Source organism: Camelus bactrianus, chromosome 3 (assembly GCF_048773025.1).
Source record: "Camelus bactrianus isolate YW-2024 breed Bactrian camel chromosome 3, ASM4877302v1, whole genome shotgun sequence".
In the NCBI taxonomy this organism is placed as follows: Eukaryota; Metazoa; Chordata; class Mammalia; order Artiodactyla; family Camelidae; genus Camelus; species Camelus bactrianus.
The window spans coordinates 28,970,393-29,547,108 of NC_133541.1; the positions used below are offsets into that span (position 1 = coordinate 28,970,393).

The following is a 576,716-nucleotide window of genomic DNA, read 5'->3' on the forward strand; positions in this document are numbered from 1 at the left end:
TTTTTTCCCTCCTTAAGAGAGGTACTGGGGATTGACCTCATGCAAACCAAGCATGCACTATATCACTGAGCTGGACCCCCCCACCCCCCACCCCTTCACAGTAATTTCGAGCAAATAAATGTTTGTGTTCAAAGATCACAAAACTCACTGGAAAAGTCACTATGAGTAAGAATCAGTAGAAATAAAAATTAGAATATATCCCATGGGCTTCAGATATTGATGATCAGAAACAACCTGTATAGGAGATACCTAGATAGATAGATAGATAGTTTTTAAATGAAGAATTACTGATTCCATCCATAATAGAGACTAATGCAGCCTTAAGAGAAATAATATCAGATGGAAATTTAGATCTATGTGAAGAATGCAGACAACAATGGTTAATATATAGGTAAATTTAAAAGGTGCTTTTTAAAAGATAGTTTCTCATTTAAAGCAAAGACAACAACAATGTATTGTTGGTTTAAATTAAAATATCTAATTTTCCCACACCATTTATTGAAGGCATTATCTTTTTCTCATATATGCATAAGTTTATTTCTGTTCCATTGATCTATGTGGTTTTTTTAATGCCAATACTACACTGTTTTGATAATTACAGCTTTGTAATATAGTTTGAAATAAGGAAGTATAATGTCTCCAGTTTTGTTCTTTGTTCTCAAAGTTGCTTTGACTATTTGATGTCTTTTGTGTCTCCTTATTAATTTTGAGATTGTTTTTCTATTTCTTTGGGAAAAGCCATTGGAATGTTGACAGAGATTGCATTGAATCTGTAGATCACTTTGGGTAGTATGGATATTTTAACAGTATTAATTCTTCCATTCCATGAACATGGAATATATTTCTATTTATTTATGTATTCTTCAATTTATTTCAATAATGCTTTATAGATTTTTCACCTTGTTGGTTAAACTTATTCCTAAGTATTTGTCATTGTTCATTGTCAGTGTGTAGAAATGCAGTGATTTTTGTATATTGATTTTGTGTCCTGCAACTTAACTGAATTAAAATTTTAATTTAAGAAACCAGACTTAAAGATTGTATACACTGTGATTTTATTTATATGACATTCTGAAAAGGGCAAAACTATAGTGACAGAAATGAGATCAGTGGCTGCCAGGATCTGGAGTTCAGAAGAGGAGTTGACTGCAACCTGGCACAGGGAAATTTTTAACAGTGATGGAATGGTTCTATTTTTTATTCATAGTGATTATGTATATGTGTTAAACTTACAGAACTGTATATTAAAGAGGTTGAATTTACCTGTATATAATTTGTACCTTAATCTAAAAAATGGAAATAAAAATTTTTCCAAGGGGTAGAAAATCTATGAAGCATAGTATAAAAAGTTCTAACATACTTTAATAGGATTCCCAGAAGGAAAGAATTGAGAGAAGAAAGAAGATGCAATCTTTGGAGAGATTATGACTTATATATTCCAGGATTTATGAAAGACACAAATTAACAAATATGGGAGGGATAATGTATGGCAGTCAGGATACATAAAATGAAATCCACACCTAGACACTACATAGTGAAAGTACAGAAAACCAAAGACGAAGAGATCTTAAAAGCAGTTGCAGAAGAAAGCCGGATAACCTATGAGAACCATAATTAGAATAATTGTAGCCCCCTTAGCAGAAATAATAGATGCCAGAAGATGCCAGGCAAATTATCTTTAAAAAGGTAAACAAATATGACTGTCAACCAAAATGTTTGTACCTAAAAAAAAAAGAAAGCTATCTTAGAAGAAAATGGAAGAGCCAAGATTTTTCTAGATAATCAAACAGTGGGAGCATTTACCATCAGAAGACTTGACTGTAGGTCCTTTCATTAGACACATTTCAAGAGAAAGAAAATGGCTTTGGGAAGATCATCTAAGATACGTGGAAGTGTGATGAATAAAAAAATTTAGTAAATTATGTAAACAAATTTAAATAAAAACAGTCTGCATTTATAAATAATTATATTTTTATATTAGGGATTAGAGAGGAAAGAAACAAAATACCAGACAACAATAGCTTGTTATGTAGGAGTGGGTCATCTGAATTAATTTGTCCAAAAACTTTTATATGGTTCTGAGGGAGGGTTTAAGTAATTAATCAACTTTAGACTTTGTGGAGTAAGCAGAAAAAAATGCCAGGATAACCACTAAAAGAAGAGAAATGGATCATAGAGTTTGGACATGAGTGGGATGGGGTTATGGGGAATGAGCTGACACCACCAGCAAAGGAAGAAATAAGTCTCCAAAACAGACAAGAAGGAGAACAAAGAAGCATAAAACAAATAAGAAAGAAACCTAACAAATAGAAAGTATACTGTAAGCTTAAAAAACAAATCTAAATATGTGTGCATGGATGTGATGCTTTATTTGTAATTAATTGTAAATGGACAAGTAAAAAGTCAGAAATTGTTAGATTAATTTTTAAAAATCCAACTATCTTCTGTTTACTAGAGATACACTAAAACTTTTTTTAAGTTAAAAATTTAAAGTTGAGAATTGTATACAAGATGAAAAAAAGCTGAGGTGGTTGAATTAATATGAAAGAAAAAAAAGAATAAGCAAAAAGCATGATTAGTGATTGAAAAATGTCCCAATATGATTAAAAGAGGCTCAACTATAAGGAAGATTTAAAATTGTAAATCCATATGTACTTAATAAAATAATCACATTTTTTGTATTTTAAACAAAAAATAATAGAATCAGATGAAGAAATCAAGTAGCTGGTCATGATAGAGGGAAAACCCAAGACACTTCTTTAATTAGTGTGAGTTTAGGCAGACTTCTTTCCTGATGAATGCTTTTAAAATTTTTCTTTTTTTTTTTGTTTGTTTGTTTGGGGTTTTTTTTGGTGAGGGGAGGTAATTAGGTATTTATTTGTTCCTAATGGATGTACTGGAAATTGAACCCATGATATCAGGTACACACTCTACCACTGAGCTATATACCATCCTTTCTAAAACTTGATTTTCTTGCAAAGAGACTTACCAAAAAAAAAAAAAAAAAAAAGCAAGCACAGAAGACAATGTAAGCAGAATTCCATAGAAAAGAGCTTCAAAAAGGTAGTTGCTTAAGTTTTCATTCAAATTTGGTGCTGACATATTACCTGTCAATCAGGAGAGGAACTCTGGAACATGACTTAGCGAATTTTAAAAACAAAGGTCACAGTATGTGAGATTCCACATCTCCAAAAGAAGGAAAAATCATTACATGGTTGGTGCCAGTGGTTTTCAGATCCTATTTTAGAATTTTCCTGAAGATCATACTCTAACATATACTCATAAGAATCATTTGTATAAGAAAGCAATTTGTAAGTAGAATAACTTTTCCAGGAACTGAAGTATCTGTTTCTGTTCTCCTGCGTTACCCTCTTTCCAAATATACTCAGGAAACTGAGTTAATTACCAGAGGTTTACTTGGTCAACATGGAATCAGAGAAGCAGGCTTTATTTTTTGAGAAATATTTTGCCATTTTCAGGTTTTCACATACTGTCTAATATTCTGCATTTTCTGACCTTAATTTGTAAATTTCTAATTTTTTTTACTTTTATTAATTTTTTCCCACAGTATTCCTATGAATGGTAATTAATTCTTTTAATTTTAATTACTGTCATAATTGAGATTTTTAAAATTATCATGGCTTCTCTTTTAATAATGTATTGATGCTATTGAATTCTTTAAATTTTTTTGTGAAAAGTACCCAGAGTCTTGAAGTTATCTGATCAAAGAGCAAGCAATTCTCAGCATGAATATAATGGAAATAAATATAGTTGTGAAGTCCTGGGAATGAGTCTCACAATAGACCCAGGCATAAAGGGGACCTTGGCATATGATAGAGAATTGGTCTTGCATATTATTGGATGGAGTTGAACCAGTCAATACGTGGTCTGGAGGAAGCACTTATCTAGGGGGGAGGGGGGAGATCCACATTTCCAGGTGGATTCAAAGAATTAAAAGTGGAAAGTGAAACTAAAACTTCTAGAAGAAAATGTAGAATATCTTCACGAGCTGGTAAAGATAGGAGTTTCTTAAATAAGACACCCAAAAAAAAGTTCAGTGATATCCTTTCAGTGGAGGATGCCCCATTCTACCATTTATCAGTTCCATTCCTGGGTATAATGCCATAGAGAAACCCTCATACGTGTACCCAGAGAAATTCTGACATGAATGTCCACTGTAGAAAATGGGAATAATTTAACCTGGATTTCAGTAGAAAAACAGAAATATCTGTGGTTTGTTCATTCAAAGAATGATACACCTTCCCCAAACATAGTGAGGAGTCACAAAACCAGGTTCCAGATTAGTAAATACAGTATGATACTAGTTACATCAAATTTAACATAAAAAATAATACTTGACAAATTTAAGAGACACATACATATGTAATGAAAGCATAAAGACATGCATGGGAATGATAAACATGAAAATCAGGCACTGGTTTTCTCTGAGGAGGGAGGGAGTAGAGTGTAATCAGGATGAAGCACACAGGGAGCTTTAAATATATTTAGAATATTTTATTGAATGCTAAAATTCATTTTTAAAAAGTGACAGAGAGGGATGGAAAACATTTTACTATTATCTAACCCTAAAATTTAAATGTTCAGTGAAATTTATCTTTAGATGCTAAAAAAGTTTAGAGGCAACTTATGAAGAACAAGAACCATCATTAACTTATAGTCACAGCTTAATTGTACAAAAAAGTATTGCTTTGCTTGTTGACCCACTTTATACACTAGATGACGCTTAGATGGTTTTAGCCTATTTGTAAAAATCAAATCCACTTTAAAAAGAGAAACATTTATTATCTTTTGATAACAAAGACGTTAAAAAATAAATTTTTCCTAAGTTCTAAAGGCAAATTAGAAGTGGAATTCCTCCTTTTTGGCATAATAAGAAATCTTAATCTCATTCAAATAATTGTAACAAATGTGGATTCCTACAACTGGCTATCTTGAAGAGAACGATACTACTCTGAATGTGTAAATTCTGATACAACTGTTAAAAAAAAGTCATTCACTATGTGTTTTTTACCTTTTATTTCCTGAAGTTACCTAAACATTGCAGCTCATACTCCCCAAACTTGCCCAACACTAAGTACAATTATTTCAGTCTTGTCTTTCTTTTGAAACAGGGCTCTGTACCTTATTCAACACTAACATATCTGTTTGGCATCTGTATCATAATGAAAAAGAACCAACAATTCTGGCTCCTTTGTGCCTTAGTGATAATTTTCATGTTTTTATTTTTTTTATGATTCAGGAAGCATAGGGACAGGTGTGTATCAGATACACACGGAAAGCAGGACATCACGGTAATAAGGTCTTGGGCACAAAGTGTAAGCCTTATTGGCCATGTCACTTGGGCAAAGCATGTATCATCTCTAAGCCTTGTCTCTTTATAGTAAAATGAGCCTGACTTGATAAGGTTGACGTCAGGTTTAAACGGGACAAGGCTCACAGCACTTAGCACGTGGTAAGCGTTCAACAGATGCTAACTGATGGTGAAGATGATGATGACAATGCAGCATATATATGAAACTGACTTAACTCCTGAGACTGGATGATCTTACCATTTGAATAAATTAGTAAAAAAAAAAACTTAGAATAATAATAGGCTTACAAAGAACATTCACCTTTAACTGCCTCTCAGCTTACTTATCCGGTGTACGTTTGCTGGCAGGTGATTTTGCAGCTGAAATGATTCAGGATGCTGACAAGAGCTTGACAAGCCAGAACAACCCCTTCATGATGTCAGAAGGGCCCACTTTAGGATTTGGTCCATAAAATATACACTTTTATACCCCTTCCTATTTGATGAGAGAACCACATTTCTGCGAAAAACTGACTTCTGATCTATCCCCAGTAACTCCTACTAGCAGGTGCACCCATCCCTCAGCTGCTATAAGAAGTGGCTGCTAACGCTCACAGTGGCACCTCATTCCAGGGAATTGCCCTCAATCCAAAGGAGCAACGTTGCCCAGAGACACACTGGAGACTGAGGTTGGGGGAGGAGGAAGCCTCTGGTAGCCGCTGAATGCTGACAAGACGGAAAGGAGCCTGGATCCCTTGCTGCAACGTGGCATGGCTCTGTGCAGCCTCTCCTGCTCCTGTGCTTCCTTCTGGAATCTGCCTGAGTCTTTGCCCACCTTCTTCCCCTGTGTTAACCTGCTTCCTCACTCTTTACAGATTTCTCCTGGGAGATTTCCTCCCACAAAACCCTCACAAAAGGATTCCAGTCTTGAGCTCCGTTCCTAGGGAGCCAACTAAGAAACCTTCCCAGTAAGTCTGCTTGTAAGTCAGTCTCCCAGTAAGCCTAGCTCTGGAGAGATTTTTGTGTTGTTTCTCTTCTAGACAGATGCACAAAAACCATTATGTGTCCTTGAATACTTCGTGGTTTTGGTTTTCTCGTCCTGTACATTTATTTAGATCTTGGATTTTAGTAACCAGCATCGCCTAGTGTACCTCTTTTAGATCTATACATATTAAAGACGAGAAACCAGAAGAAAACTCTGGTTCCCTGAGGTGTGTGCGTGGCAACAGTATTTCAGTGCTTTCCTTAACACAGCTTCTACCATTTAGGGTGAAGCTCTGACAAGCATGTCGCATTAGTATTAGTACTATTAGTAAAGTACAAGAACCCAAATTTCATCCTAACTTAAAAAAAAAGGCTTACTTTCAATAGTGCTGCTAGAGATTGAATGGTGAGCTGAGCTTCGGTAGCCAATAACATGTGAGAGCTCATAAATTTGAAAGGGAAGAGAGAGTTAACATGCCTGAGTAAAACTTCTCATCAACTTCACGTTTTTGAAAACTATTACACTATTTCAAAGATCTGTCTCTAAGAACTGAGATGAGAGAGTTGACATTGGTGGTCATAGAAGGTATTTTTTTGCTCTCCTTTGCTTATAAGGACCTGGCCACAAACAAACAAAATAATTTAGCTATTGAATATCACTCTAAGCTTGGTGAGACCCAAACCACAACTTGACTTTAGATTTCTGTTCGGTTCCAGGCCGTGGCATTTGCAACATATCAGATGCTAAGGAATTTGTGTGCAGAAGCATGAGGTTTTTTTTTTTTTTTTTTCTGATTATATGCCTATTAGACTTCTCAATGGCATTTTACGCTATTAACAGAAATGGAATTTGGTGATCATAGACACTATATAAGTTTTGTCTGTCACTCACCCTCACAATAAGGCTCCTCATTATTGGCAAGTTGGCTAGATACAGAGTGGTCTGTGCTTCATGTGATTTATTTCCCTTCTTAAATGGGCAGACTGACTGCACGGGTCAAATTTGGCCTACAGGGATAATTTGGTCTGAATAGTGCATTTAAGAAAACCCGAATCAATACAAGAAAGAAGGAAAGAAAGAAAAAGAAAAAAAGTAGCACATATATATATATATATATATATATAGAGAGAGAGAGAGAGAGAGAGAGAGAGAGAGAGAGAGAGAGAGAGAGAGGGAGAGGGAGAGGGAGAGGGAGAGGGAGAGGGAGAGGGAGAGGGAGAGGGAGAAAGAGATTACTTCTTTTGAAAAATTTGAGAGCTTGTCAACACTGGACCCATATCCACTAGAGTTGAGTCATATATTAGTAAGGCCCAGATGGGAAACAAATGGAAAATTCAAATTGGGAAATTTGAGGAAGGCTTAATAAAGGGGTTAATGATAAATGTGTGGACAGTGTGTAGGGAAACCACCAAGTAAGAAGCAGCATCCTGGAACTGGTAACCTCGAGGAATGACTGCAATCTTGGAGGAAGGGGATGGATAAGCACTGGAACCTGGGGAGTCAGCACGTCATGGAGAAGGCTATCTGGCAGAGCTGCGACCTTGGGTGAAGGACACAGTTAGCTTGTGACCATGCCTCAGGGAGGAAGCTGGAGGGATAAATACCCAAATCTCACTCTCAATCCCTCTGATTGCCTGCTAGTGCTCCCCATTGGACAAATGAAACTGGAATCTATAAGCCAAGGTTGCCTCTGGAGGCAGCCCATAAAGGGTAGTCCTGAGGGGCACAGCGCAGGATGGACTGGCGAGGGGATCTGGAAGGCCATGCAGAAGATATCCAGCATAATTAGCAACTAACTCCTATAGACAGAGCTTATATTCTACTGTTTGCCACAGTCCCCACCATTCTCCGTGGATCCCCACACCAAAGATGGTCAGTTGCTATTCATCATCATGTTGGCATTCTGATGTTTCTTATAGGACAGAACCATTTCTCTGTCTCCATCAAAAGTGAGTAAAGAAAGATAGAAGGCCAAATTCTTCAAGAAAACTGAGAAAATTTCTTATAGAAGAGAAATATCACAATGTATTTAATATGTGAGCAAAATATACCTTGGTCTATCTATATGTAAAAGATACATATATATACACACATACATATATATATACACACATACTTTGCCTGCTTTACTCACGAGGCCAGATTCCCTTCTCTTGATAGCACTCTGATTTTTTTTCTGAGGGGAAGGCACGAACACAATTCCCCACTACCACAAATTATGCAGTTGAGTTCCCTGCATTTGGTATCTCCCCTGCCAGGTAAATATAACACTCTGATTTTTATATTGGGAAATTATCTTTCCACCGGTGACTATAGTCTTATTTGAGAGGACAATTCTAGGTGATTTTCTTTCACTTGGGAGCCAAAGCATTAGGAACCTCCGTGACCCCACCACATGGGCAGGCACATAACTTAAGCACATTTAATGGAGTTCTCTCTCCAGGGACTTCAACTTGTGAGTGAGGCAATAGTTAATTTCAGTTGCTTGCAGCCAAGAACTCTGACTGAACTGTTACCTAAACTGGAGTAGGCAGACCATTAACAAGTTGGTGTTTAAACATGATTTTTGACATTTGGAAAACTCTTCTCACTCACTAGGCTGTGGAGACAGTTACAGAGGAATTGCTGCATGAAGACAAACCCCTAGAGGTGAGAGGTAACTGCTGCGCATCCATTGTTTTGCCAATTTTGCCAATAAAGCTGGAAGATTGTGGCTATGTTCCTACTCTAGAAGACCATATACACAGCCTAATATTTTCCCCAATGAAACAGATGAACTTACTGAATTAGAAAATAGACGCCTGTATTACGAAAGCCAGGATGCCTTTCTCCCTATAACGTAGGGAGTTGCAGGAAATACCAAACAAAACGTGATGTCCACACCTTAATGTGAAACTCAGATGTAGAAACTGGACCTGGCCCAGACATTGGGTTTATTTATTATTATTTCATTTTTATTTATTGTATTTAACCCTAAGTGTGTCTCTATTACTCTCAAAAATCAGCTGGCAAGTAACTGGGAGTCAGAGCAAGCTTGCCATAATTAAAATAACACTCATCTCAGTAGGGTTTCATTCACATGACACGTTTAAAACGTAAAATAGCAAACTAGCAAGCAGGGTGATGATGATAAAAGTTAATACGTTTCAGACACTGTATTAAATGCTTAAGTACATAGTTTCAATTCATTTTTACAACCCTGTAAAGCAAGTACTTTCTTATTTTATAAATGAAGATCCTGAGTCTTAGCAAAGTTTAGACTCTTGTTCAAGGTTACATAACCTAGCAGGTAATCTCAAGCAGGAGGCAGAAGAAATGACATACATAGTTACTATGTGGCTATGTGGCATGACTGTGACAATACAGGCAGGATCAGCAGGTATTTCAAAATTAATCATAATAATAATGTGATAATATTTGAGTCCTTATGATGTGTCCAGAACAATGCTTAGCATTTCCCAGATGTAATGACATAATTTGTTAGAGGAAAAAAAATTGTAATTCAGATTCTATTTCTGTCCAAACCTCTATCTTTTCAAGAAAATTAACTAATTGTCCATTATCTCTATTACCTTTTTATCTTTCCCTCTCAGCTGGATCCTTCCCATCAGCTTTTGAAAAGCTCAAGTCTTTTCTGTCTTAGAAACAAACAATTCCGCAAAACAAAATAAAAAAGACCTTTTTTTCTGGAAAGAGGCATCCATTATGTGTCTCAGTTTTTTAACCTTCCATTCACCTCTCAATCCATTCGTGGACATAGGCCACTAGAACACCTTCAAGGAAGGAGTTGCTGCCCAGCGGAGGGGAGTGTGGTCTGCAGACTCCTCAAACTGTCTGTTCCTTCAGGGTCTGCTCAGCCTCAGTGTCATCTTGCATGAGGTCATGCCCTCTCTAGGGGAACCACATATGGTGACGAGCAAGGTACAAGTAAAAAGACTGGCCATTTGGCCTAAAGGGGGGATAACTCGGATGGGTAGCGTTTATTCCCCAGGTTCCCATCTGGTTGGCTGAAGATGTTGGATCCCAGTTCAACTGCTTTCTCTGCTCAATCATGTTTCTTCCCCTTCCTTTCACAGATGTTGATACCTAATAGACATCTGTACCTCAAACTCTGCCTCCCCACAGGTGACACCACTGCAGTCAGCTTGGTGTTGATTGCTTCAGGCTTTCTAAGGTCACCTATGACCCACATGTTGATAAATCTCATCGGCATTCCTCAGCCATCAATTTGCTCAATCTCTTATGGCATTTGAATCAGCAATTAAGGAAAAATTACAGTGGCAGCCCACTGGAGTAACGCATTCTTTGCAGACATCATTTATTCTTTCCTTATCAAATATATAGCGAAAGGCTTCCAGTACCATGTAAAGCATAGGAGTCTAAAATAAATAGGTTAGAGCCTGCTTTGGGGGAACTCAGCTTAATGATTCATTGGACATGGAGAGTGAAAGAGCAGAAGCAGAGTGACTTCTGGGTTTTGAGCTTGGGTGAACGGGTGACAGATGCGTCGCTGAGACAGAATCTGCCGCAGGGATCATCAACTGAAAGGGGGAAAGGGGATGAGTTCAGTGTTGAGTCCTACACGTTAGAGTTCCTTGTGGGACATCCACATAGAGATGACTTTAGAGTGATTGTAGCAGAGACCAAATCGCAGTCAGTTGAAGATTGAATGCAACTTGAGAATGTGGCAGAGGGTGGACAGGAACCAGGGGTTCCCAAACCTGGCTAAACATCCAATTCATATTTAGAGTTAATTAAAAATTGATTGAAAAGTTACTTCCCCAGAGATTCTGATTCAGTTGATCTGAGGACGAGGATGTTTATTTTCATAAACAGATACTCTAGCTATCCTGTGTTCAGTGCAGGCCCTCTGGAAAGTAAACACAAGATGGGGTGAAAACGTAGTAATTTTGGGAGAGGGGAGCACATACATGGGTCAGAGGAAATGGGAGGGAACCAGGGAAGGCTGGAGGAGCCATCAGGCAGCAAAGCATGTCTGACCCCATGAAGGGAGGAGGGAGAGATGGTTGGGTAGAATCATCTCAGAGTGCCGTACAGGGTAAGGAAGGGTTAGCAAGGCTGTTGGAACGTTCTGTATCTTTTGGGAACAAGCATGACATGCTCAATCACTGGCCACACAGGAGCAGTCCGTGGGAAGGCCAGGGTTGGCACAACTGTGGTGATGGATTTCAGAGTGCAGAAGCTGGGGCCTTTGGTTAACTAAGCTCTCCATGGCTGAAGGTCTGTAAGGCACAGTCTCCTGGCTGCCGCATGTCCCCTAACATTTTAAGACAGTGGGAGGAGGAAAGGAAGATAGAAATGAGCTGCAGTTAGAGAGGTATTTGGATTTGAGGCAAGGTTTCCTGTTGTTTTTCAAATAGGAAAGACTTCAGTATGTTTGTAAGCCTAGAGAGGGAGATAAAAAAGATAATAAAGAGGAAGGGAAGGAGGGAAAGAGGAATGGGGAAGAGCAGAGAGAGAGGTTGAGCATGAATTAACTGTGGAGGAAGAAGACTCAGAGAAGCAGGAAGACATGGGATAACAGGCTGTGGCTTTTGAATCTGAGCAGTGACATCTGATTCTCTGGGATAGTGTCTGAATACGGGTTAAGGCTGAACGTTGTAGGAACTGCACTTGGTTATCTCAATTTCTACCACAAAACAGGAGGCAAAGTATCAAGGGCACTGCTGGTGGAAGGTTTGGTCTTGAACAGGAGGTACCCCATCCTCTGAGGCGGAAGCTTTTTAAAAGAAATAAGAATGAGCTCAGAGAAAGACTTCTTTGTAGCTGTGGGATCAAGTTACAGGGTCAGAAAGGCTGATGGCCTCAATTTCTGGATACAGAGGAGGCAAATTTATCTGCTGAAGGTATTATTTGGCACTCTTCTCACATGACAAAATTTCTTACATAAAACCGTAATAGAAATAATATTTAGTACATTAAAATGAATACTTCAGATATATCTTTTATATTAAGAGGGTTGTCTATTATATAAATCTTTCATAGGCATGTGTCTGTTTCATGTTGTATAAACCAAAACTCAAAAATATTCCCTTTATCTAATTTGGAATTTTAAAAACTGACATTGTATTAAGTTTATACTGTTCTCAATCAGAAAAAAAATTACTGGAAATATACTATCAGTGTATCATGCATATTTGTTACCAAATTTAATAAACAAAAAAACCTTTTGGATGATATAATTTTATCTAGCATCAAATTCATCACATGAGCATATACTGGCTCCCCCTATCAAAAAGTGGACATCAAAATATTTCATAATTGGTGGGGGTCTTTGAGATCAGTAGCTTCTAAACTTGGGGGTCTCAGACTCCCAGAATGTATACATTGAACAACAGTAGTTGATCTATTTTAAATTTCAAAGTACCTAATAGAAATCTCCCTTTACCCATATGAAGACTTTGAGTTCCATTATAATTACTTGAAATTTCCTCAGTTCAGCACAGCCACTCTTCAGACTCTCCAATGAAACTTTGCAATATTAAAACATGGATAATGCATTCATCATTATTTAATCGATGAGTTTTAAAAATAAGCAAAACTTCCAGAACACAGGGCTGGGGTAGAGGATTAGAGAAGTCTGAGGTAACTAAGAGTGAAAAAGTTGGGGAAAATGGACTTGGCCTAATCCTAATAGGCAGATGAGAAAACTGGGAGGATAAATAATCTACTCAATATCACATCATGGCTCATTAGTAGCAGAACCAGCGTTAGGATTAGCTCAGTATTTTGAAAGTGGTGAAAAAAATTTCCCAATATGCTATTTTCTTGGGTGTTAGGTTTTTGCATTTTTGTATCGTGGTGGTTAGTGTTCTTAGCATTTGGAACCCAAATGCTTCACATTTTGTTTTTAGGTTACTTTGGAAATGAGTCTGTACCAATAGTAAACACCCTAGCCCAAACACTAAGGTTTATTAATTTGTACTCCCTCTGCTGGCCAATTTTCCAGTTTGGTTAAAAAAAATTTTTTTTTTCCATAGAGGTAACTGAAAAAACAAAAAACTGAAAACCTTTAAAAGTCTTCATAGGAAAAAGAAGAAGCAGCTAGTTAATGTCAAAGTCCACTGTTCCATTCTTCATAATTTTAGGGTAGTCTTCATTCACAGCTACTTTAATTACAACAGTACTTTAAAGAGAATATAGAGTTATTAATTATAATTATTAATACTGTTAGCACATGAAACTGCAGAAAGAAGACATTTTAGACTCTTCAACAGTTTTAATCTTAGGTGTGCATACTAATTGCAAACATTCTTATCAAATAATTAAAACATATTAACAATGAACAAATACGGACAAATTTTACACAGAAGTTCTGCTACTACTATAATTTTTTAAAACATTTAACCCACCAGTAAGAGAGGAGACACCCATGCTTTTTTAAAGATGGATAATTTGAATACAGAATCTAAGATATGATCATAATTAGAAGCACAAACAATAGTTTTCCTTCTTATGGGAAGTTTAAAAATTGTCTCCCTTGTATTTCTTTATTGTTCTTGCTTATATTTATTTAGACAACAGTCATTTCTTCTCAAATGATATTTTTTTAGGAAGGGAGAGTTGTCTGTTGATGGTCTAAAAGACGTGCCTTCACAGTTGTACCCAAGGCAGAAATGGACACTTAATAATTCTCACATCTCATTGATGCACTCTTCCAAGATGTTATTAAGCAGAGGTCATTTTCTAAAGGATAATCAGAATTTTGTAACAAATGGTAATGAGTAGTTTTGTGTACTCATTTTCTATGATACCCAGTAAAATATGCCAATTAAAACCCAGACTTCACATTGGCATCAAATGAACACAGCAGAATGAGCAGAGCTGCGAGCTAGTCATTGTCATAGATGCAACCTGAAAGAAAAAAAAATACAGATTTAAATACAGTTATACAAAACATACACCCTCTAAATGTTCCAAGGTTGGAAATATAGGTGATTCATACTCTCCTGGTTTAGGATTTTAAAAAGCAGAGCTGGCTCACTTTATGAAAAAGCAGTTAAACGGAAGGCCATACATTTATTTAAATTTCATTGCTCAGGGTAAAATTCCAACCAAGTTTCTAAACAGATCTACTCTCTATCAAAATAAGACACAGGATTATTTTACCTGACACTTAATTAAATGTACTTTTTGATAGTCATCCTGAATGAGTTTGAAAATATTAAATATCAGTAAGAATCATAAGTTTAAAAGAATGTAACACTATGCTTCAGGTGACATTAATTTTTTAGATCATAATTTAGAAATGTATGATGCTTAGATAATACTAGTAAGTAATACAGATTACAAAATAAGTACCTGCTTATTGGCCAAGTACAAACACTTTTGTGGATAAAAGCAATTCTTTTTTAAGATTCATGGTATAATGAAAAAATTCACCAAATATTTTCATTCTTTTGTTTTCAAAGAAAATAAATGAAAAATTTCCTTGATTTCCAGTCATGTATAAAAATAATTTTTTTTCATTATACCGCAGCATTTACCTTTCCTAACATTTTCAGGTGATTCAAATTCTGATCAGATTGGAAGGCTCTAATTAATTCAGCTAGTTGTTTCCAGTATTTGTAGGAACAGAAAATTCACCATTACTGTTCTCTGCAATGGATGCTGCATGAGACTTACCATCAGCAATATCATCATAAATCTCTCCATCACTGTAAATGTAGAAAATAATTTTTATTTTAATAAAAAATCTTAATACTAAAGCAATATTTAGATTAAAGATTTAATATGATGATTTTATGTGACACAAGGCATTTGAAGGTGAGAAATTACATATGCATTTAGAAGTGAGAAGAAATTTCATATTCATCTGCATCTCCTTTCATTGATTTAATCTAATCTTCTGCTCATTCTTAAAAAAAAGAAAACCAACACCCAATTTATTCCATATTGTAGACACACAGAATAATGAAAACATTCCCCAAGAACACAGACCATACCTTACCCATCTTTAGATTAAATCATGAGCCTAGCACACAGCTGTGTTTGGTACAAAGTGTTTGCTGAACTGAGCAAACTGAAAAATCATGGCACAGTACTCCACTGGGGGCTCTAATCCAAAAAATACAATGAATTCTTTATATTCTTTATATATATTCTTTGTATCAGATTTATACTACTTTCATCTGAACTTCAAACGTTGAATGAAATACAATATTTAACATTGGAAATGGGTGTATCCTTTTTGCAATGTTTCTAATTATAATTTGTAAATGTTAATTATAATATACTTAAATATTGATTAAGTAGTAGCCAGGATGTGGTTAGTATGATAATTCTTATCTTATATAATTATTAAAATGTTAATGGCAGTATTTATGGTTATAGGTAGCATTCATAATAAAAGTTCTGGTGACTTTCACACATTTTAGGTTTTATCTGGTCCTGAATCTTTGGGAAATACTCTATTCCACACACATACTGAGTCCCTCCTATGTTCCATTAGATATAAATATAAGTAAGACACAAGTTTTGATTTCAAGAAGTTTATAATCTAATAGAAGAAAGAATGATACACAATAATAAAAATATAAAGTATTATAAATGTTAATACAGCTTTGAAAAGTAGGATATGATTTCAAAGTTCAGAAATGTAAGGTGACTGTCACTTAGACCAGACCCACTCTTGGTTCTTGTACCACATTTGTGCATTTATCACGGAAGCAGCAGCAGGCCTTTCAAATTGCTGCCAGCTATGGAGATGCTGTGAGTTCCCTATGTCTTCTGTTCAGATCCTTTCTCTGAGATTGAGGGAGGATTTGACTAATGGAAATATGACACAAATGCAAAGAGGATAGATTTTTCTATCATTCATTCAATAAACATTTATTAAGTATTTCAATAGGTGGTGAAGCAATAATTACTTAGTACATTTTCTAAATTCTTTCTTAATCATCCTGTAATAATCACTGATGAAGAGGTCCCGTTATTTGTCACACATTCTTTCCTTGAAATTTCTATCTTTCACGGGATAAAACCTATTGAAAAGTCTCATGCCTACCATTGTGATTACTGCTCTGGTTGTCTTTCTTTTAACTCTTTATTAGTTTGCTGACAGAGCACTAAACTTTGATTTGCCTCCTTCTGATTGGTGTCAGATTGTTTATGGATACAGTTTGCAAATCCTCCTTGATTTTTTAAAATTATGTACAGAATTCTGTAAATCTTTGTATTGACATATGCCCTACTCTGATAATGAGTTCATTTCTTGTACTGGTTTACTTGAACAGAATCTTATATTTGGGGGGACTCTAGTAGCACTAGTACCAGACTGTGACAACATCCTATTCATAAGAATAGAAGAATCATTGACCACTGTCTTTTTGCTGGCATGCTTCTAAAAAAGGCAACTTAATACTCTACTGTGCCTGGTGTGGGTAAAGAAAAGCTCTCAATCAGGGGCCCAACCATGAACATTCAACAGGTGATATTTATACCTACTGTGCAGACACTAGTGGTCCCTGATTAATTCATTTCAACCAACTGCATTGATACCAAGTGACATCAAAGTGTTAATGAAAGTGTTAATGGTTTTGACTTGTCTGTCTCCTATGTTTGCAATGTCTGTCTCAATGAAGATATTAAACTGTGAGCTGTATAATCATGAATGAGAATTGTTTCTCTTCTATATTTGAAAGAGCGACACTTTATGAAAACTTTAACTTCATTATGGCTACTACTATATTGACATTAGTATAGAATATTGTTTTAAAATTTCTTCATGATAGTTTAGTATGTTATTTAAGTGATATTAGGAATCTTTTTTAAATAAAAGCATATAATTCTTTTTGTAAGTATAGTAGTAGAAGAAAATGGACTTACTTGTCCACCAAGTAACTCCGAAGGACATAACCATCTAAGAAAGAAAAAGAAAAGAAATTTTTATCAACAGTACAATCTGGAAAAATCTCTACTATTTCTTTTAAGAATTTGACATAGAATTTAGCAATTAAAAATATAATGTATTGAATCATTGTCTCTATCTCCAAATATGACTCATTTTTCTTACTTGAGCCCACTTTTCTCTCCCTTTCTTTTCCTATTCTAACTTTTCTCTCTTACATGCCTCTTTCCTTCCATTTACAATCTTTTCTCCTTTCCCCCTTAAATTAAAGAATAATATTTTCTTTTTGAAGCCACTGCAGGTTGGAACACAAGCACCTTTCAAATTTTAGTTTATTTCTTCAAGGTGACATGACCCAGTTGTAGGAAGAATTTATGAAGCATAATTTCTCCAATTACAAAAGTAGTCCATAGGTAGGGATTTTAAATACCACCAGTTCTAAGACTTAACTTTTCAAACTTTATTATACTGAGCAGAGTCAGAACTGTGTTCAACTACCCTTTCAGATCCACAATCTAGTGGTTACTTAGGGGGGTGTGCTTTCCAAACGGTCTCAGAATAGCTCTCTTACAATCAGCATGGAAGGTCTTCCACTGCTGCTTCTGCCAGAGTGGCAACCTTCGCGTTTTCATCTTTCATGGAACAAATCATTATTAGAAGAACACACAATAGGGATTCTAGTAATTCCTCTGTTAGGTAGAAAAATAGACAATATTTTACAAAAGAAAGCAAAGATTACTTTGATCACTTTACATTTGCCCATATTGTGCAAAATACTCCTTAGAAAAAAACATGGACTATTTTTCTTAAGAAAATGTCTGCTGACACCTAATTAATATTACTAACTTTGGAATTCTTAATTTTGTGTTAGTGCCTAACCATTATTATTGTATGCTGGAGATTAGTACTGTTTATAGCCTTGTCAATACAGGTTCTGAATAATTTCTTTCACTGACTCAATTGATTGGTTTTGGTCCACTTCAGATCTAGTTTTGGTTTCTAAACCAGAGTAAATGCCTAAAAAAATCAGAAATCAGCAAGCTCGTAAGCAAAGATTAATACAAACGATAATAAACTTACTTAAACATATTAATGTCATATTGCCACTGATTTAACACGCAAATTTTTTACAAGTTAGAATCATAAAACTGAAATTGTAGATTAATTTAAGGAAATGAACTTTCCCTTAGAATATTCCAGGGTAGAGGGGTGGGTATAGCTCAGTGGTAGAGTTTGATCATGAGGTCCTGGGTTCAATCCCCAGCACCTCCATTTAAACGAAAGCAAGAAAGAGAAAGAGAAAGAATAAAAGAATATTCCAAGGTAAAAAAAACCTCCAAAATATTTTATCAAGAAATTTACCACTTTTTAGTGAAAACTGCTTATAAGAATCATATTTGGAAAAGAAAGAATCAAAGTTATCTTTGAACTCCTGTAGTATGCAAGTAATGAGGCATGTGTCACAATGACAAATGCACAATAAAGTAATATTTTTCTCAGTATATGAAAAATTAGATTATGCTGTATCTTCCTTTTTATTTTGATTAAGGCAAAAGTGGCAAACATTATTCACATAAGGTCGTCTAAACTTGATACCTATGATTCTTGGGTAGGATCCTTTGATATCACAGTTCTTTCTTTTATTTCATAGTAACAGACTTTTAACAAATTAAGGTGGACATCATACTTTAACATAATTTTTAAAGGGGGATAAGCTCATCTCCAAACAACTCAGTTCAGCATGTGTCTCCCAAAAGAGGAAACCTGTGCAAATAACAGACTTCGAGAACAAATTGTGGATTTTGTTTCAGGGTTCCGATAACTGAAATCTGTCTTTACCTGTATTTATGTTTGGGGCTAAAATAAAAGGTGAACAGGTCTCCACAGACTGTAATGGTCACAAATGTTTTTTTTCGTTAGTTAAAATTGGTGGTTCTGTTTTGGTTTTGAATTTTCTCTTAAAACAAATTGGAAAATAATACAATACTAAGTGTTCCCATGATATTCATGTTTAAGTTAGTGATTTAAAAATAACGACCAAAACCTTTAACAATGAGGTCAATCTCAATGTGAGTTGTTTGGACTCTGTAAAATACCTGAATTAAAATTAGGAGATAGATAATTAGAGAAATGTATAAGAAATTAGAAAATATTGCCAGAGACTGGAATTAGTCTGGCATCAAGCATATTTCTGTTGTTGTTTTTTAATATTTGGATGATTAAGAGAAATAAAATCCAAAACAGAATATAATCATTTTTGGAAATTAAAGATTTTTATTTTCCTATATTTTTTGATAATCTATTTTTTAAAACGCAATTATGCTAAAATTCTGTAGACCTGGACAAGACACTATCTGTAGTTAAGCATAAGACAGTCCTTTCCATGACCAAAGTTAGTAAGTCATGATAAACAGCTTAATTACCCTCCTTCACAAAATTACTTACAAAAAACAATTTCCTTGGATTCTCAAACCCCTATTACATTTCCTCCTACATCTTGTTTGTTCAAGAGTTCTAAGAAACAGCTTTTTCTGTTACTGAATGCTCCAATGTTGCTGCTGCTGTTGTGTGTGTGAGACAAATAAACATCAGTGACTGTGAATATGATTTAAGAACAAATGTATCACGGAATTGGAGTGTGGGACGGGACGGTGCTGCTCTGTTTTAGTTCCCCGAAATGATGTGATAATTTGGGGCTCATTAGTTATAAAATCACTATTACACAGAATTTTTACAGGGCTAATGACTTTTAATATAGCATAGGTTTTGCTGTCTAGTACCTTTAGAAATCTCTGCTGAAACCTCATTCTATTAAAATCATGATTCATGACTGCCAAAACAAGTGACTTACCATGAATTTTTATATAATCTCCCCATTATAGTTCCTAGAAACAAATTTTTTTTTTTTGCAGTGGAAAAATGCTCTCTTTCCAGGTACATCCATCATAGGGAATGTGAATGAAAAGACAAATGAAATAAACAAAAAACCTTATCAGAGTTCTGTAACACGTAGAGTGGCTGCTGTGTGTAGTTAGCCCTGTAACGCTGTGAGCACTGGCACATCAGGGATTCTCACACACAGTATGAAACTATTATTTGGAAACCTCACATTCATACAGCAGAACACAGTGGTTGGAACAAATGTTTTGAAATATGTGGTGGGACAGAGCTAGTCAAGAAAGTAACACCCACCCCCCCATATGTGCCAGTTAATTTCTTCCCAAAATGTTTACTTGCTACAGTGCAGATGTGTCCTAGGACTAATGACTCACCTTTCAGAAGGATGTGGTGAATATAAAATTACCAAGGATATACAAAACAAGCTTTTGAGAAATGAAAAATATCTTCATTCTAATGTTTTCAAATTTTTTACTTAATAAAAATGACAACTTTGATTATTTCCCTATTATTTTATTTGTTGTGAGCAAGTCCAGAAATAAGGTTAGATTTACTCAATTTGGCCTCATGTAGTTTAAAAACAATAAAATCATACTACATAGATTTACCCAGGCAAATGGAACAATGTCCAACTTCAAGGGGGAAATGCTCAAAATATAATAGAAATTAAAAACAAAATGCAGTTTATAATACTAAATATAAATTATCCTCATTTAGAAAATGTTCTCTTTCCCCCTCTCTTCTTTCTCTATCTCCCTACTTATTTTTTAGGGCTTCAAATCAGTGACTTAGAACATTTCTGAATAAAAAATTTTCCTTCAGTGAGCATATGCTGTTTTAAAATGGAAAAAAAATTACCTAAACAAAGAAATGATCAGTTGGATTAGGGAACATCTAAAGCACCTTTAAAATTCCCCTGTCTTTGATGCCCAGAGTAAATGGAGAACATTTTGACCACAAATAACTCAGCTCATGTCTCATTTCACACTTTTTTGTAGAAAAATTTTCTCCAGTGTCAGGAGGTGGGAAAACTCACAGCTTATGAGACGTTGATACGCACAAACATTGGCGAGAAATTCTGAACAGTTGGGAAAGTGCCAGAGATATATATTTAAGAACGCAACACCTCTACAATGTGCTCTTCTACAAGTCTGTGGCTGAGATTTGATCAAATGTGATAATGCCTGTAAAAATGGCTTCTACTCTACTCCTCAGTGGGAAGGGGTTATTGTTAATGGTTTGGCCTCTGATTTCTATCATTACAAATTTAGGTTTAAGTAAATTATGGTTTTCTTTTCTTTGCTGGATTAAAGAACAGAAAGTAAGGACAATCTTCAGGTCACCATGGTGTTGGACTGCAGATGCCATTGCTGCAAATTAGATGTAGAAATAAGGAACTGAAAGATTTAGAGGCTCCCAAATGATACACAACAACTGAACCACATTACTAAGGCTAAGACAGAGGACTTCTGTCTTCTAATAAGACTTCTAAACTATTCAACAGACTTCTTCCTGTGAATGTCAATATGTCAGATTTTCATCTGGTTATCCAAATGCAATCTCCGAATTGTACACTCAATTCAGAAAGCCCCAAACTAGGTGCCAGGAGGCGAAGAATGTGTTGGCAATACAATGTTAAGAACATTTCACTGAAGCTACTCTTAAGTTCAGAGTCTAGTAAAAGTAATAGATTGCTAAGAGAATAAGGACAATTATAGCAATAAAAGTAGAAGCCTGGTGGCGCAAGGGAGAGATTATGCTGGGGTTCCTGGAGAGGAGGGAGTGAGTGTTCTTCCAATTTTAGATGACAACTGGATTGTTTTTAATAGATAATTTATGGGTGTTCCAAGTAGAATAAAATATCAAAGTAGGATGAAACAGCATAATGTACTCAGGGAATGACAAGTAAGCAGTTTGTATTTCTGGAGTATCAGTTGCAGATGGGAAATAGTTGCTGAGGGTCCGGCTAGACCAGGAAGGGTTTTATGCACTAACCCTAAAGACTTTGTATTTTAAAAGATAATATTTGGGTAACAGTGTGATGAGTGGATTGGCTGAGAGTAAGGGTAAGGTAGACATCTCATTAGAAAGGCTGTTGCAATAACCCAGGTGACGGAGGGTTAAATCCATATGACAACCATCCCAAATCCTATAAAGATATTTGAGGAATGGACCAGAAATTAAGAAAATGAAGAATGTCAGGGATCCAGTTCAAGGAAAGAATAAGCAACAGTTTTAGAAAAATGAAGAAAAGCCAGAGATTTGGAAAAATAAAAGTGAAAATAAGCAGATATGATAATTAAATGGTGAAATAATGCAATCACAGATGCTTCCCGGTGTCCCTCCCACCTACCTTCACCCTTATCACTTCAGTGCTTTGTGTCAACTTTCAGCTGACATCATTTACATTTTTCATTTACTGATGGCTTGTCTCTGGCTTCCAGAACTCCCTTTATCAGCTTGCTTAAGTATCCCGAATGACTCGCCACCTGCCTAGGAGTAGGCTTCAATTCCTGATGGACAGGAGGTGATGTATAAACACCCCAATTCGTTTCCCATTGGATGCCACTCCGAGTTCCCAGCTAATTAAGCTCCAACTACCCAAGTGGTAACTTTTTTGCTAACAAGGCTTTATCAGCTGCCTTCTCTTCCCAGGCTACTTCTACACTTGCCTTCAGGCATTTCGCAGAATCACCTCCCAAATGGGGAAACCAAACTAAAACAAAGTCCAGCCCAAAGAAAGTCTTTAAGTAAAAAACAAGTACATAAGTGCTACCAATATAGTCATCTGGTCTCCATTCTATTTGCGATGGACCCCTAAGAACTGAATTAGTTTCCAGTGAACTTGGGAATTGTAAAATGCATTGGTCTTGCACCAAAAAAAAAAAAAAAAAAATAAAAAGATAAAAGATAAATGTTACATGGAACCCTTGATTTTATCTACCAGAAATTGATGTAATGTTCTCAGCTCATTTTTAACAGATGATAAATTCTAAGAGGACAGGAGCCCTCCAGTATTCAGACAGTATTTAGAATTACCGATGTCCAAATAGAAAATGAGAGCAGATTACAAAATCATCCCTGAATGGCTATTGCTTTTCCTCATTCTTAAGGTGTACCGGTTCCTAGATAGGAGCCTCCTCCGAATTTCTGTTTCTGATGCTGTATCTCTCCCTGCTCATCTGGACCTGCACACGTTTATTGTTAAGTCATTTACATTCTGTTACTTGGTGCATGTTCCACGGACCAGCAGCAACAATTACCCAAGAGCTTGGGAAAATGCAGAATGTCACATCCCACCTCAGACCTACTAAATTAGAATCTGCATTTTTAACAAGATCCTCACGTGAAGTGCATGTACTTTGAAGCTCAGGAGTATGGCTCTAGATAGGGTTTGTTGCTAAGGACAGGAGTCTCAGGACAGCAGGGCAAGATATGTCTGAAGCTTGTCCTCTGGAGAAAGGTCCACATGACAAGTACTAGGACAATGCTCTGTTGTGAAAAATGTGAAATAATTTGGAAAGTAGAGGAAAGAAAACATACCATTTAGTCCCATCACCCTACTCAGCATTTATTTATTTATTTATCACTCTGATCAGCATAATTAGCATTTTAGGTTCGTTTCTTTTATTTTTACATGACTGTAAATCCTATACTACATTAAGCAGGCTTCTTATTTCTTTTACTACTGTATCATGAGAATTTCCTCATGTTATTATCATAATCATCCTATAAAATATTCAATTTGGTATATTCGTCATGACTTATTTCATAGTTTAAAAATTTTTGAACTTTTAAAATATTTTGATGACATTTAAAAGCATGTAGTTTTTCTGCATTTAAGACTAGTCCTTGGGGTACATCTTCACAAATTCTGGTCTGAATGGGGGTTTTCTTTGTCTCCAGGAGCTCTGTCTACGAATTCTCTCCAGTGAGCTTCAGGTCTTAATACTACATACCCCTGCCTTTTATCCTTTGTAACCCACATTTAATTTTTTCCTTTTAAAAGCTGACCACACCTCTTCCATAAAAACTTCAGATCCATTTTCCCCACCCTTGAGTCACTGTGTTTTATTCTTAAAAACTCCATTTTGGTTCCTGTCCCTGAGTCACCTTCCTGTCATTAAAACTGGACTCAGAGGTTGCATTTTCTGTGCAGACTTACCGAGCCGATATGGGCCAGTCCAATTTTAAATACAGGACAAGTTAATATTGAATTACTCTTCCCTGGACTTTAAATGAAATAAGTTTCCTTTTAAAACTGCACAAAAGCATTCCCATCTGTCAGCTTTAACAGCTGATAAAGTCAGAGAGGATAGGACTCTTTTGTATTTATGGGAAATAGTAGGTCACATTAACTGTGTCCAAGAAGGAAATGAAAACAAGTGAATTTGCAAGGTAGGAAAACTGGAAAGTTTAGGTATGACATACTAGATATAATTTCAAAATCAGAGCAAGAACCACTCACTACTTTAGCACAATGATTCTCACATCAGTGTACATAAGAGCAAACAAACTGGGGAAGAAGTTATGATCACAGACTGCTTCTGATCCCCAGAGCTTATGACTCAGCAAGTCAAGGGTGGGTTCACGGTACTGCAACTTTAATACATGCACAAGGGTTTTCTGATGCTGGGGAGGAGGGGCGGGCTGTGGGGCCGCATTTCCAGAAGCACTAGCTTGGCATTACCTTGGCATCTCAGTGCCAAATATAGCAGGTGGAAAATGAAAAATAAAATAAAATAAAATACACTGATTCCAGCACAGCAAGATCTCCCATTTCTTAATGTTCTCTACAATTCACAAAGCATGGAGCAAAAAGAGTTAATAAACACAGGGGTAATCACTAAAACTTGTTTGGCTGTTAAATTCTGGAGTGTCACATCTGTGAAGAGTAAGCAGTGACTTACATTTTCCTTCTTCGTTCCTGCAGAGAACTTTTGTATCGTCTGTGTTTTGTATAACTTCAAGGGATTCTCCAGGCTTTATCTGTAGGTCTCTGTTCCCCCACTTTTTAGAAGTGAAGGAGAGTGCAACTTTGGCGGAATATAGGACTCTAATTTCACCATCATACTGGAAAAGTAAGGAAAAACATTTACATTATTGATTGATTGTGCTATTAAAGTAATTCATTTATTGACAACTTTATTAAGAAAGTCTTTGTTAAATAAATAGTTCCTTGTTTTCAAAAGATAATGTAAGAACATTAAAGACTTTTTTGGAGAAAAATCATTCATAACCTCATCAAGCTAATACAATAATTATTTTTAAAATAAAAAAAATTTTTAAGTTTAAGATGTACATGTGTTACTTTGACACACTCATATATTGCAAAATGAACCATCATACCTTTAGTTCTATTGGTTCGATCACCTCACGTAAGTACCATTTTTTTTGACTTTTAATACCATCTCTTTTTTGTTGTGAGATCATTTGAGATTTACTTTCTTAAGAATTTTCAAGTATTCAATATAGCATTACTAATTATAATCACGATGCTGTAATTAGATCCCTAAAACATATTCATCTTATAACTGAACATTTGTACCCTTCAACAAACATCACCCTGTGCTCCCCACCCACAGCCTCGGATAACCACCTTTTTACTCTGTGTTTCTGTAAGTTTGGTTTTTCCAGATTTGACATTTAAGTTACATCCCACAGTATTTGTCTCTGTCTCTGACTTATTTCACTTAGCATAATGCTCTCAAGGCTCATCCACAAATGGCAAGATTTCCTCCTTTTCTGTGGCTGAATAATATTCCATGATATATATACTATATCTTTTTTATTCATTCTATTTTTAGATTATCTTCTTATCAAGGTTCAAAGGACAGCTAAATTTAGATGATTATTGCAGGATATCTATTGTACTTTTATTAGAGTTTGCCTAATTTGTTATAGGAATAAATTTAAATATAAATTTAAATATCTAAAATAAATTTTGTAGGGGGTTGAGTGGGTATAGCTCAGAGGTAGAGTGAGTGCTTAGCATACACAAGGTCCTGGGTACAATCCCCAGTATCTCCATTAAAAAATAATAAAAAAAAATTTTGGAGAAAATAAAGACATGATGAATAACTGTGATACTGATAACTATACTTTTAAAAATCATCATTTTTTTCATTAGCACTTTGAACTTCATATGATATTTAAGTGAAACATACTTTAAATTTTTTCCTGAAGTCTTTTTCTTCTTTTTCTTGCTTTTTTAGCTTCTTAAGGTCTTTTTCTTCTGACTTGGCCTTGGCTCCTAGACTAGAATGGCAGAACACACATAAAACAGCATTTAGCTTTAAAAATATAAAAAGAATAGTATATAATAGACACTTAGTTTATAACATTACAGTTTTGTTAAATTTCATTTTCAATGAATTATTTTTCTTAGAAGTTCAATAATTCATTGTAATAAATGATGACATTTCATACGGCAGAATAGATTCTTCAAGAGAATACAGATTGAGTTAAAGTAGAAGAGATTATCTATTATGTTGAATGATATAAAATCACTGAAGTGTAATTTAAACATGGTCACATAGCAGCAGTTTCATAAGATTCAACCTATTCTTGAACTCCTTATATTTTTCCAATCCTTCCTAGATAATTAAGTGCCTTGGCCAATGTCATAGAAAAGGCTTTTTTTAAAAACAGAACATTTTTTGAAAGACTGACTTTTATAGCTTAAAAAGTTTAGCTATCTGTTAATTTTTTATACCTACTAAAAATAAAGCCAGGGTCACATCTCAAGATACCAACTGGACTAAAGCTAACTGTTACAAGAGAGGTGAACAGGTCTAAGGTAGCAATTCTCTAGCCTGGCCACATATAGGATCACCTGGGAAGCTTTTAAAAAGCATCACTGCCCTTGTCTAATTCCTAGAAATTCTAATTAAATTAAATTAATTTAAATTTCTAATTAATTAGACTGAGTGGGGTCCAGGCACTGGCATACATGTTTTAAAAGCTCCCAGGTACTATTAACTTGCAGCCAAAGTTGAGAACCATTCCCTAGGGTCAAATATGGATGTTAGGGAAAGGCTGTGAATTTCTGCAGGAGGGAATTTTAAAAATCAGAATATGCGTGAATACTGAAAAATTTTAAACACTGATATTAATTTTTATTTTGATTACCTAAGATAAAGTTTTGTTTGTAACTGATTTATTTAAAATGCTTGAGTCTTAATTTTTGATTCTCAGAATTTAGTTCATTCACTGGCCAATGAGTTAGCACAGTATGCTGCCCGAGGGCCTGCGCTGCCCTTCAGTATCTTCCGTCCTATGATACCCTGGGCAGTAGTGGAACTGCTGGCCCAGATTAGCACTCTGGAGCAATCAGAAGATATATGAATGTTACAAATGCCCCACAAGCCCTCTTTGAGAATAATTTATTGAAATTTATTAAAAAATAGAATGCTTTACTTACGTGTGGAATCTAAAAAATACAACAAACTAGTGAACATAACAAAAAAGAAGCAGACTCACAGAGAACAAGAACAAACTAGTGGTTACTGGTGGGAGGGAGAGGTCACATAGGGGTGCAGGAGGAGGAGGTACAAACTACCGGGTGTCAGGCTCAAGGATGTATTGTACAGCACGGGGAACATAGCCAATATTCTGTAATAACTGTAAATGGAAAGTAACCTTTAAAATTGTATAAAAACTTAAAAATTAAAAAAACCCAAAATGTTATGTTAGGGAACACACAATTGTCTTAAACTCTGAAAATAAGCAGTGGGAAAGAAAACAGTACATATCATATAAAATTTAACCAGCTGGGGTTTATTGTGCTTAAAGAAAAGGCAAACGTGTGACTCCAGGTCCCTAGAGAACTATTTAATTGAATGTGGTGGCATTTCTACAGCAGCATTAAATGGAAAAATCCATTAAACACTGTCAGGGATAGAAGCATCTTCCTGGTGGTGAGAAATATTAAAACCACATATCAGTGAAGAAGATGAGATTGTCCTTTCAAGGGGAACTGAAAAGGGAGAATGATCTCCTTTCATTTTTCTGGTTTGTTTTGCCCATAGAACTTGATTTTCATATATAAACAACAGCATATTTTTCCACCAGTTTCTTTGATCTTGATACTGCTTCTTGCTCTGAAAAATTAATTTAACAATGTTGGTGAAAAATAAATACTTAGAGTTCACTCACACGTTTTTACCAGTACAGCGCATAAGACAGCAGTTACTGTATTCCATTTATGTTACTTTCATCCCTAACTAATCAAGTTCAAGATCTTTCTACTTATCTTTCTTTTTTCTGGAAGTGTTGTTGCTTTTATATATAGTATGTATCAGATCATCTCACACATTTATTGGAGTATAAAAAAGCATCCTACCACGTTGTTCTCTATTTCAAAAGAACTTTCAAAAGGTACTCTTCTTGTATTAACTGATTTTAGATTTTCTTACAATTTTTGTCTAAAGTTAAATTGGAGCCTTAGGTAAGCTGAAGAGTCACCATTCCCTGTTTACTGTCTCTTTTTTTTTTAATTTGTTTTTTGAATGGAACCTTTGAGAATCTAATGCTTTTGTGAAAAAGTGACGTAACTTTAAAAAAGCCTTTCAAAACACAAATCCTCTCTCTCTCTCTCATGAAGGATGGAGGAGGCTTGAACCAGGTGGATGAGGGTTGAGACATGAACTAAGCAGTGTATTCAAGACAAATGTTTTGGGAAAAAAAAGTAAAACTGAAGTTAAGGGATGAATTGGTGACATCAGTTGTGATCAGGGTCTCAAATATCTTCCCAGTGAATGAGTGAATAAATGGACTGCAGACATCAGTGAGCAAAGGGTGGAGGATAATCAGGGGACAGGAAGAAGGACCATGGGGAAGGGGGAGGCGAAGGGAGAAAGGCAGGGGAGGAGAGAGAGAGAGAGAGAAGGAGGAGGAGGATCTGAGCGGTCCATCCATTCACAAACCTGGCAGAGATGTTAGAGCTGGGATCAGGGAGAGGAGGACAGAGTGAATGGTCGCACACAGCAGACACGCATCCCTTTGGGGTTTTATTCCAGTTGAATTTTCTTGAGCAGTCTGATTTTCATTACTTCATTGTAATGAGAACATGTTAATTACCTCATCTCTGCTGGTGGAGCAGGGAAATTAGAGGCATCCACATCGTCATAAACTTCGTCTCCCATTTCTAACAAAAGACAAAATATCAAATGTTGAAACAGTACTAGTTTAAATTTTGATATGAGCATTCAATGGTTTAAAAAAATTTTTTTTATTGAAGGATAGACGATTTAAAATGTTGTGCTAATTTCTGGTGTACAAAATGGTGATTCAGTTGTACATGTATATATTCCTTTTCATATTCTTTTTCATTATAGGCAGTTACAATGTACTGAATATGGCTCCCTGTACTATACAGTAGGACCTTGTTGTTTCAATGATGCTTTTAAAGACTATTTTAGGGACAACAAAATAAGTTTTCCTGGGCTTTCTGAACATTTCTCCTAGAAGCACTGCCTATACCTTAAAAGGGAGAGGTTCTTATCTCCCTTGATGCCTGCTTTAAATTTCCCTCAAAAAACAGTAACCATGATTGTAATCATCACTATCAGAAACCTACCCTCAAAACAGTGACTGAGGTTATTTGAAGATCTACAAATATTTTGAATGGCAGGATTAGCAGATTGCTGACTAACAAAACAACATTTCTGGCCACTGGCAGTAGGAAGAGATTAAAATAAAAATTTTTATGGGAATTAGGGTGCTATGATAAATACGTATCATTCACAAGTCTACGTCTATGTCCCTGTCTATCTATCTACCCTTCTTTTTTACTCATTGATCTGCTCTTCATAAACTTTTACCTTACCACAATATTATGTGTGGCATCGGGGGAAGGGTACAGCTGAAGTGGCAGAGTGCATGCTTAGCACCCAGGAGGTCCTGGGTTCAATCCCTGGTACCTCCTCCAAGTGGAAATCAATGAATAAACCTAATTACCTCCCCGTCAGCAAACAAACAATACAAGCAAAATATTATGTGTGGCATCACCTTAAAATAAAAGATGCTTCTAATACCAGCAGGTTTGGAAAATCAGTATTGGTGGAAAAGTTGTTATGACCTTAACTGGTTCATGGCTTTTCCAGTCTGTAGATACTGTTCTTCCTTCTATACTTCTCGTTAATAAATTCAGGAGAAATGCTTCCTCTCTGCATCTATTTAGTTGCTCCACAGCAAATTAGGTTGAAGAGATGAGTTGAAGAGAGTACAAATGCTTTGAGGAACGATTATCACAGAAAGTTTAAATGCTCTCTGGTAGTGGTGAGGATTTGATTTCCTTTAAAAATTCCTCTCTCTCTCTCTATGTATATACATATATATATACTGTACATATGTGTAATAGATATATGTGTGTATTTTCCTCCATACAGGTCAATTAATTTCACAGGATAAACTTGCTCAGCTATATGGAGAAACTATAATAAATATGTTAAAAAATATGGCAGATCACTGGTTTCCAGAAGGGGAAAAATGACTATTCCGTGCACATGCAGTTAAGACACACCTGAGAACGAAAGAAAGTTAAAACAAGAACCACACTTTTTATTCAGCTGATCACATCTGTTCTATTTTAATACCTACTTTTCATGGAGCTAAATTTCTTGAATATTTTGGAAAATTATAGATTAAGATATAAGCTCATCATCAGTTTTGATCAATTTGAGTTACAGCCTCACATATTTTCAAATTGACAACTGAAAACAAAGTCAGAGAAACAGTCTGGAAGAATAGATTACCGTTGTGTTGGGTTTGCTCTTTCAATTTATTTATACATTCAAATAAACTTTTTGAAAGCCCCTGAAGATTCTTGTGACACACTTTATCTTGCTCAAAGCAAACTGTAGAAAAATCTTTTAAAGATCTATCTCAGCAGGGGTAAAACAATAAACTGATCAAAACTGTATGAAGGAGAAACTGGTTTACATTTAGCAGCAGAATACTTCCCAATGTAATATAAATGATACATTTAAAAAATTTAAAAAAATTAGATTTAGAAGGACCTTGGTGGCATATAATCTGGGGTGTTTTTAGGAACTGCATATATTGATGCAGAAGCCCAATATATCAAGCTCTGACTGAACTGGGGTGGGAGTCCACGGGGAATTGGCGTCCACCCATGCTCACTTTCTTCATAATGATCCCTATATCTGAAAGAACTGTTTAAAAACCATTGATATCTTAAAATTTCCTCTTCCTACTGTTTTACTGCTGAGAAACTGTAGCACCCCAGGTGCAGTTACTTGACAAGGTTACACAGTTCATTACTTTCAGAGTCAGGACTTTAATTCAGATATCTAGACTGTAGCTAATCCTTTCTGCTACCCCATCTGCAAGAAATGAAATATAAAATATACAATTAGTTTGTATTACATACCCATTTGTTTAGGAGGAGGAGGGAAACTGAAAAGAAAAATGAGAACACAATTATAATCAGATCAATGTAAACACGGAAATTGAGTCTTTTATTTAGGAGAGGCAGGAATACGTAACAGCCCGGAGGCTTGTAAAGGCTAGTTAATGTGTTGACTATCATCCCTTTCTCATCCTCCATTTTTCTGTTAAGTTTCAAGTTTTTGTCCATCAATTTGTAATTTAGCAAAACTCTTTTTGAACTCCAGTGTTGGCCAAAAAAGTCAAGAGTCAAGACATCCGGTGGTTTGTTTTGCCCACAGCATTTGGACCAATGTTTTCAGGTTTGTTCTATGAAGTCTGGGCATATTATTGTATCAGAGTAAATCAAATGGACTCAATATTTTGGAGTCATTGTGGCATAGTTCAGGCCCAAAACTGTTTACTTGACTCAGTGAATAGAAATGAAACATCAAAATCAACAAAGGTCATAGAAATCTTTGTATCACCATGTTTCCCCAATATGTACATATATATCCCAAAACAGAAGAATGGTGAATAAGAGAGGAATACCTATTGAACTTGAGAGTGAGAGCTTATTAATAGAAGTGATCTGAAATCATGGTTGGGTGGCTTTTAGTTGAAACAGAAAAAGACCTTGCTTTTAGTACTTTCTGAACTTTAAACACACACAGACACACAGACACACAGACACACACCACTGGAAAACGGTGCATAGTTACACTGAAGTGTGAGAGGTCATTAGTTCAAGTGATCTGAAATCAGAATTAGCTGTTGTGCAATTAGAGCAGAAAAAAATAATCTCTGCTTTTATTGCTAAGTAAGGACTGTATTTGAGTAATGCAACATCAAGAGATTTGTCCTGTTTTCTTATAAAGTGTCTGTTTATTGTGTGTTGTTTAGTGTCTCACAAAAGGGTTTAAAATCAGGAATTCTATGTGGAATTAACACCTTATAAAGACTTCAGAAAAAAATGTGACAATGAATATATATATGCTCATGTATAACTGAAAAATTGTGCTCTACACTAGAATTTGACACAACATTGTAAAATGACTATTACTCAATAAAAAATGTAAAAAAGTTAAAATTAAAAAAATATATGATAGGGCTCTCTAAAATGCCTGCAATCCACTTTATAATTTGAGACAGATTGGGATGAACTGGGAGTCACAGTTCTGTCTGTTTACAAGGGCACCAATGTTGCAACTTTTTACTCAAGAAGGAAATAAAAAGCCAGCAGCACCGTGGGAAAAAAAAAAAAAAAGACTTCAGTTAAAAGTGGTGAATCTGTTAAGCACATATAAAACAATGGGAATATCCTGAATCAGCAAGTGTGATTAAGATCCTTCAAATTAATATGTATGGAACATACACTAAAGGGTTATTTTTGGATGGAATGATAAAATTTATGCTTTAGTTTTATTTATACAATTAATAAAATATTTCAAATAATTTTAGTATAGGATAAATACATTAAGTAGAATTAATATATCACTATTGTGAAACAGAGTTACAAAGACTTTGAATACTGTGCTTAGAGAAAAGAAATTCCAAATTATGTCCTTTATTTCTAGCAAACTAATTTTTAATAGAGAATGTATATTTTGAAGAGTAGTCAACATATTAAATTATATAATAAAATGTGGCACTGGAATTGTGAGCTTTTAGATGTGATGCTCAGTTAAAAAAGGTCCTACTAAATGGAGGGAGTGAGTGTGTATGAGTGTGTGAGGGTGTGTATGAGTGTGTGAGGGTGTGTGTGTTCACTTGTGCATGTTTGAATGGAAAGCAAAATATATTTTTGAACCATATGATGGTTTTTCAACACTACTCTTCTTATGTGAATGCATGGGTTTAAGGGTGACAGTAAATGAGACTAATGAAAAAAAATCATTAACATGGTTTAAGCCCGTCAGAATTTGGTTATTGGTTATAAAATATTAGTAGCATTTGATTAAATTAAAGTTAATGTCGTTATTGTGCACTGGCTTTGGTGGCTGGTGGATCCTTACAATGAACCTTCATCGTCTGAATCAGACACTTTAGGTTTCTCTCGTATACTTTTCTTTTTGTCATCTTTTCCCTTTAACATCTTCAAAATCCCCCAGGACCACGTATTACTCTTCTCTTCAACCTGTGGCATGGAGCTTTGGAGCACGTAGGCATTGATCAGAATGGAATCATCAGTGGAATGTGAAGACATTGGGTGGACATTCAGAGCTTTTATAATTATTCTGCATTGATTATTCACATAGTAAGCTACTCACTGTATTCAACAAGACAAAGCTATTAAGTACATAGGTCATGGTCTTTGAATACTGCTGCTACTAGGTAAGAAGCAGGTAAGCTATTTTTTCTACTTGGTGGATTTCTCTTGGTTCTTAAAACAGCAAGCTAAGTCAGGATTAAGTTTTAAACATTAATTTGGCTTTACTATAATTAAGATTAAGTAGTTAGTGGATTTAAAAAATTTAAATACATGTTTAAATTTTAAAATACACCATTTCAAAAGTTTAAACACCTAAAGGATTAAGTATTCAATACTGGTTTTGCTACAGATAGCATATGACCTCAATTTATTTGGACTGCCCACAACCTTGATTATTATACAAAGGATAGCCATGCAACTGACAGACTCTCTAGAGATGGTTGTAGAAATAAATTATTGACTGATAAATAAATGATTGGGAAAAGTTTGAAAAACAATCTGCAACACCTGTATCCCCTTAACCCTTTTTCATTTCTCTTCTTTTGACATGGTTGTCAAGGTTCTTCCAAACAATATACCACTTGAAGTGTAATGCAATTACACTTCCTGATTTACTACGGCTGTTAATTAAACATTCAAATAATTTTTGGTAATGTAACAGGAAACATTATTTTCTGCTATTTATTCTAACTGGAAATCAAAACTAAATTTCAGTCTACACAATATTTTGCAGAAAGGCAATTAGCTGATTATTCTTACCTGTCAGCAGCATCCTCCTCTTCAATCCCATCATAAATATCATCATCTGGGGGAGGTGGGAACATCCCTTCATTTGAATTAGGGGTAAAAATCTTCTGTTAATTTTATAATTTGGTCACAATCGGTCACTCAAAATTTGATAATCTGTCATATTTAACCGCAGAAAGCACTCCTCTTTCATATCAACTATTTAAATTAAAAAATACCTTTATTTTCCCACTCTCACAAAGATAGTAGATAAATTAATTGTTTTAAAAAATTGTTTTATAAGGAATTCTTCGAAGTGAAAGGTAACAAAAAAATGAGGGATGATAAAGAGTACTGTGCACTGCTGAGGAAAGGAATAGGGGAAAATAACTATGAGAAAAAGTAAAATTAAATAGGCAATGGAGTTAAATACTTATTGAGGAAAAAGAGGAGGGAGAAGGTGATAAGCAAAAAATTAATTAATACTGAGGAGACATTTAGAAAAAAGATACTGATCAAGATATAAGTAAAGAAAAGCAAAGGAAATGAAAGGTGAATTTGTAAACACTGATAGGAGCTGAAACAAAGGCACGAAAGATGACTTTTCATTTCTTTAATTCATTTCATCAAAGTTAAAAGTTAAATCCTTTCTTGTTTGATTTGTTGTCCCACAGTCTTAGGAATCTTGCTATTTGACAAATATTTATTTAACAAATGCTTCTTGAGTGCCTTCTCTGTACAGAAAGATGTACAATAAACTTGAAATTTGATTTTTAGGATGAGAAGTTTAGCACTGCCAGGTATTAGTAAAATATCCTTATTTTGTTGATGAGATATCAAGGAGTCTCTAGGAGTCATAGCTAAGGTGGCCACAGAAGTCATCCAAACAAGGATACTTCTGAAAGTGAAGGGGGATACTGTTAATAATTGTGCTCAGACAATTGGCAAAAATCAAGACTGCCCTGGGCACACTGGAAATGGAGTCACCCTATGACCCATAACAAACTTGGAAGAAAAGAAGTGATTTGGTCAGGGCCACTCAGTGGCCAGGACTGGACTCTAGGTCATTGGTTTCTAGTCCAGTGTTCTTTCTACCACATTCAGATCCTCCTCATTATCTGCAAATGAAAGCATTTTGTCAATTTACACAAAAACATCGAAGACTTGGAAAACTGCTGATAAAAGTGTGTGGCTTACCTCCACTTCCACTCTGACTGTGGCTAGGGAAAAAAAATAGACAAATTAAATTAAAATATGATTTATTTAGCTATAAGAAAAAGAAGTACATATATTGAACAGTTATATAAAAGAAAAATAACAGTCCAGTCAAACGTTATCAGTATGTTATTTACAGTAGCCAAGATATAGAAGTAATCTGTTTCCATCAGCAGATAAATGGATATAGAAGACACAGTGTACATACACAATGGAATGTTACTCAGGCATAAAACGAATGAGATTTTGCCATTTGCAACAACATGGGTGGACCTGGAGGGTATTATACTCAGTGAAATAAGTCAGAGAGAGAGAGACAAATACTGTACGTTATCACTTATATACTGGATCTAAAAAAATAAAACAAATGAATATCACAAAACAAACAAACTCACAGATATGGAAAATGAACTAGTGGTTACCAGTAGCAAGGGGATGGAAGGAACAGCAGGTTGAGGGGAGAGGCAAGTTCAGGCGAGGGGCTTAAGAGGTACAAACTACTATGTATAAGATAAACAATCTACAAGTATATATTGTACAGCACAGAGAATATAGCCAATATTTTATAATAACTTTAAATGGAGTATAATCTATAAAAATATTGAATCACTATGTTATATACCTGAAACTAATATAATATTGTAAGTCAACCATACTTTAATTAGAAAAAAGTTATCAGATGTTATATGTGAAAAGAAAAGTTGTTCCTTATTGTAACAGATGAGTAGTAACAAAGCAAAAAACAAAACAAAACAAGCCTAATAAGAATCAAGTGAGATTCAGTACTACATAAAGTATTCCAATCATAAGGTTTGTTTCTAGCATTTTCCCATGACGCTGTTTTCAGATTGTACAGTATTATATTATTCCATAGATGGATTTATTAAAAAAGACAGAGTATTATTCCAGAACCACTACTGCATTAAATCCAATTTTCTTTCAGTATCTTATAATCACAGCATTTGACTCTTAGACCAATAGGATTACATTTTTTCAAAGAGAGAACTTAAAAAATTTTGAAATTCTCTTCAGGAGGCTTTTGTATAGTGTGGCTCCTGAATCTCTAAATCCAGATTTCTGCATTTTTTATTTATTTCTATAAGATTCTATATTTTTCCTCTTTTGTAATCATCTGTTTTTTTTTTCTCATTTTCCCCTCTAAAATATGAGTTCTGTGGGCGCAAAGGAAGTGTAGACTGTGAGAACTAAAAGCAATCTCAGACGTCATCTAGTTTATTTTGCAGAAAAGAAACTGACGCTCTGAGGAATTAAGTGACGTGACCAAGCCCACTTTTAATCAGCTGAAGCCATGAGCTAAGAGCCTCAGCATCCTGGCTTCCTGTATGTCATTTTGGCTACACCTCACTGCACTCCCTGTGTCCCTTTTTTGCCTTCTGGATAATCTGCCAGCAACAGATATCAGTCTGATATTACAATCACACTGTCTAATTACACACATCTGATTCCTCAACCTCAAGTTCAGAATAATAGAAATCAGTATGAAGCAAGTTAACCTAGAAATAGAAGCATTCTCTTGCTAACGGAACTTTGTAGAAAAACATGCTCTAAATGTCTTAATATATAAATAAGGAATTGATTTTTGATGAAGTTTAAATATATTCTCTACTTGCTTACAAACTATTTTCTCATTTGTTGTCTTCGACATTTCCCTTTGAGCATGAAGCAAGCTGTTAGAATTCTGTGAAAAATTGCTGCTTTGGTCGATTGCCACCCCTGGCAAATAAAATATATTCTATCTTGGAGATTCTCATACCCAGTTCCCAAAGAAGGGGATTATAATCATCGGGAGCAAAGCCACCATACATTGTTTCATTTCTAGAGCCATTCTCCAATTTCATACACTGGGCTCTCTGGAATAGAAACTATTTGTCAGACAAACTAGAGGCAAGGAGAGGAGAGTGTGAGAAAAGGAAAAGGGAAGGGAGAGAGCAAAGGGTGAGTGGCAGGGAAAAGGCTGGGAAACATACATAGAAGAAAGTTTTTTATGTGACGGAGGAATGGTATTTCCACTTGTAATTTCCTTTTGTTGAACATTTCATATTTATTACAAAAAATGTTTAATTGGTAAGAAAAGGAAAACAGCCGTCAGGACCTGTGCCTTTAAGCTTCCTGTGTGCTCAGAGTCTGAAGTGCTCAGGCAGCTCGCCTTACCCCGGAGGAAACGGGAAAGAGCCAGTAAAGAGTGCAAGGAACCAAGAGGCATCTGGGGGAGGGGGAAGGAGGGGGAGAGGACGGTGCCTTCTCTTATTCTTGCCAGGACAGACTGCCAGCTATACTCAGCATCTTTCTTTGTTCTACTAAGGACAAAGCATGTTCTGTTATGAGATCTCTGCCAGTAGCAGCTGTAGTTTCAAAAAACACTTGTGTAGAAGTGATGTCTCCTCATTCATTTTCTTATTAAATATGCATATGGGAGGAATAGATACCAGTAAATATTGTGGTGCTATCTTTTTTTAAGATAGGAGCATTAAAACCACACACCTCCTCCAAGCCCATTCTACTAAATAGAAGATTCTTTTCCTGCTACATGTTTACTAACTAGAGATGTCTTTTAGAGTTGCAATATGTATGGACTAGACAAAATGGAGATGGTAATAGCATTAGTTTTGGGAAATAGTCACCTATTATGGTAAATAAGGTTTCATTTTAAGGATATCAACCCTTTTTTGTGGATTTATTATTTTTTTCTTGAGTATGTTCATAGTGTAAATATGTCATTTCTTAATATAACTGGGGTTCTTTAATTCCAAAATAATAAGGGAAATGCTTTTTTTTAAGAGATAAAAGATGAACATAAGGTATATATGTTGATAATATACATGGTATGCATACTCATATCCAGAAAATTCTGTAAGTCTCAGAATTTGGCCATTTGGAATGGCAACTGACCCCAAAATTGGCATTTACTCACTCTCAAACTAGGTCAGTGTGTTTCTTATTACTAAGGTCCATTTATGATCTGTAAATTCCAGTGCATACATTGCATGCTTTGATATATGTTGCATAACTTATGGTCATAACCTGGTAAGAAAGCATTGCAGGCTATTATTCATTTTAGAAAGACAAAACTTCCAGAAAGCAACGGAAGTATAATTGATGCCATGAGTTCAAAGACCATTAGAGGGAAATTTAATTCTTCATGTATCTTATAAGTATATTACTATTTTGATCATTTTACATTTTTTAAATGGTTGATAATTAAAACATTTTTTTCTTTGAAACCTGAGTTATGAAGAATGCAGACACATTTGTTCCCAAGTGAAGATCTAGCATGGATCATGTGTTTTGGGATCATGTGAGGGTTTCCCAATAACACAAAGTGGGCATAGAAAAATGAGGGTTCTCACTGTGCTGGAGATTTTCCTCCTCCTTTTCCTTCAACTTGAAGGGCTCATGGATTTACTAGGAAAGGGAGATATTGGAGGAAAGAAGGAATGAAAAAGAAAAGGGGAATGGAAAAGGAAGGAGAAGAAAGGGCAAGGAAGGTCAGAGCTAGGAAAAAGAGATGAGGAGGCATGGAGAAAGGAAGCTGGTAACTGAGAAGGGGAAAAAGGGAAGAAGAGGGATGCAGGACAAGATGGCCACTCTCCACTCTTGGCTCCTCCAGAAAGGAGGTCTTGTTCTGTTCCTCCACCCCAGGAAGGTGTTCCCATAATTCTTGGAATGAATGGGCCATGGAAAGTTGGACCCTTAGTTGATTCCCAGGGATCACGGGGGATTGAGCTTTTACTTTTTTACACTTAAAGAGTAGAGCTGTAGTAAAAAAAAGCATTTTTTTCTGTTACACTTTCAAATATATTTAGACTTAGAGACTTCAGAGCAAAAAGTTTTATATTTTTCAGAGCTAACTTATATTTCATGCTTAATATCTTATGAAATTGTATTTACTTTAGGCGTATCCCTAAGATCAAATCAGAATGAATATTGTAAAACAGCCTTCTGGATTGGCAACACATTTGGCAACTTCCAGCAAATGGCCCATGATATTTCAAGTAGTACTTGATATATACAACCAAAGAGTAAACTAAAAGACTGTGGAGTTTCAAGTGACTTTTGACCCGTAGAGAAATGACTATAAATGGTAATTTAGTTTAGAGATAGAGAGCAGCAGGAAGTACGGAAAGCAAAATTCTAGTATCTTAAAATACATCATCTCTGACAGGGAGGCAGTCTGATTTGCTCTACTGTTTGTATTTACACATACCTGCTAGCATCTGCCTGCTCTGCGACGTCGTCATATACTTCCTGGTCATCTTCAGTAGGTCTTGACGAAAGAGCGCCAAGGGAATTTTTTTTCCGTTTCAAGGAATCATAGTCAATCTCTACAGCAGTTGTTTTAATATAGCCATCTATCAAAAGGGGAACGATTTATGTTCAGGTAACTGCACTTTAACTGTCTTGAAATTGTGAATAAAATACCAATTGCACATTTGCTCTTTAAATTTTCCCTGTATTCCTCTGCTCACGATTCTAATTTATAGACTTCCTGCATTGACACATGTTTCTTCACTGGCCTTCGTCAAATCTTGTGCGGTTGTGGTTTGGGGTAAACCTAGAGTCTATTTTCGAGATTCCAAAGTGATTTACATGAATCATTTTTGCCTTTTAACATCAGTGAAGAACATAATGCTCTTTGCTCCTCCCTGGGATAATATAAATATTTACATGTTTCCCCACTAAGAAGATAACACAGATGAGGGGAAGGTGGAGCTCTACCTAAAATCTTCCCATCTTTGTCTACCCTCTGACATACTCTCAAGTTAATGCTTGTGAGTAGCTTTGGAAGAATTTTCACATTCGCATTGGCTCAAAAAGAAAACACTTTGAAGTTACAGGAAAATGTGCACTCACATGACCCTCTTGCTGTTCTGCCCAGCCATTTCCCTTCGGGGTTGTCTGTGATGCGGATTATTTCAATTTGTTCTCCTTGCTTGAAGCTTAGTTCATTCTTTCCTCCTTTGACATCACAGCAAGCTTTTGCTTGATGGATGACTTGAATAGGGCCTGTTAGCTGCAAAGAGGGAAAAAAAATCACAACAAGCTTCCTTACTATTCAGAAAATCTTTAAGGAATGCGGTTTTGAAAGACAGTATGTCCACCACTTGCCAACCAGCCTATTTCCAACATTTACAGTTTTCAACTAGAAGGTAAGGATGAATGTCATTCCTGGTGAATGTTCCTATAGCAGGGGTTAGGGAAAAATCACAGAGGTGAGGCAGGACTAGCGTAAGCATTGTGCTTGGGGGCCAAGAAAGAGGGGTAGTGATCTGTTGACCTGGGGAACTCTGAACGACTTGCAGAGGAAGCCACTTATAACCGAATACCTGGTATGTATGATAATCCATGCTGAGTGCTACATGTTTTTATGGGGTATGATGGTGGTCTGCTTGGTAGGCAGAGGTTCTTTTCCTCTTTGCTCTGTGCAGTTATTCTATGCAGATGGTTCTCTGCAGGCCTAAAACAGCAGAAGGAGTGTGGTGGTTGCTTGTACTCATGGGAAAAGCATTTGCTTTCTTTTCTTTTCTCAAACTGTGTGGTATTTGTCTATCTGTAAACTTGGAGTAGACATTGCCTGCCATAAACAAGATAGTTTAGAAATAAATTTGTGAATTAAAAAATAGCATACATATACTATGTGAGGTTTTTAAAACTAACATCCTGAATAGTACAGTGGTTTCTTGACAGCAGGGGAATGATCTAGTTTAGAGGCCATGCATCCTAAACTCCTAATTTTCTAATCCTAAATTGGTGTCTTTTCAGCTGACTTCTTGGATCTTTTGATATGCAAATATGCATTGTGATTTTTGAATAAGCTCTGCTTTATTTTATTGAAGTTGTATTGCTACAAATTGTGAGACAGATCATTAATTATGTACCACTAAGAAAGAAAGAAAACAGCTTAATTTAAATGATATGCCAATGATGTTAAGATGTATCCTAATTTCAGAATTTCAAAATGCGAAATATTTAGTCTTAGAATTAATGAAATGTGGTGCTTTGTAACAGTTCTCACACTTATTTCATTTCCTTAATTTTAATATCTATTAACATTTTGTAGAAGGAATATAGCATGTGAAGTCCCAGTCTTGACAAACTTTTGAGTTCATATTTGATGGTATGATTTCTATGCCCTAATTTTTTCTTATCAATATTTATCACTTGAGTATCATTTGAATGAATGAGTGAAACAATGCAAAATTGATTTGTCCAAAGGAAATACAAGGAAATGTTTCACATAATCCCTTCAAAACTATAAACCATCTCTTCATAAAATGTGTTATAAAGATTTTCATTTAAGAAATTAATTTTTCATATTTTCTACTTGAAAAATATAAACATTGATATCCATACATTCTGTATGAGTAAAATGTTTTAATATTTATATTGTAGTGTTAATTTTACTTATATATAGTAAGCAAAACTTAACAAGAAGCTATAATAGATACAATGACTTATATGCATTATTTTATTTAATTCCATAACAAACTTTCAAGAGAGGTATCATTTACTCACTTTAAAAATAAGATCTGAGGTTCAGAGAAGTTTACGTGTAAGCCCATGGTCACATAACTCACACGTGCAGCTAGAATTTGAATCCACATTGTTCAACTAACTCCAAGCTTTATATTTTCCCTATGCCCTGCTGTTAAATCTTTGTTTTATGATAATACATATACTGGGAAGTTATATATAAATCACATTTTTTACAATCCAAACCATGTATTAAATGTTCTGGAGGAATTAAATATTTAAAGGAAACTTGATATGAATTCTTTTTAAAGTGAAGAATAGGTTTGTAGCTCAGCCGACATACAGACCTACACCACATGGACCATGTCACCAGAGATGGAGTAGCCAAGAGAGGAGAGCCTGCAAGTGCAGTGTTAGTGGCAGTAGTAACAGAAGTCACACAATTAGAAGTTAGAAAGCAGAGAAGAGAGAGGTCAGAAATCCTGGTGGATGAAGAAGGAAGAGAAACAGTGGGTATCAGAAGTCAACATGTACAAAGGCTTAAAATAAAGTAAAAAGGTCTGGATACCAGCAGTTAGAGTAGCTCAGAGGACTTTATCCTGAGACCAGTCTGGTTAATCCAGAGACACTTTTGCCCCTGGCACCCTGTCGTTCATGCCACAGGGATACAGACATGTGTGGTCCCAAGTGCCTGTTGCGTGTAGGTTAACATGAAATGTGTAACGAGGAGAACCAAGATGGGTTTGAGTAATTGACATAAAATTTCCTGAGCTCCTGCCATATTTTATTTGGATTTTATCCAACTTATAAGCCACCGTTTTTTGTTTGGATTTCATTGTATTACATTTTTAGTGCTGGGATAAAGGAGTGTATTGGACGACAACATTACTGTTATGAAGGCAGTTACTCTTTAGAAACCAAAGACTGAGTAATTCTCCAACCATGTTAAGGTTTCAAAACGGGTGCCCCCTTTTGTGTGAAAGTTCTAAAAAAAGGTTTCACTTTTTCACCCAACAGCCAGCAAGCTCTTACTTTAAATTTCTTCTTTATTTCTTGCTCTTTCTTTTCTCTCTCTTTCTGTTCCTTTTTCTCCAGCTCTAGTCTCTTCTTTTCCTCCTTTTCCCGTTTCTTCTCTCTTTCTTTGGATGCTTCTCTGTGGATAAAGATTGTTAGGTTGCTTCAGCGTCCTCTGGCATTGATGGGTTAGGGCTCACCATCCTGAGAGGCTTCTACCCATGACAGAGGATGGTATCTGAAGTAGAGATGAAGGCACAAAGCCAAGGCTTCTCAAAATTTTCCTGGGTGTGTGAGAGTGTTCTTCAGACCAGTAGGAGGCACACAAGTGAGGGTGCCCTCCAAAGCCTCTGCTTCCCTTACAGCTGTGCCAGCAAGTGGAAGGCACTGCTCATAAGGCCCTGTTCTTACAGCATGTTGGCATGAATAGTATTAATCTCTCTCTCTCTCTCTCACATGCGTATGCTCGCTGGTACACGGGCACCCACAAGTCTGTATGTGCAAACCTTTGTTCAGAAACTTTAGTCAGAATTAGTCGAGTAAGCACTGGGTAGAGAAAATTAAGATATGTGAATCAACAAAAGACAAAATAAGATAAACATATTCGTTTCTGCTTTCACTCATTTTCCAAGAAATTTCTTAGTCCTGGGCTACCCAGAAACCCATTTTGGAACTATTTTTAACGTCTTTCTGCTTTAGCAGGCTGAAACTTTGGCATCTGGGGCTGTGTTACATGGTCTCACAAAGCACCCTTGGGAGGTGAAGCACTACCTCAGGGAAGACACTGTAACCTAGACATGAATTTATTTGCCCAAGGACACACTGAGAGCAAGAAATACAGATTCCTGGCCTGTGATTCCCTGCCTGCGGTCTAGCTCCGGGCCTCTGCCCTCTCAGACAATGGCATTTTAACAGAGTCCTCTGCAAAATCCTCAGACAAGAAAAGAATCTTTAATCCTTTGTACTGAACTAAGGGTTATGATTACATGCCCATCATTTGAACAGTACAGATTTCCCCTCCTCTTAGTGTTGACTGTCCCTCTGCTCTCCTTCATGATCATCATTATATTCATCTTAGAAGGAAAATATCAAGGTGAAAAAATGTAACCCATACATGTCTTCATATGTTTCTCCTTCACTGTCTTGTTCCTGTTGAGAAAAACATGAATAATGATTAGTTTTAATTATTCAAAAAGGGAACATACATATATTATGTGGCTCCAACACTCAGTAAAACAAGCATAAATTTAAGTGTATGTAAATTCTGCTCGTTTAAAAAAACTTTTTTTTTGTTTTTAGAGACAGACTTGGAAAGAAAGCACAAAAATATTTCATTTTAAATCCTGCTATATATTTCAGATGTGTATCCAGATTTAAGTGTGTGTTCAGTGCCACAAAATTACTCTGAGTCACTGTAATGATTGGTGTTTAATGTCTCAAGCATTTTCGATGAAGTGAGATTACAAATGGAAATACATCACCATTACTCATAAGAATTTTCATTTGCTGGTTTATACCAATGGAAAATGATTCATAAGAAATGTTAAATATTCTAGTTACAGCAATATACTCTGACAAGGAAGAAAGAAACTGACCTCATCTAGATTTCCAGTACCTAAGGTGATAAAAAAGAAAAAGAGAATACAATTTAATATACTATAACTAAGAAATGCTTTAATACAAGATTATTAAATATAATATAATATTCAAAACATTCATAATCTAACAGAACTTACAGTTTACCGAAGGTAGAGAAGTATTAAATAGAATATGTGATTTAGATCTTTCTATGGCTTTTCAAAATCTTTTAATTTAATTACAAACTCATTTCATTGGTTTTCATAAAATAATGCAAAAGCCAAAAAATAATGAAGACACCCTTCATTCTTTTTATGAAAGGCATGCGTTTAGTTTTGTGGGCTTGTGTGGAATAAAGGTATTACCAGAAAATCACAATTCATTTATACTTTTTGACTTATTTGTTTCCAAGGCTTTGCTTTCATGTATCAAACAAATCAAGTTAATTTAATTTTTTTAAAAGATATTTTACTGCTCAAGGGTTTAGTAAATATCAACAAATTACAAGGTATTAAGACATAAGCTAAAACAATAATAATAAAAGCAGTGTGGTTGATTTAGGAACAAACAGACCTGGAGCAGAGAGCCCAGAGACAGATCCACAAATTTACATATACACAAATATACACACACACGTAATGCATACAGTAACACACCTATGTATGCAAAAACAGAAACACACCAACAGAGTTAATATAGTAAAGGTGGCACTATAAATTAATGAGTAAAGGGTAGATTTCAGAGTATAGTAATGGGAAAACTGGCTTCACACACACAAAAACAAATCTCAATTTCTACTAAATCCTCAAAGGTGGACTGCAAAGAGATCAATGACCTAAAATTAAGGGAAAACATTCATAGAAGAAAATAGAAGATGTTATTTTTATGTCCTAGGGCTAGGATTTCTTAAATAAAACTTAAAGAGCATAAATAAGTTACAAAGTAAAAATGAATGAATTTGATTATATCAAAATTTATTTCTGCTCTGTGAAGGACAGCATGGACTAAGAGAGAAGATATTTGCATTGTCTGCAACTGACATAGGATTAATACCTGGAATACAAACAAACTCCTGCAAGTCAACCAGAAAACGATACCAATCCCAAGGAAAAACATGGTCAAAGGATAGGGACCTGCAATGTACAGAACAGGAAACCACACGGGCTAATAAACAAATCAAGTACTCAAACTCAATAGCAGGCAGAGACATGAAAATGAAATGGGACATCATTTTATACACATAGGGCTGGAAACAACTGGAAGGCTGCATAATACCATGCACTGATGAAAGGCAGGCCTCTCGGCATCTTCAAGCCCTGTGATGGGCGTATACACAGACGCAGCTCTTCTGGAGAGCACCCTAGTCTTATCCAGTCAAAATGAATACTCCATAACTTAGGAGCAGCCATTCTACTGCTGGATATACATCTGAAAGAAAGTCTCTCAGAGGTCCAGATGGAGATATGAACAAGAAGGTGCACTGAATTATTATTTGTGGTGCCAGTGAGTTGGAGGTAAAACGTGAATGCATATCATGGAGTGCTGTGCAGCAGTTAACAGAAACAAATTAAATGTACATATCCAACATGGATGGATCCTCCAAACCACATTATGCGGAGTATAAAAAAAAGAAAGACCAGAGTGAGCTACAATATACTGTTCATGTAAATTGAAATATATACGTACACATACAAGGAATATATGCAAAGAATACATACAAAAGACACATACACATTAATTATACTAGAGTATATGTCTCTGGTAAGGGGAAGGAAGGAAAAGGGTTGGTTCATGGAGATAAAAGGGAATAAACAAATAAGTAAAACAAGAGAGGGGTCTTACATGGACTAATGATGATAATTACCCATTAATAACCCTATGAGAATAATTAACTCAAACTTCTATATCTGAGGTAACAAATTAATAAACATCTTTTAGTCACTTACCATCAGAGTGCATGACATTATCTTGATTGTCTTCATTAACAGAGCTTCTGAAAACAAAAAAGAAAAAGTGAAAATGGAAAAGTAGACACTCAGCTTACAATGAAAAAGAAAAATGAATAAAAGGATCATTCTTGGAGAATTCTTTTCTCTTTCATATCTGCTCTGATTTAAAACTTCAGAAGTCAAAGGAATAGGTGTTAGCCTTATGTTTATGCTGCTACTGCTGCAAAAGAAAAAAAAATGGAGAATCGGGGAGCTTGAGTACAGCACATTCAAAGTGAACGCCTACAATTAATCCATTGCTCCAGGGCAGTAATATTTTCTGTTACAATGGCAGTATATCAGTAAGTCAGTTCTGGGGTTCTGAAGGCATATGATGGTCTTGTGGTACAGACACCAAAGAGCACTAGTTCTCATCCTGACTCCTTCACCTTTTCCAGATGTTCTCCACCCGGCTTCGCTTCTATCAGTTGTGACTTGGACTCCAAGGTGCTTCATTCCAAACCATTCACTCCAACTGCTCTTATCAGTAAATACTTAGGCCCCACAAGTCCTTAATGATTTATGGGAGCATCTATATTTTCTATGTTTAGTGTTAGGTTGATTAGCATAGCTGGGGAAAATTGCCATTTTACTGATTCTGGATATTACAAATAATTAGCATTCAATATCAGCTGTACCCGAGCACTCTTCTAGAATAGCATTACACTATTTATCTAGTCAACCCTCTCTTGCATCATCCTTCTCAAAGGCTATTCAAAACCTTCACTATTTCCCTCAAATCTTCTATTCCTCTCCTCTCCCCTATCAACAGATGATCTTGTTTCTTATTTCACTGGTAAAAGAGCAGTTATTGGGGACAGACTCTCTTAAGAAAATACCTTCCTTTAATCCACAAACTTATCTACAGTGATTCCTTTCCTTACCTCCCCCTAAGTTCTTCTCCACCTGTGTTCTGAATCCTATCTGAATTATTGGTTATGTCACTCCTTTTATTCCCTTTTGTGTGTCAGCATATTATTTATTATTATTATTTTGTTCCTCTTTTTTCACTCCCCATCCTTAAACATCTCAGTCTTGTTTTCTCCCTCAGCCCAAGTGACTCATTCATAAAGGACCAACACTTCTCTTGACCTTTCTAAATCCTCCACATCACGAAAAGATCATCCTCCTTTTCCCAGCCAAAGTAGAGAAAGCTGTCCATATTCACCAACTTGACTTCCTCTCCTCTCACTCATTTCTTTATTGACTAACAATCTGGCTTCTACTGGCAATCCTTCACTGAAACCACTCTTAGAAGACTTAATTACCAAATCCACTAAACACTTCTCAGCCTGCATCTTACTTCATTGCTTCTGGCCCTTAACAGTATTGGCCATTTTGCCTTTCTTGATCCTCCTCTGTTTCCATGAGAAATCTCTCCTGGCTGACTTCTTGTCTCTCTGGTCACTATCCCATAACTTCCTCTGCGGGTTAATTTTCTCTGACTTCCCCTTTAAGGGATAGTGTTCGTTTGTGTTCTGGTCTTGGCTTCCTCATTTTTTTTTTTTCACTCTACATTTGCCCCTAAATGGCCTCATACACCCCCACAGCTTCACATCCTATCTTAATGTTGGTGACTTCCATACTGAAATCTCTAACACAGGCCTCCCTTCTGAGTTTCAGACTCATCTATCCATCTATCTATCAATCTGTCAATCTATCTATCTATCTACCTATCCATCTACCTATCGATCTTTATTTGTATGTCCCACTGCCGGCTCTATATTAACATCCCAGAAGCTGAGGTTTCCCCTGTTTTATCCCAGCCTAAACCTGTTTTTCCTACTAGGTTTCTTACCTCGGTGAACCGCACCACAATTCACATATCCTCCTAAGCCTCAAGTCATCCATTATTTCTCACTGTTCTTCAGTCCCACATCAAATCAATCAAGTTCTGCATATTTAACGTCACCTATAATTCACTTCTCCTTCCATTTCTCTCCTCTGTCCTGCTAGACACAAGACCAGGACTCTGTCATCTCTCATGTGGACTTTTACAGGGGCCATCTGAACAGTCTCCAATGATGAGAATTACTCTTCATCTTTTCTACCCTTACAGTCCCTCCTTCACACTGCTGCCAAAGCGACTGAAATATGATTCTGTCAATGTCATATTCAATACTGTAGCCACTTAAAGAATTAAGAAAGAGTGTTACTTAAACCCAGGAGATGCCAACTGCAAAATTATCATTGTTTAAAGAATATGGGGGGCAGGGGAGCAGTGGGCACAGCTCAGTGGTAGAGCGCATGCTTAGCATGCACGAGTCCCTGGGTTCAATCCTCAGTACCTCTATGGAAAAAAAAAAAAAAAAAAAAAAGAAAGAATGTGAACTGGAAGTGCCTTGTTATCACTGAGACCATAAAAAAGGGCTTAGTGGGTACACTTGTGACTCAGGAAGAATTGCCATGGACATGCATGTCTCAGTTTCCCAAGATGATAAACATATGTGATCATAAACTGTTATCTAATAAACTCACTTTAAAAAAATTGAGCATTTAAAATTTAACATATGTGTGTGTGTGTGTATATATATATATATATACACACACACATACATCTTATTGTTTAGTTAAATGTAAAGACCCAGTTAGATTGATCTTGACATGACATTTGTTTTTCTTAATGAGCCTTTTTAGATCTTGGAAGATTCAGAATTAAATACAGAAACAATGAAGTAATTCAAACCCATGGTACAAAAATCTGTGAAATAAATTTTCTAATCATTGGGACAATATATGTGCGTCCAATACTTTCAGTATTTGTAGTATTTAAGAAGATTTGTTACAGTAGATATTCAGTTGGATATTCTGTGTCACATCATTTAAAAATTTGTGAGTTAGGCTTTATCATTTTGGTTGAAAAGCAAGGACTCTAAGGGCTGAGTGTAGAGGCTGATGATCTCACAGAAGAGAATCAGCCAAAATCAGGAGCTCTTAATGAAAGAATACACCATCACCTAGGAAGGAGTCTTACCTAAGTAAACAAATTAATTAATTAAAAAAATAGAACTAAATTTGATCAAGCCCCCCTCTATATCCAATTACCAATTTGCAGGAAACGCAGAGGAACGGGACCACATAAGCTGTGCTACAAGGAAGCAATCAGCACCGTCTAGACTGTGGGCAACAATAAGGCCCCCAAACAACGTGATTTGTTCAACAAATAAGTCTCAATAAATAAAAAGAAAGTAATAGAGGGTGAACCTATAGCTTGAAAAAGGATTACAAAACATACAAGCTATAGACTTTGCTTAGATTCTAATTCAAACAAACAAAAAACCAACATGATTTAAGAGACTATTGGAAATTTGAACAACGACGTGCTGTTTTATATGAATACATACAGTCTAATTTCGGGGATACTGACTGAAATATTTATGGGTGTAATTATATGATGTTTGGTATTAGTTTCAAAATAATATGAGAAGAGGGAAGTAGGTAGGGCACAGATGAAAAACAAGATTGGTAATGAGTTTATAATTGTTGAAGTTGGGGAAGGGGAAATGGGGTTCATTATACTACTCTCCCTGCCTTTCATATGCTTAAAATTTTTCAAAATAAATTATGTTCCTTAAAAAGTATAAGAAAAATCCAATTGCAAATGCAGGTCGAATATTTAAGAGAACCGGATGTGGTTTAATAGACTTAGAAGACTCATTTATGTTCTTGGGAGGGTTTTCCTTGGTGGAGTTATTAAATTTGTTCAGTGAAGTATTGGAAATGCTTAAAAATAAAATTCATATAAATTTATACATGAAATGTAAAAGGTGTAAGGGAGTTTAATTACCTAAATTTATTATAAATATAACTATTGATTTGCAAGAATTTAGTCTGAGTTGTCCAATCATTAATCAAAGATCCCCCTGAATTATTTTTATTTAATAAAAACTACTAGATGTAGAAATAGGGTATACTAAGTTATATTATGTGAATTTAAGTACTTAAATTAGGACTTTGCATTATTAACTTTAATGAATATTAATTAAAAGCACAAGATGTAAATACTTTAGACTTCAAAATACAGTGACATTCTACAGAATAACATCGACAGTCATTTTCAAGGTTTATAGGTTCTTAAGATCAGCCCTGGTCTTTTGCAGATTTATTTGGCATATTTCCTCTTCTAACATCATCTTCACATATTCATACTGAATTAATTTACTTATTCTCTGAACACTCCCTGGTTTCTCGTTCCTCCATGCTTAGCCCATGCTGTTTCCCTTCTCTGGAATGATCCTTCCTCATCATCATCCCCTGCTTGTGGCTCTCCTTAATCTATAAGCTTCTTCTTAAACACCCGCTCCTCTGTGAAGTTATCCCCAACTCCCCCAAGCTCACACAGTTGCTGCCTCCACATGTCATACATGGCTCCACCATAGTGATGGTCCCGTGTTACTATGACTACAGAGGACTCGCTTGCAGGTCTCTCTTCCTCCTGCTAGACCATAAGCCCTTTGAAGAAAGAGATGATCACTTTGTTAATTTAGTTCTATGACTGCCATTTTTAGGAAGCTATTAGAGTAACTCCTGTTAGGTACAGGACTTTGATTTTTTTTTGGATAAATAAATGATGTCCTAGTAGTACTAAGAAACTAACATTTATTCCTAAAGTGAATTGTTTATTATCACTTTTGAAAAGGAATATTAAGTCAAAAAGACTACTGGTCTTGCAGTTTACTTCCTGAAACACTGGATGAATAATAGATATTTGCAAAAGGAAGGGTCTCTGCATAGCACATTCAATGTGTGTCTGCACTTTAACGCAAACCATTTATTGCTTGTGGGTAATGTCTGCATGTTCACATTTATTCATGGACCCAACATTATGGCATATACATTTTAGTTAATTTTGTATACGTCTGACTTCACCGTATGTAAAATGTTAAAATATTCACTAAATATGAAATAGTGTTAAGAATAGGAATAATAGTGAAGAATAAAACGGAGAAAGATGAGGGGGAGACATAGGTAATGTCATGCATAGACTCAGATCAAACTGTCACCAACTGCTCAAAAAAAAAAAGCATTGAGAAAAGCTCCAAGTAGAGATAAAGAGAAAAACAACAAAACTAGTCACAAGCAAGTCATAGAAAAATAAGCAGAGGGAGCTGGTAAGGAAGAAAAGGAAGCTTATAAGCTGTTACAATAATATGTCTATTCGAGAAAGCCTTCCACCATAGCTCTTTGTTTTTATGCCTTAGTGTGCAGAATTAAATAGGGAAAGCAAAATTGATTTACTCTCACGACTGTCATGTTTATAAAGCTATCAGAGCTCTATTTCCTGACTTTTAAAGATGTGAAGCTGTTGACTTTTATACTTATTTGCTATTCACGACCTTTATTCATGACTTTAGCTTTTACATTGTCAGTTAATGTTTTAAAGAAGAAGGAGGAAATCTAAGTGACACACAAAACTTGTTCTAAACCTGCCCTCACTGAGAATGGAAATCCCTTGAACTCTTCCCTGGAACACGTCTTCTGGTATTTAATGCATGAGGAGTGATAAAACTATGACTTGTTTAAGCCAATGCTTTCCACATGGACTTAGGTAAGACTGTCTGGGAATGCACCACTGATATGGCAAGTCTCAAATTCTGGAAAATGTTAAGCATTTCTAATTATTAAAAAGGTTATAATGGTAAATTCTTACTTATCCTCTAATTTTACAGTCAGAAAATAAAATACCTTACACTAAGAACGACAGCAGGGTAAAAACTGTTTAACCATTCCTTTTCCAGCCTGAGTCACTTCCATTATTTATTATTTCTTCTTACTTCCTGTTTCCTGTTTCATTACTATTAACAACAATGTAATTTATTTTGTATACCAAAATATTCAGCCATTGGTTCTGAATTATACTGTTAAAATTATAAGTCATTTTAAAAAATGGTACCAAGAAGTGAGTTACCCTAAAGATGTTGATCTGAACCCTGAAAATGATAAACAAGCCCTTTTGACCCCTTTCGGTCCATTCGTCTTTCGACATCTGAGTGAAAGAGCTGAAAAGGGAACTAGCTGATTTCTGACCACTAGGTGGGGAAACGATACAATTTAAAATACGATATAACTTCAGCCTCAACTATTTTTGTTTAAAGATGTTTATTATTTCCAATTCTCACTTGCCTCCAATCCTTCACATTCTTAAGGCATCCTGACCTGCATGACATAATTACCAGTGACTTCTGGGAAGCAGGCAGGTGATCAAGGCCACGCTATCTCCTGAAATTCTTTCTTTGATCCCAATGAGAGATTCAGTTTCTTGCCTTAAGCAATACAGGCTCTCCACCCCGAAGAACTGTGAGCCTTATCGGTCATTTATGCCCTTGGGAAGACAGTCCCTCCCTCACCTGAGCGCTAGTTACTGGTTGTTCTAGTCCTTGGTTCTGGGAATTCTCCCCTCTCCCCATCATTTCCCCCTCGTTCCTGCTTGTCTCTCCCACAAGCATACAAACATGCTGTTATTTCTTCCATCTTAAAAAAAAAAATCTCAATTCCACTTTCCTCACCAGTTACTGCCCCATTTTTTTGGCTTCCTTTTTCTCCTTTAAACAGTCGTCTGTAATTGCTCTTTCCATTTCCTCTCCTTCCAGGCGCTTGTAAAGCTATTGCAGTCAGGCTGTAACCCAGCTACTCCCCACACATCACCCACGCTGACCTCCACGCTTCTCACTTATTTGGCCTTTAGCAGCTGATCACTGTCTCCTCCCGGTAATTAGGTCTTTACTTGGCTTCCAGGACACTACACTCGGGGTTTTTCCTACTTTCTTGGTTGCTCCTTTTTATTCTCCTTTACTGAGTTTTCTTCTCCCAGGCCTAGGAGAGTTCGAGTGCCCCAGGGCTCGGTTCTTTTCTAGTTCTACTCACTTCCTTGGTGATCTTAACAGTCTCGTGGTTTTAAGTATGGATTTATATGCCCCTGATGCTCAAATATGTTATTTTTAACCCAGAATCCATTCCCAAACTCTTCATTTCTTATCCCCAGTTGCCTCCTCAACAACTCCAAGACTTGGATGTTTAAGAGACACCACATGCTTAACATAGCCAGGCCCTCCTGACCGTCCCCAGCCCCAAACCTGCTCATCTTCAGCCTCTCCCATTTCAGTTGATGGAAACATCATCCTTGCAGTTACTCAGGCCCAAAAACCTTGAAGCCACCTTGGGTCCCCTTTTTCTTTCATACCCCAAATCCAAATTCTGTTGTCTTTACCTTTAAAATATGTCCAGAATCCAGACCCCTCTCACCACCTCCATTGCGCCATCCTAGTTAGAGCCACCTCCACATCTTGCTTGCATTTCTGCATTATCTGCCTAACTGGCTTCTCTTCTTCAATGTTTGCCTCCTGTCTCTTTTCAGACTGCTGTTCAGGTGATATTTATAAAACATAAGTCAGAAAACCTCACTGCTCTGCTCAGGCTCTTTCAGTGCTTCCCGTTTCACTTAGGATAAGAGCCACGGCCTCTGTCGTGACCTGCAGGGTCCTGCACGAGCTGAGTGTTTTCCACTATCCTTCTCTTGTTCATCTACTCCAGCCCAGGCTCCCTGCTTCCGGGTCCTTGAACGTTCTGGAATGGTCTTCCTCCAGATATCTGCATACCTAACTCCTTCACTTCCTTGAGTCTTTGCTCAAGCATAACTTCCCATAAAGGGAGCTACCCCCACCTCTCTCTTTAGAAGTTGCAACATGCTGTCCCCAGCTCACCCTCAAACGACACCACCTAACCCTGCTCTGTTTTCTCCCAGAGCCCTTGATAGTTCCTAACATACTATATCCTTTATCTGTTTATTATTTTTATTCCTTGTGCCTCTCACCCCCTGTTTTATGTGGGCAACCATCTTTATTTTGTTCTCTGATATTCCCTGAATTCTTACTAGAAAGACACAAAGTAGGGGATGATTACTATTAATTATTGCATGAATTAAAAAAACCTATTAGATCTTGACCCGAGTGTGGCCAGTGATTTGCGGTGGGGGATGGAGGAGCCACGTTTGCAGGATGCAGAGGGAGCACCTGGGAACACCCATGTGTGAGTTTGGAAGGCTGGTAGTATGAGGAAAAACACAGAAACACTCATCTTTCACAATTTTACCTAAAGATCATCCCATAAATTTCCCTCTCACATGAAATATAAATTTGTAAGTCTGAATATCAAGACCCATTTTACTTTCATTTCCTCTTTGTGTTTTATCTAGCTTCCCCTACTTGGGCAAAAGTTTCCAACCCACATATTTCTTCATTTCGGATTTTCCTTGAGCTCTCTGATGGGAGCTTGAATGTCTTTCACTATACATCACATTTTTACTTTTTGGGGAAAAAAAATGTTATAGATGTCCCTTAGCTTTCATTCTCTGTGTTCTCCCCATCTGACAATTAACTTTCAGATACTCCAACTCTAGCTTATCTAGGCAATGTAACATTTAAGATTCTGGTTTCTTTCCACCTTTTTTGTTTGGAGAGTGTGCATTTTGAGGAGTTGGTGACTCTAAGATGAATCAGACCTTCTAATTAGGAGTTCTCCATAAAAAGGAAATAGGAATGAAGTAAAGTTTACTACAGTTGGTGGCTTTTACTAATTTCTTATGAAAACAATATTACAAGTAAGAATTTGAGCTTGGCTGGTTAGCAGGCCCTTTTCAACTTTCCTGCAAAGGTGGGAAACTGACCAACATCCATACGATGTTCGGTCCAGGTTATAGGACTGTTTTTGAAATGCTTTCTTCCTGCTAAATTTTTAGCCCTCGCTTTATCACAATGGATTCTAAGGGAAGAGGTTTACAGGAAAGAGTTAACAGAGCAGGCCTGAAGCTGCTCTTTTTAAAAGAATCTGCTATCAAGATTGGCTGTCAGCTTGTATCTGGGAACTCAGCTCCTAAAGCATTCCCTGAATGGATAGGAAAAGTTGCCTAATGATGAGTCCTTTGCTGTGCTTGGACTGTACAAACCACGTGACTTATGGTAAATACCCGCGTTCCTTTCAGAAGTCTGGGTATTTTGGTAGTTGCTAGGCAGAAGGTAGGTGTGTAGGTGCCAGATCTCAGCAAAAAGCTGCCTCTAATGGGCTTCCTTCGGATGCAACATTATACATGTATTGCATTTTTGTAGCTGGAGGAAGGAGCAGTCTGACTTTGTCTACTCCCAGGTTCAGAAGAAGAATGTGACTGCGGTAAATCTTAGCCACGAGTACCACCATACATTGAGACCCATGTGTCCAATGAGTGGATCATTAAACATCTGGGTGGTCTAGAGGGCTCCCCAGATAGTAGGACTCGTGCCAAATACTCCTCCTCTCCATTTCTTCAATCAAATAGTTACTAGTCTTTATATCTTATGAGTGATCAGGAACTCATGCTCAAGGTATTTATTGAAATTTCTCTCTAGAATTAGACAGGATTCTGAAGCCTCCTGGGAGCTAGTAGCTGGGATAGAGTCATGTGATAAAGTTCCAAAGTACTAAGGTTAAAATCTAATGGGTCAAATTCATCAGAATAGGAAAAAAATTAGGAAAAAGACACACGATTTAATACATATGAAAGGAAAGTAATTTACACAGAAATCAAGTGTATATAGAAACAAATGACACAAATATTTATTCGGCACTTATGTGTTTGTAGGCAGATGGCTTACACCTGTATTTGGTAACTGGATGTCATAAACTCAAATGCCTGGAAAGGCATGCGGTTAAGATAAATGCACAATGCAGGTTTTATATAAGATAGTAGCCACTAAGCTGCTCTAACACCTTCTAGTTAGTTGGAGTTATGCCTTTAATCCACGCTCCTCCTCCCAAAAAAGCATAATAAAGTGAAGCATAGTGGTAGCTATCCATGTCAAGTTGTTTTCAACCCCTAGTCTAAATTGTAATCAACAGCATCAAAGGAAAGCTGTCAATCAGATATTGACATTAATAGATTCTATTATATGGATTATGGATATTAAGTACTTTAAATGTAACGAACATCCATCTGGTAGGGGACTGAAGTGAAGGAAAAAGAAACTGTAGCTCAATATTTTGGGGATCCTACTTATTTGTGGTCAAGGAGAATCACGCAAAGCAACAGAGGGAAGACCTACTGTGATCTGTAAGGAGGTATGTTTGTCTGAATATTTCTTTTTGAAACAACATTTCATTCCATTCCAACCTCTGCTTGCTTTTTCCTCAAGCACCTATTCTGGTAAGTCATGGATAAAGAGCCCATATATAATAGCCCATACAGTTTTGACATTTCTAAAAAGTACAATCAAAGAAAAGTGAGAGTGGGCTTGAATAAGTGTTTCATAGTTTTTAAATATACAGCCAAAAATCTGAAGATTCAGAGAAAACCTGCATTTTTTACTTAAAGGAGGTTATTTAGCAGAGTGGTTAAAAGCACGCATTTACTTTGGATTCAGACTGACAATTGGCTCACCTTTGCAATATACATTCTGTGTGATCTTGGAGAAGTTACTTAGCCTCTGTGAAGTTTGTAAAGTTCCATTTACTCATCTGTGAAATGATGACAACAGTCTCCAGTCCATAAGGCTATAGTGATTACTTATGTGAAGTGCCTAGAACATCATAGGTGGTCAGTAAAATATGGTGGTGGTAGTGGTGTTGGTGATGATAATGGTGGTGGTGATGGTGATGATGACAGTGATGATGATATTGGTGGTAGTGATAATGGTGATGATGATAACGGTGTTGTTGTTGGTGCTGGTGATAATGATGACATGATGGTGAAGGAGACGGTGGTGCTGACCTGAAGAATGCTTCAGAACTTCTAAACAGGCATTGGAAATTGTCTTCAAATGAACTCTTATGGAGAAAACCACCATTAAAAACAAATAAATAACAGTTGCTCAAGGGTATGGAGGTGTGAGAGCAGCCTGCTCCATCCTTCCTTCTCCCTGCCAACCGCCCCCCTTGTGGCTCCATCAGTTTACCATGGAACCCTCTGCATTCAGCCAAGCATAGTTTGAAAATCCATGGCAAGAGATTGACAAAGAAATAGCAAGATAATCTTTTGCTTACTTGAGATCTAAGGGAGGTTTAATGTTTCTGGGAGGTAGACTTGGAACTGGTGATTGTGTTGGGTAAGATGCTGGCAATGGTGGTTGGCTGGCCAGATGGGATGGTGGAGGCGGTGGCAGGGACATTGTTGAGTAAGATGTTTGGCCTTTGCTGGTACCTAAGAAGCAAAGCAAAAAATATTGTGAATTAAAACTAATCTTCAAAATACAAGAACTGGCTATTCCAAGAATGCAGAAATGAGGATTTTAAATACAAACATGTAGGAAATGCATTCTAAATTGAATTAATGCTTTAAGGAGTTTAATACTATTTGAGTATTATGGACATGGCATTTTAAATGTTCCATTTCCTCCCCCACCCAGTTAATGAGCTATAATTGATAAATAAAATTGTAAGACATTTTAAGAATATAATGTGATGATTTGATATACATACAAAAGATTCCCCCACCAAGTTAATTAACACTCTATCGCCTCACATATTTACCTTTTTTTGGGGGTGGGGATGGTGAGAACATTTAAGTTCCACTCTTTTAGCAGACTCCAATTAAACAATAGAGAACTGTAGTCACCAAGGTTTACTTTTTAGTTCCTCAGATTTTATACATCTTACAATTAAAGTTTCTACCCTTGACTAACCACCTCTCCCTTTTTTTTTTTCCCATCACCCCAGCCCCTGGCAACCACTTCTCTACTCCATTTCCTGTTGCTTTTTCTCTATTTATACAGTATAGGAAAAGCTTTCTAATTTCTTTTTTTTATTTATTTATTTATTTATTTATTTATTTATTTATTTATTTATTCATTCATTCATTCATTCATTTAACATTTTTATTGAGTTATAATCATTTTACAATACTGTGTCAAATTCCAGTGTAGAGCACAATTTTTCAGTTATACATGAACATATATATATATTCATTGTCACATTTTTTTTTCACTGTGAGCTACCACAAGATCTTGTATATATTACCCTGTGCTATACAGTATAATCTTGTTTATCTATTCTACATTTTGAAATCCCAATCTGTCCCTTTCTGATTCCTTTTAGATATTTCTGCCTCTTTCCAAAGTTTTTTGCTTATGGTAATTACTAAAAATATTACCCTCTCTTCATGCTCTCTCCTCACTATCACAGTCCTCTTGGAGATTTAAAAACTGCTTAGTCCTTGCACACTTGACTTGTAACCTTCCTTGCCAGGCACAGTTCTCACAGGAATAAATCATTTTCTCTTTTGGCAGCTGTTTTTGGGGGCTTAAGATAGGGAGAATTAGTTCCCTTGTGAATCTGATAAATAAAAATTTCCAATTGATAACGGTTATGTTAGAAATATTTTGTCCAGTTCATTTTTGTCATAAAGTTAAATTTTTTTTCTGATATATAGGACTTACTCCTTTTTCTCTAATTCAGTTAATAAATTCTTTTATGTATAATTTCTATCATTAGACTTATGTTTAGGAAAGCCTTCCCTACCCTGAGAACACACATAATTATTAACCTTATATTTCCTCCTACTTCTCTTTGGATTCATTTTTTCACATTTAACTTTGTAAAACTATCAGTAATTTCTTTTAGAATTAGGTGTGGGATCAGGATCTTTTTTTTTTTTTTTTTTAATGTGGGTACTGGGAATTGAACCCAGGACCTTGTGCGTGCTAAGCAGAGGCTTTACCATTGAGCTATTTCCCTCCCCCCGGGATTTATTTTTATGGAGTTTTTGTTGTTGTTGTTCTTAAATCATTTATCAATGTCCCAGCACCATTTGCCTAATAAGCTATTATTACTTACTTTGTTTATTATAGAATAAACATTAAAAATTCTAGTGAATTCGACAGGAGAAAATGACATCTTGTTATTTTAATTTATATGGTTTGTGTTATTTTAATTCAATACGGTTTGATAGATTCAGAAGTGATATGAAAGCTGTACACAGAGAATAAGCCACTGTAAATGGATATTTATAAACCGTTGCCCAAACAGAAGAAGAACTGTCTACTAGTCATTTGTGACTTATCTTTTCATGGAAAAGGTTTTGACAGTCAGGAGGCATCGCCACAGGAGAGTGATGTAAGGCCTGAAGGTGAGAAATTAGATGTAGGTTTGGGGAATGATGAACTGGAAACTCTGAAAACCGACCTATCCTGAAACCCATGTGCTACCGTTTCATCTTGACGCAGGCTTACGAGACTTCCTCACGGGGCATCTGTGGTGTGCCCCTGCTCCTCTGCCTGCCTGACATCTGCTCCCCTCCCCTGCTGAAATAACTCAAGCTGCCCAGAAAGCGATGTGACTGCTCTTCCACTGAGTCTGGGTCTCCAAGGAGGCCTCCTGGAACTCTGGCAGCCACCCCCAGCGGGCTTACCTGACGGTGCACCAAAACCAGAGGGAAGCAGGGCTGGGAGATGGAGAGGGATTGCTGGATTTTTTAAAAAATTATTATCATCTTTGGAAAACTGTCAAGAGATAATTTAACAGGCTTCATGAGACACTCAACTCTGTAAGTGTCTTGCTCCTCACTAAGCCTGGGAGAACAAGTGCTGAAGTCTTCCTACGTTGCAGTCGTGTTTAGCAGTGGAATATTTTGCTTTGCAAAATCCGTGGTTACCTTCAAATACAACAAGGACTATATTTGCATGTATACAAAATAAGTCTAAAGAAAAGCATCTTTGTTTTTCAGGGAGCAAAAAAAAGTTAAAAAAAGTTAAAAAAAAACTTACTATAATATGATTGGCTCTAAAAACATACTATAATATGATTGGCTCTAAATTCTTACTGTGGACTCTATAAAATATACCAAAATATAATTACTAATACTGGAATTCTCAAAAGCAAAAATCTAGTCTGATGTGATGGAAAGAATGAGATGGATTTTTAATTATAGTAAAGCAAATAAAGAAGAAACAGAAACAATAAACTTACAGGAATTTTCTGAGATTAATGACAATAACATTAATAAATCACTGACTTTTTGCCAGGCACCATTTTAGGCAGTTTGCATATGTAATTTTATTTGATTTTTCAAAACACCCCTTTGGGGTATATGTTATTATCTAGTTTCCATTTGATAGTTAAAAAACTACCCAAGGTCAGAGAGTCAGTAAGCAACAGAAGTAGAATTCAAACTTAGCCAGAATTTGAACCTTAGATGATTTAAGAGGTTTGCACCCTTTCTGCTATGTTCTGCTCATGTTTTCAAGGTCGTGAAATTGAAATTATTGGTCAAATGGACATATTAACACATTTCCATAAGTTCAGGTTTTTAAACTGGTATCTTTCCTCTTAGTGCAATTTTGAACAACTATTTTCAGTTTCATTAGGACACGACTTGTTCTGGAGACTGTTAAGTAATCTGTAAAGGATTCAGATATATCGATGCTTTGGATATATGCTTCAGAATTTGATTTTGAAACCAGACAGCAGGAAAGTAGACAGACATTCAGCAGCTGGTGGAAAATAGGCCTCCAAAGATTAATGACTGATGTAGGAAGGAAAAAAAAAAAGTCTTGTGAATTGGAATTGAGGATTATGAAATCGAATCATGAAAGGACATAAAAGATACGAAATAAATAAAATAAAGGGAAATAACAAGTTTAGAATTTAGGTGGCATTAAAATTAGTAATGTGAAATTTGAGACTTAACACCCAAAATTCTAATCTACATATATATGGATCTTGTCTCCCAAATCTCAGAGGGCATTGCCTTGGTAGTCTCTGGCTTTAAAATACTGGAATTGAAAAGACCATCTGGAATTTCTTCTACGAAGAATGACAGGATTGTGCAGGAATACGGGCCTCATAGCAGCAGGCAGAGCTAGTCTCCTGGACAGTACAGGACATGGCGGTGACCGTGAGCTAACCAGGTGAATTCGCTTCCCATTCTCTTCCCAAGTCAGGTTCAGGAACTGTGTTCCTGGGCCTTTTAATAGGAGCTCAAGGTTTCAAGAAGGAGATACTGGGCATTTTGCCAAAAAGCCAAAAGGGAGCTTGACTTAGGCCTAGCTGTAACACTTGAATGTCTACAAGAGATGGAATAATTTTGATAAGAAAATTCTTAACCATGATTTTTAACTGTGACTAGGGCAAAAACAAGAAAGCATTGACTGTACTCTGGTTAGGGAACGTGCTGGCTAGAGAAAAACTGGGGAGAGTTGGGAATGAAGGAGAGAGAAACTGCAAAACCTTCTAGAACACGGAAACTGCTCTCAGGAATCTGGGACGTTAACAACCTCTGATTCAGACGTTTTCTCTCTTTACTTTTGGAAGCTCAGAGGAGGCCTTGCACAAGTCACGTGCTTCTGCTCAGGCACGCCTGGATGGACGGAACACCAGGGCCATTTTTCCAGAAGGAAACAACCAGGAGGGACCTCTGTGAGTAATTTGTGAGTCAGTGGTGCCCAGGGGTTGTCTGGCCCTGCCCTAAGGATGGCTTCAGGTTCACTGAAACACAGGCTACCCGCAATGGTGACATTACGTCAGGATCTAAAGCTATCAATGGAAAAATGAAACTGAGGAGGAAGGAAAGAAGGGATGGGGGAAAATGGGAGGGGATGATTAACAAAGAAACACGGTGGTGTGGTCGTGCACTCATGTTCTAGAAAATGGAAATTGTATTATGTCACAAACTTTGCACTTCAGTTTTTTTTTTTTTTTTTTTTGCCGAATACTGGTTCTAGATATTATCACAACACTCTTGTAACACAAAGATCTATGAGGACTCAGGAATTCTACCCACATAGTTTCTGACCTGTATGACCTTTGACTAAGAAGGTACTTATAACCTTCATGTCCCAAGGGGGCCAAGGAAAATCTAGAGTTGTGGTTCTCAGTTGCCTTTTTAATCTATGGATTCCTGTATGAAACCAAAGACATTCATTTTGCCCCCAACTGCCATAAAACTCTGACTCTAGACCAGGCATTTCTAATTCTGCTTTTGTTGGGAAGTCTTATAATTGGGCCAGACATTAGAAAACTTTGGTTTTACCACCAGCTCTATCACCGAAGAGCTCTTTGTCTTTGGCAAGTCATTTAACTTCCACATGATTTGGTTTTTCCATCTGTCAAATGTCAACTACTCCACATGGGTTTAAGGATTAGATGAGCTGATATGTATGAAAGCACTTGAAAAGCCTGAGGCATCGAATAAACACAACAAGGTGATCACACAAGGATGAGGGGCTGCCACAAATAAAATCATGACTAAGTTATCCTGACTTGCAATATTTTGAAATCATTTATATAAGGTCATCATTTATTTATTTGAGAATTATTACGTGCCTGCCCCAGGATTTAGCCATTGAGACGGTAACTCAGAACGCAGACTTGTCTTTTCTCTGGCCTGGGTAGTCATATAGCTATTGCCCATTTGAACAGGAAGAAAAGCTCTAGCAACTGTATGGCATTTCCAGAGTCGGGACTGGTGAGCTGTGCCCTAAGTAAGTGTAAATGATCTAAGTGCACACTTGAAGGAACCCTTGCAGTTGCCTGCCCACGCACAGTCATTTATACTTAACTAGACAGGGGCTTTCTCAGGACAGAGTCTCACTGAGGTCCTATCACATTTACCATAATGATTGTTTCAAAGCTGCCCACATTCCCGGACCCTACTCATGCCTTCCTCATTCACCACAGATAAACCAACCTTTTATCTTACTAAGAACATGCAGAATACTCCTCCTGACCGCCCCACTTACCCTCTGTTCTAACTTACAGCCTCCTTACATCTTGCTTCCTTCATTTCCTTTGCCCGTGATGCTCTGGAAAAACATCCTTCTTACCAATACTAACTGCCATTCTTATTATTCAATTACTAACTAGTTAGTAATTGCTTTGTTAATTACTAACTCCTTCACTTGCACCAAGTAAGAAACATTCACTAAGTGTTTACTATGTGCTCTGGACCATCTATTTCATCCTTTAAGATGCACTTCCCATTGTAAATGTGGTTTGATTTCCTCTAAAGAAATTCAACAATATCCTTTCTTACCCTTGTCCCCCACTCCAGTTACCAGCTGCTTTTCCCTCTCCCCTTCACAGCCACACTTCTTGGAACACACGCCTATATTTGCCACTTCTATATCTTTATTGTGCTTGGGTGGCTTCAAGTCAGAGTGAAGAATGAAAAGTTCTAGGATAGTCAGGCTTGGGTTTGAGTTCAGAATTGCCCACTCATGTTAATCTTCAATTATTTATTACTCAAGTAGGGGCTTTGGGTAAGTTGCATGACTTCTCCAAGTCTTCATTTTCTCATCTGTGAAACGGTCATACACACCCACCTTACAGAAGCACCTGACACACTGTAGCTCTTAATAAATGTTCTTGTTCTTAGCTATTACTTGATCTGGCTGCATCATTGATACATGGCAGTCTACTCACCCCAAATGTAAAAACTAAAACTTTTTCCCCGAATTAGTTATGTCTCATCCTGTTTCTGCTGGATATCTTAGAATGGACTAAGAATCAGGAAGTTTAATTTTAAATCGTTAAATTCATCCCATTAGGTACCAAACAAACATTACTTTCACTTTCTTGATTCCCAAATAACACCAGAAGCAATTTTTCAACATGGGAAGTGGATGGTTTGGTGGAAAGAATACTTGTGCTGGAATCATTCAGACGTGGGCTTGACCACCAATCTCCATCAGTACTAGTTACAGGACACTGGGTAGTTTATTTTGCTTCTCTAGGTTTTATATTCCCTGCCTGTTAAAAGGGGACTATTGCTTCCTAACTTGCAGGGTGACTATGAGAATATCACTCATATGTGGAATCTAAAAAAAAAGAAAAGAAAAAAAGAGTACACTTATGAATTCATCTACAAAATAGAAACAGACTCGCAGATTTAGTAAACAATCTTATGGTTACTGGGGAAAGGAGGTGGGAAGAGATAAACTTGGCAGTTTGAGATTTACAAATGTTAGCCACTATATACAAAAATAGATTTTAAAAAGTTTCTGCTGTATAGCACAGGGAACTATGTTCAGTATCTTGTAATAACCTTCAATGAAAAAGAATATGGAAACGAATATATGTATGTATATGCATGACTGGGACATTGTGCTGTACGCCAGAAACTGACACATTGTAACTGATAGTACTTCAGTTAAGAAGAAAAGAAAAGAAATAATATGTGTACGTACCTAGTACACCATAGGTGCCCTACTTATCGACGATCCTAGAACCTAGAACCGTTGTGTTCTGCATGGGACAGGCTCTTATTAAACCTCTGAGGGCATGTTTATTTCTTTCTGTGCAGAGAGTCTGGCATAATCATCCTCTACTATGGTTTCTTAAAAAAGTTTTCTAAACTGCCCCTTGTGCCTGAAACAACATGCTAATTGCCGGACATGTGACCATTCTGCAGAAAGCCAGCTTCTGAAAAGCCATCTGCCCTTTGAAGTGTCCTGTCCCTATTCTCCTTGTCCTCAGGCTTGACACCCATCAACCAACGCTGCTCAGAGAGCACTCTTTCATTTGTACACAGGGCACTCACATGCAGCTTCTTACACTAACTTTCTGTTCTTCAAAATTCCCATAAATTACTCTGCCATTTATTTATTTATTTTCTTCCTAGGTGAACAGTAAGCTGCTGAGGGCAGGTCTGCACGGTCAGCATCTGTTTGCCCACAACACTTGGCATCTATCACAGGTAGCAGGGCATCTCCTGCCTTACTGATTTGGATTTTCTTTTTCCCTTACTCTTTTCCCTTTAGGGAAAAAAGCTGATTGAAAATAGTTTATTGCAAAATAAATATATACAGTACAACATATTTTAAATGATAAGAGGGAATACTGAAAAGAAAATCTCACATCTGGATCCCATCTCCCCACTCCCATCCCCAAAGACAACTGTTACCAGTCTTTCAGGAAACAGTCCATGCACTTTTTTTTTTTACACAAATGGGACCGTGATACATACGTTATTCTGTACTTTGCTTTCCTGACGTTTTATTTTTAGCTTTTGAAAAATCTCACTCCCTCTCTCTTGCCATTTATATAGTGTGCTGTAGTGTTTCCTAGCAATTTTAAAAAGAGCTTGTTCTATATTGGCACAAATAGGGCAATGAGGTTTTTTTTTTTTTTTTTTTTCCATAGCTGTGGAGTTCTCCATTGCATGGGTTTACCATAATTTATTTGATCCATCTCATTGCTGATGGAACTTTAGGTTATTTAAAAAAAGATAACTTTGTCAAGACACAAATTTACAGAAATATACTGGTTTAAAGCACACAATTCAATGGCATTGGTATATTTACAGTTGTGCAATCATCACCAAAATCTAATTTTAGAACATATGAATCACCACAAAAATAAACCCTGTACCTACTCACCTCCTTATCCCCTGCCTTAGGCAACCACTGATCTACTTCTGGTCTGTATAGACTTGTCTGTTCTGGACGTTTTGTATTAATAGAATCATACAATATGTGGTCTCTTGTGACTGTTGTTTTAACTTAATTGTTTTTGCAGTTCAATCATGTTGTAGCAGATATCAGTACTTCGTTTTTTTTTTATGGCTGAATTACATTCCACTGTATGGATATCTATTTATCTGTTCATCAGCTGATGGACATTTGAGTTGTTTTCATTTTTTAGCTGTTATAAATAATGCTGACATGAGCATTCATATACGTCTTTGTGTGTATATGTTTTCATTTCTCTTGGATATATGCCCAGAGTAGAATTTCTTGGTAACCTCATGTTTAATCTTTTGAGGAACTCGAGTTTTTTCATTATGTTTTGATATTTTAAATTATTAGACAATTAGAATTATGAAATTATTCTTGTAACCGTGTCTTTGATCACAAATGTAAATACATCTGTAGGATAAATTCTTAAAAAGTAGAGTTGGTAAGTCCAAAAAAGCTGAACATTAAAATATTTTGGTAAATAATGCCATTTGGTGAGATTTTATCAATTCAATACCTGCTTTACCATAACCTCACTATCACTGTGTATTATCACACTGTTTTGATCTTAACAATTCTGATGAATAAAAAAATGATATGACATTTTAACTTGCATTTCTACGTTTATAAGTGAGACTAAGGATCTTTTCATATGTTTATAAGACATTTCATTTGTGTGTATGTGTCTTGTCTCCTTTATAAAGAATGTCAGTGGTACAGCCTTCTGTTTAGTTAAGTTGCTAAAAAAAAAAGAATTTCTCTCTTTTATGACTGGCATTTGACCTAATATAGAATATCATTTACAATATAGCTACATAAGTAGATATTGTCATTTATGTCAAAGTATCTTAAACATTTTCAGAAGATCCTCAGCAGCCTTCAAAGGTAAGGATTTGAAACCTCTGGGTTACAGGCTTAGAAAATCTAGTTTTACAGAATTTTTCCTTGCCTAATTCAAAGCCATCTCTTCTTATCTTCAAAGAATTTGTAAACTCATAGTGGATGGGAAATTTTGAAAACCAATTTAGTTGAAAACAAAGTACTGTAACTATATTAGTAAAAACAAAACAAAACAAAACAAACTCTTCGCTTTGAAAGCAAGCTGCCAAGAAAATGTTGACCAGCTTAGCATAGTCCATCCGTATGGAAAGAAAGTAATACTGAAACAATAGGGTTTGCATAGATAATCAAAGCAGAAATTAAAACGAAGGTGAAGAAGCTGAGATCAAAACAAATACGATGATCAATTAGAGGAAAGTACACTCAAACTTCCCTGTGTCAGACCTAACTTTAACATTCAATGTCTCTGAATTTTTTTTAATTCTTAAAAATTTCACTTCTCCAATAACTTTTTTGGCTATTCATTTGTTTATACAATTATATAATTATATGTAATTATGAAATGCAAATAGTTTTAAAAAATGTTTTATTTATTTCAATTCATAAAATAGCATGACATTTAAATTAGGCAATAATTTCAGTGAAGACTACTGACTTTTGAATCTTCCTTTTTTTAAAAAAGAATAAGTTTTATATTAAAAGGAAAAAAGCCAGTATATAAGAAAAGTTTTTTGTCAGGTGCTGATAACTTACAGAGTGCCTCTTTCTTGTTCTGAGATAGAGCATATTTGGCCATAAGACAATAAGTGAATTTCTTCTCTACAAATGTTAAAAGCATTGTTTTAAAAGTATACTAAAACTTATATAGGCATAAAGTACGTACTAGAACTCAAGGTTTAGAAAATCCTCATATGAACTGATTTATACGTTGAAGGAATAGTGAATGTTTTGGGAAAATAAATACTTAAAAAAATTAATATAAACCAGAAAAACAACATCTATGCAGATAAGGAGGAAACATTAATGCTGCAGAGACAATATTACAGCCACAGAATATGAACAAATACAGGGACAACTGAAGCAAACGCTCTGAACTCAACAGTCAATGGAAGCCTGGCCGAAGATGCATTTGTGCGCTGTGCTGGGAACTGACTGTGGCGAGCAGGGGACTGACGCCCTGTCTCAATGGGGTGGCACTAACAGGGCTCCAGCCTATTGTAAATATGTGAAAAACAAGTCTAGACTTTTCTATGAAATCTCCCAATTTTTGAATATTGGCAACTAAGTAAATAAAACAAATAGAGCTTCCCTGCAGCACTTGGACAGAGCAGGCGTCCCGGCGAGACTTCAGAGGAAGAAGTGCTGGAGAGGCAAAGGGAGCCAACCCAGGGCAACTTTAAGAAACACAACTGGGGAGACAGAAGGGTGCAAATAGAAGGTTCAGTTCAATTAATGTTTGCCATTTTTATGACAATGATGAGTCTTGTTGTTGCTATTTTTGGAAGATCACCTAGGGAGAAGAGAGAAGGGTCCCTGAGTCGAGACAGCACAAAAGCATCAGACAATTAGTCAAGACCTAGAGAAGAAAAAGATACAGAAGAAGAGAAGACTCAAAAGAGAAAACATAAAAGCCACAGAGAAGCTCTTACTAGAGCTTGGGGTATGACCTCAGGCAGGTCTTTCCCTCTTACTTCTTTTCTTAAAAAAAAAAAGTATTTTAACTTACATGAATAGTGTATTAAATTTCTGGAAAAAGCTTTACAACAGAAAAAGTAAAATTTCACATGACATCTCACTCCCTGTGCAGAACTTTTCTATGCACTTCCTCACCTATGTATGTATGCGTAGAAATATCTGGTGAAAAATCTCAATGTTGCTGTATGCTGCGTGTTGTATTGCAAATACGGACCTAGCTCACTCTTTGTAACTGTGGCAGAGTGTTTTGTGATCAGGATGTTACATGGTTTATTTAGTCTTTTCTCCCTTGACTACTAAGAATGCAGCAACGAACATCCACTTACAAGCATTTCTGTATGTGAGTGACAGTAGTTTTCTAGACGAGGTCTGTACAAATAGGATTGCTCAAATGAAGGCTGCGCACATTTCAGTCACACTGGTTGTGTCCAGGTGTCCTCCAGCGGAGCTGTATCAATGTAGACTCTCTGAAGGCGGGTCTCCTCAGAGAGCCTCGCTACCTCTGAACATTTTTAATCTTTTTTTTTTTTTCAATTTTGTCAACACCATCACTTAACCTTTCTGAGCCTCAGTTTAATCTGTAAAATAACAAAAACCCGACTTTGCAATGTTACGATAATTAGGTTAATTAACAAAAGTGCCTGTCACATGTGCCTCGCCCACAGGAGACAACCCAATCCATGTACCTTCATGCTCTTCTCTTACTATAGATTTCTTAGTGAAGGAAAATTCAATCTAACTAGATGTATTTGTATAATTTTCTTATGGTGTTAAGAAACTTTTGCAATTGGTAGCATGTGTTTAGCTACTGTGTAAATCCATTAAAAAATTCTTTTCTTTATTTGGGAGGATAAGCATTTTCTCATATCTCTATTTCCTAATGTTAATTACCTCTTTATGTCCTTTGCTCATTTGAACTAAGATAACATATTGCCCTCGCCTCAACCTATGAGTAAATCTATTTTTAATTTTTAACCCATATTCATTGTCTATTTTTAATTAAAGTGCTCTAAATGAGGGATATTTCTTTAGACTTTAGTATTGCTGTAGTATGATGCCCTATGTTATAATTCAATTTTCCCACTATGTTCTTTTTTTTCAGTTACTGTGAAACATTGTTTTTATACTCATTGTGACATTATTTGGCCTTCACTCATTCTTTTTCTTAGTCTGAGGCAGATAAAGGTATACCTTAATGATAATGTAAATGTATGCTTCCATTAATTTTTTAAAAAACTTACTAAAATGATAATATAATTTAAAAATTTGTGCAAAAAATGTAAGGATTTCTGAGAATGTCTGCTCAGTCAGGTTTACCAATTGCAAGTAAAGATTTCTTCATCTCATTTATCTCATCTGTGTACTCTGCTTAATGATTTTAACTGGTTAAACAATACTGGTTTTACTATCCCTAAATCTGGTTCATAAGTTTCCTCACTGTATTATACAAATTAAATTAAGATCATATAGTCATTCACATTGTGCATCTTATCTTGTACGAAGTCCAAATATAATAGTAAATTGGTGAAATTAATGTATAATAAATAAAAATTTAACAACCACGCATATTAATTCCTGTTTTGCCTTTTCCTACTCTACATCCAGTACACGGGCAGTTCTTATCAGCTCTACCTCTGAAACATATTCTAAATTCATCTGCTAATCTCCCTAGCACCTGGTCTATATCATATCAATTCTTACCCAAAAGTCTTCTAACAGTCTTTCAGCTTCATTCTTATTTGCCTATGTTTTTGCTCCACACAGCAGTTAAAGAGAAGCCCCCAAATACTCTTCTTCACAATGGTTCTAATTTCAGCGGCTTCCTACTGCAAGTTCTAAGCTAGGGCCTTCCAGGACCTATGGGATTTGGTCAGTGCCTACCGTTACAACCTCATCTTGAACCAGTCCTCTCTCAGTTACAGTATTCCAGCTAACCTTGTTGTTGCTATTCTTTTTCTTTCTGTTGTCTTTCTTTTTCTTGAACCACATCAATCTGGTTCTTGCCTAAGAAATCTGCTCTAACTGCTTTCTGCCCAGACATTCCTCTCCCATATCATTGTACAGGTGGACCCTCTCATCATTCATGACTCTGCTTAAATTTATCTTCTCAGAGAGGTCTTCCCAGATGATCTCAACTAAAATACCTTCGTCTTGTCTGCCTCCTCCTCAGTCACTCAACTACATCATTGGTTTTTATTTTATCCACAAATTGTATTCACAAAATTTGTTTAGTCATTTACTTGTGTAATATATTCTCCTTCAACTAAGATGTAAGCTATATAAAAGCAAAAACCATATATATCATTCTTATTGCTATATTCTGGGGCATAAACACATAGTAGTCACTTGTTAAATATTTGTTAAATGGATATATGAATAAATAAATGGTCCTCTGCCAGAAGAATACGAAATTTCGAACTCTTTTGGATCTTGCCACTCTTAGAACAACAGCAAAGATTAAACATAATAAGGAATATCCACACTAAGGATTATCATCATTTTTAGTACTCAGTAGTGAAACAATGTTACAGGGCACTGAAAAGAAAGAATGACAGTCAAATACAGGCATAAGTCATATAATTAGCCAAAAGAATAACATTTAATATCAGACTTGGAATTGGAATAAGATGTCATCCAGTAGAAAAATTCACTGGGAGTAAATATAGTTAAATTTTAAATTACTGACTTGATTGAAAGAAAGGAAATCTTTGGCAATAAGAGAGCAGGGCCAGTCTGTCAGTTTAGGACCAAGACTAAGGATTCTGGATAGATAAGAAATGGACTGGTCAAAACGCATCCAGAAAGTTCAGCCAGGAAGGAGACAAGAGTCCAAGATAGCCAGCCAGTGCAGCAGTTCAGTCCAATCCATGCACTTTGGAGTTACTCAGACTGGGAGTCAAATCCCCTTGAAGTTGTATGTAATTGCTGCTCTGGTGCATTGACTGATCATTGGTTGCCATGTGCCTACTTTTAGGTAACAGTTAATCATTATTATATAATTTGTGGACAGTGAAGTAGGATGGTGCTGGTGGCCTTGGAGGAAATCGTACGTGAAATAATGATATTAGATCCAGATAATACGACTTGCTAAATGCAGATTTTGCGAACATAAAAGGTAGTGATACTGGAGTTTTAGCATGATGAACCAGAGGGGCGAGGATAAGAGGCTTGGTAAGACACCATTTTGGGTTTTCCACATGTGCCAGGAATTCATCCAATTCAAATGGACAACATATAATGGACACCAACTCAAAGTTATCTTGAGGAAGTGGGGAGACACAAGAAGCTATGCACATCTAAACTCCCTCAACCTGATTTCTTCTGATATGTTTTGCTAAAACTGTATTACTTACCTTGGTAAACTTTGATATCTACAAATTGTGTCAGAGTGCTCATTTTGACCAAACTTCCAGCGCAATCTTTTGCAGGACTGCATCAAAGGGGCACACTTAACTTAGATTGTTGATAACACCTTGTTGAAGGGCTTACTGCTACTTTAGAAGACAAGAATTATATGTAAAGAAACCCCAATTAGTTAGAGAGATCTAATTAGAATGGTATTAACAACATAAGTACAAATTAATTACTTAGTGACCAAAAACTTAGTGCATGATGAGGAAAAAAATCAAGTATGTACAGTAACCATAGAAAAACTTTTAGAGTATCCTTATTTTATCATAGATGAAATATTAATAGATTATATCGTGTAACTGTTTTAAACTTTAAGTAGTCATTGTACTACTCAGGTATGCAACTTGTTGCCTGAAGTGTACTATTATCACATCCTCTCTCTCTTCAGTCTTAACACAACTTATTTTTGACCCTCTGTTATATCATATTGGCTACTAGCTGATGTTTTTTGTTTGTACTGCATTTTCTGAGAGTCCCTTCTGGTTATTTCTTTCTACAAGAACCCAACTTTACTTGATTCAACCATAGCTGAGATAAGAGAATCTGGTGACTGTGAAATGAGAGAAGCCTCATTAAGATGGCACCACACAACCCCTTTCATAACCGGGTGGATGTGGAGGTGGCATGTAGGGGTGGAGGGTGATACAGCAATGGAGAAGATCAGGAGATGACTTTAGGGGATGGCGGACTGAAAAGACTGGAGAAAAGAAGATGGAGTGATCAGGAGCAATCTTTAATGTACCATTTATAGAATACTGACCACCAGTTTTCTCTCCAGAAGGGGAACAGGACCAGGCAATGTGGATTCACCAAGAGGGCAGCAGCATACCCTTTGACGACCTACCCTATACCTCTTATGGAGCAAATGGCCCAGGGATTAGAATCTCTGTTCCTAAAGACAATCATAGAATTGTAGGACTAGAAATTCTTGTGAGTTTACTGTTTCTGTGTCTTTCGCATAATTTGACATGAAAAAATCTGTTGATTCTTTATGAAGCCATCTTCCTGCTGCTTCATAGGACTTTGAAACACAGAATGAGAGAATCCCTTAGCCTTAGGGATCACATAGCACAGAATCTCCATTCTGGTCAAAGGCAAGAAATCTGAGGTCCAGATAAGTTTAGCAATTCATGAAGGAACACAAAGCTTAAAATCATGAGATCTTGAGTCCTCTTTTCCTCATTCAAGCCTTATGTTCTTTCTACCATCCCATGAAACCAGATTTCTCTGTGTCTCTGTCTCTCTCTCATTTGTTTTAAAATCCTGAAGAGAAAAAAGCTAAACATCTTCCTTTTGAAAGTTTTTTCAGTATCTCAGTGGTGAAATAACTGAAAATGCACATGTTACTGCCCAAGACAAAAGCAGCAGCTAAGGAGAGACCAGGCAGAACAGAGAATCAACAGGCAAAATCGACTAAAGACAAGCACAAGCTGGAGAACCCTTCCCCTCCACCAGGTACAGCTCTCCCAGTTGTTTCTGTGAAAAGGAGGACCTTAATATTTCCCCAGAGTCACAGGTGTATGTTTGCTTGCTCATACATGTGTGTGGATGTGTGCATGTGCGTGCTGAGATGATTCTGGATGTGAGCAAGACTGATAACTAAGTTCTGGGAAGGAGGGGGATTGCTGATAGGCAGATCTGTGAGCTAGGGGTAGGGAGAGGAGGTGTGGGGTGGCAAGACAGAGCAGAGTGGAGATTAACCCAGGCAGACTCTATGCTGGCTGCTGAGCCTTCTTTATGGAGAATCTAAGAAAATATCAAAGTAGGGACCCAGCTTGTGGGAGAAGGGAGTATGTCAACAGCAGTGGGATTAGACTGGGTTTGGAGAAGACCCCAGTTCATTGATGCCCCTGATAAACACAGTGAGCTGGGTTGGACTGAGGTGAAATGGTTCTGAGATGCGAATGGCTCACATGGGCTGGAGTGTGTGTATCTGATGGTTGGAACTTCTTGGGAGGCTTCTTTTGACCTCATTGGGCAAAACCCCTGCTTTTTTTGGAGATGCAAAGAGAAGAATGACAAAAGTTACTGTGCAAGTCTGTGGGATTGCCACTCTAGAATTTAATGATGAGCTCAACCATTAGTATGCCTTTTACATACAGGTTTCCTGCTGTGTAGGATGTTTCTAAGAGTTTTTAAACTTCAGGCTCAGACTGCCCAGTGATCTTGTTGGCCACTCCTTTAGGGGGCTGGGCAGAAAGGAACCTCAGGATGCATCTGCTCAGTGTCCAAATGGGGGTGGGCAGTACCAGCTTCCAAGGAAGCATTTGGAATCGGAGATGGAGTTGGGGGAGGAGGGGCTGGCTTTGGCTGTTCCAATGGCTCATGAGTGCTACTGGTTTTTCAGTGGCTAGATGTCAAGGAGGCTAAAATTCCAGAACTAGACAAGACAGTTCCACTTGAGGAGGAATAGTGTGTCCCAGACTGCTGATGGCTTTCCAGAAAACTGAAGAACTCATTTTATATGTGCGATCCAGAGTATAAAGTGCTTCAGAGGCAGGTGCAGAGCACAGATCGGCCCCCTGTCAATCCAGCAATGCAGCATCCCTTCCTCCCAGCTCATTCTGTTGCTCCCTAGTGCCCTCCTGACAGTTGTTCTCGTGTATTCGGAGAATCCCATGTCATTTTTTAATTGAAATTTAGTTTACAATGTTGTGTTAGTTTCTGGTGTACAGCATAGTGATTCAGTTTTATATATATATATATAATTTTTCATACTCTTTTTCATTATAGGCAAGTCATTTTTATACCCACCTAACAAAGGCATGATCAGAAGGGCACATTCCTGCTGCTATACTCAACACCATCAGCAAGAGCAAATCTGTACTTTTAAACAACTGAACATACAATAACTCACAACTCTGGACGATCATATGATAGGTCTTCATTTGACATCAATGATCAGGAGTGGCTTTACTTTTAAAGTGCCAGTATCTGAAAAGATAAACTTTGTTTATCTTTCAAGAGAGCCATATAATGGTGGGAAGAGAAAAAGTTGAGAAACTTCATCGAGTGTTTCAGAAATGAGGCTTTTCGCTAAAGTTAAAAGTGAAATAAAAATAGCGACACAACTTCCTGGTTTTCTGATTCAAGTCGTTTCGTGCTCTAGTCACTTGGTTTGCCTTCCCAAGCCCACTTTAATTGAGATGGTGTAGGCAGTGAAAAGTGCACCAGTAAAACCACGATGAAGTTTCACCTTGAGAGACAGGAGCAAAAACAGGAAGGTAAGAGGTCAGCCCAATTTCCAGAGACTGGGTGGTTCCAATTTCAATTAGGCATCATGCACCCATGGAAGGAAGGTAGGTATCCTAATTCTCATATATACAGTATTTCTGACTTTGAAAAGTGTGGCCCCTGTCTCAGGAACTTTTGTTCTGGCAACACTGGAACATCACTTTTTGACAGCTGTCATTATTTCCAGTCATTCATGGCCCATACTTACTATTTCAGTCATCCTGAATTTGGAAACATGACCCAGGAGCCTTCAGGCTGGAGCCTAGACACCTACCTGTCTGGTTTCCTGAGAGCTGTGGCTAACCCCCCAAGTTTACTGTTTTTATTGCCACCCTCTTACTCCCATGCCCCTGCTATCCACACAGATCTGTTTTTCCTTGCAGAATTAACAACCAGAAGGGGTCTGTGACCTACCCATCCTTTAATTTCACAGATCTCTAGAGCTGGAATGTACCTCAGGGCCGATCCAGGTCAACCCTCCCATTTTGCGAATGAGAAGGGGGGGTGTCAAAGAAAATGACTTGTCCAAGATCACCCAAGGTTAACATAATCAGGCCCAGTATAGAACTTAAACCCATCTACACCGTTAATAACTGCAGCTTGATTACAGTCACTACGACTTACGGTGCTGAAACTGCTGGCTGTCATAGAATTAGGGAATCATTTAGAATGCAAAACTACTTTTTTCCAGTAAATTTTTCAAACTTTGCAACTGCTTTCCTTCCAACTTTTGAAGCTCAAATTTTATATTTAAAAAAAGAGTGTCACCAAAATCCCCAATGCTCTTCATTGCCTCCCTCCTGTCCTTAAGGGTGTGTGTGTGTGTGTGTGTGCGCGCGCTCTCTGAGGTAAGGCGTCTAACAGCTCTGGCTCTGAACAACAAAGTTGCTGAAGCTCTTAGAAGCTGCAAGAATACCCACTTCCTACTTTACTGGTGACATATTTTTGCAGAGTTGTTTTCGCTCAGCTTCCCCATCTCAAGCAAATTAAGATTTAGAACAATGACTTCAAATTCCCTTTTATGCAGTTCCAGCTTCAAATTTCCTAGCAAACACAAACTATTTTCACCAGTGAATTTGAACTGTAAATGTTGTGTCACTCTGCACTTATCTCATGCAGCATTTCCTTCAAAGTTAGTTCCTGGGAACATTGGTCCTACTCAGCTCTTTTGAGAGAGAGAGAGGGAAAAAAAGAGATCTGTGGTCAAATATGATTTGGAAATGGCTGCAAACTATACCTTCCTTTTGATATTCATGATGCTCAGTAGTGTATTGGACTTTACAATAAAAAACTCATTTAACTTTGCTTAGTCCAGGATTTTCCAAACATATTCGAATTACTTTTCCTCTATAACGTTTATTACATCCTGCAGAACTCTCCAGAAGACCGGCAATTCTGAGATAACAACTGACTTTCTGGTGTGTCTCAGTGTTCCAACACTGTATGGGAATGAATTTTTTTTAGGGCTCAAATATCAGAATGCAAATTCAAACTCTGTGGTCAAAAGGCTCAGGTTCAATTCTGGTTACACTTCTTACTAGCTGCATATCTTTAAGTAAATTACCTAATCTCTGAAGCTCAGGGTCTTCACTGCAAAATAGGGAGAATGAGAACCAGACTGTGATATAATGTAGGGAGAAGAGAAAAAAAATACTGGTAAAACACCCAAATAAAGTAAAAGAACGTGAGCAATACTCAGGTTTTTGAACGGCACTAAGATTCAAAAAAAAAAAAAAAAAATACAGAAGGCCTGTCTTCATGTTTCTGATAACAACTGAGGCTAATTTTTTTGAATATTTAAAGAAATATCACCTGGGAATTTATCATTGGGTATAACAAGACAGATTCGTTTTTCCCCCAAATCTTTTAACAGTGCAATAGTTTTCTAATAAGTACCAGATAATTTTCTCCAAATCCTAGGAAATTCCTTATTTTAGGAAAAATGTCATCTTGTGGGACACACAGAAAATTTATGAAGTTTTAAAATCTTCCTAGTCCTGACTCCTAGTGGATTGGGACACAGAAGTGTGTAAGTTGTTGCCCACGAAGATGTAGGCTAAACGCCTGTTTCCACACTGGTTACCGAGAGTCCTTTCTATGTGCCAAGCGCTATTCTAAAAGCTCTGTTTATGGAGATGTTCCTGTAATTCCTCAGAAGCCTTAGGAGGTAGGTAGCATTATTGTCCTCATTTGTAGGGGAGGAAACACGCAAGTTATTAACATGCCCAAAGTCAGACAGCTACTGGGGACTCACACCCACACAGCCTGGCTCACAGCCTGTATGTCTGACAGCCATGCGTCACTCCCTGTGGTGTGACTGGATGGCAGTACTGGTTTAGACTATTGTGTGGGAAGCAAGAGACACGGGGAAGAGTAGGAGAAAAGAAAAGAAAGATGAGATCTTCTCCATTTCTAGGGGACGGAAGACAGTGTGTAGGGTTTCTCTTTTCAGTACTTTTTCGTACTTCCCACACCTCGCCACGTGCCCACTGATACTCTGAGTTACAGAAAAGTGCACTTTAGTGCACCCCCAAGTTCTCACTTCTCTCCAGATATCTGCACGTGCTCTGTCTCCCCTTAGCCCCTCTCTTCTTCCCTCACTGACTTGATTGACACTTTTCTGGGGGCCCTGCTTAGGTATCAATTCCAATAGGAAGCTCCTCTTTCAATTCTCCAGGAGTATTTAAGTCCCACAGTACCCAGCAGCCTGCACTCTCCTTTCCTTGGCATTTATCAGCGGGTAGGATAAGTGCCCGTTGACATGACCATGGCTCCTAGTACAAGACCAGCTCCAGGAGAACAGAGGTGCATCTCTCTCGTCTCCTTCGGATCCCTAGGGTCTAGCACAGTATCTAGCAGGTGCTCAGTGCTAAGTAACTATTTGTTGCTGTCCACAACTGTACCATTAATGGTTAACCATGTCCAGAATAATTATCCCTCACCTGCAACTTCCTTCTTCCTTGTATGTAAACAGGAAAATCATATCAGACCCCATCACGCTGATGGAAGAAAGGAGGAGGAGTACGTTTCTACCCAAGCTTTGCCTCCCTTGTCCTGTTCCACTTTCATGTGTGTCATCATTCCTCCTGCGCCCCCCATCAACACTTAATTCTTAGTCTGACACTCCCATCCTTAGGTGTGATGAGGTGATCCCTTGCAGCAACACTGTGAAGGGCATGTGCAGGTTGACGAAGACTCGCAGGGAAGTCCCTTTCGTGACACTGACCAGTCCCAGGAAGACTCTGTGGCCGGAACTCTCACTACCACTCCGGCTATCTGGCCAGGTATCCTGGCCCTCTAGCGGGAGAACTCTTGAGAGCTGGGAGCAGAGATGCTACAGCGACAGATGCTGCTGCTGCTGTCTCCATGGAGTGGCACACGGTGGTAGGTGTTACGCATTGAATGCTGGTCTAGTTAAGACCGAGTGTAGCAGAGGCAGAAGGCAGCTCGGGAGGACACCATCTACTGTCTATCTCTTCTGCCTCTACTCTGATTATGTTATAATTATATGTAACAAACCCTCTTGCTGAAATTGTCTTAAAAACCAGGCTATATTGTTCTACGTATCCAACTTTTAGTAGTTATTTCAACAGTATAAATCTAGGAGATTATGTAAGTGATTATTTTTGTACACATTTCTGGAACAGAATTTTAGATATTGTCTTGTTCGATTATTCACTGATTCATCCAACCAGTGCTTGCCAAGCACAGAGTACAAAGGCATTTCACCGGTTGTGATGGACCTGAGGATGAGCAGGGCATGGGCCTTGCTTTCATGGAACTCACAGTACACAAGAGTTCAGGTACAAAAACAACTAGCACCATATAGAATGTAATTTGTGTAATACTGTTGATGATACTGATTCAGCTTTAGCCAAGGTACCAGTCGGTCATTAGATCAGTGCTGTTCAGCAGAATGTGCTGGGATGATGGAAATGTTTAATATCTGTGTCGTCTTATACAACAATCATTAGCCACAGGTGGCTACTGAACACTTAAAATGTAGCTAGTGCAACTGAAGAACTTAAGTTTAAATTTTATTTGATTAATTTAAATTTAAATAGCTTCCTGTAGCTAGTGGCTACTGTATTTGGACAGGACAGATAACAGTCTTTAAAGTAGATAGAAATGTAAACACTCAGAAAAGCACTGGGTCCCAGGAGGCAGGCTGAAGTGTCAACAATGCAGAGAAAAAAATGAGGCTTCAACAGCTCTAGACCCTTGTAACCACCTGCTTACGTGATGTCTCAAAGACTCCTCTAATTGAACGTGTTCAAAATAAAGACCATGGTCTTTTCACATAGCCAATCTATCATTTTATTGTCTAGATATCTCTCAGATCCACTCTGTTTCCCATCTCTTCTGCCACCTCTCTAGCCCAAGCTCCTGCCTGGGTTACTGCAGTGTTCTCCCACTTCTTTATACTGCTTCTAGAACAATCTTTCCCAAACTTTGAGTCTAACCAGGTCACCCTCCTATCTGGGCAAAAGCCCCAAGTCCTTAACATGGTCTATGAGGTTTGGCCCCTGCCTACCTCCCTGGTCCCATCTTTTGTTGCTTTTATTCCTTTCTCTACATTGCAGCCTCACCTATCATTCATGAAACAATGCTGGTGTGAATGGAGAGCAGGTGGCAGGTACACTAATGTGTGTGTGTGTGTGTGTTCAAATTTTATCCACCATTGCTATTTGGTTTCACCAAAATTTGAGGAAGCTTCCAGAGGCACTATGCATGTTGCCTGTAAGCAAAAAAAAAAAGCTTTTATTTATTTAGGCCTGAGGTCTATCTTTAATACACGTTTTAATTACATTTCAAAGAGACTCAGTTCCGTACATCATTTTAACTGGGTTAGTAGTGTGACCTATGCAGGTACAATATGGGAAAAGTAAACTTATTTTAGTACCATCATATCCCTTGCTAACTAGTTCATCACAGACCCAAATCAGGGAGAAAACAAGGAGCCATAATTTAAGTTCTTTGAAGGTCAGAGTACTTGGCAAGTGGGTGATGTGAAATATTGGGTAAGGGGGGAGGGTATAGCTCAGTGGTAGAGTGCATGCCTAGCATGCACAAGGTCCTGGGTTCGATCCCCAACACCTCTATTAAAAATAAATAAATAAATAAATAAATAGACAAACCTAACTAACTCCTCCTGCCTAAATATATATTAAAATAAAGTGCCCAGCTGGAGGTAGAGAAGTGAGTAAGAGTAGTTGGCGCCTTGGTCCGATACATTTCTGTGCTACTGTTTCTTTCCTGTTTTTTGCTGTTGTTATTACTAACTTTTCTAGATATTTCAGGAAAATTTCATTAACCTTTAAAGTTGCTCACAGCAGAACTGCCTTCTTGGGAAGCAAGCGGCAGGCAGGCCTAGCTCTAGCAAAACTGAGTTGACAAAGTTCATCTTCAGAGGTTCCCATCTCTTAATGGCATTTGCTTCTCTTTTCAGGTACTCTCAAACTCTGATCCTGGGAGGAAAGTGGCTGCATCCTAGGCATTTTTAGTCACAACTGAAAACAAGCCTAATACATGCACTTGACCTGTTAGGACTTATTCTAAGAGCACTTGCCTCTTTCACGAAGATTAGCTGGGATTTCTAGCGTGATGGGAGAATGAATGTTGTCCAGGAATTTTCTATGATTCTACACAAGCAAACTGCCACTGCCAGCTCTAGGAGCTTCAGTCCAGCCCAGTGTCTACAAGCTTGTATGGAATGGTTCAGACCAAGTGCCTAGCTTACCAGCTGTCCTTTCCCTTGGTGTCTGTCTCTACCCTTCCACTCCTATCTCATCCAGTACTTCCCCAAGGAAAATGAGTTTCTAACACTGTTCAAAACAAGTTTTTTTTTTTTTTAACTTTATAACATACAAAAAAGTGTTTGCCAGGTAAAGAAGGGCTGATTTGAGTTAATTTTTTTCTACTGTCAGTTGCATAAGAATCTCCTGGGCAGTTATTAAAAATGAAGATACCTCGGTCCCAAAACCAGAAGTTCTGATTCAAGAAGATGGCTGTGGTGGGGGTGGAATTGTGGGGAGGCAGCAATCTAAAGTTTTGTAAAGTGCCTAAGCCCATTCTGGTGTAGACGGTTCATAGGCCATGCTGGGAGAAACACTGCCTTGAGAAATGATGGGTAAAAAGGAAATTTTATACTAGTTGACAGAAGAGATATTTTGAGATGATGAAAATTAACCTCATCTAATAGCAGAGCCAGTCCTATTCAGCAACTTAGAAGAAAAACCAATTTTCAATTATAGAGAAAGCACAGTAATGTATTAAAAAACAGATTTTCTAGGCTAATTTTGTGCCCATATCAGAGGATGTGATTATATTAATCATAAACTATCTAAAGCAGACAGTTGCCAAATTTTTGTGGTGAATTATAATTAAATAAATTGATCAACAAAGTCTGAAACATTTTGCAATGCTATACCGGGAATAGGATACCGAAAAGTTAAAACAACAAACAATTAAAGCATTTTCATCAAAAGAAAGTCTGGTGAGTTTTCTTCTACAAAGAGGTATACTTATCTTAATAAAATCAATAAGATTGTTGCCTGCTTAAATTATTTTAAAATACTAAAAGATGAAAATTCGAAATGGGTTACTCCGGTGAGTTTGAAGATGAAAATTTTAAACTATTGGCTGGTACCATTAATTCAAATCACTCTTTCTTCTGTTCACTCACAGGTTACAAAAAGGTTGATTTTCTTGTTTTTTCAAGGAAATTCCCAAAGAATTTTCATACTGGATGATTAGTCCATTTAAAGGAAAAACTAATTTCACGTTTGCAGAATATGCTACTGCTATTAAAAACTGGGCTTTTACTTAAATATTCTTTGTTGAATCAGGATGCTGAAGTAACCACCATCAGTTTGCTGGTGTGACTTTTTAAAAAATTCTTTCAGTAATGTTCATATTTTTTTGATGGTTCACCCTTTGCGCCCCAATTTATTTAACAGTGTTGTAGGGAAATGCTTACTGAATATATGTTTTGAATCTGTGTTTTCTTAAAAGCGAGAGATGATGCACAACCTATTCTGATCTAGGTATAAAATCTGATTGAAATTATATCTCTTTCACTTACCAAAGATTAATCAATCTCTTTCCCATGGACATCTTTCAACATCAATTTATGTTCTTTTTTTTCCCCCCACTAAATGGAAAGCACTTTAAGTAAAAACAATGTTGACCTAGCTTTAGTTAACCTTGACTCCAGCTTATACGCTGTTAGAATTTATACCTTAAGTCTGGAATCTAAGTAAAAATCCTTTTTTGGAGACTATGTCACTTTCAGAATTCCAAATAATAAATTATGTGTCCCTTTAAGGCATTCAAACACATTTCTCAAAGCTCTTTTTAGATCTCATAAGTCCTTGTAAATTGGGAAGAGTACTCATTATATTGTAAACATTGTTTTTCTTGTAACATAATTCAAGGAGTGAAAAACCCATGTAAACAACCATCTTCTTTAGGATGGCTGTCATTTGGTTATCACCAGGTGCAAATGCCACATTGACATATACATACCACCAGTACATGAAGATGGCTGATTTTTTCACTGTTTTTACATTGTGTAAATCCAGACTTCAGATGATTCTTTTAAGATGGCCCATTAAGTGTTTTTTCTGACACTGATGCTTTTCAGCAGTTAAATGCTTACTCATGTTTTCCCCGTTAGAGACATGATTAAAAGTTCCCCGTCAAGATGGCTGGTTGACTACACACTGCAGCAAGCTCTGCTCACCCCAAATCTCTAGAAATGATAGAAAAGATCATTGATGAAAACAAACAAATCATAAACATATTGGAAACAAGAAAGTAAATCCACAGTGGACCAGAAGCCACGAAGAATTCCTAAAACACAAATTTGAAGAGCGTACTACTGAAAGATGAAACAGAAGCCCCAGTAAAGCCCAAGAGAGAGGGTGACAAAAGAGTGGGAGCGCCTCCCCCAGAGTGCCCTACACTCAAGAGACAGAATGCTAGGGGCAGCAAGGGTCTTGGGGGAGTACTTGGAGGGAACAAAGCAGGTATAGGTGTGGCCAGAAATCACCGCAACGATGACTTTGCCCTTGGGTGGGCGAAGCTGAGCAGAGCTCCAGAGGCTGGGATGTCCAGGAAGGAGGGGTGTCCTGGTAAAGACTAGCCATCACAGCCCTGCCCCACAGCACTCAGCCATCCCCTCTCACCGCTGAACTCTTCCCCCAAAGCCGCCTGCACAAACAGAAATGGCAGTCAAACTGAATCTCCACCACCAACCTGTGCACCAACAAGACTTTGCAAACATTCAAGAAAAGTCAGCTCCAAGGAAGGAGGACTCTGGAGTTAACAAATAGTAGAACTCACACCTAAGGAAACAGTAATACAGCAAGAGAGGTGCAAGCAGACAGTGCTTCGAAAAGAGGATCAACCTGATGCTGTGATAATGAAAGTCTGGTGTGTTATTTTGAAACAAAATAAAACATGAGTTCAAGTCTGCATGTGGATGACATTGTTACTAGTACTGATTGATACCCGAGGCTGATGGCTACCGTCTGTTACTCATCTATTTTTCAGTGGGGTCTTTTTTTTTTTTTTAACCTAATGAGCTATATAGAACGTTTGGTGAAGCAATGAGGTCTTTATTTGAACCTTGTCTCCATTTCCTCATTAATAAATGTGATTAAATTGCTGTGAATATGATTTGAGTCTTTGGGATACACCAGGAAGTTTTAAAGCACATTTCATACATTTTCATTTAGTCCACACGATAACCCTCTGACAGAACTGACTTCTTATCTCCATTAACAGACGAGCAAACCGAGGCTTGGAGAGGTAAGAACCTCCCTTGGGGTCCCACAGTATGCAGCGGTGTTGTCTTAGACCCCAAATCTCTCTAGCAACAAAGCATCTGCTCCGAACTCTCCCTGATGAAAATCAATTGTGTAAACACCAGCATTTTTCAAAACACAAAAAAAGTGCTCCTGCCTTTAGAAAAATATCTCACTTCTCACAGATCACTAAGCGTTTATAGCACTTTCTGCAAGCTCTCCTATCACAGTGAGATTAAAAAGAAAGTTTCCAGTTACAGAAATATCGTGGCAACCTTGAAAAAAAATATCTGCTTTTATCAATTCCACCTACACCCTCTCCTCTTCTCACTAGGCTCTCAGGTGCAGGAATCTGTCAGCAGCATCAGAAGTTGACAGTGCTTTTCTCCAAACTCAAATAGCTTTGAACCTCAACTAAACAGCATTACAGAAGAAAGGCACCCTTTATTTTAGGACAAATGCCCAGCTTTCTTTTGCATTGGCTTGATTTCTATTAAGTACTGTACGAACAGAGGTCTATTCTGAAAATTAGAAACTTACTATATACTTCATCACTAAAGAAAAAGATGAATGTCGTAACCAAGTGATGAGTTATATAGATGGTGGGGTCCTAGGCCAGTACAGTTGCACTGGGGTGCTGATCAGGTTCAGATCCTGGAAACTCTGCTCATCCCCTGGCCTTCCAGGCCAGTTTTGGAGGAGGGGACCCTCTGCCTCCAAGCATGGACACCTCTCGAGGGAACAAGTGCGTCCATCTTCGGTAGGACCATGGGCTCCATTGTTGTTCTGGTCTCCATCGACAGAGTGGCAGTTCTTACAGTGATACGCAATTGTTTGGGCTTTCAAACCTTGTTCTTAGCACTTATGTTTTTTTCATTTGCCTTGAATAGCACCAAAAATAGTGCTAAATATGTTTTTTTATTTTGATGAATAGTAACTCTGTGTCCCATGTGAAAAGCACAACTGAGCTTACCTGAAGGCCAGTGCAGGGCAGAAGGGGAGAAAAGAAATGAAAATAGAAAGGAAAAAGAACAGAAAAAAGGGGGAAACAAAAGAGAGGGAGAGAGTGACAAGAGGCCTTGATTATACGTGTTCGGGGGTGGAGTGGGACCTATGCTCTTCGGGGCTGATAGGCAGGGTTCTCTGGGGTGTACTGGTCAGCTGGTGTGTACAATTTAACCGCTAACTTTTTTTTCAACTACCAACTTTTAAAACAGTTTAACTAGCTGAAGTCCTCTGAGGGTTCCAGGTGCCACCTTGAACCCCTGGATGGATTTATCATCCAGCAATGAACAGGTTCACGCCTGACAAAGCAAAAGACTTTCAGGACTCTGGTGCCAGCCACTTGTATGTTAGATATTTGAACAGCACCTTTGCACTTTCCCTAACTAAATAAAATTTTAAGATCAGCCACAGGATACTACCTGTTTGCTTAAATAGATCACTCACTCCTTTCCCAGCTTCTAGTCTCCTGTCTCAGTGTTACAGAATTTTAAAAAATTTGTTTTCAGGAAAATAACTCTGGCTTACAAACCCTTCCTCTCCCCACTGTCCTCTTTACCCTCTTCTGTGTTGTAATAATTCTCATAAACTGCAGCGTTTCTTACTGTGGTCCAAGAACAACCTGCATTACAATCACCCAGTGATGTTAATAACTATTCCAGTTCCTGGGTTCCATTCCAGGCTTCTGGAACTAGAAACTTTGGGGGTATTCTTCTGCAATTTAAAGTCTGAGACATTTTGAAAGATGAAGGTCCACTTTTGATGTTTTCTTGCCCCTTCTGAATACATGACATATCAATTGTTGATTGGAATGTCTATCTGTTTTGGCCATCTTTCTCCTTAAAGACTCATTTACTGTCACAATGATCAGGAAGACATGTAAGGGACATTGGTTTGCATGGCTGTTCTTGTAATATTTTAATTCAGGCAAGAACCTGAAAACTTGCAAATCCCAGATCTGATAGAAGAAAGCCACTTTCCAGCCTCTTATTTTTAAAGAATCTCTGGTTATTAGGCACTGAAAATAGACAAAGGGCTAAAACAACCTGACTATCGCACCAATTGGGAACAATTCAGTTCCTGTACTTCTGTTGGGAACAACCAAAGTCTCCCAGATACATTCTATTCATCAGCAGTGTGTAACAAAATGGCTATCAAATTGCGATATAACATAAAACCACTTCTGCCCCCAGGCCAAAGAGATGGTGAAAAAGCCTTTGAATAAGAAATTTCTGGTTAAGTGCAAGGGGAGACAACAGCTGAGTTTAAGGGTTTGTGTTAAAGACAGCTGAACTTTTCTGTAAAAGAAAATAGAACACAACATTGTAGATCAACTACATTTCAATTAAAAAAAAAAAGGAAAATTGAAAGTGTTCTCACTTTTCTCTGTCGTTGAGAAGGGGTGGGTCAAAGAAGTGAGGAAAAGAAAGAAGGTGAGCAATAGCGGAGGAACGGGAGCCTGAGATGCAAAATGCCTGGTCGCTTTTGAAGAACAGTGGTTGGCAGTGTCCCATTTTACGTCTCCAGCCTCAATGCCATGTGAATCCCCGTCTCCACACACCTTCGGTGAAGTCTTGCTCATGCACGCAAATGCCTTCAGTGAATGGTTTGCGAGGAAGACTAAGGAAAAGCACCAAATTTTGTCGGAATGACTGCAGTACAGCAAAGGGTCAGGGAGGCAACTGCTAGACTGATCTGAGTTAGAAGGCGCAGGAGCTAAAAGCCAGAAGTGACCTTGAGAATTCAAGCCACAGGGTTACTCATCGATCTTCTGCGGGGACCATTAAATTTTTTAAGGAAACATGGGCTGGCATTTGGAATTAACTTTACCCAGCTTTTAAGGTGCACACCAGCAGCTTTTAAAAACTTGCCTACTTTAGCTTTTCTGTTTCAAAATCAAGTCGACGTGCTATTAGCCATGTTTTTTCAGTAGCTCAGAATTCAGCAACCTCCTTGATCTTCATGCCTCCATAAATAAAAGCTCAGCGTTTTCTGTGGGATTTACTAACAGGTTTCATTGTCTCCAAAGAAAAGAGATTTGTGGTGATGATGTGGAGGAATGGAAAAGAGTTAAGTTTTTTTTTAAACAGAATCATAGTTTGGAAGATGAGAATGAAGAAAGCAAGAAAATAGGAGGGAGACATGGTTGGAGGAGTGGTGGACTGTCATTTGCAAGTTTGAGTGGCACAGCAATGAGTGTGTCCCTCCAAAATTTATATGAAACCTAATTCCTAATGTGATGGTGTTTGGAAGCAGAGCCTTTAAGAAGTTGCTTCAGGAGTGTGGAGCTCTCATGAATGGCACTAGTGCCCTTTTTATAAAGATTTCTTGTCCCTTCTGCCATGTGAGGACACAGTGAGAAGATAGCCATCTATGAATCAGGAAGTGGGCTCTCACCAGACACTGAATCTGTCGGTTCCTTGGTCTTGAACTTCCCAACCTCCAGAGCTGTGAAAGATAAATTTCTGTTGTTTTGAAGCCACCAGTCTATGGTATTTTTGTAACAGCAGCCTGAACTAAGACCCTACTTCATTTTGTAACAGTTCACCTACACAAAATGTCCATTAGATAATCACTCAGAGATAGTGGAGAAAGCAGGCGTTCCTGACTGCGCAGAGAGATCTAGCAGAAGACAGAGATCTAGAAACCTCATCTGGTTGCACGCCACTCAGCCGGAGCACAATTAATCTCCCCTCATGAAGACTAAGAACTCAAGCCTTCAGAGAAATCAAAGACAGCCTCTTAAAGAGTGTGGTTTCCTGCTTGTTGAAGTGTTCATATCAGGTCTAGAAAATTCTCTGTAATTGAGAGTAACGTGAGTAACTGAAATGTATTTTATAGACTTGCTTTATCCTCCTTCCACATAAAACAGCTTCGGAAAAGAACGGCTGAGGAGCAAGTCAAGGTTATATGTGTGTGTGCGTGTGTGTGTGCGCGCGTGCGCGTGTGCGTGTGTGTGTGCGCGCGCGCATGCGTGTGCGCAGCGAGCAGGGAGAAACGGGTTCCAGAGAAGCTGCAGCCCAGATCCTCAGTAACTGTGAATACATGATGTACCTCAACTTCTTTAAGGTGACAATTTGGAAGAGAAACTTGCAAATCCTGCAGGATTGAAAAACAAACACTAAGAGGGACTCTTTGGGGTGTTAATCTAGGTTTCTTTCTCCACCTAACAAAAATTAAACAACTTTTATTCCAGATAAGAGGAACGGATACTCAAACACACTTTGGTTATCTGTGATATTTATCTGCCTTGCCATTTTGGGGGGGACAGATTTTTATTTGCCTGGCCGCACTAATCCTATCACCACACAGGCTGCTTTTGAAAATTAGATGAGCTATCTTATTGCTCTGAGAATTATAAGAAAATCAAGAAAAGACAAGAGAGAGGTGTTATGGGGCAAGAACTTCCCTGTGCCCCTCTTGACCTCAACAGACCTACCTACCCCGGGGGAACACCCGCTGGTAGCCGGGAGCAAACTGCCGGCTGATGGAGCCGTTGTGGTGCGCAGGCGCACAGCTGCAGCGATGCAGACGGCGGTAGCAAGTACCAACAAACAGCTGATTCTACAGCTGAGTTCTTATTCTGGGGAAAGAAAAACCTCACATGGGTTTTTGTTCGGATTTTTTTTTTCTACAACCAGGTGTCTCATCTTCGGTTAGTCTTTCCTGACAGTCTATAGTTATCATCTGTTCTAGAGGGTTTTTTCTACTTTTGCTGTGGCAGACAGCATGAAGTATAATCTTTTTTCTTCAGCGGCAATTTAGATGGAAGAGAAATGTTTCTTGCCTACATATTTACTAGTGGTTAATACAGCAGTTAAATTCTCCGGCTTAGGGACTTTTTCGCCTTCCTTGTTTCTTATATGCTGGAAAAAACAAATAATCTAGTGCTCTAGACGGTTCTCTGGGCTTTAGCACCATGCCACAGCTATCATGACAGTGATGTCTCTAAACGGATAGGAAATTTCCAGGTATTTTTGTAAAAAATGAAGGTAGCTGGATTTCTTTTCCTGAGGGATAATTTTGTCCTTTTAATAACTGAAATTTGTGTAATAAAAGTTAACTTAATTTTGTTTTGAGAATAAAAAACATGTACAAAGAGGTACTTTTTGCATATGAACCTATCATATTCAGAAATAGTTGTCATCAGGACAAAGAAGGATCTTCAGTGGTAAATACATATTCTGGAAATCTAATCCTTTTTTTTAAAAAACAGGTTTCATTTGGCTTGGCCTTGAAATTATTTTAGCAGATTATATGTAGCAGGGCATCTCCTGCCCAGTAACCAGACTGAGTTATAATATGTACATTTGCCCCAACCTCCCTATCTAGTGATTTAAAAAAAACCATTTGTATGTATGTAGGCACATTGAGAGTAAACCAGGAAGAGCTTTTAGGTATTTGATTATTTGACTTGTACGTATTTGTATTTGACTCTTAGACGTAACTCTCTTTATAATCTCCTTCCTTTCTCAAGTAAAATGTCATTTCATTTTAATGCTTTTACCTCTATGGGCTCCATGCCTATTTTTAAGAATCAAAGAATTTGGATCAAATTTTGTGTATATTAAATCATCTTATATGCATTTCATACCTTATTTAAGGGTAAATCAGCCATCGTAAAACAAAATATTCATTTATGTTACAAGTGGCCATAGCTTCTTTGATATAGCACAAATGTTAAGCATGTTGATATAATGGCAGTTGATTGGGCAATATTTCCATATTGTCCTTTGTCAGCAGCTTAAAAATACACCAACTTCTGCCTCTTGATCACAGGAAGAGTTATTACATCAGGGTAAATTATGGCACGTTGCTCCAAACTGGGGTTTACAGAAATTTCTCTTCCCGCAACTAAGAAAAGCAACAGTTCCACTTACAGACACAGTGAGTATCAATGTAAAGAAACTGTTTCCTGTAAATTAAGTAAGTATGAGCTATTGCGTCAAAATTAATATTAAAAGACTAGCAGGTGCCTGAGCTGTTCAGAAAGAATTTTGAAGGACACACTGAGCACTAAAGAACTTGGACAGGACAAGGGGACTTCTCGGTGGCAAAATGACCTAGGCCCTGAAGAGGGGGAATCTGCCTTCTGTACAGGTTGACTGGTGGTCCTCTCCTTTTCCTGGCTCATTTTTCTATATGGTATTTTACTTCCCTCCTAGTCTAAATATAAACTAATTGGCTGTCAAAGGCTTGAAATATGATGGCTCTCAGGGATTTGCCAGTTAGTGGAGGTCAGATGCTATCAAAGTCCCACTCAAGTAGCTGGATCCCCCCCCCCACCTCCTCTTTCTTGATCTGTCCTGAAGAATCCTCAGGATAGGAGACTTGCAGAGGGGAGAGGGAGTGGTCATCCAAGTGTCCACAACGGGTAAGCACAGTCCAGAGGATGTGAAACAAGGATCTCAGTGGGCACCCAAGTCATGTGAGTCTCCTTTCTGCTATCTTGCTACCTGCCTTGTAAAAGGGTGAACTGAAGGTCCCTTTGGAAATAGTGCTGAGTCTTCAGTTATAATTGAAATATTTCGTTGCTATTAAATAATGAGGGAGGGGCTTACAGGATGCTGCTCCTCCAGCTGCCAAATAAAATAGTAAAAACAAAATAAGGCAAGATAAACATTATCCCAGACCCACTCGCAGCCATCACATGAGAAAAGGAAAATAACTTCATTGGATAAATGTCAAAAATCACTGGCTGAGGGAAAAAACAGAAGATTCTGGTGCCACAGGAGGCCAGTGACGCCTACGGTTTGTTCTCCAGGCTCAGAAACAACACTGGGGGAAGACAGCGATCCTAGGAAAACCTGTGGATCCTCCCGAACACATGCCAGGTTGGAGAAGTGGACGCACGGGTGAGTGAACAGCCTGGGGGAGGCCAAGGAGAAACCTATAGCATGAAAGCCCCAGTTACCAGCACAGGATCATCCCCGGGGCCGATGTGGGGGGAGCTGCCATGGCTGGCCTTGTCCTGGTACAGGGCTCTGAGTGAGACCTCAGAAGATGGAGCAGCATTCAGGGCCCTGGCAAGGACGGCCTTCAGGACCAGTCCAGCTAACCTTCACTCCATAGACGAGCAGATTAAAGGCAATACTCAGAACTCAAATTGCAGCTCTGGAGGGAGGACAAACTTATCACACTGGGTTAAAGCAAGTAGATGTGTTTGTCATCCCCCCGCCAGATCAGAAGAAATGGTGGGCTGTCTAAGTTCATGAAACAGAAAATCTCTGAGAGCTAAGAGGCATATCATCTTAGAAAATATTGGCGATAGAATGATTGACACAGATACAGCTTGGCTAAGTTTTTAAACCTTAACGATAAAGATTTCTTTGGGAATCAAGACTGAAAAGTAAATGACTTTCAAACAGGGAAATTCAGTGTAGTATCAGACTTTTCCACACTAAAATTAAATGCCAGAATATAAAAATAAAGACTATGAAGATGGCTCATAAAAATGATAAAAACATTGGATAAAAAAGCCCAAAGCATGCTGTTGGGATAAAACACATCAGGGAAGATACCAACTAATACATATAAAATAGATAAACAATAACCTCACACTGTATAGCACGGGGAACTATATTCAATATCTTGTAATAACGTATGGTGAAAAAGAATATGAAAATGAATATATGTATGGTCATGTATGACTGAAACTTTATGCTGTACACCAAAAATTGACACATTGTAAATTGACTATACTTCAGTAAAATATATATATATACAAAAAAAAGAGAGAGAGGACAGGGATTAAACTGAAGAGCTGGTTTATCTGAGAAGAGTAGAAGAGAGGTTTAGACATTGGAGAGGAAAGATGAAGAATGGAAAGCTCATATAAGATGTGATCCGGGATGTGTGTGGTTAAGAGAGGGACACTCTTCAGAGGCAATTCTGTTTGGGAGTTAAACCCAGGTAAGCTGCCCAATTAACAGTCAGTGGTTCCTTGGAAGTTTCCAACTGAAATAGAAGCAAGGTCTACAGGTTTGATGGAAAATGGCTTTCCCAGGGATGGAGGAGGGTGAGTGAGTGAAACAAAATGAGCTCAGGCTGGAGCTAAATATAAGAGTGTATGCCAGCCACAAAATACATACCAGCCACAAGCACACACCAGACACAAAGCACACACCAGGCACCTGGAGAATGAGAGGGAAGGACAAGTGGAGAACCCTGTTGCCACCTGAAGCTGAACCACTTCCATTGTCTGGGTACCACAGAACTTTGCCTCCAGCTTTTCAGTGTTCTGAAAGAGCCTTGTCTGTGAGATATTTCAGAAAAACTGTCCTGGGATCTGCTTTTTTGGTACCTTGTTCTTAGATTCCAAGCACACAGCAGGGTCTCAATGCTTGTAGAAATCCCACTGTGAAGAATTCACTCAGCCCCCATTTTCTTAAATGTATTTGAGCATAGAATCTCTTCTTCCTGTAGAGGCTAGGAGCAACACACACTGAGATCAAACATTTAAAAATATATAACTATCTAATAAGGTAATTTTAAGAGAGTACATGTATAAGGAGAGCGAAGGGCAAGAGAGAGGCGATCGTTTCAGGGTCTATGAAGGAAAATCTTGTCCCTCTTAGAAACTGGTGACTTGCTGGTGAAAACAGCCCAAGCACCTTTTGGTTCCAAACTGCTGTAGGCTGGATTCGTGACAGTGACACACAGCAGAGAGGGAGGAGGTCAGGCACACCATTGGCCTGATGCCAATGCCTCCTGGCCTCACCCCTTCAGCTGCTGATGCTGACTGAGCTGATCATTCTTAAAGCCAACATATGGAAAGATGAGTCTTTGTTTCTCTCCAGTTTTAAGAACAAGATCAGAAAAAAGGTTGGACTGAATGTTTCCCAGCAGGTTTTACTAACTCCTATGTGCAAACCTACAGTCAAGCTGGGGTTCTTAACAACTCAGACTTTGCTGGTGAGGCACACACACTGATGCTTGGGAGGAAGGCCTTTCACTGCTGACCCAGAACCAAAAGGAACCAGAGAAAAGGTTAGTTCACAGAAACATTTTGATATTTGGATTTTTTTTTTTTTAAAGTTTAGGCTTTTGTAACTTTAAATGGTTCTGGAGAAAAGAAAAGTTATCAGCTCCATGAAAAACAATATGTTACATTAAAGCTTATGGCTACAGGTAAATAACTAAATTGACCTACAATATAGACCCTGTTTATAATCTTCATTTTGCATCAAAACTTCATTCAATTGAGTACAAGTCTATTGGTAGAAGTTATCTAATTTATTAACAGTAATTGCTAAGCTATATAAAATATTAACACTAAATTCTGATTAAATAGACTTTGGTGGGAGGACCAACCTGAGCAACAAATAAGAATATATTATTTCTATGCTCCAAGTAAATAACGTTAAACAGACTGGTCTCTGTCTCAGTGGTATCTATAGTAAAACAAAAAATGACATGTTTCAACCAAAGGACAGAGAGAGGGAGAGGAATGAAGATTCCTTGGTTTTCACTTACGCTTGATTTATTATCTCATAATATCCTATGAGCATAGCAGAGAGGGTAGCCGGGGTGGGGCGAGGGGGCAGAGGCTCTGAAATCAGAGAGAAGGAGGATCAGCTCAGTCACATTATGGCCTTGGGCAAGTTACCCAACCTCTCAGAGCTTTGGTTTCCTCCAAGAATTCCCCTTTCATTGGGTTCTTGGGAGGAATAAACAGGGGTAACATGTATATACTACGTAACAAGTACAACAAAAATATAAATTTTTTAGTGGCTAATATATTGGACAAGGATGATAAAAGATGGAAAGTAGATCTGGGAATTGGATGTGAACCTGGAAAGGAAGAAGTCAGGTAGAAGGCTAAGAAAAAAGTTCTAGAGTTTTGAAAACCTACAGTTATTAGACAAAGCTTTAGTTAACTTGAATACTATATACTTTCAAATTCTGGTATTTTTTAACTTTCCTAAATGGAAAGCTAAATTATTTTGTATGGGTTAGGAAAAACAGCAATGATGGGATTTAGAAGTAGGCAGACCTGAATATTAAGAAATTCTCTGTGTTCAGAAAGTAAATGCTTATTTTGTGGCACATCTATACAAGGTTATTTTCTCTAGCATTGTTTCGAAGAGCAAAAGTTTGGAAACAATACAAATTGTTAAATCAATTAGGTAAGTCATCCATTATCTGAATATTACACAGTTCTAAAGAATATTCAGTAATCTCTTATTAAAATGTGGAAAGATATACAGGAGTTTTTTACTTTTAAAAAGCAAGGATCAAAGCATTGTATATAATATTTTACTTCTTGAGTAAAATGCAGGGCGATTAGTCCCTATATTTATATTTGCTGGTGTAAACATAAAGAAACTAGACGGATATAGAAATCAAAAAGAGTGGTTTCTGTGGGGCAGAGGCTGAGAAGACCCAGCAAACGGTGGGGAAGGACTCAAGGTACTTTTCACTGTAGACCACTTTATACTTGCTGGTTTTGAGCCAGATGTAATTTCTATTTAAAAAATAAGTTTAAAAATGTAAATGCTTTTTAAAAATGTGACTGCTTTAAAGGGGTGTTACTCTGAACTTGGCGTTATAAATCAGATTGCTTTATGCTGACACCAGCCTGGGGTCAGCTCAGATTAAGAAGATTGAGTTTCGATTTGTGGAAGAAATGGATGAAGAGGGCACAGGGTGCATTTTGAAGCATAATATATATCCCGAGGGATCAGAGGGTGGAGGTGGGGTACACTGAGGAGAGGATTCAGAATCTAAACGGTGTCACGGGGCACCTAAGCAGAGGGGAGACGTGCCAGGATGGGAAAGGGTTGCAAGAAGGGGAAAGAGGGCAAGGATCAACTCAAGTTTACTAAGCAATTCTGCCTGGGTCCCTTGGAGCTCTGTTGCACTGAAAATCAGCTCAGTGCTGACCTTGCCAGGACCGCAGAGCTAAAAGAGCACTTCATTAGCATTTCAATAGCACGGCGCAGACACCTGGTTATCACCGCTCAAACCTGAAAGCGGGGTGGAAATAAAGATGGAGGACATGGACGAAAACTCTAAGGATTTCCGCTTAACATCAGAACAGTTTACTTGGCATGAAGTCAGAGCCATAAAATGGAGGAGACAGTAGTCAATTTTTTGTCTGAGGCACAGAAGAACTCAGAAAGGGAAATAAGAAGGGGTCTTTTAGATGGTTTCACAAAAATAACCTTTCTGAGTTATGGACCAGTATTAAACAGAAGGTGACAGATGAGGACACAAGTGTTAACAAGGCTGAATCTTTCTAGAAGACAGATGATCATGGGGTCATTCCAAACCTGCATTCTACATGACGGATTAATGGGGGATTTGATGATTAATCTGTTGCTTGACACCGCAAATACTGATCTCAGGAAGATGACATATTGCAAGATGCTTCTACAGAGCCAAAAAAAAGACAAACAACCTTTCTGTCTAGAACCGCTTTAATTAGACCACACTTTTGCAAGTTAAAAAAAAAAAAGCCTAATAGTGGTGTGATAGTGGTGTGGTCACTTGCATCCTTTTTCCTTTCTCACAGTAAACAGCAGTTGTAGATTATTTGCTTAAAACAGTAATCATTTCAGGCAGAAGTGAGCTTCTCCATCACTATGCAGGGTTACAAATCTTACCAAGTCATTCAGGGTCAAATTTTAGCATGTGCCATAGCATGTGGTAACATCTCTGATGGAAAATAAAACTAGTTACCCAGAAGGAAAATAACGTATCCATTTGTCTGGCTTATTATTCTAGCTATGTACTACTTTATCAGAAACGTTCAGGAAACTTTATACTGAGAAATAGAAAAAAGCTACAACATAAAAAAGTGTCATTTCACAAGAGTCCTGTTCATTTCTGAGTTGAATATTGAGCTTAGGAGACCTATGATAAATTCGTGGACGTTTAAAATCCCTTGGAAGGTTTCTCAACCTCTGTGCTATTGACATTTAGGACTGGATATTCTTTGTTGTGAGAGGCCGTCCTGTGCACTATAGGATGTTAGGTAGCATCCCTGGCCTTGCAAGTAGTACCCTCCGGCTGTGACAATCAAGTGTCCCCTGGGCATCAACCACTGACTTAAGGGGTCTGCTCACTTTCTGCCTGACTGACTCCTCTGTGGCAGTTGAGGGAACACACCTCAGTCTCATTCAACAGAAATGAAACCAAACAAAGGAAGCAAATGAAATGCTTATCATTAAGCAAACCACCTATCTACCAAATGGATGTATTCTCCCCACCCCCTAAAACCAGCCCCTCCAGGCATTTCCTCACAGAATGCTGACAGAGAACTATGGATTTCAGCCGGCTCAGCCCTCTCACACCAGAGAGGGAAAAATGCCAAAGAAAAGTTACCACCTGCACAGGAGAACCAGCAAGGAAGCATTCCTTGTTATTGGTTTCCCCCCAGAAGCTAAAACACCGTGTGCTGCAGAACAGAACACGAGAAATAGCAAATGAGAAAAGAACTCACTGTTTCCGGAAGCGGCTTTTTGGAATTTCGTCAGGTCAACGTGTGGTGGTCTGCTGGGTTTTGGTGGAGGGGGGCCCAGGGTAAACAGGGGAGGCAGGGGCTTCTGCCTGGGGGTGGCTGGAGTCTTGTCCCCCCTTTCCTTTTCTTGACCTTGGCCCCAAGGCCCTGTGGTTGTCAGCTTAGGTGTTTTAGGAAACTTGGCAGGAGGTGCGCCAGAGGCCGACTCCTCCTGGTTCATTTTGCTCAGGAAGACGTTCTTCGCAGCATCCATCCTCCTCTCTTCTCTTTTCTCCTCAGCATTTCTGGGGAGGCCTGGAGCCCCTCTGCAGGCAGCAGGTTTCAGAACGACTCCAGGAAAAGGAGAACTGGACGTCTCGCCTCCATGCTCTTTACTCTCCGGGTCCTCCCTGGCTGGTTTCAAAGGGCCAGGTTTGGACTTGGCCCCTAGAGCGGCCGGGGGGCCTTTCTGCGCAGCCGCAGTCTTGCTGGGGCCCTCGACTTCCTGGGAGTCATCAGTACCCGAGGCTGGCTTCTGGCCAAAGACGGGTTTGGGGAAGAGGGGCTTGGGGTCCAGGTCTTGTGAGGCCGACGTAAACCTGCCTTTAATCCCAGCCAGCTTTGGGAACACCTGCTCCGGTTCATTTTCCTGGGCTGGAGGATGAGACCCCGGCTTGGGGCCTGGTGGCTTGAAGTCAGGATCTTGGTTTACACTGTGAAGCGAGGGCTTATTCCCAGGAGGCCGGGGAAAGGCCGGTTTGGAATCTTCTTTGGGCAAGTTGGCGGGCTTGAGGCCTACGGGTTTCGGAAAGCCGGCTTTCGCCTCGGGGTCTTTAGCGGCCGAGCCCGCCTGCGGCCCAGACCTTGGGCCCACCCCCGGGGGCTTCATAAACGGGGGTCTGAGCTCCTTGTCGGGCTTGTCCTCCAAGGTCGGCTTCACGCCCAGAGGTGGCTTTGGGGACCCAAACTTCGACACGTTGCTCGGTCCTGCGGGAGAGCTGGCATTTCCCTGGTAGCCGAAGAGGTTCTTTTTGGCTTGGACTCCTGTAGGGGAGTTTTGGCCCGTGACCTTGAAGGGTCGGCTGTTGGCCGAGACCTCCTCCGTGAGGTTGCCCCCGGTGTTGAACCTGGCCATCAGGGACTTCACATCTGCTTTCCCATCCTGCAGGCACAGGGAACAAGAACTCGCTGAGAGCCAGAAGTCTCCCTTGCACAGTTTAAAATACTACACTTTAAAAGGTTTCCTGGTTTGAGGCCTGCGGCGTCGCTGATTGGTTACCGAGAGATTGTAACATTTATCTTCCTCTATGGCAAAATAAGTTGTGACTTTCTCGAAGGGGGAGGGCTATATATATAGAACTTTTTTTTTGGTTTTCTTAGACCGACCTGCCTTTTTTTTTTTTTTTTTTGGTTTTAAGTCATAAGTTATCTTTTCCCGTTTCCTCTCCCTGTTTCTCTAGCCAGCTTGTTGAATTTACTCTGAGCTTGGTATTTACCTGTTGTGTTTAATTTGAAAAAATAGGAAAGTGACTAACAAATGACTTCCATATTTTACAGCTGAGTCTCTTAAACAGAAACTGCACTTAAAAAGTGAAAGCAAGCTCTTCTGTAAATTTGTGCTGCCTGCTTTATACAGCATGCCCATGCTGGCCACCTCTGTGGCTAGCAAGCCTGTTTCTTGTTCCCAACAACATTTAAGGTCCATCTGTTGGCTAATGGGGAGTGTAGCAGAAAATCCCACTCACTTTTATACGTAAACAATAAAATGAGTTTTTCCACTTATTGATATGTGTTTAGAGCTAATGATTCAACTGGAACCAGACCAGTGGGCACAGCACGCTCACTTTCAGGGGGCACAGATGGGGCACACGGGATAGGTGACATGGAAGCAGCGGGGACTGGCTGGGGACTCTCATTTCCAGCCTCTGGTTTCTCCAGCTTCGTCTCCTGCTACAGAGTCTGCCCTCCTTGTCTAGAATTAGGGTTTTACCTAGTAAAGAGGGTGGCAGTCACCTTTCTCTGTGACTGTAATCCCATTTAATCTGGAAGAATTCATGGTGGGGTTTGCTTTTTCTCTCAAAAGCAAGGAGTTGAATTATTCTAGTTCTTTTAGGAATATTTGAAAATCTGAGTCTTAAAAAAAATCATTGAAGGTACACATATGACCACAATAGTTTCCATTTTTGTGCCTTAACATTCACCTAGAAAATGTTTTCCTACCCTCCACCATCAGCTATCTCTGCCACGCACCCAAGCATATTTCATCTCTTAAGGCTCGACTCAAATACAACATAACCAGATCCTGTTCGTTTGGGAAGATCTGCTCCCTCCTCTCAACTCACGTAGCACACCAGGCACTTCTACGTGCCCTTGTGTTACATCCTTTCATCACTGTAAGAACCACTACTTAGTGTGTAAACTTGATTCTGAACCATGCACGTGATCTACCTTGCCCCATCTTCTTTTGGAGGACAGCATCATTTAACTCCATTTCACAGGAAAGAGAACTGAGGTTGAAACTGCAGGAGGACATCATGGTAAGAGCATGGAAACTTGGATGGAATCCTAGTTGATTAGTGGGGCCTCAGTTGCCTATTCTGTACAATGGGGATAATAGCACGTATCCACCAGAACTGTCGTGTGCATTAGAGATGGAATTTATAACTTGCCTGCCTGGCCCACAGCACGAGCTCAAGAGATGGAAACTATTATTATTAGAAATGTTAAGTAGCATATTCAAGGGCTCGCAGCCAGGAACTGTGAGGACAGGGATGCAGACTCAGGTCTGTCCAGGGCTCCAAAGTCCAGAAACTCCTTCCTCCTTGTATTCCCACAGCACGTGGACCAGGCCCAGGCACCCCGGGTATTCTAATACGTTTGGGAAATTGTGCAGGATGGCACTGAGCTGAACACTGTGAATGGTGATTTTAAAATAAATGATGCCTTCAGTAAGAGTTTCTCTCTGTACCAAACTACAGTGTGTGTGTATCTGCAGGATGAAGGTAAGGACCCTAGGCAGGAAGAGAAAACTGGGTGAAAATAGCATTTTTCAGCATTTTGCTCCTTTAATTTACTACTCTGTATCTGAGTTGCTGAAAATATCTTGTTTTCTACCTTGCCTCACTTGATTATTTTTAAAAACCATTTTAAATTATAGTTAATTTACAATGTTGTGTTAATTTCTGGTGTATAGAATAGTTATTCAGTTATACATATATGTGTATATATATATTCTTATTCATATCCTTTTTCATTACAAGTTATTGTAAGATATTTAATATAGTTCACTGTGCTGTACAGAAGGACTTTGTTGTTTTTCTGTTCTGTACATAGTAGTTTATATCTGCCAATCCCAAACTCCCCTTTTATCCCTCCCGCACCCCCGACCATTTTTTAATCCTCATGATTTTCTCAAATCCTCAAGCAATCCCCAAAAGTACCAGGCGGGAAGACAGCAGAACCAAGGGGAGTTTGGGTGCTGGTGGAGGGAACAGGCGAAGACGGGTCCAGGGTTGTGCCTCCAGGGAGATCATAGCTGCAGAGGACTCCAAAAATTTGCTCCCCACCCGGAAGAGAGTCTATCTCTGGGGAAGAATCTTTTAGTCCTCACTTTATATTTTGTAATTTATATTCCATATCTACGATTTAGTCCAGAATGATAAGAGGCTGCCTAAGAGAGTGGTTAAGAACACAGACTTGGAAGCCAGACTGTCTGGTTTTGAGTCTGACGTAGGGCAAGGTACATAAGCTCCCTGGGCCTCAGTTTGCTCATCTCTATTATGGGAATAATAAAGTCATGTCATAGGGCTGTTGGGAAGATAAAACAAATTAATATCAACGACCCTTTAAAGAATGCCTGGAACCTGAGAAGGTTTCCTATTTTCATAAAGCAAATGAAGCCTTAGAAACCATCTAGTCCACCTCTCACTGCACTGGTGAGAAAACAGAAACCAAAGGAGGCAAGTGACATCTTATTTAGTCACGGCAACTTCACATCTTAAATTTCAGGGGGAAAACCCCATGAAATACAGTAACCCATTATCAAACTGCACACCCTGGTTTTAGTTTAGAAAATATGGAAGTTGTTGATTTGGAATTAGGATTTAAATCTCAGATGCCAGTCCAAACCCAGGAGACAGTACAGTGTCATGGTTAACAGCACTGGCTCTGAAAGTATTGATTTGGGCTCAAACCTTGACTTTGCTACTTACTTGCTGTGTGATCTTCCAAGTTACTTAACCTCTCTGAGACTCACTTTTCTCATCTATAAAAGGAGAATAATAACAGTACCTATTTCTTACCTGGTTTTGTTTTTAAATTAGGATGAGATGAGTTAATGCATGTAGAGTTCTTAGATCAACAAGTGTATGTAATTACATCTAATGATTGTCTGCCATCATGGTTTTTCTTTTTCTTTTTTCCTAATTCGTTAGTCACATAACATCATTTTCTATAAGTGACCAAATTCTGAAGTTATAATCATTAACATTTTGTCCTAATTTTAAATTAATGTGACTGAAACAAATATACCATTGGATAGCATAGTAGAGTTATTCTGTTTGAATTTGGTTTACCCTCACTCTGAAATTTTTAATGGAGAGTTGAAAGAGGGAAAGAAAGAGCCACAGCTTCCTACACAGGACACACTGAAGAAACAGTAACAGCACCTGGGCTTACTAATATGTCTGGTAAATCAACAGCCCAGACTCTACAGCTGTCTAATCTCTCATACTGACTGCTTAGCTTTATAGTTTTTTGGTTATCACTCTTAATAAGCTTATTAGATTAAAATTTCAACATCCAGAGTTGCCCTTCATCCTCACAATAATAGCTAGATTTCTTCCTTACTGGTAATGATAGAAAGGCAAAAATGACTTAAAATTTTTTGACATTCTCCCATTCCAATTTCAATGTGGATTGAATTACTTATTCCATTTTCTAGGGCTCTTTTTTTGTCCTAGTAAAAGGAGGGTAAGAGTAGTGCATATTATGATGAAGAGAAAAGTAAGCCTGCTCTAAGCCCTGACCCTCCAGACCCTTGTGCCCCAGTTCTAGGGGGATCAAATATCCTGACTTACCAGTACAGTACAAGTTTGTGCCTATTGTTCTGGAATAATTATTATCAATGCTCCCTTTTACTTTCACAATTGACCTGTTTTAAACAATAAACCGCATGGTGAACTTACCCAGTTCCTCTCTAGAGTCAACCGCTGTTATCAGTTTCTTATGTATATTTCTAAGCTGTGCATATACAAATATATATAAATAAACACACACACATCCTTTCTGTTCCCACTTTTTGCACAAATAGAAACCCCTGCTTTGCACCTTGCCTTTTTCTTGAACTGATACTACATTGCTGCTCACCGGCACAGCTGGATATCTCATCAGCAACCACTCGGATTGGATTGCTTGGTGCCGGTGCAATTCTGGTTGTTAAATATTTTCATTATTAGCTCTGTGTTTTCCCCTTGACACTTAATCCATATCAGTGCAAATTATTTGCACAATCTTTTATAAAAATAGACTTAATTTCTTTATTTTTTAGAACAGTTTTTGATTTACAGAAGAATGAGAGGAAGACAGTACCGAGAGTTCTCACATACTTTACATCCAGCTTCTCCTGTTATTAACACCTTACATTAGTTTGCGGGACCTCTTTAACTTTTAATGATTTAAATATTGGGCTTCTGCTTATTCTTCAGAAGAGATATTTCATAATCTAGAAGACCTCAGAATTTTAAGATATTTTAAGTAAAACTATTTCATCTCAAATTGCTTGAAATTTCTTGTCCAAAGTCATTTGAAGGAATTCGCTATTACTTCCATCTGTTAATGTATTTGTAATAGAAAAGGACAAGTTTGGCTTCATATTAGATCTGTTCTTTTGACTTTAACCCTATACTCTGTTTCCTAGGCTTAGTCTTGGTGGTTCTGCACCTTTTACAATAGAATGTTGCCTATAGCCTGAAATATACAGGATAGCCTATTCTCAAGGCTCTCACCTTTAAGGATATTAACTTTTCCATTCATATAAAGATAACAAGTTTTAGAATAGGAAATAACGTTTGTTTTGTTGGAGGTTTACAGGGACACCATGACCTGACCCACGTGGACAGCTGTAAGAACAAAGGATTCCAAGAACAAAGAATTCCTACACCAAGAAGTTTGCAACAATCAAGCATATCCCTTCACTTTTGAGTATTAAAGGAGCCTGAATTCTGACTTGGGGAAGATGGTTCTCCAGGACATTAATCTGCCATCTTCTCGGTCTGCCAGCTCTCCGAATAAAGTTATTATTCCTTACTCCAGCACCTTGTCTCCCGGTTTATTGGGCTATCCAGCAGTGAGCAGAATGAGTTTGGATTCAGTAACATATTTACACAGATCTTCCTCCACTTATTATAGGGTTACATCTCGATAAACCCATCATAAGTTGAAAAATATCCTAAGTGGAAAATGCATTTAATACACATCACCTACTGAACATCATAGCTTAGCCTCGCCTACCTTAAGCATGTTCACATCATTTACATTAGCCTACAGTTGGGCAAAATCATCTAACACAAAGCCTATTTTATAACTAAGAGTTGCATATGTCATGTCATTTATAGAACACTGTACCGAAAGAAAAACAGGATGGTTGCAAGGTACAAAATGGCTTTAAGTGTGTGGGCTGTTTACCCTCGTGGTCCAGTGGTTGACTGGGAGCTGTGATTCTGCTGCTGCTGCCGCCGCCCCTAGCACCACGACAGAGTGTCGTCCCCACATCAGTAGCCCGGGGGAAAAGATCAAAATTCCAAATTCAAAGTATGATTTCTGCTGAATGCATATTGCTTTCACACCATTCATTGTAAGGTTAAAAAAATCCTAAATTCAGCTATCTTAAATCTGTACAATGTTCAGCCCAAACTCCTCCCATACACTGCTCTATAATTACACAGACGTAACTGTAGAAGTGTTCTTGATAGAAATGAATTTCCTCTAGCCCCCAGGTAGTCTTCCCTTCCTCAGAATTATATGCCTTCACCGGTGTAAACTTATCATGCTTTCCATAGGCTCTAAGAAGATAACTGCGAGCAAAAATGCTTGAACTACATCTTCTGGGCTTTTAGGTAACAACTTGAGTCCAGAAAATCTTTTTTTTTGCTTTTAACCACTTACATAAAGGCAATGAGTCAAGTACATGCTTAAACAAAGGCTGCGATGGCATTTAGGACAGACGTCAAGAAACTGTACACATCAAGATGTTTTCTTTGGCAGCTAGTTGGTTGACATATTTTCATATGGAAAATTAATAATACCCTATCCCTGTAATTGGTAACTGGATTTTGTTTGGCTTTGGGTTTATTTTTTATAGTGTTCATGCTTTTAAATATATCTTCAATATTAGGTTAACCCAGTGGGTCTCAAATTGGTGCAATTTTGGCAACATCTGGAGACATCTTTGATTGAAACGGCTAACTGAGAAAGTGCTCCAGACAACTGGTGGGGAGAGACCAGGGCTGCTGCTAAACATAGCACACTGCCCAGAACCACCCTCTGCAGTGAAGATTATCAGTCCAAACGGTGCTGAGGTTCAGAAGCCCTGAGCTAGTCCTCTCGCTCCTGGATTATTGAAAACACCTTACCAGAAAGTCTTCTTTTAAATTTTTTTAGAATAAAATATACTCTAAAACCTACAAATAACCGTAGAGAAACTAAAATAACACAAAAGGCTATCACTGGATTGTTTTTACAATTCCATGTCTTTGAAAGTCTCATCTTTGTAAAGTTTCATTTGTAAAACCCAAAAGAAATAAAACACCCCTGAACTATGGGTAACTAATGGATTTAAAATAACTTTTGAGCCTGATTTTACCTTCTTAAGATGTGTTTGTGTCACTTTTTTAATGGAGGTGCTGGGGATTGAACCCAGGACCTCGTGCATGCTAAGCATGCGCTCTACCACTGAGATATTTCCCTCCCCTGCGTCACTTTTGTAATTAAAACCTGAAGAGAATGAAGCGCTCTTACAGATCTGTTATTCTTCCCTAGATAGAGCCCCTGGAAGAAGAGAAGAAAATGATTTACTTGATTGCATGTAATGCTTTCAATCATGAAGGAGACAGTAAAAAACAATAATTTACCCACATTGGTCTCTTTTTCTCTCTCTCTCTTTTTCTCTCTCTCTCTTTCTTTCACCATTGGTCAATTTTACCACGAGGAGGTTTTCTTTCTTTTTTTTTTTTTATTGCTATGTTGAGGTAACATGTCATTACTCATAACTTATTTGGTCTGAATTGCTGGTTCTTCTCTTGGAACAAAATTAGTTTCTACCATGGCCACCATTGCCCTGAATAGAACTTCAGGTTGAGCAGCATCAGGAGTAATATGGGGCTGCAAGGAGATGGATGTGTGATGGGAAACTGTCCTGGGAAGCCAGCCCGAGTCCTGCCCAGCACAGGTGGAAGAGGGAAGGAGGCAGGTGAGGGTGGCGTACTGCAGGGGGGAGCCCTTCTGCCAGGGTGATGGCTCGTGTTGCTCAAATTTAGGATCCACTCAGCCAAGGATTGACCAGAAGGTGTAAAAAAAAAAAAAAAAAAAAAAAAAAAGACTGAGAATATAGAAAGTTCTTCTGTACCCCAGATATATTTCCCATCCTGGATGTAGAAAGCAGGCTTGTGAAAATTCAGAATAGACTCAAGCAGTTCAAACTTTCATAGAGCAATAGTAGTATTCAGCCTCATTGATTTATACTGCCTAGATTAAAGAAAATAACAGATGTGTTCCTCATGATCAAGCCAAGCCTCCCCAACTTCCCAACACACACACACACACACACACACACACACACACACACAGTGATAAGTTGCCTTCAACTTTTCAAGGGACTTGATCTGCGATACCCAGTAAACTGGGAAAAGGGAATTGTTTTCATCAGAAAATAAACTTTCTTAAAACTCCTTATTGTTAGAAATGACATTATAAATCTACCCTAATTGCTTTTGCTTGTCAAGATAGAGTCAATGGAAGTTGGCTGAAAATACAGTACTTGAGACAGCACTTCACAAGGTGGTAGAGAGCAAGTTCCACTATAGACGATGAAACTGCACAAAACTTTTTTCACCCCCTTAACGCTGTCTAAATATTTAGGGACTTAATGAACCATAATTTATGTACTTAATGTGCATACTCTGTTTCCTTAAGGAGATGTAAAAGCAGGGACCTCATTTTATTTTTCTTCTTCAAAAACAGAACCCCTCTGCCGCCAAATAACACTTCTGTAACGCCTGGTACATTTCTTTCCACAATCACTACTAAACATACTGGCTGAGAGGCTGAATCTACTTGAATTTCTCCATGGTTGATCATAGAACTGAGAGTTGGGGAAAGGATTTCCTTATCTTCTTAAAGAGCGCTGAATCCCAGTCATGAATCTCTTCTTAAGAGCTCTCTAACAGAACGTCTCCTTCATCACAAAAGGGCTGTGATGGATACCAGTTGGCTGAGCCTGTGATGCTGGAGGGAGCACCAGGCCCCTCTTCAACAGGATGTGGGAAGGTGCCTCTCACCACAAATTGAGTTCTCAGGGCAGAAGCCGGCCGCTGCGGACCAGGCAAAGGCATAGGTTGGAGGAGCGGGCAGCGGAAGCAGTGGTAGTGGCCCTGATTGTGACAACCCCTTGCATTTTTGTCAGTGACTTGTGAAGGTGGAGAGGGAACTGCAGACAAGCCCAGCCTCACGTTGCAAGGTACGATGTAGTAAGAAGAAAGCACCTAGCACAAGTGGGGCCTCTCTGGGAGCTGTGGGTGCATGGCTTCTCTCGACACAAGTGAACGTGACCCTCTCCCCGCAGGAGGCTGGCCTGAGCGCCTGGGCAGAAAAACCTCTGCAGATGTCACTGTGTCGCACTGTCCCCTCTTCTGGGATCTCAGGCACCTGCTGCTCTGGGCTCTTTCGGTTCCTACTGTGTTCTCTCTTCCAGGTGAACAAGGAGAGGAAGCAAGGTAGCTGAGCACCTGGGAAGGCTTAGACAGCGAAGGCCCACTCCCCAAGTGCTCCGTCACCTTGAACTCTCCAGGTGAACTGATCAGCTAGACTTTGGTGTACCCTTCGTCTTTAAAGACCAGGCTTGAAAATCACCACCATTCTACGAAATAGAACCTTCAAACCTCTTCCTGGTTATCCTACCAGATAGCTCCTGCACAAGTACACTTTTGACTTTGGCATTGGCCTCTGATGGCTTGACCGTAAATGGATGGAGAAGTTACATATGAGTTTCTATGTGTTTCTGAAATTTGTTCTACTGTAAGTGTTTGACTTCTTGATGCTAAGGAAGTGGGGATAGGATGTAGAAAGCACAGAAAAACAAACAGTCCTGAACAAAAACATACGTTTTTGTTACTCTATTTTATAGAGCTTTTACAGCAAATTTAGCTTATATTTGCTGAGGATGTATTTCACTTGGCCTGCATCAGCTAAATATACCAAGTCAGGGTTCTCTGAGGAACTTACATTGTGTCTAATGAACCTGTAGATAATTGAAGTGTTTTCACAGATATCTTCCTGATGCTTATTTAGCTCTCAGGATAATACTTAATGTACACACCATAATACAGTGTAAGCCCTTTCATTTTTCTTGTGCCTCTAATGCTGTCACCTCAAAGAGATCTTATTTTCATCTACTATTTCTTAGGGTTATTCTATTTTCATATAAAAATAGTTTAAACCAGCCAAAGAAAAAGTCATTTTGCTAAAAACATGTGGAATTTGCAATAAAACATCCTTGAAGGCTGAGAAAGCTACTCCTTGACATCAAAATAAAATAGGAAAAAAAAAAATGAAATAGGAGGTTCTGCTCTCTTTTTCCCCTAAACCTCCCTCTCAACGCACGTAAACACACACTGACACCGAGCCTGGTTCCTCTCTGCCCTTGACGAGAAGTTAGAAACTGAAAGTGTATGGTCTACAGGAGCGGGTGGGGGTGAGGAGATAGGCCATCTGTGGGGTTTTCTAGAAACTTCTTTCCCAGCATATGAAAAGTTCTGTGTGAGAAGAACCTCTTAGAAGAGGAAGATTGCAACAAGCCCAGCAAGACATGGGGTGGCCACTAGTCAGAGCAGGATCCAGAGTGTGATTTGAGGAAAGTAGAAACTAGACGTTAGAAATGGAGGGTCCTGGAAGATTCCACACACACAGATGGGTGGTATTTGAAACCCCACTCTACAAAATATGACTGTGGAATCCTCCTCCTCAACCCAGTCCTAGTCATTGCCTCTCCTTTGGAACTTTGAAGAAAATGTGTTCAGTATTTCACAATCCGGATGAAAGCATACAATCATCTCACACTTCTTACCTCACATTTTCTCTCCTATAAGTCATAGCAAGAAGACTCTGCCATGAAATAAGCAATTTCTCTCCCTTTGACTTCGTGGGGCTCTTCACTGTCGGCTGCACCTTTTCTCATTAAAACTGTGATGTTCTCAATTTCAGGCTTTCCCTGGCGTATATCCTGCTCTTAACACCTTGCCACCCTCCTTCCCCAGGTGCCCTCCTCTTCCCAAGGAGCTGGGTGGCTTCAGCTGCCCTGGGTTTTCACTCACCCACTCATTCGTGCATCCCTTCCTGCTCTCCTGAGGGTGCTGCTGATTCCTTGTTTATGTGCCGGTTCTAGTACGTGGCCCTTTGCCCCTGCCTGGCTTACAGTCTGTGCTTTACTAAGATCACTTATTCCAGGATACAAGTGATCGCAATAGTGTCCTAGGTACACCCATACATTTGGCCAAAAAAATTCTGGAGTTTGGAATTTTACACCAACTACTGATTCTATTTTTAGAATTGATAATCCCATTTAAAGACAAAATTTCACATACACTATCTCTTTTGATCCTCCCAAAGCTTGGTTAAGTGTCACTATTACAGAAAGGTAAACTGAGTTCAAGCACGTGGTAGAAAGGCTGTCTAAACCCCGGTTTTCTGATTCCAAGTCCTGTGTTTGCCCCAATACACCACAGAGTCATGACTTTCTTTCTTGCTTTCTTTCCTTCTTTCTCTCTCTCTCTCTCCCTCTCTCTCTCTCTCCCCCTTTCTTTCTCTCTCTCTTTCTTTCTTTCTTTCTTTCTTTCTTTCTTTCTTTCTTTCTTTCTTTCTTTCTTTCTTTCTTTCTTTCTTTCTTTCTTTCTTTCTTTCTTTTATAGTTAGTACTTTGAGTTTAAGTTCTCAGCTCACATACAAAACTTTTAAAGTTTCCTATTCTCATCCAAAAAATTTCCTACCAAACCCTAGTAATTTACTGTCTGTCCGAGAATCCCTAATCATTGCAGGTGATGTGTTAACATTTATTCTACTCATAGTTGCTGAGATGAGCAAGGAGCCAGGACAAGACATAGTGGGTGTAGGACTCTGGCCAGAACATCCTGATTGACTTTGCAGCATTGCAGGCAATCTGGAAAGGGGAACAAACAACTAAGACAGGTAAACAATTCTGCTTGCTTTTTTTTGATGGTGCTCTAATTGTGTCTTGGTCTGGGGGTGGCGTGTTTCAGTAGATATTAGGTCTCTTTCCTGCAAAGAGCTGCCCCCTAGAGTCATCTGATTGTCAGTTCAGGGACCTGGAGCATCATTCTGGTTCCTCCATTGACCCCCTCCCAGGGATGGCGTTGATTGTTCACCTGGGTGCAGCTTAAAATTTATTACCAGAGGAAACAGTCCCATTTACCATCACATCAAAAAGAATAAAATACCTGGGAATGAACCTACCTAAGGAAGCAAAAGACCTGTACTCTGAAAACTATAAGACACTGATGAAAGAAACTGAAGATGACACAAACAGATGGAAAGATACACTGTGTTCTTGGATTGGAAGAATCAATATTGTTAAAATGACCATACTACAGAAGGCGATCTACAGATTCAATGTGATCCCTATCAAATTACCATTGTCATTTTCCACAGAACTAGAAGAAAAAAAATTTCAAATTTACATGGAAACACAAAAGACTCCAAATAGCCAAAACAATCTTGAGAAAGAAGAACAGAGCTAGAGGACTCATGCTCCCTGGCTTCAGACTATACTGCAAAGCTACAGTCATCAAAACAGTACAGTACTTGCATAAAAACAGACACATAGATCAATGGAACAGGATAGAAAGCCCAGAAATAAACCGACGCATTTTTGATCAATTAATTTACAACAAAGGAGGGAAGAATATAAAATGTATAAAAGACAGCCTCTTTTAGTAAGTGGTGGTTGGAAAACTGGACAGCGATCATGAAGAATGAGATTAGAACATTCTCTAACATCGTATACAAAAATAAACTCAAAATGGATTAAAGACCTAAATGTAAGACCAGATACTCTAAAACTCCTAGAGAAAAACATTGGCAGAACACTTTTTGACATAAATTGCAGCAATATTTTTTTGAACCAGCCCCTAGAGTAATAGAAATAAAAGCAAAAATAATTAAACTGATATCACTTGGAATCTAAAAAAAATGACACAAATCTTATTTACAAACCAAAAATAGGCTCATGGACATAGAAAATGAACTATGGTTACCAAAGGGGAAAGGGCAGGGGAGGGATAAATTAGGAGTTTGAGATTAACAGATACACACTACTGTGTATAAACTAGATAAACAACAAGGATCTACTGTACAGCACAGGGAAATATATTCAATTTCTTGTAATAACATACAATGGAAAATAATCTGAAAAAAGTATGTATATGTATAACTGAATGGCTTTGCTGTACACCTGAAACTAACATTGCAGATCAACTATACTTCAATAAAAAACAAGTTTGAAAAAAAGATGCAGAAGAAGAGAAGACAAGAGAAGAGGAGAAGGCCAGTGAAGGTAGAGGCAGAGCTTGGAGTGATTCAGCCACAAGCCAAAGAATGCTGGGAGCTACCAGAAGCTGGAAGGGGCAAACACTGGATTCTCCTCAAGAGCTTTTGGAGGGAGCATGGCCTTGTTGACACCTTGGTTTCAGAAGTCTGGCCTCCGGAACTGTGAGAGAATAAATTTCTGGTGTTCTAAGCCACCTAGTTGTGATCATTTGTTATGGGAACCATGAGAATTTAACACGCACTCACAAAGGTCCAGAATGCCTTTGTGCTTGTTTCTGTAAGTGTCCAAGCACCCGCATGGATGAAGTTTAGGATGAAAGGCAGAAAGTCTTGTTTCATGATTACCTTTTATGGGCCACCATTTGTTACCACCCCAGAGTAAGGCATCCCTGCTGGGTTGGAATGACAGGGTGGGAGTTAGTCACATGCAGCATGTAAGCTTTGGTGGCATTTAAGCCGCTCTTGGGACCATGGGCAGGTACTAGTCTAACCAACACTGGTGGCACAGACTTGGAAATACTATAAAGTATATATTGAATTTATACAGCTCAGTGGTTTTGCTGGTTTTCTGTTCACGTTGGGAGGCTGGTTAGCAGAGATAAGCACACACACACACACACACACACACACACACACACACTAAGCAAATGAACAAAAACACAAGTCCCGAATTCTCCAAATGTATCAGAGAAACCCCAGATCAGCTTTTGATGAGCGAATATTCTTCAACTTCTAGGACTTCCTATTGGATTCTCATTCCTGCCCAAACACATACTTGGTCTATTTCTAGTGGTTGGTACAGAGACAATTCTAATCTCCACTTCTCACAGACAGCAACTATAGAAATAAATGCTTGGGACATGCTTGATCCTGGGCTTTGGTAAAAAGAAAGGTCAAAATGGGCATTCAAGGTGGGCCAACTTTAATGGGACAGCTTACCTTAGATTCACAATGTTTGAGAAAGAAAAAAAAAAACCTTAAATGTCAGCAAATTCAAGCTCTTCATTTTACAGAGAGGAAACAGGACAAGGGATCTGTCCAAAGTCACAGAGCTACTTAGCTGCAGAACCAAAATCTTGGTCTCCTACTGGCTTATCCACTGGGCTTTCCACTGTCCTGTGCTGCCTGACCTGTGGGATAGCAGCTCCGATCACATCTTCCCCTGAAAAAGCGGTCACAACCATAGATAATGCTGTGGATTGCCTTCCGTGCTAGGTGCTCATAACACACCATGAAGAAGTTACTGTTCTCCCCATTTTACAGATAAAGAAACCAAGGCATGGGGCAGATAAAGAACAGATAAAGAAACTAAGGCATGGGGCAGGTCAGTAATTCACCTAAGGCCCACAGATGGTGACTGGCAGAGCCCCCATTCAAACTCAGATCTTGATTTTGGAACCATAGTCTTATCCACAATCTCTGGGACCACAGCCTTAACCTTGCCAGTGAGCCACAGTCCTCTCCCACATTCTTGTTCTTAGAAATGCTCACTCAGAGAAAGCCTCTGCTAATGCCTCAGACAAATGAAGGATTTTGTCTACTCCCTCTAACTGTCTCTCTCTTGCTAACATGGGGTTCCAATAATGGAAAGAAAACATGGTTTTGGAGGCACAGCAAGGCTAGAAAAAGCTTCAAAGCAGTCACTTGCACTTAGTCTTTGCACCACTAGGTGGCAATGTGACTGCTCAATGAGGCAGCCCAACTTTCAAAAGTGAATTTCCCCAGAAACCAGCTTTATTGAGCTCCAGCGTCCAGGAAAGGGGCCTCTGGATTCCCGCAGGAGCTGGGAAGCATTTGAAGCCCACTGGGAGTTAGATAAATGGATGGAAATGACAAGCAGGCAGCATGGATGGGAACTTTGAAAATAATTTCCCAAGAGAAATGGAGTCCTTCCCAGCCATTTCTGTTTGGAACAGAAGGCCAGCTTCTCCAGGGTGTCCCTTGTATACATCGCAGTTCCTTTGATATTTATGACCACCTTCAATGGAGCAGTTTTAAAGATGTGGCTTCACTGGAAAAACAAACTTGTCCTCCTCCCTCTCATTTATCATTAATTTCTTGAGACATTAGAATATTTGAAGTTTGTGCCTCACCCTGTATGTGCACGTGTTTCGAGCAACATAAAATCTCCCCTGACAGTCTCACAACATGGATAGAAAAGCACAGCCAAGATTTTGCCTTGTGATCATAAACCCATCTATTTGTCTACACAGAATAACCTCTAATGCCAAAATATTTCAAATGCAAATATTTATGATTTATTATTATATATTAGTACACAATAAGTGTGTATAATTTTATATTCACAACAGCTCTATGAATTAAGTACTATTATATAAGTGTTCTCATTTTTTTAGAGAAAGAAACTGAGGCACAGAGAGGTTAACTGGCTGGCCCAAAGTCACACAGCTGGTAGGAGGCAGAGTAAAAGGCCCACTTTCTTCTTTTAATTACCTCTTTGTAAGTTTAGTTCAAAGGGGGAGTGGGGGAAAGGCCTTGTGACTTCTTCACAAGAGGCAGCAATTCACACAAGAGGGCAGAAGGCTCCAACCCCATTTTAGAGTTACTGGTCGCCCTGAAAGATTTCCTCAGATGACCTGTGGACTTTTGTCATCATTTGTCCCAGTTTGCCAGGCTTCCTTCTGAGAAGGCAGGGTTGATGACAGTGTAGCCCCCTTGCCCTAGTCTGTGTACACATGTCACACGGATCTCCACCTCCTGCCAGATCTTAGGCTGTGGGGAAAGTGGAATTTGCTCCTCTTCCTCCAAAGGGTGAGCCTGTCAGGAGCCAAGGTGAAATCAATCGCCCCTGCACGGTTAGGAGTGTGATTCTGGTTCTGTTGCAAGGCTTCCTTTGATACCAGGAGCACCAGAGGCTGGAACAGGTTTGTGTGAGAAGACCTGTCCAGTTATGAAACAGCAAGTGACAGACACACTTTTATCTGCTCACGGCCCTTCTGGCTGCAGTGAGGCTGAGTTGCAGTGTCTGATCTCCACCGCTCTGCCCTTTGCCAACAGAACACGCCTTTCTGTCCATGATTCCAGGGAGCACAGTCTGTGCTGCCAGGATTTGGAGGTGGTCCCTTTTCCTCCTGTAAAAAATTGCCCGTTTATTGGCAAGGGGCAGCCTGGGCCGAGCTGTTACCTGACTCATGCAGAATGACGTGGGAGGATGCCGAGCGGGTCTTCCTGGGGCTGGGGGCTGGGCCCCTCCTCACTGTTGGCTGTTGTGTCTGCTCGGCCTGCAGAATCCAAGCACTCTGGCACTTTCTGAGCCCTGGCAGGAAGACGTCCAGGGGAACGGTTGAGTGATCCACCCTCCCCCTCCTCCCCCCCCACCCCACCCCACCAGGCTGACTTTGACAGAAAAGTTCTATTATGCCCTCAGGATATTGAGTAAGAAGGAGGAGAGAGGGGAACTCAGAAGTGTCTATTCAGCCTGAATACTTCTGCTGACATTCCCACCAAGCACATGATCTTTAAAAGAACAAAACCACCATGGCTGTCAAGAACCTGGGAGACCTTTGGTTCTGTAATCCGCCTGCACACCTGGGGTTGTCGGCCAGCAGCGGAGGTCAAGGATGGGGGTGCTGTCACTAGGGAGGTCCACTCCAACATGTGGAGAATTTGGGACCCCATCGCATCTGTGGTTGGGAGGTGAAGTGGGCTGCTGGACTGAACTCAAGGGGGTGCAGTGGGTGGAAAGCCCATGGAGTCACTCTTGTCTGTGCTTGGTTAGACTTTTCTTCAAACCCTGGAGAAAATGGAGTATTCAAATGACAATCCAGGTTAAGAGACTACCATTGGGACGAGATGGGATTTTAAGAAGTCGTAGCTGTTAAATGACCCTCCCCTATCTTCTTTCTACTCATTCATTCATTCATTAGTCATACACATTAAGCACCTAAAGTGTGGGCCAAGCACTGTGCTGGACTAGAAAGGTGAATTCCTCTGAGTTGTTTATAATCTTGTAGAGGTTATGCCAGAGATGGTCACCTCCCCCCTTACATAATTGTCTCTTCTTCCATACTCAGGGTTGACAAACTTTGACCCATGTGCCCAATCTGGCCTATGGTCTGTTTTGCAGCACCTCAAGCTAAGGATGGGTTTCAAGTTCTTTAAAGAGTTGTAAGGAAAACAAAGAAGATGATGAAGAATAACAATAACAATACATGACAAAGACTGTTTGTGTCCTAAAATATTTACCATTTGGCCCTTTGCAGAAGAAGCTTGGAATGCCCGTTCTGTAGTAAGAGGGTTCTTGCTTTTTAGACAGGCACATGACTACACTGAACAGGACATTTTCTAGTCCCTCTTGCCACTAGTTGTGACCATATGACTGAGTTTTGGCCAGTGGACTCAAGGCCGAAGAGCTTTATAGACTTCTGGGTAGTGCTTTAAGCTGGGGCCAGCCAGCCTCTGTCCCTGCTGTGAGGGCGGAGCTTTTCTGTTCTTTGATGACCAAGGCTTGGTAATACCTTAGTGATGGCAGAGCCAGAGTTAGAAGGAGGCTGGGCCCTGGCACCAGGAAGCAGCTTTACCATCCTTTACTGGTATGGTTATGAGGGAGAGAGAGAGGAGAAAAATGTCAATTTTTTAAAAGTCAGTCTTACGTTTCTTCTGCCCCCACCAAACTCCCTCTGATTCCAAAAACAAAAGAAAATCTGCCAAGACCCAGAATGTGCCCCGTCTTCATGCGATATACCTCCTCTCTTTTTTTTTTCACCTGCATAACTCCTACTCATGCCTCAAAGCCCCGTGTAGATTTATCACCAACTTCCGATCTCGGTCCCCGAAGACTGGAGAAGGCATCCTTCCTTTGGCTTCTGTGCTACCTTTCAATTGTTGGAGACGAGTCTGTCTCTCCCTCTAGACCTTTAGCTCTTTAAGGGTGGGACTGCAGCTTTTTTCATGCATTTATCCCAGGGGAAGATGAGTCTAGCAATTTACACCTCTGAGGGGTAAAAATAAATTTTGCCTTCCAAAAAGAGGGGAGAAGAAATATTTTACTGAAAAGATTTAGAAAGATTTTACTGAAAAAATGAAACGTTTTATTAGATTTGGGTGGTAGCTGGGCTTACTGGTAGTGTCTGAAAAGCTTTGAAGATTTCATAAAAACAAATAAAAAGCCACGAGGCCAGTCTAGTGACATGATACTGTGCTCCTGAAATAAATGGAAGGGTAGACACTTGTGACCCTTACCCACATCTATCTTATCTGGGGCTGATCTTATCATGATGTAATAATACACATGAAATTGTTTTCTATTTTTATAAAGTCTTTCCTCATAAAGGAAAATATGTGCAACGATCTATTATTATCTGATAACAATAACATAGTAATGATGATAAAAATCCCATTTGGTTCTCCCCGTGTCCTCTATGTTATTTAGCTTATAATCAATAGATGTAAGAGCAAGAGCACTGTTTTTGGTATAATAAACCTCTTTTACTTGGATATATGTAGCCTGGCTACATGTATTTTCTGGACTCTGGATATATGTGACCAATTTTCTGAACCAGCAGTTTAACATAAGACTTTTAAGACACCACATAGCAGTAGCAGTTTCCCCCTTCGTTTAACGGAAAGAATACAAAATATGAGGTGCGTATTTGTCTTCACATGTCATTCCTTTGATACGGTGTTAACAGAAGGTGGAGTTGGAAAGAATTACTTGCATTTTTTTTAAAGCAATAACGTAATATGGGGTTAGAATTTGAATATCTACTTTTCATTATTTTTGCAGCTACTCCCTAAAGCTTTTCATAAAGTACAAGGAAACCTGAACCACAAAATAAAATAAAATCATTCAAAGGTTTCTTACATCAAATGTTAGATCTTACATTACACCGGCTACAGAACCATGGCTCACACTTCAGTGCTTCTGGATGTTTTATGAAATGTTTAGGGCTTGTCCCTCCCCCAGCAAGGGCAATTCTAGGCAAATGATGAAGGTCTCAATGAATAGCTCATTCTTTGTGGACTTGAATACAAGGCTTTTTCTTCCCCATCCTGAGCAATTCTATTGCATAACACAAGGAAATAAAGCACCATAAAAGGAAAATTAGTGAGTGGAGGGGGGTGCTTATGGGATGAGGATTGAAGAAGTCAGCTCATTACTACCCAAATCAATACCCATTTAGAAGGACGTCAGAGTTTGTGTCTCTCTAGTCCAGACAAATTCTTCTACTGTCCCTGTCTCGTCCCATCCTCACCTGTACCCCAAGTTGGGAGCCTTTTACTTCAGCTTTGTCTGGTTGATATAATGACTATTTACAGCATTGGCCTGTTTATACTTATGGCTTGTGAACGTGCTTGCTTTTCTGTTTCTAAAGTAAAGTATGATCCATATTATTGTTCTTACACTTTACAATTATAATATGCATTTCCCGTCAATTTAAAAATGATAAAGTTCATATTCTGGTTCTTAAAGGAGTAAGTGCCACAAAGCCAATGGCCAATCCAGCCCTTTATCCAGGAGACATGACCTGGTCCTGGTGGCTCCGCCATCCCTGCTGTGCCACACAGAGCCTCCAGTGACTTATTCAGAAAACAAATCATGAATGTGTTCGGGAATGAAAATAATTTGGCCTAGAGCTAGGCCTTAGCGCTATCCTGACGGCTTCCTTTCCCAGGAGGATCTGGGTGTAGTGTGAAGACGATGCGGCGGGCTTCAACCTTCTGCCCTTGCAGCACAGGAGTGCCGTGGACGGGAGCCCAAGCATCGCACTGCTCCAGACTAAGGAGCAGGACATGAAGCACAAATGAGTCCACGCCCTTCCGAAAGCTCTCCTTCGCCCTACTGACATCCACTTGGTGTCAGGACTTCTGTCTCTAAGCCAACAACGTCCGATGACCACAGGCTCTCAGAGATGCGTATTCCTAGAAGGAGTTCACTGCCTGCTGTCAGAAACCACCCTGTGTCCAGACACCCTGGTGATCAGGATGAGGATGGATCACATAGGAGAGAAGCCAAGAAAGAGGTTGTGCTTCTTTTCTTTGACTTTAAGAGCTACTTCCCTTCCTTCCCCTCAAAACTCTTGCACATGAATCAGAGAAACATTACAACCTGCAAGATTCAGGACAGGCTCCAGGCTCTTTCTCCCTCTGACACCAACTTTCTTCTCTAACCTACCTTTTGTTGCTTCTTAGGAAAGCAGAAATTTAGCTGATCAACATTAAAGATTTTTGCAACTCTCAATTTCTTGGGTTCTAAAAATGCATTCAAAAGAGGCAAAGGTACAAGTGACTTGAACAACTTCTGAGGGTTCTGCCCCGTGGGGTTCTATCAGCGGGCAGAACCTTTGGAAAGAGACCAGCAACCTTTGAGTAGTGAACATGCAAGACCTGAACCTACGTCCTCACTTCTCACTCTGGAATCTCTCCTTTCCTGAGTTCTGTCACACGGAAGCGTGGTCACTCAAGATTTTTCATTGCATATAGCTAGCAATAAAATATATTTGAGCATGTGTGCCTGATATCTGGGTAATTCTTGGTGAATCTTGTCTAACTATCTAGATGCACACACATATATATTACTTTGGGAATATAGTTTATGCATTATGATTTATAATATAAACAAAAATAGAAAAGATGAGATTTGTTAAAAACATTTTTAACAATTTCTCTTGATGCTCAATAAACTGTCTTGAAGCCTCCTTTGGAGGGCCCTCCACTGTGGAGACCACTAGAGAAAAGAGTGGAGAGAGGAAATCATAGCACTGGTGGAAGGCAAAGGGCACAGGAACACAAACAAAACCAGTGTTCCCTACTGGTTGGTTCCACCCATTCAAATGGGTTTATCAGCTCCTTTCTTTAGCAGGTGAATCCAGCCAAGCCCTCTGTTGGAGCCAAAGCCTGACTCCTCACCACATTCTGCCCCAGCTGCATCGCTTCTCCTGGGTCTTTCCTGGGTCTGAGGCTCTTGGTTCTGCTCTCCTGACCAGGTAACCACCAAAGGGACATTATCACCTGAATGTCCAACAGGCACCATAGTCACCCAAACACACAAGACTGAAGCATGAGTCCAGGATCAGTTTTAGTCTCTCTCCTCTGACTCCCAAGTTCACATCTCCACCACACGTCCTGGTGCTCCTGTCCCAAGTGTCTCCTGAATCCCGCTGTCCCCCGTTCCACTGCCTTCATCACTTCCTGCCTCAGTAGCTGCAGTGGCCTCTTACAGAGCTGCTCTGCCTCTAAGTGCTCTCTTCTCAGGCCTGTCAAGCATGCCCTTCCTCTGATCAACTGGATCATGGTGGCTTAAAGCACTTCAGTGGCTCTCCAACCCTTCAGAAAAAAATATACATGGAAACTCCTTAACTTGGTGTGCAGGGCTTTCCTTCGTCAGACCTTGCCACACCTCCAGGTGCACACAGCGTAATTTCTGTGTCTCTCACTTCCATACTTTTCCCTTTCCTCTTCATCTGGTTAACCCCGCCTTCACCTTCAGCCTCCAGAGTTCACCTCCCCAACCAACGCCTTCTCTGACCTTCCCTCTGGGCTTCCAGAGTACTTACTGCCTCCCGTGGTAACGTTTCCTGTCTTGGTTCTGTTAGCTAGTTAGGCAGGTGGGGGCCCCGGGCAGACAGGTGGAGGAGAGGGAGGATGGGCCGGAAGATGGCGGCATGCCTGCTTCCAGCATAAGGACTTTACTTCTACATGAGTGCTGGCAAGAAACCGGTGAGACCCCGCCAGCCACAACTGTGTGGTAGCAGAAAGGACTTAATGGGACATGACCCAGTGTTCACTGTATTATAATTAACACTGCAGTTTAGTTCCCCCTGCTCCCCCACGTTGGGTTTTTCTGTGTACACCCTGGGTAAGGACATGCGCAAAGGGACCAGACATGACTCAGCGTTCCAGGGACAAGAGCTGACAATCAATCAAGAGACCACCTCCAAGTGAGAGTGTAAGAGAAAGGGGAGACCAAAACCACTGCCTTTCCTCCTTTGGATCAGCCCGCCTCCTGTTCTTGGGGGTGTACTTTTCCTTTTCTAAATAAATCTTTTAAAATCTTTTGCTACGCAGGAGCGTACCGTCTCCCGACTGTAAACTTACACTTCCGGTATGACAAGAACTGGGGTCTTTACCTTTTGGGGTAACGGTTCCACTAGAACTTGCCAGGGGCAGGGCCTGACCCTTAATTTATCTGTGTGAGTTTAGAACTGTAGCCCTCGCACTTTAGTGCTCTGAGGAGTGACAGAGGTGCTTTTAAAATAAGAGTGATTCCAGATTGAGTAGGTTTGGGGTGGAGCCCAGCCACTTGCACTTCTAAGTCGCTCTCTCTCAGGTGACTCTCATCTAATTCATTCTCAGAGGCTAGCACAGTATCAGTGCTAAGGCTGAAAGTTAATAGCAACGAGAGAAGGAATTTTTCTCTCTCATCTTTCCACGCCTGATAAGTGAATGTACTAATACGGGGCCAAGACAAAGACCATCATGTTGACTATGCTTTTGGAAGTGAGACCTTTGACAGACTATACCTGGGTGCAGAGAGATACCCCACAGCATGAAGCTGGCCTTTGAACCTACTTTTGTTGCCTATGTGTGAGTATGTGGTGAGTACACATGCATACACAAATTCATTAAAATCATATTCATTACCAACAATTAAAATATTTTTGATGCAAATGAAGAGAATGAAAAATACCGTATCACTTACATGTGGAATCTAAAACAACAACAACAACAACAACACAAGTGAACTTATTTAAAAAACAGAAAAAGACTCACAGACATAGAAAACAAACCTCTTGTTACCAGGGAGGAAATGGGGTGGGAAGGGATAAATTGAGAGTTCAAGATTTGCAGATACTAACTACTATATATAAAATAGATAACCAACAAGTTTCCACTGTATAGCCCAGGGACTTGTATTCAATATCTTGCAGTAACCTATAATGAAAAGGAATATATGTATGTATGCGTATGACTGAAACATTATGCTGTACACAAAAATTGACACAACATTGTAATTGATTATACTTCAATTAAAAAATAGCAAAAATGAAACAAAAAAATAGTTTTGAAAAATATAAGAAGAAGGAAACTCCTCTAGATTAAAAAGGTACCAAAGAGATATGGCAATGAAATGCAATATGTAAATCTTGATTAGATTCTGAGTTGAACAAAAATAAATTATGAAACAATGTTGGGACAATTGGAGAAATTTCAATACGGGCAATTAAATGATAAAGCCATTGTTACTTTTTTTTAGGGGTGATAATGGTGTTATGGTTAAAATAGAGAATGCCCTTATTCTTAGAAGGTAGATGCTTAAATTTCTAGGGAAGAATTGTCATGATCTGCACAACTTCCTTTCAAATGATTCAGGAACTCATTTATATGCATACATATCATGTGGCAAAATGTTAGCATTTGGGTGAATCCAGTGACGGGAATAGAGTTATCTGCTGTACTTTTGTTTACGCTTTTCGAAGGATTTAAAATTTAAATACAAAAAAATGGGGAAATGGGAAAACTAGAGTGATATTACATATTCATTCAGATTTGTGGCTTTCCTTGATAAGTCTGATTTCCTGATAAAACAAGTAGCCGGAGTTTCACGGAGCCTATGTAGTTTGCCATAACCACTTGGCTCATGAAAGTCACCTACCGGGCCAGAGGAGGTGTTTGATTTGCAACCCATGAGAGGAAAGTCAAGAGCCCTTGAAATTCTCCTCCTGGCTTCTCCTTATAGGATTGTGTCTCTTGAATCCAGTAAGACTGACCTGAAGTGTCTTTTGTTGGGGGAAGTCCTTTCATCTTGAAAAGACCAAGTGGGAACCGGGGAACAGAAGGCTTGGGCCCACCATGTAGGCTGTGTCTGTTCTGGACACACACAAAGCCTACTGTGAATCTCCAAGATCAGTGGCCAGATCAGGATAGGAGGTGAAGGATCCAGTCAGCAGCAATGAGTGACTCAACCTGAGCCATCATTGTCTCCATCTGCTGGGATTTGGAGTCCTGGCCATATAGGTCAGGATGAGCAGAATGCACCCTGGCTGGTAGGTAAAGAAGTAACCCCAAGAGAATCACAGTGAAATCATGACGGAGACTGTCTTTGGGAAGCAGTGTTGGGAAATAAGCCTGAGGAGGAAAGATAAGTGATTTCAACTTTATAGATACTATTTATTCTTTTCATTTTAGAAAAGATTTCATACAAACATGACAAAACTCTTGGTGATGGATCCATTGGTGTTTGTCATGTGGCATAAAATTCATATTTTATGGCATGACAAGAAAAATTTAAACATAAAAAATTCTTTTCTTCCCTTTGACCTCCTCTCCCCGCACTGCATTGTGTATCTGCACTGTGCATCCACCAAACCTCCCCCATTGATAGGAACACCTGCTCAACCACAAACAGCAACGTTCTCCTAGCATCAACAAAACAACTCCTTAAAAGATAACATTCCTTCTTGATCTTGTAAGGGGTCACATGACCCACCAGGATGATGCTTAGATCTGGATTGTGTAAACTGTCAATAATCTGTCATTTGATGTACAGCCCTTGGTCTCAAAAAACTTATGTAACTGTGCCTTGATTTCCAACCGGCAGAACAGTTCTCAGAGTTTTCTGAGGTGCTTTTCCCAGGTTATAATCCTCTAATCTGGCTCAAATAACATGTTTCATTTCTTTCTTAGACTGATTAATTTTTTGTTGATAGTTATTACTACTTTGTGCTTTTTCCTCCCCCTATTTTAAAAATTTCTCAAAAACAAAAAATCAAAATGTTACTTCTACCTTACACAGGACACAAAGATTTCCACAAGTGTCCTATACCATGGATGTGTGAACTTTAGAAATATTGTCTCTTGACTGAAGGAAGAGGAAGTAGAATCACAAACCCTAATTTTCCTGAAGACAAAGAACCGCAGATTTTAAATTTAAATCCCCAGGGTCACTGTTTTTTGATACGGGATTTCCCTTTAATTCCCCATCAGTAAAAGAAAGAGCCAAGCAAGGCAAAACATGAGACAAAAAAATGTGTAAGATCTTTCTTATGTATGATATAATTTCCCTTCTCTTTTTTTCTGACTCTGGAAGCTAATAAAGCAAAGTCCCTCACTTATGATGTCATCTCCCCTCTTTTTTGATTTTGGAAGCTCATAAAATTTAAAAACATTCATAGTACTACAATTGATGACTCCTTTGGGATCTTAGCTAAATAGAGCCATTTCTCACTATAAAGTTTCTTTTGGCCTATTCTAATCCTCAGCAATGCATGAAAATAAAACAGGATAGGAAGGGAGCTTTGTCTGGTGGTGACGTTATGCAGTGCAGGACAGGGAATGGCTGACACACAGGGACTGGGTTGAGTGTCCCACCTCCTGGGCTGGGATGGGGCTGGCGCTGATGGAAAGATTCTGGGATTTGGATCCCAGGTGTGGTGAACCGAGTCTTCTAGAGGACAGGAGCTGATACTCTTGCTAAAGGAAGGACTTAAAACACCAGTAGGACCATGAACCTTGTTGGGATGGGACTGAGTTTACACTATCCTGTCTGGAGACAACTGGCTGTGTGCATGTAACACTAAGTTAATTTGTCCTGGGGGCACTGCAGTGTGAAGGGAGAGTCTGTAAAAGGAGAAAACTCAAGGAGAAACCAGACATCACCCAGAACCAAACGGAAGGACAACAGGAACTAGTAACTCTCCTGGACCATATCAGTTTACAGGAAATCTAAGCAGAATTAGTGGGAGCCCTAAACTCCTTGAAGTCTGATCAAGATGGGTGAGTTTGGGGTATATTCTTAGAGATTCACTTTTGATATTTGTGTTTGCCATAACTTTCAGGTGTAATTTGGTCTGCTCTATAAAATTGATAATTATAGCTACTTTTTATTGGGAGATTAACATATTCCAGGCGAGGCACACAGATTTTGTATATAATATCTAATCTAGTACTCACATGATTGCTATGCCCATTTTGTAGATAAGGGCACCCAGATTAAGAAGTAAAGTGAGTGACCTAAGGGGCTGAAGACGTCCTCAGACCTAAATTTGTGTGATGGCCCAAATACACTTTCTTAAATACACCCAGTGGCTCTCAAATCTGACTTCACAATAGAATAATCTGGGGGTGCTTTTAGCAAATGCTGGTGGCCGGACGCATGTGGCCCAAATAAACTGTAGTATTCGGGTGAGGTGCCTGAGAACCTGTTTCCTTTAAAGCTTCCAGATAATTCTAATGGTTAGTCAAGATCAAGAATCTGACTTATCTTGGAGGACTTCCAATATAATCAAAGCTGCCCTGTAGTATAGTAGGCAAAATAACCCACCCCCCACCCCAAGATGTCCAGCGTCTAATCTCTGGGACTGTAAATATGTCACCTTACGTGGCAAAGGGGGACTTGCTGGGAAGTAAGTCAAGGATCTTGAGCTGGGGAGATGGTTTTGGATTATCCAGGTGGACCCAATGTACTTCATGATCCTTACACAGGGAAGAGGGAGCCAGGTATGCTGATGTCAGAGTGATGCTGATGAGAAAGACTCTATTTCAGCCATTACTGGCTTTGAAGATGGAAGGAACACAGCCCTACCCACACCCTTGATTTTGACTCAGTGAGACCCATTTTAGAGTTCTGACCTATGAAACTCTAAGATCATAAATATGTGTTGTTTTAAGCCACTAAATCTGGCCTTTTGCTTATACTGGAAGTGGTATAGTTACATGTCAGACAATTTGACCTATGCTTGTTGGCTCTCTATCCAACCGTTTGTACACCTGCTTGCCCATCCATCCACCCATCTCTCTATCAATTCAGAAAATATTTACGGAAAACCTACTAATAGTGTGAGGCAGGGATTGTCTTTTCCATTTCATGGGTGGGCAAACAGGCACAAGAAATTAACGACGGAGGCCAGGCGTAACTCCCAGGCTTTGGATCCCTATGTGCACTGCTCTTCCTCCGTAGTATAAGTTACCTCTGGATTTCTAATTATTAGAATCCAAGGCTTTGTGGGTAGGGACTCAAATATGGCCATAGCTGACCAATAGAGGAAGTATTTTGGTGGATGTAGATTTCTGCAGAGTTCTTTAAGTCACAAAGTTGTTGAGGTGTGACAGCTGCACGGCTGGCTCCGGGGTAGTCCTGCCTGTGTCAGTGTCTGGAGCCTTCATCAGCCTCTACAGCATGGGATTGGTGACTAGGCCACCCTTCTCAGATTGGTGCTTAGAGCAGTACAGCGCCCAAGGTCTGAGATCAGCCTATAGCAGATTGCAGGATTTTTAAAAACTATAGAAGACAATTTTCCAAATGAAATGTGTTAAAGATAGATATACACTAAAGTCACTCCAGCAGAGGCAGGAATGTCAGAAACTCATTTTTCCTACCCCAACCCTCTGATGCGTCTCACTGGAATTCCCAGGACTCCTCAGAGCAATTTGAAATTACTGGGCTGTAGGACTAGTGGAGGGGGGGGGGGTGATGACTGGCAGCCTCTGGCTAGCCATGATGAACATAATCTTGTACAAATATCTTTTCATTTTAAAAGGAACGTATACTCGCTCTGCATCATGATATTGATTAGGAAGAGGAGGAAGATAAAGATGATGAAGAGTCAGAATGATTAATTGAGAGGTATTTACTTAAGGAGGCAGTGTGAGGAAATAGAAAATGGTGTTTAGCTCAGAGCCAAACAGCTCTAGCTGCCAGCCCCAACGGATGCTGCTCTCGGATTGCTGTGTTAACTCAGACAAACCCCTTCACCATTTTCAGTGATGATCACCTTCCCTCAAGTTCAAGGATTAAGTTAGGTGATATATGCAAAAGCACTCAGTACAGTGCTTGGCACATGGCAGGTATGGAATAAAGGTTGGGTCAATCTTTTGCATCTGTATCGAGTACCTTTCAGGCTATAAGGCATTCTGTTAGGTGCTATTGCCAAAGATGAATAAGACAAAAATCTTTGCTCTCAAGGCTATTTGGAAAAACAACACAGTTTTGGAAAATTCATAGTAGGATGATTATTACAGTGTAGTGTATTTCAAGTACACAATAAGAAGTCCAGACATGAGAAATTAGTCTGCACTGGAGTGGTCCTGAAATGCTGCTTGAGGCATGGGCAGGATTTGGTGGGATGAGAGAGCAGGACAACAGTGTAAACCATGGGAGAAAGAATGCTAACAAGGAGGATCTCAGAGGCTACATAATTCTCAAAATTCTTCTTGCAAGGCTGGGAGGTGAATGGATGAACAGAGAGGTATTTCTCTTCACTGAGTGGGGAACTGAGAAAAGAAAGTCTAGGTTCTCACAGAGTCAGCCATTCCCAGCTGCACCCTGTGCAGCTGGGTGTCAGCCGTGGTGAATGGGGAGTCTAGGTAATGTTGGGTCACTCAAGTAATAATAGATTTTCACATGGGCAATGAGACTTGAAAAGTGATTGTAAGCAGGATACAAGACAGAAGAGAAGCTATGGGAACACAGAGAAGTAGGTTAGCAAACTGGCTTATCTCTGAGCTCTCGGGAAATGGATCCCCGTAGAGCAATCAGGAGTGGTAAACATTCTCTGAACCAAAGATAAGAGTGGTTGAGAAAAGGAGACTGAAAGATATCTATTTGAGAACATGCACACACACATACACACAAGAATACCAATGCCCTTCAGTAGTCAGTTTTTATTAAAATGGACATTACATTCCTCTATAAAAAATAATCAGTTTATCAGAGCTGCAGTAATCAAAACAGGGTGGCACAAAAACAGACATATGGATCAATGGAACAAAATAGGAAGCCCAGAAATAAACCCACAGATTTATGGTCAATTAGTCTTTGACAAAGGAGACAAGAATATTCAATGGAGAAAAGACAGTCTCTTCGATAAGTTGTCTTGGGAAAATTGGACAGCAGCATGTAAATCAATGAAGTTAGAACACTCCCTCACACCTTACAAAAATAAACTCAAAATGGCCTAAAGGCTTAAATATAAGACATGACACAATAAACCGCCTAGAAGAAAACAGGCAAAACATTCTCTGATATAAGTTTTAGCAACGTTCTCCTAGGTGTCTATGCAGGCAATAGAAATAAAAGGAAAAATAAACAAATGGGACCTAATTAAACTTATAATCTTTTGCACAGCAAAAGAAACCATAAGCAAAACAAAAAGACAGCCTACAAAATGGAAGAAAATATTTGCAAATGATGTGACTGACAAAGGTTTAATTTCCAGAGTATATAAACAGCTCATACAACTTAATAACAACAACAACAAAAAAAACACAACCCAATCCAAAAATGGGCAGAAGACCTAAACAAGCAGTTCTCCAATGAAGACATACAAATGGCCAATAGGTACATGAAAAAAATGCTCAATATCACTAATTGTCAGAGAAATGCAAATCATAACTAAAATGAGGTATCACCTCACACTAGTCAGAATAGCCATCATTAAAAAGTGTACAAACGATAAATGCTGCAGAGGGTGTGGAGAAAAGGGAACCCTCCTACACTGTTGGTGGGAATGTAGTTTGATGCAGCCCCTATGGAAAAGAGTATGGAGATTTCTCAAAAAACTAAAAGTAGACTTACCATATGGTCCACCAATCCCACTCCTGGACATATATTTGCAGAAAACTGTAATTTGAAGATACATGTACCCCAATGTTTACAGCAGCACTATTTACAATAGCAAAGAAATGGAAACAACCTAAATATCCATTGACAGGTGACTGGATAAGGAAGCTGTGGTATATTTATACTGTGGAATATTACTCAGTCATAAAAAATAATAAAATAATGCCATTAGCAGCAATATGGATGGACCTCGAGATTGTCATTTTACATCAAGTAAGACAGAAAGAGAAAGAAAAATACCATGATATCACTTATATGTGGAATCTAAAAAAAGAAAAAGAAGACACTAATGAACTCATCTACAAAACAGAAACAGATGCACAGATATAGTAAACAAACTTATGATTACTGGGAGGGAAAGGGGTGGAAAGGGATAAATCGGGAGTTTGAGATTTGCAAATATTAGCTACTATATATAAAAATAGATAAAAACCAAATTCCTTCTGTATAGCACAGGGAAATATATTCAGTCTCTTGTAGTAACCTATAATGAAAAAGAATATGAAAACAAATATATGTATGTATATATATGACTGAAGCATTATACTGTACACTAGAAATTGGCATATTGTAACTGAGTATACTTCAATTAAAAAAAAAGAAAAAAGTTTCTTTTGTATACCACAGGGAGCTATTTTCAATATCTGGTAATAACCTCTAATGGAAAAAATATGGAAATGAATATATGTATGTATATGCATGACTGGGACATTGTGCTGTACATCAGAGATTGACACATCATAATTGACTATACTTCAATTAAAAAAGAAAAAAAATAGAAGAACTTTGAGTTCACACACCCAATATGTTTACTTATTTTTATGCATTATATATATATATATATATATATATATTCTACAACTATAAAATATTATGCACATTATAAAATATACATCATATACTACTAACAAAAATTTTTCAAGGAATACAAATACAATTTAATATAAACATTCCTAGTATCATTAGCCCATATTACCTAAAATATCATGTGAAGCTAAACCAACTAATAAGCCTTTGGGAAAGTAAGTGGTGGCTGTGTTGGGCACCAGTCTACTCATTCTTTTTTTGCAACAACCCACAGATTCAGCAGGTATCAGAGGTAACATCTGTGTGCTGTGACCACATGTCCAACCTCACCCCAGGCTGCCAACAGACCCGAACATGTTCTCAAATTAAAACTGAATTGTCATTTCCATCCTAAGTGTATTATTTTAGAGTAAATATTTTATGAAGCAAAACAATTTGTATGCAACTGGAAAGAGCTAGCAACTATTTGGCTGGGAAAATAAATGGCTTGATTTAGGAAAAGAGAGTAAAGTAAGACTTAGATGCAGCCTCCATAGAGCTCTGGGGAATAAGTTGACTGGATGAAGAACCATGGTCAGCATTTTAGCAGGCTTCTGGCCAAGCTTAGAAACTGGGTTCCATCTGCTTTTTCCCTTCTTCAGTTAATCATTGTCTGGGAGCCCATTCAACTTATAGCTGTATTCACCATATTGTAGTACAGTGGTTTTCAAACTCATTGGTTTCCAGATCACATTGCATGCTTAAATATTATTAAAGATGGGGGGAGGGTATAGCTCAGTGGTAGAGCATATACTTCGCATGCCTGAGGTCCTGGGTTCAATCCCCAGTGCCTCCATTAAAAAAATAATAATAAACCTAATTACCTCCTCACAAAAATTTTAAAAAAATTATTGGAGGACCCTCAATAGTTTTGTTAATATGGGTAATAGCTGAGAAAGTTTTTACTTATCTAATAGTTTGTTTAAAATAATGACAATAAATTATTATATATTAACATGGATAACACTTATGAAAAATATATTTTCCAGAACAAAAATGTTAGTGAAAGGCGTGGCACTGTTTCACATTTTTGCAAGTGTCTTCAATGTATGGTGTAATAGAAAACAGCTGTATTCTCTTATTTGGTCTGCATTCAATCTGTTGTGACATTGTTTTGGTTGAAATATATGACAATATGGCCTCATACAGATATGTAGTTGGAAAAGGGAAGAATATCTTAACAGCCTTTTCAGATAATTATGGGATCTCTAGAAAATTCCACCAAACATCCATGAGAGAAAGAGAATGAAAAAGGTGAATAACAGTATTATTATGGAGATGGTTTTGACCTCATGGATTCTTCGAAAGGGGCTTGGTGATCCCCAAGGGCTCTTAAGGCCACACGTTGAGAACTGCTGTTCTAGCCTTTCTGTAGCTTTGTATGAGCTAGATGTACTTCCAGGGGACGTGGGGTTTCCGGTTATCTGTGGCTGATTCTCGAAGTAAACTAACTGTGCACTCCAAATGTACAACATCCAGGCTTGTTTCTAGGTTCTCCAGAAGAATTTCCCACCTATTTCTATAAAATAATGGCCCCATGACCACAGCACACATAGGTCAGATAGTCTGATTTTGCATGGAACTATGAGGAATCTGAAAAAAGATCACTTATGGAGGTTGTTTTGCTTTTAATTTTCTTCATTATTAATATTATTGATGTAAAAGATTTAACTCCAGGCAAGGAGTCACATTTGTTAACCTTAGTTAACTTATTTATGTAAAACTACTTACTGGTTGCCTCCTGTGGGGTCGTGTCCTAGGTAATCAGATTGTAAGACTGAATCAAACAGTCCTATCATGCCAGGAAGCTCCCAGTCCTTGAAATACAAACAGGTAATCACAAAGTCACACCATTCACAAACACAAACTCAGTAATCAATTTAAATTCCACGGAAGGAAAGAGGCCAATTGGCTTGCGAAGCCATGGAATTGCTTTCCTGTTTGTATTACAACTAGGAAAAGAGACAGGAAGTGATGGCTGTCAGAAAGTTTGAAATGAAGAGGGAATTATGGAAAACACCCCAAGGAACAGCTTTTCCTTTCACAGTCAGCTCAGGATCTTAAAAATATTTTTCTTGAGAAGTGAACAAAGGTGACATTTTTACCCTTTGGGCTTAGAAGCAGGTCAGTGCACATTTTGAAAATAAATAACTTCTGGCTGATTTGATGCAGATGTCACCCACAGCTGTCCAAGCAGGGGCAGAGAGGGTGTCAACAATTTGCCACAATTTACATTCAGAATTTGGCAGAATTCAGGAAATGTAGATTACTTGTGTATAGAACAGTTTGTTTCTCTTTATGCAGCTTAAATATTCATTATCATTATTTTTTTAATATTATGATACCAGATAACTAAGTGTCTGCATAGAAGCTGTCATCTTTATTTTATAAAGTTAAACATTTATACCTGTTAAACATTTTTGAGCACTCATTAGACACCAGGTGTTTACACTGAGTGAATAAATGATGAATGAAACCCTAACTTATGGTAGCTACTTATTTATTGAAAGATATGGCTAACATATCATCAGCTGCTATGAATTACATCAAACGTATTATATGTTTTTCAACAAACCATTGATAAACTTTTAGAGAAGTGCTGTCCAATAGGATTTCTTGTAATGTAGAAATGTTCTCTATCTGTGCTGTCCTCTGTGGTAGCCATTAACCATATTCTGATGTTGAGCACTTGAAATGTGGCTAGTGGAACCGAGGAGCTGAATTTTAAATTCTATTTAACTTTAATTAGTTAAAATTAGTCAAATGTGACTGGTGGCTGCAATATCGGACAGCCCACTTCTAGAGGATCAGAGCCACACACCACACTTTTGTTTTCTAAACCTCTCAGCAACATGAATTCTAGGCATGTAATAGGATTTTAAAAGATACTTTTGTATTAAATTATATTAGTCATATTGTACATTTATATTAAGGCTTATCTGGGTTAATGAGAAGATTAACTCACTACTTACTCTGCCCTGAGATTTGGAAATAATCACTAGAAGATTCATGGGACTAAATCTCTCATCAATTTTCTTGGTCACTTTAAATGAGACATTTACAGACATAGACAGTCTGGACTGTCATAGACTAGAGAAGGCATTTGGGCTTTTTGATATTATAATCATCTATCAATTAGAAAGCCAAGCCAGAAATAACTGGCAAAAGAGTAAAAGCAAAGGCAGAAAAGAAAGGCCATTAATGTAAATCTGGTTCCTTGGAGATAGTGGGAAGAAGTGTACTTGGGCAAAGGAACTATAATGCTTTGGCAAAAATGCAGAAATTGAGATGTCATGTCCATTAGAGACATAGCAACACCTGAGAGTTATAGGGGATGCAGGTTTTGTGGTCAGAGGTTCTCAGCACAGTTAGACAGATAAAGACAAAAAGGCAGACAGCTACATAACAATCCAAGAATCAGAGAATAATAAAGAACAATCAAAGGAGTATCATGTGACAGCAATTTTTTAGTTGCCAAACTAGATGTTTGGAAAGAAATGTGAGTACAGAGGAAGCTAAATTCCCATTGGACAAAGGTGGTAGAGAGTGTGTTGTTTGAAGTTAGGCTGCGATCTGAAGTCTTCACTCTTCACCCCTGAATCAATTTTTCTTTTTTGGCCCAGTTACTTAACCTGAGTTTTGACTTTCTTACCTATCAAATTGGAGTAATATTAGCTAGCAGGAAAGATTGCTGCGAAGGATGGCCCAGAGCCTAACACACAGTAGATACTCAAGACTCCAAGACTAAGTTGTTATGACTATTAATTACTTGCACCAGGATCTTCCGGAAGCAGAACAAATAGAGGAAATGTGGTGATGTTGGTGATAGACAAGGAACATGTGAATTTGACTTGGATAGAGGTTGTTGGAAGAAAGAATAGGAGATAAGTTTAACAGGTAAGATGGGCCCACTGAATTTCTTATCCTTGAAATCCTGACAGAATCTAGGTTTGACTGTCATTGGTGATGCGGAACAATTGTAGGCTCATTAAAGGCAGCAGGTGAGTAGATGGGTCAGTGGCACCACCAGAGACAAAACTTGGGAAAGGCAAGGAAAGCAGTTAGGAGGATGTTACAAGAATCCAAGTATGAGATAATAACCTTGACTAAGATGGTAGCTGCAGAAATGGAAATAAAGGGCAAATACGAGACATTTTTAAGAAACAATGAACTCAGTTTGAACTTCCCAGCCTCCGCGCCCAGGCGTTACAGGTGAGTTAAGATACGGATCCACAAAGGCCTTGGGAGCTATAAGGAACACGTTACTTACCTAAGGCAATAACTTCCAGACACAAGCAGCCTTTTTTGTCTACACAATCAATCTAATATCATCACTTCCTGTGTGGGATATGACAGGAAAAATTCTGAACTAAAGTGCTTAGTGCCAGCCCGGATATAAGGAAAGAAAGGAAGAAAGAGTTAAAAATGACTATAACGCTTTCATTCTTCAAGACAAGCTGGGTGGTGCTGATGGAAGCCACGTAGGTAGGGAAGGGACTTGCTTTAGAGAATTTTGTTTTGGATAGCTCAGGTGCTGTGCGTAGGAAATATTCACGTGAATAGGTCATTGGGAAAACAGGATTAGAACAAAGATGAGACACTTCCTAGAGGCAGAGATTATTTGCATTAGTAATGGAACACAGTCAACTGCATTTGGTTAAAACCCTACTCAGAGGATATAAATTAATGATTTAATATCAACCTGTCTTTATCTCCTTTGTCTTTAGGTCTGATCTATTAATTCTTTCCATCTTCATCTTAGCCAAAGATATGGAAGCATTCTGATATTTACAAATCATACAAATATGGGAGGAATAGCTAAAATGTTGGTGGATACCATCAAGATTCAGAATGATTTGTTGACGCTAAGTTAAGAAGATACAAATAAACAAGTACACCCAACAATGCAAATGGACGTGACACCGCACAGCTGTAATATATACATTTACATAAGTTTTAAGAAAGTCTGAAAAGGAAAAAGAGAATGCTATGTCCTTTGCTAGTGCCATTTTCGCTTCTTCCTTTGGATCTCTCTTAAATGATTCACTTTTAACTTGACAAAAATCACAATATTTAATTAAGCCAAGATCAGTGTGTTTGCATTACTTTTGTGGACCAGCCTACCTGCCAACTGAAGAAGGGACAATAAAGAGTGGCTATTGTGTCAGGAGAAAGCTGGATGAGGACAATGAAGTCTCTGTGTCAAACACGGAAGTGTTACCACAGGGCAGGGAGGGAAAAAAAGGAACTCTCCAGCCCTCTAAGCATCCGTGTGTGATTTCTCCAACAGCCTCCATCAGATCAGCACAAAGTGGATCTAGTGGCTTCTCCAGAATAATTAAACAAATGAAAATGAAGTAGCAATGTTTAGAAAGTTCTTTTAAGCGCATAGGAAAGGTGGGAGGGTATCAGAATGCGGCTTTAAGTTTATTTACCAGCTCGGCTTTCAAACCACTTCTTCTCTAACAGGTGAAAACCACTTTGCTGTGTGTTGGATTGCGCTGAAGACTTCTGCACATGCCACCATGCCTTACTGGTCAGCCCAGGTTGCTTGCAGAGCCTTGGGCGGAAATGGAGCACTCTAAATGAAGTGTCACCACCCCGGGGTCTCCCAGACTTGTTGGGGGAGATGGGGTAGAAGGGGACATGAGCCTCAGGCTCACTCCCAGGCTTTGGAGCTACGTGCATTCCCTCCAATTTCCCACTGACTTCCACCTCCTTCTCTTTCCACTTCCCCTTTTCTCTTGTTCCGCAAAGAGTGGTGGAGAGGTGGTAAGAAGGGAAGGAGATAAGGTCCAGGTTAAGCAAGGAGGGTGTGGCTCCACTTTATTTATTTATTTATTTATTTATTTATTTATTTATTCATTCATTCATTCATTCATTCATCTCCTCATTTTTAAGGGTGGCTCTGTGCAGGCCAAGGAACAGGTTGAGTTGAATGTGCCCTGCACAACCCTAGGGGGCGCCATTCCCAGTGTGGCATAAAATGCAGAACACTTCCCAGTGAGAAACTACCGTGTTTGAAAAATAGGTGCTTTGGAAAGGAGCCTTATCGTTTTGACTTGTCTGAATTGTTCCTGCTACACTTAATTGCTAGAGGGCGCCTATTTATAACCACATTCAGAGAATTTAAAGTGCAATTCTCTTGTATATTTACATTAAGGCCCAAAGGGAAGTTTTTATCAGGCCAAGAATTTTGCATTATGTTCCTCTCTTGGACGTATTTCTCCCCTTCTCTCTCCTCCGCCCCGTTTTCTGTTATCCTGAGGATATGCTGCTAAGAGCCTTCTGAACTCTTACATGTTGTTTCATAATCCAGCAAGTGTTAAATCAATTCACTGTTGTTTTTTTCCCCAACTCTGGTTGAAATAATCCCACTCTCCTTGGTGGGCCCGAGGTTTTTCTTTTCAACGTGTTTCAACAATTTTCTTAAAGTCATCAAATGCTGAAATCCAGAGTTAATTTTTTTTAAAAAATTTAATTTTTAAAAAGTGTATGTGTGTGCATGAATTGAAGGAGGTCCTTCTAAATTTCAAAGGAATGTTTTCCCAACTCAAAGTGAGCCATATGGTCATAAATGTAAATGTCTACACTAGTAAAGAAGAGGTTAATGAACATTTGTCAGTGTTTGTGTGTGCGTCTGTGGGTGGGTGAGGCAGAGCACATAGAGAACGGAATTTATCAGGTTTGTTTCTCTGAGAAAGAAGCGAGAATAAGATGATGGTTAGTTAGATGGGTTATTCCTGTGAATTTCTGAATGGGTTCTAGCTGAGAATTCACTATGGTCTCACATGACCCAACAGCCCCTTAGAAGAGAGGGCAGAGCAGGAAGTCGCATTTAGGGGCTCCTGAGAGAAGAGGCTTCTTGGATTGGGATGTCTGGGCAGGATGAGGAGGGACAGGCTTCTGGACAGCTTGACAAGCAGAGCTATTAGCGACTAGAAGACCTTTCTTCAGAGAAGACTACCTCTAAGACTTGGAGAGGGCTGTTTCATTCAGTTCTACTAGAAGTATTCTACTTCTTTAGAAATTTCAAAGCAATGCTGCATGCCAAGGTGAGAGAGAAAATGGCTTTTCCCCCTTCCTTTCTTACCTTGTCCATGCCTAATCTAGGGAGAAAAAGAAAAGCAGTGTGCCTCTGCTTGGGGTGGTCCAGGGGATAAAAACGAGAAAGGCTCTAAATTAGGAGGTGAAGCTTAGAGGCAAGGGGAAAGGACTCCAGGGGCAAAGAGAGGCCCCAAACACAGTGTCATCTGATGAGTTCATCACTGTAACTCCTTAATCATGAAATTGTAATTTTTAAAGTCCAAGTATAAGAACTATCTTTTCCCTTGTGTGATAACTAACAAATGCATGGGCATATATTATACAACAAAGATAATTATAGGATTACAAATCAGCTTGGGACTATTGCCTGCCAATTTCATTTTTTTATCATAATGGTAACTTCAAATGATTAGCCAATTTTTTCACATCAATATCCTAACCCCTCTGAGCACCTATCACACAACTCTTTCCGAGAGGAAATGAAAATATATCCTCCCACGAGAGCTCCAAATTATACTGTCCACACACTCTTTCATGTGGTTCCTCTCTTATGTCACCCAGGCAATTGTTCTGAGAGTTGAAAGTGGCTTTCGTAGTAAAAAAAATATAAGTTCAAAGTCCACAGATAGAGAAAAGGGTAGACAACTTAGAGTATATCTAGACAATGGAGTATTATTCAGTTATTAAAAATATGCTATGAATTCAGATAAACTGAAGGGAAAAGATGGTCAGAGTAGTGGGACAAGGGACAGAATGGAGACATTGTCACCCCATTCAAGGCAGAGTAACAGAGCTTTAGAGCCTGGACCTCCGAGCCAGACGGCCTGGGTCTACATTAGCTGTGAGAGCTCAGCCAAGTTACTTCTCTGAGCCTCAATATCCTCATCTGAAAATGGGAATGAGGATGAGAATAGTACCTACCTCATAGAGTTGTGTCAATGTGGGACAAGGCCTATGTTGTCTTAAAGTTTAAATGCGCCCCAGAAAGATGGCTTTCAAAAATGTTCACTATCCTGCCTAATGAATTATAGTTCCCAGACACTGGTTTTTGAAATATGTAAAAGATTTTCTATTTTGTGTGTTTTTATTTGGCTCTGCACAACTGATAATATTTTCAACATCATTACATAGCATATGCATGAAAAATTTATCCCCACATAATTTTGACACATGATGAAATCTTGAGTTTGTATTTGCAAATGGAGTCCAATATTCTATTTGCCTTAAGCTCTTATTCTAAGATTATCAGTTAGTTTCAAAAGGGCTAAATGGTCTTAGTTTTGGCTCAATTCAACAAACTGGCTTCATGTCTCTAGGTCAGTATCCCAAATGATATGAACTATGATTTAAGAGGAAAACTCTCCCCAAATAAAGGAATAAAAACATTGCTTTTATAAACTATCATTTAATATTTAATATTAAATAATTATTAATAATTAATTTAATATCACTGGACATTTCTTACCCGAGAAATATATTTATAGGCATTTTAAAAATATGTCAACTGTGATATTTTACTATCTTTTAATATATTACATGGGGGAAATAAACATCCCCATGGTTAATTTTAGCAAACGTCATTTACCAAACATTTATTGAGTATCTAGTATATGCCAGGAAAAGCTTGGACTTATAAACATGTGAAAGTTGAATTGGCAATATTTCCTTTTCTAAGCTCTGGGTGCACTTTCCTGTATTTTTCCTGAGAGCCTGTTTTCCTTTACTGAGGTTTTGGGGATTTGGTCCAGCAGCTTGGAAGTCAAAGCAAGCCTCTTTGGTAGCTCATGTGTAACAAGAGGAAAATGATTCCTATTTAAGGGAGTCTCCACTCTCTGGACACTCTCTGGGTGGGTCAGGAGTCCGGTGGAAGCATTCCACAACAATCATTCACTTTCCCAAACTCAAAGCTTCCTATTCAAGTTCCCTGCTTTTTTTTGTTCCTTCTTCCACATCGCCCAAGAAACCCTGGATGCTTCTATGCATTATTGGAAAGTATGCTATTGGTATTTTTTTAGTAAGAAACTTGAGCCCCTCAAAATGGTTTTGAAGGGAATCAAAAGCTTTCTGATTTTAAATGAAGGTTGTGAAAGCATTTACATTTGAGGTTTGAGCGTTTTAAATAAGACAAATAAAATGGCCAATATTCTGTGAGCTCCTATTCTGTGGTAGGCTCAGTACCAGGTGCTTCTGCACCGTTGGCTCGTTTGATCATCGGCACCCAGAGGGGAGAGGTTGTCATTGCCCCCATGTTACAGAGGGGGAGACAGCTTGCCCAAGGTGACGCAGGTAGCAAAGGGTAGAACTTGGACTTACAAACAAGAGTGTCTGGCTCTGGAGACTGTTTACATCCATTGTGCTAATCCATCAGACAGCTGATTCCAGGAGTCTGTGTACGGAACACTGACTACTTGGTAGGAGGGTGAAAGAGATGTGATCTGGTAAAGAAGTCGGAATCTGATCGAGCCCTCATCACTCATTATTTTTGCCTTTTCCTCTATATTCCTGATCCTACAGAGATAAGATATTAGGGTATAAACAAGATATTAGAGCCAAAGAACCACTTGAGATGGATTAAAATCATCTGATTTTAAACTGCAACAATTTAGAACATGTCAGTGTTGAGAAAGTGTATAGCGTTTTGAAGTGATTTATCTTAAAGAGTTCTGCATTCTACACAGGCAGTAAGGAGGTCCTAAAACTGTCAATATTTAAGTTGGAACTTCAAAAAAGAAGTGTGTGGAAGCTTTGCTTTGAAACCCCGAACGCTGTGAGCTTTGAGACCCACCTGACTGGGCAGATCCGCCAACATTCTCAGAAACCGACTGACTTTTTTTGGCTTCTCTGATTGTTGTTTGTGCCACGCGCACAACTCAACACATTTAGCTTCTAGAGTCTCCTGTCGTCCTTAATTTAGATAATATTAAAAGTTGCTGTGACTAAATACAAAACAAGTTAGCCGCAGTAGCTAAGGGGTGACATAAGCTACAAGTAACCAGTGTGTTCTCAAAAAAGGCAGAATTAACAAATTTCGTAGAGGTCAAACAAGTAGGTTGGCAGAATGGTCATGGATTCCTCATTACTTTTAGAGGAATGTGGCATTTCTGACTCTAAGTCTCAAAGATGCTATTATGAAAGTGAACTTTAAAATGTGTGGACACAATCAGGTTGCTGAGGGGACTGTAATCAGTTGTTTTTCCCAGAGAGGAGTCAACGTCTGCTGGTGGGAGACAGGGGGAGAGGGGTTACTAGGACATTTAGCTGTTATTCTTCATTTTTCAGAGGACTACAAGTGAAGAAAAGAGACTTGCATGTTGAAAAAGAAGTTTGAAAGTGGAATTAATCTATTTGACCACTATTAAGTTTCTGGCACAAACCAGGCACTGGTTTAGGGGCTTTTAAAGCAGACGCCAGTTGGACAAGGATCTGCATTCAGGGACTGCTATTCTGGTTGGCAGAGAGAGATCAGAGTTAAAAAAAAAAAAAAATCCTGGTAATGCTGGGAATACTATGGCACAGTGAGGATACTGAATTCCATCCCTACTCCTTTTTTGGGGCTATTTTCTTTTTTCTTTTTCTTTTTTTGTTAACAGAGGTACCCAGGACCTCTGGCATGCTTGTTAACAGAGGTACTGAGCATTAAACCCAGGACTTCGTGCATGCTAAGCATGTGCTCTACCCCTGAGCTATACCCTCCCTCCCACCCTGGATACCCAGTTCTTTGTGGGGAGACCAGGCCTTAGGAGTCGGAAAAGCCTCCTTAGAAAAAGTGAGCCTTAAGCTAACTGTTGGAATGTGACTGCTTCCCAGGTGGACAAGGTATTCTAAATATTTTAAATATTCCCCTTAGAGTGAACAAAGATAGTGTTGGTGACATAGTCTAGCACGATATTGCCAATGTGGTAGCCACTAGTCACGTGACTTTGTTTAGGTTTATGTTAATCAAAACTAAAACAAAATTTAAAATTTAGTTCTTTAGTTTCTCTAGTCACATTTTAAGCACTCAGTAGCCAAGGTGGCTAGAGGCTATCACCCCGGACAGCGCAGGCACATAGCATCTCCATCATGGCAGAAATTTCTGGTGTTCAGTGCTGGGGAACTGCAAGCAGACAGTACTGCTAGAGCGTGAGTTTTAAGGAGTGTGTGGCTAGAGCTAAGGGTGAGCTGGAAGTAGAGGTTGCAGCCAAAGAATGGAGGTCTTCCACATCATACCACAGAGTTCAGACTTTATCCACTAGGCCAGGCATGAGCAAACTTTTTCTGTAAAGGGACTGATTGTAAATATTTTTGGCACTTGGGACCACATGGTACTTGCTGAAACCATACAACTCTACTGTTGTAGCCTGAGATCAACCACAAACAACACACAAATGAATGAGGGTGACTATGTTTTGGTAATACTTTACTTGTGAAAACTGACAGTGGGCTGAATTCAGCCCACAGACCAGTTTTCTGACCCCTGCACTAGGCCACTCGGAGCACCCTGAAGGGTTTGAAGCCAGAAAGCTGCATAATTAGATGTGTGCTTTAGAAAGACCATTCTAGGAGGAGACTAAAGATTGATTTAAGGAGTGTGAGATGCAAGACTCTAATAGTCTGCTCAAAGAGGATAAGGGCCTGAATTCTGAATGAAGCCTGTTGGATATGGTTGGAGACAAGGGAATGTGGATGTGCTTTTAAGTCAGGTGGTAGGGAGGAATATAAAACAACATAGAAAGCTTGGGTGACTGGGTAGATGGTGGTGACCCTATCTTGGCTGCACCAGGTTATATGATATATAGGAAGAAGAAAAGATTTGGGGAAGGATGATGACTTCAGTTTGGGTCAAGTGGCATTTGAGATGCCACATATGTGAGTCATTACCAGAGGGTCATAGCTGAAGCCTGAAGAGTGACAGAGAGTACCCAGGGAGGACAGGCAGAGTGAGAGGGAGGCAAGCGATGGTGCCTTGAGTATTAACAAAATGGAAGGCATGGGCTCAAAGGGAACTGAGAAGGAGTTGTTACAGGAAAAGGAAGGAAAACCAGGGAAGGATGATGTCACAGAAGTCAAGGGAAGGCTTTCAAGTCCTATTGAGAAGACTAAAAAGATTCCATTAAGTTTGGCAATAACAAGGCATTTTTGGAATGTTTTCCAGAGTAGATTTCATAAAACAAAACTAAATGTATTACTACCAAAGTATCAGGACTCTCCTTTTTAAAAATATGCTTAAGTGGAGTGATAGCTATGACTTTTCATGTCCTTGGGTTTTTTTTTGTGTGTGTATGTTACGTGTTAAGATTGCTTAAAAGCAGGAGACAATTAGGGTCCTTCGAATCTGCCTTTGTAAATTATATGGTCCAGCAATCACTCTATTTGTCGGGGTGAAGGGTAGGTGAGCTTTTATCCAGTCTTTCATGAGGTGATCTCTGCAAACCTCTTGGATGAGCTTCATGCTGTCAGTGTTGGAAAGTGGCTGGATAACCTCTTAAAATGTAATGTATTCTGATTTTAGGGTATGGATTACTTAACACAAGGGACCCTGGAGTTTTATGCAATAACCACCCTGGAGGCATATAAATGTTTTATCCTGAAGCCACTTCAATAAAAAATAAATAAATAAATAAACAGTAACAGCTTTAAGATAGAATCATATGATTTGGGAGTGTTCCGTTTCACAATTTAATGGTCAAAGGATTAGTCACCCTTTCAATGGAGGAGTTTCAAGTGATTATTTATAGCCACCTTTGAAGAGGTTTATATTAGGAAAATATTCTACATTCCGAATGGATGAATATAACTCACTCAAAATTTGCATGATTTGTTGTTTAAAATTTTGTCTTAAAATATGGAAAAACTGACAAAAACATGCTTGTGGCTTTGAAGAGTATTTCACGAGAGAAGAAGAATTGGTATTTGTTCCTGAAGGAATTACTTTAGCAGAACGTGGAAATCTAAGGAACACACATTTCTGAACACTTCAAACTACAGTTACCTCTCTAAACCCTGTGAAGGAAAAAGTGAGGTTGAATGACAATAACACAACAGCAATAATAATAACAACAAAAATAAAAGTAAGAGCTCCTTTATCCCCAGCGACCAATTGGCTCACTAGGTCAGACTAGAATATAGTGTTAACCAGCACGAGAGTTTTACTGAGGGATGACTGTGCTTCTGCAGGGGCTGCTCTCCACTCTTTGGCCAGACTCTGCCCTGACCTGAAAAGTCCTCCTGAGACTGTCTCGGGCCACCTGAGTAGGTGGGAACATCTCTAAAGTGTGAAGTATGGAAAGTAAATTGAGCTTTACACAGAGCTATACTAAAAAGGAAACCTGGGTACCATCTACACTAGTCTTTTTTTTTTTTTTTTTTTTTGACATTAGAAGAGTGATGATGTGACGATCAGAATCACAACAATAGTGTCTGAAGAACTTAAAAATTATAAACTTTACTTAGAAAAATACATGGGTAAAAACATCAACGACTATTGTGAAAAAGAGGAGTAATGATGGAAGGGATGAGGGAGATTAGCCCTATTAGATACTGGAATATGTTCTAAAATAATAATGGAAAAGATATGGTGATATAAAAATAAGATATAGATGGTTCAAAAGAGAACCATAATATATAATAATCTAAAAACAATAAAAATGAGAGAGGAGACTACCCAAATAGACATCATTTTAACTTCACATTGAACTCCTTCCAGAAGTCAAAGTAAATTCCAAATAGACTATAAAATTAAGGAGAAAAATCAGCAGAGTATGAACTACAGTGGTTATCCCAAAAGGTGCTGATTTTTAAAGAGTTTACAACAGAGAAGACCAACTCATATAAGAACCTGTCACACAACAGCAGACAACAGTGATAAAATAAATGGAAAGCAAATGCACTTTGCAAAAATAATTGCACAAATGAGGTCAAAATTTAATATATTCTAAATTAAGAATTTAAATATGAGATTATCATTAAGTGTCAATAGATATCTCTCCACCCCCACACGTCTATACATCCCATGTGAGAGGTAATTCAAATATTATCCTAATGTAACTGAAAGTGTTCAATTTAACAGTAATTAAATAAAGTTTATTTAAAATGGCTCTTGAATGTTATTTTTATTAATTAAGTAATTAAGCTGAAAAATGAAAACTCTCATTCTATCAGTGTATATATCCATAAAATAATAACAAATTTCATTTTTTAATCACCTCTAGGACTCTAAGGAAATCATCCAAATTAAGAAAACAACCATCAATTAAACATATGAAAATGTTTATTGCCAATTTTTCTAATTGGAAAAATCCAAGCAGCAGCCAAAATATCTAACTTCATGGAATGTGTTATAATCATTAAAAGGATTATAAACAGCAGGTAACAATGTAGAAGAATGTTTATGAATTGACCTTAAGTGAAAAAAAGTGCTATGAAAATTACGTTTTAAAAAACCTATAAATATATATATATATGTAGATGAAGATTGAAAGGTCATATAAGAGAAATAGCTATGACAGTGAACTGTTTTTCTTTTCAGATTTCCTTTAATGTATTTTGAATAAAAGACACAAAAAGAAGAAAATTCTGCTGTGCACTAGAGAACAGGCAAGCAAGTAGAAATCAACCAACATAAATTCATTCTGATTTTTTAATAAGAGATCAAAGCATAGATCTTAAGAGAAAAGCTCAATAGCATCAATTTAGCACCGTTAACTAGTAATCTGATACTAACCTAGTAATACCCACTTGGAGAGATAGAGACAGACTCACACCAAGTTTATGAGACAGCAAATGCCCATCGTGCCCCACTTCTAGGCTACTATGGTGCCTGTCTTTGTAGCCTAGAAAATCAGCCCAGGGAATGGTTTAGGCACAGGGTCTGAGGCCAGTCTGGGTTTGGATCTTGGTTCTACCACTTACTTTGTGGTTGCTAATTATTTAGCCTTCTTTGGTTTCCTTATCCATAAAATGGAGTAAAATTAGAGTATCTCCCAGGGTGGTGAGAATTTAATGAATTGATATTTATTAACACAACAGTGTCTGGCTTATAGGAAGGACTGAGTAAAATGTTAGCCATTGTTATAATATTCCTTATCCCTCAAATAAAAAGTCTGAAAAGTGATTCAAACCTTGATAGAGTTCAAGACAGTGAAGGAGGAAGAAACAATCCATTTTTCTAGTCCTGAAGAAAAGTACACTTTTTATTGCCCAAATAATCTAGTCTATTAATTTATTCTTTGAAAGTCCTTGAAAAATTTAAATGGGAGTAAGATAGTTCTATAAAATGAGGAAATCATTTATAAAATTTACAGTGCAAAAAGTTGAACTCATGGAAGATCTTTGAAGTAGATGTATTTAAGATAACTCTCAAATATGAGTAAAGAATACTTTCTTTTGTTCTCAAACAATCAAAATCTAGTTTTATTTCCATGAAATAAAAATATCCTTAAACACTGCCATTACCCATCTAGGGAGCCCGAACCTTCCCTGCTTCTCCCAGACTGCGCTAATCACTCATTATGAATCCTTGGGAAATGTCAACGACAAAATCCAAGATAAAACGATATTTTCTGAAATAAGAACTCTGTTATAATCTTTGTGTTTCCCATAATTTAGCAGAAATGGACTGGCGTTTCTGTCTCAAGCGAGCACTTTGTTTTAAACTATGTAGTTACCAATTAAATCAGGAGGGCAGTTTGCCTTGATTAGATTAGGCTATTTTAAAATTATGAGTCTGATAGCAAACATGCATTGGCATCTTGGGGTATGCAAGTTAGCATGGTGGAATGCAAAATAATTCAGGGGTTGGAGAGGGGGAAATGCATTTGAATGCTAAAGGTGCTTGATGAGAATTTCGAGGCATTGATTGACAAGACAATTGCTGAAAACAGGACTTGGCCAGTCAAAGGGGATTAAGAGTGGGGCAAGAGGGAAAAGTGGAATGTTTCTTGGAGGAAGAAAGTTGGAGTCATGCATTAAAGGAAGGGTCAGAGCTGGCTGGGCAGAGCGGAAAATGGAGACGTAGCAAAAGTATAGTGAAAAGAGACACACACGGAAGCTCTTACACTCTCTCTAGTGATATGTCTAGAAAAATATACTAAAATGCTAACTGTTTTCTTCAGATGGTAGGATTTTTACATTCTCTACATTTTCCTGTATTTTTGGAAAACATCCATCATCATCATGCATCCCATTTTTATAAGAGGGGAAATGACAAAGCTATAGACATTTAGAGGGAAAAATATTTTTTGCCAATATCTCAGTGGATAAATGGAAGCTGTATAAATAAACGCACTGGTTAAGAATATAGAAAATGGAGTATTATACTCAAATCCCCAGCTCTGTCTGTCCAGTCTATTTGACACAAACTTTTCACCCCACTTTTTATTATGAAAAATTGCAAGCATATCCAAAAGTTGAAATTGAGAGTGAACCCAAAATACATTCCCCTCAGATTCTACTATTGCTAGCATTTTGCTATTCTTCCTTTTGCTTTATATCTATGCATTTACCCACATGCCTTTGTTTTCTGATGCACTGCAAAGTGAGCTGCAGACACCAATATCTTATTTGATATTAAATTTTAACACTCGCCAAGTCCCTTTGTACACACACACTAGTCCAGAACCTTCCAGCAGGTTGTTATGCACTAAAGTCTGATCTCATTTTCCATATCTGAACACTGCTTCCAATCCAAACATGTCTCAAATCAGCTGCCTAACCAGAAGGCAGTTTATGAAAGCTTACCCTGTTTCTGTACACCCAGAACTGTGTAATTTATTCAACTCATAGGATGTAAAAGCCAGAAAGGAAAACCTATCTGATCTGGGGTCACCAGCTTCAATGTTTCCAGGAACCAAGCAGGCTGCATAAAAAGTGGGCATCTCCTGTAAGATAATCCGGTGGGTCTAATAGCAGAGACTGACCTGGCTCCGTGTGGGGAGGCAACAAGGAAGAGCAGAAGGACCCAGGGAACTTGAGAAAACAGAACTGACAGTCAGGGCAAGGCTTCCAGCCCCAGCCTATGGTTCCAAGAGCCCGGCATTTTAACCACAGCTCCCTTTTTAGACAAAGTGGGTCTAGGACACTTAAAGGCACACACTTATTAGGATAACTAAAAGAGTACACTGTTAAATAGAATCTTTAATTAAAAGTATTTATGGATGCAGTATTTATAGCCTCTTAGTTAGATACAGACCTTAACAATGGAAACAGTAGCACCGATATTAAAACGCAAAGATGTGGTATGTTTTTAGTTTTTGCATGTTACTTGCTCAAGAAGGCAATAGTTCCCCACCTCTGACGGCTTGACTACCTGCCTGTAATGAACTCAAAGAAGAGAGAAACCACTTTTCTCATTGATCAAAGAGTAGATGTAGTGTCATTTCTCAGGAAGGTGCTGGCAGACTTTTGGGGGGGAGTCTAGGTGGCTTATAAATTAAATAGAAGGAGTGACAGGGGAAGGGAAGAACAGTGCGAAAAACGGGGACATGGAAGGGTCAAGATGTACAGAAATTATATCTGGCTTTTCAAGCCCATTAGCCACGAAGACATGCTTATTTGGTCTACTTTCTGAGACTTCCTCTCTCTTTCCTTGCCCTGCTTTATAACAAGTTCAATCAGTATTTGCTCAGGTTGGCTAACTTTTACATCTATTGCGTATTAAAACCATCTATGCTTTGTGCATGCAGTAGCTACAGGTGGACCTGGCTTAGAAATGAGAAGTTACAACAATTCCACCCTCACAGTCTTTTCTTTGTTTGCTTGATAATCAACAACAGATAGTTTGGAAACTCCCCCCACCCCCAGCTCCACCCTCTTAGGGAATTAATTTAAACAGTGCGCATCTCAGACTTACTGTGTTGGAATAGCTTGTTCTGCTAGTAAAAATTCCACCCAACCCTGAAATGCTGTCTCATGCAGTTGTGGGTACACATGATAAAATTAGCTTCTTTCGGGTGAATGTCCTCTTGCGGTAAAGTAAACTCAACTACTTTTCTTTCAAAATTGTAATGAATAAAGTTGCCAGTAGTTCTTTTGGACTATGTCTATACATTGACAAATCAAAATGTATTCACATAGGTTAAACATCCCAAATGTCTATCTATTAAAATGTTTTTACTAGATTTCACATGAATCCTTTCAACTAAATGTCTGTCATAGAACAAATTCAGCCGATGTTTATTTTGACTCCACTTTTTTTGATCTCTGCCAAGATTTACATAAGGATTGAATTTATTGTTGGCTTATCAGTTTATGTAGTTCAAATCTGACAACAGGCCAGTGATTCTCAGTTCTAATTTTACAATTCCTCTAGTGGTTTTAAAAGGCATATAGTTAAATTCTGAAAATTTTAATTAAAAAAGTTAATTTTTATTGAATTAATATTTTAAAGAACATATAGGATTTTGGGGAAAAAGTGAGTTCTATAAAGCAAAGGGTCCCAATGTGAAAAAAAAAAAACCTAAATTCACTTTAAACTCTATTTACTAAAAGTTTATCAGTTTCCACTTAGAGTTTCCAAAACATTGGGTAAGATTTGGCATAAGTGATCATCAAAATGGGTTAAGCAGTAAATGAATAACTAAAAGCACACTTTGGATGTTTGAATCATTTGAGGAGCTGAAAAGAAAAAAGTACCTGAACCCCAGGCAGTCCAGCTGAATCAGCAACTCCGTGGGTGGTTAAACAGGCAATTCCAATGTGCTCCAGACTGGGAAACACTGATCAAAACTTCTACCTAAGCCTTAGTGCAGGGGATCTCAGACTCAAGCACACATCAGAATCACCTAGGGGTGCGTTAATACACAAGTGACTTGGGTCCCAATCCCAGAACTTCTTATTCAGTCAGTCTTGGGTGGAGTCCAAGGATTTCCATTAAGTTTCCAGTTCAAAGATGTTGATGCTCCTGGGTTATGGGCCACACTTTGAGAACTATTGTCTTTTTTTTTTTTTTTTTTTTTGTAGGAGGAGGTAATTAGGTTTGTTTGTTTGTTTGTTTGTTTCTATGGAGTCACTAGGATTGAACCCAGAACTTCGTGTATGCTAAGCATGTGCTCTACCACTGAGCTACACCCTCACCCCTCCCCAAGAACCACTGTCTTAATAAACTGGATAGGGATGGGGGTAGTAATAGAGACCTCCCAGTATCTCATCGACCCTAATGCTGACACATTTTTTCTACTTTGTTGATGTATCCAATGACACTGATCAAGGGTGAGGGAAGAAAAGAAGGAAAGATATGAAGCTAAAGGGAAATGAGGGAAAAGAGATAGAGAAGAGGAATCAACTTCTTCAGTAAACTAAAGTTTGTCACCCTCCCACTGACCTAACCATGTGTCAATGCTAGAACACAAGATGAGAAAATGTAAAGACAGTTACACTCAAAAAGAAATTCACCATTCTATATCAGAAACAGAATAGAAACACAAAGCTGTGAGTGAGAATGGAGGACCAGAGGGCTGGCTAGGCGAGCTGTTGGTTCAGGGTGAAGAAGTATTGGTTAGTTCAGCTCCTATAACGTAACCTGAAAACCTGAGCTAGAGAGTCACTCACCGAAACCTAGAGCAGGGACAGATAGGCTTTTCCCCATCCTTAGCACCATGAAAGGAGACCAAATGATCAGCCCTTAAGAATTACCTTGGGATAAATCAGCCTTTCTCGACTGAGGAAGAGAACACAGGAAGTGGAGGGGGGAAACACACTTTGTAATATCTTGAAATGCTTTGTGTTGTCACAATGAGGGGGGCAGGGGTGCTACCAACATCTAGTGGGTGAGGCTAGACATCCTACAATGCACCAAAGTGCTGAAGTTGAGAAATACTGGGCTAGATGCAGCAGTAGAATCAGGACCTGGGCCAAGATGCCAGTTGACTTAGTAATGAATATGCTACACGTGCGCCTGGATCAGTTGTCAATATAGACCTCCTTCTGGGCTGGAGTCCTCAGGAAGAAGGAGAGAAGGCAGGTAGAAAGAGAAAATCAAGCAATCAACCAACAAAACCTTCTCAGAATGGGTCTACCATATAAAATTCCAACATACAGACAGAAGACAATTAATAAGAAATAAAACCCAACAAAATCAGTAGTTGAAAGATGGGTTTACCTCAAATTAAATTAGAATAATAGAACCATCTGAAAATGACTAAGAATTTAGGATACATCAAGAAAAAAATAAATGAGTAATATCTGTAGGGGAGTATAAAAATATTTGAAGAAAAAAATAGGTAGACATTAGGACAGAACAGGCGGTTATCAAAATCAATTTTAAAAATTGTAAATAAAAGCTTAATCATTGAAACAGAAACTCAATATATAGGATAAAATGTGGATTGGACACAGATAGGGTGAACAACTTTTCTGGTCTGTCTGGGACTGGGAAGTTTCTGGGACATGGGACTTCAGTGCTTAAAACTGGGAAAGTGCTGGGCAAACTGAAATAGTTGGTCACCCTAGACACAGATGAAGGAAAACTTAGTGAATTGGAAGATGAAGTTGATAAACTGATTAAGAATTCATCACAGAGGCACCGAGATAAATTTGGAAGAGCAGTTAATAGACTGAGTCTATTTAGCTTTTACCTAACAGGGACTCTAGACAAAAAAGCTAGGAAGGAACAAATAGTACAGTAATAGTTTTTGAAGAAATAATGGCTGAAGATTTTACGGAATTGAAGAAAATCATTAGGCTTTACACCAGGGATTAGCAACTACAGCCTGGGGGCCAAATCCAGTCTGCCATCTGTTCTTATAAATAAAGTCTTATTGGAACACAACCACATTCATTTGTTTATGCATTGTCTATAGGTGCTTTCATGCCACAATGGAACAGCTGAACAGTTGTAGCAGAGACCACAAAAACTACAAAACCTACAATATATGCTATCAGGCTCTTTTACAGAAATGTTGTAGATCCCTGCTTTAAATTGCTATCCTGAGTACCAAACAGGATAAATAAAAATCAATTCTCATTTCTATGAGGCATAATAAAACTGCTGAACATGAAGATAAAGAAACATCTTAAAAGGAGTAACAGAATTTCACCTACAGGGAATGACAATTAGACTTGCCAGCACACAATTCAGCAATAATAGAAGTCGGAAAACAATGGGGTAAGTCTGTTAAGTCTGAAAAACCAATTTATATTGTAGAGTATAATATTACTCTTCTTCTAAATGGGTACCCATCTCTGCCATTACCCTGAATGCATGAGGATTTTACCTCCCTCCATCTCTGTCCTGTTTAGCTGAGGCATGACCACGTGACTTAACTTTTGGCTAATTAAACGTGAGTGAAAGCGGAGCACATCTCTTCCAGGCAGAAGTTTTAAGAGCTACAAATAGGGTTGGAAGGTTATTTTCAATGGGCATTTCCACTACGTTTAGGTTCTTGTGTTTGGGAGAATAACAGAACAAATACAAAATTGTTGTAGAAATTGTCAGACAGTAGGCAAGGGCATGGATACCGGGTGAGAAGATAGATGAATCCAGAGTGGAAGAGTGATTTGTAAGAAACAATGATAAACATGAAATTTTATGAAGTATATTGACTGGTATGACAGAGTTAGAATCCCAGAAGCAGAGTCACACATTTATGGGAAATGGAAAAAAGAGGCATCAGAAAGCGCTAGGGGAAAAGGACAAACTAAAATAAACAGTACTTGGTATTGATTATCCACTGGGACTATATCAGATGCCTACTCACTTCACAAATATAAATAACGTCCTGATTATTAAAGACCTAAACATGAAAATCAAAAATTCCACACATTTAGAGAAAAGTTTAGGAAAATAGCTTTAATATTTAAGTGTAGGGAAGAACTTTTTAAAAAGTACTTCTAATAATAAAAGCTTATTTTGAAATTTGACAGCATTAAGATTTAAAACTTTTGTATAAAAAAGAGACACCAAAAAATAAAGTAAAAAAAAAAGAAGTCCTAAACTTGGAGCATAAAATTTGCAATGCATGTAACTGATGTAGAATCAATGTCTAGAATATATAAGGAATTCCTATAAATCAACATGAAAAATAATTCATAAGAAAATGGATAAAACACATGAGGAGAATTTACAGAAGAAGTTACCTGAATAGTCAATAAACTTACGAAAACACACACCATCTTAGTAGTAATCAGGCAAGTTGAAGCAAAAATGAAGTAAAGTTTTGCATATGACAAATTTTCAATGCTGCCAATAAATATGACAATAACAAGTTTTAGGGATGGTGTAGAGAAATGGCAACTCTCCTACAAGGCTGGTGAGAGGTAAATTGTTACAATGATTTTAGAGAACAATTTACTAATATTCAAATAAATTTGAAGGTGTCCAGACCCTCTATGCAAAAGAACATTTATTCTAGTACTGTTCAAATTTGAAAATAATGACAACAGATTAAATGTTTGAGAACAGATGAATAAATGGCAATATAATTACGCAATTCAAAATAGGTTGAACCAGAACTACAAATATCCAAATGGATATATATTGAAAACACCCCAATATAAAGTGAAAGAACACAAATGTAGAAATCATTAAAAAAAAAAAAAAACTAGGCAAAACAGAATCATATGGCGTCTTATGGATACAGGCAGATGAAATAAAAACATAAAAACACAGCTGGGAGGCGAGATGCCACTTTCAGAGCAGGTGTGCCTCTGCTGTCAGAGGGAGGGGGTGGAACTGGCAAGGACAGAAAGGGGGCTTCCAATTTGTCTTTTTTATTTTTTGAAAAGATGGCAAATGGCAATGTTACGGCAAAATGGTAACCTGTGTGAACTCTGGGTGGTGAGTTCATAAGTGCTTGTTATTTGTTTCATAACATATCATGCCGTTTTAAAAACAGAAAAACATGAGAGGAAAGAAAGTGCAGATGGAATGCATCCAAAAATTAAGGAAGTGACACTGAAGTTACCAAACGCGGAGCTGGAGCGCCACACCCATTGGCTTCAAGAGCAAGGGTGCCCCACATTCAGAGTTCGCTCAGATCTGCTAGTTATCATCTCGTTTCCCGTAAGAAAATCCAAATAATCCTGCCAACCACAGTGCCCTCGTTTATTGTGGAAGAGGATATCGGTAATTAAAGTCAAGCTCTTTTCTAAGAATCCTGGATCTGAAGACCCCGTTTGGAAACACTAGAGGGACTTGTAAATCCCACGTTTACATGGGACTGCCTTCCTTGCAGGTCCACGTGCCACCCTTCCCTCCACCGCTGTGGTATTCCTCTCCCCATGGCTCTGCAAGTCTGACCCCATCTCCTCTCCCTCTCCTGCTCTCCCCTATCGTGAGATTACAGTTCTCACCTCTGCGCTTTCCCTATTCTGGCTCAAGAGATCTCAGACTACAAACACATCCATGAACCCTTCCCCCTGTTTATTCCAGTGCCTGCAATGTACTCCCTCCCCGCACTGAGTACCTGTAGGAGTCATTGCCTCAGTCCTCATCTTCTCACTGGGAGCTGGCAAAGCAAGTAATCCTCTCCAGAACAAGAGGACAGATAACCAATCTCTAGTCATCTGGTGCTGGGGAGTGGGGGAGGAGTGTGTGGGATAGAAAGTCGACTCCCTTCTAGTCTCTGAGAGCCTAAGAACGCCACATGTGTAAGAACACAGCCACTTTCACAGAGAAATGACAGGAGACCGTAGAGCAGAATATTAACGCTGTAGCTCAGCTACATTACGGATTAAGCTAGTTTTTAATGGTACAACTGGGAACCTAGTCACCATTGTAAGCCAGCTTTAAATGATGACTTTCAGCTAATTTTGGGAACATCACAGGTCCCTAAGATTTGGACTGTTTGGATTTTGTTTGACTCTCAATTAAAATTAAAAAAAATTCTTTAAACAAAAGAGTTCCTTTTGTAAAATTCACTGTGGTGTCACAATGGCACTCATCAGCAGCATTACCCAATATTTGTCACTGGAGGTCTCTTCAGGGTTCCAGAGTGCTCACAAAAGGAAACCCGACTGCACGGCTGGTTCTAACACCCAACCATCTTAAGAGGCAAAGACAAAGAACGCGGCTTTTCTTTCTTTAAGGCATAGCTCTTCCTCTATTCCGAAGGCTAGAATCAGAAAAGGGAACTCCTGAAGCCACAGTCTCTCAACTGGTATAATAAAGCCTTAGCAGCTTTATTAGCAAATGGAACAATGATGAGATAAGCAAAAATTCCAAAGGCTTGGCGGACCGGTCATAAAACACCCCCACCCTTTTCCGAGCTATGTAGAGATTAGATGTTTGCTGGGAGACCAAGGAGAGTCATAAAATCTACGACTTACCATTTTTACTGAAAGGAGTTGACGTGCCTGGCACACAGCGCCCCCGAAGATGCTGTAACTCGGACAGTGAATGCGCAAGTTAGCTAAGCAGAGTGAACTTCCTTTTTTGAACTGTGTGGTCTGTCCAGTTTTCACACATTGATATATAAGGTTTATTTGCATGTTATCTCAGCCCTCAGAGCATTTGTATAACTGGCCAGGGTTCTTCAGTTGTTACACTTTAATAATATGGGAACAGCTACAGGTAAAGCTTTGAAATCTGAAAGACTGACACACAATTAAAAAAAAAAAAGTGCCTGAATAGTAAATTCTGTGTACATTGTTAACCTGTTTTGTATAAAATACGTATTTGTGGATCCATCTATCTATCTATCAAGGACTCACACTAAAATGTTACAGTGGTTGACTTTGTGGCGGTATTATTCCAATAATTCTGTTTTGTACTTTGCTGACTTTTTTACCTTTTTAAAAAATAGTTTCTTTTCTTTTTTTTTTTTAAACCAGCATCTAATTTTATTTGCTTTTTGTTTGTTTGTTTGTTTTTTGGTGGGAGGGAGGTAATCAGGTTTATTTATTTTTAGAGAAGGTACTGGGGGTTGAACCCAGGACCTCCTGCATGCTGAGCATGCATTCTACCACTTGAGCAACACTTTCCCCTGCTTTTGACCTTTTTATTTTGAGTATGTAATACTTGTTAAAAAATATAATTATAATCTTAAAAAGACTAAAAGGATCATGCTAATTTTAATCAACACTTCCAAATATATTTAAACCTATCTCACTAATATTGAAATGGTGGTCATATTCATAAGCTTAACATAGGATGTTATTTATTTCATTAAAAATTTAAAGCACACGTCAGTCTGAGTTCTAATTTTTTGGTAATATTTGTTAGCATCAGATGCCTCAGTCTCTCACACTGGTGAACTAGATATTCTTCAGTTAAGGACATGATATTTGATCTGAACTAATCAGATTTCCCACCAATCTCCTGTAGTACCTGTCTGAACACATTCCAGGAAAGGGATTTGTCTCTTTTATTTTGAATATATAAACTGATACTAAAGTAATTTCAAGGGCAGAAGATCACTTTGGGTCCTATTGTAAAGGAAAAGCAACTGACTCCTTCATTCTGGGTTGCAAATTTCTAGATCTTGCATGTACTACCGCGTTAACCTAGTAGAGGGACACCACATGTTCTCATTAGATGCCCTGCTAATACTAATAACTACCATGACAATAAAAATCCTTCATTAAAAAGATGTTCCCTATGATTTATTTCTTAAGGTGAAATGTTTTTCAAAATCAAGATGTATTTAGAAATATGGATAGACAGGACGAGAAAGAAAGGCAGGGCAGGGGTCATATTCCAGGAGTGGAAAGAAACCTGAGTGCCTTGAAGCCTGTAAAGAGGTGTGGGGCTTAAGGATAGTCAGGAGCCAGGAGAGTAGCCAGGAACCTGAAATCGCACCGTCTTTGGCACATAACAGACAATCAGTGAATGAATGGAGGAGATCCAGGCGAGGCAAGGATGAGATCGAGGCGTGCTTTTAGACGTAAATCACTGCCGGAAGAAGACCCTCAAATGGAGACATTCTTCAGCTTAACCGGAAAGCCTCTTACCCACTGTCTGCTGGAACAATACAATTTAGGGTCTAAGGTGCAGGCTTTTAATCTGGCTGCACATTAAGAGCACCTGAAAAGCTTTTAAAAATCCCAGTTCCCAGGCTTAACCCCAGACCATTAAACACCAATTTTTAGTTTTGAAACCCAGGCATCAGTATTTTTTAAAGTTCCAAAGGTGGTTTCAAGGTGCAGGCGAGTTTGGGCTCTGAAATAAAGGAGCAAGTGACTCCTACTAGAGAGAGGACGGATCAGCCGGCAAGACTTGCCAGTACAAATAATCCTGATGCTGGGACGGCGTTTACTACTAAGTTTATCAACATATTTTCACCATGCGCTACGTAATCATTAATTATTCTTGGTCATTCTGAGATTTTTTTCTCTCTGTGCCAGTGAGTTGGACAAAAATTACACGATAAACAGAAATCTAGCAATTTCCATTAACAATGTAGCTAACTGTACAAGTCTCTGCTTAAGAGACCATTGAATTTCAATTTATTCATTTGCATTCTGTTTCAATTTGTGTTTGGTTCTAAATGCAGATTAAGGTAATTTTTAGTGATTGCTATAAATTCAGCAGTCTCTCAAAAACATATTTAAGAGAAGTATTTTGGCTAAGGAAAAACAGGCTGAAGCTCTTATCCATAGCCCGTAAGCCACCAATAAGTTTTTATTTTTAGTTTCTGGAACATAATCATTCTACTTAAAAAATGTGTATTTCAAACATCACGTATGTGAGGACATTTCCTGTGAAGTCAATTAAGTATGTAAATCCTTGAGCAGGAAGATGAAACAGGAAATGCAAGAGAGATGACACACAATATATGATACCATCTAAAGAAGATAAAGTTATTTTTTCCTCATGATGTGGGCACTGTAATTATTCCCGCTAGCGGAAGGGAGAAGAAGTTAAGAGAACGCAAAGGTGGTTATAATTCTTCAAATCTCTTTTCATACATTTGCAATTGAGAGAACTATTTTTGTTCAGGCAACGGTAAAGTGAGGTTGTCCCCGTAGTACCCACTGAAAGTGACAGCTAGGTGGAGACTGTGGGGCCCAGAGACATTGGAGGTCTGGTGAATCCAGCTTCATTTTTTTTTTTTTTTTAACTTCAATTTACAAGATGAGGGAGAGAACACTTCGTACAATTTAAGTAACACTATTTCTTGATCATTATTTATAAGCATCGTCATTGTTATTTGTATCAGGTTTTAAAAGGAACATGGTTGAAATTGTTGGCAGCGAGGGTTAGAAATACTTATCAGCTCTTACACGATTTCAGCTTTATAACCTGAATGGCTAACATTTTAGGGAAGAAACAAATGATCATCTACTTTACATGCCGAACACTCGCATGCCTGGGCAAGACCCCCGAGACAGGAGAACAGGGGGATGTTGAGTCTCACCTCTTCCGGGAAGCCTTCTCTGCATCTGGCTCTCTCGTGTCCCCCTTTTCCTGGACTCCTGCAGACTGCACCACGAAATGAAGCTCTTCGATAGGCTTGCCTTTTACGGTTCTCCCATTATATTGGCTGCGTTCAGTTCTGCTCCCTATCTAGATCTGAAACTCCTCCAGCGCGAATTAATTTTCATACTTCCTTCTGTCACCTGAAGATTCTAAAGTGGCTTTTATTTTTCTAAAGCCTTTTTTCAGTCTCTGATGAAAGCAGCGTATGGTTTGCACACAAATTCTGCCTGTGTACAGCCTCTTTGGAAGCCCGTCTCTTGTGGGAAGCAGTAGAACTCTTGGCTAAAATATTGTCAAACACTCGGAGATGGTCACTATGCTGGTGCTTTTTGATGATAAAATGAAAGCACAAAAGTGTGAAGTGACCCCCAAGTTTCCAGACTAGGAAACTGGTCAGCTAAAATTTTATTATTTTGTGAACTTGTTTCCTTTTAACAACATGTATTTGAACTGTGCCAGGAAAGAACAACTCAAACTCACAAAATAGATTCATAGAAATTCAAGGAAATCCTAGACTCCCTGCGTGGCTAGATATGGAATAGCCAAATGGAAATAGCAGGAGGAAAGCAGGATAAGAACAAGCGTGCTTTTAGAAGGTTGTGCAGGAGGAAATGGGTAGTTCCTTGATTTGGCTTATTTCTCTTTCACTTTTTGTTTTGAAAACAAAATAGATCTTTTTCTCCACTCTTATACTTTCTATTTTTGATGAAAGGAAGCCTTAACCCTTTCAGAACATCAATGCTCTGGGAAGAAATAACATTAATCAATTTCAGTGAAGATTCAATTCATCTTTCAATAGAAGGAGAAATCCCACTCTATTTCAATAGGATTGCTACTTCAAAACTGCGTTTGCCTCCTGTTGGGTGTTGAACAAAAAGGCACAACCAAGCCAAAGCACAGGAGAAGGCAGGATTTATTACCTGTAGCAAGTAAGGAGAACACTGGGGATCTTTTCCAAAACAGTGTCTCCCCAAACAGCAAAATTGGGGAAGTTTTAAGCTAAGGGTACATGCATATTCATGAAGAGGCTTGGGCGGGCCGCAGAGTTCAAACTTCAGTTGACTAAGTCAGTGAGGGTCAGAAAAGGTCAACATCATTATCCCTTAGGTCCTAATAGACCTGGTGGTTGAGCCCTTCAGGCTACTCTTTACCTTTGAAACAGAACTGGGCGTCTTTACAACTGATATATTATCTTTGCTATTCTTTCTTCTCTTGCCTGATAAGTCATTTGTTTCCGCAGTCTTTTTTCCCCTTATGATCGTTAATTACTGAGACCTGTTCAAGGACAAGCATTGTGACCAGGCTTAGATCATAAAATGGCTTAGGCCAAAAATGGCTTCTCTCATGTCAAGGAGGCCATGCCTGATTCTCTTTCTCTGAGGACCCCCTACCCTATCTGCTTACAGGATGAGTACATTGTATTTAAACTCAAGAAGGACAGGGAACCATTGTCTCTACAATTGAAACCCAAACCCAGGCAAATGTTCACTAAACTCTAAAAAAAAAAAAAAAAAAAAAAATCCTGCCAAAATAGGACAATGGAGAAATAATCTAAACTTTACTTAAGGAGTCTTTTATCAAGCCAATTAACTTGGAGAGCAAAAAGACAAAGAACAAAGCTTCTAGAAGAATTCTGTTATATATTAATTTGCTTACTACTTTTTTATTTTGGCCATAATTTGTATCTTACCCTCTTGGGATTGGGGGACTCACAGAGCTCTGCAGAGTCTATTGAGTTTGGCTATTCTCTTCTCATGTCGTCTCACCTCTTTCAGTCCTTGTATACTCTCCTCAGAAGCAGAATCCAAGTTGTAATCCTTTTATCTCACTGGGTCTCCAAGAAAAGATGTAACTGACATCATCAAATTGCACACCCTCATTGGATTTGATCACTGCTTTTGAAAATTGGTTAAAAATAATCACACTTTAATGAATGAAAGAAAGAAAAGATCTTACATGAAAAGTCAATCTTTTTTTTCTATTTTTTCCTTCTTCATTCATTCATTCATTTCCAGTTTCCTTCCAAACAGGAAAGTTAGGCCAGAAAGTTTGGTAAATAAACACATGTGCCTTGGAAGTTTATAGACTCACAGAAGATGACAAAGGAGGAATTGGATCAACCCACCATTCTGGGAGTTCTTACCTTGTCCTGTTGTCAATTAATTGCAGGTGTGAATATACTCACTTTCCTAGTCTACTGTCTATTGAATTTTAAAATAGAAATATTTCCATTTCTGTACAGGGTAAAGACTGATGAAGCCTTATACCATTTTTTGTACTTTTATAATATATTTCAAATTTGTTTAAGATAGTCAATTAAAAAACATCTCCGATTTTTACTCTTTTTCCATGAGTTTCTCCCTCTTTTTTTTTTTTTTTCAATCTTAGAATCACTTTATTCTCTCTATTTGAAAAAGTACTCAACCTTAGTCTTTTTCATACCCTATTGCTCAAGTTCAGATTTGTCAAACAGGAAGCCTACCTAAATACAAAATTATTTATGACCTAATGCAGAAGTGATCATACCTGAGTGTAACCTAGTGATAATTTCTCTTTGGTCAGAAGACCAGGAATATTTCCATTTTCAATTCTATAGTACCTTTTGGAACTTAATACTACCACTTAATAATGCTATATGGAGGACGTAGTAGTATCTATAACATAGCTATAAAAATAAACATATTGGAATGCAATTTGTGAAATAATTCAATGTCATCCTGACCCTCTTTTCTCTTGTCTTTTCCAGGCAGATTGACTTCAATAGGCCAGCACATGGTTAAAAAAAATCACTGATCAACAAATGATACTGGGAAAACTGGGTATTCACATGCAAAAGAATGAATTTGGACCCTTACCTTAATCCATATACAAAAATTAACTCAAAATGGATCAAAGACTTAAATATAAAAGCTACTAAAACAATAAGACTCAGAAGAAAACATAGGGGAACAGCTTTTCTGGTATGACACCAAAAGCATAGGCAACAAAAGGAAAAGTAGGTGAATTAGATTTCAATATTAAAAACTTTGTACACCAAAGAACACTATCAATAGAGTGAAAGGGCAAAGGGAGAAGATATTTGCAAATCATATATCTCTAAGAGATTAATATCCAGAATATATAAAGAACATCTACAACTCAACAACAACAACAAAAACTCATTAACAAATAGGCAAAGGACTTGAATGGACATTTCTCCAAAGAAGATATATTAAAGGCCAATAAGCACATGAAAAGATGCTCAATATCATTAATCATTAGGGAAGTATAAGTCAAAACCACAAAGAAATACCACTTCATACCCATAGGATAGCTAATATAAACAAACAAACAAACCAAAACCCCTAAACACAAAAGACATTCCATTAAGTAAAATAAATCAGATGCAAAAGGACAAACGTTATTATATGAGGTACCTAAAAAGAGTCAAATTCATAGAGATAGAAAGTAGAATAGTGGTTACCATGGCTGGGGAAGTAGGGAGTGGAGAGTTAGTGTTTCATGACTAGAGTTTCAGTTTGGGATGATGAAAAAGTTCTGAAGATGGATAGTGGCGATGGTTGTACAATGTGAATGTGCTTTATGCCACTAAACTGTATATGTAAAAATGGTCAAATGGTAAATTCTATATAATGTGTATTTTGCCACACACACACACAAAACTCCTCTAAAAAAATCACTTAACCCACTAATTATTTTGAGGTGAGTACTAATCCTTTCTGCCCTATACCGTCATCCCTCATTTTTAGGTTTAATCTTCTTGGCTGTCGGTGTCACAAGCATTAGAGTTAAATCTGAAAGAATTTGTATCAATAGGCTGGTGTGGTAACATACCCACAGCCACCATTTATGGCTGGTCAGTTAAGTGCCAATGTCCTTATGCACATTATCTCAATAAATCAACCTAACAGTTTTATGAAGGAGATACTATTATCCCTGGGCGTATCCCGGGGCTTACGGGCTTAGTAATGTGCCTGTTGTTTAAAAAGCCACATCTTTCCATTCTCTTAAACCATTTTCATGCTCTTAGTATAGTAGTGGGTAATAACCATGAGGTGGGAGTGGAGGGGCTGGGAGTGGGGTGGTGGGCAGACAGAAGATATTTGTCCTACAAATTATTTATGTGTGTGTGTGTGTGTGTGTGTGTGTGTGTGTTTGTAACAGAGAGAGAGAGAAAGTTTTCTTTTTTTCTCTAAATAAATAGAAGATGAGGCTAGTCTTTATCTACTATTTTGGGTTGTTTTCTATAAATATTGAGACCCTAGCTCAGAAGCTGCTTTTGTGGGGTTTTTGGAGGCAGGGTCCCACTGTGTCCACCATCAAAAGGCCTTGGGGAGACAATGGTGTAAAGCCAGGTATACGTTGGCTGTCAGCGGGCATATGTTGACTATCTACTATGTAGTCAGTAGAATGAATAAGCAATCTGAGTTTTAGGTATAAAAAGAGGGAAGCATAAAAATGTAGTGATTCTCTGAAGCTTTTTGCCCATTAGGCTCAAGGGAACATGGATGCCTATCCAGCGTTTCCGGGTCCTTTTGCTAAGGTTGGAGTTCAGTGTCGTGACCCAAATGTACGGCCTGAGCGCCAGAGGAGAGTTTCCCCCACACATCCTTTGCTCTTTGAATTTGTGGTGCACCCTCTCATAGGGCACATGGAGGTGGGAGCGATTATACCGCACTCGGTTTGGCGGGACTGCGCTAGGACTTCCCTTGCCAGGAAACCACAGTCCTGGCTGAGCCATGGAAGACCCAGCCCCAGGAGGCCCTCACCTCCCCCAGTTTCTGGTGATTCTTCCTCAGTGCATGTCTAGAGACTTCTCTGTGCTGATTCCTGTTGGGCAGTTTCTGGTGTCTCAATGGTGCACCCTGCTGGAAATGCTCCACCAGATATACCACCTTTGAAGGAAGTTGAAAGATCTCACTGCCAACAGTGAATCTGCATTGTTCCCCCGCTTTCCAGGAATGGGACTCTGATAAATCATTAAGCTGACCTTTGGGGGTCTGGTTGAGCCTCAGCTTTTTTCTTGTTTGACATTTATAATTCACAAGGATGCAAGGAATTCCCAGTGGTTGCCATAATAATTCCACCTTGATCCAGACGCTGGACCTCAAAAGCTCTCTCAACAGTAGATTGTCTAAGAACAGAGTTCAGTATTTGTATACATTTAAACTCCTGATTCTTTCTGATTCACTCAGGTTTCTGGAGACAGGAAATAGGTATTCTCTTGAACTCTGATGCTATTTTACACTTACAGGACCTGGTATTTTAGTGTTAGAGCACCATCTCCGATTATACCTAACAATAAAATACATCTCATATGCAACAGCATTTTCTTGGCTGAGGAAAAAAAAAACCCTGCAAATTACTTCTTAAATTTTGCTTTTGAAGTTATTTGTATTGTGATCTCTCAGCAATCATGTAGATTCTTGAGAATTTCTGGGACATGATGAAAACTGACTTGAATTTATTTATAAAAGTGTGTAAAGTTTATTAATAAGAAGGATAGCAATGAGTAGAGAGTTGACATGATAATGTTGTTGACATTTAATTAAAAATTTATTTATTTTGATTCTCCAGTTCTGTCTTTGTATTTTGAGCTTTTCTTTTCTCCTTCTTCTTTTTTAGAGTTCTCAGACCTTTTCCAAAACTCTGAGGTACCATGCTATTTAATGAATAAAATTGTACAGCCAGCTCCTTTAATTAGCTTCTTATGTGGGTAGACTTACCTTACACACCTCGAAAGGCTAGGTATTAAGTTGGGCCATATGAAATCACTGGATTTTTGGGTTTTGTTTTGTTTTGGTAAAGTGTGAAGAGAGGCAATTTCACTTGATTTAACCTAATAGTTTTTGGTTACAAATACAGTACACTTTTCCCCTTGGAAACGTGGAGTTAAACTGGAGAGCTAAGATGTAAAAAGCAGAGGTCTGCGCATGTGGTTGGTACTCAGCAGGCATGTGCAGAATATTGAATGTATACACCTATCCACCAATGACCCAACAAGACGCAAGTACGTAAACAAGAGGGAAATTGCACAGTACAGACTTGAGGTAATGGAACTGGCAGAACGTATTCATCACACAAAGAACTCTGGCAATTACTTGAAAGGCTTTTAAACCAACATTCTCTTTTTAATTTAATTTTGTTTTGTTAGTAAGGGATTGGCATTGCCTGTGGGAGAAAGCTGTCCCGGCATATTTGGCTGCTAACTCTACTCAGCAGGGAATGAAAAATGGAAACATCGTTAAGAGTTTAAGGAGGAAAAGACACATCATGGATCTAAGAGCCAAGAGAGGAGACTTCAGAGCTTGGTAGGATTTTCATGAAGCATGTTGCTCTTCATTTGGCAGCAAGGACTATGTTGGGGCCAGGCTCTTAAACTGGAAGGTCCTGGTGTTTTTCTTTCCATATGATCTCAGGGAAACCAACAGCTCTTTTTTCGGCGTGGTGGTGGGGATGTGTGTGTGGTACTGGCAATCCTAGAGAAAACAAAGGATTATCAAATCTTAATGATTAATAAATAGGTCTTCAACTTTGGATCAATCAACCCATCCATTTATTCATCCTTTAATCCTGTTTCACCATGTGTCAGATACTGTCTAGGTGCTGGGGAGAGAAGGAGGTTTAAGACATAAAACATATTTCTGACCTAGAGGGGATGTTCATCTTGTTTAGGCAGAGTCGATGTGATTAGTGTGGAAGGGCAGGGGGAGAAGTGCTCGGGGAGTGTAGATAGAGAACTGATTCCTGGAGACACTGGAGGAGATTACATCCAAGACGTGTTATTTGGCCTAGGTTCAGAAAAGAGATTTTAAACTCTGGCTACATATTAGAATAAGCACAGGATGAATGAAAGAAAGGAAGAAAGAAAGAGGGAGAGAGAGATGAAAGAAGGAAACAAGGAAGGAAGGGGGAAAAAAAGAAAAAAAAAGAACCATGTCCAGGCCGAATCCACCACAAAAGTTCTGGTTTAATTGGCTTGGGATGGATATCTGTTTTGTCATATTTGGTTTTTGCCCTTTTTAAAAAAGCTAACCAGGTAAATATAATGAGCAACTTGGTTGAGAGCCACTGGTCTGGAAGAAGCAGAAGCACACAAGAAAAGGGATGTTGGACTGGTTGAAGGAGGAGAAAGTTGCAGAGCATTCCACCCTAAGTAAGTAGTAGGCAAAAAGAAAGATGATGTCTTAAGGTTCTCAATCTCATGACGGTGGGTAGGCCCAGTGGCAAACTGCAACTGAACATTCTGTAGAAAACTGGATGCCTGGAAGAGCTTCCTTGACGGAAAGATTCAGCAAGAAAGACTTCACTGTGTTCTGGTATGTCAACAAGGAACTCGTAGAACATCAAATGTCAGCTGTGAAGACCAGTATTTTAAAAAATGTGATTATGTAAGAGGAAGGGCCCTAATTTTCATTATCCATAAACCCAAAATGTAGAACCTGACCCAAGAAATTTACATAAAAAACTGTTGCAAGGCATGAAAACAACAAGGTCTCCCAAGAAGCAAACTGGGAATACCTTCACTACCCAAAGTTGACACGGTTCCCAGAGGAAACAATTTCCACTGAATACGAAGACTGTAGTAAAAAATTATTAAGTACTCAAGGAAGAAAAAAATGCCATGAGAATGTGTAAGTGCAGAAACTATATATTCTGGATCAACCTGAGACTTGTATACATTTAACATGTTCAATATGTTCAAAGAAATAAAAATAGGAAAAAAATCCAGTAAGCTAAGAAAAAGAATAGACTTGAAAAAAAACCCAAATAGAAATTAAATTTATTTATAATTTAACTGCAACTGTTTTATAATTAAAATAATTTTTAAAAATCCTCAGTAGATTGGTTAAAGGGTATAGACTATATGTAGTTGAAAAAAGGAACTGGAAAATTTGAAGACAGAGCTGAGGAAATCACAGAAAGCTGCAGAATATTCCACATAGAAATAGATGGAAAACAGAGGTCCTGAATATGGATTTTTTGGAGACTTCAAATGCTTTTTGGAATATAGAACATTGGATTGACATTTTAGGTAGATGAGAGACACAGTTAGTATATAGGATAAATCAGTTATCCTAAAATTTAAGACAAATCTTAACATGTATATTGTCACCATATCGTTGAGTTTCTAAGTGTGTTTGCTAAGAAGGGCAAAAGACATTCTTGTAATATTAAAAATTTTGTAGCAACAGTTGAAAGTACAGTTGAATGATAAACTTGGTGGCTGTGAATCTTTGAGGAAACTACATAATTGTTTCAGAAATTTTGTTGCAAGACAGTTTATTCAAACAAAAATATAAGCTATGATTTTCATAGGATGTTAATCTAGCTAATCTTGTTATAATTAACAGTTGAGCTAAGTCTTAGCTTTACTGGATGAAGACAGTAAGATGGTACAACTTCCAATGATAAGATAAATAAGTACTAGGGATGTAATGTACAACATGATAAATATAATTAACACCACTGTGCATTATATATAAAAATTGTTAAGAGAGTAAATCCTAAGAGTTCTCATCACAGGGAAAATATATTTTTCCTATCTCTTTAATTTTGTATCTTTATGAGATGATGGATGTTCACTGAACTTACTGTGGTCATCATTTTATGATGTATGTAAGTCAAATCATGATGTCACACACCTTACATTTATACAGTGCTGTATGTCAATTATATATCAAGGCAACTAGAAGAAAAAAAAGAAAAGACTGCATATGAGCAGAGTGGGAGAGAATAATGGACCTGAGCTTTTCTGGGGGGAGAGGTGATGTGGTGCTGTACTATATCTGTGATCCTTTCTCTCACAAAGAGTTTCTGAAGTATTTACATATATGCACACACACATACATATATACAGACAGTGTTTCATATATACATATATAAAGTATATATGCTATGAATGTGATTAACATTTGTTAATTCTGGATGGTGAGTACCTGGATGCTTATTATATTTCTGTAAACTTTTTATACGAACATTTTTATAATTAAAATGTAATACAACCTTTTCAATTTATTATTTATTGATAGTTCCATTTAGATGTAGAGGTAGAAGATGTTAAAAATTACACACTAGATGATACATAAAGTCTGGTTTATCCATTTCCATTATTCATTCAATTTTCACCCTCTGTTTACATGGATAACCTAGAAGTTTAGTGCATATTGATTCAAGAGCTATTTTCAAATCAAATAACTCCCAAATGCATATTTTTGCCCTTAATATCAAAGAAGTTGTTCTCACCTTCGGAGAGTTTCTGTTTACTGATTTCACAGGCGATTCCCTGGAACGTGATTGGGCAGGAACACAAACATTGTCCGTCCAGCAGAATCACAGTCCCTCCATTTTGGCATGGTTGACATTTCCTTACATTGAATTCACTGATGTAGTCTTCAATGGCTCTTTCCAAATTTTGTTTCTTTGAGTGTGCATCTTTTATTTTCACTGGAACCAGTTCATATATGGGAGACAGCTGCAAGAGAGCAAAATATTTAATTTTAGGTCTTTTTCTACTGACAGAGCTTGTGCAATATTCTTCAGGAAATTATTTATTCATTGATTCATTAATTCAACAAAGGCTTATTGAATGAGTATTATTGCCAGATATGATGTTAGCTTTTAAGGCTATACCAGTGATCAAAACTAGTCGTGATCTCTGTAATTCTGGAGATCATATTATGGAGGTAAGCAAACTGATAGTAAAATAACCATACTGAGAAATTCAAAATGGAAATGAGATAGATGTTACAAAGGACGGGTATATGTGTTTTAAAAATGAACAATCAGGGATTTAAGCTTTTAGCAGGATAACCTATTGACATATTTATTGCAAATCATTTTTTGCTGCCTTTTACCCAAGTCCCCTCTTCCAGAAGGTAGGCAGGTGCTTGCTATCTCTTGTCTAAGAGGTGGTTTGCGTGTAAGGCAAAGTCCAGAATGCCCTTAAAGGCAAACTCTTTATTATTTTATTTTATTTTATTTATTTATTTATCTTATTTATTTATTATTTTTATTGAAGTATAGTTGATTTACAATCTTGTGTTAGTTTCTGGTGTACAGCATAGTGATTCAGTTATACATCTATATATTCTTTTCATTTTCTTTTTCATGATAGGTTATTACAAGATATTGAATATAGTTCCCTGTGCTATACAGCAGCACCTGGTTGTCTACCTAGTTTCTATGTAATAGTTTGTATCTGCTAATCTCAAGCTGCTAATTTATCCCTCCCCGCAACCCTTTCCCCTTTGGTAACTATACATTTGTTTTCTATGTCTGTGAGTCTGTTTCTGTTTTGTAAATAAGTTCATTTGTGTCATTTTTTAAGATTCTGTGTATCAGTGATATCATATGGTATTTGTCTTTCTCTGTCTGGCTTACTTCACTTAGTAAGATAATCTCTAGTTTCATTCACGTTACTGCAAATGCCATTATTTCATTCTTTTTTATGGTTGAGTAGTATTCCATTGTGTACATATACTACATCTTTATCCATCATCTGTCAATGGACATTTAGGTTGCTTCCACGTCTTGACTATTGTAAGTAGTGCTGCTATAAACACTGGGGTGCATATATTTATCTTTTCAAGTTAGAGTTTCCTCCAGATATATGCCCAGGAGTGGGATTGCTGGATCATATGGTAAGTCAATTTTTAGTTTTTAAAGGACTCTCCATACTTTTTTCCATAATGACTGCACCAAATTATATTCCCACCAACAGTGTAAGAGGGTTCCCTTTTCTCCACACCTTTTCCAGCATTTGTCATTTGTGAACTTTTTAACAATGGCCATTCTGACTGGCATGAGGTGATACCTCATTGTAGTTTTGATTTGCATTTCTCTGAAGATTAGCGATACTGAGCATCTCGTCATGTGTCTGTTGGCCATCTGGTTGTCTTCTTTGGAGAGATGTCTAATTAGGTCTTCTGTCCATTTTTTGATTGGGTTGCTTGGATTTGTTTTTTGGGTTTTTGTTGTTGTTTTTATTGTCGTTGTTATGAGTTGTAGGCAAACTCTTTGTTGATTTTTTTTCTCTAAAAGCCTGAGCTCATTGAGAAATTTTTGCTGGGAGAATGAGTGTAGGAAGAGTTTCTCTAAGGGAAGGCATTCCTCCAGACCAGGAAGGGGACAGAGTTAGCATGTACCTCAAGTAGCAGGAAACCAAAGCTAGAGCTCTTGCAGCTATTTTGGGAAGCAGCAAGATCTTTGGAGTGCTCCCAGGGAAGGTAGATATCATGAACCAGGCTACAGTTTTGTCAGTGATTCCCATGCACAATCTTGGCACAGAAGGTATGGAACCACCTGACTTCAAGGGAACTTGTAAGATTAAACAATGAGGTTATCACAGTGACCACAATGGACTAAATACATATATCATATCCTCATTTCCCAGACAAGAGCTTCAGGACAAGCAAGAACCACCCTGAACCCCATCCAACAAAGGAATGAAGGGTGACTTTTCCAGCAGTGTGGAGGGATGGGATCTCAATGTCAAATTTAATTATGCTTTTATATTTGAATATTTGATAATATTTGAAGAGCTAATGGCTGAGAATATTACAAGCCTGGTGAAAGACATCAAGATACTCCATTAATGAAAAACAATATTAAAAATTGTTCTTTTCACACCTAGGCACATCAGAGTAAAGTTAATAAAAAAAACAAAGATAACGGAGAAAATCTTCATAGCAGTCTACTTTGAAAGTAGACTGACATTTGATTTTAATAGATATAGTCAACAATACAATATAAATTCTTCTAGGACAATGAGATATTCACAGGGAAATTTAAAAAAAAGTGACCTTCAAAATTATAGCACACAGAAAAAACAACTCTAAGTTGATTGTAGATCAAAATGTAAAAGCAATGCAATAAAGTTTCTGGAAGATAATATACAGGAGAGTATCTTCAAGACATTCAGGTAGGGAAAGACTTGAAAGAGGACACAAATGCACTAACCAAAATGAAAAAGAAAAAAAAAAACTCGACTACATCAAAGAAATCAACATCATAGTTTCTGATACAAGGCACCCAGAAGCGCAGTCTATTCTGGGCTTAAAAGGAGAGACAGCTGACACAAAACTGACCAATATCCATCAGAAGTGTCAAGGTCATGGAAGAAAAGGAAAGTCTAAGGAGCCGTCACAGGTTGGAGGAGACGAAGGAGACCTGACAATGAAACGAATGTGGGATCTTGATTGAATCCTGGAACCGTAAAAAAGAGATCAGGGGAAAACTGGTGAAATTTGAATAAGGTCTGTGGTTGAGACAATGTTAATTTTCTGACTTGGATAACTGTGTTACAGTTAAGTAAGTTGTTAACACGTAGGGGCTGCTGGGTGCAGGGCATATGGGAAGAGCTGAGTGCTGTTTTTCAAATTTTTCTGTCTGCAATATTTGTGCAATTACATTAAGTCTAAAATTATTCCAAAATAAAAAGCATAGAAGAGGATATCTGTTATCGAGGATGCCATTAAAGGGTGAAAGTCCTTCAGAGAGAGAAGGCATTTATAACACTTTTATGTGAGAACATGCTCATATCCAGAATCGATACCAAGAACTTCTACAAAGTCAACACAACTGTGCCCCAGGATTCTTTTATGAAATAGCACATAGGATTCAGAGCTAAGCTATGATGTATTTGTTTGGAAGAGAGAAACCTCTTACCAGTGTTGCCACGCTGGCCCAAACAGCATAAGCATGTGGTGGAGTTATTTTGATTTTCAAGAGAACAAATTCATCTTGTCTTACCCTTTAAAGGAATGTCAAGACCAGATAATCTTAGATACAGGAATAGAGGGTTCATGGAGAAAATAGAATTTTGGATGAAATGCGTAAACAGTGTTTAAAGAGATAAAGAGGAAGGACACGCAATGGCAAATAGTTTCAGAGAAACCTTATACCCTGGAGACGAGAATCCCACAAGAAGACAGAGAACAATTAAAATGTACTTCTTGACATTTTCTTGAAGAACCACATTTTTTTTCTGATGAGCTTTGGCCTTCTGTTAAGTAAGAAAACAGTTCTCATTCTTCTCCTGTACTAGCTAACTCACTTCTCTTTCTACCATTTTCAGGGGATGTAATCTATCAATCAGCATGCTAAAATACAAATAAATTCTCAATACAGTTTAATTTTGAGTACCTTTAGGTTTCTTTCAGGCTTCCAAATTAAGTAAATTATATGTAACAAATGTAGTTTGTTTAAAGAATGAGTGTTTTTTTTTTAATCTCTATAAAAGAGAGTTAGGAATGATTATTTATTTTTTTTACTATACCATTATAGCTGTAATGACTACAGCATAGAGCACTGGGACCACCACCCTTTACAGTTCTGATGCTCTTTAACCTCTGGTGCCTCACTCTAAAGGTTGCATGATATAACAAAAATGGTAGATAAATTAACTCATTATTCCTCAAAGTTGCTCCAGAAAGAGCTTACTATAGCTTGACATGTGTGCATGGATAAGAGTGGCTGAGGGAAGTGAGAAAAGGAGAATGGAGAACAGAAAAGGCAAAGTGAAGGCAAAAGTGACACAAACGCACAGAATTCATGCAGCAGGACCCATCCATTTGCACAAAGTGGTTCGTAAATTTAGTTACATTTTCTAGTGCGTTGACTACGACAACTGAATTATGATCATGTGCATGTAAGAAAAACTCCCCTAATTCACAAAAGAAACAAACCGATCCTTAAAACTGAGAATGAAGAGTAGTATCTCCTGTGAGGTCTCATAGAGGGGACATTGTATTATGTAACATCACCTCAGTAAATAAAGCAAATATAACTTTGCCCTTTATAAAATGCCAGAACCAAATTTTACAGGAAGCCAATATGCTATATGCCAGCTATACTGATCTCTACTGCTTCTGCTCTGATCTCTACTGCTACTGCTCTGGAGCAAATCATAAACTTTATACCTCTCAGGCAATCGTTAATAAATGTAATTTCTCTCAGCTGACATTTTAAAACTAGTTTGTAGCAGTAAGCTTAAGAAACCAAAGTTCAACTGTTCTGTTAAGATAAAAAGTAGAGCCATTTGTGTTAACATTCAGGCAAGCTGGATATGGAATTAATACACTTTCATGAAAGATGAAGACTATGACAAAGTAAATACCCAAAGAGAGACCCAGCCTATTTCCTCTGCATGGAGAAAGGCTGACTGAAAGGAAATTCTTGGATTGGGCCAAGACATTCCTCAAGAAGTGGTTTGGGGTCTGCTGAAGCACACAAACAAAAGGATAATCAAAGCCACAAGATTCTACTTAACATAGCATGGTCATAGTTACTTTAGTATGGAAAATAAATGCAAATAAAACCAAATGTTTTACTTAGCAAATCTCAGTAATATATTTTATTTAATATGACGACTTCGTGTTTCTTCCAAGACACACTACTGCAACATTAATACCTAGTAATTGATTTAAATTGCTACAGAGAATTAAATATAAACCAGGTTAGTGGGGAAAGGCTTTATCAATTTTTTACACAATTAAATACGTGAGCCAATTATTTTAATATTAAGATCATCCCTGGTATTTGGACATGTCATATGCAGACATAAAATGCCTCAAATTACCAAATTAGTGACTATAGAATTAGTGTTAGTGACTATAGATTGTGCCATTTCCTCACTGAAATGCCAATTAACCAAAAGACCACTTGGATTAATGACAGCAAATAACTTGGATCTATTTCAAGATCAAATTAAGCTATATGTCAGGTCCCTTTAGAGATTTAAAAGCCACTCAAAGTGAATAAAAACCATAAAATTGTACTATTTCCTGAACTTTTTCTAGAAGATAAACTTAAAAAGTGTTTCACGGTGGACTAACTATTGCTTCCAGTTTCTTAGGTAGAACATTGATACAAAAGCTCAGGCTTCTAATTCATGAAGAAAGAAACATACAGATATTTTCAATGAAATGCCTACTAACTAGAAACCTGGGGAGGTTCAACAGTTGCCCTTAAAAATAGGACAAACTCTATTTTGTATCCAGCCAGTAGGACTGTGCCAATAGCGTTGATGAAGGTCTTTGAATAGTTCTAGTAAATCTAGCAGTAAATCTTTAGCAAATACTATATTTACTTGAGATTTTAGAAATCAGCCCTAGAATATGATGGACTATTAGTAAGACCAGCTCAGAGAACAATCTTGGATCCGGACAAGGACAGTGGAACTTCCTTTTTGGAGATGAGAAGACAAGCCTCTTTAGGTGTCCAACGAATGTAAACAACCACCTAAATTAATTCTTTTCTGATTTAAGATCTTCTGACATAGATTTATTTCACTGAGTTTAAGATGATGAATTTAAATGTGATTTAAATATAATAAAATACAAGGAGCCTCTTCTGGTTTTACTCTTATATGTGGGTATGCTAATTTGGCCGGCTTTTTTTCCTCTCTTTGTCCTAGTTTTGGGACAAAATATTTGAAGTCTCCATGGGCATGCTTACACATCTATGACTGGTTAGATTTCCATAACCTAAAAGAAGAAGACATTACAATTTTTCCAGTTTCTGAGTGTTTCCTCACATAAATGAAGTCATTTTGGTGGCTTCTCTCACTCTTTAAAGACAACAATGAAGAATGAAGGAACCAAATTCTCCAATATCTGGTCCTACCAAAAATGTCACCATGTCTATCACTCAAGTTAATCAAACTGAAGTAAGGGGCAATCAGAGATGAATTTGACCTGAGGGAAGGAAACTGTGAAACATACAGGGAAAACTAAAATCCATAAAAGAAAGTAGGAGAAATACTTTTTAACAATGCCAGGAACAAAATAAGGAGTAAAGAAAAACATACCCTTTTTAGGTAGTTTGGGGAGAGAATGGTGAGACTTAATAACATTGGCACTTACATCTTTACAATTATAATGCAGCTTCCCCGTCCCCTAAAGAATAAGCACCAGACTGTCAAGTCCCAAAGGCTTGTAAACTGAAGGCTATTATAATCAAGATACAAAAAGGAAAGGATTCTTTGAACAGGAGAATCGCTCACTGTTGGTCTTATTTTTTGAAAACTTAGGAACTTCTCTTTCATAAAGGCCTTTAGTAAATAAGATTTTTCTGTGTCGGAAGTGGTACTATGATGGCATCTGAAGGCAAGGGACAACCAGGGGCAGGTGGAAGGAAACTAACAATTCCTGGGAACCACGTGGTGCCAATCTATGCTATGGTCTCTACACTCCACACAGGCAATCGCAGTATGTCCTGAAGATACACACGGAGCCCTGGAGAATTTAGTGTCACAGAAGTCAGAAAATGCTACATATGTAGTGCGGAAAAGACGCCAGCTCAGCCCGGGTTGGTCTGATGCCCACTCCATGTTTTCTTTTATGCCATGCTTCTTTCAGGGGTGAGATGGGGGTGCATTTGAATGCTCACATCTCTTTCAGATGAAGTTAACTGTTCATCTGAACCAACAGTTACATTATTGAGAAAATGACAAAATCTTCTATTTGAAAATAAACATTTCTTACTTTTTGATTTATGATCACTGGAGCGTCATCTAAGGAAGTGGCCCAGTTGACAAAGTCAGTCACGTTGATCATCCTGGCTCCTCTGAGAAGCTTCTCATGTAGTTCAGTGGCATATTTTCTGGTTCCACCTCTTATGAATGATATAACATCGTCTATGAGGTCGTCATCCATGATGTTTTCTGCAAAGAGAAAGAGGATGTAAATGAAACATTTATAGTTCTGTAACATTTGATAAACATTTACTGAACCCCTTTCGTAAAGGTGTCTAGTACATTTATTGAATTTTACTTATAAATATTACTTATTTAATTTTTTTCACCCCAATCTCTAAGGGTAATTTTATTAGTAGTCAATAGATTTCAATCATCTTTTTAAAGAAAATATAAATGGTATGTTGATTGGGACACATTGATAAAGTTCATCACCTAAGCACAGCACACATGAGAACTAAACATAACTGTTGCATGGATATGTTTTTTTGTTGTTGCAGACTTAACTTCATAATTATATTTTGAATGGGGTTGCTGTAAACTATTTTAGTATTATAAAAAATCAGAGTATAAAAAAGAATAAAGTGAAAAGCAAAATTTCTTTCCACCCAAATTTTTACCCAACTCTCTCTTAGTCTTTCTCTCCAGATTAAACCACCTTTAAAAAAACTTTTGTGAATCATTAGAGTTTTGAATTTTTTGAACTAAAAAAGTAATTTCAAGATGATTTTTGTTTAACCTTCCTTATTTTGATAGATGAGAAAACTGAGACTCAGAAAGGTGTAGTGACTAGCTTAAGATCACACAGCTAGCTTAACGGCCAGATAATGAAACTATGATATTTGATGGCAAGGTCAGTTTTGTTCTCTCTGCATCAGTGGTTTCCAGTCACGGCCACATGTTAGTGGTTGGTATGCTTTTAAAAATGTTAGGTTTCCCTTTCTTCTACTTCTCCACTATCAGCTGACATTTTAATTTAATTTAATTTAATTCAATTTAATTTATTTTTATTGAAGTTATAATCAATTTACAATGCTGTGTTAATTTCTGGTGTAGTGCATAGTGGTTCATTTATACATATATATATGCCTTTTCATATTCTTTTTCATTATAGGCTATTATAAGGTATTGATATATAGTTCCCTGTGCTGTACAATAGGACCTTGTTTTCAGCCGACTCTTTAAAGGTTAGTCTCAAGATTTGTATCTCTGAGGATGCTCTCAGATATTTAGAGTAAAAAACTGAGAATTCTAGCACCACCTCATGCTTGTAAATCTCCTAAAGGTAAACAACAGAAGTAATATTTATGTAAAAAATTAAAAAGATTATGCACTGATTTAATTTTAAGGATGGATTAGGGATTTTCTTTTTTTCCTCCCCAATTTTATTGAGATATAATTGACATACAACACTGTATAAGTTTAAGGTGGACAGAAAGATGACTTGACATACATTTATATTACAAAATGATTACTGCAGTAAGTTTAGTGAACATACATCACTTCATATAGTTACAAAACTTATTTTCTCCTTGTACTGAGAGTTTTTAGGATCTATTTTCTTAGCATCTTTCAAAACTTATCATATAGCAGTGCTGCCTAGAGTCATGATGTTTACATTACATCCTTAGTACTTCTTTATCTTATAACTGGAAGTTTGTACCTTTTGACTAATTGGGTGGAGGTGAATTAGGGATTCTGAGTCAGGTGGAAGATGGAGTTAAGGAGATGGCACTGGCCTTCTCCTTTCTTGATGGACATACACAGCACTGCCACTAGTCCATTCAGAAGCTTTGTTAAAATTAAGGGAGAAAAAGAAAACTTTCCTCAAGATATTTTTCTGCCATTGGCTTCCTATCACTGCCATGATAAACAGACACATCTGCAATGGCCACCATGTGAAGGGCTGTATTCCCTAGAGCTGTGCAGTGTACAGGCTGCACAACCGTGACACCATTCAAGACATGTCCCTGGGTCACTTGTGTTGACGATGGTTGGCAAACCATGGTAAAGATAAAATTTAAGCACTTTTAGTTTAGCTTTTTTTTTTTTTAATAAAGAGAGTAGACAATAAAGAAGGCTCATAATGACAGGGCAGTGGTCATTGACATTCTCCTCCCCCTTTTTTTAACCCATTAAATTAGGCCATACTTACCAATTCTACTCTCATTTCTCTTAAAACAATTTTCTGAATTAAACTTTCCTTTGATTTCATGTACAACATCCAGAGACAAGTCCAGATTAAACCCGAGGCATCTCTGCACATCCCTTAGTTCAACACCTGTTTAATATATTTAGTTGGCAATTATTATATAATGTGTACCAATACCATAGATAAATTCCAGTTTTGATATTCTGTAAGAAACATACTTGGATTTCTAGACATTGTTACTGAACTCAAATGCTAGGTTGTATCTGCCCTGCTTTGCTCTCATATTAGAATCTAGTGGTCTCCATTGGCTTTGCTTTAGTAATTAGCCAGGTAGGTATTAGAACCAAGGGCTGTCTAGCTGTTAAACACTTCTTTCTATCAATTTCATAATGCGGTCATGGGATGCATCAACATCTCTTGATCCTTTTTGGAAGACTCAGTTCATTATTAAGGTAGCTAGTTCATTGTTTTGGGCAGATGGCTTATATATGTATGACAACTTTGTTCTGGTCCTAAGAGTGCTGTTTAGTAGATAGCAGTCTTGGAAGCTGACTCATTGTGGTGTGTGGGTGCTCCAGTTATAAGGAAGAAAAATCCATATATATACTCAAGTATATCATTTATTTTCTACTCCCCTGACTTAAAAAGGAAATGATTTCTTTAAGAGTAAACTGCTCAGGGCTCAGCTCATTGATCATGTCAGGTCTTGTTCTTATTTATCATTTCATATTATGCACACACACACACATACACAAACATGTGGTTGTTTGTCCTGGAAGCCAGAATAAAGAACAGGGAGAAGTTGTTAATCCCAGGATTCTGCAGTGAGATTTAGAATTAGAGACCAGGGGGCATTTTGTCATTCATTCATTCAACAAATATCTTTTGTGTGCCCACAATTAGTGAGAACTTGAGGACTATTAGGTGGCATCTCCCACCGGAAAGGAAGAGGGAGCATAAAAATGGAACACAATGCTAGAAACTCAGAACATTAAATACCCAACCTTAATCTAAGAAGTATGAGAACTCTGATTCTAAGATGAGGATGAAAATACCTAGATGAACTCTGAGGGCAGAAAGAGGAGATATGCTGGCATCTGGCACCTCTTGAAAGAGCATTATAACTAGCTGTAAGTTTTGACAAGATAAATAATTAAAACATTAACATAGCAACTTTGCATCGACTTGATTCTTCAAAGTCTCAGATGGAGTCTTTTGGACAGGATGGTAGTTATGTAACACGTAGGTCTATCTTGTGCATATGGTGGACACTGATGATGGGTTTCCATGATTTCAAGTGTGGCCAGAAACCTTCTCAATATGGACCCAACTCAACTACCATCATCTAATAGAATGACCACCAAATGTAGTAAAACTAATTTTCCACCCTTGCTTTAGACTTATATGGTGTTAACATTATTTCCTCCTTCTTCTCTTGGGAGATAATTTAGAAGAATATTTCCTTTCCAATTCTGAAGAATACTTTGGAAGATAATTGTCATACATGTAATTGAACCAGTCTACTGCTTAAGAAATAGGTTATGTAAATGATGTCTCTTGTACTTTCTATACCTTTTAAATAGTATTTCACTAAAAACAGCATCACCAAATTATATTATATTGCAATAAAATTTTGTGCATTTCTCAGTAGTGCTGCTGAGTAGTGCATCACCAAGTCATCTTGTCTGAGGTGGAAGTCAATTTGCTATTTGATAGGGTTTTAGATGCCAAATGGCTGGGAGAGAGTTCTCTCAAAGAAGCAGGTTACAAAACTCTATTCTAAAGTCTTCAACCATTGAAAGAGGTTAGCATTAGAAATAATGATTAGTTAAAACAGCATTAGAGGTTAGAGCTCTGTTTCTAGGTATACCTTTCTGATTCATGGAAGCTTTATTCAAAACATATATTAGTTCATAAATTCCTCCTAGAGAACCCGATTTACTGTAGTGGGTTCCGTAAGTTTCCAAAAATGCAAAATATTCCCCCTTTTCATAGGTAGTTGGCAGATCTTTCACAGAATCCAAGAAAGCTGTTGTCAGCACGACACCCCGATTTCGCATCACGAATCTTCCCAGCTGAATTTCTCCTCTTACGTGCAGGAATATTTTTTCCTTTGTTATAGAGCAAAAGAAAAGAAATATGAGTTTTATCACCATGACTTTGAATTCAAAAATCACAAAATTTAGAATTTCACTTTATAGCAGTGGCCACAAGATATTTCCTGAACTCACTCAAATGGCAAACTTAAAATACTATTAATACAATTGATGAAGATGTGCAGAAACTGGAACTCTTACACACTGCTGGTGGGAGGGCAACATGGTATAACCACTTTGGAGAACTGTTTGGCAGTTTCTTATACGAGAAAACCCATGGCCAGCATCTCCCCTTCTACATGTTTACCTAAGATCAATGAAAAAAATAGTCCACAAAAAGACCTGCACAAGACTTTTTTGGCAGCTTCAGTCAGAATAGCTTAAAATTGAAAATGACAATATGTCCACCAACAGGGGAATTAATACAATGAATTACAGTCATTCACCCAAAGGAGTACCACTGATAGAGGCAACAACATACGTAAGTCTCAAAAATACTTTGCTGAGCAAAAAAGTCAGACACAAAAGAGTATATACTGTGTGATCTATTGAATGATCTTCTTATTGGTAAAGCCAGTGGTGGCTTCTTAGTCCTTATCTTCTTTAATATATTAGCACATTTGACACAGTCCATCACTTTTTTCTCTGATAGAGTTTTTTGAGGGTTTTTTTGGGGGGGGTGTCATCCAGGGTAAGTGTTCTCAAACTGAAAGTGTGAACAAATCACCCAGAGAATATTGTTAAAATGTGAATCTGGTTCAGTAGGTCTGGGCTAGGGTCTGAGGTTCTAGCTTCCCAGTGGTGCTGTTGTCGCCAGACCATGGACCACACTTTGAGTAGCAAGTTCCTATGGCATCACGCTGACCACATCTTGCTTTCCTTTGCTCCTCTTTCCCCAGACCTCTTTCTCTTGAAGTTCCTTGAGTTTAAGTCTCTGATCTTCTCTTTTCTAGCTACACTAATTCTGTCAGAGTCTCACCAAAGCCTATGAGTTTAAGCACTATTCATATATTAACAACTCTCAAACTTATAGTTCAAGCCCAGACTTCTTTCTCAAATTCCAGACTCATCTTCACAACCACCGAACATCTCACCCACTTACTATTATTATTAAAGTTCCCCTGGGATTTTTCTCCAGGCAGCATTCTTCTTCCTGACCTTCCAGCTACACATCTGAGGATTTGCTGAGTATTATTTTTTCCTCTATCTTATGAGCTCTCTCTGCTCTAAACAATTAAACTTAAAAGAGAAAGTTTGGTTAGTCTGAAAAATTTCCCATTATTTTCTCCACATTAAGTGTTTGGTCTTACCTGCTTAGAAGAATATGACAACAACAGTTGGTAAGTTCTGGTTTTGGAATATGTAAACCGGAAGTCACCCTTGGCGCTTGAAGGATTTTGGGGGTTTTCTTTGTTAGAAGCTTCTGGATCTTGTTTTTCAATCGGTACATTTGCTTTAAAAGGAGTGTATTTTATGGTTAAATCTGCATTAAAATTTGATTTCGTCTCTTGGATGATACTTTTGAATACTTGAATCTGTCCTTCATAATATTTAGATTTGAAATTTTTATCAGCTTTGGTCTAAAAGAGAATAAAAAAAGTGCTTTTGAAAACAACATACAAAAAAGAAGCACCCCAGAAAAGCAGAAAAAAAACAAAAATCAGGCAATTATTTGAAAGGGAGTAAAGTAAAGGAGTTAAGAGTGAAGGCACTGAAGTGAGACTGCTGGGGTTCAAATGCAGATTCGGTGACTTTGAGGACATTACATGATAACCTGTCTATGCTCAGTCTGATTCCATGTCTGTGAAATAGGGTGTCTCACCTCACCGAACCCAAAGGTTGTTAGCACATTCAATGACATAATGCATATGAAGGGCTAGGCACATAGCAAGCTTTCAAAAGTTAATATAGTAATAATTAAAAAGCAAGTTGCATAACAGGTACACAATATACTCATCTATGTAAAGAAAAAAAAAGAAAGAACGAAATGATAAAGCTAATCTTTCCTGAAGCCTTATGGGCCAGGCACTGTTTTGAGTATCTTACACGTTAATTAATTTAAGTAGAAAGACCTGAACCTTTTTTAGTTTACTGCCTATTTTTAAAAAAAATGCTTTTACATGCACAGAAAATTACAGGAAAAATAGACAAACCACAGAGAATTTTTGCCCTAGAAGGAGAGCTGTGAATAAATGGGTGTCTGGAGTGGTAGCAGGCTTACTTTTCCTTGCATAATCTTTTGTGTTATTTGGACTTTTAAATTTTTTTTTAAATCTCATTCATTTTTGCATGAAAAAAACACCTGAACTCAACAACTCAACAACCCAGTTACAAGTTAAAACTTTCAATTGAAACATTCTTTGCCATCTTGGCTACTGTCAGGCATCAGTGAGAGGGCTTAATCTCAACAGTCAAGCTCTCTTTCCAGGGGTCCTCTGAAACAGGCTGCAACTCTTGTCTGGGGAAGAGACACCCATCTCTTCAGTCAGGGGCACAGACTGGATTCAGTAGCACACATTGGGTGACTGTTCTGCAGAGGAATGCTATGGTCTACGTGTTTATGCCTGATGTGGGGAGGGTGGATTTCAGGGGTAGAGCGTGTGCTTAGCATGCATGAGATCCTGGGTTCAATCCCCAGTACCTCCAGTAAAATAAATAAATAAATGAAACCCCTAATTATTCCCCCTCCCCCCAAATTTTAAAAATAAAGTAAAAAAAAAAATTTTAATGTTTATGTCTCTCCCAAAACCCATATGTGAAAATCCTAATGCCCAATGTGGCGGTTTTAGGGCCTTTGGGAGGAGCTGTCATTAAAGGGATTCATGCTTGTATAAAAGTGCCCCCACGGAGCTCCCTAGCCCCTGGCAACCCTGTAGGAACACCCTGAGAAGTCCGTGACTCAGGCCACACTGGCACCCTGAGCTCAGACTTCCAGCCTCCGGAGCTGTGAGCGAAACACTTCTGTTGTTTCTAAGCTACCTGGTCTCTGGTATTTTGTTACAGCAGCCCAAGAAACCAAAAGTTATCAGTTAATGGGAAAGACTAAAATGTACATAATTTTCTTTAAAGAAAGGCAGGCTGGGAAAAGCGCTCAATATGAAGGGAAGAGCAGCCTGACCACGTCACTTTCCTGCTGAAAACCTTTCAAAGCCTTCCCTCTGTCTTTAAGATAAAATCTAAACTAGGCTGATTCCAAGTTACTCTCTCCCTGACTGTACTCCTGCCCTCTCGTCTCCTTTCTGTTTCCGGAGCCTATGCTTCTTCCCGCCGCAGGGCTCTTTTCTGCTGCTTTTACTTTCTGGAATGTTCTTTACCCCACCCCACCCCCAAATCCTCCTATAACACAAACATTAGGCACACTTGTACGTATATACTGCATACCCCTTGGCTTGGTTAATCTCTACTCCTATTTCAAGTCTCAGTTTAAACATCACTTCTTTAGGGAGGACTTTCCTGATCCCACAGACTGACAAATCTGTTTCCTATAAATGTCTCATGGCTCTTCTTTTAAAATAAAACAAAATGAAAAATCTTCCCTTTTATAATTGCTTATTTAATGGAACTTCAGGTGGTAAACTCCAAGAAATCAGTGACCACATCCGTCTTACCCACGTGCCACTATACCTCATCACTTAGTAAAGTGGTTGGTACAAAGTAGCTGATAATACAAATTTATTAAATTTAATGTGCTAACAACTTAATATAGCTAACAATAATGACAAATATGTATTGAGTGTTTACTCTGTGCCAGCAGCTGTTCAAAGCGTTTTATGTAGAATAAATATTTAACTTCCTACCTTTAAGGTAATTTTTATAATTATCCCCATTTTTACAGGTAAGAAAAAATCCAGGTTAAAAAATTTGTCCAAGGCCACACAGCTAGGAAGTTGCCCAGGCAGCAATGAAATCCAGTAGGTCTGCTTCTCGGGCCAGGTTATTCATTCTCAGGCTACCCAGTCAAAGAGGGCTTGACAAATTCCGACAAGTAAAATCAAAAACGGATTCTTGGAAAAGGTTGCCTTGAACATGGTCTTGAAAAATGAATAGAATTTCTATTGCCTTGAAATCTAAGGCTAGTGGAAGCAACTGAAGACAATTCCACTTAGTCTTTAATGCTGAGAGGTGCCCAAGCTCAGCAGAATGGCACCAGGAAACCACTTTTCCCTAACTCTTCTTGTAGGCTAAGGTCTTCCTAGCTCATTGTCTTCTAACTGGCTGCAGGACAGGGGTGGCATAATTTGTAGGCTCTCACACTTACACCTGAAATGTCTATAAAGGAACTGGCATTGGACAGAGATCAGCTTAGCAATGTGGAGGATTGTTGGCAGGTGTAAGGAATATTGGTTGGGGTATCAATTAGGATATTGTTGAATGGTCCTGTTCCACTATGCTAGGATGGGAGTAGTGAGTAGAGTCTGAAAAATCTAAAACAGTGAAGGTGGGGCCACCCTATAAACCATAGAGACAAAAGCTGGATTGAAAAGCCAATAGTCTAGCCATCCCAAAAGAAGTCTGAGCTCACTTTATAGGCATTCAGAGATGGACCAATGTGTGGAATCATTATGCAGAAAAGAGCAAGTCTTGGAAGAGAGACCAGAGACAAGCTTATAGGAAGCAGGAAGACTCAAGGATGGAAACAAGTTTCTGTATGAGAACCAAATAAATAGATGTTGGAGAAGCTGAAATCAGAGAAAGGCAAGGGTCCTTGCATGTTCCAGAAAGCCAGGCATATTATAGGGTTTAGTTAATCTATCCTGTTTAAAGATTCATCAGCAGACGTTTCTTGAAAATAAATAAACATTACTTCTGGTCCTGGGGGTAGAAGAGATAGAGCACCTCAATAAACATTCCAGAATTCAAATTGAGGAAGCTTGGAGAGTAAGTGAAAAGAAAAGGTAAAGAGAGAAAACTGTTAAAGACACCTCCAAGAGATCATCTTCTCTGCCTAGATCTTCAGGGCTGGCGTGGACTTCATTCTCTGTGTTCTTCTCTCTCTCATTGCACACTTCCTGGATGACCTCAAGCACTCTCAAGACTTCAGTGAACCTCTGTATGCTGATGATATCTACACCTCTGCCTCCAGTTCATACTCCACCCTCACATTCATGTGATTCTACTCTTGGCAAGATGACTCCATCTACATGTCAGTCATTATCTTCTTGGAATTAACTCTTATCCACTGGCGGTCTCCTTGGACTTTTTTGTTTCCAATGTTTTTCATCTATGGTGAGTTTACTTTATGCTAGACGCTGTTCTAAGCACTTTGCACTTATTAACACATTTAACCTTTCCAAATTCCTGCAAAGTATATACTATTATTATCCCACTTCATGATAAGAAACCGAGATTCAGGAAAGATAAATAAGTTGCCTGAATCGCACGGAAGATAAGTGAAGAAACTTATCAGAATTCAAACCCAGGGAGTCTTAATTTAGAACTGGGCAATTGATCATATACTCTACTGTCTCCAGGTCATTACCAAGCTCTTAGTTCTTAAAACTGAGCTGGATTTTATCTCTTCCTCTTAACCTTTACTATTATAGACCCACTTCAGTTTTTCATTATCTCCTTGGACCATAAAATAACCTCCTTCTGTTATTATCTCTGCTGCTGTTCCCTTAAAATTCATCTTCACAAAACCCAAAGATTTAAAATGAGGCTCTGATCACATTGATCTCTTCAATGGCTCCCGGTTTATCAAGCTCAGGATTATGCCCAAGTTACTTAACATAGCATACGAGCACCTTCGTAATTTGACCCCTACCTATGACTCCAAATTTGAACCCATATGAGTCTATTGTAGATCGTAGTTCTGCCATGGTAGCAGTTGCTGTAGGCAGTCTTATTTGTTCCTCAGGGACATCTGTATAAAACAAATAAGCCAGCATGGACAGAAACAATTTTATCTATGCACTACCAGGCTTTCTAAATGGGCTCAAGCTGTTTTCACTTTCTGTCAACTTTAATGGCAATTCCAATTATATGTTTACTTGAGTATGAGTTCTTCCCTTCATTAAAAGAAAGCATTCGCTTTTTAAAGAAAAAGAGTCAATATATTGCATGCATTTATTTATTAATTCAGTAACCATTTATTCAGCGTGGTATACAAATAAAATGACTAGAAGCTCAACTATGGGTATATATGACACAGCAAAAGAAATGCCAGAACAGAGAGGAAAGCAAAGGGTACTGCATTACTTTGCAGGAGAGGCATCTAACCAAAATGGAGGGATCAGAGGAGAAAGCCGAGGGTGCAGTGGCAATCAGAAGCCAGAGCAGGAATGACCTTTTTCTCCCTGCCAAAGAGATTGTTATCACCAAATTTCAGCAGCAGAGTGATAAGATCAGATTTATCATTAATCTTTACACCGAAGTATATGGAATGAACTGAAACTGAGCAAAAACTAGAGGTCTCAGACTCATAGGAGGACTATCATAGTAACCAGATGGGAAATGATGGGGATCTAAGACAGTGCGCATGGCAGTGGGAATGGAAAAGAAGAGACAGATTTAAGAGACATAAATCGACGGAACTTGAAGATGGATTGGATGTTGTGGGCTTGGAGGGAGATGTGTCTGTGCAGGAGGTCTGTAGGAAGACTTCCAGATTTTGAGTTTGATGATTAGGAAGATATTATTTCATTTACCAAGTGGAGAATTCAAGAGCAAGAGACAGGAAGTTGGGAATAAGATGGGATATACGCTTTGGATATGTTTGTTAACTGGGTGAAGTCTGCAGACAACTAGCTACACAGCTATCCCGTTCAGAGAGAAACATAGGCTGAAAATACAGTATTTGTAAGCCATCAGGATAGAGGCGAAAACTGAAGTCACAGGAGGCAATGAAATTACCCAAGGAGAATATGCAGAGAGAGATTAGTGAAACGAGGTGTGAATCTGGTAACAATATTTAAGGGCTGTCCTAAGTGAAGGGAGCTCAGAAGAAACTTAAGATGGACTTTGATAAAAGCAGTCTGAGTAACAAGATAACAGAGGTTTAGTGTTATGGGCTGAACTGTGTTACCCTGAAATTCATGGGTTGAAGTTCCTAAGTATCTTTTCTTTTTACTTGCTCTCCAATTATCTCAAAATGTGATTGTATTTGGAGACAGAATCTTTAAAGAGGTAATTAAGTTAAAATGAGGTCCTTAGGGTGGGATCTAATCCAGCATGACAGATGTCTTTGTAAGAGATTAGGATCAGACCTGCATGGAGGGAGACCACGTGCAGATACAGGGAGATCAAGGAGAGAGGCCTCTGAAGAAGCCAACCCTGCCGACATCTTGATCTCAGACTTCTAGCCCCCAGAACTGTGAGAAAATCAATTTCTGTTGTTTAAACATCCAGCCTGTGGTACTTCGTTATGACAGCCCTGGCAAACTAATACGATTGGAGAATTAACGGGAACTACAAAAATGAAGACAGTGAGTGTAGATGGGACGAGTATGTAGAGATGAGGGTTTCCTTTTCATGTTTTTGTCTTTTTTTTTTGTTAAATGAGAACCTTGAAGATATTTCTATATTAAGGGCAGGATGGAAGATGAGAGGGAGAGACACTGACCTACAGGCTTTGAAGAATAGCTAGCAAGGAACTTGGCGTGAAATTCAGAGTACAAAGCAGAAAGATACACTTCTACTGAGACAGAACAGGAGGATGTAAGAGTAGACTGAACGTCAAATAAGTTTGTACACAAGTATAACTTTGAAAAACTGGGAAAATTCTTGTCTGTGGCTTGGGTATTCTGTCTAATTGGAGCTCCTGCCATCTACTGAAAGGTGAGATAAAGAGCTTGAAGAGGTTGCTGAAAGTTTAAATCTGCCCCCGTGGGGAGTGGGAGGAGCACAGACTGGGGAGGCGTGTGGACTGACTGAGCAGCGTGGTGGACTGGGTTGAAGTTATAACGCCACCTGTTCTTTGTATTACTAGCATGATTTCCCCTATAGTGCTCAGCAGGATAAGTTTACAGGTGGGGCAGAAAAATAAAAGGGTTCATCCAAAGTTGGAGTTTTTCTAGATTACAGAATGAATAGAAAGCAAGGACAATGATAATATATATTATCGAGTGGTCAAAATGGATCTGAGATTGATTAGAGGAAGAAACTGAACATAGGAGGAGTAAGGTAGCATGGAAGGAAATAGCCAAGAAACTGGGTCTAGATGGGGTCCAAGAGTAGGGTAGTGGTCACAGATGAGGGTGAGGGCTGTGAGGTTGGATAGTTATGATGAGGCAAAGGGTTAAATGTTGTGTTTCCCAATTTTCAGATTTCAGAGTTAGCAAAGTTCTGGTGAAGACAAGGTTAAGGATGTGGCTAAGAATGTGAGTGGCTCTCGTGAAACAGATACAGGGAGTTCAGAGGCAAGAAGAAATTACTGGCAATCTACATGATATAAAAGTCACTCAGGATTCTGGCAGGATTTGGGGTGGAAGGGATGATTATAATCCAGGTGCATTTTACAAACCTTTGCTGATCTCCTAAATCTTACATTCTCATGGAGATCCAGGTTTAAGGGGAATTATAATGAAAACCTGAAATCTGATTTACAAATTGTTACTTTCAACAACAAAAGTAAGGAGGACTAAAGAAAAGCAAATGGAAAGGAACTAATTTGTACATGTAATCATCACTTTTCTCCCCATAATTGCAGGCTTCCGTTGGTCTTGGCCATTACTTCTGACTTACAAAGTAGCCAGTAAACCTTGACCTCTAACATAACTGCTAATTATGCATTTAACCATAGCTAAGTCTTTTGCTAATTATACTCTAAAGAAGAATGTTAGCAAATATGTTTTGAGTGCTAGCTATGTGCCAGTAACTTTCCAAATGTTTCACATATTCAGACTCATTTATCTTTATAAGGTAGATATTATTATTTCTGTTTTACAGATGAGGAAACAGAGGCAAGATGAGGACAAATAATTTGCCCAAGATCTCACTGCTGCCTAGAAGCAGAGCTGGGGTCCCGACCATGCAGTGTGATCTAGAGCTCCAGCCACATTTGAGACAAGATGCACTGAGGGGGTAAAAATATGTCAGAGTGAGATCACCAGGAAGGAATAGTCCCCATGTAATGATAGGTCCCTAGAATTCTTTCAAAAAAAGAAAGATAGAAAATTATTGCCAATAAGTAACTAAAATAAGATTTAAAAAAATAATTCATCCAGTAAGAAGTGGTTGAGCACCCAGCCTACACATATATTGAGTTGGGTATTGGTAATAGGCTATAAAGATATAAACTGTGCATTCTTTGCCTTCAGGCACTATAATAATAGCATACACAAAAAAGTAGGTAAAGTATGCCATCGAGTACTAGAAAGTGCAAGTAATCCTCTCTAAGAAGTCAAAATAGAGATTCCCACTCATGAGCTCGTGCTCTGTCACGTTCAGCTGTTCCTTTTCCGAGACCATCACAGATGAAAAGCAGAGGAGCACCGGCAGCAGCAGCACCAAGGGGGTGACCTGGGGACCTGACAAGCCCCCAGCCGACGCCACCTGCACTCTTCCTCAGCTGGCGGCAAATGGGTACTCAGGTCCACAATCCCTATCAGCTTTTTTAGATAAGCTTGATGCCAAAACTCATTTGAAGGCGTTCATCTGATCTGAACTGATGAAAAGTTATGTTACAGTCTTCACTTCTCCCACTTTGTGTGAACATGGGTTAATTTGGCTACAGATATATTAATGTGTTTGATTCTGGGATGCTGCTCCCCACTCTACCCGGAGTCTAAGTACATACGCGGGGTAAGCACCTCATCACCTTTGTAAAATCCCAAGCCTGCTGAATGTGGAAACCTCTGTTTCCAGGGTCGTAGATAAGGGAAAACAACGTGCTCACGCTGCAACTGTAGCTTCAAGATCAGTCCCGGGCAACCCCCCAGCCTTCACCATCTTGCGTCACATCAGTTACTAAAAACCCTACGAAGCTAAGAGCCTGGTTGGTGACAGTGACGAAGACAGGAAAACTGTCCAACTCAGACCTGAGAACTAAAACCAAAATAACCCCACACAACAATAACCCTTCTTGCATCAGCAATGACAAAGGCTCCCTTATCTTGGGTATGCTTTTTCAAAGAAAGTAGACAATGTTTACTATTTCTCGGAAAGATGATAATCTCCCCCTCAAAAAAATGTGCTTAAAGAAGTTTAACCTGGCATGATGAGAAGCATCAATAAACCAAAATGTTCCCTGATGACTGTGGGAAACTGATTTCATTCTGGACTTGTAGGTACAGACAATGTGACAATGTGGTCATGTATGAGAAAGAAATGCCAGGCAAATAGTCCAGACATGAAAATCCTTAGCCTTCATGGGAGAACGTGGTCACTTCAGGCTGTGGTGGGAGGGACTGGCTTACAACACTGTCAGAAATAAAATGAATATTATGTACAGTTATTTAAAAGTGTATATGTTTTTCAAGCTGATGGGAGTGACAAAAATAATAAAGAACACTTTAATAACTGAATAAAGTGAACTTTATAGGTCACCAATGGGGCCATTTAAAGAAGCAGATTATTATAGCTCCAGATTCAGAATAAGCTAAATAGTATTCTTTATCATAGCTTCTTTAGACCATAAAAAGTATCTGTAAAGGTGATAAGTATTAATGCTTTGACTGGGGAGGGGGTTCCAGTTTGTGGATAGTTCTGGAGAATTTAGGTGACTTGTAGAAAGGTGGTAGGTTTGAGGTGGCATTTTGGGGAGTGAAAATCACTTTAAAAAATAGTTTCACTAGAACTGGAGGGTTTGAGGTGAGTGAAAATAGCTAACAACACACATCAAGCAGGCTTTACAAAGGGGACTACTGAAGGGGAACAAATGTGAGGATGGGTTTTCATCGGTAGACTAGCAAAAACTGAGCATGGAAGCAGTGTACTCGATCCTTAAATCAGCACTAATTTAATTTTAGTTTCATCAGAATCCTGGATGATTCTTTCCACAGAGCCTAGGTATTTGCCAAAACTCTATCACTAAATATGTCATTGAGGGTTGATTGTGTATTTTCTTTTCTTTTCTTTTCTTTTTTTTTAGTTGAAGTATCATCAGTTACAATGTGTCCATTTCTGGTGTAGAGCACAACGTCCCAGTCATGCATACACACACATATATTTGTCTTCATATTTTGTTGTATATTTTCTAAAGACACCCAGCTGTGTCTCCTTTTCTTTAAGTCAATCTTGTGTTCACATTAAATTCTAATTCTACTGAATTTTTCACAATATTTAGTGTTAAACTCATTGAAACAACTTTTCAGCTAAAAGCTGGACAACATGTTTTCTTCTGAAGAGACTTACTTCATAGGCCAGCAAAACCACGTTCCAGGGTCTGCGGTAGTATGTCCGGGTGTTTCCATCCCGAACTCGGTCACACAGCCCGTTGTAGTACTTGTTGTCAAAAGGCGTGCCGAGGGGATCCACCCCTAGGATGTTGACCCTGGGAATGGACAGAGCAGCATCAGCTGTGGAGATGCCAGGAGCCAATGCAAGGCAGCCATCTGTTGCTGGGGAAGAGAGAGCACTGGCTCAAGTCCCCGGCACTCAGTGATGTAATCAGGAATAGACGTGAGAGCCTGTTCACCCCAGCTCTGTGTCCCAGCCAGGAAGTATACCTTAGGAAGCTCTTATAAACTCTTTTAGGCAACAAGGGCACTGTTGAGGGCACAACGAACAAAATGCAATAAAGGAAGCAAGAGACCATCTGGCTCCTGGAGCCAGACTCCACTGTTGCAACTCTGAGCTAACCTCCCTCAGTGGATTACGAGCCAACGCTGCGATACCACTGCTTTAAATTATTTGGGAACAGAGCATCTCGGGGGGGCAGTAGAACGTAGGCACGTAATTTTTAATCTATGAAGAAACATTGGGGCTCTTTTTCTCCCCATTCTCTTTAAACTCAAACCTCTTTCTCCAGCTGTCTCATCACGTGTCAAGAACCTCATCCCCTCCAGGCTTATTTGATGCCTATTACACTTTCCGAGAGAAACACAAAAATGTCATCATCCGGCAAGGCATTCTCAAAAAGCTCTACTTTTTTTCTCCCAGCAAAATATTTTTATTTGGCAAGCTTTAATTCAGAAATAGGAATCTTGTTTAGCCTAAAAAAAAATTGTTAATTTTGATTTGTAGGCCAAAAACTAAAATATGAACAAGAAGCATTTCCTTCTTTATGAAGTACTAATTGGAGGAAGGGTCATTTCTAGATGGGGTCTGGAACCAATGGCCCCAGGACAGGGAGGCCAACATAGAGGCTTGCTCCTCACATCTATAACTCAGCTTGGCACAAAAGCATAAACTCTTCAGTTGCTCTGGACCACATCCCTAACTCCAATGGGCTGGATTACCAATTCGGATGCTGGTTTCAAGAGCAATTTGTCAAAGGGTGTGGATGGCTTACTGCAAACCCATCACTAACGCAAGAAAAATAACTGGAAGGGTATCCTATTTCCAGTGAGTTCATTAAAAACAAGCTCTTTATATGAACAGCACATTCTTAACGAACTTTGAATCTACAAAGGAGATGAACATTATAGCTCAACTTTAACGAAAGGCAAGTTAAGGAACTGCTTCAGGACTATCTTCCTCAAGGTTGACTGTATAGTTAAAATGAACTTCTTCTTGCCTTACCAAAAATATCTTTCATCAAAAATGCTATGGCCCTGAAGTTCTAATAAAGGGCCAAAAATTAGACCTAGTCACATGAATAAGAAAGAGAGGGAAAAATAAACATTATATATCTAGTTTATTTTCTTAAATATCTTTTCCTAGATTAAAATTTGGGCTCCAACTTTTCACCCATCCCTGTATCTACAGACTTATGAGGGATAAATATTTAAAAACAATATTACTAAAGGTTTGATACAAAGACGTAGAATACTGGAAACAAATGATCTGTGTCTGTTTCTTCAACAAGACATCAAGTACATTTTCATTATTCCGTAGTGAACTTGTCTTCCATATATCTGCATTAACAGAGACCCTGTACCGCTTCCCTTTCTGCGAAAAATGACATTCATCTTTGTAATGATGATGAATTCTTAGGTGACTACTCTATCTACATGTAGCGTAGTGTTTTTAATAAACAGTGGGTTATTTTAAGACGGTTAATAGTCTTTGATCTCATGAAAATTGTATTCAGGGTAGGTAGTTGGACACACAATCACTAATTCCAGAAATCAGTCCATGGACGAAAACGCATGTGCCTGATGAGCAGTTCAGGTAAGTGACAGACAGGTTCCCAAGAGGCAGAGGTCCCCATGGCAGGGTCATAAAAAACATTTTAGAAGGAGTAGGATTTGATTTGTGTTTTGAAGCATGGGGCCTGAAGGGCAGGAGGGAGTAATGTACAGAAGTCTGGAGGTGGAAATGTGTAGGGCATGTTTTTGGGTAGCAGTCTTCAGATTTTCTGCTTGTCTACTCTCTAAAAAAATGTTGATAAGCTATGCTTCCTTGTACGATTTTAGTTTGATATCTAAAAATGTTTCCTCTTAAGTTTAAGTAGTTGCAAAGGATATGGTTTCCCAGCATGCTATAAATATTTACATTTTAAAATATAATTATTTTGCCTCTTTTTAAAATAAATCCAATGGGATATAAATTCTGTAGTGATGGTAAGTATCAAGTGACTGAAATGTTTATATCTCTGTAACAGCTGGAGGTTTTATGGTATTCTTTTTGATTCTTTCTTTAAAAAAAAATAGACTATTTCTTAGAGCAGTTTTAGGTTCACAGCAAAATGAGTGGATGATACGGAGATTTCCCGTATGTCCCTAACCCCCTTTTATGCTTGAATCTATATTTCTATCCCATTTCTGCCACAGAATTGTAACCTAACGTAGTTTTATGTTTGGAAGTTATAAATGATCACTTTTCACACTTTTCTGTACCAAAAAGGTATTAATTGAAATATTTTTAACATTAAATATACTTTGACCATAAGGTCTAAGTACTTTAAAAATTCTTCTATTGTGCTACCATTATTAGTAGTACATTTAAGTATGTTAAAATTTAAAAATAGTTAGTGAATGTAAGTAAAATTTTATTGGAAAATTATCTCTCAGTGAAATGAATGAGGCTTTTTTATTTAATGGATTAGTTACTGCAAACATGGATGAATATTACTTATTTCTAGAAAAAGACAGGGTGGGTTCAGTATCAATTTTATTTCTAGTTTCCATTTTTATAGATGCAAATGCTGAGGAGCTTAACCCACATAAATAAGTAGATAAGAATTGAAGGAATTCTGTCATAGCAATGTCACTCAATTCTTTGATCTTCTGAGGTTTATGCCAAAAAAATACATATTAGTCTTTCATTAAAAGTTATTTTTTAAGTCCATTAACTAGCAATCAATTGAGACATCTTACAATGTTGCTGGTAAAAAGAACTGGAGAGCATTTGACTTTAAGGGGTTAGAATCCAAGTCCAACTGAGTATCAATGTTTGGAGCTGTTTCTTGTTTTTTTCACCCCATAATAAAATGTGAGATGGGTCAAGGGTGTACACTTCTTTTGGAAAGTGGGAGTTAGGTGATTATAAAAGGGGAGGTGAGAAAGGAGAATAGGCTTGACAACTTGAATGCAGCTACGTCATCAAGCTTATCGATTTTTACGAAAAATCTGTACATACGGTATTGAAGATTTATTATTAGTTAGCTAGATTAGTTCAGTAACTAAGAGTTGAGGAAACTATTGTCTTAAAAATCACCTGTCTCCCCTCTTTGAAAGTCTTTCTCCTCCCATGGTATGTACACCCCAGTTTGAAGGTTTTTGTTTTACGGAACAGCAACTTGACCAGTTGGCTGGATCCATCTGGAAAGTTACAGGGAAGCTGATGCACAGTCTAAAGTACAACTAAGGAAGAAATGTTTCAAAACTTTTGACTTGGTTCCACTACTACAGAGACAGCCAGTCTAGTCTAGAATGAGCCAATATTTTCTCTGCCAAGAAACATGAAAACTTCTTACGGATGGAATGTCATCGCCTGGGAAATGAAAAACATCGCCTGTTCTTTGGCAGCACTTGGAGATGCCTGTCTTCACACCTGCACCTAGAACCACAGGCAGTTCCAGTTTACCAGGTGAACCGCAGAGAAGTCTCCCTCCACAGAAGTGGTGCTGTGCTTCCACCACACAAAAAGGTCATCCCTTGCATATTGTGCACCTCTTACGGCTGCTTTGGATTTGTATTTTTTTCAATGAGTGCGAGATGGCTTGGGGATTTCCCTAAATACTTCTGGAGAATCTCAGATGCCTACAACAAGACAAGAACTTGTGATACAAGTGAACTCTCTCGGCATAAGAATTTACACGAGAGTCCTGCAAATGGAAAAAAAAAAAAGTATACATTAATTACTATAAATACTCGTGATTTTCACATGGAAAAGAATCTGACTGTATGACTGCTGGTGAGACTTGTTGAGGTTTTCCAGTCTGGACGGTTTATAAGCATGTTGCTATGATTAGAATGTTTACCTCTACTTCAGTGTAGTCCCATCACCCCAAATAAGAGTAATGGAGATGTGTAGTAAATAAATATGTCATATTAATGGCATTGAAGAATATCATACATATAATAAAGCATGTTATTTTGAAACCTCTTCTTAAATATTAATTAATGGTTTATAGTACTCTTCTAAATTCTTAATTAAAATATCTGGGTAATAATAATCATAATAGCTACTTAAGGAATTTCATTTTCTAAGATTAGTTTTGCTTTGAAATTAGGGAGTTGACTTAGGGGCTCTGTAATGATGTGGGGGAAGTGATGTGGGTCGTGGCAGGCCTGTGGAGAGAAGGGGCAGGGAAGGTGGCATGATAAAAAAAAAGATAGTTTTCGATCTGTCAGGGAAACTTGGGTTTTAGATCTGCTAGCAACGAATGAGCCAAATGGTCTTACTTATTTCACTCAGTTCTTACCTATAAAATACATGTACTACTGCCCCTAACAATCTCACAGCTAAGGGGAAGAACGTGCAAAAAGGTTTTGAAAAATTCAAAGCATTATGCTAATGAAAGCTGTCAGAGAACAATAGGTTTTATGAAAACTAGTTATAGGGGATGGCACATGGTGATGGGGAATTTAATTAAAAAAAAAAAAGTTGGTGGGCTGATTCTATCAGAGCCTACCTCATTTTCTGCCTCTCAGTCAACCTTTCCCAGAGCTGGGGCCCCTCGCTACCACTTAGTCCTGAAGGCTCAGCCGGGCGAGGGTCCCCACCTCCAGTCCCGACTAGGGTAAAGCATGAGGTATTGAAGGGGTCCTAGCTACTCTCTGGGATGCCTCATGAAGCTCCCTGGCAAATGCTATAGAACAAATTTTCTTTTTCCCGAACAAAGGAAATCTATAGATGACAAACGAGTGTTTTGCATCTAAGAGGGTTATGATTTCTGTTATCTTTTTCCTATGAAACCAGATGTAAATTTGCATGGAGTGAGAATATGTAATATATGCAACACCCTGCTTTAAGCCTGTTTGTTTAGCTCAGAGAAAAAAACTGTTTCTTGGATCCCAAAGAACACAAAATACAGTAGTGATGTGCTCTCACCACAGACTCACATCCTCTCCCTGAGGGAGGCAGCAAGAGGAGTCAGAACTCACTGGTGCTTGCGGTGATCTGGTTACACAGTTTTGGACAACCCCTGTTCATTTCCACCAATTATTAAGAGGCCCTGCTGAGTGTGGGGCTCAAGACCATCCATTTGATTCAAGAGTCTTACCTTTAGGCCAAGGGCCAAAGGCACTGGTGGATCATATTTGAACTCTGCTGCGATAAGATTTTATAAAGCGAATGAAGGATATGTGAAATGTTGTATCTGGGGTCTGACTCCTGATATGCTGGAATTTTTTCCTTTTGGTGATTAAACAACTGGAAGTTTCATCTGCCTTAGAGAGAGGAGGCATTTCCACTTATAGCCAAGCCAGACACGGAGGTCCTATCTTAGGAACTGCCCAGTTCATTAGTGGAAGATTTTGCTCAACCTCAGCACTATTGACACTTCGCTGTTCTGTGCATTGTAGGATGCACAGCGTCACCCAGGGCCTCTACCCACTGGGTGCCAGGAGTGCCCCCACCCCCGCAAGCTCCCCACCTCCATGTTCCACAGTCATGACTGCTAGCAATTTCCAGACATGACCGAAAGTCCCCTGGGGAGAAATCCCCTCTGGCTGAGAACCACTGCCTTAGTCCCTCTATCAGCTTTGCTTTTATCATCACCCCATCTTCTTTCCTCTCCTCATCCCCCTTCCCCGGACCGCAGGACTGAACCTGAATTTCTTTCCAGGAACCCAGCTTCATCCTACCTGATGCAACTGACATATTTTAGAAGCATTTAAATTAATTAATTCATCTGTTTATCCACCCATTGGTATTAATTGAGTGCCTACTATGAACCAGGCACTGGGGTCACAAGGATGAAGAGACATACTGTGTTACAGGCAAAGAAACACAGCCCTGTGCAATCTCTATCAATATACCAACAAATCCACAAAGAGTACTTTACTGAAAACTGCTCAGAACAACTCAGGGAAGCTATGCTGTGGCCATCCCTGGAGGGTTCGCTAACTAAATGAAATAGAACAGAGCAGCACCCCAGACATCTGTTATTTTCCAGCTCTGAGAGCACAGATCTCTGCAAATGGTCTCTATCCTGTATCAGTCTAAGTTCTAGACTGTCCAAGACGTCTCCTCCGAGCTTACCCTGCCAGAACGCCTATGGTTTGGGAAACTTCGGCTCTGTCATGAGAACCAGAATTCTCCACACCAGCCCTATTTGGCATCAGAACTACTTTCTCTGAACTTTTCCTCTTGAGTGAACTCCAGAATGCTGGAACCGCCACCCCACCCCACTCCACTGAGAACTTATATCCAGGAATAGAGGCAGGAGAAGTTCCAACAGAAGACAGTCTTCCTGGTTATTCAAATATTTGACTTGAATTTCCAGACCTACTCCTGGCAATTCAATTTCAAATGTTAACAAGCCACTTCAATATTGCTACGGTCTTCCAGGGGTTGATAAACAAGGTGTCTCATCTCCTACCGGATGTGGAAGTAATCTCCTACCATTCTGATGGTCTAATCCATTCTGCAGACCCCTACAGAGGCCCGGTAGTTTGTCTGAAGTACCACGACATACTAATTCGGCACCTACCTTCTTTCAAGTCCAAATGTAATTCAAACAGAACAGAGACCCATAGGCTACTGTTTACAGCGGCTCAAACCCTCTACTGCTGCAGCTCGGCAGGAGAGAGGGGGGCCTGCTTCACTCATCTTCATCAAGAAACATCCGAGTGGAATACAGACCCGTAGCCTGCTGTCTGTGCCATCTCGGACTCTTCAGCCACTCTGTCACCGCAGGGGGGACGGGGATCACTTTCACAGGCATCCTCATCTGAAAAGTCCCCACAGTCGTCGTCACCGTTACACAGAAGTCGCCTCTTTATGCATCGGCCTACAGTCAAAATCAGGAAAGACTTCATGCATCTATCTAATGCCAAATTTCCTCTTTTTCCCCTGAAGTTACCAGACATACTTTAACGGTGGAGGGGAGGGACCACACACAGATTTGAGCTTTTTGTACAGAATATAGAGACGGCCCTTCCGTCGGCCCCTTTCACATTTGGACGTACGGGCGTTTCTTTCCGCTCACGAGCGCACCCAGAAACCCACCCCGGGCAGTGGGAGCGCGAGGGTTACCTGTATCACACCTGAAGTCATTGCCGCAGTCGTCCTCGGGGTCTTCGCAGGCCTCCGTGGGCTCGCACTGCCTCATGTCTCCCACGGCGTCCGCGCACTTCCGCCCACCGAACTGCCCAAAGGCTTCAATGCTCCTTGAGCGAAACTGCACAAAACCAGCTAGAAATGTCAGAGTTTCTAATGCCAAAAAGAGAGTATGATCCAAAGCCGCCCCCAAATCTCTGCAGCCCTCTAAACTCAGGTGAGTCCGTGATTTTACGATGGAAGCTCTGAAAACAGTTCCTGGTGTTATTTGCAGTAACAGCTCACATTGTAGGGCTGGAGTCTCTTCTACAGACTATGGTCCCTCCTGATTCTCATTTATTAAATTGCAACATTCAGGGTGTAAGGGGGTGCAGCTCAATGGCAGAGCACATGCTAGGCATGCATGAAGTCCTGGGTTCTTATCCCCACCACTTCCATTAAGGGAAAAAAATAAAAATAAAATTAATAAATGGCAACATTCAGATTCCCCAGCCTCATCCGTCGAGATACTTACCTTTCCTTCTGGGTTTAGAACCCAAATGGAGGGCTGCCTGCCTCGTAGTCATTTTCCTAGAGATGCTGGCAATACAGTTTCCATGTGGGGACTTCAGCGGGGAGTGGGGATGAACACTTACCATTTGTTTGAGGCAAGGGTCACATTTTGACCATCCACTCCAGGGGCTTATCCTGCAGTCGATGGGCAGTGGTGTGCCACTGCTCTGCCCTGGCTCCGGGTCGTAACTAAGATAATAAAGCATGTCAGCTCATACTGACCATAAAGTGTGCTTGTTTCCAAAAAGTCTTCACAAACCAGTTTTTTTATTGACTTCTCCTCTTCCGAATCATAGTACTTATCCTTTTACTCTCTCATTTGACCTTTGATCACATGCTGTTTTGTATTTTCAATTCATCTTTTTGTTTAATTCTTGTACTGCATGGTAATTTCAACTTCATCCTAACAGTGACAACAACCATAATAATGGTGATGGGCGGGGAGGGTATAGTTCAGTGGAAGACTGTGTGCTTAGCATGCACGAGGCCATGGGTTCGGTCCCCAGTACCTCCGTTAAAATAAATGAATACCTAATTACCCATCCCCCCAAAAAAGTTCCTTGTTACATACTAATGGTGTTGAAGAAAACTAGCAAGTCCTCTTACTATGAGTTTTTTGATGATGAGTCTTATATTTCCAACTGGTTTACCAACTCATTGAAGCTAGAAACCTTGTTTCATTTTGTAAACCCCACTCCCCATACCCCAGCACCCAGAGAGTCTGGCAAAGCCTCAAGTCGCCTGGTTTTCTTGCAAATTTAAGCCAGCCCACTCAGCCCTTCCTGCCGCAAGCACCTCATTAATCAAGCTGTCCTAGCCCTTCATCCTGTATCTTCTGGACTGGAAGCCTTATTGCTTCACATTCCACTCCAGGACTTACTTCTCATCTTTCTGAAATATCAACATACGTATTTTGGCACTTAGAACCTTCCCTCCTACCCTAACCAGTCTTTGCTGCTTTGAACTTTTCTTTTTCTCTTGGTTCACCATTTGGTCCTCTTTCAGTTGCAACACCACCTTGGATTGTTATCTCATTCACGAGAGAAGGAAAACCAAAGACAAAAGCCAAGGAACAAGAGTCAGAAACTTTCCGCGCCACTTTCTGGAACTGGCACCTATTCTTTTCACGGTGCAGCCTTTCATTGCAGAGGGATGGCTGGGTGAAGGCCAATCCCTCCCGCAGAGCCCTAGATGCCAGCATCTCTTTGAGACCTTGATCAACTGAACATCTTCTCCGCTTAAAACTCTCCTTTAGTACCAGTTCCTTCCCATTTGTAGTATAATGTGTTCAAGTTTTTTACCTTAAACATAACAAATGTATGAGCAAATAGAACCCTCTTTCTGAACTTTACATTTTCTTCCAGCTACCCCCATCTCTCCCTCTCCCCTTCACAATGACACTTAAAGGAACTGCTATAAACATATTTCTGTTTCTCTCTTTTACAAAAAAAAACAAAAACAAAAAAAAAAAACAAACCAAAACTCACCTCCTCCTCCTTTTAGCTATGTCCCAAATTTTCTCATCTTTTTAGGCCAACTTTCTTGAAAAAGTAGTTTGTGCCCTGGTCGCTTGTTGCTTACCTCCCAATCACGGCTCAGCCCTCCCGCCTCGGGGTCATGGCTCTTGCCAAAGTCAACAATGACTCCAAGTGGCCGGTTCACTTGGTTCCCTTCAGTCCGTATCTTACACAGTGGTCAATACAATTGGCCACTCTTGCTCTTTAAAATAATGTCTTCCCATTGGACTGAATGACACCACCCCTTTAATTGCTTCCTTCCCCTCTGTCCTGTTCTCTTACTCTCCTAAGCAGACTCCTCCTTTGGTAGTCTCCGAAATGCTGTTTTTCCTTAAATGCCTGTCCTTGGATCTCTTTTTCTCTCTATGCTTTTCCCAGGGCTTTGGTTTCCATGTGAATGTTAACAACACTCAGAGATAAGTCTGCAGTCCAGACATCTCTTCCCAATTTTAAACTCTTGGATATAACTCCCAACTGGACATTGGCACTTGAATGTTTTCACGGCTCGTTGAATTTAATATGTCCCAAGACAAATTCATTATTTGTCCTCTTCTCTCAAAGCTGCTCCTCCTCCTGCATTTATTGTCTTGGTGAACAGCATCTCCATGTATACAATCACCCTAACTGGAGACTTGGGTGGTACTGGTCTTATCCGTGCTTATCCCCCATATCGAATCCACCACTAAAACCTGTTGTTTACAGTCTCGTAAATGACTCTCAAATCCATCTCTTCCAGACTCTTCTCTGGTCTACACTAACATTCATCTCTTCTAGATGACAATATTTTTTTTCTAATCCAGTTTCCATAAGTCATCCAGAGAGGTCTTTCAAAAATGCAAAGTTGATCATTCATTCCTCTGCTGAAACTCTTCTGATAGCTTCCCTCTGCTTTTAAGATAAAGTCCAGATTTTCTAACATGATGTGGTAGGCAGAATAATGACTCCCAAAGACGTCCCCAGCATCTGTGAATATGTTCCTTTACGTGGCAAAAGAGACTCTGAGCATGTGATTAAGAGGAGACGATTCTAGATTATCTGGGTGATCCTGTTCCAATCCTGTGAGCTCTTAAAAGCAGCATAATTCAGAGATGTGAAGACAGAAGTGGGAGGAGAAATTCAAAGCAGAGATTCAAATTCAAAGGGACTCCACCCATTGTTGCTGGCTCTGAAGGTAGAAGGAGTCTCGCCAAGGAATGCAGGCAGCTGGAAGGGGCAAGGAAATAGATTCTCCCCCGGAGTCTCCAGAAAGGACCACAGCCCTGCCGGAGCCTTGATTTCACCCCGTGAGACCCATTTCACATGCCTGACCTAAACAACTGTAGGATAATAAATCTGTGTTGTTTTAAGCCCCTGATTTGTGGTAGTTTGTTACAGCTGCAACAGGAAACTAAGCCACATGGTCCAGCAAGCTCTACATGGCCTGTCTCCTTCCCAATTCTTCAATTTCACTTTTCCCGCATCTAAGCACCAGCCACGTTGAACTTGAAATTCTCAAGATAAGCTACTTTTTCTCATGTCTTCAGGCCTTTAAACTTACTGTTTCCTAGTCACCACACTGATCTCATCTTTGACATAATTTTTTTTCCCCCAGAGAACCTTCCCTAACCCATCAGGTAATTAATTCTATGTATGTGTTCTTATACGTACATATTATAGCAACTTTTATCAAAAGTGCCTTTGCAATGACATACTTCATTCACTTAACTTATGTCTTCAGTCATTTATTTATTAATTGTCTACTATTTGCCCGCCATGGAGGATACAATGGCATGCAAAACCACAAAACAAGGGGCTAAGGAACTTTTCAATCTTGTTCAGCATGTGTACCAAGTGTCTGGAACATAGTAGGTGGCCAAGAAACATTTTAGGAATGAATAAATGAATAACTAAGTGCAAGAAGGGGAAGAAAGTCCTTGATCATGTGGTCTAGGGCATACCTAGGCCTGTATTTCTCTAGGTTATGATCTCCTGATGAACTACCCACATCATAGTTTTGCAAGACTTGTTTGTCACTAGGCAACCTGCATGACTGGAGATGCTATTTCTGTATATCTGACTTTTGCCTACAATATCCAGAAACTCAGGCCTGATGAGCTTCTAAAAGTATAGCTTAAACATGTATTATGCAAGTTGCCAAAACTCCTTGAAGAACCTGCTTTCATGAAAGTATGAGTATTACTGTCTATCTGAAACCACGTGGCTGAGAAACTCTCTGCCAGAAACTTTCCATAAAACTAAATCCTCATCTGGAACTGACCGGCCTTATCAAGAGGCCATGGCAGATGCAGCTTTATGACTGGTAGCAATAGGTCTCAATACTCACGGCATATCATCATCCTCAGATGCTGAAAATAGGAATTATAGAACTGTGATTCCCTGTTCCATGCCAATTAAATCAGGCTTTCTGAGGGTGGGCTTCAGGCATCAATGTTTTAAAAAAGTATCCCAGGTGATTCGTGTTCACGCAACGTTGAGAAAACCTCTTTGCTACCCTCTGGTGGATATCCATGAAATCTGAAGAGGTGGAATTCAAGTTTGGGGGTGCCCATCATATCATATAACTCAAGCCTGAGGTCACCCCTGACCTGAGTCGCTGAGCGGTTGACCACTGGTTTCAGAAATTACTCTAGGCTTCATCTGTCAGTGCCTCCATGGATCTTTTCAATATCTTCTAGCTTCCCCAATATTAGTTCTGTAGCCTTCAACTGGAATCTTTTCCTATCTTTCTATTTTTTTTTTTTTCACTTACTTAGAAGATCATGTTAGCATTTTGTTTTAGCATCTCCTCCAAAGAGATTACTTCCTTGGTTCTAGAAACCTCACCCTCAACAGACCAGTGGCATGACACCTTATTTTTCTCATCTCATTGAGACCAGCTTCAACGAATACCTAATTCAGAGGGTACAGCACAGACTGAATGATCCTGGGTGAAACCTACTGCAGAAACTGCAGAGTAAATTACAGTCCTTTGCTTGGCAAGCCTAGAACCCAGTCAGTGATGGGGGCAGATGAGAAGGACTGTTCACCTGTCTCACACATGGGAAAGTAAAAGCAGGGAATTATGCTACTTATTCAAAGTTGGACGGTTAATAGCAAAACCGGATTTAAAATCTATGTCTCTCCACTCCTAGTTCATGGCAATTTTGCCCTGTCTCCTGTGCTGCCTTCCCCACGCAACTCAAATCCTCTTTGAAATAATCTAAAGGGTCATAGCTTACTCAATAATTTCTGGATGTAAGAGTTTGATGATTTTTAGACATTTGGAGACAATTAAGTTAATAAGGATCTATATATATATATATATTTTGAAGCTTTTATTTATTTACTTATTTTTTCTGGTGCACAGCATAGTGATTCAGTTATATGTGTGTGTGTGTGTGTGTGTGTGTGTATACTTTCTTATTACAGATTACTACAAGCCATTGAATATAAGTTCCCTGTGCTGTTCAATAGAACCTTATTGTTTATCTGTTCTGTACATAGTAGTTTGTATCAGCCAATCCCAAATTCCCAATTTATCCCTCCCTCTCGCCTCCCACGGCAGTAACCATAAGTTTACCTTCTGTGTCTGTGAGTCTCCTTCTGTTTTGTAAATAAGTTTGTGTCATTTTTTTAGATATATATATTTTTTAATGTAGCAGCTCCAGGTAAAGCACACCAATTGGACAACCTGATTCTTGTCTGGATGTCTTTTAAGCTTACACCTAAATGTTGTCAAATTAGGCAAAAATAAACTGAAAATTGTGTGAACATCCCTGGCTGTTTGGCCTTCACTGTACCAGGTACCTGGATAGTTAGAGGCAAAATATTAGGAGGGTCTAATAGATTATGCAAAAGGAATGTGGTGTTGAAATGAATGCACTCTGTAAATATGAAGAAAGAAGATGAGTGATGTTGGATAGCACCTTCTGAGCCCAGTCACTCCCTCCCCAGCCCCTTTTACTCACTAGACAGATAATCTGTTGTAGCTCAAAGACTGTGAATGTGCAATGCTTTCCACCTGCCTTTCACCCTGCTGAGCTTTTAGGCTCAGGAGAGAAGTATTTGTAAAGCACTTTTCTGGACTCTTAGATGAAATGTGTTTATCAAGTAAAGCCTATGCCCAAGTGCTTCAATCCCAGCTTGAAAGTCATTTCCTAGATCAAAGTGATGTACATCCACATGGCAGGAGGTCTAACTCTGGGCCAGAAATGCATTCAAGGAAGAGCCATTGATGTGTGCCCTGGGTCCCACCTCCTTGCCACGAAGGGAGGTTTCCAGCTTTAGAAAAAAACACCTCAGGGGCAGCTCGCACGCCAGGACACTTTGTGGTAGGCCCTGGCAAGAAAACACCTGCTGTAGGAAAGAATCTTTTTGTCAATAAATGAGACAATGTGGCTCCTTTGAGTGGAGAAATAGAAGCTAATTAGGGCTGCATTCTTAACCTGTGGACCTGCCGATTTGTTTCATTCCTGCAATTTATCAGGATGAAAAGATAATATAACGGCAGTGGCCAACGTTCTAAATTTCAGGACCTTTCCTGATTCCCCAAGTTGTTGTTAAGAGCTTCTCTCACTTGCTTCCAATGAAACAACAATCAGTAACTTTTATGGAGGGTTTGCTCTGTGTTATCCTGGGGCCACAAGACAACATCTTTACTATCACAGAGCCTACACTACAGTGGGTGAGATGCAATACATGAGTACACTAGAAAATGCAACAGGCGCTATCAGTTAAGAAACGTGAGTTGTGAAGGAAAATAAAGCAGGGTAAGTGGACAGGACGTGCCACAGGGCTGGGGTCGGGGGGCGAGATTTCTTACAGAGGGTGTGAGCGAACCCTCTCAGAGGAGGTGTGGTGCTGTAAAAGTATCTTCACAAAGTCTTTGACATTAAGCCCATCAAAGATGGGGTCTAGGTAACCCCCTCTTGAAGCTGGTGGGACTTTATGAATGCCTTTGACGAGCAGAATGCAGTGGAAGTGAGCCTGCGTGATTTTTAAGGCTGGATTAGAAAGGGTCCTGCAAGTTCTGCTGGTTTATCTAAAGACCCTTGCTTTGGGAGCCTTTTGCTACTATAGATGGAGCTGGCTATCCTGAGCCCACCACGTGGACAGCATACACACACACACAGAGAAAGAGAGAGAGAGAGAGAGCAAGAGATTCCTAAGGAGAATCAATTGCTCCAGCCCCCCAGCTGTTTGGGTCTTCCCAGCCCAGATGACAGACATGTGAATGAAGAAGCCATCATGATGACCCCAGCCCCAGCCACCATCTGATGACATCCATGTTGGAGACCCATGACAACTGCTTAACTGAGCCCAGTCAACCCCTGGATTCATGAGCCAAAAGAAATAATTGGTATTGTTTAAAGCTGCCGTTTTGGAATGATTTATTTCACAACAAAAAAATGACCAGAACAGGAAGTAATAGTTGAATGAATGAATGAATTCAGGGAGTACCTGAATGAATTCAGGAAACAGCTATGTGAGGGTCTGGAAAAAGTGTGTTCTAAGCTCAGGGAAAGTAAGTGGGGTGGCATGCTGGAGGCACAGCAAACAGCAGAGTGTGCATGAAGGAGAGTGAGATGTGTCTGGAGAAGCCGGCAGGTGCAGCTCATGCCTTGGGGGCTGTGGTGAGGAGATTGGATTTGATTCTGAGCTTGATGGGAATCCTAGAGGAATATGAGGGCAGGAGTAACACTCAGATACATTTTTCAAAAGATTTCTCCAAGTGTTGAATGGCGAATGACTATTGGGAGTGGACAAGAATGGATGCAGGGCAGAAATGATAGTAACTGTGTGGTCACAGTGGAGATAGTAAGAAGTGGGTGGATTAGGGATATATTTTAAAGGCAATACCAACCGGACTTGCTCTTCTACTGTGTGTGAGAATGACTACAATAGAGGAGTCAAGTATGGTTCCCAGGTTCTGACCGGAGTAACTCAGTGAATTGTGGTGTGGGTTGGGTAACGATAGGTATGCTTTAGACATGTTAAGTTTGGGGTGCTTGTTGCATCTTCAAGAGGTGTTGACTAAGTAACTGGACATTGGGCTCAGGAAAGAGGTCTGCACCATCGATAGAAACTTGAGAGTTGTCAGGTTATAAGCAGTAAATTTCACACCATGGGGGCTGAATGTGTGGGAGTAGGTCTGGAGGAAGGCTGAGGACTGAGCCAACATTTAAAGGAAATATTACATGTCTGCACACTGATGGGAATCATTCAGTACACAGGGAGATATTGATGATGCAGGAGAGCGGGCAGAATCAAAGCAGCAAAGTCCTAGAACAAAGCAGCAGAAGCCATGGCACAAGTCGACCAGTTGGGGTCAGGGGTCAGGGGTCAGGGGAGCAGGTCTCCCTCAGCATCATGGGCCTCACTCAGAAAACTTGGCTGAGTTGCAATTGCCATTTACTTGTTTTTTTGGGGGGGGAGCCAGGTAATTAGGTTTATTGATTTAATTTTTTAATAGGGGTACTGGGGATTGAACCCAGGACCTCATGCATACTAAGCATGCGCTCTACCACTTAAGCTATACCCTCCCCCACTGCCATTTACTTGATTTCCTTCCTCACTGGACTGTAAGCTCAGGAAAATCGGCAAAGAATATGGATAGTTTATGCAAAAAAAAAGTACATAACAGCTTTAAACATTGAGTCAAGCGCAATCTGACTTAATAAGAGAAAGGCAAATTAAAACTATTCCAAGATACCATTTTTCACCTATGAGACTGGCAAACGTCAAATTGTTGTCATAGAACTTCTGTTGGTGAAGCTGTGGGAAACCGGCACATCCACACTCCACTGCTGAAGGAGTAAGATTATCTCAACCCAGGGGCTTGGGGCAATTTCAGCAAAGTCTCCAAGGTGATACCTTTGACCCAGTTATATCACTTTTGGGAGTTAATCCTCAGGTACAGTGATCCATTTGCCAAATGACATATGAATAGGGATATTCATTGCAACATGGCTTATAATACGAAACGGGAAACAACCCAAATGTTCGTTAATAAAAGACCAGTTATCTAAACTATCCAGACAATGCAAAATTAATCATTTGTGAGGTAAAGGAGGAAGTTCCTTTTCTATTGATACTGAAAGGTCTCCGGGCTATATTGCAAAGTGAAAAAGCAGAAAAGCAAAGTACAAGATAGTATAGATAATCTGATACTTTTTATGAAAGAAAGGGAGAGGGTAAGATTGCATTCGGCTCTGTGCTTTTATCCACATAAAGACACTGGAAGGAAACACAGGAAACTAACAGGTGATTCCCTGTTGGGGAAGGGTGAGGTGGGAGGTGGCAGAGTATTCTCAGTACCTGACAGACAACACAAATCTCATGAAAAGTTAGGAGTGGGGGAATTACACTTCTCAGTGTAAACTTGTTATATTCTTGAATCTTCGGACCACGTAAATATTTTGTTACTTACAAATGAAAAGGAAAAACAAATGATAACTGTACCCATAGCACCCTCACTGCTTGTCTGCCTCTGTGCTGAACACACCGCATTGATGATCTGGGGGATTCCTCACAGTAAGTCCCATTTTATTCCCTCTGTGCAGGTGCTAGGAACAGGTTTAGAGCAGTTCAGGAGTTTGCCTGGGGTCACAGAGCCAGTAAACTGTGGACCTCAAACTTGAATCCATGGCTCTAGGACCTCTATTATAAGCTGTTATTCTACTCCCACGGTGGTTTCTGTTTTGTTTTTAACATTTCTATTCTCCCTTGAAAAACATGAGAGATGATATTCCCCTCATGACCTATTCTCTTGGGCATCCTTATATTTACAGACAAATGATCATTGAAAACCCCCAATAGTTCAGCAGCAGCAATAGCTCACTGTTGCAGGGCAGATTCAACATCTGCAGACAAGTGATGGTCCCTGCAGGTTAGCTGTAACTCTATCTCCTCTTCTCCTAAACCAGGAAGCATACCAAAGTGAAAGGAATAGCAAGGTTATTGTTTTAAAGAATCCTTTTTGTTGATTGAGTTCTTACAGCGTGCCAGGCACAGACGGTGTAAGTACATTGCAAGTAGAATGATTGAATGCTCACCTAGAGCCTTATTAGGTAGAGGCTGTCATTGTCACTGTTACGGGCTGGATTGTGTCCCCTCAAAAAGAAATGTTGAAGTTCTAACTCCCTGGACCTCAGAATGTGACCTTATTTGGAAACAAGTTCTTTGCAGAGGTAAATAAATTAAACTGAGGTCATTAGGATGGACCCTAATCCAATCTGACTGGTGTCTTTCTGGAAAGGGGAAATCTGGAGCCAGATGGACATGCACAGAGAGGGGACAAGGTGAAGGTGGCCATGTGATAACAGAGGCTGAGATTGGAATGATGTGGCTGCAAGCCAAGGAAGGCGAAAGATTGCTAGCCACCACCAGAGACTGGGAAGGATCCTACCCAGAGTCTCAGAAGGAGCATGGCCCAGCTGACAACTAGGTTTTAGACATGTAGGCTCCAGAACTGCGAGATGACACATTTCTCTTCTTTTTTTAAAAAGAATAATTTAGGTTTATTTATTTATCTATTTTTTGATCTATTTTTAAATGGAGGTACCTTGTGCACGCTAAGCACGCACTTTGCCACTGAGCTATACCCTCCCCTCAACACATATCCTGTTCTTTGAAGATATCTAATTTGTGGCACTAGGAAATGAATACCATCACCCTCTTACAGATGAAGGAACCAAGGTACAGAGAGGTTAAGTAACAGTTCAGAGAGGTTGCCCAGATCTATATGGTTGAGCAGTAAGTAACAGCACCTCAACCCAACTTGGGAAGTTGAGTTCCAGAGCAGTGCTCCATTCTGATCAAATTTGTATTTTTTAAAATCATTTGCAGTCATCAGTTCTTTGGCTGAACTAGGTGTCTGACTGACTTCCTGACTGGTCTGAACATTTTGTTTTGACCTCAACCCTGTATCAAAGGGCAGAGCCAGAGTGTTCAGAGCGGGGCAACCCTACCAAACTCTCAAGGGCAGGGCAGCAGGTGAGCTTACAGCCAAGTCCAAGCTAGCGGTGCAGCTGTTTGGGGCTGTGGGGCCAGCCAAGGGGCCTTTCTGGTCCTCCCTGAAATAGCTGAGAGTGGCCAGGACCCAGGGGGTACGAACTTCAAAGCAGTGGAAGCCTTCCCCACGGCCTCTCATTTTTGATCAGCAGGAGTCACAATCTAGGAATGTGAGTTGTATAAATTATTGTTTTAACTTAAGAAGGGATCAGGGTAAGTACAAGAAGCCTAAAGCAACTTTTGGTAACCGACTTCCCAAATCTCCTTTGTACCCAATGCCCACCACATGAAAATATTTTCTGCCTATAATAATGCTTCTTAGATAAAGTGCAAAGAGGAAGTTATGGGATAAAGGAAAGTGTGGCCAAACGCTCCACCCAAGCCCGGGCTGGTCTGTGTAGCATCTCCAGGTGCCCTTCCTGGAAGATGCAGCTCTATGAGCAAACCACGTGCCTGGTGGGGCCCTGGTGGAACAGCAGCCTCCACTGCAGCCCGGAGGCAGGCAAAGGTGTGCTTAAAATGGACATCAGAGTCCAAAACAGAGTTTGGTTAAAGCAAGAGTCCAATGACCAAAGGGGAATTAAATACAGGTCAAGGTCATGTTGGGCAGAGGGACAGAGTTTGGGTGGGTATTTTCCCCCAGCTATACTGTCAAAGCCCAGAATATTTCAATACCATCACCAGATGGGATCATGCCGGATCAGGTCTGTGTGTTCTCCGGCCATTTTGGGTACAGCGGAGACGGTCAGTAAGCACATGCCGTCTGGTTGATTGATTTCGTGGAGTAGCTTGGCGTGGGCTTCATGTTCCCAATTAGGGTTAGAGTGAAAGGAGAGAAAGTGTCTTTGCTGGAAGCCTGGCCAACAGGCCTGCACCATGGTCATTCTTCTTGAATGGGAGAAACACCACTCTAACTAAAGGACAAAATGTGAACATAGCTTGGGGTGTCAAGGAGGGGAAGCAAAATGGTTTACATTTGCCTAATGTGGAGGCAAAAGGGGAATGTATGCAAGAGTTAGAATGTTAGACACTGAGGCAGAGTGAGAGAAAGATTCACTTCCTTAAATTTAAACTTCTCAGACCTTAGGTACTGAGAAACCCAGGTTTCTCATCCTCTGGTAAAAATCAGCTTTGTTTCATCAGTCCAGTATTGAAAAAATATCTCAGCCTTATCATTTGAACACCTTGTTGAAAAGAAATCCCTGGCAAGAGCAGTAGGTTTCCCCAGACAGCTCTCAAAGACACACTGGGGCCTCTTGCCCATCCTTTTCCAAAGTTTAAATCCTGGGGCCTCATCTCTCAAGGTGGGTTAAAATGTTTTACCTGCTTTGCTGCTAAAGACGTGGACTCTGAAATATCAAAGCCCACAGGAAAATTCCAGAGACAAAGAGAAAAGCAACTCACCTGGGAGTGGTCCCGGCTGTCAGGACACTTATTTCTAAAATGCATATTGCAAAGGCAAACGTGCAGCCGGCAGACATCAGTTCCAGCAGGGCGGCTCCGAACTGGGGAACTATTATTGTTTGTTTTCGCTCAGGATTTTTGTTGAATTGGGCTTCCTGGGTGCCAAAGTCCATTCGAAGGAGAGTCGTTTCGTAATTCTTGGTCTACTGTTTGGCCCAAGAATGTATTTATCATCTGATAAGTGTATTGGGGCCTTGAGCCTGGGAATGCTAAACAGCTTAGATTAGCAGCAGTGCTCCATTGAAAAACAAAACAAAACAAACAAACAGCTGCAGTGGTTCTCATTTTGGGAAACTCTAGGAGGGATGATGAGGGACTGTGTAACTTGGGGGAAACGAAGTCCTGTGGGTGATTCTCATAGAGGCATAAAGTCAAAATTATTATAAGAGTTGCACTCATGGGAAGGAAGACACAGACATAGATGTTCCAGTCTGCAGGTGAGCTGTGTGGGCTATTTCCACGTGGGCAATGTGGAAATGCATTTACAGACCTGGCTTTTTTTTAAAATAGGTGTAGTGGATCTTTTTGAAGAATCTAGGCACACCCTCTAAGGCATTTACCGTATCTTCCTGAAGGATATGGTCTCCTTCTCTCAGAAACACACCTGTCAGCCAGGTAAATTCTGAGATGGAATATACCTTGCTCCAACCCCTCCTTTTTACATTCTTCAGGACTTGTGGAAAGGGCAGGGTGTTTTGGAAGTACTGGAGAGGGAGGACGTCACAGCTGCTTTTAGAACACTGGTTGCACAATAGAATGACTAGGGAGACCTGTGAAAAAACACTGATGCCTACCCTCCCTGAGCTGATCGTAATAATTGATCTGGGATGGGCCGCCGCATCAGAATTTTGCAAAGCTTTCTGGATCGTTCAAATGTAGGGGCAGGGTCAAAATTTCAAAGGACCACCTTGAGAAGAAACACATGAGGTGCGATATACTATCGGTTTTCTAAAATTTGCTAACGCTTAAGGGGCCTCCGTAAGTATTCATTAATGATAAGTAGGCAATTTCCAAACATTAGCACATATAAAGTCCAGCAAACAGAGGACAGAGTTGGGAAAGTAACAGAGCTCGTTTTCCCAGGACTCTCTACCTGTTGCATCTTTTCCCTGGTCCTGCCTAGAGTAAAAGCTCTCTACCCTCATCACCCCTTCTTGCCCCCACTTCTTTTTATGCAGAGAGCTAGAGCTCCCCCATGGGACGGATTTCACCAGCTCCTGAGTCTGCCGTGTAGATGGTTTATATGGTCGACATGTAGGCCATGCAGAATTGCTAAAGAGTAAGTTGGTTCCAGCGTGTGTGATGACACTTGTAACTACATTGATGGATAAATCTATACCCAAAGGACACTTCTTGGGAATCTTTGCTAAAGACAAGTGGGCTGTATCCAGAGACAGTATGAATCTGTCAGATATAGTGGAGCAGCGCTGAGGACTCTCACATGGCTTCCCTGGATCCTTCCCATGGATCCCTGGAAAGAAGGACTTTGAAGCAGGCAGGGTAGGACGATGCTTTATGCTAATTAGACTGACTGCTAATTGATTAGATTGTGATCATTGGCTTGACAATTAGATGTGGCTGGAGACTGAAAAACCCCCTCTCTTCTGTGAGATGGACTCACTGGAAGAGGGTGGGGGAGTGGGGATTTCTTAGCTGACTGGTTTGAGTGCTGAATCACTCTGTAATAGTTATATTTATTTTTTCCTCATGGTTCAGGCTAAAAGAAAAAGTGGGCAAGTAAAGAAGGGAATAAAGTGTGACAGTAATATACTATAATAATAATTATGAAAATATAGTATGTCTTACATTTTTGTAGTGCTTTTAACTCTTCTTTGCCCTTAACATCTATTATCAGACATGTTATTATCAGACATATTTTGAAATGAAGTTTATGTTTCATTGTGTATTTGAGAGAAACAAAGCATCAGGATGCATTGGAGAAGTGAAAATAAATACAATTTTAAATTTGTGTAACACTTAATGGCTGCCAAAGAACAGAATGAATATGTTTATGGAACTTCCATGTTGTGCCAGGTTATATATGTGTAATCTCATGTAATCCTGAAGATAACCCATTTTACAGTGGAAGACACTGAGGTGCAGTGAAATGGCATCATTTGTCCAGCATCACCCACCCCCAGTGGTGAGTAGCTGGAACTTGAACTTGGTGTATCCAGCTCCACCATCTCAGGCCCTTCCCACTGCACCCTCGGTCCTATTATTATTCTAATTATGTCATGTGAAACATCATCAAACTACAAAATTCCTCACTAAATCCTCTCAACCCCATAAAAGTAAGCTTTCAGTCTAGTCTTACAGATGAAGCTCAGAGAAACAGAGCCCAGGCTACGCATAAAGAAGTGGCAGAGGTGGGAGTTGAACAAACCATGTCCTCAAACGTAATTCCAGAGTTTTCCACTCTGCTGGGTGTTCTCAAAGTTTTCACCACTCAGGAGCCTTTTAAAATTAAAAAACAAAAATCTCATTGGTTTTAAATTTGTTGGAAACTTTGAGGGACTGAATTATATTTATTGCACAAAAATAATGCCTTTCCCCATTTTTAACACAAGGACATGCACTTGTGTACATTAGAATGGGTGATCATCGGGCGGAAACACTGAATTTTTATTGAGGTGATATAAATGTGTTGAGCACAATTTCCATTTGGTTCTTTCAAAGTGAGAGAAACTGTTTTTTGAAAGTTTATTATTAGGAATTTCATGGACTCCCTTTTAGTGTACAAGGACATCAAGTTGGGAACCACTGTCTCATTCCACATCTGCTTCTAACCGAATCCCCAAGGATCTGGGGTTCTTTCGATGTCATGAACTTGTAGTGCTTTTGCTTACCACACGTGCACTTGCTGCAGATAATCAGAATTATTGAACAGGGAGAACTTGGAGATGACCATCAACTGTAGGCTTCTTGGTGCGTCTTCCTTGTAGGTACGTCTTCCTTGCTGCTGTGTCCTTAATGTCTAGGCTTGTGCCTCGTACATATTAAGTCTCCACAGATACTGTAAATTACATGCATTAATAGGTGAATGAAAATGATGTCCAGGAAGGTAAGTGACACACCCAAGGCCCCACAGTCAGGGCAGGGGCAGCATTAGATTCCAGCTTTCTTCACCACCGGTTCTGTGCCCTTTTCATTACAGTACTTTCAGACGAGCTCTTTTATAAGAGAGGAGAAAGAATTTCTCTGTTGAGCATTTCCGGGGCTGTTTGTGAAGTTTGGTGGGGGTGATGTAAGTCTGGTTATCCTTTTACAGTGAGGAGGATTCCTGTGGCTCAGATCGGTTTACAATCACATGGAACTACTTAGGGTCCACTTGACTGCATTTCAAGGGAAGAGTCAACACCGTCCCTTTCTCTTCTGAAGTTCACAAACTTCTAGCTCTGCCACCTCTTACCTTCCTCTTACTTTCTTGACTGCCTACCTTCAGCGAAGGCTCTGACATTGCATTGTAATTTCCCTCTCCACTCAAACTGCAGCCTTCATGTTCGTTATTTCAGTATTCTTACAGACACCACCCCGATTCACTGTGTTGATTCCATCAGCTCCATCGATATTTGTCTGAACTCCATTCAGTCCACTGCCCTACTTGGCTTCATACCAACCCCCAGAATGGCTTTACCTTCTAGAATGTCGTTACCCTATTCTCTGCCCACAAGTTCCAGTTCCTCCAGCTACCTCACTCCCATAGTACTCTCACTATCCCTTTTCTTTGGTTTATTGAGACATCCAGCTCCTTGATTTCTCCATTTTCCTCCAGATTAACGCCTTCCTGCTGGCCTCTCTTCCTTTCCTCCTCTGTCTGGATTCCCTGCCCACTAATGAGCTCCTCTTGCAAGCTCACCCCCTCCCACCTCTCCCGCCCTTTGACTTCTAATCCTCATCTACAAGCTCTCCTCCTGGGACCAGTGCTGCCAATTCAGTTTTCTGCTGCTTTGCCTGCATCTGCTTAGACACTCACCTCTGTTTGCCTGTTTTTTCACTGGACTTTGGACAGTTTCTTTCCCCATTTGTCTTAGTAGCTCTTTCACCTCCTACTTTCCCAAGAAACTCAGAAAAACCTCTGGTTTCCAGTGGGTGCCTCTCATGGCAACTTCCCTGAATCTCCATCAAATCTCAGAGGAAGAGGGAGCCTGATTTTATTTACAGAAATATGGGCTCTGTAGTTAGACCTGGAATTTCCAGGATTCTGTTGTCTTAGCTGTTCTCCCTCCGACAGCCTCCATTTCTTCATTTTGATCAGTTCCTTCTCATCAGCCTTGTGAATATGCTCAAGTAAAAATACCCTATGATATCGCCCAGGTATGGAATCTAAAAAAATGACACAGATGAACTTATTTACAAAACAGAAACAAACTCACAGACATAGAAAACAAACATGGTTATCAGGGGAGAAAGGGGGCAGAAAGGGATAAATTGGGAGTTCAAGATTTGCAGACACTAACGCCTATATATAAAATAGATAAACAACAGGTTTCTATGATATAGTTCTACAGGGAACTATATTCAATATCTTGTAATAACCTATAATGAAAAAGAATATGAAAAGGAATACATGTATGTACATGTATGACTGAAGGACCAGTTATAAACTGACTATACTTCAATTGAATACTATACTGAATTCCTGGATTTTCTCTCATTGCTACCACCCTTGGCAACCAAACTTTTGCAGTCTGCGTGAACTGTCTTCCTTTACTGCGTGGTTATGTTCAACTTACTGCAGCCTGCCTGTGTCTTTTGTACTCCACTCAAGGACTCTTTATTGTTAAATTTCAGATACTTTTCTTGGTCCTCTTTTTGTCTCATAGAAGCATTTGACCCTATGGGCTGCTCCTATGATTTAGAATTTGTGATACAGTGTTTCCTGTTCTCTTGCTTCTCACTTGTTAGCTCCTCTCCCTTGTCCATCAAGCCAACGCTACTCTTCCCTGGGGGTCTGTTCTCTGCCCTCTTCCCTTCTTAGTCTACACTTGCTTTTCTTACCTACTCTTAAGATTAAGCCTGTCATTCAGAACCAGAAATCTCAAAGGGCAGTCCTTTGAAGTTCCTTTACCAGAATCTTCTGGGTTCTTGTTTTGAAATGATAATTTTCAAAAAAAAAATGCAAAGTTTATCGTGTTACTTTCCAGCTTAATAATCTTCAGATACTTCTAAGAAATCTCCAGGTGGACTTTAATTGTCCATGATAAGTTGAACTTGCCATGTCTAAAATCGATAGCATAATTCTTGCCCTGTCCCTGTCAAGGAAGCTCTTTTTATATTCCTTATTTACTTTAATTAGTCACCACCCACCCTGTCTTTCTGGTTGCTATGTTTCTATATCTCAGAGTTATTTCTGTTTTTTTTATTGCATTAATATTTTGATAGTGTTAAATAGGTTTATCATGATTCCTTCATAGTTATTCCATAGTTATTTTATAGTTACTGAAAGATCAGTTGGTTTCATTTGGTTCAAATATATTTGGCTTCTGGAAATTGGGACTTTGACAAAAACACTGGTATTTTGGGACCAAACTACATATAGACTTATTAGTTAACACTATGTAAACACAACTAAATATAACAGGGGTTGAGGTGCTTTGCAAATCTTAAATTCTCTTTAATTTTCTCTTTTAAAATTGTTTTTGTTTTCTTTTTGGGTGGAGGGCAATTAGGTTTATTTATTGATTGATTATTATTTTTGTTATTTTTTAGTGGAGGTACTGGGGATTGAACCCAGGACATTGTGCATGCTAATCACACGCTCTACCACTGAGCTATACTCTCCCCACTAAAAGTATTTTCTTGACACTTTGCAGTTTCAAGGCTGAAGCCTGAGGCTTAATGCCCAGGGAAGATGGTGAAATAAAGAAGCGATTGGTCACCTGGGAATCTCAAAGCAGCGGGGACTGCACAGGTTACAGAGACTGTGAAAAAACCTCTTCTCGGGCTCAGAGAAGTTGGAAGAGGGAGAGGACTGAGGAGGGGAGAGGCAGGCTCAGAGATGTGTGTTCTGAGTAACTTTTTCAGGCCAAATTCCAGAATGAGGCCAGCGTGTTAAGTAGATTGAGGTCAAAGACAGATGTTTCTGTCTTCGCCTTCTGGGACTCTGCGGGGAACAACTTCCAGACTTCCCCAGTTTAGGGGAAGCCAAGTCAGAATAAAAGTGTTTGTGCTGTGTGTTTGGGCAGAGAAGGAAGTGTTGATTCTGACTTCCATGGTTTCTTTGGCTGTCGTGTGTCACAGAGGATATCTGTCTCCCTCTGTTCTGACGAGGGTAGCTGGCAGGCTTGCTACGTCAAGGACAAAGTGGGTCTAGAGTAGAGGGCAGGGATGGAAAGGCACTTACAGTCTGACCTCAGGAGTCTAGTTTTAGTGAGGGCCAAGGTGGGGGCCTAGGCAGCAGGGAGAACCACCAGGCCTGGTAGTCCCCCAACCTCATGGAGAGGAACAGATCCTCCATTCTTCAGCCTAAAGTTTTAGCTACAGATACCAAAAGGTAGGGTCCAGGTGGAAGAGATAGATGCTGTAAATACTGGAAGAACCAGAAGACTGTGTAAGGACCTGTCAGAGAATCTAAGCCCCTTCTCCACACCCCCTCTACATCTCACATAAAATTAGCATCATTGTGGAGAAGACCAGGAAGAGGGGGAAGAAGTCTGAAACACTGTGCTCATATCTGAAAGAGATAGTGTTACCTAAAGAGGGAGTCCTAATGTCTAGATTGAGGTTCCAGGACCCGACTGGATGTTGGCATCCGGGTCCAGCAGGGTGGAGACTTGTAAGGAAGATAAGATTCACTGAAAAAAAAAGAAAGAGAAAAAAAAGAAAAAAGAATGTGGATACATTTTCTTTCTTCACCTGAGTATAGTGTAAGCAAAATGTTGACCCTATTTCAGAGGTACATTTGTCTTCTCCAGACACGTTCTACTAATCCTCCTTCTCTGGGGATAAGGCCAGTTGATAACTATAGAGGATTTAAGTTAGAAACTTAATCCTGTTTCTGGTCCAGCATCATCTCTATTTTTTTTTTTTTCCTCTACTGATTTGAGCTTTTCTTTGTCTTGGGGTTTTATGTGTATTGCTGATGGGCTGCAAGGAGTCTCTCTGCTTTACCTGGCTAGTTTCCAGTCTCTGTGTTCTAGGGTTTGTGATTGTCAATGTAAAAGATGTAGAGTCTGATGGGCTTTTTTAAACCCTGAAGAACTGAGGAGAGAACGAGAAAGCACTGTGTAAATTACACTGTGTGTCATCGGTTTTGATCCAGTTCACTTGGATGTTAGATTTTGACAAAACTGTTAAACAGTATTACGGTTTTAGAATGTGCTTGTGTGAAGCACTTTCCTCACTGACTGTGGATCATACACCAGATGCAGGAGAGTTTGCTATTAGCAACATAGAAGATGGCGGGTGGAAGGATAAACTGGGATTTCGGAATTAGCAGAAACACACTACCATACAGAAAATAAACAACAAGGTGCTACCATATAGCACAGGGAACTACATTCAATATCTTGTAATAGCCTATAATGGAAAAGAATCTGAAAAGGAATATATATATATATATGTATAAGTGAATCACTATGTTGTACACCAGAAATTAACACAACATTATAAACTGACTATACTTATAATAATAATAATAATAATAATAATAAAGAAATGTCATTCTTTGAATTTGATTAAAAAAAAACCCAATGTAGAAGCAATTGGGAGACTACCACTCACAACTCATCTTTTGCTGTGAGCAGCCTGAGGCTTACATTAAAAGCACTTAAACATGCTGATAGGAAATACTTGAATTAGAAAAACGGAGCATGAGGTTAAATTGGTGTGTTGCATTTGTAACAACTAGAAAAATTCAAGCTTTGAAGTGATACTTAATTCATCCTGAAAATAAGTTCTGGAAAGGCCAAAGGAAGATCAGCTTGCCTAATGAAAAAGGGGTGAAAGATGTTTTTCCGTTCAGTTTTGTGGTAAGTACATCGGTTATAGAATGCATGAGGAGAGAAGTGCTGTGAAGAGAATACAGTCTCGGTGAACATCAGATATGCCAGTGTAGAGGCAATGGTACCAGTTGTGGGGGGCAGTGGAGGGAGAAAGTGGTCAACTTGAGGTTCAGTGCAAGGACGCTGGAGCCTGGGTTGGGATTCCACTCCTGTCGCTTACCAGCTCTGTGACTTTGGATAGTTTCTCAAGGGCATTGTGCCTCTGTGTCCTCCCCTAAAAACTGTCAGTGTCGTAGTAGCCCACTTCATAGAGTGAATGTGGAATTTATTTTTATTTTGGAGGAGGGGAGGTAATTAGGTTTATTTATTTATTTATTTTTAATGGAGGTACTGGGGATTGAACCCAGGACCTCGTGCGTGCTAAGCATGCACTCTACCACTGAGCTATACCCTGCTCCCTTAATATGGAACTTAAAGTGTTGATTTTTACACTCTCAGAAGAGTGTCTGCCACGGTAAATGCTGGGTAGGTCTTTGCTGTGATTATTCAGACTCCTATGGACCATCCCTGAATCCACTACTCTTCCTGTTCAAAGCTGGCAGTGTTGTGCTTGCAATGAAGTAAAATGAAGACTTGCAAAGCCCTTTAGCAAGTAATTCCTCAGGAGTTTTACAGTCCTCCACTCAGCATCCTTTCAACTGAAATAGCACATGCCTCCGGGTTCAAGGTTGTGTTAACATTAAAGCCTCCTGCGCAGTGCTTGGCCTTCAGCGCCCCTCCCCTCCCACCTTTTATCATTTCTGGTAACCCTCGTGGTTCTAAGACACAGGAACCAGTCCTCTGCATTCGCTAGCTTCTACCTTCTAGCCCTGAGGCCTTATCCTGAGCTCTGCTGACTGTGCTCTCCGTGGGTGCTTCTCTTCTGCCCCGAGGGTGTGATGAGTCAAAGACTGCTGTGATCTGCATTTGGAGGTCGGCCCATTTGGGGTTAAACTATGCCCCAGGCATGTGGAAGACACATTAGCTAATTCCTCACCCATTTCCAAAGCTTTTCTGCCAGGACTGAAGTAGCTCAGGGCTCAGTGTTCAGAAGGGCCCCGTGTTTGGTTTAATGCTCTACTGTTGCCATTTTGAAATTCTGAATTTTATGCTTGGACTTTTATTTTGAAAGCAAAGTTTGATGGTGAAGTGGAGCATGTGCAGGAGTAGAAAAAATACGTATTATGTGTCCCCCCTTCCATGCCACCCCATTCGCATATAGTGTTTCTGTTGCTCCGTGAACATGGAATTCAGGTAAATTTATAAAGTGTGGTAATTCAGTGACTCAAAGCAAAAGTGAGTATAAGGTAAGTGTGTTATGTCTAAGACTGAGTTAGTTGGGGGTGGTGAGGTGGGACAGGGGATGGGGGACACTGACAGCCCTGAGAGGTCACACTCTCTGAACCAGAACTTGCTTCCAACACACAAAAATCCCCCCTCAAATAAACCAAGAAACATGATCACATCTTTCTTACTAGTGTCCCTGCCCTGCATTACCATCCATGTAATGTTGAAAATAATGACATAGAAGGAAAGAAAAAGATAGAACTACTCATAGTTTCTTTCTTCCCTGTCCTTCTTTTCTCATTAGTGAGCAGTCCTGGTAAAATATATATGCGTCAAGAAGTGAATTAAAACCAGTTGAGTTAGTTTTGTGCCGTGTTTCTAACTGTTCTGGTAAGAGTGAAATACATGCAAATACACATGCGTATGAGTTATGAAATATAAACTGTGATTTCAGTGATTCCACGTATGAATTAAAGATTAAAAGTAAAGCTCACGCTAATGCTTTAAAATTTTAATTTTTCTTTACTTAGAACAACATTAAATGGCAAATAAAATACATTATGTTAAGAGAGAGATTCCAGAAGAAAGGAAATACCTTTATATTTTATTGCCTTTAATGACACTTTTTCCTGCTTTTTTCCTGCTTTGTGAATAATGGATTCCTCTGTTTTTATTTCCCCCTGGGCCCCACAAATGGGGTAGCCAGCCCTGCCTCTTCCTTTACTACCTTTACTGTAGAAGTTGGGAATGCTAAAAGCTTGATTTTCCAGCCTCCCTTGCACCTAGCAGTGGCCCAAGTGACCACATTCTGTCCATTAAGACATAGCTGAAATCTACTGGAAAGTCTTAGGGAAAACTGAAGTGCCTGGTACAAGGAACAGACGTTGATTGCACTGCCTTTCCCTTTCTGCACTCTTTGAACAGTAACATTGCATTTGGAGCTATGCAGCCATCTTGTGACCTATAGGAAATAAACATAAGAACAGAAAGCCAAAGGCTGCAGAAGTTGGAGTGAAAACCTAAGAGTTTGTGTCCTTGAGGGTCTTGTTGAACTGCTGAGCCAACAGCAGCAGCCATCAATCTAGAATTTCATGTGAGAAAAATACCCTCCTGCTAATTTTAGCCACTGTTAGCCTTTCCTTTGCTGTTGTCCATTCATTCCTAATGGACATGTGTGCTATGAACTGCCTGTGCCCAAGGTCTTTCATCAAAAGAAGACAATTCTTCCTGCTTTTAGCCCTGTCGTTTCCACCATCAAGGCACTTAACCAGTCTCGTGGGCCAGTGAGGGAGGCAGGGAGGTACATGTCTCATCAACCCTTCTGTTCTCTTCCTTGTCTCTCTCTGCTAGCTCCTGTGTTCCCCTGTATTCCAACGCTCTTCTTAGCTGCCCCCAAACAAAAAGATATGTGATGATTAATCAGTGTAAGTTGGTACCTGGTGGAGGTGGTCTCATACATACCCCCAGAGACATCCGAAACCCGGTGTCAGCCCAGTCTGGTCACCTGTAACTTTTGCAACAGCAATCATTTCCCTTTCTTACAATTAAGGTAAAATAATAGTGAGAAGTCAAGAAAATGAAAAATAAATTGAGAGAGAACTCCACAGCTAACATCATAAGGAAAATATAGTCATGAGGACTTTCACAGGTGGTTTTTTTTCCCCTCCTTTTATAACTGCTTTATCTTTGGTCCCTGCAGAAGCCCAGTTTCTTTGCCACTGAATAGCCCACATTGTCATAACCCTGGAGACTGGCACTCGTATGATTTCAGCATATAGTAGAGGTCTAGTAATTAAGCACATGCTTTCAGAGAAGCCAGGGAAAAAGAGGGGCTTGGTCCCTCATTAAGTGAGATGACACACGGCTGAGCCTTGTCCATCAGCGTGGCTGTAATTAGGACACAGTATCAGGGCTGCCACCACCACACCGCCTGTGTGTGTCCGTGTTCGGCATATCAGCTTAGAATGTGAGTCTTGGTTGTTTTCAATAGAAGGAAGTTAGTTAAAACATAACATTTCCCAGCAAGAATTTAGGACTTTTATTATTTAGCAATCTCCTCCAACGGTTATAATAGCTTAAATATTTACCAGGGACTGTTGGGGCACTCCTATCTTTCACCAGGAGACCTTATATTGAACCTATTCCAGGAATAAGGGTCAGAGTGCTCACTCACCAGCTTGCTGCAGGGTCAGCCAAACTCCTGAGTTAGCTGCATCCTCTGTTCTTTCCCCTGCCCGCTTTCAGCACAGGAAGGACACAGAATCACCTTCTGTTTGGCTCTCTAGACACCACAGTTAACATTTTGATGGAGGAGTTTGAAATCACTGAATGAAAAGATCTCCCTACCGCGATGCACAGTTTTATAATAAAATACCACGGAAACCACTCACTTAAGGAGTTGGAGCAGACTGTAGCCATTTGAAAGCATGGATGTTGGTCTCAGATGAGCTGGAACAGTAAGAAATCCCACCTGGCAGGATTACAGTATCCACAGAATGAAGTTATGTTGTGTAAGTGGTAAAGCACTTGGCAAATGCAAGATTATCTCGAGAACATGAATACCTTCTCCCTTTGTCTTGCCTGTATGTGAGAAGTTTGGGGGCACACTGGCTGCTAAATTCATCTTTTAGTTTAGCTTTATGTGACGCCTAAATGAAACCCTCTTCTGGGGATAACAGGGTTACCATAAAAGCTGAACTTCTGGCTTAGAGGTGTGAACACCACTGCTACTAAGAGACTATGGAGAGGAGGTCTGTTTTCAGTTTGCAGGGACACTTCAGTGAGCACCTTCCTCTGCTTGGTCAACAGTAGTTCCTACTGCACTGAAGTCAATGCCATCCCCTTGTACGCACGAGCAAGGGTTAACCTCGGCAAGTTCTTGCTTAAGCCACACGGAATATCACAGAGGCTCAGGGGGTTAGACACACTGCAGAGCATCCAGATAAGCCAGATAATTTGTGCAACATGTTCTTATCAGCAGCCTTTCCCAGCTCATCTGTGGCTTACTGGAAGCTGGTCACGTGTGGAGTCTGTTTCTCTATACTCTACTCATTCTTGTCAAAAAGAGATCAAATATTTCAGTTCAGGGGAGAGGTATGGCAGTAATATCAAACATAACAGTAAATGCCAATCACTGACACCTACCCTGTCAAGTTCATCTGATTCCTACAGAAATCAACTTTAACACCAAGGCTTCTATACTCAAGCAAGGTCTGCCTCGGGGTCAGCTTTCCTATAGCTCTAAGTCTTCTTGAAATGAATGAGAGCCTTGAACTTTTTTTAATAGGGGAGAGTGTTTAGGAGTGTCCTGTGCTGAAGACATTTGATCACCAGCTTGACCACCTCACTCTGAAGCTCTCTTGAGTAGCCTACACCAGCCTCGACCAGTCCACACAGGTGTGTTTTGATGAAATCAAACATGGCTGAATTAAGAACAAGAGGAAGTAAAAGGCATGAGCCAACAGTTCACTAATGAATGATTTTTGTACTAGACATAACTGAGGTTGTTCTGGTAAAGTGTTTTTCACTGGGGTCCCATTAAACTCTCAGAAAGGGAGTATGTAAGGTCTGAGAAAGGAAAATAATAAAGGCTTGAAAGACATCAGATGGTGATTTACTCGTGGTCCCATTTTATGGATTTTCACTTTCTAATTTTTGTGACAATCCAGAATGTATTATATCTAACATTTGCTCCCCTTACACTGGTACACTTTGTACCTTGGCCCTAATCCACCAATTCAAAGCAGTGGTCAAATAAACTGATGGTGACACGTGAGATTCTGCCATTCCAGTTTATTGAAATGAGTAAATTTATAGCTTTTTTGCATACAGAAAAGTGCACAGGAAAATAAGCATGTACAAAACAATCGTGTGGCTGGTCATCACTTCCAAAATTTTTCTTCTTTCAAAAATTCAGCTATGTAGAAATAATTGCCTCCAGTTTAGCACACTTGGGTATTTAGACATATAAAATATTATTTCAAGTCTGTGTTTATAACGGCTGAGTAGGAAGTCAGATGGAAAATGATTTTGTACATGATCAGCTATTACCATTAAACATAAAACCACAGGACTTCAGCTGGGACTACTTGGGGCTAATCAATGGAGGTTCATGAGGCCACCATCTTGTTTAGGTCCTGAGCAGACATCCTCTTCTTCTACCGAAAGATAACATCGTATGTGGTTGATTAACACCCACAAGAACCTGAGCACCAGGGGTCAAGAGACAGCATTTAAAAACCCAACATGGGGAGGGGAGGTGCAGCTCAGTGGTAGAGCATGCATTTAGCATGCTTGAGGTCCTGGATTCAGTCCCCAGTACCTCCATTTACCAAACAACAACAACAACAACAACAAAAAAAAAAAACAACCCAATATAAAACAAAACTCATTACAGCAAGAACAAACTCTTCAGAACTGTGCGAGCAATAGGACTGAAAGTGAACTGGGAAATTTTCCAAGGTTATGAGGAGAAAAATATTGCAGACACTAGATTTTTAATGATAACACCAAGTACTTGTTCTACTGCTTTTTTCCCCCCCCCTCCCATTTATATTCCTACTAACTATGAGACTGTGGCTTCAAGAAAGTTTTCCAGTTAACGATAAAGTTCTGGCATGACCCCGAATAAGCACCTAATATGTTTGGCACAACCACATTTAACTTTGTGAGATGTTGCTCTTCGGAATACAGTCCTTCACTGCTGAGTTGAGTTGAGTTTTCATTCAACGTTAACTGCTCTTCTGGAACTTCAGCTCAAGAGGACGGCCTCCCATCCCATAGAAAGGATAAAGGCTGTGCCTGTTTGCAGTTCTAGTTTCTGGGATTAGACATTACTGGGAAGGCAGACAGGCTTCAGATCTGTGAATCATTAGATTCCCCCCCCCCTCAAAACTCTGTTTTTGTGATGGAGAGGTAATGCTGTATGAATCCAGGAGCCAAAATGACTGAAAAGAGAATCAAAGGGAAAAGAAGAGGACAGATGAAAAATGATTTTTCCCTCATTTGCAATAGCCAGCAAGAGATTGGGAGAAAGGACACTCATTCTGGAGAGCAAAATAATCTTCAGAAAGAGAACTTATACCTTAAAAAAAGGTTCTTAGGTGTGTCAGGCTCCAAAATGTCAAAGGAGACGCTGGACTTGCTTCCATTTTACTTTAAAAATTCTCTGTAAGTGACAGTCTGAAGCAGGATTTAAGAAAATGCCTTGTTAGATTACAATCTTTAGGTTTAAGCTCTAAAACAGAACCTCCAAACACTTTGAACAGTAAGGATTTTAAAATTTATTCAAAACAGTATGATCTGAGGGGTTGTGATGGTTGCACCGGCCAACCAGGGGATACATGGTAAAGTGTTCTCGAAGGTTCCAGGGGCAGAGTAGGCAAGGGTTCAAGTAGGGAAACTACTTCATTTACATTTACGCTAAAGAGTTTAGGTTCTTAATTTACTTAAAGCCATCGATTCAGTTTAGCTCAACAGAGAGTGAAAGGCTTTCTACAAGCTGAAGAGGCAGCGAGACATAAGGCAACAGATAATAATGTGTCAAAGCTAGAACAAGGGCAGAGGTCAGGACTTTTCTGCCTATTAGCTTTGTCCTTCACTACTAAGGCCAACCTTTTTGTTCCTCTGGATAGTCAGCTTGCCAAGTTCCTAGAGAAGTATGGGAAAGGGGAAAACCCATGGTTAGAATTTGGGGATCGAACATCAATGCATTAAATATCAAGTCATTATTTAAAATGTCAGTAACAGTATCTCCTAGGGCTGATGTGAGAGGACTGAATAAGGTAACCCACGTAGAACCTGTAACAAAGTGATTAACACAGTAACGCTCAGTCATGTGAGCTATCTCCTCCCGTGAGAGTTCTCCTCCCAACTCCCCAATCTATAAATGTAACAAGTTGACCAAAATTATCCTTTCTTCATGACCTAAAGAGTAAAGGGGCTCCAAAGAGAACTCTCAGTCAATTCAATTTAGCACAAACAATTCTCCCAGACGTTCAATGTAGTTTACTCCTTTCTGTTGGTCCATGTGTGCCTCCCCTGGAGAGGAGGTAAGAATGAGTCCCTATTAAGACTTCCAGCCCTTCAGTAGCTTCACTGCTTTGTTAACAATAAAAATCATCTGGATGCTTGTTAAAATGCAGCCTTTCTTCAGGGGATTCCTTAGCACCAGGGCCCAGGAATTTGTCTTTTCAATAATCTTAGTTCTCGGAAGCTGATTCTTATGGACAAGCACTTTAAGAAATACAGTAATTGTAGAAATAAAGGGGGGGGGGGCTAATCCAAATTGCAAGTAAACTCAAATCTTATTGTTGGTGTCCGATGTAAGATATTTATCTATTTAAAAATTTAAATTCTAGATAGGTCTAGACATAGTTTGGTAGTCTCACTCAGATGAGGCAAGACTGAAAAAAAAAAATGGATTTGGGTTCTTGTCATTTTTCCTGTTGTTCTCCCATCAGCTATGCCCTACCTCCCCTAAAATGCAGATGAACCTCCTCTCCTCCAGTAACGTCAATCTTTCAAGATCAGATAAAGTTGCTTCCATTCACTGTTGAGAAAGAAAGACCCGGCCCCCATCCTCCACCACACGTGCACACGTGCACTCCAGGGTTTCAGTCTAAGGTGGTTTTACACACAGTAACTCACCTAGCATGAAACCCACAGCAGACACACCTAAACTTATCCTGCTTTTTCAGGAAAGAGCAGTAGCTACCACCATTTTGGCGTTTAATACCAACAGGCTATTTCAGACTAACTTTGAGGCCCCTCACAAAGAAATACACATTGATTTGGGAGGCAGAAGTGTTGTAATCAGTATCTGGTGACCCGTTTGGTGGCTTCAGAAGGTCTTCAGATTTTCAAGCTTCTACAGAAAACCACGTAATTACTAGGAGGCTTTGCAATCACTTCAGTATGAAGGTCAAAAATCTAGAAAACCGTTATGTGTTATATTGAGTCTTACTTCCATACAGAAGTGAAATATCAAAAACACAGGATGGAAATCTATATTCCTTAAAGTATACGTCTATTTTTTACATGTATTAGAATTCTATTCATAAATGCCCAGTCTAGTCATTATTGAATTAAGGTATAGATTTCTATATCTTTTACTTCTCCATTACAGAGACTTGACTTTTTCCCAATTCTAAAATTAAAATTTCACCCTCACCCTCTGTGCCACCCTTTCTCACCAAACCAAAGCTTAGTGGGATCTTCTACTTACAGAAGCTAGGCGAAAGGATTTCCGAATGGATCCCGATATACATCAGAAGATGCAGGTTGAGGGGAAGCCACCTATGGAGATAAAAACCATCTAGTCAATAACTGTAATTACAACAATAAGAAAACATCTATAATTAAGACTTCTCAAATTCCTTTAAAAATCCCTTAGGTCACAGACAAATCAGATATTGTATAGGTCTATGATGGTTTGTGTGTGCCTGCTTATGATTACATCAAAACCACAATTCAGAATTATCTTGGTCTTTCCAAAATGCCGAATATTATTTTTATGAGCTAAATCATAATGAGTGGGAAATTAGGAACTTAAATTTTTGAAAGATTTTTAAAGATAGTATTTTGGCTCAATTTCTTGCAAAGTGCTTTCACGAGCTAAGTTAAGTGAGATATAAAGGACTTTTTCTATACAGTATTTGTTTCTCAAGTTCAAGAGAGTAATTCCTGCGAAAAAATATATCCCCAGTTTGAGTTGATGTTTATACTGTGATGGTTCTCAATGGTAAATCTTATTCAAATGTCCTTAACTGGGGGGGGGGGGGTTAGATTAGGAGTTTGTGATTAACAGATACACATCACTATATATAAAGTAGATAAACAACAAGGACCTACTGCATAGCCCAGGGAATTATATTCGATTTCTTGTAATGAGCTGTAATGGAAAAGAATCTGAAAATATATATATGTATGTCTATGTAAAACTGAATCGCTTTGCTGTACAATGAAACTAACATTGTAAATCGACTACACTTTAATAAAAATTAAGAATAAAACTAAAAAAAGAAAAGATAATAGAATTAAAAAAAGAAAAACAAAAATAATTGTCCTTTCCCGTCCAAAATACAAGCAAGGTTAACTTAGGAGGTAGTAACACTGTGTGGCACATACTTTGAAGCAACAGTTTCTAGTAATTGATACTTACAGAGGCCTGTGATGAACGGAAAGAATCTTTAGAGAAAGGGTTCTCAAATGCATTGTCAGCAGATTTGGTAACTGGCAGGGCACCTTGTCTGGGAGCTGGCTTTGGCAGTTCTAGAAGGCGAGAAAAGAGTTAGCAGACAAGCTCTCCTCAAACACATGCACAAATCCTCCAGGCTTATCTTAGAAATTAAATTCCATACTTTTGAAATTGACATCAATGCAACAAAAATCAACACCAAATACGAAGACTCCCAATGATTATTACAGGCAGATCTACCCCTTCTCGGAAGGGGAAGCCAAGTATATTCACTTCAAGTGAAGAGATTCAGAATTCCCTCACTTAAATGCACCTACATGGCAAACCTTCATTAAGCCTTGAGGCCAACACCAAAATAGAGGCTCCCAAGAGTTTAAACCACTCTGCAGACTAACGAGCTAACACAGTGTATCTAGCATGCAAATTCTGGCTGCAGTTTGAAGCAAACTTTAACTTTCCTGGTTAGACAGGTAGTGCCGTCCACATATACCTACTCATGAAAAAATGAGCCCTTATCATCACACAAACAGCCCTCTAGGTGCCACAACCCATTGAATTTCAATGGCTCTTGGCAGCCTTTTTAAGACTTGTCACAAGAGGGCAGCATTGGGCCAGCCCTTCCTTGGGAAGAGCTAAGGTAAACAGTTAACTCCATAGGTAAATGGTTAAGTAGCCTCCACAACCCCTGATAAGCAAAAAACACCAGAGTAAGGCTATTGGTGGGTTACAAAAGGGTTCCTCTGAGGGACTCTGTGGGCCCACATGACAGTGAAATACCTGTCGGGACGGCTGACAGAGAAGTAGGTGGCTCACCATTGATCTTCCTCAACAGTTGATTGGCGTCAAAGTCGTCATGGTCTGCATTCTCCTGAGGGATGCCAACTTTGTTGTTGAAGTAACTGGAGAAGGCACTTGATGCTCCAGAGGAATTCTGCTCTCCCTTCCTTGCCGGGACAACAGGTGGCTGCCGCAGTTGGAAGTCCTTAAACATTTCTTTCACTTCCTTGACTTCTTTGTCCCCTAGTGGGTCCAAGGCAATGAAGGCATCGCTGGAGATGTCCTTGGGAGGGCCAGTTCTGGGAGGGGGTTGAGGAGGAGGGACCAGGAGAGAGGAGAGCCCAGAAGGGGACTGGGCTGACGCAGCAGGAGCTGGAAAAACATTGCTCTGAAAAGGATTCCCCAGAGGACTGGCTGACGACCAAGTATTGGGTGCCACGGATGCTGATGGGCCCCAAACAACAGGGGCTGGAGGGGAAGTTGAGGCTGCAAAGGATGAAGGTTGGTTCCAACCTGGAACAGCTGGGCTATTGGTAAAGATGAGCGGCTGGCTGAATCCTGAAGGCTGACCAGCAATCAGAGCGCCTGGGACCACTGATGTGGACTGACTGAAGACTAGAGAGGCTGAGTTCCATGGTCCTGCCTGAGCGGGTGTAACTGACACACCACCTGAAGGGAGGAAGCGGCAGAGAAGACTTCTCAGAAGACCAGCTCAAAGGGGACTCGAGTTTCAGAAAGCACAGTCCTCTGGAGAGCATTTATAGAGAGCATTTACATGCCAAACCTTCATTAAGCCTCGAGGCCGACACAGATTTTATTAGAGTAAATCACTAAAGATTAATTAGCTAATACAGTATAGCTAATGCTGGTTGCATTTTGAAGTCCTTTTTTTTTTTTTACCATATCTTTTTAACTTTCCTCATTAGATGAGTCATACAGTCTGTAAGTACCTAGTCATAAAAAAAAATGAGCCCCTATCATATGTACACTGATATATTTGAAACAGCCTGTCAAGAGCATGTCAAGATCATGAACCGAGATGTTGAGTAAATACATTTACGTATATAAACCATGCTGATTACAACATAGTTAATTAAGATCATCCACTGGGTGCTCTTGAGTCACTGGTTTAACCTCTCCATTTGGCAACTGGCTCCTGTCCGGATCTTATGGAAACCAGTTATCAGGCATCTGCTTTAGGCTTCAGCGTACTTACATCCCGGAGAAACAGTTTCAAAGTTTCTTTGTTTTTAAATGCGGCCAAGGTTTACACAGCTATATAAAAGGATGATACAATTTGGTCGATGCCAAGACAGTTTTAGACGTTTTTATACAGACATGGAGGAAAGGCTGGTTATCCTGGGAGAGTTGTTTCAAGTAAGTGCTTCCTGCCATGTGCCACTCACTAAACTTTGCCAGAAGTTAGAACAGAGTATAGAAGAGAGGGAGGGAGGGAGGGAGGGAGAGAAGAGAATGTTAAGCAAAACCCAAACCAAACCAAACCAAAAACCCCCTTGCAATGTACCTAACTGTCCATGTCCAGGCGTGTGATCTTTGTGGGGGAATGGCCCTCGCACCTGCATCCTGGCCAAGGCGATTCATAATTAGTTATGTCACTAATATCCAGGTCTCTCCGTGTTTCCCCACTCTTCTTTTTTTAATTGAAGTATAGTCAGTTTACAATGTTGTGTCAATTTCTGGTGTACAGCATCATAGTTCAGTCATACATATACATACATATATTCATTTTCATTTTTGTTTTTTGGTGGTAGGTTTTGTTTTTATTGAAGTATAGTCAGTTACAAGTGTCAGTTAGTTTCTGGTGCACAGCATAATGTCCCAGTCGTGCATATATATACACATATACTCATTTTCATATTCTTTTTCATTATAAGTTACTACAAGATACTGAATATAGTTCCCTGTGCTATTTCCCCCTCTTCTTGAGACGCTCATCCCCTACATATTGTTCTAATACATAGGACATTTTCTCTTCTGCATCCTCCCCAGGGTATTAATGGCTCAGTTAAACTGTCACCACTAACAGAAAACCTGAATTCAATCTCAGACCTACTCATGAACGAAGTTTTGCTCTCAAAACCTACTTGCTTTGAGCTTTTAGAGCAGAGCATTCTTTAGTTACGAAAGCTTTCTAACCAAAGCAGCAAAAGGTCTTCAAACTTGGGTTAGGAATGTTTTTGTTTCCAGAGTGAGAAAGATTTTCCAAATGGGATTCAGGGGCTGATGGAGCAAGGCAGTCTATCTGAAATTTTCTCAGGATTGGAGCCTGGTGTTACTTGACTCCGCTGTCATCAGGAACACTAGTCATCTTGTCACGAACACATAAGGCGTGCTCACAGAGAGTGGTGGGCTTCCGAAAGGGTCAGCTTACTAAATTCACCTGCTTGTTTTTGAGGGGAGGAAGCTGGGTACAAAAATAGTAATTATTAAAATTGGGAAGATTGCAGTCTGTGATGGTAGAGACTAAAACTCAGGCATACCACCTCTGATCCAGCACCCTGTCCTCCTGTTCTGTCTCCTGGGCATCAAGGAACAGAACTATACTTTTTTATTGGAATATTGACTCGAATATCTATTTTACATATACAGAAATTGGGCTTCACTTACACTAAAGAATATGCATATAGGCAGACCTCAGGGAGTTTGGTTCCAGACCATTGTGATAAAGGAAATATGGCAAAAAAGTGAGTAACATAAATTTTTTGGTTTCCCAGTGCATATAAATGTTATGTTTATACTATATAGTATAACATAATATATAGTAGCCCATTAAGTATATAATAGCATTAGGTCTAAAAAAAATGAACATATAACTTAATTAAAAAATACTTTATTGTTAAAAAATGCTAACCATCATCAGAGCCTGCAGTGAGTCATAATCTTTTTTGCAATAGTAACACTAAAGATCACCAATCACAGATCACCATAATAAATATAATAATAATTAAAAAGTTTGGAATATTGCAAGAAACACCAAAATGCGACACAGGGACATGAAGTGAGAAAATGCTATTGGAAAAATGGCACTGGTGGGCTTGCTTGATACAGGGCTGCCCCAAACCTTTAATTTGTTAAAAAACAAAACAATTCAATACCTGTGAAGCACAGTGAAGTGACATGCAATAAAACAAGATCTGCCTGTGTTCCTTTCACAACTGATCAAGGGAAACGTTCTCTTAGATTCTATGAGACAGGCTGCTAGAGGTGGGTTGAGTTTGAACAAAATTATTGCTAGCATTTTAAAACAAGTCATTTAAATTTTATTAACTGAAGCCAGTCACTCATAATTTACACCACTTGGATGTGCAAACTGGGTAGAATTTTATCATCTTTAATGGCAGATGACTTGACTTTCCTTAGGAAAATGTGTGGCTTTCGTCATAACAGCAGAGGTGGTATTAGTGGGAATACTGGCAAAAGAGACAAATATATTTGCCAAGAATGAAAGGCTTTCCCAGTGTCTACTTAGGCCAGGCTGCATTCCCATCATGCATTGTGTTTCCAGGATGCTTAAGGCTCTGCTGGAGAAAGTAGAGGCAGAAGGTAAAGAAAAAGAAAGTGTGCTGGGATTTCAAAATTGTAGAACAGATAAACAAGATTAAACTGTACAGCACAGGGAAATATATACAAGATCTTGCGGTAGCTCACAGAGAAAGGAATGTGACAATGAATATGTATATGTTCATGTATAATTGAAAAATTGTGCTCTACACTGGAATTTGACACAACATTGTAAAATGACTATAAATCAATAAAAAATGTTAAAAAAAAAAAAAAGAAAAAGAAAGTGTGGGTGTAAGAAGTTCATCCTTATCACCTTCTGATGCTAGATTAAAACACAGGGCAGGGAGTCAAAGCTCAGCTTTCTACAGGACCCCTTCCCCACCCCCAGTTCTCCAGGGGAGACAGTGTCCCAGCTGGGTCCAGCAGAAGCCAGACCTACAACCTTCCAGGGTTCGGCTGAGGATCCCTGCTGGTGGACAGGGCTATACTGTAGGGCTCAGTTTGAGTCCCATGTCCAAACTTGGAAGAATCATCAGTATTCTGCACTTGTATACCCCAAGGCCTCAACAGGGGCATCTAGCCAAAAAGCTTCACTTCGTCTGAATAAATTAACAGTTATAGGGTCCAGCTGTATTTTCAGGCTGACTTGTTAAATGTTGGCTGTAAAAATTCTTCAGGGCATTGATATTAGGCTACAAAGCTCTGTGATGTGATCTGGTCAGAGGCGTTGCTTGCTAGCTCTCTCTCCTTCTGCAGGAAAATCACCAACCAGCTCCAGCTGGGGATACAGGCAAAAGTGGTAGGGGAAAGAGACATCAGGTGCTTAGAGAGAGTTTTTTGAGAGTATGAACACAAGCAGAGACCTGAAACAAGTTGCCTTCTCATACCTGCAGGGATTTTAGCCACTAAGCAGTTTGCCACCATACTCCAGATAGGACTGGACAGATTTAATGTGATAAAACCAAAATATTTTCCTTTATATATAAAAAAAAAACCAGCAGAAGAACAAAAAAACAAGCAAACAAAAAAAGAGTCCTGATGATCGACTCAGCAGGAGGCAGAGAAAACCAATATCCCTGGACAAATTTTATAAAATCGGGAAGAGAATCCATCTCTCTCCATCCAGAGCCCCCCTCAACCCCCACCCAAGACAGAGTCTATTTGGAGCCTGTAGAGGTGCCAAGAAGTAGAAGAACAAAGAGAGTCCCCAGCAGGAAAGCAAAGACTATTATCGGGGTTTCTGAAGACTGTCCCACAAAAGCAGAAAAATGCGGGAGGCTGTGGACAGACAGTAGTGGGGCCAGCTCTCAGCTCTTCCTGCCACAGGGTGGCTCGGTGGCTTACATAAGCTCAGGACACATTGATGAATGACAGCACCTGCACATCTCATGTCTCTGGTAAAATTTCATCTTTTCCCTTATTTCTGGGTTCTTTTCTGCTTCAGATGTCTACAACTTATCTTCTCACTCTACTAAGACATTCAACTAGCCAAAATGTCAGCAAGGAGCAGCTAAGGCTTCAGTATTCAGAGGCCAATCAGGATATATGCCCGTCCCACACCCACCGTATGCCCAGGAACAGAACTGGGCTCAGAGCCTGGGACTTTCATTCAATGACTTACACTTGCTTCAGACTTAACTTATAGCCCTTTTGGGGTGTCTAGCAGTTTAACAGGGGATAGGGCTTCAATTTAGTAATGGCAAACTGCATGGAGGACATGCATAGTGCTACTTTTTTCAAACAGAGACAATGGACAAGTCTCTCTTGTCTTAACCTTGTTTCTCCAGCGAAGCTGGTCTGAGCTTCTGAATCCCTTACAGTTGTCTTCCGTGAAACCCTTACCAGCTGGTTCGGGTAAGTGCAATATTAAACGCAGATTTCTTCTCACATGCCAACTTAAGGAGCCAAACTTCAGTTACGAGTAGAGAGTACCACAGGGAAGTAAAAGTGGGAGAAGGCTCCTGAGGCTGCTCAAATCTTATGCCCCAGGAACCTCTATGAATGTGAAGTGCTTCCTCCTATGACTTGTCATCTTATGAGTGAAAGCAACGCCGCCAAACCCAACTCCATCTCTAGGCACCTACCTAGACCTGCAAGGGGCCCCGCTGGGGCAGAAGCACTTGCTTTGAAGAGATCCAGAGGGTTGGTCTGTAGGGTTGCAGGTTGTCCTGTAGACATCTGGCCTGGAGGTTCTGAGACAGGAGGAGCAAAGATGTCGGATGCAAGTAAGTCTTTTGCTGGAGACTGACAGGGCAGAGAGGGGACACAGAGGAGTTAGTAACAGTGAAATTCAGCTCTGTTCTCTATCCTACTGTGCACCTCCAACTTGAAAACACAAAAAGAAAAACTTCTCCTTGTTACTGATAAATAACTACAAAAACCCAAAAAGACCAAAAAAAAAAAAAAAGACACATATTCCTGGCAATAGACAGAATATTGGGTCTTGGTGACTGATGCAATGGTGGATTCTCAAAGTGAAATCTGTTTTGCTCATTTACACATTTGTTTCTGTCTGGTCTCAACAGCTAAAAGCTTGAAGCTGGGAAAGGACAACTGTAAGTAAGGAGCCTAAATATTTTGATCATTCTCCTGGACTTAAATCATTCTGCATAAAGATGATACAGTAGACAAATCATTAGGCCAGTCTGCCTATTCCAGTGAGATTTTTTTAAAATGAAACTTATATAAACCACATTTTAAACTGCTTTTGAATGAAGTGGTAATAGTAAACATAAACGTTTCTGTCAAGACAAGGGATCATTTGGTTAGCATTTAATAGAGGAGACAAACTCGAGGATTTTACACCACCACCTGGGACATTAATGCAAAACAAGGGGTGTGTGGGGATGTGTGTTAGTATGGGGAAGGTACGAAGTGAATCACAAGGACCCTTGCCCGCCCCTCCCAGAACATGACAATCAGACTTACCAGAGGTACAGACGCAGAGCAGCATTAAAAATGGAAAAACTTGTGTTTAGTTAACAGTAAGTGACAAGACATGCAAACGGAAAGCAGGGTGTGACAAACACTGCTGAGTGAGAAGCTTAACAAGGATGATGATTAGAAGAAAGTACTCCTGGAGAGCGATGCGCCTTATCCCACCTTCTATGTCACAGCCACACAGGAAACTACAAGAGCAGCAGGAAAGAGAGCTTGCATCACACCACCCTTTGGTACCGAACATGCATTCTGCCAATGGATATGTGGAGCAGACAATTCACCTTAGCAGTCCTTCTGCCTCTTCCTGGTTTGGTGCTTTGTGGAGGTGGGATAATGGCTATGGAGTCATGTGGTGAGGACTGGACAGAGCTTTCCAAGTCCTGCTTTACGCCATTCGGCACGGGCAGTCCTTTGGGAGGGCTTCCCACAAAAGGGTTCGGGGAGGATTTGATATGGAAGCCGTTCTGTTCTCTTTCAGATACCCCATTGTGAGTTCTCACTGCTGGCTGTGTCTGCATACTTGATAAGGGCCACGGGCCTGCCTGAGCTTCCTGTTTGCCAGTCCGGTTAGAGATCTGGTCAAATTGCTGACCAAAGTAATCAACATCCCCATTCAGAGGCCCGTTACTCAGAGAGGTAGACGAGCTACTCAAATTCTCTTTCTTCTGATCTGGAGATTTGAGAGAATCAGACGAAGAAGGTGTCGATTGGTCTGGTTGTGCAAAAGGATCGTCACGGAAAGGATCAGGATTAGGGGTGGGAAAGAAGTTGAGATTGGCAGAAAAGGCATTTTCAGGCAAGAAAGATGCCTGAGGCTTTGGTCGAGGAAGAGAGCAGGAGGTGATCCCATTTGTTAAGAACAGATTTTCTCTTAAAGAATTCTGATTGGTGTCGATTTCAGAGTTTAGATCCACTAACAGGATATCTTTGCTTTCCTATCACATTTGGAAAGAAAAAAAAAAAAGAGAGTGTTAGTCCATATTGTGACTTCAAATAAGAAAGCTACATAAGATGACCAGGATTATCAACAGTTCCATTAGATTTTGGTCTTACTGGGTGACCATTACCTTCTCCAACCACATCCTTGAGTGCACTTACTAGTTGTAGAATAGGTCCTCCCTGCCCCACTAGGCCCTTTGAGTTAAGCCTCAGCTTTATTGGCCCGTCATTAAGTGAAATCTTACTGTTGTTTGCTTTATTCATGTCTCATCTCACACTTTCAGACTGGCTGAGTTCATAATCGTCATTGTTTCAGTTCATGCCCTGAGTCTTAAAGGGGATTGATTGTGAGTCACTCTAAGTGACTAACTAACTGAGCTTGAAAATAAAAAATGACCTCAGAGGCCCATTTCCTACTGATGTACAGTCCCTTCTGTTGTACCCCTAGAGTCACATAACATCACCTCTCTGAATGAGCAAATTCACTCGCTAATATATTCATATTTCATAGTTCTGGATGTAATAAAGTTTAAGGACAAATGTATTTCCCTATAATTGGTCTTTCTTCAAGGGAGGGCAAAAAAGATTTTTCCCTCATACCAGAGCCTGTCGGATACACCTCTTTAAATACTTAACGATCCTTTGGAAGGTGTTGCCAAGTTGAACCTCTCATCCTCATCGACCCAATCTCTTCTCTGGACATACCCTTCTGTCTATGCCTTTCTCAAAATACTGATATAATCTAACAGATCACATTAACCTCTCATATTTGTACTTTTTTTCAGAACATGGTTTGGAGTCGCCTGTGTTGTGACAGTAATCTCATCTACTTAGTGGATAAATTCAACAAGTCTTTAATTCATCTTTAATTTATGTATAATCTCATCTTTAATTTATGTGTAAGGTGGAGATGTCCATTTGAGACATAATTTGAAAGACATACAAAATGCATAACTCTACAAATTCTATTCCTTCTCTATCATGTTTTAGACATGTTAATTATTTGGATTCTCAATTGTTAGATAAGACATCCTTCTCAGCATAAAAGCAGCAAACTTGATAAATCTGACATGTCTTCATTCAGGCCAATGACGCAGCTAATTAGGACTCACCCTGCGAGGTAGCTGTCATACTGACAGACCTTCCTTCTGATTGAATTTGATCAATTAAATCCTTGGCTATGCTAGCCACAGAAGAATATAAACAATAAAAACCACCCAGCTGAAATGAAAGTTAGTTTTCTAGCATTACCCTGGGAAGATTATGAAATATTTTGGTCACTGGGGCAATGATCATGACAGTGATCAAGGGAATATGAAATTCTCAACCTAGTAAATAAAAAGGAAGACTGAACAGGCCCCCTTGGCTTTAAGAATAAATTTTTTAAAAGTTCAGATCCTAAATCAGACCTAATTGGTATTCTATCTTTTGGCTTCCTTTACTGTTAGGTATAAAGACCCAGTTTTAAAAAGCCAGCTTTTCTCTTTATAACCAGAAGAACTTATCAGAGAGAGTTTGTGAAAAAAAAAAAAAAAAAAAAACTTAAAAAAAATCAAAGAATTTGATTGGAAATTTTCTTAATGTAGGGAACTTTAACAATCAAAAAAATCAAAAGGTAGGACAAAATGTATTACAAAAGCTTGTGATTGCAGTATTTATTCATTTATTATGAGCCACCTCTGGGTTAGAACAGTTGAGTGTTCACAGCTGGTGAGTTCTCCTTCAAATACTTCAGAAGAACTTCTTAGGACACCAAACAGGAGCCACAATGTTAGACTTCTGAATAGTCACCCTATAAGTAAAATGTATAAGGCTCTCCTCAGACTGAGTTTGTTGGAACCCAAGATTAAGAGTCTAGTTCATAGCCCACAACTGAAAGATGGAAGACTCGTCATCCACCCCCTCAGTCAGCGAGCGCTTCATTAACTCTTTGTTGGACTGTAAACACTGCATCCACTTGGCCACCACGTGAGCATCTGAGAGGCAAGAACTAGCAACATGAACGTGAAATACAGTCCCTGCTCTTAAGGGGTTCCAGAAAGAGGGGCAAGAGGGCAACCACGGAAGTGTCTGCACAGGCAAGGTTTTAAATTCTGAGTTCCATAGAGTAGCTCTTCTCCAGGGAGCTCATCCTCCCTAACCATTCCAGCCTGCCAAATCCTGGACCTCCCTACACAAAGCCTTCGGTGGCTTCTTGCTACTCCCTATATTAAAATAATCTTCATTAGCCAGACTTTCAAAATGACCCACAATGGGACCTCACTTACTTTTAGCCTAGCTACTCTCTTTTTCTTGCATACTTCAAAGACCCAGTGCAAGTTCAGATCCTTTACAAAACCTTTTCCCATTGATCCTTCTATTCCAGCTTCACCTGTGCCCACCATGGCATCTTATGTGTACATAACACTGTGCTTTGTGCCCCAATCCCATTCCTGTCCCAGATTTGATGGGAGACCTGCACCTTAAATTCTTTTCATAAAAAGCATGCTTTCAAATGGTCAAGTTTTTAAAGTTAGAGACCAAGTCTTTTTGTTCCTTTTTCTTTTCCTTTCTTTTTTTTTCCTTTTTGGAGATAGATACAGTATGGAAGAATATTCCAGTGGTTTTTTGATGAAAATTATGCTCTCAGGGATGCCACTTAGTTTGCAACATGAGCTGTATTTGAAATGCGTAAGACTGTTTTGTATAAATGTTGGGGAAGGGGCAGACAGGTCAGGGAAGCACTAATGAAGTCTAGGTAATTTGGATTTCTGCTTCTCTTCATCTCTGCCAGAGCAACTGTTGTGAGATTTCAAAAGTTTTAAACATGCTGGTTTTATCAAGTAGAGATAAATCTGTTTTGTGACCTATGAATATGGAGCCAGTATGTAAGAAGACACTGGCGAAGTCTAACCAGCACATAATTAGCATTATTAGCATTCTCTTCCTTAGCAGATACTTTGATGGTATTTATCATTTTAACTTATTGTTAGTTTAACTAAAGCTTGCATTTTATTTCTATAAACCAAAAATTCTTAGAATGCACCAAGTCTAATATAAATGAGACTCAAGATTATTAATGTTTTTCATTTCCTTTTTCAGAACTTTCTAGACATCTACAGAAGCAGATTAAACAGTCAGCACTTCCTTGCCTATCCCACTGGGATTCTACTTCACAGCTTGAGGATTTTGATCTCTTTCAATATACTAATTGTTTGAACATCAGTTATACTTGGGAAGAAGGTCATTCAGACATCAACTTACTCTGGAAGACAGTTACTAATGGAGGAAGGGGCAGAGTTGCCTAGAAATCAAAAAACCTCTGAGCTAGGATGGACCTTTCAGGATTATCAAATCTGATATTTCAAAAAGTTTATCCTTACAAGGGTAACAAACATTATGAGGAGCGGAAGGTTTTATAGACAAATGAATTAGGATTCGCTACTTGAAAGAACATTAAACAGGCTTCTTGACTGCAGGCTTTTTAGGGCCTCTGAAAACACTGTGAATCTCACAGAGTTGGGAGCAGAGTGTCTAGAGCTTCTGCTCCTCTCAGTTTCACTGCGCCTGGGCATTTGACATGAAATTTCATAGGCCTGCCATGGTCTGCACCACTCTGGCAAGTGAGAGTCTTACCCAGTTCTTGGTCTGCTGCTGCTCTCATTCCTGTGCCCTCCTCGGTCACAGAGGCTGGCGGGATAATCCCCTGGTATGACACTCCTAGATGGACACCCTCCCCGCGCTTCTCGACTGGTGTCCTTCCTGTCTGGTCATTGCCGTCTCATCTTTAATGTTCAAGTCCAGAAACTCACTCACTCAGAGGCATTATCTTAACCTCTAAACTAGATAAATACCTTGTAAATAACGTCAACCAGTAGCCTTTGTGCTTAGTTTTAATGTTGGTTTCTCTGCTAGACAGTAAACTCCATGATATCATTAACACTGTGAATCTCACTTCTGTGCCCTGCAAATAGCAAGTACTGAAGAAGTTGTTAAGTAAATAGAGGAAGTTGTAAGATGTCATTCAAAATTGTGAGTAATTTCACTTGAGGCCCATTTTGGAAGGTTTGAGACAGGCTTAAGCCTTGAATCTGGACCTCTGCTTCGGTAAATGAGGGGTTTTTTGAATTCCTATTTTCTTTATCTGTAAAGGGAAACACTGCTCCATTCTCACAGATGGATCAGTGAATACTAAGAAGACTGGATACACTATAATATCCTGTAAAGAATGAGCAACACTTTTTTTTTTGAACAAAGACAAGCTTTGGTTAAACATAACTAAGCCTCTTGTTTGTTTTAGGTCTTACTTTATACCGAGCTTATGCTGCTAAATAGCAAAAGAAACAATAGAAAAAAAAAAAAAAAAAAAGAAGAGGAGGCCAGGAGACTTTATAATTAATCACCTAACAAACATACTTTCTTCAGGTAGGCTTATACCAAGAATTAATATTCAGTTCCTCCTTCTGATCCTAAGTAATACCAAGACGGACTACGTTGTCTGAGCCATCGCTCAGATTTAACCTTTAAGCAATATTAATGTATCTGAATTGGTGCTGATAGGCTTCCATGGTGACTTAAGATGCAAATTTGTTCTAATAGCCATTTACATTTTTGCAGGAAAAATCAGCAGTCACCTTCCAAGTATCAATGAGATGCTCAAGATTTCTGGTTAATTGCCAATTTGAGTTATAGACGTCATTTCCATTACATTGCAAATTTAAAAACAAACACTTACTGTTGGACTACTTAGGTCAGGAGGTGTAGACATGTCCCCAAACAAATCCATCTGGTCAACACCCTTAAAAAAGTATTTGAATTAGATTCAGATGTGTCTATTAAAAAAGATCACTTTGTATATTGTTGCAATTGTTTCCTAAAGTTTAGGAAAACAGTTGTCACAATTGGATTTTCACTTAACTAATACAGATTTGATATTAGGTTATTTAGGTCAAGAAGTGTAGACGTCCTCAAACAAATTCATCTGATCCACACTCTTAAAAAAGTATTTGGATTAGATTTAGAAGTGTTTATTTAAAAGATTACTTTGTATATTAACATAAATATTATACTACTGTTTAGGGAAAGAGTTGTCACAATTGGATTCTCATACAGGTTCAATACAGATTTGGCTGAGCAACATTTTTAGGAAGTAGAACCTGTGTTAAGGTAAGTAAGAATCATAAAAAATCACATACATACCAGTTTCAGTTTGCAAGCTTGGTCATCAAGATTCATTAGGGGCTCACTCCCATTCTGAAAAGACGGCAAATGGTAAAGGTTTAGTTGGTGAGTTTTTCCTACACAATTTAATTTCCTAGTGTACTGACTTGCTGAGCAGTTATGATTTGGGCACTAATCATTCAACTGTACATCTTCTGTGATCAGATGGGTCATGAACACGTAGTAATAAACCAGAAGGGAAGCATGCTCGGGCAGGTGGCCAACAAGGGCTTACACACATCACACGTGCAATTCACCAGAAGTAAAGATGCTGTTTTACCTCTACTGCTTTGTTGGCTTCTTCCATCTAAAGAGAAAGACACAAATTCAATGATCTTAGTAAATAACAGTTAGAGCGAGTTAAATAAAGAAACAAATATACCTTCGGGTTCATGGGCATAGAGCAAGAGAGCATCTTGCATATTTTTTCTGCCCTACGTCCCCCTCCCACTTGCATATCAACACTGGATTTGGACAGAGTTACTGGGCTTGGTAGTCCTGTATTGTCCTTGGAATCAGTGTGAAGCTTGTGGGGAGAAAAAGTAAGTGTCAGGGACTAGAAATCAGAAGGGCCTAACTGGAACATCCATCCACTGCCCTGTTAAGAACAGACAATGCATTTCTACACTTTCTATATTTTGAAGAGTCACAGAGAAGCCAACTCTCCAGACAGGCCACCTGTTCACATAATGTTCAGACACAGTCTTGAATATTGTCTTAAGTTTAATAGAGCCTGTATTGGGTAGTACTTGCCTTTTTCTTTTCTTCTTCTTTTTTCTTTACATTATAGATAACTTGGAAAAGGTCTTTAAGATCAACGACTAATGGCTCAGCCTGAAGCAAGAGAAAGCATCTTTATCAGCATTTTAATCTGACTATTTTCTTCCTTTTGTCCCCTATCAGTTCTGATTAGTACCATTTTCTTCCTTTCTCTTAAAGCTCCTTGCTACCCTCCTCTGGTTGTGGAACATCACCACCACCTCAATCCCCACCCCCAGATTCATAAAGGATGTGGATAAAACAAGACACATCATGATAATTTTCCAAGTCCCTTCAGGATTTCTGGCAATAATTCACTATTGTCTAGAGTCAGCAGTGACCTTATGAGAAAGTCCACGTTAACAATCCTTGTGCCACACACTACATGGGTATCAATGACATTTTAAAAATATTCTTTAGACCAATTACAGAGAGTCATCCTCTGAAATATTGTTCAGTCCTCCTACAGCCAATTGTTTTCCAGCAAGCTCTCTAGTTGAGTGACAGACTCTGTTATGCTCAAGTCCCCCTCCAGGTATCCCTCAAGGCTGAGAGCTTACCTGTTGTCCCGTTTTTATGGCAAAAAACTGGTGTTGGCCCTCTCCTCCACACACATAACCGAATGCCCGATTGTCTGTCACATCACGGGCAATGAAAGAAATCTTATTTACTGGATGTTCATGCTCTATTACCTAAAAAAGAGCATAAAAATAATTTATTGAGAAAACTAGAATCTATTTGTAGGTTAGCATAACTAAGCATCAGATACCTAGGCATATGTGAAAAGGCGAAAACATTTAAAGAAAGAATTGCTCACTCCTGGGGGAAAGCTACAGCTACATATATCCTTGCCAGAAAGGGCTCCAAAGAAAACAAACAAAGAAACAAACAAAAAAACCCAACAACAAAGAGTAGAAAACCAAAATGCGAAGAATGATGCTTGAAATACTGGTACTTGATTATCTCTGTCCCACAGATATGATGCCCTATAGCAAGGAAGGACTGAGGATTAGGAGACCAGGAATTCCTAAAGTGAAGACAGGGCATATAACCTCTAAGCATTCCAAGTAGGTCTCCCTTCCCTCCTCAAAGACAAGCTCAAGTGAACAGCAGAACTAAGCTGGAGGAGTGTTCACAAGGACCCTTTGACGATGGCTCACAGTGGCCACAGAACCATTCTAAGTATCATTGGCACGACTCAGTATTCTCAGTACGTTCTGGAAGTCACCAAATGCTGTCATCAAGTGTTTGTCAACCGCACATAGATGTCCACGTCCTTATCCAGGAGCTTCAGGCAGCAGGGGTTTACTGGTGTGGTAGTCCCTTTGCCTCTATTGCCTGCCCCACTTTCTCTTGATCCTCTCAAGTAAACCGTAGGGCTCAACTCTTCAGGGATATTTCTAAGTGTTTAAAATTTGTCTTGGCTTTTGTTTCCAAATGCCCTGAAAAGTTTATACAGGCATCTTAGAAGGTTTGGGAATGAGAGACTGCTTGTGAGGGAAACCTGCCACCAGTCTTGGGTGAGTTTGGGAAAACAGGAGTTGAAAGATAAGGGACGATGGAGTGCATGAGGACCAGCAAGCTGAGCGAGCATGTACCAGGGCTCCGGGGCCCTAAGTCTGACCAATGATTCTGAATTTTAGATACGGGAACCTCTAGGAAGGGCAGAATAGTAACTGGGGGTTTCCCCACAGTATCTTGGTAAAATATTGTGCAGCAATGAAAAACACTCTAAGTGGATGAATTGTATGATGTTACACTGAGGAGAGAAAAACATCCCAGAAGACTTGAACTATAATAGCTTTTTGATGAGACTCAAACAAAGAAAAAATAAACAAGGTTTTTCATGATAGAACAACAACAGTATCCACCCCCCACCAAAACAATGAGCAAGTTTACATCTGTAGGGTAAGGAGGAAGGGAAAAGAGAGGAGGAAAAAAGGTAGATGTATTGCAAATAATAGTCGGTGTATCGTTAGCCAGTAAGTTCACATGTGACCAATATATTAAGATGGGACCCACATATAGATGTATGATAGTGTCACAAGCCGGGGTTAGGAATAGTCTAGTGCTGTGTATCTCGGTCCAGAAAATACCCAAGTGATATTTACAGCATACTTGTGTTTATGGTCTTGAGCTTCACATCGATTAGAGGAAATCAATTTCAAAATAAAGTATCTTGACTCCTCACCGCCCACCCTATCTGTTTTCTGCCTGTTACTTCTGGAGAAGTGCAGTAATGTGCACTATTCTTTTTCCTACAGAATTTTGAAAAGGAAAAGGAGGAGCTAAAACTTAAGCCACAAATTATGTGTCAGACTCAGGTGGTCAGAAAGGTGTCAGTGAAAGTGAATTCTTACCCCAGTTTTCTCATCAATTATTTTTATCCCGGAAAGAGAAATGTTGACCCAGATTCTCTGTTTGTGTTGTCCCTGAGACCGGCCAGCCGCCGCCATTCCCTGAGAAAATTAGAAAAACAAGAAAAATTAGTTACAAGTACCCTATGATGCTTCTGATTCCAAAGTTTTAAAAGACAGTCAGCTTTGTTTTCAGCTTGGTTTACCATCCATGAAAGGATTAGGCATCTTTCATAAGAAACAGCAGAGTAGAATAGAAGATATTGAGCCAGGAGATCACTAGTTAGCTATGTGAACTCAGACAAGTCCTTCCAATCCCCTTGGCCTCAGAATAGTCACTGGCAAATACAAGAAGACTGAACTAGAAGATCTGCAAACATCTTCCTTCTGGGCCTTGTCTTATTTAACCAGTATTATTTCCTTAATTAGGTTTACATTGCAGCAGCATTAGAATTTAAAAATTGAAAGAAAAAAAATAAAAACACAAACCCAAAGGGCGAACACTAAAGAAAGCTAGTTTCCAAGAAGAGTCCTGAATTTTACCTGTATACCTCCAGGCTTTAAAATGTGGTTTGTTCAAAGTAAAAGGCATTGGAGTCCTGATATACTTGATTAAATCAAGTCTCTAAAGCAATAGGCAAAATAGCAAACAAACTGATGGTTTCTCATAAATCGGGGCACTGCTGGATCAGTAATGTGATCAGAAAAGTTTTTCTTTCCAATCATTGGGATGTAGGTTAATACAAACTTCCCATTTCATTTCCTCTGTTGGACGTTTATTTACGATACAGACAAAGCACACTTTCCCCTTCTACCTTCAGTTTCATCATAGAGTCTTGGCTCATTTTATCCCCTCTTGCATCTGGCACATCATCAATGCCGATCAGCTTGGCCTTGTATTTCACACCATCACCTTTGAATCTGGCCAAGAGATACTCATCTGTCTTTTCAGGGCCTGAGAAAAGAAAGAAATAGAGGATGAAGTTTATAAGTGCACTAAAATAGCCCCAGGTATGACCAAATATGCTCCCAGATCTCCAAATCTGAGCAGTAGAAATCTCAACGATACTACAGGTGATCAAATACGCAATATTCTACCTTTATCCTCACTTCCTTTGAGCAAAACCATACTTTGTGATACTATGTATGGCGTTGGGGCGGAGAGAAAATAAACTCTTAAAAGATGCAGAATGGACTGAGTTATGGGAAACTTAACGTGAGGTGGGATTGGGGGATATTCTTCATCATAGTTTAAAAAATATTTTTTTAAAAAGAATATAAGGACAATAATACTTATTTTTTAATGAAAGAAAAATAAGCCACTGCACTATTTACTAAAATTTTTCAATGGTCAAAAAGGCAGAAGAGAATTACGGGTAAATTCCCTTGAAAATCATTAAGATAATTATTCCAGTTTTATAATGTCTTTTGCTTCTCTTAAAAGATCTGTGTAGTCTCATTTCCATTTCTAAAGTGTGGACATTAAAGGCAAGGAAATTATGGCATATTCTCAAACTATGAGTGATTAAGGATGGTGGCACTTTCAGTGGTACTTTGGATCAAAAGAAGACGGTCTCGTGAAAGTCTTGATTTTTGCTAAACAGCTGCTTCAGTAAAGCAAGGTGGTAAAGAGGCTACTGAAAGATAATGATGTAATACTTGACTGTTGCATTTCCCAGTTGAACAAGATTTATGAAAGCTTCCCAGTAAGTTGGTGCAGTCACGGGGTTCAGAGATCTGTCTTATCATATATAGATTGAACCAGTCTCCTTTGCCAAAGTAGTACTTTCCTGTTTAGGAGAACTTGAGACTTGGCTGAGATTAAATCAAGGCAAGGGCCAGCTCTCACTTTGCCTCGAACTTCACATCTTCACTGGTGACCACCACTAGCTCCCCTCATTGGCCTCAAGAGGACCTCTCCATACCTTTCTTCTTTTCCTTCTTTGACGGTGCCTTTGGCGCGGCCTGCTGGTCAGGCTGACCGTTAGTTGCACTCGCCTCTACTTCGTTAGACATGGCAAGAAGGCAGATAGCAAACTCCAGCACCAGCAGACGCTTACTGACACCAGGCGATCCTCACTGGAGACGTCTCAAACAAACATAACCTGCTCCAGACACCTGTGGGCAGAGGGTAGAGGCATAATGAGATCGTAACACAGCAGACCCAGGCTTCATGTCCTAATGGGTGACAACCAGTGATTTGTGACTGTGGTTCTTCAGAGTCATTGTGTTCTTTCTTCTCCATGAGACTGAACTCTGACAGCAGGGGAGTGGGTAGGACTGTTTCCTTCTAAAATGAAAAGGGGATGTTTACCAGATTTTTCTCTAAGGAATTGATATCTGGTAACGTTTAATGGGATTATAGGTACAAATGATGATGTATAAAATACATCAGCTGCAAGGATATATTGTGCAGCACAGGGAACATAGCCAATATTTTATAATAACTATAAATAGAGTATAATCTTTCAAAATGTGAATCACTAATGTTGTACCCCTGAAATTTATATCATGTTGTAAATCAACTCTACCACAATAAAATTTTTTTCTTAAATAACATTATTATCTAGCTAAGAAATTCATATTGCAACTTTGGCATAAAAATCTAGTATAAAAGACATGTCACACATATAAGCACATTTGACTGTCCTTTATGATTGGATTACTGCATTCTGTTGATTCTTATTTTGTGGTTGGCTTTATTCCTTTGATAACTATGTAAGTTTAAAAAGGTAAAACTTTAATCTGTTCTTAGAAACAATGATCAGTACATACATGTCAACTAAAAAAAATGTGCAGTATATTGTGTATATGTATTTACATGCAGTATAATGTATATGTGCAGTCAAACTGTAATAATTCTACTTGAGAAAACTGAAAAAGGAAAACAAAACAAAACAAACAAACAAAGACATGTCACACATAGAGAAACAAAGTTTCATAGCAAAGTTGAAATAAATTAAATGTTGAGCCTCAGAAGATTGCAACCGGCCTCTGAAACTGGACATTAAAAATTCTGGTTCTTCAAAAAATCACTGAACTATATGGAGAGTGATGCATAGAGTGATGAATTTTTATCTTATTCATATTGATAAATACTTTTTTTTCAATGTTAGGATTCTGCATATGATTTCTAGGGCTATCTGAGCACTATATTTGAAAAGACATCCATTTTTTGACCCTAACACTTACATATATCAGGGAAAGAAGGGATTTATGGGGTGTCTCATTGAAGGTCCATACTTCATACTATTACTCAGCATTATTATCCTCAAAACAGTTGTGGGATGTGCTCTCCTAAAGCTCCCCCATGAATCGTGGTAAGTGAAACAGAAAAAAGCTAAGTCACTGCAAGCACACAGAAGTGAACTAACATTTCAAAAGGTCCTTTCACCTCCCGGGAGTCACAATCACTACTGAGCTCCTGAGAGAGCTAGGGAACGTGAGCTTGCTGCACGGACTGAAAAGCAAAGGCGAAGACCAGCCATTCACAGGGTGTACTCCTGTTAAGACCACCACAGGCTGGTACACTCCTCCCACCCCCAAAGCTCTCTTAGTTCTCTGCCTACAGCACCCATTTATTTGAGCTTTTAAATTCAAGGACCAAGCGCACCACATGGCAATACACGCTATTTGTTAGATGTTTAAAGGATAAAAAGTAAACCTCAAGTTTTCGCTCAGTCAGCTTAAATGGTACTTATCTTGTTTCCTAAACATCAACATGTTTTCCTGAAGGTCAGCACTTAATCGCTTCACCCAGGAGTCTTTCAACAGTCTTTACAAATCTTAATAGTTTTTAAAAATACATACATACACAAATACATACAGTTAATGTTATCTGAATTATTTCATTTGAAGATTCAGTAGTTAATTTTGCTCAAAGACACCTGACTGGTAGGCAGCCAGGGAGATGGTCTACCTACAGGGAAAGACCATAGAGGACTCTAAGACCTGTTTACTCAAGCCTTAGTTGGGGTCCAGGCACTATTAGCCCTTTAGCTTCACCAACTCCAGAACATTCATGGTAACCTTACGAGTATTATGATACAGTATTATTTCACTTTTCCAGAGGGAAAGCCAAGGCACAGAGGTTTTAAACACAGCTGCTAAGTTGAAACCAGGTCTCCAACCCAGGCTGTCTGGCTGCAAGCCAGAGCTCCTCAAACACTCCACTAATGAATGTCATGTGCAAAGCCTCATGCTAGTTACAGAGATGCTCTAGTATATACCTACAGTGCCCCCTCCCCACCGAGAAAAAGATATGTCCTGAGTCCTAGTCCCTTAACCTTTGAATGTGACCTTATTTGAAAAAAGGGCATTTGCAATTGTCATTAAGTTAAGGATCTTGAGTTGGGATCATCCTGGATTTAAGGAGGGTCCTAAATCCCATAGCAAATGTCATTATAAAGGAAATGCAAGGGAGACACATGGAGGAGGTGATGTGAAGACAAAGGTGGAGATTGGATGGACACCTGTACAAATCAGGAATGCCAAGGATTGCCAATGTTCACCAGATGTTGAGAGAGAGACAGAGAACAAATTTTCCCTCAGAGCCTCTAGAAGGAGTAAACCCTGATGACATTTTGATCTGGGGCCGTGGGCCTCCAGGACTGTGAGACAATAGATCTCTGTTGTTTCAGGCAACCCCGTGTTGCGTCATTTGCTATGGCCGCCCTCGGAAAGTGACACCACACCTCTACTTTGTGTGCCTTGATTGGTCTCACTGGTTCCCAAGATTTATTTGTCGGTAACATGATAAATCCCCTAGTCCTAACCATACTCTTCTAATTTTAAGAGGCCAAAAATAATTTTGTCAATTTTAGAGAATTTATTCCAAATCAAGAGGATATTTACCCATGTGAACAACATCAGGAGGTGAGACTATGCTCTGATCTAAGGAGACACACCAACATTCACCTCCTGCATCCTCACCTTCTCCCCAGTGGACACTTCCCTTTGTTAGTTGCTCATCTCATCTTAGAACTAAGGGAAACACTTCGGTGTGACCCTGTCATCCTCTGGTTATCATCTCATGATCTAAACATCTAAAATTGATTGGTCATCTTCCCTCTGCCTTCTCATATTCCCTTCCCCAGAGGACTGTTCATCTCAAATCTAGTCTCAGAAAGTCAAGTCCAATGGCTGGTGGCTCTCCTGACCAAATCCAACCACCTTGCTTTCATTCATTTGGGGCATCTGACTACATGCATCAGAATCCCCTATACATTCTTGTGCACCCCTCTACCCCCATGTTTTGCTCCCGTGGCAACTTTGAGGCTCCAGTCCACAGCTTGTATTTGTTGAATTGGGATAATCTGAATTTTTTTTTTTTAATGATGTAGTTCCTCTAAATTTAAAATAATGTTGGAAGCTTCCCCTACTTAACCTTTGGGCTCCCTTAGATTTAGGACAAAGACTGAGACTTTTTCATTTTATATGTGAGACTCTTAAGTATTTCCCATTTCTTTTAAAAAACTCTTTGTTTTTCACTCCTTCCCTTTTCAAATTAGCAGAGCTCCTCTCTCCCATATTCCTGCCCATCCCAGCTACTATTTGTCCCCAAAGGCTTTCTCTACCTCCTCTCCAGTTCTGGCTGGAAAGCAACCTGGCATAAGAGTTTGTTGCTCATCTTTGAAGCCTGATATCTTACTTTTCTGTAGGATATTATTTCTGACAAGAAAAGACTTAGCTCATTAAATATGGCAAATTTTAATCTAAAGTGAGAGTATCTTAAAGAAATTTGAGAAGTGCCACCCACAAAGCACTCTGAGGGGGCTTGGGAGAGGGAATGGTGGTGTGTGGTTTAGTCATAAAAGTGATACAAGATGTGACAACCTCCTAACTCAGAAATAGGTATCAAATATAGTGTCAGCAGACTGGGCCAAATGTAAGAGTTCTAAAATGAGTGTATGATCCAGCAATCCCACTCTTGGGCATATATCCAGAGGGAACTCTAATTTGAAAAGTTACATGCATCCCAATGCTCAAAAGCAGCACTACTGACAATAGCCAAGACATGGAAACAACCTAAATGTCCATCGACAGATGACTGGATAGAGAAGCTGTGGTATATTTATACAATGGAATACTACTCAGCCACAAAAAAGAATAAAATAATGCCATTTGCAGTAACGTGGATGGACCTGGAAATTATCATTCTAAGTGAAGTAAGCCAGAAGGAGAAAGGAAAATACCATATGACATCACTCATGTGTGGAATCTCAAAAAAAAAAAAAGACACAAATGAACGTATTCACAAAACAGAAACAGACTCCAGACATAGAAAACAAACTCATGTTTACCAGGGGAAAAAGGGGTGTGAGGGGATAAAATGGGAGTTTGAGATTTGCAGATACTAACCACTATATATATAAAATAGATAAACAACAAGTTTATACTGTATAGCACAGGGAAATATATTCAATATCTTATAGTAACTTAAAATGAAAAAGAATATGAAAAGGGATATATGTATGTATGTATGTATATGACTGAAACATTATACTGTACACCAGAAATTTACAGAACATTGTAAAGTAACCATACTCCAATAAAACAAAAGCAATTCACATCAAAAACACCCCCTAAAAATAAAAGAAATAAATAAAATGAATGGTACTACCTTGGTTTTACAGCAAAAGCTTCTCTCTTTAGACACTGAAGTCCAACTTTTTACAGCATTGGAACTGCTTTAAGATACTTGGTACCGTTTGACTATATCTTTTCACTGTTTGGGGATGAGCAGTTATAGGGGTCAAGAGGGAAAAAAATAGGGAGAAAAGGTTTCTTCAGCATTTTAGCATATTCCTCAAAGAAAAGGGCTGAGTATGTTGGGTTGTAATAGCCAAGGGCAGGTCTGCATCATGGGCCACACAATTTAAAAAGTATCTATGTTCCCTGAAATGACTGGAAGGTAGATTCTGCCCATAGGCCCCAAGACTTAAAGATAAACCCTTTTGTAAAGAAATGTTAAAGGTTTATTGAAAGATTTTAACAGAATTGTACATCCAGTTATGTATATACCGGAGTGATAAACACTCACCTTTCTCCCGAGTTTTAAAAAGAAAATCTCTCATCGCAAAATTTCCCATTTGAAAGTTCCCATCCCGAGTTACCATTTGAAATGTAGCTGGAAGAAGTCTTGCTTCCAGACCTAAGTCCCTCTGTAGAAATAATCAACTTAAATCCAACATTTAAAATTCAAATACATAATCCTTCCAACAATGTTACAGAATCGTCAACTGTGCTCATAAAACCCTCAGCAGGTTTTATAATCAGTTGGGTTTTGGAAAGGATTTGGGCCTGAAAAAGGGACCTGAGGGCCAAAAGATGCTCTGCCATTTCCCGTGACTACGTTCCCAAATGAGGGCATGGTTGAATAACGTGTCTAGATTGCATTAAGCTCTGGGGTCTGTTTTATAGCTCTAGTGAGGTAAAAGGCCTTTTTTTATTTGAAATAAACAGGGACAAGTGGGTGTAGGACAACCAGCAAGGATAGTCCTTTTAACTCATTGGGCTTAAGTCCCAGGGACTCCTCTGAACAAGACTAAAAATTAATGAGGAAGCACACACAAGGGGTATTACCGTAAAAGAGGGATTACAAAGCAAAATTCAAAAACATAGACAAAAAGTCACACGAACATCTTCCCATCTAAACCTAGCTGGTTTGTTATTCTACTTCTTAGGAACCAGCAGTTTCCTTCTATAGAAGCTTGAAAAGAGAAATAAGAAAGATACATACGGAAACAGATGAGGATCTAGGCATTGCATATTCTTGACCCCTTAAGCCTAATATAGAATAGGAAGTTGTAAAAGAAATTCTGCTAAGTCAATGAAATTAGCTGCATTTGAGTGAAGATATCTAACTTGGATCTTGGAATTATTACAAATCACCCTGAAAAAATGTGAGGACTTCCCCTTTCCACAGCACAGGAATCAGATGACCAGGAGAGATTGTGCAACCTTTTTTTTTTTGGTTTCTGAGAAGGCTCTGAGAAAACGTATACCAGAAGACTGTATGAGTCATCTTAGGATGACTATGTCCTTTGCACTAGAAAGAAAAATCTGCTGTAGTTCATTGAGTACTTAAAGGGATTCAGGCAAGAATTTAGAACCCTGGAATACTCAGAATAGGGGCGATTTGTGTAGGGACACGTTTGGCTGGTGCCTCCTTGTTCATGCTTATCTTTTCCATCGGTAGGAATGTTTCTTATCTGCAATGATACTATTACAGGTTTCTAAAGCGGCATCATGCCACGTGTTCACCACCTCCCTCCCAGTCTACCTTTTTACCCTATTATTCTGAGCAGAGAGGAATTCTCCTGGTCTGTCTCAATGCTGGTAAAGGGAATAACTTGAGTTAAGGACTTGTTTAACAGTAGCCCCATTCCACAAATGGTAGAGAACCTGTTTTTATTTTTAATTTTTAAAGTTTTTTCTTAACGGAGGCACTGGGGATTGAACCCGGGATCTTGCATATGCCAAGCACGTGCTCTACCACTGAGCTATACCCCCCACTCGTCTTTAATGTTAAGGGGAATGGGACAAACACCTAACCTACCAAGCCCTTATCCTGGCAGCTCTATGAGAAAGAACGTGTCTCTGAGGAATATTGAAGTGGACTCGGTAACCCAAGATCAATCACTAGTAAGGCGCTGGGCTCAGACTGAATGTGAGCTGTGTTTCCTTTCCTACTATTTATGTTGATGCTTTTATCTTTTTTTTTTTTAATTCCACTGATTTTAAACTGTACTTTAGAAGCTGTTTTCAAAGTCAGAATCCTGTTGACTTTCACATACCAGTTAACTTTTCAGAAAGAGCCGCATAAAATAGACACAGGGAAAGGAGTTCAGGAGAATCCAGAACAAAGCAGCACAAACAGCCTTGCTGGAGTGGCCAGTACTTTGTACTGGTCAGAGAATGTGCCTCCTTGTCCTTTGGAACTTTAGGCCTGTCTCAGCAGAGACACTGAATTAGGACATGTGAAATATTAACCTCTAAGGCAGATCTCAGGGTCCAAGAGGGCAGCCAATAGCCTTCACCACTATCTTCAAAGTAGCCTTTTGGGAATAAGGGATGTTGCCACAAATGATGCAGCAAAGTTTCTGATGGTTGATGTAAAGCTCTTCTCCTCTGACTGCCTGAGCTCCTATGCTTTCGGGGAGGCTTATTCTATTCCGCGAAGGCCAAGTTGAGTCGACAGTAAGATTTTTGCAGCCTATTTAATTGGGTGAAATGAGGCTATGTTAGCATACACTGAAAAGGCGTCCTTAGGAGATTTTCTTGTAAATGCTGACACTGCTGTAGGGGCCTCAAGGAGGTATACACCAGTTAGGCATTTACAGACAGTGTGCACGTATCATTGCTTTTAACCCTTGGGAAGGATGCTGTGGGACTTCTAGGATCCATAAAGCTCTGAGCCAGAAAACTTTTCCCTATCTTTGGAACCAAGTCAGAGCAGAGTTAAGAGTTCCTCGTACAGTTAATCTTGGGAAAAGGTAAGTACAGCGGCTAAGAGTTCAGGCTTGGAAGTCTGCACACTTTGACTACTGTCCACTTTGACTACTCTGTGGCTTGAGACAGCTTATCTGACATTCATTTCTTCACCTGTAAAATGGGAATATAGTTTGCACAGTTGTTATGAGAAATCAATGAGACCTCACGTAGAGATCTCAGTGCTTCGCTTATATAAAAGTGCTCAACAAATAGTGGCTATGATTAAATCAAAGTTAGATATCAAGGGCACTCTGTGCTGTGTATGATCTTGTATTGCATCTAACATTGCTTTTCCACAGAAAGTGTTTAAACAATTTTAGAACAAGTGGAACCAATAAGTTAGCGGCTAGTAAGCAGAAACATGGAGGGAGGTATTGCTTTAATCAGTAAGGCCCAGGTGAAAATCTGCCAGTGTTCAAGCCACTTCCTGTCCAACTCTGGCTTTTGTGACTATAGAAGGTAGGTTCTGATGGGGACAAAACTGTAGGAACAAAACCCACTCCAAGTTACCCAGAGAGGCCTATTCAAGTGAATCCTGAGTCAAATCCAAGCCTACATCAGTATCTCTGGCAGTTTAGAAGGTCTACCTCACATCACCTGGAGAATCTTCATGGGGAGTTCTTAACACGTTGATGTCTAGGACATACTCAGATCCATTAAGTCAGAATCTATGAAGGAAGAGATGTAGGTACCAATATATTTTAAAGATTCCCAGATGATCTTAACGTACTGACAAGTTTGAGGTACAAGAGTCCAACCTCCACAATCCTTTGTCCTCTTAAAGAAATACCAAGTGGGTTAGAGTGTTGAGCTGGAAAACCTAGGGAATAATTTGGTCATACTCTTTCATTATAAAGATTAAGAAACTGAGAGCAAGGAAGAGTGTATAACTTGTTTAATTGTTGAACAGCTGGTTGTGGATTACAGTTGGTACCAGGAGAAATCCAGATCCTAAAATGAGACTCTAGCATCCTATTCCTAGAGATCATATGCATCAGTTTTTCTAAAAATTCTGTTTTAAGAAGGCTGTACAAAGCCCATCACGTACAGACTGAGCCAGGAATGCCTTCCACTTAGTACAGACACCAAAGAACAAGAAGATAATTTAGCAGAATAGTTTGAACATGGAATTTCATAGATGTTTTCTGAACCAAAGCAGAAAAAAAAGGGTTTGTATGATTCAATGCTACATTATCACTGGATTCCTTTTTGCCTAGGTAGCTGGAGTCCTACTTGGTCAAACTGGCTCATTAATGCTGATTTGGCTGCTTGGAAGGAAGGATTTTGGCTAGGTATGAGACACAACTCACAGATCAAAGAATTCACATTATTTCAGTACATTCTCTACTATTCAGGGCTTGGCCTTTTAGGTTTTTTTTATTTATTTAAAGCACAATAGGAAGTCTGAGTTCTGGAGTTGGCAACTTCCAATATCCTTGGCTTGTTGTGACCTTTTCTAATTTTGTACCCACCTCCACCCATTTTGTTTTTAAAATAAGTTTTATTAGGACTATCTCCTAACAGGGCCTAAGGAATAGTCCCACAATAAAGAGTGTCTAGGAGACTTTAACATTTAAAAAAGGAACTGAATGTTATCCAAATGAAGGCCCATTCTCTAGACTGGGCAATACAACCAATTCAGTAGAAATGTCTAAAAACTGTTCACAAGTTGAACTGAAGTGTTAAGTTTATGATCGATTGTACAATCATATTACTCAGTACAATGACTGTTAGTCTAAACACTTTACTAGGGTTAGAAAAAGTAGAATGTGTAGATTCATAATCAGTGTATGCTCTTGCCTCTTGGCAAGCTGGGCACAAGTTAATATGCTTGTATGAACAAAGACACGCATAGAAGGTTGATTCTAGAATCCCTCCTTACATTTATCCAGACTCTAGGAAAGAAAGCACTGTTGGAATACCTCTGGGGTCTCTTGGCTGCATGGAATTTTTGTGAAGATGAACACATGAAGCTTGGGGTTAGATTAATTGACATTAGAGAGTACATCCATCTCAGCTTTACCATCCCACCTAATCATTCTATCCTGGTTCTCAAGTATGACCTCTTTTTGCTTGAACTGAGTAGAACAGGGAAACTAAAATCGAATTTTATCCTTTAACTCACTTCTACAAAAGAAGGGAAGTGACACTGAAACTTTGGGGGCTGGAAAATTATGTTTCTGCCATTGCTTTACATTGCTGCCATTGGAGCATTTGGGCAAAGCTATGGTACCCAAACACCAGGGACAATCTAGACGTGGCTAACTAGGCTAGGGTGTATGTACTCTGTAATCTTGAGTGAGCAGGGAGGGTGAGGTAGCAGGCACAGTTCGACATGGAAAAGAGAGTGGGGGATTTCTGGTCTAGTGTGCAGCGTGCGTCAACCTCAGTTTATCACAGCTCTGCATTCAGGGGTTATTGGACACTGATGACCCTGATGATGTGGCATTTGGTCCTTATCTGCGTTGGGCCCTTTCTAACCTGTCTCTCTGGAGCTGTGTGGGGAAGAGAGATTGGCAAGGTAATGACTGCATCCTTGAGTCAAGTCCATAATACTAAGTACCACCTTGAACTACCTTCTTAGCTGTTTCTCTTTCTCTCAGAGAGATACAAGTCACCTATGGAAGGAGCCATGAATGACTCCTGAATTCTAAGCAAAGGCTATTAGGAATTCATTGTTCTGGGAGGAAGGATAATATGGCTTTTGAGGGGGTGAGAGGGGCTTGGCAAAGGTGACCCTTCCCCATAGGCTTTGGGCTTTAGGATCAGAGGTAGCGGGCACCCTAGTGGGTAAATCTGTACACCAAGCCAAGACATTTCTGGGAAATGGCCAGTGGACTGAAGTGGTCCAACATGGGGTGTGTGTGTGTGTGTGTGAGGGGAGGGGTGGGAGGGAAGGGAGTGAAAACTCCTTATGTGTGAGGAATGGGTAGATGATAAGAAGTCTAATGACCTGGGCTCACATGTCAGGGTTCCCATCTAACCTGGCCAAGAAGAGAGGCTGGCGCTCTGGGCAGGCCTCAGTACGGTGGCTGGTGGGTGGTTGGATGAGCACATTGTGTGAGCAGTGTGACTAGAGGGCCTGTGGGGACATGGCGGAGCTCTGCAGGGCACTTCTTCCCCTGCCCCGTGACACTACTGCAGGACCAGGGACGGCAGCACTGCCTCAGGAACCAGGACACTTGCATCAGTGGACAAAAGCCATCATAGATTAGTGGTCACACAGAAGCTCACACCAGGATGCTGGCATAAGGCTGGGGACACCATGCTGCAGTGACAGTGACAGAGGGGGGTCCTAGCAAAGCTTCGTTTCATTACGAAGTGATAGTAACCAGAAAGTATACCCCCCAAAAAGCAAGTGGATGGAGTAAGATTTTAAAACACTAAAAGATTCACAGATAACTGGAATGGGTAAATGGAATAGACCAGTTCTAAAATTTGAGTTTAGAAGAACTTTGTTTTGTACTATTAGGTGGTAAAGTAGGACACTATACCTCGTTCTGCTTCCCTTCCATCCTCATTCCAAGGGAAGAAAGTATTCTAGAGAATGAACAATTTACATGAAATATTTCAGGGTTTTAAATTAAAAAAAAAATTACTAACCTGAAAGCCTCTAGAATTTTTCTATTGCTGGGCCTTTGGGGCAGTAATTTGAGAAGCAAATTTACTTCTCAAATTACTGCCCCAAAGTGACAGAAACATATGCCCACAGAAACATAAGAGTTTTACTTTGAATTTGGCATCCAAACGTACAATGGATATTATGCTTGGCCCTTGCAGGAAAATGTGGTCAAAATACTAATGAATCAGGGTGAGGGAAAAGGACTGTCATTGTACCATTTGATTTCTAGGCCAATACACTGACACTATTCATACCTTTTCCAACAATCTTCCCTCACATCTATGTATACTTACCCAAACTGACCAGCAAATATTTCATTGTTTTCATGTCTGTCTTTCCCAAGTTAGGTTATGTCCTTCTACCAAAACTAACTCTTCTTCCTAATTCCAAGCTAGTTTTCCAATAAATCATCTAAATACATCTTAGCAGTTTGTTTCCTAGAGCACACAAGATCAAGTTGTGCTTTCTCATTCCCATATGGTATGATCCTGAATTAAGTCAATCTGGCTGTGTAGCGCGTGGACCTCAGGACACTATGGAGTTTATTCATGTGAGCCCCTCTGTGATTTCACCTATGACGCATGCACACATAAATCTTAATTGTTAAACATGCTCCACTTTCTACTTCAGTGCCTTTGCAACAGGCACCCTGAAAGTCTGTGGATGTCAGAAGGGTTCAAGAAAACATGATATTTAGAAGCACCTGCATCTGAAACGTTAAGCTAGTAATCCAAGAGCCATAAGCACTAGTAGAATCATTTTATGATATAACACAACAGGGCACTATAAAAGCAGCAAGTCATCTTTTCCTCTTACCGAAAACTAGTACGAGAAATACCGCCTGGTATTTGGTTTCCTCTTTAATAGCCTGGCTGAATTATGTATGAAATCCCACTGTGGTTTCCCTTTCTAGGCAGAGCCTCACATTCATATCATCCTCAAAGCCGTTGCTTGAGTGTTTCTGTAACTTTCCGCAACTCATGTTTCAGAGATGTGCTGTGTCTTGAAGGGTTTAAAGGAAGAAGAATCCAGCTGCCTTGTAACATCAGCACAGAGTCCTCAAACTGAGGTGTATGTGGTAGTTGCATGTACTCAAGTGGGACTTCTTTTTTGTTTCACTTCTGTACACAGACCAAAACTATGAATAAAGTTCTTATAGTCATGTAGACCCAACACAAGATCAGTTTAAGTTATCTGATTCTAATATGTTGTCCTGGGTTCTGGGTGGCCTTTTCAGTAGAATATACTCTCTCTCTCTCTCCCCCTCTTTCCTTCTCTCTCTCTCTCTCTCTCTTTATATATATATATATAGTCAGTTTACAATGTTGTGTCAATTTCTGGTATACAGTACACGTTACCATACACATATTTGTTTTCCTATTCTTTTTCACCATAAGTTACTGCAAAATATGTAGTTCCCTGTGCTATACAGTATGAATTTGTTGTTTACCTATTTTATATATATTAGTGTCTGCAATTCTTGAACTCCCAATTTATCCCTTCCCACCCCCTTTCTCCCCTGGTAACCATAAGTTTGTTTTCCAAGTCTATGAGTCTGTTTCTGAGAATATACCCTTTGTTTTAGTGTTAAATTTACCCTTAGAGTTGGCATTAACTTTCCCCAAGAGACTTGCCACTAGCTCACATTTCCATGTCTGATATGATCTATTCTAGTTGGGCAAGATACCTACAGCCAACAGGGCACTTGGGCTTCATCTCCAAGAATAAGGATGGCCCTGCTAACCCCCATGGTTGAGAATAATTTGTTTTTAAACCACTTACTGTTAACTATTATCTGTGTACTTCATATATCAATGATCACTTAAGATAGTTCTTCATGATTTAGCTGATTACCCTTAGAGAAGACTTGGCTGCTTTTAAACAAGATGAAGGAAAAAGGTGTCATTTAAAAATAAAAAGGGACTTTCTATTTATTTGTTAAATTTCAGGTTTACAAAGAACCAGCAACCTGATAACCAGACCTCTCCCCTCCCAATACCAGTGCTCTTCCATGCTGAAGGTTAGGAAGTTTACAGAATGCTATCTAAAAGGCCAGGGGAACTCATCCAGAATAAATAAAAATAAAGGCTCATTTGCTGACTTCTTGGTTGCTGGACAAATTGGATAGGTTAACAGATAAGAAACCCCTAGGTAATTTCAGGTTCTGTTAGACAAACAGAAAGGTGAATCTGCCAACTTGTTTTCTTGCTTCTTGCAAGAAATACTACTCCAGTGTTGAAAATTTAAGAGACAGGATTCAAAAATGGTCTGAAACAGCTGGCCCACGTGCTTTGGAATTGTATGCACACACTCTAAGAAGCTGCTACAGAGTGAATACGAGATGGACGAAGTACAGACATGCCCAAGTATCCTTGAGATAATGTTCCCCTCTGTCATTATTCTCTCATCTTTTGGGTCAAATAAGTATGTGGGGATAAATCAATGCATTTTTAAACAGAGGGATGGAAAAATTCTAAGCAGCAGCCCATTAACCCACGCTAAACAAAACAGACTTGGGATTTTTATTACTGCACAATTGAAGCAACTACACTGAACAAGAAGATGTTTTAATATGTTGAAATATCTACGTATAGTTCATTCACTGCAGAGATAGATGAGCACAGGACATTCCAATTATAATAAAAAACAACCTACCACTCAATACCAGACTTTTGCTTATAAATTCTAAGTAGGTGAGACAGGTTTTACTTCATGAATTCTATACAAAAATCCATGTTAATGTAACCAAAATTATATCTGTTACAATCAGGTAAGTCATCACCATTAACTTGTCCTCCCTTCCACAAACGTGACTACACATCAACCTTAGGGATCATGATGTACAATCGGCAAGTTTGGAAGAGTCATTCAAGGAACCTCGTATCTACTAAAGCCTGGAGAGAAAGGAACCTCGTATCTACTAAAGCCTGGAGAGAAAAGCCACCCCGTGTGATCCTAAACATTAAACGTTCCTAATCTAAAGAAGCTTTCAGGAAATCAATTTCTATTCCACCTTTGGCAACTCATTTAAGCGACTTCTACAAATAAGGTTAAAACGGAGAACTAAGTTAAGAGTCCTTAGGAAATGAACAGACAGCTTACTGGTCTTCTTTCTTGGTTGTAATAATCAAAGAACAAAAGAAAAGATCTCAAGTATCACCTTAATCTGTACAGATTTCAAGAAGTTTATTCTGGGATTTAAAGAGTGACTTTGAAGATTTTCTAACACATATATTCTACTGGATTGTTTTCTTAAGTCATTTCTTTGAACATTAAAATCATTCCAGGGCTAGGGGAAGGGGGGGAAAAATCAAATTTGTACCAGCTGCATAAAAACAAGATATCTAAGAAAAATGGTCCTGGTTATGTCATTAGACAACATTTTCAAAAGCTCAGGTCTTGAATATTTCATTTACTATTTCTCTCTCTCTCTTTTTTAAAAGATAAGTTCCTAAGGTGACATAAAGCAATGACTTTGAGGAGCCTAGAAAAACACTTTCTTCCCCAAGTCCAACATAATTTTTTTTACTTTTGATCTAGATATTATTCTACAAGATTGAAGGAGTAATTTTAATTTAGTGTCTTAATTTTACATTTATATGAAGTAATATTCAATGCAGTATGCTGTTTCTTATAAACCTCTACTGCTAGCCCGATAAACAACTCAGTTTGGATATTTTAAAAGGCATTAGATGCATTAACTAAATAAATCATCAATTCATATAGTGCCAATGGCATTGCTACTTCCCAAAGAGCTTAACGTATTTAAAATAATAAATTTATATACTAGGACAATCTAGTTTTTCTGGCTTTCCAGCCTATAAAGACTTATTCATTGGATCTATGTCTGTGTCTTCTAAAATGTGTTATTTAAAATCATCTCCAGCTACAGATAGCATTAGTGTGAATCTGCTGCTGGGTAACCCTCTGCTCCTTCCACGTTAGATGAGTTTGGCTTAATAGTGAGAGTAATGTATTGTCTAATAGTTGTACTAAAAGCCTGTGAAGTGTATTCTGTTTTCTAGTTCTCAGAATTTTGACCAGAAATTGTGTTAAGTATTTGTCCTCTACACAAGGTTATGCTTTATAACCTGCCTAGCACTCATAATCACAAATATCGCTTAATGGTCAAGGCTTGGCTTCAGGGCAAACAGTTGGTCAAAAATCTGACTTACTACTGGAAGCCCTTCCCAGAATAAGCAGATGACCTGAGAATTCTTCCTTCTCCCAGGCCTGCGGAATGTACACCACCCCTAGTGGGTTTCATTGCCTTCTAAGATGACAAATCATGGGGGTGCCACACCGGTCTATAGTCTGAGCATGAGATGAACTAGTAGAAATGGTTTCTTATTGCAGGCCACTGTGCTGCGCTAACACGGAGCCCTCCTGGTCCATTATGAGATGTTCTTACTCACAGTCAACTACAGAAAGCCTTCTGATGAAACTACACAGGACTGTCAGCATCAATGAGTCACTGTGAAGGGAGTCTCCTTGGTTCATAAAAAATGTAGTATTTAAGCAAGCTGTTTCATTAGCTCTTACAGCAATTTCATCAGTTCTCTGAACCACAAATGACCTGTTGCAAAATTCTGTGCCTGCTAAGTAACTGACATTTAAATACTTAAGGAAAACATGGATGGATATAAGTGATTAGATAGGCGCTCCATGTGTAGCCTCTCTTTACGATCCCTATTATGGTCATTAAGTAAAAGTAACTTGAGTTGGTCCTTGAAGCTTTAGATTCACTCCACAGTGGCATCTGCTATTTTCTAGTCTTATTATGTAGGCATTTTTAGCATCAGAGAATGCAATTAGATCATTTGTTTCCTTAGCTGAACTCTATAGCCCTGTACAAAGACAAGTCTTTGAAAGCCACTATTAAGTTCCTAATCCAATCTTTATTAAAAAGACTCAATATTGTAGACAGGGAGGTTAAGACAAATCCGCAAAAAAGTAATAATCAGGCTTTTCTATACCCCACAGATGCCTTCTAAGGCAGTAAAACTTGAAATTAGGAAAATGTTTATAGTTGTAAGTTTTTAAAAAACCAGAATGTACTCTGTAAACTATAGGAGCAGGTTGACAATGAGTTTCACCCAAGAAAATAGTGAGAGAAATAGCACTAACACGCTTTCTCAGTCTAAGATAAGCAAAGTTTTACTTTTAGGGCTAATTATCAGAAGTGGGATGTAAACAGAAATCCCTTTGTCATGGTCAGTCTCTCCAGTTTTGAGGTTCTCTACCCAAAATTCCATTCCACGTTTGCACCTCCATCTAAGGAATTCCCTTAAGAGTCAAATGCCATCTCTTCTGAGCATGTCATCTGTCTCACACTGTGACTTCACAGACAGTAAGTCATTGGCTACCCTAGATTTTGCTCTGAAGCCATGCTATAAGAAAATTAAAGTTTTTTTCAAAATTTTCAAATATTGACAGCTTTGTTGTTATTGTTGGGAGCATATGGGGTTTAGTGATTGATCCCTGCTCAAAGCCATCATAATTTAGAGACTGGAAACAAAGTTTGCCCCTGAATGCCAGAGATCAGTGCCAGAAAGTTAATTCACACCGTAAATCTATGTCCCTACGATGTGCCAGGCACTTTTCTAGAGATTGGATATGTCAGTGAGAAAAATAACGATCTAGCCCCCTATAAGGTTTACACTCTACCAGGGGAAGCCCATACATTGTTCATAGTCTTTCAGAAGGTGACAGATGTTCTGGAAGAAGAGAGCAGAGTACAGTGGGTTGGGAGTACAGGGTTGGGGATGGCTTTACTAGTTTTTTAGAAACACAGATGAATAGCTTATTTTTAAATGTTAAAATGATTTAATTTAATTTAGCACCAGATGTGATGCTAAGACACTCTCATCTAGTCCGATGGGGAAGGTACCATCATCCCTATTTGATAAGAGTGGAAGCTGAAGTACAGAAGTTCATTGACACACTGAAAGTCACATGAGTCTAATGCGTATGCTCTTAACCTCTCTGTTTTAGAACAATACAGGCAAAAAGAAAGAAGTAATCGGGCTCTTCACATAATCGGAATGGGCACTAGCCAGCAAATACATTTGGGAAAGAGGCATTGATAGCAATGAGAAAAGAGTATTTATGTCATCTTGACTAGAACACGGGACCTGCTGACTTAACATAATTATACGATGGCAGGAGGTTGAAAAGTGGATCAAACTGGTTTAGGGTGGGTTTACAGAACCATATTTGGTCTCGATGGTAGAAAAGACTCTGAAGTTTTGAGCAATGGCATGGAGGTCAGGGTGTGACAAATCTGAGTATGAAGCCTCTGCATCAAAGAGTCAGATAGCTTTGTAGTATGACAGTTGCATGAACTTGCCATTTTGAGTGATTCAATACTGCCGGTTTCTTTCATTTAATTACTTGACTAATCTTTTGGAAACAAAGCCTTCTACTTGAAAGGTTAAGGTCTAACAATCTCAGATGTCAGATTCATGGTTATCCCATCTTGCCAAGCTCTGAAGCTTGGTGACCCTCAAACTTCAAATAAACGTGTCCTAAAGGTGGCTTTAAAAAAAACAATCAAAGTCTCTTATGTCTTATAACCATCATTCTAAGACCCCCAAAAAGGATTACCATAATGTCAGTTTTATAAAAACTTACATAAGTGAAATGATATTTGAAATGTGAGCACTTAAAGGAACATCTTTTGTAAAAGGCAGCCATTGACTAAAGTAGTCATATTATTATAGCTCCTTGTTTAAAGTAAATTATATAGCATTTTCCCATTTTATATGTTTCTCCATAAAACTATTGCAAAACTAGAAGGATCAGTACCAAGGAAATGCCGGTTAAGAAGGGCAGTAGTAGGGTGGGAGACAGAGTTCTGCTTCCTATACATTTAGAATAGTGATCTGAGAGTGACATGTATACCTTTCTGTGTTTTTAAAATCTAATTCCGTAGAGACATGCTAATTTGTCGGGTAGCGATATTTTAAATGTTGGAAAATCTATCGTCTAACTGGGGCTGAAGAAAGAATCATGAAGCTACTCTAGATTCAGTCACATGAAATTAAACTCAAAAGTTAAGAGAACCTACAACGTGAACACGATCACCTCCAGAACTCTGCCCACAGTGAGCCTTCCACAGAGTCGTCTTGGACATCGTTAACTGATGCTTATCTATCCAAAGTTGATGACACCAGCTCCTGATATATCCTTTTAAAAAATGAATGGTAAGTTTTGAATCAAATGCTCACTAGAGTTTGAAAAAATTCTTATGCTAGGATTTTCAAAATTGATCAGAGTATGGTCTATTGCCAGTTTCCAGACTGGTTTTCTTAGATCCAGGGGGATCTGTGTAGGCAGGAACAAGATGGTAACATATTTTAAGAATTTAAAGAACCTAATGGATATCAAATCTTTACCTGTAATACAGCTGCACACACAAATTAAAAAACTAGCTTTTCTTGATTTGACTAGAAATTGTATTAAGTCAAAGGGATAACTTTAATTACCCAGTATTGAGCCAAAGATTTCATCAATTTTCTCAAGTTTTGTTAGTGCTTTAGTAAGCAGTTTGGTAGCTACTTTTAAAAGGAGGAACAGAAGGAGAATAAGAAGTTGTCCTTGGATGAAATATCAGGTTGAAAACTATTCACCACTATGATTATTATCAGCCAGGTGATTATCCATTGTGTCACATGGATGCATGAGTCACGGTGAACACTCCAATGTAGACGTTGAACCAAGGACTTGAAGAGACCACACCATCTGGAGAATTTCAGTAACAGCTTGTCTGCCTTTCTCAGGCCCTGAGCGGATATAAACTAGAGGAACATATGGATATTGCTCATTATAAATAACCTTAAAGTTTAAAAAAAAAAGACTCAGAGCTGTTTATACCAACAGATAAGGCAAGCTGAAGCTCCTCATTTTGCTCACTTTATAATAAAGTCCAATTAATATTGCAGAGGAGAATAGCTTGAGTCACTTATTCACCTGGCGATCTGGTTATTGTTCATTGAACACCTACTATGTGCCACACTCTGTATTGTGCCACACTCTGTATTATTCCACATACACAGTGACAAAAATAGATCTGGTCTCTACTCTCAAGGGGCTTGAAGTATAGGCAGAGGAGAGAGAACAAGCAAGTAATAGTTACAACTGATGCTAAGTATTTTAGAGGAAATGTTTCCAATTAGGGTAGAAAGCATCACTGCCATTAATAGTGTTTAGCAAGAGAAGGCAAATTAGACTACTTTGAGGAATTCTATAAATTGCTTCTTTATTAGTATCCACCATGGAAAGATGCAAATTTTATCTAAAGGGCGTAATTACCCTCTTCAACAGACAGTTTTAAAATTACATTTACTTAAAACATTAACTGGATGAGGGATACTTACAATGAATATTTGGGAATCTCATTTAACAATATTGCAATCCAGAAGGGCATCTGTGTGACAGAGCCAGAAGAAGGGAAAAAAAAATCTCGTGATATACTAGGTTATGAAGGAGTATCAGTGATGTTTCCTGCCAACTTATCGTAAAATCCAAAGCTCTGAATCAATGCTATTTTCATAAACACAGAAGGAAACACTATGCTCATTTAGCATCAGTTTTGTCACTTCAGAAGCACAAGCAATTCAGAGATGACACAAACCTTTATATTCTAGAGCCAAACACGTTCTGTGGCACTCGTCATTACCAGACTTTTTAAAGAAGACAACAGTGTCGCTTTCAGATCAGGCCAAACTAAAGATTTAAACGAAGCGATATTTGAAAATGTAACCATGGGCCCCTACTCATGGTTCTGGCTAAGGAGCAAACCTAATTGACAAAAGCACTAGCAAGAGAAGACTAGGTAACATTTAGTTAATGTCAGCCTTCAACAAGAAAATGGACTTTCATTATCATCCCAAATAGTAAGGCCCTCAACAAGTGTTGGCTGCATGAAATATGAATCCAGATCCTAAGAAAGAACGTAGTTGCACCCATTGTTTCTATTAAAGGGATCTTGTATAGAAGGCTAAACATTTGTGTCTCTACACACTGTTGGGAAACAGAACCACAGATTTTCTTCTGTTCATGGATATGCCTAAAAGATCCACAAAGGTACTGTCTGTAGCTTAGAATGCAGCTAAGATTCTATCTTAGACTGTTCACATATCTGCTGAATCTGGCAAACTTCTGACCCTCTGTTTTCCATAATTACCCTTTATTTTCATATCTCTCCTTCTTCCTCACCAAACTTTTTTTTACTTAGTTCTGGCATTTCTCCCCAATCTTGCCTCATCGCCATCCCAAGTCCTGCTTCCGAAAAAGCTATACTACCTTGTGCCCTTGCTCCTCGCAATTAGCCAACCCCTACTGCAGTGTTATTTTGATATGCTCTATTCACACATCACAAGTATTTCATAATATATTTAGAATACATGATGAGACAAACCTCTTTGTGGGATGAATTCCATCTTCTCCAAAGGGTCCAATGAGAATCTGAGTTGTAAGAGATTCTAGTTCTACCCGACCTACTTTCATGGCTGCATTCTTGAAGCAGTGCCCTATCAGACCTCATGGTTTTCCTGATTTTGTATTAATCAGATATCAGTGTTCAATTCCTCTATTCACAGTCTACCTGAGATTCAAAGCCTTTCATACATAGAATGCACGGTAGATACATACATAGCCATCTGCTCCCTTGAGAAGCTGGTCTCTTCCATTTACCTTGGACACACACACACACAACAAACACACATACACACCCACAGTGCCCTCTCTTTTTACCTCCCTAGCTTGTAACACTTACTGCCTTCAACTGCCTGAAGCCCTACCTGTCATTCAAAGTCCACTCAAGATGTCTTAGGTCTTCACAGGCCTCTCACCAGCCCTACCATTTCTCTCCACTTGCCCTGACTGTTCGCTGCCCTCTGATCCATGTAGGACTCTTCCCGTAACTCAGTGAAGTTTTGAGGTCAGGGCATTACTTGTCCTCCTTTTCTAGGCCCCACATAGTCTGGTAAACAGCAATGCACTTAAAACATTAGAGGTAATACACAGTTTCCATTTGCTCCTTAATATTCAAGTCTTTTCTCTACTTTGCTGATCTTTCATGAAATACAAGGTTTTCTTCAACTGCTAAGCAATTGCCACTCAAATTCATCCTGCCAAGACAGCCAGGTTAATTTAGCTGAGTCGGCATTTTGTTTTCCTGATTGATAAAGAGATCTTCTGTTTAGCAGACAAAGATCTAAGTTCTTGCCCCGACATCCAAAGCTCAGTGCAAGCCATCGCTCCTTCTTGAATGATATCACTCCTTATCTCTCTATGACTTGTATTTTCTCCTGACCAAACTGGCCCATCGATATCCCATTGGGCATATATTTGCATGATGTGCTTATGCACTTCTGCCTAGAATGCATTTTTCTTCCTACCTTTGCTGATTTGGTTTCCACCATTTCTTTAAAGGCCAAGCCCATTATCACACCTGAGTCCCTTTCTTTCTCTGGCCCCTCTCAGTACCATTTAATTATAATAAAACCATGTGTTAATTGAGCAGTTGTCATTTTCTTTAAATTTCTTGTAGGCAGCAACTGTTGATGGCTATGTGTCCCCTAGCAGGTGTTAGGTAAATATTTTCATCCAGCTTTCAATTACAATCAACTTTTAGTTGAGAACTTCAGACCAGCTCGACAAATCAAAAACCCCAAGAACAAGTTATTGGGCAGCTAAGCAAGCATCTAGGCCTTAAGATATCCTTCAAAGACATCTTGGACATTGAATAAAACTGGTTTCAACTCAAGTCCTTGAATGTTTCTGAAAAGCTTCAGCTATAGTTGAACCTGGGCCCAGGCAGAATTAAACCTCCTGTTGTCAATCAGCTATGGATGGAAGAGTCTGTTCTATCAATTACATATTTGTTTTCTACTTCAAAAATGGGATTTTATTTAAGATATTTGACTTTAGAGGCAAAGTTAAAAAAAGAAACTCCCTAACAAAACCACCAGATAACACTAACACCACCCAACGCTGATGTAGTAAAGCACGACTGACATCTTCTTTTAAGGGAGATTTGAGCACCTACTGTGTGAACCACCATTCCAACTTCTGATCCTCTGATCTGGAAGTAAACTATATGTTTCCAATCTAGATTAACATTGTGCCCCAAAGCCAAATGGTTCAGCATTCTTCATAGGACTATGTGAGCCCCTGACAAATGTTCAGACACATTCAGCTTATTTTTGCTGCACTAAATGGTAACAAAAAGCACTTTAGCATCTGCATTAAGTATTACAGAAGATTAGGACAGGTCTTGGCCCCTTAATAGGACACTTCAAATATGAAAAACAAGTGGGTGAAGTGTTTAGAACAAGGAGGGCAGCTGCATCCAACATGGATATGTTGTTGAAGTTATCTTCACTTTCCAGTTATTTGGATATGGATTAATTCTAGCCCTCAGGAGGACTCAGCTGTCCTGCCCAGGGGAGATTTAAGTGGGACCTTAAGAGTTAACGTCTGTGTGCCTGTACTGGTTTACAAAGCATTGCCGCATTCTTCTGCTTGACCCTCAAATTTAATAGTTTCATGGTCTGTAGGAAAGATAGACTCCTCATTTCCAGCCCAAATGTGTTCATCTCTAGATTCCAGCTTCCCTGAAGACCACAGACAACCAAAATGAGACCATTTTCCAATATCAGCTTAGTTATTGCATTGAGAATTATAGTCCTAGAGCAGGTACATTTCTGAAGCAGCAGCTCTGAGGAAGTTTTTTTTTTTTTTTTTTTATGGCTTCTCCTTTCGTTTTAACTTGGAGGCAACTCATTTCACTGATGGAGAAGATGAAGCCCAGTTGTCATACCTCGTGTCTTAAATGGCACAGCTGGGTTGTGGACACAGTCATTTGTAGTTCAAAGCCCAAGCTCTTGAACACTAACCTCTGTTGCCTCTTCAAAACCAGGGTTCCAGTTTTCTACTTCTAGATCACACTCTTGTATCTCCATCTAGGATGTGATCTCTGCCAAACATCAGTCTCTGATTAACATCAGTCATTCTTAGGACTGCTTTGTAAGGCAGGTAATGAATGGCAGTGCTCTCATTCCACTGCAAGTCTAGATTTTGCATTCTCTACTTCACATCAGGTAGACTTTCTTCTAGATTTCGACTCACTGGGAGTTCCGTTGCCAGCCTCAACATGCTTCACATAACGGGCATTTACTAAATATTCAGATAAACATCAAGATTTCAATCATCAAGATTCATGTTTGAATCCTGGCTCTACCACTTAAGGGTATGACCTTGGGCAAGCTGAGATCTATTGATCATATGGGCAATAAGAAATGGAGCTATCTTTTCTATCTTAAGTTATTTAAAGCGAAAGTCAAATAGGAGAATGGAACAGTACTTCATAAACCCTAAAGCACTACAAAAATTAAGTGCAGTAGATTCATTCACTAATTATGGAGAGAACTTCATCTTCATCTGTACTCCAGGCATGGCATGGAAAACACAAAATAAAAAGTTTTGTAAGTTAGAGAAAATCGTCTGGTTCAAGGATAATGATCTAGTTTACTGAATTCTTTTTAAAAAAGACATAACTGGGACTGTCTCCTAATAAATGGAGATTAATTCCATTCTTTAAAATCCCCAAAGGAGGGGCAAGGGTTTGGGAATGGGGTAATACTATAAAACTAAGAAGTCTGTCAGTTCTCCTAGAATCAAGAAAGCAATCCTTGAGACAGTAGGAAAAATGTCAAGGTCTGTGATTTTTCATCTTTCTAAGATTCAGTTAGGCTGAGCTATGTTTAAATGCTTTGCTTTATTATTTCCATGGCTGTAGTAATTCAGATACTTTGTTATGCTTTCGATTGAACAACTGAATTATGAAAGTTACTCTTGGACCTTGTGAAGGGCTTGCTGAAGTACAGCTGGGTGTAGCTGGACCCTACTGCTCGCATTTGGTTCAGTGGATCTGGGATGGGAACCAAGAAGTTGCATTTCTAACAAGTTCCCAAGTGATGCTGATGTAGCTGGTCTGGGGACCACACTCTGAGAAGAGTTGGGTTGAGATGGGTTCTCTCTAGCTGTGAACTACACACCAAGCTAACTAAGGGCCTAATCTTGAAAGAATGAATCTGACTGTGAAATGTGAACTTTTGGCAGTTCATCTGTCACATAAAGCTCTAAGTCTGCTTCAGAGTAACACTTTGTATCACATTGCTATGGAGAAATAGTGTAGCTTTTTACCCAGAGAAAACATTAAACCATGTATCGCTTACCCAGATCTCTCCAGGTTGGAGAATGTTTCAAACCCAGCTTTTCCAGTATTCTTTCTTCCTCATCTACCTGCTCCTTTTCCTCTGTGGTTACCTAAAAATCTAAGTGACAGTCCTAAGCATTCTGCCTCCTGGTAACGTCCCTGCAGCTGCTCACTCACTCAGCCTGCCTCATTCACTCAGAATTCTGACCAGTTTAAAGCAGTTAAAGGTCACTTGCCTCTAGCTAGCTTAGGGACTGTTATAAGCTTTAGCAGCAGAGAAAAATTGCCAGGTTGCTTCTATATAAGGGCAACAGCTTTTATGTTCCTGAAATGTCATAAGCCTTAATGCTTTTCTATTGTGATGATTAAGAATTAGCAAGAGTTAGACAACTTGGATTAAAGTTTCGTATTTAAATAAGTTTACTAGGAGAGGAAAAGGATGAGGTAGGTAGAGAGGAGATTCTACTTCACTTAATAAAAAAAGTAACTTCCATTTTTAGACTAGGAAGCAATTTGTTCAGATTTTGCTTACCCAAGAGTGGCAGGCTTCCTTCCAAGGTAGGAGAAAGAGTCAGGAAGGGGAGTAACCATGGCAACCTGCCCAGCTCTGTGGGCAAGGACAGTATGGGGCCCTATGTACTCAGAAGACTTATTTCTAGCCTAGTCCCTCAGTTTAGTATGGGTGGTCCCTCCCTTCCCACTTCCTTGGGCTATAATGCTGACTTCAGGGGGAAGGACTGCTCCCTCTCTGTAGGGAGTCTGGAAGGAAGGGAGGGGGTGGGAAAGACTTAAATGAGCCCAGAGGAGGTCAGCTTGACCAAACCAAACTGCAGGCTCCAGGCAGAGAACAGAGAGTAACTCCCAGTCCGTTTAGCAGGAGCACAGCAAATGTGCCAAGCTTTGTTAATATTAAGTGCTTGAATGATGAGCATTTTTCAGGTAGCCAGGCAGTGTCCAATTCTGACAAAGAAACTCTCCATTCTGCCTTCAGTTTTCACAAAGATACACAATTCAGTGGTTCAGGGGGCAAAGGGGAAACAAAGCATAAAATTTCTAAGTCAAACAGAATAAAGTATTCTAGGCATATTAGGTTAACAGTCTTTCCAACAAACCTGGGGGCAGGTACTATCATTCTCTCCAGATAGGAAGGCTGAAGTACAGAGAGACGGTGCAATTTGCCCAAGGTCACGTGAGCAGCAGTGCTCTCCCTGGGAGTTTTGTTTGTTTGTTTGTTCGTTTGATTTTATTTTTTGCTTGAAGCATAGTCATTTCACACTGTTGTGTCAATTTCTGGTGTACAGCACAATGGCTCAGTCACACATATACTTATAGAGATTCTTTTTCATATTCTTTTCCACCATAGGTTACCATAAGTTATTGAATATGGTTCCCTGTGCTCTACACTAGAAGTGTGTTGCTTATCTGTTTTATATATAGTAGTTAGTATTTGTGAATCTCGAACTCCCTGGGATTAGAGGCAGCAGGACTCTGGAACCCAGGCTCTCCACCACTATGGACTGCGCTAGGTGGGAGGCAGAAACTGGCATGCGTGCTGGCCCTTCGTGTCCAAACTCAGCATCATTTGGTCCCCTCACCCGAAAGTAGCATGTTCTTTGTAGAGAAAGGGGACTTAATGGCCTGCTTTCCTTCTCTATCACAGGATTAATCCAGTCAGGATGCGTCCCTATGAGTTAGGTTTCCCTTAAACACAGATATCTGATGTCACAGCTATTGCAACTAAGGGTGATTTCAGCCCACCTCTGTGCAACTCAGTGCCACGGCTTCAACTTTAGAATCACATAGCAGGGCCTGAGAATTTTCAAACCTCATCCTGTTCCTCAGGTGCTTCATATCACCAGTCTAGTTCTCATTCTGGTTCTGCTTGGAAGGTATAACACTTTCCGCATTTGGTCAAATACCAGAACCTCCCCAACCAGACCACTTTCAAGCCTTTCCACCCGGGGAGTCAAGTTCTGCTGACCATTAGGGCAACTTAATACCCTGGAGGGCCTGGTTTTTGGCAGCTTTCTCAAGTATTTCAGGATCTTAGCTTTGTCTTTAAGAAAAAGCATAAATTAAATCCTCAAGTCAAGAGAGACTGAGGAAGGAGACACAGGGAACTTTCAAAACCACCCAGGTTAAAAGTATCAGTGGTAGGAAGTTCAGGCTTACAGACACATGAAGGGAGAATGAGAAACAAAGCAGCTCATAATGACTGTACCACCAAAAGCTCCCGCCTCCAAAAGCCTCCTAAGAGAATTACTGCTACATACCTAGCCCAGGAGCCACTCACCGAGGCTTATGTCATCCTGCTCCCTAAATCTCCAGGTAGCTGGGGTGTGGCTGATAAATGCTGCCCCCAACCAGCGGGTCAGTAGCTTCTCGAGGTCCCTGTACCACCTTCGTGCAATTCTCTTCAACCCAAACAAGATGGCTGAAATCCATCTGACCTTTTGGGCAAGACAACAAGTCAGCCTAATGCACAGGAGTTTGGACTTTTAGTCAAATCTACAACTATAAAAAGTCTCAGGTGGAAATGCAGAATCTGGATTCCGTCCTTGACAAATCAGGCAAGGTTTTTAACAAGTTCTGTGGTTCCCTTCCCTCTCTTACGTCCTCGGGAGAAGATCGGCTGTGTCCAAGATCTCCAAAATTAGGACTCCATGTGTGTCACACAGCTCAGAGTTGGAAGGCATTCCCCTGCCATCTACTTGTTCTGGTCATGCATTAAAATAGAGAAGGGTATGGCTTAAGAAGAGCTGGTTTTGAGGGCAGCCATTTAGATAAAAAGGGAGAGAGTCGGGAGTGGGAAGTGAAGGGGAAGTTAAGTTATTCGCCACCAACAAGAAGAAGAATCCAGTCCGCCTTGGGAGGATACTGATTAGGGATTTAGAAGTAATCAGTCTCAGAAATACACACTGGGAAAAAGCACTAGGCCTCCTTTGTGCTTTCGCTATGAGACTGTCCCGACTGCACACTGCACGTTGGATTGAGAGTCACTTTACTGCCACATACCCAGCACTTCAAGTGAAAAGGTCCATCCCCAGAGATGAAGGAGAGCCCAGTCTCAAATACTCCTGCATTCTTATGGCAGTAAATTTTCTTACAGAGTCATGGAGGCCTATGTCCCTTCAGTGACGGAGAGACAGAACCTGGGGTGGGCGGGGCACTTGGCCCAGAGGAGAGGAGCCTAATCAAGGTCTGGCAGCTGGTTTAAGAAGCAAGGTGGAGGTGTCACGGAGCGTGGAGACAAGCCATTCGGTAGCTGTAATGTGCCCCCTTCCCAGCTAGGTCCTCCCTCCCACCCAGACAGTAGATGCTCCTGTGTGGGGAGCCAACCTCAGGCCTGCAGGAAGATCAATTATATAGCCCATCAAAGCCATTCCAGGACCCTTATCAGATGTCTTGAAGGCATTCTTGCAGCCGCCCCCTTTCCTCAGCTATTACTTCTGTTTGAGTTAACTCGGTCTTACCTCCCTCTCCTCCACTCCCCTGCTTTGCCTGATTATGGCCAGAAATTTTTTCATTAAATCACTTTACAGTGCAATAACAACATCTACTATTCATGAAGTCGCCCCTCCATAATTTTTAAGTCTTTCCATGTGTCTGGAAGCTTATTTCTGCTCTTCTCATTTTACAGGGTGCCTCTCTTCCTTCCAAACACAAACTGAAAAGAAAGAGGATGGCGGGGGGGCTGGGAGAGGGGGCGCTGTGGATAGGGTGGAGATAACTTCCAGATTCTTTAAGTGTTTTTAATCCAGTTAAGATTTCCCTTTAGACTCAAACGGCTCCGGCTCCCTGCTACACTGACGGCGGACCTGAATTCCAGGCTGAGAATGAAGTCAAGAAGAAAGGCCGGCAGAAACAAATAACAGAGTCAGCTCTATGCTATGAAAACCGCTATGTTGACTGGGGCTCGACGGCTTTAACCCATTCATTTTTTCCCTTTTCTAGAATTCTTACTTCATCTTTCCAGCTCTCCGCCTGTGGGCAAACACCGTTTAAACGCTCCGAGCTCCAGGGATTTCAAACAAGTTTGTTAAGTCTCCTGGGCAGATACTTTCTTAAGAAGGCGGGTGTATGACGAAGTTCATATTTTAATACCATTCGTTGCCAGTCATCAAGAAAAAGCTTCTTGTGGGCACAAGCCAGGTTCCCAGCCTTTGTCACACGGTAAAAATAAACACCCTTGGAGGAGTTAATTAGGCGGTCAGCAGCCACACCAGTGACCGACTGGGGCTGCCCGCAGAGCTTTTAAACACACACACACACACACACACACACACACACACACACACACACACACACACACACGGGAAGCTCTTGTTAAATGTCACAAACTGGACATCTGGAGTCCGACCCCAAAGGTGGATGCATTTCGTGGAAATATTCCTCGGATGTCAGGCCACAGAACTCCCTGTTCGCCCAAGTACACCGTCTCCGTTCTAAGATGCCCCAACGGTCCCGGGTGTGCATCCCAAGGAGGGGAAGCAAAGGAAGGGAGGAGGTCGCCAAAAGGAAGAAGAATCGGAAAACTACTCACAGGCTAGCTAGCGCCTCGGCGATGCGAGCATGACTTCCCGGTGCCCGAGCCTCCTGGCTGCCGAGCAGCCGACACGGCGGCCGCGCTTAAATAGCCGCCGGCCGGGGAGCCTCGGAGCCGCGGGCCACTCCCGGCGAGATATGGTTCTAATCAGATGCTGGCAGCTGAGGACTCCCCAGGAATGCGCCGGGATGTTTTTGCTGCCTGAGCTTGGTAACTCCCCCTCAACGTGTCTGCTGAGTCTTCCAAACTTAACTGTTTATTAACTCGAGCTGCGGCCGCGCAGTGGAGCCGGCTCCCTCGGGCAGGGCGAGCCCCACCAGCGGGGGGCGATCGCCGGAACCCGGGCGGACGGGAGGAGAGCAGAGAGCCGTCCGGCGCCGTCCGAAGCCCGGGGCTCGCGGGGCTGCGGAGCAGGCACAGGGGAGGGTGCGGGTAAGGACAGGAAAGGGAAACTCCGCAGGAAAGGGGTGGGACGCAGCGACCTTCATCGCACAAATTCCTTCCCTGGATCTCCACTTTCAGTGATGTGGCTTCCCAGGTCATCCTAACCCGGTGGGGCCCTTTGAACAAAGGGCTGCCTTAACTCCTGGCTTTCCTGGCCAGAAGCAGTGGCTCCTGGCTCAGATCTGCTGTTTCTACAGTTGGACGTGTGATTGCCCCCTTTAAAGAAATTCCTGTCTCATTCATGGCAAATATGGGTGCACTTAAATTGCTGGGTAATCTGTGTGTATATGTAAAACATACTGTATTTATGGATGAAATATAATCCTGTATATACAGATATAAAAACAATACTCTCTCTATGAAATTGATATAAACAAAAATGTTCACATCTATATAACCCACCCAAATAAGCTATATATCTGGTATAAACAGAGATTACATCCTGGCTTCCCTCACAGTGTGTCTATCTCTGTGTAGACACACAACATGACTTTATCTGCACTGATTTCCATAGTGTTTCCTATACCTCTAAGAAAAATCTGAAATATGAGAAATAAGATACTAGAAAATACTGGCATACAGTGTTCAACAGTAGAAGGCTCATGGCAGCATATCTTAATGGACCTTAATGGGATGGAGGGGGAATTCATTTTCTCCATATTTTAAAATCATGAACAATTGTAAAATACCCCCGGAAGCTCTGCTTTTTAAGAATTATGAAATTATTCTGGTGAAAAGCATGTCTATGTTTCCTTTTTTAAAAAAGTCTGAGACAGTGTATGCTAAATGTGAAAATACTAAATTGTGACTTGGAAAGGAAGGGGTTATTGTTTTCCTTGGGTAAGCAACACACAGTGGACTTGCATTTTACCTCTGGAAAGCAGGGGTTCAAATCAGGCTCATGGGATACCAAGGATGTATTCTGTGGTCCCAGCCTAGCCCCAATTGCAAAGCCACTGTGTAATTTGGGACAGCTCAGTGTGAGTGACAGTCCTTGCTCTCAAGTAGGTCAGGCTTGGAACAGCCCATAAGCCAGGGGTGCAGAGCAGCAAAACCTAGCAACTGTGAGAATGCTGCCTCTTTTGGCCTTTACTGTTTCGGCCACCTGTCTCCTTCCCTCACACCTGGGGATGTGGGGGTGGGGAAGGAGGTGCTGACAGTTTTCAATATTCCTCTCAGGTAATTTGCTGTTATTAAAAAGAAAATTACTTCGTGTGAATGACAGGAGGTATATAAAATTTAGTCTTGGGGTGGTATTTATAACATTTACGCAGAGAACTTTAATTCTGGTACATCTCAGGACAGCATGCTTTATTTCTAAGATCCAGATGTCCAGAGGGTTGGTTTCACTTCCAAAGGCTAAGTAACTGGGACAATGACAGCAGATTTCAGGCAAACAGAGACTTGGACAATTTGAAAAAGAAATAGTCTCTCTTTTAACCTCAGTTTGTAACACTTTCTCACAAGTCACCGTCCAAACTTATTTTTTTTTAATTGGATGACTCTTACCAAGAAATGTTAACTTTTGTTTGCTCTACCCCACCAAATGGAAGGGATTTGTCTGAGAAGCCAGGGGAAGAAAATGATTTCATCTGTAATGAGCTGCAGTTTCAAGAGAAGACGCTGATGAAAACAGTTCGTCCGTGAGCAGTGGGCTCAAACACGTACAGCCTAAAGCAGACAGCTCTGTCATCTTACACAGAAATCTTAAGAGTATCTCCTAAGATACAGTGGAGAACTCTGAGTTGATTTGAAGTGTATTTTTATATCTCTAGGGCTCTGATATTGCTTCTGGCAGTAATTCAGTGTCCTGCTCACATTAAGCAAAAAAAAAAAAAAAAAAGAGAGAGAGAGAGAGAAGAATGAAAATAAACGTCCCCCCCCCCTTTTTTTTAAATCTCTGGTGAGACATAGTCTCCTGTCCCACTGAAGTTATTCACTTTTCAGTAGATAGAATAGGAACAGCCTTGCAGCTGGAGAATCACATCCAAGCCCACCCTGCCGGTAACCCTGCCTAAACCATGGTCTCTTCTTATCACCACTGAAATTCACGTTTAGAAAATTAAGATGAGAAAAATTCAATGCAATGTTTGAAAAACTCTGATCCTTACATGACTCTTTCCTTGCACAAAACCTGGCTGTGAGGGAGAAGGAAGAAGGGGGGGAAAAAAACCCCAAACTGACAACTGTGTTCCCAGCCTAGGAAAGGGGTAGTTAATCCCGTGATGGCTTGCTGAAGAATGCATGGTTTATTATTAAAGTAATCTCTTAAGATTTTCCTGGAATGTGCTTCCACAGCAACTCTGCCTGTGCGAGCTATCCTATGTGTGTGTCTTTTCTTCCATAATTAAGCTGGTTTTATTTTTCCCCTTTTAGCTCACAGACCTAAGGCTTTCTCTCTCTCTTCTCCAGCCATTCTTCCCTCTCCTTCTCCACTGTTCTTGTCTGTCTTAAACATCCCATTTTGAATCCTGCTATTTCCCAAGAATTGTAAATGGTTCTTTAGACTTGGCCATCTGTAAACTGCCTGTGCACCTTCATGCCTTGCTGGAAGCTTCTAGATGTTCTCATCAAGCAAGGACTGGTTGAAGTCTGTGGATCTAGCGAGGCTACATCTTTTTTTTTCCTTCCTCAGTGTCGGAAAAAAATGAAGAGAATAGCTACTGTTCCCAGAAAGTGTTCTTTGACCTCCACTCGTCCTGCACGTTTATAGATGCAAAAAAACTGGCCCGATCAGATTTGGCTGTTGGCAAGGCAGGGCGATCATTGGAAGGTTTTCCCTATCATCTGGCTATCTGTCTAAAATCTAAAATATTTGGAAAGGAGTATCCCTGAAGGCAGCCTGTTTTTGTTTTGCTTTGTTGGTTGCTTCGGTTTGTTTTCTTGGTGACAGCCATACAGCGCCTCAGAACTCAATATTTATTATTTGCTTGTGATGTGAAACTCAAATGGTACTTGAAAAGCTAGAATGTTGTCAAGTGAAGGACATTTAAAAATTCAATATTTTTATGGAACTAGTTACACTTTGCTACTAATGTAAATTTTTATAATGAGAAGTTGTAAAGGAGAAAAAGAGTCCTCATGTGAGTTACTGGTCAAACTATTATCTTATCTGGAAAGCAAGTTGAAAAGAGTCCTGAAAAATAAAATTACGTATAATCCAGCAAAATGCTAATATTAATTATTATTATTATAGCCAACTCTTATATAGTTCTCTACCTGATGGATGAGAATCTATCCCCCAAAAGAAAACATATATTAAAAAATGCAAAGATGGTAATTGCTGCATTGTCCGGAGCAGCAGGAACCTGGGAATGAATTATGTCTTTCAGTAGGGGAATGATTGAATAAATTATGATTCATCTGCACTGTGAAATCATATGCAATCATTTAAGAGAATAAATTGGAGATGAACCTTGCGGATTTCTATTAGGTGGTGTTGAGTGAGAAAAGCAAGATATGAAAAAAATGTAAAATATGTTTCTATTTTAGCAATACAAAAAACAACACCTATCCATATAAGTTTGAGTGTATGTGTGCGTGTGTGTGTCTGTGCACGCGCACAGGATGATCAGGGACACTAGAGACTGGATAGCGATATAGATTCTGGGGAACTCTGGAGACAGGGAGAGAAGGAAGGCGAGAGTCCTGCAAGAGGGAAAAGAAATGAAACAGCCTGTATGCAGATACAGTTAGAGATCGCATTTGTGCATTTCAGTGACTGTATACATATATGCATAATAAAAAAAACACACCAAGTGATTTTAAGATAAGGAAAGAGTTGTAAAAGAAACCCCACAAAATAGCCTTCCCTGAGGTGTTTTCCTCAAGATCTTTCACAAGTGAGTATTCATCAGTGTCCTCTTGATCTAATTTGACCTCTAGAGCAATAGTTCTCCAAATTTAATGCTCACCACAGGCATCCTGGGAGCTTGCTCCAGGGGCACATTCCTGGGCCCAGCCCCAGAGCCTGGAAGGGTGTGGGGATGGGTTGGGGGTGGGGAGGGGAGGCACGCAGTGCATGGGAATCTGCATGTTTAACCAGAGCTTCCAGGTGATTCAGATGCTGTGGTCTCAGGCACCATGCTTTGAGAAACACCGAATTTCTCCTCCGGTCACAAAGACACTCATTTTGTTCCTCCCTAGGCCCTGAGCACTGTGTGCAGAGGGAGAACAGCCAGGTTGAGAGGAAGCAGGTGCTCTTGGTCTTTAGAGACTGGACTTCCTCTCTCCCCTTGACTCTCTGCAGCCTCAGACAGTGTCCTGGCTCTGATGGTGACTTCTCTCCCTGCCCTCTTCCCTGTCAAGACTTATTTTCAGAGAAAGGTCTGCTATCAGCCATTTATATTGACCTAAACCCAGATATTTGCATTTCCAACCCTGTCCCTTACTGTGAAGTGAGAGGCACTGCCCAGAGTTAAAGGGATCTGGGGCATCAGGAAGAGCAGGGACATATTTGTTTTCCTATTTTTGAGCCGCTGGAGGCGATCGTCAACTCCACCTTGCACCCAGTTTAAGATTACCCAGAAAGAGAGAAGAATATAGCACGTCCACCTCCTGGGACAGCCCTCTACTCTCCCTCAAGTCATTTTACATCTTGACTTCAAAGGGGCCATTTGAAAGTTGAAACAGTATATTATGTACAGGATTGCCTTTATGATACAGCAAAGGAAAGTGGGATTTAAGATCAGATCTGGGTTACAGTCCAGGCTCCATCTCTTACTAAACTGTAAGATTTCAGCAAGTCACCTAACTTCTCAAGGACTCAATTTTCTTATCTATAAAACAGGCATTCCCTGTCCTCCCTTCCCATTTTGCTTTTGATGGGAAGCAAAGGAAGTTATATTCGTGAGAGGACTTTGGAAAGTTTGAGATTATATAAATGCTCTAAAGGATGCCAAACTCATGCAAAAAAATACATTACTTAGGGGACAAAAAAGGTGCTTTTGTCCCAAGTTATTTCCATCATCAGTATCAGAAATTCTATCACTAGTAAATCGTGTGTTTAGATAACTCTGCTCCTCTGGCTGTAGTGGACTTTCCTAAGGCTGATCCCTTAGGGCTAGTCCCAGAGTCCGATTTTCTGACATATTAGTGAGGATTATGTTAATGGATCAGTTTCAGCCTGTCAAAGAGAGAAGAGTGAATTTCTGCTGAAGTGGGGATATGAAATGGGGGGAAAAGGCAGACAATAAGAAAAATGGGCACCAACTTCTTTTACTTTGGAAATCTGTTGCTACTACTGAGAAAGGGACCTCCACGTCCATAGGCACTCAATTCAATCCAAAAAATTTCCACTCGGCTCTAACTGTGGCCACGTGCTGGGCTGGGGTTCCTGGACTGGCTTAATAGCCTCAGTTCTAAACTGGAACAGCCACTTGTGAGTCACAGGGGAATACTATTTGCTCATTTATGCTCGGGCTCAAAATCACTTCTTAATTAGAGAATGGAGAGAAACCAAGTCCAGACTCCAGGGTTATTTAACTCCCCGATTATTTTGAATCTCATGTATATGTGTGCGTGCCCTTGCTTACACGCATTTTCTGAGGAGATGCACCATAGATTTCATTGGATTATCAAGGGACCCCATGGCATTAAAGAAGATTAAATTCCATTGTATTGTGGGTGTAGAGCTACATTCTTCCTATTCACTTTTATCTGAGGATTTTTATCTGAGTCTTTTGTACCAGTCTGATTTGTGTCCTCACAACATCGTTGTCAAACAGGTTAGGGCAAGCATTTCTTTTTCTAAAGGTTATGTTAGCACAGAAACCTTGATTTACTTTGGTTTACAAAGTTAGAGACAGAGCTAGAACTATGACTCAACTTTCCTGAATGACCTAGAACCTGGGACTTACGCAGTCATGACCCAACTAAGAGGGTGGTTAGTGACAACTCTCGGGGTTTACGGTAGCCTGTATGGGTCTGTCTGGTATCTGTTGTAGATATCCCTTCAGGAGAAAGACACCGGCAAATGGAAGGGTGTCTAGAGCAGGGCCACTTGGACAGTGAGGGAATTTCCCTGGGGACTGAGAGCCCGGGGTGGCCCTGCCAGGGTGGCTTGACTGAACTGTGCACGTGTCGCCATGGGTAGGGGGTGGAGCTGTGTGGACAGCAACCTCTTTTCAACTATGGAAAGGCTCATTCATGGGGAAAACAGATTAGATTCTTCTCTTTGGCCACAGATGGTAGAAGGGGATCCTTTGTTGGGTTGAGTAATGTCCCCCCAAGATTCATGTCCCCCTGGAATTCCGGAATGGGCTTTACCTGGAAAAAAGATCTATATAAACGTAGTTAGTTAAGATGAGGTCATACTGGGTTATATGAAGTCTCGTCTCCTTCGGTGAAACCTTTTTATCTGCCTTGTGGTGCTTTCAGAATAGTTTGGTTTTTTGTTACATCCTATTTTCATTCAGCTCAGCTCTGGAACCGGTGCATCTAGGTGTGAACCCCAGCTCCATAGCTTGCCAGCTGTGGGATCTGAGAATCACTGAACTTCTCTTCTGTAAAGTGAGGGAAATAATAGAGCTTCCTTCACAGTGTTATGAGGCTTGAATAAGTCGATTTGCCTAAAGGACTTGCAGTAGCAGTTAGCACATAGTAGAGTGCTGGTGATAACGTGATTTTGTCTGAATATCTTAAAAGAATAACTTTTGAAACATCAAGTAAATTTGAAAATAAGCTTACCCTAAAGCTCAGAATGTTCACTTCTAAGCCAGCTTCAAGGAACACCAACTCGTTTGCTCAGAAATATGTCTAAGGATGCTCAGAATAGCAAAAAGTAGAAGCAACTTAAGTGTCCCTCAATAGGAGAGAGGACAAATAAATTGTGGGTCTGGCATCCTCTGGGAATACTCTAACAATAATAGGACTGACATGGATGTACCGCCCAGAGCAGCTCGTGTCAACACAGATGAACTGAGTAAGCAGAACAAGGTACGGATGAGTACATAAAGCATGATGTCTATATATGTGGTTTAAAATATGAGTAATAAAATCACTCATTACTTAGGGACACATCTATTCAAATAAATGAATATAAGGAGGCATGGGGATGATAAATCACCAATTCAAGCTGGTGGTTTCCTTTGAGAGAAGGAAGAGGGATAAATAAAAGAGAGCTCCATACTGGAGCCCCACTTTTTTCCTAAGGCTTGATGCCGGGTACATGGGTATGTATTGTTTTACTTTTACAGCTTTTTTATAGAGACACTCTTCTAAGAACTTTATAAATATTAATTTACTTAGTCCTTATAACAATCTTGTGCATTAAGACCTACTATTATTTCCATTTTACAGATTAAGAAACTAAGGAAACTGATTAACATCACAGAGCTAATGATTAGCAAAGCCAGGCTCTGAACCCAGGTAGTGTGGTTCCAGGATCTGTGACTTAACCCCTAAGCAATGCTGGCTCTCAGTAGAACTGATGATGAAATGAAAAGGCTGGAAGTGGCACAGACTGCCCAGCACATCTTTGGAAGGCACGCCGACCACCTCCACTTGCTGGTTCCTGGGACTGCCCTGTGCCCCCAGCTTTCCGGGCGCCCTGTTCTCTCTCGCCCACTCTGGCTTTGTACCTCGGCTTTTGCTGCTTTTCTCTCCTCCCTGGATCAAAGGCTTCACTTGGGTTTATTTTCCTGTCTTTGATCATAGCCTTTCCAAGCCGTCTCTGGTGTCTGGATGTTGACCATTAGGAGAAGGTTCTGTCCCAGTCTTAAGCCTGGGTCCAGCCCTTTTGGACAATGGTCAGTGAGAGGGAGAAGAGAGAATGAGAAGTTATACACTACAGCCCAGGAGAGCAAGGAAGAGGCACTGCTAGGGAGTGCTGCTCTGAGACAGGTGTTAAGAGAGATTGCGTAGAAGGACAGGTGATAGCAAATGTGTGCGTGTGCGTGTGCGTGTGCGTGTGTTGGTTCAGGATACAAGCTGCTGCTTTTTAGAAGAAATACTGGTGGAAGATACAAGGCCTGAGGATGATTCAAAATAACCAATAATCCTCAAACAACTTCTACCTGGCCTTTCAGACATAATCACTCCATCTAAATGGAGTATCCTGATTTATCTCCATGACGACAAGGAAACCATACTTATTTTGGTTACTATTCAGGCTGAGTTCCCTCCTCATTTCTTTCCTTCCTCAATTCTCTTTCCCTCCAGGTCAGCCAGGGAGGGAAACCTTGTTGCTTGCTTCTGGGGCAGAGAGGAGTCCAAGTTAAAACCCGTGCAAGAGGCCAGCCTGTGTCAGGAACGCGGTCGCTTTAGTCTTCCGTCGGGGAACTGAGCTCACCAAAGTTGTGTTTGCTGAAGACACACCCCCTGCCAAGCTTAAACGAGGTGTGGTTTGGGTGGAGGGAAAACCAGGCTAGAACTTTGCAGTTGCAGCTGAAAATGCTTAAGTCTCGTAGTCATTTTGCTGAGGCCAACCAGGAAATGTGCAATCATAAACTTTAGGTGTTTATCTGTCAAGTGGACACTTTGTTATTTCAGTTTATACTGAGGCAGTTTTTAAACTAATGTTAGACATTAACTATGCCTAGTAATTTGATAACACTCTGTTTTCTCTCTCTCTCTCACACACACACACACAGACACCCCTTTGTATTTTGGTGTGATGGAGTTTGAGTTATTGGCAATTGAGTTATTGGCAAACCAGGTCTCTTAATAAGACAGCTCTGCTTTATGAAGTTAGCTGATTTCCATGGGGTAATGACACCCACCAGTGCTTATTTCAAGGTATGATGTGATGTCACTAGATGTATAGATGGACAGAGACATGGACGATCAGCCCTTGTGAGATGGACACCGGCCTTAACATACCCTGGTTATAAGTTATGTACGAACCTCTGTCTCTCCCAATCCTCAACCACTGAAGGGTCCCTTTCCACAATATCCCTGGTCAACAATAATCAATTGAATTGGTGAATCAACTAGTTATAAATGAAGAAGATCAAAGGAACATGGTGTATAAGGATCTGGGCCACAGTGATTAGATACGTAAATGGAATAATGACTTTTGTTTTCCTAGTTCATGCTGTAGTATGATGACAATCACATGGGACTGAGATCAAGTGTTTATAAATTAGAACACTGGCTCTGTTGCTAACCAGCCATATGACTGGATAAATTGCTTAGCTTCTCTTAAATTTCCTGTGTGTAAAGTGGAGAACTATGCTTGTGGTGCAGGTTTACTTTGAGGATTAAATGATATAATAATGGAGGTAAGATAACAAATTCTTGGCAAATAGCTCAGATTCTTCTCATTTTAAAGATTTTCTCATGAAAAGAATTCTTCAGCTTTTGGTGCTGCCTCTATTGTCTGGGAATGAGTACTAATGGGTGACAAAACATTTGGTAATGTGGTAGATGGGTATTGAGGGAAAAATCTTGGAACATTTTTATTTCCTCCTTTTTGTATCTGATAGCATCTAACTCCCTCCACTGTGGTCCAAACTATCATCATTTCTCACATGGATTATTAAAATATCCTCTCACTATTTATAATTTTATCCCTCCCACTGTTTATTGTCATCAGAGCAGACGGTGATTCTGGTGAGAAACATCTGATAATATCACACTGTTGTTTAGAAGCCTTCAATCACTCCCTTCTCCATCAGAGTCAAAGCCAGAGCCTTTAGCGATGCTTCCACAGCTGCATGGATGGCCCCCCAGGTCCGTTACCTTTGTAACTGCCCCTCTTTCTGAGCTTCCCTCACGGCTTCACTCACAGACTATTCACACCTCGGAACTTCGTACTTGTTCTTCTTGGCCTGGGCCGTCTTTCTCCAGATTCACGGTTAGCTGACTACTCTAGATAATTGCTCAAATGTCACTTTCTCATAGAGAGTATTTTTGGCCATTGTACTGGGTTGAACAGTGTCCTCCAAGAATTCATGTCCAGCCTGGAACCTGTGAATGTGACCTCTCTGGAAATAGGGCTTTTGCAGATGTAATCAAGTTAAGATAAGGTCATACTGAGTGAGGGTGGTTCCTAAATCCAACCACTGGTGTCCTTATAAGGAAAAGGAAATTTATGGAATCTAAAACAAAACAGCAACAAAAAGCGAACAGATATAAAAAAAAAAAAAAAAAAAACCCACCAGAAACAGAGTTATAGATACAGAGAACAAACAGATGGTTGCCAGAGGGGACTGGAGTGGTAGGGGTGGGTTGGGTAGTGAGGAGGAAAGAAATAGGTGAGGGAGATTGAGAAGTACAAACTTTGAGTTGCAAAATAAATGGCTCATGAAGGGGGAGGGTATAGCTCAGTAGAGCGCATGCTTAGCAAGCACAGGGTCCTGGGTTCAATCCCCAGTACCTCCTCTAAAAGTAAGTAAATGAATAGACCTAATTACCTCCCTCCGTCCTCCAAAAATAAATAAAATAAAATAAAAATAAAAAAATAAAAGTACCATGGATATGGAATTTACAGGGTGAAGAAGACAGCCAATAACTGTGTAATATCTTTGTATGGTGACACATCATAACTAGACTTACTGTGGTGATCATTTTGAAATGTATGGAGATAAACACATATATATGTCTGTGTGTGTGTGTAAGAACTAACATAGTGTTATAAGTCCATTATACTTCAAAAACAAACAAAGGAACCATAGAAAAAGAGATCAGATTTGTGGTTACCAGAGATGGGGGTGGGGGAGGGGGAACTGGCTGAAGGCAGCTGGAAGGTGCGAACTTCTAGCTGTAAGGTAAGTACCAGGGATGTAATGTACAAATGATAAATATAATTAACGCTGCTGCGTGTTATGTATGAAGGCTGTTCAGAGAGTAAGTCCTAAGAATTCTCAGCACAAGGAAAAAGTTTTTTCTCTACTTCTTTTATCTTGTGTCTATAAGCGGATGGATGTTCACTAAACTCATTGTGATCATCATTTCATGATGGATGTAAGTCAAATAATTCTGCCACACACCTTAAAATTGTACAGTGCTGTGTATCAATCATATCTCAATAAAACTGGAAGAAAACAGGAAGAGAAGGGAAATGTAGACCCAGACACACAGGGAGGAAGGCAGGGTAAAGATGGAGCAGAGGCTGGAACAGTGCCACCGCAAGCCTTGGTGCACCCAGGACGGAGGCTGTCCACAGAAGCTGGAAGAGAAACATGAAGCAGATTCTTCCCTAGAGGCTTTGGAAGGACCAGGGCTCCTTGATTTCAAACTTCCAACCCCCGGAAGTGTGAGAGAATACATTTCTCCTGTTTTAAACCACCTAGATTTTGGTAGTTTGTTACAGCAGCCCTAGAAAGCTAACAAAACCATTTGATTTCAAACTGCTGCCCCGCTCCCTTATTCCCTCTTCCCTGATTTACCCTCTCTCCACAGCACCTCTCACTAACTGGCAGAGCCTAATGATTGCTGAGGTTCCCTTTAGCAATGCGTTTCATGACTGTAGCGATCAGCAAATCATTACAGTCTCCAAATGCGATATAACTTTCCCTTCTCACCTACTCTTCCACCTCAAAATGTTTATCCCTACAGGTGTGGCACTGCTTCTTTAGTAAGGGGAATACCTGCTAAACCCGTCCGGCAGCCACTGCTCCTCCTGTCCCAGGTCCAAGAAAATAGCTGCACGTAGTTACTGCACCAACACAGACCCAAGGAAACAAATAAAACCAAAAGAGGACGTATGTATCATTTAATTTGAGGATCTAATTTCGAGTACGTGTAGAATATGGACCTGCTCCGTGCTATACTTGGCGTATACACAGGACAAACTGATTTCAGCTGTTTGATGCTTTTTCAAAAATCACTTTTGTGAGATGCTGTAGGCAGTACCCAGCTATCTCTGAAGTAGATTAGAAGTAGACTGAATCTAAGCAAGACTCTAGATATAGCTACCTGTTGAGGGGAGATACACACAGATAGAAGACTGAATTAAGTGATACCATCAGGCATGAAGGCAAATCCAAACTGTGGCACATTCAATAGAAAAACCTTGCCTTCTCCATAAAGTCGATGGTAGTAACAAAATGGAGTGGGGTGGGTGGGAAAGACTGCTATAGATTTATGAAGACAAAAGAGAAAAAACCCAAAACAAAACCATGCAATTTAGTGAGTCTTGCTTGGATTCTGATTCTAGCAAACAAACATTTAAAGATATTTTTAAGACAGAAAAATGGGGCTTTTAGAAGCTATTAAGGAACAACTATTAATTTTGTCAAGTGTGTGGATGCATTGTCTTTATGCATTAGAGATGTAAAGTGTTTATAGGTAAAACGATGTAATATCTTGAATTTTCTTTAAGATAACATACTCCACCCACCACATTGAGGAAGAAAAGACAAAACAAGATTGTTGAAGCAGAGTGATGGGTATATACAATTCTCTCCATTTTGGTTTCTATTTGAAAATTTCTGTAACAAAAAAATTTAAGATCATTGTTACCATGTGGGGTGTTCCATGGAGTTCATTCATTCAACTTTTCCATGTGCTAGTTACTGTTGGGTTACCAGTGGATGCTGTAGATAAACAAGCCATAACTTACCCTAGGATTTCCATGATTTATTTAGCTCAGAGAACTTTTGCCATGGAGCTATTTTATAATCCAATATTCTATCAGTGTTCAAAGCTCAGAATTCAGACCCTGGGTGTTATACTACCCCTCGACTGAGACAGTGGTTTTGTTTCTGTAATTCCTCTCCAGAGGGGACCCATACATCTGTGTGTGCTGGAGGCCTTCCAGGGTCAAGGATCAACTGAGTCATATTCACCACTCTCTACTCAACAGAAGGCCCTGGTCTGGCCCCATCTTTGATGCCCTTATGCTCCCAAGTTTTTTTTTTTCCCCCTGAGTTACTGATTTCAAGCTGGAGTCAGATGATTTGCAAAATGACCTTGTCTTTCCTGTGTATTTCACACCACGAGGGCAAAGAGAATAAATAGGTACAAAGTCTGTTTGGCTTCTGAGCCCTAGAAAGAGGCCCATATTGCTGTCATGTGCTTGTCTGATGAGATGTTCCAGAGTTTGTTTTTTTCTTTTTTTCTGGCTTCATAAAGTCAGGAAATTAATCTATACTGCTTCAAGTAGCTTTTCTTTCAGCGGTGTCATTGATAGCCAGGCTATGGCTACCAAAGGCAATGCTACATTGTGAAGGTACTGCTGATAATTTGGGCAGATAGGGAAAGGCTTCACTTCTCTTCCTTATTCTTCTGTTGCTCAAGAATTGTGGTACCTCTGCCAGAGGGCAGAAAAGGAACAGGATAGAACCTGGAAATTAGTTTGATCTTGATGGAGATGATGCTGATCATGCATTTTTCATCCAGCTTTATAGTTTAATAAACTTTCAAATATATTCTCATTTGCCCCTCATGTCCATCTTCCAAGTTAGACCAGTAGTTGTCTCCATTTTAAAGATGATAAAATTATATCTTAGAGAAGTCAGGTAACGCTTTCAAGTGCACTTAAATTGTCTGTGAAGGTGTCAAGATTCAAACCTATTCTAGCTCTTATTACATTGCCCAGTGACCTTTCAACTACTTTGCTCGACCTCTTAAACATTTGATGAAGGACAGTGAAGAAAAATGTAGACATTAGAGTTATTAAATTATCCATAATATCTTCATTAGCACAGATGCTATGAACTTAGCTATGTTTTATTATTCCCCCCCCCCCTTTTTTTTTTTTCCTAGATACGTACTCTTTTTAATCTGCAAGCATCTCTGGGCATTATAATGTAAAATCAGAGTGTCTTCCACTTTGCCTAAAATATTTTAATTGGATCAGAATGTGATTTTGGTATTGTATATAATATACAGTACAATTCAGGACTTTCTCCTAATGAGTCCATTTCTTGCTACATCAAGGCAGGATCCTTTTGGCTTATGCCTGCCATCAAGGCAGGACAACTGGTATTGGTATTTGGATCAGTGTAAGTGTCAGGCAGTGGTAAATCAGCACACTTGTCCCTTATGAAGAAATATTGCCCAGAGGACACGTGAGGGGAGTATTAACATCTCTTCACGGCCATCTGGTTCTTTTTAGCTGAGGAATGCTCACCGGTTATGGCAGTCCCAAGCAAAGCCCATAGGAAGAGATACAGCCTTTGATCCAAGCAAGGAAAACAATGTCAGGGAATGGAGGTAGTGTTGGCAAAGAAGTGATAGTAACACAAAAAGTAAAACCTGAGATGAACCAGGTGGAAAACTTACTTGTTGGTGGGAAACATGTTGGTTGAAATCATCTTTATAAGGAATTTGTACTATTGATTATATTGTCTAGTCTCCAAGCTGAACCGCCATTAAGTCCAGACATAATAAAAATTCAAGGATTTTTTTTAAAGCAATGACAGTATTAAGTAAAGAAGTAAAGATACTTGTTAGTCATTTGAATGAATCTTCTTAAAATATAATAGAAGATACTTATTCTAAAGAACACAAATGCTAATGAGGATATGAAATCATAGGATAATTTAATTGAGATTCCTCAGTAGAAGAGATTTTTTTTCCAGTCCAGTTGAGGGTACACTGGGACAGCCGATCTGCTGGCTTATACTGGCACGGTCACCACCTTGTGTCCCATGGCAAAAGACTAATCCCTACACATGACATTCTTCAATTTGGAAAATACGCGTCCTGCACATCGTGATAGGAGAGATAAACCAATCATGGCAGAAGTGTTACATCAAATACCTCTGTTGTTGAAAGAGCTCTCATTACACATTTTTGGTCTGAAAAGGAGAATTAAACATACCAAGTTTTTGCCTTCAACTTACTTTTATGTAAATCATAAATAAATTAAAATTGCAGATAATTTGACAATGCTCTGAGTTAGAGATCAACTTACTTTTTAGGGGCCACACAACATGCTTAGTTAGCAAGATTTATGTTTATTAACCCTTCTCCAAATTATAAATGAAAAACTAAGCAGAGAAAGATGTTATTATTGCATTGAGTATACAATATATCTACAGAGTCTAAATAAATACATGCCCCAAAGAAACTCACATTGTGAAAATGAAGGTGGATTATGACTTGTTTAATAATAATGATATTAGATGATTCACATTTGTCTCCAAGCAACTAGACACTATAGATAGGTAAAGAAAAGTTCTGAGTGTGCATTTAATCATTACTATAATAACGTATATAAATAGAGTATTTAAAAATATATATCCACATATATAACCTCCTTTCAGCTATAACACAAACATTATGCAGACCCAACTACTGGATTCTATAGCAATGAAGCCAAATATTCCAATTAAACCTCCTAGCAAGTAATCAAACAGAATAGATTTTTTTCTCCAGGCATATATGGAATATTGAATAGACTTTTTAACTCTTCTATTATTTGTAGGATTCCTCACAAAAAAATTTATTCTGGCACAATTCCCAATTTTATTCTTTCATACTTCTCTCTTTGTGTCAACAGAAATTCAATTTTGTAATAACCAAAACCAGAGTTTCTCTTAAAGTTTTTAGATTTTTATCATACAACACTGTATGAAACTGATTTGATACAATAAGAAACATTCTGCTTCTTGGGGATACTTTTTGGCAGTTACTGAATACTAATCAGTGTGTCAGGAATTTTTGGTCTAAATACCAGGATTTACTTTCTCTTTAGCTTAATATTTTTGGGGAGGTGGGGTGGGGTGGGGTGGGGAGTGAATATCCCGTTGAGTTACTATAGCAATACAATTTGCTGTTGAAACTGTAAACATTCATGAAGACTTGGCTGGTGACACCCTGCAAAAATATTTTAGTCATTTTGAATAAGACTTGAAACAACATTTCTACAATGTTTACCACTAGGTGAAAACAGGAGGTTGGGCATCCAAACAATGAAACATGCCTCAAATGAAATGGAAATCATATTTACTTTCATTGCCCTCCTTCTACTTTCTCTCTCTCTCTCTCTCTCTCTCTCTCTCTCTCTCTCTCTCTCTCTCTCTCTCAAGAAAGAAAAAGGAAGAGAGGAAAAAACAAAGGAAGACAAAAAAGCTGAATCAAACAAAAGCTATCTGGACATATTTTAGGAACAGTGCCTGCATGTGTGTGTGTGTTTATGATTGTGTGGGCCTGCCTATGTCAAATTTCAGCTAGAGAGTATTTCCTACATCTACACAATTTCTACACCAGCTTGAAACCAAATAATATTTAATCACTTCCATAAAAATGCCAAAATAAGAAAAACATGCATGAAAAAGGCAGCAATAGGAAGAAGGCATGCTATATATGTTATAGCTGACCACAAGCGTCATTCACAAAACAAGCAAGTGGCCTAAACCAGGAATTTTCCGAATGCTTTTTTTGGGAGAAGTTAACTCCCATACAGAGAGCTTCAAAATAGAAGAGGAAAATGACAGGTTAGTGCAGACCCTTTTTACTGATTTATCCCTAAAATAAAGACCACATCTTGAATTAAAATGCAAGTCCCCAGAGTATGCTTATGAGAAAGCATAAATATAAACAAGAATTCAGTATGCCAGCCCTTTTCACAGACAGAAAACCCAGTTCTGTTGAGGAGGAGATTTCTGTGTGACAGGCTGACCCTGCTTTTCCAACCTGGCCCAGCCTTCCTGGTTTTGGAAGCTTTTCTACTTCTGACTCTGTTCTCTTCTCCTTTTGGTGTTTTTAGAGAATGACAGAGTTTACCCAGTAGGAAATACTGGATTAGTTTTGGCAATACCTCCATTTCTCCACTGGCTTGAAGAAGAATAAGGACTACCATGCGGGGTTGCTGAATTTTGCTAGGAGAGCTTTGAGGCATTATCCACAACATCAGCTTAACTTTAGTTGCACTTGAGGGAAATCGAAATGGTCCACAATAGCTCCTAGAACCATGACTCTCAGCATCTTAAAGCACCCCATCAAGTCCGGTCTCCTATCCAGCACTTACATTTCTTCTACGATACCCTCGCTGCCCCAAGAAGTCATTCAACTTACCCTAGAACACTTCCAGCAAAGGGGATTTCCTGAGGCATTCTGTGGTGTCCTTACTTAGATTAAATAACTTCTCTGTTTGATCCTCATCGAAAGCGGGTACAGGGTAAGATCCAGCCTCCTTTAGCAAGCTGCAGATTTTGCTTGCTTTTTTTTTTTTTAAAGGCTCAGAGACATTGTATAAAACTAACCCAGATGTCAGCTGATGTCTTATGTACTTAGAGGGGGAACTTTGAGTTCCTTCCTATCTCTCTGTGGATTCTGGAGGGGAGATGATTTACAGTTTTCTTGGCTGACTTAGAGCTCATGTGTCTGCTACTTTTTTTTTTTTTTTCAGTTCATGATTCACCCTGCTGTTCCTTGTTTGCCATCTCTGTTTTGCACCACTTTGCCATCTCTGTTTTGCACCGCGACAAACTCAACATCCTTCTTTGACCAGTTCAGTCTACCTCATACGACATCCACTGAAATAAAAACCCTTGTGAGTGCAGCAGTCTTTTCTGAAGGTGTATGGAAATGAAATTGTATTTATTTATTTGCTCAGGTTTTCTTTACTTTTTTCTTTCTAGTTTTATTGAGATATGATTGACATACAGCACTGTATAAGTTTAAAATGTACAGCAGAATTATTTGCCTTACATACACCATGAAATGATTATCACAGTAAGTTTGGTGAGCATCCATTTCATATAGATACAAAATTAAATAGAAAAACATTTTTTTCCTTGTGATGAGAACTCAGGATTTACTCTCTGAACAGCTTTCATACACTACGTAGAGCACTACTAATTCTACTTAATCACGTTGTGCATTATATCCCTAGGACTTACAACTGGAAGTTTATACCTTCTGACTGCCTCTGTCCAATTTTCCTTCTCCCCATCCCCTGCCTCTGGCAACCACAGATCTCATCACCTCTTCTATGACTTAGTGTATCCTTCTGAGCTAAGAGTGGAAGAGTTGGCCCTTATCTAGATTAAAAATATATCTAGGTCTAACTTATGGTTACTGGGGGATAAAGGAGGTGGGAAGGGATAAATCAGGAGTTCAAAATTTGCACCTCTTGGGAACTGATGGACATGTTAGCTGTCTTGATTGTGGTGGTCGTTTCATCAGTGTATATACATCTATCAAAATTCATCAAATTGAACATCTGAAATACGTGAAGTTTACTGTATAGGAATCACGCCACAATAAAAGTGCTAAAAACAAATACATCTAGGTCCATTTATAGCAATAGGTCTAATACAGGGGTTAGCAAACTAGAGCCCAGCCCACAGGCCAAATCCAATCTGCCACCTGTGTTTTGTAAGTAAAGTTTTGTTGAAACACATACAGAAAAAAATATATATCTTATATAAGCCATATATATATATATATGGCTGAAATTGGGTGTATAAATTCCTTGAAGTATTGGTGAAAGTACTTGGGAAAGAGAGTGAGAAAGTTGGGATTGAGGGTGAGTTACCTGGGTTCAAGTTCTTCTGACACATTACTCTTCCACTTTGGCTTGGAAGAGTGGCATGGCCACTCACCCGCTGGTCCTGGCTCACCTCACTTCTTTCTGTCCTGCAGTCTTATGGAATCTTTTGCTTTTGCCAGAACACAATGCTAGAATTTCTTTTGCTGCCTACTATTTCCTTTACCTAGCCTGTCTTCATCTGCTTTGTCCTTTTGAACACCTAACTCTTTTTAATCATCTTTGAGATCTTGGCTTGGACATTGCCTTTCTGGAGTGTTCTCCTTAACCTCTGCAAGACTGACTTAGGTTACCTTTCTCTGCACTCCTGAGAGTTCTGTGCTTCTGAGAGTTCTGTATAGAGATAGTCACTCTATCATAATTCTCTAGCTGCTTTCTGTATCCACTCCCCAAACAAAAAGCATCTCCAGCACAAAGACTGTCTCTTGTTTATTGCATGTCCTCAGCACCTACCACAGGACCTGCATGTAGTAGATATTAAATATATATACTTTTACAATGAAGAAATCAAGCGAGGGAAGAGGTAGGCAGGGCTATAGACAATAAGTACATCAAAATAAGAGGAAGTCAGTGGTTCTGTTAATGACCTTATAAGGATATTTAAAGGTATTCTCTTTTCTTCTTGCTTTCAATTACCATAGTTTTTTTAGATTGGTAGCATATTCATTCTTTCCAGCAGTAGATAAAATAATGGTGCATGTTGCAATCAAAGGAGTCGCAGAGTTAATGAACTGTGGTACATAAAAGTTAAGTATATATACAACACATATTCCAACTTCGTGAGGGAATAAAATGGAATTGGAGCCTTGAGTTGGACTTACAGTGCCTGAGGGACAAGGACTGTAAGAACTTGGAGCTACCAAAGTTTCTTGGCTCGGAGAGAAAAGAGGAAATGGGGCCATGGAAAAAGAGTGAGAGCAGTGTGGGAAAGCTGTGGGATTCTTCCCAAATAAGCAAGATAGGCTGCAGGTTGATGAAGTTCCTCACCCCAACACACTCACCCAGATCTATGACAAAGTAAGTTGTAAAGCTTAGTTTGACCTATTGTTTGGTAATGTTGAAATAACATGTTTTAACGAGGTTTCACAGGCCACCCTGCCAGAAGGGGGAACAAATTATTGAAAAGAAAAACAAGGATTCTTGTTTCAGGATGCGTCATCAGTCAGTTAAGAAAACTTGGAAAGTGGAAGCTCTCCATGTTCTTATAAGCCAGGATGCCAAACCAAAACCCAAAGTAGCCACTGTTGGACAAAACCCCTGATTTTGCAAAACCCAGTCCCAAACCAACTCTAGCTGAGTACAATCAAATGACAGACAATATTTAGAAAGCATTTTTTAGAAGAACAGCAGAATGTTCAGTCCAAAAGGAAAATACCCTATCCTTGAACCACTAGTGAAATTTACTGACAGCAGACTACAATAATATTAGAGAGTTCATTGTGATAAAAAATATTTGTTTGGGCAATTTGTGAGCAAATTAATAGTATGTATCTCCAGATAACCAGTGCTTTCACAGTGATCTTTAGCAATGTAGGACATATAGATTAACTTAATTCAAAATAGAATTTAATTGATATCTTGACTTCATATACTCCCTCCTTTCACCATGACTTTATTAAAGTTTCTAATCTTTTACATTTTGTCTAGATTTTATCTAGTTCTAAACGTACAGTTGTGAGTAATTCTATAAAAATCATCATTAAAGGGAAAAACAGGGAAGAAGACAACAAACTGTTTTTAAAACAAAAATTCTAAAGGGTCTAAATAATAATGTCTCTTTTTAATGCTGAGTAAATTGATCTTTGGCAATAAACAGCTCACCCTCAGGAATCATATCAACTGTTTCCTGGTAAGAAAATTCTATTTCAGTGCAGCAGAAGAAGCCCATATGTGGCTGTTGTTTATCCAGAGAGCAGTATGATTAATATGCTCACAGATTGTGCAGCCATTAGTTTTTCTTTCTTCAATCCAATAACATTAATGGAGATTAAGAATCCACAAACAGACAAAACTGACACAACATTGTAAACTGACTATACTTCAATTAAAAAAAAAGATATAAAGTATGACATTAAAAATCGTATTTAACTTTCCCTAAAAAAAAAGAAAAGAAAGAATCCATGAACAGACAGAACAACACTACCTATTTTCCAAGTATGCATAAAAACACAAGGATACCCATTGTTATGGACTAAATGTTTATCCCCTCCCCTCAATTCATATGTTGAAATCCTTACTCCCAATGTGATGGTTTTTGGAGATGGGGCTCTTGGGAAGTAATCAGGTTTAGATGAGGTCATGAGGGTGGGGACCCATGAGGGGATTAGTGCCCTTACAAAAAGAGGAAGAGAGACCATTGCTCTCACTCTCTACCATTAGCGGCCACAGCGAGAAGGCAGCCATCTGCAAACCAGGAAGAGCACCCTCACCAAGAACTGAAACTTGGTCTTGGACTTCCCAACCTCCAGAACCATGAGAAACAAATGCCTGAGATATAAGCCACCAGTCTATAGCCATCAGTTTCTAATCATAAGTCAGTCATAGATATTATTGTAAAGGTAGAATTTTTATCTTTTAAGTGATAACTTTTTTCCTCTCTACTGTGAAGTTATGATTTCCAGGCCTTAATTATCATGAGACATTTCCTCAAATTAATTCCTTAATTCCTTAAAAATTAAGGTAATGAAAAAATGTTATTCTTCACAGTTGATTAAAGAAAGAGTGTAAATTTGGACCCCCGATTTTCTGAGCTACCTCACTGTACAATTGGGTGACAAAATTACTTTGATACTGAGCTTCATTTTTGTGATAACATTAGGTTTGATTTTCTGACAGTTATTGAAAAGTCCAAGTGACTCCTGATTGCACTTTCCTACAGCACTTCTGAGAGCTCTAGAGATATTCCATATTTCCAAAGAAGCAGCATTGTCATTTTTGCCCAGGTGTAAGTAAAGAGTTATGTGCATTAAGAATTAGTGCTGCAAGCAAACAGCATGTATCTACCGACTGACTGAGTGTTTCTTAGACAAAGATGGCTTTGTAGCCTCAAACAAGTCCATTTGTTCGGGTGAAGGGGGTATTTTGTGAAGGAATGACAGGCTGACATATATTTATTAATGTCTCTCACACTGTGTGACCAAATCTGGCAGAGTGGCTGTCAATGTAACAATTTGTCACAATTTTGGAATCCTTTCACACATGTAATCCATGCCTTTGTTCAAACTGCCTAAAGTATTTGTTTTCTAAAAGATTTCTTGGGCAAAATTCCCACAAAATGCCCCTTATTATTTTCAAGACTTTCAACTCTTCCTTATATACACGAGATAGATTTCCTATTTTTAACATTCTCCCAGGAGAATATATCTCTTTAGGAACATCCTGGAAATAAGACTTGAATCTTCAAAGAAAAAGTTGGGGCACTTATATTTACATTGGATATTTTCTTATAAAAATGTTATTAATCAAATTATGTGATGAACATTTTCTGTGGACAAATGTATTTGCAAGGATCAGTGTCAATGAGAATGCGGTCACTTACTGTTTTTTAGATAGCTGATGGCTTGGGCCATCCAGTGCTTTCATCTTGGCATTTTTCCTTGATCTGGTTATTACCTTTGTAATTTTGATTTTTTTGATATTTACCTCTAATAAGTGATTGTAATAGCCACTCAGCTAAGACATGGGATAGAGCCCAAAGATGTCCCCCAATATTTTAGTAGTTGTAAAATATGTAAACATATTTTAACACGTTTTATAAAATATGTGTTCACACATATATACATACAATTTAAAGTATAACATATTAAAGATATATGTAATTTTGCAAAGCTCACACGGCTGACCAAAGACAAAATGGTGAAAATTTTAGGGAGGCAGAATTTGCTTCAGTATCTGCTTTCTAACCATCAGGATTATCCTGTCACAGAAAGGGCTACTTAGGGAGCAGTGAGTTTTTCATTCCTAGAAGTTTTCAAACAGAGACTGGGCTTTTTGCTGAAGATACTGTCAAGCACTGGAGGCGTATATGAAATGGTCTCTAAAGGCCCTTTCCCCTCTGAGACTGCACGAAATAAAAATATCATTTGAGGGAAATTGAGTTTTAATTTCCTGTTCTTTTCAACCAAAAAGGAAGTCTTCTGCGTGGGGAAGAGAAACATTGTTAAAATTAATTGAATGTCAAATGTTGAGATTCGGACTATCAGTTTATACAGCATCGTATTTGTTGTCCAAATGTTTATCTCAGAGAGGATCAGGACCATAAATAGCACTTAATCACTTAACCAGTAGTCTTTTTTTATTAAGCAATTTTTAGGTTTTACTCGAAGCCCAGACAGCCATATCCTTCCGTTATGGGTTGAATTGTGTCTCCCCAAAAAGATGTATTGAAATCCTAATCGGTAATACCTCATAATGTAACCCTATTTGGAAATAATGTTGCTGCAGATATAACTAGTTAAGTTGAAATTAAGTCACACTGGAATAGCATGGGTCCCTACTCTAATGCAATTACGTTCCTTATATAAAAGAAGGCCATTTGAAGACACAGAGATGCAGGGAGGATGCCATGTGAAGACAGAGTTGGAGATGGGAGGGATGCATTCACACGCCAGCCAAGGAACAGCAAGGATTTCCAGCCATCATTAGAAACTAAGAGAAGGGCATGGAACAGACTATCCTTCCCAGCTCTCAAAAGGAATCAGCTCCACTGACACCTTGACTTCTGACTTCTGGATTCCAGAACTGTGAAATTTCTACTGTTTCAAGTCACCCAGTTTGTGGTATTCTGTTACAGTGGCCCTAGGAAACTAACACATCTTCCTTATAGTCAATCACCTTTAAAGACATCTATGTATTTACACTCTTCCAGAAAACTTCTAGGTGTATGCACACATAAATATCTTTTTTCTTTCCAGTACATATTAGAAATATATCATGAACTGCTTTATACTTGGCTTTATTATCTTTTCTCAATTACCGTAATTGAAACTTGTTCTGTATCAAGACATGAAGAGCTGCTCTATTCTTTTGAATGGCTGTGTAGTAAGTCACTGCGTGGATTTAATAATATATTTGACCTGTCCTCTACTGATGGTCATTCCAGCTCTAACTACAAACAGTGCTGCAGTGGACATTCCTGGAGAGATGCCTTTGTGAACACATTCCAATATGTGTACCTGATAAATTCTTGAAAGTGGAAATGTCAAGTCCAAGGATACATGCCTTTTAAAACATGATAGTTTTTGGCAAATTGTCTTCCAAAAAAATAATTCTAGTGAACATTTTTATCTACATATGACAGTGCCTGTATCTTACCAATTCTGTAAGGGACCACACTTTTTGATTTTTTTCCTTGTCTTTAACTGTGGCTGAGGTTAAGTTTTGTTTTCACATCTTTTGGTTGCATATATTTCATTTCCTTCAAAATTAGCCAATTTTTCTAACGAGTTTCTTTTATTTATGTGTAGGAGTAGGACCTCCTTTTTAAAATTTTATTTCTTAGCCCTGTTGGTATGAGGGACAATAGCATAGGTGGCAGCTATCAACTGTGAATATTTTTGTCTTAAAAGTAGCTTTTGCATATAGAAAAGACAATTCAAAGATTGACCTTTGCTTAAAAATTTAGCGTTTAATTTATTAAAGTCAAAAATCCAAAACTGTACTTCTTACTTAAAATTTTAGATTCGATTTACAGATTTATTATTCTTTTTATAAATCCACATGATTTTAGTAACCATTTTAAGGAAAATTTTGAATGTGTATAATCATATTTATGCACTTAGTTAACTAAATTCCTCCATATATTTTTTAAACTAATTTTGTAAACTTAATCTGCTTTACTTCCTTTTTAAGTATATAGATTGTTTCTCTGAAACACTTTCCCAGTTACTTAATATTTTTTAAAATCTTAAAAAAAAGCACATAAACATAGTGAAGTTTAATCCTCTTCCATATTCCAAAGCTTTAATAAACATTTTATATGAGTTAAAATCACAATTCTATATCCACTATTTCCTTATGCATTTTAAATTGCAATTACTCACCTCATCTCTCATTTTAATATGCCAGGTTCCCTTAAACATTACTAATATTTCACAATTTCCAAACATGGATATATTAACCAAAAACATTAATAAGATTGTTTTGATCCTTTTGAACATTTTTATACTCAATTCTAAGTTTTCTAGGGTTGAAGGATGCTTAGCTACTAAAGGAAATCTGTCATGTAATAACATTTTTGGGGTTGACTTTTCAGCTTGCTTGAGGTTGCTTAACAACCAGAAATTTAGGTCAGAACACGCACTGAATTCTGATAGAACACACTGAGTCCTGTTTAAGAGTTTATAAGAGGGACTTCATAATTTGAAGGCTGGTATTTCAGTCCTACCTTGTGTAGCAGAGATCCAAGTCTGCTGGAAGGATCCTTTATCTCTCATTGAACTGATTCTCCGAGAAGCTTAACCTTTTTTGGAGTTTCAAGACAGAAATTGTTTTTCTTACCTAACCCTACAGTTTGTAAAACTCGGTGGAAACCTGTATTCTTTATATATACTTCTGAACATAACTTTTTCATATATTAAAATAATATCAACTGAACCTGTGCATTATCTCACGGCTTTCCCTTACTATTCAGTCGCAACCTCAAAGGACATCCTACTGACAAGAAGAATGGTGGGGCATTGCTTTCAATCCATCTATATCTCATCTACCTTTGTTTAGTCACTTGTGATTTGACTGAAAGACCTCATCTTGATAATATGGTCACCAAATGAAGGTCAGATACATATCATATACACGTTTTCAAATGTATCCACAAAGACATTTATCCAAAAATGTCCACAGCAGCATTGTTTGCATTACAAAGGCTGGAATCAATCCAAAGTCCCACTAATAGAGGATAGGTTATATCACCTATTAAAAGGTGCTTAGGCTTCTGCTTCACATTTTAGGACTGAAGATGACATTCATTTGGCTTTAATGCTTTCATTTCTGGCAAGCTCATCACCAAACCCTCCTGACTCCGGACACTGTGATTCTTGCCTTGTGGAAGAAAAATCTGGATTGCTGATGCCATAGAACAGAAAAATAGGGAATGTATTTGGAAGGAAATATTCATCCTAATAATTCATGATGCCACTAGCACTATATTGCATTTGATCTGCTTTTCCATAGTGTGATGTTTGTGATTAAAGAATATACAGTGTTTGGAAAGGAGCAGATTTGAACATCCTTTTCCCACAATGTGTATGTTCTAGGACTATGATCATGAGTCTGTCTTTCTGCACATATATGTTAAAGGTAGGAACTACTCAGGCACTAGGCACAGTTTCGCCTTCAGAAATTTATCATCAGAAGGAGGAATATTTATCTGTTCTGATAAGATTTTATATTATGAGGGAAAAAAATGTTAGAGCCAGAAAAAACCTTAAACTTCCTCATTGCACAAATAGGGTGGAACCCAGAGAACCTAAGTGCTCCAGGGCCCACAAGTGGAGGCAGAGCTCAAGCGGTGGGATCCAAGAATCATGCAACTGGAGTAACAACAGTCCATTCATTGTTACGCTGTTCTCAGACTGAGGATGAAGATAAAGCCCAATTTTTTCTGAACTATAGGGTCAGAACTCAAACAATACTGACTTTTTAATTAATGCCAAACAGAGTTTTTTTTTTAAAAAAAAAAAAAAAGGTCTTAAACTTATAGGAAAAAAGATAAAGAAAAGAAAAAAATTAACCAATTTGTGAATTTGGTTTGGATGCAGTAGGGCTTCAGGAATCAACTGATCAAAACAACAGGGACTGGGAGCATGGTTTGGGGCAGGAAGGCCAGGGAGCTGTATTTCTTAAGTTTTTAAAAGTACACACAGCACAGCTGGGCTTCTCCAATACAGGGAAGTAAATAAAACCCTGAAATGTTATGCAGACTTTTGCACTGAAGTGAGTATTTTTTGTCTGGATGGAAGAGCTTCAGTTTAAATAAGATTCTCCAGTGTCCATGACGGTAGAAACAGTTAGGCATCAGTAATAATTTCCTCCCAGGCACTTGGATTAAAATTCTCTGCTTGATGAAGAGCGTGTCAGCAAGAGGTTCCCCTGCGAAGACACAGATTGCTGTCTCCCAACATTCAGTGTACAATTCAGTCAATGCTTCATTTTTTTCTTATAGAGATTGTAATTTTTTAATAAAAAATTAGGGATTTCAACAAAGATAATTATAAATAACTGTTTTTACAAGCTAAAAGCATGCAGATATGATAGAATATGGGACATGAAAATAACTGCTTTGGAAATTAAATAATTTCTCCCAGTGAACTTAGCTATTATTAATGCTTATGTAATCTAGACACCAAGGGGGTCACCTTCTCTTTAAGAGTTCAGTAAAGAGTGCTTCTATCCCTCATTCCATAGTCTTCTTGTTCTTCTAAACAGATTCAGGAGTTGGTGGTGTGGCAGGGGAAAGCTTGTCTGTCTTCCCGTCTCTTCCACCAACGCTGTCTCTTTTCTCTCTGCTCCAGGCCATTCTAAGCTTAAATAAAGCCTATTACTTTGTCATTTTCTAAAGCCCTGGTGCACATGTGTGTAGCAGATTTTGTCGAAGGTTTAGTGCCAAGCAGGGCATTTCCATCTCAGCACTATGGATAACTTTAAATTGAGTATTAACACCGCTTTTCACAACTGACCCTCAGCCCCTCAGTCCCCAGCCCCCCAGCCCCGGGGTGCTCGTGGATCCCTGCTTCTATGGGCTTTGCTGCCTGCCATGTTTCTTGGCCTCTTTTTCCTTCTCTATGTTCCTCCCTCTTTTCTCTTTTTCCTTACCCCAGTCACTGAATAACTATTAGCAGTTTGTGACAAAAAGTTTATCTAATCTTTTCAAAACATTGTCATCTTACCCACCATGTTTTGGTTTCGTTTCTTTTCTACCTAAAGTAAACTTTCAAGGTATTTTCCTAAACAAAGATAGTTGATCTCTTTAAGGGACCTACTATTAAAATAACATTTGTATATATAATTTTAATACTATTAAATTTACATTTGTATATAAAAGTTCACATATACTATTGAAATTACATTTGCATATATAATTTTAATAATAAATACAATAAATAATAACATTATTAAAAATTTTTTTTTCATCCTGCTACCCTTAACTTTCTTTTCTGTGACAAGGAATCTCTTATTTCTTCTCACCTGGTGTGTACCCGGCTGTATTATATGGGGTATCAGCATTTTCTTGCTTTTATCTGATGCTTGGTCTTCAGACCTCTTGGTGGCTTCCTCCTACTGTTTCTCAGTTCTCAAAATTTATATTTCTCTGTCAGAAACAGAGTTTTCTTATGATCTTTGGGGAGGCTTATATTTGTCTCTCCTTACACATATAACGCCTTTATTTCTTTTCCTTTTTCTTACCATTATCAGAAAAGTAGGGGGAAAATCCCACTGTCTGCATTGCTAAAACCATCCTCCAACCCTGGGATGCTTTTCAATTAGGAAAGAGTAGCCAATAAACACACGACTGACTCATTCAGTTTATTTTCCCTCTCCCTACACTACCCATTCTCAATTTGCAATTCAGCCTCTATTATAATTCTAAATCTTTAAAATAAACTTAAGTCTTTATTTAGGGACTACATCTTTTGTTCTCTGTTTAGAAACACATTTTGAATAAAACATAGCAAACATTTTTCACTGAATCATCTGGTATCCCACTGATATAAGCAGCTAGTGATGCTTTGGAGATGTCTGAGGGGTAGGGATTTCAGGTGGGGCTGCATGGATGCTCTATCGGAGAACTGGAGACGCAGAAGATGTAATCAGGAGTGAATTGGAAAGCCCTTCTAGGATTTCCAGGTAACAGGACAAGATGCTACTCTGGGAATGGCAGTGAGGGCACATGTGAAAGGGATGGTGTTGGGAAGGGGTTGCTGAGAAGGAGGAAGGTGGTCCAAGTGAGATAAGATGAGAACTGGAAGGTGAGAAGAGTAGCAGAGCGACTAAACAAGAAGAGGGATGAGCCACAGAAAGTACGTGTTATGTTTGATTAATTGACTGACACAGAATGTCAAAGACAGTAAGAAGCTGAAGATTTCTCAGTGCCTATACTCAGAATATTTAAAAGATGATAGATTACTTGCTCTGGTAGGGATATAGGAAATGGAGGATAAATAGTTAAAGCTTTGTAATAGTCCGGGTCAACTGGTATTTGTACATTCATTTCAGACAGTGCATCAAATATGACTGATTTCCTGGGAAATTTTATGTATCTAAAAGAAAAGTTTCCAATTAGCATCTGTTTCACTTAGACCATGTACATGGCAAAGACCAGGCAATCTGTCATGTGTCCTAAATTATTTGAAAAGCTGTCTACATTAATCAAATTAATTGTGTAGGGCTAGCCTCTGGGTTCTTAGACTATTTTTAAACACACATACAAGATGTTTCTACTTGTTCTTTAAAAAGTCGATTTTTTAAAACATGGTTATGTCTAATGACTTTTTTCCCCTTCAAAATCCTGTGTTTAGAACAATCCTTGATGGCTTGCAATAAATCATTTCCGATTTCACTCTCTTCTGAGGCAATGCTATCAAACCTATGGTTTAAAAAACCAGTTATATATCCAACAGCTCCTAAATGTATTTTTCCAGCTCTGACCTCTCCTCTGACTCAAATACCTGCTGCCTCTTACACATGTCTACATGGAGGTCTAAGAGGCATTTCAACCTAACAGAACCAAAACAGAAGTCTTAATTCTCTCTGTTTCTCATCCTTTAACCTGCTTCTTCCTCATTTTTCTCTCTCAATTGATGATGCCAGGATCAAGTTTGTTGCTCAGATTAAACACTTACAAAGTTATCCTTGGTTCTTCCTTATTCCTCTCATCCTCAACATTGGCATCACTAGTAAATTAGGTTTACTCTGTAAAACTGTGAATCTTCCCACTTTTCCCCAACTACTTTTGACTGTCTTCCCTTTTAACATTGAATCCATTAAAGACAAGTTAGCCAGAGGAATCTCTAAAAAGTTCAAATCAAAGCATGTCTGAACATCTCTCTCATCCATAGAATAAGAACCTATGTGATCCTGTGTCCATTTACCTCTCTGATTTTAGCGATCACTGCCCCTTCCCACGTGATGGTATAATTTCACTAGATTGTGTTCTGCTCCTTGAAGAGTCCAAAGTTATCTGTTCTTTATGGACTTTCATGTTTATCAGCCTGGACCATTCTCCTTCTAGAGCATCACATGTCTGGATCCTTTTAGTCCTCCAGTTTTTAATCTTAAATTTCGTTTTGGTTTTTTTTTTTTTTTTTTTTTTGGTTTAGCCTTACCTGATACCCTGTCACAATCAGAATCTACCGAGGAAAATGAAACCATTCTTAAGTATTTAAAACAGGAAATTTAACATGCAGTATTGGTTACTCGTGTGGTGGAAGAGCTGAGAAGCCAAACAGGGGATGGTAAAAAAACAAAAACAAAAACAAAAACCTAGAGCTTGGCAAGAGCAGAAAGCGACTACTAACCTTAGGCGGGAGGGATAAAAAGAGGAGGTAGGATTACTGAAGTCCAGGACCACAGTAGAAGCTAGAACCACATCCACCATGGCTGGCAAGAGCCAGGGAGGTACAGCCTCTGCTGCAGACATTACCCAAGGCAGGGAGAGAGAGGAGTAATGCCCTGGTTTCTCCCTCCTTCTAGTGCTCAGACGTTCCATTGGTTAAACCCAGACATACATTCACTAACATAGGAACCTGTAGGTTATACATGGCAAAGTCAGCCCCATTACAGTACAGAGCAGAGCAGAAGATGGGGGAGAATTTTTTTTAAATTTTTATTGAAGTATATTCAGTACAATGTTGTGCCAGTTTCTGGTGTACAGCATAATAGTTCAGTCATACATATACATACACATATTCATTTTCATATTCTTTTTCATTATAGGTTACTACAAGATATTGAATATAGTTCCCCTGTGTTATTCAACATAAACTTGTTGTTTATCTATTTTATTTGTAGTAGTTAGTATCTGCAAATCTCTGACTCCCAATTTATCCCTTATGCCTCCCTTCCCCCTCTGGTAACCATAAGTTTATTTTCTATGTCTGTGAGTCTTCCTGTTTTGTAAATAAGTTCATTTGTCTTTTTTTTTTTGATTCCACATATAAGTGATATCGTATGATATTTTTCTTTCTCTTTCTGGCTTACTTCACTTAGAATGACAGTCTCCATATCTATCCAGGTTGCTGCAAATGGCATTATTTTATTCTTTTTTATAGCCGAGTAGTATTCCATTGTATAAATATACCACATAGTCTTTATCTAGTCATCTGTCGATGGACATTTAGGTTGTTTGCATGTGTTGGCTATTGTATATAGTGCTGTTATGAACATTTGGGTGTATGTATCTTTTTGAATTAGAGTTTGGGGGAGAAATTAATCTGAATGGAATAAAATCAAGGATGGGTATATCACCCAACTTAAAGGAGTCCCAGACACTTCCTTACCCAGACACGTCCTAACCCATTATTCTTTTTTTCATCACAGCACATGTTCTCACAAGTATATTTGTTTATTTTTTATCATCTTTTTTCTCTAGTTCATGTCTGACACAACAGCTGGCATCTTTTATCTGTTCAGAAATGATTGTCAAATAAATACAAAGAGGAGACATTTTTCTCTGTAAGGTCACAGTAGAAAAGATACATAAAGGAAGCTTTTAATAATTTTCCAAGTTTGTACATGGTGTAACTAGAAACCAAAGCTGGGTTATTCATTAAATCAGTAGTAGATACACATTCCTTATGGATTCTCTACCGTAGCAGGGGAGGGTGGTGGTATATTTTTCTGAAGAAATGATTATAAACACTTTTTAAAATAAGTACCTGCTGATTCAGTCTTGGAGTTTAGTTTTTAATTTTCTTAGCAACAGTCTTCTTTAAGGAAAACTTTATTAAAAATATAACATGCTTTAAGAATATCAGAGAATGTTTTTTGGTTACAGGTAAGTTTTTCTAAAATGAAGAAATTCTAAGAAATACTTAAATACCTAAAAATTTTTGAGTGCCTCCTTTTTCTTCAAATTACCAATTCTCCCAATTAGTAATAAATATATTGTGTTCTTGCTGCTTAAACACATTTAGCTCAAAGATCTCAGAGCACTGTAGACACAATTTAGCATTATCATTCTCCTATTTTTAGTTGAGAAACATGAGATTTAGGAATACCAAGAGGTTTCTCTCAGAATTATAGCATCAGAATACCAAAGGACCCTTAACAAGATAATCAAATCCACTCTCTTTGCTTCCAAAGTATGCATTGAATTACTGAGCTGAAACAGGATTATATCTAAATCCTCATTTGTTAAGGGCTCTTGGGGAAGGAGATTGTAATGACCCCTTCTAACAGCATTTACTGTTCATAAATGTTTCCTGATATTTACTCTATGCCCCTCACACTACAACTTAAGCCTATTTGATCTCACTCCTTCCTGACCTGATGTAATATCCTCAATTTTGTATTGCTTTTTAAGTTTTTCATACACAAAAATCTCATCTCTATAACAAGGTCATTAATAAGAATTACTCTGCTTTACACTGTTTCAGTTCCCCCCAGAGTACAGGTTCAGGGATGTGTCAACTGCCCAATGGACTAGTGATGAACTTTCTGTAAGTTGAGAAATTTTGTAAAGGCATAGCCACAAAAGCATTTAAGAGTATCAGACTTGATTTACTTTGAAACTTCAGGTCAAGTGCATCAGGTCCTAAAAGATTTCTATCACTTCTCAATTCTCAGCAAGATTTCTTTCCAAACAGTTAGAAAGGTTAGGACTGAATGATAATGTTGTCGTCTCTCATGCTTGGTGTTGCCATTCACATTGATGCATAGAAGTAAATATGCCCAGAAATACTCAAGTACCTCGTCAAATGCCAGTGACAAAGATTGTAGCGTAAGAATCTGTTTTGAGTGGAGAAAGCAAGTACATGAGTGATGTACACATGTAATCCACATGCTTTGGGGGCACAAAGAGATTAAATGATAATAATAGGTCAGCCTTTACTGAGTGCTTGTTATGTGCCAGTCTTTAAATCCCTTTGCATGCATTCACTTCGTTAATCTTTCCAGTGACTCTATGGGTTGACACTATTATTATCTCATTCTAAGAAAAAGGAAAGCTGATGTACAGAAATGTTAAATGTCCGAGAGCATATGGTTGATAAGTTGCAACGCTGATGTTCAAATCCAAGAACCTGTGCTCCTAACGACTAAACTACAGCTTCTGCTGGTGAGGGAAAGGGGACTTTAATAGGAAGTGTCCAGGAAATGGCATATGGTGGTTCTGGTTTCAGTTCTCACTGCAAGAAGAAGTGACTGTTGCTTGCGACAGCAGACAGAAGACCACTGCTCTCCCAGAGGAAACGCAGCTGCAGGGAGAAGGCACTTGCAGACACAGAGTACAGTGCAGCCAAGCCACGGTCAGCATTTGAGGGAAGCAGAACTTGATGAAGCACTTCATCGATAAAGAGGAGCCATGGCATGAATAGTGACCTAGACTTAGAAAAAAGAGCCCTGAAGAAAGAAATGGACATTGCAGCCCCCACTAGATGTCATATTGTGCAGTTAACTACATACACAGAGAAGAGCATCAGAGACGATCAGATCTGTTCCCATAGCCTCTAGCCATGTAGATAAGTCTTATGACTAGTTGCTTAGGAGAACACGGGATGATCTCTATAAATCATTGTTTATAATTAGCAAATTAAAGTGCATAAAACTCTTACTTGAGAGTGTGGGTGTAATCATTCTAGGGAAATCCTTTCTTCATCTTGCAGAAGTTCCAAGTCAAAAGAGTCCTTCTATGTGTTGCTAGGCCTGAGTCCCTGGATGAACGAGTAGGATGAACACCCACTCTGTGTCCAGAATTTGTTCAGTGTTGGCGAGATTTAAGTGCCACATGCTGCAGATACATGATATATATGTTAGCATTATCACCTGGGGTTATACTGAAAATGGAAGTTCCAACAATTTCCCCAGCTATTAAATAGGTACACACATACATAACCGCACGTACATTCACACCCTTATTCTTCCAACGCATTGCCCTCTCTCACTCCAGTCTCCTCAGTTGATTGTCAAGATCTCCCTGCCCCACTATCCTGAAGAGACACTATTTTACAATTTTACATTATTCTCTGCAGACACAAAATGATGCCACATCCTCCATGTCTGTGCGCTGTCAAGCTTGCTCTGGTTGCTTCAGCTAGGAATGACTTTCCAACTTTCACATTTATCCAAGTTACTCTTTAAGGCTCAAATCAAATGTTATTTCCTTAGATGAGAGTCTCCACAAAGCCTGGTCACTCGCATCTCTATCCCCCTTTGATATCTCCTGTGAATGTGTCTTTGGTAATCAGTCACATGGCGCCCTGCACATTGCTGTGTTTCATGTGTGTGTGACTTGTCTGACAAATCAATCATCTATTTATGGGGCCTAGGAACTGACTCTTAAACTTCTTGGCCTTGCCCAACTCCTAGGACAATGGCAGACATATAGCTGACTCTCAATGCACAATTGTTTGAGATAAAATTGATTGAAAGCACATAATTGTTTTACTTTGGACGAACTGACGTCAATAAGTAAATTATTTTTGAAGGACATTTCCCCCCCTTGTGTTCCAGAGGGACCTGTGGGTCACACTGCATATCAAAAAGAATCAGAGTTCACTTTAAATCCACTGCATGTTCAATGAGATGGATTGAGTATATCCCCTTCTTGCTACGTGCTTTTTAAGCTGGGTAATTAACGGATCTCTAATGTTGGACAAAAAAGCATTTCATTGGGAGAGAAATGGAGGGGGAATGTCTTGTTCTCATAGAAGTGTGCAACTGTTTGAGCATAAATATAATTTTATGACAGTCCTGTAGTTGAATCTTTCACATGGAGTTGATGCCCAAGTTATGACAGTGTAAGTCTTCTATGTTCAGAAATTGGATCAATTCAGTTTTATCAGCATTGATATTTGGGAAGGCTGCCTGAATGGACCCGTGAGAAATAATTAACATAAAATATAAGATTTACCTAGTGTGTTAAACTCAATAACCATATAGTGTAGTGATTATGCCTCAGCCTCAAACTTTCTAATCCCTCTTGATAACTACAATATCTGTGAATCCATCAGCTACAAAGTTACCTAAAACGTTCTTCAATTAATTTGTGCTTTTAGTCTCAACCACCTCCTGAAATGATGACTTTAATGATACTAGTAATACTGGGGCCAACACTTAGGAAATCCAATAGGTCCAAAATTATTTCAACTGAGAGCTTTACAGCAGCCCTGCAAAGAAGGTAATATTATGACTCTCTATTAGTTGTTCTTTGGACTTTATCTTTCTTCTCCTCAGTTTTCAGTATTTTGAGTGAACTTTTAGGGGGATTACCTCTAACCCTCAACAATATATTATCTCACTTTTTATGGTCATTTTTCAGTCCTTTATGGGCTTCTTGAAAAGGAATGATGCTAAAAGAATGATGTTAAAATCATATTATGTTGAGAGAGAAATACAGTTCTGCTTTGTACAGGGAAAGTATAATGACTCCTAAAATCATTTTTCATGTGCCCAACATTGTATTGGCTCCCTCAACCCCTGGTTATTGAGATATAATTGACATATAACTTTGTATTAGTTTAAGGTATACAGCATAATGATTTGATATATATACATATTGTGAAGTGATCACCACAATAAGTTTAGTTAACATCCATCACCTCACAGAGTTCACAAAGTTACACTTTTTTTTCCTTGTGGCTTTTAAAAAAATTCAGGGATACACAGTGATCAGTGTCCTTAAGGAGCAATGACTACCACAACCTTGGCTAGAATAGGTGCTTACTAATCATGTGTGAATCAAAAAAGAATGAGGCAAATAAATACTTTCTGACTCTTTTTCTCAAGCCCTAAATTATACATTCACAACCATTCTTTCAGTAAGTGTACCTGAATCCATGAATTCCTGCCCCTCTGGGTCTCATGTTATTTCCTAACTCTGTGAATGACACAGCCTCTTTTCAGTTACTCAAGCAAGAAATACAAGAGCCTTCCTTGACAGCTCTCTTTTCTTCATCTCTCTGTCCTTCTAGCTATAGTTTCACCTTCTAAACTTCTCTTGAAATCAGTCTACTCCTCCATGAACTGCTTTAATCCAAGTCACCATCACCTCTTACCTACACTACTGCCGTGGCTTCCCAGGTAGCCCACCTACATCTCCTTCTGATCCTCCCTCCCTACCCTAAGTCAATAAGCAGAATGACAACTTTAAACACAAACCTGATTGTGTTACCCTTCCATTGGCTTAAAGCACTCAGTGGTTTTCTCTTGACCTTAAGATAAAAACAAAACCCCTCAACTAGTCTTAGAGGACCTGCCCTCCCTCCCTTGCTTAGAAAGATGTCTGTGCATCTTGTATAGGAGACTCCATTCTCTCTTTATGACAACCACCCAGCCTGTCTGCCTTTCCTTGAGTATGTCATGCTTCTACCCTTGCACGTGAATTCCCTGCCGTAGTCTTCCCTCCCTTCTTCACTCCATGAACATCCTTCAGAAATCAATTTCTTGACTACAGGTCCTCTTCCCTGACAATTCTCACTATGTCATATCCTTCTACTGTCTTTCATTCATTCACTTATTCATTCATTCAGATAATCCAACAGTTATCCATTGAGCAGCTCTCTGTGGCAAGCTCTGTGCCAGGGGACGGGGATGTAACAGTAAGCAAAGCATGGGTGGTTCCTGACCTCATTGTCCAAGAGCACAAATCTGTCTTCTTTCACACAGAACTTATTGCACACACAACTTGACATTTCTTTTTATTATTAGATTTATATCTGTTTCTTACATAGACTGTAAGCTCCATGCAGGTAAGGATTTTCCCCCACTGGTTTGTTTCTAGAAACCAGCACCCCATCTGACATGTAATAGGCATTTAATATATATATATTGGTTAAATTAACTTCAGAGATCAAGACCTAAATACTCTCATTAAAATTTATCTGCCACATCTCATGAATTGTAGTTTAATGTCAGCCACATTTTTAGTAATTTATTTTTTTATTAATTTACTTTATTGATTTAAATTAATTAATTTCCAAATGTTTATTTATTGCTCACTGATCAATGCTAGCTCATTCTTCTCTATAATCTCTCCAGATATTAAATGATAATACCTGTTTGGAGAAAGAATTCTGAAGTATTTGGGAAAGTTATTTCCAGCATAGGAGTATCCATTTGTTAATCACATTGAGTTTTCTATTTTTAAGCCTTAGTCAAAGTTTCTTATTTACATCTGAACCTTGAACCCAGTCTCATAGTTACTGAAGTACTAAAACAGATTTCCTAATGGCTTTCAAAAATCTAAATATATTACGCATACTTGTTATTTCCTTTCCCTTTCTTGAAAAAATAGTATTTCTCAATTTGTGTTCAGAGGGTTCCATGGTCAAAGACTACTAACTTAGACACAGACAAACCAGCTTCTTGCTGCAGCATTTTATAGAGCTCTCGCCCTGTTATTTCACACCGTGAATCCTGAAGTGCATATGTGTGGGAGGGTATTACATATTCAGAACACCAGCTTTTTCAAAAACATTGAAGAGCTGGACTCCTTTCTCTAAGAGCTCTTGTCTGAACGCTTTGGGAAATGCTACTTTTTTTTGCTTGTTTATTTTAAATATTTCCACATGCTTGTTTGTTTGTTTGTTTGCTTATTTATTTATTTATTGCTGGGGGTGGTCATTGTTTATTTATTTACATACATATTTTTTATTGCAGGTGCTGGGGATTGAACCCAGGACCTTGTGCTTGCTAACACACACTCTACCACGGAGATACACCCTCCCCCTGGGAAAAGCTACTTTTAAACCAGCCTGATTCTAGATGTAGCATAAAATGTTGGCAGATCACTATTTTAATTAATCATTAAAAAGTGAAAACTAGTGGTTACCGGTGGGGAGAAAGAAGAGGAAAAAGGCAAGATGGAGGTAAGGGATTAAGAGGTACCAACCACTATGTATAAAATAAACAAGCAGTAAGGATATACCGTGCAGCTCAGGGAAATAGAGCCATTATTTTGTAATAGCTTTAAATGAACTTTAATCTATAAAAATATTAAATCACTATGTTGTATACCTGAAACTAATATAGTACTATGAATCAACTATACTTCAAAAATAAATAAATAAATAAATAAATAAATATTTAAAAAAAATGGTTTCCATTTTCTCTGGCAGTCATCCAATTCCTGAAAGACAATTCAATCCAGCAAATGCTTATTGAACGTCTATTATCTGCCCGTCTAGTGCTGGCAGCTCTCATGACCAAGAAGACTATGGTGACATCCTTACTCTGTGGAGTGGGGAAGAGAAGAGAGCTGGGAGTGAGTCCCTGTGACATTCCAGGCCCCCTGCAATGCCAACACACAGCGCCCCTAAACGTGGAGATTCTTATTCCTGAGGATCAGGCAAGGGAGGTTCAGGTCACAAAGGTAGCAGGTGGGAGAGCTGGGAATCGAAGCAAGGCCTCCCCGCTTGCAGGCCTGTCTCTTGTTCCTTGGCCATAGCATCCTGACTCACATATAATCTTGTGTGAGAAGTTCTAAAAATAACATGAATTTTGTATAAATACATGAGTAAAGTCCCATGGAAAACATCAGGGCTGTTTTCCTGTTTCCAACAGATGGTGTTCTTCCTCTTCCCTAAAATGGGGTTTTCACCCAGAACCCCATTAGGAAAATGTGTTTTGGAGAAATATGCAGCTAGCAAACCCTCTGCCTCCACTGCTCTGTCTTCTTTAAGTAAATTGTGAAATTCCATTAATGCAGAAGTATAACCACTTCTCAGCAGAAATTCCTAACTTGTGTCTGTGGTTTAGGTTGGTGGCAGATGTGATTTCTTTCATATAATCTTAGAACTGGAAGGAAGTGATTGTCGTAAGGTCCCACTCATGCACAACCACAGCAGCTGAAACCTGGAAAGAGTTAAGAATTTGTCCAGAATCACATGAGAAATAATAGTACATGTAAATACTTACGAGATGCCGAGACCAATAGTCCTGTGTATTGAGAATCAACCTTTATAATGTACTTGTTACATATTGTATGTTATCCCTATTTTCAGATGGAGTTTCCAAGGCTTAGGCAGGTTAAGTGACTTCTACGATGTCACATGTTGATAGGTGGTGGACGCTAGGTTGAAACAGTCCGTCCGACTCCAAGGCTTAGGCTCTTCCTCCCTGTCTCAATACTGTGGGCTCATCCAGATAAGCAACAAGGAATGATTCAGAGATTCCTTCAACCCCAAATCAAATGGAAAATCGGGGGGCCCAAGAAAGCCTTGAAATCACATCATTTACATGAGATATGACTAAAAGACAATGGGCTTGGATTTTAAAAAGCGATGTCAGAGGTCCTTGATCCAAAGAGGGGTATTCCCTTCATGTATTCGTCACAGGAGGATGATTCATTTCAGTGGTGATGCCATTGAATCCATTTTGGGATTCCTTTTTATGCAATTATTTTTGTGAGCTGCAGTATTTTTTTTTAATAACCTCACTAGTGGTAAAATATTTTCCTTTGAGGACAGATTTAATTTTTCCCATCATTTGGAATCTAGTTTGCTGAATGAATGGGATCAAGCTGGGCACTGAGGGTCAATATCATGTAATGAGACCAGTTTCTTGAGTGGCTTGATATACAGACTCCAAAGGTTTTAACTAGAGTTAATCTTGGCCCTTTGGATCGTCAGCGATGCCAGTGGAAGCCAAGACTCTCTCAGATCTGCATGGAATCTGAGAGAGCTTCTAGACCCAGCCTATATGTACTGCATGAAGATAAAATAATTCAAAACAACTACAAATGAATAAACAAATTCTTTATTATTCTTTATTTCAAGTGAGAATAAGATTATGATGATCGTTATAGTCATTTAATTATTTTTCTTGGAATAGTCAGTTCCTTATTTTGAAATCTTACCTATCTTTGAAGGCCCAGCTGCATCCTATTTGGTTAAAGACAACATCCTACTAAGAAAAACCTCTAAACCATGGCAACATTTGCTCCAATTTCTTAGAATCTAGTCAAATGCCACACTGTATTATTGTTTCACCTTTCATGGTGTCTGTCTTACCTTCCTTCAGGGACTATAATGTTTCTTAAGAAACTAAACAACTCAATTTTTAAAGTTCCTTTGTGTTTTTGTTTTGTTTTGTTTTGTTTCACCCTGTGGTGGAGGCACTGTACAATGAGTGCATTTAAGATGCAATGCTTCCCTCAACTGCATCCTCATTTTTGTATGTCTGCTCTCTCTGAGTATAAACTGAGTTCCTGGAAGATTGTCAGTATTCAGTATCTTCTTCCCTTTGACTTTATTCACTCTGATCTCCATTTTCCCTGAAAACTTCCTTTTACCAACATTCCTTTTTTATGTGAGGAAACTGGATTGGCTATGGTTATATTCAGTGGTTGACTGAAGTGTAAAGTTGAGCTATTTTTAAGGGCTTCTGGTCAATGTATGCAGCCTTCTTCGCTAATCTAGGCTCAATCTTCTAAAACAAAATTTCTATATTCAGAATGAGAAAAGTTTTCTGGGATAAACAAAATTTCTATTCTACTAGATTAAGAGGCCCAAATTTCTTGAATTTATGGCCTCAGGACTGTCTACCACGAAGTCTGTTTTCGCTGTTTGATAGGACTGAGCTCAAGTCAAAGCTATTTCTTGAGGTCTGTTTGTAAAATACCTAGTCTCTGTCCCTGGCAGATTTTTTTCCTTTCAGCAGTACTAGGTTGAGTCATAGCTACAATTCCATTCTGAGAGCACCTCAGAACAAAACAAGGCAGCCTGGGGCATCCCCCAAATCCCAGATTTTAAAATCCATCAGCTCCAGGTAGAGGAAGTCAGTGGTGAGTGAAAAGTGGACTTTTCTCCCCATTGAACAGGAAGTGTGCTCGGTCTTGGAAGGACTGGAGAAAAATGCAGAGAGGGTGCCTTCCTACTTTTTCCATCACAGAGGAAGAGTAAATTGAGAGGCCTGGGAAACCACAAAGAATAAAATATTGCTGGCCAATGGAAACAGACACATTCGGAAATTGGGAAGTCAGCCTTCTGCTCCAGTAGTGGTGTCAGTGAATGACACTCTAGCCTTGGCAAGCCTTTGGGAGTGCAGGACAGTCTTTGATGCTTGCTAGTGGGAAAACTTCAGAAGAGTTAGTCCATGAAAAGAGACTAGAAAGGTGGGGTGATAAATTACAGTAGGAATCTATAATGGAGCTCAGTTTTTACAAATCTTATATCTTCGTATTCTTCCTGGTTCACCGTAACACATGGCATGAGCATTCACAGAGCATATCCAGCAAGGTATTCCAAAATCCCAGCACATAGATTTATAAAACCAGTGTTTATCAAAGCAGTCTCATTCTCTTGTAAAAATGTGACACAGAAAGGCCACCTGGAAAATTAAACTTGAATTGTTTTGTATCAAGCAAAGTCAAGGCAATAGCCTCAATAAGATTGAAGAGGGTTTGAACCGAGCGGTATGACTTAGTAGATGACCCATCTTAGCAAACCGGAACATAAAGTTTCAGAATTGTTCCTAAGGGTTTGGATGGTAAAACGAAGTAATTTCCCATAAAGTACTCTTAAAATATAGATTTCTGCTCTTTATCACCACACCACAACCCCCTCCTCCGCCCACTCCCACCCTTAAAGACTCTGATTCATCCCTCTGTGTTTAGGAATCTGTTTTCAACAGCATGTAAACAGCCACGTTTGGGAACCTCTGGTCAAGGGAACCAACCAATCAGGATAATTTCTGCCAGTGGGTTTCCATTCTGAATGCATGTTAATTCCTGTGGGACATTTTAAACAATACCAGTGTTGGAGGTTCCTCTCCCGAAGACTCTGAGTTAACTTATCTGAAGTGTAAATTTCTTAAAAGCCCTCCAGACAATCCTAAAGTGTAACCAAAATGGTGAACCACTGACTTAAGCCAAATCAGACCCCAAACTTTCCCTTCTGAGACTTTTTGACCTGCATGCATTTGACTTTCAAAATAGTGACATTCAGTTTTTAAAAATTTAATACACTATTCTTTCTACTCTTGATCAAGAATTCCAAAGTATTATAAGGTATACATTTATACATTATTTTAAAATTGAAGTATAGTTGATTTACAATGTTGTGTTAGTTTCTTGTGTACAGCAAAGTGATTCAGTTATACATATGCATATATTCTTTTTCATTATAGGTTACTACAATCTATTACATATAGTTTCCCTGTGCTATACAGTAGGACGTTGCTGTTCACCTATTTTATATGTAATAGTTTGTACCTGATCATCCTAAACTCCTAATTTATCCTTCCCCACTTCCACTTTCCCCTTGGGTAACCATAAGTTTGTTTTCTATGTCTGTGAATCTGTTTCTGTTTTGTAAATATGTTCATTTGTGCCTTTCTTTTTTTTTAGATTCCACATATAAATGATATCATATTATATTTGTCTTTCTCTGTTTGTCTTACTTCACTTAGTATGATAATTTCGAGGTCCATCCATGCTGCTGCAAGTGGCATTATTTCATTTTTTATAGCTGAGTAGTATTCCATTGTATATATGCACCACAACTTCTTTATCTGATTATCTGTCAGTGGACATTTAGGTTGCTTCCATGTCTTGGCTATTGTAAATAGTGCTGCTATAAACATTGGGGTGCATGTATCTTTTCAAATTAAAGTTTTCTCTGGATATATGCTGAGGAGTGGGATTACTGGATCACAGGGTAAGTATTTTTAGTTTTTTAGGGTATCTCCATACTGCTTTCCATAATGGCTACACCAAACTACATTCCCACCAACAGTGTAGGAGGGTTCCCTTTTCTCCACATCCTCTACAGCATTTATTGTTAGTGGACTTTTTAATGATGGCAATTCCGACTGGTGTGAGGTGATACCTCATTGTAGTTTTGATTTGCATTTCTCTGATAATTAGTGATACTGAGCATCTTTTCATGTGCCTATTGGCCACTTGTATGTCTTCACTGGAGAAATGTCTATTTAGGCCTTCTGCCCATTTTTTGATTGGGTTGTTTGCTTTTTGTCATTGAGTTGTATGAGCTGTTTGTATATTCCAGAAGTTAAGTCCTTGTCAGTCTCGTTGTTTGCAAACATTTTCTCCCAGACTATAGATTGTCTTTTCATTTAGTTTATGGTTTCCTTTGCTGTGCAAAAGCTTGTAAGTTTAATTAGGTCCCATTTACCTATTTTTGCTTTTATTTCCATTGCCTTGGTAGACTGACCTAGGAAAACACTGCTTTGATTTATGTCAGAGAATGGTTTACTATGTTCTCTTCTAGGAGATTTATAGTATCTTGTCATATGTTTAAGTCTTTAAGCCATTTTGAGTTTATTTTTCTGTATGGTATGAGGGAGTGTTCTAATTTCATTGATTTACATGCAACTGTCCAGTTTTCCCAACACCACTTGCTGAAGAGACTGTCTTTTCTCCATTGTAAATTCTTGCCTCCTTTGCCAAAGATTAATTGACTGTAGGTGTGTGGGTTTATTTCTGGGCTCTCTATTCTGTTCCATTTGATCCATATGTCTATTTTTGTGCCAATACCACACTCTCTTGATTACTGTAGCTCTGTAGTATTGTCTCAAGTCTGGGAGGGTTATTCCTCCAGCTTCATTCTTTTTCTTCAGTATTGCTTTGGCAATTCTGGGTCTTTTGTGATTCCATGTAAATTTTAGGATTATTTTATTATTATCTAGTTCTGTGAAAAATGTCAAGCAGGCTACATACTTAAAGTGACCTCTATCAAATACACTTACCTTTTAACACCAAAATTAATTTTATTTTCATGACCTTCCTTAGGATTTTGCTTGGCTACAGTAGCAGCAAAAGTAGAAGAGTCTGTGACACAAGCCTTTTTTTCCCCCTAAATGGTTAAATTTCTCTTCCAAATTGCCTATACTTTTTAAAAAGAGAATATACCCACCAAAAGATAGAGATGGTGAGGAGACCTCTTCAGAATAAACAGATGATCCCCTAAGCCCAAAAGCCTGGCCAGGAATAAGAAGACTGAGCAGGAATAATTCAGTTGATCTAAGAGAAAAGGTAGCAGAGACTTCTGGAAGCTGCAGTGTAATTTTTGCCTGGAGCTGTTAGGCTGCTCCAAGCCAGGCTCTGCTTCCTGATTCATTTGCCTGAAATCCACTATGTTGCCCTGGAAACTATCCAGACACCACATCCCAATTAAATCTGCATTTAATTTAATCTACAATTTAATCTGCAGTTAAAGTATTTGCATCTTCAGTACTGCATCTGAGTCCTGGAGATCCTGGGTACTGCCAACATCATGACTACCCAATACCTCATTATTCCGTTTAGCTCATCTGAATTCATGTTGATAACCTGAAGAGTGTGACCCATACCTATAACACTGGTCAGCGCAACTAGACCCAACACAGTAAAATGGACCTTCCAGGCGTCCCTCTATGGTTATGTCATTCTCTTTACTTTTTATGGGACTTGTCCAGATCATGGTAATAACTAGATGGGAACTTGAAAATGTTGACCATTATACGGTAAAGCCTTTTTGGTACAGAGTTCAAGAACACAACTATTTTAGAGTACAAGAGGGAATTCTTGTTGTCAGAAGTTTGTAGATTGCATGTTGTGAATGAAGTCATTAGAATAGATTTCTTTTGACAAACAAAACCTCTCAAAGTGTTTTAGGAAAGGGAGTGTATGGGAAGGGAAGACAATATTCAACCATCTCAAAATAGCTGGTTTATTACTACAGGAAAAAGATAAGACAAAGGCAGATTAGTCACATTTCCTTATTTGTTATTGTACCAAAATTATCCAGTGAATTGCAATATCGTTTTGCATTACTATTGGGACTTCTTAAATTCATGAAATCACTGAGACTGGAGTAGAAGAAAAAAATTACTTAAATCAAAACACAAGTCTTCAAAACAGTGAGTGGCTCAGGTCAGTAGTTTGTATTTTTTATAATAATAATAGCAATAATAGTAATAGTAGTAGTAATAATAATAATAATAATAATAATAATAATAATAATAATAATAATAATAATAATAATAATAAGTCCAGAACTGTTCTTTTAAGCTATCTAGTTAACTCCAGGGGTGCAGAGCTGACAATAAAACCAAGTCTTGGCCATCTTAGCTTGTTTCTACCTTCTTTGATGCTATCATACACGAGCAGATTTGCTTTAGATCTTCTTGGTCTATGATTGGGACTCTCACTTATTAATACATGTATCCAACATATATTTATTAATAGTCTATCTTATGCCATGCACCACCCTCTAATTTGCCATCTTGGCTTACATCATCCCATGTCATAGGAGTAACTCATATCCAAAAACAATGTCTCCAGCTTCCATTTTGTTTCTCTATTTGCCTGTAACAATAAAAATAACAAAAGCTAACACTCAATGGCATTTACCTTGCCCAAGGCACAGTTCCAAGTGCTTTACATATGTTAACTTCTTTGATCCTCATGAGAATCCCATGAAGAAGGCTTTATTTTTATCTCTTGTCTTTTAGAAGAAAAAGCTGAAGTACCGTTTAGCTGTTAAATAATTAAACAATGTCTCTGAGGATAGCACAGCTAGTCAGTGGTGTAACTTGGTTTTGAACCTGGGCCGTCTGGCACCAGAGGCTGTATTCCTAATCACTGTGGAATCCCTGGGTGTGTTTACAAAGTCTCCATTAGTGGGTACATCTCTGCTTTGACCCAACCCTCCATGGAAGTGCTTCTACCTGACTCATTCCACTCTGAAGCGGAACATTTGAAACTGAAGACCTGCCCACTGCATACTTTTAGCCTTAGTTATGAAGAAGTTCCTATAAATATAGTAAATTTTTTTCTAAGCTTGTCGGGTTTTTTTTTCAATAGTGCTAATTAGAACATTTGCTTTTCACCAAATGGAGGCTGTATTTTCTTTATTACTAAGGTATCATATGCTCTCATCCTAGTTAATTCTAAGAAGATTTGTTTCTCCAGTGTCAAGTTTTTCTTAAATATTCAGTCTTTCTGTGTACTTAATTTTTCTTGGCTAATAGTGTAATCACTTACATATTAAAAGAAGTAAATGTTTTAATTCAAGGGCAAAGGCTTTGGGCACACATTACATTTAGATAGCCCTCTTTGGGCAGAAGTCTTGTTGCTCAGCTCACAGTCCAAAGATGGCACATGGGCCAGTATCAACTGGCTCATGGGCCTTTTGTCATCACCTCTCATTTCTTTCCAGATAGTTCCTTGATTTTCCATGGATCTTCTCTTAGATTCTCCAAGATCCCTCATCTTTAACTCATGAAATTATACGGATTCAAAGTCTCTGTTTCCTATTTTTTCATTTGTGAGATCTACTAGGTTATAAATTAATGATAGCAAAGTTCTAAATAGAAGAATATATTAAACAGAGAGAAAATCTTTTCCAACATTTTATAGCAACAAATAGTTTCACAATATCCAGAAAATGGTCATGTAAATCATCTATAAAGAGAGAGAAAACAAAGACTTTAGACTTAATGAAGGTAACAATGATTGTTTTTGTGGTGTGTGTTTTGATAGAGAATGTATTTGAAATTGTAAGAATTCCTGATGCCTTTTTGGGAAATAACAGGATGGGAGGAACTAGGATTCCCCCCACAACACCTCCCTTCCACCTCATTTCACACATTCAGTCTTGATATGCTGTGAGTTGCCAGGGAAACCCTGCACACACACACACATACCACAGCACCCCACACCACACCACATATGCATGCCTCAATTGTTTTCTCCTTTCCTTCTGCAAGGCCCACCTCCTTCTCTTCCCAAAATAGGCAGAGGAACTGGCATTTAATTTCAAATGACAAACTTACTAAAGATATCGCTTGATATGCTAATTTGATAAAATGCCTTCACTTTGGTATAAGTTGCAGTCCAGGTAAGAAATCAGGAGGTGACATTGTAGTCCCAGCTTCGGTTCGTTGATCTCTGGAGACAGATAAGTTGAATAATTCAAACTGGGAAAAAAAATCACTTTGAGAGCTGAGTCATCCAGTTTGAATCTCATTGATCCAATTAACTGGACAAATGTCAAATTCCCATTTTATTTTATGCTGTGAATGCCTTTTTAGTTGGTACGTATTGTGAAAGTACTTTGTGGTTCCGGAGGGAAAGTCACCCTGTGGTACTATCAGCAGTTTTTCTCCTTCCGACTTGTTAGGATAATAGCTTTGGTTTTTACAGTCAACACTTAGAAATTCAGGAGAATGTGAAATGCTCTAAACTTATGACCCAATTTTTCTAGAACTATCCTGACTTGAAGTATTTTATCTTACCATCCCCATAAACCACTGTCTTATAAAAGTGAAGCTCTTACAAAAGCTGTCTTTGGATCTGGATGGACTGAAATTTGAATCACAGCTCTGCCACATGCTAAGCTCCGTGACCTTAAGGAAGATGTTTTACACTTTGAAGCCTCAATTTTTTTTCATATGTTCCTCCTTTTTAGAGTTTGAGTAAGGATAACATAAAATTATGCATGCAAAGTATAAGACTAATATCTAGAAAATGCTCATCAATATTAGCCATTATAATTGATTACTAAAATATTCTTGTTATACTGTTTATTCTAAATTGCCCCTCATAACCAGAAACTCTCTCCAAATTATTTTTGAAATCAAACATATTTTATCTGTAAAATATGATGGCTCTATCTAAAGAGAATAGAGAGTATATTAAACGGATAATCTCTATGCCTGTTTTAAGTTAATATTTTGAAATTTCTTCTCCTCAGTTACAAAGGAATAAGTAACAGAATGGAGTTATTTAAAACCTACTTTTATTCCTTCTCTGGTTATTGATGTTTTACAAAATTGCTAAACGAAATAGTGTTGGGAAAGAAGAAGCAAATGACACCAAGAACAAATTGCATAATTATTTCCTGAATATTCAGATAAGACGGAACAGTTTTTCTGAAGTGTTGAAGTAAATCCCTATTTGTTCTGACTGCAACTTTGTGACTTGACGGAAGTGGGCGGCAGAGCTGTGATTCAAATTTCAGTCCCTCCAAATCCAAAGACAGCATTTGTAAGAGCTGCACTTTTTCTAAGACAGTGCTTTATGATTAGTCAATTTTGTGATGGGGGAAACTGAATCTGGAAGTTCCCAGAAAACTCCGGGTCAGTTGTTCACTGCTCAGTAATGCTGCTTCCTCCAATCACTGAATCATACTGTCTATTGGATTAGTCTTTCTTTTATTTCTATTGAGCAAATATCTGTGGAGCACCTCCTATGTGCTAGGCACTGTTCTAGATGTTAGGGACAGAGAAGTGAGCAAGGCAGTCCCAAATCCCTTCCTTAAACAAATTGTTAAACTGCCTATCATGTTATGGGTGATACACACTCTAGAGCAAACTAAAGCAGGAAAGCAGGATGGAGAGTCGGGTTACAATTTTAATGAGAGTGGTGATTAGCAAGGTGCTCGCTGGTAACATGGCATTTGAGTCAAGGCTGGAAAGCAGTGGGGGAGCCATACTGGGGATTTGCCTTCCAGGCAGAGGGAACAGCATATGCAGAGACTTTCAGTTGAAGGATACATACAAAGTGAGGAACAGAGAGGCCAGGGTTGAGTGAACAAAGGAGGGTGTGATGAAAGCAGGGGAAGTGTCAGGAGGTGTAAGGTCTGGTAGGCCATCCTGATGACTTTGGCTTTGACTGGGACTAAGTTGCAGGGGTACTGGAGGTTTCTAAACAGACTTAAGTTAAGTTTTATTGGGATCACTCCAATTTAAGACTATTGGGATTAATCTGACTTAAGTTTTATTGGGATTAATCCAACTTAAGTTTTATTGGGATCACTCTGCCCTGTGTGGAAAATAGACAATGAGGACCAAGGATTGAAGCAGGAAACCAGCTAGGAAGCTATTGGAATTATCGGCACAAAGCTCTAGCAGAGGAGGTGGTGAGAAGCAGCGAGGGCCAACAGAATTGGCTGAGGATATTGGATGAGGTTTGTGAGAGGAAAGGAAGAGCTGAGAATGACTCCAGGGTTTTTGGCCTGAAAAACTGGAAAGGTTGGGTGGACACCATTATCTGAAAAATGCAATGTCTTGGCTCCAGAAATAAAGCTGCAAATTCAGTCAATGGTGAAATCATCTTATTTGCACTGTACTCACTTGAAATGTGTAAATTTAATTTAAGCAGGGGCTGAGATAACATCTACTGTGTTTTTTCTGGGAATCATAGATTATCTAAAGAAATAAATCATATAAACAAGACTCCAGAAAAGGATCTTTGGACAGGAGTATGTCTCAAAATTTAACAAATGTATTTTTAAGCAAGCATATTCTCCTGCCTCCATTGCAGACTTAAGCAAAGATAATGGTCAGCGTGGGTCTCAGGTTTGGGTATTTTTAAAAATCTCCCTAGCTAATTCCAACCTCCAGCCTCTTCCTTCTCATTGCTACCCACTTCCTCTTTTCCTGGTGAGAACTACTGTATTCTATGAAGCTAGCTGATTTTTTAGGTACCTGCAAAGCAACTGGGAAAGGGTTTGCATATTCTAAACCATATTCTGGTTACATTTTTGCATTCCTTAATGTATGTTCCCTCAGGATCTCTATCCGCTTATCAGAATTCCAGTGCTCCAAAAATCTTTGAAATTATCTTAGTCTTATCAAGAAACTTAATCGTGTATGTTAAGGCTGGTAGATTGATGAATGTTTATGAAACTCTGTTAAGAAACATTCTGAGGCTGCTTCGGGGCTAATAGAAAGTTCACTATGACAGATTAGCAAAATTGACCATGAGAGCGCAATGGAAAGTTACTTTCCACACACCTCTGCCATAGAGGTGTATCTGCCATCCCATTCCAGTCCTGACCTCTCATGTCAGGGAACTTTGCCTGAGGCCCAGAGACTGCTAGTGGTCCCAGCGTGCTGTCCAGCAGTGTCTACACACGAGGCAATCTGTGTTACCCTAGACAAGAAACGGCCCCATACAGACAGGCACACGTACCTCTGTGTATGATGAGAGCCTGAATATCAAAACTCAATAGCCCACAATCTAGACTTTTCACTAATTTAGACAGATCTGAATCATGGAGCTTTTACTGTATGTGAAGGGCAATTTCCTTGAAAGAGCCTTTCTGTTGTTTTTATTTGTGTCTTCCTTTCACTTTATTTTATTTAAATATTTTTTATGATTAGGCATGAAGTGGAAACAATGAAATAAAAACTACATTTTATAGACTACAGTGGAATTTATAACCACAAAAACGGGCATCAAGAATTTTTTTTCTTTCTGTCTCCAGGGCCATGGAATGTAAAGGAAATGGCTTGAGCAGCAGCTGCAAACAATTACGAAGCATTTTCAATGGTCTTGCGAAATGCCGTGAATTCAGAGCATCGCTTCAGAAGCCCGGACTGCACGGCTCTAAAGAGGTGCACCACCATCAGTCAAATCCATATCCTGCCCCTCCTGGGCCGGGCTGACCAATCAGACTGTGACGGGGGCTCTGTCTCCCGACACCCTGAAATAAAGACCCTCTCTCTCTTTTTCTCCTTGAACATCTTCTCCAGCTTTCATTCTGTCTTCCAGAATATATTTCTTATGATTCCTTTAGTTTCGGCACATCACAATTCATAAATGCAATATATGGCTGCTGGAGAGAGAGGCGCCGCTCCAGTCTACACACGGGGGAGGAAGTTTGCCTTCCGTCCTGTTCAACACGAGTGAGCTAATTGTGCAGGGCTGCCTGTATGAACTTTCCTGTTACTGAACTGGGGGCTCCGGAGTTTTAGTCTGCTAGAAGAGAGATTTTTCTGAAGATACTTAACTCCTTAGACTAACATGTGAAATTGCAACATAAAATGCAGCTGGAATGTGCAGGGTAAACTGTTGTGGCCGCAGCCAACTTGAACTTGTGTCCAGAGAGAAAATGCTCTGTGGGGGATTGGCAGAAGGGGTAGGAGGTAGAGGCCGAAAGAGACGTCAGGGACTTAGCCGAAGGTCTGAATGGGAAGACTGGACGGACTGATGGCATTGCAGGCCTGTTCACTCTTGATCACACTGTGGCCCCAGCTCGTGTCTTAGAGATCTGAGAAGGTCAGCAATTGTGGACTCATCTAGTCTTTTGCTAACAATTTACCTTTCTGTCGTTGCCACCGTGAAAGAGTAACTTTGCACTGTAGTTATTCAACCAAACTAGGCCAGGATCTGGATGAGCAGAAACCTGGAGGAGGCTTTAGAAAAGACACTTCGATCACTCTTCTTCTATACTTTAAAGGAATCAATAATTAGATAAGATATAAAACTTTTTTTGACAACCATGCACTCAGGTATAGGAAATAGGTCAGGTAAGAGCTGGGTTTGTTGGTTCCTAGAAGAAAGGGGCTGACTTTGTGCTCTGGTCTATCTGGCAGGTTATATTAACAGTGTCTCCCTTCAGAGTTACAGCATGATGTAACTTTGGGATGAATTATTAGGAGACAAACAAATAAATCATGGACATCTGAAGCAAAGTTTTACTTGCTATTTGTCCCCTCTTTCTGTCCCATATCTTTACTAAAGAAAAGATGCTTTTGTCTACATGTGGCGTTACTGTCCACTGGGCCACATGACAGGATCATCAGCTGCATGTGCTGGGTGACCAGCAGTCTGCAGAGAATGACGAATCCATCCTTATGCCAGAATTTTTGGTAATGAATGGCTTCGGGCTTATATTTATTTATTTTTTGAGCAGTTCACATTTTAAAATTTAATAGGCGATCCTTGTAAGGTGAAAATAAACATCCGCCCAATGGTTGTAGATGTTATAAAGATTGGCAGAAAGTGAACCAAAAAACTGTTGGGCAAACACAAGAAGTCCTACAACTGCTGAGGTTAACAGTGACCCTGCCAAAAACTGGGGCTCTTTAAGCTCAGGTAGCTAAGACCGAGGATACTGCATTACTATGGAAAGAAACCGTGCGTATACACAAATATATACACATATTGTCATTTCCATCTTCTGTGGAAATAGATCAGATTAAATAGGAGCAAAGATGAATTAGGCAAAATATTCAATGTAATAGATTGTTGGTGAAAATTTAAAAAGAATATCGAACTAGGGTTGTATTCAGACAGGCGAATCGTACGTAGGAACTGAAGAGAGTGAGTCCTCCACTTTTTAAAGACCCATTCAATTGATTCTCTGGCATTATTGTTGCTTCACAGACATTTTCAGAGAAGTTACTCATTACGTTAATATTTATAACTTGTTTAACCTTTTTAACCAAGGTGGCTAGTTACTCTCAATACAGTTTTACACGTAGAGCCAGTTAAGATCTCTGAATTCCTTCCCAAAGAAAATAAAAGTAAAAATTTTTAAAAAGAATGTTTTTGGCTCATAGTTTGCCTTGTGCTGGGAAATAAATGTGCTTCTAATCTTAGAATTTAGTTTCCTAATTTTGGAATCTTGCTACATAAGACTTTGACTCCCAAATGCCTGTCATTCCCATTCAATAACCAAGTGTTTAATTCCTTGGTATAGATTCTAATTTGCAGACATCAACCTGCTAGTATTTTCATAAGAATTTCTTTCTTTTAAATTTTAAATTCTGAAATTGTGAAATATAATATACATTCAGAAAAAAACGGAAAATCTAAAAGTAGGATTTATAACACAGTGGTTATAAAGAGAATACCCATGCCACGATCACCCAGAACAGAAACACAAAACATAACCCACCCGAAACCCCTTTCCTCTGCTCTTTCCTCATCATAACATCCTTTCTTCTCCACTGTAATAACCTTTCTGATTCTCATTTCTTTGATTTTCTTCATAGTTTTACTACTGTTATAAGCATCCTTAAATAACATAGTTTTATTTGTTCTTTTTTTGAACTTTATATCAAGGGAGACCATACTATACTTTCATTTACACAATATTGTGACTAATTCATGTTGTTGGTTAGCTGTAGCCTTTTCATTTGCTTTGCTGTATAGGGTTCCAGTGTATAAAGACAACCCATGCTACTGTTGGTTAACATTTGTGTTGTTTCCAGACTGGGGCTACTGTGAGCACGCTACGAGCATTCCTGTTCACGTAGACCAGGAGCATATGTCATGCATATCCATGGGATATTCGTTGGGGTGCTGGGGCATAGTGATAAATCACATGCTTCAACTTTACCATATGATGTCAAACGGCTTTCCAGAGTCATACAAATTTATCTTCCCACCTACAGTGTGTGAATATGTCTCCTGCTCCACATCCTCACCCTCACTTGACACTTTTTAGCTATGCTCATCAATGTATTCCTCATCACGGTTTTAATTTGCATTTTCCTGGTTACCAAAGAAGTTGAGCATCTTATGTTTATTGCCAATGTAGTTGCCCTTTTTCTGTGCTATGCCTCTTCAAGTCCTTTGACCATTTTCCTATAAGATGGTCCTTTTTTCCTTATTGGCTTGTATTCTTTATATATTTTGAAGTCTAGTCCTTTGTTGGAGATTTTTATATATTATTTATGTGTAATATATTATATTTGCATATATTATATACTTATTATTTTATTATTTATTTATAAGTTATATATTTATACATTATTTAAATTATATTTATATATTACTTATATATAAAATCTCCCATAATGCAGTAGAATAGTCTATATTTTATTCATATTTTATATATATTACATATATATATAAAGTCTCCAATCTTTTCTTCAGTGAGCTTTGAGAATAAGAGGGTGGGTTCTGCACTAATATATTGATTGATATGGATTTAGAAGACAGAGGAGTGTTAAGACCTACACTGGCTTGATATTAATACTGCCTTCTTCTTTACTATTGTAATGTCAAATTCAGAGCATGTGAAATCAGCAGAGTAACACTGTGCATCAAAAGAACAAAAGAACATGCTAAACCTAGAAAGGACCCCAAGGGTAAATATATCTCATCAAAAAATTCACGTTGTTGATTTTAAAGTGTGGCTCAGCCATGATTCATGAAATGCCCAAGGACTCCCAGTAGAAAAACACAGATCTGGACTCCTCCCCCAGTGCTCTTGAGAGCTGTTGAGTGTCAGGGAGAAACGCTCCTCCCACAATCCTAGTTACCATAGGTTTCCTCTTTGAGGTTTGTTCCCTAAAAGCTGTTTTTAATATTAAAAAATATTTCAGAGTCTCGAGGAGATGGCAGCAAATTTAGTTGTTCTGTGACTTCTTCTTTAAAACAGGAAATACTTGGGGAGAAAATGTCCCTTATTTATTTCCTACAGAACGCTGGTTTTTCAAGCTTTCCGGATCAGGCTTCCTGCCTAGAGGGCTGGGATCTTGCTTCCAGAAATCTGCGTGGTCACTCAGATCCAGAATGCATCTGTGGCCGATGCTGCTGGGCACCCCAGCATCCTTAACCCATACAGGCATCTCCCCTTCTTGACTCCCAAGGCTCCAGGCAGCATGTTTATTCAAGACTTTGGCATTTATGCATGCTGGGCACAGGCAGTCAAATGGAATCTGTAATGGCCTCTCTGACTGCTCGGTGCCAGTTTCAAAGCTGGGCCTCCAAGGAGAGAAATAGGGAGGCAGGAATAGGACTTGGTAGGGAGGAAGACAGCTTTGAGAAACTGCAATTAATTTTTTTTTTTTTCCATTTGATGCTTTCAGGAGTTATTCTGTTTTCTTAATGGCATTGATAGAAGCATTTGGTAGCTTATGCTCGAGTCTTTCTAAACTATGCTGTATATGACACTAAAAATGAAATAGAGCAGTAAAATTCATTTTAAACTTGCTGTGTCTTCCCAGAGCAGAAAAAGGATGTGGCAGTGTATAAGTGAAGCCCAAATTGACCATGACAAAATAGTAGGGCAGGGTCATTTTAAAAGCAAGCTCTCTATTGGGATATATAAATAGACATAAATCGGCGGTTTTCTTGGTGTGGTCTGATGACCGCTGGTGGCCCTTGAGGATCCTCCAGGTGGCCTTGGGGCTGATCTGTTATAATTTTAGTATTTAAATACAACTACATTTATACTTTCTCGTCCTCTGTTGTCTAGACTAAATCAGTTTATAGCCCTCATTAATGTCTCTTTAGAAACAGCATGTCTCAATAATTTGGGTCAGGATATGTGGTCTCTGATGCCCTGTGCTGCATGGAAATGGTCTGTGGGCCAGAAATATATATGGTGCCCTGAAATCACACAGACAGACCCTGTAAGTTTAAGCTAACCTTTATTACATGCACAATATGTGAGAGGAATTTCACCACGTAGTCTTAAAAAAGGATTTACTGCCCCCCGCTACTTGTGGCCCTATCCCAGCTTGTGATGAAAGGGAATGAGTTCTAGAAGGATTAGAAATGTGGACTTTAATGCTTTCACTTTATAATTTTCTGAGTGTTCACATTTTTTTTGTCCAGAAAACATGCATTAATTTATTACTTATAAAAATCTTTTTAAAATGTAACGCTATCTAAAATTAATCGAGTGTTTAACCAGTGTCAGGCACTATTCTAAAGACTTACATGTATTAACTCATTTATTCTAATTTTTAAAAATACTGAGTTTACTGTTACTATTTTCCCCCATTTTATAACTGAGGAAACTGAAGCACAGAATCATTCTTTAGGGTCACATAGTTAGAGTGCCATTAATTTTATACTTTTACGGGCCCATTTGGACACAAGACTATGTGTCCAAAAGCTGACACTGAAATCTTGCCCTGACATGGTTGCATCAAAATGTCTTGCTTGGGGGAGAACACTGCGTGGATTCCATTTAACTGCCTGAGCTGGGTGGCATTTTAGTACCTCTAGGAGGCCCTGGATTCATACCACGAGCACAGAAAGCAGTGAGTAGCAGATGCAGTAGAAGTGTGAGTGGAACCTTGAGAAAATCGGTGGTCTCAAATTCAGTTGTTCTTTTCAATCCCCAGTACCTCCATTAAAAAAATATCTATGATGAGCAAAATCTGGAGGGAATCACTGTATCAATATTTCAAATGAAGACAAGATCAGGACGTCATTTATGGAGCTGAAATCAGATTACAATGAACACAAGGTCTGTCTTGAAGCTCGGATAAAGTTAAGAAAGGACAGACCAAGGGAAGTGTACTGAAGTGTACTGTAGAAGGCTGGCCAGTCCAGGGCTGCCCCTGATTCGAAGGTCCATGAGCAGCAAGGCCTCCAATCATGTACTGAGGCTTCGCCAGGGGAAGCTGCTGCAGGGACAGAGGATATCACAGGGGTTGCTTGTTCTTTGGGGTTCTCCTCTCTTCCCACCACTTCTCAGGCGGCTAGGATTCTACATATGTCAGTCCTCTAGCCTAATATCTGAGAAAGGGTTTCTAAGAAAAACCCAGGAACCCAGGGGCATCTACCCACATTGTTTAGAGAAAGTCCCCAATGTACATTTTCTCATTCATGCATGAGTAACAGAACAAAACAGCATGGGTCCCACTAAAAGCTTCCATAACAGGGAAAAAGAGATTTAACTAAAGGTGCTGTGGGAACTATAAGCACTTGCAGAAATGAGAATTAATTTCACAAGTACCTGCTTTGATTCTTAATGAAAATCAAGAGCATATGGACTCTGAACTAAGAGATTAAATATGAGGTGTATGACAGCAGACTGGGATGTAAAGACAAAACAAAACTTTTCTGGCTGGAAGGCAAGCAGAAATAAATAGGGAACCATAAATGGGATGGGGAAAGGGCAAGAGAAAACCCAACTCTGATCATAGCAGTACATTTACATTAGATGGCAAACTAGCACAATGGAAACTGCAGGAAATAAATGGAGTGAGTTGGAGGACACAGTTGAAAATGTGTTCCAGAATCAGAAGGGGCAAAGAGACAAAAATGACTTCAGAAGAGATTCAATATGAAAGGCATAGAAGGAATCTCCAAATATGAATAATGTATGTCCCAGAAGAAGAGATCAGAATGAATGAGAAGGGACAATGGCAAATACAGTAGAAGAAACAGTGCACTGGAGACAAATCTGCTTGTATTGGTTGAGTGTCTTATCCTGTTTCTGGTAAAATTAGTTCAGATACCAACACCTTAAAGGGTGTCTTCTTCCTGCTACCCAGGACCTGCTCCCTTCCTCGAATTCTTCTGACACTGGGAGGACTTCTTAGTAGGATTAAGGGAGTGGAAATCAGATAAAAATGGAAAGATAGAGGTGAGCTCTCAGACAAGTCTTGTGCTCCAGGAACTAAAAAGGGATATAATTAACACATGAAGTAGATAGAACCTCATGTTTTGTGGATATATTAGTGACCTAAGCACAAACATTAATCAAATTCTCCATTTAGTTAAGAGGAAAACACAGGCTACACACACAGAAGGTTGGAGCATGTAGTCCTGAGCCCAACGCCGACTCAATGCACGGCTACAGGTTTCGCCTGTGTTCTCTGTGAGACTGGAAGACAGCTAATAACTGTCTAATCTACTGCTGGATGGGGTTATGAGCAGGTGAACAAAACCACACATATAAAAGTTTCCTGTAAATGTGATGTTACCGGGAGCACAGGGACCATTAAGTCACACCTGTGACTGGACTGCACCTCTCAAGGTGAAGGAGACACACCAGCTGATTCTCCAGGAAAAACCTAAGCTGAAAAGCAAGATTTCTGCTTTGTGGATAAAACAGTCTTCATCTGTTAAGAAATAAGGCACACAAACCTAAGCAATTTCATTTCTCCCGTTCCCAGACCCTTCAGATAAAAATCATTAAACAGACATCAATCATGTGGAATAACAGAAACAGTCACAAAAGCGAAAAGTTATTACAGGATCCAGGACTCTTGCTTTGAAAATAAACTTGTCAGCTTTGCTTCGTCATTTATTTTCCATAATGTTTCCATTTTGTTTGATCAGCATTCATACACCAGCAGGAGACGATCATCTCAGAATAAATAATAACACGTCTCTCAATATACTCTCTTCATTGTACTTTGCAATTTTATACTTATTATAAAAACACCTCACAGCAAAACTCGATGTAAGAACAAAGAATGCTGCAGAGAATGTGTCTTTAGGCTGTACTCAAATGTTTCCCAGAACATTCTTAGAAGAATTCCACAGAAACACAGCTGCAGGAAGAGCAGTAGGCATGCTATTGTCTTTCTGGGTTCCAGTATTACTAACTCTGGTACAAGGGACTTTATTATTGGAATCCCGTGTCTTAATGGATAGATTAAAACTTCCAAAGAGCTTTGATTCTCTGGCCATGTCCAAGGGAAGGCAATGGTTGTCCAATCCCTGAAAGTTCTGGTCGTTGTTGATCAGGGTGAGGACTAGGGCAAAGCCAGGGAGTCACTTGCCTTGGGAGCAAAATATATGGGGTGCCAAAAAGACTCAGTCATCAAGATAAATAATATTTGAATGCAACATTTAAAAAAATAAAAAGGAGTGCAAAAAAATCCATGATGGGGGAGGGTACAGCTCAGTGGTAGAGCACATGCTTAGCAAGCACAAAGCCCTGGGTTCAATCCCCAATACCTCCACTAAAAAAAAATTCTACAATGAACAAAATCTGGAGGGAATTACTGTATCAAAATTTCAAATGAAGACAAGATTAAGACATCATTTATGGAGCTGAAATCAGATTACAATGAACACAAGGTCTATCTTGAAGCTGGGATAAAGTTAAGAAAGGACAGACCAAGGGAAGTGTACTGAAGAGGACTGGAAAAGACTTCTGACTGAGGGATGGTGAAGGGCTTTTAAGATTGATTACTGGCATGCTCACCTCAGGAAAGATTTTTAATCCCTGGTGAGAGAGCCATTGCCCCAGTTAGCAAACAGTCTTTTAGGAGGAGGTGGAAATAAGGCACCTAGCTTCCTCTCCTTCAAAGCCATTTATAGAGATTTATTTGGAACCAGTAATGCGCCCTTGTGTTTGAGGGACTGGGGTGGATCTTTTAAGTGGATGTTAACCCAAGAGGATTAAACGTTTATTCTAAAAGAAGAAACTGCCCTTAGCCACACTTTTTTCAATCCTTGGTACACAGACGCTGGCCAGCGAGCGTGGGTGGAGCAACGTTCCTCCCGGAGGGACAGTGAGCTCTTCTGGGGGTAGCTCCACTGCCCCCATGCGTGGTTGCTGGCGGGACCGCAGGCCATTTGGATGATGTATGCATGGCGCGCTGCCACAGCCCAGCAGGTCAGCTGCCAGGTTGGGGGAGAAGCCATTCTCCCACCCACTCCCAGCCTCAAACAGCTATGGTTGTTCTGGGCACTGACTCCAACTCCTTCCCTCAGCAAAGAGGAGGGAGGCAGGGAGGAATACAGTTGGCAAAACAATCCATCTCAAGCTGAGAAGTGAATAGACAATTCAACAGTCTTCCCCATGCTTTCTATTGCCTGGCTCAAAGTAAACGACAGGGGTTTATTTTTCTTCTCCTGTTAAATGCAAGTGTGGGTTATACAGCTTTCTGGGTGGGCAGTTTATTCTTCGGTCCACGTTCAGCTTTAGTTCCTATCTTAGTGCTGGATGCATAGGTGTGCTCCTAAATGGACATCAATTCTAAATGTCCACCCGGACCAAAAGGCACAGGGTCAAACTCTGTGACAAGCGCACAGTGATGTGCATATCACTTTTTCAGCAGGTGAAGGGGGAGTGGTAGAATTTGGAACTTGTTCCTGGGCCCCTAGCCAGAGGGGAGTCTGTGCTGCCTGCCTCCGAGCCTCAGATGAGGCAGGACCTCGAACACACATTCAGTCACTGAAGCTCGTTTTATCACTCCTCCTTTTTCTATCAGCATGATGAAATAAGATCTGAAGGGCCCTCTAAAGTAGATTGGGAAAAAGAATTTTTATAATCCTAGGTTAGGGAGGGCTTATGGCCACTCTACACCTGCACCTCTTCTCTTCACAGAGCCTTTCCCTGCCACAGTTGATGCCACATGAAAAATGCCACATTTCACATGGCATTTTTATCCCGTTTTGTATTCCAGCTACCTGTGAATAAGTCGTCTGTACACATACATGTATATGAATTTCTGGAGGGAACCACTGCATTCTATTCATCCTGGGATTCCTCGCATAGTGCCTTGAACATAGGTTTGCTAAAAGTTTGTTACCTGAATGAATGAATAAACGAATGAAAGAAACTATAAAGTTTCGTAAATTCAAGTTGGTCATTTGCCATTAGGCAAATATATTTTTAAAAAATTCGTGCCTGTAGATTGTAATACTCCCCAAATTGATCTACATATTCAATACCATCCCTATCAAAACCCCAGATAGCTTTTGCAGAAATTAACAAAGTGGTCATAAAATTCATAGGCAAGGGAGCTGCACAGTTAAAATAATCTGAAAAGAGACAAAGTTAAGGGACTCACACTTCCTAATTTCAAAACTTACTATAAGACTACAAGGGTCAAGACTGCGTGGTACTGGCAAAAAGATCAACATGTAGGTCAGTGGAATAGAATTGATAATCCAGAAATAAACCACATTGACAGGCGATTGATTTTTGACAAAGATGCCAGACAATTCAACGGAGGAAAGAATAGTCTTTTCTACCAATGGAGTTGGGACCATTCAATACTCACCTGTAAAAGAATGAAGCTGGACTCCTACATTACACTATATACAAAATTACAAAATGGATCAACGACCAAATGTAAGAGCTAAAACTACAAAATTCTTAGAAGAACCACAGGACTAAATGTTTTTGACCTTGGATCAAGCAATGGTTTCTCAGAGACAATATCAAAAACATAAGCAACAAAAGAAAAAAGATAAATTAAACTTCTTCAAAATTAAAAACGTTTGTGCTTGACGTATTTCACCATTGAGAAAGTAAAAAGACAACCCACGGTCAACCCAGGACCAGACAACCTATGGTCTTTCAAGTCCTCTAACAAAGAAATGCATCCTTGAAGCAAAATGGCCCTTTTTAACTAGAACAGAAGCGTTTTAACAGTGATGCAATTCAGATTTGATGACTGCAGGGATACAGGTACTCTCTGCCTCTTAACAGAAGTGTTTTTGCCAAGCTTATCAAAACTCTAAAATTCCTTCCTTTTCATGCAGAAAGTCTATAAGTGTACTCTACCAAGATGCTCACAGAAATACACAATGACTCATGTCCAAGGATGGCTATTGAGGAATCATTTACGGTAGCAAGTAAATGGAAACAACCAAAGCCTATCAATGGGAAGACACATCATAAATCATGGCACAGCCATCAGTTATCTCATTTCCACAGGAACGAAGCAAATCTGTATAAACTAACATGCAAAGTTGTTCACAATAAATAAAGTGAAAAAATTCATGATACATGGCAATATATACAATGCCTTATTTCATAATAAACATAAAACAAAGCTATTGCGTCCATTATTTCTCAAGAGACACCTATATATTATTAATTAAATAAATACCTCCTGTAACTTATCTTGGCTTATGTTGTAGTTCAGTGCTCACACGAGAAGCAGCTTAATCCCAAATTAAAATACATGGAATTCAGATATTTGCCCTTTTCATGTTTGATTTGGAACACATATTTGAAACTGCTCCTTGCTTATTTTATTTAAGGTGTCTTCAAATATATACTCCAAATTTGGTGACTATTCATCCAGCCAACTTCATGTGATATTGTAAAAGACTAATAGGCAGAAATATGATTCAAATATGTAGATATGCACATATAATAGTCTGAAAATACCTGTACCAAGCAATTTTCAGTGGCTACCTCTTAGAGAATGGATAGAGAAAATGAAGAAATGAATGGGGGCACGCCATCTTTTACTCTCTCCTCTTCTATATTTGAATTTAATACTGGCATTTAATACTAAACTTTCATAATTAAAAGAAGAAATGTATCTACATTAGAACTATTAAAGGATTATAATGTAACTAAATTTGGAAGATAACACATTAAAAAAAAATTACATTGTTTGTTATTTTTTTTAAATTTAGTCTTTTTTTCTCTTTCTATTCCTGGAGCAAGAAAAATTGTCCAGTTCCTCGAGCCTAGTTTTTCTCTCTGTAGATTTGTTTCTTCCTAGTTAAGTAGTATTGAGACAGACTAGTTTAAACTTATCATATTTAAAAACCCCACCATCTTGAAGTCTCTCATGTGCCTCGTATGCTGTCTTTCTACCAGGATAAGGTCTTATTTGTGTTCAACTGTTAATACTCACTCTTCATTATTCTGTTGGTTGGCCTGACTTTGTTTAAGATTACACGAAAAGATGTGCCAAATGGCATGACCCATTCTTAAGAATCTAGCCTGTTCCAAGTTTTGAGCCTCACACCCAGTGTTTTCAGTATCACTTACAGTTTTATGTGTATGCTTGTCAAAAGCAATTACTCCTGATTCAGCAAAATTCAATGCTTTCTAACAAATGATCGGGAGGGTAAACAACTCATTTACATGGGGAGGTTTATATTTTCAGAAATGCCTCGAGGGAACCTTTCCAAGAGGCCAGAAAGGAATTCAGCGAAAAGGAAACAGCAGGAGGATCCTGGATTTCTCTGCAATTCAGCAGTACTGGTTGCCAATACCAACATCATAACATTTCAGAGCTCAATTTTCCATATTTTGAAACTTCATACAGAGATTCCATCAGGCAAGTCAATCTGCTATCAAACCTGACTTTGTTAGTGGCTGAACTTTTCTACTTCATGGCTCCTGAGCTAAGCTGCAAAAGTTTTACATTCTGAGAATAAATCAGAAATGATGGGGATTTGTATTAACTCCGAGGTTCTCAGACTCTGGCTTGCAGCAGAACTACCCGGAGGGTCTGTTAAAATGCAGATTGCTGGGCCCAGCCACAGAGACACTGACTCAGTGAGTCTGGGAGAGAGCCCGAGAATCTGAATTACTAGTAAGTTTGCAGGCGATATTGCTGCAATGCTGGGCACCACACTTTGAGAACTGCAGGATTAACTTTTTCGGCTCCTAGGGCCCCCATTAATAACTAGATATTTTAGCTCACTAAAAGGTATCCTTCTGGCTTTCAAATTTTAAGGAACCCGGATATTAGTGACACAGCCTCTGAATTGGGTTATTCTAAGAGGAGAACAGGATGGTACACGTAGCTGCTGTTTTTCTAAAAGAACTCATCTGGGTGCTGGTGAAAATGATTCACCAGTGTTGAGATGCAGACTGCCTTTTACAGGGGTGCTGACTATTTCAGTGTAAACAACTTCTCTGACCTTTGTTTAACACCACTGAATTAACTGGGGGAAGTGGAGACTCTGGGCTTACATGCAGGCACAGTGCTTTAAAATTTCATGATTCTAGCATTCCAAGCTAGTGGCCTCTAACCCAGGGCCAGTTCTTGCAGGAATTGTCCACGGCCCCCAGGGACAGAGTATTGACTAGAGGCAGATGCTTCTTAGTTGCTTCATTAGGCTTCTGATCATATAGATAGTTTTCTGGTCTTTAAAGCAAAATCTACCTAATTCTGATTCATCATTCAGCAAAATGACTATACTCCAGATTGATTTCTTCTGGTTTGGCAACTCTGCTAGTTAATTAATAATCCTATGATTAATTAAAAGTGAAATCTATTAGTATTACAGCATAAATGGGAGCCGTGCCAGGAAAACTGGGACCACATAAATGTCCAACTTAGTCAGCAAGTCCAGTGTTCCAGATGCAGTGTTAATTGTTTTATATATACTTAAATGTTTTCTTTCACTGTTTTATTGAAATGGGCAGAACATCTATTTTACCACCAATTTAGTCAAATTGATTTTCAACTGAATCATACTCGTTGGCACAGTTTTTCAGAAAGCTGAGGTTTGCCTTATAAGAAGCCAAAGGCAACTCTAGTTTTTGCTTAAAACACACACTTAGGCTACAAGAGGAATACTAATTCATCTTAACTGGGAACTTGGGGGAATTATAAAATTGGAGCACATTACTAAATTAATAATGTTTAGTATTTATAAATGTTTTCATAGCATTTTAATAGCTTTGGGATCATTTAAGCATTCCTGTAAAAGTGCAATCATCATTTTCATTTTACAGTTAAGACAGATGAAACATAAAGAGGTACAGGGGTTTCCTTAGGCCCTAAAACAGCTACCTTGTAATACAGAGGGGTGGCGTGGGGAGATGGCTGGGACTGGAGTTTCCTCACTCGTTCTTTATAGGTAATAACATGGTGGAAATAATGGGCTTTCTAGTTAACACCGCTGGTTTTGATTCCAGCTTTTCTTCTTGTTAGTCACATGACACTGAATAAATTACTTCTCTGAGCCTCAGTTTAGTTATCTGTAAAATGGGGCTATTGTCTTCTAACTTCACACGGTTGTAAAGATTAGAACTAATTTACGTTGAGTACCAGGTACATAAGTATTCAAAGAGTATGGTGATTATTAGCACATATTGGGTATTGGGATTAAAAACTATAGGTTCTGTGGGGCCAAGAAACATGTCTCCTTTGCTCATTGTATCCCCAGAATCTAGCACAGTGCTTGGCAGAGAAGACAGTCATTGAATATGTGTTGAATGATTAATGTACCACAAAGAGTAGCTACTTGTCGTTTAATCACATGGCTTGATGTGGCCATCCTTATCCTGATTTTAATATGCACAAGAAGCCATTCCTGTGGCCTGGTCACATCTGCTTGCAAAGAGACCATTTACCATTTGTGATGCTTTCTCCTAAAGAAACAGACTAACAGATTGCAGTTTTTACTCAGGAACCTGGCAGAGATGGAAGTAGAAAAGCTTGGGGCGGGAGGGTGGGGGTAGGGGAGGCATGATCCTGAGCTATGACAGAAAATCCAAATAGGCCCTCAGTCCTGGGATGGAATGCGTGGCCCAAGAGTAATTGCTCCGGAATAGACCCTGTGTCAAGATTTCTGGAGCCCAGTCCAGTAAGGGCAAGTCATGTCTTCAGTTTGTACACAGATGTGTGTATTCACACATAGAAGTACACAAAGCATGCAGAGTAGTATGTGGGGGAGAAACCTCATCTTAGATAAATTTGGGATGTGCCTGGTGCCCACTTCTCCTAAACTGGTAGCCAAAATTGAGCAGGTATAAGTTAAGCCTATGGGTTTTAATGCCAGATAAGTCTGGATTTTAAACTCAGCTCTTCTATATTTTCACTCTTAACCCTATTTAAGCTGCCTAACCTTGCTGAGCCTCAATGTACCCTTCCATTAAGTGGGGATGATAATGGAACCTAGACACCTAATAGGGTTGTGGGTGTAAAATGTGATAATGCATGTAATATGCCTGGCACAGATAAAAACACTTGATGCGTACTGGCCATGCTGCTGCTGCTGCTGCTGCTGCTGATGTAGGAAGTTGGAAAGGGTCCCAGGCATCCTACACTGGGCAGGGAGGCCTGGATAGAGCTCAGGATATAGGGTCTTCAGATGGGTGAACAGAGGGGAATTGGTGAGTGTCAAAAGCATAGATAAGGGCAACCCAAACCCATTTTCATCTATTTAGCAAATTTACTTGATAATAACTTTGAAAGTTGTGAAAATCAGTGAAAACGGCCCTAGTTACCACACCTGACAGGTCAGTATTATCTAGTTTTTTACCGTTCTGTTTGAAGCGTGAGTTTCTTTGCATACCTTTGCAATGACAGCATAAGAAAAACGCCAAAGTATGTTCAGAGTTAATCCACTTGTTGGGTTCTTGCAGACCAAGTTTACCATCCCCATCCGTCTCACTGATGATGTTGCAACTTGTGTTTCTTCATGTTCTCTATCCTGACCACAAACAAACTTAGAGTTTATCAGTTCTGATCCCCCTCACTTCCAGGCATTTTGTGATCCTAGCAAGACATTCTTTCCCCTCATCCAGGAAAAGTGGGCTGATAGCCTCAACCACACAAAGGTGTTAGTATTGTATATATTATTTCTCTGAAAAGATCTGCAATTTGAGAAAGGAAAAAGCCTGGAGGGGCTGATCCTCACCTCAAAGGGATCAATATTTAATGATGGAATTTAGGCTTTGTAGTCCATGGGAATGAGCATGCACTGAAGTAAAAGCAGGATATGAGTTAGAGAAAAGAAAAATTTAGGATGGTTTCTTCTCATCCCTACTACATTCTCCCATGTCTGTGTGTCTCTGTCATCCCCTTTTCTAGATGTCACCCTCAACTATTGGAGAGAAAAGTCAAAAATACACAGAGTTTAGAATGGTTGTGTGGACAAAAATATTTAAGAAATATTGACTTAGATAACTGTTCAATCCAATGTATTAAAATGAAAAGATTAGGGTAGAACACTAGCAGAATTATTTTATATGGGTGTGATGAATTTCTGTGCAGATTCTAATAAGTAAATGACAACACATTAAACCTCAAAACAGACACTTTGAATTAAGATCCAAAATAGTCATTTTCTTAAGCATTAGAAGTGGGCAACTTGTTTCAGCCAAGGAGATCCTCAATATCGGGCACTATTTTCAAGGGTATTAATATGCTATACAATATACTTTATGAGGGTAGAGATTTTGCTTGTTTCCTGTAGAGTCTGCAATATGAGACATGGTACCTGACACACTGTAAAGTCTCAGTAAAGCCTTGTTCAATAAATTAATGAACAAATACAGTCCCCAGACTTTGGGTATGATGCTGCTTTTATTCATTTAAGAAATGTTTAATTATAGTTAAAAAGCAAGTACATAAAATTTACCATCTTAACCACTTTGGAGCGTGCAGTTCAGCAGTGTTACGTGTGTTCACATTGTTGCGCCACAGATCTCTAGAACTTTTTCATCTGGCAAAATTGAAACTCTACATCCTTAAACAACAACTCTGCTTTCCTCTTTCCCCCAGCCCCTGACAATCACCATTACTTTCTGTTCCTAAGAGGCTGACTACGTTAGCTGCGTCATATACATGGAATCATATAGTATTTGTCTTTCTGTGATTGGCTTATTTCACTTAGCATAATGTCCTCAAGGTTCACCCACATGGTGGCATATGCCAGAAATTTCCTTCTTTTTTAAAAGGCTGAATAATATTGCACTGTGCTTATATATCACATTTTGTTTAGCCATTTATCTGTTAATGAATACTTGGATTGCTTCTACCTCTTGGTTATTATGAATTGCAGTGAACATAGGTGTGCAAAGATCTCTGTGAAATCCTCCTTTCAATTCTTTTGAATATATGCACAGAAGGAGAATTGCTGGATCATATGGTAGTCCTATTTAAAAAATTTTGAGGAGCCTTCATACTGTTTTCCATAGCAGCTGTACCATTTTATGTTCCCACCCATAGTGTCCAAGTGTTCCAACTGCTTCACATCCTGATGATGTTTTTATTGACAGAGGGAGCTGGACGTTAACAATGCATTGCTCAAATCAATAACTGTAGGGAGCTTACCTCACTGAGGGTCTCAGCTGCCGACCCTCTGCATCCATCACTGTGTCTGTGCTGTGGTTGTGCTTCAAAGAGCTGCTCCTCGCTGATGACTGAGCACAGGGTGTGGGTGGGGATGGGGGAGACGAATACAGGCCAGTTGCTGTGAGGTGCAGGACTTTGCACCAGGCCCAAGGCATTCTCACTGGCCTGGCCAAAACTTTCTTGGAACTGCATTGCTATCTGCAGCTCTGGTACCCCATCTTCCTCCTCCTGTCTCCTCCTCCTGGTAGCAGACCCTTATCCCCATATCAGGGATCTCCTTGCGTTTTCCCGCTTCCTCCCCCAGTAAATCTCTTGCACATCTAATTTTGTCTTGGCATCTACTTCTAAGCAATCCTGAAATAACACACAGATATACAGTGGCTAAGTCACAGAGAGATGTGGAAAGGTCTACACTATGAACAGTTTAAATGTAACCTGTGCAAATCCAGCCCTGCAATCTGTTTCTTAAAAAATAAGTAAGTAAATACATTTCATCATATCAAAGTTATCATTAGTCTCACTCAAGTGCACTTAGTATCAACCTTTTTTCTTGGAAACATCCTCTCTTCAACTATCATGAGAAGGTCACCCAATAGATATGAAATGAGAAAACTATTGATCTGAATATACATTGAGAAGCAACAAATGCATTTATGGAACCTCTATAATTTCAGATTTAAATGAAAATCTATCTTCTGTGGGTTAAACAAAGTGGGGACAGAATTACTCACATGTTAAACTTATTGCTTAATATCCCTTCACAGAATCCAGCGTCACTTGAAGCCCTGGACATGTGAACCAAAACCTTATTTTACAGCAGGGCTCAATAGCCCCACGTTGGGTGATTTCTGACATAGTGACACCTTATGTGTCGAAAACACTTATAAATGAGAAAATCGTTTTGAAATTGAAAATCTACCTAATTTTGACACTTAGTCATCTATCTAATCTTACACAAATCAGGAATTTTTGGCTGTGTATCGGTTTTTTACTTCCTATAGAATGCTCATTTCCAGATAATGTTTGTGTAGTGCAGAGGACAAGGTAGGTATTCAATACCTACTTGTCGATGAATATATGAAAAAAATCAATTACTGAGATATAGAAACATATTCAAATGGACATTTTAGTATTTACATCAAGATGTCTTCAGCAGACACAGTTGGTTAACAAAAACCAACAACTGAAACGCAAAAGATATTTGTTCTTGAACTTAAAAATGATTCTTTCCAGCAGGCAGGGAAGGTCATTACCCTGAGGACCCGTCTTGCCAGGTCCAAGCCGTTCCCAGGGACCTCATAGCAGCCAGCAAGCACAGTCATGAACTGGAATAACATTTACTGGAATGGGATGGAGAGGCCTCCTTCTGGATGACTTGAGGGTGATTCACAGGAACAATTTATAAAATTTTCACAAGGTTTCAAATTCTTTCTTGTTTTGACAAATGTACGTATTTCTACACAAAGGGCAAAGAAAGATAAAGGAGGGGGAACGTGGATTCTCTGGTGACTTCAGTGCAGTTCATTGTCCCTGGTGATTTCAATGCAGACCCTGTGGTTGCTCGCTCCTTTTTTTTTTTTTTAAATGTAATCCAAAAGGCTAAAGGAAACACAATCCATCAGCTGTGAAAAATGACCAAGTGCTAGCTGTCTGCGAAGGTATTACCCATGTGACTCCTACACTTTGATGGTTAAAAAAAGCCAGCGTGGGTTTCTTTTACATGCCTGTGTGTGTGCCCGTTGTGTGTCTTGGGCTGGGTCGGGTTTGCTCCTGGCCTGGATCTGCTCAGCTCTAGTTTCCGTTGTAGGCAGCCATGGACAATTTGCCTTTTTATTCTGCTTTGGAAGCGCTGCTGATAAAGCTGTTTAAAGGACTCAGGGGCTGACAAGCTGGGTGCTGTCAGGATCCGCAATTACAGGAAGTCCATCAAATCACAGAGCTGCTTTCACTCCACACGTGGCAGCAAGGAAATGAACCGAAGGCATTGTCCTCCTTCCTTGCCTCCCTGTCACTGGCAGCCTGAGCCCCTTCTTCAAATTTGACTCATTATGAATTCTCTCTGCTAATGTTTTAGCAAATATAGCACACTGTTACTCTAAGTAAATAATAATCTCTTGAATTAGTTTTTCCTTTCAATTTTCCAAATTTAAGGTCTTATTTTGAGAATCACATACTCTGCTCTCCCCACATCCTGACCCCAGCACAAACATGTACCCACACACAGGCTGTAAAAGTCTTGGAGACAAGCCGAGCTGAGTCTTTGCGATATTCACATGCAGTAATGAGTCTCAGAATCATGGGGTGAGAGGGGTGCTGTTAAAAATGTAGACTTCTGGGTCCCTACCCCAAAGGCTCCAGATCAGGATCTTTAGGAGCGGGTATCTGTATCCTACACACCAGAGTCTGAGAACAACTGATATATTAATTCTCTAATGTGGTCTCTACATGGTACAGTAAGACTTCCACCTTGCTTTTAAAGTTCTTTCTCCAATCAGCCTACCCTCCGCCAGAGCTATTTCACAAGCAGTCTTACGTAGCCACCTTAGTTCTCTCGGCTATCCTGTGGCTCGGCGGTATTTCTCTTGCTTCCCTCAGCTCCCTCTGGGCACACCTTGCTGAGGCTCCTGTTGTAAACACATTCTGTGGCTGGTTCTGTCCCCGTACCTGTGCCCAGGGCGACACATTCTGTGGCTGGTTCTGTCCCCGTACCAGTGCCCAGGGCGCTCGTTTGCTCTCCCATGGCTGCTAAACTCGGTAGAAAATGCTGCCCACCCAAGCACAGCAAGTCCTACCAGGTGCAGTGCAAACCGCCCGCTCTGAACTGCCCGCTCTGCGAGTGTGATGAAATTGCTGATCTGTTTCCCTGTCCATATAATATGAGTTGTATTAGATACATTTCTAAAATTCTCTCCTACTCTAAAATCCTGTGCTTCTAGACAGCCAGTGATTTTCTGTGCTTGCACCATGTTGGATTATCAACCTCTCCCACAGCAGCTGTTTTGGCTTATGTGATTTCCCAATCTGTCTGTTGGCTGCCTGTTTGGGAGGTGTCCTGTCTCATGGGACAGAACTTAGCAGAAATAGTGTCTGGGGGTGTGACTAGTCAGTTACAGGAGGTCGAAGAGGAGGCTACGCTAACCAGAGATGGGAGGGTGGAGCCCCAAAGGCAAATGGGGTAATGGTGAACACAGGGCAAACATGTGGGTAGTCTAGATTAGTGTCAGGTATATACAGATCTAAATGCAAAAAGCGGAGCCCATTTAAGAACCAAATGAAATTCAGGTATTATAAACAAATGCTGGGCGTGTCATGTACCAGAGGGATGTTTGGGGAATCTGGGCTGCTGGCAGGTACACTCAGATTTAAATCCCAAAAGCCAAACCCGTTTAAGAACCAAAGGCATGTTAGATATCACAGAAACAATTGAGGGGTGGGGGATGGAGGTTGTGAGAGGGTGTCAGGAAAAGAACTGAAAATTCAGAGTTGGCTGGGGAGTACCTCTGAGTCAGCCTTCTCTATAAGGTATCAACTGTGCCTGCCACCTTTCCACGTAGACAAAGGGGATTTTAACCTGTGTTCTCAGCTCACTCAGGCCTTGGACTAGTCTGACCAAAGCACTGGGGTGTAACGGGAGGTTTGGGCCCCTCAGTAGGTAGTGTGTGAGAGCAGGCTTGCTCTGCTGGGAGTATCTGGGATCCGTGGGGTGGGGGCTGAGATGTGGGGACAAGTTGTAGCCGTTGTGACCCCTTACTTCTGCTGAATCTGCCTGGTCCTCATGACTGCCCCTCTGCTCTGGTGTCCCAGTTTTTGCTTGGTGCCCCAGTGCCCTGGAGGCTTGCCAGTTGACTTGATTGGGGGTTTATGTTAGTTTCTTAGGGCTGCCCTAACAACGTATCACAAAGCCAGTGGCTCCAACAACAGAAATGTATTATCTTACAGTTCTGGAGCTGGAAGTCTGAGATCAAGGTGTCAGTAGGGTTGGTTCCTTCTGTGGGCTGTGAGGGAGACCTCTGCTCCATGTGTCTCTCCGAGCTTCTGGTGGTTTGCTGACAGTCTTTGGTGCTCCTTGGCTTCTGCCACATTACTCCAGTCTCTGCCTTTATCTTTCTATAATGTTTACTGTGTGTGTCTCTGTCCAAACTTCTCCTTTTCACACGGACAGCAGTCATACTGGATCAGGTGCCCACTCTATTCCAGTATGTCCTCATTTTAACTAATTATACCCACAATGACTCTATTTCCAAATAAGGTCACATTCCTGGATACTGGGGGTAGGACTTCAGTATATGAATGTGGGAGGGGAACAACTCAACCCACAATAGGACTTTTGCCTTGTTTTTTTTACCAACCTATTTTTTTTTTTATATCTGCAACTTCCTATCTGCATCTCTAGCTTTTATCAGGAATTGAGCTTTAAACCAGATGGAGCTATTGACTTCACAAAGCACCCCAGCCTAGAAGGTGGCCACCATACCCCGTCTACCAGATCGGACCACCCTAGAAAGCAATGCTGACCCAGGAAAAGATCAGCTGTGCCTTGAAACTTATTTTCAGAGCCTTGACCTGTTTCCTCTCCTCTGTGTTGAGGCCTGTTCTGTAGACAAGTTAGCACTCTCCATCTTCCTCTGTTCCTCAGCTCCTTCTCTGCTTATCCGTGTGCTCTTTTTCTAGACAGCTCTGTGCAGGCACTACCTTGGAAGCCTCAGAGCTGGCCTCTCTAAACAGTAGCACTGCTTCCACAGGCTTACATGCATTGTTAACTACATTGATAAATCATGTAGGTTAAAGCAACACTTTTGTGCTTTTGAATTCACAAAGTACAACCAAGAATACCACCAAGAAGTCACATGTGCCCTGTAAGTACTTCAGCCATGAGAAATCTATAGGAAATCTCTAGGTAATGTGACTTCAACAGAAAGTTACCAGATATCTACATATCTACTTTACCTTTACATTTAACTCACTGGAAGATTCCTGAATTTTCATGAATCATTCATTTGACAAACCTTCTGTTTTGAGCATTAGCTCAGCACTAAGTATTATGTTAGATTTGGTGGGGTACAAACATGGATGAGAAGTAGTTTCTGATGTGGAGGTCGTCAGCCTCCTCCACGCTTTCACAGGATTATTCAAAGGACAGAGAAATTGGGGGCGGGGTGCCGATATAGCTCAGTGGTAGAGAGCACAGTTAGCATGCACAAGGTCCTGGATTCAATCCCCAGTACCTCCAGTAAAGAAAAAAAGAGAAAAAAAAAAAAAAAAAAAGACAAAGGACAGAGAATTTGACTAGAGGACAGAAGTTACAGAACTTGTCAAGTCCATAAGAAGAATGTGGAAAGTTTGATTTCTTATAGCGGGGAGTAAAACATGAGTGTTAGGGGTGAGGAGTCTGGCCTGTGTTTTCGCTCAAACACCTAGACCATCCCATTCTCTGGAGATGGTTTGCTATTAGAAGCTAATTAATTCTCTTGCTGTGAACTTGGACAATTTCTTCCTTCTGACATCACTGTGAATCCTTTCCAGGCTCTCCTGCACGAGGGCCAATTCCTGTGCTTGGTTGACATGTAAAAGATCATCTCCAAGGAAAATAATGAATCCAGAGTAGAAGCAGGGGTGGGGATGGGTGGCAGGGGTGTGAGGACAGGAAGTTGTAAGGGGAGTGGTGGCTAAAATAAAGGGGATTGAGAAGCTCTAGATTTTCATTAAAACACAGCAGTAATAGATTCTGCCAACACAGCTGCCCTGAGCTCCCTTCTGTTTTTGGTAGTATGGCAATAAAAGGAATTTTTAGATGGATATTACCCAAAGAATAAGTTTTCTTGGAAGCATAAATTGACCTTAAGGCAAGTTAAGAATCAAGGAAAGAGAAAAGTTCCTATATGAGACACAAGACAATTTTCTGCCAGGCCAGGCTGCACAGCTGGTTCGACCTCAGCTGCCTGGGTGGATGGCTCCTCAACACTTGTTCCATCACCTGAGGCTTGGGTGGTCCATGGCCACGAGCTTCCCATGTGGCACTACAAGGTCTGTCCTGTAGCCCATCGATAGGCCACCGACATGATCTCAGCACAGCCGTGCTCAGTAGGGCAAAGACCGAGACTGTGGACCAATGTGACCAACCTAGCTCCAGAGGCTAGACAGAGGTTTGGAAGGTAACCACTAATGAATTCCCTTGTTTGGGGAGCTCTGGGAATTTTACTTTTAGTCCAAACTTTACTTCTGAGGTTCCTCTAGGGTTTCAATTTGAGCTGAGCTGGTCGGCCCTCAGCTTCGTAAAGAGTTCCAGTCTTCTGAACCAGTATGATTTCCTCTTTCTCTTGTTCTTTACCTTCCTCTTCCTCCACATTCTACTTTAATTCCTCATCTGTTTTGGTCTCATAATGGTTCTTTGCTCTGTGAACCTTAAGTTGTTTACAGCTAGCTCTCTTCCTGCACTTCTTGCTTTAGGAGAGCTCTATCTCTACCACTCTTTCCCCTGTCCATCCATCATCCTCCCGGCCACCACCTGGACTTTCCTGGGGACAGAGGCTCAGTCACCCAAGTCTCTTGCACATGCCTGGCAAGGACAGCCATTTATCCTAACCTTTAGGTGACAGAGGGGCAATTCTGATTTCCTCCCAAACACTTCCTGGTGATACTACTAAGCATTTCACATCAAATCTTAATCAAGCATCTATAGCATGAAAGACATCATGTGCAGAAGAGTACACACAAGCACTGTCACATCTCCTGACCTCAGTGAGCTTGCCATCCAGTTAGAGTGGTGAGGCACAGACACATGAATGGTCCTATAATAGCCGATAGGTAGCATAAGGTGAAGGACATGGGTTAGTGCACAGAGCCCAAGGTCAAGAAACCCGAAGACTAGTGTCAGCTTTGTCAGGAGCAAGGTTTTCCTCTGGGGCTACATTCCTGGGCAAAGTGAAAGGAACCAGTTCTATCAGTGTTTCTCAAAATATGAGACACTTTGTGTGTGTGTGTGTGTGTGTGTGTGTGTGTGTGTGTGACACAGATATTCAGAATTAACTATGATTAAGTCACATGAAGAGAAAGTCATTTCTTTTTAAATTCTCTGTTTGGTCACAGAGAAATGGGGCCAGAAACCGCCCCTAGCTCAGAGTCTGCCCACTGCAGCAACTAGGACTCAACATTGTTTTGCTGCCATTTTTTATTTTCAGGCAAATTATTTTGCAAGTTTTTCTCCATTTATGCTAATAAGACTTACTTAAATTATTGTATTTTAGTAAAATGAATGATTGGATCTATCAAGAAATATATGAAGAAAATAACGGACTATGACCTGTGAGTATTTAACAAAAGCTGTAGATGTGGTGCTGATACTTTCAAAGTTTAGAAAATACCAAATAAGTCAACTCTGAGATTCTTTTTAGCTCTACATTTCCTTTGACTTTGATTTCATTTCCAAGGGAATGGTGTGACAAATAGGGGATAATAAGTGCACCAAGATGATTTACTGATCACACGATATGGCAGATGATCCATTAGGAAATAATATGTGACACAGGTGGCTATGGAGAGAGACACAGATAGATAATAGAGATGCAGACATAGATAGATAAATAGAAAGATACAATTAGTATATGGAGATAAGTAGATATTGATAATATCTATAAATATAACTATATGTGATATAGGGAAAAAAAAGATATATTTCCATTTTCCTCCCAAGAGGATGGATAAACTTGTGAAATCTTCAGTCTGGAGTTCTCTTAATTCAGGGGAAACATTATTTTCTCTTTATTTTTTCAGGTTTTAACCTGCAGAGGATTTTAAACTGCCTTGTCTAAAATGGAGAGGATTCCTGAGAATATAAAGAGGAGGGGTCTCACCTCAAGAAGCTGGTCAGATCATGGGGACTAGAGACAGAAGTGGCTGCAACTCTCTATCCCTCAAACGTAGCAGACTCTCAGGGCCGGGGGGATCTGTGCTAAAACACACGGCATTAAGCCCAGAGGTTCCCACCCTCGCACACTGTTGGTGGGAATGCAAACTGGTACAGCCACTGTGGAAAACAGTATGCAGGTTCCTTTAAAAACTAAAAATAGGACTACCATTTGATTGAGTAATTCCATTCCTGGGTATACATCCAATTAAAATAAAAACACATTCAAAAAGATACATGCACCCCAGTGTTCAGAGCAGCACTATTTACAATAGCCAAGACGTAGAAGTAACCCAAGTGCCCATCAGCAGACAATTGGATTAAGATGTGGTGTATATATTTACAATGGAATATAAAACAGCCATAAAAAGAATGAAATACTGCCATTTGCAACAACATGGGTGGACCTAGAGAATATTAAGCTTAGCAAAATAAGTCAGACAGAGAAAGACAAATACTGTATATCACTTATATGTGGAATCTAAAAAATATTACAAATGAATACATTTGCAAAACAGAAACAAACTCATAGATAGAGAAAACAAACTTGTGGTTACTAAAGGGGAAAGAGAAGGGAAGAGGGACAAATTAGTGGTGTGGGATTAACAGATACAAAATACCATATGTAAAATAGATAAGCAACAAGGATGCACTGTATTGCACAAGAAATTATGCCCATTATCTTGTAATAACCAACAATGGAATAAAATCTGCAAAATTTCTGAACCACTATGCTGCTCACCTGAAACTAACACAGTATTGTAAACCAAATTTACTTCAACTAAAAAAAAAAACAGAGGTCCTCATGATTCTCTTGGACACTCACCCTGCCCCCAACACCATCCAATGTGGCCTGGGCAAACATCTGGGCAAGTGTCCACTGTGTAAAGCCCAGGACAAGGGCCACCCCTGACCAGCTCTAGCATCTTGGAAGAAGACACAGAAGGATGAGTGGGGATGGAAAGCCCACTTTTTGAGACATCTGGGAGCCTTCAGACTCCCAAGAACAACTGATATCAAACTTCTCATCAACCTTGCTGAGTGAGGCATTGAAATTATTTTTATTAAAGAAAAGGTAATGTGATATTTGTGCCTTAATTTGTGGAAAACAGCATTCACTTTACAGAGGAAGGAGGAATACAAGCATCTGGAAAGCACCGGCTCTCTTTCTTCTCACACCTTCTTCCCTTCCTGTCCCCATCTCCCCTCTCTCCCTTTGTTTTCTTTCTATCTGCTAATCACACATATGCACATATAAATTAAATGTGACTTTTACAGAATACATACAACATTATTATAATAAACCATACACCATTTTTTACATGCATAAAAGTTATAAAAACATTACATCTGAGATATGGTATCTCGGAAGTAAAACTGATGGTTTATTCCACATCCAGCACTTGGAAAGGACACGGCCTCAACACACTGACGAAATGCCATGAGCACATGCTGTGATGGTTACCATCATCATATTATGAACACATATTTAATTAAACCCAGTCTGGGGCTGTGTTCTCACAGATTAGGTCATTTCCATGTTAATCTCCAGAATCATCGTGCACATCCATTGGAATGTGTCACCGAAGTATAATTTGTAATTGTACACAATTTTCAAAAGTTTCACTGTAGCACCTAGCAGGGTTCCATGTAGATAATAACTATGTGTGAAATAGATGAATGGAAACTGAATAAATTATTTTTAGTCTGATTTTCTCTACTGTCAAAATGTCCCATCCCGTAAAAACACGAGGAAGCCTTTCCTCTGACATTTAGCTTTCAACTCTGCAAACTGGAAAACCACGATAAATACAGCAGCACATTATACAATTAGTCCTCCTCCAAAAAACTCCAGCTTCCAGAAAGGTGGTGTCATTTTCAGACACACAATTGATGACAGTGAGCCTGAGTTAGGGGCTCTGGAAAGAGAAAGACCCCAGGAGAAGTGTCCAGCCAGGAGGAAAAAGGGAAAATGAGAGCTTTTACTTCACTTGTCATTAAGCTTTGTGGCTGGACAGCCCATGAGCCTTCCTTTGTTTCTGAGGATAAAACAGGAACATTTAGAGTTGCCAAGAGAAAGAACCCACAATTATATTTCCATGAGAATTCTCTCTAAGGGGACCCATTTTGATAAAATGGGTTCACAGATTCCCAGTACTGGCCTGGTTTCTGTTAAATATTCTAGTCTTTCCTGTGAAAAATGGGGAGCAATTTCATGCTTTCATTATTCCAGCTGATCTGGTTTCACCAGACACCTCATGGCTATAGTCAGTTCAAAAAGAAGAAATGTGTTTCCTCAATTTTACATGCAGGCAGGAGGAAAACCTGCTGGGCATTAGACCCGCTGTGGTGGCCATTCTAAGGCTACTTGATGGCAGAAACAGGTATAACAGAAACCCAAAGGTTATTTGCCTGTACGGAGAATATTGAACTTTACCTTAACTTTGTCCATTTAGTCCAATGAGTTTTATCCAATTGAGAATATGTGCTTAAAAGGCCTTGGATTCAATTTCCCCAATGCCCCTATAACATCTGCAATCATATTATAAGGAGTTATTTACATTTAAAATGAACAATGTCATCACCAGTCTAATATTTCTGTCCCATATCCACCCAGTGTTGCCCGGAACCTTGTGTCCTAGGACTGCCAGCCATTCCCAGTCTTCTTCGTTATTCCCTCCTAGCCTCTCTGGCTGGGTTGCCTTAGGTTAATGAACACTGATTATGAGTTTGCTCTGACTGAGGGCTAGAATTAAGAACAGAGCAAGGGTATAAACTCTTACAGAATGAGACAGTTCTGGGTTCTTCCTTTTGAAAATAACATTAACCCAATAGCCTTAGGTCATGTATAATACTAGCCTACCCAAGCCATAGTTACCCCATCGTTAAAATAGGAATAGTAATACCATCCTCATGAGGCTGTTTTGAGAATTAAGTGTGCTCTATGCAGAGCACCTAACACACTGTATGTGACATAATATGCCCTTAATAAATAAGAGTTATTATTATTTTTTGTTGAAAACAATAGTGTCTCTCTGTATTCTGTTAAACCTACCCTCTTGTGTACTTCTTAACTAAGACTCATTTGAAGACTCTGGTGCAAAGAAGCTCAAGAATCAAAAATATTCCTTCAAAGATACTGACAGCCAGGTAGAAGGATCACAGGTAGGTTCACCTGTGGAAAAGAGAGACCAGTGGCTAAGGGTGGCAGAAAGAGATTCTAATGTAGGTTTTATTACTTCTCCTGGGTCTATTTTAATAGTCTCCGAATAAATTCTGTATCACGAGTTTGCCTCCTGCTCCATCATTCCTATACACTCCTGCTGGGTGAACACGATTTTGTCCGACTATGACAATTCCTTGCTTGGAAACCTTCATTGACTTCCTGGTCTTGACTGAATTACATCCCAAACCACATGATCGATTTTCAAATTCCTTTAAAACCTCAGCTCTCCTATAGCTCCTCTCCATAAACTCCAGCCAGATCAGGCATGTTTATCCCCATGGCACACCTTCCTGCCCCAGGACTTTCGTATGTGGTTTCCTTCTCTATAAATCTCACAGGGAGGCCAATTCAAAACACGATTTTTCTCCCTCGTATTCTTCCCTGATCCTACCAGCAAGAAGAAATCCCTTGGAGTTTTGAATGTCTAAGTTCTTTTTGTGTACATCTGTAATGCTTGTTAAAATGCTCTATACTGCATCATGGTTCTTTTCCTGAATTTTATCTCATAGCCACTCAAGGCACCAATGACATTAGAATTATTTTCTATGCAAGACCTAACACCTACTTGGTCATCAATACATGTTTGCTGAATAAATGGCAGTGAGTGTATTAAAATTTCTCAGTGTGGTTGAGAGGCAAGATAAAAGCCTAAACATGCATAACAATGAAATCACAGGCAGTACCAGTACCAAGTAGGGGTCTGAGCAACTGGTTCAAAATTTCAGGGGAGAGCTAATGAAGCTGACAGGGAGATTGAGTCTTGGCCACTGGAGATCTGAGTCATTTCTCCACAGGATGTTAATAGTTGAGAATAATGTCAAGACCTCCTCATTACCCACAAAGTAAATTAAAGCCAAATAAGGGAATCATTTTGCTCCATATACAAAAAATTGCTGTATTTTCTGTGTATAAATACTGTGTAAAATACATAAAAATTTTTTTTCTTGGGACAATGACATGTTCTAGAACTCCCATGTAGAACTTACAAACTCTCTTTATTGAAAATGAGCAACCTATTTTTAGGCCATGATTTGGGGTTATAAAATCTTCATGAGAAGATGTCTGTAGCAATGGCTTAAAGCTTAGTAGTTTCTACAAAGCAATAAGATGATGATACTTGAATGAATTTTAACACATGGATTGAAATTTCTCTTATGGAAATCATTAATAGTAAAATAATGAGGGTTTTGTACATATCTGGATTTTACTGAAGCTTTAGAAAAACAGATCCAAGAACTAAATGAATGAATCCATAAGACAGTGAGTGGAGATGTACTTATTTCCAATTACAATGTGCTCATTTGAGATCAATAATGGAATGAGGAAGATTGACGAAAGGGAAAAGGAGGCCTCCTATCATGGCCTAGGTCAGATGTGAAGTTTCAGGAGCCCAGATGTGAACATTGATAACACACAGGGATCTGAGGGCCTAAGGTCCATTTTCCTCAATGACGTGCCCCATCCACACAGAGGGTATCAGTAGCTCTATCTGAAGACACACTCAACGTGCTCCTGTGACCACAGGGCAGGTGGAAAGCCAGCATAGGATGTGCCGCAGGCCCGCAAAAGGGGAAAAGACACTGATCTCTCTGCAGTGGAGGCCCAATGCACTGGTCCCAGAGTTAGCGTGCCCGGCTCATCCTGGTCCGCCTGAGATCTGCTTCGTTTTAGCACCAAAAATCCCTTGTCCCAATCAGCCCTCAGTCCTGAGTGAACCGGGACAGCTGGTCACCCACCTCCAAGCAAGGGTGTCATTTAAAGCAGTGCTTCTGAGATGTCAAAGTGAATGCCCAACATCTGCAGTGCTCACTAAAATTCAGATCTGCATTTGCTAAGTCCAGGGTGGGGCCTGAGATTCTGCATGTCCAACAAACTCCCAGGTGCGGCTGCTGGTCTGGGCAGCACACTCTGAATATCAGGGTTTAGAGCACATTTTGTGGCCTGAGAGGTAGATGGGGACCCCGCTTCACCATTTACAAATTGAATATCCTTGGTGAGTGACTTAACCATCCTGAGCTGCAATATCCTCATCTCTAACAGAGACTGATAGACGTATCTTCCTTACAGGGCTGTTGTGAGGATGAATTGAGATAATTGTGGGCACAGAAGCAGCATTCAATAAGAATTATTGCTTTTATTATGATTGGCATTTTTATTGTGTGTCCCTGAAGCAATCAAAGAGGTGGTTGAGACTGAAAACCTAAACAAGTTGAAGGCTTCAGGTAAACTCACGGCTGCGGGATTCTGAAGCACTGGCATTGCCAAGGTGTTTGAAGCCGAGGCATATCACCAGGTTAGATGGGAAACAGGTTTGATCCATGAGGTGAATCTTAAAATGTATGTTCACCATAAAATACTAGTCATGTTCACACCGTGTTACAACCTCCCTCCCTATTCTGAGTTCCCTGGAGCAGGAGGCATGTTACAGAAGTCTGAATATCTGACATGCAGAGGAAATGGGACTCACTAAGCAGTTGGTCCAGGGCTCAGTCTCAGTTCCAGCTGGACTTCATGGCCTGTGCTGCCATTTACTCTGTGAACTCGGAGAAGTTATATAATAACTTTGAACTTCTGCATTCTTACAGCCCACAGAGATAAAATGCCTACCACATTGACCCATGCGCGAGTCAAATGTGAAATGCCTGTCCAGGTCTGGCCCGTGGTAAGTGCTCAGTAAATACTGGCCAGTATTATAATTATTCTATTGGTGTACTGCACTAACAGGACTACTTCTGCTTAATAGTCATTAAGAAAAGCAAACCATTGGATCGAATGCTTCTTGGATGTACTGTTTCTCAAAATGTAATAAAGCCTTCAGACCTTGATTGCCACATCTTGCCGGTACCTAACTAAAGGGTGAGGAGTCATCTAACCTTAATTCTCTGCTCTATTATGTGAGCCCTTGAAGCATAACCCACCGTCATTTTTACTCACTGGAGCACGGATACAGTTTGATTATTTTGTTTATAAAGAAAACCACTGTGGGGCCAATGGGCTGTACCTGCCTTTTGTCGTTTTCCACATATTAGCTGATTTGACCTGTTTTGTTACAGGGGCTGAACATTTGGATTTGAGAATGAAAATTTATGAAACCAGTGTTAGGAAATGGCAGTTCCTGCTGGCCCAAGGAAGATGCAGGAAATATTTAGATCTGAGAGCTGTGAGGCACTGGTGTCACGTCAGCAGTTGGAACAAGCACTCATTTATATTTCAGTCCTCACTTTATGGACAACACATTTTTTTTCTTCCCCAAAGCTAAGCCACTTTCTGAAGAAAGAGGAGCAAAAACATTTAATCCAGGGTCTAAGAAACAAGACTCTTGTCTTGTGCAAAACTTGGCAGGCCCATGACTCAGAAAAAATAAAACAGTCGCTTGCAAACTCTGCTTTGGAATTACTTGACTGAACCCGCACCTGCTGTCTGGCCTCTCATACCTGGATGCCCTCGCTAGATATACAGCTGGGTTGTGAACTCAAGTCTCAGTGCAGGAGGAGAAGCCTGGCTTGGACTCAGTTCAAATTCTGGCTGTTCCACTGAGTAACTGTAATTTTGAGGAACTTATTTAACCTCTCTGATCCTCATTTTCCTTCTTTATGAAATAGCTTTAATCCCTTCTTCAAAGGATACTGAGAAACTTAAGTAATGCAACGTTCAAAGTGACTCCCACAGAGCTTAGCTCAGAGAAAGTATTTAGTATGTATTCATTTCTTCCTCTCTTCCCCTCTGCTTTGCACCTTGATGTGTATTTGCCTGTTCCTAGCACTGCTGTCTTCCATCTGCTCCACCTTTGAGATATCGACAAAGTTTAATGCCTACTTGTATGTGTTCATGATCTGATCTGGGGCATCCCCAGTTTCCACGTCTTTCAGGTCACGACTGAGCATGGGACTGTGGCCCTCGATCCAGCTACCCTAGAGGATGACACCATCAGCACTCCTTACCTGATACTGGTCTGCATTAGTGGGCATAAATACCAAGTAACTCCTGTGTACCACCCTGGTGGCCATGACATGTTGACATGGCAACGGTGGTACTGGAAGATAAGTGATCTTTCTTCCTTCTGCTCACCAGCTGGGACAGAGCACCTATCAGTGGAAAACCCTATTGAATTTCAGAAGAATACGTCTCAGTTTGCCCCTCCAAAAAAATGAGGGGTCTAGATTTGAAATTGCAACACTCCTCTTTAAGTAGATATCACGCCCTCTGGCTATAACCTCATGGGAGACTTTAGTGCATGTTATGCCATAGTTTTTCACAGTTTTAAAAACCAGACAAATCCAGGATTCCAATCACATCCTAAGAGCCAAGACCTGTATTCATGTTTATCCCAAACTCCTCTAAATCTTTGCAAAGTGGAGCACACAAGTTCCCTGCTAGTCTTTCATTTGTCATATTTTAGAGCTACTGAAATATGACATGTGTAGACTATGAAGCTCATTTTGTTGGAAGCATGAATCAATGATGATTATTTGGTCCTAGATGAATATTCAATGAAATAGACTCATACAATAATGACTGAATGAAAGCTTTAACTTATTTTTCCTTTACGTCTTCATAAAAATCCAGTTTCCCTCATACATAGCAAACACGTGTCCCTGTGTGTTTATGAATAGAAAGAGCACAAGCCATGGAATTAAGTAATTTGAATTTTAGTTAGAACCTTATCAAGTAATTGTGTGAAAGTACCTTACTTCTTTGCGTTTGAATTTTCTTCATCTCTATAATGATGGTTTGGACTAGTGAATTTCAATAGCAATCTCCAACCATGAAATTTTATAAGTCCATGAAAAACCCTCATTTTTTAATCTAAAATGGTGCAATTGCTAATTTTGCTATCTGTTGTTCCTCTTTTATAGAAAATGTATAGAAATTATCTCTAAGAATATGTATACAGTTGTTCATTGTATTGGAGAGCAACATTCCTTACAGTAGGTCACAATGTCCTTGCACCTGAGTGGGCAGTGACTTCACAGCCTGGGCACATTAGCTGGAAAGCTGAACAACCACCAAGGACCCAATATAATGTGAAAGAGGGGGAATGTTGAGCCTTACCATCTAATTAAATAAGATTAAAAAAAAAATTTTTTTTACACTTCTCTCACTGACAAGTCAGAGGGCATGATCATTGTTTTAGGTTTAAAAGAAAACCCTTCTGTACTTTTCCTACACAAAATGAAATATTATATACAAGCTGTGATTTTCAAAATATGTAACAATATGTATGACATTGGCTCCCACCAATCAGAATAGATGCCAACCACAAAGAATAACCATCTTGGATACAGGCCTTAAAAAAATACAATAAACTAATGAATATAACAAAAAAAGAAGAAGACTCACAGATGCAGAGAACAAACTATATCTGGTTAGTTCCACTGGTCGGGGGGCAATGTAGGGTTGGGGGTGTGGGAGGTACAAGCTACTGGGTGTCAGGCTCAAGGATGTGTTGTGCAACACGGGGAATATAGCGAATATTCTGTAATAACCGTAAATGGAAGGTAACCTTTAAAAATTGTGTAAAAAATAAAAAAACAAACCAAATTAAAGAAAAAACAACTTTAAAATACTTTTCCTGCCCCCATTCTCAAATGAGAATAATTTATTTTTAACAAACGTGTATGTCTCCAGCTTAACAAAAATCAATCAAATGGGGAAGCAAGCATCTGATTCCTGCCTACTGCCTATCCACGTTGTCCCTCCTCCCCTCACTCTCGCTGTCTGTCCACACAGGCCTTCTTTCTACCTCCACCTTCAGTGCTCTCCCTGCAGCCTTGAACAACAGATTCCTAGTCAGCATTCACTCTCCAGAGAGTATCGCACCGTCTCCCCGAGCAGACTCCCCAAACAGACAGCCTTCGCCATCTTAGCTAATGTTCACTCCTAGTTACTCTCAGCACGTTATCCTGTTTTGTTTTCTTCCCAGCACTCAGTGATAGCTGAAATCCTGTTTCATTTGTGTTCAATACTTGTCTATTTTCTGTCTATTCCACTGGGGCCTGCATAGAACAGAGGACTTGGGCCATCTTGCCTATGCCTGGCCAACAGCAGGCCACCAATTACTATTTCAATAATAATAATGATAAATCTAAAAACATCTGACTACATGCCGGGCTCTGCCTAGATTTCTTCCTAAGCTCAAATCAACTCTATGAGGTGGATCTTCATTTTTACAGAGGAGGAAAAAGAGGCTTCTAAGAGGCTAGAGGAGATAAGAGGCTCAAGGTCTCAATGTTGTTAAGGGTGTAACTGGGATTTTAATTTAAGCATCTGACTGCATTCCTTGCTGTGCCGACTCCTTATACATATGTCTCCATATTTAATAAATCAACTAAAACATGTCCATTGCCTTATATTATCAGACTACTGGATTGTATTACTCTTCAGTGAGTAGCAATTCTTCACATTTTATCTTCATGTCCTTTGTAACTCTTTCCCTAATGAACCACATTTCTGTAAGAAAATATGTTATCTTGGTGTATCATTTCTTACCATAAACAATAATTTTAAACTGTATCACTTTAGACACTCAGATCACTGTATTTAATATTTTCTTTAGACAGACATAAATAGACTGAATATATGTGTCCCTCGAAAATTCATACATTGAAACTTCTTCCCCCAATGTGATGGTATGTGGAGGCAGAGCCTTTGAAAATTGATTAGGTCATGAAGATGTGGAGTCCTCATGAATGGCATTTGTGTCCTTATAAAGAGACCCCAGAGAGCCCCCTCGTCCCTTCTGCCATGTGAGGTTACAGCTGGAAGGCATTGCCCATGATCCACAGAGTCAGGCTTCACCACCCACTGAATCTGCTGGTGACTTGATCTTCGACTTCCCAGCCTCCAGAACTGAGAGAAATAAATTTCTGTTGTTTGTAAGCCACGTATCTATGGTATTTTCATTATATGTGGGCTAAGAGAAGACAAATATTGGAACAATGAGAAAGATTAGATGCAGAAATATTAATACAGCGTAAGATTTTAACAAAAGAATAGATTTCATGAAAGCAGTTCAGAAGCCAATAAGTTAGAGGAAAAATAACTAGGAATAGTAGATTTGGTGGCTGTACGCAGATATAGTTTTAATCTGTGCCTTTTGAAAGGTTCCTTAAAGGTTCCTTAAAGGTTCCTAAAGGTTTCATTCTGGATCCTGAGAAAGACTGGAGGTAAGTCTTAAAAACAGGCATATCAGATCCCAACCCCAGAATCTGCTGATTCAGAATCCCAGGGTGGACGAGGTATCCCAGAAGAACATTATATTTGAGCAAATTTGGGAAGACTGAGCCAAAGAATGCCTATTACATAAGTAACACAGGATGCACAGAGATGATGATATTAGGCAAGCAAGAAGACTGTGAAATTCTTTACACGAAGAAAGCAACATCAAAACCTACTGTACACTTACTATCGTATTTTTGTCACTTTCCTTTGCTTCTCATATATCTAAGATCAGAATTCAACGACTACTTTAGATGAAAGATTTAAAAGTTCGAACACTCAAAACCCCCATCCTCAAGGCTTTTTGTTCACTTATTGACTTTAAGATCCTCTTTCTTATTTTTACTATAACGTGTGTGCGCGTGTACTCACACACAGGCGCACGTGTGCACATGTACACAGGCGCGCACGCGCACACAGGCACGCACTCACACACTAGCACAGCTCCGAGGCAGCGAAGAAATCCTCACATTCCAGATATGTCTTAGTGAAGCATGATGGTTAAGAATTCTCAACATTTTAATGTTACTTAGAGCACTGGTAGGTAGGTTACCCTGGCCCCATTCCCAGAATGTAACAGTAGGGGCCTTGTGAAATGCTAAACGATGTGTATAACAGTATTCAGGCTCTCCAAAAGCCAATCCGTCAAAACATTTGCTGCTTTGAAAATGTGTTCTTCAAAAAAATGGGCATATGGAACTTATTACTCTGCTTGGTGGAGTTCAGGCAGCCGAGTCCAAAATAAGCATAAAACCCTTTTGAGGACACAATTCTACCTTAAGGTAACAGGGTCTCTAAAACTGTCCTTCCCTGACCTAAGAGGTATAGAACTCTCACAGGAAATAGCAGGGTTCCAAATATTTTCCTGGGATTCAAGTGTTAGAATAGCACAAAAGTCGGCAGAAGCTTTGGAAAGGCCAAAAAAGTAATATTTAAATAAGAGTCTGTAAAATATTTGCCCTGTTTCTGTAATGAACCCTCAGTTGGTATCTCTTTATTACCTATTTCTAGCACAGCCGTTGACCATCATTGTTGCTTAATAAATATTTGTGGATAAATCTGACATTTCACTGCCTACATTCAAGTAGAGATTAGAATGCATAGCTACACAAGTGTGGATATTTGATGGATGAAAGAGAAAGCAAACCCTTTAATCTCAGTGGAAATAAAAGAAACATTTTAACAAAGAAAACAATCAAAAGACCATGATTATCTTTCTCTTATTTTTTCCCTCTCTGCTGATATCTTTGTCACCTGGATTTAAGAGGATAGACATTTCTGAAATTTACATGCCCTTATTTAATTGAAATACTGAAATATCAAAGGAAGGTAATTAATAGAATTCATGAAGGATTAACTTATTTTGAACCTGCATAACATAACGTTTGCTGTACTTGGTGTTAAAAGAACATCCGTATTTCTTTTTCATCAGCTGCAAGGACAGAAAATGCTATTATCAGTCATTGCAAACAAGAACAGAGTTTAGTTTTTGAAGCTGAACAGCCTTAAACTCCTTGCTGTGTTTTATTATGCATAACTGAAATTCTTCACAGTTACAAAAGTGTAAACTCCCCTTGACTGCATCAATATGTCCTTGGAACAGGGAGATACGTAGACCACTCAATGTGAAGGAACTTGGAGCTACATTTTGGTTTGCTTTGAAGGAATAAAAGTAAATCTAGAAAGTGTGCTTTTTTGGTGAAAGCCATACAGGCATTTCATTTCTAACTTCATGAGGATCATAAGGTAAATTCATTTGCCTTGTAAAATCTCCCTCCCTTGAAATTTCCTGACAGAGAGATTCCTTTCCCAGCATGTTTGATCACGGGGATAGTCTTGCGTGGACTGCTCTTTGATGGCTTAGATTCTCCCAATGCGATGCTCACTTCTGCTCGTTACCTTATTTTTCACTATTTCATGCTTTGTCTTTTATATTTTATGACTGCTTCCTTTGGGATTTTTTTTTTTCTAAGAAAAATGACAAGAATGATCCACATAAGTCCATAAGAGAGGCTGTAAAATAAACATTATACCATGTGTGGGGCAAAAAAAAAATATATAACTACAAATGGCTGTTCTCACTTTCTGGCATTTCCACACATGGCCATCTGTTTGAGGGCTGTTTTACTGGGCTCTTTCCCAACATTTATGTAACTGGCCAATTGACAGGAAATGACATCACCAAGTTTCCTGAAGACTATCACTGGAGCTGCAAAAAAGTTAGGAAACAAATTGCTTAGTAAAGAGGAAGATGTTTTTCAAATGTCTCTTTTTTTCTTTGCCATTTTTTTCCTTTTCCCTAGCATTTCTAACAGTTTCTTTTCCCGAACTCTGCACTTCTATGTTAATACTTATTATTTTTCACCGTGCTTTCGGGCTTCTCTTTGAATTGTGAGGAGTTCAGGCTGGAAAAAAAAAAAATGCTGGGGTTGTTTTTTGCGTCTACATGATATGATCTTAACGTGTTGAAAAGCAAGGAGTTTTCCAACCAACCTCACATCCAGTAATAGATTTGACTGACTTCTTTCCCTCAGGTGACAACAGATTTTGAACCTGTAGATCTAAGCCTTCAAAAGATCTAAAGTAATTCTCACAAGACCTAAATTTCTCTGCTAGCAGAGGGATGCCTCAACTGTCCCTTGCAGCTCGGCCCACAGACCATGACTGAGTGAAAAGGCACATTTGGAAAGTATATCATACTTGTTGGCAACACCAAGGCGTCAAAGCTAGGAACAGGAGAGGTTTTCAGAGCATGGTTATCAGTCCTCTTATCCCAGTGGCTCAGTAATTTGCACGACTGGACCAAAGAGGACTTTCGTCTGATTCCAAAATGAAGCCATCTCTGGAGGAAGCCTTGCAGCTGTTTTTAAAGCTCACAATCGCATGGAAAAAGTATTCCTGTTAGAGGAAATTCAGTATACCTGCTGAGTATCTTCTCAGGGCTTCAGAGCAGAGGGTTCACCTAGACAGGAATCTCTTTAAGTGACTATGTTAAAGACTTTGGAAGTTTTTTTGGTGGGGAGGGTAACTAGGTTTGTTTATTTATTTTACTTTAATGGAGGTACTGGGGATTGAACCAGGACCTTGTGCATGCGTGGCATGCACTCTACCGCTGAGCTATACCCGCCTCTCTTTAGAAGTTTTAAACGCCTTCATGTCATTCCAGTGCGAGTGCCCAGGGTCTCCGGGAACACTGGACTGCTGCAGCTGCGTCGCCCGAATCAGCATTCTTCCAGTCAGGGTGGAGGTGTGTCCTTCTGACACCACCTGATTGGTCTGAAACGCCCCTCCTCCCCTCCATTTTCTTCTCTCCTCTTCTCCACCCATCATCACCGTGGGTAGTAGATTCTGTTGGTGCCTCACCCTGATGTCCTTTGCCAGCCAGTGCATCTGCCCCCTCAGGTGTTTTGAGTTCTTTCTGGGGAACTGCCGTTAGCAGATGGGGGCCAACTGCTGGGACAAGGACAGTGTCACCAGTCCCCCTACCCTCCTGAGTGACCAGTGATTTACAGGTTTAGCAATACAAAAGCCTGGCCACATATCCTAAAGATGAGACAAGTCTGTGGTGGAATTCACACTCCAGTCTCCCGTGCACCAACCAAGGCTATGCTTTACCTGAGTCCACATCCTTCCTTGGCTCTTTCCCATCACTGTCCAGCTTAATCTACTTCCTTTCAGGTTTTTCCTAAAGATTAATCCCTTAAAAGTCACATATTATCTGAAGCTCTGTCTTAGACCCAGTTTTTTAGGGCCTCCTACCCAAGACACTCCGATTATCAACAATGCTGTATGAATGATGAGACTACAAAGAGCTGTCAGGCAGGCGTCTAAAGCATGAGAAGGGCCACTGTCAGAGTTTATCCAGCAAGACAAAGGCAGCAGTTGAGAGACTGTGAGTGAGTGGCAGCATCTAAAGAAAACAAAGTTTAATGTAAGAAAGAAGAAAACATCAGTGATAGATTACTTGACAGACTTTAAAGAAGTTGGTGAAGATTGCAGAGGCAGATGAAAAAAAATTGCTTGGATTTAAAAAAAATGTTAACACATATTTCTGAAGAAAACTTGGAAGTCACAGAAAAGTAGAAAAATAATCACCTGTAATCCTACTATCCAAATCAAAATCACCTATCAAAATTACTATCAAAATCACCAGTAATCCTATTATCCAAATATGATCACTTTTTCATATATTTCACTTCAATGTCTTTCTTTCTATGATATTTTTCTAGATAAATGTATCTATGTGTTTTATTCATATGTATTTGTTTACATACCTTTATACATTGGGAATTGCTACATATACAATATAATACCCTGCATTTTCTTCTTGAACATTACTTTTTATGTCATTTAGTACTCTTTGAAAATCTGATTTTTGATGTCTACACAACGTTAAATTCTATAGATTGACTATAATTTAAATATATACCGGCTGTCAGAATTTAGGCTCCTATCATTTTTTTGCTGTTTATAATACTGCCTTGTACATAAATCTTAATATTCATTTTAGATTTTCATTTATAGACTACACTTTTAGTAGTAGAATTACCGGATCAAGTGCATGAAAATTTAAAACTTAAATTGTCAACTTGCGTTCTGATCTTTGCCAACATATTGGCAGCTTATTTCCAAAAAGGATGTGCCAATGTGTAACTGCCCTAATAAGAATATCATTTTATTGTGCCATTGCCAACATTATACCCTGTCATTAAAGTAACTTAAATAAAAGTAAATTCAATAAGTTAAAGTACATTTTATAGTAAACACTGTATTCTGTTTCTTTTCTTTTTTTACTTTTGTGTGTGTGTGCACATGTGTAGGTCTCTTGAACCTTGTTTCCTCCGATTTAAAGATGAAAGCTTTTCTTGTCATTAACTTTAAAATAAGCATTTTCTTGATTGCCTTTTTCCTTTTTAATAGGCCTTGTAGAGATCTAGAGACAGATACCCCAGTGAAATCTTAGGTTTTCAAAATATGAAAACAAACTAAATTGTTGAGGGAGGAGGGAAGAAAAAGGTGCTCAATCAGCTCTTGCTCTGGAGGGGCATGAGAATTTCTTCACTCCACCAGAGCCAAGTGAGTCTTTGCTCCACTTGAATTGTCTTGATCCGTTGACCTACTACATCCCATGTGAAAATATCACATGGCAAGAAGAAGCAGGCTGCCAACTGGTTGGCAGCTCGTGGGACTGAAACTCAGATTGAGGGATGTGCAGTAACAGCTGTGCAGTGCGGGGCAGGCGACGGGAAAGGGAATGGACCATCTTAAGACTTCTCCTCTGTCTCCCAAAATGTCTCTTACGGAACTGGGTCTGGTAAGTTCCTTATTTATAACGCACCAAGTGACACACTAGGTAAGGATGTAACGTAATGATTAATTCACTCATCCAATAAGTGTGCTATCACAAATAACAACAAATTTCTTTTTTTGATTTACAATAGTGACCAAATTGTATGTGTGTATGTTTGCTATATGGACACATATGGACTTGTGATTTCAATAATCATATACCATTTTCAGTTTTTAATGGATTATACGTTTTGTTGACAGCATGGAGTCCAGAGAAAGAAAGAGAGGGGAGACAGAAGAGAAACAAACTGGGGAGGGGATCCCTGGAATGACTGGGATGGAGAGGAAAGGCAGAGCAAGGGGCAGGACGGGCACCTGGCAAACTTTGTTGCAGTGAACACTTTGGTTAGAAACAGATTCAAACTCTCTATGATGGGATAAGTCACCTTCCATTTGCTGCTTCTTTGACATCCTGGCTCCCCCGTGGTGGCCCTCTCCAATGCGGTCCTCTTACCACTGCCCTGATTCTGATTTCCTTTCTCTTGTTTTCTTTCAAGTATGCTGCTGTTACACATTTAAGAAGGTTGTGTCTTGTCTTTTAACACTTTGATGTACATAAGTGCCATAAAACATACATCTTACCATATCACGTTAATGGAATGCTTTTTAACAACAAAATACAATGGAAGTGTTGCAGGTTTTGTCTGTATATCAAAAACAATCTGATTAAATTTTATTTTTTAAAATCTGTTAAGTCAAGTAAAATTGGTTTTTGACTACGCTGTGTCCCTTACCTTGGCTGTGCTGGATCAAGCAGAGTTCTGTTTACTTCTGCTCTTGGTCCCTGACCTTTCTTGTCTACCTATGAACCTCATGAAGTATTTAGCTCCCTGGAGAGTCACTGCTGTGTCACATTGAGCCCTATGAACTGTCACATTCTCTAACTCGTAATTTAGAAATTTGATATGCCTTAAATCTGAATTTGGGGTTCCTAATGTTTAACAAGTGTGCACCTTGCTTCATCAATGCCCGGAGTTTTGTTTTCTACAGAGGGAATTCTTTATGTCAGGGGATACCTTTAGGTGGTAATCCCTAAGGCCACTTCTGACTTGCATATGAACTCTTTAAAGCCAATGGGCCACTGGGTTGTTTAGTGCGTGGAGTGATTAAAGATGGTATCTGAGACGGGCATCATGATTCCAAGAGTATCTGATTTTCTACCTCCTCCACTTCAGGTGTAGTAATGATATGACCGCTTTAAGTGGTGAAATCAGACTTGTACCTGTGGCTATTTTAAACATTCTTGTGGAACGATTTTAACGGGTTGCCCAGTAGATAGTTCAGCTGAGATAATTTTCTATCATGTGGCACAGATGATTTAAAAATCTATGTTTAACAAACACATAAAAGACACACACTACTTTAGCTCTGTGATGATACGTGTGATGCAGACATACACATACAGTTTTGACACATCCCTCGTTAGCTATGTGAGCATATCTGTGTGTATGTATGATTTAGAAACACTATTTTTAGCTGTGTGTTAGTTTTTCCCTTCTGATCATATAATTCTATTTTAAATATGAAGTAAAGCAGCTTTAAAATATTAATTATAGAAGTCAAGCTTCTCTGAGTCATGCAGTGACCTTCCTCCACCCCGCCCCAACCCCACCACCTCCCACTGTTATTTTTGTACATTTGGCATAATCTGTTTTCTTTAATGAAACAGAGATTTCCTTTCCAAGAAATGAGTGCAAGCTCCGGACTGAAAGGATGAAAATGTTGATGGTGGTGTCTAATCTATTTCTCCAGGTATGTGCTATCTACGTGCTGAGATTTTGCTGGATGGAACCTTAAAAGTCAATTCTTTCAGCAGAATTGTCTCCTGTCTCTAAGGTAACAAGAATGACCACTAAGAAAAAAATACACATGAAATTACACTGCTGAGAATTTTTATGCTTTTCTCCCCAGCCTTTTGGTGGTGGAAGGACCTTTATCTTGCAAAGGCAAAACTAGCAAGAACTTTATACCTTTGGCTTAAACATTAAACAGGAGTATTTCCGTTTAAATGTTTTGCCCTGAATGAGTAGACAGAGGGGTTTAGGTTCAGCGCCAGGAAAAGCTGGAATGGCTTTCCTTTAAGTGGGAAGTGCGGAGAAGGTGCTGTTTTGTCTTTTCACAGCAGGTCTGATCTAGAGGAAGTAAGAGGCTTTATCTCCGAGTCTAACGAATTAAAGGAGGATGGCAATGGGATAACAGTATCTGGTATGGACTCCCTATTGTCTGTGTCACAGTTTAAATCATTTGTTCACAGTTGGTCACAAGACCTCAGTCTCTATTCCGTGCTAGGAATGCATTCTTTCAAAAACAGGAAGCAGCACTTGAAGTAACCGCAGATTTACAGCGACTACCAGGCTGATCCCTGGTCTTTGTCGCCGCTTTCCTGTTGCGGTCTGGAGGAAGTGGCAGAGAGAGGAGAGAGAGGGTGGGGGAGGCGACTCTAATACAATGACGGGTGAGACTGAGCCCCCTGCGTTCTTAGTGGGAGAGTGATGAAAACACTTTAAAACAGTTGCCAGTAGCTCAGTAGAAAGTATTTGACATCTCACCTCCATCCACAAGCAAGAGTTAAAGGTTAAATCACACACACTCAAGTGCTGGGAAAAGGATGTGTTTATGTCATCAACTTTCTTTGTTCTAGGACCGCCCTGTGTCAACAAGGGGACAGACATATTCCCTGATTGGAGCCACCAGGACAATAGAGACTAATCCACAATTTGTGCGTGACAAATCCCCTTCTGAACATTTGTCCTTCGCTCCTAGTTACACAGGCTCCTTCACTGTTCTTTATGTGCTTCCAAATAGCTATGTATTTAGAAATGTGCTCATGACCTTGTCTCTTTCTTCATCCAGATTCTTGAGGTTCCAAGCATGAGGCTTAGTTTAAAAGGAGAAAAACCTGGGGTCGTTTTTTTTTTTTTTTTTTTTTCCTTTTTATACGTTTCCTATGTTGATTCCAAATTCAGTGAGCATCCACCCTGGAATCCTCTAAGTGGTGGTGGCACATGACTGATGCTCACACACGAGGATTTTTTGGGAAAGGCATTTAGTGCCTTTCACAGAGTTCTGAAAAGTTGAGCAGGAGATTTCCTGACCAGGTTAAGAAAGATTTAAATTGAAATTGTGAAGTAAAGGAAATGAACCCCAAAGAGTAATGCAAATCTATTGCCAAGGAGACCAACAGGTATGCCTTGGAAGGAAAAATACTATAGAAAAACGTTTCTTATTTTTGGCAGGTCAGGATCTCTTTTGAGAATCTGGTAAGAACTCTGGATTATCTGTTTGCACTAAATTTTGTTCATGTTCATGTAAACCCATGTTCAGGAGGCTCAGAGGCTCCTTGATGACTGTTCAGAGAAACCCTAGAGGCCCATGGCTCCCAGTTAAGTGCCTCTGATGTGGAAGGTCCTTGGAGTATGAGGGGACCAGCAAAGGCAGCTCCCATGCATCCTCACCACTTTTTCCAGAGTTAAACTGAAAGTCAGCACACAATAGGTACGAATAGCCATGGTCCAAAGCACATTTACAACTAAACATTTTCTAAAAACAAGATTGTGGACCCTGGATGGTGCTGGGTGAGCCAGGCTAATGCTTTCTGCTCGCACATTTTCTATTATCTGTAGATTTTGTATGCCAATCAATCAGTTGCTAGATCCTTTTCATATGTGAATATTGTCATTTAAGTCACAACAAAAGTTGCTTGCTGTCCTTATTTTTGGCCTGGAAAACATCTGTCCAAGTCTATGGACTTTCCACCCCCCGATCTCTGTGTTAGGAATTTGTCCAATGTAAGTATTAAATATCATCGTCTGACACGGGGAAATGCTAGCATCATTTAAAGATCATCCTTCACCAGCAATCTGACCAGGGTTCCTGTAGCTTTACAGTTACTGCAGATATCTCAAAAGAAAACTTAGCTTCATCGTTACTTAAGAAGAGCTACAGTAGTTTACTTAAGCCTTATTATTCAGTGCTTTGAAAGAGGAGCTCATATGTTTATTACACAATTTTTAATAACTGTATTCCAATATAATTGGCTTTCTTTGAAATATCCTGTGGTTTTTTTTCCCTAAATATACTTAAAAGCATTATCCTGAGAAGTAGTCCACCCTTCCTCCAACTGCCAAATGGGGCTATGGCACAAAATGCTTAAGAACCCCAAGCAAAGAGATGATAGAAATACATTTTCCCTGATGTCTGACTGACGTTCAAGATTGGCAGATTTGCTGGGAGTGTTGTAAAGGTACCCTTGTCCTTGCATGACTGGGAAGCAATCTCACAAGGGTAGAAATAGCCTGCCACTCAACAGAGGGTCTTGTAACTTGGTCAGACTGGAAGCTGGCTGATTCGGCTGCTAGAACATGACCACACCTGGTGTGTGCTTGCCTCAGGGCTTGAGGCAGAAGCTGAGGCTTCACTACGTTTCTGAGGTTGTGTGACTGTATTTTCTTCTTCCCCGCTGCTACTCAGTGCTGAAAAGTGTCAGAATTTAGACTGAGACTCGTTTTCATCACAGTATACCAGCGTGGCCTGGTGCAGCTGTTGGAGGAGTGAACCCATAGCTCTCATTGATTTCTGACCATCAGAGGCTTAGACGCTACCAGGAGCACTTGACGGTTTTGAGCAGCCAAATGGGCTTATGTCACTTTGCTCCCCCCCCTTTTTTTTTAAACTGGTCTTAGCCTTCAGCGCTGCAGTTTCCCATGGGTAACAGGTGGTTTCTTCTTTCCGACACTGTGAATCCTGTATCTGTTTTCTTTCCTCTTTCGTGTTGGCTTTTTGACAGTTAAGAGTTAAATCTGTTGGTCGCCTGTAGCAAGTATACAAAATTTCACGGTGTAAATTTTGTACTTCTATTTCATTTTGAGAAGGCAGCATAGTGAGTGATTAAAAGCATGAACTCTAGAGACAGACAACTTGGGTTCAGATCTACTAGGTCACTAGTCAAGTGACCTTGGACATGTTAACCTTTCAGTTTCCTTATCAATCTTCCTAAGGGTGTCTATGATGGAATGAGATAACACATGCAAAGCACTTAGAGCAGGGTCAGGGTTCCAGTAGGAACGAATAAGCATTAGATATTATCCCTGGCTCCATCTTATTTTCCTAGATTATTTTTGCTTTGCCTCTTGTTTTATTCTTTTGTTTGCTGAAGTCTTACTACTATATAGAATACACGTTTTGTAAAACTCCTTAATTCCTTTGGTTTCCTGATAGTAGTGAGGAGGATGTATTTGGAGAGAATGGAATTAGAAGTATGGAAGTTGGTTAGGAGAATATAAAAATAATCCCTTGGATGGAAGATAACTAAAATGGTTAGGGTTAGGGTTAGATACAGAGGAAGAGACGTATCTAAGATATTTATGAGATTCAATTGACAGGACCTGGTGACCCATTTTATGTGAAAGGCAAATAATAGTAAATCTGGGGTGACTCCTAGTTTGCTAGTTTAGGTGACTGGGCAAATGTTGATAGCATCAGTCAAGATCAGGAATATAGAAAATGTGCTGGAGGTGGTTAGGGGGAGCGATAAATAATGAGTTAAGTTTTAGCCATGTTGAGTTTGAGATTTTTTTTGTGAGATAATTAGGTCTAACCTAGTAAAGCACTGAAAATTAACACTGAAAGCTTAGGAGATATTATAAAGATGGAAACACTGGTTTAGGATTTAGCAGAATATATGTTTTTAGCAATGATTATAGGTAAAATTGCACAGCAGTCAGTGAAGGCCAAGGAACTTTTGGGAAGTAAGCTTAAAGACAAGGACTGTGTCTTCTCCATCTTTGTGTTCCATTCAGAACACTAGCCCAGTCCCTGGCACAGACGAGATGCTCAGTAAACATTTCATTACCTATCAAATGAAGGAGTGAGTAATTAAATAGAAGAACGCCTCAGAGGAGGCTGAGAAGGAGCAGTTAGAAAGACGGCAGAGAACAAGGAGAGAGTGATTACTCATAAAGGAGAGAGTTTAAGACTAAGGGCACAGGAACATTTTGAGGTGCTGGATGATATATAACTGAGACCGTTCATGCACTGAATGACAGAACCAGGACTCGAAAAGATCTCAAGAGTGTGGAATTTGGAATTAAATCTCATTGTTATTTACTAGGGATAAATGGAAAGTCCTAACTTAGGTTTAGAAAATCAAATGCGTAAGTATTAGATGTAGATGACTTGGTTTAATCACATTCCTGGCATTTAAGAATATGCTGAAAGTTCAATAAAAATTAATACTAGAGCCTGACTGCCATGGTGTTTAATTAGGCACTGCTAATAAAAATATCCAGCATGAAAATATGTGGATAATAATACCTTAGTATATGTCATAGGTACAATTTGGGACAATGCATTTCAAGAGAAAAAAATGGTAAAACTACAGCATATGCAGGGAACAACAAGCAGAGGAAGGAAGCGTCTGGAAGCCATGTCACTCACTTGAAGGTTGTTGGGGGAAGTTGGTGTGTCCCAACTTCAGGTCAAAGGGGTGGGTATAGTTGGAGGTAGAGTGCAGGCTTAGCATGCACAGGGTCCTGGGTTCAATCCCCAGTACCTCCATTAAAAACAAACAAACAAACAAACAAACAAACAAATTCAGGTCTGAAGAGAAACTAATCTTATTCTGTGCAGTCAAGTCTGGATCAAAGGACAGAACCATAGAAGTGACACACCAAGAAAATCCAACTCACTTTGAGACTCGCTCTATAATTAGGCCTGTTTTCTCAATGGAATTAATTATTAGTGGGGAAAAACAGTTTATTTCAGTTTATTTATTGGTTGACTGAACTAATACTTTGAGGGCATCTACCAATATTTCTAGGATACAAATCCCTAGACAGTAGAGATGGAGAGGAATGGATGAACTCAAAGCACATTTCAGAGTAGGTTTGAGAGTAATTGAGGGCCTGACTTGAACTGCAATGATTTTATGTGAGAGGTTAGGATGAGGATGATTTCGAGAACAGTTCTCAAGATTCTAGCTCCTGTAATTGGCTGCTGTGAGAGGAGTCCCTTGGAGATGCCCCACATTTAGGGGCAGCAGGGAGATGGACCATGGCTATGAGTTCTCTTTGGAAAGGTCATGTATGTTGGGATGACTGCAGACATCCAGGTGATACCACTGAGAACTGAATCCAAGTCAGAGGGTCAGCGTGTCCACTGTGGAGAGGCCATTACATTCCTTGGTGTTCAAGTGCTCTGTCTCCCTTCCCCTTTTCCCTTTGTATCTGGGGCGGTGGGAGAATATGAAGCTCAAGTGTGTTGCCTTCATTTTGTCAACAGAAAATCGTGTGGAGCTGATTTTTTAAGACTTATTTTTTAGAACAAATTTGGACAGAAGGCTTGTTACCTGTGTTGATTTAAATCAGAGCTTTAAAAATGATGTTTTTCAGATTCTCTGTGGTCTTTCACCCATGGCCTTAGGAATCCTCATTATGCCTCTTCCCGTAATTAAGATGTTTTCTGCAGGTTTGATTGCTTGTTAGCAATCTGAGATAATTCGCTGAAATGTACGCTGCAGACATTTCTCCCATTGAATTATATTGTGTAAGCGTCTCCTATGAGAAATCGAGAAATCGCCTAGAAATTGTTGCACAGCAGTTTTTTGATAATATTGGTGATGGGGATGAGAGAGAGGACCATTAAGTCTGGAAGATAACATAAGCATTCCTAAGAAAGTATACTTCAGCAACCATGATTAAGTGCCAAGAGGTCTTTCAAATAAACACTTAAATTAGGAGGGAAGAAATAACCATCAAATAGAATGATGCTGCCTCATTATTCTCTTCCTCCCACAGTAACAAGTCATTTTTCTTTATTTAGTCTCTAGATCCACTACTTCTACACTTAATCCAACAATGTAGCTCACTACCTTATTTTAGCCCATTATCTGACACGTGCACTCTTGAAATAGGGTCTTGCTTTTCTCTCCTCTCCCTTCCGCCCTCCTGCACTCTGTCACCAAAGTAAATTTTCAAAAAGCCTTCTCTCATAATGACTATCTTAAGTTCATAATCTTCCACTCAGTCCACATGTTATGAAAGTAAAAACATCCCATCTCCTTTGGCTGATGGTTAACCTTTGCAGGACTCAACCCTTCTTAGCAATTGTCCCACTCATTGTCCTGTAAGTTCACTGCAGTGGTCCCACTTCAGCATTTGTTTGTGTTGTCTCCGCTCTCCCAGAACGCTGAGCTCTCCTTAATTTTGCCCTTTTTCCCAAGGCTGACACTGAGCTCCACCTCTGGAAACACTCCTAGGACACTTGATCCTTACCGATTTTTCATTGCTTATCACTTGCTTCTTTGTATCACTATGAACTTTCTACATTTATATGTTCAAGACTTTGCACCTGGGTGCTTACTCTCCTCTCCTGGAAGAGAACCCTCCTGGTGATTCTTGCCTGCCCCAGTTTTCAGCAACCGTCTCCAGAGTGCCCGAATGCCTGGCCTGAGGTCAGTGGGATGACTGAGGTCATCCATATTTAGATTCGAGGCATTTTCCAGTGAGGGAAAGAGACAGGCTAGCTTTGAAAGTCTAGTTTTGAAAGTAGGAATGAAGAAAGACAGCTTTTGCCACATGCTCTAGAGAGTATACTGTGCAATAAAATGAAAGGCATTTTTCTCTCTTCTGTCTTTCTCTGTCTCAGTTTTTAGAACCAATTTCCGCAGTTCTTATACAGATATATTTTCTAGTTTCTCCCAGAAGCTATTTTCTCCTTCCTTCTTTTCAACCCCCTTAAGTATACATACTTCATCATCTAAGACTTTTTCTCTCCCAGATCATCTGAACAAAATGATTTATTTCATTTTCTAACCTTTTCTCTCTTTTCAGTTGTAATGTTTGATTTTCTTTTTTGTGTATGTACTCCCTAAACTCCATTTTTGTTCATTCATATTCTCTTATTGAGTCAAGAGACACTTCCCCTTCTGTTTTCCTTCCCCCTAAACAGTTCATCACTAAAGGCACTGACATTTCTATACAGAGAACATCTTACATTCAGGTTACCACAGGGCAGTAGTTCCTTTTTATTCCTCATATGTTCCTAGTCAGTTATAATTTCCTGTACATTTTTGATATTGTCTGAATGTTTATTTGAAATTTAAGGTAAGATTTTATAATAAATTATTTTACAGTGCTCAAGTTTACAGTCAAATATTCTATATTAACCACTATTTACATATAAGCTTGATTACTGTTTTTAAATGGCTTTGCGCTGATAATTAATGAATGCTTTCGTTTGTTTTTCCCTTAAAGTCCTGCCATTTAAATCTCTTGTATCTAAAGGAAAATGTTGCCATAGTTATCCACATGATATGCAGTAAGCAGTATTGTCAGATACTTCTAGAGGATGGGGACTGTTGCAATTTTTAAAATAAATGGATGCCTGTCTTAGCCATGTAATTGCATCAACTCCTTCTCAGATGAAGTAGTCGATTTCCTTCCTTCTGATTAAAACAAGTTCTTGTTGGAACCGTCCTAATCTTGTGGACTCTATTTACTCAGCACTATAATAGAAAGGAAGAAACTCAGAACAGTTGCCCAAATTTGAACTTTTCTATCCTGGGATAGAACTCTTTCTGAGAGAGGAAGGGGGAAATGAGGTGCGTAACATTTAGGTGAATATTTTTCCTGCCAGTACTCAGCTGGTCCTTCTCCATGCTAGCAGTAATTTAGCCCTGACTGCTACCAGGAAAGTCAAAACCCTTCTACCCTGAAAGATTCCCAGGATGCAAATGCAAAATTCATTCCTGTGAAAAATCCTACTTTTTGTTTTTTAAGGCATGGTTGGTTTGAAACTGTGCTTCTATTTTTATTTATTTCTCCTTTTGTCCTTGTTGTCTGGTATTTATTCTACTCAGATTTTGAATGTATATGCTATAGCTTGCAGGGACTTTCGCTTTTTTTAGCTAAGTAGCCTGGACTCCTTTTGAAGTATGACAAGCTTGAAGGATTTCATATATTTTGGCATTCTATATCATACCTTGTCTTAGCTTGCTGCATTTTCAGGAATTGAGTAAAATGAAAACAATAACAATACGAATAATAGTTTATATTTATCGAGCACTTATTGTATGCAAGATGCTGTTCATGACATTTTATATAAATTACCTCAGTTCTTCTTCACAATGATCCTATGATGTAGGTACTATTGTTATAATATCCATTTTCAGATGAGGAAACTGAGACATGAAACCATTAAGCAGTTTGCTCAAGGTAGCCCAGATCCACCTGGGGGTGGGGGGCTGTGATTAAAATTGGACTCTGTTTCTATTATTTTATTCACTACCTCATAATAAAGTCATAGTGACAGAAAAGATAAGAGTATTTTCATGTGGTGGCAAGGACTCCTTGACTAGATAGAGGATAGAATTGATCTTTCAAATTTAGTTATTTTAATTTCTGACTCCCTAAAATGGTTGGTGAGGTGAGGAAGTGGGATTATTTATTGGATGCTAAAATTCCACGTCCCAGCTTTCTCCAAGAACATCAGGGCTTTAATGGGGATGTAATGCAGTTACTTCAGAGAAGTGTGGTTCTTTTACTTTACTGAGAATTCAGTATCCCAAAGGGAATCTGGTGGTGCGGTATTAAGTAGTTAGTAGGAAAGGGGAGTTTTGGAGAGAGAACAATGAAGTATTTTATATTAAGCCCATGGTGAGAGGATCATACTGACTGTAGTGTAGTTGGTTAACATTATCCAGTTAAAATTATTCTTGAAACACGTAAGTAGCCTTATTCCTTGCTTGTGATATTTGCTATTATTTCATAGGCTTGAAAATACAACCTTTGGAAGTGCAAGCCCTACATGGTTACATGCTTCTTTTTAGGATCATATGCACGTTCATGACAAATGCAGTGAAGTGGGTAATGGTGTCCCTTAACGGAAACATAGGTCCAAGGACAAGGTCGTTCCCTTGTATGAATAATAAAGGAGCATGGGAGTAAATAATAAGAATAGCACTTGGACTTTTAATGTAGAATAGCCTTGCTCTAAAAACCTAAGTTTAGTGCTCTTAATGATGCACTAAACTGGAAACATGCCTTGACTTCAGAACCTAAGGAATGAGGATATATAGAACAGCATTTGAAACCAATACTTAAAAACTCTTAAAGGTCTTTCAATTGTCGAAATTACCGTTTAACATAATTCTGATATTTTTCTTAAACCAGGTCATCCTAGTCTCTTCTGACGGATAGAAACCTCAGGACTGTGCTCACTCCGATCGTGTTCGGTGGCTCTTTAGTGCTGTGTCAAATGAACACTACCTGCTCTGTCCTTCATGTGTATTATGGTATTGCATCTGCACAGCCACACTCCATCACCACTGAGACAGAGAAGTTAAATAACTGGTCTCAGGCTACGTAGCTAGGGAGGGGATTTGAATTTCGGCAGTTATACTCAGAACCCAGGCTTTTAATTGCTACCAATCTGCTCCTTTAATTCTGTTACACTTGTTCTGGAGCAGGGTTCCAATGACCTTAGTATAAGAGTGTCAGGAACAGACTCCCATCCCTCCACAGAATCAAACAAAGACAATCCACCATCTCATACTAAGATTTCACTAGAGAGATCACTTGTACATTCCAGATAACATCAGGTGGCTAGTAAATCAGGTGAATTACAGCCTTCAGCTCTAACTCCCTCAGCCTGGGTTTTTTAGTATTAAATCACAGCTGGATTACTTTTACAATCTGTTCTTTAGGGGATGGGGGGACATTTCAAACATATTTGAGCAGAGAGATTTTTAAGCAAGTATACTTGCCTCATTTGATAGGAAATAATGAGGGAAATTAAATGTTTTGAGAGCCCCTTAAAAGTATCAGGATGACATTAGGGTCTGGAATATCATTTATTTCAGTTAATCTTCCCAAAGAATGTGTGACCTGCCAAAGTGCTGTGAGCTGAGGAGGAAAAGCCAGCAAAAGAGGCTGTCAAGCACTCATGGAGTTAGGGGACATTTAGAGGGACCAGTGCCTCTGAAGAGAAAGCAGAAGAGACTTTCAAGTAGAATGGAGCTGTCAAACATGTACAATAATAAAGATAATTTAAGAGAATGAAAGCTGAAAAGGGGCTATGTGATAAAAAAATTATCTAGTAAGTCATTTGGGATACACTAAAAAATAAATGTGTTTGATTAATGGAGTTTCTCAACAATGTTCTCAAATCACAGACAAAGCTCATTTTTCACTGTGGACCAACTGAACTATTACAAGCAACAGAAATCATACTGAAAAGAGAAAACTTGCTGGTAGATAATCGGGCATATGACACATAATCATCTGAGATGAGGCAAGTCTCCTGGCAAGCTCGAGGAACCGTGTGGAAGTCTGAGTGGCTGCAGCAGGGCGAGTGAGGAGGAGAGCGGGAGGAGACGGAGTCAGAGAGGGTGCCGTGAGGGCAGAGAGCACAGGTCCTGAGAGAGGACTGTGGGCCCAAGACACCACTCTGAATGTGACAGGAAAACTTCAGTGGGCTTTGAGCAGAGGAGTGACATGATCTGACGTAGGCTTTAACAGAATCACATCCAGATGCTATGCTGAGGATAAAGTAGGGTGAACTAGTGGCAAAAAACGGAAAGACCAGCTCTGAAGCCACTGGCCACTGAACAAGAGTGACATGATAGTGGCTTGGGCCAGAGAGGTGGAGGTACATGTGGTGATAAGAGATCGGAGAGCAGATGTGTTTTGAAGGCAAAGCACACGGAGAAAATATCAGAATAGGAATTGGAAACTACATACACACCACTTTTTGTCCTGGGATTTTCCTTTTTTTTTTTCTCCGTAAAAGTAGCTGTTTGGAGGTGGAAGCAGTGTTGAGATGAATTGTTTTCCAGACCGGGAGAAATCACAGCATATTTGTATGATCGTGAGAAGACTGTAGCAGTAAGGAGAAAGTTAAAATGTGCAAATCGCCAGTGTGATGTCCTTGAATAGATGAAAGGGGAAGGGCAGGAGCTACGCCAACTGGAAAAATGGCCCACTTCTCATTATTCTGTACTCTGACCTGGTAGGTCCCAATCGTTTCATGTATGGATGTCTTTTTAATGTTAACAATTTTCAAGGGCTGTCTATGCCTTCAGGGCATAGTACAGCTCCTTTTCCACAAATTATTTTCAATCGCAGACTTCACTTCTTTCTTTGTGTTCCAATAATTATTTTTTTTCCTTGTACTTCACCCATATTCTGTTTGTAAAGTAACTGAATGCACAGTGGATAACTCTGAACTCCTAAATACTTTACATATATTATTGGAGGTTATTTCAGCCTGAAATGACGTCTTGTTCATTTTGTTTCCCAATAATGGGCAGTTCATATTGAATGGAATGAACTACTTGAAAACTGGATATATTCTGTGGTGATCCAGAGGACAGAATTAGTTTTAGTGGGCAAAATTAAGAATAAGATTGATTTTGGCTTAATCAAAGGAAAGACATTATAACGTTTTGACATCTCAAAAATAGGAAAGACGATTATTTGAAATAATGAGTTCCAGGTAACTGAAAATACCCAAGTCAGTTTTTTTCCCAACCACCATTTAAGCTCGGAGCACTGTACCAAGTGTGTAGCATATAGCACTATGTTTAGTCTTTATACTAGTCCCACAAAGAAGGAATTTGAATCATCCCCGTTTACTTTAAATGGTTAAGCAACTTGCCTCAGTATACAGCTTATAGGTGACGGTGCTGGTACTGGAACTCAAGTCTGTGTGATGCCCAAGTCTTGATATTTGACTTGGATGCCTCCCTGTGTAGGTGGGATTCCCACACGGGGTAGGATGTAGAAGCAGATAAATCTCTGAGGTTCTAGGAAAAATGCAATTCTAGGAAAATATAAGTTATCCAGGTAGAATCCTTGGCTTTTGTTACAGTTTAGCAGGTCTGATTTTCAAAAGAGAGCCAAGAGATGGAACCTGGAGGGAGAGGAAGCAATCCACAGTGAGGTGCCCAAGACAATCTTCCACTTCATTCATCCCCATTTATTCTTGCATCCAAGTTGTCCTTGACTCAGAATGAGAACAGGTCCAAGGTCTCTGATAACCATATTATGATGGGCTACACATTGAGTGGGGCTTGGGGAGCTTAGAAGCCCTTTCCAAACACTGCAGACACTCTAGCTCTTTGAGTGCTGGACACAACTCATAGTATACGTCATTAATATTGTCACGGTTCTCAGCCTGTGCCTGCAGTAGGCACTTGATTAATTTTATCTCCTTTCACTTTCACCCTCTTTGAGTCTGCACGTATCTTAAGATACTTCCTTGAGTAGCAGTAACGTAAAGAAATCAGTATTATTTGATAATGTATCATCTATAAAAATAAGAAAAAATACTGTGTATTTATATGTTAAGCCATTGATCTGATTCTTCACAAAAGGAGAATGTCATATTTTGAAAACGTTTTATTTTTGACGTTCAGAAAAATATGCATTTACATGCAAAGAATGGGACTAGAATGTTGAATAAAGAAATTTCATTTATGCATTTTTTTCAACATATTTCAAGATGTTTACTTTTTCAGCAAATAATCTGACTTGACATTTAGAAGCTTGGAGAAGGGAGAGAGGCATTACCACCCCGTCCTTTTGTGTTTCTGCTGGTTATTTTGATAGTCCACTCAGTATAACCGAAGAAAGCTTTATGCAAGTGAACATCAACTTCACTTTTCATGGAACTTATGACCTTAAAAAAACCAATCTCTTAACTTCCTTCAGGGAGCCATGTGACTGACTGCCCTGTCAGCAAGCTACTTTTCCTGAATCTAAGTTATTTCCTTTCCTACACAGAAAAATTGCTGTTATCACTTCCAACCCTTTCAGTCACAGCCATTTTCATGTATAGTTTACCCTTGGAAAAAAAAAAAAGAATGTCTTTTCCTTTTTGCTTATTTGCTAAAAAGTTGTTTATCCTAAAGAAAAATGTAAGGGTATAAGCACATTTCATGGTCTGTGGAAAAATCGGCTTTTGCTGAGATTTCTGAGCCAAGAGACAGCTAAAATACCTCTGAAACACCTACTTTAAGACATTCATTTCAAATATCTAAACATAAGAAAAACATGATATGTTTAAAGCCAGCATCACCCAAGTACTTCCCAACTTCTTTATCTTACAACATATCTTATATCTTATAAGATATAATAAGATATCTTATATCTTATTTCTTTATCTTTTTCCTCCAGATTTTACTCTGCACACTTTCCCTCACATTTAACACTGGAACTACTTCTGACTTGTTTGCTATTCCCCCGGCCTGAGGCTTTTGAGACATGGGACATCCTGATTTCTTCACTAAATGATTTTTTTCTCACCCTTTTCCCATAGCTCCTCTCGCACCTCGCCCAGCCCTGTAAATGTTCTATCCTTAGCATCCTGCTTTCTTTCCACATGCTCTAACTGGACATTCTCATGTTCGCTCGTCCAGCTTTAAGCTTCATCTACTCACGGATTAGTCCCACCTTTAACCTAGACGTCTCTCCTGAATTCCTGCCCAGAAACCTCCTGGGCAGCTCCTCCTTGATGTCCCCTGGCTCACCTCTCACGGAACATGTCCCAGACTGCACCCATTATCTGCTGCTTCCCAGCCAGCTCTTCCTGTGTTCCTTATCTCAGCCGGAGGGGTTTCGTGCACCCAGACACCCAAGCTTAAAAATCACTGAGTCATGCTCAATTCCATTCTACCCTGAAAGATTTCCCCCGTCGCTTCCTTCTCTTCCTTCCCAACGTTGTGCGCTCAGTTCAGGCGCTCACCAGCTCTTCCCCAGGTCATCACAGAGGTTTCCTAACTCCCTCGTGTCTTATCTAGCTAGCACTGATGTCAGAGACTTATTATGAAAATGACATTCCGTGTATCATTCTTTTGCTTTGAAACCTTTGATATTCCTCATTTCACACACAGAACACTTCTGAACTCCTTAGTAGACGTTATAAAGCTATTTGTAGCTTAGTCTCAACGTGCTCTGTTAGACTCAGCTTTTATTGTGCTCTCACCACCCCACCCCACCCCAAAGGCATATGTGCTAAATTCACCATAATCTTTACATCTTTTTGGCTTTGTACATGCCATTGTTATCTCTACTTGAAATGCTTTCCTCTGTTTTCTTTTCCCTGACTAATGATTGATGCCATTCATTTTTCAAGAGCCATCTCAGACACCATCTCTTCTTTGACATGTACCCCAGTCTCTCCAGAAACACATTCTCTGTCTGCTCTTTCTGCCCTTAGCTTATCTTTACACTAGTTTCGGGGTCCTGAACTATAAATATTACACAATAGTAAAGGGTTCTTAAAGAGCAGGTGAAATGTCTTCTTCTCCACCCCACAAAAGTCTACCATCATGTCTGACTCGTTCTAATTTATTTCCTAAAAAAAATGGAATTCATAGGCAATAATGAAAAATCTTAAGAATGGCCCAACTAATTCCAAATACCTGTCCTAAATATTTATGTTTACTCTACATTTTCTTTCTTCCAAAGAACTCTGTTTACTTCCAATCCATGACAAACTATTAGTGGGACTTCTGGGATTGGCAACTAGGACCCAAGGTGAGGACAGAAAGAATTCAATAACTGCACCGACAGATGCTGGAGTCAGAGCCAACATTCCTAAGAGTTGATGGATGTGGCCAGCTACTGCCAGCCTCCATCCACTACATTATGAAACTGGCAGCTAGACAGAGAGGAGGTAAATCCAAGGGTCATTAGAATGCAGTGGGTGTGAGATGAGAGGGAATTCCCTCCGCTTCCCCTGGGGAATGGAAATGAGGGTTCCCAGTCTTTCTCCCTTAACCTCCTTGGGGTTCCAATAGAATTGTTCACAAGGGCTGCTATATCGTTTGGCTTCCTGGCTGGGCATTTGTTGAAGAAAAGGGCTTGTGAGTGTACCTGCACATCAGGAAAGCAGGGGAGATGAGTCTTGGTAAGAGAGAGGCTAGAGGGGGGCAGTGTTAAACTGGGGACACTCAGTTTAATGGCCAAGATGGGAGACTTCTGTGGGTTAAGTGGATGCCACTTAGAATGGGGTTGAGGTTGCTCCACCCCCATTCCAAGAGTCTCCCCACCTCACTCTGGCTGCAGAGGGCTGTGGAGTATACGGCCAACGGCAAGGGCTGAGGGGCTCGAAAAGGTTGGCTGGATTTCCAACTTCCTCATCACTGGGGCTCCCAGGACTCATCCCACTAGTCCCCAGAGAGAAGCCAGAATTTGGAGGCCTACCTCACAGAGGGCATCAACAGCCCAGGCTCGTCAAGGGAGAAGCAGCCCTCGCCGAGAGAGCCATCACGGCAGGGGCCCGTTAGCATGGTATCTGCCCCGTTGCCTGTCTCCCCTCCCAGCCCAGCATCCTGGAACAGAAATCCTGCGAGGGGGCACGAGGTGGCGGTGCCTCTGAGCTAGCCCTCCAGTCAGGCAGCGGGTCAGTTCACGCTATGCCTAGGTAAAGTGGAGGAGGGGGAAGGTGAGGACAAACTCATGTTTAATGACTGACTGGACTGAGGCTTAATAACTGAAGGCACCTGGAAAATTATGGAGCTGCCTCAGATGCTTGAAGAGATCTACTGCCTAGAAGAGAATTAATACTTGATAGAGTACAATTAGGAAGAAAGATTTAGAAACACAAAGGCTTCATATTTCTTGTTGTGTTAACACTGCTTTATAATTTAGGTACACATGGAAACCTATTCAAATTCATAGACACTCTGCAAAGAAAGAACAAAATTCAACCCCAAACCACCATCACAACAAACCTCCCATCACTGATTTACCCCTGAATCCAGTAGGTAACACCATTCACTATATCCCCAGTGGACACACTGGGGATCAGAACATGGTCAGGGGTCCCCATGGAGGACATGCAGAAATGCACGGTCTTGTTCTGACCCAAAGGGGCTCATAGGATAAAATGAAGTGAAGCAGATGGCAGCTCCTGTTCAGATCACAGCTTAGAATGAGTGCCTAACCGGTCACAGGATGCTCTGGAACTTTCTGGAACCAATGACAACCCTGCCGATGAGGACATCAGGAGGTATATTATGTAAGCCAGCCCTATTTGGAAACAGCTGATATGTTTGTTCTTCTCTCAAAAGCAGAAATGCGAAGTATTTCATGGTATTACAGGATGTTAACAGGAATTTCTTCTGAAATGCTTCTGCGGGAAGGCTAGCCCATTCTTGAGCTACTTCTGTCGAATTCTCTCTCTGTTCTCTCAACACCGGCACCTTCACTGGGTACGTTTATGTTGCACAGCACGTTGCTTGTTTGCTGACACTATTTTCTGGCCAATTTCTTGCCTTCTCAGGTCATTTTCCCATAATCTCTCTGAAAACCTGAGGCACTTTGCTGTAATGGAATTCCTTGGACCATTTTATATTAGTCTTTAAGGTATTGTGTCACCCATACACCTGTCCAAAGAGGTCTTTGATTTTCAACTTCCTCTGAAAGATGCCTCTTCTCCTGAATCCTTTATGTTCCAGCCAATTCCCCACTACCTCCCTCTTCTCTGGGACTCAGTTTCCCTTAACTTCAGCATTCCGTTTATCCAGCTCTCCCCGGAAGCCTATATTACTACCCCCGGGGGCATCCTTGACAACAATCGATAAGTAACAATCACAGAAATGTGTATGAGAAACACCAGTAATTGTCAAATTTTAACTTCAGAAGGTTCTATACATAAGGGTTCTGTTAATGCTAGAAGGAACCAAGTAATCAGAGGTAGGCAGCCATGAGAATTAGCTAAAATGTGTTAACATTTTCATAGTAACATATACTGACAGTATAGTATATACATATAGTAATAAGTAACCCAGTCATTTAATCCTTAACTGTGTGAAGCCGCATTGTGTGTTTTAACGTTGGATTTCAAAACAGCCCAATAAGAAATGGAGTAAGGACTATTTCTAATGATAATCAGGGAATCTAGCCTCCCTTCCTCTCAATTTTCAAATGGGCCCAAGTAATCTGGAAACCAGAATTACTGGACAGAAGTAAACTGGGCAGTACTGATACACCATATATGGTAAGGGTAGGTAAATTTTGGTAAGGTTGTTACAATGGCTCTTTTTTATGCCCTGGAAGTTCAGTTTTAAATGTCCACTTCCATCAGGGACTTTGGGATTGCAGTATATAGTATGATATGCTTTATTACATGGTGATGGAAGTAATCATGGAAAATGCTTATGCTTTGCAGATGCTGGCAACTTCTTCCCTTTTGATGTAAAATACAACATGAAGTCTGCGCATAAAATCAGAGGTATAAAAACTGCTAGCATCTGTGAATATTTTATTCTTTAGATACTCCCTGGTCCAGAAAATAAAATGTATAGAATGTTAACTGAATTTCAGCAATCACACCTGTACAAAAAGAAAGCACCCAGTTTCTTTATCATAACAGCTCCCCCTGCTGCTTCAGAGCAAAGGCTTCATGACTGTTTGCCGTTTTCCTTACAATCTTTGAGGGACTCTGGAAACATGGCTGGAAAACATTATCCTCAACTGAACCACAGCCAGGAAAGTCTCAGGAGGGAATTCTTTCCTGACATAAAATTAAACCTGGCTTCAGCGTATCTTTGGGGGGTGAGGGGAGGAGGAAAACTTACTGTTGATGTTTCTTGACTTGGCTTTCTTTCTGTCCTTAAAGCAACATTATTTTAAAAATCTGTAACAAAACCTGTCATCTGCCAAGTCAGCCAAGCCTCCCTGCCTCTGTCAGCTCAGGTTTCTCCATCTTGCCCTGTTCTGTCGCCTCATTGCTCTCAAACTTGGCAAAATTTATTCATTAACAGATGCCTTTTGACTTACCTGTCAGTGGCTGTCTCTCTGTGCCGCAGAAGGGAACCTGGGGCTGAAGGTAAGCCTGGGCACGGTGGCAGGGATGTGGCAGTGAGGCCACCAAGCCACGGAGTAACCAGGCCTCTGGGTGACTTGTCTTTCGGCCTTGCTCGATCGATAGCTGTTGCACGACTTCAGCAGTGGCTCAGGACCAACTGGCCGCAGGCGATGTATCTTCAGGTCCAACTGGACGCGCTGCTTATCAGAGCAGAAAATCTGGGATCGGTGGTCAGAGGAGGCCTTTGCCTCTCTGTGCCTGTAGTAGATGGTGCGATGAAGATTAGCGTGTGACCTGATGTCACTGCTAGGAAGGCCAGGTTATTTATTCACCTAAGGGGCAGATGTTGTTAGAATCGTTGAGTTAAAAAACCAGGGCTCTGATGCTCTGGTGGGTGGAAGAGATCTTTCCCCTCAAGATGAAGCCAGACTGACTTACCAAACCAGTGTTGCTCTGGGATCACCCTCTCCTCTGGCACGACCTTCCTTTCTATTCTCATCACAAACAGTGACTTAGAAAGTTTGTCTATGGGTATGAGAGGATTAGAGCCAATGAACTGACACCGGCCAGAGGTTTTGCAGCACGCAGCATGATCGTTACACGTGCTGGAATGTTCAGCATTGGTCTCTGGCTCTAAATCTACTACTCTCATTAAAGTGCACTTATAGGACAACAGGACGCTGTGTTGGGTGCCATGTGGTCAAACTGCACCCGGTACAGACCAGGAAACAGTATGTGACACAGTCTACACACTCCACACACTCTGTTAGGAAGGGGCCGAGATGGGTTATGAACACACCAGAACTTGCCTGTGTGCTCTGGTTTAAGACCTGCTCCTAACTGGTTTCCTTGCTTAAGAATATGTCCTTCAACTGGCTTATATAAGAGACTGCTTTTTGGAGGTGAAGCTGTTCTCTATCTAGGGCATCATTCATTTAAAATCTCAACATTTCAGGAGAGGAAGGTAACATTTTATAGCGAACAGTATTTTTGGGAGAACAGCGAGCCAGTTACCTAGCCAGGCCCTGAGGATACAGATGACAGGGAAGTGGTTCTTTGAAGAAGGTGGGCTGAAGGAGAAGGGTCAGGCCAGAGGCAGTGGGTGTTGCCTCGGAAGGCCTGGGAGGGCCTGTGAGTGATCACAGGTGGGAAAAGGGCATCTTGGGGGCAAAACTTGGGTATCTTGGGGACAAAATGAAAGCACTGGAGCTGGGGGTTGGCCAGTAGGGATGGAAATTGTGGCATTCTGTGAGAGGACAGGTACAAGGAGAAGAGTGAGCTCTGAACATTAATTCAACTTCTCTTTCAGAGTTTTCTGAGGCCTAATCTGAGAACTGGCCCTGCCTTCCTCTGTATCCAGATACTTACAAGGTGACCCCACTGGTCCTCATTTTAATAAGTGATTTTCCTCTCCATCTGCTTGTGTAGGTCTCAGGACAAAGACTGGAGAGCTGGGTCCTGGAAGAGAGGGCACAGTTAACTCCAGCTGTCGTGGCTTTAGCCTGCTTTTCAACATCTCCTGCCTGGACCAATGCAGTATCATCCTTCTCCATGCTCTCCCATTCCAGATCCAGCTCATACCCAAAGGCAACCCTGATGATGCCACTGGCCTACTGAAGAATATAAAATGTTTATATTTGGCCAACTGAATAATTTCTTACCTATGGTAGACTGATTTATTGTTACCAACTAGTTAGCCCTCTTTCTTGACAAAGGATTATACATCCTCGTCTGTGGCAATGACTTCTGGTGCCTCCTGTGCTGGAGGGGTATTCTTTGCTCTGCTGACGTCAGGCTTGGTCGTATGATTTATTCTGGCCAATAGAGTATGAGCAGACATGATAGATGTCTTTCTTGTCTTTGGCAGAAGCTTCAAAAGCCATTGTATGTTTCTGCTGGGCCTGTCCCTTGGGAAACAAGGTTTCCCAAGTTGAAGCAGATCCTTCAGTCTGATTCAAAGAATCAGAGGAGAAGACATGTGATACCGGAGCCATTGCAGCCACCAACAAGTAACACAAATGAGAAACAAATGTTGGCTTCTGTAAGCCACTGGAGTTTGGGATTTGCTTGGTACAGTAGCAAAGCTGATTAATATCAATGCACTCCACAGTTTCTCCTCAATCTATTTCTCTAGACTTACATTGCATTACAACAGCACATGCAGCCTACAACTCCAGCCAATCTGGAAGCACCTCCAGTACCCAGCCTATGTGTTTCTGCTTTCATTATTCTTTCTAGCTCAAACTGTCTGTCCCCAATGTTCAACAAACCTCACTTTACTGATTCTTCTAGCTAGCTCTAAATCTATCCCATGTATGAAATCTTTGACTGTCTTGGTTTGAAATGATTTTTCCTTCCTCTGAATTCCCACAAACATTCATGTTTATGCTACCTAGCTCTCTATTTGCTAATAACAAAAAGTGCTATTTATTGAGCATGTACTATGTACCAGATATGGCTGTACAGGATCTAGGTGTTCTAGATGTTGGTTTGTACCAACTGTGTCTGTTTGAATACCTTAAGATTGGGTAAAATTAAAACAGCTTACTGTGGGTGAAAAACCTGTAAAGGATAAAAGGGGAGGAAGTAGCAGAGAGTGGCAGGAATCTTCACACCACAGTCTGACACCTGTGGAGGAAGAGAGGAGGATGGGGTAAGAGACTAGAAATGTGGGAGAGCTGGGAGGCCCGGGCTTCTGGTGACCACAGGCACCCCCAGGGGCAGGATGGCAGGGGCAGACCATTGAAGGTATAAACAACTGGTGGTTAGCTGAGTTTGAACTCGTGAAGGGCATGGAGCCTGGAAGGCAGCTGAAGCTTCTGCCCGCCACCTACTTCAGCAGTGTTACCTGGAGCCACCAGCAAGGCAGAGTCGGATAAAGCCTGTTCCCAGATTTGGGGGTGTTGCAACTCTAAGCGCCCCGGTAAAGAGCCTTGGCAAACCACAGCTGTGGCACAGAGTGGGAATAACGAAGACACTCACCAGTCCCTCGCTAAAAACCCGCCGAGGTCAACACCATACTCAAACTAAGGAGAGCCATTAACTTGCTGCAAGTCACGCTAGTGAGGCCAGAAAAGGGAAGAAAAGGAAACCCAGACAGTTCTGCCCGGGATGGTACAGGGGGCAGAGGCTGCGGGAAAGCTCGCGGGAAAGCAGAGAAAAGCCGCACCCCTCACTTGCTCAGCGCCAAAGAGAAGGACCTTCCCGGGAAGAAGCAGAGTGATGAAGAGAAGCAGAGAAAGTGTGCTGTTTGCAACCAATGTGATGAGAGGGGGTGCACCCATTCCTGGAGGTGCTGCAGTACTAGGTCCATGCATGGAGTGGATGGAGCAAGTTTCTGCTCCAAAAATCCACTGAGTATATTGTCCTCTGATAGAGAACCTATCAGATAGTAAACCCATGAGACTAGATACTACACTTGATCTCAGCCAAGAGGCCGAGAAGCAGTTTTTCTCATGTATTTCTTGAACCATTTTCCAGTCCTGATTTCTGCTGTGTCGAATAGATGATGTCTTGTTACATTCTGCCTTTTGTTTTGGTCCTTGAATGTGGATATGGATCTCTTTTTCCCCTGAGATTAATTTTTTTCTTTCTTTTTCTGTGACTGTGTTTCTCATTATTGAGAAGTTGTCTTACTGAGAGAAGTGAATAAGGACAGATTCAGAGAGTTGGTATTTTGAAAGGAGACAAACTACTCTTCCCCGATCCCAAAAACCAAATAAAGAAAAGAAAACAGAAAGACTTTTAGAGTTAGGGTAAGTAGACCATTGCCTTCTATCTCCCTGTAAATCAAGCATCATTCCCTTAACTTTCTCTTTGGGTCCATTTAAAAAAAATGAAGCAAAACAAAAAAACCCAACAAATAAGTATAGATCTTTATATACATATATATTTATACATATATAAATATATAAAATCAAGTAGCTCACAGCCACGTGATATGTATATATATGGAGAGAGATGAATACATGGTATGATATACAGATATGTCTGTATGTATGGTCTGAATACTCAAGATAGCCTTTCTTTCTACTGTAGTAGGTGGGGTCACATAGAATGCTGGCATGTGCTGAAATCAAAAGACTTTCTAAGCTCAATACTATCTGCAAGGAAAAACTAAAAGACAGCAAACAAGCAACCATACAATCAACCTCCCAAATCCTCCGTGAATCCTTCCACTGATCACTGTCCCCCTGACTGCCATGTGTGGCATTTTACTTTTCAGCTCAAGGTCAAGACCTGCCCTGGACATCTCATTAGGGTGGGATCAGCTATCCTATAAGCACTTTTAACTGGTGCAATAAACAAGCCTGGTTAATGGGCTTATAACTAAAAGGCATTTTTCCCCATCATGGTCACTTTAGGATGAATTCACTGTGGAAGATTTTTTTTCCGCCTTTGGAAGAAAACTGTCAAGCACTATGACATTTCTGGTCATTCTAAATTTATCAAAAGAGACCTCCACATCTCTTAAGTCTTATTTCAGAAATTAACATCTTCAGTCATAATATATGAATTAGCACTACAGTTTGCATTCACAGATAAGGCTTGTCCTTCATTCACTAGCGCCAGCAATGGACAGGCCTGCCTCTGGAGAAAAGGGTGTGATGGCTTCTTCCGTCCTTGGCAATCTTCCCTGTTACTCAGTGGCTGTTGTTTCTGACTCTGGGGCTGAAGACAGGAAAGAAAAGACAGATAAAGGGGAAAGAAAAAATCTGCTTAGTTGTCATGCCTGTGAGCTGCCTTTTTGCTCTCAGAGCCTCACAGATAGTCCTCCAGACTCCCATCCTGCTTGGCCCCTCAGACGGTACCAGAAAACAGTTCTCCTCACCTTTGACCTATTGTTCTGATCACCCTTCAGCCTCTGATTTTCTGGTGCTTCATTTTACCCAGATCCTTGCAGTCCCAAACCCCTTGTCCTCTGGCAAAAGTTCTTTCAGGCACGTCTTTAGGATGGTACATAAAAGGGCCCCAGGTGGGCATCCCTTACCAGGAGTCTCTACTTGGCTTTTGGTGTCACAGATCTTGACTTGCAGTCAGAGGGGAGCAAAACTATTTCCTACTGCAGTTCCCCCTGCTCCCAGAGCACCGGAAGGCCGTTGGCATTTGTCAGGGGACCTTCCTAAACTCAGGCAACAGAAGCAGGTACTCTGAGCGCTCTCCTTTGAAACCCCTCCTGCGAGACTCCAAGTGAGGAGGTGTGTAAAACTCACAGAACAGCTTTCTCTATCTACAACTTTCTCTTAAATCTTCCTCCTTTTTTTCATTTTAAAAAAATTTGGGGTAATTAGGTTTATTTATTATTTTTTAAATGAAGTTACTGGGGATTGAACCCAGGACCTACCTGGTACATGCTAAGCATACACTTTCCCACTGAGCTATACCCTCCTACCCCTCCCCCCAAAATCTTCCTTTTTGTTTCTAATTTGGGGAATCTATACCCTTGAAGTGGGTGACGGTCCCAAATCATGTACCTGGTATTGAGCAAACTCCTTTGAAATCTGCATCTTGACCTTAGGGGTCTCCCCTCACTTGCTGTCTGAAGTTGTTTACATGGCATTTCAGTTGACTCTTCAGCTCTATGTTATCACCTCTTTTCAACATTCTCTGCCCCTTTTAGGATCCTCTGTAGAAATCTCCATGTTCTTACGCAGTGTACACTACCAAGTCCCTAAAATGTGTCACCTCCCTGGGACTTGGCCTTCCTTAGTCTTCCTCATTCCTTTTGGACATCTAACCCGTCCCAGTCCTCCCCATCCCCATCCCCACCCCCACCTCATCCTTTAGACATGGGGTTGCCATCCTCAGAGCCCTGCTCTCTGCTAAGGGAGCTGGGTGACTGCAGTGAAGGCTCTCTCTCGTCTTCTTTCCCCACACGGCACTGGGCAGGTTCATACACTGTCAATTGAAAGTCACCACTTGACTCAGAATCTTCCTAAATTTGTTGATGGTTTATTGTTCTTGTTTTTACTTTTTAGCAAAACCCTTTTTACAAACTAAATATTTCAATCCATTTGCTTGTAGATATTTCAACAAATAAAATACGAATAAATGGGAATCAAGCAAGAGTGTGGTCCCGGAGACCACCCGCCTGGATTCCTCCACAGCCCCACAGGCACTGATAAAGAAGCCTGGGCATCAGGAAACACACTCAGAAAATCACTACTTTAAAACAAGTCGTGACTTTTAAAACAGTAGCAAAGCATGGAAGATTGATTTTAGGAAAGGATGTGTGCCCCACAGTCTTCCAGAAGTCACACCACATGGGTTGTTGCCACCTGTCTACGAAAATTAGTGAATGCTAGTAGTCTCAGCCCCAATTCCCTGCTTACTTCAGACACAATCAGCTTCTAAACATCACCTCTTGGTGAGACCTCAGTGTGGTTTATTTATTTCTTTAAATCTGGTTTATTTATTTCTTTAAAACCCAAGCTTCTGAAATGGAATCCCTCCCTATAGAGAGACTCATAAAGGCCAGGGCCTGGTTTCTTTAAAGACAGAAAAACAAAATTCAAAACAAAGAGCTCCAAAAACTTTATTTTGTGGATTATGTTTATGGCATTTCAATGCCTTTCCTTAAATCCCTAAATAATACGAACTGCTGAGACTCTAACAGACTAATTATGCTGCTGGCCTTTTGAACCTTGACTGCCAGGGTCTATGTTATTGCTTTGAGTTTTAAAGGAGACCCAAAATATCCCTTTACCCAGTCCATGTTGATTTTTTTTCTATAAATGTACCAGCACTCTGTGATATTGACGCCATCTGACCAACACAGAGGAGTGGACCCTACTCTTCAACCGCCCCCCACCCACCTAGGTGTTTAGACTTTCTCATACATATTCAGATTTCTGGGTCAGGCACCTGGAGCAAACCAAGTGGTGGCTACTTAGGGAGGAATTGGCAGGATGACTCTACTTTTTGGGTCAGCAGAAGGATTCATCAAGAATAGAGGGGAAAAGGTTTAGGAGTAACACTAGAAAAAAGAAAATAGTTTCTTTTCTCTCCCACAATCGTTTCTCCATTGGTGACCCTGTAAGAGCTTGTGATTGCGAACTAGGACTCGAAGGCACGTAGTTCTGTACTGGGTCAAACATGCTACATGACCCTAACAGGCCACACACGAGGCATGGGCAGGGTCTGAAAGGCCTGGACCCACAAAAACTTTGGATTGATCATTTTGTATTGCCTGAACATTATCACTGGAAGGAACCAAGCCCAGAGCTGAGTGGGGAGCCGAGGAGGAGACTTGGGGGAAATCTGGTGTGCCTTCTTTATAGCCTGGGGACCCTTGATTGTGGAGCAGTCTAAAGAGAGCTGAGATTCTAAGAATTCTGCTGAGGAATGACCAATGATCTAGGTGAACCATGGAAGCAGCTTTCAAGAGGCACCTGTTCTGATTAACCACCTTCAGACACCTCAAATGGCAAGAACCTCTCTGCACTAGTTGGGAAACATTGTTTAAGACAATTACTACCTTTAGAAAGTCACCATTTTCACTTCAAATTTCTTTCAAAAGAATGTTGGACTGAAAGATTGGTAGCTAATGATTAACCTCTAGTAATTAGTCTCCTGAAGCCAGAAAGAGAGGAACCAGAGCTCCATCAACCCTTAGGATGTGAGCCCAGCTCCCCCATGAACACCCATGAACACGCCGAACCACTTTGCTCTCCTTTGATGTTTGTAGTCACACATGAAATTTGACACACAAGCATGTACTATCTTATACTGCGAATGGTTGTTTTATATATTCTGTCTTGACTCCCCAGCTGTATATTTCTTAAAGGCAGAAAATGAGAACATAAGTCATATTTTAAATATCCCATGCAAGGTTTCCCAGCTCAGGGCTGGGCACGAGATGGGTCCTCAGAAAATCCTGGTTTGTTGATCAGCGATTGGCAAGTCACAATAACTGTCAAATGCATAGAAGAGCCCGACGGCCAAACCTTGATCTGCCTTTGCTTACTAAAGATGTTGACCACGGAAATAATCAGCATGCAGTGTCCACAAACATGCAGGAAGTTGTGGTCAGTTTTATGGCATTCCAGGCAGAGAAGTATAATCTGTTCAAAATGCTTAAAACTAACTTGTATATTAAATATGACAATATTTTTCTTCCTTGTCAATGAGGAAAAAAACATTTTGTGCCTATGTGTTCTCACTGCAATATAATGAAAGATTTAACACGGACTTTGGAGCATTCATTCCCAGCTCTGCCATTTGTTGGTTGTGACCTTGAGGAATTATATAAATGCTAAATCTCTCCCTCTTTCTTTTTTTCATTTCTCTTTATCCTCAGACAGCATCCATGAAATCACTGCAGGACAACTTGTAAGTTTGGAAGTTAAATCTCACTCTACACTGTTCAGGAGACTAACTATTGATTAGTTGAAAATACATCCATAGATAAACAAAAATTCATACCTAGATAGAGAATGATAGATAGATAGATAAATAGATAGATAGATAGATAATACATGATTGATAATTCTAACTACTCTCTTAAGAAGTTAGATTATGCTAAAGAGAAGGCTCACCCACAATCCAAACCAGGATGGGTTGAAACGTGCACTTTGGGGTATATATTTGGAATAGAACAGTGATATTTGTGCAAATTGGAAAAGTACAGAAAATGTTGGAGCAGGGAGGGCACCTGGGAGAGAAGAGAATGAGACGGTCAGAGTACAGCTCGGGACCAGGGGAGGGAAAAAAGCTAGCGGCTCACAGATGGCAGAGCAGAAGGAGCTTTGAAGAAAAACAGTACTAGGAAGTTATTAATTTGTTTGCAACGGAGTATATGGACATTCCTCTCCCTGTGTGTTACCCTTGTGTCTTTAATAAAAGTCAGATTGCTCACTGAGGCTTTTCTGTGAAAGCTCTTTCCTTTAGGAATATTTAGAGGATGAGCTTCACTTTCCTTAACTCTGAGATGGTGATGATGACGGGGTTAAAGTAAGCACCAAATGAGCTCATGCTTATGAAATGCTGGCATATAATGAGTGATTTTTTTTTTTTTTTTTTTTTTTTTTTTTTTTTTACTTTTTAAGACATTGTGGATTGATTTATTTATAACTACATAACCGCTTAAGGTTGTACAGTTACTATTGATCGGAATAGCTTTCTGGTTGCAATATACCGAAGTGTTTGAGAGCATGGCGTTGGAGTCAGACAAACTTGGGCTCAAATCCAGACTCCACCCCTTTTTGTGTGAATTCAGGCAAATGCCCTTTTTTCTCATTTGTAAAATGGGGATTATACCTACATCATAGTGACGTGGTGAAGGAGGGACGGCTAAGGAGACAGCATTCTACAGCTATGTTACTTAAGTTTCCCAATGGAAAAGGAAAGACACTCAAATAGGGGTAATTTGAAGAGAACTTAAGAAAGGGGCAATTTATGAAGTTGTGGGTAGGATGTAGGGGAGGCAGCACAATGTTGAGTACCGTGTCCACAGGTGAGCAGTAGAGGCCTAAGGGAGTGGAAAGGAGTGGAGAAGATGAGGACTGCAATCTGGAAGGATGGTTGTGTAGAACAGAGAATAAGGGAGTCACTTGATGTGGTCCACACTGATCAGTATCTCCGGGCACAGAGCAGAGATGGTGACCAGGATGGAGAGTGGATACAGAGAGAATGGAAAGTATCCAGCATAGAAATGATTAGCAAAGTGCCTGTTGGAGTAGCACTCAATCCATGACTGCATATAGTGCAGAATATGGTACATAATGTTTATGATCTTGAATCTATAGCTTTTCTTCTGTACCCCAAGAAGTCAAAAGACTATCTGGCTTTATATGCCTAGTGAAATCAGTATGATTAAAATATCGGTTCTTGCCAGTTCACCAGGGTTCATTAGCATCCTCTCATTTTTACCTCCTCCTCAGGAGGCAGGAACAGCATTTCCAGATTCCCTGCTAACCTGTCTTTTCCATGACAGGAGAATAAATGTGCCAAATGATGAGGAACTTCACTGCCTTTGATAAAGTACGGTGGCTTGCTCACTTTCCAGCCACGCCACCCAAGCCAAGGTACCATATCTCTTTGAGCCTCATGTATAAAAATGATCTTCTATTTTCAAGGATAGACCTTGAGGGTATTATGCTAAGAGAGGTAAGTCAGATGTTCTCAGACAAAGACCTTATGATTTCAGTTATATGTGAAATATAAAAAACAAAAACAAATAAAAGGACAAATCCAACAAAACAAACACATAGATACAGAGAACAGATTAGTGGTTACCAGATGGGGAAGGGGAAATAGGTAATGGGATCCACTGTATGGTGATGGATGGAAACTAAAATTTTTGGTGGTGAGAACGCTATAAGGTGTATAATGGTAGAACAATAATGTTTATGTGAAAAATATGTTTTAAGTTATACAATGTTACTTCAATAAAAAAATAAATAATAAATTTTAAAAATGATCTTCCAAACATTGAGGTACCCCAAGTTTCAGTCCCCTGCCCTTTACTCTTCTTTGTCCAGTCTCAATTCTTGAGTGATCTCATCTCATCTCATGGATTTAAGTTTCATTTATAAGCAGATGACTCCAAGCCCGGATTGCATCCTAATCACCACATTAGTATATCCAACTGCCTACTTAGCATCTCCACTTGAATATTAAAAGGCATATGAAATATAATTTGTCCCCAGCCACACTTTTGATTCTTCTGTCTCCACTTGCTCACCACACCAACCCCCAACAAAAAAAAAAGGGAAAAATTCCTGCCCCTACCTAGTCATTTCATCTCATCTAATGGACCTACATCTCTCTAGATGCTTAGGTGGCTTTTTGTTTGTTTGTTTGTTTTTAATGGAGGTACTGGGAATTGAACCCAGGATGCTGTGCATACTAAGCATGCGCTCTGCCCTGAGCTATACCCTCCACCACTCTAGATGCTTAGGTTTAAATTCCACATTTTTCCTTGACTCCTCTCTTTCTCTCATACCCCACACGCTATCCATCAGCCAATCCTGTCAGCTCTGTCTCCAAAACACATTCACTCTTCTCAACACCTGTACAACAATAACGTGGTCTGAGCCTCCATCATCTCTCAAGTAGAGTAATTTGGACTAACAGTCTCTAACTGATCTTCCTGCTCCCACAGTCTTCTCTCCCACACCAGAGTCATAATCACCACGTAGATGATGTTGGTAAATGTGAGTCACACCACACCACTTCTCTGCTCAAAACTCTAAATTGCTTCTCAATTCATTCCAAGTCAAAGTCTTACTGTCATGTGCTGTGAAGTCTTTACTGTGTCCTCATCCCACTTTCCATTGGCTGACCTCCTCTCTTATTTCTCTACCCTCGAATGACTCTGTTCCAGCTACACTGGGCTTCCTCGCTGCTCCGTGAATACACTAGCATTCTCCCATGGCAGGCAGGCTGTTTGCGTTTGCTGTCTCCTCTGCCTGGTACCCTCTTCTCTCTCCCCAGGTATCCTGACTAGTCCTGCACTTCCCACAGATTCTGCTCAAAGTCTCTTGCTCAGTGAGGCCTTCTCTGACCACGTATATAAAATAAAATGACACACTCACCTTGCTCTCAATTCTACTTCCCTGCTCAATCTTTCTCCATGGTGCTATGTTCACCTGATATATATTTACACCCATTTCTTTCTTTGTGCTGAGTCTCCTTCCTCTGGGATACAAGCTCCAGGAAGTCAGGACTGTGTCTCTAACTGCTTTACTCCCACAGTGATGACAGTGAATGAATTAGCTCATAGCCCAGAGTTGCTGGGACAGTTGATGGTTCAATGAGATGAAAGTCCTAAAAGGGTTTTTCTAATACAAACTATACATGATCTGAGATTTGGGGCTAAACTGTTAAAGGCCTATTTTATGTTCTATTGCCAATAAAAGTGCTAATAAATAATGTAATTATAAGTTGGTTTTGGTGTTAAAGGAAATATATGTTTATACCTAAACATCTTCACGTGTAAGTTTTAGGGTACAAGTGTTAATACTTCAAGGAAGCGAGATGACTCGTGTGAAATTGTCTGTCATGGGGCCCAGAATATGATGTTTGTTTTCCTGCCATCCTTCTGGAGACAGAGGAACTTCTGTTGCTCCTGGACTTGGGGGTGGAGTATGCATTTTATCAAACTGTTCCTCCATTTGCACAGCTCTTCCAGTTCCACCCAACAGAAGACACAAGGGCAAGATGCAAAAGCAGGCAAGCTGCCTCGAGGATGTGTGGATGCTTTCCGCAGATTTCCCAAGTGTTTCTAATTTTATCCTACATGAATCACTCCTAAGTGTGTATCCCCCAAAGACAGAGTGTCTTACAATAGCATAGTGTAGTGTTTCCCAAAACTGTGCTCCAAAGCAATGCAAACATCTACAAAATATCAATTAGAGTCTCTCAAAGGATATAGTTCATGGTCAAAGAAATTTGGAAAAAAAATTGGGTTAAATAAGACTAAATAGATTCCAAATTACAAGTCTTCTTCTTTTATATAATAACCTGTGTTGTGAGTCTTCTGGAGAAAAGTCATAATGTAGGATTTTCTAAACTTACTTCACCATAGAATCCATCTTTATAGACCCTCAAGTTCAACTAAACGCCCTATGGAATATCCAGTGTAGCTTAAAAAAGATTTGATTTAGTTTTCTTATAACCTCCAAGCTAACAGAAGAAGTATTGTTATTCCTATTTTACAGATAAGACAAAGGAAGCTGTCAGCCCGATAACTGGCTTCTCCGTGGGTTGTGAAAAGGCAGACCGAATGAAACCAAGATCTTCTGGCAGAATTTTAATTTCCATTTCATTGCAACATATTGTCATCTATATATGCTTCTTACAGCTGCCAAAACAAATCAACACAAACTGGATGGCTAAACAAGGGAATTTTTTTTCTCATGGTTCTGGAGGTGCTGAGGGAGGATCTGTCCCTGCCTCTCCCCAGCTCCTGGTGGCTGCCAGCAATTCCTGGACTTCCTTGACTTGTCGCTACATCACTCCGATTTCTGCCTGTGCCCTCACGTGAGTTCCTTCCTCCTGTGTGTCTCTGTGTCTTTCTTTCTTTATAAGGGCACTGGTCATTGGATTTTCTAATTTATTCTCCTATAGAAAGACTTGCTATGTGCAAGCTTGAGGCTCTCATTTTTCTAGGCTAGAATCAAATCTATATTTTATGACCCAATATAGAGTCCTTTGCACAGCTTTGTTCAGAACAACTGCCTTTGTTGGAACATTTGTCAGCTTATTTCTTTTCCTTGGAGTTGACCAGAATTCCATGCAGTATTCTAGTCACAATGCACCCATCTGACACAAGAGGTTGTGATGATTATTTTCCAGTGATTCTCAGGATTTCCACGGCTTTTGGGTCACACCAGCCTTTTGGGACATTCTCGAGGCAGCTTTGGAAAGAAGTCCCTTTGGAGACTGCTCAGTTAGTAAAGGTGAAATTTAGAGCTGCCTTGTCACTTCTGGGAGTAAGACTCCTGAGCATCAAGGCAACCTTGAGGAAGGAAGAGGAGGGGAGGCAAGAAGAGGGGGAGAGGAGGGGAGGGGGGAGGAGAGTAAGGAGGGGAAGAGGGGCTTTAACAGACCTGATCTGATTGAGGCCCTGGATCCAGCCATCTCTGAACTCCCTCATTACAAAGGACAAAAAAATTCCTTTTCACAGATAGACTTCAATCCTTTGCTTGACACTGCCCAGAAGAATACAGCATGGAGTTCCCAACTTCCAATTTTAATCAGTTAGGGCTGAGGAGGGTGGAGTCGTGAGCAAGTGTCTGCTTTGGGTCAGGCTGTGTGAGGCCCATCGTATGTCATGTCATTTAAGTCTTGTAACAACTCTATTAATTATGCACTGCTAACCTGTAAGTTAAAAAAACCCCAAATGTTAGGATAATAGTTTCCTTTAATTTGCAATAAAGTTTAAAAATAAAATGAAAATACATGTGTATATACATGTATACACAGATATATATACATCTATATATACATAACTGTATTTGTATATGTATATTATATATGTAATATATATATAATATATAAGTTTGTTAGTGTGAAACAGAAAATTGACCTGCTAGTGGTGAAGAGAGTTCAGCTCCCTATTTAGAATCAGTGTGAGGGTTTCCAAGATTGTCAACTTACTTGCACCAGGAAAGTCAACTCTCTATTGAAATCTTGAAGTGCACTTGTAAATACTGAGAAATGTATCTTGATGCATCACAGACAAGCAGTCTGAAAAAAGAGACAACAGCGATGTTCTAAATTCCTGGAAATCAGGTGGAGGAAGGATCAAAGCTGTAGGAGAGTAGGGACAAAGCATCCATTTCTATGCTGAGTACCTTGCAGGGAAATGGGTGAGGCTTTTCGAGGGAACTTGAGTCCATTTAATGCCCCCTGGCTGCATGAGTTCCTCTGAAATGGCTATACTGTTGAATGTCAAAATGAACTGAAGTGACCCTACTGTGGAAAGCAACACAGTAGTTTTCCATTTTTGGTTTCTTACCCTTGCTATGTCAGTGTCGTCCTCACACATATACATCCAATGCCTAGAACCTTAGAGTGACTTGACATTGTCCATGGGATAAAAGCTTCTTCCCGCCACACCAGGGAGCATGCATCTCCCAATGTCCCCATCGGAACAGATCTGACTCTGGTTTACCTGGCCAGCCTCGTTTCCTCACCTGTGACTTACACTCCAGCTAAATCAATCTGCTTCCGGTTACACCAGCACGTCATGCTGTGCAGTGCTGTCCAGCCACTGCACGTGTTTCCCTTCTGCCTGCACTCCCCTTTCCAGTCCTATTTGCCTGACAACATCTCATTCATTTTCTTCATCTCCTGCAGGGATCTCCTTGATGAGGTACATAAACCCAGACTTAATCACTTTGTTCCCTGTGCTATTTACACCTTTGCTTCTGTCACACTTAATTTTTTTTTCTTTTCTTCTTCTTTTTTTTTTTAATGTAGTTTACCTAGAAATTTATGGTGGTGATTTTTATTTTTATGAAAAAAAGTTTTTGGAGGAGGAGATAATTGTGTTTACTGATTTATTTTAAAGGAGGTACTAGGGATTGAACCCAGGACCCTGTGCATGCTAAGCATGTGCTCTACCACTTGAGCTATACCCTTCCCCCATATATACTTTTTTTTTCCATCTGAGATAGTAAAGATAATACTTCCATCCAGCACCCATTTACATAAATGAGGGATTTCTGCTTTTGAAAAATAGTCAGTTATAGTGTCTACAGCCATGGGCTTTGGTATCAAAATGCTCAGGTTTAAACTTAATTCTTCCTCTTATTAGCTGTGAGACCTTGGATATTTATCCTCCCTGGGCCTCAGTTTCTTCACCTATCAAATGTGGTTGGCAATATTAACACACCACGGGATTTCTGTGAAGAAGAGTTGAGATAGTCCTTGCTAAGTGATTGTTGCAGGTAAGTTCTCAACAAAAAGTATTAGTTTTTCTACTAACTTAGGGAAGAAGGATGCTCGCTGTTAGGAATTGGCCAAAGTGATGCTAGAGCATCATTAGGCCATTTTCAGACCCCTGCATGGCATCTGTTCTGTTTTCCTCTCTTGCTTGCGTACATTAGCTGTTTCATGAAGCTGACTCAGGATAAGAGCACCAGCCTTGCAATCACCTAGGAAGACACTCTTATCTTGCCACATTCTCCCAAAGGTGCCAATCAAACTGTTAGCATGCAGTACTGCTGACTCCAGGGCATAGATAGCCCCGAATTCAGCCTTCTCCAAACTCCAGGACATATTTTGTCACCGGAGCCTTTAAAGTTTTGCCTTTTTAAGTCTCTTTTGAGTAGGTCTAGCTGCTTCTAGCCCTGTTACAAGAGTCTAGTTGGGGAGGAAGGAATGAAATGGTTCTGGCGGGCTCTAACCTTTCTCCTATAATCTAAGGATCTCAAACATTACCCACCAGTCTCTCCTTCACTTCCTCCTAAAAAAGGCACGTCAATGGGCAATTAACCAGACAGTGGGAGCTCTGCCAGCTGCAGCATCTTTTCCCAGCCCAGCCAGCCCAAAAAGCTCACTGAAACTGGTCACACTGTTGCAGTTTCCTAACTAGGGTCATTATCAGTGTATGCGCTTTTACGTTCTGGGTAAGTCTCGGGTGCAGACCCCTGTGGAAAGGTCCATGGCCGACGCTTGTGCTGGAGAAGCCTGGTTAAGCAGAAGTACACGGGGCAGGAAGCACTCCCGCCTATAGCTCAGTGTGTGTCTCATGAGTTACTTCTTTTGCAAAATTCAGTGCCATTTATCTGGTTACCTAATCTGAATCATACTTTCATTAACCAGAGTCACTATATCTTTTTTCTCCAAAATGAAAGACGCATTTAAAGTTCTCTGGGTTTCTAATCAGTGTTGGAGGAAGGCAATTTTTAAAGTTGATTAAGGATTCCCCCTGGATTCATCATTCTGCCTGCCTCCAAGGGCAGCATTAGGGGTGAATCAGCGTCACGCCGCCCTGAGCGAGGCACCCAGTTATACTTTAACAAAGCTAGTGTGAACTTTGATCTTTAACCCTTGAGTAGTGGTCACAGAGAGCAGTTTCATCTAATCTATTAGCATCTATTTAAAAAAAAGAGTTTCAGGCATTTACCTTTAAAGAAAATAACCTGTTCATTTCAGTGGAACAAGATGGACAGCCAAGGTCAATGAAGCATCCAAAGTATGTTTTCCAGCCAGTCGTGGAGGTGGAATGGGGCAGGACTCTTTTTTTTTTTTTTTTTTAAGTGGCATTTAACAAATAGTGTCTGAGTGGAATTTTAAATCAAAACCCCAGATGATAAACTCTTGGCTGAAGAATCTTTTTTTTCTTAGCACATTTTTTTTCTCCTGACATCTGTTCTTTTCACTTTCTGAAATAAACATTTCACTTTGCTAATGCTGTGAGGTGTGGGGCAGGGAAGTTACTCTTTCTCTCCCTCACCCATAAAAACACGTTCTTAAGGCTTAAGGGAGATTTTTTTACCCACTTCTTTCGCATGAGGCAGATCCATCCCAAACTTGAGAAGCGATCAAAATTCAGATAGAATCCTGGCCTGTTTTTCTCAGGCAAGAGGAGTATATCACATGCCCCACCTAGTGGTATGACTTGGAATTGCCTGTAAAGGGGATCTAAGTGGATTCTGGAAGCAGATGATATTTACTGAATTTCAAATTTAAACCAAACACCATGAAACAGAGAGGGGAGATAAGAGAGAACTAAAGGATAAGATTTCTGTTCTTAAAGAACATATAATGTGTGGGAACAAAGTAAAACTACTTAACAATTAGAACAAAAGCGTACTCTATGATTTCTCAAGGATTCTGAGAAGATGGTAGGCAAAGTATGTGTGTTTGACCCCTTTCTCCCTGCCAAGGTCCCCACTGGGCCCTTGAGGATTTGGTCTGTATAAGTGTGAGGTGGGGGAGGGAGGAGACAAATGTTAGGCAGGAGGGTGCACGGGCCCACCTGCACACAAAGACCAAGTGTTGGTTGTGGGCAGCCAAGTGATCTTCTTGTAAGGCCCTGGGATGGGGCCGAGGGTGGGGAGGGGGGCTGAGAACCCCTAGTACTGGGAAGAGACCAGCATATCCAGAGGAGTCTGGGACAAAATCCAGTGATACTGCAGGTGCTTGAGGAGGTCAGCCAGCGGCTCAGGCCTGTCACCTCAGTGACCCCAGGAGGGGCTGCCACAGTTCACAGTTGTCCAGAAGAGGCTTGCGTCACTGAGACCAACTGTTCCCCTCTGGTGCTAACTTTCTTTGCATGGAGATCTGAGACAAGCCCAGGAATCTGGTGGCTTCTTTCCCTATGCATCAATCCTAGGCTTACAGCTGGTTGGCCGGTGGTCACCAGCTTCCTGAGGTAGTAAAGCATTTTTTTTTCCTGCCTGCCAACTCATAACTCCCCTGGAAATAGATCTGCTTGTTTTAAGGAATCTCCTTCCTAATAATAATATGTAGGCTGCTTATGGGTCTGCAAGGATGGAAATAAAATGGAAGAGGTTATTGAAGAGGCCACTGTACTTTACTATTTTTAAAGAACATACAAGCACACTGTAGTCAAAAATATTGAAAGACTGAGAGAAATGTATTGATGTTCATGAGACTGTGCTGGAAACTTACTAGGGCAAACTCTGCCTGGGATGCATGTTTCTGGACGACACTTGATGGGTGATCTAGCGCCTCCGGGTCTGGTCCTGGCAAATCTCATTTGCTGACATCTCTGCTTCCAACGATTCCTCCTCTGCCTCCAAGACCTGCTGCTGGTAGGACACTGATCTCATGGGTGAAAACTCAGCATCTTGCAAATTTCTCCTACTCACCGTTAAGTTCTTGAAGATCTTCATTTATGTGATACTGTTCCACAGCACCTTCTTCCTGTACTTTTGCTTTTCCTTGCAAGGTTTCTTGAACTTGAACTTCTCTTGTAACTGTGACTTCATTTCCAAGTTGCTTCCTTACCTCCCTTTCAAGTCTCAGTTCCCTGTCCTTCCCAGCCAACTTCTCTTCCTCTCTTATTCTGTCCAATTCTTCCTCCTGAGCATTCTCTTCCTCACATTGCTCTGCCTCACATCCACGTGGTAGCTTCCATTTTCTTCCCGTGTCTTTTCTTTTTTGCTTCTTTATTATCGGTCTCTTCCTGTAACTTTTGAAGGGTCTTTTGCGTGTATACACTGTGGTGTGCTCACCACCAAAAGGTTAGTTTCTATCCATCACCATACTGATTCCCTTTATCCATTTAGACCTTCCCCCACCCCCTTCCCCTCTGGCAACCACTACTGTGTTCTCTGTATCTATGTGCTTATTTTTGTTTGGTTTGGTTTGTTTGTTTATTTACCCACATATAAGTGAAATCATACAGTATGTGTCTTTCTCTGACTGATTTATTTCACTTAGAATAATACCCTCAAGGTCCATCTATGTTGTCACAAGTGGCAAGATTTCATTTTTTATGGCTGAGTAGTATTTCATCATATATATATACCACATCTTCTTTTCTATTCATCCATTGTTGGGTACTTGGGTTGTTTTCATATCTTGGATATTGTAAATAATGCTTCAGTGAACATAGGAATGCATATATCTTTTTGAATTGGTGTTTTGGTATTCTTCAAAAAAATACTCAGGAGTGGAATAGCTGGGTCATATGGTAAGTCTATTTTTAATATTTTGAGGAATCTCCATGATGTTTTCCATAGTGATTACACCAATTTACATTCCCACCAACAGTGTGTGAGGTGTTTCTCCATGTCCTAACCCTTGTTATCTATTTCTTGCCTTTTGACATTAGCCATTTCAACAGGCATGAAGTAATATCTCATTGTGGTTTTGATTTGCACTTCCCTAATACCTAGTGATGTTAAACATCTGTTCATGTGACTATTGGCCATTTATATGTCTTCTTTGGAAAAATATTTATTCAGTTTCCTGTCCATTTTTTAATCGGTTTGTTTATTTTTGTTGTTGTTGAGTAGTAGGTGTACTTTATATATTTTGGATATTAACCCCTTACCAGATATATGATTTACAAATATCTCCTCTAATTCAGTAGGTTGTCTTTTCTTTTGTTGGTGGTTTACGTCACCGTGCAGAAGCTTTTTAGTTTCATGTAGTCCTGTTTGTTTATTTTTACTTTTCTTTCCTTGTCTGAGGAGACGTATCCAGAAAGATATTGCTAAGACTAATGTCTGCCCAAAGACTTATATGTAAATGTTCATAGCAGCTTTATTCCCAGTAACCAAAACCTAGAAATAATCCAAATATCCATGAGATACTAACATGCAATTGAAAGGAGTGAACTACTGCTATACCAAACAACATAGATGAATCTTAAAATCATTACCCTAAGTAATAGAATCCAGACACAAAAGACAGCATATGGTGTGATTCTATTCACATGGAATTTGAGAAGAGGAACTCGATAGTTGCCAGGGCTTGGGGGCCTCTAGGGGTTAGGGTGGAACAAGGGAGGTTTGAAAAAGGGCACAGGACATAATAGGGTGATAGGAATTTTCTTTATTTTGATTGTGGTTTTGGTTATTCAACTGTTATCAAAACCCATCAAACTGTACCATTAAAACTGATAAATTTTAATGTACGTAAAGTATACTTCCAAAAACCTAATTAATTTAAAAATAGCTAATAAAAATGTGTCACTTAATAATAGTAGTGTTCTGAGGTGTGGGACTCACTGCTACCTCCTGGGATAATCGTTGCACAATAACCACATCTAGCAATATGCTTGATACTAGCTATTAATTGCTAAGTGTTTACTACATGGCAGGCTCTGTTTTGAGTGATTTTACAGTTTATGCTAATTTAATCTTTCTAACAACCCTGTGAAGGAAATGTTGGTATCTCCATCTGACAGAGAGGAGGGAGCTAGTCACAAGAATATTAATTCACAACCAGTGAGTGGCAAAGTTACATTTTGAAACAGGCATTTAGAGACCAGACGCATAACCGTAACTGCGTATTGGGAGGCAAGCACAGGACACGTGCATGTCAGCACAGCGCACTGTGTAGTCCTCCAGATGAAGGGTATATGCAAACAGTAGGTTCTGTGACTTCAGAGAGGGTGAGACGTGGCATCGGAAACTGTCACTGGAAAAAGTAATTCTAGTTCTGAGTTCAAAGGTTGAGAAAGACTTGAACTGATTTTTCTGAAAGTCATCTGACATTAGACAAGATACTTTATTTCTCATAAAGCCAATCATTTCGTCCTTGGACTCACTGGGATGTTCTCAGAAATAAAGGGCAAATGCTCACTGTCTCTTATAAGCAAAGGTCATGATAATTTGTTAATTGTAATTTTGTGTGCTTTTAAATCAAAGGTAATTCTTACATGAAATGTTAACATCTAGACACTAAAAGTTGTATCTAGAGAGAATTTTTGAAAATTGAAGCCAAATCTTTCACATTTTGGGGAAAAAAAATTGCTTCAGATGTCATGCTGTAATCATTCCAGCAGATGGCAATATAGTCATTGTTAAAAAATTAAGTTCCACCAGCCAATTTAAAAAAAAAAAAAAGACTAAAACAACTTATTTTTTCTGATTGATTGATTGACTGTCCTTCTTTGTAATGAGTCCTTCTCTGTGGTGAGCTAAAACAGTACTTTTCACATAAGATTTTTTAAGATTATAAAGCTTTTTAACACCCTTATTATAAAGGATCTTAAATGCTAAACTAGACACTGATTTCTTTTCTGTTAAAAGTAGAGAGAGAGAAGATGGCTTTTGAAGCAGGAGGGACATGGTCAGAGTTATATGTTAGGAAAATCACTCTGACAAGGAAAGGATGAGTAGAAGGATGTGGAAAAATGGAATAAATATCTGTTGGGATGGTCCAGGACAGGGGAAGTGGGAACTTGATATTGAGCTTGGCAGTAAAAACTGGCTTAGATGAGGAAACAATTACAGGCACACAAGGGCGATGATTAGGTGTTAAGTCCAAAAGAAGGAAGAGCCAAAGATAATTCTTGTGTTTCAGGGAAAGCTAACTAGAAGGAACAGAAACAGCTTTGGACAACAGGGAGTTTTTCGAAGTGCCAGGGTGCATTTGCAGACTGGTTCAACTTGGCAGTTGACGAGCAGGTTTGCTGTTTGGATGAGAAGAAAAACTTATGAGTTAGACGCAGATGTGGTGGGTATTTGTAGCTACAGGAGTGGATGAGAAAGGCTGAGAGACAAAAAGACTGACGTCCTAGGAACCTTATGGAGAAAGCTTGCATTTAGGAGAGACCGATACTGTGACTCAGTGTAGCAGGGTTTTCGTGTGCTGTCTGCCGGAGCCCATGAACAGGAACAAGTGGAACAAGAGTAACAGATATTTCAAAAAGTCTGAGATCATTTGTAATGAGTTCCTTGAACTTTGAGAAACCATTAAACAAATTGATGGAAGCAGAAAGACTGTTACGAGAAAGGAGGGGAGAGATTAAGAAAAAATATAAACTCCTTTCCAGAAGTTTGGCAGTAAACAGAAGGGAAGACATGGTTCTGCAGATTGGCTGGAGAGTGGGAACAAGGGGAAATTTTTACACAGCAGAGAGCCCTCCGCGTGTTTGTGTCTGCCGCGAAGGAGACATTTGAAATTATACTAAAGATGTTTTCTCTTTTCTTCTTAAATGACGTCTAGGTAATTTAATGAAACTGCGCAACTTCATTTTACTAGAAATTTGGGGATGTAAGAAAAGATTGGAAATACAATTTGACGGTGAATGTTGCAACATGTTTCTCATTATTTATTATTTATCCAGTGTCTGCTAGGCTCCTCTCTGTTACTGATGCTTGAAGCTTTGGGACGATAAGAGTTAGTCATGCTAATCGGAGTCTGTTCCCAGAGTCCAAGATCTTTTGACATTGTGACAAGCGATAGCTCTGAAGAGGCTGCTGTAGCATCAACCAAGCATTTAGAATCAAAGGAAAGTTCTAAAGCCATTGCACTGTTATGATATGTGAGCATATTTTCTTGTCCAAATTTTTAATTCTATCCTTTCTGGTTCTTTTTTTTCTTTTTTTCCCTTAAAGCAGTTGGCAGTGCTTTATCTTGCTGGCAGAATTGCTGAGGTGTTGAATTTGCTTCTTGCCACTAGAACTTTGGTGTCATGGTGTCATTTTTGTGCAAAGGAATCTGCAGAGGCTGCCAGCTGAATCTGTCTAAGGAAAAAACAACATAACCTTGAGCTGCAAACAACCCAGCCTGCCATCAGATATGATAAACACACTGTTTTCATTAAAAACTAATAGCAAGACAGAATTTTCAAACACAGAGGAAGGAGAAAGTGGAATAAAGACAGAAAGAAGATGGGGCTGGGGGAATCTTCCAGGAACTCGTGTCGACTCTTTACAGCACCGTTAAACAGTTTGGTTATAAATTCTCAAATGCCTGTCTCTGCTTTAAATTCTTTGAAACCATCTTGTACCCTTTCTGTCAACAGTCCCATCAAGTGAAAGATGAAGAAATTACTCCCTACTGCTGGGTACCCTGCCCCATGTGTTGACAGGTTTGGAAGGCTGTGAATGCTGTGCTCCAGGGGATTACGGGGCCCCCATGGAGGGTTGCACAGCACAGTTTTCATGCACATCAGAACCCAAACCGAGGAAGTGAAGAAACGGACTTTTTTCTTTTTAGATCTGTAACAATTAGTAATGCAGTTTTAACTCTGAGTTTCAATAAAAAGGAATTTATTTTTAGTGGGCAGGTCATGTCACTCATTTGCTCAGAAAACAAAGCCTGAGGCATAAACTTAGAAGCTAATGCTTTACTTGAGGGGTCAGTCCCAGGAAATCTAGAGTGAAAGACAGTGGGTGCATTACTGAGCTGGCCACAGCTTTGCAAAGCACACAACTGATTGCTCACCTTGCAGAACATTTTTAGAAAAGTTGTATAGATTATTGTGTAGCAGAACTGTTCTCAGAGAGGAAGAAGGGTGAGCAATTTATCTGTTGGCTATTCCCCTATCTCCTGTTTTCCATTGGTCAAAGTTTACCTCTTATGGGAATAACTTTCTTGCACTTCCAGGTAGCGTTACTCAGCCTCTCCAGGCAGACTTAGGGGGAGCCAGAGCTTCACCAAACCAATAGGGCCACGTTAGTTTTAACTCTCTTCCCAACAGTTGAAGTCACACATGGGGTCTACAGTGGTGACTGCTGGCATTCGACACCTGCCTCTGGGGCCACTCTTGTTGGCCAGTAATCAAAGCAAGCGGTCAAGTGTGGGCATGGAGGGTCTGTTGAGTTAGACTTACCGGCTTTGAGTGATGCAGAAACTGGGTCCGAACCCAATCTATGTTCCCCAAAGCTGAAAAGAGATCTTTTTGTTTTCCTTCCAGTTTTATTGAGATATGATTGAAATACAGCACAATGTAAGTTTAAGCTGTTTTGCATAATGATTTGAAGAAGATTTCATTTTTTTCCCTTCAGTTTTCCTTCCTTTAAAGGGGTTGGATCTCTCCCAGGGGTTGGCATCCCCACTCCTGTATATCTAGTGCTTACCTCTTCCTCCAGAGCCAGAGGCAGATGGGCCAGTCCTTATTTCCATGGACCAGTAAAGGCAGTAATCTCTATCCACCCCCAATAATGTGCAAATTATGAAATCCTATTTTGTGTCTTCACTGTGTGGAACATTCTTTAACTGTAAGGGAATATATTCATTTTTAGAGTCTGAGATCCTCTTGATATTGGCCAATTTGTGTTATTACAATCATCACACTTTATCAGAACCAAACGTAAATCTAAAACTTGTTTTGCCTTATGTTTTGATGGGTAGGCCAACATTTTAATTTTCTCTATCGCTTTTGTAAAACACACAAAAGCTGAAGAGTTTGAATTATGTAGACCCAACAGGGACAGAAAGCACCAGATGAATTCAAGGGGAAGGAAATGAGGCGGAAGGAGATACAATTCAGATCATCCAAAATGACTGTTTTCGTTCTGGAGCAGATTTTTTAATCATGTTTTTTTCTTCTTGTCTAATTTTTACTATGCTCGTAGACACTTTTAACAAAGGATTTGCCTTTCCCTAATAATAAGCCAACCCCCACCAACAGAACATCTCTGTAAGTATCTCTCAACAATATATTTGGAAACTCATATCTATAAAGGCAATTTGGAGACATAAGTCTGATTTAACTCTGGATGTCAGCAGCAATACTTGAGCCACATTCCTGTTACACTTGTCACCAACAAATACAACTGAACCAATGATTTTTGGTGATAAGCATCACATGTGCACGAGAACCCCGGAATCCCACCGTCTAGGGTGAGGACAAGGTCCCAGGCTCCTTGTGCCACCAGCATTCTCATCAGAAGTGAATATTGCACTGTGCTGACCAGGCCCCAGCTCTCAGGACACATGCATGATGAAACTCAAGCATGTTAGCGCCCTCTGTAACCACAGCTCTGCCTGGAGTAGATTTATGATTTGGGTGAAGTGCTCTGAGTTTCGGTCAACACTGTCAAAGTAAAATAGCTTTTGAGAAAGAGTGGCCGCTAGGGGAAAAAGTCAACTACAAACGTTCTAACTGGTCTGATATTCACCTTAGTGACTAGAAAGAGTGTAGTTTCTGGATTTAGACCCAATTGAGTTTTATTCTTGGCTGCATCATTTATTAACTCTGTATACTAGAGAGTTTTAAAAAAATGAGATGATCAGAGTGGACCCTAAATGCAGTCATGTGCATCCTTATAAGAAGGAGGCAGAGGGAGCCTGACGCAGACACACAGAAGAACAGAAGACCAGGTGACCACAGAGGCAGAGACTGGACCCACGTGGCCACAAGCCAAAGAATGCTGGCAGCTTCCAGAAGCTGGAAGAGGCAAGGAATGGAAAGTACTCTCTACCAGAGTCCCTCAGGGACCATGGCCCTGTCAACACCTTGATTTCAGCCCGGTAAAACAGATTTTGGACTTCCGGCCTCCAGAACTGTGAGAAAATTTAAGCCACCCAGTTTGTGGTAATTTGTGACAGGAGCCACAGAACATTAATACAGTAAGCTATTAAAAATTGTGTGATTTTATTTTAGGGTGTGAGTAATAGTGATAAGTAATATTCGTTGGATGCCCTCTATGGACCAGGCAATCAAACAAGCCATTGTGCATGGATTTCCTCATCAGTCTTCACAACAGTCCTCTGGGGCAGCTTCTCCTCTTATCTCCATTTCCCAACAAGGAGAGCCGCTCCAAGAAACGGAAGGAACTTGCCCAGAGTCACACAGCGAGTGAGCACTGGAGATGGAATTTGAACTCCAGCCACCTGACAGTCTAGCCATGTTGCTGAAGAAACGATGGCAAACTTGCCTTAGATGTTCCCAGTTATATCTCTAAGATAAGTTACTAAATAAAGCAATTGTGTAGCAGTGACATTGGCAGTTGGAGATACACAGGTCTTTCAACCTCCTCAAGAACATTCCCTTCTCAGATTAACAAATGAGTGCTTACTGAGTGTAGAGGCCGAGCTGAGCATCAAGACTGCGAAGATAACTAAGACACACAGCCTTGTCTCCAGAGGCTTAAGGGGTCTTAACCCTGCCATCTCACACTATTGCTCTGTGAAATGGTAATGCAGGGCAACCCTAGCCACTGACCCAAATTCCATATCCAATTATAACTTCTAAACTATTTCCAAAAAACAAATATAAATGAATATAAATTAGTTACAATTCTGAGTGATAGATATTGTTATTCCTCTCCATGTATCTAATTAATGGAAAATAAAGATTGAAATAAATGAATAAGTGAATGAATGAATGAATGAATAAATAAATAAATACCCCTGTTTTTAGTAACCTCCACAGCAGGGTTACTAATTACCTCATACGTCTGCTGGAAATTTCCTTGGTTATCCTTTCTAATTGGCATGTCAGTATTCTTCATGTGATAATTTCAGAGTCTCTGGTGATAAAGCATGTGTTTTGTGAGTACAGAACCTATGTATTTTAAGGTCAGAATTTCCTTGTGTTTATTAAGCTTTTAATTTTATTTAGCATTTGTGCTGCTTCTCCAGTCTAAAAAGTGAATAGCCGAAGAGAAGTTCTCTGCTACCTTCCAGTGTTCCACAGGATGGCTCTGAGACTTGTTAAGTCACTGAGGCCTTAATTTGGGCATTTTATTTAATTTTTTTCAGTTTTTTTTTTTCCTCTCTCATCTGGTTCAATGAGGTAGGCCTTTGTAATTTCTTATGCTAGGGATTTTTCTAAGGAAAAGTAGAAATAGCTTAATGTCAGTAGTTCTTTGTATTTTTTGTAAAAGGTTAAACTATTTGTCCATGAATCCAGGTTAGATTCCCACATTAAAACTTCCTACCAAGAATAAGAAAGGGACTGATATTGAAAGGTGTTTAATCAAATAATATGTCAGGGCAGTATCAGTTAACTTGGACAATGTGTACAGACAGCACAGACATCAGTGCATTTGCAGTGAAAGGGTATGTACACCATGCAGTCCAGCACACAGTGATTAACACCTACTGTTTTATTTTATAACTGCTCAAAACTTTCTTCTTAAGTGATAAATCTGACAATACCTCATGAAAATAGAGATTACTGAAATTGAGGCTTTTAACAAATGTTTATTTAGAAACCTAAGCTTAATTATCTTAAGTTTTTTACTTTTATAGATTTAAAAAAGCCAATTGTTTTTTTAAGCCAATTGTTTTTTTCCTTTTTTTTTAGTTTTAGAATTGATTTAAAAAATAACAAGATAAAAGAAATTACCTTCTCTAAACTACTTGTTTAAGGGGGCAAATAATTAGTTTGTTGGCCTATTTAAAAAATATTTTCCAAATGTTGCCTTAAGAAACAAGTCTGGATTTAATTTGTGAGAAATGAACACATAAATTGAAAAAAAAATGAAATTCTGTCTTTTGCACTCCTTTGCACTTTAAAAAACTGCTGATACTTTCAAGTCAACCACTGAAAAGTGTTTTTGATCTACAATCACAATCTATGAGACTATGTTACATAAACTTGATATTCTGTGAAATCTATGCTTGTGGTTGTGATGGGATCACCTAAATCTGTTCCCTGAAATATTGAAAAACAAAGATGCTTGTAAAATGGATTAAACAAAAACAGCTGGAGTTCTTGATGAATACACTTGGAAGATTCCAGATCTCTGTACCATATTGACATTCTTTTATTGACTTCCCTAAAATATGACAAAACAACCATTTAGTAAAGCAAAGCCAAATAGACTAGAAATCACTGCAGTGAGACAGAATGCCATCTTGACCAGTTTCAACAGTATCTTACAAGAGGGGAGTCTGAACAGAAATCTATAGGGTGTTGAGGTCTGGGCAGGTGTTTTAAGGTGGAGAGATGATGGAGATTGGCCCAAATTTGTGACATGATAGTTTAGGATTGGTGGACAGAGTGAGATAAGTACCTTAAGGGAAAATTTGATGGATAAACTATTATTTGATGAGACAACTCTTTGCCCAAGTAATCAATGCATGAATATCTTTAAGAAAATAATACTTATTAGTTCACAGTCTTAACTTTTCTGGGCAAAGTTTCATTGAAAAACTAAGTCATGTTGTTCCAGGTAGTCTCAATTTTTACTTTTCATTTTGAGATATATATATATATATATATTTCAAGTTTATTCTTTTCCCAAAGACTCAAGAGTTGTGAGCCCAAAGGGATGACTTTTAGAGGTAAGCCTATGAGCTTTTGAGAAATTAACACTATTCTGTTTACTCTGCCACTTGCACCAAAGAAAGTTTGTAGAAGGGTTGTAGTTAGTGGATGATGGGAAAGAGGGGAGGAAAGATACATACTAGTAATTCTGTGGCAATGAGCAATCTTGCCTGTATTTTTGAGGAGGGATTTTTATTGCTGATAACCCTCTTTAGGATATGATACACAAGGGCCATTGACTGTGGCTCTACTTTTTACAGAATTCTGTGCTCAAGTGGGAACAGGGGACTCACTCAGAGGAGACAACATTTTCCAGCAAGACTCTTAATGCTCTTGGAAGAGGTGTTGCTCACAGTCTTTGCATAGGGAAGGAGCAAGGCGGTTGTTGATAATATATCTGCCTGACAAAGAAGATGTTGATATTCATTTGGCCTCAGTTAATAAAGCATTTTGGCTGCTTAATGATAAAGCATGTTAGTTTCCAGTTTTTCTTTATCTAGAAACTTAGCTTCAAATCTTTTACATTAGCTAATGATTCTTATACCAGGTTTGGTGTATTTTGGATGGTAAAATTGATTCTGTTTGGTCTCTAAAAAATAAGTCCTTTTGTAATTATATTTGTAATCACTTGGGTACAATTTATATTTGCAATTGGTCTGTGACTCTTGCGTTGACTTCTGTTGCTCATTGTTTGGCTTTTCTTCCAGGGAACAGGTGGCGGCAAGTCTCGCTATTCTCTGATATCCAGAAATAAGGCTGAAAGTATGTCATCCCAATTACTTGCTAAGGTAAGAGGTGTGGCCGCTGGGGGTACTGAATTAGGGGTAATGGCATGAATAACACAAGATAATCAATCGGTGATTACTGACAGCATGCCTCAGACAAGACACAGAAGCTTCCTGAACCTCATATTCTTTATCTGTCAATGGAGATAAACATAATGCTTATCTCTTAAGGTTCATATGAGGATTAAGTGGAAAAAAATACACATAAAGCATTGAGCAGTGTACTTGGTTAGAGTTAATGATAAGTGATTGCTGTCATTGTATTTATGACAGATTTATTAAAATATGTTATATATTTATGATCTATAATACATGGGATGGAACAAAATAATTAGTATTTTATCTTGTATTCTCCAAATCAATGATAATATGGACTGGTAGCCTCTTTAGCAGACAATCATGAGAAAAAAAATGTCAGTAACAGGGAAATGATTGGAGTGTGGTGTCAGTTTTTAGTTACTGGCGGTTAAATACCTACAGCATATGCATTAGTAGCTTTTATCTTATACTCTATTGTTTTTCACTGGATACTAGTGGTATTCTAAGTATGTTGGCAAATACGTTTTCCTTAATGAAGCACTGGTTTTCAACCAGAGTCAGAACAAAATGCGAAGTATTCAGTAAGTATGTTAGGACTTTTTTCAAGAACATTTGGTCACAGTGATAATGCTTGAGTGCTATTTGCTCCAGGTCTTACTCAGTAAATCTATTCCAGTTCCACCCAGTGATTCAAACGATACAATGTGGACCATCAAGAAGAATAAAGCATTCGAACTAAAGCAGTCAAGTGGGAAGCTGATGAATCTATGCCTTCTCTTATTAGGGTTTACCCCATAGAAAATGATTTTCTCCTCATGCTTTTGTTAAATCATCCTTAAATAGAAATTGAAAATTAGACTGAAGTTGGAGATGTTCAGGATGACAACACTACAAAAGTCAGAGTCGATAATATTTTTATAATAAACTCTAAAGATAGAACAAATGTTATTTTTAAGTACCGCAACTCAGAGTTTGTTTGCTTTGATTATGTTAGCTTTCCTTAAAAAACATACAAAATTAACTTATTGTCAGAAATTTTCAGTGCCACTTCATTTTCTTTGTGTCTTACTTCCCACCAGTTTCAATGAACAGATCTACTGTGGTGTTTTGGGTCAGGTTTTTATTATTTGGTGGAAGATCATCAAAGTAAAGAGAAAGTTGTTTTTCCTTTCTTGTTAAGTATATAGCCAGAAAGAACAACAGTATTTTCAAGTTAAAAAGTCATTGCAACCTAATTGAAAACGTCAGGCTAAATGCTGGGAACTCTGTGTGGCTGACCATTCTAAAACAGAAATTGAAAACAGATTCTAGTTGGCTTTAAAAATTAATCTGGCTAATAATCAAGGTGGATAATGAGTAGACACGTACAAGACAATTAAAGAAGGAAATATTCCAAAATGAATAAAAATCGGAAACAGGTTAAGTAAACACAGTCTAACAAATCTATTCATTTGGCTAAAGCATGAAGATTTTCATTTGTGTGGTTAATATAGAGTAACTTGATTTTCCAAAGATAACACTGAAGGAATGTTGGAGAGAGCTCTGACGTCTCTGGATTTTGTCCATTTCTAAACAAGGATTAACACCAACCATGCACATACCTGCTGTGAACCTAAATGATCCCTTAACGCTGTTGCATCCTTCCTCCTCTTCTTTGAGGATCGAAAAACAAAAAGTGTGTACCTTACAACCAAGAGATTGCATAAAACTCACGGAATTGGCATATTCTGTACAATTTAAGCTACTAATCCACTGGAAGCAGGACATATGTTTTGAGTTACTTTCCCAGCTTGTGAATAAATTTAGGTTATATCTCTACTGAATTCTTGTTTGTTCATTGATGAACATGCGTCTGTGTGTGCAAGTGTGTATTTGTTCACCGATGAACATGTGTGCATATATGTAAATAAATCACATACATGTAAAACATATGTATCTATAAAAACATACATATAACATATCTAACACACATACACTCATATATATATTTTTTTTTTCAGTGAACAAAAAAGATCTCAGTAGGGTTGTGGAGGTATAGTTTAGTGGTAGACAGCATGCTTAGCATGCACGAGGTCCTCTGGGTTCAATCCCTAGTACCTCCATAAAAAAAATACTCAGTAAATGTGTAACCTGAATTCATTTACATACCGAGAAAATAACTCAGAACATGTGTTCTACTAATGGTGGATCACTAGCTTAAACTTTATATGTATGGTAGCTTAAACATATGTATGTAGATATATATATATGTATATATGTATTGTTTCCATTAAAACTACTTATATCTAAACATATATGTTATATGTAACACATATACACATACACACATATATAAAATATCATGTGTATATATAATTTTAAGTTAGAAATCCTGAGATTGAATATTGAATGCTGGATTACTTAACTGCTTTAGTCCTGCAATACTATTTGTAAAATGAGGATGCTATAATCCACTCTCAAGGCTACTGTGAGAATAATGTATGTAAAGCTCATAGGGCACTGGCTGGCACCCACTAAGTGCTCCGTATGTGCTAACCACTGTGTGGAAGGCTTTACATACAGTCTCACTTATTATAATATCTAATATACACTTATCTATCTGTGAGAGAGAGAGGGAAGGAGGAAGAAAAAGAGTCAGAGAAAGAGAGGAGGACTGGGAGAGACACCTATTTGGGATCAGATAAACTACAGATTCCACTCAGGCCAATGCTGTCATATCCTTGGCATTACTTACTTGAACCGCATGTTCTAGGCAACCGAGCTAATGAACTGTGAGTCTGGGACCAGCCATCTTTGCAGTGTTTCCTGTATAGAGCAGAGGCAGGTTGGTTGCCCCTGGTATATGCAGGGTGGTCTTGGGGAGCATCCTACCGCTGCAGCTTCATAGACAGTTGGCGGGCCAATGTCTCTAGAACGCAATGGAAAATAGATATTTTATTAAGTGGCAAGTGGACCACAAGTAGTTGGCAATCACTCACAGGCTACTCTTGGCCCATGGGCTGTAGGCTGTGTTCCCCAATAAAAATTAAAGGACTCGGGAGAGGCAATGGCCCATCCATGGAAAACACGGACTGCCTCATACTTGGTATGCCTTGGAGTGTGTCATTTAAGTTTTAGGTCATAGAAAGACTTGAACTAATTTGAATTCACAACCGATTCTTAGTTTTGAGCACACACATGAGGGCTAGTAATCATAACAAGATAAGTAGTTTGCATCAGTATGACTGTAGATAAAACTTCCATTCCAGATTTTAGATGTTAGCACTTTGGCAATGATCAAGAGTAACAGATACCACTGGAGTCATAGTATTCGACTTAAATATAAATCAAATTTGGTGAGTGGATTTTGGTTCGAGAAAACATAACCTTTCACTGAGCTTGTAGTAGACACCAAGTGCTGTACTAAGTACCTTCATGCACTGTTACCCCACCCTATGAGGAAGCACTACTGACAGCCCCGTTTTTCAGATGAGAGAATGGAGACTCAGAGGATCATACAGCTAGTAAGTGGTGAAGCACGGAGTCAAAGATCAGAGGGACTCAGAACTCTGTCTTGCTTCTCTAGAGTCTGGACAAAGAATTCTCAGAAATCGAGTAAGTACAAATAAATAATGCGGAAGCTTGAATAATCTTGCAGTTACCTCTTTTGATCCCTAGATGACACTATTGTATTTATAAGGGAAACTACAAATAGAAACGGATAATTTAAGTTGGAAGATGTGAAATAGTTAAAAAAAAAAAAAGGACATACATATGTGTTCATGGCAGTGTGAATTTACAGTAAAGGTAAAAACTGCCTTCATAAAACACTTTCAACTTCTGTGTATATTTTAAAACATAATTGCTTTATTTTATAACATTTTCCTATTAAAATCATGTATCAGAACAGCTGGGTGCTTGTTAAAAATGCGGATTTCTGCTTGGGCTTTGCCTCAAACTGAGGGGTGAGAGTTCAAAAATCTGTATTTTTTTTAACAAGAACCATGTGGTAGCTATACATGTTAAAGTTTTAGAACCATTGCTTAACTGTGTAATTCTCAGATCTGCCTGGGTATTAGAGTCTCTTGGGGGAATTTAAGGAAATACAAATGTCTTGTTTCCATTCAAGAAAATCTACCTTTTCTAACCGCAGGGCTTGGGTATTTTATGTTAAAAAGTGCCCTTAGGGATTGCAATGCAGAACAAAGAGCTAACAGTTGAGAAGCAGGAATGAGGGAATACAATAGTGGCCAAACTCCTTCTGTTTGCAAAGACTGGAACCGTTGCTGCTGTAATTTCACAGTATCACATTGTCCACTTATACACACACACACGTGTATAAATGTATTTTTTGTGTTAGTTATGTTATTATAAAAGTAATAATATTCATAGTTATAATAAAAAAGTAATAAGATTCACGGTTATAACAAAAAAAAAAGAAAAAGGAGAAAAGAAAAATGCAGGAGAAAACAGAAAGATAGAAACAAAGACCATTTCCCACAATCTAGAAAATGACTGCCAACAATTTGATGTTCTTCCTCCTGATCTTTATTTTTTGTATTTTTTTCTACTTAGAAGATTTTGTTAAAACAACAAGGTCCTCCTATATAGCACAGGGAACTATGAAAAAGAATATGAGAAGGAATATATACATATATGTATATATATTTATATCATATATACAAATGTATCAGTATGCTGTACACCAGAAACTAATACAACATGTTAAATTGACTATACTTCAATGAAAAAAATTAAGATAAAGATACCATACCATACAAACAACTCTATATAACTGCTGTTTCATATAACATCCATTATGAACATTTCCTCTAATGGCTAAAAATTCTCTGAAAATAATTTGCACTGGCTACATACTCTTCCATTGATTACATACACCATAATATTCTTATTCATTCTTTTCTCAATGAAAACTCTTGAGATGGTTTCTCATTTTTATAATGGTTAAATGATCTTTATTATGGAAGATAGGAATTAAGGGGCACTTTATATTTTGTATTTGGTTTATAATGCTTAAGTTAATCCAAAGTGAGTTAGTTTCTAAAGAAGGCTCCTTGTGTGTTGGAAGAGAGATCAAGGAAAGACTGTGGCTAGCTTGTCTTAAGTGCACATCTACTTCTGAGTTTCTAGTCTATGTGCATACTCTGCTGGTGAAAGGTCCAAACGAGCATCATCTGACAAATAAAGGACAACTTTCTCATAAACTCTGACTGGGTTTCTTCTCCCATACTTTTTGAATATAATTTTCCCCAAATAATAAAAATAATGATACAGTTGATAAAGGAAAGGAGTTGACTACAAAGTTTACCTACAGGTACAGAGTATTAACCTGAATCATAAACACAATAGTTTTGTGGATTCAGCATTACTACAGACCATTAAAAACTTCTAGGGACAATATTTCACTATCATATTGTGGATGCATATCTTTTGACACATATGTTGCAAACACTTCCCACTTCATTTTTCTTTTAACTTTGTTCATTTTTAAATTTTCTACCTCAAAAGCTTTTCATTTTGACTCACACGAATCCAATCCAATAATCTTTTCATTTCCAGCTTTTACCCTTGGTCTCATGAGAAAAAAGACTGTTTCCTTTTCCATGATAACCTATAATTTCATTTTTGATTCTTCCCTAATATTTTATTATGAAATATTTCAAACCTAGAAAGCCTGAAAAATAATTTACAGTGGAAACCTATATTCCTGCCACCTAGATTATACCATTAACATTTCCTCTTACTTTTTTATATGCATCTTTCCATCACTCTATCCAACACATCAGTCTACTTTTATGTATTCCAAAGTAATTGACACTCATTAATTACACCTCCCATATGCTTCCATATGCATACCTTATGTGTTTGCTATATATTTTTGTCTTTTTATTTTTACATATAGTTTTATTTCCTATGGCTGCTGAAACTAATCGCCACAAACTAGGTGGCTTAAAACAACATATTTATTCTCTTACAGTTTTGGAGGTCAAATGTGTGGAGTCAGTTTCACGGGGTAGTGGTAGGACTGGTTCCTTCTGGAGGCTCTAGGGGAGAATCCTTGTCCAAGCCTTTTCTAGCTTCTGGAATGGCTATATTCCTTGGCTTGTCATCCCACTCTGACATTACTCCAGCCTCTTTCTTCCATTGTCATTTCTTGTCTGTAGTCAAATCTCTCTTTGCCCTTCCCTTTCTTATAAGGACACTTGTGATTACATTTAGTATGTACCCAGATATTCTAGGACAGTCTTTCCATCTCAAATCCTTAACTTAATTACATCTGCAAAATCTCTTTTGCAAGATAAGGTACATTCACAGGTTCCAAAGATTAGGACTTGGGTATCTTTGGGGCTTTTATTTAGCCGACCACACATGCAAACATTTGTTTCATCTCTTTTTTTTTTTTGACAGCATGAAGTAAGAATCTGATTGAATTTTTCCCAAACAATTGCCCAATTAAAAAAATATATAAACACTTTTGTAAAAAATTCTCAAATAAGTTAAATATACAAATAAATAAATAAAACAAATAAAATAAAAAATTCTAAAACCTAAGATGATACTTCATCATATACTATGTTCCTCATGTTTTCTCTGTACACTGATTTCTTTTAAAGTTGCTAATGACAAAATATGGTAATAATTTGATTTATTGGATCTAATTCTAGGTGTGTTTATCAGCAAAATTTCTTTAAAGTTAGAAAAAAGAGGTGAAAAAAAATTGAAGAATGTACCTTGGTTGCTGTAGGAAAATGACTACCAAATTCCTATATACTAATTTATTATCTGCCAGAATGTTTATATCAGATAATCATTTTATATGCGAGTAGGCTATTTCAGTTCACTTGCGGAGTATAAGAAAGAAAGAACAAAGTAGCACCCATCAACTCTGTCATATATTAAATGATAAGGAGCTAAGACAATTGACACTCACAGTCAGAAAACCAGCCAGAAGGACTAAAAGATCATCTCAATCTTTATGCTAATTCTAAAATATGTAGGGCATTATAATTTGAAAGTTATCTTTGAGAGTTATCTTCCTTCCAGTAAAGGCAACACTTGTACTTAATAAACATTGTTTTTCTCAGTTGTCTGTTTTCTGAGCAAGTTATGGAATTACTGGCATTAAAATATTTTAATTGAAACAAAACCTTTGGCATTGTAACATAGTCTTTAATTTTTGGTAAATAAACACATTACTTTGCAAGCAAACACATTACTGGATAAATGCTCCATGTTAAACTGATCACACCCATTTCTAGAGAGTGCGTTGTCAATTAATTGGTTTTAAAAGCATGCTTTTTACAAAGTAATGGATGATGCATCTATTCCCATGGCCACACCCTAAATGAATAAATTGCCACTTTAAGGTTTCTTTGTAATTACTATTCTAAACTAAGGAATTATGGCTTAACGTGCCTGTGTATTAAATATAGGTAAATTCTGCATGCATGTATTTTTCTTTTAATAGGTTTTAGTTTTCAGATTCACAGCAACATTGAGGAGAACACTGAGAGTTCCTACATAGTTCCCGCCTCCACACGGGCACAGCCTCCCCACTATCAACATCCCATACAAGAGTGGTACATTTGTTATAATCTATGAACCTACACTGATGCATTGTTATCACCCTAAGTCCGTAGTTTACATTAGAGCTCACTGTTGATGCTGTGAATTCTGGGTTTTGACAAATGTATCACATGTATTCACCATTACGGCATCATACAGAATGGTTTAACTGCCCTAAAAATCCTCTGTGCTTAGCCAATTCATCCTTCCCTCCCCAACCCCTAGCCCTGATCTTTTTACTGTCTTCATAGTTTTGCCTTTTCCAGAGTGTCATATAGTTGGTATCACACAATATATAGCTTTCTTGGATTGGTTTTCCTCACTTAGTAATATGCATGTAAGGTTCTTCCATGTTTTTTCGTGGCTTGATGATTCATTTCTTTTTAGTGATGAAGAATATTCCACTGTCCAGATGTACCACAGTTTATTTATCCATTCATTTAGTAAAGGACATCCTGCTTCTAACTTTTGGCAATTATGAATAAAGCTGCTATAAATATCCATGTCCAGGTTTTTGTGCAGACATAAGTGCTCATTTCATTTGAGTAAATACCAATGAGTGCAATTGCTGGATCATATGGTAAGACTATGTTCAGTTTTGTAAGAAACTACCAAAATGTCTTCCAAAGAGGCTATACCATATAATATTTCCAACAACAGTGAATGAAGCTTTCCGTTGCTCCACATCTTCGCCAAAACTTGGTGTTGTCAGTGTTTTGGATTTTTGCCATTTTCATAGGTGTACAGTGGTGTCTCACTGTTGTTTTATTTTGAAATTCCCTAATGACATATGGTGTTGAGCATGTTTTCATATGCTTATTTGCCACCTGTATATCTTCTTTGGTGAGGTGTCAGTTCAGATCTTTGCCCATTTTTTAAATCAAATAATTCATTTTCTTATTGTTGAGTGTTAAGAGTTCTTTGTATATTTTGGATAACAGTCCTTTACCAGATATGTTTTTTGCAAGTATTTTCTTCTACCCTGTGACTTGGCTTCTCATTCTCTGGGGTGTACATATATATTTTATTTTACTTGTTATTTTGTATATCTGATATTACTTAAATATATTTCTCTTTCCATTATAATGTTTAATTATTTAATGATATAATGATTATTTAATTAATGTTGACTTTCAGAGGCATTTGAAAGCACTTCTTGTGAAGTTGAGATATTCTTTAATATAATGGCAATAGAAAATCTCCACTATAAATTGTGTGGGTGACAAAGAGTCAAATGTTACAGAATCACACTGTGATGGATATTAGGTGAGACAAGGCTTACTTATTAGCTAGTGATTCACATGGACACACCAGGCTCAAAACAAAATTCAAATGGTTCCCTCCACAAATTGACAAAGTACTGAAACCCTCTGGATTGCTTATAAATAGCTGAAATATGGAATGCTAAATACACAAATGGTGAGAGAATGCTACAATTCAAATGAAGAAATATAGATGTATTATCATTCAAAAGTCTACAGATGACAAAAGCTGGAGAGGCTGTGGAGAAAAGGGGACCCTCCTTCACTGCTGGTGGGAATGCAGTTTGGTGCAGCCACTGTGGAAAACAGTATGGAGATTCCTCAAAAGACTAGGAATAGACTTACTATATGACCCAGGAATCCCACTCCTGGGCATATATCCAGAAGGAACCCTATTTCAAAATGACACCTGCACCCCAATGTTCATAGCAGCACTATTTACAATAGCCAAGACATGGAAACAGCCTAAATGTCCATCGACAGATGACTGGATAAAGAAGTTGTGGTATATTTATATGATGGAATACTACTCAGCCATAAAAAAGAAAATGACATTTTCAGTAACATGGATGACCTGGAGATCATAATTCTAAGTGAAGTAAGCCAGAAAGAGAAAGAAAAATACCATATGAGATCGCTCATATGTGAATCTAAAAAAAAAAAAAAAAAAGAAAAAAAAATATAAAACAGAAACAGACTCACAGATATAGAATACAAACTTGTGGTTGCCAAGGTGGGGGCGGTGGGAAGGGACAGATTGGGATTTAAAAATGTAGAATAGATAAACAAGATTATACTGTATAGCACAGGGAAATATATACAAGATCTTGTGGTAGCTCACAGTGAAAAGAAAATGTGACAATGAATTTATGTATGTTCATGTATAATTGAAAAATTGTGCTCTACACTGGAAATTGACACAGCATTATGAAATGACTATAACTCAATAAAAAATGTTGGAAAAAATGAGTCACACTTGTTAAAGTTTGATGTTCTTCCCAAAGTTTTATAGCCTGGGTTTCATGTACCCTTAGCTGATGCACAGATGCATGAGCAGTGTTTCCTCAAACTCTCTACTGTGAAGGGCTATTTTATTTTCAATCTGGTGTAGATTGATACATTTGCCTTATATATACTTCTCCTTTATTTATACAGTTGTGTGTGTGTGTGTGTGATAGTGATAAAGCTCAGGAACATTTGTAGCTTTGAAAAGCATTTTATTGACTGTTTTCTGTTGTCTGGGGGCCCTCGTAGAGAGAATGCCGTTGAAATCAGTTCTCATATTTCAGTGGAAATGAAAGAATCTCAAGTTGTCAGAGACAAATGGCAGTTCTAAACTTCCAGACAACAGTTGGATGTTTATCAAAGTAGACAGAAAGTGTGTAATAGTAATCAGAAAAATCTGAACACCAATTTATTTATATGTGGGCTGAAATATATGTGTAATCCACTAGTGTTACACTTGTGATTTTTATAAGTGAAAGGACTGTGGGTCTGGCCACCAGAGGCCTGATTTAAGGCATCACAATATAAAGTAAAAACCTCTCATCCAAAATCCAGATCTAGCATCCCTTGAATTAAAAAGAAGCTGAGTACCTTTGAGGCAGGATTGATCAATCACTTCACAAATACTTTCTGTAAATTTTCTTCATACTTTTCTCTAATATGCTTACATTCATTTATCAGAGTAAATGTGCACTGGGCAAAGGGAAATAAGCAGACCCCCTAGGTTTCATTGAGGACAGACTGTGAGGCAACTTTAGCTCCTGAGACCGCAAACACAGTGGCCAATCAGGAACAGTGGAGCCTTGCGTAGTGAGCTGATAGATGTAGTTTTAATTTTATTCCACCTCACCATAAGCCCAGTAGAATACTGAGTCCATCCCCCATTTCCAAGTGAAAGCTTGAAATAAATACTCTCAACAACTAGAAGAATCCCAGCCTGAGTTCCTGTCACTGGGGAGTGTCATACCAACCTGGACAGGAGATCTCCAGACTCTTGACTATGAGATAGTAATGATGGCTAACTTGTTTATGCCACTATTATTTTGGGTTTTTCTCTTTCAGTCAAAATTGATCTTAAGCAATATACTACTTAATATCTTTTCAGTTCTTTTTTTAAGTTATTTCTTTATGCACAACAAAAAACTTAAATAGGACCTATCCAAATGATCTCAATTCTCAAAAACACCAAGAGCCTGACATTGTTTTCATTTTTATATGTTAAGAATTTGGGGCTCAGAAAGGTTAAAGATACTGAAAACCATCACAGGGGAGTAAGCAGTGTATCTCATCTATTTAATGCTAAAGATCATTCTCTTGGCGCTCAGACAGTATTACCCCTTAAGTTGAGAGTTCCCTGCTTTATGGGGTCTATTTTCTTTCTGAAATAGAGAATGAAGTAAATTCCTGAGGGTGACAGGGATGGTGCCGGGTTAGTGGAGAGTGATGATGAATATCTGAAACAAGAGAAGGAAATACAGCCTGGTGATTCAAAGGGTAGCCATCAGCCAAGTAGCTTTGGCATCCCTTGGTAGCGCGATAGAAATGCAGATCTCAGCACCCCACCAACTGCATCAGATCTACATTTTGAAGTATCCCTAGGTGATTTGTGTGTACATTAAAGCTTGAGATGCACTGAGACAAGCAGGCTTATTGTCAAGGAGCACTGAAGCGCCAGCTGAAACGGAGACTATGTACTTATAAGCATCAATATTAATGTTTAGGAAACCCTTATGTTGCCTATCCAGAAGCCACTGCATGCTTGGTGACAAACCTGAACCCCTACTAAAATAAAATGCCCAATCCTTGCTTTCTCTCTTGCATTCGTCTCAAGGGCTTGTGAAACAAAATTGGCCAATGAAAGCTTAGGGAAAACATCCTGAGAGGATTTTCAGAGAGACCTTCAACTCATTCAAACAAATGAATAGGAGTAAATGCCTGCCTTCTTGGTCTTAATATTTTTCTATCTATATGTGACACATAAAAGTGTAGTGACCATTTTGCATTCTTGAAAGCATAAGCCCAAAGACCAAGCCGAGAAACAATCTGATGAATCAACTTTAGAAGCACCATTCCTTTGGATTTCTTGTTATATGAAGTAATAAACATCCTTATTGTTATGGCATTTTCATTTAGTTTTTCCATTACTTGAAGCTTAGAGTTTCCTAAGTAAAAGAAAATGGTTTTGTGGTTTTTCTCTTAAAATCCTCAGAAAATTAGATTAAGGTAAAATGAGGCAAATTATAGAATTACTGGTTGAAGTCTTATAGAGTGAGTGTCTGAATAAAAATAGTTGAAGCTGTAGGCAAGTGTTTCCCTAACGAGCTGCACCATGAGGTTGGGGCTGGGTAGGGACATAATAACTGCCAGGATGGTGCTGATGGAATGACCAAAAACAGAAGGTCAATATTTGATGAGACTAAAAAATTGTCACATTGGAAGAAAGAGTTAGAGAGGAAGCTGTAAGTCAGGAAAAGGACTTTAAAATTTAAGGTGAAAAAAATTCCTATTGATACCCTCAATGTAGATGGATGAAATGGAATAAATATGAAGACCACTTGGGTTCAGGGAGTCAAAGAAGTGTGAAACTAGGTTTTCGAATGAGTCAACCATATGGATATTGGAGACACTTGGAATTAGAATAGATCTTGAGGTCGAGGTAGAATTTGATGAATATAGAGGAGTGCTTAGGACATTGGGGAATATCTAAATTGAAAAAAAGCTTCATGAAAGAGGGTACATTTGACCTGGATCTCATAGAATTACCTATATGGAAAAAATGTAATGGTAGGTATGCTTACCAGAAGGAACAGTATTTGTAAAGTTCAGGGACACAAAAAACCATTCAGGGAATGATGGGTAGGTCTATGTTACTAGACCAGAGAGAGGAAATATAGATTTGAGCTAGCTTACAAAGGGTCTCACATGTTATCAAAAGGATTCTGATTAACAGCTATTGCTGATGATAGTGTTCTAAGCCTAGGGAATCAAAAGCTTTTTTTTTTTTTTTTTTTTTTTTTTTTTGTAAAAAGAGAACATTCTCCACATTACAGATAAGACACATATCCTCACCCCTACTTCTTTCTTTTTGGACTTTATGCATTACTTGGGGTAGTAAGGAGGCAAACAGACCCAACTTAATTACAGTTGTATTTTCTTTGCTTTGCTAAATCCATTTGGGAAGGGGTAGATGTAGTTCATCTCCCATGTCTGAATGAAGGAGTGGGGAGGATGAGGTGATTAGCATCTTCCAGGACAGTGATTTCACAGTTTATCAGTCAGCTTTGCTACAGCAGTAAACAACAGCTTGTGGGAAAGAGCATTCATTTCTTGTTGTGATTATTTGCCCCTTGCCTGATCTCTACTGGAATCTATTGGATTTCATTGGCTCTTTTGGGCTCTGTTTTTTTTTAGGCCTTTTTGAACTCTGTTGGATTCTTCTTAATTTTGATAGTAGGCTTCTTTGAGCTCTATTGGATTCTGCTGGGCTAGACTCAGCTACCTGTATCTTCTGGTAGCTACTTTTGGGGATATACTGTTACCATGATGGAAGGCGGAGCAAGAGGGCAGAATCCAAGTCATTCTGTGGTATTTAAAGCTGTTTCTGGACAATGTGGTGGCAAAGACGCTCTCTTTGACCAAACTCTAGTCAAATTCCTCGGAGGCTTTTTCTCGACTAGGGGTCAGTCTTGACTTATAAAAACATCAGATTCTCAGCACAAATGGTTTTGCCCCCCTGTCTCTCCCCCAACCCATGCACATCTAGGATGACCCAAGCCATTCTGGACATACCTGCCTGAGAAAGCTCAGTACTGCCAGGAAAATGTACTGTTTGTTCCAGCCCACAGCTGGTGATAGGTACTTAGGCTCCTGCATCCCACCTTAGAGCAGTTACTTGAGAAAGCTTGCAGTTATAAATCCCTACTCTGCCCCTTTGAGATGTAACTCTTCCACCAACCAGAATTATCTCCTCCAGGACCTGAGAGCCATCTCTTTGAAATGCAAACATTCAGGGAGATGCCTCTAGCTCCTGGTCCCTGTGGGAGGATAAGAGCCTAGTTTCTTAAACTGCTACCTCCAGTCATAAAGATACAGAATTTCTCTTTCAGATAAGCACCAATTAACAACCCTCCGTGTCCTGGTCACATTAACTGACCCCCTTCCTGCTTTTCACAAGTTTTCACTTCCCGGATTCTGTTCCATCTCTACTCCTCACTCATCTTTAAAACACCCAAGTCACCTCTATGAAGTTGAGTTCAGTTCATGCTGGTCCTGTTTTCCTATTGCAAGAGTTTATTACTGAACAGAATCTATCCTTAGTACTTTAACTTGTATCTGGCTTTATTTATCTTTAACAGTGGCAAATGTTACATTTCTCATATTCCAAAGCACATCAAATAACCAAGCCCAAGGTTAGTGAGCCCAGGAAATATGACAAGGGCAGAGAATAAGCAGAGTTAAACCAATGATAACTCACATAGATTTTTTTTTTTAATAAAAGTGAGTTCTACAGATTCCAGAAGGTGGTCTTCCTATCAGATTTTCATAAAAGAAATGCTAAAAGCAGTGTTTTTGACACAGCAAACACAAACAGAAAAAGTTACAGCAATGTTGCTTTCTTAATTGGCTGGTACAAAATTTCCTCAAGGGAACTAAACCCATAAATTTAAAAAGTGTATAAACTTTAATATCAAGAATATGTTATTCATTTTCATTCTGAACTGATGAGTAATGTTCCAATGTTCTTTAAATGGAAGCCTATTAGTTGTACTGCCTTGCTATTATTAAAAGTGTGCGTTCAATAGTGAAAAATAGGAAAAGCCATAAAAATTGCAGACAAATCAGAAGTCTAAAAAGCATCTAAGATCCCTACTTCCTGTAAACTTTGTTAAAATCTCTCCACCAGATTTTATTTTCAGTTTACTTAACAAAATTAAGATGCACTGTGTGATTGCCATCTCATGTGCCTTGTCGCACCTTTTACACTCAGTTTTTAAGGCCATGCCAAGAAACAGAATACTGATTATTTAAGACATAGTGTATTTAGTGAACTTGTTCAGCCTTTAACATTTCATCCCACTATGCTCCAGCAGAAAGTACAAAATGTACTACTTGGATGAGATTCACAGCCCAGTGTCGACAAACAGTCTCAGAATATTAAATTCCACCCTAGTGTGTGTTCCCTTATGTTCTGTGATATTTGACTTGAAGGGAAAATAACTCAACAATGGAGTGACAAATCCAAAGTGACAGAGGTAATACATCTTCACTTCAAATTCAATATGCTTAACGTCTTCATCAATTAATGGAAGGGAGGGCAGTACACACAATAATAACTGGACAATGATATTGAACATGGGTCGTTAATGGTGAAATGTTCAAAACTACTTTGTTCAATGTATTAAATGATCACCTATTAGGTGAGAAGTTTACCTGCATTTTGCGTGTGGGTGAATGGAATGGAAAGGGAAAAATTAATAAAGTATCATTCTTGCCTTCCATGAATTTGTTGGGTAGTGGAAAGTTCCAGGAATTCAAGCTAAATTTATGTGTTTGACATTGATCATGACATAGCCTGTGTTCAGAACAATGTCATAGCAAGTAGAGAATAGGGGAAAAAGAGGGAGATACCCTTTCCAGAAGATTAGATTTCAGAATTATTTGAACAAATTGGAGATGTAAATGAATGATGCCAAAATAACATTTACAGAGAAGCAAATTTATCTAAAAGTAACTGGCACTTGTAATAAATTAGGAGAGACTGTTTTATGTAAATATGACTAAAATTTACGTAGCTACAGAAAATCAAATAGGAAGCCAAATGATCTAAAGAATTAGATCAGATTTAAAGTAAAACTAATGGCAGAAGTATTAACAGTAAAAGCTACACATTGGCTGCGTATTTGCTTTGGTGCCAGTCACTGTGCTAGGCCATTTATATACATTACCCTTTAAAATTTTAATTTTTTGCAGCCATTTTTAAAAATTGAAATATAGTTAATGTACAATATTATGTAAGTTATAGGTGTACAATGTAGTGATTCTCAATTTTTAAAGGTTATACTCTATTCACAGTTATTGTAGAATATTGGCTACATTTCCTGTGTTGTACTATATATCCTTGTGGCTTATTTTATACATAATAGTTTTTATCTCTTATACTTTACTCTTGTAATTCCTAAAACTGGCCTAAAGAGTTTGGTGTGTTATTATCACCATTTCACCAGTGGTGAAAACCAAGGCTTGACACGATCTGGTAACTTTCCCAAGTTTACAAGCTATTAAGTTAGTGCCACAAAGATTTGAATCTGACTCCAGAGTTTGCACTACCTCCAAATAATCAGCTGGGGCACCCTTTTCAGTAGTAAGAAGTAAAAAATCTCTAGTTATTTGACCATAATATTGTAATACCTTATAGACTACCAAATATGATACCATGAGTTTCTGTTTTTGTTTTCTCTGCAGAGGAAATCATAGTTGGTCCCAGGAGAGTAATTCTTTATGATGGTCATGTCATCCTAGGGGGAAGTAAATGGCTTTAAAGGGAGATGTAGGAGATGAGATTTTCCTGACATGATTAGCTAAAAGAGACAGGACTTAAAAGGAAAAAAAAAAAAGCTGAAACAATCTTATTCTGAAATCTTTCTTGCTGGGGAGAAGCTATTTACAAATATTATTTTGCCTTGTTGGGATTCTACCATTTCAGAGTGAGGCTTGACTTCTCCCAGCTGTTGCACTGAGTCTATAGAGGATAAATAATCCTGAGTCCTGGCATCTGGGAAATAAATGTGAGACTGTCCAGGCTTCTAGGGTAACATTCTGACCACTCCAAGTTCCCCGAGCTGAGCATGGTGCCTTGGTGGCCGTTGAGGTAACATTTCCCCTCATCACTTGCTCAAGAGAACCACAGTGTAAAGTCGTCAGTCAAGGAGAACTATAGATACAATGGATAAAATCTGGCTTATGTAGAGAGATTCTAGACTGAGACTTCTGCTTCCGCGAGACACTTCTACCCTGGCAGTGATTTCACCGTTGCTTTACTGCTCATGCCCCTTCCCTGCTGGATCTCCAACCCTAGACAATGCTCTTTGTGCTTCTAAGATTGTCCCAGGACAAGCTCTATTCCTGGCATGGCTCCTTGGACGTTGTCTTCTACAACCCCAAACAAACTGGCCCTGTCAGGGCACAGAAGAGTCTTAATGAACTCAAGAAGGTCTCCAAAGGCTCTCTGGGGGCAACTGTTACTACAATTTCAGCAATATTATGGTTTTAAGATGGTTAGATTAGATGATTTTTTAAGTCCTCCTAGCTCTAAATAGAGTTTGTGGGCAGGCCTGGGAACACACCCATCACATTTCTCTGGGAAAATACATTCCAAATCCAAACAGACTCAATAAATGGATTTATGGAACACAACTCATTAAAGCTGGGACTAGACCTGGTGGGAGTGAAACATATAGGCTTTAGAAGAGAACATATTGTGTCTATATTTGGCAGATACCAGGGTCACTTTGCTGATTAAATGCTGAAGTAAATAGGGGCCCATTTGTTGGGTCTAACAATGCTCCTGAATGTTTTGACTGAATTTGCTGATACTTTTTTCCTCTGAATTGATCTTCTTAGCTGGTTGTTTTATTTTTGCAACGTATATTCACTCACAAGGAGCGTTATGAAAAGGATAAAAACTTTGGAAAACTGGCTTCATGAGGAAGAACTCAAATGTTCAGTATATGACGCTATGAAGGAACTTCAAAATGTTCTTATTGAATTTGAAAGGATGTTGTATAGGTACATGGATAGATAAAACAATGCTAACTTTTGTACAAAGAATGAGGACACAACATCAGCTAAGTATACTCATACATTCCTAAAGGGCAAAACAGAAAACAGTTTTTACTATCCTTGAAAATCTGAGAATGACATGAGTGTCAAATTTATGGGCTAACTTTGTATTTATTTCTTAAGCTTGGAAAATGAGAATGTGAAAATAGTGGACTAAGAACGAAGAATGAGACAAAATCCTGGTTATGAAAAACAGGAGCTTTAAATGATTAGCTGTAGATTCTTCTCTTAAGCTTCTGGGGAATAAATATCCTTCTCCTCCGTCTCAAATGTAAATCACCAAAGGGTGAGGAGATGAGGCTGGATCCTAAAAGTGAAGCCAAGTAATGTGTGGTATTAGAAAGTGATGTTCTGGAACTTGGGAACCATGCACACGATGATTAAGATTTTGTGCTGGGATGGATTAAAAACACCCAGCACTGCCAGAAGATGACCCAACCCCAGAGACAGGCTATAATAGCAGTAACATGATGAACTAATGGTAAGAATACAACTGAGAAACCCAGCTTGGATATAATATATGGTCAGTATTCATTAAATGTTTACCCAATGAATGAAAGATCCTTTATTAGTAGGGATTATTAATTGGGATTGCAAGAGGGTGGGGCCATAGCCCCTGGGGATAGAGTTAATCAGAATCATGAATTATTTGGGGATCATTTTTACACTACATTCTGTGCGTCAGAAATTCTAACATGTACCTTGGGTTGTGCTTTAAATTTTCTATCCTCCTTCTCCCCTATACCCACAATAAAGCAGTAATAAGCCTGAATGTTTGGGGTGGGAAAAATAAACCTTGTCAATTAGTGTTCTGTATGAAGAAAGAATCTATGTGAGAATAGTTACTGAAAGCAAACCAGAGGAAAATGATTTCCTTTTCTAGATTTAAAGCTGGGTCACTAGTATCTCTGTAACATACCTAGTTTCTGTACATATAGCCACACCTCTATTTTGTTTTTCTTTTCTTTTCTTTTCTTTTCTTTTTCTTTTGAGTGTATAACTCAGGTTACTAGTTGGATTCTTCTGGCCCTGGGAGCATAATATGAACTTTGACAAGACTTTTACATATCTCAGAGTTTATTCTATCCTCATGCTGTGTGGATCTGTCCACTGGTACAATTTGGAATGGCTAATTTTTTTTTTAGCAAAATTCTCTTTATACATGACAAAATATTTTTAACATGAAACAAAGCAAATCATACTAGTGGCCAGAAAAGCATGAAAATTCTCTATTATCATACTTTACATATGAATGTGTGTATATATATATAACATATATATAATTATGACTGTAAAACATAAAAAATAGAATAAATATAACAGTACTAAAAGAAAAACTTATGGGCTAATATTTTAAAATTACATTGATGCATTTTTTGAAACAAAGACATAAAGACTTATAACCACATTTTGGTCTGTCACAATAATAAATAACGTTACCGTGTCTGTTTTCAATCCCTAACTTCTGAAAAATTGAAATGACTTCATAGAAATGATTTTTCTTTGTGTATTAATGATCAACAGAAAGCAGTCAAATTTGTTCATAACTGATTGAAGAACTTTTTTTATTCATTACAGTTTCAAAAAAGTCTTTCACATGCAGTAATAATTACATAAATCACTATGAAGATAGCTCAAAGAGTTCCCATAAACCAGCACCCATTTTCCCCTATTAACAAACTGCATTAGAATGGTACGTTTGTTAGTTAATAAATTGATATTTATGTATTGTTGTTAACTAAAGCACATAATTTTTTCAGATTTTCTTAATTTTTTAACCTACTGTCTTTTGTTTGTTGATTAGGAAAAACTGTACACATAAGAATGTTAGAAAGAGATCCATGAAAACCCTCATTTTATAATACATTCAGGAAATTGCAAAATGTCATGTCTGATTAGGTCAATTTTAGTGGATTTCAAGTGATACATTCACCAAAAAATGTCATAATTTCTATATATGGTTTGGAGAAGTTTGAGGTCACTTTTAGTATTACATATTCCTGAATTTAAATAGTCAATTTGAGTTGATCAAGATGGCAGGCTAGGAAGACCCTGAGCTCACCTTCTCCTATGAATATACCAAAATTACAACTACTTACAGAAAAACTGTCTATGAGAATGACCTGAACAGTAGCAGCAAAGATTTTCCACAATTAATAATAAAAAGAAGGGGCCAAAATAAGACAGGTAGAAGGGGTAGAGACACGCTCTACTCAGCACCTGGGTCAGTGACCCACAAATGGGAAGGATATCACAACTGCAAATGTCCTCCCTGAGGAAAGAGGGATCTAAACCCCACATCAGACTCCCCAGCCCAAGGGTCCTGCATCTGGAAGATGAATTCCCAGAAAATCAGGCTATGAAAACTAGTAAGGCTTATGTGAGCGCTACAGGAAACAGAGATTCTGCTCTTAAAGGGAGCTTGCACAGTCTCACAGGCTCCAAGTCTCACCACAGAAGCAAGTGGTCAGACCCACTTGCTGATCTTAGAGAGCCTCTCAGAGAGGCAGGGGGCAGCTGGGACACTCCATCAGAACTGAGACACTGGTGGCAGTCGTTTTGGGGAGCTAGGATTCTTTTTATTTCTTTTACTTGCCTGATTGCTATGGCTAGGATGTCCAATCTTAAATTTACTTGTTTTGTGACCTAGCAGGTGATCTATCCTGAAAGATGTTCCATGTACACTTGAAAAGAATATATTTTCTGCTATTTTTGGGTGAAATGTTCTGTGCATCCAACTATTAAGTCCATTTGGTCTAATGTATCTTTAAGGCCAATGTATCCTTATTGATTTTCTGTCTGGATGATCTATCTATTGATGTAAGTGGGGTGTTAAAGTTTCCTACTATTGTATTACTGTCAATTTTTTCCTTTCTATCTGTTAATATTTGCTCTGTGTATTTATGTGCTACTATGTTGGGTGCACATGTATTTGTAAATGTTATAAATTTGTGTTGGATTGATTCCTTTATCATTATGTAATTCTCTTCTTTGTCTCTTATTACAGTCTTCATTTTAAAGTCTATTTTGTCTGATGTAGGTATTGTTACCGCAGCTTTCTTTGTCTCCATTTGCATGGTATATCTTTTTCCTTCCACTCACTTCCCAACTGTGTGTGTTTTTAGATCTAAAATAAGTCCCTTGTAGGCAGCATATTTATTTTGCCATTCTGCCACTCTTTATCTTTTGTAAAGTTTTTCCCCCTCCTTTATTTTGGTATAATTGACAAATAAAATTGTAATATACTTAAAGTGGAGAACATAATGATTTGATATACATATACACTGTAAAATGACTCATCCCATCGAGTTAATTAATACATCCATCACCTCACATATTTATCTTGTGTGTGTGTGTGTGTGAGAACATCTGCATTCTACTTTCTGAGCAAATTTCAATTATACAATAACAGTTATCAACTACAGTCACCATGTTTTACCTTAGATCCTCAGACCTTTTTCATCTTATAGCTGAAATTTGTACCCTTTTACCCACATCTTCCTGGTAACCACTTTTCTAATCTCTATTTCTGAGTTCAACTTTCTTTTTTTAAGATTCTTTTTTTTTTTTTTTTTTAAGATTCCACATATAATTGATACTATGGGGTATTTATCCTTTCCTGTCTGGCTTATTTCACTTACTGTTATGCCCTTCAGGTTTATCCACGTAGTTGCAAATTACAGGATTTCCCTCTTTTAAAGGCTGCATAATATTCCACTGTCAAGTTTTAGAAGATGCACTGATGATGTGGTGTGTTAAGGGCAGGATCACACAGTTTGAACTCTTGTTGGTGTCAAGGCTGACACTCCCCCCCCACCCATCCTTCTCCTTCCTCTCAGCAACAACAAACAAATGCCCATCTCTCTTTGTCACTGTATGCATGGCAATGCCCCTTACCACCCAACTCTCCTCCACAGTCAAGATTATCAGTGACTGTTTCAACAAATATGTGTCCTTCCATAAAAGAATTCTCATAGGCACTGCCACAATAATGGCATTTTATCTATTTTGTTACATAAATGATCAGGTTACATGTAATTTTTTTTTCAATGAGTAGTTAATTTTTCCATTAAGGATTTTAGTTTCTAGAATATAATGTATTGGTAGTCACCGTTAGTCAAGTTCATGATTTTGTAGTTAGAAAAACATCAAAATTAAGAAGCAAATTGTTTCTTTTTCCTAGAAAGACTGATTGCAAACCTAGTTCTATGGCTCATCTCAGGTGCTTAAAAACCATTGCATTTAAAGCTTTGTCATTGATTAATCCCCTTTATTAACATTTTGGGGAAAGTGAAGGTAAGACAGGAATTCTTTTACATATTCTTTGCATATTTGTAAGCAATTATTAGTAAATGCTTGGCTGTGTTTTCCTTTTAACCAGATTACTTAAGTTTTTTTCTTTTTTTAATTGAATTATAGTCAGTTTACAATATTGTGTCAGTTTCTGGTGCACAGCATAATGTTTCAGTCAGACGTGTACATACATATATTCCTTTTCACATTCTTTTTCATTATAGGTTACTACAAGATATAGTTCTCTGTGTTACACAGTAGAAAAATTTCAAGTGAAATTTTCCCTTCTGTTTACCATTTTCTAAAACTTTAACCATACTTCTTGCTCTTTTCCTAACCTTTCTGTATTTAACATTATTTATACTTAACTGTGATTAAATCATAAAATATGCACAAATATTTTGAATGTTTTTACTGCTTGTAATGCTTACGAAATATGTTTTGACTCTAATTACATGAATTTTGTGGATTCTAATGTGATGTAAGTACTTTAAGTGTCTTCCATGCTCACATTTTGATTACTTCCTTTACACAACCTGCTTCCTGCTTTTACTGGAAGCTAAGCAGAGTTTTTCTATTTTTGTTTTTAATTTTACTGTTCCCCAAGGCTTTCTTAATTGTGTTTTTCATGGGTAGGCAACATCTTGTCTTGGAATGTTTGAGCCATGACTAAAGTATGCCCACATGTCACTTGTTAAATGAGTTTTATTTTTGTAATGTAGTTTTTGGTTCATAAGTAACAAAGAAAATTTCTAATACATCACTCTACAGCCCAGTATCTAGAATTTTTCTACTGAAATATGATTCTAAGATTGACCTCCTTTCATATTTGTTATTTAATTTATCACATTATGGATCTTAAGAGTTGGTGGTAGTAGCCAATGAAATACTATGCTTAAGAAAGAAGGTAAATAATGTTATCTGAATGTATTTGCTAGTTTTATGGTTTACATAAAATGTTTTATTCTATTCCTTTAACTTTTATATTCATAATATAATTTATTCCAAAATTTAGAGATGAGGAAGTTACGGTTTATAGATGTTCAAAAGCTTGGCCAAGTTCATCTTAGTAGTTGCAATGCTTTTTTCACCTACTGTTCAAGTTGATTTTGTCTGATTTTTGCAGAGCTAATTAATTTAAAGACTGTAATTTGTTTTATTTTATTGGTATATGTAGGCCTACATTTTTCAGAAGAATGATGTGCCAAAAACTGTGTCAAAAGGATTTTCACATGAAATCAGTTCTACAGAAAGTCTTCTGTTTCCCTTACTCACTCTTGTAATAGTGATGAGGGCAACAACATGTTCTATTCCCCATGCTCTTCTTACAACTTAATTTTGCCACTGCTCCCACCCAAGGAATGGGATATTTGTTCTTTCCACTTGAATCTGGTTGTCAGTGGTAGCGATGCTTTGTGACTTCCAATACTAAATCATAAAAGGTGATTTTTTTTTTTTTGCCTTATTCACTTGGAATTCTTACTCAGTTCAGTCACCAAGCTGTATGGAAGCCCAAGAAGCATATAGAGAGGTCCATATGGAGAACATCCAAGGCTCCAGTCATCAGCCACATATGACTGAACTCCCAGCCAACAGCCATCACCAACTTGACAGCCATGTGAGTGGATCATCTCAGAAGTGAGCTTGTAGCCCCCAGCTGAGTTGATGCCACGTGGAGCAGCAGTGAGTTTCCCACACATATAAAACTGAAGATATGAAAGCTAAATAAAGTATTGCTGTTAGTTTGTGATATATTTCTGAAAGTTTCCTATCCATTAAGTGAACTCAGACTTCATCTGATAAAAATGACCGAAGCAAAGTTGCTCAGCTCCATGAAGGCAGTACAAGTCTGAAATCATTTCTGTTTTGTAGTTTTATACTTATTCTGCTCTTTTATAAAGCCCTGTTTGTCTGTTTTGGTCAGAAAGATCCAGGAAAAAGGAAATTAGTATATTTGCCCTGGAGTTGCTGCAGTGTTCTGACTTGGTACTAATTAACATTTTGAAAGAAATCTATTTGAACTTCAGCCTGTTCTATTTTTACAAGTCATCTGACTTCTATTAATTCTATAACTGAACAGATATTTTATTTAAGTTACAAATTTTTTTACTTCTAATTTTTTTACTTCTAATTTTTTTACTTCTAATTTTTTTACTTCTAATATACTTCTAATTTTTACTTCTAAACCTGCTTCTTTCATTTAGAATTTATCTTCCTTCAGCCCATTTTTCATATCTTATTCATAGATTTTTTTAAAATGTGATTTTTCTTAAAAATGTAATTTTTCTTTCTCGTTTTCTTAGTCTTACCATAATTGGTCATAAACAACAAGGCCATGATTTTCAGTCATTCAGACTTAGACATCCATTTGACCAGCTTGTAAAATCAACAGTTACATTGTTTATTTGCATACTTTATCATGGCAAAAAAGACCATATTCTGCAATGTTTTTTAATATGTCAATAAATATATGATTCATATTAACTATTTGAAAGGGTAGGTGGACAGGAACTCAAGGAAGTCACACAGGTGGCCTCAGTTATTTCTGAGGGTTTGTTTTCTAAGGACACCACGCCCTAGTGTCTAGTCTCACAACTGCCTTAGTCTTGGTTTCCCTTCCCTGGAAAACAAAGCTTGAAACATGGACTTGTCTGTAGGTAATTCATTTAGGAAGTGACCCTAAGTATCAGGAATGGGAACTGAGGGAGTGCAACTTGGAAGAGGAGAAGGGAATGATACGAGTAACTTTTCAAATTGATCATCACTATAGCTACAGGAGCTCAATTTCAGTTTCTGATGAGCAGTTTCAAAGGTACATGTTCCATTGTCCTATCAGACTTCACTTAAGAAACACAAATTCAAAGACAGAATGGTTAAGAATTTCAAGACAGTTGCAACAGGGGACCACACTTAGGCCTTTCTGAATGCAGGACCATGCAGGACTGCACTGATTTCAGATGCATGAAGCTGGCCCTGCTTATGATCCTTGAGATGTGGCACTAAGAGGCTGGAGATGGTTGTCTCAAGGCAAAGCAGAGACTGAAGTGTGAATGCAGGAGGCCACGGGGGCCTGAGAACAGAAGCTCATAAACTTTAGGAATGCACAAAAGTCCGGGAAGCATTTAGATGTAAGCAGCTGAGAAATGGGCAGTTCATACAAATGTGTCTGAATCTGGTGGAGACAGATGTCCTAGCTGACATCGGGTTACATCTGTATTAGGAGCGCCTTTGTCTGCATTACCTTTCGCAACAGCTTTAACCCATTTGTAATTCATGTAGTTTTTGATGAGAAACTCTTAAATCTTTGCCACACTTGCTGTTTATCTTCTCTCTTCATCTTGTGTTAGTGTTGTCTTAGTCAGATCAGGCTGCCACAACAAAGTACCATAGTTCAGGTGGCTTAAATAACAGAAATTTCGTTCTCACAGTTCTGGAGGTCTACAAGCCTAAGATCAGGTGCTGGCTGATGTGGTTCCTGTGAGAACTTCCTTCCTGCTTTACAGATCGCCACCTTCTTGCTATATCATTACATGGCCTTTCCTTTGTGCAGACAAATGGGAAGAGAAACAGATAGAAAGACAGAGACAGAGACAAGGACCATCTTTTCCTCTTTTTATAAGGCCACCAATCCTATGCTATTAGGATCCTATCCTTATGATCTTATTTAACCTTAACTACTCCTAAAAACTCTGTCTCCAAATATAGTCATACTAGGGGGGAGGTAGGAATTCAACATAAATTTTTTTTTGTTGGTGGGGGATGCAAATTATTTAAAATCCCAAGTGATAGATTTCTTATTTATTCACATTCAACTTGATGTTGTTTTATTTGGCCCCTCTTTCTAACTTGCTGTTGCCCTTTGGGCTTTTATTTGGTGGAGTAGACACCTATATAACTGTATTGTCATCTCTTGCCCCTACACTTTTTGGGAACTCTATCTTTACATGGAAAAATGGATGGACTCCAAAATTTTTCCCACCCCAAATCTATTAAGATGTTAATAAGAACAAAGAGTTCTTCTATTTGTCAAGATTTACCTCATTGAAAGGCAGTTTGGGTTATAATAGTAATATTTTCTTGTATCAGAAAACGTGTCCATACAGCAGAAGAGCTGGCTCTCCTTGTTTGTTTTAAGCAGTTGACACTGGGAATTTGGTGTTTAGTTCTGGATGCTAGACTTAGAGGGACTCTGATTCACTGACATTTGTCCTATAGGGATGGTGAATGGTTTCCGGAGCATGATCTACGAGGAACAGTTGATATTCTTAGAAGAAGATGTAGGGGAAATGTATCTGATTTTAAATGTTTAAAGGCCCATCATATGAGAGAGGAAGTAGGGTCATCCTGAGTGCCCTCAAAAAAGAGAGCAAGTATTAATCATAGATGTGAGAGGAAGGCAAATTAGTTTATGAGGAAGAAACTTTGAACAGATAGATCTGTGCTAAAGGAGGAGTTCTTTGAATCATGACATAGAAAGCTTTTCCTCGTTGACAGCCTTCAAGCAGGGGAAGAATAAATACTTCATACCAAGGTCACTGCCCAAGATTGAATGTGTCCTCAGGCAGTGGAACTGAGTGTAAATAGCAAGGAATGGTTCTTAAATTGTGAAGCACTATTTGGTGCCCTGAGAAGGCTGATCTCTGGTTATAAAGTGCTGTGCTAAGCATGTATCATGTCTGTATTAATTTCCTAGGTATACCGTAACAAAGTACCAAAAACTAGGCGGTATCGAACAACAGAAATTTACCGTCTCAACGTTCTAGAGGCTAGACGTTCAAAATCAAGGTGTTGGCAGAGCCATGCTCCCTCTGAAACCTACAGGGGAGAATCTTTTCTTGACTCTTCCTGGATTCTGATGATTGCCATCAACCGTGACATTCTTTGGCTTGCAGCTTTTTCATACCCATCTTTGCCTCTGTTGTCAGATGGTGTTCCTCTTTTCATGATATCAGTCATGTTTGATTAGGGCTCACTCTAATGATTTCAACTTAACAACATCTACTAAGACCCTATTTCTAAACAAGGTCACATTCAGGGGTTGGGATTCCAACATATCTTTTTGGAGGACACAATTCAACTTGTAACAGTGTCTGCAGGAGGCTGACATACTGTGCTTTCATGCTGGGCCTGTTCCAGCCATGTTCAGTTATCTAGGCAAATTAATTTACTTCTCAGAACTTCAGTTATGCTTCTGTAAAGTGAGAGCAGTAACTTTCTCTGGCCAGTTGACGAGGTCTGATGTGACTACGTAAAGAGTTAACACATGGTTATGTAATCTCAAAACCTCTCCTATAGAGATATGTTTATCGTAACTCAATATAGGTACATTTCCAAATGATAACTTTTTTCCCTTTGAGCACAATGAAAGCATGAAGTGCTTAATCTTTAAGACGTATAAAAAAAATCTCATGGGCACTAACCGCAAAAGACCAAAAAATCAGGATCTGCAATAAAAGCATGAGAAACAGCACAGCTTTCTTTCATTTTGCAGGAGTCTGAGAAAATCAACTAACTTGATTCAACACAATTTACCCAGTCCACATGAAGAAAAGGAAAACACAAGAGACCTGTTTTAGGAATTTATTCCAAGATTTACGATCTAATTTTTCATTGTGACACTTTGTTCCCACAACATCCTATTCAAAGACTTTCTGGTGACCTAAATCAGTCATTTTCTTTTAAAAGCCCTTGTTTTCCATCCTGTCATTTATTTCCAGTTGCTCTTTGTGCTCACTGTTGATCACCATCAGTGATAATTTGGGGAGGCATGCAACATGTTTGCAAACAAAGGGGATGAATGGTCTGGCATTTGAGGGAGGACTAAAAAAAGACATTTCAGTCTGGAACCATGTGAGCTGGAAGAATGCGTTCTCCCCAGCTTAAAGTAATGGGTATGGACTGAGAATGGTAAAAAACAATCTTGAAAAAGAAGAACAAAGTTAAAGGAGTCATGCTTCTTTGAAAACTTATTACAAAGCTACAGTAATCAAGACAGTGTGGTACTGGCATAAGGATAGACATATAGATCAATGGAATAGAACTGAAAGTCCAGAAGTAAACTCTTACATTGATGGCAAATTTACTTTCAACAAAGGTGCTAAGACAATTCAATGGAAGAAAGAATAGTCTTTTCAACAAAGTGTACTGGGACAATGGCATACAAAAGAGTGAAACTGGATATCTGCCTCCCACCATACCCAAAAATGAACTCAAAATGGATCATAGACCTAAATGTAAGAACCACACCTAGTAAACTTTTAGAAGAAAACATAGGCATAAACCTTAGGCAATTAAAAAGCAAATAAATAAAAGAAAAAAGTAGATTGGACTTCATCAAAATTGAAAATTTTGTGCTGTAAATGACACAATAAAGAAAATTAAAAGAGAACCCATAGGATAGGAGGAGGTATTTGCAAATCGTATGTCTAATAAGAGGCTTGGATCCAGAATACATAAATAACTCTGACAACTCAATGCTATAAGGACACATAGCTCAATTAAGCAAAGAATATTTGAATAGACTTTTATCCTTAGAAGATACACAGATGGCCAATGTGCACGTGGAAAAGAGGCTCAACATCGCTAGTCAGCAGGGAAATGTCAATAAAAGCTACATGAGATCCCTACAACTTCATACTTACTAAGATGACTATAACAAGAGATGGTAAGCAAGTATAGCGACAGGAGGAAAGAGTTGGAGACTTCTCTGAGCCCTAACCGTCCAAGATGATTTCATCGGGCATATAAGGATTTTAGACCAGGGAAAGATGATTTGAAACAGAGGTAAAAGTTCCAGCCAGCCTATAACGGCCAATACAAATACCCAGAGTATGAATCACCGATCAGACATTCTCCGTATGCCCTGTGGCCTGATGAGGGGAGGGGCCAGGGTCTTAGAAAGCAGAGTATTCATACCCAGCTGATGGAGCATTTTCAATAGATCATAGAAAGAATACCTGGAATTTGCCAAGAAGTATAACCTCCATGTGATTATAGATGAGATTTACAAGCTATCTGTGTTTGAAAAATACATTATATTCCACAGTGTTCTGGGTGTGGATGAAAAATGTCACCTGGCATGTCACTAACTAAGGATGTTGTAGCCATCCAGCCACTGCAGCCACTGTAGCTGCCCTCAGCTGTGAGGGGATTCAAGATGGAGAAAAGTAGGAGACTGGCCCTGGATAGTTAAGGTGCTTATCAAAGAAATGACTTCAATGAGCCCAGACTCTTGCCACTTCCCATACATAGGAAAGCGCTAAATTCATCAACTTGAGATGTCTGGTTTTCTTTAATTAACAGTAATCTCGTGATGTTCTGACTGCCTGGTTTTTGTTGCAAACTCCTATATATCTTGGTTCCTCCCTAACCTCTTCTGAGCAGTCCCTCAGAGCCATCTGAACAGCTGTCTTCCAGGCTTACGTCCTCAGAAAATCCACCAAATAAAATATAATTCTCAAATTTTTGGTGGTGTGTTTATTTTCCATCAACACGGGCACAGAAAGTTTGCCTGGCCTCAACACTGTCATCTGAAGCACCAGTAAGGATGTTGGCATCTCTGGCTTCTTCTTTGGAGCTCTGTGTACCAACAATGAGGAGATGGGCTCTGCTGTGAGCTCCTTCAGCTACCTCTGCAGCATCTCTCGCATCGCCCAGGACAAGCTGTGTTGGCTGCTCCAGAACAGAGAACAAACCGACAAAGTCTATCTGCCCACTAACCCCTCCCAGCTGCAGGCAGCTCACAGGTACATTATTAATGAGTTGAAGGCATTGAAGATCCCCTTTCTCTACTGTGGCTCTGGCCTCTATGTCTAGATCAACTTGGAAAACTTCCTGGACCTGTGTACATTTGAGGAAGAGTGGCTCCTCTATTGCCGCTTCCTGGACGACGAGCTGATGTTGTCCTGTGGGGAGACCTAAAAGTGTAAGGAGCCTCGAATTTTCCATCTGATCTTGGTGGGTAAGTTCATCCAGTTAAAACTCACCATGCATCAGTTCTATCAGAAGCTAGGGGAGCATAAGTAGGATTTGATAGTGAAGCAACTGGAGGATGTGCAGAGGGAGTAAGCTCTCTGCCCCCCAATCAGTTACTCCAGCCAGTCACGCGCTCAGGGAGGCCCTGCTGTCAGCCTCTGGTCCAGAAGGCTGGGGCACTGAACTGGTGCTATCACTGAGCCAACAGTAGGCTCCTCCAGGAATAGGCTCACGTGAATCAGTCATTAGCCTCCTTAAGCTGAGGATCTGTCATGTTTGGAAGCTTTGCATCTTTTTAAAGTTTTTGCAAACTGTTGTGTGTGCAAAACATTTTTATGAGTTTGGGGTGGAAAAGTCTACAGGAACAAAAGGAGCTCCCTGGGGCCCTATTTAGATGGGTTTATTTTTGTGTTTGATGTCTTATAAATTCCACATTCTCTTAAATTGCAGGCCCGTTCTGTTCCTTGGTCTTACTCTTATAATCACCTTTGGGAGCTAGATGATTTTTTTGTCCTTTTAAAACTTTTAAAGTGGATTGCATGTGAAGAATAATGTCTTCTAGTCCTGAAGGGACAGGCCAGAAAGGAAGGAAAAAAGATGATCTCTAACTGATGGAGCAACATTGCAGGCGTTGGAGGCACTGTCCCACAGAATCCTGACAAAATCATACCCTCCTCACTCATGAGCGACTGAATGGAAGGATGGGGGTATAATTCCAGAAGTTTCTGCTTCCAATTATCAGTTCTTTCCATTCTTGCTTTTTCAAAGGTTTTAAAAAATGTATCTTGTGACAAGCCTGGGGTATTCCATTTCCATCTCTGGTGTATTCAGCTGCTCTAGTCACAGCGCCTGTGAGTTTCTCTGCAAACCCCTTGTGTACCTGAGCTTTAGTCTGAGCACTGATGCCATGAGGTGAGCAGACAGGACTAACACCATTTTACAGACGATGAAAGAGATTTGAGCACCAACTGGTCGCTTTGGCCAGTCACTTGGGTTTGTGGCCATTCTTCATCTCTTGGGTCTAGGTTTGGTGGTTCTTGTTCTTCAGTGACAAATTTCCTTAAAAAAAATCGACCAAAAGCAGCATACCAACAAATCTTGATTCTTTGAGTTTTTTTTTTTTTGCTTTTTAAAAATACTGCAGAGTTCTTTAGAAATTGACTACAGCTGTTAAAAACAGAAAGGGAATTCACTGGAAAGATGAGGGAACTATTGTGACCTGAGATGCTCTTGGGATCTCTGAAGCAGCAGCTAACAGCCTCATCAGGGCAGTGTTCCTGGGATGGAAGGGGTGGTGCCTTCTGTGGAAGGGATAGGCTGTTTCTGTCTTCTCTTCTACCAAGATTCAAATAATAGAGTGGGGAAAAATAACATTTTTGTATCTAGAAGCATGGAATCTCCATTTATTTAGGCCTTTAATTTCTATCAGCAATATTCTTTCAGTTTTCAGTATAAAAATCTCATACACATTTTGTTACCTTTATCACTATACTACGCTTTTCATGTTATTTAAAATGTATTATTTATTAATTTATTTCCTAATTGTTTGTTGCTAGTATATTGAAATAGCTGATATTTGTGTATTGTATCTCCTATCTATCAAAAACATTGAAAGCTCTGAGATTTTACCCTACTTGCAACCGAACAGGTTTCATGGATGTTGACAGAAGGCATGGGAAACCAGGGTCAGAGACAAATGACAGCTCATTATTCACAGTAATAGCAGTATTCAGAGTCTTACTTTTGCTTTGGTTTCCCAAGTTCTGCTTCCTGTAGGGTAAAGTGATGAGGACCAAGAGATGCCTGCACATGCGGTAGGATGTGCTGTAGGAGAGGAAACCCACACTTAAGGAAACTGATTCTTTTATAATGAGTGGTAAGCCTGCCTGAACTCTGGCCCTAAGGGAGGCATAATTTTTTACTATACTGAGTAGTTAACAAATCTATGCTTTGCTCTGGAGGGAGACATTATCACCGTCATCCATGGCTGTTCACTGTACACATATACACATGTATCTCTGAAAAAGATAGCCTAGAACAAAGTCAGTGTCCCTGTTTGCAAGACAGGTAGAAACATGAGAAACCCAGGAAGAAATCATCTCCTGACAGCATCTTGTGACCTCATTAAATTCATTTATTAGCCCGAGTAGCTTGGGTTGGGAGACTTTGAATTATCACTGTATACAACCATGTTGCCTGTAAATAATGATGATTTTCCTTCTTATTTTTCAATATTTATCTTTCACTTATTTTTCTTTTCTAATTGCAAGCCTAGAATCTCTAGTATAAGAATTTGGGGGCTACATCTCTCAACTAGATTCTTTCTCCTGACCTGAGGCATGCAAAGTCTTTCATTTAAGGAAACTAAAAATAGTAAGAAAAAGAAAGAGAAAGAGTAACACACAACAGGGAATTCTCTTCCCCAGATTTCTCTCCTTGCATGTTTGGCTCATTGACTTTCCAGGTTAGGACTGGGCAGCTCTGCCTTCACTTCTTTTGCAGTCTGGTTTTTGCTGTCTCTACTGACTCGAATGAAATGTCTCTTTCCGAAGGCACCTGGAACCTCATAAAAGGAATCTTCTCTGGCGCCATCTCAGGCCTCATCTTCCCCACTGAGATTCTTTTAACCATTTCTCTCTTCTTGAAATGGCTTCTTTTTCTTATAAATGATTGTTATGGTTTCTCTGCGTCCTTGTCTATATACCTTTTCCATTATTTCTCTGGCTTTTTTCTGGCTCCCCTTCCTCTTTCTGCCCTATTAGCTGCGGACAGCATCAACATTTTCCAAGCTGCCATGGTAAACTTCTGAGGCATTTTTAACTTTTCCTTATCCTTCAGTTCTGAAATCAACATTTCCTGATAATACTGGGACCCACATATTTTGTAGTCACATTTTGGAAATATATGAGAGAGCATAATGAGAGTTCAAAATCTTTGTATAACAGATAAGGATCCTGAGCTCAGTGAGTAAAACCAAGCTTTTACATCCATTTCTTTTCTTCTTTTTCTCTCCATGGTGATCATTCTAGGTCAATCCATTAATGCTTATCTAGATTGTTGTCACAGATTCCTATATTATATGCCAATTTTCTTAAAATTCTTCTTTGATTATTTGTTAGTTAACTAGATAAGATGTTACTCTTTAATAAATACTTGTTGAACATTTGTTTCACCCATGTTCCAGGCTCTGCAGTAAACATGACAGGTAGAACTGTGCTACCCAGGCTGCATAAAGTTTATTTTTCAGCTTCTTGTAGAGGAGATGGATGATAAATAAACAACAACAACAAAATGTATGTGTCTCTGTGTGAGAAGGAAATATGTTAGGTAATAAATGAAGAAAACCAAAGCAAAGTATAGGATGATGGTGTAGAAAGTGCTATTTTTGATCTATTCCTATTTGAAGACCATGTTGAGCAGGTACAACAGTGAAGTGAGGGACCCAGCTAAGCAACGATCTGAGGGAAAAGCCCATCAGTAATAATGCACTAAGCAGCAAGTGCAAAGGCCCTGAGGCAGGAAAATCTTGCTGTATTTGACAAAGAGCAAGAAAGTCAATATGGCTGAAACAGAACAAATCTGTGACAATTGGTAGGAGATAAAGTCAGCAAAGATACAGAATAGCCAGGTCATTAGAGCCTCCCTATCCCAACCTGTTCAAACAAATTTCCTCACATTTCAATGAATAAAATTCAAATTCCTTGATTGGGTAACCATGTCTCCCCACTGGCTATTTTCTTTGAACTTTTCCAACTTTACTTTCATGAATTCTTCACAGCAGTCCAACTAATCTATTCATCAGAACCCAAGTTACTTTTCATGGCTCTGCTACTAGAATGTTTTTCCTCCCCTGTGCAATCTCTGACTATTGAAATTGGCAGGATCTTCAAGATCTAGTTCAGATCTCTTCCAAGAATCCTGATCACCAGAGCCAGAAAGCCCTGCTTGTGAGTTCCATGTATAAAGTTATATCTTCACGTTAGACTTTGTGTGCGTTTTGTCTTTTCTATAGTGCATTCCAAGCTACTAGAGACTTGCGCATCACGCCTTTGCATCCCTTTTGTATCTGGTGTAGAGCTTTATAAATATTAAAATGTGATTTAGAGGTAATTTGGTTAAAGAACCACATGTTATATAGCTTCAGAAGAAAAATGCAAAGTTGAGTCTTTCCATCTGCAGGATAGAATGGGGGAATGATAGAAACATATAATTTACTTCTAGATTGTTAGTTAGCTGATACTGAATAAATACTTATATGAATGAGAGAATGTCATAGAAGAATTGTCTAGGTCTTTTTCCAAGTGTAGTAAATTCTCACATCCTTAAACAAAAAATATATTTTAATTGCTTTTTATTTGGAGGACTAGACTGTGTAAACTAATCCATCACTTATGAATCTCCCACTGTAAATAATGCAACTAAAAAACTGTAGATGTCTTAGTATACATTTCCTTTAAGAGTTCCAGTACTCTCACAAGGTTTTATCAGTATTATTGTTGACAAGGAAATTGTATAGCTTGTTACAAACACATTTAGGAAATCGGAATCAGTTTTATCTCAAGCCTTTCACAAACTCATTTTCAAGACCTGCTATAATTTTGATATCTCAGAGTAATCCAAGTAACTTTTTGTCTAGTTTCTCTCTTTTTCTTATTCCTTTCTCTTTCATTTCAAATTGTGAGTTTTCTTGTTTGATGTTTTGTTAAAAGCATGTATACTAATTTTAAAGATCAAACAGTATGCAATATATATAATAAAAAATATCATTCTCATAGAAATATTACTAGCATTTTAACATAATATTCTTTAATCTGTATTTCTGTAGTCAGTTCCCACTTAACTCTAAGGACTATATTTCTGGTTTCAGAAGGAACTCATTATCTTCCACTGAAATAATAAGAGAATTATGTTTCCATGAAATAATTTAATAAATAATGTTGAACATTTAAGGATGATTTAATATTTGACATTAACTTTTCAGTAGAAAATATTTGGCCAAGTGTGACATAGACACTACACACACACACACACACACATATGTATTTATTGAAGTATAGTCCATTTACAATATTGTGTTACTTTCTGGTGTATAGCATAGAGATTCATTTATACATATATAGTTCCTTTTCATATTCTTTTTTCATTAAAGGCCATTAACAAGGTATTGAATATAGTTCCTTGTGCTATACAGTAGGACCTCGTTGTTTATCTATTTTATATATAGTAGTTAGTATCTGCAAATCCCAAACTCCTAATTTATCCCTCCCTATTCCCCTTCCCCTGCTGATAACCATACGTTTGTTTTCTGTGTCCGTGAGTCTGTTTCTGTTTTGTAAATAAGTTCATGAGCGTCTTTTTTTTTTTTTTTTTTAAGATTCCACATATAAGTGATAGCATATGGCATTTTTCTTTCTCTTTCTGGCTTACTTCACTTAGCATGACCAAGAGAGGAGAATGGAAGTTCATCTTAAAATCTAGGAAATGTGTATATATAGTTTGTTTATTCTAGTTTGTAAAAATCTCTTTTTGTGTGTGCTACTCACTCCTAGGCATTCTCTGAGAATCAAAATTAAATCTATTAGGTGGTTTGGAAAGAATATCCCATGGCTACTTATCTTCCTACTGAGTACCTGCCCCAGTGGTTACCTCGAAGGCTTAAAACTCCTGGAAATACATAAGTTTGTGGAAGTTTTATCCCAAGTAGAATATTTTGATAATGCATCATTTTGGATTAGCTGAATTAAAACTAAATATGGCTTCCTTTGAAAGAGGCCAAAGTATAAGAAGGGGAGGAAAATAGGAAAGATGAGAGGGAGTTTACTGTTGCTTTAAGTGACTAAACTGAAGTGATTTTGATATGAATGATGCCTCAAAGCTGTAGGAACAGGTAGGGACAATATCTTACTTTTCATTTCACCAGCTATAGAAGTAAATGGAACTTGGTCTACCTACACAACTTTCAAAGCACAGAAAATTTAAAGCATCCAATAATGGTGGTTTTCATGAAATAAAGTCTATAGAAAGCAACGTTTCCACGAAACATTGACAAATGATAGGCAAAAATGTCTCACAAACCCACTGATATTTTTTGGTCTCTCTTTTCTCATATTTTTTAAAAAATCACACATAAAATGATTGTAGGATAATGGATAAAGGGGAATTTTGAACTAAATGGAAAACTTTGTCTTTGAATTAATATTGCCTCAAATCTCAAGTATCAGGAGCATTTGCATTTTGAATAGAATTTTAAGCCATACTATCATGAAAGAAAAGCAATGAAAACATGTTTGCTATTGCTAAGAGTCTGGAAAACAGGTGAAAATGCAAGAAATAAATCAATATAATTGGATTTTTTTTAGCCAATTATTACTGTGTGGGTGTGTTTTTATAATCTAACAGTATTATTGGATACACTGGACACAAAATAATTCAGTGGTATTTTTGTTTTTGTTATTTTTTTAATTTCATAAATAGTTAATAACAAATTGGACAAAAATTTGATGCCATTTAATTATGATGATAAGTGTACTTAGCAAGTTTTGTTCTTGAATTGTTTGTGTTTAATTCCATAAAGAGCCCACACTGCTGCTATAGCATAATTTATTGTTGTAGCAAATAGTCCCTGACCAAGACTGATAATTTAATATTAATATTAGGCAGATCTATCATTTCATGTGAAAGTTACATGGAAAAAAAAAAACAGGATAACTCAAACAACTGTGGAGGTTTTCAATATCTAGAAATTTGACAATATGTAGATTAAATGTTCAGATAATTATTTCAATATTTTAAAATGTTGAGGTAATCTTTAGGTATAAAGTCATATTTCCATTTCTCCACAAACTAAGTGATTTTTTTATTTATAGGGTTTGCTTTAGATAACAGCACTTCACAGCTAGAAAGGTTTTGCAGCAGCTCTCGAAATTCAGACAATCAACACTCCTAGAGCATCAGCTTACAAAATGAATTAGAAATCTATCCAAAACAGGACAGATAAATGACAAGTTTCAAATAAGCAGGATTTCCAAATTCATCACTAAATCATTCCCAGGGAAAAAACGACTTAAATTCTGATTGATTCTAGATGAATCAATCTAGAATTCAAATTGATATGAGATGGTATGTGATGGTGGTGGTGGGATTGGACTGAAAAGCGTTCATTCTTTTCCTACAAGTTTTACTGAAACATAATGGATGCACAACATTGTACAAGTTTAAGATGTACAGGATAGTACTTTGTTTATATGCATTATAAAATGATGACCACAGTAAGCTTAGTGAACATCCATCATCTCATATAGATAACAAAGTAAAATAAAAAAATGTTTTTTCTTATGGTGAGAACTCTTAGGAATTACTCTTTTAACAACTTTCATACATAACATACAGCAGTGTTAGTTGTATTTAGCATGTTGTATATTGCATTCCTCGCCCTTATATATCTTATAACTGGAAGTTGGTACCTTTTGATTACCTTCATCCAATTCCCCCTATTCCCACCCACAATGTTCTTCTTTTTTAATCCCAAGGGCACAAATATTAGTTAAAGAATTTAGTTATGATTTAGGTACGATCACGTGTTTTTTTTTCACATCACTATTTTTTGTTTCAGTTCTGTTCCAACCTGAGCTCAGAATTGTACTGTTTTGAAGCAGTTTTAACTTCAGCATTTGTGAAAATTTTGTTTTAGAGTTAAATATGATTTTTATTTTGCATTACATATGGTAATGGGTGGAGGAAAGCTATGGCAAAAATGTATTAGGCAAGCCCAATTTCATTTGGTGATGAGAACCTGTGAATTGTAACCAGGGACTTTGAGTTCTGGCTTAACATTTGCCTTATTCTCCTTGTGTGGCCATAGTAAATCATTTAACCTCCCTGTGTTTCTGTTACTTCATCTATCAGAAGGAGAGAATAATATCTACCCATTCATATACTGATTACAGATTCCTTGAGGGCAAAGAACTTACCATTTTCAAGAGTTTTTCCCTAGAAATTTTTTTGACAATGCTAGGCACTCACTGATAGTTACTTGAAAACAATTAGTCTAATGTTTAATGGATGAATGAAGCAAACTGAGGTATTAGCCATACAATTTATTAAAAATTATAAATATTATATAATTATACCATGGTACTCTCAAAGAAGACATGTAGATGGATTATGGAGACATCTGTCAACTCAGTTTGATTACTTTTATTAAATCTAAGAAGAGAGAAGTATGATTTAGCAGAAATATCACTGCCCTGGGAATCAGGAGACTTAGGGTCCGAGAGTGTCCTGGGGTCCCACCAAAGTCATTGAGTCATGGAGCTGCACAGATGGGAATGTTCTCCGAGGTGCTCTTGTTGTCTTTTGATGGAGAGGGAAAGCAGCAGTCACATATCCATAGGCCTAGAGTTACCGACAGCCAGCTTTCTTTGCTTCCTCTTTAGAGCTCTTCCTTCCATGACCTGGACAAGCCCTTGACTAGGGTTGGATGTCTTCTCTAAAAGGCTGGACTAAGTGATAGCAAGGGTTTATTAGGGTTATGATTTTCAGATCATCTAGAGGGGGCTTTGCCTTTTTTTTGTTGCTTTTTATTTCCTATTGGCATCTTCAGTAAATTAAAACAAGACTTCCTTCAATACATAGATGGGTGAAAGATACTTCAATAATGTTCGTTGTCACCTTGCTGACACTTTTAAGTTATTTCTGAATGAAACAGATGAACCACAAAATAACAACAGCAACTCCATAATACACTTAAAATGAGAAATAGAACAGTTTGATTCTGAGACTTCTTTGCCAAGGAATTTGTGTGGCCTTTTCCCAGTCCAACTTGTGTAAGGCTTAATCCTGTTTCAAGGCAAAACATTTCCAAAGATGTTAATAGATGTGGAGCAAAGAGTTCTGAAACCACTCCTGGTAACTTGAACAAACTACTCTGTAAACTTTCATGCTATGGGGGAAAGGGACCACAGTGACAAGAAGGCCCTTCTTGCCAAATGGGTAAAGTTAGAAAGAAAACATGATGTTGACGTGGAGAAGAAACGATCTCAAAGAAGTGCCTGAATTCCCTCAGAGACCGCAGTAGACTCCACAGCTGTTTCATTCTCTGGTAATGATTAAGGGTGCGGTAAATTGGTTGTGCCTTAGAAAGTTAGGTGTTAAAACAGACTGAATATCCATTAACATTTTAAAATATTATATTTTTCTTTCTTTCTTTTTTTTTTGAAAATTCCCGTCCAAGAGATTTATTGGTTTCCAACATTCAGGCCCAGCCTGATCTTTCCATGAGGGCCCCAGCTCTCTCGGAATCTATATCGCTTACTGGTGTATATTTAGTAGGGTTGTAGGAGGCCCACTATTATTTTCTGGTTTCTCATTCATTCGTGCAGTTGGTGAGGCATTAATTGGACAGTGAGTCCGAATCCCTGGGTCCTACTCACTGTTGACTGTTACTTGGTGACGCTGAGCAGGAACCTCTCTCGGCTGGTTTCCTCACCTATTCTAATTCTCAGGCTGGGGTCCCAAAACACCTCTGGGTCCTTTAGGATGTCAGAGGAATCTGAAAACTATTGCATTTTAAAGTAAGCTTAATTGAAATCAATTATGTCCCTCTCAATTAGTGCACAAGTCTGAATAAAACTGTTCCTTTACTTTTTACAGCAAGGATAGCAGCTTAATGTAGCCCCACACGTTGTCTAATGCTGAGCAGCTATACTGACCAAAAGGTCAAAGATGGGAACTCATGCACTGGGTCATCTCTAAAGTGTGTTCAGCTCCGGGATTCTAGGTCAAGGGTTGGTGAACTTTCTCTGTAAAGGACCATGTAGAAAGTATTTTAGACTTTGTCGGCCCAACAATCTCTGTCACAACTACTCAATTTTGCCATTACAGCATGAAAGCAGCCATAAGTGACATGTAAATGAGTGAATTTGTCTGTGTTCTAATAAAACTTTATTTATAAACACAAGCACTGGGTCACATTTGGCCAGCAGATAACAGTTCACTGATGCCTGTATTTGGTGATTTCCTGAGACTCTAAGACTGCTTACTCATCAAGGGAAGGAATACAGAGATGGAAGGAAAGATAAGCAGGAGAGAGTGTTTTATGTTTATTAAAGGTTTGTGCCCCAGTTTCCTGTTCCAGGTGTAGTGATAATAAAATGACATCAGATAAATTTAGTTTTAAGAAAAGATTTTCAATAATTGATGTCCTCATGTTGTCCTATTCACTCTCATAAAGTCAAGCCTTGCTTCAGAATAGCCAGCACTCAGGACATTAGTTGGATGTAAAATGAGTCGTAGCAGCTTTACCCAAAGAGTATGCTGCCGGGCACCAAGCTCAGCTCTCCTTTTGAGATTCCTAACTGGGCCGTTAGAAGACTCAGTACTGTGGACAGAGAGTTCCAGAAGATGGTTTTTGCTCTCTATGACAGAAGCTCCTGGTTTGGACTGAATATCTACCTTTTTTTTTTTCCTTTCATTTTCACCAGAACTTCTCATTTGTAGCTGCGATCATGGCGACCCGAGTTAAATTTTTACTTTCTAACTTTTTCCCAGCTGTTACTGTGTTATCCAGCTTTGTGACTAAGGTTTGGCTAATGGGATATAAACAGAGGGTTGTGTACGACTTCAGGGAAATGTTCTGGAAGGGAGATAATGTGTTCTTCTTATTTCCTTCTTCCTATCAGCTAAAATACAGACAGGATGGCTGGAGTTTCAGCAGCTATACTGGACTGTGAGGAGAAAGCCACACGCTGAAAATGATCAAATTGCAAGATAGAAGGAATCTGAATCTCTGATTTTGTGAAGTTCAGGGCTTCTCTGAAGTGAGAAAGAAATCAATTTCTAGTTGTTAAAAAATGCCATTATTTTAGATTTTCTTGCTTTAGAATGGAAGTCTAGACAAAACATCAACTTTCCCTCAGAAAACAGTCAGTTTGGGCTATACTTAAAAACTTTGCACTCATTTAGACTCAGGAAAGTCCCTACATCTGTTCTGACTCAGACAGTTCTGAGATTTCTGGTAGATTTCTAAGTCACTCGTAGATCAGGGGACTTTTCAAAAATCCATCCTTTGACTGGGGGTGGAGGCAGCAGAGAGAGGGGCCTGAGGTCCATCCTGGCACGGGTCTCAGTTACGTGAACTTATTTCATGATACCCACAGGGCCAGGTTGGATCTGGATTAGAATGTGGGGTAAGGCCTTTGTATCCTCCCTGTGCTGGCATTCACAGCTGTAGAGATTCAAAGGAAGAGGTCAAGCTCAGCCCTTCCACTGATTCTGTAGGATTTCCTGCCCAGTTTGCCTGATCTATTGGTTTTTCTAGTTCTAATAAACCTCAATTTTTGACGTGTGAAGGTCAGCATTGTTTTCCTGAAGAAGCTCTCAATTTCTTGCTGCTTTGGTCCAGTAAGAACATAGAGTGGGGACCATTAGCATCCTGTGGGCCAGCATCCTGCTTTCCACTCCCATCCATATCACAGACTGCTCTTCCTTCATTCAACCAGCAAATACTTATTGAGGAGTCAGTGTGTTTCAGTTGCAATAAAATGGTAAAAGTACAAATAAATTTTCTAGATCCTTTCCTTTTAAAATTTTCTGGTGCGGAAGATGCTCTTTTTTCTCTTTTCTTGATTTGAATTCTTGACGCCTATGTTTTCAGTCTTTACTGTTTTCTGATAATGATTATAGCCATTTGTTGTGTCAAAGTGCTGATTAGCTGCAATTCAGAAATTTTGAAATTGTCTTTTCATTGTCATTCAGCTGTATTTTCTGATTTGCTTTATTTCTTTCTCCTTTACGCAAGGATTACTAAGTATTTGTTTATCTATTTAATTAATTATGTACTTTTTCTTAATTTATTTTGGTTTCCATATCATGGGTTTTGTTTTAGTTACTTCACTTTGTTATCTAACTCACTACAGTTTTCATTTAAGCATATAAATATAAATACTACATTTATATACATATAGAGCCCCTGAAACATCTCTTCCTAATCGTCACCCAGGATTTCTTAGCCTCTTTCACTGATCATTCTTCTCCAGCCATCCCTTTGACTTTATTTTCCCCCACGATTCTCATTTCTCATGTTAAATCAGTTTAAAAATAAAGTAATATAAGTAAAATAATGACACTCACAACTCTGAGTAGACAAGGGCCTTTATTAACCTAGAAATTAAAATGTGCCAAGAAGTGCAGGCCGGTTTAGACCAGTTACTTCTAGCTCAGCCAGGTTTACAAGACTGTTTCTGAATATAAATGTCCTTCAAATACTTTGGAAGGCTTGTTGGGTGATGCGGGAGGAGTGGCAGAGGACGTGTGTCAGGTTCCAAGGAAATGAAAATGTTTTCTCTAATATAGGACACAATAAATGGTAGTAGTAATAAAAATAAATTAGGTTTTGGTTTATGATTTTTCAAAAGTAGTGGCTCATACTAGGAAGCTAAGTGATAAATTTCCTTGGTGGGGAAAGAGGTATCTACCCTGTCCCAGGTAAAATATGACCAGGTAGCATAAAGGAGAGGCTCCCCAAAGCATTGCCCATGTTCTCAGAGCAGAATGGAGAGTTTGAAGACAAACATAATTTATCGAATGTCAGATTATTTCAGGCATATGAGTGTCATGCATTTTTTTAACCAATTACTTAATTGCACTGAATCTCAACTGCGTACATTTGAAACAATAATACCTCATAGAACTCTCTTATGTATTGGATGAGGTAAAGATGTTCTAAAAATCATGTAGTTTCAAAAAATGTATTATATCATTAGTATCACATGTCATGTAGTAATAGTAATCATCTCCTTGAAATTAGAGGTCCACAATGACATGAAATTTGTTTTATGATGTTATAACTATATATTTTTAACATAATACTTAAAAATGCTGCCCAGAGAATAGTAAATAGGAATAATATTAGCTTGCATGTATTGAGGATTGTCTCTGTGCCAGGCACTATGTTGAACAGTTTTCACGATTATGTCATCACATTCTCACAGTATTAGCTATTATCCTGTGTAATGAGGAAACTGAAGCTTCAGGAACTTATGCCAACTTGCCCAGGGTAAAAGTAAGTGGTGGTCGTAAGTAGTGGCTCTTGAATTTAAACCAGTCAGTCTTACTTGAGAATTCAAGCCCTTAACCAAAGTACCCAACTGCTTCTCTGATTTGAAATCTGGAATTTGTTTAAATTAATCATATGCAAATTGTGGGACTGATCAGTGATGACAGTTAGAAAAATAATTATTAGTTCAGTATTACATAAAATCCGAATTGCTATTGCCTATGACAACCATGCCTCAAATCTGGTCCAGACCTGCATGGGCTTGGTCATTCTGGGTGGGGGCAGGCCAGGAGGTGGGGTGGGGTGCATGGCTACATGCAGGCCATTGTCAAGCGCCTCAACTTTGTATGGGGTGGTGGGTCCATCAGGCTTATTACATTACTATAAAGCATCAATTCAAGAACTCACTAACTACAGGCTGACCTTCCCTTAAATCCAGCAATGATGACTAACTCATGAACTGGGATTATGACTAATCCAAAATCCAATTCTATGTACTTGATGTCAGCAAAATATATGACAATAAAACAAAGAGGGAGAGTCAAATTTGAGAGTTCTCAGTTTGAGAACTTTCCTTTAAATACCATTTTAGAAGCATCTGAGGAGACAGTATTCTTTTTTTCCAGTGTGTGGCACTCTCTTTCCATCTGATCCACTGCCCGTCTCAGAAAATAAGTGCTTTAGGACCTAAACAAGTTCTTGTCTTGCTTTTCAGCCTCACCTGATGACTCATTTTTGCTAGATTCTAGTTGTTAGAAGTTAAGCAAATTATTTTCTTAAAGAACCTTGAAGAGAGCTTAGGAAACTGGACATGAGGGAAAATTCTGAATGATTAGGCTTTAAAAATGGGGAAGGAACCAGCTGAAAAGGAGACTTGCCTGATGGACTCATGACCACGGATCAATACTTTCGAAGAGAGTAGACCAAACCTCCTACTATGAGCGACTAAACGCAGGGCATGGCTGCCTGTGTGTGGTCCTGTCCACCTGGGAATCAGGAAACCTGAGTGCTTCTTTCCTCCTTGCCTCTCACTAGCTCCGGGAGCTAGGAAACAATAGTTCAACAACCTCAGCTCAGATTTTCTCTTTCTTACTATTAAGAGACTTGAGCTGATGATATTTAAGCTTCTCTTTACAGAAAGATATGGGTGGGTAGGTAGACAGACAGATAGATTTAAATCTCTCTCTCTCTCTCTCTTACCTTGGCATATTGAATAATGAGTCAAGTTTATATAATAGTATTTTTACTTTGCAAATTATTTATTGAATACTGAATACTTTAAAGAAGTATGACTGAATATCATAAGAAGATCAAGTTTTTGCTTTGGAAGTTTATACTGCATAAGTCCCCTGCTACATACATGGATTGACTGCACATTCTCAGATTGCTTCTATGCAGCCTGGGTTCCCAGGCTCTCTGACATGTCTCATTCCCTTCTTTCTGTGTGTGTTCTGCTCTCTTACCTCTTCTCAAACCCCTAGTTATCCCTCCTCAGAATATTGCAAATGAGAGTCCTTGTTTAGTTAAACTGCTGTAAGGAAAATGACTGCACATAAACGATGGTCTGATGGTTTTACTCCTTATTCTCATTCCCTATGATTCCCCTGCGCTTGTTGCAGGGGTGGTGGGCGGTGGGGAGTGTGGTAGTAGGGGAGGGGTGTGGAATATTTTAAACAAAAGGAGTGTTTTTGTTTTAGGTTATGCAGCTGGCTTGGCTTTTGGTGGTCATAAGCTAGGGGGAAATACATGTCTATCAAATTCAAATGAGCAAGAGAATTTAAAATCAGTGTTTAACATTCTCGTTTTAACAATAATTTTGTAAGATAGATTATTACCATCTTTATTTTAAAAAGGAGGAAACTGAGGTTAATGAGGGAAATAAGCTGTCTATGATTGCAGCCTACTGAATGGCTGAACCAGAGCTGTGGCCAGGTTCACGGGCTGCAGATTGGGTAGGGCATGGCTGCTTGTGTGTGGTCTCGGCCCTCTTGAATTTATTTAGCAAACACCCTGTACATTAGATCGCTGATCAGAAAGAGAAGACAGCTAATTACTGTCTTCGGTAGAACTACAGCTTCCTAACCATCACAGCAAAGAATTTTGGAAAGAAAATTTGATTTTATTGCTGAATTATAAGAAGAAAGTGATTTGTATTACTTATTTGATTACTACCCTAACTTGGTTTCCCCACACAGTTGATATAGTTTCTTGAAGTAGCTGAATTAAATTTGTGGTATGACTACTTTTCACATCTCATTGATATTAATACGGGAGTGCATTCACTGTAACGATGACAAACTCTGAAACCAAGGGGCATGCTAAGAGAATTGAATTCAGCCCTAGCTTGGCCTCTTACTACCTTACCTACCTTTGACCGTCAGTGACAATAAGAATAAGAACACATATACCTTACTCATTTCATGTGGTAAAGAATAAAATTAATGAGGTTAAAAAAAAAAAAAAAAGGAATGCCCCCGAGGCTTTTCTTTTAAATTTCTAAATACAAATCAAGGTAATTTCTTTAATTTGCTTTTGGCCCTTTATTAATTGTTTTTAATTTTCCTTTCTGATTTGTGTTATTTTCTCATTTTGAACTCCAATTTCTCAAAGGATGAGCACAGACATACCTCACTGGTGTTCGAGCATATTTGTGTCAGTTCACTGGGCAACGGTTCTAATGTAAGATTGATGGCACATGACAGTGCCGGGAAGGTGTCGATTGTTTTAATTAGTGCTATAAATTGTCTACGTATCTGTATATAAGATTCAAATTGGATTTACCTCCAGTCTCCCAAGTTTCCTTACATGATCTAGTTGTAAAGATTTATTTCATGTTTTATTTATCTAACTTTGTCATTGGGAAATAAGGGCTTAGTTAATCAAGAAAATAAACATATTATCTACACAACACAACCTGCCTCTGGAACTATGACAAAATGGTCAATTCTTGAAGTGTTGAGGCCGGAATATTTTACAAGCCAAGCTACATTTTATGACTTGGATATAAACAGAGCTTTAACGTGAATTATGTAATTCAAACGCCTATGCAAAACTGAAGTTTGTTGGGGGTGCCAATGGACCTTCTTGCAGCATCTCTGCTAGTCACAAAGGGAAATTGCTCATGGCATCTAAAACTGTGGCTTTAAACTAATAAAAACAGCTGTTTCCTTACTCTTGTCTCTTTCCTATAGCCTCTGTTGCCCCAAATGGAGTCGATAATGCTCTGATAATGACTTGGAATATAAGATCAATAGACTTGGATGAGAAGCTACAGATCCCCTTACAAACTTTGATTAAACAATGAGAAAAACTGAGTCTCAGGATCCAATGAGACAGCCTTCTGATTCCCAGTCTCTTGTCCTCTCTTCTACTTTCCTCTCCGTCTGTTTAGCACCTTCAAACTTCGCAAGGGCCATGGTTTACTTGATGCATTAAGTCACTAACTATCTGCTTTCTCCTCAGCCTAGATGAGGTTTCTAATGGGTGTGCTGAACTGCGGCACAGCTGCACTGCTTGTTTCTACCCGTGATGACAAAATTCCCCCAAAGGAAGAGATCCCTTAGTCAAAAGCTGTGAGGGCCAGACATACACGTTTGTTGTTACGCAATAACAAGAGAAGAAAAATGCGCTTTTTAGATGGCCTCAAATACCACTCTACTCTGTTAGGATGGATTTTTCCTGGTTTACATCTGTTCATCTCCTTAAGCATTTAGATTTAAAATTTTAAGTGTTTGACTTCTATGATAATCTCATAATATTTAATGATAAGACTCATGCCATTTCACACTTGAAAAATCTATATAATGCATTTTGGACTCAATGGATTCTTGGAACTTGGAAGATATTGTGGCATAAATAATAAAATATAAAACAAATCCACTAAGGTACACCTCTCTGTTGTATGTCACACCTACTAGCAGGTCACCTTCTAAGAATGTAAGTACTCTTCAATGACATGTAACTAAGAGAGCCCATTTAAAAACACCATTCAATATGCACTCAGCGCCAAATCAAAACCAAATGATTCCAGTGTCAAGAATGTCCCCTTTTCACATTGTATTACGTGTATAATTGAGATTTGAAAGGGAACAGAATGCTACTTACTTTGAGCTCTTATTGCTTGATGAAAACAGGTAAGAGGGCCAAAGTACTTTCCAGCCAAATGTACTACATGCTAATTTTTAAGAGGTAATTATCCACTAAACTGTTTTTCTTATCATTTTTAGTACACAAAGTAACTCTTCTGGGTAGCATCAGGGAAAAATGAGTTAGATGTGGGAAAAAAGTGGTTCCCTGCATGACAGGATGTACATTAATTGGAGTAGACAGAGGAAAAGTAGTGAAGAGGCACATTTTGTCCTGGACACCACTGCTCTATTTTTTAAGTCTCTCACTGAAGTCAGTCGAAGCTGTAGCCAGCACAGGACTTCCCTGGGTAGCAGGATCACCGGGGGCACCCTGACCAGGACAGCCAGCCACAGGCTCCCAGCGAGACTGCCTTTCACCTCTCCTTCTCCCCGCACTCCCATGCTGATCCTCTTCACCACCTTTCCCTTTGCATCCTGAATAGGTTGCCATGGTTGGACTCTTTCATAAGAAACTATTTGAGAATGAAAACAAGGTCCTTTGTTTTCAAATTTCATTTGATCAAATGGTGCATTGTAGAAATTATGCTTTCATGTTGGTATTTTAAGCATCCTGGGGAGGAAGTGGTAGAGACATTAAAAATGTCGGCTTTCCTTGTTCCTCTATTCAAGTTATATAGGCAACCCCTATGGCAAGCTGATTGGTTCCAAAAATACGAATCTCCCAGACAGTTTGTATTTTCCTTCCTTCCTGCCTTCCTGCCTTCATTTCTTCCTTCCTTCCTTCCTTCCTTCCTCCATTCAGCAAATAGTTACTGAATGCTGACAAAGGGCCAGGCATTATCCTAGGTGCTGGGTGAACAGTGATGAACAAGATAGGCAGAATCTTTGCCTTCATGGAATTTAATCAGATGAGGTCGACATTAAACAAGTAAGAGAGATGTGATGCAAATAATAAAATGTGAAGAACAGAGTGTTACAGGAACACATGGCAGGGAGGGGGAATCTGTTGAAGAGGCAGAGAAGGACTCTGGGATGAAGTATTAAGCCAAAAATAAGGGCTGGTCAGGTCAGTGAGCCACCCAACTGTGCCCCAAATGCATGCTATCTCATTAGCCAAAGATACTTCTCTCCTTTCTGTCAGGCTGTTCTTGTCATTACCAGCCTAATGATGGTTGGCACAGAAATGAGAGAAACCATACCCTTTGCTAAGGACTGACATTCATCCTTCACTTTGTATTCTTTATTTAGTTGATTTAGTTTGTGCTTTTTTAAAGAGTAGAAACTTAGGACATTATTTTTAAATGTGGTGGGTCTTCTGATCAGTTTTCATTAGTCTGACATGAAATTGAAGATTTGGGAAATAGATAAATACTTAGAATTATAAAAGATGAGTACACAGTAGGGGCTGAGCCAGAAAGAATGTTTACAAATAAGGCAGAGTCAGAATCTTTACTCAGAACATGACTAAATAGGTTCAAAAACTAAATTCAGAAAGGAAGGGATTTTAAATGACCTCATAAGATCATAATTCACTTTTCAGTGGACACTACACACTAAAAAACATACACAAACACACACACACCTCACAATGGCTATGTGTTTTACTTAAGGCTAGAATGGTGCCTTAGTAATAACAACATTTTAAACACTGTGCTATTAGAAATTTTTGTTTTAAAACAAAGTCAATATTTTTTAAACAATTAGTTTCTGGATAGCCGCGGGCAGGCACTCTGCCACACACTAGAAACAAAGGAGGGCACAGGACAAAAGCAATCTGTGCTGCTTGAAATATATTTTTATTGTTCTATTCAAACTCAGAGTGTTTTCACTGCCCTAAAAACTTACGTATACACTCTTGTAAGAAAACTTCTTCAAGGTATTATTCAAAAATAATAGCATATACAATTTTGTTACCTACTTCATCTTAAATGTGTTATAAAATACCCCCAAGTTTAACTGAGTGTGGTTTGCATTGACAAGTCCACCCAACCAGCACTGGACTGTCTCATAATCATGTGGAAAACATGCATGATTCTATAAACAGATATCCCTCACTTTTCAAAAGTTTGTTTTAATGTTTCTCAACTACATTAGTATCTGTTTTCATTAACCGAAAGAGACTCAAAGAGGATTTTTGCTTTTACAAAAAAAGATGAAAGTGAAACACTGTTGGTGGAAATGTAAATTGGTGCAGCCACTGTGGAAAGCAGTATGGGGGTTCCTCAAAAACCTAAACAGAACCACCATATGATCCAGCAATTCCACTCCTGGGTATATATCTGGAGAAAATGAAAACACTAATTCAAAAAGATACATACACCCCAACGTTCACAACAGCATTATTTATTATAGCCAAGATTTGGAAGCCACTTAAATGTCCATTCACAGATGGATAGATAAAGAAGATGTGGGCTGTGTGTATGCGCGCGTGTGTGTGTATATATATACATTTCATATATATATGAAATGAAATATTAATCAGCCATAAAAAAGAATGAAATTTTTTTATTTGCAACAACATAAATGGAGCTGGATGGTGTTATGCTTAGTGAAGTAAGTCAGACAGAGAAAGACACATATTGTATTATCTCATATAATCTAAAAAATAAAACAAACTAGAGAATGTAACAAAAAAAAAACAGAGAATAAACCAGCAACTACTAGTGGGGAGAGGAAAGAGAGGAGGGGCAAAGTAGGAGTTGGGGATTAAGACATACAAACTGCTATATATAAAATAAACAAGATACAAAGATATATTATACAGCACAGGAAATATAGCTAATGTTTTATAATAACTGTAAGTGGAGAACAACCTTTAAAAATTGTGAATCACTATGTTGTACACCTGAAACACTTAATATTGTACATCAACTATACCTTAATTTAAAAAATTAAAAATAAACAGCTTCAGTATTTGTTTTGCAAGAAGCCATTTTAGAGGCGGCACAAATCCCTAGCAGTGAGTGACACCGCCAAGGTCCTTCCCTGGAAACCACACTCAGTATCTAAGCATCAAGCTATCATAGCTTTGAACTGTGTCTCTGAGCATCTGCACTTTATCTCTATTTATTTTAGATCTGAATTTTGTGGATCTGTTAGCAAGATGTGTCCTAAGGTAACTGCTTTATGGCTTCTTTGCTTTATGCAATTCGGGCTTACAAAAGGCTTCATAGGAATGCTCTGCTTTCAGACAGTGGGGGAACCTATATTGATATTAAGAGGTTAAAAGTAGGTACTGTATATAATTCTCAGCATTTATTTAATTTATCGCTTTCAAAAAGTAAAATTAAACAAACATTAATGTATGCAATATTTTTAGTAATTATATAGATTTTAAAGGACTTATTTACATATTATTTAAATAATGCTATGTGCCTCTTCACATTTATATACTTAGTAAAAAGACTAAGTTGGAGAAGTATACAGATAACTAACCATAAGAAAGACCACTGAGAAACCACAGAAGTGCACTTGAAACAGAAGCTAAGTTGGCCACAAAATGGAAAAGAAACTATGACAATAAAGATGAACAAAGAACACTTACGATTGAAAAATGAGAAGAATAAAATGGTCTATGAATTAGTAAAAGAGAAGTACTAGATACAAATAATCACACAGCTATAATCTCCTTGGGAGAACAGAGGAGAAGAATAGACGTTTTGCCTCTGGGCATTATAAAACAAGATCCCAGAATTTAGGACAAACATTAAATGCAGTGGGCAAAAGAATCAGATTTATAAGCTGATCATAATTATATTGCTTCTTACTACAGTTATATGATATATGAACCCAACTGATCTCTGCAGAATTCTCTGGGACTCAGACACAGGGAGGCAAATGTTTGGAAAAATGCAAAATTCAGAGACATATTGTCTCTCATTATGAAGCTAAATAATTCAGAAATACCTTTGTGACTTTTTTCACAAACACAGCTAGATATAATGATTACACCCCAAGGCAGCAATCTATTTTGAAAACAACAGTCTATGAGTCCGAGTGCATCTGCTTTAAATTCTTATTGGTTTTCTAAATGAGTGTTTATACAACAAATGACCTGATTACTAGCAAATGTCAACTTTGTCTAGGACTCAAGTAGAAAACATGCTAACTGAACCACTATTGCAAAATGTACATTTCATAAGTTTGTACATGATTTAGGCTTAATCCATCAAAAATCATCTTCCTGTCTAAATTATCTGCCTTTCTAACCTATGGCTTTTTTGAGTGAGCATCTTTATGTTCTTGTTCTTTATATATTTTTCTATTCTTTATATTCCTATAACCTCATGAATGAGCTTGACACATGGGCATATGACAATATAACAATACTATCCTATATCAAATTATATCAAATATAAATTATTAACGCTTATACAGAGCATGTGAATATTATCTGGTCCCCTCAACAACCCCTTGAGGTTGACAGAGTGGATATACTCAATATGCATGTGAAGGAACTGAAGCAGAGAGAAGGGGAATTCTTTGTCTATAGTTAAATAATATGAAGTAGAATCAGTCAAAAGCAAGTCTTTTCATTTTAAACCCAAGGCTTATGTCTTTGAAGCTATTGCCTTCTTATCAGAGAATCACGTTATTTTTAATCTGTGAAACATGATGATACAGAACCATTAGGTTTATTACTGTTATTACCATTCATAATGTAACAGTTGTTTTTTACACTTTGGACTCAGTCTAAAATTGGAGGGCTGAGAGGATCACAATGAATGACCATGTTAAAAATATACATAACTTATACATAATTTGTAACTCTGATTTAATTAGGTACCATATTTGATTTTCGTGGAACTGGTAGTTTGTTTCCTTGAGAATATCAATGGTTTGGGTGGGATCATTGCAGAAATTCCATTTGTATATTATTTTATTATCTCTATAAAGTAAATTGGATGCATTTGCGAGACAGCAGTAGCTGAAGCAAGATTTTTAGGGAGTAAGGGTGAGACAAAAGGCCAATGATATTTAATTATATTGGTAAGCTCATTTCTTTCTTTTTTTTTTTAAATTGACATATAATTGACCTACAACACTATGTTAGATCCAGGTAAACGACATAGTGATTCAATAGGAGTTTTATGGTTTCAGATCTTTGTTCAAGTCTTTAATCCATTTTGAGTTAATTTTTGTTTATGATGTGAGGAAGTAGTCCAGTTTGATTCTTTCTGCATGTAGCTCTCTGGTTTTCCCAGCACCACCTATTGAAGAGATTGTCCTTTCTCCATTGTGCATTCTTGCCTCCTTTGTCATAAATCTTCATTTTAATAAATTAGTTCAAAATCCACTGAAACTCCTCACTTGAATTTTTTTTTTAATGAGTCAGATATTTTTATATCCAGGCGATTTTTTCCAGAGTTTTAATACACTGTACACATTAATTGCTTTCTGCATCAAATCATGTAATAATGGAAATTTCTCCAAGCATCCATTTTCAAAATACTCTTTCCACAGCACAAATGTTTTTAGAAAAGAAATTACTTCTTCAATCATTAAAAAATGTCTTCTTTACAATAAAGAGATGGAAAAAGATCTTGTTTTTTTTGCCCCAAATATATCCTAGGTAACATCAGCTTATGAGATCATTACTTGTCGCTACCTTGCCTCCACGTGGGGCGACAAAGACAGAGTCAGCTCTGCCATTTTTTAGTTGATTGCTTGTGTTTATACGTGTAATATTATGGTCAATCCCCAGTTTCTTTGAAGAATCCTTTATAGACTTTTCCCCATTTTATTTTATTTATTTTTTAAACATTTTTTATTGAGTTATAGTCATTTTACAACGTTGTGTCAAATTCCAGTGTAGAGCACAGTTTTTCAGTTATTCGTGAACATACATATATTCATTGTCACATTTTTTTTCACCGTGAGCTACCACAAGATCTTGTATGTATTTCCCTGTGTATAGTCTTGTTTCTCTATTAAGGATTACTTTAATTAAAATTTACTAATCCATTAACTGGTTACTCTCAAGCCTGTGGGACTCTCATTTTACCATCAGGCTAATTCTTTTCTTTATGTTACAGAGGTCTGAAGGTGCCTGATAGCATTAAGCTTTATATTAATATTAGATGAGCTTAATTTTGTTCTTTTTTTTTTTTAAATAACAATTAAATACACATCTTGGTTCCAAACTTTTCTTCTTCTGTTCTAGTCTATTGGATGCCCTTACACATCAGTGTGTGCATACAGTTCATCTTGGAGCAAACATAGCTCCACGGAGCATTCAAAATTCAGGTGCCTAAGCACTGACACCAAGCCTCTGGAATCAGATAATTCAAAGGCTGGAACATCACTTCAATTAAGGTCTGAGTGTAGGGCTCGTGGAAAACCAGGTCCTCGGGCATGCACTGTATGCCCCCACTCTGCTACCCTTTTAAGTAACTGCAGGAACTTTGAGTCTGTCACATGTCAGAGCCTAGAGAAGTGTAATGAACTGTTGTACCCTGGGATCATTTCTGTGATAGCTGGAGAAAATGAGTCCTGAGTTTTCAAAAATATTCCCAGCAAGATTGGGGCAAAGCTGGTCCAAAGGTGATAACAAACAGGTTTACTGCCTTCATTTAGAGCTCTTACTCTCAAACCAGACTAATTAATGCATGAAGTCATTACAGCTTTCTGTCAAAGTGAACTTTACTTGAACCTGTTTCAAAGGAAACATACAAAGAGCTAACATGGATGCATAAAATTTTGATAATCTGGGCATTAAGAAGAACCAGATGTCCCTTTATGAAATGCACACTCCTATTCCGAGTACATCAGTATTAAAGGCAGTGAACAGGGATAGGAACATTCAAAACAGCAGCAATAACAGTGTAGTTGGTGGTGGAACATTTTTAGCTCTTGGATATGACTACAGGCGGGTCTTTGATCCTGGAAATAGAAATTATTTTCTACAAAGTTGTTAAATACATATATCTCAGAAAAAGGAAGTTGTGTTACAGCCAATGATATGTACTTTTTTTGCAGAGACTACCCAGAGGTTTACCAAAGGCAATTTATTTTTCTTTCTGAATAAACAGACTACAAATCCTATTCTCCCTTGCAATCACTTGGATCTGGTCATATGACTGAGTTATAGCCAATGAAATATCAGTGGAAGGAAGGATGCTACAAGACTTGGGCTATAAAATCGTTCTGTGTGTGATTACTTCTTTCTCTATCTGCTAGCCAGCTTCGGAGAACCTGGCCATGAATTTCAAAGGTCTTGGGGCCTAGTCATACGATGGAAGGAGTTTGGGTCCCTCAATCACTGAGTATAAGATTCCCCAGTAAACACCACACTGGACTATGACAGACTCCATATGGATGTCCAGTGGATTATGTTAAGCCACTGTGGGTTGTCTGATTAAGCAAAGCAGCAAGATATTATGTTAGCTGATACACCTTGTCCCACTCCCCTTCTCTTCTGTGAACTATGTTATGTCAGTGCCATGTACAGAAGAAATGGTCAATTCCTCTTACAGAGATGGAAGGTACCCTCCTTGAGTGGCAACTTGGAAAGTCGTAAAGTGAAGAGTAGCCTTATGTACATGAAGACAATTCTTCTAAAAAGGAATTTGGATTTTTTAATTCAAGTTTGAATTTATAAAATTCATTTTTATGTAGCATAATATGAAGCACAACGAAATCCTTTCCTTCCCCTTCCAGAAATACCATCTCCTCAATGATCTGTTGTAGTATACAAAGGCCCCCTTGGCTTAAGAGATTATCTTCAGAAGTCTGGTACGAAAACACACGTACTTTAACTAAAAGGAAACAAAGTTATGGGGACTACCTTTTCTCTGAAATATTGCACATGTGTTCATTTATCCTATTAACTTATCACTTTGGAAATCAGAGAGCAGAATGTCTAAATATATTGAAATCCTCCAGTGGGATTTCCTTTCATTTATATCCAAATGAAAATCCTGAGCTTTCAGTCCACATTTTGTGAGGAGCTTCTACCCTCTCCCAAATCATGGAATTTCACAGGGGATTTTTATTATTGTCTTTATTCCTTACTCCATATTTCTGATAATGCTGAATTATTAATTATGCCAACTGTTGCCTCATTTCCTTGTTTTTCTTTTTCTCTTCACCCCACTCTGGATGCCATCCTTCCTTCTTCTCTTCTTTAATTCCTCAAAATAATAATGTAAAATTTTGAGAGTATCTGACTGTGAAAGCAATGATACTTTGCTGTGCTGACATTTTGGGGTGGGAACTTCTTTCAATAAATAGAAAAATCACTACACCCTGAGATAAGTCCAAGCAACGAAACAAAACCAACAGCAACAGCAGCAACAACAAAACAGGTTTCTGATTTATTCTAGTCTTCCAAAGAAATGAAAACTCTAGCATTTCCCTTAAGTTGCTGACTCCCTAACACAAACAGCTTTATTCCTGAATTTTGCGATGCAGTATCTGATGATATAAAGATATTTGTGGGACTGATAATCATGTGAGAAAAATGTTGTTTTCCATTAAGAACAGATGAAGTCTAAACTTAATAGTATGGTTAAATTGTTGAAGTTTCATTTACATAAAGTACCTGTTTCATTTTTTATTTGGTGAGCCAGTCTTCTAAAGTCTAGATCCCTTGTAATCCTTCTTTGCAAATGACTTTTTTTCTTTTCCATATACTTTACTCTGAGTATTAGAGGGCAGAGAAATCTCTCCACAAATTTAAGCTAAGAAAGGATATATGTTTAGAGAAATAAAGGAACATATTTTTCTTCTCCTATTTGATCAGGAATATATGTTTTCTGAAATGCATGTGACGACTGACACTACAAACATATTTATAGAAGTATTTGGGAAACCATTCCAAGTGAATAAATTCGTGCTAGTCAAAAGCAGAAAATAGTTTTCTTTCTTAAAAACCAGAGCTGAATCCAGCACACTGTCACCTACTATAGCAGCACTGATTTTAATGTAACAAGATGATTATTACACAGAATAAAATAAAATAATCACTCAGAAATGCTTGTATTGTGTTTCTCGGTATAATTTGGCCTAAATCCTTACCAACATGGGCAACTTTTCTCATGATCTTAAAGATGTGTTTACTGTAGAAATAGGCCATATGGTACTCTGGTAATGAAGAAACTAGAGACTGGGCTGCGATCTCAAGCTCATGGACATGAAGACAATTCCTGGCAGCTTATTTTTTGTTGTGGCCCTGGTTGGACCTCCTGGCTACAGGTGAACACAAACAGAATCTTCCAAGTGAAGACAAGTGCACATGCTAGACTGTGGGGGCCTATCACCTGTTGTGCATTTGTTATTGGTTATTTTGGAGTCTCCGTTTCAGAGAGACTGCATTAACTCAATTTTCATTTGCAAGGATTACTACATTAAAAGCAGTAGCTTTATTAAGTCAAATGTGCACTAACAGAATTATCTGCTTTCCCAGGGAAGGGGCTGTAGGAAGAGGGCCTATACCCTCAAAAGCCAAAGCATTAGATACTTGTTTTATATCAGAATGATAGGAAAAATAGGGAACAGAAAAGGGAAACTACAGGCAACTGAACCCACTTCTCATTTGAACCATTTAGATCCTCACAGACACTTGAGTTCTGGCTCAACTAGACCCTTCTGAATCTGTCCCCTGGGAAGGGATTCAGAATTTGGAAGATCTCCCACTGGGGTCAGTATTTGACCAAGTTCTAGCAAGATTATTTTGATGTCTCCTCTGTGTCACTCAGTTCTGAATAGATCCTACTATTTTAAATTATAAGTGGGATGATGTTCATTGGATTATGTTTTTCTTCCCTACTGCAGACAACTTTTTGAAATGGGGCCTGGAAACTCAAAGTAGAAATGTGTCTGAATATGTTTGTGATGAAATGGAAATGGATTCCAAGCTGTTGGAAATTTGGGTTCCTTCTAGAAGAGAAGCAAGGCTGCTACAACAACCACAGTAAGTGGGGAATTGCGAGATAGTGAGTGGGGCAAATGAACTGGTACAAGATTCTACCTGGGCTGATGTCCTCTGCTCAATCTGTCTTCCCCATTCACTCTCTTCCTTCCCACCCAAAGGGGGACACAGTTAACCTCCTGTCTTCCTCTTCTGGCCTCGTTCCAGTGATGTCAAAAAGTTACTTAACTTAGTAAATTCAGGGAAACATATTGGCAAAACCACTTTGATATCATGGAAGTAGATATTCAGTTGATTGAGCTATTTATTTTTCAATTTTCAACTGGATTTCACAGCTTTTTTCCTCACATCAATCAATGATTACTGAGAAGTAAATTGATCTGATTTCAAGTGCCAGCTTTGCACTTGAAAAAATATGAAAGTCAATAAGAGAAATAACTCACTTTTCTGTTTAACAGCTAGCTTACTATTTTGGTTTGTTTTGATTTTTCTTAAACTTGCCCAAGATACAAAGTGGTTTCCTAATGTGCTTGGTGAACCAAGCATGTCACTTGAGCACGCCTGCTTATGGCAGGGCTGAGGCTCTGTGCTAGTCCAATGTCCCTCAGCCTTTTACAGTCTCCTCTTGATGCACATGCTTAGAAGGGAACTGATGTACTTAGCATGTTATTCACTTCAGGTATGTTTAAACTTAAACAAGAGAAATACTCATCTCATGACCAAATGAAGCTCTAATGGTGAAAGGTTGGCATTTAGAGACTCAAAGGGAGTTAATTTATAGAGGATTGTCTCATTGAACCTTAAAACCCCAAAAAGCGTTGGTTTTCTCTACCTCCTGTAAAGTCATCACAGGACAATACCCAAATCAATTCTTCACATAGAGTTTATTTATTTTCTCTCATCCAGATCTGAGTGCTTAGGTCATAAATTATGGGCAGAAACTCACAAGGCTTGTTAAAGTCTGAGTGCTCAGCAAAAATCAATGTAATTGGTGAACTGAAGGCCCATTACTTTCCATACTGAAATTGAGATTGGCAACAAAAATCAATGGTCTTGGAAACTTGGCCACAAGAACAGTAAGAACTCAGGAAACTATTCTGAACTTGAGTAGGTAGTACATTCACCTTGCTGTCTGTACATTTACGTATGCACATTTTACAAGAGTTTTTTTCAGCATTTTTCTCTAATTTTAATAACTCTAAGAAAAAAATTATTTCATGATATACCCTTGTATACTTTTGTTGCCAAGTCAAAGACAAGCCTATTCAACTACTCCCATAGTTATAAAGGAAGAGCTGAAAACTCCCAGTTAGTCAAAATATGCTTGGACTAAACATATTTTGAAGTGAACCAGGGCTATGTAAAACAATCCAGTCCAATTTTTTCAGCTGGTTGTCACTTCGGATAGAAGTCTTTTTAATTTTCAAGATCCTGAGTAATGCATTTTTCTACCAATGTGCTATCACAAAAAAGATCAAATTTCCAGTTCACAGTAGTTTCCTATTTTTAATACTTTGATGAGAAGTCTTGTTGATAGAGAATTGACATTTTCAAGGACTCCTGATGAATATAACTTTTCGACTTGAGATTGAAAATCTATAACAACAGAGAAATATTTCTAATTTCTAATCTACCTCAAAGGTGAAAGAATGGTAAGAATGAATGGTGGTATTGATAGTAGAGTTATTCAGTTTTATTTTTTTGTGTGTATGCAAAAAATTATGCAACTGCACTAATTGAGATTAGGTTCAGTTGCATGTTGTAGAAAATCCCAAATAACAGTGACTTAAATAAGATGGAAATTTATTTTTCATTCAGGTAGAAGTTCGGAGACAGGCGTCTAAGGCACTGCAGTCTATCAATGACTCAAAAGTCTTATAGCATCCTGCTCCACTGTGTTAGACCGCTATTCCCATGATCCCTGCATGACCCAATATGGCTGCTGAAGATCAAGCCATTACATCTGCATTATAGCAATCAGGAAAGAAGGCAAACAAAAGGATGTAGTCTCTCCCTCCAGAGTCACTTTCCACCACATCTACTTTTGCCTCATTGGCCAAAATATAGCCAAGTGGCAGTACCTAATTCCAAGGCACTAGGAATATAGTCCCTATTATTGTGACTATCTGTTCAGCTAAGAATCAAGGGTCTAGTAACAGGAGAGCATGAATACAAGACTATTAGAAGTCTCTATTATAATTACATATGTAATATGTGACTTTGGGCAAGTTACTTTCTCAGTCTGTTTTCTCACCTATATAATGAGGATAGTATTTTCTATCTTTTGCCCAGACAAGGAAGTAGGTGCAGAGGGAGATGCCATGGAGATGTCTACAAGAAGCTCTTAACCTCCATGTAGCATTGCCAAATGTCTGCTTGTGGGCCTATGGCAGTTGTTGCCCAGCCTGGCCCTCAGTTGGGAAGGCAAGTTGATCATAGCACAGGAAGGAGCAGGGATCAGCTAGGATTGGCTGGATGCCTCGGTAGATGAACATCACTGATCCCAGTGTCTTTCAATGAATCACAGCAGCTATTTAACGTCCACCTTCCAAGTCACATACAGAGAAGGAGACTCGAGGAAACATAAATCCCAGCTTAACCAAGTTGATGTACCGCAATCCAGCACAAGGATTTAATAAATGAAAACCTTGTTTTAAATGAGAAGTTCATATTAGTTAGTGAATTTGCTCCCCTTAAATCAATATATATTTAATAACTTACAATTTTTGAGATTCTTTAATAATTTGTTGATGATGTTAACAAAGAATCACTCTTAACTTGAAAATAAATCTTTAAGATGATTGTGCAACCTTCTAATGTTATTCCAAAGCATTATCCAACATACCTGACTCCCTCAGAAAATGGAATATTCACTGTAGTAATAGAAATTGATTAGGATCTGGGCTCATTACAGCTTTGAAATACAGAATTTAAGTTGTAGAAAACTGATAAGATGCAATGATTTTTTTTTTCTTCTGTCAGACTTGATGACTTCCAAATTTGCCATTTTATTCCTCTATGGAACATAATCCAATTTGCATCTAATTAAGCAATTTTATTTCACCACCTTTCTTCACAGAGCATATAAAATTCCTATTTTTGCATTCTACTGGTTCCCTCATTAATGAGTTAAGTAATGTGCTCTCTGTCTACAGAAATGACATTTTAAAAAACATTTTGAAAAGTAAACTCTGACAATCACCACAAGGCCATTATTATTTTTATAAACAAGAGGAATTTTCAAAGGCTGATAACACAGAGGTAGGCAGGACTGAATGCAGGGAATCTGAGAATATCAGCACTGAGAATCTCACTGGAACAGTGTAATGGAGAAAGGAGGCAGTTGCTAAGAAACTTGGCAGGGGTTGGGTCGGAAAAACAAGAGTGTTTGGAGGGAGACTAAGACCATAGAATGATGAGGCAACAGAACAGTCACCTAATGCAGAGTGAGCCTGGTTCCCATTTGGTGCTATAACTTTGGAAAAGTGGGACTCATAGGATATAATCAGAAATTACTTTATGTTCTTCATTTCTCATACAATCTTGCTCATTTAGCCTTTGGGTGAAGTCCAGTACAAGTCTCATTACTAGTGGGTAAGAAAATAGCCTTTGGTCAGTCACTTCTCAATCGGTTCAGTAATTAACAAATCCAGGTCAGCCTGGGACTTCTTTGGGCTGGACGTCTACAGTTTGAAGCAGGTGCCATGAACTGTTACATTCCCACTGTTCTGCCTATTTCCCCAGCTACAGTTATATCCTTCCTCCTCCACTCACTAAATTTCCCCCACTAGACCCTTTAGAATTGAAGAGGCAAAGGCAGGAGAGTAGTATTAATTTCTTATTGCTGCTTAACCAATTACTACAAAGATAGTTGAAAGAACACAAATTTCACAGATTTGTTTTCTGATAGTTTTAGAGGCCAGAAGTCTAAAATCAACGATTTGTCAGGGCTGTGTTCCTTCTGGAGGCTTTGGGAGAAGATCTGTTTCCTTGTGATTTTCAGTGTCTAGTGGTCTCCTGTTTATTGGCTCATAGCCCCTTCCTCCATCTTCAAAGTACGTCCTTCCAGCCTCTGCTTCCATTGCCCCACCTTCTTCTTCTGCCTTTGACTCCCTCTTACCTCCCTATTACAAGGAGCTTCGTGATTATATTGGGCCTTCTTAGATAATCTAGGGTTATCTTTCTATTACAAGGTACTTAATCACACAGCAAAGTTTCTTTTGACCTGTAAGGTAATATTCCACAGGTTTTGAGGATTAGGACATGAACATATCTGGGAAGGCAGGGACATTATTCCATCTACCACAGAGGGAAATATCTTATCTGTACTTGGGAGTTATCTAGCATTGGTGATCTCTGGGTTTGGGAAGATTCCGTGAGTTCTCTGAAGACCACTAGTCCTCAGCCCCGTTCCTGAGAATCTGTTATTACAGGTCAATTCTTATCAGGAACAAATACATCTCTGCACCTAGCAGAGTCCACGGTTTTTTGTTTGTTCGTTTGTTTCCTGCCTAGATCTTCATAGTTGACCTGGAGGCCCCCTTGGGCAGACTGTAAATCAACTATAGGCTGGCTCTCTTACCTGCATGGGCTATATCTGGACCATAGAAGGCATCCTTTATCCTTAAAGTAAAAGTTTCAGAATTCACAGAGTAGGGTTTTGAGATGACAGAGAATGGCATAATAGGAGAAAAAAAATGGCTGGGAGGGGGTAGTCAGAATATAATTGAAGCTCTGTTCTATCAAATAATAGTGATGCAATCTTGGGCAAGTTATTTACCTTTAATGAGGCTATTTCCTCATATTTTAAAACAACAAAGTAATAATGTTTATGAAAGCACTCAGCACATTTTAGACTTATAATTGCCCTGAGAAACATTTGCTATTATATTACATTTGTATGGGCAATGCTTTGCTTACAACAGATTTAATTTAAGTGCTCCTTCCTTTCCTTCTTGACTAAGCATTTCCCTAATTGAAAGCAGGAATCTCTATGAATGTCAGGTATTCAGTGTGTGCTCTTCAAGCTATACATTCCTTTGGTTACCAGACTTTTTTACCAATAATCAAATACTTAAGAAGCATTCTGAAAAAAGAGGTCAACATTTTCACCTCAATAGTTACCACAGATTTCAATAAAAAATTAAAATATTGAGTTAATGACACACTACATGAAGGAATAAGTCGTAGAAATGAATTCCTATGAGATTTGATTTATAATCAGATCCAAGGGGACAATCTAGGTATCAGAGAGGCACATACATTCTCAACAGGGATTACTGTGCAATTCTGTGGAATCAAATGCAAACAAGGAAATCTAAGTAAGGTTAACAACATATCTCAGGAAGAGCATAAGTACTAAAATATTAAGTGATAAATCTGGTTTATAAAATATTGTGTATAATTATAAAATAAATCAGCAGAAATAGAGAGTTATGCAACCTGACCTTTCACATTTCTAGATCCTAGTAATTGAAAGTCTAACCTTCTGTCTTGTATTCTGTACAGAATATTCTCAGAGGATTAAAACTTTTTGTTCTCAATTCAAAGCTGTATTTCTTATATATTATAATATTTGTTGCATGTTTTATATTATATATGAAAGTATAATAAGAAGCACATTTCAATGGAAGATTTTTAACATATTACTCTCTTTTTTCTCATAATGGAGCCAAGGGTCACTACTAAATTCACACTTAATTCTTATGCCTTCATCATGAAATCTATTACCCAGTCCATGGTGAAAAAAAATGCTTCCTATGTTGCAAATTGTAATAGTGTAATGATTTATAGTGTAATGATAGGAATCACTACCCTCTTAGGAATCACTACCCTCATTTGGCTCCACTATTTATTTTCTTAGTATCTTCTATTTTTCAGTATCTACTATTAATGGAAAAAATAGAAAATACTTAAAACTTTAACATTTCTGTTCAAGTTTTTGAAGTACAGCTATTCAGAGGGAAACAATACACACAGCTTGTTCCCCTGAATTATTCAGGTACTGAACAGGAAAACCAGTTTTTTAAATTAAATTTATCAACATTATGTGCTAATTACCTTCAAATATCATGCTACTTATGGAATATGCACAGGAAAAAGGACTAGTATAATCCAGAATCCTTTAGCTGATTTTTCAGCATGAGATCTTTAGTCACAAACTTTACCTGATTCCAATTCATTCCTTCCCTTGAAAGACCTGCCTTAAGATCACTGGAGCCTGAACCCCAGCCCTATAAATATTCTCCTTTAAACCTTCCATTCTGAGACACGATTCAGCCTCTGTCCATTTGTTATTCCTCCCATCTGTGGATGAGTCTGATTATCCTTATTTGATCACCATTTTTTTCTGGTGGTCTTTTGAGGAGTTAAGAGTAGAAATAAGGAACTCATAATGTCATTAACGGGAATCTAGATTCTCTTCTTCCAGAGGAATATGCTAGCCAAGTTATACTGCTACTTTTGTTTTTAATTTTTTTAAATTGAAGTACAGTCAGTTACAATGTGTCAATTTCTGGTGTACAGCACAATGTCCCAGTCATACATATACATACATATATTCATTTTCATATTCTTTTCCATTAAAGGTTATTACAAGATATTGAATATAGTTCCCTGTGCTATGCAGAAGAAATTTGTTTTTTAAAATCTATTTTTATGTATAGTGGCTGATAGATAAACATCTACTGAGTCCCTGTGTGTGCCTTTACATGTATTGCCTTCATTTATTTTTTAATGAATTTTAATCTCATCTTTCTTTTTGTAATAAAGTTTTTTTTCAAGGTTTTCTTAAGGGGAGAGGTAACTAGGTTTTTATTTATTTCTTTATTTACTTTAATGGAGGTACTGGGGTTTTGAACCCAGGACCTCCTGCATGCTAAGCACACACTCTACCACTGAGCTATACCCTTTTCCCTATATTGCCCTTAAAAATCCTTACAAAACCCTCATTAGGTTTGTAGTATGATTCTATTTATTTACTGGAAGGAAACTGAGACAAAAAGAAGTTAATTAACTTTCCTAAAGTTATCAGATAGTAAGGATCAGGGTCACTTAAAAACTTCTGGCCAGGCACAAAGGCTCTGGATGATTAAATACAGCTTTTTGAGAAAAATGGGATGAGGCGCTCCAGGCAGACTCAGATTTCCTCGTGTCCCACATCACTCACCACAGCCTCCCTCACACAGGGTTCCACTTAAGGCTACTGGGACAGGAGAGATAGGAAGACAGGTTCAACCACCAGCCTCGCTCTCACTCACCATTTCTATCCCCTTCCTGTGCTGACTGGCTTGAAAACTGGTGGGACCTGTCTCCAAGGAATATTCTCAATCACAACTCAAACTAAAACATCTCCTAAGAAAACTTGTAACTTTATCATTTCTGTTCAGGTTTTCATAGTATAGATGTCTCACGGGAAATACTACACAAATCTAGATTTCATGAATTATTCATGTAATAGGAATCGCAGATTTTTAAATTAAACTTATCAACAATGGCATCTCTGTGGTGTAGAACTGTCACCCTGCCCATGATTAGTTTGTAAGAAGACAGGATTTGTCACACTGCCTCATGCTTACAATCTATCGAGCCCAAGATTTTATTGCCAACAGTCTCCAATGGACTGACAAAATATTTGATATGTAGTCTTTCAAAAATTTTATTGCCATCAAGTTTCTATTTTTAAACTCATGGCTGTGTAAATATTTTGTTGTGATTTTTTCCAGAGATATGCATGTCCACTGTGGGGAGGAGAGAGCGATATCAGCCCTTGATAGTTCTTCATAAAATTTAAAATATAATTGCCATGTGATCCAGCATTTCTACTTCTGGGTATATAACCAACAGAATTAAAATCAAGGTGTCGAGAAGAGATATTTGTACACCATGTTCATAGCAGCGTTATTCACAATAGCCAAAAGGCAGAAGCAGCCAAACTGCTCATTGATGGATGAATAGATAAACAAAAATGTGGTATATATTTATAAAAGAATATTTCTTAGCCTTAAGAAGGATGAAAATTCTGACACATGCTGCAATATTGATCAAAGTTGAGGACATTATGCTAAGTGAAAGAAGCCAGTTGCAGAAAGATAAATACTGTGATTCTATTTATATGAGGTGCCTAGAGTAGACAAAATCATACAGACAGAAAGTAGACTGGTGGCTGCCAGGGGCTGGTGAAGTGGGGCAAGGAATGGGAAGTTGTTGTTTAATGGAAATGGAATTTTGGTTTTGCAAAATAAAGAGTTCTAGAGTTCTAGAGACTGGTTGTACAAGAAAATAAATGTACCTAATACTACTGAACTGTACACTTATAAATTATTAAGATTATAAATTTTGTGTTATGTTTATTTTACCATAATTAAAACATATTATCATAAAAAATCAACCATGATGCCAGGCTCATGGTAAGTGATCAAAAAAATTAGCCATTACAATTTGAATGTAATATTCTCTTAAATAATACTGCAAGATTGAGGAGAGGCTGAAATTTTATTTATGTTTTCACTGGATGAACTCAGAAAGGAGCGGGGATAACTGAGTTCATACAGAACCAGTCCTAAATAATGGATGGACTAAGAGTGGTTAAGTAAAAAAAGTCTTGAAGTGTCGTTTAAGAAGACACTTGCTCTAGTCTTGATCCTATCTACAACTGGGTGATCTGTAACAATAATTCACTTTGCTTCTTTGAAATTGAGTTTCTTCAACTAAAATCTGGTTGTTCAAATGGATCATCTCTAGATTTCCTCGCCCACAAAAACACACATTCAGAAATTGTTATCTAAACCTACTTGCTTCCTAGCACCATGCATACATGTGTTCCTAGCCAACAAGACTACAGTCTAGAAGTTGCAGAAGCAAATTAAATACTGTTAGGGGCAAACTGTTAACTACTTACGAGTCCTCACCTGACTCTACAGTATTTCCCTATACAATAGTTCCAAATAAATGACCAGTGGTACGAGTATAATGGGGTACACAATATAAAATCCGGGACTAGATCACTTTTACAGAGTTTGAATGCTGGATTGGACCAGCTGTCTGTAGATCAGTTAGCAGAGAACATTGGGAATAATTCTGCCAAGGAACAGGACCCCAAAGGAGCTATTATTAAACTTGTGAAAACAATTGCAATGTTCGAATAAGAGCATGTGGGTACAGAATCGTATATGGTCATTGCATCTTTTAAGAACACAGTACTAACAGTAATATCAGCCAAACTTGTCATCTAGTTGTTGATGAAAATCTAAACATACTAAATGAGCCACAAAAATCTCAATAGGTATGTGCCAGAGTCCTAGAATAAAATGTGATTTACACCTATAAAATCTGATGGAATGAAGGGGGAGGATGAACATACAAGTAGCAGTAAATGAGTAAAATATGCACTTTCACCTGATAATTTCATATGAAAATTCATCTCATAGAAATAAAATTCCAAGTACATAAGGGTAAAAGTTCAGTGATGTTTATTGCAGCATTGCTATAGTGGTAAAAAGTTATAAACAGCTAGGATCCTAATTATTTAAGGAATGGAAAACTAGACTCACTCAATATAATGTCACACAGTTGTTTCAAAAATGCTGCATTAGTGCGGCACATTGGTAACAACTGACGGACGGATGTTGGTACATTACTATGAACTAAAGTCCATAGTTTACATTAGTACCACATTAACGCAAAATGTTAATAACAGGAGACACTGTGTGTGAGGGGGTATGTGAGAAGTCTCTATTTGCTCCATTTTCCTGTAAATCTAAAACTGCCCTAAAAATTATATTAATTTAAGAAAGTACCCAAAAAAATGATTTAAAAAAAAGTTGAGAGATGCATATCTGACTTGAAAAAGGATATTTAATGTATTAGTAGGTGAGAAAGCTGGCCAAAGATTCACATATATAAGTTGACTTGTAAAAAGAAATATCAACAAAAACATCCTATTATGATTTTAATGTGATTATATGAGAATGAACCAATGAGTGAAATAATACACACTAGGCTGCTTACCTGTTTATTTGGATACAGATATGTGTTGAGAGGATGGAGAAAAAAAAATGACATTATAAAAATAGAAAAATATATGTGCTATAAAGTTAAATGAAAGTGAAGAATATATTTGTCTCTATTTTATAATTAAAACAAGTGATAACACATACAAGCATGAAACTGAATATTCATTATCTTCCATAACTAGGGTAAACCTCTAAGCTCAGATTTCCATGATTTACTCTTCAAAAAAATTTTTTTTGTTTTTTTTAATGTGTTTTTATTTTATTTATTATTATTATTTTTATTTTGCTCCTTAACAGAGGCACTGGGGATTGAACCCAGGACCTTGTGCACAGCAAGCATGTGCTCTACCACTGAGCATACTCCCTACACCCACCATGATTAACTCTTTAAAACATTTTTCTTTAAATTGAAGTACACTCAATTGCAATGTGTCAATCTCTGAATACATATAAATGGCCAAAAGACATATGAAAAAAAGGCTCAATATCACTAATTATCAGAGAAATGCAAAACAAAACTACAATGAGGTATCACCGCACATCATTCAGAATGGCCATCATCCAAAAGTCCATGAACAACAAATGCTGGAGAGGGTGTGGAGAAAAGGGGACCCTCCTCCACTGTTGATTGGAATGTAGTTTGGTGCAGCCATTATGGAAAACAGGATGGAGATTCCTCAAAAAACTAAAAATAGACTTGCCATATGATCCAGCAAGCCAAGATTTACTCTTAGTATGTAGAGGAAAATTTCTCTAACATAGGAAAAAAATACTTTATATTTCAAAAAACTTTTCAAGACCATATAATGCCATTATAGTTTCTAAAATTTATTTTGAAACTTGAAGTTCCAATTTACCTTTTTGCTCTGGGTGATATCTGTAGGGAGCTTCAGGGGACTTTGATCTATGAAAAATTAATTTAATATACCAGCTTAATATTTTTCAAAGATATTATTTTTGTTATTCAAGACAGGTAATGGTAAAGCTAAGTTTTACTCTCCCCAATAGAAGTGAAGGAAAATAGTAAGAAAATAAACAAGTTCTTCGTTATGTTAAGGGTGCTTATCATCTTGTCTATGCTGAACGAACATTCCTCAATGTAAATCTTAGAATGAAAGGAGTGGGTGATAATGACTTACCGTCATCACAGAGGCCTTCTTCGCCTTAGCAGAGAAGTGGTTACCTGCTAGGGTTGTGTGCCTGCCCTCCAGGTTATGGAGGCAAATACAATGGACTAGGAAAGATAATACTTCCTACCTCTCTCTACATCCTTCAGTCCTAAATTTCAATACACCTACACCGATCAGGAGTAAATACTCAAACAGACTCAGTGCCACACGGGATATGAGGATGGGCTGATGAAGGGGCTTGGAAGATAGGGTGGGGGAATGGGCTCTTATAAATACGAGGAAAGGTAATCAGTTGTTGCAGAGTTAGCTAGAGTTTGGAGTTTAATTACACCCCTCTCCCCATCTGAGATATTTGCACAGAAAATTTCAACTGATAGACATTAAAACATCACTGTTACAATTGGTAGAATTGGTTTTAGAGACGTGACTTGGATTGAAAGACAAACAGACTTCCTTAAACTTTTTCATAGTCCCTCAAATTGGAATAATTACCCAAATAATCCTAGATTCTATACCTCTCATCACATGGACAGATCTCATAAAATAGGCAAAAAGAACTCCATTGTTGCTGTTGGCAGGTTGCTCCAAAATAGGGAAGGGGCTGAACTATACATACAACTTCTCCCAACCCTACAAGTCAGAGAATAAGGTGAAAAGAGTGGCCTTAAGTGTAGCTTCAATGGATAGTTTCTCAAGGAAATATGAGGACTGGGGACCAGGATTCCTTCAACAGTAAGTGTGTAACATCTCCATGAGGTCATGGCTGTAATTATCTCACACTCTGCTCTCTAAAAGCAAATAAGTAAGTAGGAACAAGTAAGGGTGACTAATTACAAAAGAAACCTCTTTTTCTTTGTTGAATATTATATATTATTCCAGCCTCCCAGTTCAGTATGATTCAATTCATTGCAATTTAATGTTCTTTATCAGTTACCACACCAGGTATAAAAAATATAAAGATGAATAAAACATGCTCCTACCCATGAAGGAGTTTATAACGTGCTTACTTTTTCTTAGTGTTGTTACACGAGTTTCCAAAATCATTTGAGGGGTGTTTTTTAAAAGTCTAGCACTGTATGAATGTTTTTAAATTTGGGGTTTTCTGGGAACCATGCTTCAAAACAGAATCTGAAAAGAAAAAAAATGTATATGTATATGTATAACTGAATCACTTTGCTGTACTCCTGAAACTAACATTGTAAATCAACTACACTTCAATTAAAACAAAAACCCAAAAAAACCCAGAGTGTAGCAGGAACAGAGGGAAGTCGAGTTGCAGTACAGGCCTGAGATCTCCTCCAAGGAGCTCTGGCATTCCAGTGGCCCAGGGAGTGTTGGATAGGAATGGATCAGCCCAACCTCCATTGGTCATTGAATGTGGGTCCCCTTAGGAAGGACAAGCCCTTGGTGATGCTGACTCTCTTCAGATGATACAGTCTCTGAAGTGGCTGACAGCTGGAGACGACCCACTGACAAGCTCCCTGAAGTTGCGTACCATATCCTTTCTTGAAAAGGATCTGAGTGTTACATCTCCATGTCCCTCACAGTCTACGCCTGCAGTGCTTGGAGTCAGTTCTTATATATCTGGGGAAGAACTCCACTAGGCATTTGGTGGGCCGCTCTTCCTGAGAGAAATATAGGAGAAGGAGGTGGGTGGGAGCAACTACAACTCCTCCACTGCAGCTGACTTCGGGGTCACAACAAATGATCATGGTCTCCCTCCTCCACTATTCATTCTAGATCTCTCTCGGTTCAGTGAACTCCTTTGCTGGCCTCGGCCTCAGTGGCTTATCTGGTGTCAGGACTAAGACCATGTCCCTGAGGGATCTGAGACTGTGGTCACCGTGGCTCCTCAGACTGTGACTGCTTCACTTGTCTGTTTAACATCATGATGGGGCAAGGAACCAACAGAGATGCTCCAGTCTGAGGTCAAGTATATTCCTCCCTGCTCCCTTGCTCCAGGGAGCAGCCTCCCTCCTCCCACTAGTCAGGGTCAATTCCACGCCGATACGCTGATTCTTCTTACCACCGGTACCTGTCTAACATGCCCAGAGAACAGCTGAAATTTACAGGTCAATGGAGTTCTTTCTGTGTCCCCTGGAGGAAGTGTCCTCTCTTTGGGGGCCATGAACTTTTAACTCTGCCAAAGCCCAAAGCTGTGGGTATGAGAAGAACGAATCCCCCAAGTGGGTTATTGGGAGTGAGAGTAGGGAGGGCCACTCCTGCTTCTATCACTTGGTTCCTGGTTCATTGTATTCTTCTTATTGGGGCCACCAAACCATGTAAAGTTAGCTGATTCAAGGCACATACTGTATCCTAAAGTATGCGGGCCCCATCCTCAAAAAGAATTCTGAGCTGATGCTTCAGCTGTGCCTTCGGGAGGTTGTTCCAGCATTCTGTGAGGCCAGCAGCTTCTGGGTGGTGTGATGAGTGACACGAGTAGTGGATCCCATGGCACGGGCCCACTCCCAGATATTCTTTACTGTCTGCCTGGTCTGTTGTGCTGGTGTGTGGGACTCCATACCAGTAGGTCAAACATTTTATAAGCCCTTAGATAGCGGTGCTGGTTGCAACTCCACAGGCAGGGAAGAAAAACCCGTACCTAGAACATGTATGTTTCTATCAAAACAAATAGCTGGCCTGTGCACTGGTGATCAGTGATGCAACTGGTTGGTCTCCTTGAGGAATGGTGCTTTTTTATTTTTTTGTATGTATGTGTGTGTTCTTCTTTTTAGTTTTATTTTACTGTGATAAGAAACAACATAAAATATATCCTTTAAATAGTGTACATCATCACTGACTACAGGTACAGCGCTGTACAGCAGCTCTCTGTAGCTTTTACAGTTTACCTCACTGAAACTTGATCCCTGTTGATTAATGACTCCTCATTCCCCACTCTCCCCAAGCTTCCAGTAACCACTATCCCAGTTTTTGGTTTTATGAATCTGACTATTTTAAATCCCTCCTATAAATGGAATCATGCAATGCTTGTCTTTCTGTGTCAGACTTACTTCAGTTAGCATAATGTCCTCAAGGTCTATCCATGTTGTCACATATGGCAACATTTCCTTCTTTTTAAAGACTGGATAGCATTCCTTTGTGTGTTTATACCACATTTCCTTTATCCATTCATCTATTGATGGACATTTAGATGGACATTTAGATTATTTCTACATCTTAGCTATTATGAATATGGGAGTGCTAATATCTCTAAAGATACTGATTGCAGTTCCTTTGGATATATACCCAAAATAGTAGGATTGCTGGATCACATGGCAGTTTTGTTTTTAACTTTTTGAGGACTTGCCATTCTGTTTTCCAGAGTGGCGGCAGGGGTGGTATTAGGGGTTCAGCGTTGTTCTCTACTGAGGACACCATCAGTTTTCTGCTCATACGGGTAGGTTGGACACTCAGTGGTGGAGGAAGTTTTATCAGTTTTGGTCCATTTTTCCACCATGACCACCTTCTTAATGTGCCTCTCATGCCAACACCAGAGAAGCCAATGAGAGATGCTGGCTAAGAACACCTGCCAAATCATTTGTGTACTTGGTGGTTTAGTGTTTCTTCTGTGATGGCTGATCTCTTATGCACGTTAACAGATGATACAAAAAAATCTTCATATTTATTCTTTTATGATAGGTCTAGTCACACACTCTACTCCTATCTTTCTCTCTTCCAGGCCCTTGACTAGCTAGCTAAATCATTTGATACTGCTCATAAATCTTTTCCGTAGACGTGATTATTTTTTGAGTTGGTACCTTCAACAGAAGTGGGAAGAATAGTTTTAAAGCCTTTCCCTTGGCTTTTCCCTCTGTGATACCTCTTGCTTCACAGGCCAAGGCCCAAAAGTGGGGGTTCTTTCAACTCCCAAGTATGTATGTTGCAACTACCACCCAGACCTTAAAAGGAAATCTATGTGGCACATTTCTGGGTCTATCATACATATAACATGCAATGCTCTGCATTCAGTGGATACTGTGTTAATTTGATAAATTATATTTTGTCAGACAGTTACTATGGCTCTAATAAAGAAGTCAACTAAGTTTCCGATAATCCCACGTTGTAACTGATTTCTGGTTTTACTGCTTTCTTCCTTTCTTCATCAGTTGAGATGGTCTTTGTCACTCCTAGAAAAACTGTCCATTCAGGATCCGGACCCTAAGTTATGAACAGTAGTTTTTTTTTTAAAGAGCAGGCATAATCACATAGTCTGTCTGCTCTGAATACTTTTAATAGCTTCATACTGTTTCCAGAATAAACAAACAAGCAATTCATTGCAATAGATCAAAGGAGAACATTTTAATTTATGAACTAGTACTAAATTTATGAAAGCTAAATTTGTGAACTGTTTATTAGAAGAAAAATATTCAAAAACATTTTGGAAATAAATTATGCAAACTCTTATAACCAATGTTGTATGAGGAGAATGCTGAGATTTCTAGCTTGTGCTAAATCAATGGTAACTCCATTCTTTATAGAAGAGAAGAAAGCATGTATAAAAGTTGTTTATGTATAGGTGTTAATCTCTTCTATCGGACTCCGATCTCTTTGATAAATACACTAATTCATCTTTTCACTCCCTACAGTATTTACTATATAATATACTGCATGTAATATGAGTCTCAAGCCAGTATTTGATTTATAAGTGGATAAATGCAGACTACCAAAACCTTATCTACAGACCACAAATCTTCTGAGGTTATTGGAGAAATCAGTCAGAACAAAAAAGGCTGTTTTTAAAATCCTGACATTCAGATACACATGTAGGGAAGCCATGTTGCATCACCGAAATGAAGGCAAAAATGAGTGTTTCTCCTCATTTTTGACTCCACGTTGACCAGACTAGGATTTCTCTGTTCTCTGAAGAATATTGTTAATGTTTGTGTGAATGAGTAGGGAGCCCTGAGGGTAAGGTTGCGTGGGAAAGGGAGACTGGTTCACTGGCCGCATCAAATGTGCTAGAAATATATGTAAAATCTCATAAGATTGTGAGTTAAAATGCAACTTCCAGGCCCTCTTCCTTCAAACTTCGGTTGAGTGTGACTACTTAGTCCACCACGTGGGCAGGGTCAGTCGTTTCTACCTCAGATTTTGGGACAGTGAAGCAAACAACGAAGAGAGGATGACAAAATTCTGGTTGGAAATGGTGACAGGGCCAAGAGTGGTGATTTTGAAAACTAAAGTGGGAGACAAAACAAAACCACCTATTTGCATTGTTCAGAGGCCAAAAAGCACCCAAGGTCAAAGGAGATATCACATTAACAACCTGTGCATAAGGTACTCGCCATCCTTGGAATACGTCCAACTCAGAGCCAAGGCAGCTTGGCTCCTCATTAGTGGGACTGACAAGATATTTGGCACTGAAAAGACATCATAGAGGAAGAACAAAACCGTGCCTTGGGCGAAGGCATCTCTGAGGAGCACTAATTCACTTAGCCCGGGGCTGCCAGGTCTTTCTTCTGTTTGTGCCAGCACGTGGGCAGTATTACTGGAGTAGTTGTTTTGCTCTTCCGCATCTGTTGCTAACACAAATAAAACCTCTCTGGTTGCCTTATTTATACCTTCTGCTTGCATGACAAAGAGAATGATTTTCAGTCCTGTCATGGCACATCTCATAGCAACACATGGTTGTTATTGTAAATAGGTTAGTTTAATGCTCTTGCCTCCCCCAAATATGAAGAACAGTTCACTGTCTATGCAAACAGAGCTATAGGATTGTTTACAGATTCCAGAGGCTTAAGGGAATTGTAACAAAGGGAACTGGAGATCAATTGCCAAGGAGACAAAAAGCTACAGACAAGGCAGAATGGGGTCACAGGGAGGACAATTATATGAAAACCCCTCCTGAAATGCCACCCTTTAGTCCATAAGAAATGGGGCAAATTGGTGCAATGAACCTTTCAGATGGGAAATGAATTATTATACCACTACGTTGCTGGTAACATTACTACAAAGAATAGTAATAATGACCAGCATTTTTGTAGTAGTTTTACAGTTTACAAAGCAGAGCAAATAAGAAACCAGTATGAAAATACTGGATTTTGAATTATCTATTAAAAACAAACTGTTTATTGAGGAATATGCAAATTTTTAAAGCTAGTTAAGGGCTGAGTCAGCCCTGGGATCTAAAGGCTCCTTATACTTGCTTACTGTTCTTTCCACAGGCCAATCTTAGCCTCTAAAATAAAAGTCAAGCCAAATGAGCTAAAATATTAACAATAAAAACTAAAATGGTTTCATCATCTTATTAGGCCTCCACTGCTCATCCTCTGTGTATTTTCCTCAAGAATATAAAGATTGCATGTATCGTGGCATCCACGTATAGGAAGATTGTCAAGCTGTTTCACCACTGGGTGCATGGGTAATATCAAGTCTCAGAACACATGGAAAAGATAATCAAATAATAATAAAAATAAATTGATTAATTAAAAGGGGGAGGATATAGCTCAGTGGTACAGTATGTACTTAGCATACACAACGTCTTGGATTCAATCCCTAGTACCGCCATTAAAAAAATAATAAAAATAAATAAACTGTTTTAAAAAAACAGTAAAAAAAACAGTAAAAGAAAAAAAAAATCAGTGTGTAATTGTAACATCTTGGAAGTTGAGGTACTCACCTTCTCCATAAAGATCTACTGGATTTTGGGAAGAGTCCATAGTATAAAAAACATCCCACCACTGGCTTCACTGTGAGTTGAATGGAAGAAGAAACTCTGTTCCTATGAGGCAAAACAGTCAGAAAACACTAATTAAAAAAAAACAAAAACAAAAACAAAAACAAAAAAGAGCACAAAGTATAAACCAGCAAGGCATGGAAAGAAAAATCAGCAAGACATTTAATTATCACTCATCCTCTTGCCTCATTATCATGCCCTTATTTTCTCTACTTTTTTCTCCTTCTTCTTTCACTCTGCCTTTTCCTTCCCTGTCCTCTTGAACCACTTCTCTAGCTCTTATTCATTCCGCCGTCTTTTCTTTTCACACGTGACTTCCATTTTTCTTCTGTATTTCCAGAAAGTTGAAAACAGGAGGGGCTTTGTGGTAGGATGGCTATGTATGTTTGTTACATCCAAGTCTGGGGATTTTTTAAGTTGTTATGTTTAATTAATTATGTTTTTCAATGAATTCAAATCTCTATATATGTATGGAGGGAGAAAAAAGATAATCAAATCAGTTTTGATTTAATTTTTAATGCTCTTAATACTTTTTAGATAGAATATAATCTTTTTCTTTGCTAGCACATTTGACCACTAACCTTCCAGGTTCAGAACATAACTCCATGATTAATTGGCATAGCTGAGAGACAGACTTTTTAGCAAATACCATGTGGCAAGGCTAGATGAAATCTGGAACCCAAACATTTTTCTCACTGATAGTTACACTTACTTTGGATTGACTGTGTTTACCAGTGAACCTACAAACTGTAATTAATTAAACCACTGTTCATCTGAGGGAGGAAAATTTGCAGGAAAAAACTGTAAAAAGGCCATAAATACTCAAAGGTTTTCAAGTGGATTTGTGGAAAAATGAAAAAGTGTTAAGTTTCTGAGAAATTTTAGGCAATTTTAATTCACCTAACCTGGCAAAATCTACATCTCCTGAAGACAAATGTCTTAAATTCATGCCTTAGTAGAGCTATATTTCTTTAATATCACAAAGCCCAGAGTTGTTTTCTTTTCATTTAGGGAGTTCTGATTTTCCCAACATGCTGTGTTAAAGTGTGTCCATTCCTTTTAGAGCCTGATAAATAGAGAAGTAATCTGTCATCTCTGATATCATCTATGATAGCAAAAGTCTGGGCAGATATTTAAATAAATACCCATGAGCAGCACTGAGATTATGGGCTATAGAAACTATTTATAATTTTCCTTTGGAATTTTCCGAGAGAGAAAGGTGCTTTCCCACCCTTATCTCATGTAATTTTCAAAACTCTCTGGAGTTTGGGGGCCAAAATAAAGCAAAAACTCCCAGAGGTCATTCAGAGAGTTTGCAGTGAAGCTAGGAATTCAGTCAGGGCCAACCCCGATTTCCTTTTATCTAAATGATGTGTGTGTCCAGGCCCTGGTAGATCCTCCTAGCTTCTTATTACTGTCCTTTTTGGTCTGTAGCTTCTCCCATTCTGGAGCTGATCTCTCAGAAGATGTTCATGGAACTGCATTTCCTGAAGTAGAAAGACCCTGAGGGTCATCTAGGTCATCTATACCTTTCATTTTTTAAAGGAAAGAAATCGATCCCCAGAGAGGTGGAAGATTCCATTAGAGTTAATAAATTCTAAGTCCAGGAATAGAATTTGCATCTCTTGCTTCCAGATCACAGCTTTATCTTCAATTCAACAGAACAATTCAGCTCATTTAATTTTCCAGTAAATCTTCCTACACTCTGGTCAAAATTTAATCTATGTATTTACAGATTTACATACTTCTTATTTTATTTGGCTAATTGTTAGTGAATGGTATCTTTAATTAGTTGTGTGATGGAGTTGCAATTTGTATTTGACAGGTGTCATTCCAGCCTTTCTGTCTTTCTTCTTTTTCTTCCTTCCTTCCTCCTTCCCTTCCCTTTCCTTCCTTCGTTCCTTCCTTCCTTCTTTTTCTTTCTCTTTTCTTTCTTTCCTTCCTCCCTCTCTCTCTCTCCTTTCCTTCCTTACTTCCTTCCTTTTCTTTCTTTCTTTCTCTCTCTCTCTCTTTCTCTCTTTCTTTCTCTTTCTCTATTTCTTTCTCTCTCTCTCTTTCTTTCTCTCTTTCTCTCACTCACTCAAGGGTCTCCCCATGACTGAATTCTGAGCATTTGTGTAGGGAGCTTGTAAAATGATAAAGTCAGAAAGAACCATAATGCTGAGATATACTAGTAAATTTTTTCATAAGTTTCATGTCTGAGATTTCAAATTTTAATTAAGAACATTGACCAAATCTTCTTTATAGACATTCCCCTGTTAATGAAATAAAATTGCAATAAGTTGCATGACAACCAATGTTGAATATTATTTTCTTATCTTTGAAATAAAGAGTAACACGTTAACACACTATTTCAAAGATTAACTATTATTACAAAAAAAGGACATATTTCCGTAGTAGGAGCTGTCATTTTAACTTATTTTTTGGCCTATGCTTTGTATAAACTCCAATTAGTCTTTCCAGAATTTTAATAATGTAGGCAATCTGTATAGATCGTGATTGGACTGTAATTATAGTACTTTATGATTTACATAGAACTTTCAATTGTGTTGTGTGATCTCAGTTGAGGTCCATTATACTCTTATAATTTATAGGTCTATTATTAGTATATTATGAACTAACATTTTTTATGTTAAATTATTTACTTCACTGCAAAATGAGTTAATGGTGAAATTTAACCATGTTTTACAACTCCAAATTAGTCAGCCAAAAACAAATATTCCTTGAGCATCTACTACTAGACACTGTTCTGGGTACTAGACATAGAGGAGGACATAGGAGTTTACAATCTTCTGGATGGCGATAGATAAAGTCATTAACTAAAAGCAAGCAAACACATACAAAAAACAAATTTTAGATTTCTCCATACTTATGTGTGGAAGACCCAGTATAATATGTCAGTGCTTGGAAGCAGCGACAAACTAATTGCTTTAGAAAGGGTGGGCAAAGAAGGCATGAAGAGATATTATTTAAAATTCAAGTTATGAGAAGAAATCAACTAGATAAAGACCCTGGGAACTGCTCCAAGAAGAGGAACTTGAGATGGAAATGCTCATGTGTTCAAAGGAAATGATTAAGAGTAGTGTTGACAGAGAAGGATGGCGATATGGGCAAAGGGGAGATTGTATAGGACCTCACTTACTGTGTTGACTAGTTTGGAATGTTTTACTGTTTCAATGGGAAGCCAATAAAGGATTTTGAGTGCAGGTGTGGTGGGATCAATTTTACAATGCAGAAAAATCACTCAGATGTAGTGTGCAGGAAGATCTCTTGGGGCAGGGGGCAAAATTGGAGATACAAAGAAAATGGCCTGGAGCACACAGAAATATCCCAGTGTGACAGGGTGGCAACTTGGACTGAGTGAGTAGCAATTAAGATAGTGAGGACTATTAGGATGTGGGATGCATTTTGAATTAGACTGACAGAATAGAATATGGAGAGCAGGAGAAAGAGAAGAAATAGGTATAACTCTGGGAGCTTTTGTTCTGAGCAAATGAGTCTTCAGTGATGCCATTTTCTGAATAGGAAAGACTTATTGTGGGAGATATTAATGTAAATATTTCTGAGTGCTTATTACCAGCCCATGATTCTACTTAGCATGGAAATACAGCTATGAAGAAAAAATTTTTAATTGTATTGTCAGTTTACAATGTTGTGTTAATTTCTGGTGTACAGTATAGTGATTCATATATATATATTTGTGTATATATATATATATATATATATATATATATATATATATATATTCCTTTTCATATTCTTTTTCATCATAGTCTATTCCAAGATATTGAATATACTTCCCTGTGCTATGCAACAGGACCTTGTTTATCTACTTTGTATATAGTATTTAGTACCTGCAAATCCCAAACTCCCAATTTATCCCTCTACCCCCATCCTGTAACTATAAGTTTATTTTCTATGTTTGAGAGTCTGTTTCTATTTTGTAAATAAGTTCATTTGTGTCATTATTTAGATTCCACATATAAGTGATATCATGTGGTATTTTTCTTTCTCTTTCTGGCTTACTTCACTTAGTATGACATTCTCTAGGTCCATCCATGTTGCTGCAAATAGCATTATTTTATTCTTTTTTATGGCTGAGTAGTATTCCACTGTAGTTTTGATTTGCATTTCTCTAATAATTAGCAATATTGAGCATTTTTTTTCATGTGCCTATTGGCCTCATGTATGTCCTCATTGGAGAAATGTCTGTTTAGGTCAGAGAAGGTAAATTTTGAATAATATCTCGAAGAGACTTTGCTTTGATGGAAAATAGAGTATAGAGTATTTTGATATAGTTCTCATAGTTGCAAGGAATAGAAAAAAATTCAAGTTAACTTATTATGAAGCTGCCAATGAGACAATAAATGGATTTTCCTGGAAATTTAAGAAACCACACTAAAGTTTCATCAAACCTACAGCTTGATAGGGACGGGTTGGATTCTCAGGATCTCTTGAAAGCTGAGAATTTGTAGTTAATAGATTTTTTATCTTCTAAGACTTTGCAGTTATGACTTGGCCATATTCTATGGAGTTTTGGTCCTAGTGTTTCTCAGCTTTCGCATTGTGAATTTTTTACTTCCTATTGTACTCAGTGGAGGGAATCTGATTAACCCTCATGTCACACATAGTGATTAAGCATCCTATGGATAAAGTGTCTCTAATTATGGACCAGCACTGCTTCAATCAACCAAGACTGGGAATGAGAGAGGTGTGATCATATGGCTGCTTGGGCAGCAGAGGTTGTGGGTGGGCAGAAGCCCTTAGGGGATCTAAGAGCACTTGGGCAATGACCACCATCATGAACTACCAAGTTATTTCAGGCCAGAGAAAAACATGAGCAACTGCCTGAAATTATTTATATTTTTGGATTGGGGAGTGATCCTTAGCATTTTGAATTCATGAATATTTAGTCTTTTACTTGTAATTTTTATTATTGCATAATGCCATGTCCCATTTGCTCTCATATTCTAGAGCTCTTTTCAGAAACTTGCATTTAATGAGGAGGGATAAATTGGGAATTTGGGGGTTGCAGATACTAACTACCGTGTATAAAACAGATAAACAACAAGGTCCTTCTGGGAACTATATTCCATATCTTGTAATAATCTATAATGAAAAAGAATATATATGTATAATTGAATTACTATGCTGCACCAGAAACTAATACAACTTTGCAAATCTATTATACTTCAATTAATAAAAAAATGCATATGAATCAAGGAAAGAGAAATGATTTAACAAGAAAGTTCTCAGAGGATTATCTTATTACTTTTTCTGGAGACTACTGAGCATCTGGTTTGGGGATATATTGGAAATATATTTGACAGCAAATATACAACTTACCATTAAAATATGCTCCTGTTCCTAAAGTTATACCAAGTGAATGGAAGAGACTATCCTTTACTTATGGAACAAATGTAACCCTTAAAAGAGCAATGTGTCTATCAGGATAAGCATGAGATAATTTGAGGAAGGGAGGGTTGGGAATACTCATCTTTGACTTTGTTTAAGCCTTGTTTTCCTTCTCTCAAGAAATCAATTAAACAGATTTTAGTGAACAACCTGGCACTTCCCACTTGTATACATTGCTAAGCCAATGCTATAGAATGCAAAAAGTTTCCACAGACTTTGTGAATAAAATTGAAACTTAAAAAAAAGTCAACTAGTGCTCTTCATTGCTAAAATCTTTCCTAAAATCATGCAAAACTAGGTCAGCCACCCATGTTCTTTAATCTTTTCAATAGGTTGCAAGGATTCAACTGATTTCTTCCTCTTTTGTAAATATTACCTTATCTTCTAACCCCTTGGACTTCCCTTCTGTCCTCTGAAACTGAGCTCTTAAATGAGATACAGTTAACTTAGTTCCTTTGGTATTTGTGGTTCTCAAGGATAACCATGAAGGCTGCTAGTAATAACAAAATGTCACCGTAACAGTTACAAAATTACAAACAAAAGAATCACAAACCTTTTAAACTTCTTATAAAGGTAGTTGCTAACCTGCATCTAAATTGGTAACTGAAACTCCCATGGACTTTTAGTTTTTTAATCCTTGGAATAGGATTTGCCAACACTCTCACCTTTCCTCACATTCCAGCCTTCCCTGCTGACAGAATAGAGCAGATGGAACACTAAATATTATCCGGGCTCAAGATTTTCAAAGACCACCAGATTAGTTGACAACTACTCCACTAGGCGTTGGCCTTGCTCAAGAAAAATCTTCTTTGGCGCATTTCCTCCTAATGCCCACCATGACTGTTCCCTCTAGATTAAGGATAAAAGTGCTTATCCTGTACAAATGTTTTTATGACCCCCCTCATTAGCTTATGCCATGAACCCAGCTCCTTGCTCTCCCTGTGACTGAGAACCCATATTATTTGTCTCCATTGGGGTTTCATTCTTAATCAGTCTAACGCCATTTTCCTCCAGGCCTGGGGTTAGCTACAAAACCCCTTTGCCCATTCCATTTGTCTCCATAATATATTAGAGAAACAGAGATCTAAAAAGTGTAAAGGAGAAAAACATGGCAATAAATCTTGCTTTCTCTTTTCCATATCTGATCACTAGCACCAGCCACAAGCAATGCTTCAGGCGTCCAAACTTCACATTTGCATCCCTGGGACCATGTTTACTGTTTTTTCCATAGAGTATCTGAGTGAGAGCTGGGGTAGGGTATGGGGATACAGAAATTTTTCTTTCTTGGGGAGTCATTTGTTCCAAAGGGGGCTTATAAATCAGATCAAGGACAGATTAAAGAGAAATAGATTACTGCAATCCCCAGGGGCCGTACAACTGACTTTATCAGCTGTAGCTTTCAAAGAAATTAATTCTATCTGATTCTATCTAAAACAAAGTAAGAAACTGTATCTTAGTATTTACAGCATAAATAAGATCATTTTTCACAACTTGACCTTTATGCCAAGTACTTTTTCACCAGAAAATATATCAACAGAAGAGAGAGGGGGAGAACAAGAGAGAGAGAGAGAGAGAGAGGATATGAATGAATAGTGGAGACTAGTATGGCAAATATGAAACTATAAATCTACTTTCAAGACAGCAGGCTTGAAATTCTTGAACACTGGGTGGAGTTTCTTGTTTTCCACATAAATCAAATGGCTTATCTAAGACAGTGCATCCTACTACTTGACTATATCTTACACAGTATAGTAGTGGGTTTTGAATTTTTAGGAAATGAGTTCCTTTTCCACTTGTAACATAGACAACTTTAGGTTCTGATAAAAAAGCAACTGAACTTGACTTTATGAGGATAACATGAAAGAATGAAAAAAGTAGATTACAGTAATATTACATCAGTGAATAAGCAGAATGTTTAAATTAAAAATCTGTCCAAAAATATTGATGTTATTTCTATTTCTATTACTTCAGTATCTAAAGAAGTTATTCAAAGTACAAACATAGTGCCATTCAAAGAATAAAAATGGGTACCCTAAAGGTGAAATTGCATTACTGTGTTTTTTATCACATTTTCTCTCACATCACCAAAAAAGTAAAATTCAGCCTCAACTGCACCATTCTACAATTACATAAAGGGTGAAAAATTTCTCCAATAACATTCCCAACAAACCACTTTTAGGACTTTAGCACAACTCCTCCTTGATTTTCCTGTGCTTTTTCTAATTATTTCTTACACTTTTACCTTATATAATCCCATACTGTTTCAATACTTATATGCATTTATTTTAAATCTAAAAAATATAAAATGTATAGATTAACTCTCACTACCTATGCAAATAGTGATGTCACAAGCAAAAAGTCAGAAATATTGGTAACTTTCATCTGAGAGCTTTAAAAGGTCATGACTGTACAGCTGACTATGCTTTGATCTATAAATTTCAGCACTTTTTCTAGTTGGGACACAAAAAGTTGAAAGTTGGTTAAAACAAAAACAACAACAACAACAACAACAACAACAGAGCTACTGACTTAATTTCTTGGGAAGAGCGTACATGCTGAAGGAATTCTTATTTGGAATTTAGGTTGGGTGGATGAGGGTTTATACTCTTCTGTCTGGTAAGAGTTGATAGGTATCTATTGAATCTACTAATCTGCAGAGAGGCTGATTTCCTGGGGTGGCGGAAGAGACTGGAACTCATGTTACAAAATGATATACAAACATATATGGTCAACCTGAGTGGCCTCAACAATGCCCAGACAATAGAAAAGGACAACAGGGCCCCAAATGGAAGGAAGAGTCTGGAACTGTGAGAACACATTTAGCAAAAAGTCCTGTTGGTAGAAGGACATAGCTAATTTTGAAACTTACTCGAGTTGGAGACTGTAGAAGTAGTTGCATGACCTGGGACTAATGACTAAATACGTGAGCACAGAAAAAACTTGAACATTTTGGAATGCATGCACCACTGTTGTGGAGTATTCCCCGACTTAGCAAAAGACATGAAAATAATAGATAGGTATAAAACACATATTTAATATCTCACTACATATCATGCAGATGCCTGGGTAAATCAGGAGATATCCTCAAAGGTAGAGGTGACAGTGGTGGTGGTGACACTCAGAGTCAAGGGAACTGGTGACTGCATGGAGCTACCTTTCTCAGTGGGTTCCTAGGGCCATGTGGACCTGCCTTTGGCCATGTTCTCAGATGGCAAGTGGAAAGAGTTCTATCATTAACTACCAGGAGATTTTAAGGCATGTATCCCTTTGCTATAGGACCTTTCCCCAAACTGAGCATTGTGCAGGAAGAGTGGTGATGTAGTAATGAATCAGAAGTAGGGTTTCAGCTCCAAGGCAGCACCTTGGCAAACACTTCTAACAGGCGGGGGAACAGCACCAGTAGCCGGAGGCAAAAGGCCAGAAGTGATGAGTAAAAGTTGGTAAGCACCCTTGAGAGTCCTCAAAGACACTTAAAGAGGTGCTCTCCATAAGTAGGCAAGTAGGGATCTGAGTACTAATGAATGTTAAAATTCTTACATTGTATTTGCTTTGTCATGAGTGTGTTGGTGGAGGGGATGTCTCCCACTTTACCCAAGATGACTCCTGAACAAGTTTTTCATGGACAATAAACTGAGAAAAAAAAAAATTCAAGTCACTGTGTCCCCTCTTTATGCATATCATCAGACTGTGAATTGTGGTTTTCAAATGGCCGAGATAACTAAAGCTTACTTACAAAAGTAACAAAACTTTATTTTCAACTAGTGAAGATACTATTAAGTTAACATTTTCTTTAGTTTATTCCTTTAAAAAATATTGTTTGTGTGTATTTACTTTAGTTTTTGCCTATAGCAAACAAGTAATACTCATTTGGCTTAGAAAAATTTGAAGATCAAGGAAAGCAGGACAAAAAATTAAGCATTATCCATAATTTTACCATAATTCCTTTGAAAACCCACAGAGCCAATAATCAGAATGTTTCAAACTAGGGAATTCTTTTTCATTCCTAGCTCTGTTTTTGGCCCATTTAAAAGAGTTATTAATGTCTCAAATTCCTTTTATCTCAGCTTTTCTAATGCAAATGTTAAACTGATTATTTATAACCTCTCAAAATAAAATGCTATGCTTGTGAGAACTATTATTCCTATTTCCTGACCTGCTGAGTTGATTGCATGATTTCATGGTAGCATGATAATGAACAATGGGATGTCACTAAAATATATGGACTTTGGTGACGGTAATATCAGTAGCTAACATATTTTGTACTTACTACGTGGCAGACTCTGTTCCATGAGCTTTGCACGTTTTATCTTCTTTGGTCTTTACAGAAATTCTATAAATGGATGCCATTATTATCTCTACTTTACAAATGAGGAAATGAAAACACGTAAAACTGAGTAACTTGTTTAGGTTACACGGCTATAGTCAATCTGTGGTTACATAGTTTAGTAAGTATGGGAGACTAGTGGATGGGCTGGCATTTACTGGTATGTCTTCCATTTAGTATTGGGTATTCACATATAATTGAAGAGTTTCTGAATTAAAACACGGCATATATAAAGGGCTGCATTTCAAAATGCCATTTGGCAAACATCACAAAGGAATGTAACTTCTTTGGGAGATGCCAATCGTTGGTGCCTTTTCTGTTAAGAAGTTGAATCATTGTGCTTTAATTACAGAACACATTTCCAACTTACTCTGAGTAAGGAAAGGACATACTCTTCTGCATTTTAAGTGTTAGCATTAGACAATGTTAAATTGTTCGTGAAATTGACCAATGTATTCTGGTCAAAGGAAAGAAGTTTGGAATTGAAAATTATTGTAAATTCACATTGCTGTATACAGTTCCTTTTCCAAGTATCTAAATTTAACATTATAGTTTTGGTAAATCTAATAAATTGTATGAGAGCAGAGTTACTGTATGAGAGTCAAGTTATTTCAGATGAAAACAAGTGAACTATTTCCAGCCAATGGAAAGCATTATTATTCCACACCATTCTGTTATTCATTCAAGGTACAGAAATGTTAAGCAAGGAACCTTATAGTTGGGAAATTTATCCATATTACTATTATCAGAAATTATACCTGATGTGATCTGATCTGTTTTGCCAATCTTGTCTTTTTTGGGTCATGAAACAGAGACGATGGGAAGATGAAGACATCACAGAGAAATTTAATCACACAGAAATCCAGTTTAGATAACATGCACGTTGTATAAAAGGAGACCTTTCCACTTAAGGCAGTACTTGTCCTCAAATATCAAAACTAAATGCTATTTTTCAGCACAACTCACTGAAACTGATGACCACGAAGAAGCCCATCTGCTAAGGTGATAAATGACAAAGAATTTGAGAGCCATCAGTATCCTACATCCTCACCAGATCTAAATGAAGATTCTTTCCTGAACAAAGAACCATAGGATTAGTTTTAATCAATTAAGCACAGACTTAGTAGACTATTCTGTCCTATACAGAAAGTGATTTTCAATCCATAATTAACACACATAATGAACTCTTCCTTTCTAGCACACTAAAACCCCTTGATTTTTCCACTAAGATAATCTCTTAGTAAATTGCTATATTAGTCTGTGTTCCTTTGCTTGGCAAGGAAATATACTCATTGGTCACGTTATTAATCACTGCAGTGGTCCTTGTCTTTTCCCTAACAATTGCTTCTGCTCTTCTTCCACAGATTAACATGCTACATTAATTTTTTAATACTTACACTTACTTTTCATTCAAAATCCAAATACAAGTTTATGCCAAAAAATACAATTTTAATGCATTTAGTTGTATATAACTAAAATATTCTAAAATTTTTTCAGCTTGAAAGGGGATCTGGTCACCTATTGCTGGAAAGTTATGTAATGGAGTTACTGCATAGATTACATGTGTTGCCAACATCAAAATTATGTTACAAGAGCTTAGACCAGCCATCCTCATTTCATTAGATTCTCTTAACACTGTAGTTCTCATCTTCATGCCTTCTCTGTATTAGCCTGCCTTACTACCTAGAAAACTTCATCTAAAACATGAAGGATTGCCCTTTTTAAACCAGAACAATCAAATTTTAATAATTTAATCAGACATCTTCCTTTAAAAGCTGATTTAAAACTCAGCTCCCACAGATTTTCTCTGATCAACTCCATCACTCTGATTTTGCCTCATCTTTGATATAAGTATACTTAAATGTATTGGTTTTGATGTTTTATTTAGTAATTGTTCTTTACTTGTGGTTTAACTTACAAGAATATTCCAGGTTTCCCATCGTTGTTCACAGTGTCCCCTACATCTTTTTATCTTGTCTCTGAAATAGTAGCTATTTCATGAAGATCTTCTTGTCTGAGTTTTTTTTAAAATTACCACCTCTCTTAAAGTAATTCTAGATGTACTGGAAATCTAATCCAAAGGCTCATTTTGCAATGAGTATCAGTCAGCGTATTTTACAGAAAGAATAGCTGGTGCAGGTTATACAGAGAATAGGATAAGTGTAGGTCAGATACCGCGGCTTCTGTAATAAAATATTTTTTCCTTGCCCTTCCAGGCAGCAGAGGGCAGTAGTGAACTGTGCGTATTTCCTCTAGAAATAAACCAAATATACAATTTAAAAATTGTATTGAAAATGTCCCGCATTCAGTAGATTTTTTGGTCCTCTGAACAAATAGCAATTTACCTGAGCTATAATCTAGTATATAGTAGCTGATTTCATATCTCAGACATATAGTTCAGTTTAGGCAGTTTAGGATTTGAGTAATAATACAGTATTGCATACAGTCATTCACAAAGCAGTTGTTGGCAGAAACTAAACATTTTAATTCTTTTCTAAGAAATTTCATTAAAAATAAGTGTATTTTAGTTATTTCTAGGCTTAAAACATTTTTTTTCTTCAAGGTAAGTAGAATATTTTTAATGAAGTTCTAGCTTCTTTAAAAGGCTTTTTAATGGATTAAATTAAAATATTGTTTCTTACCAAATAACCACATTTATGAAACTTTATTAACTTGTTTTTCAATTTATGCAATTGACCTGAAGTATTAAATTTAAAGTTTTAAAAAATTTATTTTCTGGTATTTACCTACATATTTTCATGTTCATCCTCATTTTCCTTATTTTGTATCTTAAATACCATCTATTGTCTTCTTAGTGAAAAAGGTAAAATGTTAGCTCTCTCATACTCCCTTCAGATAGTCCCTCACCATACGCCTCCAAAATACCATTTTAAATTTCTCAGCTTTGAGCCCCGTACCTTACTGATACACGGCAATTATTAAATATATGCCCATGATAACGTGCTCAAACAGGTGAAAGGGGTTTCCAATGAAGAAAAGATCACTCACATTTACTGAATCCTCGCTCTGTCCCCAGAATTCTCACCTAGTTTTAAATCGCCATCACACAGAAAACCATTTCTGATTATCTTTCCGGATTGCAACATTTAAGCAAGTCTTTTCAAAGTAGAAGAGGACATGTGTTCTTGGGAAAAAGCTTGGTAGAGGAAAAATGATCTCAGATTTCAGTTGCAAAGCCTACATTTAAATCCCAGCTCTTCTACTTCCTAGCTGCCAGACCTTCACCAACTCTGCTTCCCACCTCAGGACTCCCAGAGCTGAGTGGCAGTGGCAGTGACCATTTTTCTATCCCGCTAATCTTGTTTGCTTACCTCTTACTTGGAGGAGCCTACCACTTGAGGATTTCCAGTATTTAGAAACTTAGATATTTTAATAATTATATTATATGTAAATGGAAAAATATTCCAATTAAGACAAAGTTTGTTAGACTGGAATGAAAACAAATTGAGCTATATGCTATTTGTAAGAGATGCATATTAATTACAAAAACACAAGAGAATAAAAGGAAAGGAAAGTGAACAAAACTGATGTAGGTATTCTGATGTCAAAGTAGACTTTAAGACAAGAAGTATTACTAGATATAAGTGAGCCATTTCATGTGATAACATGACCAATTCAAGAGAAAGACATAATTTAATATTTGTATTCCTTTAATTATATATTTTATAAATAAAGATATAAAGTGAGAGCTGACAAAATTGAAAGGCAAATAATTGTAAAATTAATACTGGGCATTTTTTTTTAAACTGACAATGTTAACAAATCTCTTTCTGTAAGTGATGGAAAAAAAATCTCAAAATCTATAAAGATTTAGAGGATTTGAGCAACATAATTAAATACCTTGACTTTACTGATATATATTGACTACAATTCCCTACAACTGTAAAATACATATTCTTTTCAATTGCACAGGGAACATTACAATACATCTTGAATCATAGAGTGAATCTCAACAAGTTGTAAAGAATTGAAATCCTGCAGCATTCTCTTCATGTAGAATTAAACTAGAAAGCACCAAGAGTAAAATTGCTATAAAATATTTAAAATTTTGGAAATTAATCAACACACTTAAATAACTCAAGTCAAAGAAGACTTCACAAATGAAATTAGAGAATATTGTAAATTGAATGGTAATTCAAAATGTCAAAACCTATAGAATGCTGCTAAAGCTGTGTTTTGTTGTTGTTGTTTTTGTTTGTTTTTTAACATTTTTTAATTGAGTTATAGTCATTTTACAATGTTGCATCAAATCCAGTGTAGAGCGCTATTTTTCAGTTAGACATGAACATACATATATTCATTGTCACATTTTTTTTTCGCTAAAGCTGTGTTTTAAGACTTTAAAATTTGGTAATTTTAAAGCCAATTTTCCTATGATTGATCTACAGATACAATGCAATCTCAATCAAAATTCTAATTTTTTTCTGTGTGAAAACTGTCACATTTTCTGTGGAAATGCAGACAACAATACAGTAACACAATCTTCAAAGAGAAAAACAAATGAAAGCCGTACTTCCTATAAAGTACAGTATAACGACTTGCTATAAAGGTACAGTTCATTAAGGCAGCGTAAAATTAACATAAACACAGACAAACAGACCAAGGCACCAGAAAAGAGAGCCCACCAACAGTTCCACACATGATATATGACGTGGCATATGACAAAAGCACCACTGAAGTTGAGCAGGATAAATAGTGTGTGGTCAACTGAATATCTATATGGAAAAAACTGTACTTTGAACCCCTATATATTTAATTAAGATGGTTCGTAGATCTAAAGGTGAAAAGAAAACAATAAAGTCGCCTGAAGAAAATAGGAGAAAATCTTCAAGACCTTGATGTAAACAAAGATTTCTTAAACAGAGTGCAAAACCCCCAACCTAAAAAAGAAAACATTGAAAAGTGGACTACCTTAAAATTAAGCATTTCTATTCACTGAAAGACATTTTAAACTATTAAGTGGCAAATCGCGGATTGGATATTTATAACACTACTTTGTAAGGGATTTATATTTAGAATAAAGAGTTCCTATAAAACAATTTTAAAAAAAGAGTGATACTGTGATTTTCAAAAAAAGGCAAAGACTTAAGCAGATCTTTCATAAAAGTACATACAAATGGTCAATAGGATAAGAAAACAGGCATTTCGTACAAGATGTCCAAATGGCCAATCAGGGAATTGCAAGTTAGAAAGATCGGCAAGTCCAACAAGGCTATGGAGCATCTGGGGGATGTAGAAGTGATAGAGAATAGGGCGAGAGCTTAAAGTTAGGACCTAGGAGAAGCCCGTTGAAAGCGAAACCCTGCAACTGCCAAGTAAGGACCAGCATGGGAGACCCTTCCTCGGCTAGTTTGCTGGTGCCTCCCATCGCCCAAACCGCCAAAACAAGTTGGAAGCCGCAGGGTTCTAGTATACGTGGTGATGCAGTCTGTAAAGGTCAGGCTCCAGGGCACAGGGAAGAGTGGAGGGAAGACTGGATATGAAGGGGCAAAGGGCCAGCACAGCTTATTTAATCATTTTTTGTTCTATCTATCTATCTATCTATCTATCTATCTATCTATCTATCTATCATCTCTTTATCTAACTAATCTATTTATTTTTGCCTTAGCTGTTTTGTGTGTGTGAAAGTTGTTGCATATGTAAAATGAAATCAAATGGCCCAAAGAGACTTGGAATCACAAACAACTAACATTTGCATGCATAGTGTATGCTAAGCGTGTTGACAGAAACTTTAGGGCTTCACACTCACAGTACAGTATGATAAGAATGTTGGCAGTAGGAAGAGGACATTAGCTAAAGACAGTAACATAAGCTGCAATGGAAATTTTTTAATGTTTCAAGGGCAAAATGGTTTTACAGAACATTTTCTTAGTCTCCATAATCAAAATTTATGAGGGAAGAGAGACAAGCACATGCTATATTATGACAGCTATTACAAATAATTTGATAGGAGATATTAATTTAACACAGCAATAATTAATATTATAGGAGTATTTATAATTTGAATGACAATCATTTGCTTATCTTATTCTCATAAAGAGAGAGTCTGAAGAGGGAGTGTTAAAACTACTACTTTTTGCAATTTAGGGTTTTTTATATTAAGTATGTGGTTTTTCCTTCGCATGCAAGAACATGGCTGCTTATTGTAGAAAACGGAATATGTGTTGTCATGGTCTAATCATAAAAAACATTACATTTTGATATAGTTTGTGCTAGTCTCTCAACATACTTCTAACTACACATACTTAATAAAAACATGATTATACTTTCTGTACAGTTCAGTGCCCTCCATTTTTACTTATATCATGAACATTTCCCCAAATGTATATAATTGCATAGATTTGTATTGTCCGTATCAGTAATAATTTCCTAATAATGGATTACTGATAGTAATGTTACCTCATCAAATTCATGTTAGTTACTCCAAATATCTTGATCAACAATAGAAAATCATTTTCTTGGAGTCACCAATTTACAAGCCTAGAAGCATCTAATCAGAGCATAACCTCAGTTCCTTCACCATTTTTTTTTGACAGACTGATAGGCAAAAAAGTGGTATGTCTTTATTTTAATATGAATTTTCTTCATTAACTGAGATTAAAAATGACATTAAAAGTACTTCCTTGTTTATTAAACACCTTTATTTCTTCTGACCTTCACTGAAATCCATTTAACTGAATCTACATCTGTCTTTTTGGCTAGTGAATATTTTAAAAAATTATTTTTTAACAAAGAGTAACAATAAGAACATTTCTTATATAAATTTCAAATTATTTGGCTAGCTTGTCTTTTAAGGTAGTTTATTTTTAATTTATATTTTAGTTTTTTATTGAAGTATAGTTGATTTATAGTTTCAGGTGTACAGCAAAGTGATTCAGTTATACATATATCTATTCTTTTGCAGATTCTTTTCCATTATAGGTTATTACAAGATATTGAATATAGTTCCCTGTGCCATACAGTAAGTCTCTGTTGTTTATCTATTTTATATATAGTAGTGTGTATCTGCTAATTCCAGATTCCCAGTTTGTCCTTCCTCTCTCCCCTTTCCCCTTTGGTAATCATTAAGTGTGTTTCCTGTGAGTCTATTTCTGTTTTTAAAAAAGTTTATTTGTATCATTTTTTTTTAGATTCCACACACAAGTGATACCATATGATATTTGTCTTTCTCTATTTGACTTACTTCCCTTAGTATGCTAATCTCTATGTTGCTGCTAATGGCATTATTTTGTCATTTTTACGTAGTATTCCATTGTATAAATACACCACAACTTCTTTATCCAGTCATCTGTTGAGTGGACATTTAGGTTGCTTTCATGTCTTGATTATTGCAAATAGTGTTGCTATGAACATTGGGGTGCATGTGTCTTTTTGAATTACAGTTTTTGTCTTCTCTGGCTATATGTCCATGAGTGGGATTGCTGGATCATATGGTAAGACTATTTTTAGTTTTTTAAGGAATCTCCATGCTGTTTTCTATAGTGGCTGCACCAAACTACATTCCCATCAACTGTGTAGGAGGGTTCCTTTTTCTCTACACCCTCTCCAGTATTCATTATTTGTAGACTTTTTGGTGATGGCCATTCTGACTGGTGTGAGGTGACACCTCATTGTAGTTTTGACTTGCATTTGTTCGATAGCGATATGGAGTATCTTTTCATGTGCTTATTGGCTATCTGAACGTCTTCTTTGGAGTTAAGGTAGTTTACAGTTTGTAATACTAAGAAAATTTTGACTTTTTATTTAGTCAAATGTATCACTGCTTGTTTTTAGTATTTTGGGGTTTTATTTTGTTTTAAATTTTAATATTTAACCTGCTTGTAAACTATTTTGATGTATTTTTTAAGGGAGAATCTAATTTTACTACATATATTAAGTATTTTTGCTTTTTGCAAATAGAAAAATTTTCAAACAGTATGTAAAAGTAATCCACAAATTCCCCACTGTGTTGTTTTGTCCTTTACAAAAGCTATACTTTTGATTTTTGCTTTATACCTTATGGCAATTGTTAGACCATCTAATACAATTTTAATAATGTTATTTACATAAATCTTAATTTCATCTTGATTTTAATATAAATCATTTTGCTATTTATTATGCAATACTTGTTATTCCATAATAGTCTATGATTTGGTTTATGATTCTCTTTATCCACATATTAATATGGAATATTTTAAGGTTTTAAAATTGTGTTTGTATGTGTGTCTATAGTAATGAATGAGATTTAGAGGTTGTGCTTTTGTTACCTATTTTTAACCGAATTGTATTGTGGTAGAATAATTGATATTTATAATTTCTGCATTTTGGAATTTATTGAAGAATACTTTGTGATCCAGTGTATATTTCCTCCCTAATCTCCAATGGATACTTGAAAATGTATATTATAAAGCTAAATTTATATCTATCAATTAAATATTTAAAATTATTTTATGTTCACCTTTGTCTTCTTGATTGGTTGGTGGGTAAGAGAGGTATATTAAAACTGTGGGAGCGTAAATACTCATGGTGGAACATTCCAATGCAAAGTAGTTATTAATTTAACTCCTTTTACCTTGGATTGCACTGTTTTAGGGCTTCTCTGGTGTATCTTAGTCCATCTCTTTATTTTAATTTTTTATTGTTATTTTATTTTAGATGTAATTTTTATAAGCCAAATGATTTTGAGTTTTATTTTAATTCAACATGAGATCTGTTTTTAATAGAGGGATTCAACCTATTTATATTCACTTCATAGCAAATTAACATATCCAAAATAGAATTCCTCCCTAAGTATTGTTATTCGCCATAATTCCTATCTCAATAAATGAAGCTGACATCAATGCAAATTCCAGGTTATCAATTACAATTTCTCGCATACCTTGAAAATTCAATCCATCAGCAAATCCTGTTGGTTATATCTCCAAAGTGAATTTCAGTTCTACTTTTCCACACTCTCTTGTCTAATGTGTCATTACTTCTCATTTAGAGTCTCAGAATTTTATCTTTAAAATACAAATCAGATTACAAAATTTTTATGCTGTAAACCTTTCTATGGATTCTCATTGCATTTCAACTTAAATGCAAACTTCTTACTTTTTCACATGTCTTATATTGTTTCACTTCTCTATCCCTCCCCAACCTCTGTCAATCTCTCTCTATATCTCCTGCCCATCCACACTAGCCCTTTTCATTTTTTTGAACCAGCTAAGTTCATCCTTACTTTAGGACTCATGTATATGCATTATCCTTTGCTTAAAATTGTCTTCAACTGAGCTTTAGTATTTCTGCTCCTTTTTATCCATCATGTCTCAGTCCACATGAACCTTGGCCTTCTCCAACTCTTCTATCTAAATTAGTCACTCCCTACCTCAACCCAGCTACTTTATTACAGGAGCATTCAAATTGGAAAAGACATTTTCAAGGATACTCCAGCAAGGGCACACTTAAGGGAATCTGTCAATTCAGTTAACTTTCAGGTATTTTATTGTCCCAGGGTGTATGAAAATCTCTCAGTTGCCAAGCAAAGGGACAAAGGAACACTTACTATACTGTTCAATGAAAAGCATAAACCTTTAAGCCTGCTCCTCATTCCCAGTCTCATAAACCTGTCTCTTAATGGTGAAATGTGGCATTGGCAGCCGGGTATTTTGGCTCTGCTGGGATGTTTTGAATATGGACACACGGTGGAGTGAGGAGGTGGGAATGACCCATTTAACAAACTCAAATGAACAAAGTCAAAGACTACATCACTCTTAAGAAAGGGTGCTATGAGACCAAAACTAAGAAAGCATGAGAATGAAGTGCTGAATGCAAAAAAAAAAAAGTGTTAAAATCATATTTAAACCCAAGCAGTTATTTTCAGAAATTCTTAACACTATTCTCCAAAATGCTTTATTTTCTCTTAAAAACAATCACTGTTAAAGTGTCAATGCAGCATCAGTGCTGTTTGTTAATCCTTACAGTTAATTGCTAACTAGATGTTCTTTAATACTATCCAGGGTTTTTAACATTGGATAGAAGCTATGAGCAAAATTCATATATTATTTCTTTTTATTTGAGTGTACATTAGACAATAAAGTAAATAAAACCAACCTTATCAAATCACAATTTTGACCTAGTCTTCCAATTTTAGCAAATGCTCTCTATTTTATCTCATAAATTATTTAATATTTTCTGTCTCCTTCTAAGGAAAAAGCATAACAGAATGCATGCTGTAATTTTTATTATGTTTTATTACTATCTACCATAAGCATTAAGACAAATAAAAAGTTTTGTCATGATGTTTAATAAAATTGTTGGCATTATTACAGATTTTTATTATCAACTCTTACTTGTTTTTTCCCAAAAGCCAAACATTAGAATCTGACGTGGCATTCATACACATTAAAAGTATATGATATCTCATGTCATGCTCTTTCATAACTAATAATTTTAGTTACTGATATTGCATTACAAATTAAGCATGAAGAAGTATAATGATACATTGTCTTATTTTTCTAACTTATAAAGATGGATAATTGATTAAATTATTACTACATCTTTTTAACTGACTGATTGCACTAGTCTCTCTCTCATGGATATACTGCAATTCATTTCTCAGTGGTTTTTATGGTACTTCTTGAAATACTTTAACACTTGTCTGAAATTTAAAATGAAGTCCTTTTCTAAAATAAAAGAAAACTAATTATATTTGAAATGACAATGAGGATTTGATTTACCAGCTTCAATAATAAGGTAAATATTTTCCATAAGTTGAATATGCTAACTGCTGTAGCCCTAAGATTTGAAAAAAGGATACTGTATGCACATAGTAAGATTAAAACCTTTTATAAGAAACATTGTATTGGTAAGGCTGTAAAACAGAAAAACATTTTGATTTTCCAAAGTTTTCTGAGCTTATTGAACTTAACATGGAAATGAGTAACCAATGTAATTAATAGTTATTTGACACTTCTTAGAAAGGTCATTTGGGGATCCATTCCAGAAACTGGAAAAAAAAAAAAGAATGTTATAGTGGTCTATCATCAACAAATATTTTTAATAATGCATTATTTGAGAATTCTATTAGGTCTTCGTTCAATGTCATTTTTGACATAATTCTTAAGACGTTCAAAGTAATAAATGAAATTAATACAATTATTTCAATTACTCTCTAAGTATTTATGTGAAGGTTTCTCAGAGCTTATAAATATTAAAATAAAAAATAATAATAGAACTGATTGACTCTTTCTAGAACTGTATTATATTGATCCATGGGAATATAAACTAATTGGAGTGTAAAAAACCTATTTGGTTCATAAAGAGGTACATTTCCAAAAGTATATATTTGCATTGGACACAGTTTTAAAAATGTTGTATGATTTTATTTTACAATATCACTATGTGCTATATAACAGAAACTACATTCTCGGCTAGTGTTTAGACTCCTATGAAGAAATCAGATGTTGCTTTAAAACACGCTGGAGGTCCACACTAATTTAAAATTCCTTGGGGGAGTTTGGAAACCACTTCTTTCTCTTACTAACTCGTTTATTTTCCTCACAGTAGTTGACGTTTTGCAGTTGATCACTTTATTGCTCAGAAATTCTTAGGTGTAAATAACAGACTACTGTCTGGTATCAGAAGGCATGCAAATTATTACATATTATAGGCACTTTCATAATTTCCAAGAGGACTAAAGATATAGACTCTGAGGCTATATTAAACTGGTCACAATTTCCAACTATGCTGTGTGGCCTTCTCTGGCAATAACACCACTGCCACCATCACTCTGTCTTATTACACTGAGCACTACCACCCAGGATTCCACATGCCTCTGCCCCCACCAGCCAGGTGACTGGTCCTTCCCATACATTTGCCCTTTCCATTTGCTCAGTTGCTAGGGTGCCAATAATTTGTGAAATCTAGATCATCTACCTGCATCTGAGCTAAAGGGAGTTGAGTATATGCTTTTTGTTCTCTTCAGAAGCTAGAACTCATAACACAGAAAATTACCAAAAATAAAGCAGAAAATGGAATAATTCTAGATGGGTACAAGGAAAAGATGTTCACTGGGAAGATTTCTTTGTCTTTTCCAATAGGGAATAAGCTCCTTGAAAGCTGTACCTCTGTCTTTTTCACTCCATCCACAACAATAGAGAGACCATACCTTCAGGGAAAATGTGTGTCACTTCTAGTGCATGGATTTAGGAAATAGAATTGAGATGAGGAGATTTTCTCTGGCAACATCAATGAGCAGCATGTTTGTCATAAATGGTCGAGGGTCTCGTATTTTGGTTGATACACCCAAGGTCTCTAAGCAATGAAATGTAGAAGGAAAAAAATAAAAATACCTTTCTTACCTTTCTTCGTGTGGATGCTTCTGGTTTTTTATAAGAAAAATGTAGGAAGGCCCTGTGATATAGTACTGGCAATTTATACTCAGTTTTAGGGACGGTGCATGGTTTACCAGTTTCTAAATTAAGCATGATTCAGGGCACTTCAGAATATGTTGGGATGAGTACTGTCTAAACATGTTTGCTCTGTTTTCAGTGTACTCACTGAATTTATACTTGTTTTTATACCCTGTCCATTATTAACCTATTTATCATATCATCCTATTAGCCCAGTATAAATGAAAATTGATCTTGCTTTCTTCTAACTTCTGAAAGCATGTATTATTACTAAAAACACACTGGGAACAAAAATAAATGTTCTTCTGCTCACAGCATATTACAATGCCAGCTTCCTATAGTTCTTAATGTTAAAGTTCCATTGACCTTTGCTATGGATTGAATTTTGTCCCCCACCAAATTCATATGTTGAAGTCCTAACCCCCAGTATCTCAGGATGAGAGCTTATCTGGAGACAGGATGTGGGCTTATTTGAAGATAGGAGGTAATCAAGTTAAAGTGAAGTGATCAGGGTGGGTCCTAACCCAATAGGAATCCAATATCTTATGTCCTTATGAACAGGGAAATTTTGAAAAGAGAAATGTCACGTGAAAATGACATTAGTGATGCATGGGGTGAAGCCAAGGAATGCTACGTATTGACAATAAATCCCCAGAAGCTAAGAGAAAAGCATGGAGCAGAATATTTTATAGCCCTCAGAAGCAACCAGCCCTCCTGACACCTTGATCTTGGATGTCTAGCCTCCAGAACTGTGAGAAATTCAATTCCTGTTGCTTAAGCCACTCACTTGTGCTTTGGTATGGCAGCCCTAGCAAATGAATAAAAGCTTAATCTAACATCAGCTTTTTTCACAACTTCTCTTTTTCACATGGTTCTCTGCAGCCTTGAGGAATTTGTGAATCTACAGGAGGGCTTCAGAGCTTATTTTCACACGGTACTCCAGCTTCAGGAAGGGCATTTTGGGCACAGGTCAAGTCTAAGTCTGTTAGATCACTGTGCTTGTTGTCAGCTTTTCTAGGGAACTGGGGAGAAGGAGAAAGCTCTGGGAGTTAAAGAATGATAGTCTTTCCTTTGCCTCAGCATCTAATGGGCTACACCTCCTTTGGAGTTACTTGTCTGCCATGTGGCTAGTGGGGTTTAATCTTCCTACATCGGAGGGACTCTGTCCCAGGCGGCTTAGAAATGAGAGGCTTAAATAAACTGGGTCGGGGCTTGGCATTACCTTTCTGATCTTTCCTTGGATTTAGTTTTCCCATTCCTTTGTGATGAGACAGTCACATTTAAATAGCTGAGATTCTGGTATGAGCCTAGAAGAAGCAGCTCACAATGTCTTTATTACCTGAGGGTACTTGCAGATCCATACTGCCCGGAGACTACATCAAATTTATAGATGGAGCTGGGAAGAATTGACATCTTAATAATACTGAGATTCCAACAATAAATACAGTGTATCTCTCCATTTATTTACATCTGATTTCTTTCACTGGAGTTTTAGAGTTTTCCACCTATAGATCCTGTACATATTTTGTTGAATTTGTAACAAAGTTTTTTTGTGTTTGTGTGTGTGTGCTTTTGCATATGGTATTATGCTTCTAATTTCAAATGCCAACTGTTCCTTGCTAGTACTTGGGACAGCAGAAATAACTTCAATATATCAACCTTTTATCCTGGGGCCTCATTATATTCTTTAGCCTAATGATGTGATTTTTTTTTTTTTTGAATGTTGATTTTTGGAATAGTGAACCAGCCTCGCATACCTGGAATAAGTCTCACTTGGTAAGGCAAACACTTCTTTTCAATCATTGTTGGATTTAACCTGCTAACGCTTTTATTGAAGATTTCACATCTATATTCATGAAAGATGTTGGTCTGTAGTTTCCTTTTATGTAATGTCTTTATCTCGTTTTGGTATAAAAGTAATGCTGCTCTTATGGAATGAGTTCGGAAGTGTTTGCTCTGCTTCTATCTCCTGAAAGAGATTGTAGAGTTGGCATAAGATCTATCACATCATAAACGTGTGGTAGAATTCAGCCGTGAATCAACCAGGGTCTGGTTCTTTCAGCTTTGGTAGGTTATTAGTCATTGATTAAATTTCTTTAGTAGATGTAAGTCTATTCAGATTATCTATTTCTCCTTGTATGAGTTTTGGGTGGTTTGTGTCTTTCAAGGAATTAGTTCATTTTATCTAGAAATTTATAAATTTTGTGGGCATAGGCTTGTTCATAACATTCCTTTATTATCCTTGTCATGTCCCTATGATCAGTAGTGATAGCCCATTTTTTGTTTCTGATATTAATATGTTGTGTCTCTTCTCATTTTTCCTTAATCTGGCTAGAAATTTCTCAGTTTTATTGATTTTTTAACAGAACCAGCTTTTGATTTTGTTAAGTTTCTCTATTATCTTCCTATTTTCAATTTTATTGATTTTTGTTCTAATTCTTATTATTTTCTTCTGCCTTTTTTAGACTTATATTCATCTTCTACCTCTTCTTTCATAAGATGGAAGCTTGGGTTATTTATTTTAGACCTTTCTTCTTTTATAATATACATATATAATGTAAACTTCCCTCTAAGCACTGCTTTTGTTGCATCTCACAAATTTTGGTGAGTTGTATTTTCATTTTTATGTAGTTTAAAATACTTTTGAAGTTTTTTAAGCCTTTTTATTTGCTCTATGTGTTATTTTGGAGTGTGTTGTTTAATTTCCAAATATTTGTGGATTTTTTTCCAGCTATCTTTCCCTCGTTGATTTTTAATTTAATCCATTGAAGTCTGAGAATCTACCTAGTATGCTTTCTATTCTTTTCACTTTGTTAAGCTGCATTTTATGGCCATGAATTTGGTCTCTCAGTGAATGTTCCATGTGAACTTGAGAAGGATATATATTCTGTTGCTATTAGATGGGGTGTTTTGCAAGTGTCAGTGGCATCAAGCTGTTAGGTCAATTCTATCCTTACTGATTTTATGCCTGCTTATTTATCAGTTAATGAAAGATGGATGTTGAAGTCTCCAATATAATAGTGGATTTGTCTATTTCTCCTTTTAGTTCTATCAGTTTTCAGTTCTCTGTCAGTATTGACTTTGTGTATTTAGATGCATAGATATTTAGGGCTTTTAGGTGTTCTTGGAGATTTGATCTTCTTGTCACTACTTCATGTTCCTTTTTAACCTCAGATAATTTTCCATATTCTGAATTCTGCTTTGTCTGAAATTAATATAGCTACTCCAGCTATCTTTTGGTTATTGTTAGCATGGCATAGTTTTCTTCTTTTCCTTTAATTATTTGAATTTTATAATTAAAGTGGGTTTCTTGTGGACAAAATACAGTAGAATCTTATTTTTTTAATTTCAGCTTGGGAAGTTTCTCTTGCTTTATCTTCAAACCCACTGATTCTTTCCTTGGCCATGTCTAGTTTACTAATCAAAGGCATTCCTCATTTCTGTTACATTGTTTTTATTTCTATCATTTCCCTTTGAGTTTGTCTTAGTATTTCCATATTTCTGCTTACTTGCCCATATGTTTATGCATGTTATGTACTTTTTTCCTTTAGAATTCTTAACATATTAATTATAGTTATTATAAGTTCTCAAGCCTGATAATTCTAATACCTGTGTCATATCTGAATATGGTTCTGGTGCTTGCTTTGTCTGTTCAGACTCAAGATTTTTTTTTTTTTGGCATGTCTTTTAATTTTTTTGAAAGCTGAACATTTGGATCAGTAATAGAAACTCTTGTAAATAGGACGTTAGTGTGAGAGTTTATGTTAATCTGGCTAAGAGTTGGGATGTGTTTAATGCTTACCATAGCTGTTAGTGACAAAGGCTCCACATTCCTCTATTGTCTTTCTTTATTCTCTCGTTTTGACTTTGGGCCTCCCTTAGTACTCCTTCTCAGAGAAATCCCTTGTCTTGCAATGTTTTCAGCTGTAATCACTGTTACTATCCGGGGGCCCTGCTGATGTGGTGGTCAGGTGTGGGAGAGAAGAGGCAGTCTATCATCTCATGATTAAATTTTAGACTTTCAGACCATCTGTGTCTTTGGGCTATGACTTTCACAGCTATTTTCAAGTGATATAGCTATTCTCTCCCTTACATAAGAATGGAAGTCTAGAAAGGGCTAGAATAGGAGAAATGTCCTTTCTTGAGCTGGGATAAAGTTCTGGCAAAATCTTGTCCCTAGAGAGTAGATCTTTTTAATGGTGAATTCTCTAGAAATGTTTCATAATGATTACTCTTTCTTACCCTTCTTACCTGAAGGGTATCTTTCTGGGATCTTCATCATGAGAAGTTGCTGAGGTTATTAGAGGTAAACCAATGAAAATGTGGGAGATTGCCTAAGATTGCAGCCCCTTGGGATTTCTTATTCTTAGGATAGTCTGTAGGCAGCCTCCAGCGATTCATCAAAATTATCACTGAAGTATTCCTACCAGCTTATGCCTCCAGCAGCTTCTGCTCTAGGTAAGTGTATCTTTGCTATGATTACCTGGATTCACCTGTCTTTCTAGCTTTCAGGGTATGAGTTTTTCCTGAAACTTCAGCTCTCTGTTGGGCCCAAAAGAAGTCATTGGTTTTCAGTTTGTTCAGCTTTTTCAAATAGTAAAGAAAGGAATGATAACTTCCAAGCTCTTTACATGTCAGTGCTGAAGCTGAACATCTTAGCTCTCATTTTTAAAACCCCCAAATTAATAATGATGATGATGATGATGATAATAATAATGATAATAATAATAATAATAATAATAATAATAATAATAATAATAATAATAACTAGTAGTAGCAGTAACAGTATGAATTCTAAAGGTACCGTTGCTTTAGATTTACATCCACATGAAACAGTTTTTTTGCTCGCCATTCTTCTTGTATCTTAGAACTTTCTTATTCCTTCTGGGACAATCTTTTCTCTTTCTTAAAGTGTATACTTTCATAGCTGTGGTTAATTCTTTCATTTATCTGTTTGTCTGGAAAAAATCTTACTTACACATTCTAATTCCAGATGATAGTTTTTTGTTGGCCACGACTCTAGATGAACATATATTTTCCATTAAAATGCTAAGGTTTTTATTCTGTTTTCTCTTGGCTCCCTCAGTGCCACTGAACATCTTTTCAGTCCACAAGCCATTTCTTTGGATGGCACCTCCTTCTTCTTCTCCTTTTCTATTTCTCTTTCTTCTTCCCTTTCGGCTCCTCTTCATCTTCTTACTTCATCATTTTCTTCTCTGCCTTTAGATATTTTCTTTTCCTCTTATAAGCTTAGAAATTCTTTATGGAGACGTCTCATCATTTATACCATATCTAATTGTATAATAGTTGGAGGGCTTCATTATTTTGTCTACAGTGTGTCATACTTCCTTTAAAATGTTAGTGTCCAGTACTCCTTTTACTAAGACATGTATTAAACTATTCCTGTGAGCCAGCATTTTACATTAAAGTCTACCCCACTTAATCTTCTCACCAATACTATCAAGTTAGGGTTTGTAACTGTCCCCATCTTAGGGATAACATGCTGAGGAAGGGACAGAATTGGAGTCTCAGCCCAGGTCTGTCTGGCACCAGAGTCATCTCTCCTAAGTATCACCACATAGAACCTCTCAGCCTAAATTCTCAGCCAGTCTGGTTTACAGAATTTTCTTCATTTCATTTCCCCTAACTCTTACTACCTATACTATCTACTTGACTGATAATAATTATTTAGTTATTTTCACTTCAACATTCATATACCTTTCCCTTCCCAAACGTGGTTATTAGTCTCTTGAGAACATAAAATGTATCATTTGCCATACTCCACAGCAACATCTAATACAGAACTATGGAAAAGTTAAATGTTCAATAAATACTAATTCAACAATGAAAAAATCCAATTATCTTTCAAATCTTAAAAGAAACGGGCAGTGTTTTTCTGAATAAACCTGCCGATCAGAATAATATAATAATTATGTTGAATTATAGTGCCTGCATGAAGCAATTAACCAAAAATAAAAGAAGATCTATTGCCACTAAGGGGAGTGTAGTAATGTGTCATTAAAAGCACTAAAATGACTGTGGTCTGTTTTGTTCCTTACTAATGTATGTCAGTCCATCTGGGTTATAGTCTATATTTCTGAGTTTTTGTTTTAACTGAAGTAATTCACCAGTTTTTAAGCATACCTAAGGTTTCCACATTTCTCTAAGGCACTCTGGATGATAATTTTAAAAGCAGGCATCAGAAATTAGCGTGTGACCAGGACCACACTCAGTGTGGACAAAAATGTGTTGTGAGCATTACGGTAACAGGCTGAATTCTTTGACATCAACAGCATGCTTTCCTTACCGCAATTTGTTCCCCTGTATCGATTCATCATTATGAGCACTTGTTTAAAACCCATTTACAAAGCGGATTGCCAAGTACTGCAGTGTCTAGAACTACTGCAAGAGATTTAGGTGCGTGAAGTTCACACTTGGTTATTAGACCTTTAACTGCTTTTTGCTTGCCAAGCACAGTTAACGCACGAAAACGGCATAATCAAGATGATGAAAGTTTAAGTTCCCCATGGCTGCCTTTACTTGCCTATCCTTCTCCACATCCACCTTTGATTTTAATTTCAGAAAATTTACTGCCTCCCAACAGATTCTTACATTCTTGGAATTGATTCTGGTGAGTCTAGTTATGTGGTGGTCTAATCCCTTCTTGCTATGCTCCAAGTTGGCTTTTGATTATTTCAATAAAATAATTTTACTGCCTCCCTAATGTATCCATGTAGTAATAGTCTCAGAATAGTCTTTTATGCCTCTTTTTAAGATGAGTGAATGCAGCTTTGGGGAGACTGCGGGCAGATTGGATGGTTATTGATATCATGCAAAAGAACTCGTGACAAATCTGTGATTCAGAAACAGTCAGGCATGCGAGCATGTCTGTGCACATACTTACCCGCCCTGTGATCAGAGGTGTTGGCAAGAAGGGTGGCAGTCTGGCGACAGGGAGGCAGAGATCTGCGGAATGCAGCCAAAGGGCTGCTGGCCTGCGGGCTCCCCAGAGTCCTCAACCACTTTCAACCACTGTGACGCAAATGTGCTGTCAAACTCAACTCTGAACACAAAAGGACAAAATGACAGACAAATAGAGGGAAGAAGGTACATTAAAGAAGAATGGAAAAGAACAAAGAAAATAAGAGATCAGTGTGGGGAAGACGAAATTTCTCAACATTACCAGCACTACAAGGCATTCATAACCAGATTCCTAAGAATCACTGTCTTAACGTTATCATACAAAACCAGACAGCCCATCTCTTACTTGTGTCATTTATAGTGCTGCTAAGAAAACTATTGATATGTTTTTCCTGACACAGATTGGCTTGTGGGTTGCAGACTTGAAACATCGTCAATGGACACTCAAAGCTGAGTTAGATTAGGTGCACTGAGAAATTGATCCACGAGGCTGTGCAGAGCGGCTGCTTTGTGCAAATGTGTTTCTAGTTTACATCCAGGCAGATCCTTTCCTTCCTTCCTTCTTTCTCATCCAGACCACAATTACACTTGTTATTCGGAAGACAGCTCTTTTGAATGCATTTAGAGGTATAAATAATTATATATTGTTCTTTGCCCTCAGGACCAGAAAAATTTTATTTCGTGATATGAGTACTTCTGTGGTATTTTAAAAATGATTTAATTTTCGGTTATTTTCTGGGACACTGAAATTTAGAAACTGATATAAAACAAACACAATCTTCACTATAATTTTTGGCTTGTTCATAAAATTTCCGTGGCTATAAAAGAGTTTTGTTGGAATTGTTTGGACTTCCTAAAAGGTAAGATTAAAAAAGATTTGAACCAGAAATCAGGGGATATGACTAATTCTGATCTTAGGTGAGTCATTATCAACTTGAGATCTTAATGTGAGAGTACCAAGTTTTCTTTTGTTTCATATATATACATTATGTTATATATTTCACATATATACATATATTATAAAGCTTAAGGTTTTTCCTCAAAACTGTTAGGGTAAAAACAATCTTATGACACTTGTTTTATTTAGTCAAAATTTAACATAAGTAGCTACCACACATATTTTTGGGAATGTATTTGAAAGGATTAAGTCACCTTAGTGTAATGTTTTTACCTTTTCCTGTTGCTGATTTGCAAAACTTGCAAAATTATGAAGAGTAGGATAAACATAATTAACTCTCAAAGTTAAATTTAAAAAAAACTAACTTTTAAACTAGTGATTTAAAATGTGATATTCTATAAATATCTTTTACTGTTAATTTTAATAGATAATTTAAAACATTTCAGAAAAAACCTTAATAAGTATATGCAAATAATGAAATATGAAAATAATTTCAATAATTTGTTTTTACTTTTACTATAGTTTACATTCCCAATGAAACTATGTTCAAACTTTTTATATTCTATGTACATTCACACTTTTTTTAAATCCTTTAGATAGCTACTGACAAGAGAATACAAATTATGTGAAAATATTAATTATAACAATATATAGTAATTGGAACTCTTCTAAACATCTCTGGGACATCAACAGAATGACAGATGTGCCAAAATAATTTAATACACTGTCGTTGATATTTCATTGACTTTTAATGAAATAAAATCCACAGCCTTAATGTATATATTTCATTTTATTGTTTTTAATGTGTATCAATGTAGGAGAATGGGGCATCTCTTATTAAACAGTTTGCAGTTTGATTTCTACCTTTTAAATATACACACATATGGTGCACAGGCCTTCATTTGTACACTTGCCCCAGGCCTTGCAAATGTTGAGACAGTCTAAGTTTTGACAGCTTAGATATAGCATGAAGTTTACCTCTGCCAGATGTGTGGAAAAGGCTGTTTCTCTATGGATGTTTCACTAACGTGAGAATCCTGGAAAAAAAACACATATTTTTAAAATTTATTTTGAAAAGAAATCAATTTATACCATGTCCTAAAGTTGTGAGATAAATTATTTAAAAGTTGTTATAAGTGCTTTTTTAATATAAGAAATTATTTATAATTTCAATGAAGATCCTGGATATTGAGTTTGGAATTATCTAGTCATATATCATCAATAAAGCAGATCTCATGAACAATCATTATTTAACTGATTATTCATTGTTTTTCTGATTGTACGCTGTATGTCCTTTTAATGAAGGACTTCCATGTGATGTACCCTTTCCATTTGAAAAATGAAGATTGGGGCTGTTCATGGAGGACCTCAGTGATGAATCTATCTCATCAGTCATCACTTTTCTCCCCCACCCAAATGTTTGGTCTCCTTATTCAATCTTCATGATTCAAGATGTTAGTCTGCCTAATGCTTTGGTTCTCTCATTGCTACCAGAGTTGCTTGGTGGGGCCGCCATGTTTCAGTGGATGTCTTTGATACCTGACTCAATTGAAAAATCCCCTCCTTTTGATATTAATTCCATAGTATATGTTGAAATGTTCTATAGTTATTTTTCCTTTCTCTTTTTTTTAATTTAAGCCCTCAACTTGACTGATTTTGAATTGTTTCCATATTTACTTTCGAATAAATCATAATTTGTAAACTTTTCCTACCTTTCGCCCTTCCAAATTCAAGTAGCTTCACCACGCTGTAAACCAAGGCACTGGGGTAAGACACCTTGTCTTTAGATGAGAGACAGGGTGACTAATCTCACTTAGCTTTAACAAGTTCTCTATGTAATATCTTTACCTCTTTGGGCCTCTTACACTGTCTGTAAAATAGTGACTGAATGAACCTTTGTATCTCTTGAAACTCCAACATTTTCTGAATGATTACTATTCTTTAGGTACATTGGTACTCACTTGATCAATGACAGAATAATTGATACACAGTTACAGCAATATGTAAGTTGATAATAAAAGGAAGAAGTAAAAAAAATAAATTTTGTTTCCTTCAACTGCCTCTTTTTAATTTCAAGTATTACATAGTTTTAGAATTTTAGAATAATGTGATGTTTATTTTTTGTCTGTGTGATTGTATAAGCATAGATCCTTTCATATACCCTTCTTAATCTTTATGCATTGAAGAGCTCTTGTGTAAGACTTTCCTTCTTTCAACAATCCTTACTCTATTGAGATATTACTCAGCTCCAATACACTGCCATTTTTTAAATGTAAGAGCCTTATTGAGATGTAATTCATATATCATACAACTCATGCATTTAAAGTGTACAATTTAATAGTATTTTAGTATGACCAAAGACATGCTACATCCATAGTCAGTAAGAGACTGAATCATAGTATTTACACAGGAATAGGCTGATGCAACAAATTTGAAGCTCATTAACATTTTGAAATAACACCCCCCACATCTGCAACACACACACACACACACACACACACACACACACGTATACTCTCTGGAAGAATGAGATGGAAGCATATTTTTTTAGCTATGTATTTTGTTTATATCTTTGCAAATGTAACACTGCACTACATTTGGTGTGAAATAATAAAATATAAGTCAGGTGTTGAGTGTGAGTAGAACCCATTGAGCAATTACAGAATAGAAGGTCAGCTTTGTAACTCCAGGTCTGCCATGTTTCTGTCTTTAAATACATACATACATACTGCCATTTCTATACAATGTATTTTATTCATTCTCCTCCAAATATTAAGTCATATTTTTAGGGGGTTTCATCCTACTCTAAATACTCATTATTATTTTCAAAAACAGCATTCTTTAAACTGGGGTGCATATATTCCAGGGGTATATAAAAACTTTCCATGTGGTAAAAGGGCAAGAATAATAATTTTAATGCGATCATTTTAAGAGAATCAATTACTAGATCTTCAACATTTATTTCTAAATTTTATCTCGTAGAATAAATCTTCCTAAGAACTTATCTGGGGTCCAAATAGCCCCTTCAAAACGACTCTTCTCTCATTTTCACACAATAAAGGCCCACCTCTCATCAATATTCAGTCTTACCTTGGTACATGCCCCTAGGTATCGACTTTTGTGGCACCAAAAAAAGAAAGATAATTTGAAATATTGATGTGAGTGGTGTGAAAATGAGTAACTCTAATGAATAGGTAAGACATCATGTTTGCAAGTCTGGTGGTTTTCAATGATTTACTTTCAAGAACATTGAAGAAAGACAATTCATCATTAAGAGTATTTTTGATGAAAGATTGCTAAGTGGTTTTTAACTTTTTGCATTTTTATTTACTTCATATGTGAACATAGTTTCTCAGAACTTACATCTATAAAAGCAAAAAATAGGAATAGAATTTATGCTCTCTAATCCAGCAAAAAATTGTGCTATTCGTAAACATATTAACTCATTAGCGAATAAACCAACACAAATCAACAGCAGACAGATTTCCAAAAATACTTTTTATGATTAATATTTTGTTTCAAGCTTAGATTTATATCATTTTGATCAATTATGAAGTAACAATCATTGTAATGACTTTTTAATACAGAAGAACTTTCTTTTTAACACTTAGAGATTTATGGGTCACAGAATTAAAAAATTTTAATCTTAATTTGTACATATTTTTCTTGAATAAAAGTATGAGTGATGAGTGTAAGAGTTGCAAACATGAAATTATATTAGGATAAAACGCTGTGTGGGAACTAGAACAAAAGTTGTAACTCACGGAAAAAAGAGCTATAAAGTTTATGCCTATTGAAGATATTGTTCATGCATTTGTAGATGATAATGGTGGATACTGAATCATCATGGTATTTAGACTGCAGGAGAAACATTTAAGAGTATTACAGTAGCCTTATTTTAAAAGCCAATATTTACAATATGTTGGAATTCGTATCTTTTGCAGCTAATTAAATTTTGTTGAAAAGTTACTGATATCAACTTATAACTGTGTGTAAGATATTTTCTTCAATATTCCTTTAGGAGAAGGAAAACAAAAAAGTTTGGAGACTCTATTGACTAGATCATCACATATCCTTCAGCCCCTTTTAAAAGTAAGAAATGAATGAGCCTGGGTGACTGACCTAACCAGAAAAACTCTAGACATAATTTCTTGAAATTATTAAATATTTTCTTTAATGTAGCCTAAATATCAATTATGTTCCTTTAAATGAGATATTTCATATTTGATTGAAAATTAACTTTAGTATTATTCTGGAGTTACTCAGTAAAGTTGTGCTTTAAAATACATCTGTGGTTGTCATCATCAAATTCATGGCGCTCACTGCCACCAGCACCTGCCATGATGTCTAAGTTGTGGTTCTTTCATGGTGCTTCTCTGCCTTTCCACAACTCCAAACTCATCTTGGCCTTGTTGGGCAGAGACTTACACTTCTACACCCTATATTCTATTGAAATTACACCTATGTGGGCTTTTAAAAATTATTATTAATTATTTTATTTGTTTTCAGAGAGCTCTTATTATTTCCCAGAAGTCCAAAGTTTTAATTATTATTCAAGAAATATTTCATAAAAAAAGAGTATTCAAACTTGCTTGAGTCTCAAAAAGATGATATTAAAAATAATGATAATTATAACAATAACAATATTACAAATAACAGAAAATTTACCCAAGACTACATGGCAACTAAGTGGTAGGGTAATTTGATACCAAAACTCAAACTCTTAACTGTTATACCAACACAGTAGCTGCAGATTTACTAGTATCTGTGTATAATATTATACATAAAATTGACTTTCCAAATTTCTAACCTTTTAAAATCTGAATTTATTATTTTAAGTTTTAAGTGGCTAGGTCATAAAAATAATACAATTGGAAATAAATGGTCAAATCCCATACATCCTAGATGGAAGATGACAGATCTCTCCCTTGATGTTCTCCATTTTTCTTCAAAATGATGTCATTGGTTATATCACAGACCAATGTGGCCGGGACTAAGCAAAGGATCACCAGTCCTGAAAGGCTTAGAGTTCAAATTGTACTGATTGACATTACATTAGAAAGTCATCTTTAATAAATTGTATTACTGGAAGGGCAGAGAAATTAAATGTTCATTTCTGCTTAAGGGTTTTTTTTTTTTTATCCTCTTTGCAAGCCTGAGTTCCCAAATCAGTCTGAAATCAGATTTTGTTGCTAACATTAGTCTTAAATTTAAAATGTCATAGTATGTTTTTTAAAGTTGATTTATACCAGCCTCAGCCATGCCAAGGGAGAAAAAGATGACAATCAAACTTTGTACTTGAAGTATATAATGCCTTTTTATTACTGCCACTATGAAATATTTTTTAAAAATAGTTATGGGAACTGCAAATACCAATTTATCCTCTGAAACAAATATGAAGGAATCAAATAAAATGATTTTTGGCAGCTTTTCCCCTTATGAGAAAGTGTTTAACCAAGTTTTACATCTATTGCATAACTCTGCACGTTCTCCTGAAATAGCCTCCACAGAAAGTATCATTAAGTGTTATTCTGAAATTATCACAATAGATAAATGATTCTATATATATGGAAACTACAAAAAAATATGAGTTAGGAAATGAGGTTTTAGGACTAGAGTAAAATAAATGAAAACCAGCCTAAATAGGCCAAAATTGGAAGAACAGAAAAGCTAGAAGTTGACTAATTCAAGACAAGTCCCAGAAACGGAAAAAAAAGTTACATTTTGTGCTAAAATAAGACCAAAAGCAATGGACAAGTCGTTTTGAAAATGAATGCTTCATCCAAGCATTGAAGAAGATGGGTAGGACATTAATAATTCTGTACAAAACAGAAGACCAGAAAATCACTTTTTGTAAAATTTTCACTGGAAATATTTTTAACTTTAGTGTTGGCTTGTTCTTCACTGCCATTTGGTATCTTTTTAGAAGGAAATCAATGAATACATTGGGTTTTATACATGGAAATTTATGAAGGATTGTGGCATTGAAGAGAAACTTCAAAGTAAAATCCAGCCCTCATTCAACCATTCACCCATTTATTTAATATTCCATCATTCACTCAGCAAATATATTCTTCAGTAACTGGGGACAGAGCAGTGAATAAACAGATAAAAGTCCTTACATCTAGGCCCATAGGGAGATACAAACAACAAACAAATAAGTATATATAAAATGGGAATAAGGATGCTAGAAAGAAAAAGGTAAAGAAAGGTGATAAAGAGAATGGAAATAGTTGTATTAGTAAATAGGATGGTGGAGGGAAGGTTTCACTGAGAAGATGACATCTGAGTAAGATCTGGACCAGGTGAGGGATGACACCTGTAGGTACCTAGTGCAAGAGTTGCTGAAGAACAGCAAATGCAAAGAGCTTGAGACACTGGTGTGTGTGCCTGGCATCAGGGCATGTACAGTGGTACAGAGAATGCTGAAAGGCCCACTTGGGATAGAAAAATTATTAAAAGATGTCCTATTTTATGGACTGAAGCAGGATTTTAGTCAGGGCCACCTATAGGTTCTAAGGGGTCCCAGGAAAATAACTTTTGTAGGATCCTGTATTTATAAACAACTTGATTAAATGGTATTACATTTTAATGGGTCCATGAATGAAGATTCAGAATAATAAGATGGTAAGAGGTACTTAGGTTTACCGGGAGCAATCATCCTGGCTGCAGACGGGCAGGGATTGTTATTCAGCCTCTCTGTTCCCAGCTCCTAGTACTTACATGAGGCCTTTTCTACCATCCTGGTAATTCCATTGCCTGTTTCAATTGCCCTGCTGCCTAATCATCAATTGAGTCTATAGCCCTTGGCAAAATTCTGTACAATTACTGTGGAATTTTATTAGACCAACTAGTACAGAGAGACACCAGTCAGAAGACCATTGCAGTAATCCAGGAGATGGATGGTAATAATCAACTGTGTCAAATACTGCTGATACATCAAAAAATATGAGGACTAAGGAATGCCCATTAGATCATCGATCTTCCCTGACTGTTCATGTTGGCTAATGAGTGACCACCACAAAAAATAAAAAGTTCCTTGCTAAAGTACTCATTCCGTATTTCCACCGTTGTAGATGTTGCATTTCTGCTTAAGGCACACAATGTCTAAAACTTAATGTTTAATTCCCTGATGTGTCCATGCACTAGTTTAGTTTTTATCCTCTATGGACACCACAAAGATGCTATCAACACAGCAAATCTTCTTCCTTCATTCAACCTGTTAGTAAAGAAGAGATTCAACTGAGAGTTTGGAGACTGGCCCAAATAAACCTTAAATTCTTGTCTACTTTCTTAGTTTCCTAAGAAACTAATCCATTGCTGCTGGTTTGTTTTGTTTTGTTTTGTTTTGTTTTGTTTTGTTTTGTTTTGTTTTGTTTTTTTCCCCCCAAGGGCCAGTGATTGAATTGGTGATTTAGGCAGCAGGGCAAATTAAATAAGCAATGGAATTACCAGGATGGTAGAAAGTGGCCCAAATAAGATTCTGGGTACCTGGGCGAGAAATGAGGAGGCCATATAATAATCCCTGGCCCCATGTACAGCCGGGTGTCTGCTGACACTGAACTTTGCACCTGGTTAGACAAGAGATACCTACATGCTTTTGGCCTTGAGTTGATCTCAGAATATGGGTCAATTCAAACTGATAGATAGAGGTAAATAGGCGTATTTGTCAGGCAGTTTCTCACATTAGAAAATGGTTAGAGAGGACGTAACTGGAATGACACCCAAGAATAGAAACTTAGAACTAGGCCTTATGACAGCAGAAATAAATTCTACACGCAAAACAGGGCTGTTACATGGTTCAGATGAACTAATGTATGTGAAATATTTTACTATATAAATTTAAAATGGTATTATAATAGTTCAGGGAGCATTTTCTTTTATGTCATATATATTATATATATATAGGCATTTTTCTAGCCTCTCTTGATAGATTTCTAGTAAATGAGGTACAGAACTCAAAATATCAATCAAAGTTGCAGAAAGTAGATTCCTCTCTTTGTGTTTTATTTTCTTAAAATTTTTTTAAAGAAAATAACTTGAGAATTTGGTTCAGGTTATAAATAAGAAGCATTCAGGGATAAGACCCATCTATGAGTCAGCATGAGTCAGTAATTCAGTAAGCCTGGGAACTGGAAATGAGTTGGAATGTAATAACTTTCTAATGCTTAAATGTGAACAAAGCTTTGGAGCGCCTGAGATTGCAAATGTCTGTGGTTGTCTGTTTGAAGATGATTTTGTAACACAAAGTAATTCAGGGAAAGATCTTTCAGACAGGACAAAAAGTTGCTACCCTGTCGCATTAAAAGAAATATTTCACTTAACTCAAACATGATGAAGTAAGAAGTTCTATCCTGTGAAATCCTGGAGCATCGGCAACTAGTGAAACCTTAAGATTGCTCAAAATGTAACTTGAAATAAATCATTTCAGGGGAAGATTTCAACAAGTTTAATATTATAAAACAATTGGAACTTTCAAATATTTAAACACTGTAATATAGAGAGGGGTCCCCACTTACTGAAAGAAGTAGCTCTATTTTGATTTCATCAGTGTCTTCAGATCTATGCAGTGCAGTTTCTATGGTGATGATGGTGAAGACCTCTAAATAGATTGCTTATGAATTTCTGTTATAGAATAGCAAACAAATAGGCAAATAATTACTCACTACCAACTGTTGAGCTAATTAACTTAGAGATGAAACAGGAATATTGAGAAGTTATAAATTATAAGCAGTAGTGACATTCCAAGTGATTTAAAAAAACAAAGTTACACAGTCAGAGACCAATGAGAACGGGCAACACAGTCATTCCAATGGGATACCAATTGCAGCTAATCAGTAGACCCTTGTAAGTATTTGTTGAATATCAACCCAGATTATGAGTCAACTCATCTAGCAAATTAATGATACATGAGACTTTAATTTCATTTACTAAGTAATTCTCCCTGTCTTATACATAAATTTTGTTCATCTTTATATGTTGGAATTTGATCGCTAGCACAAGCTGTTTGGAAAAGTATACAAATTGTTGTTGAGGTTGCTGAGAAATAAATTAAAAAATTTCCAAACAATAAGCAAACTAAGTAAGGGTAGATAATAATAGATTAAGAAGCCATTATCTCTCAGGGCCTTTGTAAAAGTATGACAGCTACTTATTTGACTGTAGTAGGAAAAAAAAGAAATTGGCTCAGTTCGTAAGGTATATTGTATACATTGTAGCCTCACCTATAGTATATGCTTTCCTAAGACTTTGAGTAGGGTTCTGTCTTGGCATTAAATGCTTGGTGAGAGAGATACGATCAGCACTGCTGGTTTCTTATTTATGGTGCTGTAACTCAAAAAGCAGCAAACTGGAATTACTGATTTGGCAGCTGATATCTTCCCATCCCACTTCTAAATCATAATGTTGGTTGTAAATTAGAGCTAGATGATCCTGGATGTATTCCCAAACTCCTTCAGACCCATTTGTGTTGTAGGTCAGTGCTAAGTTGACACAAGCGTCACAATAAACCATCATATGAATAGGGAATTGCAAAGTAAATGTTATAGAGAAAGAACTTTAGGAGACCTTTTTGAAACTATTACTTTCAATCAGATTTATCAGATTAGATAATAATCTTTTGCTTTTCATACATTTTTATCTACTTGTAAATTATCCAAGACCTATCCCCTGTTTTTTTCACTCTTATAGAGTACCTGGAAATCTGATGGATTCAAAATGGGCAAAATTCAGTTCTGCAAGATGAAAAAAAAAAAAAAAAGAATTCTGGAGACTGGCTGTACAACCATGTGAATGTACTTACTACTGAAATGTACACTTAAAAATGGCTGAGATGATAAATTTATGTTATGTATATTTTATCAAAATTTTTAAAATGCTGAAAGAAAATGGACAAAAGACAAGCAAAAAAGCAATGACATGTGCTTTGGGAAACTCTTAAATCACTTCACTCATGAACATTTCCACAAATAACTTAAAATATCTTTAGTCTTGTAACTTTTTTAATCAGCAGCCTTTAAAGCACCTGTAGTAACTTATTTCCCATAGACTGGACTCATGAGGACAGAGGCTTTTGTCTGTTTTGTTCAATGCTGTATCCCCATTACCTACGACAGTGTGTGGTATAGAGTAGACAACAAATATGAGGCCACGTTTCTTATTTTCTATGTTACATTATCTGCTAAAAGCTAAAAAAGTCAATCCACAAGGACAAATTTTTTTATGACCCTCAATTCTAGAAGAAATGCATTTTAAAGTACTGGTTTTGAGCACAATATACAATCCAATTCAAAATATCATTTATGCAGCCATGTTTTTACATTCTTATAACAGTATCTCCCAAATTGACAGTCACGTGTTTCACTGCCTTCTGGAAATTTAGCAGATGTGCTAAGCACAGAAGAATTTTGGATTCCAGCAAGACTGGGAATGTCTAAGTTACACCTTCCCACTTTTCTTTACAGCAAGAATCCTCATAACTTTCATAAGCCAATGAACATCAGGAAGCCTCAAGAAGGAAATTACAACATGCTGTGCTTCCAAGGCACTTTTTAGTCATAGAGCACTGTGAGTGTGAGTGTGAGAGTGTGTGTGTGTGTGTGTGTGTGTGTGTGTGTGTGTGTGTATGTGTGCAGTACTTGTTAGATATTTCCTGGAAAGAACTTTCTCCAGCCCAGGATTCATTCCACAGAACAGAGTTGGGGAAATGCTGTTTCTGCTGGAAATCAGATTGATTCTAAGTCAGTAGCACTGTTAGGTGGAACCAGATTCAGTTTCTAATTAGTCGGTTAATGTGGCCCAGGTGTTCCGTTGGATGATCTCATCAGTTTGAAAATTTATAGAATCTCAAATAAATCCATAAATCCCCTTTCTTTATTAATCTAGCCCCTGACACTGACAAGCTTGAAGAAAAAGTATTCTCAGCATGGTGTGCTTTCATCCCAGTCTCCTCACAGATTCTTCCTTTCTGCTACTTTTATGTAGCTCTCCAATATTCATCTCTAAAGATCAGCACAGTTGTGTTTTTTCCTAATATAAAGCAATTCACTTTAGTTTTTCCAACATGAGACTAATGTTTTTCAGTTCAGGAACAGGTAGAAAAACATTTTATTTTGGAGTCATGTTTTTGTATTATATTTAAAATCCATCTCACAAAGATTTAGGCATGTCTTCTTTTTTTCTAGGTGGTGTGTATGGCATAAATTCTATTTAAACTTATGTTTTATTATGGGGTATTACTGAAACATATGATTAGTACAATTTATATGGAGCAACCCCAAAGCAAATTATTTTGGTTATGATATTCTTATCTGCCTTTTTTAAAAAAAGGATATATGTATTTGATTATTTTCATATAGTAGGCTGTAACTGTAACCATGATACTTTAGTTATGGTTATGGTGGTGCTGGTAAAAACATTATCGATACTTCGGAATTTCCAAAGAGATTTTGTCTGCTTATTCTAATCTAATCTTTGTAATCACCCTGCAACATAGATGTTATTATAAAATACAAAAATGATACTGAGAATCAAAGGAGTTTAAGTGACTTGATTACGTTTCTATAGTTAGTACGATAAGCTGAAACTTAAATCTAAATTTCCCAAGTCCAGTTTTGAGTCTTTCATTAGACAACAGCTAATTGTATTCTTGCTAAAAGTATGATGTAATTCAAACAATTCAGAAAGTATGTTTGTATGATGAACTCTTAGGAAAGGAACTGATAGATCACGTGATACATACATTAAATTTTTTTTATTTTTACGTCAAAAATCTTTCCAAAGGCTGAGCCAATTACATTTTCACATGGGAGCTTCTATTTACTCATGCCATAGACAACTGCATATATTACTAAATATTTAAAGTTTCACAAATTGTTCTTCCAGTAATTTTGATTTCTTAAGTGGTGAGTTATTTGGAGGACTTTTTAATGATTTTATAGACAACGTGTAGTTCTGTTTACATAAAACACCCTTTTTAAAATGTTGCCTCTTTCAAGAAAAATGGTTAGTTTTTTTCCTTACTGATTTGTAAAAACTCATTGTGCCTAAAGAAGATTAGCCTTAATTTATTGGCATAGAAATTAGTATGGAACCAGATTTATCCTTATCATCTGCTCTTCTCAGTCACTTGCATTCCAATGTATTTTCTTTAGTGACAGAGAAGGGGTGGGGTGTAGCGAAGATACTGGAAATGCAACACAACCCATGGTCTATTTTTTTCTGTGACTTACTCTGTCTGTAGCACTTTTAGCTTTATTTCCCATCACATTTTCTTTTATGTCAAAATATGGATATGCTCATGGGAGAGTCACACATGTGAAAGTCATCTGCTATGAATGTCACAGAAGAAAGTTTGAGAAATATTTATCTAGCATATCATCCCTTTTTTATGATTGAGGGGTGGAAGTGAGTAGGTGGGAGGGGAAAAGAACCCACACGTGGGGATGTCGGTGACTCACCAAGAGTCATGGGATTAATGAGTTTCACGGCCAAAGAATAAGACCCTCTCAGAACCCTCCCATTTCTGTCCCCACTCTCCAACACACACATTCTACTGCCCTGGCATTCCAGCTCTTCCTCAGATCCAAGCAAGGAAAAACAGCATCCTCAGAAGCTCTGCAACATTCTTGATACAGTTTCCCATAAAAACCCCCTTGACAATTAGCTAATAAGGAGCATTCACATGAGTTTATTTGGGAATTGGCCGCTGCTGTGTTTTCACTGTTGTTGCTGCTGCTGAAATAGTTTGAGACTGAAATCATAATGGCTGTGGTTACATTTCTTTGGCCAGAGGATATTGTGAAAGACTCCATCACCACAGAAACAGATGAATATTCCTCCGCACATACTGGAAAAAAGTGATTGGTGTGGTGACAGCAGTTCGAGCCGCTTCATGGGAGGGCTGGAGCCATGACTCAGGCTCGTGAGTCGATGTCCCTAAACGTGATGATGCCAGTCTTCGCTGCTGCTCGCAGGATCCTTTGTGCACTGACCAGTTTCTTTGATTTGAAAAGTTATTTTTCTACCAGTTATTCTTCAGCTTTCTGCTGACTTTCATAAAGAAAGTATGTCCCCAAAGGAAGTATGGCCCCATTATCCTATCTGGAAAAAGAAACTTCTTTCATGAAGCTAAGGATTAAAATTTCTAGATTCTGATTCTTGAGTCATAATTTTGTCCTTTAAAATTCCAAAATAATAGTTGCAATTATAAGAAACTTACAAAATACAAACATTCCAAGGAAATCACCTTCTGTGCCAGCACTCCAATATTAATCCTGTTGACATGGCAGTGAAGTTTCTTTCCTATGAATTTATGTCTCCTAGCCTTTTAAAGCTTTGATTTAATTAAAAGTAACCTAAAAGAACACAAGGTCAATGAATTTTATTTACTCGGATGATATAGTATTTTCATTTGTTGAAACATTCATCTTTATGGTATGAAAAGATCAAATATGTAATATAGCAGTGTGGCTAATTTGGGCTGATTTCAGAAAGCAGGTCTTGAAACTGGCTCTTCAGTTAACTCAGTGGTGAATCTTCCTATAAAAATCACTAAGCTCTTTTGCTTTACCTTACTCATCTCTAAAATGGGGTTTCATGACCCTTATATTTTTTTTACTTTTATGATTCCACTCAAAAGCAAACAAAGGGAAATTCCCCAACCCAGTTAAGTGTGTGGGAAGCATCAGAACTAGTTAGAAGGTCTTAGTTTACCATTTCAGAAACATGAACATCAGACGAAGTGGTTATTTTTAGTTACAGATATATTTTGGTTTTCAGAGAAACCAAGAAAATGACTCTTCCATTGCAAGAATGCTATGTGTTACATAGTTTAACATATTTTTTTAAAATGTGGTTACAGTTTTGAAAAGCTTCTGGCATGTATCAAGATGGTATCTCTTCTTTTCTTGTAAATAATGACCTCATTATTTTAATTAAAAAACATGAGTTCTCTGTGGAATGTCAAACAAATCCAAAAAAATACAAAGAAGATGTAAAAATGTCTCCAATCTTATCACTAGAATTAGCATTTGGTCAGCATCATTACAAGTATCATCTATGTATTTATATAGAAAAAGATGAACAAACAGAATAACAGGAAGCTGGAAAGGAAGTATGACAGATTTACATAGTATGCATATTCCAGTTTTCTATATAGGATTACTTATATAATATTGTCATCATTCTATATGTATAATTTTAATAAAATTTGAAAGTTCAAATGTACTTGAACCTAATCGAAAAAATAAGGAAACTGAACTTGAAGTGACAGAAATGCTGAGCTTCACTCAGATCAATTCTTCTTCAACCCAAAGGATGGAGGAAACAATTATGAAAAATATAAAAATGTTACAATTAATTTTTCCTTAATTTTTTCAATTTTCTGAAAATTGACTCAGTATCAAAGGTAAGGATTTTGGATTCTTACATTCTCTCTACCCTTCCTTCCCCCATCTCATTTTTATTGGTTTTATTATCAGTATTGCTTTTTAAGATTTTTAAGATTTCTGTAGACGTAATTCTTAACAGTTGTTTGGTATTTGTTGTATTTTCAACTGATTCAATGATCTTCACCAGTCCTTTTCCCAAGGCTTCTCAGTGTCTGAGGACTTCATTTTAATTCATCTCTTGATTAGTCTGATTTCATCAACAATGTAATTTTTCAAGAAGGGTTCTGGTTGTTATGCTCCCCAAACCGTCTTATTTAAAATTGTTGAACTCTTGCTTCTATATGTGAATTATGATTTTGTTAGATAAAAATTCTGGAATAACATTTTTTTTCTCCTTGAATTCCACAGTTAAGAGTCAGTTTCACCATATCAGATTGAATGTCACTGTGATAACGGCTGTGAAACACTTAGAACAGTGCTGAAAAGCACATAAGAATGTCTTATGAAAATGTTTTTTAATAAATAAAAATCTGAGACCAGACTTTTAAAAAACCCTTTATAAGTGTATTGCTTAGTTTGTTTAGATGCTTGAAGATATTTTTCTTTAGTTTTATACTTCAATGTAGTGAGCAGGACATGCCACAATATTGATTATTCAGCATCAGTATTTATTGAATATGATGTATCATTTCAAATAGCAGATTAAGTTTTCTCTTCATTTTAGGGAATTTTCTTCTTTTATATCTCTAAGTAAAATTTTCCACTGTATTTATTTAGGCCTCTATTTCAAGGACCCAATTTTGCATCAATTGTTTCAGCTTTGCTTCTCCTCCCATACTGATAAACATCTCATTGTTTAAATCTCTGTATTTTTCCTCCTTTGTTTACTGTGATTATCCTAAACCTTTGCATATTTTTAGTTATGACTGTCTTGTTTTCTTCTTGTTCTTTTTTTTTTTAAGTTATTTTTTTTCTTGGGGGGTGGGTGGTATAATTTGGTTTATTTATGTATTTAATTTTAATGGAGGTACTGAGGATTGAACCCAGACTTCATGCATGCTAAGCATGCACTCTATCACTTGAGCTATACTCTCCCTTCTTCTTGTTCTTAATTTATTAAATATGTTACAGTGTAGCTTTTGTTAAGATTTTTCCCTAGTTCTATAATCACTGTTTTTCTTATTCCATTATTTTATTACCTTTTCTTTGATTTCAGTTTTTTCCAGCTTTATTGAAATATAATTGACATATAGCACTGCATAAGTTTAAAGAGTACAAAATGACCAGAAAGAGAAAGAATACCATGAGATCGCTCATATGTGGAATCTAAAAAAAAAAAAAAAACAAAGAAAGCATAAATACAAAACAGAAATAGACTCAGAGACATAGAATACAAACTTGTGGTTGCCAAAGGGGCGGGGGTGGGAAGAGATAGACTGGGATTTCAAAATTATAGAATAGATAAACAAGATTATACTGTATAGCACAGGGAAATATATACAAGATCTTATGGTAGCTCACAGAGAAAAAAATGTTACAATGAATATATATGTTCACATATAACTGAAAAATTGTGCTCTATACTGGAATTTGACACAACATTGTAAAATGATTATAAGTCAATAAAAAATGTTAAAAAAATAAAAGTTTGTATTTCCTAAAAAATAAAAAATTAAGTGTACAAAATGAATATTTGATACATGTATATATTATGAAATTATTACCACAATTAGATTAGTTAACACATCTATCACCTTACATAATTACCATTTTTTTGTGTTTATGGTGAGGACATTTAAGATCTATTCTCTTAGCAACATTCAAGTGTACAATATAGTATTATTAAGTAGTCACTATGCTGTACATTAGATTCCCAGAACTTACTCATCTTCTAATTGAAAGTTTTGACCAACATCTTCTCATTAGCCCCAAACCCCAAGCCTTGCCAACCACCATTTTACTCTATTTCTATGAGTTAACCTTTTTAGATTCTACATATAAGTGAGATCATATAATATGTGTCTTTCTCTGTCTGACTTATTTCACTCAGCATAATGCCCTCAAGTTGCATCCAAGCTGTCACAAATGGAAGGATTTCCTTCTTTTTGTGGTTGAATAACATTCCACATATATCTCCCTACATTTTCTTTATCATCTCCACATTTTCTTTATCCATCCATTCTTTACATATCTTTATCCATTCATCCATTTTCCTTATCCAGTCATCTGTTGATAGACTTTTAGCTTAATTTCATGTCTTGGATATTGTAAGTAATGCTGCAAGGAATACAAGGGTGCAGATATCTCTCTGAGGGAGTGATTTGTTACCAAGTCCAAACTCAGATGGCTTTCTGCACAAAAGGCAAATAAATTGAGAGGCAAGGTGTCAGGACAAGGAAGAGTGACTTTATTTGGAAAGCCAGCAGACTGTGAAGATAGAGGACTAGTGTTACAAAGAACCTTTTTGCCTGAGTTAGAATTCAGACTTCTTTCATACTAAAAGGGAAGGAGGTGTGGCTGGTGTTGCAAACTTCTTGGTCCCAGCTAGACACCAGAGGGTATGTGATAATCCTTTGTTCTTGCAGCTATCCAATTAGTTCTGGACACAATATTCTTGTAAACCTCCAACAAGACAAATGTTATTCTGTATTCTGCAATTTTTTAATCTCTATATGTATACTTTTAAAGGTCAACCTTGGGAGGCAGAGCTTTGAGAATGGCATATCATGTATATTTCAGGCTGTAGGCAACAGTCTTTTCCAAAGGTGCAGAGCCAGCATGACTAAGCACAGGCAACAGAGCACAAAGGTAGGGCTAAAGGAACAGATTCGGTATTAGTCAGGCTTCTTCTTTTTACAATTTCATTTCCTTATCTATGTGTTTTCTTATAGTTCAATGAATTTCTTTGAGACAATTATTCTGAATTCTTTCAGCCACTTCACAGGTTTTCAGTTATTGAAGCTTTGTTAGTTTCCTTTGGTGGTGTCAGGTTTACCTGATTCCTTGTGATGCTTGTGTTGGTTTCTGTGTATTTGAGGAAGGGTCTTCTCCAGTCTTTCTCAGAAGTTGGATGGAGCTGCTGACTTGCTCCCTTCCCTCGTGGGACACAGGATGTGCTCTGCAGCTCTCAGGTGTCTCTGGCCAGGATTCCTGGTTTGATGGGGCTGGAGGCTGTGCTCAGCATTTGGGTGGGATCAGTGATTTGCTTCTCTGTCCAAGTGTGGCTCTAGAATGGGGTCCACAGCTGTTACAGCTCACTGGCTGGGGATCCCAAACTGGGTAGAACTACTCCCTGAGCTCCCTGTGTTTTCAGGCACAGGGATACAAGTGTATATTCTCAAGATTTTGTTGAACAATGTTCTTTTTTAAGTGCCATTGCTAAGAAAATTTAGGAACAGAAACCTGGATTGTTTCTCTTGACAACTATTTTTCAAGCAGCATTAGTCTTGTTTGTTCTGGTGAATGTTTATTGAGATGTTACAATTTTTGTTTCACTTAGGTGTCAGGAGAAAAAAATTCGGTAATCTCGCTTTATTCTGACATCTATACCTGGAAATGCAAATGGACTGATTTATCTTCCCTCTTTTATTTCTCTGTCTTTTCGTCCATTTCTTCTTTCACTTTACAATGATTTCTTTTTAATTGAATTTCTTTGTAAATGTAATATACTAACATGATTTAAAAACTAACAAGTTAAAAAATGTCTAATTTCTATTCCCATCCTTTAAGTTCCTATGCATTTCCCATAAATCATAATTTCTACTACTCTCATATATACACTTCCAAAGGTTCTTTATGTATATAAAAGCACAAATGAACATAGCATCTAATTTTTCCCATTTTACACAAAATATGCCATACACACACACACACACACACACACACACACACACACACACATATACACATACATACTTCGTTATACATATATTTTCCCAGTGCTTTGGAGAATTTTCATATCAGAACATAGGAAGGTCTTTCATTTTTTTTTTTTTTACAGCAGCCCTAAAATCCATTGCATGCATGTATCACAACTTCATTTAACCAGTTTACTATTAGTAGACATCTGAGTTGGTTTCAAATTTTGATGTTATAAATAAAAGTAACAACTGTTACATGCAACTTTAAATTTAATGTTCACAGAGTGTTAATAGTTTGTACTTATTAACTACCTATGTGAGTGTTTTCGACAGCTTCACCATCAGTTTGTCATCAAATTTCTGGATTTTTGCTCATATAATCAGTGAAAAGTGATGTATTAGTATAGTTTTAATTCATGTGTATCTTATTTTGAGTATTGGGGCATGTTTTCATGTTTAAAGGCCATTTATATATTTAAAAATTTTTTAAATATATTTTTAAATTTTTTTGTTCATTCATCTTTGGGTTCTTTGCATTATTTAAAAATTTCATATAGTTCTTTACATATTACGAAAATACCTATAGCTCATTTTCAACTCATTGGTTGAGGTCATTTAGGCAGATCCGTATATCTACACTGGGCATTAAGTTTAAGAACCACTGAGTTAGAGCATACATACGTGTATCTCCACTATGTGTATGTGAGTGTGGGTTTAATGTACATACTAATGTAACTACCATTTATGATGCTGATCTTTCCATCTCAAGACTGGAAAAGGATTATAGGTTCTTTTTATCTTTTATTATGATGTGATTCCTTCCTCTTCTTAAAGTTAGTTTTCCTCCCAGTGCAACGTGGCCCATTGTGAGAGTGCTGACTCCCATGTGCTATAGAACTAGCTAGCTACCTTACAAGGGAATATGTACCAAATGGTCCTGGTAGAACAAAGGCAGTTTCTGCCCAAGGCAATTTCAGTCATTATCCTAGAAGGCAGAAACTGATCACAATTTCATAAATTACATTATTTCTATTTTCCAAAAATATATCTGGATTTCAAAGGGACATCTGATGCTCACACAAATACAAACATGAACACATGCACACACATCTGATGCCTAGCAATTGTATGTCCATTTCCTTACCTATCATCTATCTACTTTTAAATTTATATATCCAGGAAGATGAAGAGCAGAATTAAATAAGGAGCTAGCAGAGGTTAAAGTAAAAAGCATGCACTTTTCCTCCTTACTTTCCTTTAAACCCAATTGGGATGACATTTCCTTGCACTTGACAGGATATCTTAGAAAAATTTCCTTTCTCTTCATTTATTTGTAGATAGTAAATTGTATGGACTCTTTCACAAGAATGGTCTTAATTCTGAATTAGAAGTTTTGTGCAGTTTAAGAATCACAATTTCAAATAATATTTTAAGATAAATTTTCCTCATTTCTCAGGATGGAACTTTAGGCAGGGGAGCCCTCAGTGGGAAGGAAAGTGACTGTGGTAGGGGAGGCTGGGTCACCCCTCTGGCGTGCTGAGTTGGGGTAGTGGAAGGAGAGGGAGCAAAAATAAGAAAAATGTTTGGGAGGAGTCTTCTTTGACTGCTACCTTGAACTCTAGAGTTTCTGCTTTTTTGTATATATTTATACACACAAATAGCAAATAGTAAAATTGACATTTCTAATTATCAAACACTAGATTTTTAAGAGAGAACCCTGAGAAAGCTGATTAACATTTAGAAAAAAAAAGTAAGACCCTTACGTCACAACATGCTAAGAAATAAAATTACAGATTTAGAAAGGAACTGTAACAAACCAAAAGGAAAAAAAACACTTAAAAGGATTAGGAGAAAAGTTATCTAAATATTTACCTTACTCAAGCCTGGGAAAGGTCATTCTCTGAAAAAAAAGCACAAAAAAGACAGGTCGTTAAATTTACTGCATGAAAATTAATACACTCTACATTCAAAGAGTCCATAAAATTGATAGACAATCTTAGAAAAAGTATTTGCAAAGGAATAGATAGATAGCTATCTCTCTGGAAAATAATTGTAAAAATAACAATCTCAACAGAAGAAGATGCGTTTTCAATTATGTTTAGAAAATGTTTAATGATACAGGAAAATGCTCAGGATCTATTATGAATTAAAATTGTCTAGAGAATCAATTGACAAAAAAACTGTAAGTATACGTGGTCATTAGCTTTGTGTGGTTGGATTACACAAAACTTTATGCTTTTATACTTTTCTGAATTGTCTCCATTTTACAGATTCATATTGTGTATTTGCTCAGTTCAGGCATCACATGACCAACTGAAAAGAAGGAGAGCAAAGGTCAGTCTTTGGATTGGCTATTCACTGTCTGTTCTCTCTCGCAGGGACCACAGGTCTTCACCATTAATGCTCTGTGAGGCAGTGTTTACATAGGTAATTGTAAAAAAATTAAAAAACAACTAGAAAGAATTTGAAAACTTAAAATAAGATAAAATTTAAATTGTTAATGTTCTTCATGATATCTCCATATGTATAAACCAACACATATACAATTTATGTAAATTGGGTTCTATTATGCATGCTATTTGGCCACTTAATTTTTTTTTACCCAGAGCTATTCATTGACAGTTTCCAGGGATATATATTTCATTCAATGTAGAGGCTGGGTAGTATTTAATTGTATGGACAGATCATGTTTATTTAACCAGTCATGTACTAGAGATCCATTCATTCTACAAGTCTTTATTGAGCATATACTATGGGATAGGCAACTGGCTGAACATTGTGGTACTACAGTGAGCAAGGTGGAGATAATTTCTACTGTAAAAAGCATACAGCCTGGTGCAGAGCTTCCAAACAGATGTACAGAGACACAAAATGATGAGTCAGAAGATGCTGATCTCTTCTGCCCTCGTAGCAATTGGGCAGAGTCCGAGAGAGAGACTAGAGAAGAGTTTGATTCGGTTGCCTCTGATGGTGAGCAGCTCTGTTTGGTGCTCTTTGGAGCAGAGCAGTGCATACAAGGCAGTCTGTGGTCCTTGCAGGCTGGACGTGGAATGAGCGCACCAAGCACGTGCTGTTCCATGATAACATGGCGCAAGGCAAGGAGGTGCTCTCCTATGGGGATATCTATCTGCATCAGCGGCCAGCTGCTGAGTTCACCACTGCTGCCCATTGTAACCCAGGGCCTTTGCGGCTGTTGAAGGAGTTTCTATTCCAGGAGCCAGGGAACATGCTGAAAAGATCAACATGTGGCCACATGTGGTGGAGGGGAAAGGAGGCCAGATAGGGGCACCTGGAAATGCCAACTCCAGGTACCATTCTCCACTTCAGCTTCCACATATCAGAAAAATTTGTCCATTTGCTCTTGATGAAACTTTTGAGTGTTGGGTCCAGGGAACTGCAGCATGGCTGCTCTGACAATACCTTCTCTTTCTGCAAATTAGAATATCCTCAATATTTTTAAATGCTTAATATGAAAACAGTCTAGTTAGATTAAAAATCCATTGGCATTCTCAAGTAAGAAATTTCAAGGTTTGTTGAGGAAATAAAAGGAAAAATCTGTTAAATTCCTTAAATACAAATTCAACTCTCATGTCCTAATGCAAAGAATCACCTTCATCAAGACAAGTTCAAATTTCTCATTTTAAAAATACTGGAAAATATTTTATTTGGTTCAACAATTAATGTCTTCCCTGTTTTGAATTATACTTTTCTTATTATAAATATATGGTGTAAAGATATTATTTTCACACAAACCCAGTTAGAAAGCAATTAAATACTCTTGACTTTACTCCAGTGTTCCATACAAATATTATCAATCTTTAAAAATCTGTGCTATGAAATTATATAGGCTAGGAAGCACTGGTCCAATCACTACTTCTTAAACTATCTCTTCAAGGATAAATTTTTTAAAATTCCAGTCTGTAATGGACAAATCTTTTTAAAATGTTTCCATTCTGTAATGGATAATTACTTTTGTGACAAATTAAAATAAATGCCAATAAAAATGAACAACTGAAAAAAAGAAAAAAAGCATAAAATACAGGCCTCTTTTTAAAATTAAGTTCAACAGAAATTACCTTGTCAAATTGCTATGAAAGTTTAATGCTTCCTCTCAGTTCCTTAACTTACCATGTCATGGACTCACTAAAGACTAGTTTGTAGACTAACATTAAAAAGTAGACCACACTTTGAGTGACCCTGATCTGTCAGGTCTGACTCAAAATGTGGGCTATTAGAAGTAATATTTATGTTATTAGACATGCAACTGAATAAAATATTCTGATTATTTACTTACAGTAAATTCTTAGAAATGGCATAATAGCGAGTCTTTTTCAGTTTCTTTCTTAGACTACAGTCATCAAGACAGTGTGGCACAGTTTGAGGGATAGATACTTCTAATGAGCAGAACAGAGAAGCCGAAAATGTATCATCCACACATATATGTTCAATTAATTTTTGACAAAGAGCAAAAGCAATTCAATGAAGAATGGACAGACTTTTCAATAAAGGGTGCTGGAGCAGTGGAAAATCCATAGACAAAATATGAACCTAACCTAAATTTATTTTTATACAAAAATTATCTCAAAAATGGATCGTGAACTTAAATATGAAAAACTGTAAAACTTCTAAAAATAACCATGAGAGAAAATTTTCAGGATCTAAGATTAGACAAAGATTTCTTAGACTTGCCATCGAAAGCATGATCCATTAAAAGGAAAATTGGTACATGGTACTTCATTAAAATTAACACTTTGTGCTGTGAAAGACTCTATTAATAGGATGAAAAGACCAATTATGAACTCGGAGAAATACTTGCAAATTACACACACACAAAAGGACTTGTGTTTAGAATATATAAAGAACTCTAGAAACTCAGCATTAATTAAAAAACAACTAAATTATGAGCAAAAGGTACATGTAAACATTTAACTAAAGAGGATATACAGATGAAAAATAAGCACATAAAAAGATGTTCAATTATCTGAGGGTCAAGGAAAGGCAGAGTTTACCAGCAGTCCTCAAAGAAGGAGCTATGAAAAATATCATCATCATCATCATCATCATCATCACTCATTAGAAAAATGCAAATTAAAACCAAAAGGAGATATTACAGCACATCTCTCAGAAGAGCTATTTTATTTTAATAGTGATAACCCTAAATGTTGGAGAGGGTGTAAAGAAACTGGATCATTCATGCACTGTCTTCGAGAATGTAAAATGGTACAGGCACTCTGGAAAATAGTTTGGCCATTACTTTCAATACTAAAATTAAACTTACTACAAAACCAGGGCATATATCAAAGAAAAATTTTTTAAAAATTCATGGAAGAATGTGTACATGAATACTTATAGCAGCTTTTTTTCCCTGATGGCCAAGAACTGGAAACAACCAAGATGGTCCTTCAATGGGGATAATGAAATCATGGAATACTACTCAACAACAACAACAAAAACAACAACAACAACAACAACAACAACAAAAGCTATGGATACAGACAGCAATTCATATGAACCTCAAGGAAACTAGGCTAAGTGCAAACAGCCAATTTCAAAATGATACATACTTTTGATCCATTCATGAATCCACTTATATAATATTTATGAAGTGACATAATTATAGATATGGAGAACAAATTAGTGGTGGCTCGGGGCTAGGCATGAATGTAGCTATAAATGAGTAGGACAAAGGAATCTTATGGGGACAGTACAGTTAAGTACCTTGATTGTTGATGGTTACACAGAGCTACACATGTAATAAAATTGCAGAGAGCTACATAAACACACAATAACATACACAAACAAGTGCATGTATGACTGATGATATCTGAACAAGTTCTATGGATTGTATCAATGCCAATTTCCTGGTTTTGGTGTTGTGATATAGTTATTTAGGCAAGATGTTAATGGGGGAGGCATTAAAAGTTATTTAGAATTAATTTTACAATTTAACATTCTATTTTTGAATCACTCAACATAGAAGCATTTGGAGAAGAAAAAGTCACACAAAGATGCAAGGGGAGGAGGCTGGGAGAATTTTCAAAACAGAATAGAGATAACAGCATTTATCAATATAAACCAAACATATATTGATATCTCAGTTTTATATCTCTATTTTGAGGTAAAGAAAAATTGAAGAAAATATATTCCTACTAACAGAAATTCCAGGCAGGCTGGTGAGTTGGCATTCAGCTAGTGAAAGCACTCAGCATTCCTTGGTATAAAGGCACTGTCCAAGTTCATGGCATTATTATGTCTATGACTCCAAAAGCCTTATTGGGTAAAAGAAAGGGGACTTCTATAAACATCCTGTTTTTATCCAAATGATTTCCTAGAATAATAATGAAAAATGATAGTGAAATATTAAAGGAATAAGCACCAAGTTAGGAGATGCTTTTGAAATGATGCCTGGGAATATTTATACTTTACTAAGACTTGAAAGAATTCTCACTGCCCATCAGTGATAGCACTATTGTTATGATGGAATCACCAGCCTATCAAATAGTACCCTTTCTGGTATACTTTTCCCTGAGTTGGTTGAAAGTCTAGAACTTTCTATCCCTGATGTGTACTGGAACTAATGGGAAAAGGGATCCCAAAGGGAACTTGAGAGAAAAAGAAAAGGAACTGAAGGTGAGGGGAAAGTATATGGGTCAAGAGGGAAAGATAAACAAGTAAACAGCAACAACAAAACCAAACAAACCTAGTGTCCTCACATGAGTTTGTCAGAGAAAGCCAGGTATTTAGGATGCAACTCATGACTACAATTTCCTGTCCTGCATATTCTCAAAGGCAGAAGACAGAATAGGAAGCAGGTCCTGCCATAAGGAAACCTCTGTGGAAGATCTCCATCTGAAGCATCCCAAGTGTGGCAACTCACCCATTATACCACGTATAAAATGGCATGTGCAGGTTGTGGAGAAGGGGATAAGGAGTGGGAATCTATTAGTATTTTCTTTGGACCCTGAATTAAGTCTAACATTAGAATTTTTGCTGATTAACCGATACAATGACTTAATACATACTTAGAGTCATAACTTTTATTAAATAAAGTAGATTTGTCATAATTTCAAATTAAACTCCTTAGAGGCCAGATAAAAATTATACTTAAGTAAAAGTATAAATGGATACTTAGGAAATCTAGTGGGAAATTTATTTGCATTATTAGTTACCTTTGAGAGGATTATAAGGCAGGAGTCCAGCCAATTCATACCAAACAGTAAATAATAAGAGATAATTCATTTTCTTTATAGTATAATAATTAGTTTTCACGCTTCTGCCAAAGGAGATGGCAGTGTGACTAGGTGGTGAAGCCAGCTGAGAAAGCCTGTTTTGATGAAAAGAAAGAAGAAAAGAAAGAATGAAAGAAAGGGAGTGAGGGAAGGAGGAAGGGAGTGAGGGAAGAAGAGAGGGAGAGAGGGAGGGAGGGGAAAAAGAGGGAGAAAGCAAGCAAGCAAGCAACTTATTCTCAACTGTTTTCGGATAAGATAATGAACACTGGAACCTGTTTGCCTGGGTTTAAATCCTGGCTTCACCACTTTCTAGCTGTGCAAACTTGAGTAAGTTGTATCTATGGAATATTACTTATAATCTTTAAATATTTTATATGATATTTTGCAGTCTTATGAGACAGAATTAATAGAGGTACCCACAATTTTTCTTTGCTAATGAGTTGACATTTAATCTGTCATTTCTCTTTTTATGTTAAGGTTGATTCCTTTAACCACATATATTTAAAATTGTTTTCTGCCACTGAAAATAGATTTTGCTAGAAACAACTATCTAGGATCACTGCAGAATCTGAGGGTCAAGGAAAGATAGGGTTTACCAGATATGCTCAAAGAAAGAGTAATGAAAAATATCATCATCATCATCATCATCATCATCATCATCATCATCATCATCAATGTAGCTGCCATTGAATACATATGACTTGAGAGAGGTTTCTAGAGAATGTCAATAATCATGAATGCTAAAGGAACAAATACAACATTGTTAAATAATGTAAAACAATGAACATAGTAAATAGGAATGTAAATATAAACAATGTTAGAAATGCAACCACTAAGAAAATAACAAAAAACATGGCTAAAACAATCCACTGAGGAGTAAAAATGATACTTTAAAATATTCTTAACACAAAAAGGTAGTAAGGGAAAATGAATATTAAAGACATAGACAGAAAATAACAAAAAGCAAAATGACAGCTATTAATCCAACTATGTTGATAATTGTGGCATATATATGTCGACTAAACACTCTAATCAAAAGGCAGAGATGTAGTTATCTACTGTCTATGAGAGACAAGTTCAATGTTCAAAGACACAAATTTGTTGAAATAAAAGGGTAGAAAAAGATATCATGCAAACAATACCCATAAAAGAGCTGGAATAGCTAGATTAACATCAGACAAAATAAACTTTAAGACAAGAAATATTATTAGATTTTTAAAAGGGTCATTTCTTAGACCTCTAACAATTATAAAGATATACATACTTCAAAACAGAGCCTCTACAAACATGAAGCAATACTTGAACATTGAAAAAAGAATTACACAAAAAATGTATAGATTGAAGATTTCAATTGTTCACTTTAATAACTGGCACAATTAGAAACAAGGAAGGTTACAGACTTGTGAACCATTATCAAGCCAACTAACATACGTAAAACACACCACCAAATGACTGAAGCATATACATTCTTTTCAAGAATACATGAGACATTCCTCAGGGTAGACTATATGCTAGTCCATAAATCAAATTAGTGAAAGTGAAAGGAATGAACTCGTACAAAATATATTCTATGACAAGACACATAAATTACTAATAAAGAAAAGATATTTGAGAAATTCCTAAATATATGAAAATTAAAAAACAAACTTCTAAATAATTCATGACTCAAAGAAGAAATTTTAAAAAATTAGAAAACACCTTGAAGTGAACACTGCAAAGTTATGTCAAAATGTGTGGAATGCCGCTAATTTGGTGCTTAGAGGAAAACTTATAACTATAAATGCTTATATTAGAAAGAAATATGTAAAATCAATAATCTAATCTTCCACTCCAAGAGTTTAGAAAAAGTAGAACAAATCAGTAAGAAGGGAGGAAATAGAGCAGAAATTAATGACATAGAGAAAAACTGGAAAAAAAAATCTATGAACCAAAAAGATCAGTCTTTGTAAAGATCAACATAATTGATATTCTAGCTAAATTGATCAAGAAAAAAGGTAGAAAGACATAAATTATGAAAATCAGGAATGAAAGAGGGAAATCACTTCATATCCTACAGAAGATATTATAAGGGAATACTGCAAATAACTTTATGCCGACAAAATAGACAACTTAGATAAAATAGAGTAATTCCTTGACATACCGAGTATCCCAAAACTGATTCAGGAAAAACATAGAAAATCTAAACAGATCTGTACCAAGCTAAGAAATTTATTTTCTAATGTAATTCAAAATCTTCTCACAAAGTAAAGCTCAGGTTTATATGACTTCATTGGTGAATTCTACCAAACATTTAAGGAAGAAATAATACAAACTCAACATAAACTGTTAGAAAATAGGAAAGGAACTTAAAACAGAAATAGAGTAAGTTCCCAACTCATTCTCTGAGGTCAATTTTACTACAGTATCAAAGCAAGACAAAGACATCACAAGAAAATAATACTATAGACAGTATCACCCATGAACAAAAACTCAAAAAAACAAAATGAACATGTTAGCAAACTGAATCCAGAAATATTAAAAAAAAAAAACCCTATACAACATGATCAAATGAAGTTCATCACAGAAATGTAAAGTTGGTTTAATATCTCCAAATCAATTAATATGATACAACATATTGATAAAATTTAGAGAAAGATGATTATATTAATAGATTAAGAAAGAGTTTGACAAAACCCAATACCCATTAATAATAAAGATGCTCAATAAACTAAAAATAGAAAGGAACTTCCTCAATTTGTCATAAGGCATCCATGAAAAACACCCATAACTAACATCATACTTAAAAGACTGAATGCCTTTTCTGTAATATGAAAAAGGCAAGCCAGTTCTCAGCCTAAGTAAATTTCCTTTAAATTTTGAATTACACAGTGGCTGAAAATGTTTTATTAATGATATACTGGTATCAGGCTTTTCAAACTATTTTCATATACAGATATACAAATGTTCTTTATTAATCAAGGGAGGGGAGTGGAGAGGACTGCTACAAATTTTCCAGATGTCAGAATAATGAATGTCCTATTATAGACTGTGATAATGTAGCTTCTCATATTCCTCTTCAGTGTTTTATGCATTGTAACACATTGTAGAATCTATTTTGCTTAATGAGTGTATCTAAACCACCAGACGTAATTCTTATTAAGCCACAGTGTCACATTCAATAGGTTACATTATCCACCACAATTAGCACTTTCATGTAGCTAATCCCAAATCCAGTTTGGGTAACGTTCCACCGGGAAAATGGTTCAAGTTCTTGCTCCCTGTTGTGTTGGAGAAGAGCCATCAATTCTTTCTATCTCCTCAACTTTTTCTTCTCTTTCTCACCTCAAATTTAGAGACAGAATATGGAGTAAAAGGGTCTGATATGCTTCACGAACCTACTGAGATTCACCCTGAGCAGGAGCTGGTTCAGAACCTATTGTGTGAGCATACCAGGATAATATATTTTAATTTTCAGTGCCATAGAATTTGGTTCAAAGATGGCATGTAACAGCTTTGAAAAGTTCTTAGTAAATTTTTATAAGCTTTCCAAAGGGAAAGCCCTGAACTTGAAGTTGGACATACTGGGTTTCAGTCCTACTGCTTATTAGCTGCCTGTCTGCATAAGTTATGGCACCTCTCTGAGCTCTGGCTTTTTTTTTTAATCTGTAAACTGAGAATTTTATGTAATTTGTAATCTCTAAAGTGCCTTCCTGATCCTACACTCTATAACTTTCATGACTTTAAGGTTGATGATGTTTCAATACATCATCTCATCATACTAGTCACAAGGGGATATTTCTGCAATGTATCAAGGACTCAGGAAGGCAACCTCATGGGACTAATTTGTTAATTAATTAATTATTAGATATTGAATGACCCATTCTTCATATCCTTGCTTGTTTCTCAGCCTCTTTAAATGCTTGATATGAGGCTCGGTGTTGCTTTATCTTTGATATCACAGGCAGAGCAAAACGAACAAAAGGAAAGAAAACAACAACAAAAAATTACTCAGGTCTGGTGCTGGCTTCAGCACAGTAGGAAAAACGTGATGTGCATCCCACAGAGACAAAGAGATCCTTCAATTACTGTCTCTATCCACTGACAGATAGTCTTAAGAAACACACTTATTACACTGAGTTATGCTGGCCTTACATGGGAAATTTATCCACATCTTTCATAACCAACCACAACATCTCTCTGAATAGTATCAAAGATGGATTGGCCACCCAAACTCCCTTCTTCCGCCCCCACTGATATGGATGACTAGTTTACAAGAAAACACTTACTTATATAACTACCTAAAATCTATATTTATTTAGAATTTTTAGGCCAACTATTGTAAATGTACTGAATTCAAAGACACAATTTGTATGTTTTGGCAAAAAGCAAGTACTACATTTGTCAAGAACTGAAGGTCATAGGGCATAGACAGAGATCATTAGAAAAACAGATTCCCATAATACTCTGGCCAGATTTTCCCTATACATGTTACATTTTCTTGTTTGAAGTCATTGGAATGCAATGCTGCATTTTCAGTAGTTACAAAAGAATGATAATGCATTTTCTCACATTGAAGATTATCTTTGGAACCAGTGATATGCTCAGTGTGCTATGTCCTTAAAAATTAAGCATTATGATGAAAGACTTTTGTCTGGGAACTGTAGTCTGGTAGAATGTGTCTGGAGAGAAAACTGCTTCTGCTTCCCAAGCAAGTCTGGTTTCCTCAATAGTCCAAGTCAGTAAGACTCTTCCTTTAGGGGAAACAGCTGGATTCCGTGTGAGCTCATGGGGGCAACAGCCTCAGGAGCCAAGGGACCTTTGCAACCACCTCCACCAAACCAAGTGTTTCTCTTATGAACCCTGAAGTCAGTCCTGATATTCTTCCTATTTTTCCTGCCTCCTTCAGACAGATCTTGAACTGGGTGAATCTTGCCCAGAAATACGTAGCTTTGAATCTTCAGTTTGTGATGCCAGTCAGTGGGTAAGTTAATATAATTTGGTAATGTTTTACCTTAGCCAGACAGCTGTTGAAGTTTAGCTAAACTTAGAAACTCATAAAAATGGCTCCAAACATTCCATATGCATTCTTTAATTGTTTTTCCCGAATCTGCTTGGGGGAAGTCTTTTAGCAGATGTCCTGACCATATGCAACCATCCTGCCAATTAATTTTTGTAACTCATGGGTTGAGAATTTGTTAAATGAAAATATGCCTGCAGGACATATTGTGTTGTTGTTGACACTTTTATAGAAACAGCTAGAGGTATACTGTGGCGAACACATCTCGTTTATGGGACGTCTGAATCTTCTTCTCTGGAACATTGCTCAGATATTCTTTTTCCATTATACTGCCATGAAGTTTGTCAAAATGCTAGATATTCTTTTTTTAAGGTTTCCCCCCTTTTTTGAGGGGGGACGTAATTAGGTTTATTGATTTATTTATTTAGACAGAGGTACTGGGTACTGAACCCAGGATCTTGTGCAGGCTAAGCATATACTCTTCCCACCTAGATTGTTGGTGCAAGGATTTCAAAGGAACATTTTGATTGCTTCCATTTCCTCCATAAAATAAGAAGCAATGCTTTTAGTTAATTTATGTAAAGACCTTGCAGAGAATATAAATCCCTTAATTCCATCCCACTACAACTACTGAATAAACATTGGTCCAGATGACACTTTTCATGTATTTACGCATTTCACTTTCTGTTTAGAAAACTTCTCATTCAACTCAGTCCTTCCTCTTCTTAATAATAGCTTCAAACTTGATCCAGTACTCACCAAGTGAGGAGAATCTTGAAGAGTATACTTGAAAGGAGTGACTTTGTGTGTGTATGTCTGTATTTGTTTTTCAACTGTTTTCCAAAAGACTCTGCAAAGGGCTGTATCAAAAGGTGCACACATCATATGACTGAACAGATGTCCCTGGGGCCCTGTATCTATCCCCTTGGTCCACTCTGAGTTCAGCCACAGCAGCCCTGGGGATTCAGATTACCTGGCACACTTAGTATCCTATGTCAAGACTTTACACCCAAAGACCTCCCCTGAAGGCTCACCCACAGCAAGAATAACCGAGGAGTCTCCATTCATGTGAGACAGGAGCTAGAGAATAATCTAAGTGAGGCTTTCTTTCTGTGTGAATTTGCTTCACTGGATAAAGGTGCCAATCTCATTCTTCAGGGGGAATTTCCAGTACACTCATGAGGATGTAAATAAACTGAGCCCCATGCTCCCTGCAGTGATGTTGTGAATGCCTCTACTATTCATCTCACCCTTCTCTTGTCTGCCCCCTCATTCCTCCTTCAGGGAATGACTTCCCTAAGAGACAATCTGAGCCCAAGTGCTCAACTCAGGCTCTATTTTTGTGAACATTTAAATAAAAAGAGAACATTTAAAACCATAGAGAGGCTGGGAAATAAAATAACAAAATAAATCTGAGCTAATCTAATATAGACAATCATATTTAGAAGCAAAATTTTATTCTGAAACTCCTTGGTAGCCAAAGCTCAAAGAAGAAACGGCGGACAAATAATGACTATTGTCTTACTATAAAAAGCAGCATACTGATTGATTTGGCAAAACTTATTTCTCTCTTTGAAAAACATATAAAGAAAAGTCAAACTTGGAGAAAAGATCATAGTGCCTTAAGATGAAACCTTGTGGTATGGCTGTCATATTCTTCCCATCTCACCATCAGGAAAGCTGAAGCCGTAATGCTGTTTGCACATAACTCAGGATTAGGCAGGTGATCAAGCTCATATAATGCCTCTCAAGTTGATCATCTGCATGTTTTAGGTCATTCCCAAATCCGAAACTTCATACTATACCACGATACTGCTACCTAGCATCTTGCTAGTTTTTTTAAAAAGTAGAATACAAAAATCTAATGAAATATTTTCTCTTGTACAGACTTTACAATAAGCTCATAATGCTTTGATTCATTTTGTAATCAAGCTGGCAAACTCCTCTCCCCTTGGGAAAGGGTGCATAGTCCGGATTTATAAAGCTATGAAAAGGCAATGCACGTCACGATTGACACAATGCTGTCTTTCTGGTTTAAATGAAGATTTTGCTGAGATAAGAATGCCTAGATTTGTTCAAAAAGCTTGTCCTTGTCCTATTGTTTGCAGCCAAACTTACACAACCAGAAGTGAACAAGTTAATGCCTGATGTTCCTGTGGAGCTGTTTAGTCTGTAAGTAGCAGTTTGTGAACCATTACTAGAAGAGACTTCTAATAATGCAGCACTCCATATGCAGAGTGAGATTTTTTTTATCTGAAAAGTCTAAGATCTATTTCAAATATTGGTTCAGGGTTTCCAGGTTGTTATCTCTTGTATCAGCTGAAGTTCAATCGGAGAGACAGGACCATGAGGAGACGTATATGAAAAAAATTTATTGTGGGGCTGGCTAGACAAGTTCAAAGTTTGAAGCAAAGACCATCAGAAAGGGCAGGCTGGAATATTTGGGCACTGAGAAAAGCTGCTGCTCCCAAGGGGAAATTTCTTCAGGGAAGCCTTAGTTCCTCTCTGAAAGCTTTGGAATGGGCTGGGTCAGGTCCACCAAGACTGTCTACAGTGATCTCCCTTAGAGTCAACTGATCATAGTTAAGTCACGTGTACAATATACTTTCATAGCAGCACCTACATTAATGTTTGAACCGCTGGAGACTGTAGCTTAGTCCACTTGACGCATCACACTGACCATCACACCCCTAAAGAAGAATTATAAACCTCTCCAGGCTCTAGCAACACAGAAGCAGTCTGGCAAAACTTGTTTGGATAAAAAGTAAGCAAGAAAAAAAGAACTGTGAAAACCTCGCTTCTTGGCAGGATCTTTCTGAGAAGTACTTTGCAGTCAAAATGCTCATTTCTTCAAATATAGCACTGATCTATCTTAAGTATTCAAACGCCTTTAACCAAAATGTCTCAAGATCTCCAGGGATTCATGACTGAACTGGACATAGTCCCGAGAGGATCCCAAGTATACCATTCTGATTTTCATCTCTGGTGAACTGACTAAAGATCTTTGAGTAGCTAACATCAGAAAGATCCAAAAATTCTCCATCAGGGTAATGCCCATGACATTATCACTGTCCCAGATGTTTGTTTTAGCTGGGCTGCTAGGACATGGGCTAGAAACACCTCTCAGGCTTCACTAATACCATCGGGACACCTATGACAGAGATTGGTAGCTTAGGGTGTGACGCTGGCCCTGTAATGATGGTCTGACATCCTGGATGTTCACTAGTACAGATTTCTACGGCAACGTCCTGCATTGTTGAATCATCATGCTTAAAGTCTTTGTGTAAATTTCAAAACCTAACCTGAATTTGTAAAATAATTTCCTCTTCCTGGGAAGGCTATCTGGTTTACCAAATGACAAATACTTTTGAAAGAAAATGATGGTGGCCAGACTATGTTGTACTGATGTGATTTTAGATTGTGCAAGTTCTTGGTAGTTATTGAACAAGTGGCATTGCTTTGTTAGTTATAGTAACTAAACCTGGGTAGCATGCCTCTGAGGTATAAAATGAAGGTAGGGTAGAAATATAAAGTGGATACTGCACAGCTGGTCTTGAAAATCCCTCATGAGTATGGAAAACATTAAGTGCAAAAAAAAAAAAAAATCTAAGGGTTAACAGGAATTACAGATTGCCTATGAGTGATGTTGGCCAAAAATACAGTCTACTATCTCCTTATATACTCCTAATCTGCCTTTAGCTAGTCTCAGTGTATTAGAAAAACTCCACTGGTAATCATGTAAGGTAGTTAATTATTATGATTTGTTTTCCCTCCTTGTCATTTTTGTGTGCGTGTGATGAGGACTGTGCCTTTCAAAATTCTCATATTTCATTCCCGGCTTTTCCTGTAGCTTTGTTTTTATTACAAATGTTACAGGAATGAAAAACTGCTACCCACGTAGAATAAAAGAACCTGCCATACCAATCAGCTCAGCTTATTATCAATCTATAGTCACAGCTGAGTTCTGTGTGGACTTTAAAATTTTACTTATTTTCTAAATATCCTCTCGCCTTAACTTTTTAAATTAGTACAGTTATGAAGTTAAGGAAATAATAAAAATTCTAAATACAAAGTTGGAACTAACATTGTACTTTCAAATGTATTTTTCCTTCAAGTAGGCATTAGAGGCAATCAACTACACATTCCATGATCAAGTTGTAACACATTTCTAGAAATTCACTTGTTTAATTTTTCCTCAGAGCCTGCATTAATTACTTTTGCATATTTTTGAATAATTAAATAAAACACACACACATATAAATAAAATTTGGCATCAAGCTTCAAGCATAGGCAAGTTATCAAGGGAATAATTTTATCTTTGATTAATGAGTTACTAAGTTAAAGCCATATGTGGGTATGTAGCACTTAAATGAATCTGAAAACAATTTCCAAGAAGAATTTCTCCAAAAGCATCTTGAGATGTAATATACATATATACACTTGCAGGAATACAACACCAATTTGGATATCTATTATTGAATATGTTTATTTTAGAAGGTGATTTCATATGGATAATACTTTTCTTAGGTGCTTTAAAATTGCTTACATGTAGTTTAAAATTACCAATTCATTACCACTCTACTAGGGAGTGTGCCAGGTGAGTTACTGGTAGAATGTTTTATTGTTCACCCATATGCCATTCTTCTCTCCTTCCAGACACACGACTGGATTTCACTTTTCTCCCTTCTTGTAACTGGTCAGGGCCTTGTGACTAGTGTTGGACAGTAGGTTGTGAGGGAAAGTGATATTTGTAACAGCATAAAGAGACAGTATAAAGTCCATGTACAATTTCAGTCTCTGTTCTGCTGCTGCAACCAAGAAGACCACGTGTCCCACAGGATGCAGATAAAAGATTGTGAAACATATAGAACTTGTGCTCTGTGTGAGCTGTGGTGAGAGCTAAATAACATACCAGTTCCATGCTGCATGGCACCTCTTTCACTACAAGGCATCAATTATATCTGGTGATCACTGCCAGGTAACAAAAATACTGGGGTGAGTTTTCAAAGAGACCTGTTATTATGGTTAGGAGGGAAAAGGCAGTGTTAAAAGACCCACAAAATGTAAAAACTCTTTATTCTACTAGGTTGGTGCAGAATTAGATTATTCTTTAAAAGTCTTTCTAATTAAGAATTGGTTTCACAAATTTCAGTTTGAATTTAGTTCATAGGCAATATCCTAGCTCATAGAAGATGATGCCAAATACTTAAAATGATTTTCACTAACACATTATTAAATGAATGAACATCACCTCACTGAGAGGCGAGCCCTGGCAATGTATGGAGATAATTTGTGATGGGAGGCATTGCTTAAGACATGTAAGGTCCAGAATATATCTCAGTCTTGTTCTGAGTGGAAGTCCCTGTGTGAAAACACACTTTGCAAACAAGATGTGTCATGAAGAAGAAAGGAAAGGAATCAAAAAAGAACTAAAGCAGCAAGAGAGAAAGTGGGATAGAGTCCGAATGTGCCTGGTTCATAATTTCTGAGATTTCATCCACTACCCACATTGACTTTGATACTATTATTCTGATTTTCTTTATCTCTAGCCTCCCAGGCCCCAGTGAAGCATTCTTAAGAAATACTTATACACTTTAATTCACTAAGGACGCTAATGCAGAGTCAATAATGAAAACTAGTAATTATAGACACACTTTCCAAACCCTATTTGCAGATTTTGCTTTCGAAACCTCCTCTGGCTAGCCACAGTTTTTAAACGGCCAGATAAGGAACACCTTGACCCTAATAAATCTGTAAATGTTTCCTGTTATTTCATCAGTGGTTATGCTAACCCTCTCCCTCTGGTTGGAGGGTGATACTTGATTTCATGAGACTGACTTAATGTATTTAAAGAGCCTTTAAAAATCAAATCACCAGATTAGCTATATAATGATCAAACCAAAAGAAGGTATAGATCTTCTAATTGCATCAGAAAATATATTCATAAAGATAGTTAGGAAAAGCATTCCTTCTATTTTTGTAAAGTTACTCTTTGAGGTAAAGTGAAAGTGTTATTGTCTTAATGGTGCTGTTTTTACTTTAAGAGAAATGATCTTTATGCATTTACAACTGTTGGCTATATAAATGGAGCAATCAAAGCACATACCAAAGCATCCAAGTTAAAATAATTAAATAGCTATGATCATAGTGAGAATGAGTCAAAACCTCCAGCAAAAGTCACATACTTAATGAATATTTTATTCCTTAAAACGAACACACAGGTTTGTCGAAATAAATAAAAGTGAGTTCCTGGATATTATAGAGACTTGAGTATCATTTTGGGGAAATTCAGACTGACCTGTAATATCTTTGGCTGTCTAAACATAATGAGAGGACAGCATTCCGAACTCAACCACGCCAGAAACAAAGTGAGATGGAAAGTACAGCAATTTCCAGTACTTTTATTTTTAGTCTTGGTTTCCAGGCCATCTTCTGGAAATCTGCAGTGCCATGTAGGAGATGGTCGTATAGCGTTCATGAGTAATCAATTCAAAATCTCTTTGAAAGGTTGTAATTTGTTTCCAAGTCCCTGAGAGTCATTGTCAAACTCAAGGTTATAACATAGTTGAGATATTCTCTTGCACTGGTCTGCCGAGTCTGCCATAACTAAATGTCATAGACCAGGGGGTGCTTAAAGAGCAGTTTGTTTTCTCATGGTTCTGGAGGCTGCAAGTTCAAGATCAAGGTCTTGGTTTATCCTGAGGCTGGTTTATCTTGGTAAGGTCTGGTTTATCCTGAGGCCTTTCTCTTTGGTTTGCAAATGGCCACCTTCTCATGTGTCTTCGCATGTTTCTTCTTTTTCTGTACACTCATCTCCTTGGTGTCTCTTTCTCTTTTGATAAGGACATTGGCCATAGCCCATTGGATGGGGACCCACCCATATGATGTCATTTAACCTTAATTACCTTTTTAAAGGCCCTATCTCCAAACAAGTCACATTGCTTCAATGTATGAATTTGGTTGGGGATGAAATACACACATACATATACGTCATAATTCCTTTATCCATTCATCCATCAATGGACACTTAGGCTATTTCTGAATCTTGGCTATTGTAAATAACAATGCAATGAACATGGGGGTGCATGTATCTTTTCAAGTTAGTGTTTTTGTGTTTTTGAATAGATTCCCAGAAGTAGAATTGCTGGATTATATGGTAGTTCTAGTTTTAATTTTTTGAGAACCCTCCAAACTGTTTTCTATAGTGGCTGTACCAATTTCCATTCCCACCAACAGAACACAAGCATTTCCTTTTCTCCATATCCTTGCCAGCATCTGTTGTAATGTAATATAGTAGCCATTCTGACAGGTGTGAGGTGATATCTTATCCAGGTTTTTGTTTGCATTTCCTTCATGATTAATGATAGTAACCATTGTTTAATGTTCCTGTTGGCCATCTGGATGTTTTCTTTGGAGAAATATCTATTCAGGTTTTCTCAGATTTTCTCTTGAGTTACAGAAGTAAGGATAGCTAACTACAGCTATTTTGGGAGGTGGGAGAGGGAAAAGGAAGGTTTGTGACACTGCCTACCACTCTCTCTGCATCCACTAAAGGTAAGTGAGGCAGCTGAGATTTATAAAGTTACTTGCATAGAATACCAAAGATGTAGAATATCTCTTGCTCTGGGGAATAGGAAAAGGATTGATTATTGATAAATCAAAGACTGGGAGGTGTTCTAAGATTTTAAAATATTTAGACATCAAACATTTTTAATGGTAAAAGTCAGCAGAGGTATAGAGGAAAGCAGAGCAAAATGGACAGCAAGAGTCCAGGTAAGTAATCAGTGGCCAAGAGATCTTCAGGAGTTGAAGGGTTGAGTTGAAGGGTTGTATGAAACAGTTAGGAGAATCGATACATCACATGGGATCCTAAGAATTTAGATATCAATTAGGACTCATGCTACCTTTCTCAGACCTAGAATATATTTTCTGACTGTTGTTAAGGTTTAACTTAACCCAGACATTGGCAAAAAAAAATGATGCAGCAACTAATGACAGTCAAGATTGTCATTTTCATGTGCATCAATGAAACAGCAGGAGCTCTGTTTAACACACAGAGGTGTGCAAGCTTCAACTCGTAGTCCTGCCACTTATAAGCTCTATGACTTAGATCTTGCTACTTGAATCATCTCATCTGTAAAACTAAAATGGGAAGAGCTGCCTCAAAGTGTTGATGTAACAATTAGGTGAAATAACATACACAGAATAGTTCTAAAATAAATATCACCTCCTTTAATTATCTCAAAATATTAAAATGATTGAAGAACTAACCAATGATGGTTTTAGAATTTCCATTTCCAGTGCCTGTAGACATCAATTGGAATGGAAGCCTGGAGGTGAAGAAACTTCTCTTGGAAAGTCATATACAGCATGTATACTGTGTTTTACACAGGTGTTCTACTTATTTGGGTTGTCTTTGGACAACTCAAGCAAACTCAGTTTGCAAGACTCCCCTTTGGCACTGCTATTGGTGCTAAAGTTTGTGGCTTGGTGAAATAAGCCATATCTCACTATTTTTTATAGACCCTAGCTGGTAGTAAATGAGTGTACCAGTCAAAGGTCAAATGAGTGTACTGGTCAAAATATAATGCATGCTTGCTGAGAGCTCAAGCTGGTGACAACTATTAAATCATCCTGTAGACAAAGATTCCAAGAGGGAAATGGAAGGTCAGAAGTGGTGCTTATTAAATTCCTGAAATCGTGGCTTTTTGTGTCTTACTAGAGTTCATAAGCCTCAGTAACTACAGCTGACAAGCCTGAATTTTTAAGTCTTTCTAGGAGGCATACAGGAGAGTGGCCGAGCAATTTGGGACTGTGGATTCTGACTATTTTTATGAGCAGTCCCTGGGCTGCCGTAAATAAATTCATAAAGAAAGAAATTCTCCTCTGAAAGCATATCAAAAGCTCTAAAGTATACGGTCAAAGTTTAACTTTGAAATGAGATAAAAACTGTCTCCTAAAGCCTATTTGTAGAGTTTGAGTCAGACATTTGGAAAAATCTCAGTTATCAGGGAACAATCTACTGATCCTGCCGCAGGAAGAAAACAATTGTAATAATAATACAGAATCTGAAATTTACCACTTATCTACAAGATAAGCTTTTAAGTAAGGATTGCATGGTATTAAAAAGGGAAATACTTACATATACACACATTTATGCAATTTAAGGCCTTATAATAAGGGCGTCACAGGGTAATTGAGCAGGATCTAAATTTTATGCCTAACATCTAGTTGCCCTCAGCAACTAAAATAGAAACCTTAATGTTTCAGGGATTTTGCTCTACTCATATTGCTGTCTGGGAGCAAACCGATCAACTCTGATGTTCACATAAACAGATTATAAGAGGTTTTGGCCTTTCTTCTTTGACATTTTCCTTGTCCTCATCTTTCTGGTATGAAAAGTTTCATTATGATACCACCTGATTCCTTCAGTTTTCCCAAGCAGGATTTAAGATAATCTCAAAACGAATTAGAGTATTAACTAAATGTGATTCTGAAATTTGTCATTGTTACGTGTGCCAGACGGGGCTTATTTAACAGGCTAGGCAGATGTCTATTTCCTTCTTCACTGTTTCATAAAATTCCCCCGAAACTGAGTGGGCTTATGATGATGAATGATCCCAGGTGAAGGAGTATGTATAATGAGCTCCAAAGGAACACTTATAATTAATTGTAATGCATTTGTACTCCTATTTATATTAGTAATAACTAGGATCTCTGGGTAATGTTTCCTAACTTGAGTATATATAGTCTTTCTCTATTTGCTGATAGTGTTGTACTTGTTCTAATTGAATTTCCCTTTTTCATTTATTCTATCATATTTTTACAGACCATTGCACAATATATCTTTTTTCTTATTCCACAACTAAATTTTGAATTTCTTCCATGTAGCCACAAGATCTTACTTATCTTTGAATCCTAAGAACTTAGTTCCTAGCCCAAAAAAGGAACTCAACTGATTTGTGATTAGTAATTAAGTGAATTAATAAAATAATTTAATGTTTTATTCAAAGTAAATACCAGTTAGAATAACAAAATTAACTTTTCAATGTTTCATTCAAAGTAACATTCAATTATATTTTGGTCAGTTACTTCTTAACAAAATTGAAACACTCAACCTTGACAATCAATGACAGCCCACTGAGAGGAAAGTGTATAGAGTTGAGATGAAAGGATTGCATTGGTGGGAAATTAGAATATTACCTTTTGCATACTATGGTGATGAGAAGTTAATGAAGAAGAGGACTATTTTCAAGAGTACAAATAGAAATCTGACTCATGTACTTGTTGATTTCCTTTCTTTCTGTTACACCTGGCACCAAGGAGATGCTTATGTCACAGTTGCTGGGTGTTGGTGTGATTGTTATTTTTTAGGAACAATTGATTCAACTCAATTTATCTATATGCTCTCCCTCAGTACTGCTTGTGAACAAGAGAGATGGAGATGGTGTCTGAGATTAACATACAGACTTTGCCTGTAGATAGAGCAAATCTGAGTGTTCAGAAGAGCACTTAAGTAGTGACTTCACTACTATCTTGTTCTAAAAGTTAGACAACAGTTTTAACAATGTGTCAACTCTCTTGAAAATAATGCTCAAAACATTATGGCTTTAGAAGAAAAGAAACGAATGATAAATTTGGATACATGTAAGTGGTACAGTTCTTAAAAATGCCACAAGAAAAACCAAAGATATGATCTATTGGGAAAATATTTGAAGTACACATATGGGCAATGGGTAAATTCTTCGAATTCACAAAATTTGTATGAAACAAAAAGAAAATAAACTTAATAAAAATATAAATATTATATATAGAAATACAATAGAAAAAAATGAAAAATTATGGATAACATGAATAAGTGAGTCTCAGAAAATATAAATGGAAGAACAATGAATAAATGGTAAATTTTCCTTAAAACTAAAGGAATACAAAACAAACCACAAAGTGATTTTTTAACTCTATAAAAATATTGTTAAAAATAAAATGTTAAAATGTTTGGTATTTCTTGCAGAAAAGACTGTGCGATAACAAAGTTCTCATACTTTGTTGGTTGGAGAGTAAATGGTGTCATGTATTTGGAGAGAAATTTGATATTTAACAAAACCAAAAATCCACACAGATTTTGATTATTTGTAGTGATTCACTCTACAATATTTCTTACAAAAGAATGTCAAGATATAATACATCTTATGTCAGCTTTTTTAGTTTTTGGAAAAACCTGAAAATATCTTCAATTTTCAAAAAGTAACCCAGTTAGGTCCTGATTTTTGCCTGCTCCCTCCCTAGTTTTCTATCAGTTTAGCATTTGTCACTCTTAAAAATACCTTAGTTTAGGTGATAAATTACAGGTCACCCCTCCAATATGGAAATGATTAAATAAATTATGAAAGATAATATAATATAAGACACATAAATCTAATTTTTCATTTTATACCTTTCTGTACTATTTGAGTGTTTGTCCTGTACAGTATTTCTATTCTTAAATATTTTTTGTATAATGTATGGAACTTAGTTATTCTTTGAAATTCAGTTAATGGGAATAAACTTTTATATACCCACATAGATTATTGGAAATCACTGTTTTTATGGTTACTTTCAGTGGAGGCAAACAGTTCCTGCTAAGCCCTAAGGTTCTAATCTTCTGATTTTGATGCTGAAAGAATTCCAGTGAATCAGGTTTTGATTTTTTTATTGAGGAACTGTAATTTGTTTATATAAGGCAGTATCTAAATCTTTTAGTTTGGTACTAGTATAATGCTTGCTAATTTCATGAGCAGGAGGCTAATGTTTGAATGAAGAAATTTTATGCCTGAAATAGTGTTCTCAATTTAAGCTTAGGTCATTTGGTGCTAAGTATTATGCTGAAAATGAAAAGACATAGTTAAAAAGAAAACAGCACCCCCTTAATATGGCCTTGAAAGAGACTAGAATTGAAAGGATAAAATGGCAGAGAGGCTCCTTCACAACACTCAAGCCATACTCATTGTTCATAGTGAAAGTGTCAGATTCAGGCTGCCAGGGTTCAAATCCTGACTCTTATCACTTGCAAGTTATGTGACTTTGGGCAAGACAGTTAACTTCTCTGTATGTGAGATTCTTCAACTTCTTTGTATCTGAGACTCTTTATCTATAAAATCAGAATAGTAATTGTTATGAACTTCATGTTTGTATCCTCCTGAAAACTCCTATGTTGAAACCCTAATCCCCAGTGTGACGATATTTGGAGCTGCGGCATTAGCAGGTCAGTAGGTCATGAGGGTGGGGCCCCCATGATGGGATTAATGCTCTTATATGAAGAGACAGGACAGAGTAGCTAATTTGCACTCTCTCCATCCTCAGCCATCTGCACACCAGGAAAAGTGCTCTCACCAAGAACCTAATTGTCTGGCACCTTGATTTTGGACTTTTCAGGCTCAGCTAAACTGTAAGAAATAAACGTTTGTTATTTAAGCCATTCATTCTTTAGTATTCTGTTACAGCAGCACAAACTAAGATTGTAACTCTATCTAACTCATAGGTGTATTCATCTCCTGTGGCTGCTGTTTTAACAAATTACCACAGATTTAGTGATTTAAAATATCACAAGTTTATTCTCTTTTAGTCTGGAGGTCAGAAGTCAGAAATGGGTTTCACTAAACCAAAAATCAAGGTGTCATCAGGGTTACACTTCCTTGGCATGCTCTCGGGGAGACTCTGCTTCCTCACTTTTTCCCAGTCCTGGAGCTACATCCCTTGGCTCATGGCCCCTTCACCTATCTTCAAAGTTGGCAATGTAGCATCTTCTCTTTCTGACTCTGCTTCCATTTATTTCCATCACACAGCCTTCTTCTCTGTGTAGCCTTATCTCAATTTATCTCCCTCTTATAAAGACACTTATGAGTGCATTTAAGGCTGACCCAGATTATCCAGGACAATCTTCTCATCTCAAGACCCCTAATTTAATCACACTCATGTTAGACTTTTGCCATAAAAGGTAACGTTCACAGGTTTCAGAGATTAGGAGCTGCGTATCTTTGGGGACCATTATTCAGCCTACTACAATAGTGCTGTTATGGGCATTAAAGGAGATAACAAATGTAAATGTCTGAGCAAACTGTTGTTCAACAAATATAAAATAGTATTATTTATCTTACAAAGTTCTAAGATGGAAAACAAAAGTATAACCCATGGATTTTTTATCCAAACTGTCCTTCAAGTATAGTGATAACCAATAACATACAAGCAAACAAGAATTGAGGGACTAGCATCCAGGAAGACTTCCTTTAATCAAACAAATAAGTAAATAAATAAAATTACAGTGAAACTTAAGTAAGCAAGATAAACACTTTTTTTTTTTTAAAGAAGAGAAAAAAAATAATCATGGTAACAGACCACTGGTGACTACTGATTCTTTTAAATATAAAATTTAGCTGAAAACTGTGCTCATTATGGTTATCAGAGAGCATATAATATACTAAATTTCAACAATACAAAAATATATATATCAGTAAAAAAACTGGAAAGAGGTGAAGTAGGAGGTAATGAGCATGCTGATTTCCTTATTTCTCTTCTCAAAGATTCAATAAATGTGGCCTAATGTTGCCATATACATCTAACAAAAAATAGTTGCTTTTACTTGAAATTTTCCTATAATGTTACTTTTCTTAAATGTATAGATACAGCTGAAGGAAATAATATGCCTTTCTATAGTTTAATATTTAGAAATATTGGAGACCCTGTTTTATTTCATTAATCTACTGACAAATTCTAACTTAATACTTAAATTATAAAATACTGTTAATATTATGACCTTATATTGATATGGTTAGTTCATTACTTAGCTGTGATGATTCTATCATTTATTTAAACATAATAAAGATCACCCTATAAATCCACATAATTTTGGTCAATTGATCTTTAACAAAGGAGTCAAGAATATACAATGGAGTAAAGATAGTCTCTTCAGCAAATGGTGTTGGGAAAACTGGACAGCTGCATGTAAATCAATGAAGTTAGAATACTCCCTAACACCATACCCCAAAATAAACTCAAAATGGCTTAAAGACTTAAACATAAGACAAGATACTATGAACCTCTTAAAAGAAAATATAGGCAGAACACTATCTGACATAAATCGTAGCAATGCTCTCCTAGGGCTGTCTACCCAGGCAATATAAATAAAAGCAAAAATAAACAAATGAGACCTAATTAAACCTATAAGCTTTTGCACAGTAAAGGAAACCATAAGCAGAACAAAAAGATAACCTACAAAATAGGAGAAAATATTTGCAAAAGATGAGACTAAAAAAGGCTTAATTTCCAGAATATATAAACAGCTCATACAACTTAGTAAGAAAAAAACAAACAACTCAATCCAAAAATGGGCAGAAGATCTAAACAAGCAATTCTCCAATGAAGATATACAAATCGCCAATAGTCACATGAAAAAATGCTCAATATCGCTAATTATCCAAGAAATGCAAATCAAAACTACAATGAGGTATCACCTCACACCAGTCAGAATGGCCATTGTTAAAAAGTCCACAAATGATAAATGCTAGAGAGTTTGTGGAGAAAAGGGAACCCTACTACAATGCTGGTAGGAATGCAGTTTGGTGCAGTCTTTATGGGAAACAGTATGGAGATTCCTCAAAAGACTAAAAATAGACTTACCATATGATCCAGCAACCCCACTCCTGGGCATATATCCAGAGGGAACTTTAATTTAAAGATACAAGTACCCCAATGTTCATAACAGCACTATTTATAATAGCAAAGACATAGAAACAACTTAAATGTTCATGAACAGATGACTGGATAAAGAAGTTGTGGTATATTTATACAATGGAATACTACTCAGCCATAAAAATAATAAAATAATGCCATTTTTAGCAATATGGTTGGGCCTGGAGATTGTTATTCTAAGTGAAGTAAGCCAGAAAAAGAAAAATATCATATAGTAATCACTTATATGTGGAATCTAAAAAACTTATTTACAAAACAGAAGCAGAGTCACAGACATAGAAAACAAACTTATGGTTACCAGAGGGGGAAAGGGGTAGAAAAGGAGAAACTGGGAGTTCAAGATTTGCAGATACAAACTAATATATGTAAAATAGATAAACAACAAGTTCATACTGTATATATAGCAAAGGGAACTAAGTTCAATATCTTGTAGTAACTTATGGTGAAAAAGAATATGAAAACTTTTCTACTCTGCATTCCCCTTTATTGTTATTAAAGATTAATTCATAATCATTTTCATAAGCAATAGATAATTTTTTCAATAATAAAAATAACAACTATCCTGGAACCCCAAATAAAAGCTCTTAAAACCACCCTGGGCTTCCAAGTCACTAACTCTAATGCCACTTATCCTCATATTTTTAAAAGTCTCTAGAGTTTTTGATTGTACTAATTATCTTTTATTCTTACTTCTGATCTGACTTTTTCCCTCTTCTGATTTGACTTACAAAACAGAAAAACCCATCTGGCTGCCCTCACATCTTCCCAGTGGCTCTTTTTCCTTTATGGCCTTACTTTTCCCTTCTATACCCTATCTAAATGATTGTTTTTCCTAAGTACCACATTAACATTGGTTTGCAAACCTTGCAGCACATTAGAATTGCCTTGGGAGATAAATCACAGTTCCCAGGCTACACTTTAAACCTAAAATGTAATTAGACTTACTGGGGGTGGGAACAAGGCATAGTTTTCATTTGTTTGCTTGCCTTTTAATTTCTAATATATTCTAATGAGTAATCAGATTTGAGAACAAATGATACACTTTACTGTAAGAACTTGAGCACCACCTAGAAACTTATCAAATATACAGAATCCCATGTCTCACCTCAGACCTACTAGGACAAAAAATTGCATGTTTGAAATCCCAGATGATTCATACCCACATTAAAACTGAAAGTAGTGATGTAGATGACTAAATTTAGCACTTGTCTTAATTTATCTCCTATGCTTGGTCCTTATGTTTTCACTGCCATTTGCTTGTGGAATATCTTCACCTGTATATTCCAGTAAAGATGTCAAACTCAACTTAAATTTAAAAATGAAATAATATTCTTAGTTCTTGCCATCGTGAATCAGCATTTTCCTCTGGGTCTTTAATCCACTAACACTCTCTCTGTTCATCCTGGCTTTATACCTTATAAAAATGTCTGTTTTTTTTTTTTTTTTTAATTCTTCCACACATAGTCTCTGTGTCCTTTTATAGTATCCTCTTCCATATCTCTCAAGTTTTATTCCTTACCATTTGTAACACCAACTCAGACAAAATTACCTCTCACTTGAACTTTTGAGCTAGCTACCTAACTGATCTTACTGCCTTCGGGTATGCCTTATTTTAATGTATTGTGCACAATTACATTAGATTAATCTTCCTAACACACATCAGTATTGGCTAGCCGAGAAGTTAACCTAATGTTAATGATTTCTAGAAGAGACTTTACGTGAGCAACTCACTCATAGACTTCACTTTAATGGAAATACAATGTACCATTTTAATGACCAGATTAAAGCAAGTTTCACATTTTCTGATTTCTTTGGAGATGAAAAATCGGTGATTATAAAACATGGAAGGGTACAGATTGGCAAAATCTAAAACAGTCAAATCAAGAAAGCCACAATGTCCTTTGAGAAGCAAATATAACAGTAATAAATTATTTTCACTTTTTATTAATTTAGAAAGAGCACTCTATGTTTGCCATTTGATTTAGTTCTTCTTTCCATCATTTATAATTCAAATAAAAAAGAAATTAACATTTCTAATTACAACTCAGAGTACTTCATGTATTTCCTCAGCAACATAATGTAATACAATTAGTTATTCAGATTACTTCATTTTAATAAGTTTGAAATTTTTCTTCAACCAATAACCATGCCATGCAAGAATAATTAAATTATATTTGAATTCAGATATTAGTGATAATGTAGTTTTCCACTTATCTTAGCTTTTGCTTTTTGAAAGTAAAATAGAATAAACTCAACCTCAAAAAGATACTTTTGCCTCTTCATAATATTTAAGCTCAATTTGAAAAATGAAGCAAGGCAGTCTGAACAAAAAAGGACCTTTAAATTTTTTTAATGAAAAATTTTTAAAGTTTTTAAAGGAAAGTGTCTATAGAATTTCAGAAACTCAACTCAATCCCTCTAGAGAAGGGATTGTTTGAAGGGTATGTGGAAGGACAGAGGTTGGTTAACACTAAAATAATTGCAACTAAATTGATTTTCATCTACATAGTGCTCTTGGATATTAAGTATTTATATAATTTATTAACCAGAGAATTGCAACAGAAAAGTCATGGGTCCTTGGAACTGCTTTTAAGTCCATGAAGAAACTTAGATAAGTTTATTATCCATTTAATTCTGTTTCTGATGGGTAAGCATGCTTCCTGAATGCTCAGGAGTACTATGAGAAGACACCCTTAGATACCCTTAGAAAGGAAAGTAACTAAAACCAAGGCATAAACATTTTCTACATCATTTTTTTTAAACTTAGGAAAAATAATTGGCTACCAAAAATGTTTATTAGCTGTGTATTTTCACTTATTATTTAAATTACAGGACTATTCATTTCCATTTCCAGTAGTTATTGAGCAGAGACAGATCCTGCTGATTTAACCGACTAGCAAATGATAACATGACATAAACCTTTGACTGCTACAGACACAGTAGGCAGCGAATTTTAAAATTAAAAAAAAAAGGTAAAACCACATATCCTAAACAACAGCAATTCAAAGTTTGAGTCCTGCTCTGAGTAGAAATTGAGATAGCATTCTTGGAATTTCCCTTGACCCAAACCTTGCAAAAATTTTTTACATGTGGATTTCACAGATACCAAAACAAACAAATCTCTTCTCCATTCTACGGGAATTTGAGTGAAGTTTTTGAAATGAGCCAAGTAATGAATCTATACTTGAGTTACAAGAACAGGTGAGCCGGGGTGGGGTCCAGACAATAACAATCTGTCTAACTATTGTGCACAGACCACACTGGGTGAACATGAAGATTAAACAAAAGGACAAGGAGGACTGCAGCCATCAGTACAGAAGGGACAATGGCTGCCTTTGGTGCCTTGTTCTTGTTGACAACAATGAAGAAAGTGTTCCAGTCTGTCTGGGGGTGTTGAGTTTTATTTGGAACCTGCCATACTGATGCTCTAGGAGAGGAGAAGCCTCGGTTTCGATGCTTCTGGATAAAGAAAGGCTTCTGTCCCAAACAAATGCAAAAATTGATATGACTGGTGGTTGATTGTTTGTCTTACGGAGCTAGGTTCACTGGGTTTAAAGGCTCTAGGTTAGAGAAATGTAAGAGGCAGATAACGAAGGGCTGATGACAGCATCAGTATTCTACTCATTCCCACAGATCCAGAAGTTTCAAAGATCTGAATCTGAAGGAACTGTTTTCTTGCCTACTTTGTGCTGCCTGTGGCCCCCTATGATGGGAGACCACACAGCACACAGAGCAGGACAGAGCTGAACTCTTCATGCCTCAGATGTAGAATAATGGTGTCCTCTCCTCCCAGAAATGTGGAGAAGCAAATGAAGCAACGGCAATGCTGACTCAGCCTGGAAAATGGCAAAGAGGCAGTGACTTCCCAGAGGGCATGAGCAGCTGTAACAGAAGTTGTTTACGAGCACCACTGAGTTGTACTATGAGGGCAGACAGAGGGGCATTTTGTGGACCTATTCTGGGCATACATGTGACCTTACTCTGAAGATGCACTGAAATATTTGGAGATCTGAGCTCTTTAGTAGATAAGATAATTCAGGTTCAAATATATAGATACTTAAACTCATTAGTTCTGAATATAAAAGGAAAAAAAAAAACCCGACTTTTTCTCTATTCCCTGATGAAACCCCACTCAGATTTACTGGTTCTTTAGAGGTAACAGTTCTCTAGCTCTACCTGCTTTCTGTACTGTAAATATCAAGGTCTATCAGTTGCTGTTCCCCTCTGTAGCCACCATCTACCACACCCTGTGTAGAATTCTGACCAAGTGTTTGCAGTTTACATGAGGAGAGCAGGTAAGTGACATTTTCCAAATTTAATTCAAATCACTTTTCTTCAACACATACTTCTTTGATTAAAATAGAAGGACCAAAAAGAAAACATTTCTTCCAATCTTCTACTTGACTGGAATTGCCACTTTTCCAAAAGGGAAATTCAGAGGCATCATATCTCTTTCTTTTTCTTTTTAAATTTTAAAATTTTTTTAAGGTGAGATAATTAGGTTCATTTATTTATTTTTAAATGGAGGTGCTAGGACATCATGCATACTAAGTGGGCACTCTACCCCTGAGCTACACTCTTCCCCCGCTTTCTTTATGTAAACATCTATTCATTCAGCATATCCTCTGGACTCTGCTTCCTAAGTATTACTTGATTCTGTCCCTTCTCTACACCCACTGTAATTGCCTCAGCTCAGGCCCTTAAATTCTCTTGTCTTGATTATTTCCCTGGTTTTCTAACTTGGCCACCATGTTTTCAGTTTTTCTTTCCTATGAATCATATGCTTTACCTTATAAAAATCCAAAATGGTTGTTCTATTTCTCTGATTAAACCCAAGCCAAAACCATACCAGAACAAATGCAAACCTTCAAAAGCTTCATAATGCCTGCAGAATAAAATCTAAACATCTTATTTAAGCTAATACCATCTCATAATCAGCATTTTGTTCTTTATGATCCCAGGTTTAGAGTAGAATTTTAAACATAACATTTTGTAATTATTTATTGACAGTATTTATGGATGATTTCAAAAGATCTGGTGTCCTACACAGTCTACCTATTTAATACTTTTGCTATCTACTTCTCTTTATCCACACAGCAACTGTCTTAATTGACAGTTAAGCCATAGGAAGCCATGTGATTTAGGTATCTTTTCTTATAAAATAGCTAACACAGAGTTAAAAATAATGATGTCCCAACATGGAAAGAATTATATAGAGATTACTTAATGGTTAATAGCACAGCTGTCCCTTGGTATCTGAGGGAGACTGGTTCCAGGACCCGCCATGGATGCTAAAATCTGCAGATGCTCAAGTCCCATAGAGGGACCTCCATATCTGTGGTTCCACATTCAAAGATTCAACCTACAATGGCTTGTATATTATTTATCAAAAAAAAAAAATTAACCTGTAAGTGGACCCACACAATTTAAACTCGTAAAATTCAAGGGTCAAGTGCATATTCATTGTATACATAAGTGTTGATAGATAAGTAGTTAAGTAGGTAAACAGATAGTTAAATGGATAAATATTGATAGAAGAAACGAAGAGAGACAGAAAAAAAGAAAGAGCAAGAAACACAAGTTGGGCTTACCATTTAATTCTTCCTACCACTAAACTGAATTTTTGGGCCCTGTTCTGGAATCCTACGTTTATCTGTCATTTTGTCAAACATGTTAAGAAAACACAAAAATAGATTTGTGATGCTTTGATAGAAATAATCAGTCTTTTAAATTTAAAAAATTACTGGATGCAAGTGATAAATTTAGATAGCAAGTTCAGTGGAAGAAGCACTAGCTTGAAAGCCAGAAAACCTGTTTTTCACATCTTTGATATTTCTTTACACTAAAAACTTGGCAAATCACGATGTATTTTTTATTACTTAATTTTGTTAATAATAAGCTATCATTTTTGAGACTATTTTTTGAGCCTTAACTGCTTAATACATAAAATAAGGATACCAATACCTGCTCTATATTTGGATAAACCATAGTTTGATACTATGAAGATCAAATCAAATAAAAACAACAGAATACCCCCAAAACTATAAAATACTATGGAAATTTATTATTTTCTCCACTCATTCAGCCATTTAAAAGATAAATTTAAAAGCACTTATTTAATACATTAACAAATAGTATTCCACAGAGCTCTCAGAAGTTCCTGAGATATCTATGGCAATCTGGATATTTGGTTTTTATAATGCTCTTCTGGGAATTTTATTACAAGAAGATTAATTGTCAAGCATATTTTCCTTCTCAGCCTTCTCTCTAGGGGCTAAATACAGTAAAGGTTATGTTGATATATACTGAAATTCAGCATTTATAAAATGAAATACTTTGAATCCACATGAAATGAAAATCTTTTATAAACTTTTTTTAGTTAAATATTTTATTGCTAGGTTCCTATCAAACAATATCTCTCTTCAGATTTACTGTTTTATTTTGAGGATAGCTCACATTTATGCAGCTGATTACGTTTGTTTTATTCTGAACATCTTTGAAGAGTGTATATAAACACAAAACTTACAACTTGAAGAACTTAATACAGGGTGAAGAGTGGTGAACTTCTATCTTTCTAACTGCATTCTACTTGTTCTACATTAACATGTATTTCTCTCTCATAGTTACTGGTATGATTGCATTCTGACCTATGTATGTTTTATGGGAAATAATGGGTTAAATCACAGCTGATCACTGAGTCCTCTTTTGCAATCCACTGACCTGAGATGTGTATCTCCTTATTATACACAAATTGAAAATAACAAGTGGCTTTTAAATTTCTCACATTTTTATGAACAATCCAAAGTGCGCTGGCATTTCCTGTAAGGTCCCAAGCAGCAGAGAGGGAGTTATTATTCCCATTTCACAGATGGCTGTTTCTGGATAGTCCAGATGCTTGTCTGACTAAGTCTCACAATAGCACAAAGGACCTTCAAAGGGAAATTAATCAGATTTCCCAAAGTCTTTTTGGTAAACAATGGTGGTATTTACTAGCTATGTGACCTTAAGTAAACCATCAGTCCTTGTGGACATTAGCATTCACATTTTTAAAACAAGAAGATCAGAAGACGATTGCTGAAGTCTCTTCCAAGTTTAAAATTTACGAACAATTTAAATGTAAACCCGATTTTATATAGTAAGATCCAATATGCTTGTGTGGCTAAAAGTATTTTCCTAAAAATTCTGAATAAAGAATCAAACTCAATTCCATGGCAGTCAATATTTTTATAGCACTCCTTTTTCAGCTTGCCATTTAAAAAATTATCTTCTCATACTACAGAGAATATACTGTCAGAAAATTTCAAATTAGAAGATCATTTACTACAACCATCACTGAATTTTAAAATCAACTCTCATATTTATTTGTTGCTTTTATCTCATATTTTATTATTAAAACTTTAAAAGATATAAGAAAGTTGACTTAAACGCAACCTAGATTCTAAAATAAACATTTTGCTCTATTTGTTTTATCACGTATCTATCCAACCATCCATTTTTCTGTCCATCCATCAATCTGTATTATTTTTGATACATTTTCAAGTAAGTTACAGGTATCTGTATCCTTCACCCCTAAACATTTCAGGATGCGTTATCTTTAGAGTCAATATTTGTTTACAGATCGCTCCTTTTTTTTTGGTTTCAATTGACATGCAGTGAATTGTACAAATCTTAAGTGCACCATGTGATGGAGTTAGATAAATATAAATATCTATGTAACTCACAGCTTTGTCAAGATAAAGAATATTGCCATCTCCCCAGATGCAGCTCTGGTGACATTCGGAAGCATTTTGGGATGTAAGTGGAGAACCTCATGATGATCCTGAGACTTGTCTTACTGCTGCTCTGAGAATCCGGAGGAACTGAAAACTAAGTTCATGTCATTCACTATAACAGGTAGAGCCTACTCTTTGAATTGAAAAGACAAATTTCAATATGGAATGTTCAATATGCTCTTATCTTGTTAGAAACTACAAAAGAAACTGTCACCTCTAATATGGACATGAGTTTGAGGGATTTTTAAAAAAACAAATAGTTTAACTGTTTTCTAATTGTCAGGTACTGGTTTCGTTAGAGATAGTTAACAAATCATGATACACTCTTTCAAAAAAAATTTAAAAACAAGCAAACCAAAAAACCCCACTGAGGATGAAAAAGAAGTTCCATTGGCGACTGTCCCACAACAGGAAGATATATTTATATATACACCCCAAAGGCATACTGTTATGAATGTCGTTATGATTTTTTCCCACCAGAGATTAGTTTTACCTATTACGGAGTTTCATGTAAACAGAATCATATAGATGATTCCATCATTTCTAGATGATGTTTCTTTTCCGCATCAAAATTTTTCAGATTCCTTCATGTTGTATGTATCAGCAGTTCATTCGTTTTTATTGTTGGATAGTAGTCCATTGTTGAAATATACCATAGTTTGTTTTTTTAATGGATACTTGGGCTGCTTCCAGTTTTCATCTGATATAATAAAATTGCTATGAACATTTGTTTTAGGTCTTTATGTGGACATATATTTTAACTTCTATTTGGTATTTCTACTTGGTGCTTATGTAGGAGAAGGATTGCAGGGTTATAGGTATATAATTAGTTTTTAAAGAATCCACCCAAGCTTTTTCAAAGATGTTGGTATCATTTTACACTCCAACCAACAGGGCTTGAGAATTCCAGTTGGTTAATATACTCACAAACATTTAGTGGTGTGTCTTTTTAAACTTTAGAAATTCTAGTGGATGCATAGTGGAGTTTTATTACGGTCTTAATTTTAATTTTTCTGATGACTAATGATTTAGCTCACCTCTCCAGAAATGTATAGTCCTTCATCAGAACATGTTCTGTGCATATTTTCTCCTGAGGTTTGGCTTGCCTATTCATGTACTTAATTGTTTCTCTTGATAAACAAAGTTTTTAAAATTTTGATGAAGAATAACTTATTCATCATCATAAAAATAAAATAATTTTTCTTTTATGATTATTTATTGTTCTGGCCTTCTAAGAAACATTGCTTACCTCCAAATCCCAAACCTTCTCCTATGTTTTCTTCTAGAAACACTGTTATAGTTTTAGCTTTTATGCCTTTTTTCTAATAGAGTTACCCTGTTCTTCTAACCCCATTTCTAAGGAAGATTTTCTTTTCCCTGTTGAACTGATTTAGTGACTTTGTATACAATCAAATAATCTAATAATGGTGGGCCTATTTAAGGACTCTTTATTCTATTCCATTGATTTATTTATCTATCCTTATGCCAGGTTTATTCTGTTTTGATTATTGCATGTTGTGATAGGTCTTGAAGAATTAATATATCTTTCCTCTTCTTTTTAAAGATTGTTTGGTCCGTTCTGCATCCCTTGAATTTCCATGTAAATTACAGAATCAGATTATTAATTTCTTCCAAAAAAAAAGCCTGATGGGATTATAATTGAGATTAATCAAATCTATCAATTAATTTGAGGAAAATTGATATCTTAACAATATTGCATTTTCTGATCCATCGACATTGTATATTTCTTTATTTCAGGATTTTTGAGGAAAATGAGTGGAAGTTAAATCTATTTTTAGGAACTAACGAGTAATGAAAATGAAAGGCATAGTAGAAAACGCTGGGAAATAGGTAGAGAAAGGGAAGGTTGAAAAATGTGACTGTGGCTTATATTATATATTCAGATTATATACAATTCTTATGAAATAAAAGACCAAAGATCTTGAGAAAGCTATAAAGCTTTAGTATATAGCCAGATGTGAAAAGCAGTACACATCTCATTGTGCAAATGGCATAGCAGCTTTACGTACGTGTGGTTAATCTGTATGATAAAGGAATGATGAGTAACATAAAATTTCTAGAAATTAATACCAATCTTATCCGAAAATTTTTTTCAAAACCAATGATAAGATTATGCATGTAATTATATTTCTCTTTGGAAGTTAATATAATTATCATACCCACAGTGATTATGGAAAAACCAGATCTATTGCTGGCTAGACTAATGAGAAACAATGATAGTTAAGGTTCCGAGCTGGACTCTCTTCCTGTCTTTCTGTTTCATACAACATACTAAGTCATGAGCATACATAGAGTTATTAATGCTATATGTCAGTTGAAATTTTTATTGGCTCTATAAGCCTGGTAATGAGACTTTATTACGGCAAATCTTTATGAAGAAAACTAAAATTTTTGAAGCGGAAAAATGACTTCATAGGGGTTTCAAATTTTCTACGAGATAGTCTTTGTCTAATAAAATTAAATGAATTAAAGAAGTAACAAATGACATATCAGTAATGGTTACTGTTCTCTGAGTTCCACTACTATGCCCACCACACACACACATGCACACATGTACACACACACAATCTTCATTTTTTAATAAACCAATTTAACAGAATACTCGTGCAGAAAGTTTAAGTAGCCTTCCTGACTTACAAAGCAAATGTAATTTGTACAAGGACTTTCTGACTTCAATATGGCATATTTCCACATGCTCCACAGCTTCCTGAGTAATTCTAGAACATGGTGAAAAGGAACTGTGTGAATGCCTGAATTAGCCCCTCTCTTCAGCATTGCTGCTGTATCCACTGGATTTACAAAATTTTATTACTACAGACATCTCTAAGCCAGACCCAGGAATACTCTATTAGATTTTGTTGGCTTTGTTTTTTTTTAAACTGTGCATTCTAAAATTATAGCTGAGCAGTGGACTGCTAAAGCATGAAAACTTTTGGTAAATTGCTTTGAATCAGATTCCACAAATCAAATGGAACTTTCTGTCCTTCACATGAATGCTTCATCCCAATTCTGAAGCATGAGTTCTTTTTATTTCTATCAATGTTCCATTTTAATCCATTTCATCTGTACAACAGAAGCGTAACAAACTTTAAATTATAGAGCTATAACAAATGGTATCTGTCTTAATGTGCTCTTTGCTTCTATTTGGTAAATTTGTCTTTTATTGATCATTCTTCATATCTCACAATAGGTGAGCAATGAGTTGTTCTATTTACCATATGAAAAGAGTGAAAAACATAAGGTTTTATGTTTTCTTCTTTAGACTACAGTTGGGCCTCCATATCTGCAGGTTCTCATCTGTGGATTAAACCAACAACAAATAGTAAACACAATAAATGATACATGGTTGGTTGAATCCAGCAATGCTGAACCAGGGAATATAGAGGGCCAACCAAGGGAACTGAACCTCCACAAATTTTGGTATGGGAGGGATCCTGGCACCAATTCTCTATTGATATCAGAGGACAACTGTATGAATGAAATGCTACATTTAAAAAAAATGTGAAATCTATGGCTTCTTTTAAGTGTCACCTTTATATTTGTTCATTTTTTAATACTAATAATGCTGAAAAAGAAACTTACATATCAGCTGTTTAGCCTCCTCACTTCACACATAAGAAACTGAGAACCAGAGATACATAATAATTCATATAGGTAATAAATACTGAGCTCAAATTACAATTCATCTGGGTCTTCAAGCTTCTAAAGCAACAGTTTCTATGACAGGTGAGGAAACAACACGCCCTTGTCCATTTACTGTCAAAATGGGGTGGGCAACCATCAACAAGATCCCAATCGTACCATCTGGTCCCAACCACATCTCTCCTGCCCGCCTTGTATGCCCTATCTTTTATGACTGCAGCCTTACCAGTATCAATTACCCAAGAGAAAATGGAAACTCTTCTGCCTGCTGGACCAGCATGTCAATCAAATTTAGCAATAGTCACCTAATTCCATAGTCCTTATGGATACTATTTCCCCTATATTTCTCAGGATCCTGATGTAGCACACCATCTAATGAATTCTCTTCCACCACTTCTTCATCCCAGTTCACCAGTGGAAGTTTTAACATTTACAATGCCACCTTCTACCAGGGACTATGTGTGTTCCACTTACCACCAGCGACTGGAATCTCACCACCAGCCAAGTAGCAAATTCCATCCCGCTGTTCACTTTCTCGGACCACTTTGATGTGAAATTCTACAGAGTTGGTTCCTCAGAGAGCAGACACTAACACAATAATTAAAAAGTAAATATCAGGGAGTATTCTTAAGACTAACACCTGTGGAAAGAAAGATAAAAGAGTAGGACTGAACAGCAGCAGACGCTGAGCTGCAATTTGGTCTCAGTGAAAGTCTCAGATTAACTCTATGGGGTGTTCTGAAGTCAGGATAAGTGAGTGGGTATTCATACCCTGTCATCAATTAGTCACTGGGTGCGGCCACCCTGGCAGGGTAGCATGTCCTTGAACAATGTGACTCTCTTCAGCTAAGTCAATCCTGTAGGGGCTGCCATCTGAAGGTTTTCTTTCACCAGTGGGGGAATAAATCTTTCATTACTAAGGGAGATACACATGGTATCTCATAGTGGCCACCACACTTCCTTGGAAGATCCACAAGTTACCATTTGTTTTTCTTCTCAAATCACAGTTATCTACTTGTTTATATCATCTTACTTACTAGATGGAAGGCACCTTGAAGATTGGATGGTGACTTTTTCAACTTTGATCTGCCTAGAAATGTCAGCTACTCAACTTTGTATTTGCACTACTATGCTTCAAGAACGCAGGCCCTTCTTTCTTTCATAAAATCCTTATACTAAATTAAGCATTTCTGCTGATATAAGGTCAAACCTTCCCAATAAATTGTTCCATGTGATCCTTTCTTTCTTCATCTTTTAGTGATACATTTTACTCTGCCTTAAAGATAAAATTGTGCTATAAAATTCTTCTTCCATCCTTGCTCAGCTCTGGCTTTATCCAGAATCCCTCCCTTGTCTTCTATTCTGCTACCAGTTTTTCTGTACTGAGTATCTTGGAAGAAACTAAACTTGCTGTTCATCACATTATTTAAAATATTATATATAGCATAGAGTCTTCCAAATGGAACATAGTCAATAAACATAGGTTGAATTCAAGTGAATCTTACCAGAGACAGTTTATAAATTCTTAAATATTTAACTTTTAAGAGATGTCAAATGTTTCTGTTATTATGACATTGTGTGTGTGTGTGTGTGTGTGTGTGTGTGTGTGTGTTGAGATCATGGAAAAGATGAAATCTGAGTGAACACAAGAGGTCATCTGGAATTTATCTCTAATTACCTCTTCATCTCAGCATAAAGCTTGGTACATATTAAATAGTCAGAATTTCTCTTTATTGACTCCACGTGTCAGAATACCCAATGCACTGGAGACTCTATCCAACACTGATGGATAAAATAATCAGGTGACCAGCTTCCTAGCAACCAGAAGTACAAACTGACCTCATATGTACCTATACTTCTCTCAGGACGATCTGTTCAAAGCATGAGAACAATGGAAGGAAAGGTAAGACTTTGCAATGCCAAGCTTATACTTATAAACATGGATCAATTCTAGTTGAGCCAGAACTAACTGAACATTTGTCTAAGACCTGAAGGAGAAGAGAGTTGGGAAAAAAATCTCTTCATATAGACACGCCATAAGGAGTTCTAGCATACCTTTTTTTGGAAAGTAGTAGACAGTGTTCCCATAAGAATTCCCCTTTCTGTTCACTCAGATATAATTTACTGTATACTGCTTCTTTAAAACTGTGTTCTTTTTCATTTGTGTATTCTCCTAGGGGTTATCAGTCATAGCTCAGTAAGATGACAGGTCCTTAGCAACATGTTTGCTCCCCCTGCAGAAGCCAGCTAACAGTTGATGGGACTATATATACTCTTAGTGAGCTGGAGGCTGACAATATTTCATTATGACATAATAGCAAAACTTACAAAAATAAGGTTTAAGTAAGTTCAGGAAGCAATTTTCCCCCCAGTGAAACTGAAAATAAGTATTAATTTTCTGTTTGGGATAAATAACTAAGACTATTTAACTATACTATGACAGAATATCTATATGCATGATCTCCTAAACTAATAAACAACCTAATAATATTCTTTAAAATTCAAAATTTATAAAGCTATGAAACTAAAGAGGGGGAAGTGAATTTGATTGTTGAAATGGATAAGAACAAAGAAATGGTTGGTGGCATCTGTTCTCTATTTGGCTGTTCAGTTTCCTATGCAAATTGACATCTCTATTATTTGGAAAACAGGCTGAAATTTTTGAAACATTATTTTTCTTTTATTTCTTTTTAAAGCTAATTACTACCAACTGTCTTTCTCCTTTGGAAACAAAGTAAATTAGTACACTTTATACTACCTCCCTATTACTCTCAATTTTCTTAATTATACTGTTTGTTTACTAAGATTTATTCTCAATTTAGTTAATTATACTGTTTGTTTGCTATAGATCCCATGGTTATTTATTCTTAATTTTATATTCAAAAGCTCAACACTGGTATTTTAGCAAAGATTATCTATTATTAGTTGATTTATTTTTTATTTATCTCTGCTGCCTAGATTTGATCATCAAGCAATTTTAGAAAGAATATTTCAAAATATTTCCTCAATTCTTTTATGCTTGAGAAAATCTGTGATTTTAGTAAGTCTGGGATTTTAACAAAGAATACTGTGGCTAGGTATAAACTTCTTATTATACTTTCTATTCCTTAGACATTTATAAATGTAGATGTTGCTCTACTGTTCTCTGGCATGAGGGTGAAAAGGTGAAAATGTATATAAGACCCCAATATTCCTCTTTATAAGGAACTCAATTTTTCATCTTTATATCTAAATAAAGCATTTTTCCTAAAACTATGGCTTAGCATCAACATATGCGCATCTTTTTTCGTGTAACTGTGTGTGCATTACGACCTATAAATCCATTTCAAGAAAAATTTCAGCTATTATATCTCTGGATGGTTTTAAAGGACATCAATTATGCTTATGTTGGGTGGTCTTTGTCCTTTATTTTTGTATTTTTCTGTGGATTACTTGCACTTGTTTTTATTTCCTACTTCTCTGCATTTATTGCAATGATCTTTTTCCTCAGATAAGTAATTAAAATTACATTCTTCTAGTTTTTTTGATGCTATTTTTATTTTATTTACTGGTTTCTAATAATACCATTTAAATTATTTATTTTTTCTCCTGTAATATTTTAACATTACTCTGCTTTTTTTATTCAAGTATATTTGATTTACAATGTTTTATTAGTTTCAGGTGTACAGCAAAGTGCTTCAATTATAGGTTCTTTGCTATTACAGATTATTACAAAATATTAAATATAGTTCTCT

At 38.3% G+C, this 576,716-nt stretch overlaps 3 protein-coding genes, 2 long non-coding RNA genes, 1 other non-coding gene and 2 pseudogenes across 22 annotated transcripts; 4 read left to right on the top strand and 4 right to left on the bottom strand.

The window, feature by feature from the left end:
- Nucleotides 1–12,813: 12,813 nt before the first annotated feature.
- Nucleotides 12,814–155,402, bottom strand: FYB1 (FYN binding protein 1). Of its 6 annotated transcripts, none has more exons than XM_010957153.3 (20): nt 152,074–152,171; nt 113,506–113,637; nt 96,531–97,689; nt 57,688–57,844; nt 46,639–46,685; nt 44,710–44,729; nt 44,229–44,263; nt 43,133–43,253; nt 40,481–40,640; nt 39,834–39,978; nt 35,591–35,613; nt 34,427–34,493; nt 33,471–33,605; nt 31,460–31,485; nt 29,146–29,212; nt 26,232–26,322; nt 24,975–25,137; nt 17,145–17,178; nt 14,943–14,974; nt 12,814–14,171 (listed from the first exon to the last, which is right to left on the bottom strand). In XM_010957153.3, exons 2-20 carry the CDS (start codon nt 113,512–113,514, stop codon nt 14,149–14,151), a joined length of 2,514 nt encoding a protein of 837 aa, XP_010955455.1. In that variant the 5' UTR covers nt 113,515–113,637; nt 152,074–152,171; the 3' UTR covers nt 12,814–14,148. The 6 variants fall into 6 exon arrangements, with proteins under 6 accessions (XP_010955455.1, XP_074213440.1, XP_010955480.1 ...); XM_074357339.1 differs by lacking the exon at nt 152,074–152,171 and adding an exon at nt 151,212–151,316; XM_010957178.3 differs by lacking the exons at nt 113,506–113,637; nt 152,074–152,171 and adding an exon at nt 155,103–155,402.
- Nucleotides 97,669–102,838, top strand: LOC141575894 (uncharacterized). The gene is made up of 2 exons (XR_012503961.1): nt 97,669–99,529; nt 102,610–102,838. It is a non-coding gene; the product is annotated as an uncharacterized LOC141575894 (long non-coding RNA).
- On the top strand, nt 128,509–128,581 carry TRNAA-CGC (transfer RNA alanine (anticodon CGC)). The gene has a single exon. It is a non-coding gene; the product is annotated as a tRNA-Ala (tRNA).
- A 5,863-nt stretch (nt 155,403–161,265) lies between the features above and the next one.
- Nucleotides 161,266–207,252, bottom strand: C9 (complement C9). 2 transcript variants are annotated; one of them, XM_010957195.3, is made up of 11 exons: nt 207,065–207,252; nt 195,236–195,341; nt 194,577–194,721; nt 194,184–194,331; nt 187,182–187,320; nt 177,200–177,469; nt 175,664–175,904; nt 173,797–173,922; nt 171,652–171,830; nt 164,411–164,639; nt 161,266–161,643 (listed from the first exon to the last, which is right to left on the bottom strand). In XM_010957195.3, the coding sequence occupies exons 1-11, from the start codon at nt 207,235–207,237 to the stop codon at nt 161,540–161,542; spliced, it is 1,860 nt and encodes a 619-aa protein (XP_010955497.2). In that variant the 5' UTR covers nt 207,238–207,252; the 3' UTR covers nt 161,266–161,539. The 2 variants fall into 2 exon arrangements, with proteins under 2 accessions (XP_010955497.2, XP_045374213.1); XM_045518257.2 differs by lacking the exon at nt 195,236–195,341 and having other exon boundaries at nt 207,065–207,203.
- Nucleotides 207,253–220,173: 12,921 nt separating this feature from the next.
- DAB2 (DAB adaptor protein 2) lies at nt 220,174–382,853 on the bottom strand. Of its 7 annotated transcripts, XM_074357383.1 has the most exons (16): nt 271,975–272,382; nt 269,725–269,881; nt 243,015–243,207; nt 241,905–242,044; nt 241,093–241,191; nt 239,293–239,424; nt 238,727–238,807; nt 238,254–238,280; nt 237,953–238,006; nt 237,489–237,551; nt 232,117–232,770; nt 230,980–231,139; nt 225,407–226,039; nt 224,558–224,667; nt 223,622–223,692; nt 220,174–222,045 (listed from the first exon to the last, which is right to left on the bottom strand). In XM_074357383.1, the coding sequence occupies exons 3-15, from the start codon at nt 243,103–243,105 to the stop codon at nt 223,627–223,629; spliced, it is 2,310 nt and encodes a 769-aa protein (XP_074213484.1). In that variant the 5' UTR covers nt 243,106–243,207; nt 269,725–269,881; nt 271,975–272,382; the 3' UTR covers nt 220,174–222,045; nt 223,622–223,626. The 7 variants fall into 7 exon arrangements, with proteins under 7 accessions (XP_074213484.1, XP_010955536.1, XP_010955519.1 ...); XM_010957234.3 differs by lacking the exons at nt 269,725–269,881; nt 271,975–272,382 and adding an exon at nt 382,671–382,853; XM_010957217.3 differs by lacking the exons at nt 269,725–269,881; nt 271,975–272,382 and adding an exon at nt 289,330–289,485.
- Nucleotides 361,739–390,980, top strand: LOC123617456 (uncharacterized). 5 transcript variants are annotated; one of them, XR_012503991.1, is made up of 6 exons: nt 361,739–362,851; nt 364,639–364,722; nt 365,528–365,605; nt 374,055–381,100; nt 382,060–382,122; nt 384,127–390,980. It is a non-coding gene; the product is annotated as an uncharacterized LOC123617456 (long non-coding RNA). The 5 variants fall into 5 exon arrangements; XR_006725601.2 differs by having other exon boundaries at nt 374,055–374,176; nt 374,744–382,122; XR_006725600.2 differs by having other exon boundaries at nt 374,055–382,122.
- Nucleotides 385,968–386,146, bottom strand: LOC123617517 (U2 spliceosomal RNA; annotated as a pseudogene).
- Nucleotides 390,981–437,809: 46,829 nt separating the features above from the next.
- On the top strand, nt 437,810–441,659 carry LOC123617508 (putative inactive 1-aminocyclopropane-1-carboxylate synthase-like protein 2 pseudogene; annotated as a pseudogene).
- The last annotated feature ends 135,057 nt before the right edge of the window (nt 441,660–576,716 follow it).

Excerpts from the sequence above, each read along its gene's own strand:
- FYB1 (XM_010957153.3), bottom strand. Across the intron at positions 33,606-34,426 it reads GAGGAGGATGCTGCTGACAG|CTCCATGCCACAGGTTGAAG; the intron begins GTAAGAATAATC and ends CGTGCTCCAAAG. Across the intron at positions 25,138-26,231 it reads ACTTCAGGAAAAAATTTAAA|TATGATGGTGAAATTAGAGT; the intron begins GTATGTTTCACT and ends TTACTTTTCCAG.
- C9 (XM_010957195.3), bottom strand. The coding sequence starts at position 207,237 with ATGGACTTTGGCACCCAGGAAGCCCAATTCAACAAAAATCCTGAGCGA. Across the intron at positions 175,905-177,199 it reads TGTCATATTCTTCTAAGCAG|GAAAAAATATTCCTGCACGT; the intron begins GTAAGACCAAAC and ends TCTATAACAAAG. Across the intron at positions 171,831-173,796 it reads GAGAAATGAGAGTAGAATTG|AAAACATCATGGATGACGAC; the intron begins GTAAGTATGGCC and ends TTCTCTTTGCAG.
- DAB2 (XM_010957234.3), bottom strand. The coding sequence starts at position 243,105 with ATGTCTAACGAAGTAGAGGCGAGTGCAACTAACGGTCAGCCTGACCAG. Across the intron at positions 242,045-243,014 it reads AAAGAAGGAAAAGAAGAAAG|GCCCTGAAAAGACAGATGAG; the intron begins GTATGGAGAGGT and ends TTCTTTTCTCAG. Across the intron at positions 231,140-232,116 it reads GAGGCAGAAGGACTGCTAAG|TCTCCAGCAAAAGACTTACT; the intron begins GTGAATTGTCTG and ends CTGCCCTGTCAG.